The 576,716-nt window shown below is 39.7% G+C and overlaps 3 protein-coding genes across 4 annotated transcripts; 1 reads left to right on the top strand and 2 right to left on the bottom strand.

Annotated features, from left to right (window-relative positions):
- Window positions 1-254,099: 254,099 nt before the first annotated feature.
- Window positions 254,100-254,867, bottom strand: LOC145029767 (secreted RxLR effector protein 161-like). Its single transcript, XM_078978234.1, has one exon. The coding sequence runs from the start codon at window positions 254,865-254,867 to the stop codon at window positions 254,100-254,102; it is 768 nt and encodes a 255-aa protein (XP_078834360.1).
- Window positions 254,868-282,560: 27,693 nt separating this feature from the next.
- Window positions 282,561-286,907, bottom strand: LOC145031024 (zinc finger CCCH domain-containing protein 46-like). 2 transcript variants are annotated; one of them, XM_078979476.1, is made up of 8 exons: window positions 285,750-286,907; window positions 285,221-285,412; window positions 284,943-285,122; window positions 284,766-284,857; window positions 284,438-284,644; window positions 283,629-283,773; window positions 283,357-283,530; window positions 282,561-283,038 (listed from the first exon to the last, which is right to left on the bottom strand). In XM_078979476.1, the coding sequence occupies exons 1-8, from the start codon at window positions 286,757-286,759 to the stop codon at window positions 283,032-283,034; spliced, it is 2,007 nt and encodes a 668-aa protein (XP_078835602.1). In that variant the 5' UTR covers window positions 286,760-286,907; the 3' UTR covers window positions 282,561-283,031. The 2 variants fall into 2 exon arrangements, with proteins under 2 accessions (XP_078835602.1, XP_078835601.1); XM_078979475.1 differs by having other exon boundaries at window positions 282,561-283,058.
- Window positions 286,908-484,262: 197,355 nt separating this feature from the next.
- Window positions 484,263-487,846, top strand: LOC145031027 (uncharacterized). The gene is made up of 6 exons (XM_078979477.1): window positions 484,263-484,440; window positions 484,712-485,800; window positions 485,878-486,070; window positions 486,178-486,397; window positions 486,881-487,007; window positions 487,318-487,846. Exons 1-6 carry the CDS (start codon window positions 484,369-484,371, stop codon window positions 487,546-487,548), a joined length of 1,932 nt encoding a protein of 643 aa, XP_078835603.1. The 5' UTR covers window positions 484,263-484,368; the 3' UTR covers window positions 487,549-487,846.
- The last annotated feature ends 88,870 nt before the right edge of the window (window positions 487,847-576,716 follow it).

Here is a 576,716-nt window from a genome sequence, read left to right on the forward strand (position 1 = left end):
GGCCTTAATTGGTCTTTGTTTTATCCAGAACATCACAACTTACCAACTTCCAATGTACAAGAGCAGAAAACTTTTACCCTTACGTTTGACAAGTGTTTTAAACCTTCTTCAAGACATGTCACTCAAATTACAATCTTGGAGTATGACTCTAAGACTTGTCTTGGAACAAAGTACGACTCATCTTCTTGATTTAGCCATTTCAACAATTCAAGTTCCTCTTCTTAGTCATAAGAATGCACTAAGATTTCCTTAGAGAACTAATTTTGATATGGTTTCTTAATCATTAAGATGATCACAAAACTGATACTAAAGTACTCTCCCATCTTTTCAGATTTGAGAAACTTTTATCTTTCTGCCTAATTTGACTCTTCTTATTCGTTCTGCCTTACATTGAAACTTTTCCAATGTTTCAGAATTATACTTAAACTTGTAAGTATAACTATATTTAATGAATTTAAGTAAATCATGACGAATAGTCTTATCGATCTTTTGTGGTGGACTTAATCATTTCACAAGATGTTGGATTAGTGTCTAAGTCCATAACTACTTTGGTATGTACTTGACCCGATGGTGTATGGTCTGTTTGGGTTGCCTTCACCAAAGCAACTTGATTGGAGAAATAAATAGAGAGAGAGGTTACTATGATTTATTAATATGTTATAAGAATAATATATTAAAGGAGAAATCATATTTGTTTAATTAATATTGGTCAATAATTAATTAGGAATTAACTTTGTGATCAAGTGTAATTAATTAAACTAGAGGGGCTGAATTGTAATTATGTGATAGTTATAAAATGCGTTAAGGATTATCTTATTAATGGGTTGGACGGTTATAAGGTGATAAGGCCTTAGAATTAGACTAGGATAAGGGTTTCTAAGACTTATCTTATGGTTACTTGGTGGGCAAGCAACTAGATAAGGATAAGGACTAAAACCCTGATCTTTACACCTATATAAACCCGCTAAGGCTCATGAATTCGTCAATGCCTTCCCAAGAGGTCCTAGAGACGAATTCAATACCTCCTCTCTCTCCTCATATCTTCTCCATTTGCTCTTGGTGTTTGTAAGCCATTAGAGGAGTGACACTTGTGACTCTAAACCTTCCAAAGTCAATTCAAGGTGGAATTGGATTGTTATTGCTACATAACAATCAATGTAACTTTATAAACCTATTCTTATGTTGATATGATCACTTGAATGCTAGAATTAGGGTTTATAGTCTTGGATAACTTGCATGTACAATAGAGAAATCTAGATCCAAGCATTAGGGTTTGTATGAGCACATAGGATGTCTTATGACCAAAACCCATCAGTGGTATAAGAGCCTAGAATGGTTTCAATTGTATTGATGCATTACATGTTCAAAAAATAAATTTTTTTGGTGTTTTGGAGGCTGGACTCGCCGAGTCTATAGCTGAACTCGCCGAGTCCATGCAGACTCGACGAGTCCAAGCCTGACTCGATGAGTCAACTCGTCAGAACGAGGGAAAACCGGGATTTCTTGCTGTTTTTGCTTTGGGATAATTATCTTATCATATTAGATCAATATAAATCCGATTATATGATATATTTTACTATAATTTTGATCTAATTGAAGATATTTATCAATTAATAAGATAATTGTTTCCTTATGTGATAATTGATTAATTATTTTAAGTAAATTGATAAATTGTTTTGCAAGAAATCATTAAATAAATCAAATATGGATAATTATGTGATTAAATGTTAAGTTGAATTATTTGTTATTTGATCCTTGTTGTTATGAAAACTTTCATATTTTTCCCTTTAGGTTTTATGGTTTAAATTTGAACCCAAAAGTTTTGAATTTTTGAAATTTAAATAGTTAAAACCCTAGTGTTTTGAAAAAGTTTTCAAAACTTGCCCTCAAGTTTTGGAATTTAAATTTTGATTAATAGTTTAATTTTGATGTATATTTAAATTCTAACCCTAATGTTTTGAAATGTTTCAAAACTTGCCCTCAAGTTTTGGAATTTAAAAGTTGATTAAAAGTTTAATTAGGAATGTTAAATTCTAAAACCCTAGTAATGTTTTGAAAAGTTCAAATCACCCTTATGGTTTTATAAATTAATTAAGATGTATAATTAAAAGAAGTTTAATAAATCCATAAAAGTTTAGGTTTACAATTTAATTGAATTAAAATTATAATTGTTAAATTTGATCACCTAATATTTTAAAAGTGTAAAATGCACCCTATACTATATATAGCATTAAAAGTCTAACATTATATATATGTATGAGTAAAAGTCAGTCTTACCGTTAGTAGGCCTCATTCACGAAGCTGGTCTATAAGGGGTGTTTAAGGAAATTGCCTATAAAATGGCGATTGAATGGGTATCCACTCTTACCCACTACACTCTTGACTAGTGGAGGGTCGTTAGCCGAACGGGTAGGATAGGATGAAACCTTCCATTATAAGTATAATGAAATACAAAGTAACTAAATGTTTTTCAAATTCCCAATCTTAGATACTTAGGGAAAAGTGAATTGATGCAATTCCATGAAATTACACTTTGTGCCCTTGCGAAGACGTTAGTGGAGTGTGTGTGGTTTACCGGCACACTAAATGGTTCTAAGCAAAGGTAGCAAAGGGTGACTCAATGTTTGTCATAGTTCGGTGGCGCGTGTGTGGTTTATCGGCACATCGAATAGGTGATTGTAACATGTGAGGGCACCATGTAAATTCGCATGGTTATTCACACCCGCTTTGTGATCCTCGGCATCCCAGTCACAAACAAGAGGGGCATATCGAGATTTAAACATGCCATTGAAATGCTCAATGAATCTCAAAGGATCTAGGAGTCTTGATAGATTTAAAACTTAAATTTCTTTTTCGTTTTTCATGGTGGAAATTAGTGAATCGTCATTCACTTACCTTCAAATATTCTGCAACTAGATTACGACATCCCTTTTCTAGGTTGTAGCGTATTGTGTTGGGTTCTAGCCTTAGTATCTTATTTGGGTGATTTACTAAGGACTCAATCGATCAACTAACTTGAATTTGTTTTCTCCCGTTTTGTAGATGTCAAAGTTCGACAACTATGGTCTTCTCAAATCCCGTGGAACAAGCATTCCACATGAAGATGGTATTCCACGATTCGATCAAGGAACAAGAAATCATGCTTCACTTCCTCCTCCTCCTCCAATTGTTCTACCTAACCCACAAGATCGAAGAATTGAAAGGTTCAATATCACTAAGGCCCTATTGGAAATGAATCATGAAGATGGTAAATCCGTGTGCGCCCACGTTTTAGGAATGAAATCACACATTGATAGGTTGAAAATGTTAGGTGTGTCATTCCCCGATGAGTTGGCTGTGAACTGGGTTTTGCAGTCACTTCCTGAATCATATAATGAGTTCAAAAGAAAGTATTATATGATGGATCATGACGATAACCTCATTGACCTAACTTACATGCTCATTGCTGCTGAATCAGAAATGATTTGGCGAAGCAATGGAGCGTATTTGTTGGGAAAGTCAACCGACCATGCTTTTGAGGACGTTCTAGAAGAACCGACCTGCGTTTGCTGCCAAGAGAAAGGGCGTTGGATAGAAGTTTACCCCAAGAGCCTGAAAATTCCAAAGATGGGAGAGTCAAAGAGTATGACTGCGCTTCAGGTAAAATCCACTATCTATCTTCGTTAAGTTCCTATTCATTGATTCAAAATACATGATGTGATAAGATTACATTTGAATGTTTTGTAGGATCGGTGAAAAGAAAGGAAGCTTTGTGAAAGAGCAAGATGAATCTAATCACAAGAAATGGATCTTGATCGCATGGACTTGAAGATTAGATTTTGAGCTTAGATAGTTATGATAGAGTTGTTAGAAAATTTCTTTTGGAAATGCATAGTTTTTAAATGGATTTTGCATTGTAAGGACAAATGTTTTCCGCTGCTTTTATAAATAAAATAAATTTTAGTTTGACTTATTTATTTGTTTACTTCTTTGCAATGAAATCGTTATGAAAATTAATGTTTGCATATTTCTACAACAAATGGATATGATTCTTATTTATGTTAATTATGGAAATGTCGAGAATTTATCAAATAGGGAGAGTTTCTCATCACCCAAGTTTCAATTGGATAGAAATTTGGAATCATGAATGAGAAATTTCATATTAGACGAATTCATTGACAAAGTGTCAAGTGAAGGACTAGGAGATCGAGTACACAAAGTTGTGTGTTGGTTAAAGTCCACCATAAGAGTAAAAAGATATTCGTCATGGTTTACTAAAAGTTTAGTAAATATGATTATACTTAAAAGATTAATTGTAATTAGGAATTGATTAAAAAGGTTTAAATCAATAGGAAAACGAATAAGAAGAATCAAGTAGGCAGAAAGATAAAAGTTTCTCCATTCTAAGAAGAAGGGAGAGTACCTTTTATGCTTTATGATAGGTCTTTATGATTAAGAACCATATCTCAATTGACCCTCTAAGTAAGTCTTAGTACAATTGTATGTTTAAGAAGAGGAATCAAGAATTGAGGAAATGGTTTAATCAAAAGGTCAATCATACTTCGTTCCAATAACAAGTCTTAAAGTTAAGATTCTGAAAATGAGTGAAAAATATTAAAAAGGTTTATAACATTCATCAAATGTGAAAAGTTATGATGTCTTGGATAAGACAAAGGCCAACTAGGACCAATTTATGAAGTGTTTTAATAAAAGCTACACTAACTCTTGAATATTTGTTTGTTAAGAAATGGTTATTGACAAAAGAATCTTATATGTCAAGGAGTCAGTGGGAGTCTTAATGCTCTTGAAAGGTTTCAAGAACAAATCAAATAAACCTTATCGATCATCACTAGCACACGAGTTGAGGTTAACAACATATCGTGTTGACATTGTTTTGTCTCTGTGCTGTTCCAATTGAGTTAATTATGCATGTGAGTCCTATGAGTTCTCATTTTGAACGCATAAAAGGCAAAGCACCTTGATCAATGAAAGGTACATTGATAGGAAAAGGTGATTTGCTTAACTACTTGGAAGACGTGGTGGGCAGCTGTGCTACTATAAGGCAAGAAATCAAGATTAAGGAAGTTCGGTCCATATGAGTTTGAATTTGTCGTAAAATTTGGTTATAACAAATTCACATGGATAGGAACAAATACATCGTTTAAATCTAAGTGTCATAAGATTTCCTCCTTCATGAAAATGATTGTGAGGAAATGCTTTCACTAAGAAAGATTTTAAGAAGATAGTAATTGTAAAATTGCATTCTCTAATTTGATTATGGTTACGGTATCCCTTTCCATAATTTGAATTGTGAGGTTTGGCAATTAGTCTTAAGTGTTTAGACATACATATGAACTATCTAAGGAAAAGGTGTATAAGTTCGAGAAGCCTTAATAAAAGATTATCAAAGCATTAAGTATTATAAACATTGACTTAAGAAATTCAATAGGTATTGTTTTTCTAAAAGTTAAGATGTTTATGAATACATGTCAAAGCTAGTGGGAGCATAAGTGTTATGTTTTATAATAATCATCATGATAGTGGGAGCATAAATGTTATGATTGTATGATTATTAAGGCACGTATTGCAAGTTGGTAATATTAATTATAGAAAACAAGAGTTATACCTTACAAAGTCGTAAGGGTTGTAAAGTTGTTTTGCTATAATTAAGGGAGAGAATATTATGTTTCATTTCAAATCTAAAGGCTTAGCTTGTGGAATGTTAATAACTTAGTCAAAGAAACATAGTGTGTTCTTAAAATTTTGATTATGATTACGGCATTCCTTTTCACAATTCGAATTTTGAGAACATAGCAAATAAAACATTATGCATCGTGTCCCATACGCTTCGGGTATAGGATCGATTGCAAATGCTTTAATGTTTGACCATTCTAAAATTTTCAAAATGTCTAGTGCATTTAGAGGGAAAAGGGACTAGAATCGGTTTTGACTAAAATAATTAAACAACTATCAAAGGACAATCCAAAGTTCGACGAGGATTGGTTGCTTGTGAGTAGTTGGAAGCATGGTATTGAATGGACCATATTGATATCATTATGAATAGAAAAGATTATATTAAGAATAAGTTGTCATATGGAAAATATGGAATCGTGTCCGTATTGGGAATTGAATATTGAAAATCTATGTCTAGATTATAAACTTTTATGCAAAAGGATGTTCAAAGGAATGTACTTTGAGTGAGAGACATCATATCTAAGGAATTTTCTAGTAACAATCTCCGATAGAGGATTTTGTAATATCATTGGCAATAGTCTTTGTGACTTTGGTACAGTGACATTACGAAAGGATCATTGCATAAAATGTTAGAATCTAATATATTCTATAAGTAGCAAGAATTTGATATTCTTTCACTTATGAGAAAGGATTTGGAGTTGTGAAATGAGAATGATTGGAAATGTGTTCAATTTGATCTATTTCACATAGTAAGAACCATAGGTAAACATTGTGTGCATGCTAGGAGCATGGGACAAGTGTAATAATTCAAGTAAGAAGTTGATTACCCGAAACGACAAATAATGAGTAATCGATATGGTGATAAATAAAAGGAGTTTTATTTATACTCAAAGGTTTGAGGCCATATGGGATTAGTATTATTCTTGTGTTTCACTTTGCATGTTTGGACTTCCTGAATAATTTAATTGGTTAAGAACAGTCAAATTATTCGAACGGGCCACAGTCGTTCATATGTTGGAAGTAGGTATGAATGAAGACTGTCGTGAATTGGTGTGTGGATTGTCTAAAAGAGTATTAGACATAAGCAAAAGTTTGTTGCAACATTCATGAGTGCTTATGAATATGAATTTGAGCATTGGATTAAACCAAAGCTCACTTGGATCACTCCATGAATTATACCAAGAGTGATTGGTGAGACGATAACATCTTATATTCTTGAAACCGAGATGTGTGAGTTGTATCTTGCTAATCGCTTGCACATTGATAATATGTAAACGCACTAGTAACTTGGTGTTATAAAACATATTGTTGTGTGTGATTTGGTTAGTGAGTGCAAGCAAGCATTGTATCAAAGTTTATCCGTTCCTTTTATCCAAAGAAGGATGAAAGCGATATCTTTGGGCCCCTCGATGGTTTAGTGATGACAAACGTAAATGCTCGGCCGGTCTAGGGCTAATTTCATTTGTTCAATTAGTCAGTCGTCATAAATCGGAGATCGAGAAATAGTACAAAGAGAATGATTAGAAATCATATCTCAAACGATATCTAGAATGGAGGAATATATGATCCCTTATCTAAAGACACGCGTATTTGATAGGATCAGAGTTGACAGCGGATTTGGAAAGATACGATTGCAGATCAGGATCTGAATTCATATGCAGAATAGTTATTAGACTTATACAAGTGGGAGACTGTTGGATTAGTGTCTAAGTCCATAACTATTTTGGTATGTACTTGACCCGATGGTGCATGGTCCTTTTGGGTTGCCTTCACCAAAGCAACTTGATTGGAGAAATAAATAGAGAGAGAGAGGTTATTATGATTTATTAATATGTTATAAGAATAATATATTAAAGGAGAAATCATATTTGTTTAATTAATATTGGTCAATAATTAATTAGGAATTAATTTTGTTATCAAGTGTAATTAATTAAACTAGAGCGGCTGAATTGTAATTATGTGATAGTTACAAAATAAGGTAAGGATTATCTTATTAATGGGTTGGACGGTTCTAAGGTGATAAGGCCTTAGAATTCGACTAGGATAAGGGTTTCTAAGACTTATCTTATGGTTACTTGGTGGGCAAGCAACTAGATAAGGATAAGGACTAAAACCCTGATCTTTACATCTATATAAACCCCCTAAGGGTCATGAATTCGTCAATGCCTTCCCAAGAGGTCCTAGAGACGAATTCAATACCTCCTCTCTCTCCTCATATCTTCTCCATTTGCTCTTGGTGTTTGTTAGCCATTAGAGGAGTAACACTTGTGACTCTAAGCCTACCAAAGTCAATTCAAGGTGGAATTGGATTGTTATTGCTACATAACAATCAAGGTAACTTTATAAACCTATTCTTACGTTAATATGTTCACTTGAATGCTAGAATTAGGGTTTATAGTCTTGGATAACTTGCATGTACAATAGAGAAACCTAGATCCAATCATTAGGGTTTGTATGAGCACATAGGATGTCTTATGACCAAAACCCATCTCAAGAATGTGTAATATATCCCTTACTCCGTTACTTGACTCACACATCCATGTGGACAAGTAGTTAGTCTTAACTTTTCCAATGCTTGAAAGTTTTCATTCATCATGCTATACAACTTGCATGATTCCAAGTTCCGGTCCAATTGAAACTTGGGTGATGAGGATCTTTCCTTCTTTGGTAAATTTAGACAGTACCACAAATGAAAGAATCAAATTCATTTTTCCACTCTTGCTCTTAATGGAATCTTATAAGCAAGAAAAATTTCCACAAATGCCAATTTAAGGATATTTTAAAATAAATAAAATCAAATTTTCCTTTATTTTAAAAACTTTGCAGAAAAACTAATCCTTACAATGCAAATGTATATGAAAACTTGTTGTTTTCTATTCCTAAGCAATTTATCATAACTCGTAAGAAGTAGCTCAAGAATTCAATCTTCAAACTATGCGATAGAAATCCATCTACGCGATCAGATTCAGCATATTCTTTCTTTAAGTTTCTTCAGTTTTCTTTGATTCTTAAAACATCAACATGTGACCTAGTCACATCATGTATCAAGAATCTCATAATAGAAACTTAGCAGAGTTAGATAGTGGACTTTACCTAAAGTAGATTCAAACTTATTGACTATAACATCCTTAGGTAAATTGGCAGCTTCGCAACCAATGCCCCTTCCTTTGGCAATTTAACATATGGACACTTTCGTAATGGAACACGGGACTATCACAGACTTAGCCTTTCTCTTTACCATTTGGTCAACTGAGTTGACTATGGCTGATCCCTTTCCATTCGGAAGAGAGAGCTTTACTGGATGTCCAATGTCATTATTGTCAATTTCCATAAAGTTTTTAGGAAGTTGATCTTAGCAAATACATAAGATCATTAAGGGTCTTGTCATAGTCTATTTCATAGGTGTTCCAAAAGAACTCACTATGTGACTTAGAAAGTAGTTGTACCACCAACTTTCCCAAGACTTTGACACCCAACTCTCCTGACTTTTCAATATGTGACTACATCTCCAAGATGTGACCACACATAGACCTTTACTTGCCAATAGGGCTTGAGTGACCTTAAACTTTTCAAGAACTTATGGGTTAGGGAGAATAATTGGAGGAGGTGAAAGAAGTATGATTTCCATGGGACATCATCTTCATTTAGGAAAGCTTGTTTCAAGAGATTTAGGAAGATCATAAATGTCTAAACCAGACATCTTTTGGGAGATATTCAAGATAGTTGATTTAAAGTCCTTAATACAACACCCAATATGAAATATTAAGGCTTGGACCCAACACAATACTTATATAACTTGGAAGAGGGATGCCGTAATCCAAGTTATAAAATATTTGAAGGTAGGTGAATGACGATTCACTAATTTCCACCAAGATAAACGCAATGTATTATTAGGTTTTAATTGGATTTCAAACTCCTAGATTCTATTGAGATTCATTGAACTGTTCAATGGCATGTTTCAATCTCGAGTGTGCCCTTCAGGTTTTGTGATTGGGATGCTGAGGATCACAAAACAAGGTGTGAAGTAACCACACAAATTACTTGGTACCCTTAAGTTTTTACCCCTCAATCGATGTGCCGGTTAACCACACACGCTCCACTAACCAACTTAAACAAAGTGCAAAGTGTAATTTCATGGATTAGCACCTTATTCACATTTTCCTAACTAACTAAGATTGGGTATTATTAAGAGTTTAGTTACTTAGTATTTATAATTAATACTTTTAACGAAAGGAGAATTCTAGTCCTGTCAAACCCGTTTGGCTAACGACCCTCCACCGGTCAAGGAAGCGGTGGGTGAGAGTGGACACCCATTAAGTTGCCATTTTTTAGACAACAGCCTTATACCCCCTTTATAGACTGGCTTCGTGAATGAGACCTACTAACGGTAAGATTGACTTGCTCTTATACATATATATTATTATTAACTTATAATATTATAATAGTATAATGGTTGAATTTTAACTTTTAAAATTCTAAGGGCCTAACTTGGAATTAAAGTATTCATAAGAGAAAACGTTTCAAATTCCAAAACTTGAGGGAATGTTTTGAAAATATTCAAAACTAATTAATTCCATAACTTATGTGTTTAAAGTAGTTTTAATTAAAAAACTCTTCAAGTTCCATAACTTGAAGACAAGTTATGGAAGACTTTAAACTTAATAAAAGAATGTAATTTTTTTTTATTTTATTACTTATGGAAGTATTAAGGTTACACACTTTATTCTTTAATGAAGTGACTCTTGAACTTCCATATCTTGAGGACAAGTTATGGAGTCATAAATCCAATTAATGATGACAAGACTCTTCATTTTTTTTGTAACCATTGCCAACTTTTATGAGTTTTATGAATCTTAAATGTGTCTTTTAATATAACTTGAGGACAAGTTACAAAAACACATTTTAGCATCAACGCTTAGATTAAAATGGATCAAACACACATAATCAATCAACATTTTCTATTAATCTAAGCAACTCATATGAACAAGATAATTGAAATCAACCTTTTTCATGAAATTAGAGTAACACTTTAAACTAATACAAAACATGAAACTATTGACAATTATCTTTGAAATTGGATTAACATGAACATTACCACATGAAAAACTAGTTTATAAGTCCAAAACAACTTAGGGTAATGTTCCTAGTCCAATTCTAGCCAAAAAAAGTCGAATATATGTTGTCAGGGGGTCCAACGCGTCGAGTGCACTAACCAACTCGACGAGTTGGATGCATTTTGCCTTGGACTCGGCGAGTCTGCTGTGCAGACATCATCAAAACTCAATTTTTTCAGCTACTTTTGCAAGTATAACACGAAAACAAGCCTAGGTTCTGATACCACTGTTGGGTTTTGAGCATTCTAACACTCCTAAGTGTACATGCAATCCTAAATACCTTGGATCTATGTTTTCTCTATTATACATGCAATTATGAACATCCATGGTATTATCCTAATCTAGCATACAAAATAATGAATATAACAAGATATAATACATACCTCTTTGATGTAGAATGTCTTCATGAAGCTTGAGTGCCTAGTGCCTCAAGTGTGACACCTCAAATGGTTCACACAACACCAAATACACTTGGAATAACTTGAAAGAATTGTACAACTTATGAAATCGGCTAGCCCTTCTTTTTTCTCACACTAGTGGCTGATTTTGGTGAATAATATGATGCTTATATAGTGTGTTACAATTAGGGTTACACCATGTAAGCCCTAATTGTCATGACCTTTCATTTCCATGACCCATGGGTTATGTAACCTCCATGGAGCGTCCATGGAGTATGCTATGGGTTCAACCCAACTAGATAATCCATGGAGCATTAGCCCACTATATAAGTATGGATGATTTACACTGTAACGACCCAATTTTTACGTCCGAAAATTTCATTTTTAAGGTATTATTTTTAGAAGAAATTAATAAATAAAAACATTGTTTGTTCACACCATAACACATCGCAACCATGTTCTAAAAAGTCAAACCATACATCCCATCAAAATATCAGAGTACAATCCCAGTAAATCTCATAAATGCGGAAGCCGAAGAGTGTGTGTATGACGTGCCGCTACCGCGCCGGCTCCTTCCCCTTCGATGCAGAGGTACCTGAAAACAGAACTGTAAACGTAAGCACAAAGCTTAGTGAGTTCCCCCATCGTACCGCATACCATACAAACACATAACATACGTACTGCCAAGCTATTCTGGGGTGCCTGACTACCCGGTACGGCCATTCTGGGGTGCCGACCTATCCATACGGCCATTCTGGGGTGCCGTCTTACTCGTGTCAAGCCATTCTGGGGTGCTGACTACCCATGTCAAGCCATTCTGGGGTGCTGACTACCCATCGGTCCTAACAACCGATCCTCGGGGACTATTTCACCCCTACTACTACGATCACATATAACATAACAAGCCAGCATGCAAACATATCATCACATACTGTCAAACGTATCTGGGGTGTCTGACTACCCTTCGGTCCTAACAACCAAACTCTACTACTATCACATACAACATATCATGCTAGCATTTAACATATCAGGTAATAGAAAACTTAGATGATATCACAAAGACAATCATCTATCATACATCTCCTACTGGTGGGTCGGCATTGTGGCCTTAGACCCACTGCTACTGGAAGGTAACTCACCTCAAAGTAGCTGCTGAACTGATCGGGAACTAACTGACTGCTGCTGCTCTGGGAGTCCTCCGGCTGCAATTCCCACAACATACTCAATCAAACACTGCTAACTGACCTTTAGGTAAAATGACCATTTTACCCCTGGTCTAGCTCTAAGCCAAAGCTAGAGTCAACTTTCAGTTGACCCGACTCGCCGAGTGGATCACCACTCGCCGAGTCCCTAGCAAACCATTGTCCTGAGTCCCTGGTTCTACTCGTCGAGTCGGGCTTTGACTCGACGAGTTCACCTTCTAACTGTCATTCAACTCCTTCATCCTACTCGCCGAGTTGTATGAACAACTCGTCGAGTTCATCTTCATCCGATGAACACTTTATGCTAAGACTCGCCGAGGTGTATGAACAACTCGTCGAGTCTGCTCTTTATCTATGAAGATTGCCTTGGACTCGCCGAGTCAGGGCATTGACTCGCCGAGTCCTAACATGGGTGAGTTCAGCTCCCAACTCACCGAGTCACCCCCTGTGACTCATGGCTCAACTCGACACATGAAGAAGGGACCAAATCGGTGACTCGCGACCAGACTCGCCGATTCACCTATACGACTCGCCGAGTCGTCGCCATGCATCCACTAAATACACAGATTTACTCGATTTCAATCCATGCCATTCATAGATCTGGACTTCTAGGACACAAATCACACGTAAAGTTTCCAACTTTACGTGTGGATATTCACTAATGTGGATTTTAAGGTGCAAAATGCCTCAAAAGGGTAGATCTAGGATGAACAAGCCACATGGGGCCATAAAGCTCACAGATCTGAGCTCCTGGAGCTCAATCTTGCCTAGATCTAAAGGTTAATCCACTTATTACGAGTCATTAAGCACAAACAAGCTTGGAGAATTGCTCAAGAGTGTCCCAAATGACATCCTAAGCATAGAAACAGGGGAAAACGAGATATACCTCAAGGAAGATGCTGAAATGACACAAAGATGGCTGATCTCCTTCTCCTCTCCTTGATCTACTCCTCTTTCTCCTCAAAACCTTCAAGAACACACCAAGAACACCTCAAACTCTCAAGGAAACAAGGGAAAACGTTGATGGGGAAGTTCTGGGGGTGAATGGGGACGAGTTGGGGCGGAATGAGAGTTTAAATAGGATGCAAACCCTTGAAACTTAGGGTTTCATCCAGCAGCGGTGACTCGCCGAGTCCAGGATGTGGACTCGCCGAGTCGCCTACTTAAAACGTGTCCTGAGTCTCGTCCCTACTCGGCGAGTCGGACCCTATGACTCGCCGAGTCCAAGGCTAAATTAGGGCAATGCTCAAATAAAATTCACATACCGGAAACCAGGTGCTACAAATCTCCCCCACTTATTTTAGACTTCGTCCTCGAAGTCTGCTGCCTGGTCCTGAAACAGCTCGGGGTAGTGCTCCATCATCTCGTCCATCGGTTCCCAAGTCCATTCCGAACCCTTTCGGTGCTGCCATTGCACCTTTACTAGCTCTACCCTCTTGTTTCTCAACGTCTTGGTCTTTCTGTCAAGTATTGCGACTGGGCGCTCAATGTAATTCAAGCTGCCATCAACCTGAATATCCTCCAACGGTACTACTGCTGAATCGTCCACCAGACACTTCCGCAGCTGCGAAACATGGAAGGTGCTGTGGATCTGACTGAGCTCGGCTGGCAGATCCAGCCTATACGCCACCTTGCCCACCCGGGCTGCAACCCTGAACGGCCCGATGAACCTTGGGCCCAACTTGCCACGCTTCCTGAATCGAATGACACCTTTCCAAGGCGACACTTTCAGGAGGATCATATCCCCGACTTGGAACTCCAAGTCGGATCGACGTCTATCGGCGTAGCTTTTCTGCCGACTCTGTGCAGTCTGAAGTCTGCTCCGAACCTGCTGGATTTTCTCGGTCGTCTCTAGCACCACCTCGGTGCTTCCCATGACTCTCTGACCAACCTCCCCCCAACATATCGGGGTTCTGCACTTCCGCCCATACAACATCTCGAACGGGGGTCGGTCAATACTCGCGTGATAGCTGTTGTTGTAGGAGAACTCAGCCAAAGGAAGATAGGTATCCCAGCTACCACCGAAATCCAGAACACACGCCCGCAACATGTCCTCCAAAGTCTGGATGGTCCGCTCACTCTGACCATCTGTCTGCGGGTGGAAGGCGGTGCTGAAATGCAGACGAGTGCCCAACTCGTCATGAAATTTCTTCCAGAATCTGGAAGTAAAACGCACATCCCTGTCCGAGATTACCGATACTGGCACCCCATGCCGTGCCACAATCTCTCTGATATAGATGTCGGCCAATTTTTCGGCTGATATGCTCTCCTGAATCGGAATAAAGTGAGCACTCTTGGTCAATCTATCCACGATGACCCAAATCGAATCCACTCCCCGTGCGGTCCTGGGAGGCTTTGTGATAAAATCCATCGTGATATCTTCCCATTTCCACAGTGGAATGTCCAACGGCTGCATCTTGCCATGCGGCCTCTGATGTTCGGCCTTGACCTTCCTGCAGGTCAAGCACCGCTCGACGTACCATGCCACATCCCGCTTCATGCAAGGCCACCAATAATCCGGACGAAGATCCCTATACATCTTCGTCGCCCTGGGATGAATAGAAAATCGGGACTTGTGCGCCTCCTCCATCAAAATCTGACGCAAACCACCGTGATACGGCACCCACACCCTACAGTGTAATGTCAAAAGTCCTCTGCCATCATAATCAAAGGAGGAAACCTGACCCACTACACGCTCGTTCTTCCGATGCTCCTCCTTGATAGCCTCCTGTTGAGCCTCCCGAATCTGCTCCAACAGGGGAGTCACCACAGTCATCCTCAAACAGACGTTCCTGATCGGCACCGTCTTGCGGCTGAGCGCATCGGCCACCACATTGGCCTTCCCCGGGTGGTAAAGGATCTCGCAATCATAATCCTTCACCACGTCCAACCACCGCCGCTGCCTCATATTCAGATTCGGCTGGTCCATGAGGTACCTCAAACTCTTGTGGTCCGTGTAGATGGTACACCGAACCCCATAGAGGTAATGCCGCCAAATCTTGAGGGCAAAGACCATCGCCCTCAACTCCAAATCGTGCGTCGGGTAATTTGCCTCGTGAGGCTTGAGCTGCCGCGAAGCGTAAGCAATGACATGCCCCCTCTGCATCAGAACAGCGCCCAACCCCGAAATGGACGCATCGCAGTAAACCACAAAATCCTCTACGCCCTCAGGCAGGGCTAGGATCGGTGCCTCACACAATTTCTGTCTCAGCATCTCAAACGCCGCCTGCTGCTCGGGTCCCCACCGAAAGACCACGACTTTCTTCGTCAGTCGTGTCAGGGGTACGGCTATCTTGGAGAATTCCTGGATAAATCTCCGATAGTAGCCCGCCAATCCCAGGAAGCTCCGAATCTCGGATGGAGACTTCGGGACCTCCCATCTCATCACGGCCTCGACCTTGGCCGGATCAACCAGAATCCCTTTCTGGTTGACGAGGTGTCCTAGAAATTGCACCTCGCGTAACCAAAACTCACACTTGGAGAACTTGGCATACAAGCTCTCCCTCCTCAGGGTCTCCAGTACCTCCCTCAGATGCTCCTCGTGTTCCTCCCGAGTCTTGGAATAGACCAAGATATCATCGATAAAGACTATCACAGACCGATCCAGCATCGGTCTACACACGCGGTTCATGAGGTCCATGAACGCGGCAGGAGCATTGGTGAGCCCAAACGGCATCACCACGAACTCGTAATGACCATAGCGCGTCCGAAACGCAGTCTTCTGCATATCCTCCTCCCTGACACTCATCTGATGATACCCCGAACGCAAGTCAATCTTGGAGAACCAAGATGCTCCCTGAAGCTGGTCAAATAGGTCGTCAATCCTTGGAAGCGGGTATCGGTTCTTCACCGTTACCTTGTTCAGCTCCCGATAATCTATACACATCCGATGCGACCCGTCCTTCTTTCTTACGAACAGAATCGGGGCTCCCCAGGGTGAACTGCTCGGCCGAATAAATCCCTTGTCCAGCAGCTCCTGCAGCTGCGTAGACAACTCCTGCATCTCGGGAGGAGCCAACCGATATGGTGCTTTGGCTATCGGAGCCGCACCGGGAATGAGGTCAATCCTGAACTCCACCTGTCGCTCCGGAGGTATCCCAGGTAGTTCCTCCGGGAAAACATCAGCAAAATCTCCAACCACCGGGACCTCGCTCACGGTCGCCTTACCCGCCTCCCGGGTATCCATCACATACGCGACATAACCCGCGCATCCCTGCTGAAGGTAGCGCCTAGCCCTCGCTGCTGAACATACAGTGGGTCCATACTGCGGCCGCTCTCCATGAATCACTAACTCTCCCCCGCTTGGGGTCCTGACTCGCACTAGCTGCTGTGCGCAATCTATCACTGCCCCATTAGGGCTCAACCAATCCATACCAATAATCACCTTGTTCCCACGCAATGGAATGGGAACCAAGTCTACCAGGTAACGCTCCTCAAACAGTCGCAGAACACAATCTCGAAACACCATCGATGCTCGCACCGATCGATCGTCAGCAATCTCTACCTCTAACGGGCAATCTAGCTCGCCTGAAGTCTCATGAAATCTCTTGCTAAGAGCAAGAGAAACGAACGATCGGGATGCACCCGAGTCGAACAATACCTGAACCGGGATGCCGTTCACATGGAACGATCCTAATACACATGCATACACACGGAGTACATATCAATATCATAACAACGTAAAATAAAAGATAGAAGGAAGGAATCATACCCGTCACCACATCGGGCGCGGCGCGTGCCTCCTCGGCAGTCAACTGAAATGCCCGACTCCTCACCACTGGAGCCTCTGCCTTGCCCTGACGGCCATCCGTGATCCGCAGGGTCGCTGGAGCTGGCGCCTTCACTGGCGCTGAAACTGTCAACATGGGGCAATTGGCCTTCTTGTGGCCCCTCTGGTTGCAGTGGAAACACAGCAACTCCGATGTCTGAATAACTGTCGCAGGGGCAGTGCAATCCCTACTGATATGCCCAAACTTGCCGCACTTGTAGCAGCCTGACGATCCCATCCTGCACGCCCCCTCGTGCGGCCTGCCGCACCTCCTGCAGCGGCTCGGTCCCGACTGGCCTTTTGGCCTCCCATCTGATCCCTTGGGCTTCTTCCCCGAAGCCCCTGATGCCTGACCATCCTCAAGTTTCCGCTTCCGGATGTGCTCCAAATCTATCTCTCTCTCCCTAGCCCTGGCAATCATGGAGTCCAGGGTAGGGCAAGCCGAAAAGCTAACATGCTCCCGAATGTCAGCTCGTAGCATATCATGGTAACGAGTCCTCCTCATATCCTCGTCACCTGCATACTGGGGCACCAATAAAGCCCTCTCCCGAAACTTGGCGGTGATCTCCGCCACGGTCTCCGTCGTCTGCCTCATGTCTAGAAACTCCCTGACCAGCTGCTGAAGCTCGACCGCTGGCGCAAACTCTGCCCTGAACCTAGCCACAAAGTCCGACCAGGTCATTGCCTCGATAGCCGAGGCTCCCAACGAGTCACCCACTGACTCCCACCAATCTCGGGCCCGGTCCCGCAAACACCCTGCTGCGTACCTCACCTTCGACCCCTCGGGGCAGAAGCTGGTCAACTGGGCGGACTCGATATCCGCAATCCACCGCCTGGCGACAATGGGGTCCTTCACCCCATGGAAATCCGGCGCACCACTGCCCCTGAAGTCCTTGAAGGACAGTGTGCGAGATCCCGACTGGCTAGAGGCCAAGTCGCTCCTGAATGCCCGTAGGCGATCCTCCATCAACTCCACGATCCCTTCCTTGATCGACCCAAAGATGATGGGGGTCGACTCAAGGATGCCCCTAGTGATCTCCGACGTGATGAACTCACGTAGCCTCTCCTCAATCGGCTCGGTGCCAGACCCCTCTCCTGACCCGTCTCCTGACCCGCCATCTGTCGGTCTCAGTCGAAGTACCACCATTCTGCAAAACATCATAATAATCATTAGTGGTACTGCTACTTTCCGAGGGATCTCAACTACTTACAGGTTCCTTGGTCTCGTCTTGGCCTTCCTCGGCTCGGGTACGGATCCTCTGCTTTCAGTAGTACGGGCCCATACTACCTTCCACATCTATCCGTACCTTCTCCGAGGAATTCCTCGACTCCACCAACTCCCCTTTACTACTGCTACTCTCTGCTATTCTCTTCCTAGGCTTGCCCTAGGGAAAACTCAAGTTCAACACAACTGGTCCTCAGCTGCTGTAGGTCTCCTCATAATGCCAGTTAGCCACCACCTAAACACCATCACATGTGATGAGGATTAGATAATCCTTCAAGTAAAAGATCCTTCCCTACAACGGTTGGATTGAAACAAGAGCTGCGCAATAGGGCCAGTTCCAACACTTTGGGATTATTCAACCCTGATTACATGTGGTGTGATGTGTTTACCTAGTGGCTCACTCCCATTACTCAGAATCCCACCAAGCACGAAGCAAGCAGCATTCGGATAAGGGAAAACAGACTCAAGCCAAAACTGTCCTTAGAACAAGAAGCGACACTTAACATAGGATGCTAAGCTCATACTATCAGGCATAACCTAAACAGGCTATCCTACTGCTGTCTACTCAATTCTAGCATGCAATATTCATAAAGCTGTAACAAATAAGCAGGCACATAAGGCATCACTCCTAGATCCTTAGCCTATTCTAGCATGCAGTTCTACGTAAGCTGATAAACATAACATAAACTTGTATGGGTACTATGGGGAATTCTTACTCGAGCTCGGCCGGTCGCGCACGTCACACACTTTAGTCTTTCTTGAGACTCTTTTCCGGGTTTTAAAGAACAATTTCTTTTGGAAAAATCTTTCAATCCCTCGATTTGAGTTCAAACACTCCCGAAGGCGTGTCCGAATCCCTCAAACCAGGGCTCTGATACCAACTTGTAACGACCCAATTTTTACGTCCGAAAATTTCATTTTTAAGGTATTATTTTTAGAAGACATTAATAAATAAAAACATTGTTTGTTCACACCATAACACATCGCAACCATGTTCTAAAAAGTCAAACCATACATCCCATCAAAATATCAGAGTACAATCCCAGTAAATCTCATAAATGCGGAAGCCGAAGAGTGTGTGTATGACGTGCCGCTACCGCGCCAGCTCCTTCCCCTTCGATGCAGAGGTACCTGAAAACAGAACTGTAAACGTAAGCACAAAGCTTAGTGAGTTCCCCCAACGTACCGCATACCATACAAACACATAACATACGTACTGGCAGGCTATTCTGGGGTGCCTGACTACCCGGTACGGCCATTCTGGGGTGCCGACCTACCCATACGGCCATTCTGGGGTGCCGTCTTACCCGTGTCAAGCCATTCTGGGGTGCTGACTACCCATCGGTCCTAACAACCGATCCTCGGGGACTATTTCACCCCCTACTACTACGATCACATATAACATAACAAGCCAGCATGCAAACATATCATCACATACTGTCAGACGTATCTGGGGTGTCTGACTACCCTTCGGTCCTAACAACCAAACTCTACTACTATCACATACAACATATCATGCTAGCATTTAACATATCAGGTAATAGCAAACTTAGATGATATCACAAAGACAATCATCTATCATACATCTCCTACTGGTGGGTCGGCATTGTGGCCTTAGACCCACTGCTACTGGAAGGTAACTCACCTCAAAGTAGCTGCTGAACTGATCGGGAACTAACTGACTGCTGCTGCTCCGGGAGTCCTCCGGCTGCAATTCCCACAACATACTCAATCAAACACTGCTAACTGACCTTTAGGTAAAATGACCATTTTACCCCCGATCTAGCTCTAAGCCAAAGCTAGAGTCAACTTTCAGTTGACTCGACTCGCCGAGTGGATCACCACTCGCCGAGTCCCTAGCAAACCATTGTCCTGAGTCCCTGGTTCTACTTGTCAAGTCGGGCTTTGACTCGACGAGTTCACCTTCTAACTGTCATTCAACTCCTTCATCCTACTCGCCGAGTTGTATGAACAACTCGTCGAGTTCATCTTCATCCGATGAACACTTTATGCTAAGACTCGCCGAGTTGTATGAACAACTCGTCGAGTTTGCTCTTGATCTATGAAGATTGCCTTGGACTCGCCGAGTCAGGGCATTGACTCGCCGAGTCCTAACATGGGTGAGTTCAGCTCCCAACTCACCGAGTCACCCCCTGTGACTCATGGCTCAACTCGACACATGAAGAAGGGACCAAATCGGTGACTCGCGACCAGACTCGCCGATTCACCTATACGACTCGCCGAGTCGTCGCCATGCATCCACTAAATACACAGATTTACTCGATTTCAATCCATGCCATTCATAGATCTGGACTTCTAGGACACAAATCACACGTAAAGTTTCCAACTTTACGTGTGGATATTCACTAATGTGGATTTTAAGGTGCAAAATGCCTCAAAAGGGTAGATCTAGGATGAACAAGCCACATGGGGCGATAAAGCTCACAGATCTGAGCTCCTGGAGCTCAATCTTGCCTAGATCTAAAGGTTAATCCACTTATTACGAGTCATTAAGCACAAACAAGCTTGGAGAATTGCTCAAGAGTGTCCCAAATGACATCCTAAGCATAGAAACAGGGGAAAACAAGATATACCTCAAGGAAGATGCTGAAATGACACAAAGATGGCTGATCTCCTTCTCCTCTCCTTGATCTACTCCTCTTTCTCCTCAAAACCTTCAAGAACACACCAAGAACACCTCAAACTCTCAAGGAAACAAGGGAAAACGTTGATGGGGAAGTTCTGGGGGTGAATGGGGACGAGTTGGGGCGGAATGAGAGTTTAAATAGGGTGCAAACCCTTGAAACTTAGGGTTTCATCCAGTAGCGGTGACTCGCCGAGTCCAGGATGTGGACTCGCCGAGTCGCCTACTTAAAACGTGTCCTGAGTCTCGTCCCTACTCGGCGAGTCGGACCCTATGACTCGCCGAGTCCAAGGCTAAATTAGGGCAATGCTCAAATAAAATTCACATACCGGAAACCAGGTGCTACATACACAATCAACCCATATATTTAATTAGTCTTGATTTGAATACATAATTAATTCTAAATTAATTCTTGATCAATAATAATTAAATATTATTATTCTTATTATTAATATACTAGAACTTATAGTATATTAATAACCATAAGTGCCTTATTTCTCTCACTTAGTCTATCCAAGTGCATGATGCCATGCAACCCAAATGAACCATGCCGGGTCGGGTCAAGTCTTACCAATTATAGTTATGGACTTAGACATTAATCCAACACTTCAAACCATAGCACTCAACTTGAGGAGGAAACTCTTGTTGAGCCAATTAACAAGTTTGTACCTCTGACATGATCCACAAGGGCTAGGAATGCACCTGAGCATTACTATGGATTCCATATTACTGCGGAAGGTGATACACTTATCAGTGATGAGAAACTGATAGGTCTGGATGAACCTAACAGTTACGCAGAAGCCATGACAGGCCCTGAGTTAGCCAAATGGAAAGAGGCAATGGACAGTGAGTTATAGTCCATGTATGACAATCAAGTTTGGAACTTGGTTGAGAATGTACCAGGTCGTAAGGCTGTAGGGTGCAAATGGATCTTCAAGAAGAAGACCGACATGGATGGTAATGTACACCCTTATAAGGCACGACTGGTTGCAAAGGGTTTCTTGAAAACTCCGGGAGTTGATTATGATGAGACTTTTTCTATAGTGGCCAAGATTAAGTCTATTAGGGTTCTATTAGCCATTGCTGCATTTGATGACTATGAAATATGGAAAATGGATGTCAAAACCGCTTTCCTTAATGGAAAGTTGGCTGAGGATGATTACTTGAGTCAACCAGAGGGTTTTCTCAATACAAAGTACCCTAATAGAGTGTGTAAGCTTGAGAAATCAATTTATGGATTAAAGCAAGCACCACGCAGATGGAATCTTTGCTTTGATGAGAAAGTCATAGAGTTTGGCTTTTCTAGGAGTGAAGATGAATCTTGTGTGTATGTCAAAGATAGTGGGAGTATAGTTAGCTTTTTGGTATTGTATGTGGATGACATACTACTCATAGGAAATGACATCCCAACTCTGCAGGAAGTTAAGTCTTGGCTTGGGAAGTGTTTCTCTATGAAGGACCTAGGAGAACCTGTCTATATTCCAGGGATAAGGATCCTGAGAGACCTGAGTAAAAGACTAATTGGACTTAGTCAGAGTACCTACTTGGATAAGGTGCTAAAGAGATTCGGCATGCAGGACTCCAATAAAGGAGAGTTACCCATCCAAAGTAATGCCAGATTGAGTAAGACACAAAGCCCTAGTACTGAGGCTGAGATAGCAGAAATGAGTCGAATACCGTATGCATCGGCGGTAGGATCGATCATGTATTCTATGACGTGTACTCGACCTGATGTAGCCTTTTCCTTGAGCATGGTTAGCAGGTATCAGGTGAAGTGATGCTAGCTTTTAGACTGGTAGGGATAATTTACACTCTCTATTAGGCTGAGTCTTTACCTTAAACAGAGGAGCAATTTCTTGGAAGAGTTCCAAGAAATAAACAGTGGCTAATTCAACTTGCGAATCAGAGTATATAGCAATGAGCGAGGAAACAAAAGAGACGATATGGATGAAGAACTTCTTTGGAGACCTTGGAGTTGTACCAGCTATTAAGGAGCCAATGAAAATTTTCTGTGATAGTGAAAGTGCAGTTGCGTTAGCCAAGGAACCAAGGGATCACGGGAGATCCAAACACATCGATAGAAAATACCATTTCATCAGACATCGAATAGAAGAAGGAATCCTCGTGGCGAAGAGGGTATCATCGGATGAGAATCCAGCAGATCCCCTCACGAAGGGACTGACTCGGGTTAAGCATCTCCAGCATGCTCGGAGCATAGGGATGAAGGATGATATTAGTTTTAGTAGTTAGATAATTTGAAATTTGTAAAGTGTAATTGACATTAGATGATGAATAAAACGTGTTTTATTTATGAGTAAAGTGTTGCTATCTCTTGTCAATCGTTTACTATATTTCTTTTGCATGTTTTGACTTCCATAATAATTTTGTTTGGTATAACATATTATTCAAACCTCCACAGTCGGTCATATGTCCGAAGTAGGTATGAATCAAGACTGTTAGGGTTGGTTGCAGAGGTCTAAGGTGTTAGACAAGGCTACAACAATCATGAGTGCTCATAAGTTCTGAGCATTGGACTCAACCCACGCTCACTGGAATCACTTCATGGAATTCTATCTCGAGTGATCGTGAGACGGTAATATCATATAAGTCTTCAAACCTAGAGATATGATTTGTTACTTACAAGTTGGTTATGCATTGATTGTACGAAAACGCATTGGTAACTCGATGTTATAAATCGTGCTCTTGTGTGTAATTCAATGAGTGGTAGAACAAACATATGAGTCGATGATTTTGTTTTGACCTATGTACCGGGCCCGGTCAGAACTAAGTTGATGTGTGCAATTAAGTTCTTTGTCAAACAAATCGGAAATTGGGAAACAAACTTTTGGACAATAAGTAAGCATTGTTCCATGTATTTGTCCGACTGATATCTAGAACAGAGGATTATATGATCACTTATCTTAAATGGCGTACCATCATCTTCTCAGTTCCGAGAAACCTTGAAAAGAGCTACGATTGCCGATCGGTTCCTGAAGTCATACTTGCAGTAATAGTTATTAGACTTATCCAAGTGGGAGACTGTTGGATAAGGTGTCTAAGTCCATAACTATTTCTGGTATGTACTTTACCCGACCCGACATGGTCCATTTTGGTTGCGTGGCATCATGCATTTGGATAGACTAAATGAGAGAAATAACACTTGTGATTTATTAAATTATTATAGGTTCTAATATATTAATAGTATTATTTAATTAGTATTGATCAATAATTAATTTGGAATTAATTATGTGATCAAAAGATAACTAATTAAATATATGGGTTGATTTTGTAAATTATCCATAACTTTTATAGTGGGCTAAAAGGCTCCATGGATTATCAAGTTGGGTTAAACCCATAGGATGCTCCATGGGAGTTACAAACCCATGGGTCATGGAAATGAAGAGCCATGACACATTAGGGTTTACATGGTGTAACCCTAGATGTGTCAACACTATATAAGAAACATACTATCCACCATAATCGGCTACAAAGAGAGAAGTGAGGGCTAGGCCGATTTTTAGAGCGTGTGTATTCTCTCAAAGGTCATTTCAAAGGCATTTGGTGTTGTGTGAAGCATTTGAGGCATCACACTTGGGGTGCTAGGCTCTCAAGGTTTCAAGGAATCAAAATCAACTACAAGGTATGTATTTCTGGCTATTCTTTTAGGATTAAAGTTCCCCATGTATGCTAGATAGGATTATGAACCTTGGAAACCAAATTTTGCATGTATTTAGACAAACATAGATCCAAGGTTATTAGGGTTGCATGTACACTTAGGAAGTGTTAGAATGCTCAAAACCCATCACTTAACAGCTCAAATGTGATGCATCTAATGAATCAAAAACACCAAAGCAAGTTGGATAATCTCGGAGAGAGGGGATGAGAGGCTCAAAATTGGCTCTAAGATTTCTTATGGTTTCTGGTGGTTGATTTCCAAAACCTTAGGGGTGCTTATATAGTGGAGCTGCTAGGGTTACAGTCAAAACCCTAATTGGATAGCTTAGGCCATAAGCAATCCAATGGAACCTTCTAGAATAAGGCATTGGAAGATTTCTAGGTGGGCTTCCACCCTAATTTCGTCCACCCCTTGATCCATATGATCCACAACCCAAAATCCAATTATCTTATAATTGAAATTCTAGTCCCTTAAGCTTAATTAATATCTTTTGATCATAAAACTAATTTCTAAATTAATTCTTGACCAATATTAATTAATAAACATGACTCTTTAGTATATTGTTCATATAATACATTAATAAACCATAATATCCTCTTTCTCCACTAATCATTCAGTCAAGTTGCTCCGGTAAAGGAAACCCTAAAGGACCTTGCTACAATTAGGTCAAGTACATACCAAATATGGTTATGGACTTAGACACTAATCCAATAGACTCCCACTTGGATATGTATAATAACTATAGATGCAAGTACGACTTCAAAATCCGATTAGAAATCGTAGCTCTCAAAAGCTGCTGTCGAACTCTAACTCGTCCTTTAGATAAGGGATCGTATAGTCGTCCATTCTCAAGATATCGTGCGGACAATTGCATGGAACATAGTCATACTTATTGTCTAGCAGTTTGTTTCTCGACCCCTGATTTGTCTGACATAGAACTTAAGTGAACACATCAACTCAGTCCTGATTGGGCCTGGCACATAAGTCAAACCAAATAATCGAGGGGCCCGAATATCTCTTTTACCTTCTTAGGATAAAAGGAACAGATAAACATCGACTTATATGTATTTACTATTCACTCATCAAATCAAACACAACAATGCATTTTATAACATCAAGTTACTGATGCGTTTACGCATTATCAATGCATAGGCAACTTGCAAACAGTAAACCATATATCTAGGTTTAAAGACTATATGATATTACGTCTTACGATCACTCATGATAAACTCCATGAAGTGATACAAGTAAGCATGGGTTTAATCTAATGCTCAAATCTTATTTCATAAGCAATCATGAACGTTGCAGCAAACTTTTGCTATGTATAATACAATTCAGATAGTCTACAAACCAATTCATGAAAGTCTTCTTTCATATCTACTTCCAACATATGAATTACTGTGGACTGTTCGAATAATCTTGTTATTTAGGAAGTCAAAACATGAGAAGTGAAACAATAGGTAAATAATTTACCCAATACAGTAACTTTACTTATAAATAATACTCCTTTATTTAATCATTAAATGTTAATTACAATTTATCTATTACACATTTCAAAACTATCTAATCACTAAAACTAATATTGTCCTTTAGCCCAATGCTCCTAGCGTGCTACAAGTGCTTAACCCTACTCAGTCCCTTCATAAGGGATCTGCTAGTTTCTCTTATGATGATACCCTTTTTACTACGAGGAGTCCCTCTTCTACCCGATGTCTAATAAAGTGATATTTCGTGTCGAATTGCCTGGATCTGCCATGATCCCTCGGTTCCTTGGTTAAGGCAACCGCACCTTCGTTATCATAGAAAATTTCCATTGGCTCCTTTATGGATGGTACAACTCCAAGATCTCCGATGAAGTTCTTCAAACATATTGCCACCTTTGATGCTTCACTCGCTGCTATGTACTTTGATTTGCACGCTGATCAGCCACGGTCTCTTGCTTGGAACTTTTCCAAGTCACTACTCCTCCCTTCAGGGTAAAGATCAAACCCGACTGAGAGTGGAAGTTGTCTTGGTCAGTCTGAAAACTGACGTCATCGTATCCTCATACCCTGACTTCATCACTCCCACCGAGGATAAGAAACCATTCTTTGGTCCTCCGAAGGTACTTACGAATATTCTTGACTGCGGTCTAATAAGCTCTACCAGGGTTCCCTTGATATATGATGACCATGCTGAAAGCAAAGACCACATCAGGGCGGGTACAAGTCATAGCATAATTGATCGAGCCAACTGCAGAAGCGTAAGGTACTCGAATCGTCTCTGCTATCTTGGCTTCTGTACTTGGGCGTTGAGTCTTACTCAACTTGGTATTGCTTTGGATCGACAACCCCACTTCTTGGAATTCTACAAACTGAAATGTTTTAGTACCTTATCCAAGTAAGTATCTTGACTAATTCATATTAGCCTTTTACTCTTATTTCTCACTATCCTTATTCCCAGAATATAGGAAACCTATCTGAGGTCCTTCATAGGAAAGCACTTCCCAAGCCAGGACTTAACCTCCTGCAGGTTTGGGATGTCGTTTCCTATGAGCAATATGTCATCGTCATATAATACGAGGAAGCTAACTGTACTCCCATTGTCTTTGACATATACACAGGACTCATGCTCGTTTCACAGGAAGCCAAACACTTTGACTTTCTCATCGAAACAAAGATTCCATCTGCGAGATGCGTGTTTCAATCTATAAATGAATTTCTCAAGCTAACACACTCTATTGGGATGTTTCGCATCGACAAAACCCTTTGGTAGATTCATGTAAACATCCTCAGCCAACTTCCCATTAAGGAAATCTGTTTTGACATCCATCTTCTTTAGTTCATAATCATGAAATGCAGCTATGGCTAGTATAACCCTAATAGATTTTATCTTCGCAACTAGTGAGAAGGTCTCATCATAGTTAACTCCAGGAGTTTGAGCAAATCCCTTCACAAAAAATCGTGCCTTATAAGTGTGTACCATCCTATCCACGACCTGGCACATTGTCAACCAAGTTCCAAACATGGTTGTCGTACATGGACTGAATCTCGCTATCCATAGCCTCTTTCCATTTCGCAGACTTCGGGCCTACCATGGCTTCCTTGTAGTTGTTAGGTTCATCTAAATTTACTAGTGTACTATCACTAATAAACGTATCACCTTCAGTAGTAATATGACAACCATAAAACTTCGATGGAACACTAACTTTACTGGAATGTCTAAGAGGTGGGGACTCGTCAACAGGTTCAACAGGAGCTTCTTCCTCAAGTTGAATGCCAGTGTTAGAGGTTCCTTCATCGTTCGATTCTTGAAGCTCTTCAAGATCGATTTGCCTCCCACTGTCCCCTTGGCTTATGAGTTATTGCTCTCAGAAAACCCATCTCCTCACAATGAAGACAACAATATCACTCGGTCAATAGAAGAGATATCCAAAGGACTTATGTGCATAGCCGATGAAAATACACTGCTCACTATGAGGTTCGATCTTCTTGTGAGTCTCTCGTCTTACGAAAGCCTCACAACCCCAAAGCTTGACATGTGCCAATGAGGGAGCTTTCCATGTCCACATCTCGTAAGGTGTTTTGGCAACCTTCTTAGTAGGGACTAGATTAAGGATATGGGTGACAATCTCTAAGGCATACCCCCAGAATGAGATAGGTAACGAAACACGACTCATCATGGAGCGAACCATGTCCAACAAGGTTCGATTACACCTCTCAGCCATACCATTCAACTGCGGTGTCCTAGGTTGCGTCAATTATGAAATGATTCCACATTCCTTGAGGTATTTGTGGAATTCAAGACTAAGGTACTCACCACCTCGATTGGATCGGTGCATCTTAATTTTCCCGCCCAACTGATTCTCCACTTCCTACTTAATCTCTCTGAACTTTTCAAAGGTTTCTGACTTGTGCTTGATTAAGTAGATATACCCATATCTGTTATAATCATTGGTAAAAGTCACATAGAAGCGGCTTGCATCCCTTATGGTGGATCTAAAGGGCCCACACACACCTGTGTGTATGGGATCCAATAAATCCTCACCCTTTTCACAAGTACCAGTGAAGGGTGACTTGGTCATCTTTCCAAGTAAAAAATACTCGCACACTTCATCGTCCTTAAGCTAATACTACACATCTTACTTGTTCTTGTTAATATGTCCAAGATGATAATGCCACAAGCATGCTTTATCTAAATCATTGGAAGAATCGATATACAACACATCATTTCCTAACTTGTCTACAACCATCACAGTTTCATATATTCCATTACGAGGCAATGCTTCAAAATAGAAAACACCATTAAAGAAAGCATTAATAGAAACCTTTTCATTATCAAACAAAAATCAGAAACCTTGTTTATATAAACCTTCAAAAGAAATGATGTTTTTTGCCATTTTTGGCGAATTGCAACAATTATTCAGATCTAGTGCTAACCCACTACTATGAACTAAAGAGTAAACTCCAATCTTGGTGACAAGCGATGCTCTTCTGTTCCCCATGATCAAGTTTATGTTCCCGTGCTCCATATCCCCACTTCTTCTTAGGCCTTGCAAATCAGAACAAATGTGAAAACCACATCCTTATTCAATAACCTAAGAAATAGCATGTGATGAGTTATAAGATTGTATTATATAAGTACCTATGAAGGATGGTTTTATCTTTCCATCCTGGATGTCATGCAGATACTTCGGGTAGCTTCATTTCCAATGCCCTTTCTCATAGCAATTATAGCACTCTGCATCCTTCAGGTTAGAGGAGGATGCAGCGGGACTAACCTTGGTTCCACTAGAAAAGGTTCCATCTTGGGACTTTCCCTTATGGGGGCTATTGGAAGGAGCCTTCCTCTTCTTACCCTTCCCCTTCCCAATATCCATGATGGGGACAACCACAATAGGAGTTGATGCAACAGATTTTTCCTTGAGGTTGCTCTTAGTAGTCCTCAGCAAGCCTTGAAGATTGCTCAAAGTGACCTCCTCCTTGTTCATGTGGTAGGTCATGCAGAATTGGTTGTAACAAGGAGGTAAGGAATGAAGGATGATATCAATCGCGAGCTCCTCATTGAAGTCGGTCGACATATCTCTACATTTCCTGCAGTTAGGCCGTAACGAACTCTCAGTCTCTCATCATGGCAGTGATCATCTAAGTGATGATCTCGTGCCTCTCCTTCCTGGCACTTTGGTGGTACTTGTCCAATAAATCCTGATGAATCTCATAGGGGTAGAAGTCCTCGTAGGGCTTTTGGAGTTCTGCATTCATAGTCGCGAGCATGAAGCAACAAACTTTCGTAGCATCGTGCTCATGAGCCTCAAAGGCAGCGATCTCCTCGGGAGTAGCAGTGCGGACATTCACTTCTTTCAGCTCTTTATCAAGGATATACTCCTTTTCCTTGTAGCGGGTAACCATTCGAATGTTGCAGATCTAATCACTAAAATTTTTCCCATCGAAAATCAACCTCCCACACAAATTCATGAGTGAGAATGAGTCGAAAGAGTTCGAGCCAAAAGCGTTGTTGTTTGATGTAGACATCTAAAAAAGAAGAGAGAGAAAGTTTGATTATATAAGAATCCCAAATTAAAAACCCGAATGAGAAATTAGGATTGGGATCCAACAACATTATTCACAATTTAGAAGAGGGATGCCGTCATCAAAATCACAAATAACTTAAAGGTAATTGAATGACGATTCACTAATTTCCACCAAGAAAAACATAAAAAGATTAAGTGTTAAATGTTTTGAAACTCCTAGATCTTTTGATATTAATTGAACTTTTCAATCACATGTTTAAATATTGATATGCCCTTCAAGTTTGTGACTGGGATACCGAGGATCACAAACAAGGTGTGAATAACCATGCAAACGTACTTGGTGCCCTCAATGTTACAGTCATCTAATCAATGTGTCGGTTAGCCACACACGCTCCATTGATCTACGACAAACATTACCATTTTCCACCTTTGCTAGACCCAAATTAGTGTGTCAGTTAACCACACACGCTCCACTAACGTCTTGGCAAGGGTACAAAGTGTAATTTCATGGAATAACATCATTTTCACATTTTTCCCAAAGTAACTAAGATTTGAAATTTTATAAAAAAAACATTTAGTTACATTATTAAGCATTATACTTTTAGTGAGGAATTAGTTGCATTATCCTACCTATTCGGCTAACGACCCTCCACCAATCAAGGAAGCGGTGGGTGAGAGTGGATGCCCATTAAATTGCCATTTTGTAGGCAACAACCTTATACCCACTTATAAATTGACTTCGTGAATGAGGCTACTAACAATAAGACTAGCATTAATCTTATACATATATATAACCATTATTCTCATAACATTATAATAGTATAATGGTTGAATTTTAACCTTGTAAAATTCTAGGGTTTAGAATTTAAATATTTCAAAATTAAATTTTTTAATCAAAATTTAAATTTCAAAACTTGTGGGCATGTTTTGAAACATTTCAAAACTTTCTAGATCAAAATTCAAATGATTTAGTTAAACAATTAATTGAAAATTAAAATGAGATGATGAATGATATCGAGAGTACCAAGTTAATTTATATTGTTATTCACATCTTGTTTGTGATCCTCGATATCTCAGTCATAAATGGAAGAGTGTAATCAAGACTAAACATGCCATTGAAAACTTCAATGATTCTCAAAGAGATCTAGGAATTTTATTTAAAACTAAATTTGTTAAAATTTTGTTTTTTGATTGTGAAATTGGCAAATAGTTATTTACTTACCTTTATACGATTTGCATTTAGGTTACGACATCCATTTTGTAAGTTGTAAATTATTTAGTTGGATCCTAGCCTTGATATTCATTTTGGGTGTTATATTGAGGATTATACTATTCTTAGCTAACTAAAACCATATTTTCTACTCTTTCAAATGTCTACTCCAACAACAAAAACTTCTCTCTGTTAAACATCTGCTCAAAGGTGCAATTAGATGGAACTAACTACAATGATTGGATGTGTAACATAAAAACGGATCTTCACTTCGAGGATAAGGAATATGTCTTTCAAAAACCTTTGGATGAGATCGATGAAATGTAGGCCACTCCTGGAGAAATTGTTGCCTACAAAAAACACTATAATGATGCCAAAAAGGTTGCATACATGATGGTGGCGAAAATAACACAAGAATTGCAAAGGCACTATGAGGATTACTGGTCGTACGAGATGAACATGGACCATATGGAGAAATACCATACGCGAGTTTGTCAAGAAAAGTATGAAGTGGTAAAGTCCCTCATTTATAGGAAGAAGGATAGAGAGTATATGAGTAACCACATTCACGAATCCAATGATATGTGAATAGAATAATCAAGCTCAATGTGAATTTTGATGAAGAGTTGGAAATTTACATAGTGTTGAACTCTCTACCAAGTTGTTATGATTAGTTCATGCTGACCTATCATTTGAGCAGCAACAATGAAACTACTTTGTTACAATTATACAACCTCCTTCGAACAACTCATACAGGAATGAAGGGAAAAGGTATTGGCTCATCTCCTATCAGTGCACATGTTCTGGCCATAGGACAAGGGAAAGGGAAGAAGAAGAAAGGTCCTCATATACAAAAGTGTAAGGAAAAGTCCCAAGTTTGGTTGTCAAGTGCAGGACCCAAAGAAATATCCAGTTGCTTCTATTGCAATGAAAAAGGGCATTAGAAACGAAGCTGCCCAAAATACTTGTAGGATATCAAGGATGGTAAGGTGAAGACAATTTCGGGAGGTATTTACACTATCTTATTCTCATTCTTGGGTCCTTCATACAGGATGTGGTTTCATATTTGTTCTGATTTTCAGGGACTAAGAAAAAGTGAGGATGTGGAGCATTGAAGAATGAACTTGATCATGGGCAATAAACGATCTTCACCTGTTACCAAGATTCGAGTTTATAGCTTAATGGTTAGTACTCGGATAAGTTTAGATTTAATAAATTGTTGCCACTCGTTAGAGATGACATGAAACATCATTTCATTTCATGTTTCATTTTATTTCATGCGTTATTTAAACAAGGTTTTTCGTATTGATTTGTCTAATGGTATAGACAAAGTGTGCTTGTGGCATTGTCGTCTTGGACATGTTAACAAGTAATACATGGATCAAATCCAAAAGGATTGAGTGTTGGAATCATTTGACTTAATGTCAGATGACACATGCAAGTCTTGTTTATTGGAAAAGATGACAAAATGACCTTTCACTGGTTCTTATGAAAGAGGTGAAGGATTTTTGGATCTCATACACATAGATGTGTGTAGGCCCTTCAGATCCACCATAAGGGATACAAATTGATTCTATGTGACTTTTACTGATGATTATAGCAAATATGGCTATACCTACTTAATCAAGCATCAGTCAGAACCTTTGCAAACTTCAAAGAGTTTAAAAAAGAAGTCCAGAATTAATTGGGCAGGAAAATAAAGATGCTTAGATCTGATAGAGGCAGTGAGTATCTTAGTATTGAGTTCTACGACTACCTAAAGGAATGTGGAATAGTTTCATCAATGACACCTCCTAGGAGACCACAACTTAATAATATGGATGAGGGGCGTAATTGAACCTTGTTTGGCATGGTTCGTTACATGATGAGTCAAGCTTCACTTCCCATCTCGTTCAGGGGGTATATCTTAGAGACTGCCACCCACATTATTAATCTTGTTCTAACAAATAAATTTGCCAAAACACGTCATGAGATGTGGAAATGGAAGGTTCCATCGTTAACACATATCAAGGTTTGGGGTTGTGAAGCTTTCGTTAATGAAAGATTCACGACAAGCTTGAACCTCAAAGTGAGAGATTTATTTTCATCGGTTACCTATAGAAGTACTTTGGATATTAGTTCTACAAACCTAGTGAAAATGTGGTTTTTGTAGCATGAAGGGGGGGGGGGGGTATTTCGTGAGATAGAGCTCATATGCAAAGAGGACAGTGTGAGTACTTTTGATCTTGAATAAATTCAAGTGTCAAACGATGAAGGAACTTCTGAAAATGATAGGGCTCAACCTGAGGAAGAAATTACAGTTGAACTAATTAACGAGTCATTACCTCTTAGACATTCTAGTGGAGTTAGAATGCTACCTGAGTTTTATGGTTTCCATATTACAATAGATGGTGATACATTTATCAGTGATAGTACACTACTAAATTTGGATATGCCTTCTAACTACGAGGAAGATATGTCAGACCCTAAGTCTACTAAATGGAAAGAGGCAATAGACGAGATAAAATCCATGTATGGAAATCAAGTTTGGAATTTGGTTGAAAATGTACCAGGTCGCAAGACAGTTGGTTACAAATGGATCTTCTAGAAGAAGACCAACATGGATGGAAAGGTACACACTTTCAAGGCCCGACTAGTTGTGAAAGGCTTTACTTAAACTCCAGGGGTTGAATATGATGAGACCTTCTCACCAGTAGCCAAAAAAAAATCTACTTGGGTAATGCTAGCCATAGCCACGTTTAATGACTATGAAATTTGGCAGATGCATGTCAAAAATCGCTTTTGTTAATGGGAAGTTGGCTGAGGATTTTTACATGACTCATCTAGAGGGTTTTGTGGATGCAAAGTATCCGAATAGAGTGTCTAAGCTTGAGAAATCAATCTATGGATTGAAACAAGCTTCTCGTAGATGGAATCTTTGTTTTGACAAAAAATTCAAAGAGTTTGTTTCTCTAGAAGTCAAGATGAATCTTGTGTTTATGTCAAAGTTAGTGGGAGTATAGTCACCTTCCTGGTTTTGTATGTTGATGACATACTTCTTATTGGAAACGACATTCCAACTTTACAAGAAGTTAAGTCATAGCTTGGAAAATGTTTTGCTATGAAGGATCTAGGAGAGCCTTCTTATATTCTGGGGATAAGGATTTTGAAAGATAGGAGTAAAATGCTAATTTGACTTAGTCAAAGTACATATTTGGAAAAGGTACTAAAACATTTTAGTATGGAGAATTCCAAAAAAGGAGAAATACCTATACAAAGTGATACCAAACTGAGTATGAATCATAGTCTGAGTACCGATGCAGAGATAGCTGAAATGAGTAGAGTTCCATATGTTTCTCCCATTGGATCTATCATGTATTCTATGACATGTACTAACCCTAATGTGGATTTTGCTTTAAGCATGATCATTCTTTATCAAAGAAATTCATGCAGAGCTCCTTGGATAGCAGTTAAAAATATTCTTAAGTATATGCGAAGAACTAAGGGTTGGGTCCTTGTGCTTGGTGGAAGCGATAACTTAAGAGTAACCCGGTATAGTGACACCTGCTTTCAAACAAACAGAGATAACTTTCATTCTCAATCTGGCTGGGTTTTTACCCTTAATGGAGGAGCGATAATGTGTAAATGTTCCAAACAAGAGATGGTGGTTGATTCTATTTGTGAATCATAATACATAGCGCCAAGTGAAGCATCAAATGAGGCTATTTGGTTGAAGAAATCCATCGGCGACCTTGGAGTTGTTCCAGCCATCTAGGAGCCAATGGAAATTTTCTATGATAATGAAGGAGCGGTTGCCTTAACAAAGGAACCAAGAGATCGTGGCAGATTGAAACATATCAATAGAAAATACTGTTGACTCTTACATAGACTAGAAGAAGGACATCTCCACGTGAAGAGGGTATTTTCAGAAGAGAATCCTGTAGATCCCTTCATAATGGGTATCAGTAGGGTCAAGCACGTGTAGCAGAGTTGGTCTGAAAGATGAAGTTAGTTTTAGTAGTTAGATACTTAGTTACAAAACTTGTAATGAAATAAACGTAATTGAATTTTAGTTATTAAGTAATGGAGATTTATTTATGAGTTGGATTACTATCTTTCATCTATTGTTTGTTTTGTGTTTCATTTTGCATGTTTTACTTCTAGAATAATTGGATTATTTAAACTCCGTAGTCGTTCGTACTTTTAGAAGTAAGTAGTGAATCAAGATTGTCATTAAATTAATTGTAGATTGTCTAAAGGGTTTTAGACATAGCAAAGGTATTGTTGCAATATTCGTGAGTACTTTGAAATAGAGAATTTGAGTATTTGATTAACCCATGCTCAAAGAATTACTTCATGGAATTTGTCACGAGTAATTTTGAGACGATAATATCTGATAATCTTTAAATGGAGATATATGATGTAACAGCCCGGATCCCCAGGTATCTTCATTTCTTTTATATTTTGGCATTCTGTGAGGGGACTCGGCGAGTCGGTGGTTGAACTCGCCGAGTCGGGTCGCGGTTTTTAGCAGGGGTTCGCTTCCGGACTCGGCGAGTCCAAGGGATGGACTCGACGAGTCCGCACTGTCTAATGAAACCCTAATTTCCCGGTCCTAAGCTCTATTTAAAGGATCTTATGGCCCTCATATGCGGCCACCTCGAACCCTAAGAGCCTCCATACGTCTGTAAGCCCTTGTGTGTGTGTGTTTGAAGGCCTTTTGTTCTTCATTTTGTGTGTTAGTGCAAGGAAAGGAGGGAGAGGAGCAAGCTTGAAGTGTTGGGGAGCTTAGATCTGTTGCTATTTCATCAAGGGGGTCTTCTTGAGGTAACTTTTTGAGCCAATCTTCGTGTTTTGTGTTGATGGGCCAAATCTAGGGTTTCTTCTTGCATTTCTTGGCTTGAATAAGAAGTATGAGAGGTCCCATGGGGATATGGGACCTAGATCTAGACTTTAGCAGGTCCAGGAGACCCCTTATGACAAGCTTTATGCCCATCCTTTTGAGTTAGAAGTTAAACTTGCCATATTAAAGGTTGTTTCTTCAAAATAAGCCTTGTATGCATTGCATGGCAACCAAGACTGAGACTTTACATGACAAATAAGCTTGGGAAGGCCAGATCTATGTATTTATGGAACGGATCTGACCGCAAAAGCCAGTTTTAGCTGGTGCATGGCATGGACTCGCCGAGTCTGAAGAACAGACTCGACGAGTCACTTGAAGATTGTCCTTGAGACCATCTTGTGTGTAGACTGGACCGAGTTGTGGGCGACTCAGTGAGTCGCAGAGAGTTGGAAAGGTTTTGACAGGTGGACCGAGTCAGGATGGGACTCGCCGAGTTGGCCTTCGACTCGGCGAGTTGAGTCGCGGTGGCCCTGTGATTCAGGCCCAGGTGGAACTCGTCGAGTCGGGGGAGTACTCGACGAGTCAAAGGGAAAATTCTTGAGAGTTGGTAAAAACGCGTAGACTCGCCGAGTCACTATTGTGCACTCGCCGAGTCTAGTCCAAATTGACTAAAGACTGTTGACCAGGTCAACCTGTGTTGACTTGATTTGGATGGTCCACCTTAGTGGTGCAAGTAATATTTATAGATTTATAATATTGTAGGAGGATTGCAGCTCGAGGGTTCGAGCCCGAGTGATTCCAGGATTTACGATTAGCACCTTAGCGAGGCATACGAGGTGAGTCTTCTCACTATACTGTACCCGGAAGGGTTTTGACTATGTGACCGGAAGGTCGAATATGATATGGAATATATGCTTTATGTGTGTTAAGTTATTTTCTATATGTGTCATGTATGATATGTTTGATATGGGCCGGAAGGCGTGGTCATATGGACTGTAAAGGTTGATGTGGGTAGGACCGGAAGGTTTACCCAGACGGGACGGAAGTCCCCTGAGACACATGGACCGGAAGGTCAAGGCCTGGAAAGGCGTATGTGCGTATGTTGTATTTTGGGAACTCACTAAGCTTTATGCTTACAGTTGTTGCTTTATGTGTTTCAGGTACGAGTGAGGACTGTGGGAAGGCGCCAGCGTGACCGTACACACACTCGGGGAAACTGTTTTATCTTTTGTTATGTAATCGTTTGAGACTACGACGTTATTTTGGGGAATCTAAACTAATTACTCATGTCTTGATGGTTGTAAAAATGAAAATTTTTGGTTGGAAATTTTATGATGTTACAAGTTGGTATCAGAGCCTTGGTTTGAGGGATTCGGGTACACCTTCTGGCGTAACTGGACTCAAACTGGGGATTGGAGAAAATTGTTTTTTCAAAAAAATTTAATTTAATTAATTAAAATTTAAATTTTTGAAAGGTGAGACGACTAAAGAAGAAAAAGTGTGTACGGTCAGCCAGCGCCCGAACGGTAAAAATCCCCAAAATACTCTTATTATATGTGTTACGATATATGATATGATATGATACGCATGCTAGTAGACTAGGTATACATATTAGGGCTAGAGTGGCCTGATTTTGTGATGCCTTAGTCTAGGAAAACTTGCTTCTATGAGGTGCTCGAGAGCGAGTGAGTAACAAGAGTATGAAAAGAATAGAGTACTCAGGATTCGAGGTTGGGGAGGATGACTTGGGTGAATATCGATGCGGTGTAACTGGCAGTATTGGGCCCGTACTACCAAGGACACCGGGTCAGTAGGCAGCCAAGTGGGAACCCCTGAGTATCAAAAACTGAGCAGGACTGCGTTATCGAGTGCGATTTTTGCCCGATAGGGTCTCTGATATTCTTTTGTTGTATTTCAGAGACATCATGGTTGGACCACGACACAGACCTGGCACGAGTGGGGTGACTGACGAGGAGCTTCGTCAGATGATTCACGAGGAGGTAGCTGCAGCGATCCGGGCCGAGATCCCGGAGATGTTTGGGTCTATTAAGACCACGCTGATGGAGACATTTGATGAGCAGTACGCCGCGTTGTCTGAGGCTGCCGCTGCTGCAGCTACCGCAGCTGTGGCTGCTGCCAGACCACAGGGGGGTGACTCGTTGCTGTTCCGGGAGTTCAGCAACACGAAGCCACCAGAGTTTGACGGGACTCAGGATCCGATTGCTGCGATGAGGTGGATTGCCGATATTGAGGGATGCTTCTATACTTGTTCATGTCCGGAGCATCTGAGGGTGCGGTTCGCCCTGAACCAGCTCCGCCTGGGAGCGAAGGATTGGTGGAAGTTCGTGACGGCGAACTTCACTCTCGCGGAGGTTTCAGCCTTGACTTGGGAGAGATTTACTGCTATGTTCAGAGACGAGTATGTTCCCCCGGTAGAGAGGGAACGGTTGGTTCAGGAGTTCTTGACCCTCAAGCAGGGTAATGATTCGGTTGCAGTGATCACGCGGATGTTTCATGAGAGGGCGATGTTCTGCCCCGAGCAGGTGTCCACGGAGCAGGCTCGGATGAGCCGGTATTTGGGAGTGATGAGCAGAGACATCCGGGAGTTCGTATCGAACTCATCATATCGGACTTTTGTTGAGCTTCAGGCGAATGCCAGGAAGCGGGAGATCGAGTTGGAGACCCAGGCCAGGGAGGAGGCCGAGTCTCAACGGATGGATCGGCGGCCGGCTCAGTCGCAGCCGGCAGCCAAGCGGACCAAGTCCGCTGATTTGAGATCCGGAGGACAGAAGAGCCGTACTTGTGGGAAATGCGGCAATGGTCACGAGGGGGCATGTCGATCGGGTGCTTGCTACAAGTGTGGCAAGGAGGGGCACATTGCGAGGGATTGCCCCAAGGGATTTATGGTCTGTGTAACAGCTCAAATTTTCAAATAAATTTTTTATTTAAAACAGAACATCATTATTCGACAAAAGTGTTTATTCCAAGTTTATTTCAAAAGCATAAATATAAATCTCCAAGATCTTCAACAATGGCAGTGTGTACGTGTCACGCCGGCGCCTTCCCACGGTCATCACTAGTACCTGAAAAAACATAAACACAACTAGTAAGCATAAATGCTTAGTGAGTTCCCCAGTATACGACTTACCCACATACGCCTTCCGGCCCGGACCTTTCGGTCCACATAACATTGCCTTCCGGCCCGTAATATAATCGCCTTCCGGCCCATAACATATCGCCTTCCGGCCCGTATTAGATTGCCTTCCGGCCCATAGTATTTTGCCTTCCGGCCCATAATAGTATAAAACATAACACATGTAACATAACACACATAACACATAAGTCATACATCATACCGTCCTTTCTGTCACATAAAGTCTCGCCTTCCGGCCCATATAAGCATACATCACATATAAGCATACATCACATATAAAGCATCTACCTCTCTAGACATAGCATAAATATAACACATACGACCTTCCGGTCTCACAGTCAAACCCTTCCGGGAGAAGTATAGTGAGAAGACTCACCTCGTAGTATGCAAGCTATAAACCCTTCGAGCTACTCGCACTCGATCCGCTAATCCGCAGGTTCCCTATAATACCACATACCTTTATTAATGATCTTATCAAACAAGACAACTGACCCTACTCAGTTACATACAGGTCAACGGTCAATCTTGACCGGACTCGTCGAGTGCAAAGGGCAACTCGGCGAGTATAGACACCCTGACTCCACTCGCCGAGTCCGAAGAACGACTCGGCGAGTCCTAGTAGATCTTCAAGCTACTCGCCGAGTCTGAAGAACAACTCGGCGAGTTCTAGTGAATCTTTAAGCTACTCGCCGAGTCTGAAGAACAACTCGGCGAGTCCTGGTGAATCTTCAAGCTACTCGCCGAGTCTGATCATTGGACTCGGCGAGTCCTCGCCAGGCAGTCAATCCGCTGCCTCCTGTATTTCGCATGATTTCGAAGTATATAGATATGGGGCTTCCTGGACTTTCACATATACTAATACAGGGGTTTTTAAACATTTATAACGACACTACAATCTAACAATCCCTTAAATGGGTTTCCTAAACCCTAAATTCGCATACAACGTAAAAGCTACAGATTGTGATCCGAAGATTACCTGGAAACGTGTTCCCTGTGTCCCCAAACTTCCAGTACTCGATTCCTTTGATCACCAGCTTGCCCCTCCTTGTCTAACAATCTCTTCAAGCTTCCTCTAGCCCTCACTCTTGCTCCAGATGCCCACAAACTCCCAAGGTATCTTCAATCGGCCAAAAGACGCGACATGACGGCCATAAGATCATTATATACGATTCGGAAATGAAACGGCTAGGGTTCAGCTGAATCAGCGTCGACTCGCCGAGTCCCTATTTGGACTCGTCGAGTCCAGTCGCGTATCTGCGACTGCGACCAAGACCATGGCCCTACTCGGCGAGTCATGCACCAACTCGCTGAGTCCCCTCCTAAATGTGACCCAAAATAATTTAAAGAAATACCTGAAATTCCGGGCTGTTACAACTCTCCCCCACTAGAACTAGACTTCGCCCTCGAAGTCTCATTCTGCGAATAACTCCGGATGTTGCTCCCGCATTTCTCTTTCCGGCTCCCAAGTCATCTCCGATCCTTTCCGATGTTGCCACTGAACCAACACCAAAGGTATCTCCTTGTTCCGTAGAACCTTGATCTTCCGATCCCTGATAGCTACTGGTCTCTCGGCGTAGTTCAGGCTCGCGTCCACCTGAATATCTTCTAACGGAACCACTGCTGCCTCATCGGCTATACACTTCCTCAACTGTGATACGTGGAAGGTATTGTGAATCTGACTCAGCTCCACTGGCAACTCCAACCGATAAGCTACCCGACCTACCCTTGCAATTACCCGAAATGGACCTATGAACCGGGGCCCCAATTTCCCCCTCTTCCTGAACCGAATTACCCCTTTCCAAGGAGAAACCTTTAGGAGAACGAAGTCGCCAACCTGGAATTCGAGCTCGGACCGGTGTCTGTCCGCATAACTCTTCTGTCGGCTCTGGGCGGTCAATAACCTCTGCCTCACTCGCTGAATCTGTTCGGTCGTCTGAAGTACAATCTCTGTACTGCCCATCACTCTCTGTCCCACTTCTCCCCAGCAAATGGGAGTCCGACACCTCCTACCATACAACAACTCAAAAGGTGGGATACCAATGCTCGAATGATGGCTGTTGTTGTAGGAAAACTCAGCCAACGGCAGATGCGCATCCCAGCTACCCCCGAAGTCTAACACACACGCTCTAAGCATGTCTTCCAATGTCTGAATCGTCCGCTCGCTCTGACCGTCGGTCTGGGGATGGTATGCGGTACTAAAATGCAGCTTAGTACCCAACTCCTCATGGAATTTCTTCCAGAACCTGGAAGTGAAACGTACATCGCGGTCCGAAACAATCGAGGTCGGCACTCCATGCCGAGATACTATCTCTCTCACGTATAACTCTGCCAACTTCTCTGCTGATGAACTTTCGCTAATGGCAAGGAAGTGTGCACTCTTTGTTAGCCTATCCACAATCACCCAAATCGCATCGACTCCCCTGGCAGTTTTCGGCAATTTGGTGATGAAATCCATCGTGATCTGATCCCACTTCCACTCAGGAATCTCCAAGGGTTGCAACTTACCGTGCGGTCTCTGGTGCTCGGCCTTAACCCTACGGCAGGTCAAACACCTCTCAACGAACCAGGCAACGTCTCTCTTCATACAAGGCCACCAGTACTCCTTTTTCAAATCCAGATACATTTTCGTAGCACCGGGATGGATCGAGAATTTCGATCTGTGTGCCTCCTCCATCAAAGTAACACGCGTACCGCCCACGAATGGCACCCAGATCCGACCCTGAAATGTCAGAAGTCCCCGCCCATCCGTAACGAACTCTGAAATCAACCCGACGACCTGCTCCTGTTTCTGCATCCCAGACTTCACAACCTCGGCCTGTGCCCCACGAATAGCATCTAATACCGGAGTCATCACCGTCAATCTCAAACATACATCCCGCAATGGAGTACTCTCCGCCCTACGACTCAATGCATCAGCTACCACATTAGCCTTGCCTGGGTGGTATAGGATCTCACAGTCATAATCCTTAACCACGTCTAACCATCTCCTCTGACGCATGTTTAGGTTGGGTTGATCCATCAAATACTTCAAACTCTTATGGTCCGTGTATATGGTACAACGAACCCCGTACAAGTAGTGACGCCAAATTTTGAGGGCGAACACTACTGCCCTCAACTCTAAGTCATGCGTGGGATATCTCGCTTCGTGAGGCTTCAGCTGCCTCGATGCATAGGCTATCACATGGCCCCTCTGCATCAACACTGCACCCAGTCCAGAAATCGATGCGTCGCAATATACGACAAAGCCCTCCATCCCCTCCGGGAGAGCTAATACTGGTGCTTCGCACAGTCTCTGACGAAGTGTCTCGAAGGAAGTCTGCTGCTCGGGTCCCCATGAGAATGTAACACCCTTTCGGGTCAATTTGGTAAGTGGTACCGCGATCTTGGAGAAGTCCCTAATGAACCTTCGATAGTACCCCGCCAACCCAAGGAAACTCCTGATCTCCGAAGGTGACTTTGGTGCCTCCCAACTCATCACCGCTTCCACCTTGGCCGGATCGACCAATATCCCTGCCTGATTTACAACGTGCCCCAGAAATTGAACCTCCCGTAACCAGAAGTCACATTTGGAGAATTTTGCATATAGCTTCTCCGACCTCAGTACCTCAAGGACCTCCCTCAAATGTCCCTCATGCTGCTCCCTAGACCGCGAATACACCAGAATGTCGTCGATGAACACAATCACAGACCGATCCAGCATCGGCCTGCATACCCTGTTCATGAGGTCCATGAACACTGCTGGGGCATTGGTGAGCCCAAAAGGCATCACCACGAACTCGTAATGCCCATACCGCGTCCTAAAGGCTGTCTTCTGGACGTCCTCATCCCGCACTCTTACCTGATGGTACCCTGATCTCAAATCAATCTTGGAAAACCAGGATGCCCCTTGCAACTGATCGAATAGATCATCGATCCTTGGTAACGGATAACGGTTCTTGACTGTCACCTTGTTCAGCTCCCGGTAATCGATACACATCCGGTGTGAACCATCCTTCTTCTTGACAAACAGAATCGGTGCTCCCCACGGCGAGCTACTCGGCCGAATAAATCCCTTCCCCAACAACTCTTGAAGTTGCGAGGACAATTCTTGCATCTCTGGAGGTGCAAGACGATAAGGCACCTTCGCAGTAGGCGCAGCCCCTGGAACTAGATCGATACCAAACTCCACTTGAAATCCTCGGGAAAAACATCTGGAAACTCGCGCACCACTGGAACCTCCTCCAATGTCTTCGGTCTCTCGGAACTCTTCCGCGTATCCATCACATACGCCACAAAACCGTTACATCCCCGCTGTAGGCATTGCCTCGCCCTAGCGGCCGAACAAAAAGCTGATCCCGAACGGGTACCCTCGCCGTATACCGTAAGAACTCCCCCACTAGGGTCTCGTATAGTCACCAGCTGACGCTCGCAGTCGATAACAGCGCTGAATCGGCTCAACCAGTCCATGCCTACAATGACACAGACATCCCCCATCGCAATAGGAATGAGGTCAATCGGAAACGCGACCCCGAAGATCTCTAGCACACATCCCCGAAGAACCTCCGTAGCACAAATCACCCTCTCAGCCGTAATAGAAACGCTCAAAGGTCGACTTAACGGCTCACGACTAATGCCAATGTGCTGACTAAAAGCTAACGATACAAACGATCTACTCGCACCCGAATCAAATAACACTAGAGCAGGTATAGAGTTCACAAGGAAAGTACCTACACATACATTATCATAAGCATAACATTTCGACCTTTAATTAAATACGTGAATGATAACATACCTGCCACAACATCGGGCGCAGCGCGGACCTCCTCCGCAGTCAGCTGAAAGGCTCTCCCGCGAGCCCTCGGGGCCTTGACCTTCGCCGGTCGGGTCTCAGTAGTCCGGGTAGTAGGTGTAGCTCCCTGACGAAGTTGCGGGCACTCGGCCTTCCGATGGCCTGTCTGGTTGCAGTGAAAGCAAACCATAAACCCCTTAGGGCAATCCCTGGCAATATGTCCCTCCTTGCCACACTTGTAGCAACCACCGGCTCGACACGCCCCCTCGTGACTCTTGCCGCACTTCGCGCAAGTGCGACCCTTTGAACCTCCCATCCTCGAATCAGCGAACTTAGTCCGCTTGGCTGCCGGCTGAGACTGGGCCGGCCGTCGATCCACCTGCCGAGACTCAGCCTCCTCCCTCGCTTGAGTCTCCAACTCAATCTCGCGCTTCCTGGCATTCGCCTGAAGCTCAGTGAAAGTACGATAGGTGGAGTTTGACACAAACTCCCGGATCTCCCTCTTCAAAACACCCAAATAGCGGCTCATCCGCGACTGCTCCGTAGATACCAGCTCGGGGCAGAACATTGCCCTCTCATGAAACTTCCGTGTGATCACTGCCACGGAATCAGTACCCTGCTTAAGGGTCAAGAACTCCTGAATCAATCGCTCCCTCTCTACCGGGGGAACGTACTCGTCCCTGAACATCTCCGTAAACCTCTCCCATGTCACCGCCGAAATCTCTACCTGAGTGAAGTTCGCCGTCACGAACTTCCACCAATCCTTCGCTCCCAGACGGAGCTGGTTCAAGGCGAACCGTACCCTCAAGTGCTCCGGGCATGAGCAAGTATAGAAGCACCCCTCGATGTCGGCGATCCACCTCATAGCTGCAATCGGATCTTGCGTCCCGTCAAATTCAGGGGGTTTCGTATTGCTGAATTCCCTGAACAGTAATGAATCACCCCCTTGCGGCCTGGCAGCAGCCACAGCTGCGGTAGCGGCAGCAACTGCAGCTTCAGTAAGTGCGGCGTACCGCTCCTCAAACTCCTCCATCAGCGTGGTCTTAATAAACCCAAACATCTCCGGGATCTCAGCCCGGACCGCCGTAGCTACCTCTTCCTGAATAATCTGACGAATCTCCTCGTCACTCGCACCGCTCGAACTCGCCCCATTGCGTGTGATAACCATGATGTCTCTGAAATACAACATAAAATCATCAGAGACTTCACCAAGTACAATTGTACTCGATACGCGCCCTACCCAGTCTCCGATTTCCAGGGATTCTTACTTGAGTCTTCCACTGATCCGGTGCCTTCGGTAATACGGGCCCAATACTACCGACCACATCGTATCAGTATTCGTCCCAAATCTTCCTCCCCAAATCCCGAATAAGGAGTACTCTACTTCTAGTATGCACTATCTACTTGCACGCTACCAAATATCTCATATAAGCAATCTCCCTAGACTAAGGCATCACAAAACAGGCAATTCTAGTCCTATCATGTATACCTAGTCTTCTAGCATGCATAACAATTCATAATTCAGTGCATAACATAACATCGTAAGGTATTCTGGGGATCTTTACCGTTCGGACGCTGGCTGCTCGTACACACTGTTCCATCCTTGTTTTACCGCCTTACCCTTTATAAAATGTTGTGTCCTTATTATTTAAAAAGGTTTTTCCTCAAATCCCCGGTCTGAGTTCAGTTGCACCCAAAAGTACACCCGAATCCCTCAAACCAAGGCTCTGATACCAATTGTAACAGCTCAAATTTTCAAATAAATTTTTTATTTAAAACAGAACATCATTATTCGACAAAAGTGTTTATTCCAAGTTTATTTCAAAAGCATAAATATAAATCTCCAAGATCTTCAACAATGGCAGTGTGTACGTGTCACGCCGGCGCCTTCCCACGGTCATCACTAGTACCTGAAAAAACATAAACACAACTAGTAAGCATAAATGCTTAGTGAGTTCCCCAGTATACGACTTACCCACATACGCCTTCCGGCCCGGACCTTTCGGTCCACATAACATTGCCTTCCGGCCCGTAATATAATCACCTTCCGGCCCATAACATATCGCCTTCCGGCCCGTATTAGATTGCCTTCCGGCCCATAGTATTTTGCCTTCCGGCCCATAATAGTATAAAACATAACACATGTAACATAACGCACATAACACATAAGTCATACATCATACCGTCCTTTCTGTCACATAAAGTCTCGCCTTCCGGCCCGTATAAGCATACATCACATATAAGCATACATCACATATAAAGCATCTACCTCTCTAGACATAGCATAAATATAACACATACGACCTTCCGGTCTCACAGTCAAACCCTTCCGGGAGAAGTATAGTGAGAAGATTCACCTCGTAGTATGCAAGCTATAAACCCTTCGAGCTACTCGCACTCGATCCGCTAATCCGCAGGTTCCCTATAATACCACATACCTTTATTAATGATCTTATCAAACAAGACAACTGACCCTACTCAGTTACATACAGGTCAACGGTCAATCTTGACCGGACTCGTCGAGTGCAAAGGGCAACTCGGCGAGTATAGACACCCTGACTCCACTCGCCAAGTCCGAAGAACGACTCGGCGAGTCCTAGTAGATCTTCAAGCTACTCGCCGAGTCTGAAGAACAACTCGGCGAGTTCTAGTGAATCTTTAAGCTACTCGCCGAGTCTGAAGAACAACTCGGAGAGTCCTGGTGAATCTTCAAGCTACTCGCCGAGTCTGATCATTGGACTCGGCGAGTCCTCGCCAGGCAGTCAATCCGCTGCCTCCTGTATTTCGCATGATTTCGAAGTATATAGATATGGGGCTTCCTGGACTTTCACATATACTAATACAGGGGTTTTTAAACATTTATAACGACACTACAATCTAACAATCCCTTAAATGGGTTTCCTAAACCCTAAATTCGCATACAACGTAAAAGCTACAGATTGTGATCCGAAGATTACCTGGAAACGTGTTCCCTGTGTCCCCAAACTTCCAGTACTCGATTCCTTTGATCACCACCTTGCCCCTCCTTGTCTAACAATCTCTTCAAGCTTCCTCTAGCCCTCACTCTTGCTCCAGATGCCCACAAACTCCCAAGGTATCTTCAATCGGCCAAAAGACGCGACATGACGGCCATAAGATCATTATATACGATTCGGAAATGAAACGGCTAGGGTTCAGCTGAATCAGCGTCGACTCGCCGAGTCCCTATTTGGACTCGTCGAGTCCAGTCGCGTATCTGCGACTGCGACCAAGACCATGGCCCTACTCGGCGAGTCATGCACCAACTCGCCGAGTCCCCTCCTAAATGTGCCCCAAAATAATTTAAAGAAATACCTGAAATTCCGGGCTGTTACAGTCTGCTTCCATTGCAACCAGACGGGCCATCGGAAGGCCGAGTGCCCCCAGCTTCGCCAGGGATCATCGCCTGCTGCCAGGGTTCCTGAGGTTCGGCCAGTGAAGACCGAGGCCCCGAAGGCTTGTGGGAGAGCTTTCCAGTTGACTGCGGAGGAGGTCCGCGCGGCACCTGATGTAGTGGCCGGTATGTATTCTTTCACATATTTACATTTATGCTGAGACATTATGCTTATATTCCTATATGCGTAGGTACTTTTCTTGTGAATCATGTGCCTGCTTTGGTATTATTCGACTCAGGTGCGAGTCGGTCCTTTGTTTCGCTGGCTTTTAGCCAGTACATCGATATCAATCGGGAGACGATGAGTCGTCCCCTGCGAGTTGCTATAGCAAACGAGAGAGCAGTATACGCCACCGAGGTGATTCGAGGATGCGTGCTCGATATTTTTGAGGCCGAGTTTCCTATAGACTTGGTCCCTATAGCTATGGGGGATGTTTGCATTATCATGGGCATGGATTGGTTGAGTAAGTTTGGAGCAGTCATTGACTGCGAGAGACAGCTGGTGATGATTAGAGACCCTAGTGGGGGAGTGCTCACGGTTTATGGCGAGGGGACCCGGTGTGGGTCAGCGTTTTGTTCAGCGGCCAGGGCAAGGCATAGTCTGCAGCAGGGCTGTGATGGATTCATAGCCTATGTGATGGATACTCGTGTGACCACGGAGAGGCCCAATTCGATTGATGACGTTCCGGTTGTATGCGAGTTTGCGGATGTGTTCCCCGAGGAGTTACCAGGCGTGCCTCCGGAGAGGCAAGTGGAGTTTCGTATCGATTTGGTTCCGGGGGCGGCGCCCATCGCCAAGGCGACTTACCGTCTCGCTCCACCGGAAATGCAGGAATTATCCTTGCAGCTTCAGGAGCTGTTGGGGAAGGGATTCATTCGACCCAGTAGCTCGCCTTGGGGAGCGCCGATTTTGTTCGTCAAAAAGAAGGATGGTTCACATCGGATGTGTATCGATTATCGGGAGTTAAACAAGTTGACGATTAAGAACCGATACCCGTTACCTAGGATCGACTTGAGGTCGGGATATCATCAGATGAGGGTTCGCGAGGAGGATATCCAAAAGACTGCCTTCAGGACTCGTTATGGACATTATGAGTTTGTAGTGATGCCTTTTGGGCTCACCAATGCCCCGGCTGCATTCATGGATCTCATGAACAGGGTGTGCCAACCGATGCTGGATCGGTCGGTGATCGTATTCATCGATGATATTTTGGTATATTCGAGGACTAGGGACCAGCATGAGGAGCATTTGCGGGAGATTCTTCGGGTTTTGAGATCGGAGAGGCTGTATGCCAAGTTCTCCAAGTGTGATTTCTGGTTGCGAGAGGTCCAATTCCTCGGGCATCTTGTGAACCAGAAGGGGATATTGGTCGACCCGGCCAAGATTGAGGCGGTGTTGAGGTGGGAGGTGCCGAGATCGCCCACCGAGATCAGGAGTTTTCTGGGTTTGGCTGGATATTACCGCAGATTTATCAAGGATTTCTCCAAGATCGCTGTGCCACTTACTTGGATGACCCGGAAGGGTGTTGCGTTTTCATGGGGACCGAAGCAGCAGTCTTCGTTTGAGACGCTTCGTCAGATATTGTGCGAGGCTCCAGTGCTTGCACTCCCGGAAGGGATGGAGGACTTTGTGGTATATTGTGATGCCTCTATATCGGGTTTGGGGGCGGTACTTATGCAGAGGGTTCATGTGATAGCGTACGCTTCGAGGCAGTTGAAACCTCATGAGTCGAGATATCCCACGCACGACCTGGAATTGGGGGCGGTGGTGTTTGCCCTCAAAATCTGGTGACACTATTTGTACGGGGTTCGGTGTACGATTTACACGGACCATAAGAGCTTGAAATACTTGATGGATCAGCCAAATCTGAATATGCGTCAGAGGAGGTGGTTGGATGTGGTGAAGGATTACGATTGTGAGATCCTGTACCACCCGGGCAAGGCTAATGTGGTAGCCGACGCATTGAGCCGTAGGGCGGATAGCGCCCCGATCCGAGACATTTGTATGAGGTTGACGGTTTTGACCCCGATTCTGGACATTATTCGAGGGGCTTAGATGGAGGCTGCAAAGCCGGACCACCAGAAGAAGGAACGGGTGGTAGGTCAGGTATCAGGATTTGTTACGGATGGTCGGGGGCTTATGACTTTTCAGGGGCGGATTTGGGTGTCGTTTGTGGGCGGTGCGCGCACTATTTTGATGGAGGAAGCACATCGATCGAAATTCTCGATTCACCCTGGTGCTACGAAAATGTATTTGGATCTCAAGAAGGAGTACTGGTGGCCATGTATGAAAAGGGATGTCGCTTGGTTCGTCGAGAGGTGCTTGACTTGTCGGCAGGTCAAGGCCGAACACCAGCGACCGCACGGTAAGCTGCAACCGCTAGAGATTCCCGAATGGAAGTGGGAACAAATCTCTATGGATTTCATTACCAAGTTACCGCGAACGACGAGAGGAGTCGATGCGATTTGGGTAATTGTGGATCGACTAACAAAGAGCGCTCATTTTCTAGCTATTAGTCAGAGCTCTTCTGCGGAGAAGTTGGCTGAGTTATATGTGAGGGAAGTAGTATCTCGGCACGGGGTGCCAATCTCGATTATTTCGGACCGCGACGTGCGTTTCACTTCCAGGTTCTGGAAGAAATTCCATGAAGAGTTCGGTACTAGGTTACATTTCAGTACGGCATATCATCCTCAGACAGACGGCCAGAGTGAGCGGACCATTCAGACACTCGAGGACATGCTTCGGGCATGTGTGTTGGATTTCGGAGGGTGCTGGGATACCTACCTACCTTTAGCAGAGTTCTAGTATAACAACAGCCATCATTCGAGCATTGGTATGCCGCCCTTTGAGCTGTTGTATGGGCGGAGGTGTCGCACCCCCATCTGTTGGGGTGAGGTGGGACAACAGGTTATGGGTAGCACGGAGATCGTGCTTCAGACGACCAAGCAAATTCAGATGGTCAGGCGAAGGTTGCTGACCGCTCAGAGCCGGCAGAAGAGTTATGCAGACAGGAGACGGTCCGAGCTTGAGTTCCAGGTCATCTGAAGCACGATATCCGTGCTACCCATAAATTTTATGTGTAACGTCATAAAATTTCCAACCAAAAATTTTCATTTTTACAACCATCAAGACATGAGTAATTAGTTTAGATTCCCAAAATAACGTCGTAGTCTCAAACGATTACATAACAAAAGATAAAACAGTTTCCCCGAGTGTGTGTACGGTCACGCTGGCGCCTTCCCACGGTCCTCACTCGTACCTGAAACACATAAAGAAACAACTGTAAGCATAAAGCTTAGTGAGTTCCCAAAATACAATATACGCACATACGCCTTTCCAGGCCTTGACCTTCCGGTCCACGTGTCTCAGGAGACTTCCGTCCCGACTGGGTAAATCTTCCGGTCCTACCCACATCAACCTTTACAGTCCATATGACCACGCCTTCCGGCCCATATCAGACATATCATACATGACACATATAACAAATAACTTAGCACACATAAAGCATATATTCCATATCATATTCGACCTTCCGGTCACATAGTCAAAACCCTTCCGGGTATAGTATAGTGAGAAGACTCACCTCGTATGCCTCGCTAAGTTGCTAATCGTAAATCCTGGAATCACTCGGGCTCGAACCCTCGAGCTGCAATCCTCCTACGATATTATAAATCTATAAATATTACTTGCACCACTAAGGTGGACCATCCAAATCAAGTCAACACAGGTTGACCTGGTTAACAGTCTTTAGTCAATTTGGACTAGACTCGGCGAGTGCACAATAGTGACTCGGCGAGTCTACGCGTTTTTACCAACTCTCAAGAATTTTCCTTTTGACTCGTCGAGTACTCCCCCAACTCGACGAGTTCCACCTGGGCCTGAATCACAGGGCCACCGCGACTCAACTCGCCGAGTCGAAGGCCAACTCGGCGAGTCCCATCCTGACTCGGTCCACCTGTCAAAACCTTCCCAACTCTCTGCGACTCACTGAGTCGCCCACAACTCGGTCCAGTCTACACACAAGATGGTCTCAAGGACAATCTTCAAGTGACTCGTCGAGTCTGTTCTTCAGACTCGGCGAGTCCATGCCATGCACCAGCTAAAACTGGCTTTTGCGGTCAGATCCGTTCCATAAATACATAGATCTGGCCTTCCCAAGCTTATTTGTCACGTAAAGTCTCAGTCTTGGTTGCCATGCAATGCATACAAGGCTTATCTTGAAGAAACAACCTTTAATATGGCAAGCTTAACTTCTAACTCAAAAGGATGGGCATAAAGCTTGTCATAAGGGGTCTCCTGGACCTGCTAAAGTCCAGATCTAGGTCCCATATCCCCATGGGACCTCTCATACTTCTTATTCAAGCCAAGAAATGCAAGAAGAAACCCTAGATTTGGCCCATCAACACAAAACACGAAGATTGGCTCAGAAAGTTACCTCAAGAAGACCCCCTTGATGAAATAGCAACAGATCTAAGCTCCCCAACACTTCAAGCTTGCTCCTCTCCCTCCTTTCCTTGCACTATCACACAAAATGAACAACAATAGGCCTTCAAACACACACACAAGGGCTTACAGACGTATGGAGGCTCTTAGGGTTCAAGGTGGCCGCATATGAGGGCCATAAGGTCCTTTAAATAGAGCTGAGGACCGGGAAATTAGGGTTTCATTAAACAGTGCAGACTCGTCGAGTCCGTCCCTTGGACTCGCCGAGTCCGGACGCGAATCCCTGCTAAAAACCGCGACCCGACTCGCCGAGTCCCCTCACAGAATGTCAAAATATAAAAGAAATGAAGATACCTGGGGATCCGGGCTGTTACAAATCTCCCCCACTAGAATAAGACTTCGCCCTCGAAGTCCCGCTTAGGCAAAAAGCTCCGGATGCTGCTCCCGCATCTCCCGTTCCGGCTCCCAGGTCATCTCTGGTCCCTTCCGATGCTGCCACTGTACCAATACCAGGGGCACCTCCTTGTTTCTCAAAACCTTGATCTTCCGATCTTTGACGGCTACAGGTCTTTCAGCATAATTCAGACTTACATCCACCTGAATGTCCCCTAATGGAACCACCGCTGATTCGTCGGCTATACATTTCCGCAGTTGCGACACATGGAAAGTATCGTGAATCTGTCCCAACTCTGCTGGCAAGTCTAAACGGTAGGCTACCCGACCCACCCTTGCGATCACACGAAAAGGACCAATATACCGGGGCCCCAACTTGCCCCTCTTCCTGAATCGAATTACTCCTTTCCAAGGAGAGACCTTCAGGAGCACGAGATCACCAACCTGGAACTCAAGCTCGGACCGTCGCCTGTCTGCATAACTCTTCTGCCGGCTCTGAGCGGTCAGCAACCTTTGCCTGACCATCTGAATTTGCTCGGTCGTCTGAAGCACGATCTCCGTGCTACCCATAACCTGCTGTCCCATCCTTTGCCTAGATCTGGACTTTAGCAGGTCCAGGAGACCCATTATGACAAGCTTTATGCCCATCCTTTTGAGTTAGAAGTTAAGCTTGCCATATTAAAGGTTGTTTCTTCAAAATAAGCCTTGTATGCATTGCATGGCAACCAAGACTGAGACTTTACGTGACAAATAAGCTTGGGAAGGCCAGATCTATGTATTTATGGAACGGATCTGACCGCAAAAGCCAGTTTTAGCTGGTGCATGGCATGGACTCGCCGAGTCTGAAGAACAGACTCGACGAGTCACTTGAAGATTGTCCTTGAGACCATCTTGTGTGTAGACTGGACCGAGTTGTGGGCGACTCAGTGAGTCGCAGAGAGTTGGGAAGGTTTTGACAGGTGGACCGAGTCAGGATGGGACTCGCCGAGTTGGCCTTCGACTCGGCGAATTGAGTCGCGGTGGCCCTGTGATTCAGGCCCAGGTGGAACTCGTCGAGTCGGGGGAGTACTCGACGAGTCAAAAGGAAAATTCTTGAGAGTTGGTAAAAACGCGTAGACTCGCCGAGTCACTATTGTGCACTCGCCGAGTCTAGTCCAAATTGACTAAAGACTGTTAACCAGGTCAACCTGTGTTGACTTGATTTGGATGGTCCACCTTAGTGGTGCAAGTAATATTTATAGATTTATAATATCGTAGGAGGATTGCAGCTCGAGGGTTCGAGCCCGAGTGATTCCAGGATTTACGATTAGCAACTTAGCGAGGTATATGAGGTGAGTCTTCTCACTATACTATACCCGGAAGGGTTTTGACTATGTGAACGGAAGGTCGAATATGATATGGAATATATGCTTTATGTGTGCTAAGTTATTTGTTATATGTGTCATGTATGATATGTTTGATATGGGCCGGAAGGCGTGGTCATATGGACTGTAAAGGTTGATGTGGGTAGGACCGGAAGGTTTACCCAGTCGGGACGGAAGTCTCCTGAGACACGTGGACCGGAAGGTCAAGGCCTGGAAAGGCGTATGTGCGTATATTGTATTTTGGGAACTCACTAAGCTTTATGCTTACAATTTTTGCTTTATGTGTTTCAGGTACGAGTGAGGACCGTGGGAAGGCGCCAGCGTGACCGTACACACACTCGGGGAAACTGTTTTATCTTTTGTTATGTAATCGTTTGAGACTACGACGTTATTTTGGGAATCTAAACTAATTACTCATGTCTTGATGGTTGTAAAAATGAAAATTTTTGGTTGGAAATTTTATGACGTTACAAGTTGGGGGGTGAAGGTGGGTTGCACCTGATCCCACATCGGCTGGGAAGGAGAACTAAGCATTCCTTATAAGGGGTGTGGATACCTTCCCTATCACAACGCGTTTTAAAGCCGTGAGGGCAGCAGATCCCATAAGAACTCTGCAGTTAAGCGTGCTCGGGCGGGAGTAGTACCGGGATGGGTGACCCCTTGGGAAGTCCTCGTGCCGAGTGGCCCAAAGCGGACAATATTGTGATACGTGCCCGAGGGGGGTGTTACAAATGGTATCAGAGCTAGGGCACGGGTCGATGTGTTCGACAGGGACGTCGAACCCTATAATGGGGGGTGAAGGTGGGTTGCACCTGATCCCACATCGGCTGCGAAGGAGAACTAAGCATTCCTTATAAGGGGTGTGGATACCTTCCCTATCACAACGCGTTTTAAAGCCGTGAGGGCAGCAGATCCCATAAGAACTCTGCAGTAAAGCGTGCTCGGGCGGGAGTAGTACCGGGATGGGTGACCCCCTGGGAAGTCCTCGTGCCGAGTGGCCCAAAGCGGACAATATTGTGATACGTGCCAGAGGGGGGTGTTACATATGAGTTGTGGTTTACAAATCAATTGTGGATTGATAATAGTAAACACATCAGTAACTTGACGTTATAAAATATATTGTTGTGTGTGATTTGGTGAGTAAATAGCACATGCATATAAGTCAAAGTTTATTTGTTTCTTTTTACCCTTAAGGGGAAAAACCGATATTTTTGGGCCCCTCGATGATTTCACTACTAGAAAAACAGCCTTTTACGACGCTCATTGCGCGTCGTAAAAGGCTCAGACGACGCGCAAATGCGTGTCAAGGAAGGCCCTGTCATAAAGAGAGACGACGCGCATTTACGATGCGCAATTACGACGCACGTTTACGACATGCAATGCGTATCAAGGAAGGCCCTATCATAAAGGAAGATGACACGCATTCGCGTGTCGTAACCTTACGACGTGCGTGTTAATGACACACAATGCGTATCAAGAAAGCCCCTGTCAAGAAAGGCCATGCCATAAATGAAGATGACACATATTTTTGCGTATCGTAAATTTAAATGTTTAAAAAAAAATTATATATTTATTAATTTTTAAATTAAATTTGCATTTAATTTCTCATAATAGAAATAAAATACCATATACAAAAAATACAATCCATTGCATAATATAAAATAAAATTTCATACTCAAAACATAAAATAAATTGCACAAATTGTAATGTCATACAAAGAATCATTCAAATGTTAAACAAAAATAATACATTGCTAACATGGGTTATACATTCATATATAACTAACAAATAATCATACAACTTTGTTTCTTACTGGAAAGGAATGTCAAACATGATTACAAGTCTCCCTTAATCTTGATTACTCACCTGCTTAAGTAGAATGTTGTTGTTGAGAAGGTTACCTAGCAACAGAGAAAAACACAACACCTCTCCCACAATCACAACATCATTTACAGAGAAAGGGTTGTCAATTACTTTCATTAAGACTTTCATTCAATCACAAAAATATTAAATAAAAGGGTGAAACAGTAACTTACTTTTGATAAGTTGATCTCCCTTAGAGCAAACACAGCTAAAGCATTGAACAAGACCCTATTTCAAAATTTTATAAATACACAAATCATGATACCTGATATTGGAATACACACTTTGAGACATGAATAAATACGAGTAGATTAACCTGGATACATAGGAAGTAAAGATGGAAGGTGCCAGAACTCCGGGGGCATTGGGTTGGTTCCTTCCCACTCGCACACACCAAGCCAGAACTCCACTTAATCCAACACCAAAATAAGCCTGTATTCAGAAAGCTGCAGGGGTGAGTCAGAATTCAAGAATCTGTTAAAATTTGAGGAATAACATGTTCAACCAAAACAATATTAGAAAACAGGGTTAAATGTGAAACATAGCAATGTAATAATTATCAAGGTGCTGGAATACTTGAAATCTAGATTATTTGCTTGTTTGTACATCCAGACGATTTTATCACGAACATAAGTGATGTTATCAACTTTCTGAAGAAGTATACCAAGACATTTGTAGGAGAAGAATACTCTCAATAAGATAATTTAATTTAAAAAATGTAATGATAATGATAATGAGTTCATACTTGTGAAGTAGTGCAGAATGCTCATCATCATATGTATAAAGCTCATACTGCTTTGCAAAAGCATTTCCAAGAGAAATGACCCAATCAATGTCTTGAACAACATCCAAAGTTTCTGCAAGAAACTGCAAACAAAAAAAGAAATAAATAATAATGACATGAAAAGTAAGACTATCAATCTATAATCTCAACAATAAAACAAAACAAATTATTATTAAAATCAAATAATGATAATACAAATTGTTACAAATTATGGGACAGCAGGGTCTTCTATGATGACATATAAACCAGCCCTATTACAATATTACCCTTGTGGGACAGCAGGGTCTTCTTCTATGATGACAAATTGTGGGACAACAGTACATGACTAAATGCATGTAGATTGATAAGGTGGTTTCTTTTTTACTTAATAAAATCAAAATGACTTGTCATGCTAAGTGAGAGGTTGGTCACTTTATGTATTAAGACCCTTCCTATTACAATATTACCCTTGTTTATTTTTTTATTTTATTCAACTTTTGACAATCTCATGAAAAAGGCACTATCGACCTCGTTTTTTTTCAATGTTCACAAAATTTTAAACAAATGTTGGCATCTATTTACCTGTTGTTGTTTGTTTTAGAATTTGGAGAGAGAGAGAGAGAGAAAGAGAGAGAATCTTCATGCCTTTATGGTGTATCAAAGGAGGGCGCAAAAAGACAACCCAGTTACCATCCTAAGCAATTAGTGGTCCTAGACCATGTGAAAAACAGAACTCATATCATAATCTGATTTCATAAGGGGCAACAACCAGTATGGCAATCCTAGCATTCCAAAAATTGAAAACTCAAAGCTTGTCATTGGCTCACAAGTTTTGTTGTATTTCCGCACCACCTGACCATCTAAACACTCTTGTTTCTTAGAGGATATTGTAGTTCATCAATTAAAACAAAAGGAAAATATTTAATTTTACCTGTGTCACAAATTACGATATTGTCCTGAAAAGTTACCACAAAATAAAACAGACCCGCACGTGAAATACCCTCCACCGAGAAATTATTTTGTGGCAGCTGCTGACTAGGCAGTATTTCTTTTACGAGGGATGATTTCTCCTTTATCAACTGTCCACAGATCTCTATAATCTTTGAAGATCCTTCACACCAGAAAAAATATTATTAAATAACATCATAATTAACCTAGAAACATCAAAAGAATATGTAGACAATAGAAGTCAAACCTTTGACCACTTCTTGAATGATACCAGATGACAGATCCATGATCCATAAAGTTTCAAAACTGCATAAAAACATTATATACAAGATTAACAGTATATCATGTTAATTAAAATATGACATGTAAAATGTGGTAATTTTCCAATGACTTGAGAAGATACTAGGGGTAAAAATGTAATTTAGGATCAACTTCCTCAGAATTTGAAGGAATGTCTTTTGCACTCTAAAGTTTATCAATGATCCAAGTCACTAAACTACTTTTTGTCTCACTAACATTAGGTTTTTGATATAATGTCTCAACTGTCCTGCTCTCCATATCAGCTCTCCTTATATCATGATTCTTTCATCATATGAAAAGTAAAAACCATAATAAGACTATATCCCCATCAATATATTTGTAATTATTCATTTAAAAAAGAATACCTATGAGTCAACAAAATAGAAGGAATCATCCTCATTGTGATAGAACAAAGCAGCAGGGCGAATTATTTTGGAAGATTCAAACTCTCCATCTTCAAATCCAAGTGAAGATCCAATCTGAAATATATATATATATATATATATATATATATATATATATATATATATATATATATATATTATCATAAGCATTTAGCTACTCAAAATTGAAATGCTATGTGAATTACAAATGGAACTCCTGATAATTACCATTAACAAAGCATAGTATATTTGATAATTACCATCAGGATCAACAATCCCATCCATTTGAAGTGCATATGAGTTTGCCAAATCTGAATTTGCAGGTGTAATGGCTAAGATTATACAACATGGCTGCATAATGTAGAAGAGTATCATTTCACGGAACACAGTAGAGAAGGGACCTGGATATGATGATAAAAAAAAATTAATCAAAACTATGAGTAAATTAACCTAATCACTGCATATAACCTACCCACAATGTTTTTCACCGGAAGTGGACCCCTACACCATCACATCACAAAAATCATAAGGATTGTAATCTTGATACAGGACCAGAACTGTAGCCAAATTCCTACAAGATTATTGATACAAGACAATGAGCAAACAACAAAACACAGAACTAATCAAAGATACTTATAATCAAGAAGTGAAATCGCACCTGAAGAATGGGAGGAGCCTTGAAGATCACAATATCTGAAACTTCTGGCTTCCGAAAGATGTATGAAACCTAAATCAATAATAGGAAAAAACTCAAAATCTTGCATACAATCACTATGTGAATTGAAAAGCCAAAATGGCAAAATTTGCAACCATCATTCATATAGTGTGTAATAAGGTTAGAATTGGGATTATACCGTTTCGGCCATTATGCGATCACCCACATCAAGGGTAGGGCTCATGGATGCAGAGGGGATGGATCTTGGTTCAGCCAATTGCGATCGGAATAAGATACTGACACTCAAAGCGGTGAAGGCAGCCTTAGCATCATCGGAGCAAACACTTAATAGTTTTGAAAACCAATTGTTCCTCTCAACGATGATTTTGGTACATGCAACATTGCAGGTTTTCCCGCAATCAGTAGTAGTCTGATTGGACTTCGTCGAGCTAGTACCGCCTTTATCAACCTCCGTACTGTTAATCTCGTTACATGGGAGCCACTTCGACCCTTGGAAAAACGGAATCATGCAAGACGCCTTCAACGGCGAAATCCCAAAAACCCCAAAACCACCACCAAGGCCACCACCGGTAGCCGTTGACTATACCAACGAGATCAATCCAACAACGAGGGGAGAAGGTTTGGAGGAGGTCTCAACGCCAAGAAAATCACATGCGAGAGTGGCATACGCCGAAACTGAACACCTTGAACCCGCCTTTGCTGCCGGACCGTACCCGGCGACGGGATCTCGGTCGGGATTCTGGAATATACGAGGACGAGAAATAACCTCGTGAAAAATTCGGCATGTATTGGATTTTCTGGAGGCGGTGGCTAGGTTTTGGGACACATAGCCGGAGTAAGAAACAGTGAATCTGATCGCCATACACGCAATTTTGATTAACAACAAAAAGATTTGGAAAATTTCTTCTTCGGTGATCAACTATTGTGACGTGAAAAGAAAACTCACAAAGAAAGAGATCCCATTGAAAATGAAGAAATCAGTGAGATTAGGAGGGTGGGGTGGAATCGAAAGGTAAGATTAGAACAAGAAGGGAAGAATTGGGAGCTGAAAATTGGGGAAAATGATGAAATCGAAAAACCCCAAAGCTGAAAACAACCTGAGATTTCCTCTGGGAAGCGATGGAGAGATCTCAAGGTTGTGGAGACGAAAGAGACTTCCGGTGAAAAACATTGTGGGTAGGTCTGTGTTCAAAATTGATAGATTTTTTTTCAAAATTGATAGGGGGTTGTGATTCTTTAGGCTTCAAAATTGATAGATTTTTTTTTTCCGATTCTTTCAAGTTTGAATCAGAAAATGAGAAAGAGTTAGGGAAATCAAGAGTGCAATGCTCGTCCTTGTTAGGTTGAGGATGAAAGATAGATAGAAGATAGAAAAAAAAAGGTGGGTTTTCAAAATTTTGGGGATTTCATTTCCCCCTTGTATACTAAAAGCGCGTTTCATTAGAATTATAAAGCGACACGTACAGACGACGTGCGTTTAAGATAAAGCGCTCTCCGTGTTTTTAATTTATTTTTCTTGAGACACTAAATTAAGGGCACGCAATAAAGCGTGACGTAAATCCTTAAATTTTTTTGGAGAGATGACACTATTTTAAGGGCACGTCTTTTTGCGTATTGTTAATTATCGCGTGTCGTAAAAAGCGCGTCATTAAAGGTCTTTTTTCTAGTAGTGTTTGGTGTTGACTTGTAGTATCAGGCCTAGCTAGGACTAAATTTATGTGTTCGATTTGTAGTTCTTTGTCCTTACAACTCAGAAATCGGGAAACAAAGTATTGGATAATGAGATTGATTATGCTCCATGTCTAATGTCTACATGATATCTTGAAGAACGAAGGATTATATGATCACTAATCTTAGGACATGTAACTAACTGGGTCAATGTTCGTCATCGGCTTTTGAGAGATATAATTTACTAATCATTTTTGAAGAATAGACAGGAAATTATAGTTATTAGGCTTATCTAAGTGAGAGACTATTGGATTAGGTGTCAAAGCCCATAACTATAATTGTATTTACTTAAATTGATAGTAGCACAATCATTTTGGGTTGCCCTCAAGACTAGTAACTAGGCAGGATGATTTTGGAGAAAAATGTTGATTTATTATTTTATTAATAAATTCAAATAAATGATTTGTTAATATACAAAAAAAATATTAGTTAGAAATAGTAATATTTAATCAGAAATTAATTGTAATTAATTTTAGGATTAAAAGAATTAATTAAAAGTGTAGGGATTGAAGTGCAATTGTTCAATAATTGAGCAAAAGACAATCTAGAACCCTCCATGAAGGCATGGGTGGTTTCATAATTCCTAAGGGATTCTAGAATTGCCTTTAATGGATAAACAAGAATGTGGATAATTACCCGTCTTAATATTATCTTGGTAGGGTTTATATAGCTTTACTGACTACACTAGATTAACAACCTAAACCCATGAAATTTTAACCATCTGTTCTTTTGAAGTGCCAACCGAAAATTTGAGCCTCTCCCCTCCTTCTCATTCATCTTCCATTGCTAGTGTTGGGTGTCAACCACTAGAGGCGTGACACTTGTGATGCATGCGCTCAATGTTTCATCAACTCAAGGATTTGAATTATTATTACTATATAACAATCAAGGTATGAATTTTCTAACCCTAATTGTGTATTTCGGTTATATACTATTATGCTAGGGTTTTATATTTTGTTGTTCAAATTGTATGTTCAATTAAAGAAAACATAGATCAAAATTTTTAGGGTTGCATGCACACATAGGATTATATGTTTTGCATAATACCAATCAGAAATGGGGATTGACATAGTTCTAAAATTATCTAGGGCCACCGGGTTGAACGGTCTTTATGTTGGAGATGACTGACTACTTCTCAAAATGGATTGAAGATGAGGCATTCATCTTGGTTAGGTAAGAAGAAGTCATATCATTCAAACATCCTACTCAGTAGTATTAAGTACCAAAGTCTTGATCCTTCCAGAAGTAATGACTTCTACATCAAGATTTGGTTTGCAGAATGAAGAGGACAACAATAGTATATTGGCTTAGGGTATTGACACAAATGATGAGCTCCAAGATCTTTTCAAAATCCGAATAACTACACACCAGAAAATAATTGGACGACCATCCAATAAAAACATAAGACCATGGAGATTCTAGGTAGGTGATCTTGTACTTAGAAAGGTCTTTCAAAATACTAAAAATTTTAATGTAGGAAAAAATAGCACCAAGGTGGGAAGGACCATACTTAATAGACCCAGAAGCCATCAAGTGAGCATATTGGCTAGCCACTATGGATTGAAACATCTTTCCAAGGTCTTGGAATGAAATTCATCTTAAAACTTATTTTATGTACGTAAGCATCTTAATAAAAAGACAGAAGGTACCATGGTAAGTTCTTATTCGCTCGCTTCTCTATTGCTTCATTTACTTATCTAATGTTATTTCTTAAATGATGATACTGACTTAACCATTAGACAAGCATTTGCATGGCTAATCGCCACCTATAGTAGAAGATCTTGTTTTTTAGGTTATGAACCCAATATTTTTGCCGTAAAAAAGTAAAAAAGACGAATCATATCTCCAAAATAACAAGTTACTTCAAACCCTTTATAGGATTAAAGATTTGTTGCATTTTCTTAAATATATGGGTTTAAAGACTTTTCGTGAATGTAAGTAATCCAACCATGGTTTATGGACTAGTGGATCGATATATGCTCTAATATTTTTAAATGGAATAACATCAACATATTATATTAATGAAGAGCTCTACCCATTAACATCAACATGTTAAATTATATAGAGAACCAAGATATCTTTTGATCCTCCTTGGCTTTGCGTATAATTTTTCTAACTCACCACTCAACAAAATCCTGGTATTTTATCTAAATCATTACTAACTTAAACTTATAAAATACTTGAAAGAGAAACACCATTCAAAAATTAGATTCACCACCCAACAGGAGATCCAAGGTTAGTTTTTTCAGATCAACACAAAGTATAATGATAAACATAAAGTAACTAAACTTTATTAAATTTCCAATCTTAGCTACTTTAGGAAATGTGAATATGGAGCTAACCCATGAAATTTCACTTTGCACATTGTTAAGTCGTTAGTGGAGCATGTGTGGTTAACCGGCACACTAATCTGGCACTGATAATGTGTGGAAAAGGGTAGCTTGATGTTAATCATAGATTAGTGGAGCGTGTGTGGTTAACCAGAACAATGATTAGGTGGTTGTAACATTGGGTGTACCAAGCTAATTTGCATGGCTATTCACTCCTTGTTTGTGATCCTCGGCATCCCAGTCACAAACTTGAAGAGTACAATTGAGATTTAAACATGCCATTGAATAGTTCAATGATTCTCAAAGGATCTAGGAGTTTCAAATCACTAAAAACCTAAAACTCGATTTTGTTTTTCGTGGTGGAAATTGGTAAATCGCCATTTTCCTACCTTCAAATATTTTGTATCTATGATTACGGCATCCCTCTTCCAAGTTATAAAATATTGTGTTGTGATCTAGCCTTAGTATTTCATATTGGGTGTTATATTAAGGACTTAAATCAACTTTCTTGAAAGTCTCCCTCATTAATGTCTAGTTCAGACAACTATGGTATTCCTTATCCTTTTGGTTAAAGCTTTCCTAATGAAGATGATATCTTACATGGCAATCAAAGTGAAAGATTAATCCCTTTATCGTGCATTAATGGGACTGGAAATCACACTTCACTTCTTCCACATCCTCCAATTATTCTCCCTAACCCACAAGTTGAAATACCTGAAAAGCTCAAGGTCACTCAAGCCCTATTGGCAAACTCTATGTGCACTCACATCTTGGAGATGAAGTCACATATTGACAGGTTAAGAGAGTTAGTTGTCAAATTCTTAAGGAAGTTGGTTGTTGATTGGTTTCTTTAATCGCTTCGTGAGTCATATAGTGAGTTCATTAAGGACTACTATGTGATAGACCACGATATGACCCTTAATGATCTTACCTATTTTTTTGATGTTGCTAAATCAGCAATGATTTAAAGCAATGGGAAGGCAAATTTGATTGGAAGATCTACTTCCCAAACTTCCATGGACATTGACAATGGTAACATTAGAACACCAGAAAAGCTTTATCTTCCCAATAGAAAGGGATCAGCCATGGTCAAGTCATTTGACACAATGGTAAAGAGAAAGGCTAAGTCTGAGATAGTCTCGTGTACCATTTCATAGAGTCCATATGTTTCTATTACCAAAAGAAGGGGCATTGGTTGCGAAGCTTCCATATTTACCTAAAAGATCATAAGGATGGTAAAGTCAAAAGTCTGACTCTGCTTCAGGTAAGTCCAATATCAAACTCTATTCAATTCCTATTTGGAGATTCTTATTACATGATGTGACTTGGTCGCAATTGGTGTTTTGTACAATCGAAAAAAAAAGCGGAAGCTTAGAAGAAGAGTATGTTGAATCTGATTGTGAAGATGGATTTCGATCGCATGATTCGAATATCAGAATTCTGAGCACTTGCTTAAGAGTTATGATAGATTGTTTAGGAATAGATAAAAACATAGTTTTCATTGCATTGTAATGAAGAGTTTTTCTGCAAATTTTATAAAGAAAAGTTTTTATTTATTTTAAGTATCCTTACAATGGCATTTATCAAAATTGTTGTTTATATGATTCCATTGATAGAAATATTGGAAAATGGATTTGATTCTTTCGTTTGTGGTAGTGTCATAATTTACCAAATGAGGAAAGATTCCCATCACCCAAGTTTCAGTTGGATAGAAACTTGGAATTATGCAACTTGTATTGTATGATGAATGAGAATTTTCATGTTTGGGAAATTAAGACTAATTCCATGTTCACATGTATATGTGAGTCAAGTGAAGGACTATGAGATCGGATACACTTGGTTGTGCGCTGATCAGGTCCACCACAAAGAACGGTAAGGTTATTCATCATGATTTACTAAAGTTTAGTAAATATGGTTGTGCTTAAAAGTTTAAGTATAATTCTGAAACATTAGAAAAGTTTCAATGTATGGCAGGATGAATGAGAAGAATCAAATTAGGTAGAGAGATAATTGTTTCTCCAATCTGAAAAGATGGGAGAGTACTTCAGTATCATGTTTTATGATCTTCTGAATGACTGTTAAAAACCATATCACAATTGATCCTCTAAAGACATCTTAGTGTATTTGTTTGACTAAGAAGAGGAATCGTTAATCGTTGAAATGGTTAAATCAAAATATGAATCATACTTCTTTCCAAAATTGTGTCTTAGAATAACACTCCAAGATTGTGACAACCCGAAATTTCCATTCTAATTCAAACCATTTCAATCCAATAGTAGTAGAGCAGTTACAGTGAAAATTCAAACTTTTGGAATAAGTTTGGCAGCTTTAGGGTTTTACACCTCAAGAGATATTAGGAGAGTGGTTGCACTAGGGTTTGGTGCAACACTGTAATTCCATTACTCTAGGTCATTAGAATCCATTCCGAGAATAGAAATATTTTCTGCCAAAAATCTCAGGACTATAAATAGAATTCTGAACCAAATTGGTTCATTAGTTGAATTCCATTTAGAGAAAAGCCCATTTCTCTCTCACGAATCATCGGGTTTTCATCCCAGATTGTGAGTCTACTTCCCTAGATGTGTTTAAATACTTGTTATATGCTTAATAACATTATTTACATGTCCAAAACACAAGATCCGGGAGTTTACCGCCCAAGAACGTTCTTGGGGAGTAAACTCAAAAATCAAGCCTAAAGGCCACCTAGTCCCATTTCCATGTTAGGCATCTAACTAAGGACCTTATGTATGAGCATTTTAGGGTTTTACGGCCAAGAAGGTCCTTGGGCCGTAAACTCCAATTTTTGTGTTCCTAAGTGCCTTCAAACTTGTCCTAAGGCTTAGACTTTATTTTGGCATGTACCCCTAAAATATTAGAACCTAGAAAACTCATGGAAACTCAAGTGTGGAAGAGTTTACGGCCAAGAGTATTTCTTGGGCCTTAAACTCCTATTAAGGGGTCAAAGGACACCCTAGACACTTCCTTAGGCCAAGAGACTTTTAGGGCAAGTACCTAGATGAGTTTTGGACTAGTTAAAATTCTTAGAACCTCATGTGTGAGGGAGTTCACGGCCCAAAGAGTTCTATGGCCGTAAACTCCATCAAATGGTCCCATTTAGTGCCATAAACCTTCTTTAAGCCAATGGTTGAAACCTAGACTTGTTCCTAGAAATGTTGGAGACTTGAAAGGACAATAAGAACCCTCCCAAGGGAGTTTACGGCCGTAAACTCCAAGGGAAAAGGGGTCTTTGGGCCGTAAACTCCCCAAAGGAGTCAATATGGTGCCCAAACACTTCTAAAGCCTTGAAACAATTCCCCTCTAAGGTTGTAGTACTTCTAAACTCCATTTCATGACTTGTTTGAGAGTTTACGGCCAGGAGCTTACTCCCCTGGGCCGTAAACTCTAATGAATATGGTCTTTTGACCTTAAACTTCCATTAGGGGCATTGCACTCCTTTGTTGCAACCCATTAGCCTCCTAGCACTTGACCAAAAGTGTTGTCCTCGCGCTTAAATGTTTATACTTGTATGATTAGTGATTAAATCTCTAATTATTTATATACATATGTCTTCATATGTAATTAGGATCATTGTGTGTGTCTAAGTCTCCACTTGACACCAAGCACTTGTCCGATCCTTCCGTACGATAACAACGCATGCAATTCCAGCCACTTACTGCAGGTGAGTTCATACCCCTTAACTAATGTTTTAAACTCTTTTTAAATGTTTTATGGGGGGGGGGGGGGGATACAAGTAGAATCATGCTACTTATTACATCAATCACATGTGATTAATATACAGCATTCAAATGATTTGGCTACTCATTAGCCGTTTTACCAAACAGTTTCCTTCAAATGACTTTTTATAAACATTTTATTTGTTTTAAACCCCTTTTTACCCTGTACAGCTTACTCCGTACATTTCCTTTCAAACTTATTTACAACTGTGTTTCAAACAAATGTTTCCTTATACTTAAACTGTTTTATTAAACTTATGCCTTCAAATTGTTTTATAGATTGACATTAAGTCGATTTTTTTTTTAAAATAATACTTATATTTCAAATGTCTTACAAAACTTATTTATGCTTTTATATTATAAATTGCATGCCTCTATATGTATAGTTATATAAGAAATGTTTAAAAGACTTAGGAAGGCTATCCACCCTATTTCCTTTTCGCGCCTTGAGATGTGGTCTGGTGGGATTTTGGGTATTCGTCCGAAGGTCGTTTAAATATTAGTTATATATCATGTGTACATATATAGTCATAAAAGGTCCTTCCAGTTCAACATATGACCTTGGGTAGCAAGGGTATACATCCATGACCATACGTACTATTTAGATTTCTAGAAAGCTACCATATGCGTAGTTCAGGAAGATGCTAGAACAATTACTAGAACAAGATATCATACAAATGAGTCAGTTCATTCATGAGTCAATACCTTCTAGAACATTACAGTACATTACTATACTTGCTAGATAGAGAGAACACACATTATAGCTAGCACTTTTACATAAGTACATATACATGATTACTTTTACATGATTACACTTACATGAGCACATTTACATAAGTACATATACATGATTACTTTTACATGATTACACTTACATGAGCACATTTACATAAGTACATATACATGTTCACTTTTACATGATCATACTTATAAGAGCACTGTTACATAGATATATCAGGAGGAGTCCTATTACATTTTATATGTATCGACTCTGTTATCAAAATCCTCATTCTTACCTTTACTTTGTGATTTCAGTCACATAATCGATGAGATAGATTGGATTTATTATCCTAGTACCCAAGGAGACAGTTGTGGGATTTACCATTCCTAAAATCTCTGTTAGCTACAGAGGTGAAAGTACATCCACGGATGTTAACGGTTGGTACCATTACAGGTATACGATTAAGGGATTAACTATTCCTATACCCAGCTGTTAGCAACAGAGGTAAGAGTACGTCTACGGATGTCTTAAAGTTAACAATGATAGTTACCCTAGTACCAAAGGGTAATATTCAGGTTAGTTGTATTATTGCCTTTATTTTGTGACTCATTCACACAACCAATAAGGTGAATTATATGTAAGTATCTTAGTACCAAAGGATACAAATTCTTATAATGATAATAATAGTAACACAGTTAGGTCTTGGTAGAAGACTACAATCAAAACAGTTAGGTCTTGGTAGAAGACTACAATCAAAATAGTTAGGTCTTGGTAGAAGACTACATTCAGAACAGTTAGATCTTGGTAGAAGATTACATTGAGAACAATCAAGTCTTGATAGAAGACTCCTTTTGTTACTAATAGGGATTTCTAGGGTTTTTCAAACATTTACAGTTGTTCTACAAAAGTTTTTATACTTATTCGAGCTTTCTTTCATAACAATGTCAAGTCTTAAAAATTATAAGTTTTACAAATTAAGACACATTAATACTTATGATCTCACCAGCTTCAAAGCTGATACTCGCTTTCAAAATTACTTGTATCCTCAGGTCGTCATAGACAGATACCGATGCAAGAAGAAAGGAAGATGGAGCTTGTTCAAGACTTATCTTTCATTTTGATTTATGCTTTAGTGTTTATCAAAATTTGACAGAACACATTTGTATAATAATTATATTATTAATGCAATGGATGATGTTGTTGCTTGTTTACTACTTTACATTGTTGTTGATATTATACATGACGTCCTCCGCCCGAGAACGTTTCCGCCGTTCCTGGTTTTGGGGTGTGACAAAGATTGTAACCTTGAGTGACATAATCTTAAGAAAGTTTTAATATAATTATCAAATTTAGAGTAAAAGTTTTCTACTCTTGTACATTTGAAATTGGTAAGTTGTGATGTTTTAGATAAAACAAAGACCAACTAGGGCCAATTGTGTAAATTGTTTGTCTTGATTAAATTTCGCCCTAAGTCTTGAATATTGGTTAGTAAAGTAATGTTCCTTGACAAAGTGAATCATATATGTTAAGAGGTCAGTGGGAGTCTTAAAAATCTTGATAAGTTTCAAGAACTAAAACAGAGTAAACCTATTATGAATCATTAGCACGCAACTTGAGGTTTGTAACCTTTCATGTTAACATATTCTTGTTTTTGTGCCCATTCCAGTAAAGTTGACTATGTGTATGAGTTCTATGAGTTCTTAGTGATTTTCATAACTACTTGGAAGCAATGGTAGGACCTTGTGCTGCCAGGTGGCAAGAAATTAAGATTGAACAAGTTCAGTGCATATGAGCTTGGATTTGTCACTAACCGTGTCTTGTGATTGTGGTTATGACAAATTGAGATGGATAAGAACACATAAACCATAAAATCTAAGTGTCATAAGGTTTCTCTCCAACTCATGAAAATGATAGTGAGAAAATGCTTTCACTAAGTAGATTTTAAGGAGATACAATTGTAACATTTGCATTCTCAAAATTGATTATGATTACGACATGCTTTTTCATAATTCAAATTGTGAGAAATGACAGAAGGGCTAAACATTTAAGACTTATTATTATAAGTTCTTAAACTGTTTAGACACACATGTGAGCTATATCTAAGGAAAGGTGTACGAGTTTGAGAGGCCTAGATAAAGTCTTATCAAAGCATCTCATATCAGAAGTCTGAACTTTGGAAAGAAAGTCAACAAAGTGTTGATTTCTAGAAGTTCAACTAATTTCTAAGTACATGTCAAAGCTGGTGGGAGCATAATTGTCATGCTAACAAGGATGTAATTATGATAGTGGGAACATAATCATTTATAGTAAACATTTCAAGTTAGCAATGTTAATTATGGAAAACAAACGTTTCAATTTTCTAGTTGTAGAGTTTGAAAAGTTGTTTTGCTATAATTAAGGGAGAGAAAATTATACTTCATTTCAATTCTAAAAGCTTAGTTTGAGATTTTAATCACGTTTAGTCATATATATATATATATATATATATATATATATATATATATATATATATATATATATATATATATATATATATATATATATATATATATGAATGTTATGTTGGAAGGGTTCAACATAAGGAAATTCTATATGTGGAAATATTAATTTCATTCTCAAAATTTGATTATGATTACGGTATCCCTCTTCGTAATAAAATTTATGAGAACATGGAAAATAGAAACATTATACTAATAGACTGATCAAGTATCATGTCTTTACGTTAGACATTATGAATCGTGTCCTATATGTTTCGGGTATAGGATCGATTGTATATGTTATAATATTCTCGTGTTCTAAATTTTTCCAAATGCCTAGGGCATTAACAGGGAAAAAGGACTAGATCCGGTTATAACTAAAGTGGTTGTGCAACTGTTAAGGACAATCTACGGTTGACCAAGGATTGGTCGCTTAAGGATAGTTGGAAGTATAGTAATGGATGGACCACATTGACACTATTATGAATAGACATGAGTCTATGAATAATGAGTTCTCGTATGGAAAATATGAAACTTAATGCAAGAAGGATGTTCAAAGTAATGTACTTTAAATATGAGACTTCATTTCCATGGAATTGCTCTCCATTGGAATACTTTGTAATGTATGTTGCCGACTCTCTGTGACTTTTATGCATAGTCAATAGAAGAGGATCATTGCATATAAGTTAAGAATCCAACAGGTTTCAATAAATGGCAAAGAATCTTGTATTCTAACATTTATCATAAGTGTTTGGAATTGTGAAATGAGTGTCATTGAAATGTTTTTCAATTGATCTATTTCCCAAAGTAAGGAACACAGACAAACATAGTATGCCTGCTTGGGGCATGACATAACTATTGTTTTAATTCAATTTTTAGGTTGATAAATCGAAACATTATACAATGAATAATGTGTAATCAATATGGTGATTAAATAAAAGGTGTTTTTATTTATTTTCATAAGTTCTAAGACCCTATTGGATTCGATTATTCTTGCATTTCACTTTGCATGTTTTGACTTCCCGAATAACTAGGTGATTCAAACCATCCACAGTCGATCATACTTTGGAAGTAGGTATTGAGGCAAGACTGTAATGAATGGGTATGTAGTTTGTCTAGGACGAAGTGGATGTAGTATTCATGAGTACTCCTGGAATAAGATTCGAGTACTGGATTCAACCCATGTTCATCTGAATCACTTCATGGATTTTATCACGAGTGATCATGAGATGATAATATCTTATATTCTTCAAACGAAGACGTGTGAGTTGTAGTTGAGCGTCGGTTGCGCATTGACATATGTAAACACATCAATTACTTGGTTGTTATAAAACATATCATTGTGTGTAATTTGATGAGTAAGTAAAATCGAGCATTTGGGTTGAATTTTATTTGTTCCTTTTACCCCATCTGGACAAAAGTGATATATGTGGGCCCCTCGATGATTTAGTGATGAAAACCTTAAGTCCTTGGCTGGGCCTGGACTAATTTGATTTGTTCAATTAGTCGGTCGTCATAAATCAGAAATTGGGAAACAACCGATGGACCGAGAGAATGATTATAATCCATGTCTCAGTCCATATGATATCTAGAATGGAGGAATATATTATCTCTTATCTAATGGACACGTCATTGACTAGGTCAGAGTTCGACTGTGGCTTTTAAGAGCTACGATTGCTTGTCGGGATTTTGGAGTTGTATTTGCAATAAAAGTTTTAGACTTGTCCAAGTGGGAGACTGTTGGATTAGATGTCTAAGCCCATAACTATTATTGGTATGTACTCGACCTGAGAGTAGCATCATCCATTTGGGTTGTATCTCATCAGGATAATTTGTTAGGATGGACTTTTGAGAAGAGGTTATATATGATTTATTAATATATTATAAGTTTTAATATATTAATATGAAATCATATGATTTAATTAGTATTGATCAAGAATTAGTTAGGAATTTATTTAGTGATCAAGAGAGACTAATTAAATCAATGGGGAGTAATTGTGTAAATTAGTTATATTTATATGTGTTGGGCTTATGATCCATGTTGGACTAAGTTTATATATGGATACATAAAGAGTTGGGTCACATGAACCATGGATCAAAAAACCCATGGGTATGGATTTGGGTTGTACCCATGACCCTTGGAATCCTACATATAAATAGGTCACTCCAAAGCCAAAATCGAAACTTCTAGTTCTTGGAGTTGATTTTGGTGTTGAAGGAATTCTCTCTCAAGAGTCACCTTTGTCCTAGATGTGTTGTGATTCCATTTGAGGTGCAACACTTGGGGCACTAAGTTCTTAAATACCAAAGTCTTTCTAGAAACATCAACAATATTAAGAGGTATGTCTAAAACTTGTTTTATTATACATATGTTATTTGTATGCTAGTTGTAGGCATAAAGCTTTGGAAACCATATGCATGTATAATTAGAGAAGACATAGATCCACAACTTTTAGGGTTGTATGTGCACCATAGGAAGTTGCAGTATACAAAAACCCAACAAGGTATTAATCCATTATGCTCCCACTCGAAAATTAGATTAGAATTGTGATGCACGCCCTCGACATCAGCCTTTGAATATCCATGCTCCTCCATCGAAGGAATGTTTAGTTGGACCATGCTCCCCCTCAACATTAGACTCATTGAAATGATTTTGTGATATCGAAGTCAAGATCTCCCCCTCCACTTGATCACCTTGCAACACAGGTTGACGTTCCACATTAGCATTCGAATTTCCTGTTAGACTTAAGCAAAAACTCTTTTGTTTCTTTGTTCGAGATGACACTACCTTCCTCATCAAATACTACTTGATTACCAGTGCCCATAAAAAGTTGTGAAACACTTATCAAGTTGTGTTGACCATAAACTTTCCATTTGTAACCTTCACAAAGCCATTAACCTTGCAATTTTGGTTATTCCCGAACTTCACAACTACAACATTTTCTAAACATCTAAAATCACCCAGATTTTCCTTTTGACCTAACATGTGACGAGAGCAACCACTGTCTATATAACAGTATTCATCGTATTGTGCATCACATAATGCCTGCGATCAATTAAAAAAATTTGGTACCTAAGGATTTTGGCTCATTGGTTATTAGAGTGAAATGCATTGTGAAATGAAGATCCTAATAACCAACTTCGAACCCTTGATTTCAAACTACCAATCAAGTCAACTTCTACAGACTTGAGTATCGAAATGAAATCATTCATTGGTTTAGGTTTGACATTGACTTTCCCTTTTCTATCGGTTGTTCGTTGTGCCTTTGCTTTGGGAACTTCTTTCCATTCTCAAACTGAGGGATTCTATTATAACGAGGAAGAACCCCCAGTTTTAGACTCATTCAAGTAGTTTCTTAAGCATACCTGATTTTCTCTTGAGAAAACTTTCCTAATTGGTATGACTTTCCTTTGTGTTCGAGCCAATAGTTTATATTCTTCGTTTCATTTTTTTCCTTTAACAACTGAAGTTTTGACTTTCTGCTTCGAATCTGGATTTGGAAAGTGAGGTTGTGTTTGTTTAAATGGTTCGTTCTCTTCCCTTTGAAGTCTAAACTTTCAAAATCTTTTTTTGGATAACATGGTTTTGGACGGTTTTGATATAGATTTTGAAAATGTTTGTTATTACTGAGTGAGGTTTGATTACAAACTTGTTGTACATTTGAAAATCTTCTTTGTACTTGAAATTAATGAAAATTTCTTTGTACGTTATGCTGAAAACCATTTCCTTATAAATGTTTTGTAAAACCTTTCCTTTTGAGAATTAGGAATAAAATTCCTTGGTCGTTGGTTTTGAACAAAATTTTCATTTCTTTGATTTCGAAAATTTGATTTTTGAATTGGTTTTTGAACTTCAAATTGACCCTTTAACAAACCATTTTGTTTTTGATTGGTTCTCTTTTGATTAAATGTCGTATTTTGGGGAAAAATCTTAACTTGTTCAGTTGATTTTTACTCGGACGATTTTTGTTAAAAAAATTTTGTTTCCTAAACAACTTGACATTTTTCCAATAGACTTTGTTTCTTGCTTTTGACATCGAAACTCCTTTTTCTTTTGAAATTTTTTGAATTTCTTCATTGAAAATTTGTACTTTTGTCTTTTGATTTTGAGAAATTGGTTCATTTGTTTTTTTTTATCAACTTTTGCTTTTTCAGTTTTTACTTCCTATTTTTTTTTTTTTTGATTTTTGCCTTTGAAAAGTGTATGAAGTCTAGTTTAGGATATTTTTTTACTATGTTTTGGTTTGAGAAAGACCATTCTTTTGTTACTCCTTTGTTGTTAACAATTTTGTTGATACCATGATTCACTCCGTCTCCATTTCCTGTAGTGAGAAACACCTGACTGGGAAACACTAAATCATTGTTGCATTTGAAAGACAGATATGCAATTGAGTTTGATTCGAGATAATGAGAACCTTTTTCCTTCATCACTTTTTCTCATTTCTCCGTTTCCTCAAAAACATGATCAACAACAACTCTGGGAATAGTTGTTTCGTCCTCATCACAATCAATGTCATAGTCTTTGACTCCCACATAATCATAATCAAAAGCTTTCGATGTTAAGGGTTGGTCAAAGTTAACCTATTCCAATGAATCATTAAAAATTTCTTTACCCATGGTCATTGAAGTGATATTGATGACAGATAACTAAGAACAGTCAACAATTTCCTCTTCCTCAATCTCACTGATATTTTCAAAATTATCTTCGATATCAGCAAAATTATGTTGAGAGTCAAATGTCAAATTCTCAGTCTATTTCAAAGTTTTATTTGTTCTATCTTAGTCAAGTTTTCATTCACAATATGTACTAAATCATTATCATCTAAACATTCATCTATTTTAACAATCCCATATGCATAAGAATTTTGGAATGTTATCAAATTCATATATCTTTTTCTCATAATCATAAACTGTCGAATCTATTTTCTCCTTTTGGAATACCAAAAAGGTCAATAGTTAATTATGTTGTTCTTTACTAATATCAGAGGAATGATGAAAAGCTATTAGTTTAGGACACAATCTTTTTTGCACTATTGCATTAAATATTACACTGTTTCATTAACATACAGTTGTCTATTCTAACATTATCCCTATCTAGAGTAACGCTTTTCAATTGCAATTCTAGATTATCTACTCTACTCCTCTCTGTCTCCAAACATTTATGTGTTTCTAGTAACAAAGATTTTGATTTTTCAGCTTTGCTACTAACAAAAATAAGCATGTCATTAACATAAGATAGAGTATCATTGAAGTCATATAAAACAATATTATATGAACTGAATGGAATATCAAAAGATTCGAGAAGAGAACATAACTTTAAAGTCATTAGAGATTTGTCTGCTCCAGTCGACACAAAGCATTTTCATTTACCTTCTCCTCATCAGAACTTCCTTCTTCAAACCTCACATAGATTGCACCATGTGTGGGGTTCCTCGTCTCTTCATCATCGGAAACAGATGACCAGATTTGATAGGGTCCTTTCCCATCATCACTTCCCATCTCAACAAGTGATATTCCCTTCATCTTTTCTCTTACTTCCTCCACCCTTTCAACATAGTAAGCCTCATCCTTCATGCTTTCCTTCATCTCCGCTTTAGAATCCTCTCTCATTCCTTTCCCACTAGACAAATTTCCCTTTAAATCATTGTGCCCTTTGAGCTTCAGATTAAATGTATTCTTAAAGAACTTCTTAACTTTATTATTGGTGTAATACGCCACTACTTTATCTTCCGAATTCACAAGAAAACCTTCGTCATCAGAATCAACCTTCTTAGCTCCTTCGATTTCAACTTCTTTTGCAGACACCTTTGAAATGAAGGCAAGAAATCCTCCCAAATTTATTTTCCCCTCGTCATCTATTTTGTTGATCTCACTCTTCTGAGCTTTTAGAACATTATAGATATCTCCCAATAAGTAGTTATCGAAGCTTTGTCAAGACTTGATCATCAAACTAATGTTTCTCCATTCCTTTCAAAGTCCCATTAAGAAAGTGAGATTATAGTCGAGAGTAGAATGATTGACTCCATAATGAGTACAATTGAAGATCAAATCGTTTAGAAGATCACAATAGATTTTTATGGTCTCATTCTCCATCTACCCGTATCCACCTAATTCGAGTAAACATTGCTTCACTGAGCTCTTTCTTGTCTTCTCACTTCTCTGATACTTCTCTTTCAAAGTATCACATATCTTTTTTGCTGTCTTGCAACCACAAAGATAATTATAAACTACTGGTGGAAGAGTACCACGAAGTTCAGGCAAACATTTCTTATCATTTTCCTTTTTTTTCCGCTTTGAATGCAACATCAACAGAGGAACTAGATGTTCCTATTGGCTTAGTGACTAAGTCCATAACTATATTTGGTATGTACTTGATCCAGTTGTTACATGGTCCTTTTGGGTTGCCTTCACCAAAACAACTTGACTGGATGAATAATAGAGAAAGATGATGTTAGGGCTTATTAATATATTATAAGAATAATATATTAAAAAAGAAATCATATTTATTTAATTAACATTGGTCAAGAATTAAAGAATTAATTTTGTGGTAAAAAGAGGTTAATTGAATTAAGGGGATTGAACTTGTAATTATGTGATAGTTGCAAAGTTGGGTAAGGAAACCCTAGACTATAGGGTGGAAGAATTCTAAGGATAAGGCCTTAGGAATTCGTCCAAGGGGGTTCTAGAATATGGTGGCTAAGTAACCAGATAAGGATAATCACTGAAACCCTAATTTACACACCCATATAAAGACCCATAGGGCATGACATTTTGGCTACACTTGAACCTTAGGAGTCTTGGAGCCGACTTTTCCCTCTCTAATCTCTCTCTCTCTCTCTCTCTCTTGCTTAATTCAGTGGAATTGGTGTTTGTAAGACATTAGAGGCACAACATTTGGGGTGCTAAGGTTCTCAAAGCTTTAAGATCTACAATCAACAATCAAGGTATTAATCTAACTTGGTTATTTGATATTCAATAAATTTTGTTGTATGCTTGATTAGGGTTTACAAGCTTTGGATAAATTTTCATGTACAATAGAGAAACCTATATCCAAAGATTTTGGGTTTTGCATGTGCAAATAGGATGTTCTTTTGCTCAAAACCCATCAGTGGTATCAGAGCCTTGCTTGGTTTCTATTGTATTTAACGAATGGTGTGTTTATTTATTGCTTAAAATCATTTTTTATGCCAACTGCTTAACAGACTCGCCGAGTCCTATGAGGTACTCGACGAGTAGGATGAACTCAGCGAGTCCTGTATGGGACTCGACGAGTCGGGCTGTCAGACAGACGAATTTCCAAGATTTTGGCTTATTTTTACTTGGGATAATTACCAAAATTGTTTTTTATTAATAAAATCTGGATTTTATTGATTCTATGTGATTATTAGAATTATTTGATCAATTATCTTGCATTAAATTTGGATTGGGTCAAAATTAGATAACCACCAATTAATTGTTTAATTGTTCTATTTGTATTTTGATCTAGATAGTTTTGAAATACTTCAAAACTTGCTCTCAAGTTTTGGAATTTAAAATTTTTTGATTAAAAGTTTAATTTTGAAATAATTAAATTCCAAACCCTAGAATTTTACAAGTTTAAAATTCAACCCTATACTATTATAATATTATAAGAATAATTATATATATATAAAAGATAAATTCTAGTCTTACCGTTAGTAGGCCTCATTCACAAAGCCGGTCTATAAGAGGGGGGGGGGGGTATAAGGTTGCTGCCTATAAAACAACAGTTTAATGGGTGTCCACTCTCACCCAACGCTTCCTTGATTGGTGGAGGTCGTTAGCCGAACTGGTAGGATAGGGAAACTAATTCATCATTAAAAGTATAATGATTAATAAAGTAACTAAATGTTTTTATAAAATTCCCAATCTTAGTTACTTTAGAAAAAATGTGAAAATTGTGTTATTCCATGAAACAACACTTTGTACAATTGCTAAGACGTTAGTGGAGCGTGTGTGGTTAACCAGCACACTAATTTGGTTCTAAGAAAAGGTGGCAAAGGGTGACTTGATGTTTGTCATAGATCAATGGAGCGTATGTGGCTAACCGGCACATTGATTAGGTGATTGTAACATTGAGGGCACCATGTACATTTGCATGGTTATTCACATCTTGTTTGTGATCCTCGGTATCGCAGTCACAAACTTGAAGGACATATCGAGAGTTAAACATGCCATTGAAAAGTTCAATGATTCTCAAAGGATCTAGGAGTCTCAAAAACATTTGAAACTTAATTGCTTTTGTTTTTCATGGTGGAAATTACTGAATCGTCATTCACTTACCATCAAATTATTTTGTTGTTTAGATTACGACATCCCTCTTCTAAATTGCAAATAATGTTGTTGGGTCCTTGCCCTAATTTCTCATTTGGGTGTTTAATTGGGGATTCTTATCTAATCAAACTTTGTCTCTTTTCTTTTTCAGATGTCTAACTCGAACAACAACGCTTCCGGCTCAACCTCTTCCAGCTCATTCTCAATCATGAATTTATGTGGGAGGGTGATATTCGATGGAAACAATTTTAATGATTGGATCCGCAACATAAGGATGGTCACCCGTTACGAGGACAAAGAGTATGTCCTTGGCAAGGAGCTGAAGGAGGTAGATGTCAACACTGCTACTCCCGAGGAGATCGCTGCCTTTGAGGCCCATGAGCATGATGCCACGAAAGTCCATTGCATCATGATGGCGACCATGACTACTGAACTCCAAAATTCCTACGAGGGCTTCTATCCCTATGAAATACATCAGGATCTACTAGACATGTACCACCAGAGTGCTAGGCAGGAGAGGTATGAGATCATCACTTCAATGATCACGACCAAGATGATGGACGGAGAGTCTTTAACTGCTCATCTGCAGAAGATGCAAAGGTATGTCGACCGCTTGCAAAAGTTAAATGTTAACTTCCATGAAGAGCTGGCGATTGATGTCATTCTTCACTCCTTGCCTCCTTGCTACAACCAGTTTCGCATGACCTACCACATGAACAAAGAGGATGTCACATTGAGCAAGCTTCAAGGACAGTTCAGGACTGCTGAGAGAAACCTCGAGGATAAATCAGTTGCACAAACTCCTGCCACTACAGCTGCCCCGTCTTGCCTATTGGGTAGGGGAATGGTAAGAAAAGGAAGCCTTCTTCAAAGGCCACCATAAGGGAAAATCCGATGATGGAACCTCTTCTAGTGGAATGAATGTTGGTCCCGCTAGACCCACCTCCAACCCAAAGGATGCAGAGTGCTACTACTGCCACGAGAAGGGGCATTGGAAACGAAGCGGCCTGAAATATCTGCAAGATATCAAGGATGGAAAGATCAAGCCATCCTACGCATGTATTTATACTATTCAATCTAATTATTCATCACATGCTATTTCTTGGGTTCTCGATACAGGGTATGGTTTTTACATTTGTTCTGATTTGCAGGGCCTAAGAAGAAATAGGGATGTGGAGCTTGGGAGGATAAACTTGATCATAAGGAATAGAAGATTGTCGCATGTCACCAAGATTAGAGTTTATTCTTTAGTGCTTAGTAATGGATTAGGACTAGATTTGAATAATTGTTGCTATTCGCCTGAAATGGCGAGAAACATCATTTCTTTTCATGGTTTGTATAGACAAGGATTTAGATACTCATTTGATAATGAAAAGGGTTCTATTAATACTAATCTTAATCGTGTTTTTTTTGAAGCATTGGCTTGTATTGGAATATATGAAACTATGATTGTTGTAGACAATTTAGGAAATGATGTGTTGTGTATCGATTCTTCCAATAGTTTGGATAAAGCATGCTTGTGGCATTGTCATCTAGGACATGTAAAAAAGAAACACATAGCCTAACTCCAAAAGAATGGAGTGTTGGAGTCATTCGACCTTAGGGATGATGATGTGTGCGACTCTTGTTTGCTTGGAAAGATGACCAAGTCACCCTTCACTGGTACTTGTTAAAGGGGGGAGGGTTTATTGGATCTCATACACACCGATGTGTGTGGGCCCTTTAGACCTACCGCAAGGGATGCAATCCGCTTCTATGTGACTTTCACCGATGATTATATCATATATGGGTATATCTACTTAATCAAGAACAAGTTAGAAACCTTTGAAAAGTTCAAAGAGTTTAAGCAGGAAGTGGAGAATCAGCTTGGCAGAAAAATCAAGATGCTTCGATCCGATCGAGGTGGAGAATACCTGAGTCTTGAATTCCACGACTACCTCAAGGAATGCAGAATCGTTTCACAATTGACGCAACCTAGGACACCACAGCTAAATGTTGTGGCTGAGTGGCATAATCGAACCTTGCTAGACATGGTTCATTCCATAATAAGTCGTGCTTTGCTACCTATCTCATTATGGGGGTATGCCTTAGAGACTTTTGCCCATATCCTTAAGTTAGTCCCTACGAAGAAGGTTGCCAAAACACCTCACAAGATGTGGACAGGGAAAGCTCCCTCTTTGGCACACATCAAGGTTTGGGGTTGTGAGGCTTTCGTAAGATGAGAGACTCACAACAGGCTCGAACTTTGTATTGAGCGGTGTATTTTCATCGGCTACCCACAGAGTCCTTTGGATATCTCATCTATAGACTGAGTGACAATGTTGTCTTCATTGTGAGGAGAAGGGTTTTTCGAGAGCGAGAACTCATGAGCCAAGGAGATAGTGGGAGGAAAATTGATCTTGAAGAGCTTCAAGAGTCAAGTGATGAAGGAACCCTAACACTCGTGCTCAACCCGAGGAGGAAACTCCGGTTGAATCGATTGACGAGTCATTACCTCTTAGACGTTCCAATAGAGTTAGTGTTCCACCTGTGTCATATGGTTTTCCTATAACAAGTGACGGTGATACGTTTATTAATGATAGCACACAGATGATCCTAACAGCTACAAGGAAGCCATGGCAGGCCCGGAGTCTACGAAATGAAAAGAGGCTATGGATAGCGAGATTTAGTCCATGTATGACAACCAAGTTTAGAATTTGGTTGAGAATGTACCATGTCGTAAGACGGTCGGGTGCAAGTGGATCTTGAAGAAGACCGACATAGATGGGAATGTGCACACTTATTAGGTGCGATTGGTTGCGAAGGGCTTTAATCAAACTCTCGGAGTTGACTATGATGAGACCTTCTCACTAGTTGCAAAGATAAAGTCTATTAGGGTGATGCTAGCCATTGTTGCATTTCATGACTATGAAATATTGCAGATGGATGTCAAAACCACTTTCCTTAATGGGAAGTTGGTTGAGGATGTTTACATGAGTCAGCCAGAGGGTTTTGTAGATGCGAAGCATCCTAATAGAGTCTGTAAGCTTGAGAACTCCATTTATGGATTGAATCAAGCATCTCACAGGTCGAATATTTGTTTCGGCGAGAAAGTCAAAGACTTTGGCTTCCTACAAAGTGAGGATGAGTCATGTGTAAATGTCAAAGCCAGTGGGAGTATAGTTAGCTTCCTCGTATTGTGTGTAGATGACATACTACTCATAGAAAACGACATCCCGACCCTGCAGGAAGTTAAGTCTTGGCTTGGGAAGTGTTTCGCTATGAAAGACCTTGAAGAGGCTGCCTATATTCTGGGAATAAGGATAGTAAGAAACAGGAGTAAAAGACTAGTAGGACATAGTCAAAATACATATTTGGATAAGGTACTAAAACATTTAAGTACGGATAATTCCAAGAAATGGGGGATACTGATCCAAAGCAATGCTAAGTTGAGTAAGAATCAAATCCTGAGTACCGAAGTCGAGATATCAGAGATGAGCCGAGTACCTTACGCTTCCGCAGTTGGCTCGATCTTATATGCTATGACTTGTACTCGCCCTGATGTGGCCTTCGCTTTAAGCATGGTCAACAAATATCAAGGGAACCCAGGCAGAGCACACTGAACCGCAGTCAAGAATATTCTTAAGTACCTTCGGAGGACCAAGGAATGGTTTCTAGTCCTCGGTGGGAGTGATGAGTTAAGGGTGAGAGGGTATAGTGACATTAGTTTTCAAACCGACTAAGACAACTACCGTTTTCATTCAGGCTGGGTCTTTACCCTGAATGAAGGAGTAGTGACTTGGAAGAGTTCCAAACAAGAGACTGTAACAGATTCAACGTGCGAATCAGAGTACATAGCGACGATCGAAGCGTTAAAGGAGGCAATATGTTTGAAGAACTTCATCGAAGACCTTGGAGTTGTACTAGCCATGAAGGAGCCTATGGAAATTTTATGCAATAATGAAGAAGTAGTTGCCTTGACCATGGAACTGCGGCATCATGGCAGCTCCCGACATATCGACAAGAAATATCACTTTATTAGACATCAGGTAGAAGAGGGATTCCTCGTAGTGAATAGTGTATCATTAGAGGATAACCCACCAGATCCCCTTATGAAGGGACTGAGTAGGGTTATGCACTTGCAGTACACTAGGAGCATTGAGCGGAAGGATAATATTAGTTTAGATTAGATAGTTTCGAGACGCGTATTAGATAAATCGTAATTAACATGTGATGATTAAATAAAGGAGTATTATTTATAAGTAAAGTTGATGTCTTGTGTTAATTATTTACCTATTGTTTCACGTTGCATGTTTTGACTTCCTGAATAATAAGATTATTCAAACACTCCACAGTCTCTCATACTATGGAAGTAGGTATGAGAGAAGATTGTCATGAATTCGCGTGTAGATTGTCTAAAAGTGTATTAGCCAAAGCAAAAGTTTGTTGCAACGTTCATGAGTGCTTATGAATTAAGATTTGAGCATTGGATTAGACCCACTCTTGCTAGATCACTTCATGGAATTTATCATGAGTGATCACAAGATGATAATATCATATGGTCTTTAATCCTAAATATATGGTTTATTGTTTGTGAGTTGGTTGTGCATTCATAATGCGTAAACGCATCAGTAACTTGATGTTATAAAACGCATTGTTGTGCATGATTTGACGAGTGAATGGTAAATGCATATAAGTCGAAGTTTATCTATTCCTTTTATCTTAAGAAGGTAAAAGTGATATTTGTGCCCCTCAATGATTTGATTTGATTTATGTGTCGGGCCCGGTCAGGACTGAATTGATGTGTTTAATTAAGTTCTATGTCAGAAAAATTTGAGATCAAGAAACAAACTGCTAGACAATAAGTTTGCTTATGTTCCATGAAATTGTCCGCACGATATCTAGAATGGAGGAATATATGATCCCTTATATAAAGGACAGGTTATTGATAAGATCAAGAGTTTTGATAACTATGATTGCTAATCAGATCCTGAAGTCGTACTTGCAATTATAGTTATTAGACTTATCTAAGTGAGTGACTGTTGGATTAGTGTCTAAGTCCATAACCATATTTGGTATGTACTTGACCCAGTTGTTGCATGGTCCTTTTGGGTTACCTTCACCAAAGCAACTTGACTGGATGAATAATAGAGAAAGAGGATGTTATGGTTTATTAACATATTATAAGATTAATATATTAAAAGAGAAATCATATTTATTTAATTAACATTGGTCAAGAATTAATTTTGTGGTCAAAAGAGGTTAGTTGATTTTAAGGGGACTGAACTTGTAATTATGTGATAGTTGCAAAGTTGCGCAAGGAAACCCAAGAGTATAGGGTGGACGAATTCTAAGAATAAGGCCTTAGGAATTCGTCCAAGGGGGTTCTAGAATTATCCTTGGGCTGCTTGGTGGCTAAGTAACCAAATAAGGATAATCACTGATACTTTAATATCCACACCCATATAAAGACCCCTAGGGAAGGAGATTTCGGCTACACCTAAACCCTAGGAGTTTTGGAGCCAATTTTTCCCTCTCCCATCTCTATCTTTCTCTCTCTCTCTCTCTCTCTCTCTCTCTCTCTCTCTTGCTTCATCCACTTGCTTTGGTGTTTGTAAGCCACTAGAGGCACACCATTTGGGGTGCTAAGGTTCTAAAAGCTTCAAGATCTACAATCAACAATCAAGGTATTCATCTAACTTGGTTATTTCATATTCAATTAGTTTTGTTGTATGTTGGATTAGAGTTTACAAGCTTTGGATAAATTTGCATGTACAATAGAGAAACCTAGATTCAAAGCTTTAGGGTTTTGCATGTGTACATATGATGTTCTCTTTCTCATAACCCATCAGTTCCAACTTGTTCTAGCCTTCCTGGATAGTAGTCTCCACTCGTAATACAACGCCAAAGATTTTTGTCAATCCCACTAAGATAATCTTCCATTCAATCCGCCCATTGCTCGTAATATTCAGGAATCAACATAGGAATTTTGGTAGAAGAACCGAGAAGATTAGACAAACGAAACATAGTATTCATGTTAAAGTTCGCTATTGTTGTACGTACTGAAATGATGAAAAGCTTCAGAAAATGAAATCTAACAGATGAATCCTTCAGAAAAAGATCAGAGAACACTCAATTTGTCAAACAAAACGCAAAATCGAATCATATTAGATGATAGATCAGATTTTTCAAATCAAAAGAGCGAAATACTTTTGAATCGAAAATAACAATTCACAACTTTTGAAAATACGAGAAAACCAGAAAACGATAGAATGAATCATGCTTTGATAGCAATTGTAGTTCGTATGAATCGAGTATTGAGAATGAAATCAAAGTACTGAATGAATTAAGAACAATGATGTAAATAAGATCTGTTTAGCACTTTGATTATATCTATAACAGTACAAGAGTTCTGAAAGAGTAATGTACTCTCGTTCTCACACAAATACAAAAGCTATTGTCACCTTTATACCAACCCCTATAGGGACATACATACACTTATAAAAAAACAGGACTAGACATGAATGCTTCAAACTCTAAACAATGCCTTATGTAATACATATTTGAAATACGCTACACAAACTTCAAATCTACTCAGGCCTAAATGTACTTCGGCACCTCACAACACACTTCGAATGCTGGAGCACCGACAGTGGCACTAGTTAGGGTTTAGGCGAAATGAAAGAAAGAGGGTTGGAGAAAGATATATGGAAAAGGTTGAGTGGCGGCGGCTTCAAACAAGAGAATTGTTTCAAGCATGAGAATGGGCATCAATGCCTAATGATGGTGCTTTCAATGGTGGTGTCCACAACGATCCCGTCAGAGATGCAGAAGAAGAAGATGAGAGTGAGAGTATCCATAAATTTGTGAGCGGGTGGGGTGGTAATTTAGGGTTCTTGAAAGAAAATTGAAGAAGAAGGAAAGAGGTGTTTGATAGGAGAGATGAAGAAGATGGTGATATGAGGGTGGGACCCAATTATTTAATGATATTTAAAAAAATATAACTAATGATAACAACAACATAAAAAAACCATAAGTAAAAGAATAAAGGTAAAATAGACATTTTATGTATGTTAAATGATTTTAGCACGAAACATGCGATTTTTAACGACATAAAGGATTGTTTGAGTTAACTTTTAATAAATAAAGATTAAATGGAAATTCGACAATAGGACCAATCATATAATTTTTAGTCTAAAACCTAATTTTGGTGTAATTCCAATTAGCCCACGATTCCAAGACCAAGGATCAATTGTTGCAAACCCTACTAATTATTAACTAATATTGATATGTGAATAATATGTTTGCAACGAATATTATAACAAATTCGGTAGTCTTATTGATCTACTATCGAACACCCTTAGTATTAGTTACTAACTTAAGTAACTACTAAATTCCTGAATTATTGAATCCCAGAAAATACCAACTTTTAAACTCCAAATGGCTTACTTCTATGTTCTAGAAGCCCAAATAAGCTCTAAAACTAGGTCCAACTATATAGTATATACTTACGTGTGTGTATGATCAACCCAACAACTCCTCTTTTTGGATTAAAATGACAATCACTTTAAAGTTAAAAAAAGTGAAATAAAAAATTAATCAAACAAACAAAACAGAAAAGTACACAAATAAGAAAACCTGAAATTGTCGATAAAATATCTATAAAATCCAAGCATCATGTATTATTAAATTAAATGGTGTTGTTATGTTTTTTACCCACGACATACCTACGTAGTACACAAATAAGAAAACCTGAAATTGTCGATAAAATATCTATAAAATCCAAGCAAGATGTATTATTATTAAATTAAATGGTGTTATGTTTTTTACCGACGACATACCTACGTAGAGGGTATCAACGTTGGGCTCTTGATGACAATTATCGCCGACGGTATATTTCAGCGACGAAACTTTGCCGCTTTCTCTATCTATTTCTACTGTTGGAATTAATGTCCATTTCCTTAATTTTTCCTATATTTTTCTTTTTAGCAATTGATTTCTTTTTCTTTTATAAGGCTATACGGTGTGGATTCGGTAATGTGCTGGCAAGCTTGGCGCACACCGGCCGAGTGCTCTGCATGCCAAGCTCGGCTCGGCAATTCGGCGACCAAATGCCAAGTTTGGGAAATTGATTTTAACTAATGAGTGGTTCGAAAGAAAACTTTTTCATTTATTTATTTATTTATTTATTATATAAAAAAACTCCTATAAATACTACCATCTTACCTATTTATCTCATTAAAATCATTCTCCAACTTAAATATTTTCTCTCAAAATGTCTTCTTTGTCATCTTTATTGGGCATGTTCGATGTCTTGCTTGAAACAACCATAGAGGTCATTCATGAGGCAGAATAGAAGATCAAAGAACTACGATAACAAAATACGGAGAATCCATGCCCGAGGAAGAGAATATACATACAAAGATGTCATGAGGCGGCTAATGAATGACTCATGCATGATTGCTTTGTCGAGGACGCCACGTTTCAAGGATATTTTTTCATCGTCGATTCCGTATACATAAAGCTTTGTTTTTGCATATCATCAACGACGTCACGACAGCGTGTCCATTTTTTCAGCAAAAATGGGATGCTAGAAGTACAATTGGTTTTACTCCTATACAAAAATGTACCGTTGTACTTCGTCAATCCGCGTATGACACTTGCCCCGATGCACTAGATAATAATATTAGGATGTCCGGATGTACTGCACGAACTACCCTTCATAAATTTTGCAAGTATGTCATGAGATTATATGGTCTTCGATATATGCGCAAACTTACTTGTAGTGACACCCAACAGTTGTATGCTCATCATTCAAATGTGTACAACTTTCCTAGGTTGCTCGGAAGCCTGGATTGCCTCAACTGAGCATGGGGTTGTTGTCCGAATGCCCATAAAGGGCATTACACTCAAGGCGATCGTGGTCATCCAACCGTTACACTTGAAATGGTGGCCTCACATGATTTGTGGATATGACATGCAATATGTGAGTATAACGAAACGAGATCGTTCCACTGACACAAGCTTTTGAGGTTGGAAGCGTGGAGTACCTAGCAATGAGGGTAATAATTCATGATGTTGAGATGCATTATGTTCTTTGTACGGCCTTAACGTAACATATTTGGAACGTCAACCACATCAATCTTAATGCAAAACCAATCAACAATTTGGAAGGTCAATTTTCCGATGACATCATACCCTCGTTAGAGGGAATTTCATCCTGAAATTTGAACTTGAAGTGGAACTTCTAGTATTGGGAAAAAGATGTGGCTACTTTTGTTTCATCTGATATTCTCCTTCCCATGTGAACTCAGGTCCACGTTTGGAATTCCAATGGAACTTTGCTATTGGTATGCGACTTTGTTTTGCTTTCTAGACTTCTTCGTCCAAATTTTCCACAGGTTCTTCCATAAAGTGAAGACTCTTGTTAATCTCGATTTCATCGAGTGGAATAACCAGAGTTTCGTCTGAAAAACATTTCTTGAGATTGGATACGTGGAAGGTAGGGTGCATATTACTAAGTTCATGTGGTAGTTGGAGTTAATAAACTACAGGACCAATCCTTGCAAGGATCACAAATGTTCTACTGTACCTTAGATTTAGTTTTCCATGCTTTCCAAAGTGTATCATTCCCATCTAGGGTGAGACCTTTAACAGAACACGGTCACCAACCTGAAATTCCAAGGGTTTTCGTATCTTGTCTACATAGCTCTTTTGTCTGTCTCGAGAGGCTTTTAATCGTTCATGGATTTGAACAATATTCTCAGTCATTTCCTTGATGATCTCCAGATACATGAGAGTGCTGTAGGGAACTTGTCCCTTGGCTACTATGTATCACCCGCTTCCACCCAGCACGGAGGTGATCTGCACTTACGACCATAGAGGGCTTCAAATGGAGCAGCCTTGATACTTGTGTGATAACTGCTGTTATATAAGAACTCGACAAGTGGTAAATGGGCATCCTATGCTTTACCAAAGTCGATCACACAAGCTGTCAACATGTCTTCTAGTGTCTAGATAGTTCTCTCACTCTGCTCGTCTGTTTGTGGGTGGTAGGCGATACTCATGTATAACCTAGTTCCCAAGGATTTTTGAATTGACTGCCAGAACCGAGAGGTAAATCGACTATCTCTATCAGAGATAATAGATATTGGTACTCCATGTAAGCATACAATTTCTCGGATGTATGTTCTGGTCAGTTTTTCCATCTTGTCTGTTTCTTTGATTGGTAGGAAGTGTGTGGACTTGGTTAACCGGTCGACTATCACCCAGATCATATCGAGACCACCAGTTGTCTTGGGTAACTTGGTTATGAAATCCATTGTAATCCACACCCACATCTACTTAGGTATCTCTGGTTGTTGTATTATACTTGAGGGCTTTTACTATTCTCCCTTTACTTTGGCACAAGTCAGACACTTACCCACGTAGGTAACAATTTCTGCTTTCATGTTCGGCCACCAATACAATTTCTTAAGGTCCAGATACATCTTGTACGGACCTGAATGAACAGAGTATCGAGTCTTGTGTGCTTCGTTCATGAAAACTTCTCTAAATCCACCAAACTTCGGTGTCCAGATCTGATTCATGAGATAACGAACTTTGTCACACTTGATCTATAAGTTTGTATCCATTCCTCTGAGAGATTCACTGGTCACATTTTCTAGTTTCAGGGCCTGTAGTTGAGCTTCTTTGATTTGTGTTGATAGTTGGGATTGGGTAGTCACGGTTAGTGCCTTTACTTTCCTACCTGGGTACTCTTTACGACTGAGAGCAGCTTCTACTACATTGGCTTTGTCGGGATGATAACAAATTTCACATTCGTAATCATTGAGTAGTTCAACCCATTGTCGTTGTCTCATATTCAGCTCCTTTTGATCGAATATATGCTAAAGACTTTTGTGGTATGTAAAGATGGTGCACTTTGTACCGTAGAGGTAGTGTCTTCAGATCATTAGAGCAAACACTACCACTCCTAGCTCAAGGTCATGAGCAGTGTAGTTGGCCTTGTATGTCTTCAGTTATCGTGAGGCATAGGCGAAAACCTTTCCTCGCTGCACCAGCACACATCCCTGCTCTTGATAGGATGCCTCGCAGTATACTACGAAGTCTTTTGTCCATTTTAAAAGAGAAAGAATAGGGGCGCTGCACAGGGCTTGCTTCAGAGTTTGGAATGCAACATCTTGTTTCTCTCCCCAACTCAAAGTTACACCCTTTTGACTCAGGGTAGTAAGTGGTTCAGCAATCCTTGAGAAGTTCTATATGAATCTGCGGTAATAGCTAGCAAGGCCTAAGAATTGGCAGATTTTCTTTGGCATATTTGGTGCTAACCAGTTCTTCATTGCCATAATTTTGGAGGCGTCCATGTGAATTCCCTCTTCGCTGACCACATGAGCTAGGAAATCTACTTTCCGAATCCAAAATTCGTACTTGAGAACTTCGCATAAATCTTTTCCGCTCGCAATATTTCCAAGACCTGTCGAAGGTGTTGACTATGCTCATCGTTGCTTCGCGAGTAGATGAGTATATCGTCTATGAATACAATCACGAATTTTTATAAGAAAGGACGATATACCATGTTCATTAAGTCCATGAATACTACGGGTGCATTGGTTAGTCCAAAGGGCATCACTACAAATTTGTAGTGACCATAACGCATTCGGAATGCCATTTTGGGAACATCACTTTCCAGGACTCGTAATTGGTGATATCCGGATCTTAAGTCGATCTTTGAAAAGTAGTTCGATCCTTGGATCTGATCGAGCAATTCGTCTATTCTAAGTAGGGGATATCTGTTTTTAATGGTAAGTTTGTTCAACTTGCATTAGTCGATGCACATTTGGAATGCTCCATCCGTCTTCTTTACGAACAATACTAGTGCTCCCCGGGGTGAGAAGTTCGGTCTGATGAGTCCTTTGTTGAGTAGTTCGTTTAGTTGGCTGGATAACTCTTGCATCTCTGATGGGGCTAGACGATATGGTGATTTGGCTACCAGGGTCGCTCCAGGAATAAGGTCGATTCGAAATTCGACCTGTCGTGTAGGTGGTACTCCTGGAAGATCTTCAGGAAATACATCAGGAAAATTGTAGACTTCAGGAATGCTCTTGAGGTCTTTTATTTCTTGCTCCTCAATCACGACATATGTCAAGAATGCATTATACTGGTTTTCAAATTGATCGTACACTACATATTGGTGGTAGCCAGGGTTTTCAAACGGAATATACTTTTCATACACAAACCAACAAACATGTTATAAAATATCGTATTTTCTTGGAGAGCATGCATACATACTTCAGAACCTGATAACAATGGTTTTCGATACAAACGACATCTTACTTATAATGAAAAGAAACCATTTGTACAAACTCAGTGACTAGTTTTCAATACAAAAACATGCTTATGAACTCACCAGCTTTATGCTGATATGTTTTCAAAACCGCTTGTATTCTCAGGGCAACGATAGACAGGTACCTTGCTAGATTTTGGAGAAGACGGAGCATTTTTTGAGTCTCATCTTTATCTTTTTTCTAAACTAATGTAAATATCAATGTTTCTAAATAGATGTAAATATCCATATTGTAATTTAATGGTTGTGTTTACTTTGATTACTATGATACAATTGTTGTGATACTACGTAAGACGTCACGCGCCCAGAATGTTTCCGCCGTTGTTTTTCTGACGGTTCGGGGGTGTGACAAGGGGTACCAGCTATGGGTTAGGTCATAGGAAGCTTATTTAATGCATAGTTTTCTAGTACAAAACATACTTTTCAAATCAGAACTTTGGATATACAAAACTAGAAACTTACCAGTAAAGGGTTTAATCCATTCTAGTAAACCATCTTTGTAAAGGACCTTAGGTGGTTAACTCTACAATACCTTAGTTTATACGTCGAAGGTTATATATATATATATATATATATATATATATATATATATATATATATATATATATATATATATATATATATATATATAATTAATATCCAACTGATGGTTGGATGTGTGCCTTCTGCCTCATTCCCTATTCCTTGTTTGGTTGTGGGCTTAGCGGCAGAATCACACAATTAACTACCTATTCGATATCAGATTATATATAGCTAGTATAAACTAAGTTATTATAGAAGGAATTTTTTAAAGAATCTTTTCATAAATTATAAAGGAACTATTACAGTTAACTCCGTGAGTGCCAAGGGAATACACCAGGGTTATTTAGGACAAGAATCTAACAACCAATGAAATGTGTGTCATCCGCCTCATTCCCTATTCCTTGTTTGGTTGTGGGCTTAGGGCAGATACACACAATTGATTGGTTGTTTAATCTGAGTTTTATATAACTTGTATCCATTTAGTACTCATAGAAAGGATTGTAGAGTCATTTTTACCTATCTTTCATCAAAGCAGGAAATATAGGATTTTCTGGAGGAACAGGCGAACTTTTCTAAACATAACTTACAACTCACATAACTTACAACTTACTACACGTTTCAACTACATTTTACAACAAATTTCTACAACTTACTTACATTACTAAAATCTTATGAACTCACCTGCTTAATTGCTGATAAACTCTTTCAAATAACTTGTATTCTCAAGAAACTAGTAGACAGATACTCGCGCATGGAATTTAGAAGATGAAGCTTAATACCTCCAAGTCTTGTTTTGTTATTTGCTTTTGTATTCTATGTTTTGTAAACACACACATTGTAAACACTTTCTTTCTAACAAATGGTTGTTCATTACTTTGCTAACTATGATGCATGTATTGTGATACTAAACATGACGTCCTCCACCCCCAAACGTTTCCGCCGTTCCGGTTTTGGGGTGTGACAGATTGGTATCAGAGCATTGTTTATAGTGAACTAAGTATATCAACCGATAAAATATATACAACTATAAATACAATAGGGCTTAAGTGCACTAGATAATAATATATTTTAAGAATATAACTATATGTTATAAAAATATTCCTACTTGCTTATACATGTATACATACTAGAACAAGTATCACAAGAAGAACACAACATAAGTATTTAAAGGTTGAATACTAAGGTCAAATTTGGGCAGTTATGTAATCGTATCTGGGATCAATATAGCCTGATCAACTATATTAATTTGAAATGCAACCGACATGTGATTGGGAGTGATGTAGTGTTGCGACGGTGTTAAAACTTACCTAACTCTATACAAAGGATCTCTAGATCAGAACATGAAAGTTAGAATACTATAGGAGTATTCTATGATACTATAACACGATAACAAGTTTGAAACATACTAAGTACATTACATTAAAATACTATAGGAGTTTTTTAGGCACTATATAAATAACTTATGTGATAAATTAAAAGACCCTTATGGGTAGGTCTATAATCTTGCAATGTATACTTCCAAGGTTTTATATAATTAAGATTTTATAGACTTAGAATTTGTGATCTACGCTTCACTGCCTGTTCCTTGTTTGGTTGTGGTTTTGGAATATGATCACTTATTCGAAGGTCTATTTGATCTTAAATTATATACAACTTGTATGCATTGTATGATAATAGAAGGAATCTGTAAGGATCACCCTATAAAGTTACCTTTAATCTCGTAGATTCTTTAGTCACTCCTATTCTCGCATGACAAACCCAGATAGATGTAACCATTTCCTCATAGTAGTCAGCAAAAGAGTTAAGAAGGAACAAGAGTAAGTTTAAAGATGTTCTCAAGGAGGGATCAGCCGAACTAACCAGAACCTCATATGCATCACACTAATAAATAATAATCTTGCTTAACTTAATGAGTTAGTGGAAACACTACTCACCCTATGTGTTAGGATTATTTTCTTCACACGTAACTGGTAACAGTTATTCAGGTAACAGATACTCATTCGATACATTCAGAACTAGGATAACCTTGTGCTTCAGCTTTCGGCTTATCTCCACTGCTATAGATGTTGGGTTTTCAGCAATCTAACACTTCCTAAGTGTGCATGCAACCCTAATAAACCTTGGATCTATGTTTGTCTAAATACATGCAAAATAATAATTTTCCAAGGTTTATAACCTATCTAACATGGCATGGGGAACATTTCAACATAAAAGAGTTAGAAGAGATTACATACCTTTTGGTGAGTTTGGTTCTAAGGAGTTTGAGGGCCAAGCACCAATAGTGTGAATGCCTCAAATGGAATCACAAACACCACAAACTCTTGGAAAACTTTGAGAGAGTATACACCTTGTATAAAAATCGGCCACACACATGCACACACACACTAGTTCACTAGTTTTCTCTTAGGCTCCATTTCATGCTCCATAAGCATGCTTATATAGTGTGCATGGTTAGGGTGAAACCCTAATAACCCATGTCTTTTCCTTTTCCAAGGATCCATGGGTTAAAAGCTCAATGGATCATCCATGGACTTCCACATAAGCCTAGCCCATTAACAAATGAGTATTAGCCCACACTATATAAAACAAATAGCCCATAATTTAATTAGTATTCCTTTTAATCTCTAAATTAATTCATAATTAATTTAAGACTAAAACTAATTAAATAACGTAACTTCATATTAATATATTATAACTCATAATATATTAATAAACATATGTGTATAACTCTCATAAAATTATCCATAATAGTTTGGATGAGATGCAACCCAAATGGACCATGCCGGTCGGGTCAAGTATATACCAAATAAGTTATGGACTTAGACACCTTATCCAACAGACTCCCACTTGGATAAGTCTAATAACTATATTTGCCTATAACTTCAGGAACCAACCAACAATCGTAGCTCTCGAAAATTCCCTCGAACAATGAAGACTCTGTCGAACTATGAAGCGCCATTTTAGATAAGTGATCACATAATCCTCTGTTCTCATGATATCAGCCGGACAAACACATGGAACTATGTCTTGCTTATTGTCTAGCAGTTGTTTCTCGATTTTCCGATTTGTTTGACGGAGAACTTCACTGAACACATCGGTTTAGTTCTGACCAGGCCTGGTACATGGGTCAACACAAAATCATCGAGGGGCCCAGATATCGCTTCTATTTCTAGAAGGAACAGATAAACTTCGACTGATATGCTTGTTCTACTACTTATTGAATTGTACACAAAGGCACGTTTTATAACATCAAGTTACTGATGCGTTTACGTGCAATCAATGCACAACCAACTCATAGGTAACAACTCATATCTCTAGGTTTAAAGATTTATATGATGTTATCGTCTCACGATCACTCGAGATAAATTCCATGAAGTGATACAAGTGAGCGTGGGTTTATACCAATACTCATAACTTATGAGTACTCATGAATGTTGCAGCAACCATTGCCATGTCTAAACACCTTTAAGGCATCTACAAACCCAATTCATGACAATCTTGATTTATACCTACTTCCGACGTATGATCGATTGTGGAGGTTTGAATAAATTAATTATTCTGGAAGTCAAAACATGCAAAACTGAAACAATAGTAAATAATTGACAATGATAGTAACACTTTACTCATAAATAAATCACAAATTTTATTCATCATCAAACGTCGATTACATTTTACAAGTTTCAGGAAAACTATCTAATCTGTAAAACTAATATCGTCCCTCAGTCCGATGCGTCTCGCATGCTGAAAATGCTTAACCCTCGTCAGTCCCTTCGTAAGGGGATCTGCAGGATTCTCATCCGACGATATCCTCCTTGTCACAAGGAGTCCTTCTTCAATCTTGTGTCTTATGAAGTGATATTTTCTGTCAATGTGTCGGGATCTGCCATGATCTCTTGGTTCCTTGGCTAAGGTAACCGCACTATTGTTGTCACAGAAAATATCTATAGGTTCCTTAATAGCTGGTACAAATCCAAGGTCTCCGATGAAGTTCTTTAGCCATATCGCCTCCTTCGCTGCTTCACTCGCTGCTATATACTCTGATTCACAAGTCGAATCACCCACCGTCTCCTGTTTGGAACTCTTCCAAGAAATTGCCCCTCCATTTAAGGTAAAGATCCAGCCCGACTGAGAATGGAAATTATCCCTATCAGTCTGAAAACCAGCATCACTATACCCTAATATTCTCAAGTTATCACTGCCACCAAGGGTAAGGATCCAATCCTTAGTCCTCCGCAGGTACTTGAGAATGTTCTTTACCGCGGTCCAATGAGCCTTGCCAGGGTTCCCCTGATATCTGCTGACCATGCTCAAAGCAAATGCCACATTAGGACGGGTACAAGTCATAGCATACATGATCGAGCCAACTGCGGAAGCATATGGTAATTGGCTCATCTCAGCTATCTCTGCCTCTGTACTTGGACTTTGAGTCTTACTCAGTTTGGTATTGCTTTGGATCGGTAAATCTCCTTTCTTGGAATTCTCCATGTTGAACCTTTTCAACACCTTATCCAAGTAGATACTCTGACTAAGTCCAATTAGTCTTCTACTCCTTTCTCTTAATATCCTTATCCCTAGGATATAGGTAGCCTCCCCTAGGTCCTTCATAGCAAAGCACTTCCCAAGCCAGGACTTAACCTCCTGCAAGGTTGGGATGTCATTTCCTATGAGTAGTATGTCATCCACATACAGTACCAAGAAGCTAACTATACTCCCACTAGCTCTGACATACACGCAAGACTCATCTTCGCTTCTCAAGAAGCCAAACTCTTTTACCTTCTCATCAAAACAAAGATTCCAGCTACGAGATGCTTGTTTTAATCCATAAATGGATTTCTCAAGCTTGCATACTCTATTAGGGTACTCTGCATTGACAAAACCCTCTGGTTGATTCATGTACACATCCTCAGCCAACTTTCCATTAAGGAAAGCGGTTTTGACATCCATTTGCCATATTTCATAATCATGAAATGCTGCAATGGCTAACATAACCCTAATAGACTTAATCTTGGCCACCGGCGAGAAGGTTTCATCATAATCAACACCTTGAGTTTGAGTAAAACCCTTCGCAACCAGTCGAGCCTTATAAGTATGCACTTTTCCTTCCATGTTTGTCTTCTTTTTGAAGATCCATTTGCACCCGACTGTTTTACGGCCTGGTACATTGTCAACCAAGTTCCAAACTTGATTGTCATACATGGACTGTATCTCGCTGTCCATAGCCTCCTTCCATTTAGCAGACTCCGGGCCTGCCATGGCTTCCTTAACACTGCTAGGTTCATCCAAAGTTACTAGTGTACTATCACTAATAAACGTATCACCTTCCGTAGTAATATGAAAACCATAATAAAACGAAGATGTGTTCCTAACCCGTGTGGAACGTCTCGGAGGTACAGACTCGTCAGCTGGATCAACAGGAGTTTCCTCCTCAGGTTGATTGCTAGTGTCTGAGGTTCCTTCATCAATTGATTCTTGAATTTCTTCAAGATCAATCTGCCTCCCACTGTCTCCTTGGCTTATAAATTCTTTCTCGCGAAAGATCCCCCTTCGTGCTACAAAGACCACATTCTCACTGGGTCTGTAGAAAAGGTAACCGAAGGATTTCTGTGGGTAGCCGATGAAAATACACCTTTCACTTCGGGGTTCAAGCTTATCATGAGTTTCGCGCCTCACGAAAGCCTCGCAACCCCAAATTTTGATGTGGTCCAAATTGGGAACCTTCCCAGTCCACATCTCATGAGGTGTTTTGGTAACCTTCTTTGTAGGGACTAGATTAAGGATATGGGCGGCAGTCTCTAAGGCATACCCCCAAAAAGAGATTGGTAACGAAACTCGACTCATCATAGAGCGAACCATGTCCAACAAGGTTCGATTACGCCTCTCAGCTACACCATTCAGTTGTGGTGTCCGGGGAGGAGTCAATTGTGAGACAATCCCACACTCCTTAAGGTAGTCAAGGAACTCGGTACTAAGATACTCACCACCTCGATCGGATCGAAGCATCTTAATGTTCCTGCCCAATTGATTTTCTACTTCCTGCTTGAATTCCTTAAACCTTTCAAAGGTTTCGGACTTGTGTTTGATTAAGTAGACATACCCATATCTACTAAAATCATCAATAAAAGTCACATAATACCGATTAGCATCCCTTGTGGTGGTTTTGAATGGCCCGCATACATCAGTATGTATTAGGTCCAACAAACCTTCACCCCTCTCACAAGTTCCAGTGAAGGGTGATTTTGTCATTTTTCCAAGTAGACAAGATTCACAACTATCATCTGATTTGAGGTCAAATGATTCCAAGACTCCACTCTTTTGGAGTTGTCCTATGCGTTTCTTGTTTACATGTCCAAGACGACAATGCCACAATGATGCTTTATCTAGGCTAGTAGAAGAATCAATATACAACACATTATTTCCTAAGTTGTCTACAATCGACACAGTTTCATACACACCATCACAAGGTAACGCTTTAAAATAAAACACATTTTTATAGAAAGCATTAATACCACCACATTCATTATCAAACAAAAAGGTAAAACCTTGTTTGTACAAAGCATGAAAAGAAATAATATTCCTCGCCATTTCAGACGACTACACACACTTATTCAATTCTAATTTTAACCCATTATTAAGCAACAAAGTATAAACTCCAATCTAGGAAACAGGTGAAGCCTTCCTATTCCCCATGATCAGGTTTATCTTTCCGTGCTCCACATTCTCACTTCTTCTTAGGCCCTGCAAATCAGAATATATGTGAATACCACATCCTGCATCAAGCACCCAAGAGTTAGAATATGTTGAGTAATTAGACAATATAGTGTAAATACCTGCATGGGTGGGTTTCACTTTCCCATCCTTTAGATCCTGCAAGTACTTAGGGCAGTTTCGCTTCCAGTGTGCCTTTTCTTGGCAATAAAAGCATTCAGCATCCTTGGGAATGGCAGAAGGAGTGGCAGAACCGTTCTTGGTCTTTGATGAGGAGCCTTCAAGAGACTTTCCCTTGGTACCCTTCGAAGGGTGCTTCCTCTTTTTCCCTTTGCCTTGCCCAATAGCTAAAACAGGGGTAGATGTTGGAGTAGGAGTAGTAGAGGTAACAACCTCTTTACCCTTAAGACCGGTTTCAGCGGTCTTCAAGAGTCCTTGAAGCTTGCTAAGGGTAACTTCCTCCTTGTTCATATGATATGTCATTCGAAAATGATCATAACAAGAAGGCAAGGAGTGCAAAATGATGTCAATTGCCAATTCCTCGGGGATGTTAACATTCAGCTTCAGCAAACGGTCCACATACCTTTGCATCTTCTGCATGTGGCCCGTGACGGATTCACCATCCTTCATGCGGGTAGTTATTATGGAGGAGATTATTTCATACCGCTCCTGACGAGCACTCTGATGGTACCTTTCCATCAGGTCTTGGTGCATCTCAAAAGGGTAGAAATCTTCATACGACTTTTGGAGCTCGGCTGTCATCGTGGCCATCATGATACATGCCACCTTAGTAGCATCTCTCTCATGAGTCCTGAATTCAGCGATCTCCTCAGGAGTAGCAGTAGACTCATCAAGTTCTTTTAACTCCTTATCGAGGACATATTCCTTGTCCTCGTAACGAGTAACCATCCTGATGTTCCTAATCCAATCCATGAAGTTGGAACCATCAAAGATGACCCTCCCACAAAGATTCATGAGAGAGAAAGAACCAGTTGGGTTAGAGCCTGAAGCATTAGTGTTGGAAGACATCTGAAAGAAGAAAGTAAGTTTAGATTAGATATTTAGGATCCTTAATAAGACACCCAAATGTAATATTAAGGCTAGGATCCAATCACAATATATTACACTTAGAAGAGGGATGCCGTAATCTAAGTAATAATATATTTGAAAGTTAGGTGAATGCCGATTCACCAATTTCCACCATGAAAACGAAATGATTTATTAGGTTTAATTGGATTTGAAATTCCTAGATTCTTTTGAGATTCATTGAACTTTTCAATGGCATGTTTCAATCTCGATTGTGCCCTTCAAGTTTTGTGACTGGGATGCCGAGGATCACAAAACAAGGTGTGAATAACCATGCTAATTCACTTGGTACTCTTAATATTATCACCTAATCAATGTGCCGGTTAACCACACACGCTCCATTGATCTATGACAAACATTAAGTCACCCTTCGTGATCCTTACTAGTCCTAGTTAGTGTGCCGGTTAACCACACACGCTCCACCAACGACTTGGTAAGGTACAAAGTGTGAATTCCATGGACTAGCACCATGTTCCCATTTTTCCTAAAATAACTAAGATTGGGAATTAAAAGAGTTTAGTTACTTTATAATATTCATTATACTTTTAATGAGGATTTAAAGTCATTGTTCTACCCGTTCGGCTAACGACCCTCCACCGATCAAGCAAGCGGTGGGTGAGAGTATACACCCATTAAGTCGCCATTTTATAGGCAACAACCTTATACCCACCTTATAGACCGGCTTCGTGAATGAGGCCTACTAACGGTAAAACGACTTATTCTTATACATATATATAATAATTAACCATTAATGTTATAAATAGTATAAGGGTTGAATTTTAACTATTAAAACTCTAAGGTTTGGAATTAAAGTTTATTAAAGTGTGTGAAACTTTACAAATTCCAAAACTTGAGGGCAAGTTTTGTAACTTTGCAAAACTCTTCATTTCATAACTTATGAATTAAAGGTTCATAAAAATGAAGACTCTTCATTTTCATGTAACTTATGTGTTTTAAGTGTGTGTTAAATGAAAGTGACCTTTGGTAATCCATAACTTGAGGAAAAATTATGGACTCCATTAAAACACATAAATGATCAAGAATTAATTCTAAACAATTCAGCAAATAATTCCTATCATTTTCTAAATTCATAAGAACATGAACATGATCATCAAAAATTCAAGAATTATATGAACACATAAAATCATGGAATTTTGATATATGCTATTGTAAATGGATTAGAACAACCATTACACCAACTAAAATAAGTTTTATAACACCAAAACAGTTTAGGGTAATGTTTCTAGTCCATTTCCAGCAGCAAAAGTCGAGAATCTGCACTCTTTCGATCCTACTCGTCGAGTGCATGAACTGACTCGTCGAGTAGGTTGAAGTTTGCCTTGGACTCGTCGAGTCCCCCCAATGGACTCGGCGAGTCCACCATGCAGACAGCAACGATTTCGACCTTTTTCACTATTTTGCATCAAGTATCAAACAAGCAAGCGTAGGCTCTGATACCACTGTTGGGTTTTCAGCAATCTAACACTTCCTAAGTGTGCATGCAACCCTAATAAACCTTGGATCTATGTTTGTCTAAATACATGCAAAATAATAATTTTCCAAGGTTTATAACCTATCTAACATGGCATGGGGAACATTTCAACATAAAAGAGTTAGAAGAGATTACATACCTTTTGGTGAGTTTGGTTCTAAGGAGTTTGAGGGCCAAGCACCAATAGTGTGAATGCCTCAAATGGAATCACAAACACCACAAACTCTTGGAAAACTTTGAGAGAGTATACACCTTGTATAAAAATCGGCCACACACATGCACACACACACTAGTTCACTAGTTTTCTCTTAGGCTCCATTTCATGCTCCATAAGCATGCTTATATAGTGTGCATGGTTAGGGTGAAACCCTAATAACCCATGTCTTTTCCTTTTCCAAGGATCCATGGGTTAAAAGCTCCATGGATCATCCATGGACTTCCACATAAGCCTAGCCCATTAACAAATGAGTATTAGCCCACACTATATAAAACAAATAGCCCATAATTTAATTAGTATTCCTTTTAATCTCTAAATTAATTCATAATTAATTTAAGACTAAAACTAATTAAATAACGTAACTTCATATTAATATATTATAACTCATAATATATTAATAAACATATGTGTATAACTCTCATAAAATTATCCATAATAGTTTGGATGAGATGCAACCCAAATGGACCATGCCGGTCGGGTCAAGTATATACCAAATAAGTTATGGACTTAGACACCTTATCCAACAATAGACTCATCTCATCTCATCTTTATATTCCAAGAAAAATATGCCTCGCAGTAGACCAGTAAAATGTGTAGTCAACAGCACGACAGAGAATTCGCCACAACAGTTCGACTTAGCTGCTTTCTAGGCAGCGGAAACAGCAGCGACGATAGCCGCCCTAACCCAAATTCGCACAAATGGTATCAATGGATCTGGTAGCGGTGTTGTAACAGCTCGAAATCCAGGTATCCTTCTATTTGGCCGTGCATCTTTGATATGTTGTCATTTAGGGTTTTCATGTTAGGCGACTACGCTGGGCGTACAAGGTGTACGCTGCGCGTACTCGCGCGTACTCGCGCGCTTCAATTGGACGCGTTCACCATCGGGTACGCTGGGCGTACCCAAGGTTACGCTGGGCGTAACCGGTACAGACCTAAAAACCCTAATTCATTCAAAAGGCTATAAAAGGAATGTGTGGCTGGACTTCTCAGCCACCATCCCTCAGAGAGAAACCCTAAAGAGAGTGTTCATTCATTCTTAGGCCATTTTGTGAGTATTCTAAGCTTGGTGGTGCCATTCCAAGGTAGCAAAGGAGAAGAAGAGCTCATTGGGAAGGCTAGAAGTGGTGTTCAAGTGTTGATCTGAGCTTTGCAAGGGTTGAAGCTCCATTATCAGGTAAAAAGTTCGGATATTGACTTATGGTTCATGTTATATGCTTCAAGTACCATTTTCTAGGGTTTTAGTCCCAAAGGTGGAGACTTTTTGTGCAAATGGTCTCCATAAGCTTAGATCCATCATATTTCTGGTCTTTTGGAGTTGTAGACTCATAAAAATGATATCTTGGACGTGAATGTTGCACCATGCATGAGGTCTAGGTCCTTGAGTTGGAATAAAATGATGTTAAGAAGTGTTGGAGCCTTTACAGCCATGCCAAGGCTTAAAGGTCTCGACTTTATGGGTATAGACGCATAAACAGAGCCGGATCTAGAAGTTGGAGTAATAGATTAACCGATTAAGACCAAAATGATGTATGTTGAAGTCTGATGGTTACACTGGGCGTAACTCCCAGTACGTGCAGCGTACTGGGTGGAAACCCCGATCCTTAGGTTGGTGATGTACGCCCCGCGTACATCAAGCAGTACGCCCCGCGTACTAAAAAAGGTTGACTTTTATTGACTTTTAGGGTTTCGGTCAACATGAAGACTTTGGGTCAAGCAAGGGTAAAATGGTCTTTTACCCTCTGAGGAATGATGATAAGGGGTAAAGTTTAGTTGTGGAAGTCTTTAATTATTGAAATGATATTTTTATGATTAGGCGAGGTAGAGTCGTCGTTGCATTTGGAGATAGCGAGTACGCGAGATCTTAGACTTTCCACGAGGTGAGTTTTCTCACTATACTGTACCCGGAAGGGTTTTTATTGTGTGACCGGAAGGTCGGATATGTTATGAGTTATATGCATTGTATGTGATAAGTTAATCATTTATATGTGCCATGTATGACATGCTTGATACGGGCCGGAAGGCATTATGTTATGGGTCGGAAGGCGTATATGTTATGGGTCGGAAGGCGTTGTGATGTGGACCGTAAGGTTGATGCAGGTAGGACCGGAAGGTTTACCTAGTCGGGACGGAAGTCCCCTGAGACATATGCACCGGAAGATCAGAGCCTGGAAAGGAGTATGTGCGTAAGTTGAATTTTGGGGAACTCACTAAGCATTTACGCTTACCGTTGTTGCGTTATGTATTTCAGGTACTAGCGAGGACCGTGGGAAGGCGCCGGCGTGATTGTACACACTGTCGGAGAAACTGTTTCTATGACCATGGGATGTATTTTGTTATGATAACATTGTTCACGTTTGAATTTGGAATATTAAAAGATGGTTTTTGATGTTGCAAAAATGAAAAATTTGTTTTAAAATTACGTTGTTACAAGTTGGTATCAGAGCCTTTGTTTGAGGGATTCGGATACACCTTCGGGCGTAACTAAACTCAAACCGGGGATTTGAGGAAAATATTTTAATTATTAAAAGCAATAAAAGTTTGATAAGAGATTTCGAAACAACCAAAGGAGAAGCAGTGTGTACGGTCAGCCAGCGCCCGAACGGTAAAATCCCAAAAATACTCTTACAATATGTGTTATGAGATATGTTATGATATGATACGCATGCTAGTAGACTAGGTATTCATATTAGGACTAGAGTGTCCTGATTTGTGATGCCTTAGTCTAGGGAGAACTGCTGCTATGATAGGCTTTGAGGGCGAGTGGGTAGCCAGTGCATGGCAAGAATAGAGTACTCATGATCCGGGGTTCGGGGAGGAGGACTTGGGGTGAATGCTGATGCGGTGTAGTTGGTAGTATTGGGCCCGTACTACTGAAGACACCGGGGCAGTGGGCAACCCAAGTAAGAATCCTTGGGTATCGGAGACTGAGTAGGGTTACGTTATCGAGTGCGATTATGCTCGATGGAGTCTCTGATATTTTTATGTTGTATTTCAGAGGCATTATGGTTGGACCACGCCACAGACCTGGTACGAGCGGTTTGAGTGACGAGGAGCTTCGTCATATGATTCACGAGGAGGTGGCTGCGGCGATCCGGGCTGAGATTCCGGAGATGTTTGGTACCGCAGCTGTGGCCACTGCCAGACCATAAGGAGGTGACTTGTTGCTGTTTCAGGAGTTCAGCAACACGAAGCCACACAAGTTTGACGAGACGCAGGATCTGATCGCTGCGATGAGATGGATTGCTGATATTGAGGGATGCTTCTACACTTGTTCATGTCCAGAGCATCTGAGGGTACGGTTCGCTTTGAACTAGCTCCGCCTGGGAGCAAAGGATTGGTGGAAGTTCGTGACGACGAACTTCACTCTTGTGGAGGTTTCAGCCGTGACTTGGGAGATGTTTACCTCTATGTTCAGAGACGAGTATGTTCCCCCGGTGGAGAGAGAATGGTTGGTTCAGGAGTTCTTAACCCTCAAGCAGGGTAATGATTCAGTTACGGTGATCACTCGGAAGTTTCATGAGAGGGAAATGTTTTGCCTTGAGCAGGTGTCCACCGAGCAGGCTTGGACGATCCGATATTTGGGTGTACTGAGGAGGGATATTCGGGAGTTCGTATCGAACTCGTCATACCAGACCTTCGGTAAGCTCCAGGAAAATGCCAGGAAGAGATAGATCGAGTTGGAGACTCAGGCCAGGGAGGAGGCCGAGTCTCAGCGGGTGGATCGGCGGCCTGCTCAGTCCCAGCCACCAGCCAAGCGGACCAAGTTCACCGATTCGAGGACGTGAGGTCAGAAGGGCCGCACTTACGGAAAGTGCGGCAAGGGTCATGAGGGGGCATGTCGATCGGGTGCTTGCTACAAGTGTGGCAAGGAGGGGCACATTGCTAGGGATTGCCCCAAGGGATTTATGGTTTGCTTTTATTGCAACTAGACCGGCCATCGGGAAGGCCGACTGCCCTCAGCTTCACCAGGGATCTGCGCCTACTGCTAGGGTTACCGAGACTCGGCTGGTGAAAGCCGAGCTCCGAAGGATCGTGGGAGAGCTTTTCAGTTGACTGCGGAGGAGGTCCACGCAGCGCCCGATATCGTAGCTGGTATGTATTCTTTCGTGTATTTACTTTTATGCTAAGATATTGTGCTTATATTATGATATGCGTAGGTACTTTTCTTCTGATTTCTGTACCTGCCTTGGTATTATTTCACTCGGGTGCGAGTCAGTCTTTTGTATCTTTGGCTTTTATCCAGCACATCGGTATTGATCGAGAGGTGATGAGTCGACCCCTGCAGGTTTCTATAGTGGATGAGAAAGCGGTATACGCCACTTACGTGATTCGAGGATGTGTGTTCAATATTTTTGGTGTCAAGTTCCCTATAGACTTGATTCCTATAGCGATGGGGGATGTTTGCGTCATTGTGGGCATGGATTGGTTGAGTAAGTTTGGGGCAGTCATTGACTGCGAGAGACAGCTGGTGACTATACGAGACCCTAGTGGAGGAGTGCTTACTGTGTATGGCGAGGGGACCCGGTGTGGGTCAGCGTTTTGTTCGGCTGCCAAGGCGAGACAGAGTTTGCAGCAGGGCTGCAGTGGATTCATAGCCTATGTGATGGACACTCGAGTGGCCGCCGGGAGGCCAATTTCGGTTGACGAGGTTCCAGTAGTATGCAAGTTTTCGGATGTGTTCCCCGAAGAATTACCAGGTGTACCTCCGGAAAGGAAAGTGGAGTTCCGTATCGATCTAGTTCCGGGAGCGACGCCCATCGCCAAGGCGCCTTATCGCCTCGCTCCACCAGAAATGCATGAGTTATCCTTGCAACTTCAGGAGCTGTTGGGAAAGGGGTTTATTCGACCAAGTAGCTCACCTCGGGGAGCACCGATTCTATTTGTCAAGAAAAAGGATGGTTCACACCGGATGTGTATCGATTATCGAGAGTTGAATAAGTTGATGGTTAAGAACCGGTATCCGTTACCTAGGATCGATGATCTGTTCGATCAATTGCAGGGGGCATCTTGGTTCTCTAAGATAGACTTGAGGTCGGGTTGTCATCAAATGAGGGTTCGGGACGAAAATATTCAGAAGACTGCATTCAGAACTCGTTATGGACATTACGAGTTTGTGGTGATGCCTTTTGGGCTCACCAATGCCCCGACTGCATTCATGGATCTTATGAATAGGGTGTGTAGGCCGATGCTGGATCGGTCGGTGATCGTATTCATTGATGATATTTTGGTATATTCGAGGTCTAGGGAGCAACATGAGGAACATTTGAGGGAAATTCTTGGAGTAGTGAGATCGGAGAGGCTGTATGCCAAATTCTCCAAGTGTGATTTCTGGTTACGAGAGGTCCAGTTCCTAGGGCACCTTGTTAACCAGAAAGGGATATTGGTTGATCCGGCCAAGATCGAGGCGGTGTTAAGATGGGAAGTGCCGAGATCGCCCACTGAGATCAGGAGTTTTCTGGGATTGGCCGGATATTATCAAAGGTTTATCAAGGATTTCTCCAAGATCGTCGTGCCACTTACTAAGATGACCCGGAAGGGTGTTGCATTTTCATGTGGACTGGAGTAGCAGTCCTCATTCGAGACCCTTCGTCAGAAATTGTGCGAGGCCCCGGTGCTTGCACTCCCGGAAGGGATGGAGGATTTTGTGGTATACTATGATGCATCAATATCGGGATTAGGGGAGGTGCTTATGCAGAGGGGACACGTTATAGCGTATGCTTCGAGGCAGCTGAAGCCTCATGAGTCGAGATATCCCACCCACGACCTGGAATTGGGGGTTGTGGTGTTTGCCCTCAAGATCTGGCGGCACTATCTTTATGGGGTTCGGTGTACCATATACACAGACCACAAGAGTCTGAAGTACTTGATGGATCAGCCAAATCTGAATATGCGACAGAGGAGATGGTTGGATGTGGTGAAGGATTATGATTGTGGGATCCATTACCACCAGGTCAAGGCTAGTGTAGTGGTCGATGCGTTGAGTCGTAGGGCGGAAAGCACCCTGATCCGAGACATTTGTATGAGGTTGATGGTGACGACCCCGATTTTGGACACCATCCGAGGAACTCAGGCTGAGGCTGTGAGACCAGAAAACCAGAAGAGGGAGCGGGTTGTCGGTCAGGTATCGGAATTCGTTACAGATGGTCGGGGACTTATGACTTTTCAGGGTCGGATTTGGGTACCGTTTGTGGGCGGTACGCGTACTATTTTGATGGAGGAAGCGCATCGATCGAAATTCTCGATTCATCCCAGGGCTACTAAGATATATTTAGACCTAAAGAAGGAGTATTGGTGGCCCTGTATGAAGAGGGATGTTGCATGGTTCGTCGAGAGGTTCCTGACTTGTCGTCAGGTTAAGGCCGAGCACCAGCATCCGCACAGTAAATTGCAGCCGCTGGAGATTCCCGAATGGAAGTGGGAACATATTACCATGGATTTTATCACCAAATTGCCGAGGACTACGAGGGGGGTCGATGCGATTTGGGTGATTATGGATAGATTGACGAAGAGCGTTCATTTTCTTGCCATCAGTGAGAGCTCTTCTATGGAGAAGTTGGCAGAATTATATGTGAAGGAGGTGGTATCGCGACATGGGGTTCCAATGTCGATTGTTTTAGATCGGGATGTACGATTTACTTCCAGGTTTTTGAAGAAGTTTCATGAGGAGTTGGGTACGAGGCTGCATTTCAGTACCATATACCACCCGCAGATGGACAAACAGAGCGAGCGGACGATTCAGACGCTTGAGGATATGCTCCGAGCATGTGTTTTGGATTTTGGAGGGAGTTGGGACACCTATCTACCCTTAGTAGAGTTTTCGTACAACAACAGCCATCATTCGAGCATTGGTATGCCACCCTTTGAGCTGTTGTATGGGAGGAGGTGTCGCACCCCCATCTGCTGAGGAGAGGTGGGGTAGCGGGTGATGGGTAGCACGGAGATTGTACTCCAGACGACCGAGCAGATACAGAAGGTCAGGCAGAGATTGTTGACCGCGCAGAGTCGCCAGAAGAGTTATGCGGACAGGCATCGGTCCAAGCTCGAGTTTCAGGTTGGTGACCTTGTACTCCTAAAGGTCTCTCCTTGGAAAGGAGTGATACGATTCAGGAAGAGGAGCCATTTGGGACCCCTGTATATTGGACCTTTCAGGGTAATTGCTAGGGTAGGCAGGGTAGCCTACCGGTTGGATCTACTTGCTGAATTGGGACAGATCCATAACACCTTTCATGTCTCGCAGTTGAGGAAATGTATTGCTGATGAGTCGACAGTGGTGCCATTAGATGATATTCAGGTGGATGCAGGCCTGAACTATGTGGAGAGACCAGTGGCGATCAGGGATCGGAAGGTTAAGGTTCTGAGGAACAAGGAAGTACCCTTGGTACAAGTGCAGTGGCAATATCAGAAGGGGTCCGAGCTGACATGGGAGTTCGAGTCTGAGATGCGGGATCAGTATCCAGAGTTGTTTTCAGTATGAGACTTCGTGGACGAAGTCTGGTTCTAGTGGGGGAGAATTGTAACAGCCCGAAATCCAGGTATCCTTCTATTTAGCCCTGCATCTTTGATATGTTGTCATTTAGGGTTTTCATGTTAGGCGAGTACGCTGGGCGTATAAGGTGTACGTTGCGCGTACTCGCGCACTTCAATTGGACGCGTTCACCCTCGGGTACGCTGGGCGTACCCAAGGTTACGCTGGGCGTAACCGGTCTAGACCTAAACACCCTAATTCATTCTGAGGGCTATAAAAGGAATGTGTGGCTGGACTTCTCAGCCACCATCCCTCAGAGAGAAACCCTAACGAGAGTGTGCATTCATTCTTAGGCCATTTTGTGAGTATTCTAAGCTTGGTAGTGCCATTCCAAGGTACCAAAGGAGAAGAAGAGGTCATTGGGAAGGCTAGAAGTGGTGTTCAAGTGTGGATCTGAGCTTTGCAAGGGTTGAAGCTCCATTATCAAGTAAAAAGTTCGGATCTTGACAAATGGTTCATGTTATATGCTTCAAGTACCATTTTCTAGGGTTTTAGTCCCAAAGGTGGAGACTTTTTGCGCAAAGGATTAAAGGTCTCGACTTTATGGGTATAGACGCATAAATAGAGCCGGATCTAGAAGTTGGAATAATGGCTTAACCGATTAAGACCAGAAATGATGTATGTTGAAGTCTGATGGTTACGCTGGGCGTAACTCCCAGCACGCGCAACGTACTGGGTGGAAACCCCGATCCTTAGGTTGGCGATGTACGCCCCGCGTACATCAAGCAGTACGCCCCGCGTACCAAAAAGGGTTGACTTTTGTTGACTTTTAGGGTTTTGGTCAACATGAAGACTTTGGGTCAAGGAAGGGTAAAATGGTCTTTTACCCTCTGAGGAATGATGATAAGGGGTAAAGTTTAGTTGTGGAAGTCTTTAATTATTGAAATGATATTTTTATGAATAGGCGAGGTTGAGTCGTCATTGGGATTTGGAGATAGCGAGTACGCGAGATCTTAAGACTTTCCACGAGGTGAGTTTTCTCACTATACTGTACCCGGAAGGGTTTTTATTGTGTGAACGGAAGGTCGTATATGTTATGAGGTATATGCATTGTATGTGATAAGTTAACTGGTTATATGTGCCATGTATGAGATGCTTGATATGGGCCGGAAGGCATTATGTTATGGGCCGGAAGGCGTATATGTTATGGGTCGGAAGGCGTTGTGATGTGGACCGTAAGGTTGACGCAGGTAGGACCGGAAGGTTTACCTAGTCGGCACGGAAGTCCCCTGAGACACATGGACCGGAAGGTCAGGGCCTGGAAAGGCGTATGTGCGTAAGTTGTATTTTGGGGAACTCACTAAGCATTTATGCTTACAGTTGTTGTGTTATGTGTTTCAGGTACTAGCGAGGACCGTGGGAAGGCGCCGGCGTGATTGTACACACTGTCGGAGAAACTGTTTCTATGATCATGGGATGTATTTTGTTATGATAACATTGTTCACGTTTGAATTTGGAATATTAAACGATGGTTTTTGATGTTGCAAAAATGAAAATTTTGTTTTAAAATTACGTTGTTACAGGTGCTCAACCAACCAACCACAGAGATACCCATGAACACCCACGGGAGTGTTCGTACAAGGACTTCATGAACTGCAAACCCAAGTCCTTCAATGGAAATGGTGGAGTCATCGCTCTGACGCGATGGTTTGAGAAAATAGATTCGGTCTTCGAAATTTGTTCATGCCCAAAAGGAAGCAAAGTCAAGTTTGTTGCATGTACTTTCTCTGGCAAAGCAATAACACGGTGGAATGGCCATGTTAAGTAACTGACTCTATCGGTGGCTAACTTTATGGGCTGGGAAAACATGAAGGAGATGATATTAGTTAAAATACTGCCCGAGGGGAGAAGTTCAAAACTGGAACAAGAACTATGGGAGCATACCATGATTGGCTCAGACATAGTGACCTACACTGACAGGTTTTGTGACCTGGCAGCACTATGCCATGAGATGGTTACTCCAGAGAGTAAGAAGATAGAAAGGTACATCTAGGGTCTAACTGCCCCAACCCAAGGAGATGTATTGTCTTCTAGCCCAACCACATCCGATAGTGCCAAATGCCTGGCCCAACGACTCATCGACCATGGAGTACACCATGGCGTGGAAGTCCTAGTTCCCGAGGCATCAAAGCGAAAGGACTATAATAGGAAGTTGGGGAAAAAGAGGAAGAGGAAGCGAACAACACAGGAACCCCCGCAAGAGCAACAAACGAGTACTATGTACGCCACTACAACGCCTGCTGCTCCAGCACCTGCCAATCAATATGCTGGAACCCTTCCGAAGAGTGGAAAGTGCAACTATCGCCACACTGGGTATGATGGGAAATGCAGTGTCTGAACTGCCACAAAAAGGGACACACAGTCCGTTTCTGCAGGGCACCAACACAAACGATCTCAAAAATCCTCGGAGTTGAAGAAAACCAAGCCTGCTATGGCTGTGGCGAGACTGGACACTACCAGAGGGACTACCCAATAGTGAAGAAGTCAAGCACAGATGGACGCATTCTGATGATCACTACAGGAGAATCAACCCTGGAGTCGCCGGCGAGCAACGATACGATTTCGAAATAGTAATTACTTTAAAAATAAATTAATTTATATTTATATAAGATTAAAACTTGGGGAACACCACTTAAAAAGTAATTACAATAACCCACTTAGTGAGACAAGTCACAGTATTCAGAAGAACTAAAAGATCCGTTCAGAGAAGATATGATGGCTCAGTATATACATCAAGGTTGTGTATAGCTAAGAGGTTGCAGACTTAGACTGAGTGATTCCGCCTTAATTCATGTTCCTTGTTTGGTTGTGGATTTGAGGCAGAGTTACCCCGTCGACCGTCTTATTCATCTTAATTATTCATAGCTTGTATATAACACGCGATCGTACTGGTACCAACTAGGATCATAGTATAAAGTATCAACACCAGTTATCAAAGCACTTTCATTGTATGTACTTGCACATAACGGTACGATACGTAGAGGTCGTAACATCAAAGGGAAAATAGACAACACTAGAACATTTACAGGGAATACATTATCGAACACACTAGGGGTACATCATTGTATAACAAGTGTCCTTTCAAATCGGCCAAAACTTTGTTCAGTAAAGTGTCCGTTACTATCATTCTTCATAAGTTGGCGTGGTCCTCACCATACTAAGTTCATATGTTTCTATCGCCTCGATCGTCAAGTTCTCGGAACCTTCATCATTCGTATCAACAGTCCGACCTAAACCTCAGTTTTATCTTTCGTATTCTAAACCCTGAAGTACTCGTGCGAAGGGTACTTTGTCCTCCGAAGCCTTATCTTCAAAGATCTGTAGACCGTCACGAAATACCACTTGTCTAGCAGACCAAGTTTGAGCACAGAGGATAAGCACGAATACAACCCACCTATCACTATTCATTGTATACGCGAGGGTGGTATATGATTATGATTACGCAGATCTAGTATGTGTGTTTCCGCCCTATCTCCTGTTCCTTGTTTGGTTGTGGACCTAAGGCAGAGTCGCACATCCGACCGTCTTACTAATCCTAATTATATACGACTTGTATACATAAGGTAATGAGAGATGGTCCAGGTAAAAGTCCAATCATGAACACTAGCGCAGAATTGCCAAGTCTATGAGTGAGTATTCTGCAAATCAGAGGAGCACAGCACCAGTAGTACTTCTAAGCAAACTAATTTCGGGACGAAATTCCATCTAACGGGGGGGGGGGGGGGGATGAGATGACAACCTGAAAGATTTTTACTTTTTATGTCCAACGGTCAACTCAACGGAGTGTCGGACTCGTTTCTGGTATCATTTAGCCTTGTCTGGAGTCCGTTGAAAGGTTCAAATCTCAGTACATGCAAGGAATGAGTGTTAGGAAGTGCCTACTAAAGTTCTAAACCAACCAACAACCCCTACACTCCATTTGAGGGAGTGTACGGCCGTACACCCATGTTGGCTAATACACCCCTCCATATGTATGTATTCCCTTCATTTTTAAGTCATTCTTCAGTTTCAAGGTCAAGAACATCGATTTGTCTCTCAACTATCATCCTTTTTTCATCCCGATCTTCAAGAATGTAAGCCTTTCATCCATTTTGATTTGGTGTTAATCCTTTTAAACTAGTAACACCCTCTTGATTCATCCATTAACAACATATTTTGGTAGATCTTCAAGCCTCACCAAGAACACCAAGAACAAACACTTGTTCTTGGTGATTGTGAACCCTTTTGAGCTTTCATATCGTAAGTACTCTTTCCCAAAGCCTAATTCTTGTTAGAACACTAGATTAACACATTACAATGCCCAGAATTCGTGATCATGAGGTGTGAGCGGCCGTACACCCATGTGTGGCCTTACACCCTCAAAACACCCCTAAAGTGCCTCTAAAATGCCTTTCTAGCTTCAAGACTTGAAGAGCAATTGTCCCACAAACATCCCTGCCTTTGGAAAATGATTTTGTGCACTTGTTACCACGAGTGTACGGCCGTACACTCCCTAACCATACACTCCTGGCCGCATTCTCCACCACGTGGTCGTACACTCCCCTTAGCTGAATCACATTTGATTCTAACACTTGATCAAAGTGTTTCCTAGTCCCGTGAAGTGTTTCCTTGCATTTGGTTGCTTCTAAAAACTGTATTCATGCCAATATATGTCATTTAGGACATGTTTGTGTCTCGGGAATTCATTCGTGGAGCTAATCATCCTTACACACGTATTCGTTTGATTCACCCACATCAGGTGAGTTCATACCCCGTAATCTATCTTTTAAACTGTTTTAAATGCTTTTAAGGGGGGATACAAGTTGAACACAATTGATAATTGTGTAATTGTTTGTTAAAACATCTTTCAAAGGTTGCTTATATCTTCAATAAGTGATTAAAACATTTCAAAAACTCTTTTAAAGTTATGTTACTTTTTTGTTTAACAAAACTCCATTTTAAAGTACAAGCATAACTTGGTAGTAAAATGAGTATTTTCAATAATCGTTCAAGTAAATCTTTAGTAAACTATAATGGGTATAGTTTAGAGGTTCAGCTCATACTAGATACAATACACGATAACATAAGAGAACACACAATAAAGTGAAACAGTGAGGAAGATACAATACACGATAACAGAAATAACATACTAAGATACTATAACAGAACAAACATAATAAGGTGTTATAGCATGGGACAACTATAGGATCTAATTATACCAATGAATCACTAATTCATTGTTCTAAACAATAGGTGATAGTTATATTGGGTATACATGATCATATAACCTTAGTGTGAAGTTACACGATCTAGCAACTCGTTTGCTGAAGTCGCGTTTGGGTCCCAGAATCTTTTGACAGGGAGAGCGTTTATAGTTTAGTATATCTTTTATGGGTTGATATACTTGATTCACTATAAACAATGCTCTGATACCAATCTGTCACACCCCAAAACCAAGAACGGTGGAAACGTTATGGGGCGGAGGACGTCATGTAAAGTATCACAACACAGTAAATGTAAATAAGCAAACAGCGTCATCCATTGCATTAAATATATATAATTTTAATACAAGCGTGTTCTTTACAGTTTTAGACACCAAAAATATAATGCGAATCAAAATAATATGATGAGTCTTGAAATGTGCTCCATCTTCTCAAAAGTTGGCATCGGTACCTGTCTACTGATGACCTGAGAATACAAGTTATTTTGAAAGAGTTTGTCAGCATTAAGCTGGTGAGTTCATAAGTATTTTAGTGTCGATGTTCGTTTTCAAAACGTTTGAACCTGTGGTAAGTATAAGTTGTAAACTGTATGTAATTGTTTGTAAAAGTTTGAATATCTCAGAAAAACCTATATTTTCTATTAAAGTAGCCTTCTACCAAGGCTTAACTGTTTTGTATGCTTGTTTGTTGTAAAAGTGTGTAATTTCCCAAGTGTAACTATTATTTAACAAAATATAGTTTGTACATTTAAGTTTAAGTGAGGTTATCACTAAAATGTAATGGGTAAATCATTGTAGTACTGTAGTTTTGTTTTATAGGAACTACTGTTGTACTAACTACCTTAAACCGAATTTATATTAAGGTATAATGTGATAATTGCACCATACTATCGACTGATAACAACGACATAAAGAACGGTCGTAATAACGGAATGACGTTTGGCACCCGCAGACCTGCAGGTCCGGCTGTAGCTAGCAGCAAGGTGTAGGATAGTCAATCCAGTATAGATCTATATGCAAACTCAACGCTCTCCCTCCAAGAGAATTCTGGCTACAACTCGGGCCATGACATTTATGGCATACTCTGATACAGTGGATCACAATTGTTATCGTATTCTTGTATATGTAATGAAATGTTTCTCGCTCTAGTATAGTTGTATATGTTATGAAATGATTCTCGTTCTAGTATAGTTGTATATGTTCTCATAGTATAGTTGTATATGTATTGTTTCTAGTATAGTCGTATATGTTATGTGTTACCCCGATGGTAACTAGCTATTGATGTATTGATAACCATGAATATGGAAGTACTTTTATGTCTATACATGTATATATGATATATAACTAATATTGAAACGACCCTCAGATGGTCACCCGAAATCCCACCATACCACATCTTAGTGCGCGAAAAGGAAATTGGGTGGATGGCCTTCCTAAGCCCTTTAAACATTACTTATATATCTATACATATATGGGCATGCAATTTATAAGTAGTAAAACAAAGTTTCAATAAAATCATTTGATAAGTAAAAGAGTTTGGAAAACATTTTGAAGTAAAACAGTTTGAACAATGATAAAGTCATTGGTTTCCTAGTTATTAATCACATGTGATTAATGCAATCACATGTGATCGAAGCAATAACTATAAGTATTTACTTGTATCCCCCCCCCCCCAATAAGTATTTAAACATTTAAAATCATTTCAAAGGTTGATTTAAGGGGGTATGAACTCATTTGATTGAAGTGGTCGATTTGAAGTAGTCGAGAGAAGAATCGAGCAGAACTTCGACAAGAAGATTTGAAAACGCGGGAAAATCTCGGGAATCTCAGGAACACAAAACGTTCCTTCGGGACTTGAAGGTGAAAAACCGGGGCTTTGGGAGGGTCTCGGGGGCTTAAACGCAGAGTTTCGGCGCGAGAAAGAGAAGAATGGAGCACCTAAACCCGACACCCCAAGAGTTCTATTTATAGGGGGTTTTTTTGAGTGCCACGTCGTCGCTAGGGTTGGCCACGTCGTGGGGAGCAAGTCTATCCTCTTTCATTGATGGGACGTCCTCATTCACTTGCCGGGTCGCGGCAAAACAGTGCCACGTCGTGGAGAGGCCTGACAGCCTCGGATTTTGGACCCCGAACTTGTAAAATCCATAACTTTCGCGTACGAGCTCCGTTTTCGACGTTCTTTATATGCACGCGTAGCTGAAGATATGATCTACAACTTTCGTTTAGACTTCATCGGCAAATTTTGACTTTATTTTTAATTATTTATTTTTAACGGGCCGGGACACGAAAAATCCGTATAAAATCCGTAACTTCTTCATCCGATGTCCGTTTTCGTCAGACTTTTCGCTGTTGCACTACTAATGTCGAGACCTTTGATTATCATTTAGGTTGTTTTGGTCAAAAGTCTCTCGAGCTCTATTTCGAGTTTTTAGCTGTCTACTGCTATATTCGGATCTTTGAAAAATCATAACTTCCTCATACGAAGTCAGATTTGGACGTTCTTTTCGTGTATGCTCACGGTTTAATGTTATCTATTACTTTCATTTAGATACCTAAGGCTAAATGCTATTGCATTGAAACTTCGCATTTTTCGTTTAATCGGTGTTGTCGGTTTTGTCGGAAATCTTAGAATGGTCATAATTTCTTCGTTGTAACTCGGATTTTAGTGTTCTTAGTATTTATGTAAACCTTGACACAATGTCTAAGATAATAGATATTCTTATAAAGATTCTTACATATTTCATCTTTGAAGTTAATTTCATTATTTCAAAAGTAGCTACAATACTTGACTTTTTAGGTCATTACAAAGAGTTGAAATATCGGGTTGTCACATCATCCACCGTTAGAGGGAATTTCTTCTCGAAATTTAAAGTAAGAAAACACTTGTGGATTAGGGAAACAGATGTGGGTACCGTCGTTGCATCTGATCTTCGCGTTCCCATGTGAATTCAGGTCCTCGCTTTGCATTCCAGCGGACCTTCACGATAGGGATACGACTTTGCTTGGTTTGTTTGACCTCTCAGTCCATGATTTCTATTGGTTCTTCCACAAAGTTGAGGCTCTCGTTTATCTCGATCTCGTCGAGTGGGATTACAAGAGTCTCGTCGGATAGACACTTTTTCAAGTTAGATACGTGGAATGTAGAATGTACGTTACGAAGTGCGCCTGGTAGGTCGAGTTTGTAAGCTACGGGGTCGACTCTTGCAAGAATCTCGAAAGGACCTATGTACCTAGGATTAAGCTTCCCACTCTTACCGAAGCGTATCAAGCCCTTCCAGGGTGAGACTTTGAGAAGGACTCGGTCTCCCACCTGAAATTCCAAAGGTTTTCTTCGTTTATCAGCGTAGCTCTTCTGTCGGTCTCTAGAGGCTTTCAATCGTTCACGGATCTGAACAATCTTCTCTGTCGTTTCCCGAATGATTTCCGGACCGGTAAGAGTACTGTCGGAAGCTTGCCCCCTTGCTAGTTGGGTATCACCCACCTCAGCCCAACACAGAGGGGATCTGCACTTTCAGCCGTAGAGGGCTTCAAATGGTGATGCCTTTATGGTCGTGTGATAACTGTTGTTGTAGGAAAATTCAACGAGGGGTAAATGGGTATTCCACGCTTTTCCAAAGTCAATTACACAAGCACACAACATATCTTCTAAAGTCTGGATCGTCCTCTCACTCTGTCCGTCGGTCTGAGGATGGTAGGCTGTGCTCATGTCCAGCCTTGTTCCTAGGGAATGTTGTAGTGATTTCCAAAATCTTGAAGTGAACCTACTATCTTTATCGGAGATAATGGACATAGGTACACCATGTAGCCGTACGATTTCCCTAATGTATGTTCTCGTAAGTTTCTCCATCTTGTCAGTTTCTTTGATAGGCAGGAAGTGTGCAGACTTGGTCAATCTATCAACGATGACTCATATGGTGTCAATTCCACCCGTTGTCTTGGGCAACTTGGTTATGAAATCCATAGTGATCCGATCCCACTTCCATTCCGGGATCTTTGGTTGTTGCAATAAACCAAAGGGCTTCTGGTACTCGACCTTAACCTTTGCGCAAGTAAGGCATTTACTCACAAAGGTAGCAATCTCTGCTTTCATATTAGGCCACCAGTATAGCTTTTTAAGATCCAGATACATCTTATCTGAACCTGGGTGGACGGAATACCGAGTGTTGTGCGCCTCGGTCATGACCAAGTCTCGGAAACCACCGTGTTTCGGTGTCCAGATCCGGTCCATGAAATATAAGGCCCCATCACCCTTGGCTTCTAAATTCCTGTCCATTCCTCTGAGGGATTCACTCGTCACATTTTCAGGTTTCATGGCTTCAAGTTGAGCCTCCTGAATTTACTTAGACAAGTGTGAATGGATGGTTATTGATAATGACTTGACTTTGCGACCAGAATATTCCTTCCGACTTAGGGCGTCTGCTACTACGTTGGCTTTACCCGGATGATAACGAATATCGCATTCGTAATCACTGAGTAGCTCGACCCACCGTCGTTGTCTCATGTTGAGCTCCTTTTGATCGAAAATGTGTTGTAAACTCTTGTGGTCGGTAAATATAGTGCTCTTCGTTCCATACAAGTAATGTCTCCAGATCTTCAGAGCAAACACCACTGCTCCTAGTTCAAGATAGCGGGTCGTGTAGTTAACCTCGTGTGTCTTCAACTGTCTCGGGGCGTAGGCGATGACCTTACCTCGCTGCATCAAAACACACCCGAGCCCTTGGTTTGATGCATCGCAATAGACTATGAAGTCTTCTATTCCTTCGGGAAGGGATAGTATTGGTGTGATGCACAAGGCTCGTTTGAGCATTTGGAACGCTCTTTCTTGCTTCTCTTCCCAGTCAAAGGCCACGCCTTTCTGGGTTAGGGTTGTAAGAGGTTTCACTATTCGAGAAAAGTTCTGAATGAATCTACGGTAGTAGCCAGCGAGACCTAGAAATTGGCGAATTTCTGTAGGCGTCTTAGGTGCTGACCAGTTCTCAATGGCTTTAATTTTGGATGGGTCCACGTGGATTCCCTCTTCGCTTACCACGTGTCCTAAGAATTCGACTCTCCAGATCCAAAATTCACATTTCGAGAACTTCGCATAAAGCTTCTCTTTTCGTAATGTCTCTAGAACTTGTTGCAGGTGATCGCCATGCTCTTTCTTACTTCGGGAGTAGATCAGGATGTCGTCAATGAAAACGATAACGAACTGATCCAAATAAGGTCGGCATACTCTATTCATCAGATCCATGAAGACTGCTGGTGCATTGGTCAATGCGAATGGCATCACCACGAACTCGTAGTGTCTGTAACGAGTTCAGAAGGCTGTCTTCGGCACATCCTCCTCTAGCACTCGTAACTGGTGATATCCGGATCTCATATCAATCTTAGAAAAATAGTTCGCCCCTTGCAGTTGGTCGAATAGATCATCTATGCGAGGCAGAGGGTAACGATTCTTGACCGTTAGTTTGTTGAGTTCGCTGTAGTCAATACACATACGGAATGATCCGTCTTTCTTCTTAACGAACAAGACCGATGCTCCCCAAGGTGAGAAGCTTGGTCTTATGAAGCCCTTGCTGAGCAGTTCGTTAAGTTGACCAGAGAGTTCCTGCATCTTAGCTGGTGCTAAACGGTAGGGCAACTTGGCTACTGGGGTAGCTCCTGGGACTAAGTCGATCCTGAACTTGACCTGTCGTTGTGGAGGTAACCCGGGTAGTTCTTCTAGGAAAATGTCGGGGAAGTCGCTCACTACAGGGATGTTCTTTTGTTCTTTCGTTTCGAGGTTCGTGTCGACGACGTGAGCAAGGAATGCATGGTATTCCTTACGCAGATACTTTTGTGCTTGAATACTTGATATAATGCGAACACTTGCACCGGGTTTGTCGCCGTAGACTATAAGAGTTTCGTTAGACGGAAGATTTAGACGGACTGCTTTCTCGTAGCACATGATGTCGGCGCGATGAAGGCTTAACCAATCCATGCTAATGATAACGTCGAAACTTTTTATTGAGACTGGCATGAGGTCGATTGGGAATGAATGGTTATCTAGAGTTAGGGTACAACCTAAGTATATGATACTCGTACTTTCAGTTTTTCCATTAGCCATTTCTACTGTGAATAGTTCTTTAAGTGCGTGCGGTGGTTGATTAAGCATGCGAGCAAATTTATGGTTTACGAAGCTTCGCTCCGCTCTACTATCGAATAGAATGCATGCATAGGAGTTATCGAGGAGGAACATACCACTCACCACTATCGGGTCAGCAATTTCTTCCCCGTGGCCTATAGCTAGTACCCTCCCTGCTCCACCAGCATTCTTTGCTTTGGGGCAGTCCCTCTTATAGTGGCCTGCTTCACCACATCCATAGCAGGTCGGGCTCGTGCCAAAGCCAGGGACTTGGTTGATAGGTCGTGCTGGGAACTTACAGAAACGGACGGTGTGTCCTTTCCTGTTGCAGTTAGAGCACTACATTTCACGGCAGGGGCCGTTGTGGTGGTAGTTGCATTTGTTGCACTTGGGCGAACTTCCAGCATACCCACCCACCGGAGCAGTAGTAGCAGTAGCAGGGGTTATTGCAGCATGTATTGCCACAATTTGTTGCTTTTTGGCAGCTTGTTGCTTCTTCTTTTCATCCCAGAATTTCCGCTTAGTATCAGCGGGTTTGGAGGGTTCCGGGATGGCTAGGGTGGTTGCGGTTGTAGGGGTTTTGACTCCATGGTCAATGAGTCGTTGCGCCAATCTTTTGGCACTGTCGAAGGTAGCGGGGTTTGATGCTAGAACATTCCCCTGATACGGAGGCACTAGCCCCCATATGTACCTTTCGATCTTTTTCCCTTCAGTGGGAACCATATTAGGGCAGAGGGCCACCAGTTCGCTGAATCTGGCGGTATAAGCAACAATATAGGTGCCCTTCATGGTCAGGCTCCACAGCTCCTACTCTAGTTTTTGGATCTCGCCCCTCGGGCAGTATTCCTAAATCATGAGGTCTTTCATCATTTCCCAGCCTATGTCGTTGGCTACGACGAGAGTTAGAGATTTAACGTGGGCGTTCCACCATGCCAGGGCCTTTCCTTCAAAGGTGCATGCGGCATATTTCACTTTGCTCGCAGCAGGGCATGAACAAATTTCACAGACCGCTTCAGTCTTCTTGAACCATTGCGAGAGGGCAATGACTCCGCCGGTCCCATGGAAGGACTTCAGCTTGTAGTTGGTGAAATCCTTGTAAGAGCACTCTGTCGAGCGCACAGGGGTTTCAACCGGGATTGATTCCACAGGGGTTCCACCTCTGCTGGCATCAGAAGAGTGATACTGAGCCATGGCAGTTGCCACTGCTCCAGCTACGGCAGCATTCAGGGCTACAGTATCGATGACCGGAGGCGGAGGAGGTGGTGGTGCAGGATTATTCCTGGGAGATTTGCGAGGAGGCATCTTTCAGCTATAAGTTTATAAAGATAAGAAAAATGGTAAGAATCAATTTGTAAGCAATGTGAGAGTGACACATGGACTAACTAACCATAGCCCAACAATTGAATGAGTGTTTGAAATCACAATAAGAAATATTAGTAGGAAAGCACAAGTGTATAGATTTTTCCCACAGATGAGATAGATTTCAATAATGCTGGTATTACGGATGTAATAAGTTCAAGGAAAATCGACCTAACAGTAGGTCTTACATCATACCATATAGAAAAGTTTGACAGTTCTAGATTCCTAATTAGAGTACTGAAAGTTAGGAATATTTTACAGACAAGTGCTACTTAGAGCACAAATGTTAAAGGCTATTCTTTAATCCAGAAGATAATGATGTACTAGACATCATCTAACGGCGATGAATATTCCTCGGGAGAACCCTAAGGTCTCTCATTTGACGGACCACCTCTTGAAGGTGTCGCTCATGAGCCCTTTGACGAGCTCGAAGTTCCATGACTTCTGCTTGAGAGGCAACCAGACGTTGCTGTAGGGTTTCATTGGTTCTCCGGGTCCGTTTCATGTCTTCTTCAAGACGGCGGATGCGGACTGTGTTGACACCTGAGTTGGCATCAATCTCCATGACCCGGTCGATGGCTGCTCGACCTTGCTCGACATTACGAGCTATTCTGCGGATAATGACAGGCAGAGCTCGGTCAGCAGAGCCACCATCGCTGATGTTGTAAAAGCTTCGGTCCCCAAAGTATGGTAAGGGTTAACCCTGTTCATCACTCCAGCGATTCAAGTTGTTTGCCCACAAGAGAGTAGGACCTGGAAAAGCTGGTCGAGGGTTGTTGTTCGGGGATTGACCTACGAGCGGTAGCCGGTAGGTTGTTGACTTCAGGATCGGAGTTGGATCCCTTAGAACGGCCTACTGCGAGGTGATCATCCAAAGGGATTGGATGCTCAACTTCGAGCTCTTCATCGATCCACCCGGCATTGCCTTCATTTGGAAAGTACGGGTCGCCGTGATGGACTCCAGCCATTTAGATCTACGCGAGAAGAGAGGTATAAGAATATAGTATACGTGTAACTAGTAGTACAAAATACACCTATAGTATTTAAAGTTTAAGTTCTACTAATCAACCTGTGGTATTGTTGGTAAGTTTTTAGACTTGTTAACACATCACAACCATTCTAGGGCATATGCTAATCACTTCTCGGACCAGCATAGTTGATCAGGCTATGCTATTCCCAGGACTGACCATACATCCCCTAGCTTGCCTGTGACATTTAACAATAATAATACTTTTGTTCTTGTCGTTGTGACACTGGTTTTAGTATGAATGCAGACTACTATACTTAATTAACTATTTTAGTATTTATAGTATAGACTCTCGGTCAGAGTGTTTTAATCCAAAATGGGTTTATAGTTTAGTATATCTTTTATGGGTTGATATACTTGATTCACTATAAACAATGCTCTGATACCAATCTGTCACACCCCAAAACCAAGAACGGCGGAAACGTTATGGGGCGGAGGACGTCATGTAAAGTATCATAACACAGTAAATGTAAATAAGAAAACAACATCATCCATTGCATTAAATATATATAATTTTAATACAAGCGTGTTATTTACAGTTTTAGACACCAAAAATATAATGCGAATCAAAATTATATGATGAGTCTTGAAATGCGCTCCATCTTCTCAAAAGTTGGCATCGGTACCTGTCTACTGATGACCTGAGAATACAAGTTATTTTGAAAGAGTTTGTCAGCATTAAGCTGGTGAGATCATAAGTATTTTAGTGTCGATGTTCGTTTTCAAAACGTTTGAACCTGTGGTAAGTATAAGTTGTAAACTGTATGTAATTGTTTGTAAAAGTTTGAATCTCTCAGAAAAACCTATATTTTCTATTAAAGTAGCCTTCTACTAAGGCTTAACTGTTTTGTATGCTCGTTTTTTGTAAAAGTGTGTAATTTCCCAAGTGTAACTATTATTTAACAAAATATAGTTTGTACATTTAAGTTTAAGTGAGGTTATCACTAAAATGTAATGGGTAAATCATTGTAGTACTGTAGTTTTGTTTTATAGGAACTACTGTTGTACTAACTACCTTAAACCGGATTTATATTAAGGTATAATGTGATAATTGCACCATACTATCGACTGATAACAACGACATAAAGAACGGTCGTAATAACGGAATGACGTTTGGCACCCGCAGACCTGCAGGTCCGGCTGTAGCTAGCAGCAAGGTGTAGGATAGTCAATCCAGTATAGATCTATATGCAAACTCAATGCTCTCCCTCCAAGAGAATTCTGGCTACAACTCGGGCCATGACATTTAAGGCATACTCCGATACAGTGGATCACAATTGTTATCCTATTCTTGTATATGTAATGAAATGTTTCTCGCTCTAGTATAGTTGTATATGTTATGAAATGTTTCTCGTTCTAGTATAGTTGTATATGTTCTCATAGTATAGTTGTATATGTATTGTTTCTAGTATAGTCGTATATGTTCTGTGTTACCCCGATGGTAACTAGCTATTGATGTATTGATAAGCATGAATATGGAAGTACTGTTATGTCTATACATGTATATATGATATATAACTAATATTGAAACGACCCTCGGATGGTCACCCGAAATCCCACCAGACCACATCTCAGTGCGCGAAAAGGAAATAGGGTGGATGGCCTTCCTAAGCCCTTTAAACATTACTTATATATCTATACATATATGGGCATGCAATTTATAAGTAGTAAAACAAAGTTTATGTTAAAGCATTTGATATGTAAAGGAGTTTGGAAAACATTTTGAAGTAAAACAGTTTGAACAGTGATAAAGTCATTAGTTTCCTAGTTATTAATCACATGTGATTAATGTAATCACATGTGATCGAAGCAATAACTATAAGTATTTACTTGTATTCCCCCCCATAAAGTATTTAAACATTTAAAATCATTTCAAAGGTTGATTTAAGGGGGTATGAACTCACTTGATTGAAGAGGTCGATTTGAAGTAGTCGAGAGAAGAATCGAGCAGAACTTCGACAGGAAGAGTTGAAAACGCGGGAAAATCTCGGGATTCTCGGGAATCTTGGGAATCTTGGGAACACAAAACCTTCCTTCGGGACTTGAAGGTGAAAAAACGGGGCTTTGGGAGGGTCTCGGGGGCTTAAACGCAGAGTTTCGGCACGAGAAAGAGAAGAATGGAGCACCTAAACCCGGCACCCCAAGAGTTCTATTTATAGGGGGTATTTTTGAGTGCCACGTCATGGCTAGGTTTGGCCACATCGTGGGGAGCAAGTCTATCCTCTTCCATTGACGGGACGCCCTCAGTCACTTGCCGGGTCGCGGCAAAACAGTGCCACGTCGTGGAGAGGCCTGACAGCCTCGGATTTTGGACCCTGAACTTGTAAAATCCATAACTTTCACGTACGAGCTCTGTTTTCGACGTTCTTTATATGAACGCGTAGCTGAAAATATGATCTACAACTTTCGTTTAGACTTCATTGGCAAATTTGGACTTTATTTTTAATTATTTATTTTTAACGGGCCGGGACACGAAAAATCCGTATAAAATCTATAACTTCTTCATCCGATGTCCGTTTTCGTCAGACTTTTCGCTGTTGTGCTACTAATGTTGAGACCTTCGATTCTCATTTAGGTTTTTTTGGTCAGAAGTATCTCAAGCTCTATTTCGAGTTTTTAGCTGTCTACTGCTATATTCGGATCTTGGAAAAATCATAACTTCCTCATACGAAGTCCGATTTGGACATTCTTTTCGTGTATGCTCACGGTTTAGTGTTATCTATAACTTTCATTTAGATACCTAAGGCTAAATGCTATTGCATTGAAACTTCACGTTTTTCGTTTAATCGGTGTTGTCGGTTTTGTCGGAAATCTTAGAATGGTCATAATTTCTTCGTTGTAACTCGGATTTTAGTGTTCTTAGTATTTATGTAAACCTTGACACAATGTCTAACATAATAGATATTCTTATAAAGATTCTTACATATTTCATATTCGAAGTTAATTTCATTATTTCAAAAGTAGCTACAATACTTGACTTTTTAGGTCATTACAAAGAGTTGAAATATTGGGTTGTCACAGAACTAGCCTTCACATTATGAACTTAATAAAACAAATATGTTTTAAGGTAATTAGTACACCGGGATGTCAATTCATAATACAACTGAGTACTTATATTTTCCCATACTTACATAAAGTGACAGTTCCACTTGAAAGTTAATGCAAACTATTTTCGAGTCAAGATAGTTATAAACTAGGTAAAAACATACATCTTTTCAATCGACAAACAGAACAGTCGGGTCTAGTACATTCAGTAGAAAGGGACCATAATGCTAACCTTATGATTCCTTAATATATACATCAAGAGATATATATTATTAATATCTTATAGGTAATAGGATGTGTGCTTTTTACTCATTTCCTGTTCTTTGTTTGGTTGTGGGCTTAGAGCGGATTCACCTAATCTACTATCCATTCTATTATATATATATATATATATATATATATATATATATATATATATATATATATATATATATATATATATGTTCCATATACATTAAGTCATCATAAGGGGTACCAGGTATGGGTCAGGTCATAGGACACTAATTTAATGCATAGTTTTCTAGTACAAAACAAACTTTTCAAATAACAACTTTGGATATACAAAACTAGAAACTTACCAGTAAAGGGTTTAATTCATTCTAGTAAACCATCATTTTAAAGGAACTTAGGTAGATAACTCTACAATACCTTAGTTTATACATCGAAGGTTATATATAATTAGTATCCAACAGATAGTTGGATGTTTGCCTTCCGTCTCATTCCGTGTTCGTTGTTTGGTTGTAGGCTTAGGGTAGATTCACACAATTAACTACATGTTCGATATTAGATTATATATAGCTAGTATAAATTAAGTGATTATAGAAGGAACCACTGTGGTTACTATATTATTATAAGAAATAAGGGTTTCCTTTAAGAAACTTTTCATAAATTATAAAGGAACTATTACAGTTAACTCCGTGAGTACCAATGGAATACACCAGGGTTATATACAACAAGGATCTAATAACCAGCGAAATGTGTGTCATCCGCCTCATTCCCTGTTCCTTGTTTGGTTGTGGGATTTGGGCAGATACACACAATTGACTTCTTGCTTACTCTGAGTTTTACATAACCTGTATCCATTTAGTACTCATATAAAGGATTGTAGAGTTAGTTTTACTTATCTTTCATCAAAGCAGGAAATATAGAATTTTCTGGAGGAACAAGCGAATTTATCTAAACATAACTTACAACTCACATAACTTACAACATACTACCCGTTTCAACTACATTTTACAACAAATTTCTACAACTTACTTACATTACTAAAATCTTATGAACTAACCAGCTTAATTGCTGATAAACTCTTTCAAATAACTTGTATTCTCAGGAAACTAGTAGACAGGTACTCGCGCAGGGAATTTAGAAGATGGAGCTTAATACCTCCAAGTCTTGTTTTGTTATTTGCTTTTATATTCTATTTTTTGTAAACAAACACATTGTAAACACATTCTTTCTAAGAAATGGTTTTTCATTACTTTGCTTACTATGGTGCATGTCTTGTAATACTAAACATGATGTCCTCCACGCCCGAACGTTTTCGCCATTCCGGTTTTGGGGTGTGACATTGCAAGAGTGAAATTATAGATTTTTTGGCTTCTCTTTCTTCCCTTGCCCAGATGGGATATCTCCCCCCCACTTTCTTTCTTACACTCATTCTCTAAGTGTACAAATTATAGTGTGGGTGATGTGTTGGAATTTCTTTCAAAGAATGGTGGCGCTAGGCTTCTAAGAGGCTTTCCATGGCAACAGAAAAAAGCTTAACCTTCCCTCATTCCTCACAAATTCACAACAATGTCAACTCTTCTTTTCCCTCCCTATTTATCACTATTAGTTTAAAACACTTATCGAACCACCACAACACCTCCATAAATCTTCCCATCATGCACCCCTCTTACTTACTCTACTGTTTTGGCAAGAAAACAACATCGAAACACCCGCTCTGACCTGTTACCACCTCTCCTATCATCACAGTTGCCGACCGAGGAATAAAACGGGTGTGGCAAGGCTGCCATCGGAGCATCAAGACCCCACTGTTGCCGCTAAACCACCATCGTCACCACCTCTTGTTGTTTCCATCGTAAGTCACCACCACCATCATGTTTTGGTTTTTCATTTATAATTAAGCCAATAACCAAGAGAGTCGCTCGTCTTTTTTCTGATGTTTCATGCCTTCGATGTGATCAAGAAGAAGAAAAAGAAAAATATTCAAACTTCCATTCCAAATTCAATATTTCAACCCTCATTTAAAATAGTTCACAAATTAAGTCCAATATTCAAACTTTGATTTAAAATAAACATTGCAGCCCCTCCCTTGGAAATTATTAACAAAATGAGTTGCACTTTCAAGCTTCATTACCTTTAAATTAAAAACAACCCCTCTTATGATTAATATTACAAAATCAGTCCCAATCAATTAATTATTCTAACAAATCAGCCCCCACAATTTAGTTAAGATACAAAACAACCCCAAACTTGCTAAATAATATCAAAACTTTGCCTTTGGTTAATTAAGTAACAAACTAGTCACGACGGTTTGTTTTAAACTCAATGTGGTTTCTCACGGCAAGCATCACACCAACTAATCTAAATCACAATCACACATTAAGGTAAGTGTTACAGCCCCTTTTTGAAGTTTTAATGCTTTGGAGGAGAATATATGTTCTCATATAATTGTTTTATCCAAAACAAACAACATACATCATTGTCATTTTATGTGAAAGTGCTTCAAAAACAATGTTGTTTTAACTAATAACATTATATGTACTCATAAACTAGTGTTCAAACTAGTTAAATATACATATATTATGTTGTTTAAAATAAACAACAAGTCTTAAGAACATATGCTAAATACTACAAAACTTATGATTTTATGTGATATTGTATGTCATAAAAAGAGTGTCATAAAGCATTATCACCTTTGTATGTGTACTTATGATCATTACTTTGAAACATACCTCCTTATAAAAGCGAGTACAATACACTTTTACGTATATATCAAACATACTTGGGTTTTATAAATTTTATACAAATCATCATGCCTAGTAACTTATCCACATCTAAGTTAGCGATGAGAGTTATTCATAGCTTAATTAAGCACTTTATAGTGAGATACTATTCATTAGATAAGTCTAAACACTTAGCATACCCACACTACTATAACCGTTAATCTTCAGAGCAAGATACATATATATAGATCTATATGGGGTTGACATCCCCACCTGTGGTTGCTAGCTGCAACCTCGATTGATCAATTCAATTGTATGATAAGTGTCTACAATCATTACTATGACATCCAACGAAGCGTTGTAGAAGGGTGCGTTCAATCACATAGCTCGGTTATAGAACTTACAATAAACATTAACTTGAATCTCTTTCTTTCTCTCTCTCTCTCTCAATACAACTAATAGACTTAATGCTTTCAAAACAGTTTTAAGTATGGATTTACTTATACAAAGACACTTTATGGTTTTTTAAAGTTTATTTAAAGTCTCTTTACAAACAAAAATTTTAATATGGTTTACTTATAAAGAAAATACTTTTGGAATGCTATTAAATGTATCACCACTATTGTCGGTAGAAAACCTGTAACTCTCCCCAATCTTGTGTTGACTTTTAAAACTACATCTATTCTCAGGGAATTGGTAATCAAGCAATTCAGAGGATGGATACTCATGGATTTTAGGAAATCAAGTTTACTACTTTTTGTTATGTTTGCCTATCTACTTAAGGCAATTCGTGTACTATACTATTATCCGTAAGAACCATGTATTCAAACATCAAGATGGAATATGAATGTAATTTTTGTTATTATTGTACTTGTGTTATATATTCAGTTTAACTGGGATCTATGAACTAAGTCGCACAGCCCGGCATGTTCCGCCGCCTCAGCCAAGGGTGTGACACCACGTGTCACGCTGCTATTGTTTCATTTCATTTTGTCGGCCGAAGAATGCATCCATCATGTTGCCACATGTCGAATATTGGTGGGGCCACTTCGTCATCGATGAGGGTACTTTTTGCATTCTATGAAAAATCATAAATTTCGCCTATGAGCACTGTTTTCGATGTTTTTTATACAAAGGCATAGGTATTTCTGAGTACTACAATTTTCCTTTAGATTTTTGTAGCTAACTCTCGTTCCATTTTAAATTTACACTCTATAAAGTATACACTACAAAAGACCATGAAAAATTCATAACTTCTTTATAAGAATTTTGTTCTCGATTGCATCCATATGGACGAATTCAAGTGTTTTTCATTTCGATTTCTGTTTCCAACACTGTTGTAGCGTGTCACTTCGGAACTTCAAAAAATTATAGCTTCCTCATACAAAGTTTGATTTAGGTGTTCTTTATATGCACACTATCGTAATTATGATTACTACAAATTTCATTTAGATCACTTAAGCTAATAAGCAACTTATCTCGAATTCATTTTTATTACACACTTCGTCGTATATTGCTAAAAAGTATAACTTTGAAGAACCATAACTTCCGCATGTGTAGTCAGATTTTAGCGTTCTTTATACCCATGGGATTTTCATCGCGACTACTAAAAGTTTCATCAATACTATTTGTTCTAAGCAATCTTTTATTTTAGACCTTTATTTAATGTAATTTGTTTATTTTATAATAACGTTTTAAACAAATATTATAAGCCCATAATATTATCCATAAAACATGTACTCAATATATATATATATATATATATATATATATATATATATATATATATATATATATATCATTTATATAACTGGTATCAAGTATGAAGTATTCTTGTTCATCTAAGATTATCCTGTTCAAGGATTTATTCATTCAATAAAATGAATAATTCATAAATAAACTCTCTTTAACCATCTAGCACTAACGTAAAGGCATTACACAAGAGTATCGTTCCGATGGGGAGAAGAATATGGTTCCTACTTGGATAAGAGTATGGTCCCATTGGGGACAAAGAGTATGATTCACTCGAGAATGAGTTTATGTCCATATGAGGAAAAGGATGATGGTCTCTTTCGGGATGTAGATAGATGATTCTTACAGGAATCTAGATTTTGTATGATTTGAGAAGATAGATAAAGGATCCTTGAGGGGAACAAGATAAGGGAGCTCTTTGTAGAACTTAGATGTAATCCAAGAGGGATTCAAGAGAGGAAGAAATATTAAGGATCTATGAGGGTCCATAAGAGGGGATAATTATATCACATGAGCATGCTCAGTAATGATAGTGGGATGTCTTTCCCTTATATTAGAGTATGAGATGTGACTGTTGGGTCTAGATGGGAAAAGAATGTTGAGGCATTAAAGAAGAGGTGGAGTAGAGAAGCGATAAAGTAGAGAAGAAACAGAGATAGAGGTAAAGATAGATTATGAGTAGAGTATGAGAAGGGCTTGAGAACAGGCTAACAGAAGTGTATTAGAAAATAGCATATGAAATAGAAAGAGTTAGATGATATGTGAAAGGGTATAAAGAAAAAATTAGAGGAAAGATAAAAGAAATAGATAAATGAGAAGAATAACAATGTACGATATTAAAGAGCTTAGATGACAGAGTATATGATAGAGAAGGAAGAGAAAGATACGAAAAGATAGAAAGAAAAACTAACCATGCATGATCTTTGATGTAGTAGAGATTTGTGTTTTGTAGGTTCCAGTAGCATTAGTTGTGGTACTAGAAATAAAGATAGGAACACAAGAACCAGAATTAGATAGTAGGATGTTATTTATGTATTTCCTTGTTATTCATGTAAATAGTTAGATTTTTATTGTAATCCTATGATTTGTCATAGGATGTAAAGGTTATAGTTTGTGTAGAATTCCACACTTATTTTACAAAACTTTGATATATCCCTTAGATTAGACGTTAGAAAATCCGGCTCGTTACAATTGGTATCAGAGTCATGGTTTGAGTGAATTAGGTTTGGTGTATTCATTACTAGTCTTATATTGTGGGAGATGGATGAGAAGCAGAGATTATGAGTTGGTTTGTAATAGGCATGCTAAGAGATGCAAGGTACACGGATGAAAATATGTGAAGATAAAGAGCCTAAAGAGTTAGAGATTAGCATATTGACTAACCTAGACGGTTTGGGTCTAGAATGTTAGAGAAGAAAGAAAGAAATGCCATTTTGTGAAATCAGAAGCACAGGCTCTCTAGTTAAATAAATGCCAAGAATATGTATAGATAATGATAATGTATTATCATGACAGAAATATGTAATAGAGACGATGTGTCCCAAAAAGTAGAGTTAGTAGATATTTGTAGAGAATGGGGACAAAAGGAGGGACAAAAAAAGATAAAGGTAGAAATGTATAGATTCGGATAAAAAGATACAAAGAAAAATATAGAGATAGAAATGGGGATAGAAAAATGTGGAGAATGATTAATAGGGTTGGTATGCCCAAAGAATGGAAAGACAGATAAAGAGTCTAGCTTAGAAAGAGTTAAATAGGAAAGAAGTATATTAATGATTAAAAGAGTAAAGTGTCATTGCTTGAGATCAATAGACATAAAAAAATAAACTCCATTGGTAGTTCGACAATATATGAGTTATGAAAAGTAGAGATTTGACCATATTTCTAGATTCTATAGTGACAGCATTTACCAGATAAAGATTAGAAGAAAAATAAGATAGATGTGTAGATAGAGAGAAACTGGTGCAACATATAACGTATCGATTTTCAACCCAAATTTTTTCATTTTTATTTATTCAAATCTATTAGAGTATAATTATATTATGCGGAAACATGTTACGAATGTGCATATAAACAATGTCTAAAATACTATATACCATAATACATATACATAAATACAAACAATGTCTCACCATCTGCCAATAGTATATGTATTTTAGACTTTCAGCTTAGCTATTTCGTCTTCAACCCAAGTCTATGTGTACTTACGACCTACATATCATTTCATCAACACAGGTCTATGTGTACTTACGGCCTACATGTCATTTCATCAACATGCGGACCTATAGCCTCCTAGCCAGTTTTCCGTTACACCATCACCCCTAGCTAAATCTTAATACTTCAAATATCTTAACAATTACGCACATAGAGATTGTAATTTAGACTCTACTAGTACATGCATATTTATACTTTCTACTATATGAGTTTTAAGCACGTCGAGATTATACTATCAACTCTACTCTACTAGTTCTCTATCCTAACATTCATGGAAAAATATTGTAATACATAGTATGGTGATATAACTTACTAGGACAATTACTCAAATGCTTAACAGCTATCCTTTTGATGATTCAATTGGCGAGTAACGCTTCTATCAATTATTAACTTATAATATTATAACTCAATAACCAATATGACAATCTGGTAATGAAAGCTAGATCTTTCACTAGTCCAAATGAATACCAAGAGTTCTATCAAATAAGTATCTACCAAGCAAGATAGTTAGGTGCAGGTTCATTTTGGCATATAGTTTTTCTAAAATCCAACAACCAATCTAACGTGACCATTCTAGCAACTTCTCCTATAAGTTGATCAATCAATAATATGACAGGAATTACTGATAAATCTTATTTATGCGTTCATAAAATCGATTGTGAATATAAATATAAGTTACAATGAAAGAACTATATCTCAAGAGATCCTGCTATTTGAGCCTAATAACCCAAAGCTTGCAAAGAACAAATATTTTGTAATCCCGAAGAAAGACTACAAAATGGGCTTAGAAGTTGAGATGGAGTTGAGAAAATGAGTGGATATGAATTCGGGTAAAAAGGGGTATTTACAGTATACGTCGTGTGGCAGCTGCATACTAATTCGACATGCCCCCCTTCTAGAAGTTTGTGTCGTGGCTATGTGTGTGTGTGGCATCAATAGGAAATTTTCAAAAGATCGTATCATCTTCATATGAGATCTGTTTTGGATTGTCTTTATATCCACTTGTAGCTATCGACAAGATCTAAATTTCATTTAGACCTAGTTAGCTAATTCTCACATTATTTTTAAAGTTATATTATTAATAGTCTTAGACTGTTAAAGTCCATAAAAATCATAAATTGCCCATATGAACTTTGTTCTCAAACGTATTTATATCAATAGAATTGTATCCACGATATCTTCAACTCTCATTTAGATTATCTCAGCTAACAATCGACCAATTTCTATTTTGATTTCAGCGTCACGCGAGGCTATGCTGAAACTTCTAAAAATCATAACTACCTCATACGAAATCAAATTTAAACATTTATTGTATGCATGCTCTCGATTTTATGAGTACTATGACTTTCGTTTAGATTACTTAGGTTATCAATCAATCTATCTCCTATTCATATTTTATGATGCAATTTGTCGTATAAGGCTAAACGTAAAACTTGAAACAGTCATAACTTGTCCATACGAAGTCATATTCGAGTGTTCTGTATATCTATGAAAATCGTATTGACAATGCCTACATGTTTATTATGATTAATTTGGCTAAAAAGTAATATGTTTCTACTTTGAAATTTATAAACAAGGGTTTATATTAAATTCTATTAAAGGATGAACATGGGGTGATACAACTCTCATCCTCTTTTGTCCCCAAAATTCCTAACTCATCTAGACAACATTTTATTGGATTTATCGAGATCAATTCATGATTTGGCCAATGTTGACTCATCGATATTCCCGTATAACTTCGTTTTCTATCGTAGTCGTACTCCTGAACTCCTTGTGAAGTCTTCCAGAACAGAGGACTCGTCGTTCTGTAGTTCCAGAATTTATATCCTAGGATGAATGAAGAGCTACAGACATAAAATACTCATTTGTTCCTGTTAAGCGTGACTTGAGCATTTGGTGCATTTGGATCATGTTCATGAAGCATTTGGAGCACTTGGGGTTCGTGGAGCATGTGACAAAGGAACGGATCTTCTTAGAGAGGAATGAATCATCAGACAAAGGAACTGATCAAGTTCCAAAGGAACGGATCGTGTTCAAGGGGGTTTGGAGCACCTAGAAGGAGTTTGGAGCACTTGGAAGATGTTTGGAGCACTTGGAAGGGATATAGAGCAACTAGCGGTCCTTTTTGCGCTACATGATGAAGAGATGGGTCAAGACAGATGCTCTTGCGCCATCTTGTTCTCCATGTGACCCCTCTTGTTTTCTTGTTGCGCCATGCATGGCCTTGTTGAGCCATTCATGTGCTTGTTGCTCATGGTGACGTTGTTGCTCCAAGATTGATGTTGTACGCCGTACTTGATGCTCTTATGTCCTTTAGATCCTTATTGTGCCAACTAGGGTTGTTGTTTCGCCATGAAGAATCTGTTGTGCCATCATGGACCATCTTGATACATGATGCACCATATTGATTCCTTTGTTATGCCATGTTGATCCAAGTATGCCTAGAAGATGATGATGCTTAATAATTTTCCAGAAGATCTTGTGTAACAACGTAAATTTTCAAAACAATTTTCGTTTTTTAAAACATACATTTACTCATAAAATAATGTCAAAACATAATGTATCAAATGTCATAATTATATCCCATAATCTCAAAACATAAACTCCACGAGTGTGTACGAATCATGTTGGCGCCTTCCCGCGATCATCACTAGTACCCGAAACACATAACAATGCAACTGTAAGCATAAATGCTTAGTGAGTTCTCCAAAATACCACATAAAACACATACGCCTTTCCAGGCCTTAACTCTGTGAGATCCGATCCAGGTGTCTCACTAGACTTCCGTACCAAATTCCGATAGACATTCCGGTCCTACCCGTATTGACCTTCCGGTCCGTAACCTCCTGACATTCCAGTCCATGTCATCTTGACCTTCCGGTCCTTATCATACATAGCACATACATATTGTGACAACCCTATATTTTCCAAAAGCATTGTAACGCTCACAAGTCAAATAAAACTAAATTAACCTCGAAAATAAAGTGTTCAAATATCTAAGTTGGGATGCATCAAATATTAGATAACCTGTCAAGGTTTCTGAAAACATAAAGAACGCTCAAAACCGGGTTATATTGAAGAAATTATAACCACTCGTATATTTACGACACGACGTTAAAACATTATTTGACGTAAAAAGTAAAATCTCAATAATGTGCATTTTAGCCTTAAGTATCTAAACAAAAATCGTAGATCTCGTCGAAAGGTGAGCGTGCATAAAAAGATCGCCCAAATTGGACCTCGTATGAAGAAGTTACGAATTTTCAAAGTTTCGGAACAGTAGTAGAAGGCTGAAAACTCGAATTGAAGATCGAGTGTAAATTAGCTAACGCAATCTAAATGAGAGTTGAAGACCTCCGCAATAGGAGCAAATTGATAAAAAGACAAACAGAAACCGAAGCCGAATAAAGAACCTATAAATCTTTAACGAACATTAGGAGGCCCGGCCTATTTAAACTTTTGTCATTAAAAATAAAGTCAAAACTAGCCGACGGAGTCTAAAGGAAAGTTGTAGAGAATAATCTCACCTACGCGTGGATATAAAGAACACGAAAAACAGAGCTTGTACACGAAAGTTACGGAATTTAGAAGAGGACAGGCCAGATTACGCCCCGCGTACTCTAGGAGTACGCCTCGCGTACTAGACCTAGAGTCGAGTCCCATCGGCCCGCCCACTCTATGCTTAGCTAGCCAGGAGTCGTAAGCCATGACACATTGTTACGCCCCGTGTAACCGAGGTACGCCCCGCGTACTGACTACGCCCCGTGTACTTCGGAGGTATGCGCAGCGTACGAGGGTTTCCAGCCCTATAAATAGAAGGCATAAGCTCTAGTTTTTGTACACAAATCACAAGCCCTCAGTCATTCTCTCATAGTTCTAAGCTCCAGAGACCCTCCCCTCACCTCGGTTTCCACACTCGAGCCCCCGACGAAAGATTTACGTTGCAGAGATCCCCGAAGAGCCCGACGACGCAACTATCCGCGATCGAAGTTCTACTTAACTCTAGTCTCTCTCTTCAAACTTAACGAGTGAGTTCATACCCCTACTTTTCAATTCTTTTTCATGTTTTAGGGGGGGAAATACAAGTACATTACACGTTAAAGTATCGTTTTATAAACATAAATGAAATTTCTATCTTCGAATATCGATGCAAACAACTTATGTATACAAGAGCAATTATGTCACTAAGTTATTTCTAGTAAATGGAACATACTATCGGGAAAAAAAAACTATAATGGGTATAGTTAACAAGTCAGTCCTACATTTTACATATACATCTTGAAAAAACGAAACACTTTCAAAAGAAGTAAGGTCATTTCACTGTAAATCTACTTATACTAGGCAATGTGAGATATCCAAACTTCAACGTACATTTTTGTATGCATTTCAAGTCCTGTATTATATACCATAATCTCTTGGAGGGAGAGCGTGATACTTGTGTATAGATCTATACGGGATTGACAATCCCGCACCTAAACTACTAGCTGTAGTTAGACCGGCAGGTCTGGGGTGACAAATGTCATAACACTGCAACACCTGAAGCATGTTGTTACAGGCAGTCAGTGTCAATTGCATGGTTATAAACTCACATAAAAGTATAAAACAAGATTGATTTACGAGATTCATATGTGCATTGCAGCTTTCTACATTAGTTTTCATACAAATTTGTTTCTAATCATTCAAGTATAAAAGATACAAACACATTCCAACTCTGGAAACTTTTTGAATCACTTACAAGAAAATATTGGATTTTCTGAAAACCTCGTTTACCAATTTACTACCAAAAAGGATATACTTTTCAACTCGAAACACTCATGAACTCACCAACTTAATTGTTGACACTTTTCAAAACCACTTGTATTTCTCAGGGAATCAGTGATACAGGTAACTACCAGCTTTTGGGAGAAGGAACACTAAGGATGTTTTCATTATTGAACATTTAACATCATACGTAATATTCTTTTGATAACATGTATAACGCGACAATATACGTTTTCATTTTATATATATGATGGTTGTGTTACTTTCATTACAATATTCAATTGTTGTGATACTACGTGAAGTCATCCACCCCCGAATGTTTCCGCCATTCTGGTTTGGGGGTGTGACAGATTGGTATCGGAGCTTTGTTTATAGTGAACTAAGTATATCAAACCACATAAGATATACAAACTATAAATACAACGGGAACCAAAAACCCTCTGACAAAACATTTTCATAGAAATATATTTTCTTTAAATATATATATTTTTACCCGCATGTATCAGTCTCGTATCATGAATAGTTTTTCTAAAAAGTAGTAAGGCAAGTTGTGATACCACGATTGGACCTTGGGGTATGTAATCAAATCGAGAATAAATATAGCATGATCAACTATATTTATCCTGGATTTGACCAATGTACGTCGAGGAACGGTCGTAGTAGTCAACAAGCCAAAAACTTACAAAAAAAAAACAACCTAGATTCGCTAAATTGAAATACTATAAGTCTATTGTTAAAAATAATTGAACGATAAAATATTTACGCTCCTTAAAAATATAGATAGGCATAGGAAGTCGTTAAATAGAAATTTGTCTTCTTATAAAAATCTCATACCTCTATTCCAGTACAGACAAATGGCCGGATTTCCTTTACTGGGAGACCCCTACTACCTAAACCAAGGTAACGGCGGCTGGATAGAAGAAGACCCGGAGGAAGACCCAGAGGAAATCGAAGAAGAGGTCGAAGAAGAGTTCGAGGAGGGAGTCGAAGAAGGATTCGAAATCGAAGTCGGAGAAGAATACGAAGTCGACGAGGAGATCGTGGAAGTTTCTAGCGGAACAGACTCCGAACTGGAAGTAATCGACCCTCCCATCCCCCATCCACCCATAATCAGACCATATCAACCAGGACCCATTCTGATCTAGGGAAGCCACCTCTACTACTGGACCCGTCAGCAAGGTGTACGCCCTCCATTCGGCATGTGTCGAGATTTTTACAACGTCAGTGGGGGAGGCTCAGCTGATCGAGCACTTCCTATTGTCGTGAACGCTATAGCTAACCAGAACTACCAGGCAGACCAACAAGCAGACAGAGTTCGCGAGATCAATGCTGCTACCCAAGGTAACGCCGCTGACATCCGCCGTTTGGAAGGACTACATGAGAATAACCAAATCTACACGGGGACACTTCAGAACCAAATGATAATAGCTCTAGATGAAACAAGAGAGATGAAAGAACAACAAGCAGATTTCGAGAGGCGACTGATGGGAGTCAAACGGTCAGATGCCGAATCCAGCTCCAAATGCCACAAGTAGAGCTTGTTCAAGCTCCAACAATTTTGATATAAACTAGGACCTCGGATAAAGTTTTTCCCTTATTTTCTTTTGTATCTGTAAACGGAGACCTCTAGGTAGGTCAAATTTTCCTAAAACTAGAAGCATAATGTAACACACCTTAGGTGTGACATATATAAAAATATAAAGTACTTCTTTATATACCTCTCGAAAACTAGGAAATTAACTAAATTGTTGTATCTAATTTGAAACCAAAAACTAAAGTCAAAACAAATTACAAGATACGACTAACCCTCAACTACACGATTGTCAAAACATTAGAAACTTATAGTATTCGTTCTTATTTTCTCTACCAGAACATGCGTCCTCGTAGATCAACACGCAGAAACTCAACTCCAGCACCACCTCCACCACCCCCTCCAACTATGGATGCAGCTATGTTCGAAACTGCTGTAACAGCCACTGTAACTGCGGCGATGGCTCAAATGAGCAACAATGGGTAAGGAGGAGGAATAAACAGCTTTACAAATGGCCCAAGCCAAGGCCGTTCCAGAGTCTTCACTTACAAAGACTTCACCAATGGAAAACCTATTCCCTTTTATGGGACTAGGGGAGTATTGGCTCTGTCCCAATGGATAGAGAAAACGGAAGCCGTATTTGAAATTTGCGCGTGCCCTGAAGAAAGCAAAGTAAAATTTGCTGCCTGTACATTCTCTGAACACGCCTTGACATGGTGGAACGGCCACGTCAAGACACTAACCCTAGTGGTGGCGAACTCCATGGGTTGGGAAAACTTGAAGCGAATGCTCCTTCGGGAATACTGCCCAAGAGGCGAGATTCAGAAGCTTGAACAAGAATTGTGGAACCTTTCGATGGTAGGCTCGGACATCGCAGGCTACACCAACAGGTTCAATGATTTGACAACACTTTGTCCAGGGATGTTGATTCTAGAAAGCCAAAAAGTGGAGAGGTACATCTGGGGATTATCACCCCAACTGCGAGGAAGTGTGTTAGCTTCCAAGCCCATGACCTTCGACAGCGCCAAGGAACTGGCGCAATCTCTCGTAGATAATGGCGTCTGCCAAGGAGTCACGACTATCGTAGCTGAACCAACCAAAGGGAACAACGACAACAATAACAATGCCAACAACAACAGCAAGAAGAAATTCTGGAACAAGAGAAAGGGGCAAACCTCGCAAGAACCTTCAAAGAAACAAATGGTGGCGGTTCATGCTGCTACTGCTTCCGCCATAACTCCTACAACCCCGGCGCCAACAAAACAATATGCAGGGAACTTGCCCAAGTGCAGCAAATGCAACTACCATCACCACGGTAATTTCCGCGAGATGTACTGTAAGAACTGCGACAGGAAAGGGCACATTGCCCGTTTCTGTAAAGTGCCAGCGCGGCCAGTCACTCAAGTTCCTGGTACTGGGGTAAGCCAAGCGTGTTATGGATGTGGAGAAACTGGGCATTTCAAGAGGGAATGCCCCAAGACAAGGAATGTTGGTATTGGGAGAGTGCTGGCGATAGGTCAAAATGAAGCAATAACTGATCCAACAGTAGTTACGGGTACGTTTCTCCTCGACAACACTTATGCATGCATACTCTTTGACTGCGGTGCAGAGAGAAGTTTTGTGAGTCATAAATTCAAACACCTACTTAACCAAAGACCCCACCCACTTAATAAAATATTCACTGTAGAAATGGCTAATGGAAAAACAGAAAGCACAAGTGATATGTACGTAGGGTGCACATTAAATTCAAACGAACACTTATTTCAAATCGACCTTATGCCCATTTCGATAAGAAGTTTTGATGTAATCATCGGTATGGACTGGTTGAGTCTTCACCATGCCGACATTCTTTGCCATGAAAAGGCCGTTCGTCTCAATTTGCCCAACGGTGAAAAACTTATCATATATGGAAACAAAGCTAGTTCAAATTTGCAAATCATCTCCTGTATTAAAGCACGAAAATATCTTAGCAAGGAATACCATGCCTTTCTAGCCCACGTAGTAGACCAGAAACACGAACCAAAGAACATGAAAGACATTCCGGAAGTCTGCAACTTCCCAAACATTTTCCCAGAAGATCTTCCAGGAATTCCACCGGAACGTCAAGTCGAATTCAGGATCGACTTAATCCCCGGAGCGACCCCAGTAGCAAAGTCACCTTACCGTTTAGCTCCAGCCGAGATGCAGGAACTATCCAGTCAATTGAACGAGCTATTGAGCAAGGGATTCATCAGACCAAGCTTCTCAACATGGGGAGCACCAGTCCTATTCGTGAAAAAGAAGGACGGGTCTTTTCGCATGTGCATCGATTATCGAGAGCTGAACAAACTGACAATCCAGAACCGATATCCCTTACCACGCATAGACGATCTGTTCGACCAACTACAGGGAGCGAACTACTTCTCAAAGATCGACCTAAGATCTGGTTATCACCAACTGCGAGTATTGGAAGGAGACATCCCCAAAACGACTTTCCGAACACGATATCGTCACTACGAGTTTGTAGTAATGCCCTTCGGATTGACAAACGCTCCAGCGGTGTTCATGGATTTGATGAACCGGGTATGTCGTCCCTTCCTGGATAAATTCGTTATCGTGTTCATAGATGATATACTCATCTATTCTAGAAGCCAGGAAGAACACAACCAACATCTCCGCCAGGTTCTGGAAACATTAAGGGCAGAGAAACTTTACGCAAAATTTTCCAAGTGCGAATTTTGGATTCGGGAGGTGGATTTTCTAGGACACGTAGTAAGCAAGGAGGGAATACACGTGGATCCCTCGAAGATCAAGGCAATAGAGAGTTGGACGATTCCAAGAACCCCTACAGAGATGTGGCAATTTTTGGGACTCACCGGGTATTACCGAAGGTTCATACAAAATTTCTCCAAGATTGCCAAGCCACTCACCACACTAACTCAGAATAATGTGACCTTCGACTGGGGAGAAAAACAAGACACCGCGTTTCAAACGCTAAAACGAGCATTATGTAGTGCGCCCATCCTAACCCTGCTAGAAGGGATGGAGGACTTCGTGGTCTATTGTGATGCATCAAACCAAGGACTCGGGTGTGTCCTGATGCAACGAGGGAAGGTCATCGCCTATGCCTCAAGACAACTAAAGACGCATGAAGTGAACTATACAACGCACGATCTTGAGCTAGGAGCAGTCATCTTCGCTCTAAAGATATGGAGACACTACCTCTACGGCACGAAATGTACGATTTTCACTGACCATAAAAGCCTTCAACATATCCTCAACCAAAAAGAACTCAACATGAGACAAAGACGGTGGGTAGAACTACTAAGTGATTACGAATGCGAAATTCGATATCACCCCGGAAAGGCTAATGTAGTGGCTGATGCACTCAGTCAGAAGGAGTACTCAGGTCGCCGAGTGAAGTCCCTAACTATGAAGATTTATTCACACCTGTCCACGCAAATCAAGGAAGCCCAAATAGAAGCCTTGAAATCTGAAAATGTGGCAGGAGAAGCCCTAAGAGAATTGGATAAGAACCTTGAAACCAAGAACGACGAAGTTCGTTATTTCATGGATCGAATATGGACACCGAAGTTTGGTGGATTCAGAGAAATCGTCATGGACGAAGCCCATAAAACATGATACTCCATACATCCCGGCTCCGACAAGATGTATCTCGACCTCAAGAAGTTGTACTGGTGGCCGAACATGAAAGCCGAAATTGCTACCTACGTGAGTAAATGTCTGACGTGCGCTAAAGTCAAAATAGAATACCAAAAGCCTTCGGGTTTATTACAACAACCAGAAATACCCGAATGGAAGTAGGAGCGGATAACCATGAATTTCATAACCAAGTTACCCAAAACGACAAGCGGACTCGACACCATTTGGGTAATTGTCGACAGGTTAACTAAATCAGCACATTTCCTACCGATCAAAGAGACAGATAAATTGGAGAAGTTAACAAGGACATACCTCAGAGAAATTGTACGACTACATGGTGTGCCCATATCCATTATCTCAGACCGAGATAGTAGATTCACCTCAAGGTTCTGGCAATCGCTACAAAAAGCTTTGGGGACAAGACTAGACATGAGTACCGCTTATCACCCACAAACCGACGGCCAGAGCGAGAGAACCATACAAACCCTAGAAGACATGCTGAGAGCTTGCGTAATCGACTTTGGCAAAGCATGGGACACACATCTACCCTTGGTCGAGTTCTCGTACAACAATAGCTACCACACCAGTATCAAAGCTGCCCCATTCGAAGCCCTCTATGACCGCAAGTGTAGGTCACCTTTATGTTGGGCCGAAGTGGGGGACACACAACTAGCAAGAGGACAAGCAACTGATAACACACTCACTGGACCAGAGATCATAAGGGAAACTATGGTGAAGATTATTCAAATCCGAGAACGTCTAAAGGCATCAAGGGATAGACAACAGAGTTATGCAGATAAGAGACGAAAACCCTTGGAATTCCAAGTTGGAGACCGTGTCCTACTAAAAGTCTCGCCTTGGAAAGGATTAATACGCTTCGGAAAACGTGGGAAATTGAACCCCAGATACATCGGACCATTTGAGATCCTTTCCAGGATCGGTCCAGTGGCTTACAAACTTAGACTACCTCAAGAACTCCACAACGTACACCCTACCTTTCACGTATCAAACCTAAAAAAGTGCTTATCCGATGAGACCCTTGTCGTCCCTCTAGACGAAATTGCAATAAATGAGAACCTCCAATTTGTAGAGGAACCAGTAGAGATCATGGATCGGGAAGTCAAAAGGACTAAACAAAGCTGCATACCTATCGTAAAGGTCCGCTGGAACGCCAAGCGAGGACCTGAATACACCTGGGAACGAGAGGATCATATGAAACAAAAGTACCCGCATCTTTTTCCTAAACTGTAAACTCTATCTTAGATTAAATTTCGGGACGAAATTCCCTTAACAGGGGGATGATGTGACAACCCTATATTTTCCAAAAGCATTGTAACGCTCACAAGTCAAATAAAACTACATTAACCTCGAAAATAAAGTGTTCAAATATCTAAGTTGGGATGCATCAAATATTAGATAACCTGTCAAGGTTTCCGAAAACATAAAGAACGCTCAAAACCGGGTTATATTGAAGAAATTATAACAACTCGTATATTTAGGACACAACGTTAAAACATTATTTGACGTAAAAAGTAAAATCTCAATAATGTGCATTTTAGCCTTAAGTATCTAAACAAAAATCGTAGATCCCGTCGAAAGGTGAGCGTGCATAAAAAGATCGCCCAAATTGGACCTCGTATGAAGAAGTTACGAATTTTCAAAGTTTCGGAACAGTAGTAGAAGGCTGAAAACTCGAATTGAAGATCGAGTGTAAATTAGATAACGCAATCTAAATGAGAGTTGAATACCTCCGCAATAGGAGCAAATTGATAATAAGACAAACAGAAACCGAAGCCGAATAAAGAACCTATAAATCTTTAACGAACTTTAGGAGGCCCGGCCTATTTAAACTTATGTCATTAAAAATAAAGTCAAAACTAGCCGACGGAGTCTAAAGGAAAGTTGTAGAGCATAATCTCACCTACGCGTGGATATAAAGAACACAAAAAACGGAGCTCGTACGCGAATGTTACGGAATTTAGAAGAGGACAGGCCAGATTACGCCCCGCGTACTAGACCTAGAGTTGAGTCCCATCGGCCCGCCCACTCTACGCTTAGCTAGCCAGGAGTCGTAAGCCATGACGCATTGTTATGCCCCGCGTAACCGAGGTACGCCCCGCGTAACCGAGGTACGCCCCGCGTACTTCGGAGGTACGCGCCACGTACGAGGGTTTCCAGCCCTATAAATAGAAGGCATAAGCTCGAGTTTTTGCACACAAATCACAAGCCTTCAGTCATTCTCTCATACTTCTAAGCTCCAAAGACCCTCCTCTCACCTCGGTTTCCGCACTCGAGCCCCCGACGAAAGATTTACGTTGCAGAGATCCCCGAAGAGCCCGACGACGCAACTACCCGCGATCGAAGTTCTACTTAACTCTAGTCTCTCTCTTCAAACTTAACGAGTGAGTTCATACCCCTACTTTTCAATTCTTTTTCATGTTTTAGGGGGGGAAATACAAGTACATTACACGTTAAAGTATCGTTTTATAAACATAAATGAAATTTCTATCTTCGAATATCGATACAAACAACTTATGTATACAAGAGCAATTATGTCACTAAGTTATTTCTAGTAAATGGAACATACTATCAGGAAAAAAAAAACTATAATGGGTATAGTTAACAAGTCAGTCCTACATTTTACATATATATCTTGAAAAAACGAAACACTTTCAAAAGAAGTAAGGTCATTTCACTGTAAATCTACTTATACTAGGCAATGTGAGATATCCAAACTTCAACGTACATTTTTGTATGCATTTCAAGTCCTGTATTATATACCATAATCTCTTGGAGGGAGAGCGTGATACTTGTGTATAGATCTATACGGGATTGACAATCCCGCACCTAAACTACTAGCTATAGTTAGACCGGCAGGTCTGGGGTGACAAATGTCATAACACTGCAACACCTGAAGAATGTTGTTACAGGCCATCAGTGTCAATAGCATGGTTATAAACTCACATAAAAGTATAAAACAAGATTGATTTACGAGATTCATATGTGCATTGCAGCTTTCTACATTAGTTTTCATACAAAGTTGTTTCTAATCATTCATGTATAAAAGATACCAACACATTCCAACTTTGGAAACTTTTGGAATCACTTACAAGAAAATATTGGATTTTCTGAAAACCTCGTTTACCAATTTACTACCAAAAAGGATATACTTTTCAACTCGAAACACTCATGAACTCACCAACTTAATTGTTGACACTTTTCAAAACCACTTGTATTTCTCAGGGAATCAGTGATACAGGTAACTACCAGCTTTTGGGAGAAGGAACACTAAGGATGTTTTTATTATTGAACATTAAACGTCATATTGTAATATTCTTTTGATAACATGTATAACGCGACAATATACGTTTTCATTTTATATATATGATGGTTGTGTTACTTTCATTACAATATTCAATTGTTGTGATACTACGTGAAGTCATCCACCCCCGAATGTTTCCGCCATTCTGGTTTGGGGGTGTGACACATATCACATAAAAGCATACAGCACATACATATCATAGCATAGACCTTCCAGTCACACATAGGTACCCTTCCAGGTACAGTATAGTGAGAAGACTCACCTCGTATATCTCGAATAATCTCGCACACGTATGCACTGATCTAGCCTCCGCCTAAACACATAAGCAATTATCTCAAATCAATAACGGCTCTCTAGGCTAGACTAGTCTCTTTCATGTCCTCTAAGAAGGCTAAAAGACCATTTTACCCTTCAAAAGGTCCACAAGTCCAATTGTTGACCAAACCCTAAAAGTCATCAAAAGTCAATGGTCAACTTTGACCAGACTCGCCGAGTGCACTCGCATGACTCGGCGAGTCCATGCATGTCCTCTTTGCCCTTGGTCCTCACCCGAATCGCTGATTCAACTCTACACTCAACGGGTTATCACAGGTCGCAAATCGCGTGGCAACCCGACTCAACTCGTCGACTCCACTTATGAACTCAACGAGTTGCTTCCATATTCACACTCAAATGACCTCATGAGGTCAGATCCGCTTCTCTAATCCATAGATCTGACTTCCCCACAACCAAAACCCACATAAAGGTCGAAACTGGACTCATATGTAATGCACCCAAAGCTTCTTTTGGTGAAATAACCACTAAAATGGCAACCTAGGTGCACAACTCAAAATGGGTGGAATAAAGCATAGTTATAGGGACTCTCTGGACCTCTTGAGGTCCAAATCATTTCACCTTGGTACCTCATCCAATCCAATTTCAAGCCAAAATAATGCATATAGAAACAGTAGATTCAACTAAACATCATAATCAAGAGATTAAGCACAGATTGATACCTCCGATAGCTTCCTCTGATCAAATGAAAGTAGATCCAAGCTCCCTAACTCGCCTAGCTTGTCCTTTCTCCTTTATTCTTGCTAAACCACACAAGAAATGATGGATTATCCTTCCTCTTGCACCACAAACAATGTCTCTGCTCTCTAGGGTTTCTCATGGGTGTAGTGGCCGCAAATGAAGGCCTTAAAGGCCTTTAAATAGGGCTCAGGCCCTGAGATTTAGGGTTTCACTTTACAGCGCGGACTCATAGAGTCCACGCATCGACTCATCGAATCTGGTCATTAATTCGGATAAGAATTTGTGATCCTACTCGGCGAGTCTGAGTGTCTACTCGCCGAGTCCCTTCATTAAACCTGGGAATCCGGATGTTACATGTTGCAAGACGTATTGTGATTGGTTGACACCCTTCATTAGCCTATAGGCTAATGGGTTTAGCCCATTAGGGTTTCAGGTCTGATCCCTCAAGTATAAATAGGGACGCATGCTAGGTAATTTTTTTATATCTTGAATTCTAGAGTGATAGGCGAATCTCTATGTAATTGTACTTGTAACATCTATATTTGTCACACCCCCAAACCGGAACGGCAGAAACGTTCAGGGGTGGAGGACGTCATGTGTAGTATCACAACAATTGCATCATAGTAATCAAAGTAAACACAACCATTACATTAAGATATGAATATTTACATCTGTTTAGTACAAAGTTGTATACATCAAAAGTATGACAAAATAAGTGAAATACGTGTCTCTATATGCTCAGTCTTCTTAAAAAGCAATGGGAGTACCTATTTACTAATTTCCTGAGAATACACGCGGTTTGAAAACGTATCAACATAAGGCTGGTGAGTTCATATGAATGTTGCCTAGTGAAAACCATGTTATCGAGTTATGAAAAATTGTATGCATGTTTCCCAACATGTTTGTTCATTACTGTATGTATAGTATAATGTATCTAAAAATGTTGGATGCCACTAGTATGTAGTGTATGTTCTGTTTGAATACCATGGCTATCACCAATATATATAGTAGTTTTATTAATTACAATAAAACCAAGTGTTGTATCCCTGGAATACCCTCCAGTGTAATGTGTAGTAGTTTCATTAATTAAAATAAAACAATTGAAGAAATGAAATCCCGTAAACAAAGGTTAGTTTATACTATTGTGAGTTCGTATAACCATGCTAATATGACTGATGACCTCCGCGACATTTCTTCAGGCGTCGTATGGTATGATATTTGTCACCCTAGGCATGCCTGCCTAACTAGATCTATTCACAAATCTCACGCTCTGCCTTTAGGAGACTATGGCTATACAAAGTGTAGAGGATTTTACCAGTACCACGAAGGGTACAATGAAGAGATGTCTCACAAATCTTGTATTAACTAGTTTACGTGTTGTTCTGTATCGTGCTCTCATGTTTGAAATCATTTGTATACTCGGTAGAGTGTACATAATTATACGCCAAATAATTATTTAGTGTCATACTCTTGTTATTTGAACGTACTAATGAATATCATAAACTAAATCTGTCATAGTTTATATGATTGCCCATGTAAGTAGTTTGTATTGGTAAAACTGGTAAATAATTCCCCAAACTATACCTATTATAGTTTGACTGAAATGTCATGTTCGTGATCTGTTCTGAAAAACTATGCAATTATGTTTAGAAAACGTCCCTTATGCTCCACATAATACAAAAGGGATAAAATAACTATATGTTTTATGAAGTGCGTTTGTTTGTATCAATTGCATAAGTTTTAACTTGTTGAAAACATTTCTGTTTTTGTTTGCAGTTATAATTTGTGTTTGGCTTAAATTCCCCCTCCCCCTAAAAACGTTTAAAAATCATCAAATCGTAGGGTTATGAACTCACTGTTTGATGTACGATTCAGATGTAAGGTCGATAGGAATGTTGAGTGTTAAGTGAAGTCTCGAACAGAACCGGATCCTATTTAACATATAATAGCACATATATGTATTAGATTATGGTATAACACCACTAGTTATGGAAGGAAACCACCTTAGGGACTAGGAAACACTTGGAACTAAGTATTAAAATCATATGTGATTGATTGAAGGAGGTGTACAGCCACATAAAGGGGTGTACGGTCATGGATTTACGACCCAAAGGAGTTTACGGCACAAGAGTGTACGGGCCATGGGTTTACAGCCCATGGGTGTACGACCAAGGAGTATACGGTCGTACACTCTTGAAGAAGTGTGCGTTTTTAGATGTTTTAAGGTTCTTTCTAGCCGCTTGGAAGTGTTCTAGGTCCCATGCTTAGTTTTAGGATGATTTTAAGGCCAATCTTTGACCAACAACTAGGGTTTACGACCATTCAGGTGTGTACGACCGTACACATGGTTTTACGACCGTAAACCCTTCGTGGTCATGCTTAGTTGGTCGATTTTAAGGTGAAAATCAAGAATTTCTAGTAGATAACAAGCATATGAAGCAATTACTTACGATTTGGAAGCTTGAAGAGGGTTTTTAGCCACCAAGAACTAGTGTGTGTTCTTGGTGTTCTTGGTGAGAGATGAAGATCTAGCCAAAGATGAAATTTATGAGATGAAAACATGGATTCACCACTAGATAAAGGAATGAAGCACAATTCAAGATGGGGAAACACTTACCTCTTTGAAGATCTTGAAGAAAGCTCGATGAAGGTAGAGAGAGAAAGAGAGAGTGATTTATAAACTTGAGAGTGTGTAAAGTGATGAATGATGTAACAACCCATTATTTCAAGTCAGTAAAAATCGAGTCCTGTAACCTCTTTGAGAAAGGAAATAGAATATCATCGAAAAATGAAGTATTCAAAAACTCTATTTGGAGTACACTATGTGGTAGTTATCATCTTAAGGTTTCCAAACATATAAATAACACAAAAATCCGAGTTATAACGAAGAAGTTATGCTCATTCTAAGTTTTCCAACAAAAACCAGCAATACGAAGTTGCGTAAAAAAGCAAAGTTTCAATAAAACACTTTCCGACCTTAGGTGTCTAAAGGAAAGTCGTAGATATCGTTAAACTACAAACATGCATAAAAAGAACGCTCAAATCGGACATCGTATGAATAAGTTATGAATTTTAAAAAAATTCCTTAATCACGTCATTTTAATAAATAAATAATAAAAATAATTCCAGAACTTGCCAACGGAATCTAAATGAAAGTTGTAGATCGTAGTCTTACCTTCGCGGGGATATAAAGAACGTCAAAAACGGAGTTCGTATGAAGGAGATATGAATTTTCGAAGTTTGATAATTAATTTATATTTTTTTTTAATAAAACTTCGGTATTATCCGAAGGGGAGTCAGCGACCTCATCTGAGGTACGCGCTGCGTACTCCTGTATGCCTCGCGTACCCGAGAAACTTGGCCTCAAACCGGCCAAGTCGCCCTATGCGAGGCACCCGACCCGACCCGTCCCATCCGACCGACTGCCTGAGCCATCCCATCCGAGGCCGAGGCAGCCGAGGCTTCGGTCACGCATGACGTACGTGTACGCGCTGCGTACGAGCGTACGCCCCGCGTACGTGGCCTCTCAGGCCCCCCTATAAATAGCATGCGAGGGTTCCCGGGAAAATGGCCCATTCTCTCTCCTTTTTCTTGCGTTTTACCTCGTTTTCCGTGCTCGCACTACCCCGAAGCCCTGGTCATTTTGTGCAAGTCCCGAAGGTCGATTTTTCTCCCGAGGAATCCCGAGATTTCTGAGGAAAATCCATTTCCCAAGACGAAACTCTTCCCGGTTTTCCATCTTGCTATCTTCAAACTTTCAAGTGAGTTCATACCCCTTTCAAACACACTTTAAATACATTTTAAATGCTTTTATACTCTTTTAGGGGGGGGGGGGGAATACAAGTAAACATACGGTTATTATCGTGTATTTTATAAAGTTTCACTTCACTTGTTTTATCGAATAAATCACTTGGAACTCATTACTATTATGGAAAACTCTTGTCATACTTTGTGTGCATTAGACATTATACAAAGTATATAATGATTTCAAAGTAACTTTCATTGTTATGTCGTTTTATACATTCTAAAAACTTATGATTTTGCTTTGTCAAACATTGTGAAAAAGGATAAACTTTGCATAGAAAACTATCACTTTAATACGGGCTTAGTTGAGAATCCATGAGACGTGTATATCTTCAAATGTTACTTTTCTTTATTAGAAAGTAATGCTGCAAGTCCTGTCTATAACCAGAGTCTCCCGTTCGGAGAACGTGTCAAATGTGTATAGATCTAAACGGGAAGTCATGATCCCGCGCCCTGACTGTTAGCTACAGTCCGTCTTTTGGGGTGACAGTTTTCATAACGCTGCGACGCCTGAAGAACGTCGTTACAGGCATATTATGTTTAGTATGGTTATAAAACTCATCGGATATACAATTATTATGGTATTATGCTTTTATGAACGAGTAGCTATTAAAACTATTCTTCATCTAATAAATGCGATCTTCGTATAGTTTTACTATATAAAACTATGACACAACTTTTGAGAACGTCGGTTTCTTGCGATTTTCGGTCTTAGAGATTGCCAATTATATTAGGAAAATAAGGGTTTCTCCTGCATACAAACCAAACAACTAATTGGAAAATAAGGGATTTTCCTGGTGCAATTATTTACAACTTATAACACGAACATTTATATGCATTTCATACTTTTATAAGAAAATAAGGGTTTTCTTGGAAAACACAACAACTCATATCTCAACCATTAGGGAAAATATGGGATTTTCTGGATCTAATACATTCACTTTCAACACAACGAATCACAACTCTTTACATTTGAAATGCTGCGTTTTCTGGAAAAATATACACCCGTTTTGGAATGGCATCCAATTTTTCTAAACTACTTATGAACTCACCAACTTAATTGTTGACACTTTTTCTTTGAAATAGCTTGTATTCTCAGGGAACCGCTAAGCAGGTTTGGGAATCAACTTTTGGGATTAACGCGCTGGCGTTAATTACTTCTTTTGGATGATGTTTATGTATTTATCTTTTGAACATGTAATGAATACAATTATGTAAACATCTTGGAAACTTTAATATATATGGTGGTGTGTACTTTCCTTTCTATGAACTGTTATGATACTGAATATGACGTCCTCCGCCCCCGAACGTTTCTGCCGTTCTGGTTTGGGGGTGTGACAAATGATGGCCAAATATCCCTTATATAGGGGAGATTTTTCAGCCATGAGGGGGTGTATGGTCGTAAACTCATGTTTACGGCCGTACACTCCTCTCGAATGAGTGTTTGGCCCGAATGTTATGTTATGACTTGTAATAACTCATCCTTGAACCTAAACCTTGATTTTACTGAGCTTAGAATACCCAAATAGACCCCAAACAATGCTAAATGACAGCAGAAACAAATCTGACTTGATAGATTTTGAACGGTTTGTTCAAAACGAAATTTCGGGTTGTCATAGTGTTGAGAGCTCTGAAATAAAGAATACTCCCTTCCCAACCGTGGATGTAAGTCTCCTTGACCAAACCATGTAAATATTGTGTCTTGTTTTGTTTTTGTTTTTCTAGTTATTTTCTTTACTTCCTCACAGGTGGTATCAGAGTTGCATTTTGTATTCATGTAATTGAATATGTTTACTCACAAGTTTGATTTGGAGAAGTTCAATGGCTCAAATGAGTTCACTTTGTTGAAGGTGAGGATGAGAGCTCTTCTGGTTCAACAACAACGTGCGGCGGCACTAGAAGGAGAGGTAAAACGAACAAAGGACATGGCGGCTGTTAAGAAGGTGGATATTCTAACGAAGGCAAATAGTGCCTTTCTATTGAGCTTGACAGATGATGTACTGAGAGTGGTTGTAGATCAAACAATTCCTTCTGGGCTCTGGGATAAACCTTGTCACAAGTACCAGAACAACTACTGACGAACAGGTTGTACTATAAGCAAAGGTTGTACACTCTCAAAATGTCTGAAAGTAACCAAGTGAAAGATCATCTGGATAACTTCAATCGTATCATCTTGGATCTAAAAGGTGTCGATGTGAAGATTGAAGATGAAGATCAGGCGCTCATTCTCTTATGTTTGCTTCCTAACTCATATGAGAATTTCGTTGATACCATGATTTATGGTAGCACAACCATCACTATGAATGATATGAAGGACTCTCTGATGTCCAAGGAACTGAAAAGAAAAGTTTCAGGTGGAGAAGAGGTGTCCATTTCCGATTTGTTTGCAGGGAGAGGGAGACCAGAAGAGAGGAAAGGTGGAAAATGAGGGAGATCAGGTTCAAAATCAAAGTCTAAAGGTTCATCAAACATGAAATGTTATAACTCTAAGGAGAAGGGGCACTTCAAGTGAAATTATGGATAGCTGAGGAATGGGAAGTGCAAGAGTGAATCAAGCAGCAATAACACGACTGTTGTGGTTCAGGAAAGTTCTGATGAAGGGGACGATGGTGATGTACTGACTGTGTATACATCAAGTTATGATGATGCTTGGGTCTTGGATTTTGGAGGATCCTATTACATGACATATAATCGTGACTGGTTCAAATACTTCAAATAGTGGGATGACACAGTCAAGATGGGTGATGATTGGGTGAGTAGTATCAAAGGTAGTGGCACGATGCAGATCAAGATACATAATTGTATGGTCAGGAAGTTAGATTGCGGGTACGTTCTAGAACTTTGGAAGAATCTAATTTCTCTTGGAACATTGGCTAAGAACGGGATGAGGTATGTTGGTGAAGGTGACTAGGTCAATGTTGTTGGATAAGGTGTCTAAGTCCATAACTATTTCTGGTATGTACTTGACCCAACCCGGCATGGTCCATTTGGGTTGCATGGCACCATTCAATTGGATAGACTAAATGAGAGAAATAACACTTGGAGATTATTAATATATTATAAGTTCTAATATATTAATAATATTATTTGATTAGTTTGATCAAGAATTAATTTAGAATTAATTAAGTGATCAAAAGATAACTAATTAAATATATGGGTTGATTATGTAAATCATCTATATCTTGTATAGTGGGCTAAGAGGCTCCATGGACTATCAAGTTGGGTTCCACCCATAGGATGCTCCATGGATGCTCCATGGGAGTTACAAACCCATGGGTCATGGAAATGAAGAGTCATGACACATTAGGGTTTACATGGTGTAACCCTAGATGTGTCAACACTATATAAGAATCATATTCTCCACCAAAATCGGCTACACTAAGGAAACAAGAGGGCTTGGCCGATTTCAAGAAGTGTGCATTCTCTCAAAAGTATTTCCAAGAGCATTTGGTGTTGTGTGAAGCATTTTAGGCATCACACTTGGGGTGCTAGGCTCATAAGGTTTCAAGGAACACAAGCAACTACAAGGTAAGTTATTCTATCTATCATTCAAGTTAAAATTGTTCCCCATGTATGCTAGATATGAATATAGCCTTGGAATTCAACTTTGCATGATAATTAGACAAACATAGATCCAAGGTTATTAGGGTTGCATGTACACTTAGGAAGTGTTAGAATGCTCAAAACCCATCAGTGGTATCAGAGCCTTGGCTTGTTTGCTTTTTTATTTGTGCTTAAAAGTTGAAAAAAGTCGAAAATCTTGATGTCTACGAATGGACTCGTCGAGTCCATAGGGGGGACTCGTCGAGTTCACGTGTATCTTCAACCAACTCGGCGAGTAAGTTCATGCACTCGGCGAGTAGGGTCGACAGATTGCAGAATTTCGACTTTAGTTGCTGGAAATGGACTAGAAACATTACCCTGAACTGTTTTGGTACTTGAAAACTTGTTTTGATGGTGTAATGTTCCTTCTAATTCATTTACAACAACTAGTTATCAAAATTACAAAGTTTTAAGTGTAATTTTGATTTATGAATGTATTCATATTCATGTTCTTGTTCTTATGATGTTTTAGATGATCATATGAATTATTTGTAACCTATGTGGTAGATTAATTCTTGATCATAATGTGTTTTAATGGAGTCCATAACTTGTCCTCAAGTTATGGAAAACCAAGAGTCACACTTGAATTAAAACCATTAAAAAGAACACAAGAGTTAGAAAAATGAAGAGTCTTCATTTTATTACTCTATTAAACACATAAGTTACAAGAACTGAAAAGTTTTGAAAGTTACAAAACTTGCCCTCAAGTTTTGGAAAAAGTAAAGTTAAGTTAAAACTTTAGTTCCAACCCTTAGAATTTTAAAAGTTAAAATTCAACCCTTATACTTATATTATGATGCTTTAGTAATTAAATATATGTATAAGAACAAAGTCGTCTTACCGCTAGTACGCCTCATTCACGAAGCCAGTCTATAAGGTGGGTATAAGGTTGTTGCCTATAAAATGGTGACTTAATGGGTGTCTACTCTCACCCACCGCTTGCTTGACTGGTGGAGGGTCGTTAGCCGAACGGGTAAGACAAGGACTTATAAATTCTCACTCAAAGTATGATGAATATTATAAAGTAACTAAATGTTTTACTAAATTACCAAACTTAGTTACTTTAGGAAAATGTGAATAAGGTGCTAATCCATGAAATTACACTTTACACTTTGTCTAAGTCGTTGGTGGAGCGTGTGTGGTTAACCGGCACACTAACTTGGACTTAACAAGGTAGGTAAAGGGTGACTTAAGGTTTATTATAGTATCGGTGTAGCGTGTGTGGTTTACCGGCACATCGATTGAGTGATAAACTTTAAGGGTACCAAGTGATTTGCATGGTTACTTCACACCTCGTTTTGTGATCCTCGGTATCCCAGTCACAAAACTTGGAGGGCACACTCGAGATTGAAACATGCCTTTGAAAAGTTCATTGAATCTCAAAGAATCTAGGAATTTCTAAGAACCAATCATAAAACCTAATATCTAATATTTCGGTTTTCGTGGTGGAAATTGGTGAATCGTCATTCACCTACCTTTCAAATATGTTATAGCTTGGATTACGGCATACCTCTTCTAAGTTATAATATATTGTGATTGGATCCTAGCCTTAATATTACATTTGGGTGTTTTATTAAGGACTCTCCTAATATCTAAACTAATCTTGTCCTCTTCCTTCAGATGTCTTCAAACAATGCTGCTTCTGGCTCGAATCCTAATGACTCCTTTACTCTTATGAGCTTGTGTGGGAAAGTCACTTTTGATGGATCCAACTTCAATGAGTGGATCAGAAACATCAGGATGATTACCCGCTACGAGGACAAAGAATATGTCCTCGACAAGGAGCTTAAGGAGATTGATGAGACCACTGCAACTCCTCAGGAGATCGCTAACTTTCAGGAACATGAAAGGGATGCTATGAAAGTAGCATGCATCATGATGGCCACAATGACAACAGAACTCCAAAAGTCCTATGAGGATTTCTACCCTTATGAAATGCACCAAGATTTGATGGAAAGATACCATCAAAGTGCACGACAAGAGAGGTACAAAATCATCTGCACCATGATAACAACCATGATGAAGGATGGGGATTCCGTCACGAGCCACATGCAGAAAATGCAAAGGTATGTGGATCGATTGCTGAAGCTTAATGTGAACTTCCCTGAGCAGGTTGCAATAGATATAATTTTGCGCTCCTTGCCATCGTGCTATGATCAATTCCGCATGACATATCACATGAATAAGGAAGAGGTCACACTCACCAAACTTCAGGGACTTCTCAAGACCGCAGAATCAGGTATTAAGGGGAAGTCGGTTGTTAACACTCCTACTCCAAACTCCACTTCGGTTTTGGCAATCGGGAAAAGTCAAGGGAAGAAGAGAAAGAGTTCTTCGAAGGGTAATAAGGTTAGGACCCTTGATGGCTCTTCTTCAAGTGGAACCAAGAAAGGTTTTGTCAATCCTTCTTCTGAGCCAAAAGAGGCTGAATGCTTCTATTGCCATGAAAAATCACATTGGAAGCGGAACTGCCCAAAATACCAGCAAGATGTGAAGGATAGGAAATTTAAACCCAACCATGCAGGTATTTACACTATCATTTCTAATAACTCACCCTATTCGAAATCTTGGGTCCTTGATACCGGTTGTGGTATTCACATTTGTTGTGACTTGCAGGGATTAGGAAGAAGTGAGAATGTGGAACAAGGAAGAATAAACTTAATCATAGGGAATAGGAAAGTTACACCTGTCACCAAGATTGGAGTTTATACTTTATCGCTAAGTAGTGGGTTAAATTTAGATTTGAATAAATGTTGTTATTCACCAGAAATGGCAAGAAATATTATTTCCTTTCATGCATTGTATAAACAAGGTTTCACCTTTTCATTTGATAATGAAGTTGGTTCGATTAATGCTTTCTTTAATAATGTTCTTTATTTTAAAGCATTACCTTGTGATGGTGTGTATGAAGCTGTATCTCTTGTAGATAACTTAGGAAATAATGTTTTGTGTATCGATTCTCCTAATAATAATAACTTGGATAAAGCATCATTATGGCATTGTCGTCTTGGACATATAAGCAAGAAACGCATAGGTCAACTCCAAAAGGATGGAGTCTTGGAGTCGTTTGACCTAAAGTCAGATGATAGTTGCGAATAATGCTTACTTGGAAAAATGACAAAGTCACCCTTCACATGCTCGTGTAAAGGGGTGAAGGTTTGTTGGACCTTATACACATGGATGTGTGTGGACCATTCAAACATGCCACAAGGGATGCTAATCATTATTATTTGACTTTTACTGATGATTACAGTAGATATGGATATATCTACTTAATCAAGCATAAGTCAGAGACTTTCGAGAGGTTTAAGGAATTTAAACAGGAAGTCGAGAATCAATTGGGCAGGAACATTAAGATGCTTCGATCCGATCGAGGTGGTGAGTATCTTAGTTCAGAATTCCTCGACTATCTAAGGGAATGTGGGATTGTCTCACAATTGACACCTCCCAGGGCACCGCAGTTGAATGGTGTGGCTGAGAGGCGTAATCGAACCTTGTTAGACATGGTTCGTTCCATGATGAGTCGAGCTTCGCTACCAATCTCATTATGGGGGTATGCCTTAGAGACTGTCGCCCATATTCTTAATCTAGTCCCTACAAAGAAAGTTGCCAAAACTCCTCACGAGATGTGGACTGGTAAAGTACCTAAACTAGACCACATCAAGATTTGGGGTTGCGAGGCTTTCGTGAGATGCGAGACTCATGATAAGCTCGAACCTCGAAGCGAGAGGTGTATTTTCATCAGCTACCCACAGCAATCCTTTGGTTACCTCTTCTACAGACCTAGTGACAATGTGGTATTTGTAGCAAGAAGAGGAGTCTTTCGAGAAAGAGAGTTTATAAGCCAAGGAGACAGTGGGAGGCAAATTGATCTTGAAGAAATTCAAGAGTCAAGTGGTGAAGGAACTTCAAACTCTAGCCCTCAACTTGAGGAGGAAACTCCTGTTGAGCCAATTGAAGAATCTGTACCTCTGAGACGTTCCATGAGAGTTAGGAATGCACCTGAGCATTACTATGGATTCCATATTACAGCAGAAGGTGAGACACTTATTAGTGATGGGACACTAGTAAGTCATGATGACCCTAATAGCTACGAGGAAGCCATGGCAGGCCCCGAGTCTGCTAAATGGAAAGAGGCTATGGATAGCGAGATACAATCCATGTATGACAATCAAGTTTGGAACTTGGTTGAGAATGTACCAGGTCATAAGACTGTAGGGTGCAAATGGGTCTTCAAGAAGAAGACCGACATGGATGGAAAAGTACACACTTATAAGGCTAGACTGGTTGCAAAGGGCTTCTCTCAAATTCCTGGAGTGGATTATGATGAGACCTTTTCTCCGGTAGCCAAGATTAAGTCTATTCGGGTTCTGTTAGCCATAGCTGCATTTCATGACTATGAAATATGGAAAATGGATGTCAAAACCGCTTTCCTTAATGGAAAGTTGGCTGAAGATGTTTACATGAGTCAGCCAAAGGGTTTTGTCAGCAACGAGTACCCTAATAGAGTGTGTAAGCTTGAGAAATCTATCTATGGATTAAAGTAAGCACCTCGCAGATGGAATCTTTGCTTTGATGAAAAGATCAAGGAATTTGGCTTTTCTAGGAGTGAAGATGAATCTTGTGTGTATTTCAAGGCTAGTGGGAGTATAGTTAGCTTTTTGGTATTGTATGTGGATAACATACTACTCATAGGAAATGACATTCCAACCCTGCAGGAAGTAAAGTCTTGGCTTGGGAAGTGTTTCGCTATGAAGGACCTTGGTGAAGCTGCCTATATTTTAGGGATAAGGATCTTGAGAGATCGGAGTAAAAGACTAATTGGACTTAGTCAGAGTACCTACTTGGATAAGATGCTGAAAAGATTCAGCATGCAGGACTCCAAGAAAGGAGAGTTACCCATCCAGAGTAACGCCAAATTGAGTAAGACACGAAGCCCTAGCACAAAGGCTGAGATAGCAGAAATGAGTCGAATACCTTATGCTTCGACTGTAGGATCGATCATGTATGCTATGACGTGTACTCGACCTGATGTAGCTTTTGCCCTGAGCATGGTTAGCAGGTTTCAGGGGAACCCTGGCAAGGCACACTAGACTGCGGTAAAGAATATCCTCACGTACCTACGGAGGACTAAGGACTGGGTCCTTACCCTCGGTGGGAGTGATGACTTGAGAGTTGTAGGGTATAGTGATGCTAGCTTCTAGACCGATAGGGATAATTTCCGCTCTCAGTCAGGCTGGGTCTTTACCCTAAATGGAGGAAGAATTTCTTGGAAGAGTTCCAAGCAAGAGACAGTGGCAGATTCTACTTGTGAATCAGAGTATATTGCAACTAGCGAAGCGGCAAAGGAGGCGTTATGGCTGAGGAACTTCATTGGAGACCTTGGAGTTCTACCAGCTGTTAAAGAGCCAATGGAAATTTTCTGTGATAGTGAAAGTGTTGTTGCCTTAGCCAAGGAACCAAGGGATCACGGGAGATCCAGACACATCCACAGAAAATACCATTTCATCAGACATCGGATCGAAGAAGGACTCCTCGTGGCAAAGAGGGTATCATCAGATGAGAATCCAGCAGATCCCCTCACGAAGGGACTGACTCGGATTAAGCATCTCCAGCATGCTCGGAGCATAGGGCTGAAGGATGATATTAGATTTAGTAGTTAGATAATCTCGAAATTTGTAAAGTGTAATTGACATTTGATGATGAATAAAAGTGTTTTATTTATGAGTAAAGTGTTACTATCTCTTGTCGATCGTTTACTATATTTCTTTTGCATGTTTTGACTTCCAGAATAATTTTGTTTGGTATAACATATTATTCAAACCTCCACAGTCGGTCATATGTCGGAAGTAGGTATGAATCAAGACTGTCATGATTGGTTGCAGAGGTCTAAGGTGTTAGACAAGGCTACAACAATCATGAGCGCTCATAAGTTCTGAGCATTCGACTCAACCCACGCTCACTGGAATCACTTCATGGAATTCTATCTCGAGTGATCGTGAGACAGTAATATCATATAAGTCTTCAAACCTAGAGATATGATTTGCTACTTACAAGTTGGTTATGCATTGATTGTACGAAAACGCATTGGTAACTCGATGTTATAAATCGTGCTCTTGTGTGTAATTCAATGAGTGGTAGAACAAACATATGAGTCGAAGTTTATCTGTTCCTTCTTGGATTAGAAGCTGATATCTGGGCCCCTGGATGATTTTGTTTTGACCCATGTATCGGGCCCGGTCAGAACTAAGTTGATGTGTTCAATTAAGTTCTTTGTCAAACAAATCGGAAATCGGGAAACAAACTGTTGGACAATAAGAAAGACATTGTTCCATTTATTTTTCCGGCTGATATCTAGAACAGAGGATTATATGATCACTTATCTTAAATGGCGTACCATCATCTTCTCAGTTCCGAGAAACCTTGAAAAGAGCTACGATTGACGATCGGTTCTTGAAGTCATACTTGCAGTAATAGTTATTAGACTTATCCAAGTGGGAGACTATTGGATAAGGTGTCTAAGTCCATAACTATTTCTAGTATGTACTTGACCCGACCCGGCATGGTCCATTTGGGTTGCATGGCACCATGCAATTGGATAGACTAAATGAGAGAAATAACACTTGGAGAATTTTAATATATTATAAGTTCTAATATATTAATAATATTATTTGATTAGTTTGATCAAGAATTAATTTAGAATTAATTAAGTGATTAAAAGATAACTAATTAAATATATGGGTTGATTATGTAAATCATCCATATCTTGTATAGTGGGCTAAGAGGCTCCATGGACTATCAAGTTGGGTTCCACCCACAGAATGCTCCATGGGAGTTACAAACCCATGGGTCATGGAAATGAAGAGTCATGACACATTAGGTTTTACATGGTGTAACCCTAGATGTGTCAACACTATATAACAATCATATTCTCCACCAAAATCGGCTACACTAAGGAAACAAGAGGGCTTGGCTGATTTCAAGAAGTGTGCATTCTCTCAAAAGTCGTTCCAAGAGCATTTGGTGTTGTGTGAAGCATTTGAGGCATCACACTTGGGGTGCTAGGCTCATAAGGTTTCAAGGAACACAAGCAACTACAAGGTAAGTTATTCTATCTATCATTCAAGTTAAAATTGTTCCCAATGTATGCTAGATAGGAATACAGCCTTGGAATTCAACTTTGCATGATAATTAGACAAACATAGATCCAAGGTTATTAGGGTTGCATGTACACTTAGGAAGTGTTAGAATGCTCAAAACCCATCAAAAGTGACCAAAGTATGGTTATAATGAAAGTGAAGATAGATCGTGCAGGGATCTATATCTTAGAAGGCAGTATGGTTATGGGAACAGTGGCTATCTCCCAATCCTTGAATGAAGGTGATGATAAGACAGAGTTGTGGCATCGCAAGTTGGGGAACATGGGTGAGAAAGGCATGCCATGTCTAAGTAAACAAGGACTGCTTGGTAGAGAGGCTACTGGAAGATAAAGTTTTGTGAAGCTTGCGTCAAGGGAAAGCATCACAAAGTGAAGTTTGGTACTGGCAAACACACAAGCAAGGAAATCCTGGAGTATGTTCACTCAGATTTGTAGGGTCCTGCACCAGTGAAGTCTCAAGGAGGATCCTCATTCTTCGTAACATTCATTGATGACTATTCTAGGAAAGTTTGGTTGTACTTTCTGAAGACGAAGGATGAGGTATTTGGGAAGTTCAAGGAGTGGAAGACCATGGTTGAGAAAAAGGACTGGAAAACAATCCAAGACTATAAGAAATGACAATGGTTGGAGTTCTGCAATTCTCCATTTGATCATTTCATCAAGGTAGAATGTATAGTGAGGCACCACACTGTATGACACATACCACAGCCAAATGGAGTGGCATAACGTATTAACCAAACACTTATGTAGTATGCAAGTTGCATGTGGATATTTACTAACTTATCCAAGAAATTCTGGGCGGAAGCAGTTAACACTGTAAGCTATCTGGTGAATAGATCACCATCAAATGCAATAGACTTGAACACTCCTTAAGAGGTATGGTCCGAGAAACCCTCTAACTATTTTGGTTTACATATATTTGGGTGCCTGCATATGCTAATGTGAATAACGGTAAACATGAACCACGGGTAATTAAGTGCATGTTTCTAGGATATACGATAGGGGTAAAAGATTATCGATTGTGGTGTATAGAAGAGGGAAGAACACCTAAATTGATCATGAGAATAGATGTGACCATTGATGAATATGTCATGGATAACCAGGGAAGAGGTGAAACAAGTCAAGCAAGGAAAAAAGATCAGGGTGCTAGTAAGAAGGTGGAGTTTGCATCTCAAACTCCAGACATAGTTGTGATAAGTGACAAAGAGCAAGGTGGCAACTTGTAACATCATAAAATTTCAAACCAAAAATTTTTCACTTTTACAATCATCAAAACATAAATAATATGTTTAGGTTCCAATGTAACAATTTAGTCACAACCGATTACATATCAAAAGATCACAAAATCGTTTCCCCGAGTGTGTGTACGATCACGCTGGCGCCTTCCCACAGTACTCGCTAGTACCTGAAACACATAACACAACAACCGTAAGCATAAATGCTTAGTGAGTTCCCCAAAATACAACCTACACACATACGCCTTTCCAGGCCTTGACCTTCCGGTCCATGTGTCTCAGGGGACTTCCATCCCGACTGGATAAACCTTCCGGTCCTACCCACGTTAACCCTACAGTCCAAATGACCACGCCTTCCGGTCCATAACAAGTTGCCTTCCGGCCCAAATCAAACATATCATACATGGCACATGTAACGAATAACTTAACACACATAAGGCATATATCTCATATCATCTTCGACCTTCCGGTCACACAGTCAAGACCCTTCCGGGTACAGTATAGTGAGAAGACTCACCTCGTATGCCTCGCTAAGTCACTAATCATGAATCCTGGAATCACTCGCGCTCGAACCCTCGAGCTGCAATCCTCCTATGATATTATAAATCTATAATTATTACTTGTACCACTAAGGTTGACCATCCATATCACGTCAACACAGGTTGACTTGGTCAACAGTCTTTAGTCAATTTGGACCGGACTCGGCGAGTGCACACTAGTGACTCGGCGAGTCTACGCGTTTTAACCAACCCTCAAGGTTTTCCCCTTTGACTCGTCGAGTACTCCCCGACTCGATGAGTTCCTCCTGGGCCTGAATCACAGGGCCACCGCGACTCAACTCGCCGAGTCGAAGGTCAACTCGGCGAGTCCCAACCTGACTCGGTCCACCTGTCAAAACCTTTCCAACTCTCTGCGACTCACTGAGTCGCCCATAACTCGGTCGGGACTACACACAAGGTGGTCTCAAGGACAATCTTCAAGCAACTCGTCGAGTCTGTTCTTCAGACTCGGCGAGTCCATGCCATGCACCAGCTAAAACTGGCTTTTGCGGTCAGATCCGTTCCATACATACATAGATCTAGCCTTCCCAAGCTTATTTGTCACGTAAAGTCTCAGTCTTGGTTGCCATGCAATGCATACAAGGCTTATTTTGAAGAAACAACCTCTAATATGGCAAGCTTAGCTTCTAACTCAAAAGAATGGACATAAAGCTTGTCATATGGGGTCTCCTGGACCTACTAAGGTCCAGATCTAGGTTCCATATCTCCATAGGACCTCTCATACTTCCGATTCAAGCCAAGAAATGCAAGAAGAAACCCTAGATTTGGCACATCAACACAAAACACGAAGTTTGGCTCTGAAAATTACCTTAAGAAGACTCCCTTAATGAAATAATAACAGATCCAAGCTCCCCAACTCTTCAAGCTTGATCCTCTCCCTCCTTTCCTTGCAATATGACACAAAATAGTGAACAAATGGCCTCCAAACACACTCACAAGGGCTCACAGTCGTATGGGGGCTCTTAGGGTTCAAGGTGGCCGCAAATGAGGGCCATAAGGTCCTTTAAATAGGGCTTAGGACCGGGAAATTAGGGTTTCATTAAACAGCACGGACTCGCCAAGTCCATCCCTTGGACTCGTCGAGTCCGGGCACAAACCCCCGCCCAAAACCGCATCCTGATTCGGCGAGTTCGACCCCCAACTCGCCGAGTCCCCTCAAAGAATATCATAAATATGAGAATGAAGGTACCTGGGGATCGAGGCTGTTACAATTCTCCCCCACTAGAATAAGACTTCGCCTCTGAAGTCCCACTAGGCAAATAGCTCCGGATGCAGCTCCCGCATCTCACGTTCCGGCTCCCAGGTCATCTCTGATCCCTTCCGATGCTGCCACTGAACCAATACTAGGGGTACCTCCTTGTTTCTCAAAACCTTGATCTTCGAATCTCTGATGACTATAGGTCTTTCAGCATCATTCAGGCTTGCATCCACCAAAATATCCCCTAATGGAATCACCGCCGATTCGTCGGCTATACACTTCCTCAGTTGCGACACATGGAAAGTGTCGTGAATCTGTCCCAACTCTGCTGGCAAGTCTAAACGGTAGGCTACCCGGCCCACCCTCGCGGTTACATGGAAAGGACCAATATATCGGGGCCCCAACTAGCCCCTCTTCCTGAACCGAATCACTCCTTTCCAAGGAGAGACCTTCAGGAGTACGAGATCACCGACTTGGAACTCAAGCTCGGACCGTCGCCTGTCTGCATAACTCTTCTGTCGGCTCTGATCGGTCAACAACCTTTGCCTGACCATCTGAATTTGCTCGGTTGTCTGAAGCACGATCTTCGTGCTACCCATAACCTGCTGTCCCACCTCACCCAAACAGATGGGGGTGCGACACCTCCGCCCATACAACAGCTCAAAGGGCGGCATACCAATGCTCGAATGATGGTTGTTGTTATACGAGAACTCTGCTAAAGGTAGATAGGTGTCCCAGCTCCCTCCGAAGTCCAACACACATGCCCGAAGCATGTCCTCGAGTGTCTGAATTGTCCGCTCACTCTGACCGTCTGTCTGAGGATGATATGCCGTACTGAAATGTAACCTAGTACCCAACTCCTCATGGAACTTCTTCCAGAACCTGGAAGTGAAATGCACGTCGCGGTCCGAAATAATCGAGATCGGCAGCCCGTGCCGAGATACTACTTCCCTCACATATAACTCGGCCAACTTCTCCGCATAAGAGCTCTCGCTAATGGCTAGAAAATGAGCGCTCTTTCTCAGCCGATCCACGATCACCCAAATCGCATCGACTCCTATCACCGTTCGCGGTAACTTGGTGATGAAATCCATAGAGATTTGTTCCCACTTCCATTCGGGAATCTCTAGCGGTTGCAGCTTACCGTGCGGTCGCTGGTGCTCGGCCTTGACCTGCCGACAAGTCAAGCACCTCTCGACAAACCATGCGACATCCCTTTTCATACATGGCCACCAGTACTCCTTCTTGAGATCCAAATACATTTTCGTAGCACCAGGATGAATCGAGAATTTCGATCGATGTGCTTCCTCCATCAAAATAGTGCGCGCACCGCCCACAAACGGCACCCAAATCCGTCCCTGAAAAGTCATAAGCCCTCGACCATCCGTAACAAATCCTGATACCTGACCTACAACCCGTTCCTTCTTCTGGTGTTCCAGCTTTGCAGCCTCCACCTGAGCCCCTCGAATAATATCCAAAATCGGGGTCAAAACCGTCAATCTCATACAAATATCTCGGATCGGGGCGCTATCCGCCCTACGGCTCAAGGCGTCGGCTACCACATTAGCCTTGCCCGGGTGGTACAGGATCTCACAATCATAGTCCTTCACCACATCCAACCACCTCCTCTATCGCATATTTAGATTTGGCTGATCCATCAAGTACTTCAAGCTCTTATGGTCCGTGTAAATCGTACACCGAACCCCGTACAAATAGTGTCGCCAGATCTTGAGGGCAAACACCACCGCCCCCAATTCCAGGTTGTGCATGGGATATCTCGACTCATGAGGCTTCAACTGCCTCGAAGCGTACGCTATCACATGACCCCTCTGCATAAGTACCGCCCCCAAACCCGATATAGAGGCATCACAGTATACCACAAAATCCTCCATCCCTTCCCGGAGTGCAAGCACTAGAGCCTCGCACAATTTCTGACGAAGCGTCTCGAATGAGGACTGCTGCTCCGGTCCCCATGAAAACGTAACACCCTTCCGGGTCATCCTAGTAAGTGGCACAGCGATCTTGGAGAAATCCTTGATAAATCTGCGGTAATATCCAACCAAACCCAGAAAACTCCTGATCTCGGTGGGCGATCTAGGCACCTCCCACCTCAACACCGCCTCAATCTTGGCCGGGTCGACCAATATCCCTTTCTGGTTCACAAGATGCCCGAGGAACTGGACCTCTCGTAACCAGAAATCACACTTGGAGAACTTGGCATACAGTCTCTCCGATCTCAAAACCCGAAGAATCTCCCGCAAATGTTCCTCATGCTGGTCCCTAGTCCTCGAATACACCAAAATATCATCGATAAATACAATGACCGACCGATCCAGCATCGGTCAGCACACCCGGTTCATGAGATCCATGAATGCAGCCGGGGCATTGGTGAGCCCAAAAGGCATCACCACAAACTCATAATGTCCATAACAAGTCCTGAAAGCAGTCTTTTGGATATCCTCCTCGCGAACCCTCATCTGATGATATCCCAACCTCAAGTCAATCTTGGAAAACCAAGATGCCCCCTGCAACTGATCAAACAGATCGTCGATCCTAGGTAATGGATATCGGTTCTTAACCGTCAACTTGTTCAACTCCCGATAATCGATATGCATCCAATGTGAACCATCCTTCTTCTTGACGAACAAAATCGGTGCTCCCCAAGGCGAGCTACTCGGTCGAATGAATCCCTTTCCCAACAGCTCCTGAAGCTGCGAGGATAATTCCTGCATTTCCGGCGGAGCGAGATGATAAGGCGCCTTGGCGATGGGTGCCGCTCCCGGAACCAAATCGATACGAAACTCCACTTGCCTCTCCGGAGGCACACCTGGTAACTCCTCGGGGAACACATCCGAAAACTCGCATACAACCGGAACATCATCAATCGAATTGGGCCTCTCCGCGGTCACACGAGTATCCATCACGTAGGCTATGAATCCATCACAGCCCTGCTGCAAACTCTGCCTTGCCCTGGCAGCTGAACAAAACGCCGACCCACACCGGGTCCCCTCGCCATAAACCGTGAGCACCCCCCACTAGGGTCTCGAATCATCACCAGCTGTCTATCGCAGTCAATGACTGCTCCATACTTGCTCAACCAATCCATGCCCACGATAACGCAAACATCCCCCCATAGATATAGGGACCAAGTCTATAGGAAACTCGACTCCAAAAATCTCGAGCATGCATCCTCGAATCACCTCGGTGGCGTATACCGCTTTCTCATTTGCTATAGCAACTTGCAGGGGACGACTCATCGCCTCCCAATTGATATCGATGTGCTGGCTAAAAGCCAACGAAACAAAGGACCGACTCGCACCCGAGTCGAATAATACCAAAGCATGCACATGATTCACAAGAAAAGTACCTACGCATATAATAATATAAGCACAATATCTCAGTATAAATGTAAATACATGAAAGAATACATACCGGCCACGAAATCAGGCGCAGCGCGGACCTCCTCCGCAGTCAACTGGAAAGCTCTCCCACGAGCCTTCGGAGCCTCGGTCTTCACTGGCCGAACCTCGAGAACCCTGGCAGCCGGCGAAGATCCCTGGCGAAGCTGGGGGCACTCGGCCTTCCGATGGCCAGTCTGGTTGCAATGGAAGCAAACCATGAATCCCTTGGGGCAATCCCTAGCAATGTGCCCCTCCTTGCCACACTTGTAGCAAGCACCCGATCGACATGCCCCCTCGTGACCCTTGCCTCACTTCCCACAAGTGCGGCTCTTCTGACCTCCGGATCTCGAATCAGCAGACTTGGTGCGCTTGGCTGCCAGCTGAGACTGAGCCGGCCGCCGATCCACACGCTGAGACTCGGCCTCCTCCCTGGCCTGGGTCTCCAACTCGATCTCACGCTTCCTGGCATTCGCCTGAAGCTCAGCAAAAGTCTGATTTGATGAGTTCGATACGAACTCCTGGATATCCCTCCTCAGCACTCCCAAATACCGGCTCATCCGAGCCTGCTCCGTGGACACCTGCTTGGGGCAAAACATTGCCCTCTCATGAAGCTTCCGCGTGATCACCGTAACCGAATCATTACCCTGCTTGAGGGTCAAGAACTCCTGAACCAACCGTTCCCTCTCCACCAGGGGAACATGCTCGTCTCTGAACATATCAGTAAACCTCTCCCAAGTCACAGATGAGACCTCTGCCAGAGTGAAGTTCGCTGTCACAAACTTCCACCAATTCCTTGCTCCCAGGCGGAGCTGGTTCATAGCGAACCGAACCCTCAGATGCTCCGGACATGAACAAGTATAGAAGCATCCCTCGATATCAGCAATCCATCTCATTGCAGCAATCGGAACTTGCGTCCCGTCAAACTCTGGTGGCTTCGTGTTGCTGAACTCCCGGAACAGCAACGAGTCACCCCCCTATGGTCTGGCAGCGGCCACAGCTGCGGTAGCTGCAGTGGCGGCAGCCTCAGTCAACGCGGCGTACTGCTCATCGAATGTCTCCATCAGCGTGGTCTTAATAGACCCAAACATCTCCGGAATCTCGGCCCGGATCGCTGCAGCTACCTCCTCATGAATCATCTGACGAAGCTCCTCGTCAGTCACTCCACTCGTACCAGGTCTTTGTCGTGGTCCAACCATGATGTCTCTGAAATACAACATAAAAATATCAGAGACTTTATCGGGCATAATCGCACTCGATAACGCAGTCCAACTCAGTCTCCGATACCTAGGGATTGTTACTTGGGCTGCCCACTGACCCGGTGTCCTTGGTAGTACGGGCCCAATACTACCAATTACACCGCGTCGGTATTCACCCCAAGTCCTCCTCCCCGAACCCCGAATCCTGAGTACTCTATTCTTGTCATACACTAGTTACCCACTCGCTCTCAAGTACCTCATTGAAGTAGGTTTCCCTAGACTAAGGCATCACAAAATCAGGCCACTCTAGTCCTAATATGTATACCTAGTCTACTAGCATGCGTAACATATCATATCATATCTTATAACACATATTGTAAGAGTATTTTGGGGATTTTTACCGTTCGGGCGCTGGCTGACCGTACACACTCTTCCTTCTTTGGTTGTCTCAAAATCACTTATCAATTTTTTTTTGATTTATTAAATTTTTTCTCAAATTCCCGGTTTGAGTTCAGTTACGCCCGAAGGTGTACCCGAATCCCTCAAACTAAGGCTCTAATACCAACTTGTAACGTCATAAAATTTCAAACCAAAAATTTTTCATTTTTACAATCATCAAAACATAAATAATAAGTTTAGGTTCCAATGTAACAATTTAGTCACAACCGATTACATATCAAAAGATCACAAAATGGTTTCCCCGAGTGTGTGTACGATCACGCTGGCGCCTTCCCACGGTCCTCGCTAGTACCTGAAACACATAACACAACAACCGTAAGCATAAATGCTTAGTGAGTTCCCCAAAATACAACCTACGCACGTACACCGTTCCAGGCCTTGACCTTCCGGTCCATGTGTCTCAGGGGACTTCCGTCCCGACTGGGTAAACCTTACGGTCCTACCCACGTTAACCCTACAGTCCATATGACCACGCCTTCCGGCCCAAAACAAGTTGCCTTCTGGCCCAAATCAAACATATCATACTTAGCACATGTAACGAATAACTTAACACACATAAGGCATATATCTCATATCATATTCGACCTTCCGGTCACACAGTCAAGACCCTTCCGGGTACAGTATAGTGAGAAGACTCACCTCGTATGCCTCGCTAAGTCGCTAATCGTGAATCCTGGAATCACTCGCGCTCGAACCCTCGAGCTACAATCCTCCTATGATATTATAAATCTATAATTATTACTTGTACCACTAAGGTTGACCATCCATATCAAGTCAACATAGGTTGACTTGGTTAACAGTCTTTAGTCAATCTGGACCGGACTCGGCGAGTGCACACTAGTGACTCGGCGAGTCTACGCATTTTAACCAACCCTCAAGGTTTTCCCCTTTGACTCGTCGAGTACTCCCCGACTCGACGAGTTCCTCCTGGGCCTGAATCACAGGGCCACCACGACTCAACTCGCCGAGTCGAAGGTCAACTCGGCGAGTCCCAACCTGACTCGGTCCACCTGTCAAAACCTTTCCAACTCTCTGCGACTCACTGAGTCACCCATAACTCGGTGGGGACTACACACAGGGTGGTCTCAAGGACAATCTTCAAGCGACTCGTCCAGTCCGTTCTTCAAACTGGCCTTTGCGGTCAGATCTGTTCCATACATACATAGATCTGGCCTTCCCAAGCTTATTTGTCACGTAAAGTCTCAGTCTTGGTTTCCATGCAATGCATACAAGGCTTATTTTGAAGAAACAACCTCTAATATGGCAAGCTTAGCTTCTAACTCAAAAGAATGGACATAAAGCTTGTCATATGGGGTCTCCTGGACCTGCTAAGGTCCAGATCTCGGTTCCATATTTCCATGGGACCTCTCATACTTCCGATTCAAGCCAAGAAATGCAAGAAGAAACCCTAGATTTGGCACATCAACACAAAACACGAAGTTTGGCTCTGAAAATTACCTTAAGAAGACTCCCTTGATGAAATAGTAACAGATCCAAGCTCCCCAACTCTTCAAGCTTGATCCTCTCCATCCTTTCCTTGCAATATCACACAAAATAGTGAACAAATGGCCTCCAAACACACTCACAAGGGCTCACAGTCGTATGGGGGCTCTTAGGGTTCAAGGTGGCCGCAAATGAGGGCCATAAGGTCCTTTAAAAAGGGCTTAGGACCAGGAAATTAGGGTTTCATTAAACAGTGCGGACTCACCGAGTCCATCCCTTGGACTCGTCGACTTCGGGCGCGAACCCCCGCCCAAAACCGCATCCTGACTCGGCGAGTTCGACCCCCAACTCGCCGAGTCCCCTCACAGAATATCATAAATATGAGAATGAAGGTACCTGGGGATCCGGGCTGTTACAAGCGAACAGTTTGGACAAGATGAAACCCAAAAGCAACACATGGGATCTTCGTCCAGTGGTGCTAATGTCAGGAAAGATGAGGGTCTGAATCTATGGCAAAGAGAATATCGAAGAAGGTTATTCGACAACCTGACAGATATGTGGGATGTGTGAATTCAAGTAAACTTGACTCCATTGTTTTTTCTTTAGTAACTGGAGAATACATTGACACCAAGGAGCCTCAATCGTATAAAGAGGTTGTGGCGTGTAAAGAAGCAAATGACTAGTTGATGGCCATGAATGAAGAAATGTAATCATTAAAAAAGAATGAAACATGGGATCTTGTTCCATTACCAAAGGGAGCAAAGTCAGTGGGCGTGCAAGGTTTGTGGTGAAAGGGTTCTCTTAGAAAGAAGGAATTGATTATCATGAAGTGTTTTCACCGATCGTGAAGCACAAGACAATTCGGTTTCTTTTGGCCATGGTGAGTGCATTTGATCTGGAGCTTGAACAGCTTGATGTGAAAACTTCATTTCTTCATGGGAATTTAGATGAGAAGATTTGTATGTCCCTGCTAGAAGGGTTCCTTAATGCAAAGAAGGACCATGTATGTTTGCTGAATAAATCTTTTTATGGTTTGAAGTAGTCTCCACGACATTGGTACAAGAGATTTGATTCATTCATGATCTCGAATCGCTACACTCGGAACCAGTTTGACAATTGTGCTTACTCAAAGGAATTGTCACCAGATTCTTACATTTATTTTTTGCTATATGTTGATGATCTGCTCATCGAAACCAAAGACATGGTTGGAATAAATGACTTGATGGCAACCCTGAAGAATGAGTTTGAGATGAAGGATTTGGGAGAAGTAAAGAAGATACATAGGATGGAGATATAAAGGGATACAAAACAGGGAGGTCGTGTATTTCTCAATAGAAGTACATTGAGAAAGTTCTACAATCCTTCAATTGTGATGAGTCCAAGCCAATTGGAACTCCTTTGGCGGCTCACTTTAAACTTGGTCCAAGCACTATACCCAGTACTAATGAAGAAAGGAAGTACATGAGCAGGGTTCCATACTAATGTATTGTTGGAAGTCTCATGTATGTTATGGTTTGTACCAAACCTGATTTGGCTAATGTTGTTAGTGTGGTTAGCAGCTTATGAGTAATCCAGGGAAGACTTATTGGGAAGTTGTAAAGTAGATCTTGTGATACTTGAAAGGAACAACGGATGTTTTATTGGTGTATGGAGCAAATACGAAGAGTAACTTGGTGGGATATGATGACTCTGATTATGGTGATGACTTGTTGAAGCGCAGGTCGTGGACAAGCTACATATTTACTTTATTTGGAAGTCCCATCAGTTGGAAGTCAACGTTACGAGATACCGTTGCTTTGTCTACAACTGAATCCGAGTACATGTCCATGATGGAAGGAATAAAAGAGGAGATACGTTTGCAAGGTCTTATTAAAAATCTTGGTTTGAAGGTGCAGAAACATGTCTTGTATTGTGACAATTAAAGTGCTTTGAGTCTTGCAAAGAATCTTGTGTATCACTAGAAGACAAAGCACATTGATGTCAGGCTAAATTTCATTTGGGATATTCTAGAATGAGACAATTTTCAATACTGAAGATTGATACCAGTGTTAACCTAGCTGATATGTTGACAAAGTCGTTACCCATAGAGAATTTCAAGATTTGCTTGGACTTGGTTGATTTTCGTGGGAGATAGGTCCCTTCGAGGACAAATGGCAGGAAGGGACAGGAAGTTCTTGTTCAAGGTGGAGTTCAAAGGATTCTTAAGTAAAGTTGGAGATTGTTAAATGTGACTCGAGCATTTGTTTCATTTGTGTGACATCCCCATTTTCACGGCCAGAAAAGACCGATTTTTTTATGCTTTATAAAAATTAGAGTATCTCTTTGAATAAAAATGTTGCGAAATTTGTTCCCATAAAAACATGATAGATACGTTATCAAATCATTTCCGAAGAAATGTATTATATGCATTTTAAAACATTGGGATGCCATCGTCAATATAGAAACATAAGCATAAACAGAACTTACATTCATTATCACTAGTAATTTATATCTCCTTAATCTCTCAGTGTAATGTAACTTCATATTGACACTTGTGATACAAATGAAGTGAGTGAGTCAGGTTGGGATACGTGGTGAGTATATAGGGTTTTCAACCCACAATAAAATAATTATTATGTTTCATCATCAAACAATTATCCCAATTACCCGTCCCCAATATCTTCTGTATTCTTAAGGGTCTACCATAATAATTATTTATCGTATATTCCTTCAAACCGACGTCCATTGTTTCCAGGGTTTATACGACAGGCAGTAAGTCCATAGTTGTCAATGCTCGTTCATAAAACACTAATTCCATAACTGCTAAAGTTCATTCATCGGGTACTAAATCCATAGCTATCAGTGTTTATCTAATAGGTACTAACTCCATAGCTACCAATGTTTATCTAACAGGTACTATGTCCATAGCAACCAACGTTTATCCAATAGGCACTAAATCCATAGCTACCAATATTATTTATTAGGCACTAAGTCTATAGTTGCCAATGTTCACTCATATCATCTTTCATCTCTCATCATCCATCTACCCATGTTTTACCCAACATATTCGTAGATGTAAAATACATATACAGTTTTAAATCATTTAAAACATGTATAAAATTGTTCATCCAGCATAGAAAGCAAGTATTCAAATAATATGCACACCTGGCACGTAATTTATATAAAATACTTCATATCTATGTGTAAGATGAAAGTAACTATGAACTCACTTATTAAGGTGGTGATTCTGAACTCATACAGTGCTTCATTTCTATTAATTTATTTTTTTTCAACGAAACCTAGTATCATTACCACTAGAGTTTAGTCTAATATTCACCGAGACTAATTAATAGTCTAGCTATTATTAGTATTATATAAGCATTAAACAATACTCTAGACCCACTATGTACAGATAGGGGCCATACATAAGACACCGGAGGGATGGACCATTTTGGCGTATAGCACGTCTGAAATCCAACAACCCTATGCGGCCTTTTAAACTGGATTCCCCGTACAGTGATAAGTTAAAAAGATATTATAACGACACTTATATAACTCATAATAATAGCCCAAATATTTATTATAAGTTCTTAATAATAATACTATATTTAAATAAAAACTATATTTAAAATAAGGCAGGTGTATCTTACCTATGAGGAGGTTTGGCTAGAACCCGGGCTCTGCAGGGGAAGAACTTCCGAGCCGAAATCTCTTCGTCTCGGAGCCATCGAGCACTTCGGGGCTTTCTTCTAGCGCTAGAAGAGTTTTGGGAAGTTTAGAGAGAGAGTAGAGAGAGAAGGTTGGAGGTGTGAAAAATAACTGTAGAAGGGGTTCTATTTATAGGGTGAAATATGGTTGAACTTGGTGCCACATGTCACCATCTGGTGGCAAGACTAGGGGAGAAAGCAATGGCCATGATTATGCCACATCACCCATTTTCGCACAACACACTTCCGAATTCTAAAATCCATTACTTTCGCATATGAGCTCCATTTTTTATGTTCTTTATATCCACGCGTAGGTAAAAATAAGATCTACAGCTTTTATTTTGACTCCGTCAGCTATTTCTTGACCAATCTTAAATTTAATAGTAGGAGGAGATTGTATTGTTAAATGACCGTGTAAAATTCATAACTTCTACATAAGGACTTCATTTTCATCTGTCCTTTTATCGTTGAGTTCCTATTAATGAGATCTTCAACTCTCATTTAGGTATTGTAGGCCAAAACCCGCTCAAACTAAAATTTGAGTATCGGGTCATGCACTGCTATGCCAAATCTTAGAAAATTCATATGCAGTGCACGACCCGGAACTCGAATTTTAGTTCGAACAGTTTTTGGCCTACGCGACCAAAATGAGAGTTGAAGATCTCATTAATAAGAATTCGATGGTAAAAAGACAGAAAAAAATGGAGTCCGTATATAGAAGTTATGAATTTTACGCGGATATTTAACAGTGTAATCTTCTCCAACTGTTAAAATTTAGGATCGGTCGACAATTAGCCAACGGAGTCTAAATGAAAGTTTTCGATCTTCTTTTACCTATGCGTGCATATAAAAAATGTCAAGATTAGTTCTCGTATGTTAAAGATGTGGACGAAACTTGGTCCCAACTCTTCGAGCACGATAAATTCGATACAGTTTTATAAATCTGAGATAGAACGAGAATTAGCTGACGACGTCTAAATGAAAGTTGTAGTACTCGTACATACCAATTTGTGGATATAAAAAACGTTAAGAATGGAGTTCGTATGAACGAGTTACAAATTATAATAGCATATTTACCTATTAAAATAAAGTATAAATCACATATACGTACACATATATATACACAAATGTGTATATCATTAGAAGTGTATCGACGATGCAGTTATTATAAAACTAGTGTTGAGTACTTTTGACATTAGTTTAGTACAAATATCGTTAAATCTATTTAAAATAGTATTATGAATGGATGTTTAGTCGTTTATATAACTATAAGGTTATTAAGTAATTATGGAGGGTAGTTTTGGTAAATTCAATTACTATAAATACGAGGCTTGGGATCTAATATTTCTTGCACCATTCTCTTGATTCAAGAGTCTTTCTCTTCTTATCCCCCGAGCATTTCAGTCCCTCGTTATCCGACTTCTCTTTCTGTAGATTTAGTATACTAAGGTGAGCACTGAAGCGTTGCACGAATCTTTCTTAGAAAGATTCAACAATGAAGTTTTGCCCCTGCAGAGCCCGACTCCTAGCTAAAACCCCCTTGTAAGTAAGTTATGCTTACCCTATTTTAATATAGCTTATATTTAAAATTAGTATTGTTATTATGAACTTATAATTAATATTTGAGCTATTATTATATAAGTGTCATTATAATATCTTTTTAACTACTCGCACTACGGAGAATCTGGTTTAAAGGGCCGCATAGGGTTATTAGATTTAAGAAGTGTTGTATGTCAAAATGGTCTTGCCCTCCAGTGTTTTATGTCTGGCCTTTGTTTGTATATAGTGGTTGGAAAGTATTGTTTAAACGCTTATATAATAATAATAACAATAAGACTAATAATTAGTCACGGTAAATATTAGACTAAAATCTAGTGGTAATAATACTAGGTTTCGTCGAAGGAAATTATTTTAAAGTAAACGAAGCATTATCCGAGTACCGAGTCATTACCTTATCAAGTGAGTGCATAGTTACTTTCATCTTACATATAGATATGAAGTATTTTATATAAATTATGTGATATGTGTGAATATTGTCTGAATACTTGTTGTCTATGTTGAATGAAAGATTTTATACATGTTTTAAATAATTTAAATTGTATATGTATTTATATCTACATAATATGTTGGGTAAAACATGGGTAGATGAAATATGAGTTGGATGATGAGTTGAGAGGTGATATGACCATGAGGTAAGGGTGAGAGGTGGACGATGTGAGAAGCCTTGTTCCCAAAAGCTGGCCCCATCATCTAGCAGAGTATGGATGACAACCACAGACTATTCTAGCCAGTCCAATGCAACACTAGTAGGCTCGCAACATGTAGGTGTTATGAACGATGTTTTCACCCGGTGTACTCTAAACCTTGGCGATCATCCAGACTTGATGCCTAAACATTGGTGACTATGCAGACTTAGTGCCTAAACCTTGGCGATCATGCAGACTTGATGCCTAAACCTTGGTGACCATGCAAACTTGGTGCCTAAACCCTGGCGACTATGTAAACTTAGCGCATGTTGTGTAAACTGTGACAACGATGGACTTCGTGCCGATTCCTTAGGGTGATCCTTAGGAATGAATGAAAGAGGAATAGGTGATTCTTAGGGTAGATCCATAAGAGTAAACAAGATAATGGGGATGGGTAATTGGGTTGATTGTTTGATGTTTAAACATAATAATTATATTATTGAAGGTTGAAAACTCTATGTACTCACCCGGTTTCCCAACCTAACCTACTTAGTTTATTTATATCACAGGCGTTAAAAGGAAGTCACATTATACTAAGAGATAAAGGATATATATAAATCAATACTGATAATGAATGTATGTTCTATTTTTGCTTATGCTTCTGTATTAACGATGTCATCCTAAATGTTTTAAAATGAATAAAAATACTTTTCTTCTGAAATGCCTGGATAACGTATTTATCATGTTTTACTGGGATAAAATTACGCAACATTTTTATTAAAAGAGGTACTCTGATTTTTATAAAGCATAAAATAAATCGGTCTTTTCTGATCGTGAAAATGTCACACCCCCGAACCAGACGGCGGAACGTCCGAGGGCTCTTGTGACTTAAATTGAATACCATCACAATGAATATTCATGAATCTTAACATAAATCATCACCATGCATTAAAATAATACAACTGGTATTGTTTACATCCAGTACATTTTTTTGAACATTTCAAATTCATAACATAGATTATCTGATAGATTTCATAAGCAAAACACCCAGACATTACTTGGTACTTATTCTTCGGTTTACCTGTTACCTGAGAATACAACTTAATTTGAAAAACGTCAAAATATGAAATGTTGGTGTGTTCATAAGCAATGTTGTGATAAAATGATTTGGTGTAGTTTGTAAAACCCAGAAAATCTGATATTTTCTTAAAAGATCATTGTTTATAAAATAAAAGTGTGAAGATCCGTAAATATATGCTTGTTGATTTTCAAAACATGTATAAATGTTGAACTTTAGTATTAATCGGGCAAGTGAAGATCTTGAACTTCTTAGGAAAATCCGATGTTTTCCCAATACATAAAATACAGTGATTTCTCAATTGTTATACCGTCACGATGAATGATTTTGATTACTCAGGTGGCGTTGGATTAATTTGGATTTGTGAGTTGTTACAACCACGCATTAGAAAATGACTAGTTTATAACTACAGTTTTCGAACGATCCTTAAAGGCGTCGCCCGTTACTACTCACTTAATCCAAAACCATGATTACTCTTGATTAACGTCCTGAATCAGTTTATCTTGATTACTCATAAACCTAACAAACAATGAAAAGGGGAGTATGAAGTCCCATTATTTCCATGAGTTATTTTAGGTTGTCGGGGATGTGAAAGGCACGTTGGCCCAACTCGCAATTCATTTCTTGACTTCACTAGCAACACTAATGGACCATTAGGGCCCAATAGCACATTAGAGCCATTGAAGTCCTTTTACATGAAATTAGGTCATAAGAGGCCAAATAGCACATAAGCATATTCCCTTTGGGCCCAAAGATCATGTTAATGGGCTAGCAAGGCCCAACAAGCATGATTTGAAACTTCCTAGCCCAAAGTTTGTAAATTGGTTCATCGTAGTTATCACGTATTTATTTAGGTGGTTTGGTTTAGCGCTTGTTTTGTATTGATTCGAGACCGAATCACTTCGTTTGTAACGATATTTGTTGTTTTTCGTTGGTAGTCGTGGATCTTATATTTTCTATTAATGAATTAATTTGTTTAAAAGTGGAATTTGACCTTTTCACTACCTTTCTTTATAAAAATAACACTTTTGGTCGTTTTATATAAATGAATTTCATTTTTAGTTCCTTAAAACATTGTCTTGACACCTTTGTATCATAAACTTGTTGAAAATACAGTTCTAACCAAAAAATTATTTTGTGGGCAGCTTCAGCCCTTCCAGAATGGTGTTTCTCGGTTAGAACCCCATTTTTCTCAACTTTTACAGTTTAGGCACAAAATCTAAAAACTTTGCATTTTTGGTAATTTTTTGACAGTGAAAAGCATTTTTGACCCTTAAAATATTTTGTTATGCTAATTACCCCCTATTTTATAGAAAGTTTCATTTCAGCCCCTTAAATTTATCATTTTTCGCATTTTGAGGTTTATTGGGCCGAAAAGCCCAAAATTAGCCCATTAATCTAAAATTTTACATTTTAAGTCCCTTGAAAATTCTATTATTCAGAAAAATGATTATAGAAACTGTTTTGACCCTTTTGACCCTTATGAAACCGTGACTTGTCAGTTTGTAACCCATGTTTTGTATTTTTGACAATTTAAGCCCTAAAATGGGTTTTATGTTAGAATATGTTCATCATAACCTTATAAGCTATCATTCTTTACTTGTTTGGTGTAAAATAGATTAGATTAGGTTTGGACTGAGAATTAGAGAAAGAGAAGGAAATTCTCGGGCCTTTGGTGTTTAATCCATATTATGGCTTAATTAGATGATTATTGGCCCAAAAAAATTCAAGAAATGATTTTTCTGGCTCATTGGGGCTAATTAGGTTAGTTATGGCCCAATGAGGTCCATTAAAGTATTTTATTTCATTCTAGGCCCAATATGGCCCAACATATTAAAATAAATAGAAGTGGGTCCAATTAGAGCCCATTTAAGAGTTCTAAGCTCAAGATAGTCAAATTGGAAGCTTATTGGCCCATTGGATCCAATAAGGAAATCCTAGTCTAGAATGGACTTAAACTCGGATTTCTGGGGTTTCCAATTCTTTGTTGACTGTTTGCAGTGCTTTTATGAAGTTTTTGATTGAAGTTTGTTATTATTGAATAAGCATCTTACATGCTTTCACATTGTTGGTTCACATTTGTTATCATTGTTCCATGTTTACAAGGCATCGAATTTCCTAATTGTGATATCATCCCCCCGTCAGAGGAAATTTCGTCCTGAAATTCTTTTGAAAGCTAGATTTAAGAATGCGAGAATAGGTGAGGGAGCTTCTACTTCATCTGGTCTTCGCGTTCCCATGTGAATTCTGGCCCACGCTTCGAGTTCCACATTACCTTCACAATCGGAATGCGACTTTGCTTGGTACGCTTCACTTCCCTGTCCATGATTTCGACTGGTTCCTCCACGAACAGGAGATTCTCGTTGATTTCAATTTCATCAAGGGTAATGACGAGAGTTTCATCAGATAAGCACTTCTTTAGGTTGGAAACATGGAACACGTCTTGTATGATGTCAGTTCTCTCGCCAGTTGGGTGTCGCCTACCTCACTGTAACAACCTGAAGTTTTCCATCATCGAAAAACCCATTTTACCCGTAAAAATTCGCCGTTAATCAATTCGTTTCGTTTCCATTTTGGGTTAAATTATTTAAATTTATAGGTTTAATTTAATCCAATGAGTGTCCAAAACTCTTTGGAACTCATGAAATTAGCCCAAAAATGTTTAATTCTAAAGGTTAGAAACGTCCCCGCCGGGTTACGGAAACTTAATCGGGTGCGACCTAAAGCCCCGTTTAATGCCGGTATCGGGTAGAATTCCACCGTGTCCAAGTTTTAGGACCTATATAAACATGTTTAAACATTCATTTGAAGCTTTTTCTTCCTCTCTCTACTCTCTCTCTAACCTCTCTCCTAAATCCAAGTTTAAGGGTCCAAAACTCAATTTTAAGGCCTCAAATCTCTAAGGTACCTTCCTAAACTCATTGTATAGCATATTTGACCTTCAAATTCGAGATTAAAACATGAATTAAGACCTTGTATATGAGTTTACGGCCCTGGAACGAGCTAGGGCTGTAAACACAAAATAAGGGGGTTTTTATGCCTTTAAACCATAAATAATAAGTTTAGGTTCCAATGTAACAATTTAGTCACAACCGATTACATATCAAAAGATCACAAAATGGTTTCCCCGAGTGTGTGTACGATCACGCTGGCGCCTTCCCACGGTCCTCGCTAGTACCTGAAACACATAACACAACAACCGTAAGCATAAATGCTTAGTGAGTTCCCCAAAATACAACCTACGCACGTACACCGTTCCAGGCCTTGACCTTCCGGTCCATGTGTCTCAGGGGACTTCCGTCCCGACTGGGTAAACCTTCCGGTCCTACCCACGTTAACCCTACAGTCCATATGACCACGCCTTCCGGCCCAAAACAAGTTGCCTTCTGGCCCAAATCAAACATATCATACTTAGCACATGTAACGAATAACTTAACACACATAAGGCATATATCTCATATCATATTCGACCTTCCGGTCACACAGTCAAGACCCTTCCGGGTACAGTATAGTGAGAAGACTCACCTCGTATGCCTCGCTAAGTCGCTAATCGTGAATCCTGGAATCACTCGCGCTCGAACCCTCGAGCTACAATCCTCCTATGATATTATAAATCTATAATTATTACTTGTACCACTAAGGTTGACCATCCATATCAAGTCAACATAGGTTGACTTGGTTAACAGTCTTTAGTCAATCTGGACCGGACTCGGCGAGTGCACACTAGTGACTCGGCGAGTCTACGCATTTTAACCAACCCTCAAGGTTTTCCCCTTTGACTCGTCGAGTACTCCCCGACTCGACGAGTTCCTCCTGGGCCTGAATCACAGGGCCACCGCGACTCAACTCGCCGAGTCGAAGGTCAACTCGGCGAGTCCCAACCTGACTCGGTCCACCTGTCAAAACCTTTCCAACTCTCTGCGACTCACTGAGTCACCCATAACTCGGTCGGGACTACACACAGGGTGGTCTCAAGGACAATCTTCAAGCGACTCGTCCAGTCCGTTCTTCAAACTGGCCTTTGCGGTCAGATCTGTTCCATACATACATAGATCTGGCCTTCCCAAGCTTATTTGTCACGTAAAGTCTCAGTCTTGGTTTCCATGCAATGCATACAAGGCTTATTTTGAAGAAACAACCTCTAATATGGCAAGCTTAGCTTCTAACTCAAACGAATGGACATAAAGCTTGCCATATGGGGTCTCCTGGACCTGCTAAGGTCCAGATCTCGGTTCCATATCTCCATGGGACCTCTCATACTTCCGATTCAAGCCAAGAAATGCAAGAAGAAACCCTAGATTTGGCACATCAACACAAAACACGAAGTTTGGCTCTGAAAATTACCTTAAGAAGACTCCCTTGATGAAATAGTAACAGATCCAAGCTCCCCAACTCTTCAAGCTTGATCCTCTCCATCCTTTCCTTGCAATATCACACAATATAGTGAACAAATGGCCTCCAAACACACTCACAAGGGCTCACAGTCGTATGGGGGCTCTTAGGGTTCAAGGTGGCCGCAAATGAGGGCCATAAGGTCCTTTAAAAAGGGCTTAGGACCAGGAAATTAGGGTTTCATTAAACAGTGCGGACTCGCCGAGTCCATCCCTTGGACTCGTCGACTTCGGGCGCGAACCCCCGCCCAAAACCGCATCCTGACTCGGCGAGTTCGACCCCCAACTCGCCGAGTCCCCTCACAGAATATCATAAATATGAGAATGAAGGTACCTGGGGATCCGGGCTGTTACAAGCGAACAGTCTGGACAAGATGAAACCCAAAAGCAACACATGGGATCTTCGTCCAGTGGTGCTAATGTCAGGAAAGATGAGGGTCTGAATCTATGGCAAAGAGAATATCGAAGAAGGTTATTCGACAACCTGACAGATATGTGGGATGTGTGAATTCAAGTAAACTTGACTCCATTGTTTTTTCTTTAGTAACTGGAGAATACATTGACACCAAGGAGCCTCAATCGTATAAAGAGGTTGTGGCGTGTAAAGAAGCAAATGACTAGTTGATGGCCATGAATGAAGAAATGTAATCATTAAAAAAGAATGAAACATGGGATCTTGTTCCATTACCAAAGGGAGCAAAGTCAGTGGGCGTGCAAGGTTTGTGGTGAAAGGGTTCTCTTAGAAAGAAGGAATTGATTATCATGAAGTGTTTTCACCGATCGTGAAGCACAAGACAATTCGGTTTCTTTTGGCCATGGTGAGTGCATTTGATCTGGAGCTTGAACAGCTTGATGTGAAAACTTCATTTCTTCATGGGAATTTAGATGAGAAGATTTGTATGTCCCTGCTAGAAGGGTTCCTTAATGCAAAGAAGGACCATGTATGTTTGCTGAATAAATCTTTTTATGGTTTGAAGTAGTCTCCACGACATTGGTACAAGAGATTTGATTCATTCATGATCTCGAATCGCTACACTCGGAACCAGTTTGACAATTGTGCTTACTCAAAGGAATTGTCACCAGATTCTTACATTTATTTTTTGCTATATGTTGATGATCTGCTCATCGAAACCAAAGACATGGTTGGAATAAATGACTTGATGGCAACCCTGAAGAATGAGTTTGAGATGAAGGATTTGGGAGAAGTAAAGAAGATACATAGGATGGAGATATAAAGGGATACAAAACAGGGAGGTCGTGTATTTCTCAATAGAAGTACATTGAGAAAGTTCTACAATCCTTCAATTGTGATGAGTCCAAGCCAATTGGAACTCCTTTGGCGGCTCACTTTAAACTTGGTCCAAGCACTATACCCAGTACTAATGAAGAAAGGAAGTACATGAGCAGGGTTCCATACTAATGTATTGTTGGAAGTCTCATGTATGTTATGGTTTGTACCAAACCTGATTTGGCTAATGTTGTTAGTGTGGTTAGCAGCTTATGAGTAATCCAGGGAAGACTTATTGGGAAGTTGTAAAGTAGATCTTGTGATACTTGAAAGGAACAACGGATGTTTTATTGGTGTATGGAGCAAATACGAAGAGTAACTTGGTGGGATATGATGACTCTGATTATGGTGATGACTTGTTGAAGCGCAGGTCGTGGACAAGCTACATATTTACTTTATTTGGAAGTCCCATCAGTTGGAAGTCAACGTTACGAGATACCGTTGCTTTGTCTACAACTGAATCCGAGTACATGTCCATGATGGAAGGAATAAAAGAGGAGATACGTTTGCAAGGTCTTATTAAAAATCTTGGTTTGAAGGTGCAGAAACATGTCTTGTATTGTGACAATTAAAGTGCTTTGAGTCTTGCAAAGAATCCTATGTATCACTAGAAGACAAAGCACATTGATGTCAGGCTAAATTTCATTTGGGATATTCTAGAATGAGACAATTTTCAATACTAAAGATTGATACCAGTGTTAACCTAGCTGATATGTTGACAAAGTCGTTACCCATAGAGAATTTCAAGATTTGCTTGGACTTGGTTGATTTTCGTGGGAGATAGGTCCCTTCGAGGACAAATGGCAGGAAGGGACAGGAAGTTCTTGTTCAAGGTGGAGTTCAAAGGATTCTTAAGTAAAGTTGGAGATTGTTAAATGTGACTCGAGCATTTGTTTCATTTGTGTGACATCCCCATTTTCACGGCCAGAAAAGACCGATTTTTTTATGCTTTATAAAAATTAGAGTATCTCTTTGAATAAAAATGTTGCGAAATTTGTTCCCATAAAAACATGATAGATACGTTATCAAATCATTTCCGAAGAAATGTATTATATGCATTTTAAAACATTGGGATGCCATCGTCAATATAGAAACATAAGCATAAACAGAACTTACATTCATTATCACTAGTAATTTATATCTCCTTAATCTCTCAGTGTAATGTAACTTCATATTGACACTTGTGATACAAATGAAGTGAGTGAGTCAGGTTGGGATACGTGGTGAGTATATAGGGTTTTCAACCCACAATAAAATAATTATTATGTTTCATCATCAAACAATTATCCCAATTACCCGTCCCCAATATCTTCTGTATTCTTAAGGGTCTACCATAATAATTATTTATCGTATATTCCTTCAAACCGACGTCCATTGTTTCCAGGGTTTATACGACAGGCAGTAAGTCCATAGTTGTCAATGCTCGTTCATAAAACACTAATTCCATAACTGCTAAAGTTCATTCATCGGGTACTAAATCCATAGCTATCAGTGTTTATCTAATAGGTACTAACTCCATAGCTACCAATGTTTATCTAACAGGTACTATGTCCATAGCAACCAACGTTTATCCAATAGGCACTAAATCCATAGCTACCAATATTATTTATTAGGCACTAAGTCTATAGTTGCCAATGTTCACTCATATCATCTTTCATCTCTCATCATCCATCTACCCATGTTTTACCCAACATATTCGTAGATGTAAAATACATATACAGTTTTAAATCATTTAAAACATGTATAAAATTGTTCATCCAGCATAGAAAGCAAGTATTCAAATAATATGCACACCTGGCACGTAATTTATATAAAATACTTCATATCTATGTGTAAGATGAAAGTAACTATGAACTCACTTATTAAGGTGGTGATTCCGAACTCATACAGTGCTTCATTTCTATTAATTTATTTTTTTTCAACGAAACCTAGTATCATTACCACTAGAGTTTAGTCTAATATTCACCGAGACTAATTAATAGTCTAGCTATTATTAGTATTATATAAGCATTAAACAATACTCTAGACCCACTATGTACAGATAGGGGCCATACATAAAACACCGGAGGGATGGACCATTTTGGCGTATAGCACGTCTGAAATCCAACAACCCTATGCGGCCTTTTAAACTGGATTCCCCGTACAGTGATAAGTTAAAAAGATATTATAACGACACTTATATAACTCATAATAATAGCCCAAATATTTATTATAAGTTCTTAATAATAATACTATATTTAAATAAAAACTATATTTAAAATAAGGCAGGTGTATCTTACCTATGAGGAGGTTTGGCTAGAACCCGGGCTCTGCAGGGGAAGAACTTCCGAGCCGAAATCTCTTCGTCTCGGAGCCATCGAGCACTTCGGGGCTTTCTTCTAGCGCTAGAAGAGTTTTGGGAAGTTTAGAGAGAGAGTAGAGAGAGAAGGTTGGAGGTGTGAAAAATAACTGTAGAAGGGGTTCTATTTATAGGGTGAAATATGGTTGAACTTGGTGCCACATGTCACCATCTGGTGGCAAGACTAGGGGAGAAAGCAATGGCCATGATTATGCCACATCACCCATTTTCGCACAACACACTTCCGAATTCTAAAATCCATTACTTTCGCATATGAGCTCCATTTTTTATGTTCTTTATATCCACGCGTAGGTAAAAATAAGATCTACAGCTTTTATTTTGACTCCGTCAGCTATTTCTTGACCAATCTTAAATTTAATAGTAGGAGGAGATTGTATTGTTAAATGACCGTGTAAAATTCATAACTTCTACATAAGGACTTCATTTTCATCTGTCCTTTTATCGTTGAGTTCCTATTAATGAGATCTTCAACTCTCATTTAGGTATTGTAGGCCAAAACCCGCTCAAACTAAAATTTGAGTATCGGGTCATGCACTGCTATGCCAAATCTTAGAAAATTCATATGCAGTGCACGACCCGGAACTCGAATTTTAGTTCGAACAGTTTTTGGCCTACGCGACCAAAATGAGAGTTGAAGATCTCATTAATAAGAATTCGATGGTAAAAAGACAGAAAAAAATGGAGTCCGTATATAGAAGTTATGAATTTTACGCGGATATTTAACAGTGTAATCTTCTCCAACTGTTAAAATTTAGGATCGGTCGACAATTAGCCAACGGAGTCTAAATGAAAGTTTTCGATCTTCTTTTACCTATGCGTGCATATAAAAAATGTCAAGATTAGTTCTCGTATGTTAAAGATGTGGACGAAACTTGGTCCCAACTCTTCGAGCACGATAAATTCGATACAGTTTTATAAATCTGAGATAGAACGAGAATTAGCTGACGACGTCTAAATGAAAGTTGTAGTACTCGTACATACCAATTTGTGGATATAAAAAACGTTAAGAATGGAGTTCGTATGAACGAGTTACAAATTATAATAGCATATTTACGTATTAAAATAAAGTATAAATCACATATACGTACACATATATATACACAAATGTGTATATCATTAGAAGTGTATCGACGATGCAGTTATTATAAAACTAGTGTTGAGTACTTTTGACATTAGTTTAGTACAAATATCGTTAAATCTATTTAAAATAGTATTATGAATGGATGTTTAGTCGTTTATATAACTATAAGGTTATTAAGTAATTATGGAGGGTAGTTTTGGTAAATTCAATTACTATAAATACGAGGCTTGGGATCTAATATTTCTTGCACCATTCTCTTGATTCAAGAGTCTTTCTCTTCTTATCCCCCGAGCATTTCAGTCCCTCGTTATCCGACTTCTCTTTCTGTAGATTTAGTATACTAAGGTGAGCACTGAAGCGTTGCACGAATCTTTCTTAGAAAGATTCAGCGATGAAGTTTTGCCCCTGCAGAGCCCGACTCCTAGCTAAAACCCCCTTGTAAGTAAGTTATGCTTACCCTATTTTAATATAGCTTATATTTAAAATTAGTATTGTTATTATGAACTTATAATTAATATTTGAGCTATTATTATATAAGTGTCATTATAATATCTTTTTAACTACTCGCACTACGGGGAATCTGGTTTAAAGGGCCGCATAGGGTTATTAGATTTAAGAAGTGTTGTATGTCAAAATGGTCTTGCCCTCCAGTGTTTTATGTCTGGCCTTTGTTTGTATATAGTGGTTGGAAAGTATTGTTTAAACGCTTATATAATAATAATAACAATAAGACTAATAATTAGTCACGGTAAATATTAGACTAAAATCTAGTGGTAATAATACTAGGTTTCGTCGAAGGAAATTATTTTAAAGTAAACGAAGCATTATCCGAGTACCGAGTCATTACCTTATCAAGTGAGTGCATAGTTACTTTCATCTTACATATAGATATGAAGTATTTTATATAAATTATGTGATATGTGTGAATATTGTCTGAATACTTGTTGTCTATGTTGAATGAAAGATTTTATACATGTTTTAAATAATTTAAATTGTATATGTATTTATATCTACATAATATGTTGGGTAAAACATGGGTAGATGAAATATGAGTTGGATGATGAGTTGAGAGGTGATATGACCATGAGGTAAGGGTGAGAGGTGGACGATGTGAGAAGCCTTGTTCCCAAAAGCTGGCCCCATCATCTAGCAGAGTATGGATGACAACCACAGACTATTCTAGCCAGTCCAATGCAACACTAGTAGGCTCGCAACATGTAGGTGTTATGAACGATGTTTTCACCCGGTGTACTCTAAACCTTGGCGATCATCCAGACTTGATGCCTAAACATTGGTGACTATGCAGACTTAGTGCCTAAACCTTGGCGATCATGCAGACTTGATGCCTAAACCTTGGTGACCATGCAAACTTGGTGCCTAAACCCTGGCGACTATGTAAACTTAGCGCATGTTGTGTAAACTGTGACAACGATGGACTTCGTGCCGATTCCTTAGGGTGATCCTTAGGAATGAATGAAAGAGGAATAGGTGATTCTTAGGGTAGATCCATAAGAGTAAACAAGATAATGGGGATGGGTAATTGGGTTGATTGTTTGATGTTTAAACATAATAATTATATTATTGAAGGTTGAAAACTCTATGTACTCACCCGGTTTCCCAACCTAACCTACTCAGTTTATTTATATCACAGGCGTTAAAAGGAAGTCACATTATACTAAGAGATAAAGGATATATATAAATCAATACTGATAATGAATGTATGTTCTATTTTTGCTTATGCTTCTGTATTAACGATGTCATCCTAAATGTTTTAAAATGAATAAAAATACTTTTCTTCTGAAATGCCTGGATAACGTATTTATCATGTTTTACTGGGATAAAATTACGCAACATTTTTATTAAAAGAGGTACTCTGATTTTTATAAAGCATAAAATAAATCGGTCTTTTCTGATCGTGAAAATGTCACACCCCCGAACCAGACGGCGGAATGTCCGAGGGCTCTTGTGACTTAAATTGAATACCATCACAATGAATATTCATGAATCTTAACATAAATCATCACCATGCATTAAAATAATACAACTGGTATTGTTTACATCCAGTACATTTTTTTGAACATTTCAAATTCATAACATAGATTATCTGATAGATTTCATAAGCAAAACACCCAGACATTACTTGGTACTTATTCTTCGGTTTACCTGTTACCTGAGAATACAACTTAATTTGAAAAACGTCAAAATATGAAATGTTGGTGTGTTCATAAGCAATGTTGTGATAAAATGATTTGGTGTAGTTTGTAAAACCCAGAAAATCTGATATTTTCTTAAAAGATCATTGTTTATAAAATAAAAGTGTGAAGATCCGTAAATATATGCTTGTTGATTTTCAAAACATGTATAAATGTTGAACTTTAGTATTAATCGGGCAAGTGAAGATCTTGAACTTCTTAGGAAAATCCGATGTTTTCCCAATACATAAAATACAGTGATTTCTCAATTGTTATACCGTCACGATGAATGATTTTGATTACTCAGGTGGCGTTGGATTAATTTGGATTTGTGAGTTGTTACAACCACGCATTAGAAAATGACTAGTTTATAACTACAGTTTTCGAACGATCCTTAAAGGCATCGCCCGTTACTACTCACTTAATCCAAAACCATGATTACTCTTGATTAACGTCCTGAATCAGTTTATCTTGATTACTCATAAACCTAACAAACAATGAAAAGGGGAGTATGAAGTCCCATTATTTCCATGAGTTATTTTAGGTTGTCGGGGATGTGAAAGGCACGTTGGCCCAACTCGCAATTCATTTCTTGACTTCACTAGCAACACTAATGGACCATTAGGGCCCAATAGCACATTAGAGCCATTGAAGTCCTTTTACATGAAATTAGGTCATAAGAGGCCAAATAGCACATAAGCATATTCCCTTTGGGCCCAAAGATCATGTTAATGGGCTAGCAAGGCCCAACAAGCATGATTTGAAACTTCCTAGCCCAAAGTTTGTAAATTGGTTCATCGTAGTTATCACGTATTTATTTAGGTGGTTTGGTTTAGCGCTTGTTTTGTATTGATTCGAGACCGAATCACTTCGTTTGTAACGATATTTGTTGTTTTTCGTTGGTAGTCGTGGATCTTATATTTTCTATTAATGAATTAATTTGTTTAAAAGTGGAATTTGACCTTTTCACTACCTTTCTTTATAAAAATAACACTTTTGGTCGTTTTATATAAATGAATTTCATTTTTAGTTCCTTAAAACATTGTCTTGACACCTTTGTATCATAAACTTGTTGAAAATACAGTTCTAACCAAAAAATTATTTTGTGGGCAGCTTCAGCCCTTCCAGAATGGTGTTTCTCGGTTAGAACCCCATTTTTCTCAACTTTTACAGTTTAGGCACAAAATCTAAAAACTTTGCATTTTTGGTAATTTTTTGACAGTGAAAAGCATTTTTGACCCTTAAAATATTTTGTTATGCTAATTACCCCCTATTTTATAGAAAGTTTCATTTCAGCCCCTTAAATTTATCATTTTTCGCATTTTGAGGTTTATTGGGCCGAAAAGCCCAAAATTAGCCCATTAATCTAAAATTTTACATTTTAAGTCCCTTGAAAATTCTATTATTCAGAAAAATGATTATAGAAACTGTTTTGACCCTTTTGACCCTTATGAAACCGTGACTTGTCAGTTTGTAACCCATGTTTTGTATTTTTGACAATTTAAGCCCTAAAATGGGTTTTATGTTAGAATATGTTCATCATAACCTTATAAGCTATCATTCTTTACTTGTTTGGTGTAAAATAGATTAGATTAGGTTTGGACTGAGAATTAGAGAAAGAGAAGGAAATTCTCGGGCCTTTGGTGTTTAATCCATATTATGGCTTAATTAGATGATTTTTGGCCCAAAAAAATTCAACAAATGATTTTTCTGGCTCATTGGGGCTAATTAGGTTAGTTATGGCCCAATGAGGTCCATTAAAGTATTTTATTTCATTCTAGGCCCAATATGGCCCAACATATTAAAATAAATAGAAGTGGGTCCAATTAGAGCCCATTTAAGAGTTCTAAGCTCAAGATAGTCAAATTGGAAGCTTATTGGCCCATTGGATCCAATAAGGAAATCCTAGTCTAGAATGGACTTAAACTCGGATTTCTGGGGTTTCCAATTCTTTGTTGACTGTTTGCAGTGCTTTTATGAAGTTTTTGATTGAAGTTTGTTATTATTGAATAAGCATCTTACATGCTTTCACATTGTTGGTTCACATTTGTTATCATTGTTCCATGTTTACAAGGCATCGAATTTCCTAATTGTGATATCATCCCCCCGTCAGAGGAAATTTCGTCCTGAAATTCTTTTGAAAGCTAGATTTAAGAATGCGAGAATAGGTGAGGGAGCTTCTACTTCATCTGGTCTTCGCGTTCCCATGTGAATTCTGGCCCACGCTTCGCGTTCCACATTACCTTCACAATCGGAATGCGACTTTGCTTGGTACGCTTCACTTCCCTGTCCATGATTTCGACTGGTTCCTCCACGAACAGGAGATTCTCGTTGATTTCAATTTCATCAAGGGTAATGACGAGAGTTTCATCAGATAAGCACTTCTTTAGGTTGGAAACATGGAACACGTCTTGTATGATGTCAGTTCTCTCGCCAGTTGGGTGTCGCCTACCTCACTGTAACAACCTGAAGTTTTCCATCATCGAAAAACCCATTTTACCCGTAAAAATTCGCCGTTAATCAATTCGTTTCGTTTCCATTTTGGGTTAAATTATTTAAATTTATAGGTTTAATTTAATCCAATGAGTGTCCAAAACTCTTTGGAACTCATGAAATTAGCCCAAAAATGTTTAATTCTAAAGGTTAGAAACGTCCCCGCCGGGTTACGGAAACTTAATCGGGTGCGACCTAAAGCCCCGTTTAATGCCGGTATCGGGTAGAATTCCACCGTGTCCAAGTTTTAGGACCTATATAAACATGTTTAAACATTCATTTGAAGCTTTTTCTTCCTCTCTCTACTCTCTCTCTAACCTCTCTCCTAAATCCAAGTTTAAGGGTCCAAAACTCAATTTTAAGGCCTCAAATCTCTAAGGTACCTTCCTAAACTCATTGTATAGCATATTTGACCTTCAAATTCGAGATTAAAACATGAATTAAGACCTTGTATATGAGTTTACGGCCCTGGAACGAGCTAGGGCTGTAAACACAAAATAAGGGGGTTTTTATGCCTTTAAACCCCTCCTAAACAATTTTGGGACTTAGATATGGCTATATGACTTCATGCAATGGACTTAGAACATCTTAGACATGGATTTTGAGGGATTTGAAGGAGTTTACGGCCAAGGCACATTCTTGGGCTGTAAACTCATATATATGGGGTTTTTATGACCTTAAACCCTTCCAAAACACTAATAAGGCTTAGATATGAATTTTAGAATATTAGTTTTAGCCTTCAAACACCTTAAACACATTATTTGAAGGATAATTGAGATTTTACGGCCAAGACTTATGCTTGCGCCATAAACCCTTCATTTTGGGGGGTAAACTCCTCCAAAGGTGTTAGAAAGCTACTTTAACACCCCTAAAGCCTTGGAATAATTTTTAGGAGTGCATACAAACAAGTTTTTGGCCTTAAAACATAATGAATCACACTCTAGGAGAGTTTACGGCCATGAGGGGGGTCTCATAGGCCGTAAACTTCAAAAAAAACCTCAAAAGTCCCATAAAAATTCATGTAAGGCCTTGGAACAATTTTATCAATCACATGTGATTTGTTTGGAATCAATAACACAATTATTCATGAGTATATAGGAGTTTACGGCTGGGCGTTTCCGTCAAAACTTCCCCAACAACAACAATTCCGGGAATGGAGGGACAGGAAGGGTGCTGAACATGGGTTATGGAAAAGCGGTTCAGGATCTCGCTGTCATCACCGGTACGTTTCTCCTAAACCACACTTATGCATGCATCCTATTTGATACCGGAGCACAACGAAGTTTTGTGAGCAATAAGTTTAAGCATTTGTTAAAACAACAACCCCAGAAGCTCAATGAAACCTTTATGGTGGAAATGGCCAATGGGAATGTGTGATAGACTTTGGGAAGTCCTGGGATACCCACTTACCATTAGTTGAATTCTCATACAACAACAGTTACCATTCGAGCATCAAAGTTGATCCTTTCGAGGCACTGTATGGACGTAAGTGTAGATCACCGTTGTGTTGGGCTGAGTGTCACACCCCGAAAACCGAAGGCAGAAACGTTTCCGGGGCGGACTCCACGTTGAGTATCAATTCCAATGCACATAGTAAGTAAAGTAAACAACCATTACATTACATATAGAAATTTACATTTGTTTCAAAAGTAAAGTTATACAAGATATACATATGCATCATGTTAACAAAAGTTGAGATGAGTCTTCTGAGCACTCCATCTTCACCAAAAGATATCGCCGAGTACCTATCTAACTTTGACCTGAGAATACAAGCGGTTTGAAAATCAGCATAAAGGTGGTGAGTTCATAAGATGTTTGTTTTCTGAAAATGTACCAGTTTCCTTTAGTTTTTCCGAAAAGGTTTGTTATCCAAGAAAATCCCATAATTTCTTATGTATAGATGGTTTACCAAAGAGATTGTTATCCAAGAAAATCCCATATTTTCATATGTAAAGTTGGTTTAGTTATCACTTGTTACCAATTCGTTTATGGGTTGTATTTTACCCCAGGAAAATCCCATATTTTCCTAAATGTAAGACCGGTTGTACATTACAGAGTATAGTTTAATACATAAAACTATATATTAAGGATCATGGGATTACTATCCCGAAACTAGATACGAATTAGTTTGAAATGTGCTATCTATAGATGGAAAGTAGTTTGAAAACCATGGGACTCACTTCCCGTACTAAGTACAAGACAGTTTCATGTACATGAAAATATAATTTGGAAACTATGGGACTACCATCCCGTACTAGATACAGTATAGTTTGATATTTGTTGAAATATAGATTGGAAACCATGGGACTACCGTCCCATACTAGATACAGATTCAAAACCATGAGATTATCATCTCGTATTAGATATAGTTTCAAAACCTTAGGACTACCATCCCGTATAAGATAGAGGTTGAAATCATGGGATTATTATCCCATACTAGACATGGAAACTACAGATAGAAGGTAGATATGGAATCGAAACATAGTCAAACCGAACCCAAAATGATACTGTGAATAAACTTATATTAATACATATTGTGAGTCGGGTAACCATGATAATACGACAACGAGACCTCCTTGACGCTTGTCAGACGTCGAATGATATCCAGAAATTTGTCACCCCAGGCGTGCCCGCCTAACTGTAGCTAGCAGTTAAGGTTTGGGATTGTCAGTCCCGAATAGATCTATTCACAAATTCCTCACTCTCCCTCCAGGAGACTTTGGTTACACTTCCGAGGAGGATTTACTGATCATCCATAAATGGTAGTGACTAACTCACAGACTAGTACTAAACTATTCACAGGGTTCTCATACGATATCAAACATACAAAAGATTATGAAACATAATACAACGAATATAGATACATACAATGAAACTATCAGGAAATACATTTAAATGATACGGAGATAAACTGAATCAGACATAGTTTATTTAATAACTTTATATACATATTATTACATGATGCAACGAACAATAAAGAACCCCAAATTATTCCCATAATAATTTGATTAGTTTGGTTATTTTCTTAACTAAAATCCATTTAGTTGTAGTTGATAAATCATCCCTTATGCTCAGCATAATACATAATGGGTAAAAGTATTTATAAATTTTTCCAGATACTATTTGAAACATATCAATGTTAGGTTTTGAAAACAGTTATAATTTGCTTGTATTCCCCCCTGAAAGCAGTGAAAACAGTGAAAAGGTGTAGGGGTATGAACTCACCGGACGAGAAATGTGACGATTTCGGATGCTAAACGTTGGTTCGGGGCTTGCAAACGTATGAGATTACTATGTATAATGAAAAGATACACATTTGTATCTAATTAGGACTTAGATTACTTAATTTTTAGGGACAAACGCTTTTAGTCGCAGAAACACCCCATTTCAAGTGTTTGGAAGGACCCGGGTGACATTTGAGGACACATATAGCTAGGATATTGAATTGGGACTTCAAGAGTAAACTCCTTAGGGAGTTTACGGCCCTAATGACCCCCTCCCCATGAGTTTATGGCTGTAAACTCATGGTGGGGTGATTTATGGTGCAAATTGGCTTGAAACACTTAAGGAGAAATTTCTAGGTTTGGTTTAAGGGCTTGGATTGAATTTTAAACACCAATGGACATACTTAAGGGAGTTTACGGCCTAGCATGGGACTCATGGCCGTAAACTCCTATATACTCATGAATAATTGTGTTATTGATTCCAAACAAATCACATGTGATTGCTAAAATTGTTCCAAGGCCTTACATGAATTTTTATGGGACTTTTGAGGTGTTTTTGGAGTTTACGGCCTATGAGACCCCCCTCATGGCTGTAAACTCTCCTAAAGTGTGATTCATTATGTTTTAAGGCCAAAAACTTGTTTGTATGCACTTCTAAAAATTATTACAAGGCTTTAGGGGTGTTAAAGTAGCTTTCTAACACCTTTGGAGGAGTTTACACCCCAAAATGAAGGGTTTACGGCCCAAGCATAAGTCTTGGCCGTAAACTCTCAATTATCCTTCAAATAATGTGTTTAAGGTGTTCTATGGCTAAAACCAATATTCTAAAATTCATATCTAAGCCTTATTAGTCTTTTGGAAGGGTTTAAGGTCATAAAAACCCCATATATATGAGTTTACGGCCCAAGCATGTGCCTTGGCCGTAAACTCCTTCAAATCCCTCAAAATCCATGTCTAAAATGTTCTATGTCCATTCCATGAAGTCATATATCCATATCTAAGTCCCAAAATTGTTTAGGAGGGGTTTAAAGTCATAAAAACCCCCTTATTATGTGTTTACGGCCCAAGCTCCTTCCAAGGCTGTAAAATCATATACAAGGTCTTAATTCATGTTTTAATCTTGAATTTGAAGGCCAAATATGCTATACAATGAGTTTAGGAAGGTACCTTAGAGATTTGAGGCCTTAAAATTGAGTTTTTGACCCTTAAACTTGGATTTAGGAGAAAGGTTAGAGAGAGAGAGTGGAGAGAGGAAGAAAAAGCTTCAAATGAATGTTTAAACATGTTTATATAGGTCCTAAAACTTAGACACGGTGGAATTCAACCCGATACCAGCATTAAACGGGGCTTTAGGTTGCACCCGATTAAATTTCCGTAACCCGGCGGGGACGTTTCTAACCTTTAGAATTAAACATTTTTGGGCTAATTTCATGAGTTCCAAAGGGTTTTGGACACTCATTGGATTAAAATAAACATATAAATTTAAATAATTTAACCCAAAATGGAAACAAAACGAATTGATTAACGGCGAATTTTTAGGGGTAGAATGGGTTTTTCGACGATGGAAAACTTCGGGTTGTTACATTATCCCCCCGTTAAAGGGAATTTCGTCCCGAAATTCAAAGATTAAGATATAGATCATGAATTTGAATGAGATATGGATAGACTTTTTGCCTCGGATTTTCACGCTCTCGAGTGGAATCGGGTCTCCGCTGGGCACTCCAGCGAACCCTCACTATCGGGACGTGTCTTTGTTTCATACATTAACTCTCTCAATCCATGATCTCAGTCGGCTTTCCCATGGAGTTTCCAACCCTTGAGGACTTTGATCTCCTCAAAGAAATCACTAGGGTTTCGTCGGTTAGGTACTTCTAAGGATTCGAGACGTGAAGTACTGGATGTATGTTACTAAGTTATGAGGTTAGCCGAAGTTTGAAGATTGCGGAATCAATTCTACGAAGATCCCGAAAGGATATGATGGTTCTAGAAGAAATTTATGGATATGTAGGCGATAATAATCGATGGGACCCAAGAATCGACGGGTTTCTATGGGTATCTCTGATGCCGACTAATTCCCTATCGCCTTTGTTTGTTGGAAAGGTTCACGAGTATGACTGCTTTACTTGGCTATATAATTAAGGAGAATGATTTGACCGAAAGGGTACCACTACTAACCAGTAGTGATCATATCAATTCTTGGTCACCGTCTTGGACACGTCATTCTCACTGAGGTTTGGTCACGAGGTAGGTTCAGAGATTAAACCGGTGGGAGACTTGGCTATATGTTCGGAAGGAATTCTCGGAATCCTTCGGGAAAGACGTTTAGGAAAAGAGCTGCAGACTTCTCGTTTCCGATGATCACAGGAACGAGGGATGCATGGCAATCTATTCAGTAAAACTTTTCGAACTTTAAAGTATGAACTCATACGAAGGTTTGATGTCGAAGATAACTAGAGTCGGGTCGGGGAAAAGATCTAGATAGGCGACCCTTTCGAATTCAAGGATAACAACATGAATGAAGCTCGGTCATTCCATGTCAAACATAGCATCAAAGCATTTCGTGAAAAGTTTCCCATTTCATCGAATGGAACAGAACGATCCTCCGGACTGAGAATACCATCTATAGGTACGAAGTTAGCGTTCTCTATCTCATTGGTTAGCCGTCTCGACGGTACACATTTTCGATTACCAACAAAAGATTAAGTTTAGACAGGTGTAGGTTACCCCTTTTGGTACTGGAATCGAAAAGAGTTGCAGGTATAAGAGTTGTTGAAGAGAAGTATACCTTTGGCAACAGTGGGATCAACGGTTGTAGCTGCTTTGGGGAAATTTCTTTTGAAGTTCCCTACTTCACCACCGTTGTAGCAGACTGGACTGATTCCCGCTCCGGATGATTGGTTCGTTGGTTTGGCTGTTTTTCTGTAGGTTCGAGCAAGATGGCCCTTCTTGCCACAACTGTCATAGATCCTTTCGCGACATAAACCAGGGATACGGTGATGGTAGTTGCACTTACCACACCAAGGAAGGGTACCGGTGTATCCACTGGTAGGAGTTTGGGCCGTAGATCCGACAGCTGAAACAGCAACAGGGGCAGTAGCAGCATAGACTGCTACCATTTGTTGTTTCTTAGAGGAACCTTGCGTACTCTGGGCCTTCTGTTTGTTCAACAATTTCTTTTTACTTCCACCTCCACTTGTGTCTTGCTCAGGAGTAATGGCTTCCTCTTCAAAGTTGTCTTCGTGATCGATCAGGATTTGTGCAAGACACTTAGTACTGTCGTAGGTGTCTGGCTTCGCAGCCAAGACATTCCCTTTTGTTGGCTGGGTCAATCCCCAGATGAATCTCTCGATCTTTTTACTCTCCGGGGTAACCATTCCCGGATAAAGTAATGCAAGGTCATCGAATCTTGAGGTATGAGCGGCTATGTCGGAACCCTTCATCTTAAGGTTCCAGAGTTCGTGTTCTAGCTTCTGTATTTCGCCCCGAGGGAAATACTCTGCAAGCAGAAGCTCTCTCATAGCTTCCCAACCCATGGCATTTGCTACAGGTAAAGTTAAAGATTTGACTCGGCCGTTCCACCAAGTTATGGCTTTATCAAGGAAGGTGCAGGCGGCAAACTTTACTTTGTCAAACTCCGAACATGCACATATTTTGAAGATTGATTCGATTTTCTCGAACCATCGAGTTAGGGAAATGACACCTCCAATTCCATCGAACGATGTGGGTTTCGCGTTCATGAAGTCTTTATAGGAACCCACTCTTCGGTGTTCCTAGCTGTCTTCTGGGTTTTGGGGTTGGGGACCACCTCCAAAGCCACCGGGGTTCATTTGCGCCATGGCTGCCACCATTGTGGCAGTTAGAACTGTCTGAAGTGATGCGAGATCAAATTGAGGAGGAGGTGGTGGCGGAGGAGGATTGTCGTTGTTCTTCGAGCTGGGTCTCTTTCTTGGAGGCATCGTGATCTGATAAGATTAGGAAAGATAGGATCATAAGTCCTCTGAATCGAATCAAGAGATATGGAACAGGGGATATCTCATCAAGACAGATATAGCATCATACTAACCGATAAAGCAGGAAAGAGTTATCAAGACAGAATATTTTATCGCTAGAGGAATGGTCAAGTAACAACGCGTATACGAGGATTTTCTACGAAGGATTGACTCGAGAAATACTCCCATAGTATTTCTTGTCTCCTTGCAACGACGACTCATTGTTTGGGTATTGGGTAAGTTTTAGGCATGCCGCACACCACAGTCACTCCCAAGCACATGTTGGTCGTGTCTCGAATGAATATAGTTGGCCAGGCTATATTGATCCTAGACACGACTACATAACTGTCCAGGTTTAACCGTAGTACACAACACCCAATTACTTATGTTTTGTTCTACTTGTAGTTACGGATCTCGGTGGTTCGGTATACTTGTATACTTTTGAAAATACTTGTAGTTTGAAGATACTTTTAATTCAGAGCACTTAGGCCCTTTAGTGTTTATAGTTTTATACATTATAAGGTTTGGTATACTTCATTCACTATAAACAAGGGCTCTGATACCAATCTGTCACACCCAGAAAACCGAAGGCAGAAACGTTTCCGGGGCGGACTCCACGTTGAGTATCAATTCCAATGCTCATAGTAACTAAAGTAAACAACCATTACATTACATCAAGAAATTTACATTTGTTTCAAAAGTAAAGTTATACAAGATATACATATGCATCATGTTAACAAAAGTTGAGACGAGTCTTCTGAGCACTCCGTCTTCACCAAAAGATATCGCCGAGTACCTGTCTAACTTGGACCTGAGAATAAAAGCGGTTTGAAAATCAGCATAAAGCTGGTGAGTTCATAAGATGTTTGTTTTCTGAAAATGTACCAATTTCCTTTAGTTTTTCCGAAAAGGTTTGATATCAAAGAAAATCCCATAATTTCTTATGTATAGATGGTTTACCAAAGAGATTGTTATCCAAGAAAATCCCATATTTTCTTATGTAAAGTTGGTTTAGTTATCACTTGTTACCAATTCGTTTATGGGTTGTATTTTACCCCAGGAAAATCCCATATTTTCCTAAATATAAGACCAGTTGTACATTACAGAATATAGTTTAACACATAAAACTATATATTGAGGATCATGGGATTACTATCCCGAAACTAGATATGAATTAGTTTGAAATGTGCGATCTATAGATGGAAAGTAGTTTGAAAACCATGGGACTCACTTCCCGTAGTAAGTACAAGACAGTTTGATGTACATGAAAATATAATTTGGAAACCATGGGACTACCGTCCCGTACTAGATACAGTATAGTTTGATATTCGTTGAAATATAGATTGGAAACCATGGGACTACCATCCCGTACTAGATACAGATTCAAAACCATGAGATTATCATCTCGTATTAGATATAGTTTCAAAACCTTAGGACTACCATCCCGTATAAGATAGAGGTTGAAATCATGGGATTATTATCCCGTACTAGACATGGAAACTACAGATAGAAGGTAGATATGGAATCGAAACATAGTCAAACCGAACCCAAAACGATACTGTGAATAAACTTATATTAATACATATTGTGAGTCGGGTAACCATGCTGATACGACAACGAGACCTCCTTGACGCTTGTCAGACGTCGAATGATATCCAGAAATTTGTCACCCCAGGCGTGCCCGCCTAACTGTAGCTAGCAGTTAAGGTTTGGGATTGTCAGTCCCGAATATATCTATTCACAAATTCCTCGCTCTCCCTACAGGAGACTCTGGTTACACTTCCGAGGAGGATTTACTGATCATCCATAAATGGTAGTGACTAACTCACAGACTAGTACTAAACTATTCACAGGGTTCTCATACGATATCAAACATACAAAAGATTCTGAAACATAATACAACGAATATAGATACATACAATGAAACTATCTGGCAATACATTTAAATGATACGGAGATAAACTAAATCAGACATAGTTTATCTACTAACTTTATATACATATTAGTACATGATAAAACGAACAATAAAGAACCCCAAATTATTCCCATAATAATTTGATTAGTTTGGTTATTTTCTTAACTAAAATCCATTTAGTTGTAGTTGATGAATCATCCCTTATGCTCAGCATAATACATAAGGGGTAAAAGTATTTATAAATTTTGCCAGATACTATTTGAAACATATCAATGTTAGGTTTTGAAAACAGTTATAGTTTGCTTGTAGGCCCCCTGAAAACAGTGAAAACAGTGAAAAAGGGTAGGGGTATGAACTCACCGGACGAGAAATGTGACGATTTCGGATGCTAAAGTTGGTTCGGGGCTTACAAACGTATGAGATTCCTATGTATAATGAAAAGATACACATTTGTATCTAATTAGGACTTAGATTACTTAATTTTTAGGGACAAACACTTTTAGTCGCGGAAACACCCCATTTCAAGTGTTTGGAAGGACCCGGGTGACATTTGAGGACACATATAGCTAGGATATTGAATTGGGACTTCAATAGTAAACTCCTTAGGGAGTTTACGGCCCTAATGACCCCCTCCCCATGAGTTTACGGCCGTAAACTCATGATGGGGTGATTTATGGTGCAAATTGGCTTGAAACACTTAAGGAGAAATTTCTAGGTTTGGTTTAAGGGCTTGGATTGAATTTTAGACACCAATGGACATACTTAAGGGAGTTTACGGCCTAGCATGGGACTCATGGCCGTAAACTTCTATATACTCATGAATAATTGTGTTATTGATTACAAACAAATCACATGTTATTGCTAAAATTGTTCCAAGGCCTTACATGAAATTTTATGGGACTTTTGAGGTTTTTTTTTTTTGGAGTTTACGGCCTATGAGACCCCCCTCATGGCCGTAAACTCTCCTAGAGTGTGATTCATTATGTTTTAAGGCCAAAAACTTGTTTGTATGCACTTCTAAAAATTATTCCAAGGCTTTAGGGGTATTAAAGTAGCTTTCTAACACCTTTGGAGGAGTTTACCCCCCAAAATGAAGGGTTTATGGCCCAAGCATAAGTCTTGGCCGTAAAATCTCAATTATCCTTCAAATAATGTGTTTAAGGTGTTCGAAGGCTAAAACTAATATTCTAAAATTCATATCTAAGCCTTATTAGTGTTTTGGAAGGGTTTAAGGTCATAAAATCCCAGGACTTCCCAAAGTCTATCACACATGCGCGAAGCATGTCTTCAAGCGTCTGAATGGTTCGTTCTCTTTAACCATCCGTTTGTGGGTGATAAGCAGTGCTCATGTCGAGATGGGTTCCCAGTGCTTTCTAAAGTGATTACCAAAAATGTGAAGTGAATCTACTGTCTCTATCTGAGATGATAGACACTTGCACTACGTGAAGTCTCTCGATTTCTCGAATGTATATTCTTGTCAATCTCTCCATCTTGTAGGATTCTTTTATTGGCAGGAAATTAGCGGATTTCGTCAGTCTGTCGACTATTACCCATATAGTTTCCAATCCATCTGACGACTTGGGTAACTTGGTCACAAAATCCATGGTAATCCTTTCCCATTTCCACTCGGGAATTACTGGTTGCTGTAACAACCCCGAGGGCTTCTGGTATTCTACCTTTACTTTGGCACTAAGTAAGGCATTTGCTAACATAGATGGCAATCTTTGCCTTCATGTTAGGCCACCAATAATGTTGTTTAATATCCAAGTACATTTTGTCCGAACCCGGATAGATGGAGTATCGTGTCTTGTGAGCTTCATTCATGACTACCTCCCTAAATCCTCTAAGTTTAGGGACCCAAATATGGTTCATGAAATAATATACTCCACCCTCTTTTACCTCAAGGTTCTTCTCCATTCCGCGTAACGCTTCGCTTGTTTTGTTTTCCGCCTTCATGGCATCTGACTGTGATGCCCTGATCTGAGTGGTTAGATGAGATTGGATGGTTATTGTGAGATTTTTCACACAACGATTAGAGTACTCTTTCCGAATCAAGGCATTAGCTACTATGTTAGCCTTGCCTGGGTGGTACTTGATTTCACACTCATAGTCGTTTAATAGTTCAACCCATCTTCGTTGCCTCATATTCAGCTCTTTTTGATTCAAGATGTGCTGGAGACTCTTGTGGTCTGTGAAGATGGTGCACTTCGTACCATAAAGGTAGTGCCTCCAAATTTTCAGGGCGAAGACTACTGCTCCCAATTCCAGATCATGGGTTGTATAGTTCACTTCGTGTGTCTTTAGTTGACGGGATGCATAAGCTATCACCTTTCCACGCTGGATGAGAGCGCAACCTAAACCCTGATTTGACGCATCATAGTAGACTATGAAATCTTCCGTTCCCTCTGGTATTGATAGTACCGGGGAACTGTAGAGTGCTTGCTTCAGAGTTTGGAATGCAGCTTCTTGCTTGTCCGTCCATTCGAATGGTGCGCCCTTTTGTGTAAGCGAGGTAAGTGGCTTGGCAGTCTTAGAGAAGTTTTGAATGAACCACCTATAGTAACCTGCTAGACCTAAGAATTGGAGAATTTCTATGGGTGTTGTTGGGACTATCCATCCTTCGATGGATTTGACCTTAGAAGGATCCACATGTATTCCTTCCTGACTAACAACATGACCCAAAAAGTTCACGCTAAGAAGCCAGAACTCACACTTGGAGAGTTTTGCGTATAGCTTCTTAGTTTGCAGGGTTTCTAGGATTTGTCGGAGATGTTGGCCATGCTCTTTTTTGCTTCGAGAATAAACTAGAATGTCATCAATGAAAACAATAACAAAGCTTTCGAGGAATAGGCGACAGATTCGATTCATTAGGTCCATGAATGCGACAGGGGCATTCGTTAGGCCGAAGGGCATTACGAAAAATTCATAACGTCCGTAACGAGTTCGGAAAGCGGTTTTGGGAATATCCTCTTCCCGTACCTTGAGTGGATGGTACCCAAACCGTAGATCTATCTTAGAGAAGTAACTAGCTCCTTGGAGCTGGTCAAATAGATCTTCGATTCGTGGGAGTGGATAGCGATTTTTTACAGTGAGCTTATTTAGTTCTCTATAATCGATGCACATCCTAAAAGATCCGTCCATCTTCTTGACAAAGAGAACTGGAGCTCCCCATAGCGAGAAGATGGGTCGAATGAATCCATTGTCCAGGAGTTCACTGAGTTGGCTGGACAATTCCTGCATCTCAGCAGGTGCCAATCGGTAAGGCAATTTAGCGATGGGAGTAGCTCCTAGCAATTTAGCGATGGGGGTATCCCAGGAAGATCTTCAGGAAAGATGTATGGGTATTCACATGCTACAGGAATGTCTTGAACGTTAACCTCTTCCTTGGATTTATCCACTATGTGCGCCAGGAACGTCAAATCTTTCTTTCGCTAATACTTTTGTGCCTGGATGCACGAGATGAGACGAAGATCCGTGTTGGGTTTGTCTCCGTAAATAATTAGGGTTTCATGATTTGGAAGGTGAAGGCGAACGGCCTACTCGTGACACATAATTCAGCATGGTATGCCAATAATCACATCAAAACTCCTAATGGAAACAGGCATTAAGTTTATTCGAAAGACGTGTTGATTTAGGGCTAGGGTACATCCGATATAGATTTCCCCAGTGGATTCTGTTTTCCCATTGGCCATTTCCACCATAAAGGTTTCATTGAGCTTCTGGGGTTGTTGTTTTAACAAATGCTTAAACTTATTGCTCACAAAACTTCGTTGTGCTCCGGTATCAAATAGGATGCATGCATAAGTGTGGTTTAGGAGAAACGTACCGGTGATGACAGCGGGATCCTGAACCGCTTCTCCATAACCCATGTTCAGCACCCTTCCTGTCCCTCCATTCCCGGAATTGTTGTTGTTGGGGCAGTTTTGACGGAAATGCCCAGTCCTTCCACATCCATAGCACATGTGGCATGGTCCTGTATTGTTGCCGCCGTGTCAGTGTTGTTGTTGTTGTGGTTATTGTTGTTGTTGTTTCCCTGTTGTTGGTTCTAAGGAGGGTAGGTCCTGCAATACTTCGTCGTGTGCCCCTTCGGATTGCAACTGGTGCACTGCATCTCTCTACATTCTACATTGTGATGGAGACCGCACTTATTGGACTTTGGAAGATTACCGGAATAAGGCCTATGAGGACTTGGAGCAGCTGAGGCTGGAGCATGTGGTGTGGGTGGAACTTGAGTGGTTGCAGCATTAACTACCATTGTTTGCTGCTTCTTGGATGATTCGGAGCCTTGACATCCCTTCCTCTTGTTGGTCTTTCCCTTTTTGTTGTCATTTTCCTTCTTACCTTTAGCCTCCACTAGCTTCTCACCCTTCTTGCTGTTGTGGTCATACAGATTCTTGGCCAATCTCTTGCACTATCGAAAGTTTCGGGATTTTCAGCTATCACGTTTCCTTGGATCGGGGAGGTTAATCCCTAGATGAAGCGCTCGATCTTCTTTCCTTCTGAGGTGATCATGCCAGGACATGGCAGCGACAGTTCGCTAAACCTTAATATGTATGCATCTATATCAGCGTTTCGGACGGTCAGATTCCACAGCTCTTATTCTATTTTCTAAATTTTGCCACGAGGGCAGTACTCGGCCATCAGCATTTCTTTCATCTCTGCCCATTGCATGGAATTGGCTACGGGGAGTGTCATGGATTCCACGTGTCCGTTCCACCAAGTGAGTGCTTGGTCAACGAAAGTGCATGCGGCAAACTTCACCTTCATCTCCTCAGGGCATTCACATATCTCGAACACTGATTCCACCTTCTCGATCCATCGTTACAAGGTAATCATTCCTCCAGTGCTGTTAAAGGTTCGTGGTTTGGTGTTGGTTAAGTCTTTGTAGGAGCATGTTTTGGTAGGTCCTTGATTTATCCCATTGTTTGAACTTCCAGCCCCTTGTCTGTTGACTCCTTCATTGTTCCCTTGGTGAATTTGTGCCATAGCCGTGGTGACTGCAACAGATACCGCTGCCTGAAAAGCAACAGAGTTGAACTCGGGCGGGTTTGGCTCAGGGTTTCTGCAGGTTGGTTGTCGATGCATCTTTTTGCCATGGAATGGAAAGATGTCGAGTGTCTGTGCTTTTTGTGAGATTGTGATCCTATAAACTAGGTGTATGGCACAAACATAAGTAATTTCACAAATTAGCACACAATCATGGATATGTAACACATAGCAGATTAAAACATCACAATAAACATTTAAAACTTTTCATTAATATTATCCGCACTTTGATACATGAAAATTTTACTCGAAAGAGCAAACATAAGCAGTATAACTTCGGCAGCATCACGGCTCTATGAGTAGTGTAATCACTTAAACATAGAGTCGATGGTACATAGCATAGATCATAGTACTAGTACTAAGGACTGATACGGCTAACCCTAGTCGCGGTGGGATTGCCACGGGTGGTGCTGAGGAAGTGGATGCTCCTTGAAGACGAGCCACCTGTCGTTCTGCATCCTGGAGTCCGGACTCCCACCTTACCTGCCTCATACGGAACTCTCAGAGGACGTCTCGCATCTCCTGATCTGAACGCTCAACCCTAGTCCACATCCGGCGTACCTGATCGGCGGTACTCTGAGCTAGGTCGGCTGTGTTCCATAATCGTCTCACCATGACTGGAAGGGAATGATCGGTCGGTCCTCCATCCCTCAGGTCAAAGAACTCGCGTGACATGTGTGACAACCGTCAATTTCTGGTCAAGTTAAAGTCTACCGAAGTCAACAAGTCAAACCGTTCGACTCATTTTGCACGTGGGTACTATAGTCTATGTTAAGTAAATACTAAACAACTCACTATTCTAATGAGAGATCATAAATCAAAAAGTGCGAACATCTAGATATCCTTAACCTAAAACTATGGTACGTGGCGAGCCAAACCGATAAAACAATGTTGCATACTCATCAAGAGTGTGTAAGACCCTTAAACAAGGCTTAACAGGGTTTACGAACCTTGCATTGCGAAGTCGGGCACTCACAAATGTCACACATGAAACCTCTCTCAATCGTTTTCACTCTATCTCTTCTTATCAAGAATCTCTCCCAAATCTCTCAAAGTATGAGAAACCTCTCTCAAATATCACTTTGTATGAGAAATCTCTCCATGTATGTGAAACCTCTCTCAAATATCTCTTTATATGAGAAATCTCTCCAAGAATGTTAAATCTCTCCCAAATCTCTCCAAGTATGTGAAATCTCTCTCAAATATCTCTCTGTATGAGAAACCTCTCCAAGAATGTCAAATCTCTCCCAAATCTCTCCAAGTATGTGAAATCTCTCACAAATATCTCTTTGTATGAGAAATCTCTCCAAGAATGTCAAATATCTCCCAAATCTCTCCAAGTATGTGAAATCTCTCTCAAATATCTCTCTGTATGATAAATCTCTCCAAGAATGTCAAATCTCTCCCAAATCTCTCCAAGTATGTGAAATCTCTCGCAAATATCTCTTTGTATGAGAAATCTCTCCAAGAATGTCAAATCTCTCCAAGTATGTGAAATCTCTCCCAAATCTCTCCAAGAATGTCAAATCTCTCCCAAATCTCTCTCAAAAGTTTCCCATAACTTTTTAGAATCATTCGGGTCATTCCTACCCTTAACCGGCTCAAAAACGGCTTAAAACGGGGTAAAAACGAGAAAAATGGACCTTAGGAACCGAAACCCTTCTCAAGGAGCCGAAGCTCCTTGAGGCCGAGACCCTGGACGGAACCGAGTCTCTGCTTGGCCGAACCCTAAGAACCGAATCACTATAGTGAGACTGAGTCTCGGTCTCTGTCTCCTTCCCTCCTCTCGGCTCTCTGCTCCGCCTCTCTGCCTCCTCTCGGTCTCTCTTCCCCTCTCGGTCTTTGTTCTCTCTTCCCCTGTCGGTCTTTGTTCTCTCTTCCCTCCTCTCGGTCTCTGTTCTCTCTTCTCCCACCTCTCGGTCTCTCCTCCCTCTCTTCTCTTCTCTCGGTTTCACCTCCCCTCTCGGTTTCTGCCCTCTCTCCTCTTGGTTTCAGCATCAGAAGACCGAAACTCGACCAGATTTCGGAATTTTATCACTTTTAGCCCCTTTTTTATATTTTTAACATTATAAGCCCGTTTTCCGTGATTTTAGCGTGGGATTTTCTCCAGAAATTATATTTTAACATAATAAACTGTAAATATTCATAATTTAAACATATTTTCATGAAAATCATTATCCAAATAATAAAAATCTAATGGGGGATTTATTTAAGGTGGAGTGTTGACCTTGCCTTAACTTATGTCACAAGCAACCACCCCACACCCACTCTATGACCAGCCACACCTCCCCACCTTACCTAGGTCACTTCAATGTCCCTTACACTCAATTTCCACCCATTCCCACATTTTAAGAGCTGGAACAAACATCCTCTCTCCTCATTTCTCTCATTTGCTCTCATTTCACCAACAATCAAACACCACTTTTCTCTCAAACTTTTTCTCTACCAAATTCGAGATTCAAGGCTGATTTTCAAGTGTTCTTCCACTCTTAGTAAGTATAATTCATTCTCCTTATGATTATTGCACTTCATTCTACTCAAATCATTGATTGCTTACACAAACTACATAACTATGATGTTAGATTCTCGAAAATTTTCAAGTCATCTCCAAGTGTTCTTGAGTTAAACACTTCCATTCTTCAACAATCATCTACTGAAATCACTTAAGGTGAGTTCATACCCCAACATTTTCATGTTTTCTCAAGTTTTTAGGGGGGAATACAAGTTAAAACACCAAGAACATAACAAAGTTTTTCTAACAGCCTTCATCAGAAAAGTTCAACTCCATTCACGGACTGTTTTGGGCAACTTAAACATTTTTGTTTTCAAAACTGTATAAGGTGCAAATATCTCAACTTCTTATCTATAAAATGAATACTTGCACATCTCCATACGATTTTTCTACAATTTATGGTGATTTTTAAAAAACTGCCTATCATTTCAAACAACAATCCGGAGTAGTTTGTGATTTTGGACTTATTCACCCAAGTTGGAGGTCATTAAAAATTGTAATAAAAATTATTAGTAAACTAGAAACATTTTGGGAACACTCATAATTTACGGATCTAGTTTTTGACTTGGTATGATTTTTCTATAATTTTTCCAAAACAGTGCAGAATGGTTAAAGTTAGCTAACAGCATATAAATATCATAACACTTTTTATTATGTTGAGCAAAGTGTATAATCATAAGTTCTAATTATTGAATGTGTTTCTTTGTTAGTTATCATCATGAACTGAAACTAAGTCATTCATAATAAATATTATACATTCATTTTAGAACACGTATAATAAACTATAAAAAGTATAGTTTAATGGATTCATAACATTAATGCATTTCCATAAAAGAGTTCTTACATATTACAAACGTTTTAGATAAACTATAATAGGTATAGTTTATGATACATCACACAACACACTCGTACAAAAAGGGTACGTTCATACAGAAAAGATTTACATTCACACACATTTCACGTAAACTTGTTAACCTAAATTGTGAGACATTCTCTTCTCGTACGTTCGAGTGCGGGATATAATTCCTGGTAGTTATAATCAGAATCTCCTGGAGGGAGAACGTGATACTTGTATATAGATCTATATTGGGTTTGACACCCCACATCTTGCTGCTAGCTAAAGTGGGACCTGCAGGTCTACGGGTGACAAATGTCATTTCAGTTTCACGACGCCTGAGAAACGTCGTGGCAGGTTCACGTAGCCATAGTATGATTATAGGGACTCACATAGGGATATAACAATCCATAAAGTTTACGGGATTTTATTTATAAAACCAAAATGGGTTTTATGTCGATTTAAAATCACTTTTTATCTCAATGAGTACAGATATCACTGTACACTTTCGGTTTTGGTAAATTTTGCCTACACATCATTTGAAACCACATTTATATCTTTAAGTATGGCCAATACTTGTTATTTCTCGGTCCTCGGATTTAGGACTACATATACATAAAGTATTAACAAACATAAGAAAATACAAAAATTTCATTTAATTCAAACGCGTTCATGTCTATTTAAACACATATCATTTTCTATTAGTAAGAGACGTTACTTATACATTTTGGTCTTCGGTCAAAAGACTACATTACACAGATTTTAAAGAAAATATCGGATTTTCTGGATACATATTCTAACGCTTTTACAAGGAAAACGGTTTACTTTTCTAACGAAATCTCTTATGAACTCACCAACCTTTGTGTTGACACTTTTTCAAAACTACTTGTATTCTCAGGAATTCAGCGAAAACAGGAAATCAACAACATTTTGAGGATAGGATGATAAATCATTAAACAGTTCATTTTGTATCATAATGTAATTGATGTGAATCATGTAAACATGTGCTTTGATGTAACTTTTTCAATTATATTTGTGATGGTTGTATTTACTTTGAGCACTATTATACTCATTGTTGTGATACTCTACATGAAGTCCTCCACCCCCGGACGTTTCCACCATCCTTGGTTTGGGGGTGTGACAGATTTGTATCAGAGAATTGTTTATAGTGAACTCAGTATATCGAACCACATAAGATATACAAACTATAAATGCATTGGGACTAAGTTCTCTGATTTAAAGTTTCAAAACAACTATACTTTTAGAAATAAAGAGTTTCTTATTAAAAGTATACATGCATACATACATACTAAGGTAAGCATCATTCTAGAACAAAACAAAACTAATGATTGTTGGATATCACAGGTAAACTCGGGGATGTATGGTCAGTCTTGGGAGTGGCATAGCCTGATCAACTATGCTAGTCCGAGGAGTGATTGGCACATGCCCAAGAATAGTTGTGATATGGCAACGAGTCTAAAAACTTACCAACACTACCATAATGAGAACATTAGAACAGAACATGAGTTTAAAATACTATGGGAGTATTTTGTAATATCATAAATTATATGAAAACTAAATAGATCCTTAATAATAGGTCTATAGTCCCAAAGTGGATACTTTAAGGTTATACATAACTTAGAAATCATAGACTTAGAATTTGTGGTCATTACCTTACTTCCTTTTCCTTGTTTGGATGTGGACCTAGGGTGGGATCACTTATTCGAAGGTCTATTGTATCTTGTTATATGTAATTAGTATGCACTATGTTATTATAGAGGTAACTAATAAGGATCATGTAACAGCCCGGAATTTCAGGTATTTCTTTAAATTATTTTTGGGGCATATTTAGGAGGGGACTCGGCGAGTTGGTGCTTGACTCGCCGAGTAGGACCACGGTCTTGGTCACAGATTCGCGACTGGACTCAACGAGTCCATTAGGGACTCGGTGAGTCGACGCTGTTCAGCTGAAACCCTAGCCGTTTTGATTCTGAATCGTATATAATGTCTTTAGGGCCGTCATGTCTCGTCTTTTGGCCGATTGAAGATAACTTAGGAGTCTGTGGGCATCTGGAGCAAGGGGAGGGCTAGTGGAAGCTTGAAGAGGTTGTTAGACAAGGAGAGGCAAGGTGGTGATCAAAGGAGGTTCAAGGGGTCGAGTTCTGAAGGTTGGGGACACAGGGAACACGTTTTCCAGGTAATCCTCGGATCATATCTGTAGCTTTTACGTTGTATGCGAATCTAGGGTTTAGGAAATCCATTTAAGGATTTGATAGATTATAGTGTTGTTACAAGTGTTTAAACCCCTGTAATAGTATATGTGAAGGTCCAGGAAGCCCCATATCTATATATTACGGAATCATGCGAGTTACAGGAGGCAGCGGATTGACTGCATGGCGAGGACTCGCCGAGTCCAATGATCAGACTCGGCGAGTATCTTGAAGACTCACTAGGACTCGCCGAGTTGTTCCTCAGACTCGGCGAGTAGCTTGAAGATCTACTGGAACTCGTCGAGTCGTTCTTTAGACTCGGCGAGTGGAGTCGGGGTGTCTAGACTCGCCGAGTTGCCTTTGCACTCGACGAGTTCAGTCAAGTTGACCGTTGACCTGTATGTAATTTGGTAGGGTCAGTTGTCTTGTTTGATAAGATCATTAATAAAGGTATGTGGTATTATAGGGAGCCTGCAGATTAGCGGATCGAGTGCGAGTGGCTCGAAGGGTTTATAGCTTGCATACTACGAGGTGAGTCTTCTCACTATACTCACCCGGAAGGTTTGACTGCGTGACCGGAAGGTCGTATGTGTTATATTTATGCTATGTCTAGAGAGGTAGATGCTTTATATGTGATGTGTGCTTATATGTGATGTATGCTTATACGGGCCGGAAGGCGAGACTTTATGTGATAGAAAGAACGGTATGATGTATGACTTATGTGTTATGTGTGACATGTTATATGTGTTATGTTTTATACTATTATGGGCCGGAAGGCAAAATACTATGGGCCGGAAGGCAATTTAATACGGGCCGGAAGGCGATATGTTATGGGCCGGAAGGCGATTATGTTACGGGCCGGAAGGCAATGTTATGTGGACCGAAAGGTCCGGGCCGGAAGGCGTATGTGGGTAAGTCGTATACTGGGGAACTCACTAAGCATTTATTCTTACTAGTTGTGCTTATGTTTTTCAGGTACTAGTGATGACCGTGGGAAGGCGCCGGCGTGACACGTACACACTGCCATTGTTGAAGATCTTGAGGATTCGTTATTTATATTTTTGCAATAAACTTGGAATAAACCCTTTTGTCGAATAATGATGTTTTACTTTAAATGAAAATTTTATTTGAAAATTTGAACTGTTACAATTGGTATCAGAGCCTTGGTTTGAGTGATTCGGGTGTACTTTCGGGTGCAACTGAACTCAGACCGGGGATTTGAGGAAAAACCTTTTTAAAATAATAAGGACACAACATTTCATAAATGGTAAGGCGATAAAACAAGAATGGAGCAGTGTGTACGATCAGCCAGCGCCCAAATGGTAAAGATCCCCAGAATACCTTACAATGTTATGTTATACACTGAATTATGAATTGTTATGCATGCTAGAAGACTAGGTATACATGATAGGACTAGAATTGCCTGTTTTGTGATGCCTTAGTCTAGGGAGATTGTTTATATGAGATATTTGGTAGCGTGCAAGTAGATAGTGCATACTAGAAGTAGAGTACTCATTATTCGGGATTTGGGGAGGAAGATTTGGGATGAATACTGATGCGGTGTGGTCGGTAGTATTGGGCCCGTACTACCGAAGACACTGGATCGGTGGAAGACCCAGGTAAGAATCCCTGGAAATCGGAGACTGAGTAGGGCGCGTATCGAGTACAATTGTACTTGGTGGAGTCTCTGATGATTTTATGTTGTATTTCAGAGACATCATGGTCATCACACGCAATGGGGCGAGTTCGAGCGGTGCGAGTGACGAGGAGATTCGTCAGATTATTCAGGAAGAGGTAGCTGCGGCGGTTCGGGCTGAGATCCCGGAGATGTTTGGGTCTATTAAGACCACTCTGATGGAGGAGTTTGAGGAGCGGTACGCCGCACTTACTGAAGCTGCAGTAGCTGCCGCTACCGCAGCTGTGACTGCTGCTAGGCCGCAAGGGGGTGATTCATTGCTATTCAGGGAATTCAGTAACACGAAACCCCCTAAATTTGATGGGACGCAGGATCCGATTGCGGCTATGAGGTGGATCGCCGACATTGAGGGGTGCTTCTATACTTGCTCATGCCCGGAGCACTTGAGGGTACGGTTCGCCTTGAACCAGCTCCGTCTGGGAGCGAAGGATTGGTGGAAGTTCGTGACGGCGAACTTCACTCAGGCAGAGATTTCAGCGGTGACATGGGAGAGGTTTACGGAGATGTTCAGGGACGAGTACGTTCCCCCGGTGGAGAGGGAGCGATTGAGTCAGGAGTTCTTGACCCTTAAGCAGGGTACTGATTCCGTGGCAGTGATCACGCGGAAGTTTCATGAGAGGGCAATGTTTTGTCCTGAGCTGGTATCTACAGAGCAGTCGCGGATGAGCCGGTATTTGGGCGTTTTGAAGAGGGAGATCCGGAAGTTTGTGTCAAACTCCACCTATCGTACTTTCACTGAGCTTCAGGCGAACGCCAGGAAGCGCGAGATCGAGTTGGAGACTCGGGCGAGGGAGGAGGCTGAGTCTCGGCAGGTGGATCGGCGGCCAGCTCAGTCTCAGCCGGCAGCCAAGCGGACTAAGTTCGCTGATTCGAGGATGGGAGGTCCGAAGGGTCGCACTTGCGTGAAGTGCGGCAGGAGTCACGAGGGGGTGTGTCGAGCTGGTGGTTGCTACAAGTGTGGCAAGGAGGGACATATTGCCAGGGATTGCCCTAAGGGGTTTATGGTTTGCTTTCACTGCAACCAGACAGGCCATCGGAAGGCCGAGTGTCCGCAGCTTCGTCAGGGAGCTACACCTACTACCAGGACTACTGAGACCCGACCGGCGAAGGTCGAGGCCCCGAGGGCTCGCGGGAGAGCCTTTCAGCTGACTGCGGAGGAGGTCCGCGCTGCGCCCGATGTTGTGGCAGGTATGTTATCATTCACGTATTTACTTAAAGGTCGAAATGCTATGCTTATGTTAATGTATGTGTAGGTACTTTCCTTGTGAACTCTATGCCTGCTCTAGTGTTATTTGATTCAGTGCGAGTAGATCGTTTGTATCGTTAGCTTTTAGTCAGCACATCGGCATTAGTCGTGAGCCGTTAAGTCGGCCTTTGAGCGTTTCTATTGCGGCTGAGAGGGTGATTTGTGCTACGGAGGTTCTTCGGGGATGTGTGCTAGAGATCTTCGGGGTCGCGTTTCCGATTGACCTAATTCCTATTGCGATGGGGGATGTCTGTGTCATCGTAGGCATGGACTGGTTGAGCCGATTCAGCGCTGTCATCGACTGCGAGCGTCAGCTGGTGACTATACGAGACCCTAGTGGGGGAGTTCTTACGGTATACGGCGAGGGTACCCGTTCGGGATCAGCTTTTTGTTCGGCCGCTAGGGCGAGGCAATGCCTACAGCGGGGATGTAACGGTTTTGTGGCGTATGTGATGGATACGCGGGAGATTTCCGAGAGACCGAAGATAGTGAAGGAGGTTCCAGTGGTGCGCGAGTTTCCAGATGTTTTTCCCGAGGATTTGCCGGGAGTACCTCCTGCGAGGCAAGTGGAGTTTGGTATCGATCTAGTTCCAGGGGCTACGCCTATTGCGAAGGTGCCTTATCGTCTTGCACCTCCAGAGATGCAAGAGTTGTCCTCGTAACTTCAGGAGTTGTTGGGAAAGGGATTTATTCAGCCGAGTAGCTCGCCGTGGGGAGCACCGATTCTGTTCGTCAAGAAGAAGGATGGTTCACACCGGATGTGTATCGATTACCGGGAGCTGAACAAGGTGACGGTCAAGAACCGCTATCCGTTACCGAGGATCGATGATCTATTCGATCAGTTGCAAGGGGCATCTTGGTTTTCCAAGATTGATTTGAGATCAGGGTACCATCAGGTAAGAGTGCGGGATGAGGACGTCCAGAAGACAGCATTTAGGACGCGGTATGGGCATTACGAGTTCGTGGTGATGCCTTTTGGGCTCACCAATGCCCCAGCAGTGTTCATGGACCTCATGAACAGGGTATGCAGGCCGATGCTGGATCGGTCTGTGATTGTATTTATCGACGACATTCTGGTGTATTCGCGGTCTAGAGAACAGCATGAGGGACATTTGAGGGAGGTCCTTGAGGTACTGAGGTCGGAGAAGCTATATGCAAAATTCTCCAAATGTGACTTCTGGTTACGGGAGGTCCAATTTCTGGGGCACGTTGTAAATCAGGCAGGGATATTGGTCGATCCGGCCAAGGTGGAAGCGGTGATGAGTTGGGAGGCACCGAAGTCACCTTCTGAGATCAGGAGTTTCCTTGGGTTGGCGGGGTACTATCGGAGGTTCATTAGGGACTTCTCCAAGATCGCGGTGCCGCTCACCAGATTGACCCGGAAGGGTGTTACATTTTCATGGGGACCCGAGCAGCAGACTTCCTTCGAGACACTTCGTCAGAGACTGTGCGAAGCCCCAGTATTAGCTCTCCCGGAAGGGATGGAGGACTTTGTCGTATATTGCGACGCATCGATTTCAGGACTGGGTGCAGTGTTGATGCAGAGGGGCCATGTGATAGTCTATGCATCGAGGCAGCTGAAGTCTCACGAAGCGAGATATCCCACGCATGACTTAGAGTTGGGGGCAGTAGTGTTCGCCCTCAAAATTTGGCGTCACTACCTGTACGGGGTTCGTTGTACCATATACACGGACCATAAGAGTTTGAAGTATTTGATGGATCAACCCAACCTAAATATGCGTCAGAGGAGATGGTTAGACGTGGTTAAGGATTATGACTGTGAGATCCTATACCACCCAGGCAAGGCTAATGTGGTAGCCGATGTATTGAGTCGTAGGGCAGAGAGCACTCCATTGCGGGACGTATGTTTGAGATTGACGGTGATGACTCCGGTATTAGATGCTATTCGTGGGGCACAGGCCGAGGTTGTGAAATCTGGGATGCAGAAATAGGAGCGGGTCGTCGGGTTGATTTCAGAGTTCGTTATGGATGGACGGAGACTTCTGACGTTTCAGGGTCGGATCTGGGTACCATTCGTGGGCGGTACGCGTGTTACTTTGATGGAGGAGGCACACAGATCGAAATTCTCGATCCATCCCGGTGCTACGAAAATGTATTTGGATTTGAGAAAGGAGTATTGGTGGCCTTGCATGAAGACAGACGTCGCCTGGTTCGTTGAGAGGTGTTTGACCTGCCGTAGGGTTAAGGCCGAGCACCAGAGACCGCACGGTAAATTGCAACCCTTAGAGATTCCTGAGTGGAAGTGGGAACAGATCACGATGGATTTCATCACCAAATTGCCGAGAACTGCCAGGGGAGTCGATGCGATTTGGGTGATTGTGGATAGGCAAACAAAGAGTGCACACTTCCTTGCCATTAGCGAAAGTTCATCAGCAGAGAAGTTGGCAGAGTTATACGTGAGAGAGATAGTATCTCGGCATGGAGTGCCGACCTCGATTGTTTCGGACCGCGATGTACGTTTCACTTCCAGGTTCTGGAAGAAATTCCATGAGGAGTTGGGTACTAAACTGCATTTTAGTACCGCATACCATCCCCAGACCGACGGTCAGAGCGAGCGGACGATTCAGACATTGGAAGACATGCTTAGAGCGTGTGTGTTAGACTTCGGGGGTAGCTGGGATGCGCATCTGCCGTTGGCTGAGTTTTCCTACAACAACAGCCATCATTCGAGCATTGGTATGCCACCTTTTGAGTTGTTGTATGGTAGGAGGTGTCGGACTCCCATTTGCTGGGGAGAAGTGGGACAGAGAGTGATGGGCAGTACAGAGATCGTACTTCAGACGACCGAACAGATTCAACGGGTGAGGCAGAGGTTATTGACCGCCCAGAGCCGACAGAAGAGTTATGCGGACAGACGCCGGTCCGAGCTCGAATTCCAGGTTGGCGACTTCGTTCTCCTAAAGGTTTCTCCTTGGAAAGGAGTGATTCGGTTCAGAAAGAGGGGCAAATTGGGGCCCCGGTTCATAGGTCCATTCCGGGTAATTGCAAGGGTAGGTAGGGTAGCTTATCGGTTGGAGTTGCCAGCGGAGCTGAGTCAGATTCACAATACCTTTCACGTATCACAGTTGAGGAAGTGTATAGCCGATGAAGCGGCAGTGGTTCCGTTAGGGGATATTCAGGTGGATGCAAGCCTGAATTACGCTGAGAGACCAGTAGCTATCAGGGATCGGAAGATCAAGGTTCTACGGAACAAGGAGATACCCCTGGTGTTGGTTTAGTGGCAACATCGGAAGGGATCGGAGATGACTTGGTAGCCGGAAAGTGAAATGCGGGAGCAACATCCGGAGTTATTCGCAGAAAGAGACTTCGAGGGCGAAGTCTAGTTCTAGTGGGGGAGAGTTGTAACAGCCCGGAATTTCAGGTATTTCTTTAAATTATTTTTGGGGCATATTTAGGAGGGGACTCGGCGAGTTGGTGCTTGACTCGCCGAGTAGGACCACGGTCTTGGTCACAGATTCGCGACTGGACTCGACGAGTCCATTAGGGACTCGGCGAGTCGACGCTGTTCAGCTGAAACCCTAGCCGTTTTGATTCTGAATCGTATATAATGTCTTTAGGGCCGTCATGTCTCGTCTTTTGGCCGATTTAAGATAACTTAGGAGTCTGTGGGCATCTGGAGCAAGGGGAGGGCTAGTGGAAGCTTGAAGAGGTTGTTAGACAAGGAGAGGCAAGGTGGTGATCAAAGGAGGTTCAAGGGGTCGAGTTCTGAAGGTTGGGGACACAGGGAACACGTTTTCCAGGTAATCCTCGGATCATATCTGTAGCTTTTACGTTGTATGCGAATCTAGGGTTTAGGAAATCCATTTAAGGATTTGATAGATTATAGTGTTGTTACAAGTGTTTAAACCCCTGTAATAGTATATGTGAAGGTCCAGGAAGCCCCATATCTATATATTACGGAATCATGCGAGTTACAGGAGGCAGCGGATTGACTGCATGGCGAGGACTCGCCGAGTCCAATGATCAGACTCGGCGAGTATCTTGAAGACTCACTAGGACTCGCCGAGTTGTTCCTCAGACTCGGCGAGTAGCTTGAAGATCAACTGGAACTCGTCGAGTCGTTCTTTAGACTCAGCGAGTGGAGTCGGGGTGTCTAGACTCGCCGAGTTGCCTTTGCACTCGACGAGTCCGGTCAAGTTGACCGTTGACCTATATGTAATTTGGTAGGGTCAGTTGTCTTGTTTGATAAGATCATTAATAAAGGTATGTGGTATTATAGGGAGCCTGCAGATTAGCGGATCGAGTGCGAGTGGCTCGAAGGGTTTATAGCTTGCATACTACGAGGTGAGTCTTCTCACTATACTCACCCGGAAGGTTTGACTGCGTGATCGGAAGGTCGTATGTGTTATATTTATGCTATGTCTAGAGAGGTAGATGCTTTATATGTGATGTGTGCTTATATGTGATGTATGCTTATACGGGCCGGAAGGCGAGACTTTATGTGATAGAAAGAACGGTATGATGTATGACTTATGTGTTATGTGTGACATGTTATATGTGTTATGTTTTATACTATTATGGGCCAGAAGGCAAAATACTATGGGCCGGAAGGCAATTTAATACGGGCCGGAAGGCGATATGTTATGGGCCGGAAGGCGATTATGTTACGGGCCGGAAGGCAATGTTATGTGGACCGAAAGGTCCGGGCCGGAAGGCGTATATGGGTAAGTCGTATACTGGGGAACTCACTAAGCATTTATGCTTACTAGTTGTGCTTATGTTTTTCAGGTACTAGTGATGACCGTGGGAAGGCGCCGGCGTGACACGTACACACTGCCATTGTTGAAGATCTTGAGGATTCGTTATTTATATTTTTGCAATAAACTTGGAATAAACCCTTTTGTCGAATAATGATGTTTTACTTTAAATGAAAAATTTATTTGAAAATTTAAACTGTTACAGATCACCCCCTATAAGTAATTGATGATAGAGTTAGACGCATAGTAATTATCTCTTCCACTCCTATTCTCGCAAATACAGCATAGCAAAATCCTACTTGTCGGACGACCCTTACTTTCATCATCTGAACTCGAGGAATGGTGAATGGTTATGAGAAGAATCATAAGTGGGACCGGAGGTAATCAATCCTCCATGCATAGCAAGGGTTCCGCGAACCGTTTCGACTATATCGAACCTGTACCCCATTGGACAATCGTGATCGAGGGTTGAATGTCGACAACAATGAAAACAACCACCATGTGGACACCAACAAGGGTGTTATGACCTCAACCACGGGGGAACGATTGACAGAGCCCTCCCGGTGAAGACCCGGCGGATCGCGGACATCGGGGATTAAAACAGGAAAACTACAATCTCAGTTCAGAAAATTGCGCGCTACTACAGACCCTACCATCTCGTGTACCCGTGACTCAGAATTAGACTCCTATTCCTGAGATCAACTCTCTTTTTAGGACTTTATTGCCACTCGTGAAGAGGAAATAGAGTGATAGAGTAGACACACGGCATTCAAATGAAGGATGATTGCATCCAAGAATCGATTGGCAAAGCTACAAAATGCATCGACCTAGCCCCAGACATCACGAGGGATGGATCGTCGTGAGTAGAGTTCATACCGCTCACCAGACCTGGTAAATTAGGTTATGAGTATGCGTTAGTAATACTCTATTATAAGTAAAAGCACAACACTGCAAATTAAGTGGTCATACTAATCGAGAGATCTAGTTACTATCAAAACCCGTCCATGCACAAACGTGAGGTAGACCTGCAGCGAGGTCAAAATTTTCACTGAAACCATGATTTCTAGAGTCATATTAACAAGATGGGCTTAGGATGTACCTATCAGACTCGAATGTCTATTTAGCCTTAATTATATAACTAACCATACATCAATAGGTCATGACAAGGACCTAGCTTGGGTCAAGTGTAAGGTTTCACTTGGATACAGAACTACTAAAATACATGAGTTTACTATACACAGAACCTCGTTATAAATTGTTTTCAGAACACCCTCAACAACCGAATTACGTTACAAATCGATATGAGATAAACTTAGTTAGAAAACATGCGACATATAGCCATTCTAAGAACTCATTATCGTCTCACCTTAAAAAAAAATTAAAAAAAAATAAAAAAAAAATTGTTGAGAAGTTTCTTCTTCATAGACCTATGGGTGCGATCATACCAACACTAATCCACCGGATCCCATCAAAACTCCTCCGCCAAATGTGTCCGGACAAACATGATTCAAAGATGAGTAAAGCTTAACGCCCGTATGAAACGTATTCCTACCTACTGCCATAACTCCATCTCGGGAGCGTTAGCAGAAACACTAAGAATAGTACAGTAATGTGCAAAACTTTATATGCGTAAATATAAATTGTAAGGATGCACTTAAGATAATCATTTCCACTAACGAAGTTGTTTTTCGTCATGAAACAGAGCTATGTGTAACATCCGAAAAATACAACCAATTTAAATTTTTCGAAACAACTCGATTTTCATTAAAATGTTTACAAAAAGGTTTTCAATACAAATCATTAGAGTATTCCCAGAATCACATTGCTACAAAATCATGAGGAGCGGTACGATCACGCCTTCGCCTTGCCACGGTCTCCTGAAGAACCTGAAAAACATTAAACCACAACTGTAAGCCCGAAAGCTTAGTGAGATACCCCCAAAATACCAACCACGTATACGCCCTTCCAGGCTGCGACCTTCCGGTCCAAAACATATAAAACATACATAACATAATAAAGCATAGAACAGCCATGCATATCAGGTCTACTGTGTGACTGGTCCACCGTATCGGGCCTTCAGTCCACCGGATCCATCCTCCAGGTCTAGTCATGTCCTTCGAGTCTACAGTGGGGTTGGTCCGCCCGCATCGGGCCTTTAACCCAGCTGGTCCACTCTCTGAGTCTACAGTGTGACTGGTCCGCCCGCATCGGGCCTTCAGTCGGCCTGGTCCACTCTTCCGAGCCTTGGCACGTCTGGTCCGCCCTCGTGGGGCCTACAGCCTATCCGGACCGCTCGCTGGGCCTTCGGAATAACCGGTCCGCCCTGGGTATCTTGGCCTACAGCAGAAAGCAGGACCCGCCTCAACCCATCTCCAGTCCAAACAACCATGTGCACAAAACATACAATCATATAACAGTCATAGTCAACAAACCGAGCAAGCAGATCACATAGCATATCATTACCCTAACCGGGTTACCGGCCTAATAGGTCACTAGCATAGCATCACTCTATATATCGGGAAACTGACCTTAACAAGGTCTCCTAGCATGTACCATCCTAGCTACCAGGATGCAGACACATCAAACAATAACATAATAACCATATACGAATCTCAATCCAATAAAGGGCCGGCCTTGGTGCCTTAGACCCTGTTGATATAGTGAGGATAACTCACCTCGAAACTGTCGGCTGAAAGGATAAGATCCTGCTGCTCCGAACTCTGACATGAACTCCTCTACTGAACATCAAAACATACAACTCAATAAATACCCTTAATAACCAAAAATACTCGTGGAAGACAACTGGTCAACCTTGGACAAGTCAAAGTAAACCCCTGACTAACCCTACTCGCCGCGTCAACCCGATGACTCGCCGAGTCCATATGCTCAGTACTTCCTTCAATCAGTGACCCAACTCGCCGAGTCACCCCAAGACTCGTCGAGTCCAACAACTCTGAGTCCACTTGCACCCAACTCACCGAGTCATCCCTTGACTCACCGATTCATCGACTCAACCAGAAATATTGGGACTTCCTTGACAAGACTCGCCGAGTCCAAGTGGACTCGTCAAGTCCAAGGCTATCTTCAACCTACTCGCTGAGTTGTTCTTCCAACTCGTCGAGTTCCAGGCCATCTTCAAGCAACTCGTCGAGTCCACCCATGGGACTCATCGAGTACCACCGGTCTGAATCCATACAGAAGCATCTCAGGCCATGCAATTGATCCAAAACATAGATCCAACCTCTTACAATCCATCCATCACGTAAAGTGGCAAACTTTACGTGAATCTAAAGAGATCTAAGCCTTATTCACCTTAGAACCAAGGTTTGGGACATGGTGGCTTCACTAAGCACTCAAACACAGGAACTTTAATGCACTATAGGCCTTCAATATTCCAGATCTGAGGTTGCTACCTCAGATCTAACCTCCAAACTCCAAAACATTCCAAGATATACTCCCCACAAACCCCAAAATGATGAAACTAGGAAAACACAACCTAAGAACGAAAGTATTACCTACAAAAGATGCCTCAATAGCAACCAAACTTGAATCCAAGCAAAGCCCTTTGATCCAAGCCACTTCGCCTTCAAGATTTCTTCAACCAACACCTTTCCAAGCTCTAATTTGCTCCACAAATGAACTCTCCACGAATTCAGGGTTTCTGGAACACAAGGGGGGATAAGGGAGGCTGTGGAGGGGTATAATTCTCTTTATATAGGGCTCAACCCCGAAAATTAGGGTTTTCCCCATACAGCACCTACTCGCCGAGTCCATCTTTGGACTCACCGAGTAGGCCACTTAACACGCGACCATAGCTGCGACCTGACTCACCGAGTCTATCCATGGACTCGTCGAGTCACCCTCCGAAACTTATACTTTTATCCCTTCAACTCTACTCTTGCGATTCCGGGATGCTACACTATGTCTTCACCAAGAGGCAACAAACCAACTAGCAAGGCGCCAACACTGCAGATAGACGCTGCTACTTTTCAGGCTGCAGTCACGGCAGCCGTGGCAGCCATCATGGCGTAATTCAATGCTAACAACGTCAGCAGGGGTGGAAGCGGTACTAACAATACAAATTGTGGTAACAATCAAGAACACCAATGGGTACCTACCAACAAAAATACCTTAGGCCACGAACCTACGAACAAGAAGAGAAAGTTTTGGAACAGGAAAGAGCGCCACCAATCTCAAGGATACACTAAAAGACAACAACCTAGGGCCGCCCCTACCATTGCAACAACAGTCATGACACATGCCTCGACACTAGCCACGGGGTCTGCCACCCAAATGCCGGCCAGACCATATGAGGGATCACTCCCAAAGTGCAACCAATGTGGCTTTCATCACTATGGGGCTTGCTGGGAGTTACACTGTAAAAACTGCAACAGGAAAGGGCATACCGTCCGTTTCTGTAGGGCCCCGGCCCATCATCTCCCTTCAATCACCTGCACCAAGGTAGGCCCAGTATGCTACCTATGCGGTGAAACGGGACACTTCAAGAGAGAATGTCCAACTGAGAAGAATGACGAACGGACAGGAGGAGTGTGATGAACACACCAACAGGAGCAGCAAGGGAACCATGTTAGGACTTTTGTAATGTTCCCAATGACAAAACATTTAAGTACTATATGTTTGTAATGAAATTGGTACGCTTACTAAAGTAACCTTCCTTCTAAAATGTAGCTAAAACGTTCTATCTCATACAAATCAACCCAAAGACATTCATATATGACCTTAGTATCATTACCTGTAAGTTGCGATAACCTTGTCCATACATCGGGGTTAATTAAAATCAAAATACTAAAGTCTTGAAACACATAATTCCATCCTGACTCCGATTCCATGTCTAGTATTAGGGGTTGAGTGGGGTCACCCACTCGACGATTTCACGACATCAACTTGCATACAACGATCATATACTGCTCGATCGTAAGGAGACCTGTCAGGAATCATTATATCAAGTATCATTACTGGCTATCGAAAACACACCCACTACCAGTGCTAGACACTGTGGTATGAATAATCTACCATAATCATAACATCAAACAAAACGGAACACACAGAAAAGAAATACAAGACACTTTATCACTCTAGTGGTCTCTTTTTACAAATACAACTTATCTCATGTTATCTAAAAAGATATTGTTGTCGTTATCCAATTTTGATTGATATAGCCCTCATCTTCCCGATTTAACGACTACAAAAAGGGCCTTTTGCCTAACCCCCCCCCCCCCCCCCCCGAATATCGAAACCTTCGTCTCTCATAAACATCCAGCACAGACCTTTGGGTCATCTCTCGTTATGAAACTCCAAAACACGCACCAAAGGAGTGTTATACTTCCCAAAGCCTTATCACAAGTATTTACAGGAGACCTTTCGGGAATATCATGCATACAACAGACAAGGTTCAAGAAAGGAAGCTTGGGATGGATACAACCAGGTGCGAATCTTGCCATGAACTTCGGGCCAAGGTTGCCAAGAAGGACAAATGAATGTCCTACCATCCGAAAAGACCTAGTCGCGTAAACCAAACCCACATGCTTCCTACCGAGCTACAAGAACTATCATGTCAAACCTATCGAACCACTCAACAATGAAATTGAAGAACCAAGCTTCTCACCCTGGAAAGCTCTGGTCTTATTCTTCAAATAGAAAGGAAAATTGCTCGTAATTCCATCAACTTCATAGCCCCGACAATATCTCCAGTAGAAACCTTTACTATCAACCTCGCATAGACGAATAAGCCGACCAACCGCAAGTCTGTAGTGATATCCCTCGGATAGGACCAACCCGCTCGCAGTATTCACGAACTTAATGAATAGGAAATGCCATTCTTACTAAGATCAGTTCGTCATTGTCATTGTAAATGACTTGCTTATCTACCATCGTAGTAAGAAGGGAACCAAGGAGAGAAGCTACAACAAACCATGGAAGCAATACGATCAGAGAAGTATTACCCGAAGTTCTCTAGACACGAGTTTTGGAATTGAGGAGTCCAATTCCTAAGACACATCATTATCAAGGTGGAAATTCATAAGGACCCTCTCAATTGATCAAAACCATTGAGAAATAGTCTGCACCAAAGACGATAGCTGGAATACGCCAAAATTCTGGGTCTCGCTGACCTACCGTCTTAGTTCCTTTGGAACTTCTCATAAAATATGGACCCCCTCCCAACTTTAACCCTAAAGGGGGCGACCCTTGACGGGAAGAGAAGCAAGAGAGAGAACCTTTAGAACTCCAGTATAACCGACCAAATTCCGCTGGAAACACTCACTCTGGGAAGGCTTAGTACGCTTCGGAAAGCATGGAAAGCCAATACCCCAAATAATTATGCCTTTCGAGATTCTTGTCAGAATCAGCCATGTAACTCACTACTTCAATCTACTCCCGCGAGCTTGGTAAAGTACACTCTACCCGTCACGTCCCAAACTTACAAGAAGTATCTATCCGACGAGACTCTTGCAATTCCCCTCGACGAGATCGAGTTCCACAAGAGCCTCACCTTCTTGGAAGAACCATAGTGACCATGGACCGAGGTCAAGTGGATGAAACAATGCCGCTTCCCATTAGTGAAAGTTCACTTGAATGCTAACCAAGAACCTGGAGTCACTTGGGAGCACGAGAATTAGTCGATTAGGAAGTATCCCCACTTCTTGGCTTAATTATTCATGCGTACTGTTTGCCTAAATTCAAATTTCGGGATGAAATTCCCTCTAACGGGGGGATGATGTGACAACCATCAATTTCCAATCAAGTCAAAGTCAACAAAAGTCAACAAGTCAAACCGTTCGACTCATTTTGTACGTGGGTACTATAGTTTATGTTAAATAAATACTAAACAACTCACTATTCTAATGAGAGATCATAAATCAAAAAGTGCGAACATCTAGATATCCTTAACCAAAAACTATGGTACGTGGCGAGCCAAACTGATAAAACAATGTTGCATACTCATCGAGAGTGTGTAAGACCCTTAAACAAGGCTTAACTGGGTTTACGAACCTTGCATTGCGAAGTCGGGCACTCACAAATGTCACACATGAAACTTCTCTCAATCGTTGTCACTCTATCTCTTCTTATCAAGAATCTCTCCCAAATCTCTCCAAGTATGTGAAACCTCTCTCAAATATCTCTTTGTATAAGAAATTTCTCCAAGTATGTGAAACCTCTCTCAAATATCTCTTTATATGATAAATCTCTCCAAGAAAGTTAAATCTCTCCCAAATCTCTCCAAGTATGTGAAATCTCTCTCAAATATCTCTCTGTATGAGAAATCTCTCCAAGAATGTCAAATCTCTCCAAGTATGTGAAATCTCTCGCAAATATCTCTTTGTATGAGAAATCTCTCCAAGAATGTCAAATCTCTCCCAAATCTCTCCAAGTATGTGAAATCTCTCTCATATATCTCTCTGTATGATAAATCTCTCCAAGAATTTCAAATCTCTCCAAGTATGTGAAATCTCTCACAAATATCTCTTTGTATGAGAAATCTCTCCAAGAATGTCAAATCTCTCCCAAATCTCTCCAAGTATGTGAAATCTCTCCCAAATCTCTCCAAGAATGTCAAATCTCTCCCAAATCTCTCTCAAAAGTTTCTCGTAACTTTTTAGAATCATTCGGGTCATTCCTACCCTTAACCGAGTCAAAAACGGCTTAAAACGGAGTAAAAACGAGAAAAATGGACCTTAGGAACCGAAACCCTTCTCAAGGAGCCGAAGCTCCTTAAGGCCGAGACCCTGGACTGAACCGAGTCTCTGCTTGGCCGAACCCTAAGAACCGAATCACTATAGCGAGACCGAGTCTCGGTCTCTGTCTCCTTCCCTCCTCTCGGCTCTCTGCTCCGCCTCTCTGCCTCCTCTCGGTCTCTCTTCCCCTCTCGGACTCTGTTCTCTCTTCCCTCCTCTCGGTCTCTGTTCTCTCTTCTCCCACCTCTCGGTATCTGCTCCCTTTCTTCTCTTCTCTCAGTTTCTCCTCCCCTCTCGGTTTCTGCCCTCTCTCCTCTCGGTTTCAGCATCAGAAGACCGAAACTCAGCCAGATTTCGGAATTTTGTCACTTTTAGCCCCTTTTTTATATTTTTAACATTATAAGCCCATTTTTCGTGATTTTAGCGCGGGATTTTCTCCAGAAATTATATTTTAACATAATAAACCCTAAATATTCATAATTTAAACATATTTTCATGAAAATCATTATCTAAATAATAAAAATCTAATGGGGGATTTATTTAAGGTGGAGTGTTGACCTTGCCTTAACTTATATCACAAGCAACCACCCCACACCCACTCTATGACCAGCCACACCTCCCCACCTTACCTAGTTCACTTCAATGTCCATTACACTCAATTTCCACCCATTCCCACATTTTTAGAGCTGGAACAAACATCCTCTCTCCTCATTTCTCTCATTTGCTCTCATTTCACCAAGAATCAAACACCACTTTTCTCTCAAACTTTTTCTCTACCAAATTCGAGATTCAAGGCTAATTTTCAAGTGTTCTTCCACTCTTAGTAAGTATAATTCATTCTCCTTATGAATATTGCACTTCATTCTACTCAAATCATTGATTGCTTACACAAACTACATAACTATGATGTTAGATTCTCAAAAATCTTCAAGTCATCTCCAAGTATCCTTGAGTTAAACTCTTCCATTCTTCAACAATCATCTAATGAAATCACTTAAGGTGAGTTCATACCCCTACATTTTCATGTTTTCTCAAGTTTTTAGGGGGGGAATACAAGTTAAAACACCAAGAACATAACTAAGTTTTTCTAACAGCCTTCATCAGAAACGTTCAACTCCATTCATGGACTGTTTTGGGCAACTTAAACATTTTTGGTTTCAAAACTGTATAAGGTGCAAATAGCTCAAGTTCATATCTATAAAATGAATACTTGCACATCTCCATACGATTTTTCTACAATTTATGGTGATTTTTACAAAACTGCCTATCATTTCAAACAACAATCCGGACTAGTTTGTGATTTTGGACTTATTCACCCAAGTTGGAGGTCATTAAAAATCGTAATAAAAATTATTAGTAAACTAGACACATTTTGGGAACTCTCATAATTTATGGATCTAGTTTTCGACTTGGTATGATTTTTCTATAATTTTTCCAAAACAGTGCAGAATGGTTAAAGTTAGCTAACAGCATATAAATATCATAACACTTTGTATTATGTTGAGCAAAGTGTATAATCATAAGTTCTAATTATTTAATGTGTTTATTTGTTAGTTTATCATCATGAACTAAAACTAATTCATTCATAATAAATATTATACATTCATTTTAGTACACGTATAATAAACTATAAAAAGTATAGTTTAATGGATTCATAACATTAATGCATTTCCATAAAAGAGTTCTTACATATTACAAACGTTTTAGATAAGCTATAATAGGTATAGTTTATGATACATCACACAACACACTCGTACAAAAGGGTACGTTCATATAGATAAGATTTACATTCACACAAATTTTACGTAAACTAGTTAACCTAAATTGTGAGACATTCTCTTCCCGTACGTCCGAGTGCGGGATATAATTCCTGGTAGTTATAATCAGAATCTCCTGGAGGGAGAATGTGATACTTGTATATAGATCTATATTGGGTTTGACACCCCACACCTTGCTGCTAGCTAAAGTAGGACCTGCAGGTCTACGGGTGACAAATGTCATTTCAGTTTCACGACGCCTGAGAAACGTCGTGGCAGGTTCACGTAGCCATAGTATGATTATAGCGACTCACATAGGGATATAACAATCCATAAAGTTTACGGGATTTTATTTATAAAACCTAAATGGGTTTTATGTCGATTTAAAATCACTTTTTATCTCAATGAGTACAGATATCACTGTACACTTTCGGTTTTGGTAAATTATGCCTACACATCATTTGAAACCACATTTATATCTTTAAGTATGGCCACTACTTGTTATTTCTCGGTCCTCGGATTTAGGACTACATATACATAAAGTGTTAACAAACATAAGAAAATACGAAAATTTCATTTAATTCAAACGTGTTCATGTCCATTTAAACACATATCATTTTCTATTAGTAAGAGAGGTTACTTATACATTTTGGTCTTCGGTCAAAAGACTACATTACACAGATTTTAAAGAAAATATCGGATTTTCTGGATGTATATTCTAACGCTTTTACAAGGAAAACGGTTTACTTTTCTAACAAACTCTCTTATGAACTCACCAACCTTTGCGTTGATACTTTTTCAAAACTACTTGTATTCTCAGGAATTCAGTGAAAACAGGAAATCAACAACGTTTTGAGGATGGGACGATAAATCGTCAAACAGTTCATTTTGTATCATAATGTAATTAATGTGAATCAGGCAAACATGTGCTTTGATGTAACTTTTTCAATTATATTTGTGATGGTTGTATTTACTTTGAGCACTATTATACTCATTATTGTGATACTCTACATGAAGTCCTCCACCCCCGGACGTTTCCGTCATCCTTGGTTTGGGGATGTGACAAGATGCTGAACGGGGGTCGCTGTCCCTGCTATCTACTTCACCTCCAAAGATCGATACCCTAGGGGGGTGTAGGACCAGTGGGGCCCACCCGATAAGCAGGCACTGTAATCGGATAAGGGGGTTGATGACTTCGGACTCCGCGTCCGAATCACCCTCTTCGTTATCGTTGGGTTCCTCCTCGAGACCTCCTTTGGCTTCCTCCTCCTCCTGTTCCTCTACTGGCTCAGCAGGTCCCCCCTCGACTTCTGCTTCAGGTTACCCGTCGGATTCCTCCTCGGGGTCTTCCTCGGGCTCTTCTTCAGGTTCTTCGTCCAACCATCTGTTATTCCCCTGTTTTGGGAAATAAGGATCCCTGGGGTGGTGGAAACCAGCCATGCTGTCTGCGAGAGTGTGTAAATATGCAAAGATGATTCCTAAGACGCTACAATTATTGTGTAGATTTAGCGGATGTTCTCTTCTTGGTGATAAAGGGGGTATGTTTTTAGGTTCCCTAGCCATCATGATTTCCTCGGAACATGTGATAGTTGTGCCTTGGAGGAAATGTAGTTGATCAAGATACATCCACTCCTTGATACGACTATGAACAGTCCTGGCTTAACCGAGATGCTAGCATTATCTTGTTCGGTTTGGTATTATGTTATTTTTCCTAATTCAGACAAGCAAAGATGTTTTATCGTTGTGTTTTACTTATTTTGTTCAGAGTTGTGTTAGTCCCTCTTTTTGGTTTATAGTTGCATATCAATGTGTGGTTAGATATGCTAGTTGACTATAAACAGAGCTCTGGTACCAACCTGTCACACCCCCGAATCAGACGGCGAAACGTCTGAGGGATCTTGTGACTTAAATTGAATACCATCACAATGAATATACATGAATCTTAACATAAATCATCACCGTGCATTAAAATAATACAACTGGTATTGTTTACATCCAGTACATTGTTTTGAAATTTTCAAATTCATAACATAGATTATCTGATAGATATCATAAGCAAAACACCTAGACATTACTTGGTACTTATTCTTCGGTTTACCTATTACCTGAGAATACAAGTTAATTTGAAAAACGTAAACATATGAAATGTTGGTGAGTTCATAAGCAATGTTGTGATAAAATGATTTGGTGCAGTTTGTAAACCCAAAAAATCCGATATTTTCTGAAAAGATCATTGTTTATAAAATAAAAGTGTCAAGATCTGTAAATATATGCTTGTTGATTTTCAAAACATGTATAAATGTTGAACTTTAGTATTAATCGTGCAAGTGAAGATATTGAACTTCCTAGGAAAATCCGATGTTTTCCCAATACATAAAATATAGTGATTTCTCAATTGTTATACCGTCACGACGAATGATTTTGATTACTCGGGTGGCGTTGGATTAATTTGGGTTTGTGAGTTGTTATAACCACACATTAGAAAATGACTAGTTTATAACTACAGTTTTTGAACGATCCTTAAAGGCGTTGCCCGTTACTACTCACTTAATCCACAACCATGATTACTCTTGATTAACATCCTGAATAAGTTTATCTTGATTACTCGTAAGCCTAACAAACGAGGAAAAGGGGGAGTACGAAGTCCAGTTATTTTCGTGAGTTATTTTAGGCTATTGGGGATGCGAAAGGTACGTTTGCCCAACTCGCATTTGATTTCTTGACTTCACTAGCAACACCTATGGGCCACTAGGGCCCAATAGCACATTAGAGCCATTGAAGTCCTTTTACATGAAATCGGGTCATAGGAGGCCCAATAGCACATAAGCATATTCCCTTTGGGCCCAAAGATCATGTTAATAGGCTAGCAAAGCCCAACAAGCATGATTTGAAACTTCCAACCCCAAAGTTTGTAAATGGGCTCCTTGTAGTTATCGCATATTTATTTAGGTGGTTTGGTTTAGCGCTTGTTGTTTTGTATTGATTCGAGACCGAATCACTTCGTTTGTAACGATATTTGTTGTTGAAAGTGTAATTGTTTTCCGTTTCGTTGGTAGTTGTGGATCTTGTATTTTGTATTAATGAATTAATTTGTTTAAAAGTGGAATTTGACCTTTTCACTACCCTTCTTTTATAAAAATAACACTTTTGGTCCTTTTATATAAAAGAATTTCATTTTTAGTTCCTTAAAACATTGTCTTGACACCTTTGTAACATACACTTGTTGAAAAGACAGTTCTAACCAAAAATTTATTTCGTGGGCAGCTTTAGCCCTTCCAGAATGGCGTTTCTCGGTTAGAACCCCATTTTTCTCAACTTTTACAGGTTTTACCCAAAATCTAAAAACTTTGCATTTTTGGTCCTTTTTGACAGTGAAAAGCATTTTTTACCCTTAAAATATTTTGGTATGCTAATTACCTCTTGTTTTACAGAAAGTTTCATTTCAGCCCCTTAAATTTATCATTTTTCGCATTTTTAGGCTTATTGGGCCGAAAAGCCCAAAATTAGCCCATTAAGCAAAAAATTTACATTTTAAGTCCCTTGAAAATTCTATTATTCAGAAAAATGATTATAGAAACTCTTTTGACCCTTTTGACCCTCAAGAAACCGTGACTTGTCGATTTGTAACCCCAGTTTTGAATTTTTGACAATTTAAGCCCTAAAATGGGTTTTATGTTAGAATATGTTCATCATAACCTTATAAGCTATAATTCTTGACTTGTTTGGTGTAAAATAGCTAAGATTAGATTTCTTTCCTTTCTCATGCCATAGATCTCGGGTTTACAGCCCTTTTGTTAACATATTCATCATAAAAACACATGAAATCTCACACATACATGCATAAAATCACACATAGCATACATATAACCATAGCTCTACACATTTTCTTGTATTATCCCCCATAAAACTCATGAAAACCAAAACGAAAGGGGCATGAATCTCACATTGAGTTGTGATTTCGATTTTGAAGAAGATCAGGAGAAGTTTGGTGCTATTTTTGGCCCTAGCAAGTTTCTTGGATGGATCTCGAACTTAGTGGGTTCTAAGATGCAAGATCATGAATTTGAATGGATTAAGAGATGATTTTTGATGAAAAGGAGTGAGATAAAGCATGGATCAAACATCAACTTACCTTAGATTTGTGATATTAAGAAGAGATTTCCTTGTAGCCCTTGTTATTCTTGAAATGTTTGAGGGAAAGTGTAAGGATGTTCTAGTGAGAGTTTGAGAGAATGAAGATAATTTTTTTGATTGTGTGTGTGTGTTCAGCCAAGAGAAGAAGGGAGGAGAAGAGAGAGACCTTGATGAGATGTTTGCTAGGAAGTATCAGTTGCATGCATGGAGACCTAACAAATAAAAATGAGGTGGCACAAAAGTCAACTCTCCTTTCTTCATGCTTTGAGGTTGGGCCGAGAATTAGAGAAAGAGAAGGAAATTTTTGGTCCTTTGGTGTTTAATCCCTATTATGGCTTAGTTAGATGATTTTTGGCCCAAAAAAAATTCAAGAAATGATTTTTATGGCTCATTTGGGCTAATTAGGTTTGTTATGGCCCAATGAGGTCTATTAAAGTATTTTATTTCATTCTAGGCATAATATGGCCCAAAATATTAAAATAAATAGAAGTGGGTCTAGTTAGAGCCCATTTAAGAGTTCAAAGCCCAAGATAGTCAAATTGGAAGCTTATTGGCCCATTGGGTGCAATAAGGAAATCCTAGTCCAGAATGGACTTAAACTAGGATTTCTAGGGTTTCCAATTCTTTGTTGACTATTTGCAGTGCTTGTATGAAGTTTTTGATTGAAGTTTGTTGTTATTGAATAAGCATCTTACATGCTTTCACATTGTTGGTTCACATTTGTTATCATTGTTCCATGTTCACAAGGCATTGAATTTCCTAGTTGTGATAGAAAATGGGGATGTTACATGGACCATCTTGGAATATTATGTGCCATATTGATTCCTTTGTTGTGTCATGTTGATCCAAGTATGCCTAGAAGATGATAATGCTCAAGAATGTTCCAGAAGATGTTGCCTAGCGAATTGTGATTAGTTGACACCCTTCATGGGCCAATATGTCACACCCCAAAACCATGAACGGCGGAAACGTTCTGGGGCGGGTGAAGTCATGTACAGTATCACAACACTGTATAACAGTAAATATGTAAACAACATCATCCATTGCATTAAATATATAATTTTAATACAAGCGTGTTCTGTACAGTTATAGACACCAAAAATGTAAATCAAGATAATAAGATGAGTCTTGAATGCGCTCCATCTTCTCAAAAGCTGGCCTCGATACCTGTTTATTGATGACTTGAGAATACAAGTTATTTTGAAAGAGTTTATCAGCATTAAGCTGGTGAGTTCATACGTATTTTAGTGTCGGTGTTTGTATCAAAATGTTTGAACGTAGTTATAAGTATGAATTTTGTAAACGTTTGTAAGTGTTTGTAAATGTTTGAATCTCCTAGAAAAACCTATATTTTCTATTTAAAAGTAGCCTTTTACCAAGGCGTAATTGTTTTGTATGTTCGTTTACTATAAAAGTGTGTAATTTACTCAAGTGTAACTATCATTCTCAAAATATAGTTTGTACATAAATGTTTAAGTGAAAAGATCTCCAAATATGTACAGGGTAAATTAATATAGTATTGTAGTGTTGTATTATTGGAACTACTGATGTACTAACTACCTTAAACTGGATTTATATTAAGGCATCATGTGATTAGTTGTACCATACTATCGACTGGATAAACAACGACAGATGTAGGTCGTAAAATGATATGACGTTTGGCACCCGCAGACCTGCAGGTCCGACTGTAGCTAGCAGCAAGGTGTAGGATAGTCAATCAAGTATATATCTATATGCAAACTCACGCTCTCCCTCCAAGAGACTCTGGCAACAACTCGGGCCATGAGATTTAAGTCATGCTCCGATACAGTGGATCACAATTCTGTCAATGTATATATGTGTATGTAATGTATTGTTACTCGTTCTAGTATCGTTGTAAATGTTCTCATAGTATAGTTGTATACGGTATCCTTCTAGTATAGTTGTATATGTTCTCATAGTATAGTTGTATATGTTATCCTTCTAGTATAGTTCTATATGTTCTCATAGTAATAAGTATTGACTCGTGAATGAACTGACTCATTGATCTAACAATAGTATGTGTATGATCCTGTGTTACCCCGATGGTAACTTACAAATGATGTAACTAGTAAGTATTAACATGGAATAACTTTTATGAACATACATGTACACATGATATATAATTAATATTGAAACGACCTTTCGGACGGCTACCCGATATCCCACCAGACCACATCCAAATCGAGGAAAAGGAGATAGGGCGTGCGGCCTTCCTAAGCCTTTTAAACAATGATTATATAACTATACACATAAAGGCATGCAATTTATAATAAGCATAACAAAGTTTAAGTAAACGTTTTTGATAAGTAAAATAGTTTGTCAAACAGTTGGAAGTAAAACAGCTTTGATAAACAGTTTGAATAGTAGTAAAATCATTGGTTTTATAGTTATTAATCACATGTGATTGATGTAATAACTATAAGTATTCAACTTGTATTCCCCCCATAAAAGCATTTAAAACATTTAAAAGTATTTCATAGGTTAATTAAAGGGGTATGAACTCACTTGTGGTGAGTGGATTGGATTGAAGTGTCGGTTACGGTGCTAGGTGACAAATAAAGACTTGTACATGCGCACGAGCCTAGTTATCATATAATTAATATATAAATGACTAATTAGCCTCATTATAACTAATAAAATGAGTTGGGACACTTTAAAACATGAAAACACTTTGTTTTAAGTGTTAAAGATCACAAGGATTGCATCCAAGTGCTAATAGGGCAAAACTAGGGTGTTTGGGGTCCAAGGGTAAACTCCTTGGGAGTTTACGGTCTAAATGAACTTTACCCTAGGAGTTTACAGTATTAAACTCAAGGGTTTACGGTCTAAACTCTATTTCTTGCAACCATGAGTTGTTTGGAGGTTTAACAAGTCCTTTGAAGCAATCTTGCTAAGTGGTTTAGCCTTTGGAATGGACTAAGGCCACAAAACACCCTTCTTGAGGTGTTTACGGCCTAAGGGTATTTTCCCTTGGGTTTACTACCTTAAACCCTTATGGAAAAGTATATTGCCTTTATTTCAAGTCCTTGTCACAACTAGGTAAATGTCTAAGTTAGTTTTTAGGGCTAAGAAAGGAAAATGGCTCATTTAAACACCTTATTGGGTGTTTACGGTTTTGGAATGTCCATAGACCGTAAACACCTATAAATGGTGATGTTTGGTGTTTTTGAAAGCTTAAACATATCAATGGAAGGTTTAAATATGTTAAGGTAAGTCTTAAACTTCAAACTAGGGCTAAACATGGGACTTAAGTCCATTTTGGGGTACTTTATGGTGTTTACGGCCCAAGTATCATCTTGGACCGTGAACACCTCAAACATGGTGTTCTTGGCCGATTTTCTTGGTGATTAATTGATATACTAGCTTACAAGCACTCAAGGATGGAAGTACTTACTAGTAGAAGGCTTGATTTAAGCTAAAAAGGCCAAGAACACTTAGTGTGTGTTCTTGGTGTTCTTGGTGTTTTGGAAAATCTAAACAAAAACCGGAAATGAATGGATGAATAGATGCACAAACACTAGATTAAGTCTTTTACTAACTTGAAATGGTTAGAACACTTACATGATCGAAGATTTGGAATTAAATGTTGGATGATAGTTGAGAGAGTTTTTGGAGTTTACTCTTTTGACTATTTGGGGAGTAAACACAATGACTAGTTTCTTGGGGAGTAAACTCATACATAGGCATGAGTTTACGGTTTTTGGGTGATTCCTAAACCCAAAACATAAAAGTTTGGTCGGGTGTTTCTAATACGGGAAGTGTTTGCGGTTTTCAAAAATCAAAACTCGAGACGACACTTTCTTTCACCCATTCGTTTAAAAATAATATTAAAATAATCAAACGAACTTTATATTTCTTAAAAATAAGAAATAATGATATTAATTTATGATACGAAGTGGTTGACTTTTAGGGTTTGACCAAATGAAAATCTCAGGTTGTCACTGAATAGGCTTAGCCGATTAGGGTTTTAGCTCTGATCCCTCAAGTATAAGTAGAGATGCATGCTAGGTCATTTTTTGTATCTTGAATTCTAGAGTGATATGAGAATCTATGTGTAATTGTACATGTAACCTTTGTGTTGAGAGCTCTAAAAGAAAGAATACTCCTCTCCTGCCCGTGGACGTAGGTCCCCTTGACCGAACCACGTAAATACTATGTCTTGTGTGCTTTTGGTTTTGCTAGTTATCCGCTTTACTTCATAACAGTTCCTTTGACTAGGAACATTGTCGACTAGTTATAAAAGAAGTAATTATAGAATTTTACTTACGATGTACCAACAGAATCCACTTTTCGGAACATGCCTTTCAAATTCTTTATGGTATATCCCTTTAAAAACACATGAATCTAGTTTATATGTGGTTTCCTTACTTAGTTCAAGAATTGCAACATCCTAAAACTTAACCAAGACTACTATAATGCATTTACTGGTTTAGAACTTTGGAACAACTCTCTAATATTGGTGACAGACTCAATATAAGGCTTGCTCCTCTTTCAACATACTAGATTATAATGAACACTAAACCATGAATAACCTTCTCATAAGGTTTAAACTACTTTACCTATATCAAGGTATGACCATTTCTCAAGTCAGTTTTCTCTATATGTGCTCATGAGACTTCGTAATACTAGTCAACTACTAGGGTTTTGATGCTTCTTTTGTCATCATCCGTCCTTGATCACAACAGATATGTTTTGTTAAAACAATAAAATTATGATCGATAGATCCTTTAACAGAAAAGTATATCAAAAAAGAAGAACAGTTGATTGAAAAGTGCCAAACAATTATATTTTGAAAGCCTTAGAAGATTTTTGTGTGAACTTCTCTGTAAAGGCGGTGTAGGTCAATACATTGGACAACCCTAAAAACAATGCATGCATGCACTATTAATAGTATAACCCTCACATCATTAAATCTCGGGTGGACAGGCCCAACCCATTACATTATGGACTAATCTAGTACAAAACTATATTAACACAACACATTAAATATCCAGCAATCTCCCCCTTTATCTCAATAAGGAAGGAAGATTCTTCGTTTTTGTTGGCGCTTCTGAACCTTGAAAAGTTTCAGCATTAATGCAAGCAAGGTGTTGCAAACTGTGATACACCATTCGATCATATTCGTGAAGCACTTCTTATTCACAGCATCATTTGCCTTGCATTTTTCAGTTATCCCCACAATGTACTTCAGACATGAAGTGGAATAAAGATATTTTTCAGGTTCGGGAAATAAGCACTTTTGAACATTCGTACCATCTCTATCACTTTGTTGAAACACCACCCTCCAATTATTATTTTATATTTTTCCAAGTTTCATATTGGTAAAATCATTTGTAGCTTCTTTTGGTTGCATAGTGGGTTTCTTTTAGAGGACAGCTGCTATCTCCACATCCATTTTCCTGACTAGTTTAATGTCGGAGATCAACATTCTTTTCAGATGTGCCGCAATAGGTTTGAATTTCTATTCATACTTAGATAAAAGATGGAACGAAGAAGTCCAATAGTAAGGATTAAGGCACAACAAATATCAAAGAGTGAATACAAAGTTTAATTTGCTTGCCCTTCGTGATGCTTTGAACCGAGTACTAATAAAGTATTCTATTTCTATCGGACCAAAGACCTTCACAGCAGTATTCTTCTTTGAAATCCAAGTCTGATATTGGGGCTTTCCATGTTTCATATAAAAGGCGATAAGCATAATACTGTCATCATTACCTGGATTAGGAGCTTTCTCAACCTTATCAAAACACCGAAATAAAAATGCCTTCGGAGTGATCGAAAGATCTAGCTCAGACTCTAAGGTGTTTCCAATTCAAATGAAGCAACTGGATCCATCCAGTAAGCATTCAGATTATCGATAGCTTCATTCAGGATCTACTCCATGGACCAAGGAGGGATGAGAGCTTTCCAGGTCTTAAGTGTGATTTGGGCATCACGAGCCTCTTTTTCAGCTTCTTTAGCTTCCTTCTCAACACAAAGAGCTTCATCAAGCTCTTGATCACGTTTCTTTCTTTTAAGCTTAGCCCCTTCTGATAGAGCTTCTTCTTCCTCCTCATCATCACCAGTGAATATGCCTTTACCCTTCGATCCAAAAGCTTCATTACCCTTCGGATCATTTGATGTTGGCTTTGGCTTGTGTTCGTACTTACCATATTCATCATCCGAAACACCCTCGATACGATTAACATGGAGAATATTGGTTTGATTTTTTCAGCGAGATGTTGGCGAACCAAGACTGTGAGCAACGTTTCACGAGTCTCTACCAAATTTTGCAAGAAGATGTTAACATCCATGACATAGCTTTTGATAACAGCGTTTTCAGACATTATAGCATCAAGTTGATGGTTGGCATTTGTAAAGTGAACTGAAAGAACCATCACCTTTTCAGTCTTTACAATGAGCTTATCCATGATCTTATTTTCTATTGCGAGATCTGCCTGTAACTTCTCTAATTTTGAAACAATGGAGGCACTCATCTCCTCATTGTCCACTCGGAGTTCTAAACGAACTTTGAGCTTATTTCTCTGTTTGAAGAGTGTTGTCGAGACTTGTAACTACCTTGCTTACAGCCTCCGTGTTTTTAAAAGAGGAACTCCGAAAGTCCTCGATAAACTGATTGATAGTTGCAAGTAATTTTTTGATTTTTCGGTCATTTCACAAACGGTCTGCTTTGAGTTTTCAACGGCTTTGGTAGAAGCATCAAGGCTTTTGGCATGGTCTTTGGTAAGAGTCAAAATTAAAGCTTTGAAAGACTCAAAAGAATATTCACTCCTAGAAGGCATTTTGGAAGACTTAAGCAAATTATCCAATTTCCCATTAAGGGTCTTGAACTACCCTTTTGTGATAGGTGCTTCATCATCATCACTTTGTTCATGAACAGTAAAGGGACTATAGTGGAAGTCTTAAAAGTCGTCTTGACCATCACCAAAAATAGTGTCAGGATCAACAACCCTTCTAGGCCAAAACAGGATAGAAACTGAAACCAAAAGTAGCACCAAAAGCAGTGACAACCGGAAATTTCCATTTGTACGAACATTATCTATTAAATAGAAGCTAGTCCAGTTTCAGTGATTTTCAGACTTGTCCGAACAAGTTTGTGTACGTTAGGGTTTACGTTTCTGGACATATCAGGAGAGTGAATGCTCCTGTAATTGTGAAACTTGAACATTGTAAGTTTCATAATGTTATAGTCCGACTTCCGGAATAAAAATATTTTCTGTCAAAATATTTCAGGACTATAAATAGATTTCTGAATTTAATTAATTCATTATTCACAATTCCAACTAGAGAAAAGCCAATTCTCTCTGACGGATCTTCGAGTTTTCATCCCGGATTGTGAGTCTACTTTCCTAAATGCGTTTTAATACTTGTTATATGCTTTATAGCATCAATTACATGTCTAAACTACAAGATCCGAGAATTTACCGCCCAAGAACGTTCTTGGGGAGTAAACTCCAAAACGGAGCCTAAAGGCTTCCTAGTCCCGATTCCTTGTTAGACAACTTGTTTAAGGGTTAGTGTATAAACATTTGGGACTAAAAAGAAACCAAGAAACACAAGTTATAGGAGTTTACGGCCAAGGAACTTTCTTGGGCCGTAAACCCCTTTTTAAGGGACATAAATGCCCTAACGCACCTCCTTAAGCCTAAGGACTTTAACCACTAATGCTTGTGCTTATTTTGGACACCAAAACACTTCAAGATCTTAGGGTTTTAGGAGTTTACGGCCAAGGAAAGATCTTGGGCCGTAAACCCCTTTTTCATGTGTTAAAGATGCCACAAACACCCCTAAGGCATAAAGACAATTACCCTTGAACACATAGGACTTGAATGAGGAACAAAAGACATCAAAATCACTCCTTAAAGGGAGTTTACGGCCAAGGAACATATCCTGGGCCGTAAACTCCAAGTGAAGGCACAAATGTGTGCCTCTTGTCAGCTTTAGCCTTAGATAAAAGCATGGAAGCTATCCTACATATACAAGGGCCTCAAATGAATTTAAAACAACACCCCATAGGAGTTTACGACCGTAAACTCTAGGGGATATGGTCCTTTGGCCGTAAACTCCCCAAAGAAGTATTCCAAGGCCTTAAACTACTTCAAGGATTGTTCCAACAAGGCTAGACTTATTCCAAGATCAAGATAGCACTTCAAAACACCCAAAACCTCCATGTGAGGAGTTCACGGCCGTAAACTCAAGGAGTTTATGACCGTAAACTCCAATGGGTAGGGTTTGTTGGGTGGTGAACTCATATACAAGGCCATTTGTGCTTTAAACCCATTTTGCCTTGTCCCGTATCAACTTACATGCAACCATTAGGACCTATAACACTTATATAAAGTGTATACATGTTCCTAGGTGTGTTAACTTACTTTGTTAAGTTATTATTTGGCTAATTAGTTATATATATGCTTATTATATGATAACTAGGCTCGAACGTGTGAACAACTCTCCGTTTGCCACTTAGCACGATACCCGATACATCAATTCAATCTACTCACCACAAGTGAGTTTATACCCCTTTAATTAACCTTTGAAATACCTTTAAATGTTTTAAATACTTTATGGGGGGGAATACAAGTCAAATACTTATAGTTATTACATCAATCACATGTGATTGCATTAATCACATGTGATTAATAACTAGAAAACCAATGATTTTATCATTGTTCAACTGTTTATCAAACTGTTTCACTTCAAATGTTTTACAAACTCTTTTTACTTATCAAATACTTTTATTAAACTTTCTTTTACTTCTTATAAATTGCATGCCCATATATGTATATATATATATATATATATATATATATATATATATATAAGTAATGTTTAAAGGGCTTAGGAAAGCCATCCGCCCTATTTCCTTTTCCTCGATTTGGATGTGGTCTGGTGGGATTTCGGGTGACCATCCGAGGGTCGTTTCCATATTAGTTATATATCATATATACATGTATAGACATAAAACGTACTTCCATATTCATATTTATCAGTACATCAATAGCTAGTTACCATCGGGGTAACACAATACATATACAACTATACTAGAAACAATACATATACAATGATGCTAGAAACAATACATATAAAACTATACTAGAAACAATACATATACAATGATGCTAGAAACAATACATATACAATGATGCTAGAAACAATACATATACAACTATACTAGAACGAGAAACAGTACATATACATGAATACTTTATTATTGTGATTTAAATCGGAGCATGACTTAACTGTCACGGCTCGAGTTGTAGCCAGAATTCTCTTGAAGGGAGAGCGTGAGTTTGTGTATAGATCTATACTGGATTGACAATCCTACACCTTGCTGCTAGCTACAGCCGGACCTGCAGGTCTGCGGGTGCCAAACGTCATTCCGTTATTACGACCATTCATTATGTCGTTGTTACTTGTCAATAGTATGGTGCAATTTATCACGTAATGCCTTAATATAAATTCGGTTTAAGGTAGTTAGTACAACAGTAGTTCTTATAATACAAGGCTATAGTACTACAATGATTTACCCATTTCATATTTTAGTGATAACCTCACTTAAACGTTTATGTACAAACTATATTTTGATAAATGATAGTTACACTTGGGAAATTACACACTTTTACATCAAACGAGCATACAAAACAGTTAAGCCTTGGTAGAAGGCTACTTTAATAGAAAATATAGGTTTTTTTGAGAGATTCAAACTTTTACAAACAATTGCAAACCTTTACATACATTTTACAAACTTATACTTGATACAGGTTCAAACATTTTTGAATGACAAATACCGACACTAAAATACTTATGAACTCACCAGCTTAATGCTGATAAACTCTTTCAAAATAACTTGTATTCTCAGGTCATCAGTAGACAGGTACCGAGGCCAGCTTTTAAGAAGATGGAGCGCATTCAAGACTCATCTTATTATTTTGATATACATTATTTTTGGTGTCTATACTGTACAGAACACGCTTGTATTAAAATTATATATTTAATGCAATGGATGATGTTGTTTGCTTATTTACATTTACTGTGTTGTGATACTTACATGACGTCCTCCGCCCCAGAATGTTTCTGCCGTTCTTGGTTTTGGGGTGTGACAGATTGGTATCAGAGCATTGTTTATAGTGAATCAAGTGTATCAACCCATAAAAGATATACTAAACTATAAACCCATTTGGGATTAAAACACTCTGACCAAGAGTCTATACTTAAAATACTAAAATATTTAATTAAGTATACTAGTCTACATTCATACTAAAACCAGTGTCACAATGACAAGAACAAAAGTATTACGATTGTTAAATATCACAGGTAAGCTCGGGGATATATGGTCAGTCCTGGGAATGGCATAGCCTGATCAACTATGCTGGCCCGAGGAGTGATTAGCATATGCCCTAGAATGGTTGTGATGTGTTAACAAGTCTAAAAACTTACCAACAATACTACAAGAAGATCAATAGAAACTAAACTTAAAATACTATAGGTGTATTTTGTACTACCAACTACTTGTATACCATATCTTTATACCTCTCTTCTCGCGTAGATTTAAATGGTTGGATTCCATCACGGCGACCCGTACTTTCCAAATGAAGGCAACGTAGGATGGCTCGAAGCAGAGTCTGACGATGAACACCCAATCCCGTTGGATGATTATCAAGCTGAAGGCTTCTCAGATGGATCAGACTCTAAGCCCAAAGTCAACAACCTACCTCCAGTAGGTCAAGCCCCGAACAACAACCCTCGACCAGCTTTTCTAGGTCCCACTCCCTTGTGGGTAGATAACTTGAATCGCTGGAGTGACGAACAGGGTCAACCCTTACCATACTTGGGGGACCGAACCTTTTACAACGTCAGCGATGGCGGCTCTGCTGATCGAGCTCTACCTGCCATTATCCGCAGAATAGCTCATAATATCGAGCAAGGTCGAGCAGCCATCGACTGGGTCGTGGAGATTGATGCCAACTCTGGTGTCAACACAGTCCGCATTCTCCGTCTCAAAGAAGACAGGGAACGGACCCAGAGAACCAATGAAACCTTACAGCAACGTCTGGTTGCCTCTCAAGCAGAAGTCATGGAACTGCGAGCTCGTCAAAGGGCTCGTGAAAGACACCTTCAAGAGGTAGTACGAAAAATAAGAGACCTCAAGGTTCTCCCAAGGAATACTCATCGCTGTTAGATGATGTCTAGTACATCATTATCTTTTGGGTTAAGGATTAGCCTTTAACATCTATGCTCTAAGTAGCACTATCTATAAAATATTCCTAACTTTCAGTACTCTAATTAGGAATCTAAGAACTGTCAAACTTTCTGTATGGTATGATGTAAGACCTACTGTTAGGTCAATTTTCATTGAACTCGTTACATCAGTAATACCAGTATTATTGACAACTACTTACTCTGTGGGAAGAATCCTTACATTTGGGTTTTCCTACACATCTTTCTGTTTATGATCTCAAACACTCATTCAATTGTTGGGCTATGGTTAGTTAGTCCATGTGTCATTTGCACATTACTTACAAATTGATTCTTACCACTTTTCTCATCTTTATAAACTTATAGTTGAAAGATGTCTCCTCGTAAATCTACCCGGAATAACCCTACACCTCCACCACCTCCGGTCATCGATACAGTAGCCCTAAATACTGCCGTAGCTGCAGCAGTGGCAACTGCCATGGCACAGTATCACTCTACTGATGCCAGCAAAGGTGGAACCCCGGTTAACTCCATTCCGGTTGAAGCCCCTGTGCGCTCGAGAGAGTGCTCTTACAAGGATTTCACCAACTATAAGCTGAAACCCTTCCATGGGACCGGCGGGGTCATTTCTCTCTCGCAATGGTTTCAGAAGACTGAATCAGTCTTTGAAATTTATTCTTGCCCTGCTGCGAGCAAAGTCAAATATGCTGCATGCACCTTCGAAGAGAAGGCACTGACGTGGTGGAACAGCCACGTTAAATCTCTAACTCTCGTCGTGGCCAACGACATAAGCTGGGATACGATGAAAGACCTCATGATTGAGGAATACTACCCGAGGGGTGAGATCCAAAAACTAGAGCAGGAGCATTGGAGCCTGACCATGAAGGGCACCAACATTATTACTTACACCGCCAGATTTAGCGAACTGGTGGCCCTCTGCCCTAATATGGTTCCCACTGAAGGGAAGAAGATTGAAAGGTACATATGGGGACTAGTGCCTCCGTATCAGGGGAATGTCCTATCATCAAACCCTGCTACTTTCGATAGTGCCAAGCGACTGGCACAACGACTCATTGACCAGGGTGTCAAAACCCCTGCAACCACAACAACCCTAGCCGTCTCAGAACCCTCTAAACCCGCTGACACCAAGTGGAAGTTCTGGGATGACAAGAAGAGGCAGCGATCTGCCAAGAAGCAGCAAATTGTGGCAGTACATGCTGCGGTAACCCCTGTTGCTACTGCTCCGACGAAGCAGTATGCTGGAAGTTTGCCAAAGTGCAACAAATGCAACTTCCACCACAACGGCCCCTGCCGTGAAATGCAGTGCTCTAACTGCAACAAGAAAGGACATACCGTCCGTTTCTGTAAATTCCTGGCACAACCGATCACGCAAGTCCCTGGCTCTGGCGCGAGCGCAACTTGCTATGGATGTGGTGAAACAGGCCACTACAAGAGGGACTGCCCCAAACCGAGAAATGTTGGAGGAGCAGGGAGGGTACTAGCTATAGGCCACGGGGAAGCAATCGCTGACCCGATAGTGGTGACTGGTACGTTCCTCCTCAATAACTCCTATGCATGCATTATGTTCGATAATGGAGCGGAGCAAAGCTTCATAAACCACAAATTTGCTCGCATGCTTAAACCACAACCACACGCACTTAAAGAACAATTCACATTAGAAATGGCTAACGGAAAAACAGAAAACACCGGTAGCATATACTTAGGATGTATCCTAACCCTAGACAACCATTCATTCCCAATCGACCTCATGCCGGTCTCAATAAAAAGTTTCGACGTCATCATCGGCATGGATTGGTTGAGTCTTCATCGCGCCGACATCATGTGCTTCGAGAAAGCAGTCCGACTAAACCTTCCGTCTAACGAAACTCTTATAGTCTACGGCGACAAACCGGGTGCGAGTCTTCGCATTATATCAAGTATTCAAGCACAGAAATATCTGCGCAAAGAATACCACGCATTCCTTGCTCACGTCGTCGACACGAACCTCGAAACGAAAGAACTCAAGAACATTCCAGTAGTGAGCGACTTCCCATTTTCCCAGAAGAACTACCTGGATTACCTCCGCAACGACAAGTCGAGTTCAGAATCGACTTAGTCCCAGGAGCTACCCCAGTAGCCAAGTCGCCCTACCGCTTAGCACCAGCAGAGATGCAAGAATTATCTGGTCAACTTAACGAACTACTCAGCAAGGGCTTCATAAGACCAAGCGTCTCACCATGGGGAGCACCGGTCTTGTTCGTTAAGAAGAAAGACGGATCATTCCGTATGTGTATCGACTACAGAGAACTCAACAAACTGATGGTCAAAAATTGTTACCCTCTACCTCGTATAGACGATCTATTTGACCAACTGCAAGGGGCGAACTATTTTTCCAAAATTGATCTAAGATCCGGATATCACTAGTTACGAGTGCTCGAGGAGGATGTGCTGAAGACAGCCTTCCGAACTCGTTACAGACATTATGAGTTCGTGGTGATGCCATTCGGATTGACCAATGCGCCAACAGTTTTCATGGACCTGATGAACAGAGTATGCCGACCTTACTTGGATCAGTTCGTCATCGTTTTCATTGACGACATCATGATCTACTCTCGAAGTAAGGAAGAGCATGGCGATCACCTACGATTAGTTTTAGGAACTTTACGAACCGAGAAACTTTATGCGAAGTTCTCGAAATGTGAATTTTGGATCCGAAGAGTCGAATTCTTAGGACACGTGGTAAGCGAAGAGGGAATCCACGTGGACCCATCCAAAATTGAAGCCATTGAGAACTGGTCAGCACCCAAGACGTCGACAGAAATTCGTCAATTTCTAGGTCTTGCTGGCTACTATCGCAGATTCATTCAGAACTTCTCCCGAATAGCGAAACCTCTTACAACCCTGACCCAGAAAGGCATGGCCTTTGACTGGGAAGAGAAACAAGAGAGAGCATTCCAAACGCTCAAACGAGCCTTGTACACCGCGCCAATACTATCTCTCCCCGAAGGGACAGAAGACTTTGTAGTCTATTGCGATGCATCGAACCAAGGGCTCAGGTATGTTCTGATGCAGCGAGGTAAGGTCATCGCCTACACCTCCAGACAGTTGAAGACACACGAAGTTAAGTATACGACCCACGATCTTGAACTAGGAGCAGTGGTGTTTACTCTGAAGATCTGGAGACATTACTTGTATGGAACGAAGAGCACTATCTTTACCGACCACAAGAGTTTACAACACATATTCGATCAGAAGGAGCTCAACATGAGACAACGACGGTGGGTCGAACTACTCAGTGATTACGAATGCGATATTCGTTATAATCCGGGTAAAGCCAACGTAGTAGCAGACGCCCTGAGTCGGAAAGAATATTCTGGTCGCAAGGTCAAGTCATTATCAATAACCATCCATTCACACTTGTCTAACCAAATTCAGGCGGCCCAACTTGAAGCCATGAAACCTGAAAATGTGACGAGTGAATCCCTTAGAGGAATGGACAAGAATTTAGAAGCCAAGGGTGACGGAGCCTTATACTTCATGGATCGGATCTGGACACCGAAACACGGTGGTTTCAGAGACTTGGTCATGACCGAGGCGCACAACACTCGGTATTCCATCCACCCAGGTTCAGATAAGATGTATCTGGATCTTAAAAAGCTATACTGGTGGCCTAATATGAAAGCAGAGATTGCTACCTTCATAAGTAAATGCCTTACTTGCGCAAAGGTAAAGGTCGAGTACCAGAAGCCCTCTGGTTTACTGCAACAACCAGAGATTCCAGAATGGAAGTGGGAGCGGATCACTATGGATTTCATAACCAAGTTGCCCAAGACAACGGGTGGACTTGATACCATATGGGTCATCGTTGATAGATTGACCAAGTCTGCACACTTCCTGCCTATCAAAGAAACCGACAAGATGGAGAAACTTACGAGAACATACATTAGGGAAATCATACGGCTACACGGTGTACCTATATCCATTATCTCCGATCGAGATAGTAGGTTCACCTCAAGATTCTGGCAATCACTGCAACATTCCCTAGGAACAAGGTTGGACATGAGCACAGCCTACCATCCACAGACCGACGGATAGAGTGAGAGGACAATCCATACTTTAGAAGATATGTTGCGTGCTTGTGTAATTGACTTTGGAAAAGCGTGGGATACTCATTTACCCCTCGTCGAATTTTCCTACAACAACAGTTATCACACGAGCATAAAGGCAGCACCATTTGAAGCTCTCTACGGCCGAAAATGCAGATCCCCTCTGTGTTGGGCTGAGGTGGGTGATACCCAATTAGCTAGGGGGCAAGCTTCCGACAGTACTCTCACTGGTCCGGAAATCATTCAGGAAACGACAGAGAAGATCGTTCAGATTCGTGAATGATTGAAAGCCTCTAGAGACCGACAAAAGAGCTACGCTGATAAATGAAGAAAACCTTTGGAATTTCAGGTGGGAGACCGAGTCCTTCTCAAAGTCTCACTCTGGAAAGGCTTGATACGCTTCGGTAAGCGTGGGAAGCTTAATCCTAGGTACATAGGGCCTTTCGAGATTCTCGCAAGAGTCGGCCCCGTAGCTTAAAAACTTGATCTACTCGACACACTTCGTAACGTACATTCTACATTCCACGTATCTAACTTGAAAAAGTGTCTGTCCGACGAGACTCTCGTAATCCCACTCGACGAGATCGAGATCAACGAGAGCCTCAACTTCGTGGAAGAACCTGTAGAGATCATGGACCGTGAGGTCAAGCAGACGAAACAAAGCCGTATCCCTATCATGAAGGTTCGCTGGAATGCCAAGTGAGGACCGGAATTCACTTGGGAAAGCGAGGATCAGATGAAACTGAAATATCCTCATCTTTTCGCTTAGTTATTTGTAACTTCTTATTTGCTTAAATTCTAATTTCGGGACGAAATTCCTTCTAACGGGGGGATGATGTGACAACCCGAAATTTCCATTTGTACGAACATTATCTATTCAATAGAAGCTAGTCCAGTTTCAGTGATTTTCAGACTTGTCCGAACAAGTTTCTGTACATTAGGGTTTACATTTCTGGACATATCAGGAGAGTGAATGCTCATGTAATTGTGAAACTTGAACATTGTAAGTTTCATAATGTTATAGTCCGACTTCCGGAATAAAAATATTTTCTGTCAAAATATTTCAGGACTATAAATAGATTTCTGAATTTAATTAATTCATTATTCACAATTCCAACTAGAGAAAAGCCAATTCTCTCTGACGGATCTTCGAGTTTTCATCCCGGATTGTGAGTCTACTTTCCTAAATGCATTTTAATACTTTTTATATGCTTTATAACATCAATTACATGTCTAAACTATAAGATCCGAGAGTTTACCGCCCAAGAACGTTCTTGGGGAGTAAACTCCAAAATGGAGCCTAAAGGCTTCCTAGTCCCGATTCCTTGTTAGACAACTTGTTTAGGGGTTAGTGTATAAATATTTGGGTCTAAAAAGCAACCAAGAAACACAAGTTATAGGAGTTTACGGCCAAGGAACTTTCTTGGGCCGTAAACCCCTTTTTAAGGGACATAAATGCCCTAACTCACCTCCTTAAGCCTAAGGACTTTAACCACTAATGCTTGTACTTATTTTGGACACCAAAACACTTCAAGATCTTAGGGTTTTAGGAGTTTACGGCTATGGAAAGATCTTGGGCCGTAAACCCCTTTTTCATGTGTTAAAGATGCCACAAACACCCCTAAGGCTTAAAGACAATTACCCTTGAACACATAGGACTTGAATGAGGAACAAAAGACATCAAAATCACTCCTTAAAGGGAGTTTACGGCCAAGGAACATATCTTGGGCCGTAAACTCCAAGTGAAGGCACAAATGTGTGCCTCTTGTCCCCTTTAGCCTTAGATAAAAGCATGGAAGCTATCCTACATATGCAAGGGCCTCAAATGAATTTAAAACAACACCCCATAGGAGTTTACGGCCGTAAACTCTAGGGGATATGGTCCTTTGGCCGTAAACTCCCCAAAGAAGTATTCCAAGGCCTTAAACTACTTCAAGGATTGTTCCAACAAGGCTAGACTTATTCCAGGATCAAGATAGCACTTCAAAACACCCAAAACCTCCATGTGAGGAGTTCACGGCCGTAAACTCAAGGAGTTTATGACCGTAAACTCCGATGGGTAGGGTTTGTTGGGTGGTGAACTCATATACAAGGCCATTTGTGCTTTAAACCCCTTTTGCCTTGTCCCGTATCAACTTAGATGCAACCATTAGGACCTATAACACTTATATAAAGTGTATACATGTTCCTAAGTGTGTTAACTTACTTTGTTAAGTTATTATTTGGCTAATTAGTTATATATATGCTTATAATATGATAACTAGGCTCGAACGTGTGAACAACTCTCCGTTTTCCACTTAGCACGATACCCGATACATCAATTCAATCTACTCACCACAAGTGAGTTTATAGCCCTTTAATTAACCTTTGAAATACCTTTAAATGTTTTAAATACTTTATGGGGGGAATACAAGTCAAATACTTATAGTTATTACATCAATCACATGTGATTGCATTAATCACATGTGATTAATAACTAGAAAACCAATGATTTTATCACTGTTCAACTGTTTATCAAACTGTTTCACTTCAAATGTTTTACAAACTCTTTTTACTTATCAAATGCTTTTATTAAACTTTGTTTTACTTATTATAAATTGAATGCCCATATATGTGTATATATATATATATAAGTAATGTTTAAAGGGCTTAGGAAAGCCATCCGCCCTATTTCCTTTTCCTTGATTTGGATGTGGTCTGGTGGGATTTCGGGTGACCATCCGAGGGTCGTTTCCATATTAGTTATATATCATATATACATGTATAGACATAAAAGGTACTTCCATATTCATATTTATCTGTACATCAATAGCTAGTTACCATCGAGGTAACACAATACATATACAACTATACTAGAAACAATACATATACAACTATACTAGAAACAATACATATACAATGATGCTAGAAACAATACATATACAACTATACTAGAAACAATACATATACAATGATGCTAGAAACAATACATATAAAACTATACTAGAAACAATACATATACAATGATGCTAGAAACAATACATATACAATGATGCTAGAAACAACACATATACAATAATGCTAGAAACAATACATATACAATGATGCTAGAAACAATACATATACAATGATGCTAGAAACAATACATATACAACTATACTAGAACGAGAAACAGTACATATACATGAATACTTTATTATTGTGATTTAAATCGGAGCATGACTTAACTGTCATGGCTCGAGTTGTAGCCAGAATTTTCTTGAAGGGAGAGCGTGAGTTTGCATATAGATCTATACTGGATTGACAATCCTACACCTTGCTGCTAGCTACAGCCGGACCTGCAGGTCTGTAGGTGCCAAACGTCATTCCGTTATTACGACCATTCATTATGTCGTTGTTACTTGTCGATAGTATGGTGCAATTTATCACGTAATGCCTTAATATAAATCCGGTTTAAGGTAGTTAGTACAACAGTAGTTCTTATAATACAAGGCTACAGTACTACAATGATTTACCCATTACATATTTTAGTGATAACCTCACTTAAACGTTTATGTACAAACTATATTTTGATAAATGATAGTTACACTTGGGAAATTACACACTTTTACATCAAACGAGCATATAAAACAGTTAAGCCTTGGTAGAAGGCTACTTTAATAGAAAATATAGGTTTTTCTGAGAGATTCAAACTTTTACAAACAATTGCAAACCTTTACATACATTTTAAAAACTTATACTTGATACAGGTTCAAACATTTTTGAATGACAAATACCGACACTAAAATACTTATGAACTCACCAGCTTAATGCTGATAAACTCTTTCAAAATAACTTGTATTCTCAGGTCATCAGTAGACAGGTACCGAGGCCAGCTTTTGAGAAGATGGAGCGCATTCAAGACTCATCTTATTATTTTGATATACATTATTTTTGGTGTCTATACTGTACAGAACACGCTTGTATTAAAATTATATATTTAATGCACTGGATGATGTTGTTTGCTTATTTACATTTACTGTGTTGTGATACTTACATGACGTCCTCCGCCCCAAAACGTTTCCGCCGTTCTTGGTTTTGGGGTGTGACAAAAGCACCTGCCCCCGTATCAGATACGTTTACAGTTACCTGAGGTGAGCCGGTTATGGTGGTTGTGGTAGATTCAGTGTAGAGTGGAGTTAATTAGGAAATAGATATTTGTGGTTGCGAAATCTCAACAAATATCTTTGGACATGTGAAGAATTGTGATGGGTGTAGAAATAGGTGTAGAAGTAGCAGTAGGAGAAGGTGGAGGAGAAGGAACATGAAATGTTTCATTTGGTGAAGGAACTAAAGCAAGGATCGGAGATGATACCTTTGGAATAGAGTGCGTAGGAGAAGGTTTTGAGACCATTGGTTGTGATGTGGCTCCTATATCATCGTTATCATTTCGAACGTGAATATTTTCCGAAATGATTCGGGATTTCAAGTCCTCCTGAGTGATCGGTGAAGGTGATCTTGGATTATGAGCAACTTTCTTGACCTTCTTCTTAGGAGTTGCGGCAGGTTCGGAGGGATCGACCTTACCTTTTCTCGATCCTCCCTTCTTAGGTTTTCCAGCCTCATGAATTGCCTTCTGTAGAGCATCAGGCATAGAGTGAATACCTGAAGTAGGTTTCTTCCGACACATACTAATAACAACATTATTAGTAGGAACAGAGTTGAGCATACCCTCCATAAGAGAACCAACAAACTTGAACTTTGTAGGATATGGTACAATGAAGTTTTTGGTGTGGAAGATTGGAAATGCAGCCAGCACCGAGTCTTCTGGTACTTGAATCTGAAGGGAAGTGATAAACCTCTTGACAATAACAAACCAAAACCTAGCACAAGAAATCTCCGAATGCCTTATTGAAGAAAGTGTGCTCCGAATAAGTTGTACCCAAAGGATTGAACCATAATCAAGGTTAATCCCTATTTAGAGGCCATAGATGATCATACAAGACAGCTTACTAGCATTGTCTGACCTAGTGACTCGTTTTGAAAAACTCTTGAAAAGTAGAGTAAAGAGACTATTCCAGATTGGTGGAAGGTTAGGTTTCTTGAACTTTGACAAAAGAACATTCTCTCCAGGATAGCCCATTGGAAAAACATTTCAATGATGGCAACGGAAGAATTTGACTCAGGATCGAAAAGATCCTATAAGGAAGAAAATCCTAACAATCTGCAAAATTGGGGTTTGGATATGGAGGTTTTGTGGGAATCGATTTTAAAGTTAACTACCCTTTCATTCTGATTGTAAAAAGTAGAAGAATATGCTTGAGATAGATGAACCATCGGCACAGTTCCCGCCATTTTTGGAGCTTGAGCAATAGGAGAGTGTTTTAGACACTCGATCATTGGCTTGAGGTCATCATAGTATCTTTAAGAGTTAAGATCCAGAGTGATTTTCTGATTCGCCTTGACATTGAGCATCATAGTGGAACCAGATTGTTCAGCTACAGAAGTAGTTTCAGACGAAGCGACCATGAATGCTGTTGGAGAAGACGATGAATAGTGCAGAGAGAAAATGGTATTTGCTTAAGAGATTTTGAAAGTGGTGAGTAAAGCAATCATCATTTTTTCCTTAAATACGGTATGGTTGGAGAGAGAAAGCCAGCTGTTAGACGGTTTGTTTCCTTGAAAAAGTGCCTGAAAAGGAGTGACTAACACGTGTGACATCAGGCGGCGTAACTGACAAGGCATGATGTCAGGAATTTTGAAAAGCATGCGACCATGTTTGAAATCGTATCCCTGTAAAATCACCGTTTTAGTTCTACGCTTTCGTATCTGAGAATTAATCTTCACAACCTATTCGGAACAAGTAGAGTAACCATTCAGAATTGTGAGACCAGACTTTTGAAAAATCACGAGGATTTTTATGTCAGAGTGTGCCAAAGATAAAGAAATAAAGCAAATTATATGTGGGAATCGGTGATGTCAATTACAAATCAACATAAAAACATTTAGATCTTGAGCAATGATCTCTTCCTTCGTAGTCAAGAGAGACTCGGAAGTGCTTATGTGGCATCCCGTTGAATTATGACCATCTGTTGTTAAGAAATAATGAAAGGCTTCTTTTCAATAGGCTTAAGGGTGGTTTCATGTTCATCCAAATTCCGAAACTCAATATAAGTCCAAAAGTATGGATGAAGTACTTGTTTGACCAGTGTAGCAATAAAAACAAGTAAGCTTTGAATTGATTTATGTGGATAGATATAATAGAAATCTCAAGAAAAATAAAAAATAGATCTTATGGGAAGAAAAGTCTTAGGACAATAATATTTCATCAAGATCTTGCAAAAATAAAAAATAATGAGATTCCAAGGTACAAACCACGAAGGTTGAATTCCAACAATTCCATAGTGAAAATTATAGAACATATTAATTTTCACTGTCAATTCAGAAAGTGGTTTTGGACTTTTGGTTTCACTCAATTCATGGTGATAACGAATTTAATATCAAGAACACAGATGTTGTATAAGCATAAACCTTAGTGGTATATTCTGAGAGTCTCGATGGTTACAATTGGAAAAGTGAAAATGATGGAGAAATGTTAGAGGTGGTTCCGAAGATCTCATGTACCTCTGCTATATAATATTTCCCAAGCAGTGAACTGTTAACTCATTGTGAGAAGAGTAAGGTAGCTCAATGACTTATGTGAATGTATAGCCTATTTGGGAAGAAACTATTGGTAATATCGAATTATTAATGCTTCAAACATAGATTCTCAGAGGCTTCAGTCGACATGCAATATCATGCTTCTAGGGACACTTAACTAGTACAAAGATTCAGAGTTAAAAACTTCCCCATTGTTCAGAATTGAGAGCAAGATGAAAACGAACTTCCTTCTAAAAAGACAATATCAAAATAGTACACAAAATATAGAAAAATATATTTGGTAATTTTGGAGTTTTCTGAAAAAGATAAAACATAAATAAATAAAATATTTTTGTAATTTGGTAGTTTTCTAAAAAAGATAATAATAATTAAAAAATAAACTTAAAAACTAAAATGTGCAGAAAGTTCTGAATTAGTCGGAAGAGACTTAATATCCAAAAGGATACAAAATGTCCGAACTTTTAAATGAATAGTAGACTCCGAGGCGTTCTGAGGGCTCGCAACCCTTCAGAATATGAAGTATAGATTCTGATGTGTTCCTAGGGCTTGGAGCGGTTTTGAGAAAGAACACTACTTTACTTTATTATACTGATTTTGGAATAGAATCTGCTTCTATCATTCCTAAGCCTTGTTGGATTCGATTAAAGGATGGCTGAGGTAAGGCTTTTGTAAAGATATCAGCCAGTTGATCAGCATATCTTACAAAGTGAATTTCAACATTGCCAACTTCCATGTGATCTTTTATGAAATGATACCTCAGTGCTATATGTGTGGTATTGGAATATTGCATTGGGTTGTGGAAAATGTGAATTCTACTTTCGGAATAACAGTATAAGGGGATTCTCTTCATATTAATCCAGTAATCCCTTAGTTGACTTCGAATCCACATCACTTGAGATGTACAAGAGGCAGCGATGATATACTCAGCTTCAACGGTCAACAATGAGACACATGTTTGCTTCTTGGATTGCCAACTTACTAGTTTTCCATCAAGAAACTGACATCTTCCAGTTGTACTTTTGCGATCAAGACCACATCCACTAAGGTCAACATTAGATAATGCTTGAATAAAGAATCCTAAGTTTACGGGATACCAATTTCCGAGAGAAGTCGTTCTTTTAAGGTAACAGAAGATGTTCTTTATTGCAGTCATATAGGGTTCAAGAGGATTTGCTTGGAACCCAGCATAATAGCAAACAGAAAAGATAATGTCTGGATGACTAGTAGTAAGATACGTTAATGAACCTATCATTTGTTGATAGAGAGTCATATCAGTTGTTGGCTTGTCCAAGGAAGGTGTAAGCTTCGTTCCGAATGTCATTGGAACCTTGACTCTTGAGTCCTCCACCATTCTGAATTTCGCAATAAGAGACTTTGTGTAGTCCTCTTGATTTAGGAATAAGCCCCCTGAACTCTGTCTAGTATTCAATCCAAGGAAAAATTTAACAAGGCCGATTGTCCTTATTTCAAATTTAATTTCCATCAATTTTCAGAATTCGTTAGTTAATCTAGGATTGGTAGATCCGAAAATGATATCAGCATCATAAATTTGAACGATCATAAGATGATCAACATCTTTCTTTCAAAAGAAGGTTGGGTCGACCAATCCTTGTTTAAACTTAGATTGCTTTAAAACACGAGTTAAAGTTTCATACCATGCTTGAGGCGCTTGTGTAACACCGTAAGTTTCAAAACAATTTTTCGCATTTTATAAAAACATAATTCATTTAATATTCGTAAAAACACCCATGTTTGAAATACAATTCATGTCATACAAAAATCCCAAGATCTCATAACATAAAATCCCATGTGTGTGTACTGATCAAGTCGGCGCCTTCCCACGGTCGTCACTAGTACCTAAAACAAATAACACCAAACACTTTAAGCACCAAGATTAGTGAGTTCCCCAAAATACCACATATAACACATATTAGCCACTCGAGGCTATAACTCTGTGGATCCGTGCACCCAAACTCTGTGAACCCTCAGGTTCTAACTCTGTAAACATGCACAACATAAATCACATAGAATAATGCAGCACAACACATAACACATATATATCATACAAGCACTGTATCACATAACTCTAGTTACCTACTCAAGGTAAAGTATAGTGAGAAGACTCACCTCGTGTATCTCGATAACTCGCAAATCCCTAGAATCACTCGTGCTCGATCCCCCGAACTATAATCTTCCTATAATCCAATATATCTCTAATTAACACTTTTACAACTAAGGTTGACTAACCCTATCAAGTCAACACTGGTCAACGATCAACTTTGACCGGACTCGGCGAGTGCACCAAAGCAACTCGGCGAGTCTAACGCATTCACTGACTCCCTCGGATCTTTTCTTGGCACGTCGAGCACTCCCCTAACTCGATGAGTTCCACCTGGCATGAATCGCAGGGCAACCACGACTCAACTCGTCGAGTCTCAAGAACAACTCGGTGAGTTCCGGCTTGACTCAACCCCATATTGACTCTTCCTGACTCACTGGGTTATCCCCCAACCCAACGAGTCCACTCGCTGAGCACTTTACGTGAAACCCCAACCCTACTCGCTGAGTCCCAAGAACAACTCGGCGAGTTCATGCCATGCACACACTTTTATTGACCTTCTGAGGTCAGATATGCTTTCCCAAACCATAGATCTGGCCTTCCCAAGCATGAATGTCACGTAAAGTTCAAAACTTGATGCTTGTATAACCCCCACAAGGCATCAAAAGGTGATTTGGTGCCAAAGATAACCACCTAGCTCCAATGACTCCATAATAACCCAAAAAGCTCCAATGGTTAAGGTCTCTGGACCTCTTTGAGTCCAGATCCAAGGCACAAACTCAAATAGGGACCATTTGCTTCACATAATCACTCTCCAAAGGGGTTATAAAACCCTAACTCTAAAGATCAACCCTATAACTGAAGGAGATTCGAACCATTACCTCAAAAGTAAGCCTCTAGACTCTGGATATGCTGAAATCTCACCTCCTCCTTGCTCTTGCCACCTTCCTCTTGCTAAATAAAGAATACAAAGGCCCCAAAAGTCACTTACTCTCTCCCAAAACGAATTAGCTCTCTTAGGGTTCTCTCAAGGGACTGGTAGCCGCAATGGGAGGCTATAAGTGCCCTTAAATAGGCTCCAAACCCGGGGAATTAGGGTTTCATTAAACAGCGTGGATTCGCCGAGTCCACTCCTTGGACTCGCCGAGTCCAGATGCAAACCTTGCCCAAAATCGCGATCCTACTAGGCGAGTTTGAGCTCCAACTCGCCGAGTCTCCTCACAAAATACCAAAAAAGTAAGAATGAATAATACCTGGGAATCCGAGCTGTTACAGTTCTCCCCCACTAGAACTAGACTTTGCCCTCGAAGTCTCACTCTGCAAATAACTCCGGATGCTGCTCGCGCATCTCACGCTCCGGCTCCCAAGTCATATCGGACCCCTTCCGATGCTGCCACTGAACCAAAACCAAGGGTACCTGTTCCTCAGAACCTTAATTTTCCGATCTCTGATTGCCACTGGTCTATTAGCATAATTCAGGATCGCATCCAGCTGAATATCCAGTAATGGAACCACCGCCGACTCATCGGCTATACACTTCCGCAATTGCGACACATGGAAAGTGTCGTGAATCTGCCCCAACTCTGCTGGCAATTCCAAACGATAGGCTACCCTGCCTACCCTCGAGACCACCTAAAATGGACCAATATATCGGGGTCCCAACTTGCTCCTCTTCCTGAATCGAATCACTCCTTTCCAAGGAGAGACCTTTAGGAGCACAAAGTCGCCGACCTAAAACTCAGGCTCGGACCGGCGTCTGTCTGCATAACTCTTCTGACGACTCTGAGCGGTCAACAACCTCTGTCTGACCCGTTGGATCTGCTCTGTCGTTTGAAGTACGATCTCAGTACTGCCCATAACACGCTGCCCGACTTCTCCCCAATAGATGGGGGTCCGACACCTCCTCTACAACAGCTCAAAGGGTGGCATACCAATGCTCGAATGATGGCTTTTGTTGTAAGAAAACTCTGCCAATGGCAAGTACGTATCCCAACTCCCCCCGAAATCCATCACACATGCCTGGAGCATGTCTTCGAGTGTCTGAATCGTCCGCTCACTCTGTCCGTCTGTCTGGGGGTGATATGCGGTACTAAAATGCAGCCTAGTACCCAGCTCCTCATGAAACTTCTTCCAGAATCCGGAAGTGAAACGTACATCCTGGTCTGAGACAATCGAGATCGGCACCCCATGCCGAGATACCACTTCCCTCACGTACATCTCTGCCAACTTCTCTGCGGAGGAGCTCTCACTAATAGCAAGGAAGTGGGCGCTCTTCGTCAACCTGTCCACAATCACCCAAATTGCATCGACTCCCCTCGCAGTCCTTGGCAACTTGGTGATAAAATCCATGGTAATCCGTTCCCACTTCCATTCGGGAACCTCCAACGGCTGCAACCTACCATGCGGTCCCTGGTGCTCGGCCTTAACCCTACGGCATGTTAAGCACCTCTCAACAAACCACGCAACATCCCTCTTCATACAGGGATACCAATACTCCATCATGACCCTTGCCGCACTTTCCACAAGTGCGGCCCTTCTGGCTCCCAGATTTGGGATCAGCGGGCTTGGCCCGCTTGGCTGTCGGTTGGGACTGTGCCGGTCACCGATCCCTCCCCTGAGACTCCGCCTCCTCCCTGTCCTGAGTCTCTAGCTCAATCTCCCTCTTCCGGGCATTTGCCTGAAGCTCGGAAAATTTCCGGTACGAGGAGTTCTCCACGAACTCCCAAATGTCTCGCCTCAAAATACTCAAATCTCGGCTCATGCGTGCCTGCTCAGTGGACACGTGCTCAGGGCAGAACATCGCCCTCTCGTGGAACATCCTGGTAATCACCGTAAAAGACTCAGTACCCTGCTTGAGGGTCAGAAACTCCTGGGCCAAACGCTCCCTCTCCACCTGGGGAACGTACTCATCTCAGAACATGGCAGTGAACCTCTCCCAGGTCACTGCCGTAAGCTCAGCAAGCGAAAAGTGCGCTGTCACAAACTTCCTATAGTCCTTCGCTCCCAAGCGAAGCTGGTTCAGCGCGAACCGAAGTCTCAAATGCTCACGAGATGAGCAAGTGAAGAAACACCCCTCTATGTTTGAAATCCACCTCATAGCTGCCACCGGGTCCTAGGTCCCGTCAAAATCTAGCGGTTTCATGTTGCTGAACTCCCGGAATAGCAACGCATCACCACCCTGCGCCCTCGCAGCAGCAACAGCTGCAGTGGCCACCGGAACAGAAGCCTCAGAAAGAGCAGAATAATGCTCGTCGAAAGTCTCAATCAGCGTGTTCTTAATAGACCCGAACATCTCTGGTATCTCTGCCCTGATGGCCACAGCCACCTCCACGTGGATGATCTGGCAGATCTCCTCATCACTAGCCCCACTACTCTCTGGCATAAGACGTGTCCTCACCATGATCTACCTCTGAAATACAACATACGATAAATTAGAATCCATTCGAGCATACTCACACTCGACAACTCTTCCCTCCTTGATCCTTGGCATTCCGAAGGTTCTTACTTGAACTGTCACTGCCCCGATGCTTTCAGTAGTACGGGCACTGTCCGCACCGTTTCAGTATACACCCCAAATCCTCCTCTTCAGATCCAAATTTCCAAGTACTCTATCACTCTCTAACAGATCTCTCATAAGCTCCTCACTGCTACTTATTCACTCTCAAGCATTTCATAGCACCTCACCTCTCCCTAGGCTAAGGCATCACAAATCAGGTCACTCTAGTCCTAATAGGAATACCTAGCCTACTCTAGAAAGAGAATACATCATATCAATCTCATAAACATATAATATAAGGGTATTTTGGGAAATCACCCTTCGAGCGCTGACTGATCGTACACACGTTTCTACTCTGAGTTTCTCTAAAAATCTTTTACTTCTTTTAGAAAATTTGGTTCTCTTTTGAAAATATTTTCCAAATCCTCAGTTTGAGCTCAAATACTCCCTAAGGTGTACCCGAATCCCTCAAACCAAGGCTCTGATACCAACTTGTAACACCGTAAGTTTCAAAACAATTTTTCGCATTTTATAAAAACATAATTCATTTAATATTCGTAAAAACACCCATGTTTGAAATACAATTCATGTCATACAAAAATCCCAAGATCTCATAACATAAAATCTCGTGTTTATGTACTGATCAAGCCGGCGCCTTCCCACGGTCGTCACTAGTACCTGAAACAAATAACATCAAACACTGTAACCACCAAGCTTAGTGAGTTCCCCAAAATACCACATATAACACATATTAGCCACTCGAGGCTATAACTTTGTGAGTCCGTGCACCCAAACTCTGTGAACCCTCAGGTTCTAACTCTGTAAACATGCACAGCATAAATCACATAGAATAATGCAGCGCAACACATAACACATATATATCATACAAGCATTGTATCACATAACTCTAGTTACCTACTCAAGGTAAAGTATAGTGAGAAGACTGACCTCGTGTATCTCGATAACTCGCAAATCCCTAGAATCACTCGTGCTCGATCCCCCGAACTATAATCTTCCTAAAATCCAATATATCTCTAATTAACACTTTTACAACTAAGGTTGACTAACCCTATCAAGTCAACACTGGTCAACTCTGGTCAACGATCAACTTTGACCGGACTCGGCGAGTGCACCAAAGCAACTCGGCGAGTCTAACGCATTCACTGACTCCCTCGGATCTTTTCTTGGCACGTCGAGCACTCCCCTAACTCGACGAGTTCCACCTGGCATGAATCGCAGGGCAACCACGACTCAACTCGTCGAGTCTCAAGAACAACTCGGTGAGTTCCGGCTTAACTCAACCCCATATTGACTCTTCCTGACTCACTGGGTTATCCCCCAACCCGGCGAGTCCACTCGCTGAACACTTTACGTGAAACCCCAACCCTACTCGCCGAGTCCCAAGAACAACTTGGCGAGTTCATGCCATGCACACACTTTTATTGACCTTCTGAGGTCAGATCTGCTTTCCCAAACCATAGATCTGGCCTTCCTAAGCATGAATGTCACGTAAAGTTCGAAACTTGATACTTGTATAATCCCCACAAGGCATCAAAAGGTGATTTGGTCCCAAAGATAACCACCTAGGTCCAATGACTCCATAATAACCCAAAAAGCTCCAATGGTTAAGGTCTCTGGACCTCTTTGAGTCCAGATCCAAGGCACAAACTCGAAGAGGGACCATTTGCTTCACATAATCACTCTCCAAAGGGGTTATAAAACCCTAACTCTAAAGATCAACCCTATAACTAAAGGAGATTCGAACCATTACCTCAAAAGGAATCCTCTGGACTCTGGATCTGCTGAAATCTCACCTCCTCCTTGCTCTTGACACCTTCTTCTTGTTAAACAAAGAATACAAAGACCCCAAAAGTTACTTACTCTCTCCCAAAACGAATTAGCTCTCTTAGGGTTCTCTCAAGGGACTGGTAGCCGCAATGGGAGGCTATAAGTGCCCTTAAATAGGCTCCAAACCCGGGGAATTAGGGTTTCCTTAAACAGCGTGGACTCGCTGAGTCCACTCCCCAAAATTACGATCCTACTCGGCGAGTTTAAGCTCCAACTCGTCGAGTCTCCTCACAAAATACCAAAAAAGTAAGAATGAATAATACCTGGGAATCTAGTCTGTTACAGCTTGTTTCAAACCGTACACAGTCTTATCCAAAATATAACAATGATTTGGATATTTCTCATTTACAAAACCCGGTGGCTGCTCCACATAGATCGTTCCTTCTAATTAACCATTAAGAATGCACTCTTCACCTCCATTTGATAGACCTTTGTGAAATCCCCATTTACACGAGCAGAAAAGACCAGCTTTGTTTTTGCTTTGTTTGAAAATCAGAGTAGCCTTTTAAATAAAAGAGTTGCGAAATTTGTTCCCGAGAAACATGATAAATACATTATCAAAGAATCTCCAAAGAAATGTATTTTTATCCATTTTAAAACATTGATATGTCATCGTCAATACAGAAACATAAGTATAAACATAAAATCCATTCATTAACACTAGTGATTTACATCCCCTTAATCTCTCAGTGTAATGTAACTTCATATCGACCCATGTTTTACCCAACATATTTCATCTACCCATGTTTTACCCATGTTTCATCTACCGATGTTTTACGCAATATATTTTGTGATATAAAATACATATGTGGTTTAAATCATTCAAAACATGTATAAATTGTTCATCCAGTATAGACAACAAGTATTGAGGCAATATGCACACTTATCACGTAATTTATATAAAATACTTCATATCTATGTGTAAGATGAAAGTAACTATGCACTCACTTATCAAAGTGGTGATTCCAAACTCGAGCAGCGCTTCGCTTCTTAACAATATGATTTCCTTCGACAAAACGTAGTATCATTATCGCTAAATTTTAGTCTAATATTCATTACAACTAATTATTAGTCTAGATTCATCATTAACACAAAGTCTACTTTATGATCTATCAAGTAAGTAACAACCAGGTAGGATCATATCGGAGGTAACGTCCGTTTGGTATACGAAGTATACTGTTTGGAAATTCCACTTTAAACACCTCACTAAATCATAGCGTAGACATCATTTACATAAGTAGATCAATCAATATAACGACTTTGAATCAATGATAAATCTCATTTATAAGGATATTATATTTATATATAAGCTATATTTAAAGTATGGTAGGCATATCTCACTTAAAACGGGTTTTTATTAAAAATCGGGCTTCGCTGGAGCAGCGTTTCCAAGCCGAAAAGCTCTTTTCTTGGAGGCTTCAGGAGCCTCTAGTCTTCCTTCGATTGCTAGGAGGTTTACATAGGCTTTAGGGGGGGTTAGGGGTAGAGAGAGTCTATAGAGAGAGAGTAGAAGTAAAAGGTGTGAAGAATTTGGCAGCGCTCGCACCCCTTTTATAGGCACCTGGCATCGCACTACGTTGGGCGTAGTCCGACGTACTCTGGGCGTAAGGCTTGCAGGTGTCGCAAGGCTGTTGGGGCGACGTCACTTATTCCTAGACCTTATACTTTTGAGAACGTGAGGCGTACCAAGTTGTGTACGCGATGGGTAGGTGCGAACGTTGGGCGTCCGAAGACCTACGTGGGGCGTAGCGAGTCCAGGTATCCGAATCCGAAGGCTAAACCATGATAAGCAAGCGACAACCCTGATCGAACCACGTCATCAATCTCGCAACAGCTTTGCAAATCGCATACTTGACTTCTAAAGTTCATAACTCTCACATTCGAGCTCCTTTTTCAATGTTCTTTATATCCACGCGTAGCCGGGATCGTACACTACAACTTTTGTTTAGACTCCATCGGCTAATTTTGACTTTATTTTTAAAGTTTTATTTTTAACAGTCCGAGACAGGATTAGTCTGTTAAAAATCCATAACTTCTTCATCCGATCTTCATTTTTGTCTATCTTTTTACCGTTACGCTTCTATTAACGAGACCTTCGATTCTCGTTTAGGATGTGTCGGCCAAAAGTCACTTGATCTAATATTCGAACTTTGGATTGTGCACTGCCAATCCAAAATTTAGAAAAATCATAACTTCCTCATACGAAGTCAGATTTGGGCGTTCTTTTTATGTATGCTCACAATTTAACGTATTATACAAATTTCGTTTAGATTGATAAGGCTAAAAATCACTCTATCGTAAATTCATTATTTACGTCCGCAGTATCATGTCGGTTTTGTTGCGAAACTTCGACATGCCATGACTTCTTCGTTATAACTCCGATTTCGGCGTTCTTTATATGTACTGAACCCTTGTGACATATGCTACAACTTAGTTAAGAATATTTATTCTAAAAAATATTTTATCAAAAAGTCATTTTTCACGCTTATTGTCTCGAAATTGACTAGTCTGGAGCTGCGGGCGTTACAATTATCTCCCCCCTTAAGATGATTACGTCCTGCAATCATCAACAAAATAGGGCTTGTATAATGACTCCATACATTATCTCTTCATCCTAGGTAATAATTGTAACTCTTATGTCATTTCAAACGAGTATTTAACTCTTGGACTTCTTGATTACTGGTGGTGCTCAATCTTGCAACCGCTCTTCATACGGGGTTGGACTTTCAATTGTAATCTTCGATTTATCATAATATATCAATGGGTCATGTTCTAATGACCTCTCATCGTATGATGCAATGCTTAGACTCAGGTCTCTTAGAGTTAAATTCAAGAAAGCAATATACTTTCCTTCATGTTCTAGTGTGAGATAATCATATTCTAGCATGTAGCACTTTTAGCTACAAGCTTCTTACTTTAACAACGATTACGGAACTTCTATTGATTGCTTCGATTATCTTTCACTTCAGTCTTCTGGCTTAGTTCAGATGCTACATTAAATCTGGTTCTATGAACCATGTAACATACTCATCTTAGTCCAACTCAATTTGATATGACCATTTGGGTCGGAATAACAATCTTATTCTTAGTCATTACTGAAACGATGGTAACGACATACTTGAACAAAATGGAATCAGTTACTAGCTTCTTGGTAACCTTGTGACTTTCCCTGATCCAAGCATGAGTCCTGTGCTTCTGGTAGTATATGCCTCTACTACCATTCACACCTACTCGTACTCGTCCCAAGTATTTTCTCGCAGTTTCCCAAGTCACCGAACAAGAAAATCACATAACAACTTAACACACAAGATAACATAACGAAGGTTTTATTTTATTCCTTGAAACGATTTCATAGGTGTTTAAGTTCACCCTAGACTATGTCTCTAATAGGCTACACCATACGATACTATCCACATGGCTACTGCATAAGTCTATCTTTAGATATGAAGTCCTCATCCTCGATTCCTCGCGTTGTTTTCGGCTTCGTCGAGGATCATGTGGGATACCCTTGGCCTTGGTGGTGTGTTTGGCCTTGTTGCCTTGTTTTTCTTTGGGCAGTCTCTCGAAATATGCCCTTCTATGTTACATCTGTAGCACACCTTCTTGTTGGACGCGCACTTGTTGGCGTAATGCCCTGTCTTTCCACATTTGTAGCAAGTCACCTCCTAGCTATCACGACTAGAAAAAACAGCCTTTTGCGACGCTCATTGCGCGTCGTAAAAGACTCAGACGATGCGCAAATGCGCGTCAAGGAAGGCCCTGTCATAAAGAGAGACGACGCGCATTTACGACGCTCATTTACGACACGCAATTACGACGCTCGTTTACGACACGCAATGCGTATCAAGGAAGGCCCTGTCATAAAGGAAGACAACACGCATTCGCGTGTCGTAACCTTACGACGCATGTGTTAATGACATGCAATGTGTATCAAGAAAGCCCCTATCAAAAAAGGCCATGTTATAAATGAAGATGACACACATTTTTGCGTATCGTAAATTTAAATATTTAAAAAATATATATTTATATATTTATGAATATTTAAATTAAATTTGCATTTAATGTGTCATAATAGAAATAAAATACCATATACAAAAAAAATACAATCCATTGCATAAAATTTAATGTCATACAATTCTATTTCTTACAATATATAAAGTTGCATCCATCTAATCTACTCTATGTTTCATACTAACAATTGAAATGAAGAATGCAACACTTGCATTTTCAGCATCTTATCTCTTTCAGCTTGAGCTTTCTTTTCCACTTCTAACTCCAGGGCTATTCGTCTTCATCAACCCTATAAACACAACATAAAATCACTTGTCATTTTTATTCTACTTTTAAAATTAATTCTTATTAGGACATTCTACTTTTAAAAGCTCAAAACCAGTACTTGTTTGTGCAGTTTAAGCTCCAACACGACTGCAAAAGCTCCAAACCATTACTTGTTTGGAGTATGTACAAACCATCACTTGTTTGTGCAGTTTAAGCTCCAACACGACTGCAAAAGCTCAAAACCATTACTTGTTTGGAGTATGTACAAACCATCACTTGTTTGTGCAGTTTAAGCTCCAACACGACTGCAAAAGCTCAAAACCATTACTTTTTTGGAGTCTGTACAAACATAAATGTCATCAAACAAGTGAACATGTCGTGCAGAGAATAACAACGTACTTTCATAAATGTGCATCTTAAGAACAATGTCAGCCCTATTACAATATTACCCTTGTGAGACAGCAGGGTCTTCTTCTATGATGACAAATTGTGTCCCAGTGGATATTCTTAAAGAAATGGTGCGTCTTTACCTGTTTGTTTATCATTAATACGTCACACACATTATTTATCAATTAACTTCCTACCTCTTTGCCTTTTCTTTATATATATATATAATGGAGAGAGAAAATGTTAACTGTACAGCTCCTATGGCACAAAGGCGTTGAGTTGGATTTCAGTCAGCAACCTGAAATTAAAGTAAACATAAGCATAATTATAATTATGTATGAATATGTGATGATTGGATTGATTGATAAACAAGTAGAAACTTACTTATTAATCAGATCATATCATATCATACTATTATTAATTAATAGGAACATACAAAAGAATTAAAAAAATACAAAATACTTAACACCGTGAAATTAAGATCTTATTCTTAGGAAACTTATAGTTCCGATGAGAACTCATCCTCTTTTGGTTTCTCTAGTGAAAGAAAGCGTACAACCTAGATACACGGAATATGTTATATACTTATTATACGTATGCATAAACATAAAATGGGTAAAAGTGAAAAAAAATATAAATTTAAGTTTCACAGTATACCTGATGATTATGAACATATTCCAGAAAAGATGGAACATCTTGATTGTGGTTTTTTACAGTTCCGCCCTTGAGAGGTTTTTGGAAGCAGATAATGTCCCCATCTTCAAGCTATAAAACCAAAAATGTATTGATTAAATTAAATCAAGAAACTATCATAAATATATGAAAAAAAGAAAAAAACTTGAAAATTTACTTAATCTATGTAGAATCACTTAATGGGTTAAGCCAAAATCACCCACAAGCCTATATCCTGAGTTTCGGGTAGCATCATCGACCACATTCATCCCCACATCAATAACCACAACCCCACTTTTTATCCAACTACCCTTTATATAATAATAAAACAATTCAACAAGCCAAAGTGTAAACTAACCAACCTATAATCCAAATAAATAAAATCATTATAAGCAATGAACTAAGTATAAATGTAAACTGTATAAGTCTGGTTATGGTTACCATCATGGGTTGTCCAATAGCAGCAATAAAAATGTATGCCTCCTGAATCATACTTTCTAGATCCTCTGTACGCGGATGAACAATAGTAACTGTTACATCTTCCTTCAATAGAAGTATTGAAACTGGTAACCCAACAATGTTACTTCTACCAATAACTGCACATTTTCAGAAGTTCTATACATCCCTGTTTTAGAAAAAAAAATCATTTATCTGTTTTGTTTATTATATTTATACCCTATCCTAAATGGTAAATAAAAATGGGATTGATTGGCATGCCTTTGGGGTGAAAGGAAGAAAAAAGGGTTCTCTTCCTTTCATAGCAAGTTTACTAATGTTGAGAGGTGAAACCCATTCACATGACATCCTTGTCACTGTTGATTTCTATTAACACTTTTTCTTCATTTATTTGTTTTGGCAAAGGAAGATGACCAATATGCCTGGATGCTTATCAATGATGGTGGCCTTATGATCTACGAGTAATGCCATATATACGACAATTTGAGATATCAAGGTTCCACTCGAACTGGCAAATCTGCCCCGAAAAATCCTTGATCAAACCATGATATGATGTCTACCCCAAGAAATGGTCCCTGAATCTCCCCTTGAGGATCACGATAGTAAAGACTTAACTGCTGAGGCATGATGCCACTTGTTAACTGTTCACTTATATTATCCTGCATATTTCTTGTCCAATATTGCTAAGAAGATGGATTAATGCTTGCATACAATAGGTTCACATTAAACTGACCTCTTATGTTTCATCAGGCTTGGGTTCATGCTTGCATATCTAGCTGTCCCTGTCAAATTCTTGTTCTCTCTGCAATTTATAAGATATAAAATATAGATTGATTAGGGGTCACTTTTTTATAAATAAAAGATTGCTAATGAAAGTTTTAAAAAAAAAATTCACTCACCTATATGGAATGTGTCGATGAATTGAAGAGTCTCTATATTTCTTGGCTAGCTAGAAATCAATAGCATAGACCTGTAATGTGTAGGTTTATATATGTTTTATGTATAAAACTATAAAAAAAACAGAATGTACAATGGACATATGGAACAAATTATGGAATGAAACCTGATTAGCACGCCTCCCTAAACCCATAAGGAAGTTGTCTGGCTTTATATCCCTATGCAGAAATGATTTACAGTGAATAAATTCAACTCGGTTGATCTGCAACATATATATCACATAAAAAACTTTTCCACTTACCAAGAGAAGGTGGCTTCAGTTCCACAAATCCTACAAGCTCCACACATGATTGAGCTACAAGCAGCCCGCCTTCCTCATACATGTGACTAATTTGCATAAAATTAAATATAAATAAATAAATAAAGAAAATGACAAAACAATAAAACAATAAAATGAAATCTTTTTATCCTCACTTGCTCCCAACATTGGGAAGCAACTTTGTTTCTATTCGCATCTCTCCAACATTCCTAGCAAGTGTGACACATACCTGAATTGAAAAGAATATGTTATATATAAGAATGTCTAGTACACAAAAAGGGGTGTAATTAAGGTCACCTGTGAGGCCAAGTCTTCAAATAGCCAAAAAAAGACAAGGAGGCACACATAGATACATACATACATGTATCTATATGCATACATACATGTATTTCTATCTATATATGTATGTATACATATGCATGTATGTATATCTATATGTGTGTACAATTGCAAACTACAAAACAATGGGAAAACCAAACAAGATACCATCTATGTACATGTATTATGTGTGTACATGTATTATCTGGCACTAACCATGGAAATCCGATCAAAGGTGGGTCAACAGAAACAAGATACCATCTGATGGATTTTAGTTCAGACCAAAACTCGTCTCCTAGCATTTCATCGAACAGCTTGCCTACATAATCTTCATGAAATGCATCAGAGAATTTGTTAAAAGGGAAGAACAAATCCTTGTGTAGAAATTTTCTAACTCAGGTATACGAGGATCATATAGCCTGTAAAAGATAGAAGATAAATCATCTTTACACTAGAATCAAACACTAAACGAACCTGGATGCGAAGTAGGAGAACACATACACATCCTCCTTGGTTTATCCAACTGCTTTTTTGACGCTTGCTTACTATTATTACTCCTCAGAATTACAGAGATCGAACAACTCGGAGAAATTTGACAATTGTTGAGAGAAAATCGTATATTCAATGCCGATGGAGATGATCCGTATACGTTGACACGTGTAGGTGACGTAGATCGACTCTGAAAGAACGACGACGGGCTCGACGAGAAGGCAAAGGTGGAGGAAGCAAACGAGTTTGACGATGCCGAGGTGTAGAATCTTCCAGAAGGAGAGTGGGCTCGGAGTATGGTACCGGTCTTTGGGTCGGATTCGCAATTGATTTACAGCTAAAGAAATTTGGGGTTTTTGAGAAGATAAGGAAGGGAGAAGTAGCCATGGTTATCTGATTGAGGGTTTTTGCGTTTTTAATTGAGAGAAATAGTGAGAGGGCAGAGAGTAGGTGGAGACATTTTTCCGGTGGGAGATCGGAGATTTGGTGATGACTTAGGGTTTTTTTGGGTATTTGAGTAAGAGAGAGAAGAACGGTGGAAAGAAGGTAATAGCACGGCGGGCCTTTCAAACTTTTCAGAATTTCATTTCCCCCCAGAGAAGAGACCCCGCGTTTCAATAAGAAAATGTAAAGCGACATGGTTACACGACGCCCATTTTATGTTATGTGCCCTCCGTGTTTTTTTTCTTTCAATGTGACACTTATTTTACGGCGCGCAAAAGTACGTGCCCTAAATCCTTCTAACTTTTTGAGAGATAACATTATTTTTAGGGCACACACATTTGCATATCATAAAATAGTGCGTGTCATGCTTCGTGCGTCATTAAAGGGTATTTTTCTAGTAGTGTATATTTCCCAAAGTGTTTCTTTCTACACTTTTTGCACCACTTAGCTTCACTTCCTCCTCCTTCTTCAGACATTGATAGTTTTCTCTCTTTGTTGGACTTTGAAGACCCTTCATACTTCCTTTTGTCGCCAACTTCAGCTCTCTCCAGACCCTTTTCCCTAATCTGGGTCTCAACATTCCTGGATGCCCAGATGGCGGCTTTCAAAGTGGTTGCTTGCATGACCATTATACCAAAGCCCGCTGGTAATCCATGGGCAAACTTGTTGACCTTGGAGAGCTCAGTTGGAGGGCTCATGGGTAATCCACTTTGAGTTCTTACCATGTCGATATATACACCAATTTAAACCCTCGGTGTGTAGTGGCGAGAATTAAGATAGGAAAGATTTTATTTATGATCAACGTGTAAAATCTCCTTATCACTCCGAAAAGTTACATGCCAATTCTAATACCGTAATTAAACATTTATAAATCTGAACACATAAAGTTTCCAGATCCGGTCGGCAACAGACCATAGTTCCGATTAAACGATAGTCTAAAGCATCACAAATCATTTAGCATATAAAAGCATTTTAGGCATCTTCCTTAATTAAGCTAGTGCTTGTGTCTATTCAGGTGTACTACCTAAAATACATTACCCACTCTTCACGATCATCGCTTAGCATTCTAAGTTTAAGTTTAGAAATAAATCATTATTCCTAGTTCGATTAAACTAATGCTCTGATACCAACTATGACATCCCCATTTTCATGGCCATAAAACATCGGTTTTGTTTATGCTTCGTTTGAAAATCAGAGTAACCTTTTAAATAAATAAGTTACGAAATTTGTTCCTAGAAAAACATGACAAATACATTATCAAATCATCTCCAAAGAAATGTATTTTAATTTATTTTAAAACATTGGGATGTCATCGTCAATACAGAAACATAAGCATAAACAAAACTTACATTCATTAACACTAGTGATTTACATCTCCTTAATCTCTCAGTGTAATGTAACTTCATATCGACACCTATGACATAAATAAATTGAGTGGGTCAGGTTGGGAAACATGGTGAGTACATAGGAATTTCAACCCACAATAATATAGTTATTATGTTTACTCATCAAACAACCAACCCAATTACTCATCCCCATTATGTTCTTTACTTTTAAGGATTTACCTTAAGAATCAGCTATTCCTCATTCATTCATTCCTAAGGATTATCCTAATGAATTGGCAAGAAGTCCATCATCGCCACAGTTTATCCAACAGGCATTTAGACCATAGTCACCAGGGTTTAGGCACTAAGTCTACCTAGTCGCCAAAGTTTATATAATAGGCACTAAGTCCATAGTCGCTAGGGTTTAGGCACTAAGTCGGCATAGTCGTTGGGGTTTAGGCATTAAATCTGCATAATTGCCAGGGTTTATCTCTTTTTTTGACAGTACTATTTTTAGAGTCCACTTGCAGTACATGTCAATGGGTTTTTAGAATACACCAAGTGAGCACATCGTTCCCAACACCTACAGGTTGCAAGCCTGCTAGTGTTCCACTGGACTATCTAGAATTGTCTGTGGTTGTCATCCATACTCTGCTAGATGACGGGGAAAACACTTGGGTAAAAAGGTTCTCTTATTGTCCACCTCTCACCCTTATCTCATGGTCTATATCACCTCTCATCTCATCATCCGACTCATATTTCATCTACCCATGTTTTACCCAACATATTTTGTAGATATAAAATACATATGCGGATTAAATCATTCAAAACATGTATAAATTGTTCATCCAGTATAGACAACAAGTATTCAGACAATATGCACACTTAGCACGTAATCTATATAAAATACTTCATATCTATGTGTAAGATGAAAGTAACTATGCACTCACTTTTCAATGTGATGATTCCAAACTCAAGCAGCGCTTTGCTTCTTAACAATATGATTTCCTTCGACGAAACCTAGTGTCATTATCGCTAAATTTTAGTCTAATATTCATTGCGACTAATTATTAGTCTAGATTCATCATTAACTCAAATTCTACTTAATGATCTATCAAGTAATTAACAACCAGGTAGGATCATATAGAAGGTAGGGTTCGTTTGGTATACGAAGTGTATTGTTTGGAAATCCCACTTTAAACACTTCACTAAATCACAGCCTAGACATCATTCCCGTAAGTAGATCAATCAATATAATGACTTTGAATCACTGATAAATCTCATTTATAACGATATTATATTTATGTATTAGCTATATTTAAGTTATGATAGGCATATCTCACTTACAACGGATTTTTATTAAAAATCGGGCTTTGCTGGAGTAGTGTTTCCGAGCCGAAAAGCTCTTTTCTCAGAGCCTTTGGGAGCCTCGGGGCTTCTTTCAGGCGCTAGGGGGTTTACCTAGGATTTAGGGGGGAGGGGTTTAGGGGCTAGAGAGAGTAGAAGTGGAAGGTGTAAAGAATTCAGCAGCCCTCGCACCCCTTTTATAGGTGCCTAGCCTCGCACTACACTGGGCGTAAGGCTTACACGTGTCGCAAGGCTGCTAGGGCAACGTGGCTTGTTCCGAGACCATATACTTCTGAGAATGCGAGGCCTACTGAGTTGCGTACGTGAGGTGCATGTACGAATGTTGGGCGTCCAAAGACCTACGCGGGGCGTAGTGAGGCCAAGTGTCTGAATCCGAAGGCTAAACCGTGACCAGCAAGTGATGACCCTGATCGAGCCACGTCATCAATCTCGCAATAGCTTTGCAAATCGGATACTTGACTTCTAAAATTCATAACTCTCACATGCAAGCTTCGTTTTGGATGTTCTTTATATCCACGCATATGCAGGAACGTACTCTACAACTTTCATTTAGACTATGTCGACTAATTTTGACTTTATTTTTAAAATTCTATTTATAACACTCCGAGACAGGATTAGTCCGTTAAAAATCCATAACTTCTTCACCCGATGTTCGTTTTTGGCTGTCTTTTCACCTTTATGCTTCTATTAACGAGACCTTTGATTCTCGTTTAGGTTGTTTTGGCCAAAAGTCACCCGATCTAATATTCAAACTTCGGGTTGTGCACTACCGATCCGAAACTTAGAAAAATCATAACTTCCTCATACAAAGTCAGATTTTGGCATTCTTTTTATGTACGCTCTCGGTTTAGTATATTCTACAACTTTTGTTTAGATTTCTAAGGCTAAAAATCTCTCTTTCGTAAATTCACTATTTACGTTCGTAGTGTCGTGCTTGTTTTGTCGTGAAACTTCGACAAACCATAACTTCTTCGTTATAACTCGGATTTCGGTGTTTTTTATATGTACAGAACCCTTGTGACATATCCTACAACTTAGTTTAGATTATTTATTCTAAATAATCTTCTATGAAAAAATCATTTTTCATGCTTATTGTTTCTAAATTAACTAGCCCGGATTTACGGGCGTTACAACTTTGAAATTCTTGTGAGCTGCATAGGCAAGAAAAATGTAAACTGATTCTAGCCTTGCAACAGGTGTGAATGTTTCTTCATAGCTAATGCCTTACTCTTGGTAGTATCTTTTTACAACTAATTGTGCATTATTTCTGATTACCTTGCCTTCTTTGTCAAGCTTATTGCTAAAGACCCATTTCGAACCTACAATCGAGGCATCCTTCGAAGTGGGAATCAGCCTCTAAACTTTGTTGTGTTCAAAATCATTGAGCTCTTCCTGCATATCTTGCACATCAATCGGAATGATCGAGAGCAATCTTAACTATTTTTTGCTCAATCTTGGAAATGAATGAATTAAACATGCAAAAGTCTATTTTTGAAAATAACACAGTCTGATTCACTTTTTGCTGAACTCTAATGAGAACTCCCAAAGAAGTTGAACCTACGACTTGTGATTTGCAATGATCTTTGGTCCACTTTGCCAATGGAGGGTAGTTTGGATCGTAGGATGGATCCAGTTGGAATTTACATCTTCAAAATCCAAATAAACATTTGATTCATTATTTTCATCTACGTTCTCCCACTAATGATGCATGTGGCTCTTCATGTGGAATTGGGTTCTCCCCCTAGAATGGAGTGTCAAGGCTGACTTCGAGGTTTTCATTCTCCCCCTGGAAAGGTGAGTCGGAGGTTGAGGTAGAAGTAGAACTCCCCCCTAAACAGGTGCATTGGTAGATTGTGATGAAGGTGGAGTTTCGAAGGTGTCCGAAATTTGAGGTTTTTTTCAAGGTCTTTAGCAGCATCATCAATGATCTTCTTAAGTTCGTCTTCCTTGTTATCTAATACTTTTGATTCCGAAGAGATCGCCTTTTCTGGCTCATCAAATAGATTCATGAATTCCTTGTAGATATTTAAAAGAGGAATCGACATCAGACTTGTCTTAGAAATAATATCCTCAGATTGACAATCAACCTTCTGATACTTCTTCAAATAATTATCATCAAATGTGACATAATAGGCTTCTTCTATCTTTTTCGAAATTTTTTAAGAATCCTATAAGCCTTCGAAGTAAGAGAAAACCCTAAAAAGATCACTTCGTCATCTTTCACATCGAACTTATTTTGTTGCTCTTTAGAATTAAAAATAAAACACATGGAACAAAGACTTGAAAGAACTTGACATTAGGTTTTTGTTTATCTAGAATCTCATACGGATTGATTGAAAATTATTTATTGGTGAGAGATCAATTCTATGTGAAACATGCAGCTACGATAGCTTCTGCCCAAAAGTAACGTGGCAAGTTCACAAAAGACAACATGGCCCTCACAGCTTTGCACATAGACCAGTTTTAAGGAGAAGAGAAGTTATGAGCAACTCCTTTTCAGTAAGGAGTTATCCAAACACTTGGTTTTTCAATTCTAAATCGTTGTCACTATGAATGTTCCGAACTAGCTTTCGTAATTCAATCTCGATCTGCTTGATAAAGTCCTTGACGTTAGAGGTGGCTTCTAATTTATGTTTAAGAAAATAAACCCATATAAATCTAGAAAAATCATCAACAATAACTAAAATGTATTTGTTACCACCAATACTCTCAATGGTAGAAGGACCATAAAGATCTATATGTAACAGTTTGATTGGTTCAATCACTTTGGTCTTGATGATAGTCGAATAACTCTTCCGACTTTGCTTTCCCAGCTCGAGCAAGCAGCATAGAGATGTTCCTTCTCAAACTTCAGAAGTGGAAGTTCTCACACATGATCTCTAAGTATGAGTTTTTTGATGTCCTTGAAGTTGAGATGTGAGAGCCTTCGATACCATTACCAACTATCATCAAAGATGCTTTCGTAAGAAGGCATATTGAAAGCTTTCCTATAATCGGCTTTATATCCAATGGAAACATCTATCCCTTTCTTTTGGATTTCAAAAGTACCGCCTTTGTTTTCTTTTCTATAATATCAGATCCCTCATCATCTAATGATTCTTTTAGTCATGTACCTACAACCAATTGAGAAACGCTTATCAAATTATGTCGCAGGCCTTCCACATAGGCTACCATATGAATGGAGAATTCTCCATTTTTGATCATGCCATATCCTTTGATTTCTCCCGTGGCATTATTTTCGTACTTTACTTTGACTCCGTCCTTCAGTGATTGGAATTCCCTCAGCTCTTCTCTCCTTCCAGTCATGTAACATGAACAGCCACTAACAATATACCAATCCGCATCGTACTGTTCATCACGAATCACCTACAAAATTCAGAGAAATTTAGGAACCGAAAGTTGTTTGGGTCCTCGTAAGGTTTTCTTATCAACATGAAAAGTTATGGCTACATCAACTAAGTATGATCTTTTTATCATAGTGGAATTTTCTCCTTTCGTTATTTTGAAAACAACAATCGTATTATCTTTGGATTTCTTTTCTTTAACAGGATTTTTTGTTTTCGTTTAGCTTCAATTTTTGGCCTAGCCACTTTCTTCATGAACTTCTTTTCCTCTTTTTGCGGGTTTGCTTCAGAATTTTTAAATGAAATTTCAGGTTCCGAAACAACTTTTCCTTTTCCTTTAACATCTTTCAATGTGTTGATAGTATTTGGAGAAAAATATGGTTTTGCCTTTTTTCTTGTTTTCTTTTGTTTTGAACATGATGGTTTTGGAAAGACTTTTGGTTTTGAAACTTGTGGAGTTGAAGGCTGTGGCTTTGAAAATGATTTATGATTCAAATTTGAAGAGAGTTTCACATATGGGTTAAAGAGTTGGAATTTTTAGCTTTCCAGAATCACTTTCTTTCTTTCAAGTTTTTCTGATACCTAGCATTCATTTGGCGTTTCTTAGGTATGTGTTCCTCAGCTGACTTATGAAATTTTGCTCTAGGTTTCTGTTTTCTAACAGTTAAGTCGGTCTTTTTGCAAGATATTTCACTCAGGAAATCTTTGATTCCACTCGGACTAGCCTTATCAAAACATGAGTTAACATAGTTTAATGGTTTAATGACATATCACCCTTTTGTTTTCCAAGAGGTCATTTCAGAAAGACTTTTGGTTTCATCAGAGTTATCAATTGGTCCTAACCAAATGAATTCATTGCAACCATCTGCATTATCATCATCTACCAAGGACTTTAGTTCAGAAGCTTGATCCTTGTTCAGTCCGATTTTTAGAAAAACTTTATTAGTGAAAGTTTGAAATTTCAGAAACACAGTGGTTGTTGCTTTTAAAACATCGGAACCCTTATTTTCAATGATGCGAACATATTCGATTGACTTTTAGGAAATAAGCTCTTTCTTTGGTGCAACCTCATTTTTCACAAATGTCAAACAATCAATCTCATCCTCTACGGTGATCTCACTCATCTCAATTTCATCATATTTGGAAACATTCTTAGTATCGAAAGAGTTTTCCGAACTTTATTTTGTGCATAAAGAGTGATATTTCTATACAGTATCAGATTTAATATTCTCTTTATCATTTTCTTCCAACATTTGTTTTAGCGTGTTTTTATGATCTTTGGACTGGATATATGCTTCAATTTTTTCAAGTGCAACTTTATAAGATTCAGAAACATCATCCGAAGACACTATGGATTCGCACTTATAACACTCTGCAACGATTTCATCCTCTCTCATTTCGAGAAAGGGTAAAATCATTTTGTGTATTTTTTCCCTATTCCACAATGAATATGTAGTTGGGTAATGTTGAAATATAATATCTTAGCAATCAAACAGAAAATATTCCTTTGTTTTAAAAGCGATAAATTGTCTCTTTTCAAATAAATGGCATCACCCCTAGACCTATTCAGCTCTAACTCCAACTTCTCATTCCACATCCATCACTCTTCACTCTTGTTTGTTATCCTGCTAATTTGATCGGTTAGGATAGAATTGTTTAGATGTGTTCTTTTTAAACTATCACTAAAACTAGAGACAGTAAAATTTAAATAATCTAATTCAGATTCATAACGAGCGATAGGAATATTAAGATATTGGAGAATAGATTGTACCTCACTGATGACCCGCTCACATTCACTAACCTGTTGCAAAATAGGTCTTGCAGCAAAAAAGTTGTTAGAGGCCTACACGCTGTTAGTGGCGTATCCTCTCTTCCCCGAAACCTCACCATGCACTATCAAACATCTTCCGTTGTACTCAAGGACTCTAGACTACACAATGAAGCATCCACCATGCATGGGCTTCCGAACTTCCTCATCTTCTGAATCTAATGACCAAACTTCTACACGACCAAACTCATCAGCATCCTCCTACACAATCAAAGCAGGCTTAGCACTATCAGCAGACTTTTTCTTTCGAATCTCTTTTAACATTCAAAGAAAATAAGCTTCATCATCTTCTTCCTCCTTATTCTCACTCATTATTCTTAGCATACACTCCTTGTCCAAATGATTATTCCCTTGGAAATAGTTGCAGTCATAGCCAGAGTCTTCCATCAGCTTCTTCAGTTTCTTCACCTCATCCTTTTGAGAGTTGTTTAGGCTCTCAACCTTTTTTTTGTCTAAGCTATAATTCTCTTTCCAAATTTTGTTTTTAAGGCGTCAAAATTTATTTTTGGTGAACTTTCTGGTATTTGACACCATCAAAGCATATTCTTCTTTTGACAGCTCACAATCAGAGAGGTCATACTCCGAATCTTCTTTTGCTACCTTTTTCCCCTTCTCTACCAGGGCCAACGAACCCATACTTGAGACAAGATTAACATCTTTTGTCACTTCATCTTTGTGGGATCTAACAATTCCCAGCATCTTCGCCAAGGAATAATTCTTAAAATGTTCATAGGCTTTTACGGTTGACACAACAGCTTTCCATTCTGATCTCAAATCATTCTTGAATGTCACCTTCTGCTCTATCGGTTCACGCCTGATTTTATGTTTTAACATCCTTCTTAAAAGATGATTAAAACGATTGAAAGTATGAACAAGCGTTTCATCAGACTTCTAAGTAAAGGTACCAAACTCCGAAAGAAGTAGTCTTTGAACCCAATGTTCAAGATCTACATTGCTTGAATTGAGTTCTTTCAGTCTGTCCCATTTCTCCTTTGCAGTTTCACAAGAACTCACCAGATGACACATGTCTAGAGGAAGGGCGAACCTAATAATCCTCACTACCTTGACGTTACTCATTAACTTCTCTTTCTCATCTTGTGGAATGTTCGTTTGTTCAATGAGAAGAGACTTATACTTTGCTTGAGTTTTAATGACTTTCCTTGTAGTAGTGTGTGCAAAAGTCTTTGTTATCGATTCCCATATCAATGAACCATGATCTTCAATACCTAGCATGTAATCTTCAAAATGCAACAAGTATACTTCATAATCGTGCGGAAAGAGAATAGGGATCCTGGTAGTAGATATGATATTTCTTGATAGATTAAAGGAGAGGGTGTGTGGATCTTCTGGTTACATGATGTCGATTCACAAAAACCTATTAAGAATCAGATGTGTAATGTAATAATCAAGTTTAGTGCTCAAATAGAAACCAGATCTATCATTTGCAATCGATGAGAACGATGAAGACGACAAAAAACTAAAAACCCTAATAAGCTCGACAAAAGATATGCGTATGAATTACACAAAATCCTGCTTTGATACCAATTGTTGAAACAATAAAATTATGATCGATAGATCCTTTAATAGAAAAGTGGATCCAATAAGAAGAAATTTTGATCAAAAAGTACCGAATGATTATATTATCAAATCCTTAGAAGAGTTATGTGTGAACTTCTCTGTAAAGGCGATGTAGGGAAATACAATGGATAACCCTAAAAAAAATGCATGCATGCACTATTAATAGTCTAACCGTAATATCATTAAATCTCGGGTAGACAGACCCAGCTCGTTACATTATGGACTATACTGGTACAAAACTATATTGACACAACACATTAAATCTCCAATATCAGGAACTTAAACTTTTGAGGCTACAACATCTTTTCAACCAATGAAGTATCTCCAAATCTAAATCTTTGATGCTTTCTATTGGCAAACTACACATCCTACTGGATTCTTTGTTTAGCAGCTCCTATTCTTCAAAGATAAATCTCATATCCTTGAGGTTACAAAGCTATCAGGTTCTCTTGAATATCTGAGTTGCACCCAGGAATTCGGTCAATTCCTAAATCCTATCAGATGCTTGGGAGGAATGACCAACCTCTCCTTGAGAAGAAAAAAACTCATAACCTATGGATAATCTTATCAAGAGACTTCCTTCTTTTACCCTGAATAATTAAACTGAAACGGACCACTTCTATCTACCTGTGTTGCGCCCTCTAGGACCTCCATTTAGAGATGGAAAGTCAAACTTCTCTTTGTGCTTTCTTCTTATGGTTCGGTTCTCCCCCACTTAGGCTCGACCTATTATCTGCTGCTACTTGTCACAGGTCAAACTCCGAATTGGTTTTGTATATGAAATCTGTAGCTTCTTTTGACTTTGAAGAAACTCATGTTTGTCTTATCCAATGACCTTTGATAGTCCTATCATAATACTACTACTTGTGCATAACGCAAATGATTTTTCACATAGCGAGAAACAAATGGGATAATATCGTGACAAGCACAATGTTGTCTAGAAATGTAATACGCACATGTTTAACTAAATATTATCAGAGGATCTTAATATCTTGCTACTAACAACATTAATTTAACATCATATATTTATTAAAATATTGTTGCCATACATTTATTACATATAACATAGGATTTTAGCAAAATTCTGAAAGCACTATAATTCTCTTTTGATGCGAGCACATTCATGCTGGAGCTTTTCCAAGATCAGAAGAACAACCAGCTACGGTGTCTGGTGCTTCCTTAGCTTCCTCTACCATGAGCTGAAAGTTTCACCCCTTGGCCCTTAGAGCTTCATCGTTTCCTTGTTGTCCATCAATTATCCTCATGGTCTGTCACACCCCTGAACCAGACAGCGGAAACTTCAGGGGGCTTGTGTGTGACTTCATCCTTTTAGTATCAACATATAGTATATAATTGAAACATAACATCATCATCATCACATGTAATATAACAACATACATTGTTTACATCGACAATTGTGTTTAAATATTACATTCCAAAATAATTAAAGTATGATGAAACAAACTATAGCAAAACATCCATTAGAATGTTCAGCCTAACCTGCTTCAACGGTTTCTTGAGAATACAAGTTAATTTAGTCATGTTTAGCAAAAATTTCCTTTTGAACCCCTTAAAAGTCGTATGTTGCATAAATAACCCATGCTTTGTCATTTTGCCGATTTTTGCCCCTTTCATGATGTTTTTCTTAGATTCAAGTAACCTAAATGTATTTTAAACCTTTTTCTTGCAAGATAAGTTGAAATAAGTGTTATGTTATACCATTATCATCATCTTTTAGTAGATCTTTAAGTTCATGAAGTTTACATCACATAAACACATATGTAACTAAAGAAAACACACAAAATCATGCATATACACATAGATCTACACAAAACAACCTGTATTCTCCCCCCCCCCCCCCCCCCCAAACAAAGTAAAAATAAAAAATAAGGGGGTATAAACTCACTTTGCTTTGGATGTTTCGATTTTTTGTGAGGAAATAATGAGATCTCGGCCTTAGATGTGTTCTTAAATTTGTCCCAAAATTTAGAGGCCCCTAAAATCGGAAGCACCGTGCGACCGCACCATCCGCACACCCACAGCCCCACTGTGTTCGTAGCGATTGTGTTTGACAAACTTTGACTTAATTTTCACCACCTTATTTTTAGTTACGGTATAATAGTATTGTGTTGCCATGTGTTGTGATGTGACAAGTTTTACATTCCAGTCTTAGAGTTAGTGGCATAATGACAAGTATATCTACCTCTGCCGTCTACAATGATCAAACTTGTCAATTTATGTAGGTAACCGGAAAAAGCGATTGGGACTTGTAGAATCGCCTTAATTTACAAAATGTTAATATAAACAGAATACAACATTTATTAAAATATTAATATTTAAGAAAAAAAATGATGACATTTCTTGCAAATCGTCTGCCAAAACATTTAAAAAAAAAAAAAAAAAAAAAAAAAAGTAACTGTTTGCAAATAATTAAAGATTAGCTGAGAAATCAAATCAAAGGTCAATAGTATATATTTGGCAACTCGTAAATACCTATTTAATGACATGTTCAAATGCTGAAGTAGTGAGTTTGACAGAATGGAAGCATGTTGGTCACTTTTGACAAATAATTAATGTTATTGTTGTATTTTCATTATCAGTATCTTGTGTTTGTTTATTAATGTATGTAATTTTTTTTTATTATTATTATTATTATTATTATTATTATTATTTCTAATATTCTTTCGACAATATTCTAAGTTTTTCCAGTTAAACCATGTGAAAAACGGCTCCTAAAAATTTTAGGCGACAATCTTCGTATTAACAAACATACCATATTTCTGATGTACAATTAATACACGTACATATGGAAATTAAGTGTTTCACTTTTATAGAAGTATCTTTCTCAAGAAAAAAAAAATCCCCAAAAGTACTCAATAAAATATCCTGACATGCTTAAAAAAATTTCATCGATCCATTTATTAAAACCATTATCCATTCAAACATTCATGCACATATGACTTAATTAGAATAAAAAACAAACCAACCCTTCTAATCCAAACATATTTTAGAATATAGTTTTCTTTTTAAAATCAAACTTGATATCTAAATATCAAAGCATTTGTACCATTGACCCATAATTGAGAAAGAAAACATGCCAAAACAGAAACGCACTAATACCTATGACAGCATAAGTCCCCACACACACATGCACACACAATTCAATATAATACATAGTATCTACACACATAACAAATTACTTTTTATTTTTTTCTTTTTTGTGATGTAATGACTTGTACCCTATGCTTTAAAAGTTGTACATTGTGATTGAAGCCAGGAAGTCTGAGAGTGAAAGCAGTGTGGGTACCCTGAGATACCATTCAACTGTAGTGTCAGTACCCATGTGACTATGTGGGCCTCTCCCCTCATGTCCACCCTTAAAGAAACCAAGAATGAGACAAAAGAGTCCCCCTAGCCTATCCTTTATTCACATAAAGAAACACCCTTTCCGCCACCTACCCTTCCTTTTCACCATCCAAAGGGTATTTTCGTCATTTTCCCATTTTAAAATTTTACCATTTTAAAAAGAACATTTTGATTATTTCATCATTCAAAGAGCATTATCTAGGACATTTACAAGAATCTTTTATCGAACACCCATCTTTATTGATCGAAAAAAACCGACTATTTTCGTATTTCCCCATCCAAAGGGTATTCTCGTAAATCTTTCTTTGGTCTTATAAAGATGACTATTTCATTATTCAAAGGGCATTATATAAAAAAGATGAGTGTTTACTATTTAGCAATGTAAAGGGCATTTTTTTTTTGAAAGTCCCATCTTTATTGATGGAAAAAAGATGACTATTTCGTATTTCCCAATCCAAAGGGTATTATAGTAATCTACCACGATCTGTCTCAGATACTTATCTTTATGATGTCAAAAAGATGACTAAACAAGCAAAGGCTGTTTCCTCAGAGCACTAACACACAAAAAGAGATAACAGAAATGACAGCTTTACCCTTTTGGGGTCTATATATCTTTTTAATAGTCATATGCTTTCCCCTACCCACAGTCAACAAAAATATGTACACACAAGTACATCCACCATTCACATCCTTTTTAACACCTCAAAAGGAAATAGAGGGTAAATTTGTCATTAGCTTCCACTACTAGTATATAGAAGTAAAAAAAGATAATAAAAAAAAAAAAAGTACCTAATCACTACTACTACAACTAACCATTAGCTTCTTCTTCCACTATGCCATAAAATCAGTAGTTTTTTTTTTTTTTGTTTCTTGTTTTTTGGGAGATTTTTTCTTTTTCTTTTATGTATTGCATATTGATATTATATGTATGGGTTGTAAGTATTGAAGATGACATTAATCTTGAGCGCTATACAGCTAGAAGAAGTAGAGGATCTTTTTTTCTCTTCAACTTTCTGCACCAAAATTCCTCCTTCACCTACATTTCAATGGCTTCTTGCCCACAAAAAGACCTGGTAAATATTAAAAAATCCCAATTTGACCATGAAAAATATTCCAAAAAGCTTCAATAACAAATAAATGTAAAAACTTTTTTGGTGTTCTCTTACCTTTGATCATGCAAAATACACACCAAATTTCATAAAAAACTAAATGTAGTTTGGATCTCTGTCTCTTTTTTTTGGTTTAAGCATTAAAATTTTGAACTTTAAAAAAAATTAATTCAATATGGTTAAACAAAAAAAATATGGTGGTTTTTATTTTTATGGAATTTGGCTAAAAATATATATAAAGTTTGTGGGGTTGTCTAACCTTGGCATTTGAAAGTAACATGATTTGAGAGACGCCATGTTCAGGGCGGCTGAACTGGCGGCCGATGGCGGTGCATCAGATTCTGATAAGTTAGTTGAGAACACAGAGTGGTGGTTAGTGGCGGCGGTTTTTGTAGGGGAAGCGAAGAGGTTATCTGGAAGGATGTGGTCGAAGCTGTATATACACAAAAAAAAAAAATTAATAATTTTAAAATACGATAACAAAAAGTTAAATAATTTATATCAAAACAAAATAATAATAAAAAATCAAACCTTTCATTGCTATAAGTTTCATTAAGATTAGACTTGTCCTGCTTCTCATTGCTATTGTCATTATTGTCCCCATTTTCATCATTTACTTCTGACAGTACTTTCATTTCAGAGCCATCAGTACCTTGGATGCCACTGCCATTAACCCCTGCACCACTTCCAACATCAGTATCTGAACTGAAGGGCATTTACGTCTTTTTGCACAGATAAAAACGACATATCAACCCATGTCCCATCCTTTCGGGTTACGACAAAATATCACAATGTCCGTCTAGTTGATATCAGTCGCAGTCCAATGCAAACCAATCAGTGTCCGGTCCAACAATGATCAGGATCCGAAGGGCGTTTACGTCTTTTTACATAGATAAAAACAAGATATCCACCCATGTCCCATCATTTTAGTTTTGAACAAAATATTACAAACATCAGGCTCAGTCCAATGCAAACCAATCACAGTGTCTGGTCCAACAATGATCAGGATCCGAAGGGCATTTACGTCTTTTTACATAGATAAAAACAACATATCCACCCATGTCCCATCATTTTAGTTTTGAACAAAATATTACAATGTCTGTCTTGTTGACATCAGTTACGGTCCAATGCAAGCCAAACACATTGTCCGGTCTAACAACAATCAGGATCCGAAGGGCATTTACGTCTTTTTGCACAGAGAAGAACGAGATATCGACCGGTGTCGCATTTTTTTGGGTTTGGACAAAATATTACAATACCTGTCTCGTTAATATCAATCTCAATCCAATGCAAGTCAAACTTGTGTCTAGGGTTTTAGAGAAAGAGAATAATATATTTACCTTTGGAAACTTTATTTTCATTGTTGCCATTGGATGAAAGGAGACTTTGAGAATGGGATACGTTGTGATGAAGGTGATGATGATTATTGAGATCATTTAAATGCATGTTCATTAATTTCCTATCTTGAAGATCAATTGCTTGTTGCAATTCAGCTCGATTCTCCAACTTTCTTCTCAACATCATCTCATGATTGAACATTCTTGCACCTAAATAAATAACAACATACTTTCACTCTTTGTTTATTATAGTCACCTACTTTCATTTCTTCTTATTATAGTAAAAAACAATTTTTCTAATAAACAAATAGAGTGTTGTTAATGTGCTCACCAAAGGGTATATGATCAAAAGGCTCAGCAGCTTCAAGGGCAGTTGGACTCAAACAATTAGAAAAGTCACCTCTCTCATGCTGTTGATGCTTCCTACAAATGCAATTCGATAAAATGTGACAAAAATTCAAAAAGATAAGAGATAAAAAAATATGGAAATGAAGGAGTGAAAACATACTTATCGGGTATTTTTCCCTTCTCTTTATATGGTTTAACAAGAACACGTGAATCACAGACAAAATGAGGGTTTCCTTTTGCCAAAATCGCCTTCACAGTTTCAGGGAGAACAAATGTAACAAATCCAAACATCCGTTTTTGTTGATATGGAATTCTTACATCTTGAACTGGTCCAAAGATACTTCACAACATAAAAAGAAATCTTTTATTTTTATGTTCAAAGTTGATAACAAGAGAATATGGGACTTAAAAGGGATGAATTACAAAATTTACAATTACCTGAAGTAATTTGAAACATCTTCTTCTTTAAAAGTGCTATCAGCTGGAAATGTTAAGTAAATTTGTCGAGAGCTTGAACTTGAATTCCCTAACCCCATTGCTGCAAAATCATGGCTATGGGGGCGAAATCGTCCGAATTTGTGAAAATCTTCCCCCATCATCAATGCTGCTGCTGCTGCTGCTGATGGTGATCTTAAATGCAGCATCATCACAAAATTAAAGAGGATATTGAAATTATTAGTTTCCCAGAATAATAAAGAATCTGAAAGACTGTAACATAACTCGTTTTACCAATAAACACAAGAAAACATGTCATCTAGTCTAATTTATCTATTCCATTTCAAGAACATACAAAAAAAGAAAACAACCCTTAAAAGATTAACAAAGTAACAAACAAAGTGTTGGCAGAATGGTTGTCGAGAAGGAATCTAAAAGAAAATCGAAAAGAAACTTTTTCTTCTTTTAAGCAAAAAAAAAATTACTTGAGGGTTTACGAATAAAGTAGCAAAATTTAACAAGATAACCATACCTAGGACTGTCATTGAGAAAGTTCATGCATCTGTTGAAGGGGAAAGGATGAGGTCCTCCTGCAGCCATGGCAGCAGCTCTATGTTGCTGTTGAATTGCTTTGATTCTCAAAAAATCTTCAATCCCGTCGATGTTTCCAGTAGGAGACCCAACAATTGCGGTAGGTGAAGATGAACCCAGACACATTTCGTCTCCAAGACCTCCATTGCCATGAATGAACTTGCAAGAAGTGCCATTTTTGCAAAACCCTCGAGCGTAATACATGCAAGGCCTCCACCCGCCTAATCCATTACCCAAATCGTCATTTCCACCACCGCCGCCGAAAAACATATCATTTACCGAGCAACTTCTTCTGTGGAAATGGTGTTGTGCATCGCCGCAACTACCTCCATCTGCAGACCAATCAGTGGAGCTATTCGGGTAAGGGAACAGAATCGAGTCGCTCCGGCCACCGGGACTCACAATCGGGTCCATGAAGTCGCCATTCTTAGCGTTGTCAAGGAACGAAAGCTGATCCGTGACAACTTGCAGCCCGCTGTTATTATTATTATTATTATACTCTTCTGTGCCGTCATTATAACTGTTGTAAAAAGAAGCAGAAGAACCGCCGCCGCCGCCGCCGCCGTTAACAACAGAAGCGTATGAAGCTGCGCGAGGGCTGCTACGACGATCATGGAAAGACCCAGATGACGACCAAGGCGAATGAGGTGAAAGGGGAGAAGGGTTCATGTGATGAAACCCATTGTTCGGGATGATGATTCTTGGGGATCTTTGGTTACTAAAAGGCGACGGAGACGAAGGTGTAGACGAAGTGTTTGACGAAATGTCTAAGAAAGCTTTGGCTTGTTTTATGACAGAAGCAAGAAGGTTTTCAGGGCCAAAAGCTAACCTTATCATCTCGTTTTCGCCTTGGTCTTGTATGAGTATATAACCCATGATTTTGGAAGCGTTTTCTGGATCTATGTTTTGGATTCTAGACATCACCATTTTAGTAGCTTCGATTGTATCCATGGAGGTCACTCACTACTGAACTGCCCTTTGAAAAGGGGTTGTTCTCTTCAACTTTCTCTCTCCAGAAGAAAAAAAAGGTTTGATTATTTGAGAGAGAAAGACGGGGGAAGAAAGAAGGAAGAGGTAGGGTTTTTTAAATAAGGAGTAAAAACCTTTTTTACTTATTTACACACCAATAAGGCAACACGGACGAAGGACGAAGAGAGAAAGAGATATTGGAATGAAGCGGCTTGTTTTGGGGAATGAATTATTACTAGACAGAATAATATACAAATATAATTAATAGTATTATTTTTAATGACCATTTAAAACGAAAATATTCATAACATGTTAGTTTTGTCGTTTGTGTTATGGTTATAAAAATGGTGAAAGAAGTATTTTATTTGGATGAATATTTTATTTGTATCATCTCAATTAATTGAACTTTTAACTGTACATTTCACGTTATTAAAGTTTATAATTTTGTTTCATATGAATCTTTGACATTTTCATCGACGAGGTGATCTGTAATATATTAACTAGTCATCGAACATAATTGATAATTTTTCTACCTAATAAAAAAAACATTTTGGTATCTAATGGCATCTCCTCAGCTCCAGCTCCACTTCAGCTTTTTTTCCACCCAAATTTATAAAGTGAAGTGCCGATGTTGCCATTCTACTATTTAAAACTCTCAGTGATGATCTGTGTGGCCTGTGTGGCCTTTGTCTTCCCCCGGTGCTCACATGCAGTTGTCAAGCTACCAGTGCTGGAGCCAACACCGTCCCTCCTGCCAAACTGGGACAATCAGCCTTAACGTGACCTAGCTGCAAAGAAAGCATATAATCATCTCCCCTTGCCTACAGTCTTGACTATAGTGACTTTCCTGTCCACACTTGAAGCTAGGGGTGAGATTTAAAACCGAAAATCGGACCGTAACCGGAAACGTTAGAACTATAATATATTGAATCAGTTCTAGTATGGGTTTAAAGAATGATTTATTCGGGTTTTGGGTAATCGAGGTTTGGGTCCTTCGGGTACGAGTAAACTGAGTTTAAGAACCTGAATCGGTGTTAGGAACCGAAACCGGTTTCTGTGAAAATTTTAAAACATGCATATCTCATTCGTTTGAAGTCAGATTGACATGCAGCTTTTTCAACGTGTAGTTTAGAGTTTGTTCATGATTTTAGACTATAATTGTGTCATTCTTTGTTTTCTATTCATTGACTTAAAATCTCTCAAAGTTAGTCTATCAAAGCTGAAAATTTTTTGTTTATCAGTTTTTTTTGTATTTATGAAAATTTTAAAACATACATATCTAATTTGTTTGAAGTTGGATTACCATGCCGTTTTTTCCAACATGTACTTTAGAGTTTTTATATGATTTTAGACTATAATTTTATCATTTTGGGTCTTATATTCATTGACTTACAATCCCCCAAAGTTAAAAAATTTCAGTTTTTTAGTTTTTTTGTATTTTGTGAAAATTTTAGAACATACATATCTAATTTGTTTCAAGTCGGGTTAGCATACGGTTTTCTCCAATGTGTTGTTTAGAGTTTGTACATGATTTTAAACTATAATTTTGATATTTATGGTTTACATTCAATGACTTACAGTCCTCCGAAGTCGAGATATCAAAGCTTGAAATTTTCAAAGTTTAACCCACTAAGTGATTACCAAATCTTCGGTTTTTCCGGGTTTTCCGGTTCCACCCGACCCACTTTGACATTTCGGGGTTTTCTGGTTCTAGACCCACTTTACTCAGTACCATACTCGGGACCGAACAAGAATTGATTCTTGTCTACCGGTCCTACAAAATCTTGTTAACCGGTTACGGGTTTTCCGGGCTGGTTTTGGACCCACTTTCATCCCTACTTGTAACACATAAATGCAAACGTATGACGAGCACCCTCATACGCCTTCACACACATGCCACAACGATTGTAGCTCCTCTAACCTCCTAAGTGAGTATCGATAGCTTTGAACTTCTTAGCCACTACAACGGTCCATAGAACTTCACCTACTTTCTTTTTCATTGTTGGGTCTCCAACTCTAGCTCCCTACTCATGGTTGCAGTCACCGTCTCAGATGGAGTACGACACCTTGAAACACTCACAAACTTACATATCTCAGTCTTTATCATGTCAAAATAATGAGTCGTCTTCATCCCATCTGTCGATGCATATTCTGGGAAAAACAATGCCTTCTCCATGAACCTATTGGTGATCTTTGTTGTATATTAGAGAGTTAGATACTCTCGAGTCACTCGCTCCATCTCTATTGGAGGTACATGCTCCTTCCTAAAGCGTCTTATAAAATCATCTAACAGCATGGCCTCAAGATCGACCGAAGAAAGGGACTGAATAATCAAGCTGTAACACCCAATTCGTCAAGTAAAGCCCTTAGCTATTATGAAACATCCCAAAAACACAGTCTGAAAATTTCGTTTAATTTAATGATAAAACCATAGTCAATAAACCTCATATAGAAATCATAAGCAATGTATCTCAAAATATTATAACAACTGTCAAATATATCAGAGTATAAACATCCCAGGCTGAACAAATGGTGTGTGCACTGCAATCTCCCCGAGCTCCTCTTTTGAAAACTGAGTACCTGAAACCAAAACTGAAAACCGTAAGCACGAAGCTTAGTGAGCTCCCCCATAATATCCCATACCATCCAAGCATCCAACAAATAACATGCAATTAGGAGATACGGGCCCCGCCCACACTCGTGAAGATACGGGCCCCGCCCACACCTCACTTTCTGAGAGATACGGGCCCCGCCCACACTCGTGAAGCTACGGGCCCCGCCCACACCTCACTTTCTGAGAGATACGGGCCCCGCCCACACTCGTGAAGATACGGGCCCCGCCCACACTTCGCTATCTGGGAGATACGAGCCTAGCCCACACTCCATTCTCGGAGAGATACGGGCCTCGCCCACACTCAACCGCCAACTCATATCATACAAGTATCGCACAGACAACAAGTGTAAACAATTCTATCATACTGGCATATATCATAATCAACTCAACTAATAGATACGGGCTCGACCCACACTATAATACTAACGTCTCATCTATACGGGTCGGCCTTGGTGCCTTAGACCCGTTACTACTGGAAGGAAACTCACCTGAACTGCTGAGCCCTACTGATAAATCTCTGGCTGCTACTCGACAATCCCCTGATCCGCTGCTCCTCCAGCTCTCCGAGCTATCAATATACATATAACACTTAGTCTGACAGTCAACTAAGTCAACTCTGGTCAAAGTCAACCTTCCAGGTCAACCCTACTCGCCGAGTCTTCCTAAAGACTCGCCGAGTTCATAAGCTCAGGGTCTTTCTTATTCGCGACCCGACTCGCCGAGTCAGTCCATGACTCGCCGAGTCCAACCAGTTCCAAGTCCTGTCCTGTCCAACTCGCTAAGTCACCACCCGACTCACTGATTCGGGTCTCGACTCGAAGGGTTTAGGGTTTTCGCGATCTGACTCGCTGAGTCCAAGAACAGACTCGCCGAGTCCTAGACAATCTTCAACCAACTCGTCGAGTTGTTCATCCAACTCGCCAAGGCCATGCCTATCTTCATCCGACTCGACGAGTTGTTCATCCTACTCGTCGAGTTCCTCCTCACCTTCAAGCTACTCGCCGAGTCCACTCGAAGGACTCACCGAGTCTATCCATTCCTCAATCCATGCAGTGGCTTTTCGAGCCAAACTGAACTTCCAACTCCTAGATCCATACTTCTAGGGCCTATTCCCCCCGTAAAGTGGCAAACTTTACGTGTAGAATGTGAGATCTAAACTCAAAACACACTAAATTCGGGTTTATGGCAAACATGCTTCTTCAACATATCAAAGGCTGATACTTTAGGGGATTCTAGACCAAAACCAACATGGATCTGAGGTAGCAACCTCAGATCTGAACCTCCAACTCGAATTGGTTACATATCATACCAACAATGGCCAAAACCCACACATAAGAGTAGATCTAGATGAAAAAGAGAGTCCAAGCAACAACTTATTACCTCCACTTGGTCTGAAATGACTCCGCAATCCAGATCTACAATCCCTTCTTGCACCTCCAAGGTCTTTCTTCCTCCTCCAAGCTTAATGCATTCTACAAGGCAAGATCTAGCTCCAAAAACGGAAATGGCGGCTAGGGTTAGATGTTCTGGGGTAGAGAGGCAATAAATGAACCCTAGGAAGGAGAATGAGACGCTTAAATAGGCTCCAAGTTCCCGGGTTTAGGGTTTTCCCCGTTCAGACCCAACTCGCCGAGTCTCCCTGGCCCACTCGCCGAGTCGGTCGCTTTCACCACAACCCGGATCCCGCTCGGACTCGCCGAGTCCCTCCATGGACTCGCCGAGTCTCCCCTAAATTTGAGGTTTTCTTTCTTTTCTTGGCTTTCCAAAATTTGGGGTGTTACAACTCTCCCCCACTTAAACTAAACTTCGTCCTCGAAGTTTGCTACGATCAACTGCCTTTGAGCTGCCACCAACTCTCAGTCTGGAAAAAATCTAACACCCTTATGCCCATCACTCCAGCCACTCACCATGCCGATCACTACTGTTGGTACATACTGAATCTTTCTCTTTCCATAATTTCCTCAACGATACTTCCTTCGACTGAAAATCCTGTTGCCTCTCAACTGCTTACTGGATGCACTGAGACTACCCTTGCTCAACTATTCTGCCAATATCTGAGTTACCATCTCCCACCGGTCACTACACTCCATCGCAATCTCTTAGCCGCTCCTAGCGACTTCGTAAGATACCCCGACTGACCATAACTGTCCCATCTATTCTGTCATCCATACTGAATCAGCTTGCTTATATCCCATCTGATTACTCAACTCCTACTAACTCGAGTCTTTCATCCCGAAGAAAAGCTACTTGCCTAGCTATCTTTACATGTCACTTATACTCGGCCGAAGGCTCAACTGATCCTGCTGAGAGAGACTTGTCATTTCCACATCAACCAACTATACCGTCAACACTAGTATTCCAACTCAAATACAATACTGACCCAAAACTCCGAAACCTTTCAAACACTGAATTGTCTGCAATACCGAACCTGCCTGAAACACTAAACTGCCTGAAACGCTGATCTGGCTGAATCACTGAGCTGCCTGAGACACTGAGTTGGCCGAAACACTGAGCTGCCTGAAACACTAAATTGGCTGAAACACTGAGCTGCCTGAGACACTAAACTGGCTGAAACATTGAGCTGCCTGAAACACTAAACTCAAGTCCAACTGTGGAGTCAAGGGACTCCTCACTTAGTCGCTTCCACGACTTCTGAATGAAATCTTCCTCAAGGACTAGTTTCCACTAGTTATCCTGTCACTGTGGCTCTAACAACCTTCCGATCCAATCGATTGGGTCCTTACATCACATCCTGACGTCATCCATTCCATGGCTAACACATGATGGTTCCCAGACTGACGGTAGCCCTTAACATACCCGAATCCCAACGGTCCACTGCTACTCTGATCTCATAACTGATGTGACGATCTATAGCCAAAATTTGCTGACTTAGCCATAACTGAACCATTTGGGAAATCCGAATCTAACCCGTGGATTCCCATATTCCCACTGCTGCACCCGAACGGGTGGGAATTACTACATTCCCGCGTTCAACAACGCGCTCATGCTGCTACCAATCTGATAAAAGCCACGGCTACACCCGCGGATTCACAACTCTCAAATACTATCTGGCTGCTAATGAACGCTACGGCTACCCCCGCAGGCCTACAACACTCTACTACTATCTGACTACTAGTGAATGCTACGGCTACCCCCGCAGACTTACAACACTCTACTACTATCTGACTGCTAGTGAATGCTACGGCTACCCCCGCAGACTTACAACACTCTACTACTATCTGACTGCTAGTGAATGCTACGGCTACCCCCGCAGGCTTACAACACTCTACTACTATCTGACTGCTAGTGAATGCTACGGCTACCCCCGCAGACTTACAACACTCTACTACTATCTCGAGGACATCCTGACTATCCCTAGTCCCGCTAGTGATTCCTCATCCCGATTTCTCAAAATCAGTCCTCAATCATCAGATGCTACATCAACCTTGACATCTTATATCCTTGATGAAATTAGCGTTCCGTCGAGGAATTCTTCGACTTGGTTCCCAAACCAATCGTCTACTAATCCAGAAACATGAAACTAACATTGGGAAGTTTCCAAACTTCCAACTCCTGAAAACACACAACCCTACATGTTGCCTCTACCACTGACTACTAACACAGAAACATCTCTTGCTAACCGTTCTCAAGATCCTCCTTTCCGACTCACACGAGTCTTACAGGCGGCCCTTCACCGGAATCCGAACCACATTCTCACCATTACCATCTACACGCACGGACTGATGGGGAGTTTCTCAAACTCCCAACCCTGAACTATTCAATCCATCAAACTCTGAACCACTTCTTTTCCTTCTCAGAAATCACGTACTCGCTCTAGATTTGCGTGCTCTTACCCTTGTACACTCGGAGAATTCTCCCCCACTTCGATCCTGCTTACACTTCGATGCTCAGAAAAGAGAAATCTCAATCCTTACTACCATTCCAAAATCAATTCGCTGATGAATCCCAGGCTTACCATAGCTAGGGATCTAACCTGTCCATTCTAAAACTTATACGGCTCCGAACTAGCGAACATACCGAGTCCCTCCAAGGCATGCTACACTTACTGCACCCTAAGTACCCTTTTCGATAAAACCCAACCCTTGACTACTAACCAAAAATCCAAGGTATGCAGATGGTATATAACTCGATCACAATCAAACCGTTCAAAATGAAATACTCATACCGATAATGATGCAGAACCATAACAATATATCATAACGTAAGCTGACAAAACAAAGTTTCATACCTCCATTATTCAGTGCTGCTCGAATCCCTGCTGAAATCTACCGGAGAAACTCGGCTCCAAGCCGTAGGCACCCTTGCCCGGCCTTGACAACCACTGACGGTACTCGAAGTTCCAAGGGCAGGAGCTGGCGCCCGCCCTGCTGAATACAACTCGGACAGTGGGCCTTCTTGTGGCCCCTTGACTGCAATGGAAACACAACGGATCAAGTCTCTGGGCGATGGTGACAACACAGTCTCTGCTAAAATGACCAATCTGGCCGCACTTGAAACACCCAACATCACCACCACTTCTACGCCTACACGCACCCATGTGCGTCCTTCCGCACTTCCCGCGTCGATTGCGGTTCTGATAGTTCCTCGTCCTCAAATCTGAACTCTTGGGCCTCTTACTCGAACCTGTGGCAACCTGTGTCTCATCCATTTTCCTCTTCCCTTCCGACTCCTTGCCCGACTCTCGCTCCTGCGTTACCCCAACAACAATGTCTGTTGTCTGAACAACAGATGTCTGATCCTGAAGCCTCGCTATCAATCTATCAATGATCCTCACGACCATGTCTGGCAGACCCTCGCGAATGGCTCGCGAAACTTCCTCAACTATCCAATCATACAATGGTTTCTCTTGGAGATAGAATGCCCCACTCACCCCTGCCTCCTAATAGCAGAACTAGAAATGGGATCTCCCTCCCTGATGGATCCCAGAACTCCATAAGACTCGGGGCCTAGACGAGCCCCAGTCTGTCCTGAAACTAACCCGGCCCCTACAGGCCTCAAGACGACTGTCCATAAACTCCACAATAGCCTCTCTAACTGAACCGGAAATCACTGGAGTCTGATCGATGATGTTGCGCATAATCTCTGCGGAAATGAATCCCTCATCTGATCGTCAAGCTGTCCGGCTCTAAAGCCCGAGCCAGACCCCTCCCCTGCACCTAAACTGCCAACTGATATCTCACGCAACGTCGCCATGCTGAAAATATAACAATCCCTGACCAAATACATACTACCGCTGAGGGATCTCTCACATACTCTACTAGTTCCTTGGTTTCGCCTCGGCCCCTCTTGAATCGAGTACGGATCCTCTGCTTTCAGTAGTATGGGCCCCTACTACCTTCCACATCTATCCGTACTTTCCTCAAGAGTTACCTCAACTCCACCAAGTCCCCTTTACTCTTCTACTGATCTCTGCTACTCTCATCCTAGGCTTGCCCTAGGGAACCTCTGACTCTACCTACACAGTCCTCAGCTGCTGAAGGCCTCCTAGTAATGCCAATTAGTCACCACCTAAATACCATCACATGTGACGAGGCTCAAATAATCCTTCAAGTAAAAGAATCGTCCCTACAACGGTTGGACTCAAACGAGAGCTGCGCAGTAGGGCCAAATCCAGCACTCTGAGATTATTCAACCCTGATCACATGTGATGAAACGTATTCACCTAATGGCTAACTCTCATCACTTAGAGTCCCACAAAGCACAAAGCAAGCAACATTCGGATAAGGGAAACATACTCAGGCAAAACAGTTCTCATAACAAGAAACTGCACTAGCATATAATGCTAAGCTCATACTTTCAGGCATAACCTACACAGGCTATCCTACTACTGTCTACTCATTACTAGCATGCAATACTCATAAAGCTGTAACACATAAGCAGGAACATAAGGCATTCTCCTAGATCCTTAGCCCTATACTAGCATGCTGTTCTACTGAAACTGAAACTGAACAAATAACTTCTATGGGTAATTTGGGAGTACTTACTTGAGCTCGGCTGATTGCATGCACCACACCTTTTTCTCTTTTCAAAACTCTTTTTGCTTTTTCTAAAAATTGTTTTCTCTTCTCAAAATTCTTTTGTAACTACGATTTTTCTTTTGAAAACTATATACCACTTCCTTAGTTTGAGTTCAGACACACTCGGGAGTGCGCCCGAATCCCTCAAACCAAGGCTCTGATACCAACTTGAAACATCCCAAAAACACAGTCTGAAAATTTCGTTTAATTTAATGATAAAACCATAGTCAATAAACCTCATATAGAAATCATAAGCAATGTATCTCAAAATATTATAACAACTGTCAAATATATCAGAGTATAAACATCCCAGGCTGAACAAATGGTGTGTGCACTGCAATCTCCCCGAGCTCCTCTTTTGAAAACTGAGTACCTGAAACCAAAACTGAAAACCGTAAGCACGAAGCTTAGTGAGCTCCCCCATAATATCCCATACCATACAAGCATCCAACAAATAACATGCAATTAGGAGATACGGGCCCCGCCCACACTCGTGAAGATACGGGCCCCGCCCACACTCGTGAAGATACGGGCCCCGCCCACACTTCGCTATCTGGGAGATACGGGCCTAGCCCACACTCCATTCTCGAAGAGATACGGGCCTCGCCCACACTCAACCGCCAACTCATATCATACAAGTATCGCACAGACAACAAGTGTAAACAATTCTATCATACTGGCATATATCATAATCAACTCAACTAATAGATACAGGCTCGGTCCACACTATAATACTAACGTCTCATCTATACGGGCCGGCCTTGGTGCCTTAGACCCGTTACTACTGGAAGGAAACTCACCTGAACTGCTGAGCCCTACTGATAAATCTCTGGCTGCTACTCGACAATCCCCTGATCCGCTGCTCCTCTAGCTCTCCGAGCTATCAATATACATATAACACTTAGTCTGACAGTCAACTAAGTCAACTCTGGTCAAAGTCAACCTTCCAGGTCAACCCTACTCGCCGAGTCTTCCTAAAGACTCGCCGAGTTCATAAGCTCAGGGTCTTTCTTATTCGCGACCCGACTCGCCGAGTCAGTCCATGACTCGCCGAGTCCAACCAGTTCCAAGTCCTGTCCTGTCCAACTCGCTAAGTCACCACCCGACTCACTGATTCGGGTCTCGACTCGAAGGGTTTAGGGTTTTCGCGATCTGACTCGCCGAGTCCAAGAACAGACTCGCCGAGTCCTAGACAATCTTCAACCAACTCGTCGAGTTGTTCATCCAACTCGCCGAGGCCATGCCTATCTTCATCCGACTCGACGAGTTGTTCATCCTACTCGTCGAGTTCCTCCTCACCTTCAAGCTACTCGCCGAGTCCACTCGAAGGACTCGCCGAGTCTATCCATTCCTCAATCCATGCAGTGGCTTTTCGAGCCAAACTGAACTTCCAACTCCTAGATCCATACTTCTAGGGCCTATTCCCCCCGTAAAGTGGCAAACTTTACGTGTAGAATGTGAGATCTAAACTCAAAACACACTAAATTCGGGTTTATGGCAAACATGCTTCTTCAACATATCAAAGGCTGATACTTTAGGGGATTCTAGACCAAAACCAACATGGATCTGAGGTAGCAACCTCAGATCTGAACCTCCAACTCGAATTGGTTACATATCATACCAACAATGGCCAAAACCCACACATAAGAGTAGATCTAGATGAAAAAGAGAGTCCAAGCAACAACTTATTACCTCCACTTGGTCTGAAATGACTCCACAATCCAGATCTACAATCCCTTCTTGCACCTCCAAGGTCTTTCTTCCTCCTCCAAGCTTAATGCATTCTACAAGGCAAGATCTAGCTCCAAAAACGGAAATGGCGGCTAGGGTTAGATGTTCTGGGGTAGAGAGGCAATAAATGAACCCTAGGAAGGAGAATGAGACGCTTAAATAGGCTCCAAGTTCCCGGGTTTAGGGTTTTCCCCGTTCAGACCCAACTCGCCGAGTCTCCCTGGCCGACTCGCCGAGTCGGTCGCTTTCACCACAACCCGGATCCCGCTCGGACTCGCCGAGTCTCCCCTAAATTTGAGGTTTTCTTTCTTTTCTTGGCTTTCCAAACTTTGGGGTGTTACACATTATTTTCCTATATTTTGACCCTTGGGCTCGAGTATGTGGGGCGTACACATGGTACACCGGGCATACTCTAGTGGTTACATGAGGCGGAGTATCTCCTACGTACGTTGGACGTACCCATGCATACGCAGGGTGTATGCGAGCCAAGGGCAAAACCTAATTTTTAAGGTTTGTACCCTATTTAAACACATTAATTCCTTCAGCTCTTTCATCTTATCAACCTTCTTTGCCTCTTGAGCCATATATCGAAACCCTAATCCATTTTCCAAAGAGATTGAGCTTGTGTGTGTGGTGCTTAATGAAGAAGAAGATTTGTGGAGAAGCATTGGATAAGAACGGGCTTGTAGGTCCATAGGTTACTCACCATTTCAAGCTTATTGGAGGTAAAACGCTTCTACCTTGATGACTCCATGTGTTAGTGTTGGATAAAGTACCTAAGTCCATAACTATATTTGGTATATACTTGACCCGACCCGGCATAGTCCATTTGGGTTGCATGGCATTGCAATACTTGGATAGACAAAATGAGAGAGAGGACACTTATGGTTATTAATATATTATAAGTTCTAATATATTAATAATATTATTATTTAATTAGTGTTGATCAAGAATTAATTTAGAATTAATTTGGTGACCAATATGAGACTAATTAAATAGATAGGGTTGATTATGTCAATCATTTATTCTTTTATAGTGGGCTAATGATCCATGGTTTATGGAGTTGGGCTATAACCCATTAGGAGCTCCATGGATAGTCCATGAGAGTTATAAACCCATGGATCATTAGAAATGAAGAGTCATGACAATTAAGAGCATTCATGTGTAAACCCTAATTGTGACAACACTATAAAAAGTACCCTATGGCTAGCAAAATCGAACACTAGTTGGTTCTAAGAGGGCATAACCGATTTTTAATGATAGTGACGTTCTCTCAAGTTATTCCAAGTCTTGTGGTGTTGTGTCTTCATTTGAGGCACAACATTTGGGGTGCTAGTCTTGTGGTGTTGTGTCTTCATTTGAGGCACAACATTTGGGGTGCTAGGCTCACAAGGTCATCAAGGAATTCAAGCAACAACAGAGGTATGTACTTCTACTAGTTTTGTATTACATGTTCCCATGTCATGCTACTTAGGAAGTAAACCTTGGAAAATTTGCATGTGTATTAGAGAAAACATAATCCAATGTTTATAGGGTTGCATGTACACCATAGGAGTGTTAGAATGCTCAAAACCCAATAGTGGTATCAGAGCCTAGGCTTGTTTTCTTGATAGTTGATGCAAACTTGTTGAAAAAGCTCAAAAAATTGCACTCTGACGTATGAACTTGCCGAGTCCACGGGGGGAATCAACGAGCTCACGACCAAACTCATCCTACTCGTCGAGTAGGTTCTTGCACTCGACGAGTAGGAGCCCCAGAATGCAGTTTTTCTACTTTTGCTGCTGGAAATGGACTAGAAACATTACGCTAAACTGTTTTGGTGTTTTAAAACTTATTTTAGATGGTGTAATGTTTATGTTGATCCATTTACAATGGCTAATATCAAAATTCCATGTTTTATATGTGTTAATATGATTCTTGTAATTTTGATATGAATGTTCATGTTCTTATGAGTTTTAGAAGATCATAGGAATTATGTGTTATTTGCTTGTAGTGTAATTCTTGATCTTAATGGCTAATGATGGAATCCATAACTTGTCCTCAAGTTATGGATAACCAAAAGTCACTTCTTTAAAAGTGTCACTAAAGAATAAGAGGTTACATAAAATGAAGAGTCTTCATTTTTATGAACCACTAAACTCATCAGTTAAAAATTGAAGAGTCTTGAAATAGTTTCAAAACTTTCCCTCAAGTTTTGGAATTTGTAAAGTTACACATTAATACTTTAATTCCAAATAGATCCTTGGAATTTTAAAGGTTTAAAATTCAACCCTTATATTTCTATAATATTAAAATTTTAATCATTATATATATATATATATATATATATATATATATATATATATATATGTATAAGAATAAGTCAGTCTTACCGCAAGTAAGCCTCATTCACGAAGCTGGTCTATAAGGGGGTATAAGGTTGTTGTCTATAAAATGGAAGCTTAATGGGTGTCCACTCTCACCCACCGCTTCCTTGACCGGTGGAGGGTCGTTAGCCGAACGGTTAGGATAGGACCCTAATCCTCATTAAAAGTATAATGAAATTATAAAGTAACTAAACCTTTATTAATTCCCAATCTGAGTTACTTTAGAAAAATGTGAAATAAGTGCTAACCTATGAAATTACACTTTGTACCTTGCCAAGTCGTTAGTGGAGCGTGTGTGGTTAACCGACACACTAACAAGGACTAGTAAGAGTGGCAAAGGGTGACTTAAGTTTTATCATAGATCAGTGGAGCGCGTGTGGTTAACCGCCACATCGATTAGGTGTTAAAATTAAGGGTACCAAGTCAATTTGCATGGTTATTCACACCTTGTTTGTGATCTTTAGCATCTCAGTCACAAACATGAGAAGGCACAATCGAGATTCAAACATGCCATTGAAAGTTCAATGTATCTCAAAAGATCTAGGAGTTTCAAATCCAATTAAAACTTAATAATTTATTTAGTATATAATGGTGGAAATTGGTAAATCGTCATTTGCCTACCTTCAAATATTTCATATCTTGGATTACGGCATCCCTCTTCCAAGTTATGAAATAGTTTGTAGGGTCGTAGCCTTAATATTTCATTTGGGTGACTTATTAAGGATTCTTCATCTAGTTAAACTTGTCCTTCTTTATTTCATATGTCTTCCAACACTACTACTGGTTCAAACTCTACATGCTCCTTTTCCCTCATGAACTTGTGTGGGAATGTCACTTGTGATGGGTCTAACTTCAATGAATGGATTAGAAACATCAAGATGATTACCCGCTATGAGAACAAGGAATATATCCTTAATAAGGAGCTTAAGGTTATCAATGAGTCCACTGCTACTCCTGAGGAGGTTTCAAAGTACACTTCACATGAGAGAGATGCTACCAAAGTGTCCTGCATCATGTTGGCTACCATGACTCCCGAACTCCAGAAATCCTATGAAGATTTCTACCCCTATGAGATGCACCTGGATCTGATGGATAAGTACCATCAGAGCGCGCGTCAAGAGAGGTATGAAATCATCTCCTCCATGATAACGGACAGGATGAAGGCTGGTGAACCCATAACCGATCACTTGCAGAAAATGCAAAGGTTCGTGGACCGATTGCTGAAGCTGAATGTGGACTTCTCTGAGGACTTGGCGATTGATATCATTCTCCATTCCCTACCTCTAAGTTATGATTAGTTTCGTATGACTTATCATATGAACAAGGAGGAAGTTACACTTAGCAAACTTCAAGGACTTTTAAGGACCGTTGAAAGTGGCCTTAAAGGTAAGTCGGCTGTTACTTCTACTCCTACTCCTACATCAGCCCCTGTTCTGGCAATTGGGCAGGGAAAGGGGAAGAAGAGGAAGACCCCTTCGAAGGCTACCAAGGCAAAGTCCCTTGATGGCTCCTCTTCAAGTGGGACCAAGAAAGGTCTCATTCCTCCTTCTTCAAACCCAAAGGAAGCACAACGCTTCTACCGCCACGAAAAGGGGCACTGGAAGAGAAGCTACCCCAAGTACCTACAAGATGTAAAGGATGGGAAAGTTAAACCCACCCATGCAAGTATTTATACAATATTGTCTAATAACTCATCTAATGCTAATTATTGGGTGCTTGATACAGGTTGTGGTATTCACGTTTGTACTTATTTGCATGGCCTAAGAACAAGTGAAGAAGTGGAGCACGAGAAGATAAACCTAATCATGGGCAATAGGAAAGCATCACCTGTGACCAAGATTGGAGTTTATTCTTTATTGCTTAATAATGGGTTTAACTTTAGATTTGAATAAATGTTGTTACTCGTTAGAAATAGCGAGAAATATTATCTCCCTTCATAGTTTGTACAAACAAGGTTTCACCTTTTCATTTGATAATAAAATTCGTGCTATTGATGCTTTTTATAATGATGTGTTTTATTTTAAAGGATTACCTTGTGATGGTGTATATGAAATTGTGTCGATTATAGACAACTTAGGAAATAATGTATATCATATTGATTCTTCAATGAGCTTAGATAAAGCATCATTGTGGCATTGTCGTCTTGGACATGTTAACAAGAAGCGCATAGGCCAACTCCAGAAGGCTGGAGTTTTGGAATCATTTGACCTAAAGTTGGATGATAGTTGCGATTATTGTTTACTTGGAAAAATGACAAAGTCACCCTTCACTGGTACATGTGAGAGGAGTGAGGGTTTGTTGGACCTCATACACACAGATGTTTGTAGACCCTTCAAATTGGCCATAAGGTATGCTAATCGGTACAATGTGACTTTTACTGATGATCACATCATATATAGATATATCTACTTAATCAATCATAATTCAGAAACCTTTTAAAAGTTCAAAGAGTTTAAGCAGGAAGTCGAGAGTCAATTGGGCAGGAAAATTAAGATTCTCGATCCGATCGGGGAGGAGAGTATCTTAGTCTTGAGCTCCTTGACTATCTTAAGGAATGTGGGATAGTCGCACAATTGACACCTCCTAGGACACCACAACTAAATGGTGTTGCCGAGAGGCGTAATCGGACCTTATTGGACATGGTTCGTTCCATGATGAGTCAAGCTTCGTTACCAATCTCATTCTGGGGGTATGCCTTAGAGATTGTCGCCCATATCCTCAATCTAGTCCCTACTAAAAAGTTTGCCGAAACACCTCACGAGATAAGTGGACTGGGAAAGTTCCCAATCTAGACCACATCAAGATTTCGGGTTGCAAAGCTTTTGTGAGGTGCGAGTCTCATTACAAGCTTGAACCTCGAAGTGAGAGGTATATTTTCATCGACTATCCACAAAGATCCTTTGGTTACCTCTTCTACAGGCCTAGTGAAAATGTGGACTTTGTAGCAAGAAGGGGAGTCTTTCGTGAGAGAGAATTCATAAGCCAAGGAAACAGTGGGAGGCAAATTGACCTTGAAGAGCTTCAAGAGTCAAGTAGTGAAGGAACCTTAAAACTATCAACCAACCTAAGGAGGAAACTCTTGTTGAGACGATAGATGAGTCCATACCTACGAGGCGTTCCACTAGAGTTAGGAACACACCTGCATTTTATTATGGTTATCACATCACCACTGAAGGTGATACATTTATTAGTGATAGTACACTAATAGACTTGGATGAACCTAATAATTACAAGGAAGCCATGGCAGGCCCTGATTCTGCTAAATGGAAGGAGGCTATGGACAATAAGATTTAGTCCATGTATGACAATCAAGTGTGGAATTTGGTTGACAATGTACCAGGCCGTAAGACAGTTGGGTGCAAATGGATCTTCAAAAAGAAGACCGACATGGATGGGAAGGTACACACTTATAAAGCGTGACTGGTTGTGAAGCCATGGCAGGCCCTGATTCTGCTAAATGGAAGGAGGCTATGGATAATGAGATTTAGTCCATGTATGACAATCAAGTGTGGAACTTGGTTGACAATGTACCAGGCCGTAAGACAGTTGGGTGCGAATGGATCTTCAAAAAGAAGACCGACATGGATGGGAAGGTACACACTTATAAAGCGTGACTGGTTGCGAAGGGATTTACTCAAACTCCGGGAGTTGACTATGATGAGACCTTCTCACCAGTAGCTAAGATTAAGTCTATTAGAGTGTTGTTAGCCACAGCTGCATTTCATGATTATGAAATATGGCAAATGGATGTCAAAACCACTTTCCTTAATGGGAAGTTGGCTGAGGATGTTTACATGGCTCAGCCAGAGGGTTTTGTCGATCCAAAATACCCTAATAGAGTGTGTAAGCTTAAGAAATCCATTTATGGATTGAAACAAGCATCTCGCAGATGGAATCTTTTCTTTGATGAGAAAGTCAAAGAGTTTGGCTTTGCTAGGAGTGAGGATGAGTCTTGTGTGTATGTTAGGGCTAGTGGGAGTATAGTCAGCTTTCTGGTGTTGTATGTGGATGACATACTACTCATAGGAAATGACATCCCAACTTTGCAGGAAGTTAAGTCATGGCTTGGGAAGTGTTTCGCTATGAAGGATCTTGGAGAAGCTGTCTATATCCTAGGGATAAGGATAATGAGAGACAGGAGTAAGAGACTAATTGGACTTAGTCAAAGTACCTACTTGGATAAGGTGCTGAAGAGGTTCAACATGCAAGAATCCAAGAAAGGGGAATTACCTATCAGAGTAATGCCAAGCTGAGTAAGACTCAGAGTCCGGGTACAGAGGCTGAGATAGCATAGATGAGTCGTATACCATATGCTTCCGTTGTGGGCTTTGTCATGTATGCTATGACTTGTACTCGCCCTGGTGTGGCCTTTGCGTTGAGCATGGTCAGTAGATATCAAGGGAACCCTGGCAAGGCTTACTGGACTGTGGTAAAGAACATTCTCAAGTATCTGCAGAGGACTAAGGACTAGGTCCTTACCCTCTGTGGCAGTGATGACTTGAGAGTGGAAGGATATAGCGATGCTAGCTTTCATACTGATAGGAATAATTTCCGCTCTCAGTCAGGCTGGGTCTTTATCCTAAATGGAGGGGCAATTACTTGGAACAGTTCCAAGCAGGAGACAATAGCTGATTCTACTTGTGAATCAGAGTACATAACAACGAGTGAAGCAACGAAGGAGGCGATATGGATAATGAACTTCATCGGAGACCTTAGAGTTGTACCGGCTATAAAGGAGCCAATGGAAATTTTATGTGATAGCAAAAGTGCGGTTGCTTTAGCTAAGGAACCAAGAGATCACGGAAGATCTAGACACATTGACAGAAAATACCATTTCATTAAACATCGAATAGAAGAAGGAATCCTCGTGGCAAAGAGGGTATCATCAGATGAGAACCTAGCAGATCCCCTCACGAAGGGACTGAGTAGGGTTAAGCATCTACAACATGTGAGGCGCATAGGGCTGAAGGATGATATTAGTTTTAATAATTAGATAATTCTCTGAAACTTGTAAAATGTAATTGACATTTTTATGATGAAATAAAATTTGTTATTTATTTACGAGTAAAGTGTTACTATCGTATGTTAATCGTTTACTATGGTTTCAATTTTGCATGTCTTGACTTCCAGAATAATTATTTTATTCAAACTCTCCACAGTCGGTCATATGTCGGAAGTAGATATGAATCAAGATTGTCATGAATTTGGCTTGTAAGATTTGTCTAAGGTGCATTAGACATAGCAATGGTTGCTACAACATTCACGAGTGCTCATAAGTCCTGAGTATTGGATTCAACCCACGCTCACTTGCATCACTTCATGGAATTTATCTCGAGTGATCGTGAGACGGTAATATCATATAAATCTTCAAGCCTAGAGATATGAGTTGTTGACTATGAGTTGGTTATCCATTGATTGTACGAAAACACATTGGTAACTCGATGTTATAAAACGTGCTTTTGTGCATAATTCAACAAGTAGTCAATATAAGCATATGTGTAGAAGTTTATCTGTCCCATATAGAAATAGAAGCAATATTTAGGCCCCTCGATGATATGGTTTTGACTTATGTACTGGGCCCGGTCAGAACCTAATTGATGTGCTCAAATCAGTTCTATGTTGAAACAAATCAGAGATCGAGAAACAAATGCTGGACAATAAGTAAGACCATGTTCCATGTGTTTGTCCGACTGATATCTTGAGAGCACAAGATTATATGATCACGTATCTTAAATGGCGTATCATTATCATCTCAGTTCTGAGAGACTTTGAAAGAGCTATGATTGCTAGTCGGATTTTGAAGTCGTATATGCAAATATAGTTATTAGACTTATCCAAGTGGAAGGCTGTTGGATATAGTGTCTAAGTCCATAACTATATTTGGTATGTACCTGACCCGACCCGACATGATCCATTTGGGTTGCATGGCATTGCAAAACTTGGATAGACAAAATGAGAGAGAGGACACTTATGGTTATTAATATATTATAAGTTCTAATATAATAATAATAATAATAATATTTAATTAGTGTTGATCAAGAATTAATTTAGAATTTATTTGGTGACCAATATGAGACTAATTAAATAGATAGGGTTGATTATGTCAATCATCTATTCTTTTATAGTGGGCTAATGATCCATGGTTTATGGAGTTGGGATATAACCCATTAGGAGCTCCATGGATAGTCCATGGGGGTTATAAACCCATGGATCATTAGAAATGAAGAGTCATGACAATTAAGGGCATTCATGTGTAAACCCTAATTGTGAAAACACTATAAAAGGGACCCTGTGGCTAGCAAAATCAGACACTAATTGGTTCTAAGAGGGCATAACTGATTTTTAGTGATAGTGACGTTCTCTCAAGTTATTCCAAGTCTTGTGGTGTTGTGTGAAGCATTTGAGGCACAACATTTGGGGTGCTAGGCTCATAAAGTCATCAAGGAATTCAAGCAACAACAAAGGTATGTACTTCTACTAGTTTTATATTACATGTTCCTATGCCATGCTAGTTAGGAAGTAAACCTTGGAAAACTCAAATTTGCATGTGTATTAGAGAAAACATAGATCCAAGGTTTATAGGGTTGCATGTATACCACAGGAGTGTTAGAATGCTCAAAACCCAACAGTTAGTTCTAGTTTAGGTCTTATTTCTTATTAAAATGGTCCTTAAAGTGTTTCTGGAGATTATGAGCCACTCCAGGAGGTTTTAATGATAGATCATAGGGTTTCTAGTGTCCCTTGAGCATAAAAATGGAGTCTTGATGGTTAAGTTCAACCATGCAAGAGTTGAAGGTGCTTCCATGAAGTTAGTGTAATAAAGTTCAAGATTTGACCCTTTTAAGACATGCAAAACCATAAATTTTGCAACTTTATGGCTTAATATTCTCAAATAAGCATAGATCTAAAATTGGACGTTAGGTTTTAACTGATTAAGACCTTGAAAGGAGATTTTGGCCAGTTGTAGCATATGTCGGGCTTACCTAGATGTAAGTTGCATGTACGCTCCTGAAGTCCCGATGGTGCGAGGGTCGTGAGTACATCAAGTGTACTAGTGGTATGCTGAGCGTAGTCACTAGAGAGGATTTGGGATTTTTAAGCCTCAGGCCATTTTGGACTTAGGGATTTGAGACTTTTTGGGTTGCAAGCTTTTCGGTAATGAGCCTTCTTGATCTTGGGCCCATTTTGGATATGGACTATCTTTTGGGCTTGGGGCTAATGGTATTTGGGCCTTGGTGGGTTAGGCTCAATAAGGCAAGGGTTAAGCAGCCTTTTCAGGGTTTGGACTCTCAGGTTGGTGTAACACCTGGTTCTTGGTATGTATATAAATTCAAGTAATGTTTTAATTTACTCTGGGACTCGGCGAGTTGGAGGCCCAACTCGTCGAGTAGACTCGACCTTATGCGGGAGTTTGAATGATCTACGCGACGAGTCGGGAGACCGACTCGGCGAGTAGGAGCTGTCTGGACAAAACCCTAATGTTTAGGATTTTCACCCTATTTAAACACTTTATCTCGTCCCAAACCAGCCTCCATCTCCCTCCCAACTCAGAGAAACCCTAGATTGAAACCCTAAACCCTTATTAAGTGTTCTCGAGCCTTTTGGTGCTTTTTGTGTGTGTTTGAAGTTGGAAAAGAAGAAGGAAGCTTGGAAGTTCAAGTAGAAGCAAGGAGATCCAGAAGTTTTACTTCATTCTCAGCTCATTCAAGGTAAAAAGTTGGAACCTTAACCATCTATCTCTTATATTTTTGATTTGGGCTATTTCTACCCCTTTTTATGAGTATAGAGAAGCAAAAATTGGATTTTGTGGGTGTACTTGGAGTTGCACTTCGGATCTGGGGCTATTGGGGGTCTTTATGGCATAAAGGTGCCAACTTTGTTGCCATAAACACCCCATGCATCTTGTAGACCTTCTTTTATGAATTTTGGAGCCAAAAACCCCATGCATAGACATCAAGGTTGTAGTTGTACGTATGAAATGGACCCTAGGAAGTCAGATCTATGCTTTTGATGCATTAAGGCCCATTATAATCGACTGTATAGTTTTGGACTAGGAGGGACTCGACGAGTCGCTTGGGTGACTCGGCGAGCCGAGATGCATTTTTCCCCAAACGTCTTCTAGAAATGGTTTTGGTTGAGTGGAAGGAACACTCAGCCTGCTAGGGGGTTTGTTTTGCACCTAGAAATCATAGGACTCGACGAGTGGATGAACAGACTCGGTGAGTTCAAGGAAATGTCCCAACCACTTGAAGATGGACTCGACAAGTTCAAGGAGAACTCGGCGAGTCGTAGACTGAACATCTTTATATGGATGAAGATAAACTTGATGAGTTCAAGGACGAACTCCGCGATTCGGTTGAAGATTGTCAGATGTGTTGTTGAAGTCGGACTCGTCGAGCTCTTGATAAACTCGATGAGTAAGGACAAGATTATGGCAGTAGGTGAACATGGGGACTCGGTGAGTTGGAGGACCAACTTGGCGAGTCGAGTCAACCAGATGTTGACTTTGATAGGAGGATTGAGCATTGATCAAGGTGTTTGACCTTGACCTTGTCTTGGACTTGAGTTGTCCCTTGTAAGGGTTACGAGTATAAATTGATAAGTTAGAAAAGTTGTTGTGTAGGGATTGAGGATTTGAGGAGAGTTGGTTTTCATACCAAGATCAGTGCAGATACTACACGACTTTGAGGTGAGTTTTCTCCTGGTAGGAGTGGGTCTACGGTCACAATGCCGGCCCATAAGTAGGAGTTTTGTATAGATGATTGTCTTTATGCCTGATATGATTATTGGGCTTGATATGTTTATTCTGATTAATATGTGTTAGCAGTAGTAGGAGGTGAAATAGTCCCCGATTGTCGGTTGAAAGATACCGAAGGGGAGGGTAGCTCCCAATTACTGATTGAAAGATACCGAAGGGGAGGTTAGTTCTCGGTTACCGATTGAAAGATACCGAGGAGGAGCCCAGCTCCTGGTTATGCCCGATAGTTATCGGTTGAAAGTACCAAAGATTATGTATTGTCTGGTATGGGTATGATGGGGAAACTCACTAAGCTTTGTGCTTACGGTTTTAGTTTTGGGTTTCAGGTACCTCTTCATCTAAGGGGAAGGAGTCGGCGGGGTAGCTGCGCATGACACATTCACACATGATATTCCGCATTTGAGAAACCTGGGATTGTACTCTGATATTATACAATTTGATCATATGGTTTTGAGACTTGTGATTTGTGACCTTATGTTTGAAATGATATCAATGTTGTTTTCTGCTAACTGTTTTTACAAGTATTATACTCTAAAAAAATGGGTCTCAATTTTGGGATGTTACAGTTGGATTATTGACCTAATTTCTAATTAGGGTTCTATACTTGTGATTTAGTGAGAGAATTTCGCGAGTTAACAGATCGAGTGTGATTTGCTACCTTTACTTTTAGGTGAGTTTCCTTCATGGTAGACGTGGGTCGAAGGCACCAATGCCGAACCACTAGATTATGTTTGTAGTATGATGATTGTCTTCGTGACAATTACTTGATGTGCTAGTACCTGCTTGATGTCTCTGTGACTCTTATTGTTATGATTATACGTGTAGTAGTAGGGGTGAAATAGACCCAATACCGGTTGAAAGATACCGAAGGGGGTGAAATAGAGCTAGTGCTGGTTGAAAGATATCAAAGGGGGTGAAATAGACCCAATATGTTTTTTTATTGTTATATATATATATATATATATGTTATGGGGTATTTTGGGGGAACTCACTAAGCTTTGTGCTTACGGTTTCAGTTTATGTTTCAAGTACTTCCAGCTCGAAAGGGAAGGACTTGGCCTGATCGCACTACATCTGTTGGATATAGTGTCTAAGTCCATAACTTTATTTGGTATGAACTTGACCCGACCCGGCATGGTCCATTTGGGTTGCATGGCATTGCAATACTTGGATAGACTAAATGAGAGAATAAGACACTTATGATTATTAATATATTATAAGTTTTAATATATTAATAATAGTATTATTTAATTAGTATTTGATCAAGTATTAATCTAGTATTAATTTGGTGATCAAAGTGAGACTAATTAAATATATAGGGTTGATTATGACAATCATCAATTCTTTTATGGTGGATTAATGATCCATGGTTTATGGGTTTGGTTATAACCATATGGAGCTCCATGGATAGTACATGGGAGTTACAAACCCATGGGTCATGAGAAATGAAGAGTCATGACAATTAGGGTTTACATTTGTAACTCCTAATTATGACACACTATAAAAGAAACCCTATAGCATGCAAAATCGGCACTAGTGTATTCATAAGAGAGCATAACCGATTTTTGAGGCTAAGTGACATTCTCTCTAGTTATTCCAAGGTTGTAGTGTTGTGTGAAGCATTTGAGGCACAACATTTGGGGTGCTAGGATCACAAAGTCTTGAAGGAAATCAAGCAACAACAAGGTATGTGTTTCTACTAGGTTTTATGTTTTATGTAATCCCCATGCCATGCTAGTTAGGAAATAACCTTGAAAAAGAAATTTGCATGTATATAGAGAAAACATAGATTCAAGGTTATTAGGGTTGCATGTACACTTAGGAAGTGTTAGAATGCTCAAAACTCAACAATGGTATCAGAGCCATGTTTGTTTTCTGTATACTTAATGCAAACTGCTTGAAAAAGTCAAAAATCTGCTCTCTGACGACTGGACTCGTCGAGTTCATGGGGAGGACTCGCCGAGTCCAAGAACAAATTCATCCTACTCGTCGAGTAGGATAATGCACTCGACGAGTAGGAGCGTGTTGGGTAGCTTTTCGTGTTTTGTTGCTGGAAATGGATTAAAATCATTATCGCAATCTATTTTGGACTTGTAAAATATGTTTTTCAAAATGATAATGATTATGTTAACCCATTTTTGCATGACTTTTATGAATTTTCAAGTATTGTATATGTTTATATGGTTTCTTGAAATTGCATGACATGAATTTGTGTTCTTATGAGTTTTTAGAAGATCATAGGAATTATGTGTAACCTCCATGTATGTTTAATTAATGATCTTAATGGCATTGATGGTGTCCATAACTTGTCCTCAAGTTATGGATAACCAAAAGTCACTTCTTTAAAAGTTGAAATTAAAGAATAATAGGTTTCATAAAATGAAGAGTCTTCAACTTTATGAACCATTAAAACTCATAAGTTACAAATTGAAGAGACTTGGAATAGTTTCAATTCTTGCCCTCAAGTTTTGGAATTTGTAAAGTCTTACACTTTAATTCCAAATTAATTTTTTTTAAAAGTTAAAAAAAATTCAAACTTTATGGACTTCATTAAATTAATTAAAATGTTTAATTAAAAGAGTTGATAATTCCATAAAGACATGGTTTAAGTTTGATTAAATTAAGAGTATAATTTAATTAATAGATTAAACCACCAAGTATTTTAAATGTTTAAAATACACCCTTATACTATTATTATAATTTTAATTATATAGATATGTATAAGAATATGTCATTCTTGCCGTTAGTAGGCCTCATTCACAAAGCCGGTCTATAACGGGGGTATAAGGTTGTTGCCTATAAAATGGTGACTTAATGGGTGTCCACTCTCACCCACCACTTCCTTGATCGGTGGAGGGTCGTTAGCCGAACGGGTAGAATACGACTTTAAATACTCATTAAAAGTATAATGAATTATAAAGTAACTATACATTATAAATTCCCAATCTTAGTTACTTTAGGAAAATGTGAAATTGGTGCTAGCCCATAAAATTACACTTTGTACCTTACCAAGCCGTTAGTGGAGCGTGTGTGGTTAACCGACACACTAACATGGACTAGTAAGAGTGGCAAAGGGTAACTTGACTTTATTATAGATCGGTGGAGCGTTTGTGGTTAACCGGCACATTGATTAGGTAATATTGTTGAGGGTACCAAGTCAATTTGTATGGTTATTCACACATTGTTTGTGATCCTCGACATCCCAGTCACAAACTTGGGAGGGCACAATCGAGATTCAAACATGCCATTGAAAGTTCAATGTATCTCAAAAGATCTAGGAGTTTCAAATCCAATTAAAACTTAATTATATTTCGTTTTTCATGGTGGAAATTGGTAAATCGTCATTTACCTACCTTTAACTATTTTATAATTTGGATTACGACATCCCTCTTCCAGTTATAAATAGGTTATTGGGTCCTAGCCTTAATATTTCATATTGGGTGTTATATTAAGGACTTTAAATCAACTAACTTGAATTTCTCCCATTATAGATGTCTAGTTTAGACAACTATGGTCTTCCCAAATCTTTAGGAAGAAGCTTCCTAATGAAGATGATATCTCGAATGGCTACCAAGGTGAAAGATCAATCCCTTTGTTGTGTATTAGTGGGACTAGAAATCATACTTCACTTCCTCCACCTCCTCCAATAAATCTACCTATCCCACAAGTTTCAAGACATGATAAGTTCTAAGTCACTCAATCCCTATTGGCAAACAAAGTCTATATGTGCTTAAGTCTTGGAGATTAAGTCACATATTGACAAGCCGGGAGAGTCGGGTGTCGAAGTCTCAAGGTAGCTGGCTGTTGACTTGGTCACTCCCTGATGACAGATCACGACATGACCCCTAATGATCTTACCTATTTGCTTGATGATGCTGAATCAACAATGATTTGGAGCATTGGTAAAGCAAAATTTGATTGGAAGATCAACTTCCCAAACTTCCATGGACATATACAATGGTAACATTGGAAGTCCAGAAAAACTTTCTCTTCCCAATTGAAAGGGATTGGCCATAGTCAACTCGGTTGACCAAATGGTAAAGAGAAAGGCTAAGTCTGTGATAGTCCCGTGTACCGTTTCCAAAGAGTCCATAGGTTTCTAAAGGAAGGGCATTGGTTGCGAAGCTGCCAAATTTACCTAAAAGTCCATAAGGATAGTAAAGTCAAATGTTTGACTCTACTTCAGGTAAAGTCCATTGTCTAACTCTATTAAGTTTCTATTCTGAGATTCTTATTGCATGTTGTGACTGGGTCACATATTGATGTTTAAGAATAAAAGAAGAGTGAAGAAACTTAAAGGAAGTATATGCTGATTCTGATCGTGAAGATGGATTTCGATTGCATGGTTTGGTTATTTGAATTTTGAGTTGTTACGTAAGAATTAGATATATTTCTTAGGAAAGGATAACAACAAGTTTTCCATATGGATTGTAAGGATAAGTTTTCCACAAAGTTTTAAAATAAAATAAAATGGTTTTGATTTTATTTATTTTAAGTATCCTTACAATGGCATTTGTGAAAAAGGTTGTTGCTTATATGTTTCCATTTATAAGCAATATGGGTAAATGGATTTGATTCTTTCATTAGTGGTAGTATCATAATTTACCAAATAAGGAAAGATTCTCATCACCCAAGTTTCAGTTGGATAGAAACTTGGAATCATGCAAGTTGTATTGTGTGATGAATGTGAATTTTCATCTTTGGTAAATTAAGACTAATTCCTTGTTCACATTCACATGTGGGTCAAGCAAAGGACTAAGAGATTGGGTACACTTGGTTGTGTGCTGGTCAGGTCCACCACAAAGGTTGATAAGATTATTCATTATGATTTACTAAAGTTTAGTAAATATGGTTATGCTTACGAGTTTAAGTGTAATTCTGAAACATTGGAAAAGTTTCAATGTATGGCAGAATGAATAAGAAGAATCAAATAAGGCAGAAAGATAAAAGTTTCTCCAATCTGAAGAGATAGGAGAGTACTTGCGTATTTTGTTTTATGATTATCTTAGTGATTATGAAACCTGATTACAATTGATCCTGTAAGGACACCTTAGTTCATTTGTTTGGCTAAGGAGAGGAATCATGAGTTGTTGAAATGGTTAAATCAAAAGATAAATCATACATCAAATCTTAGAGTCATACTCCAAGATTGAGTCATTGAGTGACATAATCTTTAGAAAGTTTATAACACTTATCAAATGTAGAGTAAGATGTGTCATACTCTTGTACATTTGAGGTTGGTTAGTTGTGATGTTTTGGATAAAACAAAGACCAACTAAGTCCAATTATGGGAAGTGTTTAACTTGATAAGAATCTGAACTAGCTCTTGAATATTTGTATTGTCAAGGAATGGTTCTTGACAAAGATAAGTCTTATATGTCAAGAGGACAGTGGGAGTCTAAAAGATTCTGAAATAGTTTCAAGAACTAATCAAGAGTTTTGTTAATCACTAGCCCACGACTTGAGGTTTGTAACCTATCGTGTTGACATATTCTGTGCTCATCCCAATTAAGGTTGGCTTTGCATTGGAGTTCTGAGAGTTCTTGACTGTTTGCATAACAACCTGGAAGCAATGGTAGGCCCTTGTGCTGCCGGGTGGCAAGAAATTAAGATTGCACAAGTTCAGTCCATATGAATTTGGAAGTGTCACTAACCTAGTCCTGTGATTATGGTTTTGACAAAATTCACATGGAAAAGAACACATACACCATAAAATATAAGTGCCATAAGGTTTCTCTTCGATTCATGAAAATGATGGTAAGGAAACGCTTCCACTAAGAAGATTTTAAGTAGATAGCGGTTGTGATATTTGCATTCTCATATAGTTAGTGGAGCGTGTGTGGTTAACCGGCACACTAACTGGTGAGAATTGCAAAAGGTCTAGACAAACATGTGAGCTATCTAAGGAAAGGTGTATATTTTTGATAAAGTCTTATCAAATCAATCTAGTATCAGAAATATGGACTTTGGTAAGAAAGTCAATAAAATATTGATTTCTAGAAGTGTAGCTGATTTCTGAGTACATGTCAAAGCTAGTGGGAGCATAAAGTGTTATGCTGGTAATCATTATGCTAGTGGGAGCATGGTGATTATGTTAAGTGTTGCAAGTTAGCAATATTAATTATAGAAAACAAAAGTTTCAATTTGCTTTGAAAAGTTGTTTTGCTATAATTAAGGGAGAGGATTTTATACTTCACTCCAATTCTACAAGCTTAGATTGAGAATTTAATCTACTCTAGTCAAGAATATATATGAATGTTTTGCTGGAATGGTTCAACATAAGGAAATTCTATATATGTTGCGATCTCAAAATTCGATTATGATTACGGCACACCTCTTCATAGTTCGAATTGTGCGAACATGGCAAATAAAAATTTTTATAGCATGAATCGTGTCCCATATGCTTCGGATATAGGATCGATTGAATATGCTATAATATTCATCCATTCTAAATTTTCCAAATGCCTAGCGCATTAAGATGGAAAAAGGAATAGAACTGGAAATGACTAAAATGATTAAGCAAAATTGTCGAGGACAATCTGAGGTTTACCAAAGATTGGTTACTCATGGACAATTAGAAGTATAGAGTAAGGACCATATTGATGTATTTTGAAAAGTGGTAACTCTTGTTCAGAAGTGATGGTCAAAATGGTAATATGGAATTGTCTCCATAGGTGGAAGTTATTCTTTAAATCTGTGTAAGATTAAAGAACTTAATGCTAAGAAGGATGTTCAAAGGAATGTACTTTGAATTTGAGACTTCATTTCCATGGAATTGTTTTCCATTGGAATGCTCTGTAATGTCTGTTGCCAAGTCTTTGTGACTTCTGTGCATAGTCATTACAAGGGGATCATTGCATATAAGTTTAGAATCTAATAGATTACAGTAAATGGCAAGAGTTTGGTATTCTTGCATTTACAACAAGGATTGGAATTGTGAAATGAGCATCATTGGAATATTGATAATTGATCTATTTCACAAAGAGAGGACCATATGTAAACCTAGTATGCATACTTGGAGTATGGCATAATTGTTGTTTGGAAAAACATAGTGTACGTGCTTGGAGCATGGGACAACTAATGTTTTAATTCAAGCATAAAGTTGATTAATCGAAACATAAATAATGAGTAATCAATATGGTGCTTAGATAAAAGTTGTTTCATTTACACCCAAGTGTTGGGGCCATATAGGATTAAGTATTATTCTTGTGTTTCACTTTGCATGTTTTGACTTCCAGAATAATTATGTTATGGTATATATTATATTATTCAAACCATCCATAGTCAGTCATATGTTGGAAGTAGATATGAATCAAGACTGTCATGAATTTGGCTTGTATGATTTGTTTAAAGTGCTTTAGACAATGCAATGGTTGCTACAACACTCATGAGTACTCATAAGGGCTGAGTATTGGATTCAACCCACGCTCACTTGCATCACTTCATGGAATTTATCTCGAGTGATCGTGAGATGGTAATATCATATAAATCTTCAAACCTAGAGATATGAGTTGTTGACTATGAGTTGGTTATTCATTGATTGTACGAAAATGCATTGGTAACTCGATGTTATAAAACGTGACTTTGTGAATAATTCAACAAGTAGTTAGTACAAGCATATCAGTCGAAGTTTATCTGTTCCTTCTAGAAATAGAAGTGATATCTGGGCCCCTCGATGATTTGGTTTTGACCTATGTACCAGGCCCGGTCAGAACCTAATTGATGTGTTCAATTTAGTTGTATGTCGAAACAAATCGGAGATCGAGAAACAAATGCTCGATAATAAGTAAGACCATGTTCCATGTGTTTTTCCGGCTGATATCATGAGAATAGAGGATTATATGATCACTTATCTTAAATGACGTATCATCATCATCTCAGTTCCGAGAGACTTTGAAAGAGCTACGATTGCTAGTCGGATTTTGAAGTCATATTTGCAAATATAGTTATTAGACTTATCCAAGTGGGAGACTGTTGGATATAGTGTCTAAGTCCATAACTTTATTTGGTATGAACTTGACCCGACCCGGCATGGTCCATTTGGGTTGCATGGCATTGCAATACTTGGATAGACTAAATGAGAGAATAAGGCACTTATGATTATTAATATATTATAAGTTCTAATATATTAATAATAGTATTATTTAATTAGTATTTGATCAAGTATTAATCTAGTATTAATTTGGTGATCAAAGTGAGACTAATTAAATATATAGGATTGATTATGACAATCATCAATTCTTTTATGGTGGATTAATGATCCATGGTTTATGGGTTTGGTTATAACCATATGGAGCTCCATGGATAGTACATGGGAGTTACAAACCCATGGGTCATGAGAAATGAAGAGTCATGACAATTAGGGTTTACATTTGTAACTCCTAATTATGACACACTATAAAAGAAACCCTATAGCATGCAAAATCGGCACTAGTGTATTCATAAGAGAGCATAACCGATTTTTGAGGCTAAGTGACATTCTCTCTAGTTATTCCAAGGTTGTAGTGTTGTGTGAAGCATTTGAGGCACAACATTTGGGGTGCTAGGATCACAAAGTCTTGAAGGAAATCAAGCAACAACAAGGTATGTGTTTCTACTAGGTTTTATGTTTTATGTAATCCCCATGCCATGCTAGTTAGGAAATAACCTTGAAAAAGAAATTTGCATGTATATAGAGAAAACATAGATTCAAGGTTATTAGGGTTGCATGTACACTTAGGAAGTGTTAGAATGCTCAAAACTCAACAATGGTATCAGAGCCATGTTTGTTTTCTGTATACTTAATGCAAACTGCTTGAAAAAGTCAAAAATCTGCTCTCTGACGACTGGACTCGTCGAGTTCATGGGGAGGACTCGCCGAGTCCAAGAACAAATTCATCCTACTCGTCGAGTAGGATAATGCACTCGACGAGTAGGAGCGTGTTGGGTAGCTTTTCGTGTTTTGTTGCTGGAAATGGATTAAAATCATTATCGCAATCTATTTTGGACTTGTAAAATATGTTTTTCAAAATGATAATGATTATGTTAACCCATTTTTGCATGACTTTTATGAATTTTCAAGTATTGTATATGTTTATATGGTTTCTTGAAATTGCATGACATGAATTTGTGTTCTTATGAGTTTTTAGAAGATCATAGGAATTATGTGTAACCTCCATGTATGTTTAATTAATGATCTTAATGGCATTGATGGTGTCCATAACTTGTCCTCAAGTTATGGATAACCAAAAGTCACTTCTTTAAAAGTTGAAATTAAAGAATAATAGGTTTCATAAAATGAAGAGTCTTCAACTTTATGAACCATTAAAACTCATAAGTTACAAATTGAAGAGACTTGGAATAGTTTCAATTCTTGCCCTCAAGTTTTGGAATTTGTAAAGTCTTACACTTTAATTCCAAATTAATTTTTTTTAAAAGTTAAAAAAAAATCAAACTTTATGGACTTCATTAAATTAATTAAAATGTTTAATTAAAAGAGTTGATAATTCCATAAAGACATGGTTTAAGTTTGATTAAATTAAGAGTATAATTTAATTAATAGATTAAACCACCAAGTATTTTAAATGTTTAAAATACACCCTTATACTATTATTATAATTTTAATTATATAGATATGTATAAGAATATGTCATTCTTGCCGTTAGTAGGCCTCATTCACAAAGCCGGTCTATAACGGGGGTATAAGGTTGTTGCCTATAAAATGGTGACTTAATGGGTGTCCACTCTCACCCACCACTTCCTTGATCGGTGGAGGGTCGTTAGCCGAACGGGTAGAATACGACTTTAAATACTCATTAAAAGTATAATGAATTATAAAGTAACTATACATTATAAATTCCCAATCTTAGTTACTTTAGGAAAATGTGAAATTGGTGCTAGCCCATAAAATTACACTTTGTACCTTACCAAGCCGTTAGTGGAGCGTGTGTGGTTAACCGACACACTAACATGGACTAGTAAGAGTGGCAAAGGGTAACTTGACTTTATTATAGATCGGTGGAGCGTTTGTGGTTAACCGGCACATTGATTAGGTAATATTGTTGAGGGTACCAAGTCAATTTGTATGGTTATTCACACATTGTTTGTGATCCTCGACATCCCAGTCACAAACTTGGGAGGGCACAATCGAGATTCAAACATGCCATTGAAAGTTCAATGTATCTCAAAAGATCTAGGAGTTTCAAATCCAATTAAAACTTAATTATATTTCGTTTTTCATGGTGGAAATTGGTAAATCGTCATTTACCTACCTTTAACTATTTTATAATTTGGATTACGACATCCCTCTTCCAGTTATAAATAGGTTATTGGGTCCTAGCCTTAATATTTCATATTGGGTGTTATATTAAGGACTTTAAATCAACTAACTTGAATTTCTCCCATTATAGATGTCTAGTTTAGACAACTATGGTCTTCCCAAATCTTTAGGAAGAAGCTTCCTAATGAAGATGATATCTCGAATGGCTACCAAGGTGAAAGATCAATCCCTTTGTTGTGTATTAGTGGGACTAGAAATCATACTTCACTTCCTCCACCTCCTCCAATAAATCTACCTATCCCACAAGTTTCAAGACATGATAAGTTCTAAGTCACTCAATCCCTATTGGCAAACAAAGTCTATATGTGCTTAAGTCTTGGAGATTAAGTCACATATTGACAAGCCGGGAGAGTCGGGTGTCGAAGTCTCAAGGTAGCTGGCTGTTGACTTGGTCACTCCCTGATGACAGATCACGACATGACCCCTAATGATCTTACCTATTTGCTTGATGATGCTGAATCAACAATGATTTGGAGCATTGGTAAAGCAAAATTTGATTGGAAGATCAACTTCCCAAACTTCCATGGACATATACAATGGTAACATTGGAAGTCCAGAAAAACTTTCTCTTCCCAATTGAAAGGGATTGGCCATAGTCAACTCGGTTGACCAAATGGTAAAGAGAAAGGCTAAGTCTGTGATAGTCCCGTGTACCGTTTCCAAAGAGTCCATAGGTTTCTAAAGGAAGGGCATTGGTTGCGAAGCTGCCAAATTTACCTAAAAGTCCATAAGGATAGTAAAGTCAAATGTTTGACTCTACTTCAGGTAAAGTCCATTGTCTAACTCTATTAAGTTTCTATTCTGAGATTCTTATTGCATGTTGTGACTGGGTCACATATTGATGTTTAAGAATAAAAGAAGAGTGAAGAAACTTAAAGGAAGTATATGCTGATTCTGATCGTGAAGATGGATTTCGATTGCATGGTTTGGTTATTTGAATTTTGAGTTGTTACGTAAGAATTAGATATATTTCTTAGGAAAGGATAACAACAAGTTTTCCATATGGATTGTAAGGATAAGTTTTCCACAAAGTTTTAAAATAAAATAAAATGGTTTTGATTTTATTTATTTTAAGTATCCTTACAATGGCATTTGTGAAAAAGGTTGTTGCTTATATGTTTCCATTTATAAGCAATATGGGTAAATGGATTTGATTCTTTCATTAGTGGTAGTATCATAATTTACCAAATAAGGAAAGATTCTCATCACCCAAGTTTCAGTTGGATAGAAACTTGGAATCATGCAAGTTGTATTGTGTGATGAATGTGAATTTTCATCTTTGGTAAATTAAGACTAATTCCTTGTTCACATTCACATGTGGGTCAAGCAAAGGACTAAGAGATTGGGTACACTTGGTTGTGTGCTGGTCAGGTCCACCACAAAGGTTGATAAGATTATTCATTATGATTTACTAAAGTTTAGTAAATATGGTTATGCTTACGAGTTTAAGTGTAATTCTGAAACATTGGAAAAGTTTCAATGTATGGCAGAATGAATAAGAAGAATCAAATAAGGCAGAAAGATAAAAGTTTCTCCAATCTGAAGAGATAGGAGAGTACTTGCGTATTTTGTTTTATGATTATCTTAGTGATTATGAAACCTGATTACAATTGATCCTGTAAGGACACCTTAGTTCATTTGTTTGGCTAAGGAGAGGAATCATGAGTTGTTGAAATGGTTAAATCAAAAGATAAATCATACATCAAATCTTAGAGTCATACTCCAAGATTGAGTCATTGAGTGACATAATCTTTAGAAAGTTTATAACACTTATCAAATGTAGAGTAAGATGTGTCATACTCTTGTACATTTGAGGTTGGTTAGTTGTGATGTTTTGGATAAAACAAAGACCAACTAAGTCCAATTATGGGAAGTGTTTAACTTGATAAGAATCTGAACTAGCTCTTGAATATTTGTATTGTCAAGGAATGGTTCTTGACAAAGATAAGTCTTATATGTCAAGAGGACAGTGGGAGTCTAAAAGATTCTGAAATAGTTTCAAGAACTAATCAAGAGTTTTGTTAATCACTAGCCCACGACTTGAGGTTTGTAACCTATCGTGTTGACATATTCTGTGCTCATCCCAATTAAGGTTGGCTTTGCATTGGAGTTCTGAGAGTTCTTGACTGTTTGCATAACAACCTGGAAGCAATGGTAGGCCCTTGTGCTGCCGGGTGGCAAGAAATTAAGATTGCACAAGTTCAGTCCATATGAATTTGGAAGTGTCACTAACCTAGTCCTGTGATTATGGTTTTGACAAAATTCACATGGAAAAGAACACATACACCATAAAATATAAGTGCCATAAGGTTTCTCTTCGATTCATGAAAATGATGGTAAGGAAACGCTTCCACTAAGAAGATTTTAAGTAGATAGCGGTTGTGATATTTGCATTCTCATATAGTTAGTGGAGCGTGTGTGGTTAACCGGCACACTAACTGGTGAGAATTGCAAAAGGTCTAGACAAACATGTGAGCTATCTAAGGAAAGGTGTATATTTTTGATAAAGTCTTATCAAATCAATCTAGTATCAGAAATATGGACTTTGGTAAGAAAGTCAATAAAATATTGATTTCTAGAAGTGTAGCTGATTTCTGAGTACATGTCAAAGCTAGTGGGAGCATAAAGTGTTATGCTGGTAATCATTATGCTAGTGGGAGCATGGTGATTATGTTAAGTGTTGCAAGTTAGCAATATTAATTATAGAAAACAAAAGTTTCAATTTGCTTTGAAAAGTTGTTTTGCTATAATTAAGGGAGAGGATTTTATACTTCACTCCAATTCTACAAGCTTAGATTGAGAATTTAATCTACTCTAGTCAAGAATATATATGAATGTTTTGCTGGAATGGTTCAACATAAGGAAATTCTATATATGTTGCGATCTCAAAATTCGATTATGATTACGGCACACCTCTTCATAGTTCGAATTGTGCGAACATGGCAAATAAAAATTTTTATAGCATGAATCGTGTCCCATATGCTTCGGATATAGGATCGATTGAATATGCTATAATATTCATCCATTCTAAATTTTCCAAATGCCTAGCGCATTAAGATGGAAAAAGGAATAGAACTGGAAATGACTAAAATGATTAAGCAAAATTGTCGAGGACAATCTGAGGTTTACCAAAGATTGGTTACTCATGGACAATTAGAAGTATAGAGTAAGGACCATATTGATGTATTTTGAAAAGTGGTAACTCTTGTTCAGAAGTGATGGTCAAAATGGTAATATGGAATTGTCTCCATAGGTGGAAGTTATTCTTTAAATCTGTGTAAGATTAAAGAACTTAATGCTAAGAAGGATGTTCAAAGGAATGTACTTTGAATTTGAGACTTCATTTCCATGGAATTGTTTTCCATTGGAATGCTCTGTAATGTCTGTTGCCAAGTCTTTGTGACTTCTGTGCATAGTCATTACAAGGGGATCATTGCATATAAGTTTAGAATCTAATAGATTACAGTAAATGGCAAGAGTTTGGTATTCTTGCATTTACAACAAGGATTGGAATTGTGAAATGAGCATCATTGGAATATTGATAATTGATCTATTTCACAAAGAGAGGACCATATGTAAACCTAGTATGCATACTTGGAGTATGGCATAATTGTTGTTTGGAAAAACATAGTGTACGTGCTTGGAGCATGGGACAACTAATGTTTTAATTCAAGCATAAAGTTGATTAATCGAAACATAAATAATGAGTAATCAATATGGTGCTTAGATAAAAGTTGTTTCATTTACACCCAAGTGTTGGGGCCATATAGGATTAAGTATTATTCTTGTGTTTCACTTTGCATGTTTTGACTTCCAGAATAATTATGTTATGGTATATATTATATTATTCAAACCATCCATAGTCAGTCATATGTTGGAAGTAGATATGAATCAAGACTGTCATGAATTTGGCTTGTATGATTTGTTTAAAGTGCTTTAGACAATGCAATGGTTGCTACAACACTCATGAGTACTCATAAGGGCTGAGTATTGGATTCAACCCACGCTCACTTGCATCACTTCATGGAATTTATCTCGAGTGATCGTGAGATGGTAATATCATATAAATCTTCAAACCTAGAGATATGAGTTGTTGACTATGAGTTGGTTATTCATTGATTGTACGAAAATGCATTGGTAACTCGATGTTATAAAACGTGACTTTGTGAATAATTCAACAAGTAGTTAGTACAAGCATATCAGTCGAAGTTTATCTGTTCCTTCTAGAAATAGAAGTGATATCTGGGCCCCTCGATGATTTGGTTTTGACCTATGTACCAGGCCCGGTCAGAACCTAATTGATGTGTTCAATTTAGTTGTATGTCGAAACAAATCGGAGATCGAGAAACAAATGCTCGATAATAAGTAAGACCATGTTCCATGTGTTTTTCCGGCTGATATCATGAGAATAGAGGATTATATGATCACTTATCTTAAATGACGTATCATCATCATCTCAGTTCCGAGAGACTTTGAAAGAGCTACGATTGCTAGTCGGATTTTGAAGTCATATTTGCAAATATAGTTATTAGACTTATCCAAGTGGGAGACTGTTGGATATAGTGTCTAAGTCCATAACTTTATTTGGTATGAACTCGACCCGACCCGGCATGGTCCATTTGGGTTGCATGGCATTGCAATACTTGGATAGACTAAATGAGAGAATAAGGCACTTATGATTATTAATATATTATAAGTTCTAATATATTAATAATAGTATTATTTAATTAGTATTTGATCAAGTATTAATCTAGTATTAATTTGGTGATCAAAGTGAGACTAATTAAATATATAGGATTGATTATGACAATCATCAATTCTTTTATGGTGGATTAATGATCCATGGTTTATGGGTTTGGTTATAACCATATGGAGCTCCATGGATAGTACATGGGAGTTACAAACCCATGGGTCATGAGAAATGAAGAGTCATGATAATTAGGGTTTACATTTGTAACTCCTAATTATGACACACTATAAAAGAAACCCTATAGCATGCAAAATCGGCACTAGTGTATTCATAAGAGAGCATAACTGATTTTTGAGGCTAAGTGACATTCTCTCTAGTTATTCCAAGGTTGTAGTGTTGTGTGAAGCATTTGAGGCACAACATTTGGGGTGCTAGGCTCACAAAGTCTTGAAGGAATCCAAGCAACAACAAAGTATGTGTTTCTACTAGGTTTTATGTTTTATGTAATCCCCATGCCATGCTAGTTAGGAAATAACCTTGAAAAAGAAATTTGCATGTATATAGAGAAAACATAGATTCAAGGTTATTAGGGTTGCATGTACACTTAGGAAACAACATCCACCTATATTTTTTCTGTATCATTGATTTTGGGATTTTGTGCTCTGATAATATTTTACTATGATATACTATTGAATGTTTTGATATGATTACCGTACGAATAGAATGAATTTAAAAATGTAACTTGTTTCTGAATTTTTGGGATGTTACACAAGCCCCACCAATCTCTTGCTCAACCTCTTAAAAGGTTCACAGTGAACCTTACATTTGCCTCCTTAGGGAAAAAGTTCATGTAAAAGGCACTCTCCACATCATATATATATATATATATATATATATATATATATATATATATATATATATATATATATATATATATATATATATATATATAAAATCCAACATAAACTTACTATTGGGTCCTTCCTTCCCTTGAACATGAAAGGCTCACATGCAGAAAAATCTCGATAAGGGACATCTCTAACTCTTGATCGCCTGATCCAACCAGTTGCCACAACAATCACAATAATCTCAAGAATCATAGCGGCCAACTCATATTTTACCCTACCCAACATACTTGAAAACTCCTTGAGTATGACTCATGAAACCTTGGCAACAACCAAACCACACATGTATGCATCACTAGAACCTACCCTAGAGTCCCCTCCTTCATGCTTAGTAACCATTATTCTGAAATATAAATTGAAAGGTTACAACAGTTACATAGTGTTATCCCTACACTACTACTCTTCTACTAATTCCTCAAAACCATTATTGTTGGAACCTGAAAGTGAACCTCTAGCAATCCTAAGATTGCATTCCGAAGTACTTGTGTTCCAAAACAAAAATGGTCCGGGGTCAAATGTGAAGAGTGTTCTGGACTCTGTCCGGACCGGAAGAGAAGAAGATGAAAAGCTGAAGGCATTCGGGAATTATCCTCATGTCCTGAATGGATGCTGATCCGGAGTCAATGTATTTTGTCTTTATGCATTTATTAACGTTTGTCTTTGTATTGATGTGACATCTCATAGTACTTAGTCTTTTGTAATATTAGACAATTAGAATGTCAGAAACATTTCTATTGTCCGGTCCTATGTAAGTTTTCTAGTTCATTCACTGTAACCTTCACTCCTATTTATAAGAGCTTTCAATGCAAAGTCATAAAACGGATGTCACACCCCCGAACTAGATGGCAGAAATGTCCGAGGGCTCGCGTGACTTTAATCGAATATCATCACAATGAATATACATGAATCATAACATAAACGTCACCATGCATCAATATATTACAACTGGAACTGTTCACATCAAATACATTGTTTTAACATTACACATTCATAACCTAAATAGTTTGAGTGCTTTTAACAACATAACATCTAACATTACTTCATATTACTCTTCCGCTTACCTGTTACCTGAGAATACAAGTTATTTTGGAAAAACGTCAACATATGAAATGTTGGTGAGTTCATAAGCAATATTGTGATAAAATGATTTGTGTAGTTTGTAAAACCGAGAAAATCCGATATTTTCTGAAAAGACTTTTGTTTATCAAAGTGTGAAGATCCATAAGTTAATGCATGAATGAGTTCAAAAACATATATATTTGAAGGGTATTTTGTATTATAGTTATAAAATTTCGAACGAGTAGTATTGAATTCCCCGGAAAACCCGATGTTTTCCGATGTTGAAATGTATTCGTGATTACTGATTTTTGTATTGTCTTAACGAATGAATATTGATTAATCCACATTTTATATCATCCTAATTTTGTCTACTTTGATTTCTCGTAAGCCTTAGCGAACGAAGAGAATGGGAGCATTATATCCCACTACTATCGTAAGTACCTTAGGCTATCGTGGATGCGAAAGACACGATGGTCCAACTCGCATTTGATTACTGTGACCTTACTAGCTTTTCTAACGGGACACTTTGGCCCACTAGCACATAAAAGCTATTGAAAGTCCTTTTATAAAATATTGGGTCATTGAAGGCCCAATAACATATAAGCGTTATCCCTTTAGGCCCAAAGATCATGTTGGTGGGCTTGCAAGACTCAACAAGCATGATTTGAAACTCATAAGCCCAAAGGTTGTAGATTTACTCATTGTAATCATCACATATCTATTGAATTGTTTTGATTTAACGATTGTTGTTTTGTATTGATTCGAGAACGAATCAATTCGTTTATAACGATATTTGGTATTGAATGTGTATTCGTTTTCCGTTTTGTTGGTAGTCGTGGATCTTGTATTTTGTCTTAATGAATTAATTTGTTTAAAAATAGAATTTGACCTTTTCACTACCTTTCTTTTATAAAAATAACACTTATAGTCCTTTATATAAAAGAATTTCATTTTTAGTCCTTAAAACATTTTCTTGACACTTTTGTATCATAAACTTGTTGAAAAGATAGTTTTAACCCAAAATTTATTTTGTAAACAGCTTTAAAGCTCTTCCAGAATGGAGTTTCTCAGTTAGAACCCCATATTTTGCAACTTTTATAGTTTTGGCCCAAAATATAAAATGTTTACATTTTTTTATCCTTTTTGGAATTGAAAAGCATTTTTGACCTTTGAAATTGTTTTATTTCACTTCTTATCCTCTGTTTTGCAGAATGTTACATTTCAGCCCCTTTAAAACTCCATTTTTGCAAATATGGGCTTATTGGGCCAAAAAGCCCAAATTTAGCCCATTAAGCTAAAAATTTGCATCTCAAGTCCTTTGAAAATTCTAATATTCAGAAAAATGATTATAGAAACTGTTTTGCCCTTTTGACCCTCAAGAAACCATGAATTTACAGTTTTTAACCCAAGTTTTGTATTTTTGACAATTTAGGCCCTATAATGGGTTTTATGTTAGAATATGTTCCTCATAACCTTATAAGCTATTTTTCTTGACTTGTTTAGTGTAAAATAACTTAGATTATGTTTTTTTCCTTTCTCATGTCATAGATCTCGAGTTAATACCCCTTTTGGTTACATTTTTATCACAAAAACACATAAAATCACACACATACATGCATAAAATCACACATAGCATACACATACACATAGATCTACACATTTTCTTGTATTCTCCCCCATAAAACATATGAAAACCGAAAAGAGAGGGGTATAAAGCTCACCTTGAGTTGTAGTTTCGGTTTTGAAGAGAGAAAAGAAGAAAATTTCGATCCTAGCAAGTCCTCTTGGTAGATCTCGAGTTTAGTGACTTCTAAGGTGCAAGATCACAAGTTGGAATAGATTTAGAAGAGATTTTTGATGAAATGAAGTGGCTAGATCATGGATTTGACATCAACTTACCTTAGATGATATGTTTGTGGGAAAAATCTCCTTGAAAGCTCCCTTAATCTCGAAAATTTGATGAATGAGTGTAGGGATGTTCTAGTGAGAGTTTGAGAGAATGGAATGAATTTTGTGAGTGTGTGTGTGTTGTGTTCGGCCAAGAGAAGAAGAGAGGAGAGAAGAGAGAAGGTTGATGAGATGGTTGCATGGAAATATGGGAGGATGCATGGAAGACCATTAAGTAATAATGAGTTGGCACATAGAAAGTCAACTCCTCCTTCTTTGTGGGCTTGGGCTAAGAATGGTGAGGGAAGAGAGAAATAATTGGTTCTTGAGTGCTTAGCCCATAGTGTGACTCACTTTAGATGATGTTTGGGCCCAAATAAATCAAAGTGTAGTTTTTATGACCTATTAGGGCTAAGTTAAGTTGGTTGTGACCCATTAAGGCCCATTAAAGTTAACCAAGTATATTTTGGGCTCATAAGGCCCAAAAGTATTAAGTTTCATGTATATGGGTCCAACTAGGGCCCATTAGAGCATGCTGACTGGATTATAGCCATGCAAGAAGAACTGACAGAATTTGACCGGAATGAAGTTTGGACTCTCGTGCCTCCTCCTCCAAATCATCCAATTGTCGGTACGAGATGGGTATTTCGCAACAAGCTAGATGATGCAAGAATTATTATTCGAAATAAAGCAAGATTGGTGGCAAAAGGATTTACACATATTGAAAGGCTCGACTATGATGAGAACTTTGCTCCTGTTGCATGTCTTAAAGCCATCAGAATCTTTCTTGCTTATGCCACTCAGAAAGGCTTCAAAGTTTACTAAATGGATGTTAAGAGTGATTTTCTTAATGGTGAACTCGACACTAAAGTATACCTTCAATAGCCCCCCGGTTTTGTTAATCTCTCCTTTCCAAACTACTGTTATAAACTTCGGAAGGCGGTTTACGGACTCAAGCAGGCTCCTCGGGCATGGTACGAGACTCTCACTGATTTTCTCAAGCGCTATGGTTTCCAAAGAGGAATTTTAGATCCTACCCTATTCCGAAGATCAAATGGAAAGCATCTCACACTGGTTCAAATTTATGTGGACGACATTATTTTTGGATCTACGGATTCATCTATGGTTGCTGACTTTGCTAAACTAATGATCAATAGATTCCAAATGAGTATGAATTGGGAGTTAAGCTTCTTTCTTGGCCTCCAAGTAAAATAAACTAATAGAGGAATATTCATTTACCAAGGGAAGTACATTTTGGAACTCCTCAAGAAATACTCAATGGACACCTCTGCCTCAGCCAAGGTACCAATAGGCTTCGGACACAAGCTCTTTGCCGACCCTTCAGGTGTTTCAGTTGATGAAAAGAAGTAACGCGGAATGATTGGATATTTGCTCTATGTCACAGCAAGTCGTCCGAATATCATGTTTTCTACATGTTTGTGTGCCAAATTTCAAGTTAACCCAAAGATGTCTCATATTTTGGCTGTGAAACAAATTTTCCGATACCTCAAAGGTACAAAGAGTCTCGGAATCTGGTACCCAGCAAACAAGAGCTTCCTACTTGAAGCCTACTCAAATTCAAACTATGGTGGTCTTCAACTTGATAGAAAAGTACTTCAGGTGGCTGTCAAATCTTAAGTGGTCGTTTGGTCAGTTGGTCATCCAAGAAACAGAACTGCATTGAACTTTCTACAGCTAAAGCCGAATACATCGCTGCTGCCAGCTGTACATCTCAGGTTTTGTGGATGAAATCTCATCTCTTGGATTATGGTTACCGCTTTCAACACATTCCTATCTATTTTGATTCTCAAAGTGCCAATGCAATTTCCCACAATCCAATTCAACACTCAATGACTAAGCATATTGATATAAGGTACCATTTCATAAAATATCATGTTCTAAATGGTAACATTGAACTCATTTTTGTTCAATCTAACGATAAGATTGCTAATGTCTTTACCAAGGCATTAGACGAAACCAAATTCAATGGTTTTCTGAACAAGATGGGTATGATGATACTAGATCCTCAGTTCTTTCAAGAGACTTGTTCTCTTTGATAGATGTATTAGAAAGAAAATTAGTTCCGATCTCAAAAACTTTTTTTTTATCTTGGAACTACTTTCTCTCGGAATACATAGGATCATTTTACTTGTATTTATTTCTGACCATCACTTGAGTTTTAAAGTTGTACAATTCATCCTGATTATTTGTTATTCAAAGTCCACATTGTTGTAGTGCTCGAATTTTCATCTCGGAATATACTTCATAATGGCCTCCCGAAATTCCACTCCGGAAAGGTATTGCATTCTGCACTTTGGAATTTCAAAATTTACTCTATAGGTTTTCTCAAATCTCTCTTCGGAATGCTTACCAAATCATGTTTCGGAAACTTTTTCAAATTCACTTTGGAAATTCTTGAAAATCATTATTCCAAAATTTTTGCTCCGGAATCACAAACCTTTTCTGGAATCGCATTGAATTTTCGCTCCGGAATCACAAACCTTTTCCGGAATCGCACTGAATTTTTGACTCCGGAATCAAAACTCTCTCTGGATTATTTCCCATTCCGGACCATTTTTCAAAACAACCATGTTCTAGAGCACAACTCTTTATCCTACGGATCATACTCTGTCCGGAACCACTCATCCATAATTTCAAAGGTTTCAAAGGTGAAATGTTTTTTTTCAACGGTTACTTTTAAGAGGATCCTTTTCCTATCTTCCTTGATTTTTGTGCCACGATTGCACGCCTCCATAAAACAACCAACAAATCGTCGTTTAGGGTTTTCCATTTCAAGCTACAAACAACCTAACCTTTCCCCTCCCAGGTCAACTCAACCCCCAAAAGCAGTTATTCATTTAATGCAACCCGTTTCACTTTCAGACCCTCATCATCACCCCCACTGACCTGCCCCACTTCCCTTACCTATAAATACCAATTAAAACCCCCTTTTACCTCTTTATGTGCCCAATCCTTCCAAAACCCTTTAATTCACTCTGTGTTCTTCGTGTTCATCAAGCATTCATAACTCTGCAACAATGGCTTCCTAATATTCACCACAAAAACTGCTTCAACCGCATTAACTCCTAAGAAGTCCATTGTGAAGAAGAAACGCTCAAAAGGTTCTTCATCATCAACACCCCTGAACAATTTCTAAGGGACACGGCACAACTATTTGCCCTAAATCCTGAAGATTATGATGAATCTGTTCATGTTATGATCGATTTTATCGCAAATCATCCAATCTCTGTTCCTCTCACTAAAGTTCCCGAACCACCTCTTCCACTTCGTCATCTTCACAGAGCATTCACAAGCATTAAACTTGATGATGGTGTGTTGCATATAAATATCATCGGTGACAGGATTGTGCCTATCCTCAAGTCCACTTTTCTCAAAGTAATCGGTGTGAAATAAAACCCCCAGGGTTTCAGAGTTCAAGAGCCTACCACTGAAGAGTTTCATAAATTCCTGAGTCACATTGGCTATAATCAAGATTATAGGGCCAAAGACTTCAAGAAATCAGTCGTCTCTAGACTATGGACGGTGTTGATGCACTTCATAATTCGAGGGTTGTTCGGCAAGCACGACAGTACGGACACTCTGAGCATGGACTGGCTACATGTGGTCTATAACATCTTTTCTGTATGTACAAATGCAGTTGATCTTCCAGAGTTTCTATGGCAAGACTTCTACAAGTTTTCCATCAAGAGGAAGGATAACGAAATTTAAAGCCCTAGGTTATGGGTACCGACGATCCAATAACTCTTCAATGAGCTTTCCGAACCACTTCCTATTTCCGTCATTCCCCCGGAGGTATGTATCTCCTTTAAAGTTGTCAAGGCTTATAGAATTCAAGACCATTCCTCATTTGGTCCGGTTAGATGACTTCTGGACCATATGTCGACCTCAATACCTTCTCAATCCATTTATTTGAAACATCTTCTGGAGACTTCAGTTGTGTTTGACCCAACACAACCTGCCCCAGTCTCCGTTGAGCCTGTTTCAGAAAAGGCCAAACCTTCCGTGTCTGGATCCAAGATTAAGAAATCCGCCAAACGGAAGAATTCCCTCACAAAACCAAAGCTTCAAAAGAGAGCCAAAGCTGATTCTTCCTCTCCAAAGGAAGATGCTCATGACATTCAGGCTGACTCTGGCCGTCCGAACACCCCACCAGCCCACTCATCTGAGGTACCCTTCAATGTCTCAACATCACATGCACACACTCACTAGGAGTCTCCACATAATCCACCCTCACCTTCCCAAGAAGGTGATGCCGGTGTTGACCATAGTTCCTTGCACCCCCTGGAACACACCCACGAGTCTCATTTGATATCCCTCTCATTTCTCACACACTTACACATTCCGGAACCCCTATTTCGGACCCTAAACATTCTGGAGCTAGAGCAGTCCCTCCACCTATGGATGCCTCAACTGGTCTGATACCCGGAAGGTGTACAGGACGACCAGGTGCTAACGATCCAAAATGGAAAGATTATGTAAACAGGGTTGTTTCCAGACATTTGAATCTGACAAGAGCTCAAGTGATGGCCACTCTTACTTCAATGTACAACAGAGCTCTTCAAAGCAGTCTTCCGTATGTTCCTCCTACAAATGATGATGCTGATAGAGAGTTGGCTTTGGAATAACCAGCAATCACCACTCATACCAACGTATTCCAAACTGATCCGGATGAAGAATTCTCCGAAGAAATAATGCTCACAGATGAAGGCAAATCTGTTCCGGATCCTAACTTAATGTCGTCCGTCCGCCTGCAATCCAAGCCATCAACCTCCAAGTCTGCTTTTGACTTCGGATCATCTTCTTCAACCACTCCGGATGGTGGTTCCAAATCCAAGATACATGAAGATGATGCCACCACTAAGCCTGGTCCATCCACATATACTTAATCACGACAAGCTCCACCGCAACACTCAGACTCTAACTCCGAATCCTCAGTTGGAGATTACATTGATCCTTTCGCTCTCCTCAAAATTCAAACCAATGTATCAGACACTATGAAGAAGGTCTCCTCAATCGAAACATCCGTAATAAAGCTCAACATAAAAATGGATCAAAAGGTTTCTAGACTTGATTCCAAAGTCGATGCCATCCTTTAGTCTCTCTCACAACAGTCCAGACCTTCAGTTGCAGAATGTCACAACTAACAATTTAGCTAGGTAATTCTATTCTTGTGTAACCATTAAACTATTTTGAATCATATGCACTAGGTAAATCACTCAATGCTCATATAGATTCATCAAATTATGTTCATTAAAGAGTTGAAAACTCTAGAAATCCCGGTTTAAGTCCATATTGGACTAGAATTTCCTTATTGGGCCTTATAGACCAATAAGAACCCAATTCAACTTTATTGGACTTAGAAGCCCTAATTGGATCCTAATTGGACCCAATTCATAAATCTAAAATATTTTGGACCATTTGGGTCTAGAATGATTCATTCTAACCCAAATGGGCCTTATTGGACCAAAACTAATCCAATTAACCTTAGTGAGCCATAAGCCCATTCTTTTATTTTATTTGGGCCGTGAATGCTTCCAAGAGCCCAATGGGCTAAAAAATTCTATGTTTAGGATCCATATATCCTAGCTAAAGTTAATGGGCTCAATCTATTCCATCCTTTCTTCTTAGCCCAAAAATCTCGGCCCATGTATATAAAAAAGAGAGAATTAAGGGGGTTGACTTTGGAGGTGCCACCTCCATAATATCCAACATGCATCAAAGTTTAAAACACCATGCAACCAAGCTAGTCACCTCACCCCTCTCTCTCCCCTCTCCTCTTCTACTCTTGACCGAAGACAAACAAAAACACACACATTACACCAAATTCTCTCCATTTCTCTCAATAATCATTCATTTTCTTCCGCCAATATTCTCAAGATTTTGCTTAGGTTTCAAAATCATCATTCTTGGTAAGTCTTTACACATTCAAGTTTGATAACTCCATCTTCATGATAGAGCACTCTTTTAAACAAAGTCTTTTGTGATCATACTCCTAGAAATCTTCTTAAGTTCGAGATCTACTCAAGGGAATTGCTAGGGCAAAAAAATCACTTCATCTTTTCTTCTTCTTCTTCAAGAAGCAAAACATCAAGCAAAAGGTGAGTTCATACCCCCTTTGAAGCATCCCAAAAATACCACCCAAAAATTTTGTTTTTAAATAATAATAAAAGTCATAACACTGAATGCCATATGATAAAACCATACGTTGGGTATCTCAAAAGCCATAAAAGTGTCATATCAAAAACTGTATTAAATCATAACTAAGTATCTGAACAAAACTCCTAGGAATAAAGCTATAGTTGTGGTGTATGCGATGCCATCATCCCGAGCTCTTCCCTTTACTTGCGGAAGTACCTGAAACTAAAACTGTAAGTACAAAGCTTAGTGAGCTCCCCTAAACTACCACATACCATACAATAACATATAAACACATACTGAGCCTTGCCCACTGCATCGGACCGAAATCCAGAAACTGCATCAGACCGAAGTTCGGAACTAACCAGGGCCTTACCCTCTGCATCGGACAGAAGTCCGGAAACTACATCGGACCGAAGTCCGGAACTGACTGGAACCTTGTCCCCTGCATCAGACCGAAGTCCGAAACTAACTGCAACAGATCGAAGTCTGGAAACTAACTGAGCATAACATAGCATGAAATAAACATATCAACTAGCATGAACACATAAACTGCATACTGCATCGGGCCATAGCCTGGAACACATAACACATAAATCCTGTCTGAGCCACAAATACATCAAACATACTAAAAACTTCATTGGACCAAAGTCCGAAACTTACTACTAGCTAAACAGGCCGACATCGTAGCCTTAGACCCGTTCCTACTGGAAGGAAACTCACCACATAAACTGGATGGTAAATGAACTGCTCTGGAAACTGTTTGCTACTACTCCGGTATCTCCCCGGCTCAAATGCCTCTGAAATGGATGCAAGAACTTGATTCCCTTCTTCTCCTTTGGATCTAGCCTTCCTCTTCTCTTCCAATCTTCACTCTTTACACAAAAATGCCCAAAAACACTCAAGATAGGTTAAGGTGTTGCTATGAAACGTTCTGAGGGTGAGGGAGGCCAGATTGGGCGCATAAGGGGGATTATATAGGGTGCAAAACCCGTGGATCTAGGGTTTCTTCCAGACTGGCGGACTCGCCGAGTCCAGGATATGGACTCGTCGGGTTGCCCACTTTAACGTGCTTGAAATCCCGTCTCTACTCGACGATTCGGGCAATAGACTCATCGTGTTCCTCTTGAATACTTAGAAAAATAAAGATTAAATAACATACCAGAAATGGGGTCGTTACAACTCTCCCCCACTTGTCTCAGATTTTGTCCTCGAAGTCTGCTGCTGTTGCATCTGCGAACAACTCTGGATAGTGCTCCCTCATTTCCTCGTCTGCCTCCCACGTCCACTCAGATCCCTTCCGGTGTTGCCACTGCACCTTTACTAACTGAACCACCTTGTTCCTCAAGGCTTTCGTCTTCTGATCCATGATCACTATGGGTTTCTCAATATAATTTAGGCTGCTATCAACCTGAATTTCCTGCAAGGGTACTACTGCTGTCTCATCCACCAAGCACTTCCTCAACTGAGAAACATGGAAAGTGTTGTGGATCTGACTGAGCTCTATCGGAAGATCCAACCGATAAGCAACCCGTCCCACCCGCGCTAAAACCCTAAAAGGACCGATGAACCTGGGGCCCAGCTTGCCCCTCTTCTGAAACTTGATAACACCCTTCCAGGGTGATACCTTCAGGACGACCATATCGCCCACCTGGAACTCCAAGTCGGAATGCCTCCTATCGGCGTAACTCTTCTGCCGATTTTGCGCAGTCTGCAGTTTGCTACCATCCTGCCGTATCAACTCGGTCGTCTTGAGCACCACTTCGGTGCTCCCAATGACTCGCTGACCGACCTCGCCCCAACAAATTGGGGTCCTGCGCTTCCTCCCATAAAGCATCTCAAAGGGAGGGCGGTCAATACTCGCATGGTAACTGTTGTTATACGAAAATTCCGCTAACGGAAGATACGTATCCCAACTGCCACCGAAGTCTAGAACATGCCCGCAGCATGTCCTCGAGAGTCTGAATCGTTCTCTCGCTCTGCCCGTCCGTCTGAGGGTGAAAAGCAATGCTAAAATGGAGACGAGTACCCATCTCATCGTGAAACCGCTTCTAGAATCTGGAAGTAAAACGGACATCTCGGTCTGACACCACTAAAACAGGCACTCCATGCTGTGCCACCACCTCTCGCACATATATATCGGCTAGCTTGTAAGCCGATATTCTCTCCTGTATTGGTATAAAATGAGCACTCTTCGTCAACCGGTCCACTATAACCCAAATCGAATCCACTCCACGTGTGGTCTTGGGAAGCTTAGTGATGAAATCCATAGTGATATCCTCCCATTTCCACACTGGTATGTCCAACGGTTGCATCTTGCCATGAGGCCTCTGGTGCTCCGCCTTAACCTTCGTGCAGGCCAGGCATCTTTCCACATACCATGTGATTTCCCACTTCATGCAGGGCCACCAATAGTCGGGTTGAAGATCCCTATACATCTTCGTTTCCCTTGGATGGATGGAAAATCGAGACTTATGTGCCTCGTCCATCAACACCTGCCGCACTCCACCCCAGTACGGTACCCATACCCTCCCATGAAGGGTCAACAATTCTAGGATATCATAGTCAAACGAAGCTACTCGGCCCACAATCCTCTCACACTTCTGCCTCTCTTCCTTAAGGCCCTCGGCTTGCGCCTCTTTGATTTACTCCAATAATGGAGTAATCACCGTCATCCTCAAACAAATGTCTCTGATTGGGGCTACTAATGCCTTGCGGCTCAGGGCGTCAGCCACCATGTTGGCCTTCCCTGGGTGATAAAGGATCTTACAATCATAATCCTTCAACACATCTAACCATGACCTCTGCCTCATGTTCAAATTCGGCTGGTCCATGAGGTACCTCAAGCTCTTGTGATCCGTGTAAATGGTACATCGGACCCCATAGAGGTAATGTCTCAAAATCTTGAGGGCAAACAACACTGCCCCCAACTCCAAATCATGCGTAGGATAGTTAGCCTCGTGAGGCTTCAACTGTCTTGAGGCGTAAGCTATCACACGACCTCGCTGCATCAACCTTGCTCCCATACCTGTGATTGAGGCATCACAGTATACTACGAAATCCTCTACTCCTTCTGGCAAGGTAAGAATCGGTGCCTCGCACAATCTCTGCCTGAGAGTCTCAAACGCTACCTGCTGCTCAGGCCCCTAACAAAACGCCACCGACTTCTTGTTCAATTAGGTGAGCGATACTGCTATCTTGGAGAAATCCTGCTTGAATCTCCTGTAATATCCTGCCAAACCTTGGAAGCTCCGAATCTCGGATGGAGATCTCGGGACCTCCCACTGCATCACGGCCTCTATCTTGGTCGGATCTACCAAAATACCCTTCTGGTTGACGAGATGTCCAAGGAACTACACCTCACACAACCAAAACTCGCACTTGGAGAACTTTTTGAAAAGTCTCTCCCTCCTCAAAATCTCTAGCACCTCTCTCAAATGCTCCTCGTGCTGCTCCTGAGTCTTGGAATACACCAAGATATCATCTATGAATACTAATACATACCGATCCAGCATCGTCCTACACACGCGGTTCATGAGATCCATGAATGCGGCTGGAGTGTTAGTGAGCCCAAACGGTATCACCACGAACTCATAATGACTATATCGGGTCTTGAAAGCAGTCTTCTGCACATCTTCGTCTCTGACTCGCATCTGATGATACCCAGAGCGTAAATCCATCTTGGAAAACCAAGACGCTCCTTGCAGCTGATCAAACAAATCATCTATCCTCGGAAGTAGGTAACGGTTCTTCACCGTTACCTTATTAAGCTCCTGGTAATCTATACACATATAGTGCAAGCCGTCCTTTTTCTTCACAAACAAAATCGGTGCACCCCAGGGTGAATTGCTCAGCCTAATAAAACCCTTGTCTAGCAGCTCTTGCATTTGCGTAGATAACTCCTGCATCTTTGGAGGATCCAACCGATACGGTGCCTTGGTTATCGGAGCCGCACCAGGGATTAGGTCATTCCCGAACTCGACCTGCCTCTCAGGAGGTATTCCTGGCAAATCCTCAGGAAATACATCCGGGTAGTCTCGCACCACCGGAACATCATCAACTATCGTCTTTCCCTTCTCCCGGGCATCTAAAACATAGGTAACATAATCGATGCAACCCTGCTGAAAATAACGCCTTGCTCTCGCCACTGAACACATAATTGGTCCGTGTTATGGCCTTTCACCCTGAATCACTAACTCTCCCCCACTGGGAGTGCGGACCCTCACTGACTGCAGCTCACAATCTATCACCGCCCCATTGGGGGTCAGCCAATCCATACCTACTATAACCTTATTCCCTCGTAGGGGAACAGGGACCAAGTCCACCGGAAACCACTCATCGAATAACTGTAGAGAACATCCTCTGTGTACCCTTGCAACCCTAATGGTCCTATCAGCTGGTATCTCAACCTTAAGTGGACAATCTAGCTCCCCAGGAGCTCTGCTAAACCTCTTGCTAAGCGCAAGAGAGACGAATGATTGAGTAGCCCCCGAATCAAACAATACTGTAGCTGAAATGCCGTTCACTGAGAATGGCCCTATACAAAACATATAACCATATGAAACAATCAATAAATAATGTAGAGATAATGGAAAAATACATACCCGTCACCACGTCAGGAATCGCTCACGCCTCCTCTGCTGTCAGCTGAAAAGCCCTACTCTTTGCCACCGGCGTCTCAGCTCGGCCTTGACGGCCATCTGTAATCCTCAAAGTAGCAGGAGCAGGTGCTGACACCTTTCCTGCAACAGCTAAACTCGGACACTGGGACTTTTTATGTCCCCTCTGATTGCAATGGAAGCAAATTAGAACTGATGCAGTGGCAGTAGTAGCTGTACAATCTCTGATCATATGCCCAGTCCGACTGTACTTGTAGCAGCCAGCACTCCCTTCCTTGCATGCCCCATCGTGCAATCTCCCATACTTGCCACACTGAGCGTGGCTCTTCTGACTCCTAGCTCTGTGATCTGAATGCTTGGGCTTTTTCCCTGCACTCCCTGTACCTGGAGCCGCCTCTAGCTTCCTCTTTCTCTCCATCTCAAGGTCAATCTCTCTTTCTCTCTCTCTCTCACTCACTCTCTCTCTCTCTCTCTCTCTCGCCCTAACAATCATGTCATCCAGCATTTTACAGCTGGACCAGCTCACAAACTGGTGGATATCACTCCGAACATCTCATGATAACGAGCCTTCTTCATTTCCTCATCAGCTGCGTACTAAGGAACAAGAAGAGCCCTCTCCCTAAACTTGGCGGTAATCTCCATCATTGTCTCTGTAGTCTGGGTAAGATCCTGAAACTCGCGTGCTAACTGCTGCACCTCAATAACCGGTGCAAACTCAACTCTGAACCTGGTAGTAAAGTCTGCCCAGGTCATGGCATCAAAAGCTGCGTCATCCCCGATGGCATGACCAATCTCCTCCCATAAATCTCGTGCCCTGTCCTTCAAAAGACAGGATGCCAATCTGAACTTGTCACCTTCGGGACATTTGCTAGTGCGGAAAGCATTAGCCATGTCTGCCAACCATCTGGTGATCGCTGTGGGGTCCCGCGCCCCATGATAATCCGGAGCTCCGCATACCCGAAACTCCCTAAAAGTAAGCGTGTGCGACCCCATCATGGCCGCCACCTCAGCACGGAAGGTGCTCAACCTCTCGTCCATCATCTCTATGATACCCTCCTTGATCGAATCGAAGATCACAGGAGTCTGCTCAAGTATGGTGCGAGTAATCTCTGAAGATATAAACTCCCTAGTCTGCTCATCTAACTGCCCGGCCTCCGGGCCTGATCCTGATCCCCCTCCGGCACCTGAACTATCGACTGCTGGTCTAGGGCGTAATACCACCATTATGAAACACAACATAATAAACATCAGGAACACTGATATATCTCGAGGAATCACTACTACCACAAGTTTCCTGGTCTCATCTCATCTTTCCTTGATTCGAGTACGGATCCTCTGCTTTCAGTAGTACGGGCTCATACTGTTGGATTAATGTCTAAGTCCATAACTATATTTGGTATGTACTTGACCCGACCCGGCATGGTCCATTTGGGTTGCACTTCACCGACACAATTTATATGGATTGTCTTTTGAGAATAGTACATTTATGATTAATATTAATATATTATAAGTTCTAATATATTAATATGGAATCATATTATTTAATTAGTATTGATCAATAATTAATTAAGTGATCAAAATGAACTAATTAAATATGGACTCTTATATATATGGAATGGGCCAAGTTCATTTAGGTTGGGCTAAGCTTTCATGGATAGTCCATGGAGTGTTTAACCCATGGATCCTAGGAAATGAAAGGTCATGGGTATTAGGGTTTAACCCTAATCCTCCACACTATATAAAGATGTCTTTGGTTGGTGAAATTGGCACTAGTGTGGTACACTAAGAAGGGCTAGCCAATTTCACTAGAGAGAACCAAGTATCCATATTCTATAAAGTCTTCCAAGGTGTTTTGGTGATTTTTGATTCCATTTGAGGCTTCCACACTATTGGGGCTAAGCTCTTAAAGCTTGAAGACATCAAGCTTCATCAAGAGGTATGTATTCTATCTTGCAATAGTCATTGTTTTGCATGCGAGATTAGGATAATACCTTGGATGTTCTTATTTGCATGTATAATTAGAGAAAACATAGATCCAAGGTATTTAGGGTTGCATGTACACTTAGGAATTTTAGAATGCTCAAAACCCAACAGTGGTATCAGAGCCTAGGCTTGTTTTCTTGTTATACTTGCATATCTACTTAAAAAATCGAAATTGTTGCTGTCTGATCATCAGACTCGGCGAGTCCATCAGGAGACTCGGCGAGTCCATGCCTAAAAGGTGATCAAATCGATCCAACTCGCCGAGTTGGTTCATGCACTCGACGAGTTGGACCCCCAGACAGCATATTTTCGAGGTTTTTGGCTAGAAATGGACTAGGAAAATTACCCTAAGTTGTTTTTGAACCTATAAACTTGTTTTTGATGTGGTAATGTTCATGCTAATCCAATTTCAAAGATAATTGTCAATAGATTCATGTTTTGTATTAGTTTAAAGGTTAGACTAATTACATGAAAAAGTTTGATTTGAATTATCTTGTTCTTATGAGTTGCTTAGATTAATAGAAAAGTTAATTGAAATAGTTGTTTTCAATCAAAATTAATCTAAGAGTTGATTCTAAAATGTGTTTTTGTAACTTGTCCTCAAGTTATTTGAAAAGTCACATTTAAGTTTCATAAAACTCATAAAAGTTGGCAATGGTTACAAAAGATGAAGAGTCTTGTCCTTAAGTTATGGAGGTTCAAGAGTCACTTCATTAATAAATAAATAAATAAAATTTGTAACCATAATTAAATCCATAAGTTATAAAATAAAGAAAAGTTAATTCTTTTATTAGTTTAAAGTCTTCCATAACTTGTCCTCAAGTTATGGAACTTGAAGAGTTTTTTGGATTAAAACTACTTTAAACGCATAAGTTATGAAATTAATTCTTTTTTGAATAGTTTCAAAACTTGCCCTCAAGTTTTGGAATTTGAAAAGTTTTCACTTATGAATACTTTAATTCCAAGTTAGCCCTTAGAATTTTAAAAGTTAAAATTCAACCCTTATACTTTATAATATTATAAGTTAATAATATATATATATATATATATATATATATATATATATATATATATATATATATATATATATATATATATAAGAGTAAAGTCAGTCTTACCGCTAGTACGCCTCATTCATGAAGCCGGTCTATAAGGTGGGTATAAGGTTGTTGCCTATAAAATGGCGACTTAATGAGTGTCTACTCTCACCCACCGCTTGCTTGACTGGTGGAGGGTTGTTAGCCGAACGGGTTTGACAGGACTATAATTCTCCCTTCATTAAAAGTATTAATGATAAATACTAAGTAACTAAACTCTTAATAATACCTAATCTTAGTTACTTAGGAAAATGTGAATAAGGTGCTAATCCATGAAATTACACTTTACACTTTGTCAAAGTCGTTAGTGGAGCGTGTGTGGTTAACCGGCACACTAACTTGGACTTAACAAGGTAGGTAAAGGGTGACTTAATATTTATCATAGTATTGATGGAGCGTGTGTGGTTAACCGGCACATCGATTGAGGGGTAAACACTTAAGGGTACCCAGTAATTTGCGTGGTTACTTCACACCTTTTTTTGTGATCCTCGGCATCCCAGTCACAAAACCTGAAGGGCACACTCGAGATTAAAACATGCCATTGAACAGTTCAATGAATCTCAAAGATCTAGGAGTTTCAAAAACCAATTAAAACCTAATTATTATTTCGTTTTTCATGGTGGAAATTGGTGAATCGTCATTCACCTACCTTCAAATTGTTTTATAGCTTGGATTACGGCATACCTCTTCTAAGTTATAAAATAGTTTGTTGGGTCCTAGCCTTAATATTTCATATTGGGTTTCATATTAAGGACTTTAAAATCAACTATCTTGAATATCTCCCAAAAAGATGTCTGGTTTAGACATTTCTGATCTTCCCAAATCTCTTGAAACAAACTTTCCTAAATGAAGATGATGTCCCATGGAAATCATACTTCTTTCACCTCCTCCAATTATTCTCCCTAACCCACAAGTTCTTGAAAAGTTTAAGGTCACTCAAGCCCTAATGGCAAGGCAAGGTCTAGGTGTGATCACATCTTGGAAATGTAGTCACATATTGACAAGCCGGGAGAGTTGGGTGTCAAAGTCTTGAGAAAGTTATTGGCTCAACTACTTTTTAAGTCACATAGTGAGTTCCTTTGGGACATCTATAAAATAGACTATGACAAGACCCTTAATGATCTTATCTATTTGCTAAGATCAACTTCCTAAAACTTTTTGGACATTGATAATGGTGACATAGGAAATCCAGAAAAAGCATTTCTCTTCCCAAGGAAAGAGATTTACCATAGTCAACTAGGTTGACCAAATGGTAATGAGAAAGGCTAAGTCTGTGATAGTCCCGTGTACCATTACCAAAGGGTCCATATGTTTATATTGCCAAAGGAAGGGGCATTGGTTGCGAAGCTGCCGAAATTTACCTAAGGATGTTAAAGTCAATAAGTTTGACTCTACTTCAGGTAAAGTCCACTATCTAACTCTGTTAAGTTTCTATTATGAGATTCTTGATACATGATGTGATTGGGTCACATGGTGATGTTTTAAGAATCAAAGAAAAGTGAAGAAACTTAAAGAAAGAATATGTTGAATCTGATCGCATAGATGGATTTCTATCGCGTAGCTTGAAGATCGGATTCTTGAGCTACTTCTTAGGAGTTATGAGATATTGCTTAGGAATAGATAACAACAATTTTTCATATGGATTGTAAGGATAAGTGTTTCCGCAAAGTTTTAAAATAAAAGGAAATTTTTGATTTTATTTATTTTAAAATATCCTTACAATGGCATTTGAGGAAATTTTGTTGCTTATATGATTCCATTAATAGCAAGAGTGGAAATATGAAATTGATTCTTTCATTTGTGGTAATGTCTAGATTTACCGAATAAGGAAAGATTCTCATCATCTAAAGTCTCAATTGGACCGGGACTTGGAATCATGCAAGTTGTATAGCATGATGAATGAGAACTTTCAAGTATTGGAAAATTAAGACTAATTACTTGTTCACATGGATGTGTGAGTCAAGTAAAGGACTAAGGGATCCAGTACATAGTCATGTACATTGATTAAGTCCACCACAAAAGATATAAGGCTATTCGTCATAGTTTACTAAAGCTCAGTAAATGTGATTATACTTACAAGCTTAAGTGTAACTCTGAGGCATTGGAAAAAGGGTTCAATGCATGGCAGAGCGGATAAGAAGAATCAAATTAGGCGGAAGGATAAAAGTTTCTCAAATCTGAAAAGATGGGAGAGTACTTTAGTATCTGTTTTGTGATCATCTTAATGATTAAGAAACCATATCAAAATTAGTTCTCTAAGGAAGTCTTAGTGCATTCTTATGACAAAGAAGAAGGGATTTTGAATTGTTGAAATGGTTAAATCAAGAAGATGATTCATACTTCGTTCCAATACAAGTCTTAGAGTCATACTCCAAGATTGTAATTTGAGTGATATGTCTTTAAGAAGGTTTAAAACACGTGTCAAATGTAAGAGTAAAAGTGTCTTACTCTTGTACATTTGAAGTTGGTAAGTTGTGATGTTTTGGATAAAACAAAGACCAACTTAGGCCAACTATGTGAAGCGTTTGTCTTGATAAAGAATCCGCACTATCCCTTGAATATTTGACAAGAGAGTCTTATATATCAAGAGGACAGTGGGAGTCTTAAAGGTCTTGAAAGTCTCAAGAACTAATCAAGAATAAAACCTGAAGTCCTTCACTAGCACACGACTTGAGGTTTATAACCTATCGTGTTGACATATTCTGTGCCCATTCCAGTTAAAGTTGACTTTGCATATGAGTTCTTAGAGTTCTCAACTTGTTTCACAACAACTTGGAAGCAATGGCAGGCCCTTGAGATGCCACGTGGCAAGAAATTAAGATTGAGTTCAATCCATATGAGTTTGGATTTGTCATTATCCTTGTCTTGTGACTATGGTGTTGATAATTAACATGGATAAGAACACATACACCATTAAATCTAAGTGTCATAAGGTTTCTCTCCGATTCATGAAAATGATGGTGAGGAAACACTTTCACTAATTAGATTTTAGCTAGATAACAATTGTGATATTTGCATTCTCAAAGTCGTTAGTAGAGCGTGTGTGGTTTACCGGCACACTAACCTGGACTTGTGAGAAGTGGCAAAAAGTTCTAACCATTATGATTACAGCATCCCTCTTCATAATTGTTTAGACACACAAGTGTGCTATCTGAGGGAAGGTGTATGATTTTGATAAAGTCTTATCAAAACAATCTAGTATCAGAAATCTGAACTTTGGTAAGAAAGTCAGCTGATTTCTGAATACATGTCAAAGCTAGTGGGAGCATAAGTGTTATGCTAATAATCATCATGTTAGTAGGAGCATGATAATTATGATAAAGATTGCAAGTTAGCAATGTTAATTATAGAAAACAAAAGGTTTCAATTGGGAAAAAGCTGTTTTGCTATAATTAAGGGAGAGGAAATTATACTTCATCTCAAATCTATAAGCTTAGATCGTGAGGTTTTAATCATTTAGTCAAGGATATATATGAATTTCATGTTGGAATGGCTCAACATAAGGAAATTCTGTATATGGGTCCATTATTTGCGTTCTAAAATTCGATTATGATTACGGCATCCCTTTTCATAATCTGAATTATGAGAACTTGGCAAATAGAAATGGAAATATTATAGCAAAAGACTGGTTTAGTCTTTATGTGAGACATCATGAATCGTGTCCCATATGCTTCGGATATAGGATCGATTACATGTGCTATATTCATCCTTTCTAAAATTTTCCAAATGTCTGGGGCATTAAGAAGGGAAAAGGTTTAGAACTGGATATGACTAAAAGGATTAAACAATTGTCGAGGACAATCTAAGGTTTACCAAAGATTGGTTGCTCAAGGACATTTGGAAGTATAGTGATAATTCTGGAAGGACCATTTTGACATAATCTGTAAGGAGACAACTCTTGTTCAGAAGTGATAGTCAAAATGGAATCTGGAAATGTTTCAAAGTTAGAATTTACAATCTGTGTAAGATTAAGGAAACTTAATGCAAGAAGGATGTTTCCAAGGAGTTGATCTCCTTTGGAATACTCTGTAATGATAGTTGCCAAGCCTTTGTGAATTTGTGCATAATCGTTACAAGACGATCAATGCATATAAGTTTAGAATCTAACAGATTTTAGTAAATGCCATGAATTTGGAATTCTTGCATATGTAGTAAGGATTTGGGAGTGTGAAAAGAGAATCATTGAAGTTATGTTCAATTGATCTAGTTCACAAAGTAAAGATCATAGACAAACATAGTATGCTTACTTGGTGTATGGCATGACTAGTATTTAGAAAATATAGTGTACATGCTTGGAGCATGGGACAACTATTGTTTTAAATTCAAGAATAAAGTTGATAGCTGAAACAGTATACAATGAATAATGTGTAATCATATGGTGATAAATAAAAGGTGTTTTATTTATGTTCATAGGTTTTGATACCATATTGGATTCAATTATTATTGTGTTTCACTTTCCATGTTTTAACTTCCTGAATAAACTGGGTTATTCTTCCGGAATGACTAAGTTATTCAAACCATCCACAGTCGGTCATATGTTGGAAGTAGATATGAATTAAGACTGTCATGGGTTGGCTTGTAGAGGTCTAAAGTGTTGGACAAAGGGCTACAAAACTCATGAGTGCTCGTAAGTTCTGAGTATTGGATTCCACCCGCGCTCATTGGAATCACTTCATGGATTTTATCATGAGTGATCATGAGACGATAATATCTTATATTCTTCAAACCTAGAGATATGAGTTGTTACTAAGAGTTGATAGTACATTGATTGCACGAAAACGCATTTGGTAACTCGGTGCTATAAAACGTGCCTTTGTGTATGATTCAACAAGTAGTAGAACAAGCCATATGAGTCGAAGTTTATCCATTCCTTTTACCTCCAGGATAAAAGCGATATCTGTGGGCCACTCGATGATTTGATGATGACAAATGGAAGTGCTCGGCCGGGCCAGGACTGATTTGATTTGTTCAATTAGTCAGTCGTCATAAATCGGAAATCGGGAAACAACAAATGGACACAGAGAATGATTATAATCCATGTCTCAGTCCATATGATATCTAGAATGGAGGAATATATGATCCCTTATCTAATGGACAAGTCATTGACAAGGTCAGAGTTCATCTACAAGGTCAGAGTTCGACAGAAGCTTTTGAGAGCTACGATTGCCAGTCGGTTCTTGAAGTCATACGCAATAATAGTTTTAGACTTATCCAAGTGGGAGACTGTTGGATTAATGTCTAAGTCCATAACTATATTTGGTATGTACTTGACCCGACCCGGCATGGTCCATTTGGGTTGCACTTCAACGACACAATTTATATGGATAGTCTTTTGAGAATAGTACATTTATGATTAATATTAATATATTATAAGTTCTAATATATTAATATGGAATCATATTATTTAATTAGTATTGATCAAGAATTAATTTAGAATTAATTAAGTGATCAAAATGAACTAATTAAATATGGACTCTTATATATATGGAATGGGCCAAGTTCATTTAGGTTGGGCTAAGCTTTCATGGATAGTCCATGGAGTGTTTAACCCATGGATCCTAGGAAATGAAAGGTCATGGGTATTAGGGTTTAACCCTAATCCTCCACACTATATAAAGATGTCTTTGGTTGGTGAAATTGGCACTAGTGTGGTACACTAAGAAGGGCTAGCCAATTTCACTAAAGAGAACCAAGTATCCATATTCTCTAAAGTCTTCCAAGGTGTTTTGGTGATTTGTGATTCCATTTGAGGCTTCCACACTATTGGGGCTAAGCTCTTAAAGCTTGAAGACATCAAGCTTCATCAAGAGGTATGTATTCTATCTTGCAATAGTCATTGTTTTGTATGCTAGATTAGGATAATACCTTGGATGTTCTTATTTGCATGTATAATTAGAGAAAACATAGATCCAAGGTATTTAGGGTTGCATGTACACTTAGGAGTGTTAGAATGCTCAAAACCCAACACATACTACCTTCCACATCTATCCGTACTTTCCTCAAGTACTGCCTTGACTCCACCAAGTCACTATTACTGCTAATAATCTCTGCTATTCCCATCCTAGGATTACCCTAGGGAATTATCTGATTATACCCGATCCAGTCCTCAGCTGCTGAAAGCCTCCTTGTGATGCGAATTAGCTATCACCTGAATACCATCATATGCGGTGAGGCTCAGATAATCCTTCAAGTAAAAGACTCGTCCCTACAACGGTTAGACTCAGATTAGAGTTGCGCAATAGGGCCAAGTTTAGCACTCTGATATTATTCAACCCTGTTTACATGTGACGTGACGCATTCACCTAATGGCTAACTCTCATCACTCAGAGTCCCACAAAGCACGAAGCAAGCAGCATTCGGACACAGGAGACTAATCAAGCAATTCTATCCTCACAATAAGAAACTGTACTAGCATACGATGCTAAGCTCATGATATCAGGCATAACCTAAACAGGCTATCCTACTACTGACTACTCAATGCTATCATGCAATTCTTATAAAGCTAAAACACATAAAGCAGGCATATAAGGCATCCTCCTAGATCCTTCGTCCTATACTAGCATGCTGTTCTACTGAAACTGGAACTGAAACTGAATATTAACTGATACATACTATTGTATGGGTAATTTGGGAGTACTTACTTGAGCTCGGCTGATCGCATGCACCACACCCTTTTCTCTTTTCAAAGTTCTTTTCTTTCAAAAATTCTTTTTACTTTTCTAAAACTCTTTTCTTTCGAAAAACATTTACCATTTCCTTAGTTTGAGTTCAGACACATCCGAAAGTGTGCCCGAATCTCTCAAACCAAGGCTCTGATACCAACTTGAAACATCCAAACTACGACCCATTTTTTTTAAATAATAATAAAAGTCATAACACTGAATGCCATATAATAAAACCATACGTCGGGTATCTCAAAAGCCATAATAAAAGTGTCATATCAAAAACTATATCAAATCATAACAAAGTATCTGAACAAAACTCCTAGGAATAAAGCTGAAGATGTGGTGTGTGTGATGCCATCATCCCGAGCTCTTCCCATTACTTATGGAAGTACCTGAAACCAAAACTAAAACTGTAAGTACAAAGATTAGTGAGCTCCCCCAAACTACCACATACCATACAATAACATATAAACACATACTGGGCCTTGCCCACTGCTGTGACATCCCCATTTTCACGGCCAGAAAAGACCGATTTTTTGTTTATGCTTTATAAAAATCAGAGTACTTCTTTTAATAAAAATGTTGCGGAATTTGTTCCCAGAAAAACATAATAAATACGTTTTTAAAACATTTTCGAAGAAACGTATTTTGTTTATATTAAAACATTTGGGATGTCATCGTTAATACAGAAACATAGGCATAAACAGAACTTACATTTATTTACACTAGTAATCTACATCTCTTTAAATCTCTCAGTGTAATGTGACTTCATATCAACACCTGTGATATAAATAAACTGAGTGGGTCAGGTTGGGAAACCTGGTGAGTACATAGGGTTTTCAACCCACAATAATATAATTATTATTTTCAAACAATCAAACAATCAACCCAATTACCCATCCCTATTATCTGCTTTATTCTTAAGGATCTACCCTAAAAATCAACTATTCCTTGTTCATACATTCCTAAGGATCATCCTACGGAATCGGCACGAAGTCCATCGTCACCGGGGTTTAGGCACTAAGTCTGCATAGTCGCCAGAATTTATACAATAGGCACTAAGTCTGCATAGTCGCCAAGGTTTTGGCACCAAGTCTGCATGATCGCCAGGGTCTAGGTATCAAGTCTGCATGATCACCAAGGTTTAGAGTACACCGGGTGAACACATCGTTCACAACACCTACAGGTTGCGAGCCTGATAGTGTTCCACTGGACTATCTAGGATAGTCCGTGGTTGTCATCCATACTCTGCTGAATGACGGGGACATCGTTTGGGAAAAAGGCTTCTCACATCGTACACCTCTCACCCACACCTTATAGTCTATATCACCTCTCAACTCATCATCTAACTCATATTTCATCTATTATATCTACCCATGTTTTACCCCAACATTTTCGTAGATATAAAATACATATATAGTTTAAATCATTTAAAACATGTATAAAATCTTTCACTCAGCATAGACAGCAAGTATTCAGACAATATGCACACATAGCACGTAATTTATATTAAACTACTTCATATCTATGTGTAAGATGAAAGAGACTATGCACGCACCTGAGAAGGTGGTGACTCGGTACTCGGACAACGCTTCGTTTACTTTAAAATAATTTCCTTTGACGAACCTAGTATTATCACCACTAGATTTTAGTCTAATTACCGTGACTAATTATTAGTCTTATTATTATTATTATTATTATTATTATTATTATTATTATTATTATTATTATTATATAAACGTTTAAACAATACTTTCCAACTACTATGTACAGACAGGGGCCAAACATAAAACACCGGAGGGCAGGACCATTTTGGCGTATAGCACTTCTGAAATCCAACAACCCTATGCGGCCCTTTAAACCAGATTCCCCGTACCGCGAGTAGTTAAAAGATATTATAACAACACTTATATAAGTCATAATAATAGCTCAAATATTTATTATAAATTTATAATAACAATACTAATTTTAAATATAAACTATATTTAAAATAGGGTAAGCATACATTACTTTCAAGGTGATTTTAGCTAGGAGTCGGGCTCTGCAGGGGCAGAACTTTGTCGCTGAATCTTTCTAAGAAAGATTCGTGTAGTGCTTCAGCGCTCACCTTACTATACTAAAACTACAGAAAGAGAAGTCGAATCACGAGGGACCGAAATGCTCGGGGGATAAGGAGAGAAAGACTCTTGAATCAAGAGAATGGTGCAAGAAATATGAGAGCCCAAGGCTCTTATTTATACTAATTGAATTTTCAAAAACTACCCTCCATAATTACTTAATTACCTTTTAGTTATATAAACAACTAAACACCCCTCTATAATACTATTTTAAATGGATTTAATGATATTTGTACTAAACTAATGTCGAAAGAACTCAACATTAGTCTTATAATGACCGCATCGTCGATACCTTTCTAATGATATACATATGTATATATATGTGTACGTATACATGATTTATACTTTATTTTAATACGTAAATATGCTATTATAATTTGTAACTCGTTCATACGAACTCCGTTTTTGACGTTCTTTATATCCATGCGTAGATGGAGACGTACTCTACAACTTTTGTTTAGACTCCGTCGGCTAATTTTGACTTTATTTTTAAAGTTATATTTTTAACAGGCCGGGACAGGATTGGTCCGTTAAAATCTCATAACTTCTTTATCCGATGTCCATTTTCGTCTGTATTTATATCGTTACGCTACTAATAACGAGATCTTCGATTCTTGTTTAGGTTGTGTCGGCTAAAAATCAATCGATCTAAAATTCGAATTTCGGGTTGTACACCGCTAATCCGAAACTTCGAAAAATCATAACTTCTTCATACGAAGTCAGATTTGGGCGTTCTTTTTATCGATGTTCTTAGTTTAACATATTCTACGACTTTTGTTTAGAGCGCTAAGGCTAAATCTCTCTCTATCATAAATTTACTATTTTACGCTTCCCGGCGCCGTGCCGGTTCCGACGCGAAACTTCGACGGGTCATAACTTCTTCGTTATAACTCGGATTTCGGCGTTCTTTATATGTACGGAAACCTTGTGAAATATTCTACAACTTGGTTAAGATTATTTATTCTAAATAATCTTTTTATAGAAAAGTCGTTTTCGACCCCTATTGCCTCTAAATTGACTAGCCCGGATCTGCGGACGTTACAATTATCTCCCCTTTAGGATGATTACGTCCCGGAATCATCAACGAAACAAGGCTCGTATAATGACTCCATACGTCATCTCTTCATCCTAGGTAATAATTATAACTTCTATATTCCTTTAAGTTTATCTCTTAGACTCATTGACTGTAAGCAGTACTCGATCGTGCACCTGCTCTCTACCTCAGGCTAGACTTCAAATTATGACCTATCATCATGTGATGCACGTTTAGAGTTAGGTCTCTTAGAGTTAAATTCTAAAATAGACTATGCCTTCCTTCATGTTCTAATGTGATATAATCACACTTTAACGTGTAGCGTTTCTGGCTACCAACTTCTTTAACAACGAATGCGATACTTCTATTGATCGCTTTGATTTCAATTGTTTGGTTTAAGTCGGACGCTACATCGAACTTGGTTCCCTGAACCACGCAACATACTCATCGTAGTCGGACTCAATTCGGTACGACCACTAGGGTTGGAAATTAACAATCTTTTTAGTCATTATCGAAACGATGGTAATGGCATACTTGAAAAAAAATAGAATCAGTTACTAGCTTCTTGGTAACCTTGTGACTTTCCCTGATCCAAGTGTGAGTCATGTGCTTCCGGTAGTATAGGCCTCTACTACCATTCACACCTACTCATACTCGTCCCAAGTATTGTCCCGCAGTTTCCCAAGTCACCATACAAGAAAATCACATAACATTTTAACACATCAGATAACAGAACGAAAGATTTATTATTTCTTGAAACTATTACATAGGTGTCCAAGTTCACCCTAGATTATGCCTCTAATAGGCTACATCATACGACACTATGGCTACTGCATAACTTGATCTTCGGATATGAAGTCCTCATCATTGATTCCTTGCACGGTTTTCTGCTTCGTCGAGGATCATATGGAATGCCCTTAGCCTCGGTGGCGTTTCTGGTCTTGCTGCCTTATTTTTCCCCGGGCAGTCCCTAGAAATATGCCCTTCCTTGTTACATCCATAGCACACCTTCTTGTTGGACGCACACTTGCTGGCGTAATGCCCTGTCTTCCCACATTTGTAGCAAGTCACCTCCTCGCTACATTTCCCGAAGTGCTTCTTTTTACACTTCTCGCACCATTTGGTTTCACCTCCTCCTCCTTCTTCAATCTTTGAGAATTTCTTTTCCTTGTTGGATTTTGATGATCATTCTGTTGGGTTTTGAGCATTCTAACACTCCTAAGTGTATATGCAACCCTAAATACCTTGGATCTATGTTTTCTCTATTATACATGCAAATATGAATATCCAAGGTATTATCCTAATCTAGCATACAAAACTATCAATATAACAAGATAGAATACATACCTCTTTGATGTAGAATGTCTTCATGAAGCTTGAGTGCCTAGTGCCCCAAGTGTGACACCTCAAATGGTTCACACAACACCATAAACACTTGGAATAACTTAGAGAGAATTCTACACTTCATGAAATCGGCTAGCCCTCTCTAGAATAATCTAGTGGCCGATTTTATCAAGAATAATATCTATATATAGTGTTACAATTAGGGCAAACCCTAATTGTCATGACTTTCCATTTCCTTGGATCCATGGGTTCAAATACACCATGGAGCATCCATGGAGCATCATATGGGTTTTGGCCCAACTAGATAATCCATGGAGCATTAGCCCACTATATAAGTATGGATGATTTGCACAATCAATCCATATATTTAATTAGTCTTCTTTTGATCACTTAATTAATCCTAGATTAATTCTTGATCAATACTAATTAAATAATCTCATTATTCTTATTATTAATATACTAGAACTTATAATATATTAATAACCATGAGTGTCTTATTTCTCTCATTTACTCTATCCAAGTGCATGATGCCATGCAACCCAAATGGACCATGCCGGGTCGGGTCAAGTCTTACCAATTATATTTATGGACTTAGACATTAATCCAACAGTCTCCCACTTGGATAAGTCTAAAACTATTATCGCGTATGACTTCAGGAACCAACTGGCAATCGTAGCTCTCAAAAGCTTTTGTCGAACTCTGACCTTGTAGATGAACTCTGATCTTGTCAATGACTTGTCCATTAGATAAGGGATCATATATTCCTCCATTCTAGATATCATATGGACTGAGACATGGATTATAATCATTATCTCTGTCCATTTGTTGTTTCCCGATTTCTGATTTATGACGACTGACTAATTGAACAAATCAAATCAGTCCTGGCCCGGCCGAGCACTTCCATTTGTCATCATCAAATCATCGAGGGGCCCACAGATATCGCTTTTATCCCGAAGGTAAAAGGAATGGATAAACTTCGACTCATATGGCTTGTTCTACTACTTGTTGAATCATACACAAAGACACGTTTTATAGCACCGAGTTACCAAATGCAGTTTCGTGCAATCAATGTACAACCAACTCATAGTAACAACTCATATCTCTAGGTTTGAAGAATATAAGATATTATCATCTCATGATCACTCGTGATAAGATCCATGAAGTGATTCCAATGAGTGCGGGTTGAATCCAATACTCAGAACTTATGAGCACTCATGAGTGTTGTAGCCATTTGTCCAACAACTTAGACCTCTACAAGCCAACCCATGACAGTCTTAATTCATATCTACTTCCAACATATGACCGACTGTGGATGGTTTGAATAACTTAGTCATTCCGGAAGAATAACCTAGTTTATTCGGGAAGTCAAAACATGCAAAGTGAAACACAATAATAATTGAATCCAATATGGTCTCAGAACTTATGAATATAAATAAAACACCTTTTATTTATCACCATATGATTACACATTATTCATTGTATACGGTTTCAGCTATCAACATTATTCTTGAATTTAAAACAATAGTTGTCCCATGCTCCAAGCATGCACACTATGTTTTCTAAACACTAGTCATGCCATACACCAAGTATGCATAATATGTTTGTCTATGATCTTTATTTTGTGAACTAGATCAAATGAACATAACTTCAATGATTCTCTTTTCACACTCCCAAATCCTTACTGTAAATGCAAGAATTCCAAATTCATGTCATTTACTGAAATCTGTTAGATTCTAAACTTATATGCATCGATCCTCTTGTAATGATTATGCACAAAGTCAGAAAGACTTAACAACAATCATTACAGAGCATTCCAAAGGAGATCAAGTCCTTGGAACCATCCTTCTTGCATTAAGTTTCCTTAATCTTACACAGATTGAAAATTCTAACTTTGAAACATTTCCAGATTCCATTTCGACTATCACTTCTGAACAAGAGTTGCCTCCTTACAGATTATGTCAATATGGTCCTTCCAGAATTATCACTATACTTCCAACTGTCCTTGAGCAACCAATCTTTGGAAAACCTTAGATTGTCCTCGACAATTGTTTAATCCTTTTAGTCATATCCAGTTCTAAACCTTTTCCATTCTTAACGCCCTAGGCATTTGGAAAATTTTAGAAAGGATGAATATAGCACATGTAATCGATCCTATATCCGAAGCATATGGGACACGATTCATGATGTCTCACATAAAGACTAAACCAGTCTTTTGCTATAACATTTCCATTTCAATTTGCCAAGTTCTCATAATTCAGATTATGAAAAGGGATGCCGTAATCATAATCGAATTTTAGAACGCAATTAATGGACCCATATACAGAATCTCCTTATGTTGAGCCATTCCAACATGAAATTCATATATATTCTTGACTAAATGATTAAAACCTCATGATCTAAGCTTATAGATTTGAGATGAAGTATAATTTCCTCTCCCTTAATTATAGCAAAACAACTTTTTCCCAGTTGAAACCTTTTGTTTTTCTATAATTAACATTGCTAACTTGCAATACTTATCATAATTATCATGCTCCCACTAACATGATGATTATTAGCATAACACTTATGCTCCCACTAGCTTTGACATGTTCTCAGAAATCAGCTGGACTTCTAGAAATCAATACTTTATTGACCAAAGTTCAGATTTCTGATACTGGATTGTTTTTGATAGAACTTTATCAAAATCATACACCTTCTCTTAGATAGCTCATGGGTGTGTCAAAAAAATTTTAAGAACTATGAAAAGGGATGCCGTAATCATAGTCTTGATTGTTTTGACCTTTGCCATTTCTCACAAGTCCAGATTAGTGTGCCGGTAAACCACACACGCTCCACTAACGACTTTGAGAATGCAAATATCCCAGTTGCTATCTAGCTAAAATCTACTTAGTGGAAGTGTTTCCTCACCATCATTTTCATGAATCGGAGAGAAACCTTATGACACTTAGATTTAATGGTGTATGAGTTCTTATTCATGTGAATTGTCAAAACCATAGTCACAAGACAAGGATAATGACAAATCCAAACTCATATGGACTGAACTCAATCTTAATTTCTTGCCACCTGGTAGCTCAAGGGCCTACCATTGCTTCCAAGTTGTTGTGCAACACATTGAGAACTCTAAGAACTCATATGCAAAGCCAAATTTAACTAGAATGGGCACAGAATATGTCAACACGATAGGTTATAACCTCAAGTCGTGTGCTAGTGAAGAACTTCAAGTTTCATTCTTGATTAGTTCTTGAGAATTTCAAGACCTTTAAGACTCCCACTGTCCTCTTGACATATAAGACTCCCTTGTCAAACATCCAAGAGATAGTGCGGATTCTAATCAAGACAAACACTTCACACAATTGGCCTTAGTTGGTCTTTGTTTTATCCAAAACATCACAACTTACCAATTTCAAATGTACAAGAGTAGAAAACTTTTACTCTTACATTTGTCAAGTGTTTTAAACCTTCTTTAAGGACATGTCACTCAAATTACACTCTTGGAGTATGACTCTAAGACTTGTATTGGAACGAAGTATGACTCATCTTCTTGATTTAACCATTTCAACAATTTCAAGATCCCTTCTTCTTAGTCATAAGAATGCACTAAGACTTCCTTAGAGAACAAATTTTGATATGGTTTCTTAATCATTAAGATGATCACAAAGCTGATACTAAAGTACTCTCCCATCTTTTCAGATTTGAGAAACTTTTATCCTTCTGCCTAATTTGATTCTTCTTATCCGCTCTGCTATGCATTGAAACCTTTTCCAATGTCTCAGAGTTACACTTAAGCTTGTAAGTATAATCATATTTACTGAGCTTTAGTAAACTATGACGAATAGCCTTACATCTTTTGTGGTGGACTTAATCAGTGCACATGACTATGTACTCGATCCCTTAGTCCATTACTTGACTCACACATCCATGTGAATAAGTAATTAGTCTTAATTTTTCCAATACTTGAAAGTTCTCATTCATCATGTTATACAACTTGCATGATTCCAAGTCCCGGTCCAATTGAGACTTTGGATGATGAGAGTCTTTCCTTATTTGGTAAATTTAGACATTACCATAGATGAAGGAATCAATTTCATATTTCCACTCTTGCTATTAATGGAATCATATAAGCAACAATTTTTCCTCAAATGCCATTGTAAGGATATTTAAAATAAATAAAATCAAAGATTTTCTTTTATTTTAAAACTATGCGGAAAAACTTATCCTTACAATCCATATGAAAACTTGTTGTTATCTATTCCTTAGCAATATCACATAACTCCTAAGAAGTAGCTCAAGAATCCGATCTTCAAACTACGCGATAGAAAACCATCTACGCGATCAGATTCAGCATATTCTTTCTTTAAGTTCCTTTACTTTTCTTTTATTCTTAAAACATCACCATGTGACCCAGTCACATCATGTATAAGGAATCTCAGAATAGAAACTTAACAGAGTTAGATTAGTGGACATTACCTGAAGTAGAGTCAATCTTATTGACTTTAACATCCTTAGGTAAACTTGGCAGCTTCGCAACTAATGACCCTTCCTTTGGCAATATAAACATATGGACCCTTTGATAATGGTACACGGGGCTATCACAGACTTAGCTTTTCTCTTTACCATTTGTTCAACCGAGTTGACTATGGCCGATCCCTTTCCATTGGGAAGAGAATGCTTTTTCTGTATTTCCAGTGTCACCATTGTCAATGTCCATAAAGTTTCAGGAAGTTGATCTTAACAATAGATAAGATAATTAAGGGTCTTGTCATAGTCTATTTCATAGGTGTCCCAAAGGAACTCACTATGTGACTTAGAAAGTGATTGAACCACCAACTTTCTCAAGACTTTGACACCCTTCCCTCCCGGCTTGTCAATATGTGATTACATCTCCAAGATGTGATCACACCTAGACCTTGCCTTGCCATTAGGGCTTGAGTGACCTTAAACTTTTCAAGAACTTGTGGGTTAGGGAGAATAATTGGAGGAGGAGAAAGAAGTATGATATCCATGGGACATCATCTTCATTAGGAAAGCTTGTTTCAAGATATTTGGGAAGATCATAAATGTCTAAACCAGACATGTTTTGGGAGATATTCAAGATAGTTGATCTTTGAGTCCTTAATATGACACCCAATATGAAAATATTAAGGCTAGGACCCAACAAACTATTTTATAACTTAGAAGAGGTATGCCGTAATCCAAGCTATAAAACAATTTGAAGGTAGGTGAATGACGATTCACCAATTTCCACCAAGATAAACGAAATGTATTATTAGGTTTTAATTGGTTTTGAAACTCCTAGATCTTTTGAGATTCATTGAACTGTTCAATGGCATGTTTCAATCTCGAGTGTGCCCTTCAGGTTTTGTGACTGGGATGCCGAGGATCACAAAACAAGGTGTGAAGTAACCATGCAAATTACTGGGTACCCTTAAGTGTTTATCCCTCAATCGATGTGCCGGTTAACCACACACGCTCCATCGATACTATGATAAACATTAAGTTACCCTTTGCCTACCTTGTTAAATACGAGTTAGTGTGCCGGTTAACCACACGCGCTCCACTAACCGACTCAAACAAAGTGCAAAGTGTAATTTCGTGGATTAGCACCTTATTCACATTTTTCTAAGTAACTAAGATTGGGTATTATTAAAAGTTTAGTTACTTAGTATTTATCATTAATACTTTTAATGAAGGGAGAATTATAGTCATGTCAAACCCGTTTGGCTAACGACCCTCCACCAGTCAAGCGAGCGGTGGGTGAGAGTGAACACCCATTAACTTGCCATTTTATAGGCAACAACCTTATACCCACCTTATAGACCGACTTCGTGAATGAGGCGTACTAGCGGTAAGACCGACTTTACTCTTATACATATAAATATTATTAACTTATAATATTATAAAGTATAAGGGTTGAATTTTAACTTTTAAAATTCTAAGGGCTAACTTGGAATTAAAGTATTCATAAGAGAAAACTTTACAAATTCCAAAACTTGAGGGCAAGTTTTGAAACTATTCAAAACTAATTAATTCCATAACTTATGTATTTAAAGTAGTTTTAATCCAAAAACTCTTCAAGTTCCATAACTTGTGGACAAATTATGGAAGACTTTAAACTAATAAAGAATTAATCTTTTCTTTATTTTATAACTTATGGAATTAAATAAGGTTACATATTTTATTTATTTATTTATTAATGAAGTGATTCTTGAACCTCCATAACTTAAGGACAAGACTCTTCATCTTTTTTGTAACCTTTGCCAACTTTATGAATTTTATGAGTCTTTAATGTGACTCTTCATGTAACTTAAGGATAAGTTACACAAACACATTTTATACTCAACTCTTAGATTAATTTGGATTGAAAACAAATTTTTCACTCAACTTTTCTATTAATCTAAGCAACTCATAAGAACAAGATAATTCAAATCAAACTTTTTCATGTACTTAGTCTAACCTTTAAACTAATACAAAACATGAATCTATTGACAATTATCTTTGAAAATGGATTAGCATGAACATTACCACATTTAAAAACAAGTTTATAAGTTCAAAACAACTTAGGGTAATGTTCCTAGTCCATTTCTAGCCAAAAACCTCGAAGATATGCTGTCTGGGGTCCAACTCGTCGAGTGCATGAACACAACTCGGCGAGTTGGATGCATTTTGCCTTGGACTCGTCGAGTCCCTTCATGGACTCGGCGAGTCAGCTGGGCTGACAGCATCAAAACTCGATTTTTCAGCTTCTATTGCAGGTATAACAAGAAAACAAGCCTAGGCTCTGATACCACTGTTGGGTTTTGAGCATTCTAACACTCCTAAGTGTATATGCAACCCTAAATACCTTGGATCTATGTTTTCTCTATTATACATGCAAATATGAATATCCAAGGTATTATCCTAATCTAGCATACAAAACTATCAATATAACAAGATAGAATACATACCTCTTTGATGTAGAATGTCTTCATGAAGCTTGAGTGCCTAGTGCCCCAAGTGTGACACCTCAAATGGTTCACACAACACCATAAACACTTGGAATAACTTAGAGAGAATTCTACACTTCATGAAATCGGCTAGCCCTCTCTAGAATAATCTAGTGGCCGATTTTATCAAGAATAATATCTATATATAGTGTTACAATTAGGGCAAACCCTAATTGTCATGACTTTCCATTTCCTTGGATCCATGGGTTCAAATACACCATGGAGCATCCATGGAGCATCATATGGGTTTTGGCCCAACTAGATAATCCATGGAGCATTAGCCCACTAAATAAGTATGGATGATTTGCACAATCAATCCATATATTTAATTAGTCTTCTTTTGATCACTTAATTAATCCTAGATTAATTCTTGATCAATACTAATTAAATAATCTCATTATTCTTATTATTAATATACTAGAACTTATAATATATTAATAACCATGAGTGTCTTATTTCTCTCATTTAGTCTATCCAAGTGCATGATGCCATGCAACCCAAATGGACCATGCCGGGTCGGGTCAAGTCTTACCAATTATATTTATGGACTTAGACATTAATCCAACACCTTCATGTTTCCTTTTCTCGCCAACTTCAGCTCTCTCCAGACCTTTTTCCCTAATCTGGGTCTCAACATTCCTGGCTGCCCAGATGGCTCCTTTCAAAGTGGTTGCTTGCTTGACCATTGGTCCAAAGTCTGCTGGTAATCCATGGGCAAACTTATTGACCTTGGAGAGCTCAGTTGGAACTAGATAAGGAACAAGCTTCATTTTCTCTGTAAAACTTGCAGCATACTCGATTACACTCATCTTTCCCTTCTTTAGATTCTGAAACTCGTTGTTGATCTCCAGAAGATCCTGCTCAGAGCAGTACTGCATTTTTAACTGCACTAGAACATCCTCCCATGACATCTTGCTCGCTTCTCCTTTGGGCATCGAATCGGCTAGTAGCTTCCACCAGCTTAGTACTCCAGATTTCAACAAAGGAACCGCGAGAGCGGTCTTTTGCCTGTTGCTACACTCGCAACTCTCAAACATCGTCTCCATCTCGGAGATCCAATTCATGACTCCCATCGGCGTCGGGCTTCCAAATAGACTCGGTGGTTTGGACGCCATGAAATCCTTGTATTTGCATCCACATCCATCATTTCCTCCATCCTGGTGGTTTTGCCTAACTATCGGTGGGTTGGCTTGACCAACAGTCCCACTGTAGGTTCCCTCCTCAGTCTGCCCTTCGTTCAACTCGGGCTATTCGATCTGTATGGTTGCTTCTTCTCGATTTTGTTGAAGCAAACATCTGGTTTCCTCCATTTGACGGTCCAACATCGCCTGGATCATTGCTTGCACTCTGGCCATTGTTATTGGCTCAGTAGCGGTTACCACAACCGGTATTTGCTCAATCACCGGGGGTTGGTTTCGGTTCCCATTTGCATTCATGTTTCCGCTACGGGTCCTTGCCATCTTGATCTATACACCGAATAAGGTGAATCTAGACCTTTACTTAAGATTGACGTTTAAATCATCCTTATCACTCCGAAACGTTTATATGCTAGTTCTAATATCGTATTCGTACGTTTAGAATCCTAAACACATAAGGTTTCCAGATCCGGTCGGCAACAGACCATAGATCCGATCAAACTATAGCATCATTTAGCACGTAAAAGGAATTTAGGCATCATTCCTAAAATAAGCTAGTGCTTGTGTCTATTCAGGTGCATTACCTAAATCTCTTTGACACACTCCTCACAATCATCACTTAGCATTCTAATTTTAAGTCTAGAAATAAATCCATATTCCTAGTTCGCTTAAACTAATGCTCTGATACCAACTGTGACATCCCCATTTTCACGGCCAGAAAAGACCGATTTTTTGTTTATGCTTTATAAAAATCAGAGTACTTCTTTTAATAAAAATGTTGCGGAATTTGTTCCTAGAAAAACATAATAAATACGTTTTTAAAACATTTTCGAAGAAACGTATTTTGTTCATTTTAAAACATTTGGGATGTCATCGTTAATACAGAAACATAAGCATAAACAGAACTTACATTTATTTACACTAGTAATCTACATCTCTTTAAATCTCTCAGTGTAATGTGACTTCATATCAACACCTGTGATATAAATAAACTGAGTGGGTCAGGTTGGGAAACCTGGTGAGTACATAGGGTTTTCAACCCACAATAATATAATTATTATTTTCAAACAATCAAACAATCAACCCAATTACCCATCCCTATTATCTGCTTTATTCTTAAGGATCTACCCTAAGAATCAACTATTCCTCGTTCATACATTCCTAAGGATCATCCTAAGGAATCGGCACGAAGTCCATCGTCACCGGGGTTTAGGCACTAAGTCTGCATAGTCGCCAGAATTTATACAATAGGCACTAAGTCTGCATAGTCGCCAAGGTTTTGGCACCAAGTCTGCATGATCGCCAGGGTCTAGGTATCAAGTCTGCATGATCACCAAGGTTTAGAGTACACCGGGTGAACACATCGTTCACAACACCTACAGGTTGCGAGCCTAATAGTGTTCCACTGGACTATCTAGGATAGTCCGTGGTTGTCATCCATACTCTGCTGAATGACGGGGACATCTTTTGGGAAAAAGGCTTCTCATATCGTACACCTCTCACCCACACCTTATAGTCTATATCACCTCTCAACTCATCATCTAACTCATATTTCATCTATTATATCTACCCATGTTTTACCCCAACATTTTCGTAGATATAAAATACATATATAGTTTAAATCATTTAAAACATGTATAAAATCTTTCACTCAGCATAGACAGCAAGTATTCAGACAATATGCACACATAGCACGTAATTTATATTAAACTACTTCATATCTATGTGTAAGATGAAAGAGACTATGCACTCACCTGAGAAGGTGGTGATTCGGTACTCGGACAACGCATCGTTTACTTTAAAATAATTTCCTTTGACGAACCTAGTATTATCACCACTAGATTTTAGTCTAATATTACCGTGACTAATTATTAGTCTTATTATTATTATTATTATTATTATTATTATTATTATTATTATTATTATTATTATTATTATTATTATTATTATTATTATATAAACGTTTAAACAATACTTTCTAACTACTATGTACAGACAGGGGCCAGACATAAAACACCGGAGGGCAGGACCATTTTGGCGTATAGCACTTCTGAAATCCAACAACCCTATGCGGCCCTTTAAACCTGATTCCCCGTACCCCGAGTAGTTAAAAGATATTATAACGACACTTATATAAGTCATAATAATAGCTCAAATATTTATTATAAATTTATAATAACAATACTAATTTTAAATATAAACTATATTTAAAATAGGGTAAGCATAACTTACTTTCAAGGAGATTTTAGCTAGGAGTCGGGCTCTGCAGGGGCAGAACTTCGTCGCTGAATCTTTCTAAGAAAGATTCGTGCAGCGCTTCAGCGCTCACCTTACTATACTAAAACTACAGAAAGAGAAGTCGAATCACGAGGGACCGAAATGCTCGGAGGATAAGGAGAGAAAGACTCTTGAATCAAGAGAATGGTGAAAGAAATATGAGAGCCCAAGACTCTTATTTATACTAATTGAATTTTCAAAAACTACCCTCCATAATTACTTAATGACCTTTTAGTTATATAAACAACTAAACACCCCTCTATAATACTAATTTAAATGGATTTAATGATATTTGTACTAAACTAATGTCGAAAGAACTCAACATTAGTCTTATAATGACCGCATTGTCGATACCTTTCTAATGATATACATATGTATATATATATGTGTACGTATACATGATTTATACTTTATTTTAATACGTAAATATGCTATTATAATTTGTAACTCGTTCATAAGAACTCCGTTTTTGACGTTCTTTATATCCACGCGTAGGTGGAGACGTACTCTACAACTTTCGTTTAGACTCCGTCGGCTAATTTTGACTTTATTTTTAAAGTTATATTTTTAACAGGCCGGGACAGGATTGGTCCGTTAAAATCTCATAACTTCTTTATCCGATGTCCATTTTCGTCTGTATTTTTATCGTTACGCTACTAATAACGAGATCTTCGATTCTTGTTTAGGTTGTGTCGGCTAAAAATCAATCGATCTAAAATTCGAATTTCGGGTTGTACACCGCTAATCCGAAACTTCGAAAAATCATAACTTCTTCATACGAAGTCAGATTTGGGCGTTCTTTTTATCGATGTTCTTAGTTTAACATATTCTACGACTTTCGTTTAGAGCGCTAAGGCTAAATCTCTCTCTATCATAAATTTACTATTTTACGCTTCCCGGCGCCGTGCCGGTTCCGACGCGAAACTTCGACGGGTCATAACTTCTTCGTTATAACTCAGATTTCGGCGTTCTTTATATGTACGGAAACCTTGTGATATATTCTACAACTTGGTTAAGATTATTTATTCTAAATAATCTTTTTGTAGAAAAGTCATTTTCGACCCTTATTGCCTCTAAATTGACTAGCCCGGATCTGCGGGCGTTACAACTGCATCGGACCGAAATCCAGAAACTGCATCAGACCGAAGTCCGGAACTAACCAGAGCCTTACCCTCTGCATCGGACAGAAGTCCAGAAACTGCATCGGAGCGAAGTCCGGAACTGACTGGAACCTTGTCCCCTGCATCGGACCCAAGTTCGAAACTAATTGCAACAGTCCGAAGTCCGGAAACTAACTGAGCATAACATAGCATGACATAAACATATCAACTAGCATGAACACATAAACTGCATACTGCATCGGACCATAGCCTGGAACACATAACACATAAATTTTGTCTGAGCCACAAATGCATCAAACATACTAAAAACTGCATTGGACCAAAGTCCGGAACTTACTACTAGCTAAACGGGCCGACATTGTGGCCTTAGACCCGTTCCTATTGGAAGGAAACTCACCTCATAAACTAGATGGTAAATGAACTGCTCTGGAAACTGTCTGTTGCTGCTCCGGTATCTCCCCGGCTCAAATGCCTCTGAAATGGATGCAAGAACTTGATTCCCTTCTTCTCCTTTGCATCTAGCCTTCCTCTTCTCTTCCAATCTTCACTCTTTACACAAAAATGCCCAAAAACACTCAAGATAGGTTAAGGTGTTGCTATGAAACGTTTCGAGGGTGAGGGAGGCCAGATTGGGCGCATAAGGGGGATTATATAGGGTGCAAAACCCGTGGATCTAGGGTTTCTTCCAGACTGGCGGACTCGCCGAGTCCAGGATATGGACTCGTCGAGTCGCCCACTTTCACGTGCTCGAAATCCCGTCTCTACTCGACGAGTCGGGAAACAGACTCATCGAGTTCCTCTTGAATACTTAGAAAAATAAACATTAAATAACATACCAGAAATGGGGTCGTTACACCCTTGTTTTCGGTTTTTATATGATTTTTGGGGGAGAATGCAAATAAAATGTGTAGATCTATGTGTTATATGCATGTTTTGTGTGAATTCTTAGTTTGTTTGCTAATAATGTGTTAGATCTTAACAAATCTGGCCGAAAGTATAAACTTTTACAAACAAGGGGCTGAAAATGTATTTTTCTACAAAACAGGATTCTATATGTGAAAAATATAACATTTTGGGTTAAAACCGTAAATTTATAAGCATTTGGGACAAAAATTGCAAACTTTTTAAAATTATGGACTAAAGTGTCATTTTACAAAACTTTGGGCATAATTTAAAATTTTGAGGATCACTGGCCAAAAACGTCGTTTTTACAAAAAGAGGATTTTTATCATCAATCTATAGAACTTCGAGCCAAACAAACAACGAAATAAAACAAAACGAATGAAATACAACAATAACTATTTTGGGCCTAATATACACGTTACTTGACCATTGGACCCTAAGGGCCCAATTAAGTGCTTATTGAGCCTAATGTTTTCCATGATGTGTTTATTGGGTCTTGTGACCCACTTACATGTTAATTTGGGCCTAAGTTATGGATTACATGTTTATTGGGCTTTTTTGGACCATTTACATGCCTATTGGGCCTAAATTACCCTCTTACATGTTATTGGGCCTTTATGGTCTAACTACATGCTAATAGGGCTTGGAATGGAAATTTCACATGTTAATAGGCCGTAAATACACCTTTGCGAAATCATTAAACATCGTATACTTATATATGTACCTTTTGAATACAAAAACATACCACAAATACGTAAAATTTCAACATAGTAAAAAGGGGTTAAGAATCTAGTGAGACATGTCGGTTGGCACCTTTGGGTGTATAATCGTAGCCTGTAGTTATAATCAGAGTTTCCTGGTAGGAAAGCGGGAGTTTGTGTATAGATCTATACAGGGTGACCCCCCGCGCCTTAGTTGTTCGCTACAGCTAGACTAGACCAATCTAGGACGACAAAATCCTTAGTGACACCGGCATTTGGAAAAATACCAAGACGGGCGACCTAGTCATTATCATGCATGGTTATAATGGCTCATATAGGGATTCGATACCAAAAAGTTTAACCTTTTGAAGATAAGCTCTTTAATTGTGTTAATGCAAAACGACTTACTTAACAATACAAGAATTTAGACGTTGTTATAAAACAGAAAATATTGGATTTTCTGGGAAATCGTTCATACACACTTATCATTTATTCAAAATACAATAAATCTAAACTACACTCATATAAGTTATAACTATGAAATTCACACACGCATATATACTTGATTTTCACATCATTTTCAGACATTTTACAAAAAATATCGGATTTTTTTTGGGTTTTTATGAAAAATACAAAGACTTTTACTCAAACACACTTATGAACTCACCAACATTATATATGTTAACCGTTTTCAAAATAACTTGTATTCTCATGTAATCGTTAAGCCGAGAGATTTGCAAGTGTGTATGGTTTCGTTTATGTAATAGCACTTATCGTACTTTTAACAATTTGAACTTATGTATTTTAACAATGTACTTGATGTGAACAATGCTAGTTGTATTATGTAATGTTGGTGATGATTGTGTTATGATTCATGCATATTCATTGTGATGATTATTCAATTGTTAGTCACACGAGCCCCCGCACGTTTCCACCATCTGGTTCGGGGGTGTGACAGGTTGGTATCAGAGCAATGTTTATAGTGAACTAGCATATCTAACCATACATGATATGCAACTATAAACACTATGGGACTAAATAACTCTGAACAAAACAAAATTTCACACTTATGTGCACATAGTAGGATAATAACCTAACAATAGTTAATAAAAGCTTTTGGAGGAAATGGAACACTATGATTAAACCTGGGCAGTCATGTAGTTATATTAGGGATAAGTATAGCCTGATTAACTATATTTATTCATAATATAACCAACATGTGTTCGGGAGTAATCACAACAGGAAATGAATCCATAAGCCTACCCCACCCTCCAATAACTCTAGGGAACCAAAACACAAATAACTAAAAAATACTATGAGAGTAATTAAAATATGACATATATATATATATATATATATATATATATATATATATATATATATATATATATATATGTATGCACTCCCGTGTAGTTAGTATGACTGGTTTCCACCTCCCGGGAGATCTTTACTTTCCCAATCAGGGAAATAATGGATGGCTAGAGGAATCCGACAAGGAACCTGAAGAGGAGCTTGAAGGGGGACCTGCGGAACCTGTGACAAACGATGGTGAAGAAGAGTTTGGTGACGCCAACGATGATGAGTCGGACACAGATTCCGAATTCATCAACCCACCATACCCAGTGAGGGTGCCAGATCATCGAATGGGCCCGAGTGGCCCTACACCCCCCTGGGGTATCGACGTTTAGAGATGGAACAGGCAACATGGACAACGACCCCCATTCTGCATGGCACATGAGTTCTATGACCCGAGGGAGGGAGGACTGGATGATCAAGCTCTTCCATTCGTGGTGATATGATTGACAGATACTGGTGATCTGGCTTAGAGCACCACCGATCAGATGCACCAGATGCGGACTAGGGTTGAGCGGGCAGAGCAGGAAATGTGAGGGGTTATCCGAGAGTTCCACATGAGGCAGGTGAGGTGGGAGACTTGACTCCGAGATGCAGAGCGACAGGTGGCTCGCCTTTAGGGAGCATCCACTTTCTCAGCACCACCCCCCGACACATCCCACCATGACTAGGACCATCTATATCTTTCGTCAATATTATGTTATGTGATATATACTATGTACTATCGACTCTATGTTTAAGTGATTACACTACTCATAAGGTCGTCATGCTGCCATATTTTATAGTTCTATGTACTGTATGCCTTTTGGCAAATTTTCATGTATCAAAACTATTAGTATTAATGAAAATGCTCTATGTTTTATCATGACATTGTTATCTGTTATGTGTTTTACCTTCTTGTTTTATTAATGCATGAAATTACTTAAATACACATACTATATGCCTAGTCTATGGAATCCCTGAACTCGCAAAAACCATAGGCACTCAACATCTTTCCGTTCCATGACAGAAAGATGTCTCAAAGACCCAACCGTGGGAACGACGCAACACTAACCTCGCCAGAAATAAACTCGGTTGAATTCCAGGCAGCAGTGTCCACTGTGGTCACTGTAGCACTTGCATAAATTCGAAATGGAAACAACGGAGAAGGAAACGGGCAGGGAGTCGGAAGGACAAATCAAGGGAAAAACCACGGAGCCGCATGACCATGCACCTCCAAGGATTTCACCAACGCCAAACCTCAGACCTTTAATGGGATAGTAGGCATCATAGCTCTAAAGAGATGAAATGAGAAAGTAGAGTCTGTTTTTGAAATCTGCGGGTGTACGGATGCGTGTAAGGTCAAGTTCGCAGCCTGCACGTCCGTGGACCAAGCTCTCTCCTGGTGGAATGGCCACATAGAGGCCATGACACTCCCGGTGGTGAACGCGATGCCCTGGGAAGAGCTGAAGAAGATGATGCTAGCAGAATACTGTCCTAGAGGTGAGATTCAAAAGATGGAGCAAGAGTTATGGAACCTCACAATCCAAAACTCCAATATCGATGCATACATATCCACATTTAGTGAGCTATCTCTTCTGTGTCCCGGAATGAACATCTTAGAAGAGAAGAAGATTGAAAGGTTTATCTGGGGACTGACTGAACCTATCCAGGGGAATGTCACTATGATAAACCCTAAGACATTTGATAGTGCCATGAGACTGGCCAATAAACTGTATGATCACGGCAATAAGAAGGGTGCCAAGACAGTGGTAGCAGAGGTTAAGAAGGAAGAAGAGAACAAGAAGGGGAAGAACAACAAGTGAAAAGGACAACACAAGTCGGAATCATCTAAGAAGAAAAAAATAGTTTCTGTCCATGCTGCAACACAAGCTACTGCTAAACCACATGCTCCAGCCTCATCCACACCGAATGTTTCCAAGAAGTACTCAGGAAATCTCCCCAGGTGTAACAAATGTTACTTCCACCATCACGGGGAGTGCAGAGAGATGAGTTGCACAAGGTGCAATCAGGAAGGCTATACAACAAAGTAGTGTAGGACTCAGCTTCAACAGAATTAGATGACAAACAACAACAACAACAACAACAACACCAATACTAGAGATAGCTATACTTGTTACAATGTGGGAAAACTGGGCATATTAGGTGAAACTGCCCCAACGCAAACAATCAAGGGACAGGAGCAGCAGGGAGAGTACTAATAGTGGGTCAGGGTGAAGCAGTACAAGACCCAGCCATTGTTACTGGTATGTTCTTACTTAACGACTCATATGCATGCATCTTATTCGATAGCGGAGCGGAGCGAAGTTTTGTGAGTAAGAAGTTCAAATACTTACTAAAACAAGAACCCCAAAAGCTTAATGAAGCCTTCACGGTGGAAATGGCTAATGGGAAGACTAAATCAACTAAGGATATCTATGTGGGGTGTACACTAAAGCTAAACAATAACACCTTCCAAATAGACTTAATACTTGTAAATATTAGGAGTTTTTATGTAATCATCGGAATGGATTGGTTAAGCCCCCATCATGCCGATATTATGTGTCACGAGAAGGCCGTTCGCCTTCATCATCCTAACCACGAAACCCTAATAATCTACGGAGATAAACCCGATGCAAACCTTCGTCTTATCTCGAGTATCAAGGCGAAAAGGTGTCCACAAAAGAAGAACTATGCATTCCTTGCTCACGTGGTGGATAAAACCAAATAGGAAGCGAGCATTTATGACATCCCAGTGATGTGTGATTTCCCGGATGTGTTTCCAGAAGATCATCCGGGAATACCCCCAGAGCGACAGATTGTATTCGGAATCGACTTGGTGCTTGGAGCCACTCCAATCGCCAAATCACCCTATAGGTTGGCTCCTGCAGAAATGCAAGAATTGTCAAGCCAACTGAGCGAACTCCTGAATAAAGAATTTATCAGACCCAACTTCTTGCCGTGGGGAGCTCCGGTTCTCTTCGTTAAAAATAAAGACGGAACCTTCAGGACCTGAATCGACTATAAACTCACCATCAAAAACCGGTATCCACTACCATGAAGCGACAATCTATTTGACCAGGTCCAAGGGGCTAGTTACTTTTCGAAGATAGATCTTGTCACACACCCAAACCAGAACGGCAGAATCATTCGAGGGTGGATGACTTCATGGAGTATCGTAACAGTTGATTACATAGTAAAGAAAGTAAAACAACCACTATATATATATATATATATATATATATATATATATATATATATATATATATAAGTTAAAAGTTACATTGTTGAATGATACTTATTTAAAAACAAATTACAACATGATGACAAAATGAGTTTTAAAAACCGACGCCTTAGCATCACTTCTTCTAAAGTTGAAGTTTACTTGTATTACTGAATCCCAAATAAATTCAAGTATATTTCAAAGAGTAGATCAACATTTAAGCTGGCGAGTTCATAAGTATTTAGTGTCAATGTTTGTATATGTTTGAAAACTCCTAGAAAGTCCTATGTTTTCTACTAGTATAAAAAGTAGTCTTCTACCAAGACCCGACTATTTTGTATATTTGTTTCTTTGAAGTCCAATATTTTTCCATAAGTGTGAGGTGGTTTAAAAGTTCCAAAACTGTAATGTAATAGTGCTTTTCATGCCTAGAATAGTAAATTTATGTATGTATAAAATCCCTAAGGCATTTGATAACCCCGTAAATCAACTTGTTTTTAATACTCCATGTGAGTTTTATAACCATGCTATTAACCCAGACTGCCTGTAACAACGTTCTTCAGGCGTTGATATGTTATGACGTTTGTCACCCAAGATCTACCAGTCTAACTATAGCTAACAGTTTAGGTGCGGGATTGTCAATCCCGTATAGATCTATACACAAGTATCACGCTCTCCCTACAAGAGATTATGGTATATAATACAGGACTTTAACTACATACTTGAAGGTACGTGAAGTTGACTGTCTCACAAAACTTAGTATCAAATAGATTTACATATGAAAAGTTCATTTGTTCTTGTATATGAAAGTATTTCCTTGATATAGTACTTATAGTATGTCAAATCTTATGAATATCTAGTAAAATATACCTATTATAGTTTTTCCAAATGTGTGATTCGTTTGTATGATAAACCCCAGTGTAGTGTCGACTTTGTATGTAAAGTTTAACATTTGTAATAACGTTATTGAACATTTATACTCAAAATATGAATAAGATGTTTGATATATATGTAACAACATGTTTCATTCCAAAAGGACAAAGTGTTATCATGATATGTTGTATGAGAACGTTTTTGTATGATAGTTATAAACCCCATATGATTGATTATAACAAAAAGCGTAACAAAAGATTGATGTTTTTCACACGAGGAGAATCGTGTGTTTACTTGTATTCCCCCTCCCCCCATAAAAGTGTATAAAAATATTTACAAAGCATTTGAAAACATAGTTGTAGGGGTATGAACTCACTTGATAGATTGAAGAAGGTGAGACGAAAACTGAGCAGAACTTCGACTTGAGAAAGCTGATTTCTCGGGATTCTCGGGAATCTCGGGAGAGTAAAATCTTCCTTTGGAACTTGGATGTCAAGATCGGGGTTTCGAGATGGCTTCGGGGGTTTAAACGCAGAGCTTCGGCACGAGAGAGAGAAGAAATGAGCACCTAAACCTGAAACCATCGGCTCCAATTTATAGCCTTGTTTGTGGTGCCACGTAGTGGTCTTATTCACCACATCGAAGTTATGATATTATCTTCTTCCATGGACGAGACGTTTGCTGACAACCCTGGCACCCATCAGTCACAGCACCACGTCGTGGGCTTCCGCACCACGTCTTGGTCTACCTGACAGCCTTGGATTTTGTGTCGCAAACTTGTAAAATCCGTAACTTCCTTGTACGAGCTCCGTTTTCGATGTTATATATATGCACGCGTAGGTGTGAATATATTCTACAACTCTCGTTTAGATTTCATCGACTAATTTTGAATTATTTATTTTTAACAGGTCGAGACACGAAAACTCTATCATAAATCCATAACTTCTTCATCCGACGTCCGTTCTCATCAGAATTTTTACAGTTGCGCTACTATTTTTGAGATCTTTGATTCTCATTTAGGTTGTTTCGGCCAAAAATATCTCGATCTCTATTTCGCGTTTTTTGCTCTTTACTGCTATATCCGAAACTTGGAAAAATCATAACGTCATACGAAGTCATATTTGGACATTCTTTTCACGTACATTTACGGTTTAATGATATCTATAACTTTTATTTAGATACCTAAGGCTAAAAATTATTGCATTGAAACTTCATGTTATACGTTTAACAATATTGCCGGTTTTTCCGCGAATCTTAGATTGGTCATAACTTCTTCGTTATAACTCAGATTTTAATGTTCTGTATATTTCTGAAACCTTTGACATGATATCTATCATTTATGCAATCCAGTAGAGACTTTTGAACATTTTATGTTTGACGATAATTTCATTATATTAAAAGATATTACAATTCTTGACTTTTTAGGTCATTACATTGATTCGAAATATCGGGTTGTCACATCATCCCCCCATTAGAGGGAATTTTGTCCCGAAATTAAATGTAAGGTAAATATTTGTGAATTAGGGAACGAGATGCAGGTAATTTTGTTTCATCTAATGTTTGCGTTCCCAAGTGAATTCAGGTCCTCGCTTGGCATTCCATCGAACCTTCACTATCAGGATATGACTTTGTTTTGTTTGCTTGACCTCTCGGTCCATGATCTCTATAAGTTCTTCCACGAAGTTGAGGCTCTCATTCATCTGGATCTCGTCGAGTGGGATTACAAGAGTCTCGTTGGATAGGCACTTTTCCAAGTTCTATATGTGGAAAGTAGAATGTACGTTACTGAGTTCGCGAGGTAAATTGAGTTTGTAAGCTACTAGGTCAATTCTGGCAAGAATCTCGAAAGGCCCTATGTATCTTGGATTTAGCTTCCCACGCTTTCCGAAGTGTATCAAGTCCTTCCACGGTAAGACTTTCGAAAGAACACGGTCTCCCACCTAGAGTTCCAAAGGTTTTCTTCTCTTGTCAGCATAGCTTTTCTGTCGGTCTCTAGAGGCTTTTAATCGTTCACGAGTCTAAACGATCTCCTCTGTTGTTTCTCGAATGATCTCTAGACCTTCGGAGCAATTTCCACTGCCCCTAACTCCAGATCGTGTGTTGTATAGCTGGCTTCGAGTGTCTTAAGTTGACGGAAGGCATAGGTAATGACCTTACCTTGTTGCATCAGAATACAACCGAGCCCTTGATTGGATGCATCGCAGTAGACCACGAAGTCTTATATTCCTTCTAGGAGGGATAGTATCAGTGCGGTGCATGAGGCTCGGTTTAGCGTTTGGAACAATTTCTCTTGCTTCTCTTCCCAGTCAAGTGTCAGGCCCTTCTAGGTCGAAGTCATACGAGGCTTCATGATTTGAGAGAAGTTTTGAAAGGACCTACGATAGTAGCCAGCAAGGCCTAAAAATTTGCGAATTTCGGTAGGCGTTTTCAGTGCTGACCAGTTCTTAATGGATTTGATTTTGGAAGGGTTCACATGATTTTCCTCTTCACTAACAACGTGACCCAGGAATTCGACTCTTCGAGTCCAAAACTCGCATTTAGAGAACTTAGCGTAGAGATTCTCTGATCGTAATGTTTCCAAGATCTGACATAGATTCTTACTATGCTCTTCCTTACTTCGAGAGTAGATAAGTATGTCATCAATGAAGACAATGAAGAACTGATCCAAGTAAGGACGACATGCCCTATTCATTAAGTCCATGAATACTACGGACGTATTGGTCAATTCGAATGGCATCACTACAAACTCGTAGTGTCCATAACGATTTCAAAAGGCTGTTTTTGGAACATCCTCCCCTAGCACTCGTAATTGGTGATACCCGGATCTCATATCTATCTTTGAAAAGTAATTCGCCCCTTGCACTTGGTCGAACAAATCGTCTATGTGAGGCAGTGGGTAACGATTCTTAACGGTAAGCTTATTAAGCTCTCTGTAGTCGATGCACATACGAAACGATCTGTTTTTCTTCTTGACGAACAAGACCGGTGCTCCCCAGGGTGAGAAGCTTGGTCTAATAAAGCTCTTGTTGAGCAGTTCATTAAGTTGACCGGACAGTTCTTGAATCTCTGCAGGTGCTAGATGATAGGGCGATTTGGCTACTGGGTTAGCCCTTGGAATTAAGTCGATTTTGAACTCGACTTTAACGTTGAGGAGGTAATCCTGGAAGTTCTTCTAGAAAGATGTCAGAAAGATCTAAACGAAAGTAAGATTACTCATGAAGTAAGGAAAAGGGTAGGTACTTCTGTTCTATCTGTACTCTTGTCCCGACCGGCGGGAAGGGCATTTGTTTGGCTCCTAAGTTTATTCGCATAGCAGCACGATCACTCATAATCTTGAGCAGTCTCTGTCCTGAAATTCATATTAAAGTCATCGGTTTTTAATTAATCACAGAGTCGCGTATACGAGTCGTATATAATTAGGATTGAAAAGTAGTCGAATAAATGATTCTTCTCTAAGCTCACATCCAAACAAGGCAAAGAAGTTAAAGTGGAATAATCAATTCTAAGCCTTTAGAACCTTGATTATATACCACCCTTGCGTATATATTCCTCAGTGATAGATTAACCGTATGGGTCTTCAGATTGAACTTGATGTACTGTACGAGTGGTGTTCCGGGGAGGGTTGCTGAGGTTTCTTCGGGAAAGATACGAAACATAATATAATCTCCGCATGAGTACCTCGGAGTTTTGGAATGACGGCTTCGCTAATAAGGAGATTAAGGGGAAAAGAATTTTAGCATGACACTGGCATTGTGAAGATCGAATTGGCTCAAGTTACATGATAATGTCCGACTACTCAGAATAAAAAGGCGTTAGACTTGATCATAAAGGTGTTACTATAACATAATGGTGCAACTTTAACAGGGTTTCGATAATTTAGTTTTATTTACAAGACTACTGCTGCGAACAAGGTGTGCTAAAAAAAGCAAGTACACGCAGCACGAGAGTCCCTTGACTGATGGGATCTCGCAAAAAGATATGACTCAAGTTGCACTAGTTTTTAACAATTTATAAGACTACTATAACGAAACAATTTAGTATTTCAACGTGGGTCCGGAGTCGTCTCTCCTATAGCGGTGATCCTTAGTATCTTCTCATCCGTGCCAAAGTTCTTTGTTATTGGAAAATCCTTCTTGAGATGTCCTACCTCACCACATAAATGGCATATCTGGCTTGCACCAGCATCGGTGGTGGAAATGATGTGTCGGGTCAGAGTGATGTGGACACGAGTGCTTTCGTTGTTCCTCCATTTTGGACAATCCCTATAATAGTGTCCGACCTCACCACAACTATAGCAAGCCTGGATAGCTTTGATGCCGTTGATTTGGGAGGTGGTTCATGTCGGTGTTCTACAGATACGAGTAGTGTGCCCCATTCTGTTGCAATCACTACATTGTAATTCCCGACAAACTCTGTTATGATGAAAGTTACACCTGTTACACTTCGGGAGCATTCCTTCATAAAGTTTAATCGGTGCTGAGTGGCAGGGGTCGCCACTTGTTGCTGTTGCATGGAAAGTATTTGAAATCGCTTGCGCTCCTTTTGGGCTTGACGCTTTCGTTTCTTAAACTCAGAGTTGTGGCTATGGGTGTTTGTGACTATTATCATTTGTTGATTTCCCGGATTGTTACAATGATTTGAATTGTTAACTCCGTTTCTCTCTTTCTTTGCGTTACTAACGTGAAATTGTGCTAGGACAGCTGTCACGGCGGCTGTTACGGTGGCTTGGAAGGTGGCGGCGTCTATATGAAGGATCGGGGTTTCATCGTTCGACTAACTATTTCTGGATGACGACATGATTCTGTTATATGAAAAGAAAAGGAGTTCGTGAGCGATTTGATGGGTTTTGAGCATTCTAACACTTCCTAAGTGTACATGCAACCCTAATAACCTTGGATCTATGTTTGTCTAATTATCATGCAAAGTTGAATTTCCAAGGTTATATTCCTATCTAGTATACATGGGGAACAATTTTTAACTTGAGTGAAAGATAGAATAACTTACCTTGTTGTTGCTTATGTTTCTGGAGACCTTGTGAGCCTAGCATCCCAAGTGTGATGCCTCAAATGCTTCATACAACACCAAATGCTCTTGGAAAGACTTTGGAGAGAATACACACTTCTTGAAATCGGCCTAGCCCTCTTGTTTCATATGTGTAGCCGATTTTGGTGGAGAATGGGATTCTTATATAGTGTTGACACATCTAGGGTTACACCATATAAACCCTAATGTGTCATGACTCTTCATTTCCATGACCTATGGGTTTGTAACTCCCATGGAGCATCCATGGAGCATCCTATGGGTGGAACCCAACTTAATAATCCATGGAGACTCTTAGCCCACTATACAAGATATGGATGATTTACATAATCAACCCATATATTTAATTAGTTATCTTTTGATCACTTAATTAATTCTAAATTAATTCTTGATCAAACTAATCAAATAATATTATTAATATATTAGAACTTATAATATATTAATAATCTCCAAATGTTATTTCTCTCATTTAGTCTATCCAATTGCATGGTGCCATGCAACCCAAATGGACCATGCCAGTTCGGGTCAAGTACATACCAGAAATAGTTATGGACTTAGACACCTTATCCAACAGTCTCGCATTTGGATAAGTCTAATAACTATTATTGCAAGTATAACTTCAGGAACCAATCGGCAATCGTAGCTCTTTTCAAGGTTTCTCCGAACTGAGAAGATGATGGTACGTGATTTAAGATAAGTGATCATATAATCCTCTGTTCTAGATATCAGCCGGACAAATACATGGAACAATGTCTTACTTATTGTCCAGCTGTTTGTTTCCCAATTTTCCGATTTGTTTAACAAAGAACTTAATTGAACACATCAACTTAGTTCTGACCGGGCCCGATACATAGGTCAAAACAAAATCATTGAGGGGCCCAAATATCAGCTTCTAATCCAAGAAGGAACAGATAAACTTCGACTCATATGTTTGTTCTACCACTCATTGAAATTATACACAAAAGCACATTTTATAACATCGAGTTACCAATGCGTTTTCATACAATCAATGCATAACCAACTTGTAAGTAACAAATCATATCTCTAGGTTTGAAGACTTATATGATATTACCGTCTCACAATCACTCGAGATAGAATTCCATGAAGTGATTCCAGTGAGCGTGGGTTGAGTCCAATGCTCAGAACTTATGAGCACTCATGATTGTTGTAGCCTTGTCCAACACCGTAGACCTCTGCAACCAATCATGAGAGTCTTGATTCATACCTACTTCTGACATATGACCGACTGTGGAGGTTTGAATAATATGTTATACCAAACAAAATTATTCTGGAAGTCAAAACATGCAAAAGAAATATAGTAAACGATCGACAAGAGATAGCAACACTTTACTCATAAATAAAACACCTTTTATTCATCATCTAATGTCAATTACACTTTACAAATTTCGAGGTTATCCAACTACTAAATCTAATATCATCCTTCAGCCCTATGCTCCGAGCATGTTGGAGATGCTTAACCCGAGTCAGTCCCTTCGTGAGGGGATCTGCTGGGTTCTCATCCAATGATACCCTCTTTGCCACGAGGAGTCCTTCTTCTATTCGATGTCTAATAAAATGGTATTTTCTATCGATGTGTCTGGATCTCCCGTGATCCCTTGGTTCCTTGGCTAAGGCAACAACGCTTTCACTATGACAGAAAATTTCCATTGGCTCTTTGATAGCTGGTACAACTCCAAGGTCTCCGATGAAGTTCTTTAGCCATATAGCCTCCTTTGCCGCCTCGCTTGCTGAAATATACTCTGATTCACAAGTTGAATCAACCACTGTCTCTTGCTTGGAACTCTTCCAAGAAATTGCTCCTCCGTTTAGGGTAAAGACCCAGCCCAACTGAGAGCGGAAATTATCCCTATCAGTCTGGAAGCTAGCATCACTATACCCTACAACTCTCAAGTCATCACTCCCACCGAAGGTAAGGACCCAGTCCTTAGTCCTCCGTAGGTACTTGAGGATATTCTTTACCGCAGTCCAGTGTTCCTTGCCAGGGTTCCCCTGATACCTACTAACCATGCTCAGGGCAAAGGCTACATTAGGTCGAGTACACGTCATAGCATACGTGATTGATCCTACAGCCGAAGCATAAGGTATTCGACTCATTTCTGCTATCTCAGCCTCAGTGCTAGGGCTTTGTGTCTTACTCAATCTGGTGTTACTCTGGATGGGTAACTCTCCTTTCTTGGAGTCCTGCATGCCGAATCTCTTCAGCACCTTATCCAAGTAGGTACTCTGACTAAGTCCAATTAGTCTTTTACTCCGATCTCTCTAGATCCTTATCCCTAGAATATAGGCAGCTTCACCAAGGTCCTTCATAGCGAAACACTTCCCAAGCCAGGACTTTACTTCCTGCAGGGTTGGGATGTCCTTTCCTATGATTAGTATGTCATCCACATACAATACCAAAAAGCTAACTATACTCCCACTAGCCTTGACATAAACACAAGATTCATCTTCACTCCTAGAAAAGCCAAATTCCTTGACCTTTTCATCAAAGCAAAGATTCCATCTGCGAGGTGCTTGCTTTAATCCATAAATGGATTTCTCAAGCTTACACACTCTATTAGGGTACTCGTTGTTGACAAAACCTTCTGGCTGACTCATGTAAACATCTTCAGCCAACTTTCCATTAAGGAAAGCGGTTTTGACATCCATTTGCCAAATTTCATAGTCATGAAATGCAGCTATGGCTAACATAACCCTAATAGACTTAATCTTGGCTACTGGAGAAAAGGTCTCATCATAATCCACTCCAGGAATTTGAGAGAAGCCCTTTGCAACCATTCGAGCCTTATAAGTGTGTACATTACCATCCATGTCGGTCTTCTTCTTGAAGATCCATTTGCACCCTACAGTCTTACAACCTGGTACATTCTCAACCAAGTTCCAAACTTGATTGTCATACATGGATTGTATCTCGCTATCCATAGCCTCTTTCCATTTAGCAGACTCGGGGCCTGCCATGGCTTCTTCGTAGCTGTTAGGGTCATCCAGACCTACTAGTATCCCATCACTAATAAGTGTCTCACCTTCTGTAGTAATATGGAAACCATAGTAATGCTCAGGTGCACTCCTAACTCTCGTGGAACGCCTCAGGGGTACAGATTCGTCAATTGGCTCAACAGGAGTTTCCTCCTCAAGTTGAGGGCTAGTGTTTGAAGTTCCTTCACTACTTGACTCTTGAATTTTTTGAAGATCAATTTGCCTCCCACTATCTCCTTGGCTTATAAACTCTCTTTCTCGAAAGACTCCTCTTCTTGCTACAAAGACCACATTATCACTAGGTCTGTAGAAGAGGTAACCAAAGGATTGCTGTGGGTAGCCGATGAAAATACACCTCTCGCTTCCAGGTTCGAGCTTATCATAAGTCTCGCATCTCATGAAAGCCTCGCAACCCCAAATCTTGATGTGGTCTAGTTTGGGTACTTTACCAGTCCACATCTCGTGAGGAGTTTTGGCAACTTTCTTTGTAGGGACTAGATTAAGGATATGGGCGGCAGTCTCTAAGGCATACCCCCAGAATGATATTGGTAGCGAAGCTCGACTCATCATGGAATGAACCATGTCTAACAAGGTTCGATTACGCCTCTCAGGCACACCATTCAACTGCGGTGTCCTGGGAGGTGTCAATTGTGAGACAATCCCACATTCCCTTAGATAGTCGAGGAACTCTGAACTAAGATACTCACCTCCTCGATCGGATCGAAGCATCTTAATGTTCCTGCCCAATTGATTCTCGACTTCCTGTTTAAATTCCTTAAACCTTTGGAAAGTCTCTGACTTATGCTTGATTAAGTAGACATATCCATATCTACTGTAATCATAAGTAAAAGTCAAATAATAACGATTAGCATCCCTTGTGGCATGTTTGAATGGTCCACACACATCCATGTGTACAAGGTCCAAAAAACCTTCACCCCTCTCACACGAGCCTGTGAAGGGTGGCTTTGTCATTTTTCCAAGTAAGCATGATTCGCAACTATCATCTGACTTTAGGTCAAACGACTCCAAGACTCCATCCTTTTGAAGTTGGCCTATGCGTTTCTTGCTTATATGTCCATGACTACAATGCCATACTGATGCTTTATCCAAGTTATTATTATTAAGAGAATCAATACACAAAACATTATTTCCTAAGTTATCTACAACAGATACATCTTCATACACACCATCACAAGGTAATGCTTTAAAATAAAGAACATTATTAAAGAAAGCATTAATCGAACCAACTTCATTATCAAATGAAAAGGTGAAACCTTGTTTATACAATGCATGAAAGGAAATAATATTTCTGAAGGAAGAGGACACGATTAGTTTAGATATTAAGAGAGTCCTTAATAAAACACCCAAATGTAATATTAAGGCAAGCATCCAATCACAATATATTATAACTTAGAAGAGGTATGCCGTAATCCAAGCTATAACATATTTGAAAGGTAGGTGAATGACGATTCACCAATTTCCACCACGAAAACCGAAATATTAGATATTAGGTTTTTTGATTGGTTCTTAGAAATTCCTATATTCTTTGAGATTCAATGAACTTTTCAAAGGCATGTTTCAATCTCGAGCGTGCCCTCCAAGTTTTGTGACTGGGATGCCGAGGATCACAAAACGAGGTGTGAAGTAACCATGGAAATCACTTGTCTTACCCGTTCGGCTAACGACCCTCCACCAGTCAAGCAAGCGGTGGGTGAGAGTGGACACCCATTAAGTTGCTATTTTATAGGCAATAACCTTATACCCACCTTATAGACCGGGTTCGTGAATGAGGCGTACTAGCGGTAAGACGACTTTGTTCTTATACATATACATATATATATATATATATATATATATATATATATATATATATATATATATATAATTATTAAATTATAATAATATAAGTATAAGGGTTGAATTTTAACTTTTAAAATTCTAGGGATTGGAACTAAAGTTTTAACATGACTTTACTTGTTCCAAAACTTGAGGGCAAGTTTTGTAAACTTTCAAACTTTTCATTTCTTGTAACTTATGAGTTTAATAGAGTAATAAAAATGAAGACTCTTCATTTTTCTAACTCTTGTGTTCTTTTAATGGTTTTTAATTCAAGTGACTTTTGGTTTTCCATAACTTGAGGACAAGTTAAGGACTCCATTAAAACACATTATGATCAAGAATTAATCTACCACATAGGTTACAAATAATTCCTATGATCATCTAAACATCATAAGAACACGGACATGAATATGAACACTTTCATAAATCAAAATTACACTTAAAGCTTTGTAATTTTGATAACTAGTTGTTGTAAATGAATTAGCAAAGACATTACACCATCTAAAACAAGTTTTCAAGTACCAAAACAGTTTAGGGTAATGTTTCTAATCCATTTCCAGTAACTAAAGTCGAAAATCTGCACTCTGTCGCTCCTACTCGCCGAGTGCCTGAACCTACTCGACGAGTAGGTAGAAGATACAAGTGAACTCGACGAGTCCCCCCATGGACTCGGCGAGTTCAGCAGGTAGACAACAAGTTTTTCGACTTTTTTCAACTTTTTAGCACAAATAACAAACAAACAAGCCTAGGCTCTGATATCACTGATGGGTTTTGAGCATTCTAACACTTCCTAAGTGTACATGCAACCCTAATAACCTTGGATCTATGTTTGTCTAGTTATCATGCAAAGTTGAATTTCCAAGGTTATATTCCTATCTAGCATACATGGGGAACAATTTTTAACTTGAATGAAAGACAGAATAACTTACCTTGTTGTTGCTTATGTTCCTTGAAACCTTGTGAGCCTAGCACCCCAAGTGTGATGCCTCAAATGCTTCACACAACACCAAATGCTCTTGGAAAGACTTTTGAGAGAATACACACTTCTTGAAATCGGCCTAGCCCTCTTGTTTCATATGTGTAGCCGATTTTGGTGGAGAATGGGATTCTTATATAGTGTTGACACATGTAGGGTTACACCATGTAAACCCTAATGTGTCATGACTCTTCATTTCGATGAACCATGGGTTTGTAACTCCCATGGAGCATCCTATGGGTGGAACCCAACTTGATAATCCATGGAGCCTCTTAGCCCACTATACAAGATATGGATGATTTACATAATCAACCCATATATTTAATTAGTTATCTTTTGACCACTTAACTAATTCTAAATTAATTCTTGATCAAACTAATCAAATAATATTATTAATATATTAGAACTTATAATATATTAATAATCTCCAAATGTTATTTCTCTCATTTAGTCTATCCAATTGCATGGTGCCATGCAACCCAAATGGACCATGCCGGTTCGGGTCAAGTAAATACCAGAAATAGTTATGGACTTAGACACCTTATCCAACACGATTATGGTCAGTCCTAGATGTATTCTACTCATTCATGTAAATGTATATTTTTCTATTTGTTAAACTGTTTCTCGGCGGTTTGACCTACATCCTTATGATGCAATATTGGTAAAGAGTTGAAGTAAGTTAGTAGAATGGTCACTAGACGATTGCTATTTCGAACTAGGCTATCATTGGTTGGTGGATAACATGATCCAAACTTTGACAAGAATTAGAAGCAATCCTTGAGCTAATTTATCACAGCTCAATAATTTGACGAAAGTGATGTTTAGATAAAATTCTAATGTAACGCCTGTAGATTCGGGCTAGTCAATTTAGAGACAATAGGCATCAAAAACGATTTTTCAATGGAATATTATTTATAATGAATAATCTTAACCAAGTTGTAGAATATGTCTCAAGGGTTCCGTACATAGAAAGAACGCCGAAATCCGAGTTATAACGAAGAAGTTATGGCCCATCGAAGTTTTACGGCAAAACCGGCATGCCACTGAGAGACGTAAATAGTGAATTTACGATGGAGGAATATTTAGCCTTAGCGATCTAAACTAAAGTTGTATTATACGTTAAACCGAGAATATCCATAAAAAGAACGCCCAATTCTGAATTCGTATGAGGAAGTTATGATTTTTCTAAGATTCGGCTTAGCAGTGCACGACCCGAAACTCGAATTTTAGTTCGAGCGGTTTTTGGCTTACGTGACCGAAATAAGAGTTGAATATCTCATTAATAGGAACTCAATGGTAAAAAGACAAACGAAAACATAGTCCGTATCAAAGAGTTATGAGTTCTTCGCGGTCATTTAACAGTATAAAATCCTCCTACTGTTAAATTTAAGATCGGTCGAGAACTAGCTGATGGAGGCTAAATGAAAGTTGTAGATCTTATTTTTACCTAAGCATGGATATAAAGAACGTCGAAGACAGAGCTCGTATGCAAAAGTTACGGGGTTTAGAAGTCGGCAGGGTGCTGCTGCAAAAGGGGTGACGTGGTTGAATATGGGCCAAGGCTTTCTCCCCAAGGCAAGCCACAAGGAGGTGACATGTGGCATGGAATCGACAAGTAGGAGGACCTAATCGATGAATAGAGGTGTTTTCTAGCCTATAAATAGAGGTGTCAGGTTCCCTCATTCTTCTCACCTTCCCAAACTATTCTTTCTCTCTCTCTCTAGACTTTCTCTCTAGCCCCCTAATCCCCCTAAAAGCCTAGGTAAACCACCTAGCACCCGAAGGAAGCCCCAAGACTCCCAGAGTCCCAAGAAAAGAGCCTTTTGGCTCAGGAACGCTGCTCCAGCGAAGCCCGGTTTTCGAGATAAACCCGCTGTAAGTGAGCTATGCCTACCCTATCTTTAGTATAGGTTATGTTTTAATATAGTAACGTTATTAGAAACTTATAATGAGTATTTAGGCTATTGATATGAGTTATATAAGAGTGTTTCTTAACGCTTATATAATTATAATAATAGCTAAACTATTAATTAGTCGCGGTTCACGCTAGACTAAACTCTAGTGGTAATGATACTAGGTTTTGTCCGAAGGAAATTGTTTTAACAGTAACAAAGTGTTGTCCGAGTACCGAGTCATCACCTTATTAGGTGAGTGCATGGTCCCTTTCATCTTACACATAGATATGAATTATTTTATATAAACTACGTGCTATGTGTGCATATTATCTGTATAATTGCTATCTATGCTGGATGAACAATTTTATACAAGTTTTAAATGATTTAAACTGTATATGTATTTTATATGTACGATAATGTTGGGGATAAAACATGGGTAGATGTAATAGATGGAATATGAGTTGGATGATGAGTTGAGAGGTGTTATAGACCACGAGGTGAGGGTGCGAGGTGGACGATGTGAGAAGCCTTTTCCCAAACGATGGCCCCATCATTCAGCAGAGTATGGATAACAACCACAAACTATTCTAGATAGTCCAGAGGAACACTAGCAGGCCTGCAACATGTAGGTGTTGTGAATGATGTGTTCACCCGGTGTACTCTAAACCTAGGTGATCATGCAGACTTGATGCCTAAACCCTGGTGATCATGCAGACTTGATACCTAAACCTTGGTGATCATGCAAATTTGATGCCTAAACCCTAGCGAATATGCCGACTTAGTGCCTGTTGTGTAAACCGTGACAACGATGGACTTTGTGCCGATTCCTTAGGATGATCCTTAGGAATTAGTAAATGAGATATAGCTGATTCTTAGGGTAGATCCTTAAGAATAAAGAAGATAATGGGGATGGGTAATTGGGTTGATTGTTGTCACACCCCCAAACCGGAACGGCGGAAACGTTCGGGGGTGGATGACTTCATGTGGTAACGTAACAAATGAATACATAGTAAAGAAAGCAATACAACCATCATATATATAATTGAAAGTTTACATTGTTTAAAAGAGTACATGTTCAAAACCAATTACAATATGATGTCAAAATATGAATTTGAACTAGTGCCGCAACGTTCCTTCTTCAAAAGTGTCACACCCCAAAACCAGGAACGGCGGAAACGTTCTGGGGCGGAGGACGTCATGTATAATATCAACAACAATGTAAAGTATTAAACAAGCAACAACATCATCCATTGCATTAATAATATAATTATTATACAAATGTGTTCTGTCAAATTTTGATAAACACTAAAGCATAAATCAAAATGAAAGATAAGTCTTGAACAAGCTCCATCTTCCTTTCTCCTTGCATCGGTACCTGTCTATGATGACCTGAGGATACAAGTAATTTTGAAAGCGAGTATCAGCTTTAAAGCTGGTGAGATCATAAGTATTTAGTGTCTTAATTTGTATGTGAGAAAATGTAAGTATATGTACTTAAAAGTATTGAAAGTGTATATGAACTGTAAGTGTTTGAAAAACCCTAGAATCCCTATGATTCCTATTAATAACAAAAGGAGTCTTCTACCAAGACCTAATTGTTCTGAATGTAGTCTTGTACCAAGACCTAACTGTTCTGAATGTAGTCTTCTACCAAGACCTAACTGTTCTGAATGTGTGTGTCTCTTGTAAGAGGATGTATTTTCCAAAGTATAACTATCATTATTCAAAAATATAGTTTGTACAATAATGTTTAAGTGAGGTTATCACTAAAAATATGTAATGGAAAATCAATGTAGTACTATGGTGTAGTGTCCAACTACAACCGTACTTATTACCTTAAATCTAGGGTAATACTTCCAAGTACTGTAGTATTTAATAAAAATAACTACATCGGTACTCAACTGCCTTATTTGAGGGATAAGGTATAATGTGATGTCTAGATCCCATAATATATACGCTCCCCTATCAAAGGGATTCTGGGACCTACCCACGACCCCTGCATGAACGCAAGCCGTGAGCATCCACATTACCGAATGATCATGTATACTCGATATAACTATCACAATTGTGGTGTGATTCATCAGTATAGTTAGATCCTGAACTGGTTCCATGCTATAGCACCTAATGACGTCTGTTCTATGTATATGTAAGTGTGATCATGTAATTGTACTCAAGTAAGAGCGATCATGTAATAGTACAGTAGTGTACTGTAATGTTCTACGTGTGCTAGCTGTAATGTGTCTTCTCTCTATCTAGCAAGTATAGTAATGTAATCATTCTAGTATAGTTGTATATGTTCTCGTCCTAGTATAGCTGTATATGTAATGTAATGAAAAGTTCTAGAAAGTATTGACTCATGAATGAACTGACTCATTGAATGATATCGCGTTCTAGCAATGGTTCTAGTATCTTCCTGAACTACCCATATGGTAGCTTTCTAGTAATCTAAGTGTACGTATGGACATGGATGTATACCCTTGCTACCCAAGGGCATAGGATGAACTGGAAGGACCTTTTATGACTATATATGTGTACATGATATATAACTAATATTTAAACGAACTTCGGACGAATACCCAAAATCCCACCAGACCACATCTCAAGGCGCGAAAAGGAAATAGGGTGGATAGCCTTCCTAAGTCTTTTAAACATTTCTTATATAAGTATACATATAGAGGCATGCAATTTATAATATAAAAGCATAAATAAGATTTGTAAGACATTTGAAATATAAGTATTATTTTAAGAAAAGATCGACTTGGTGTCAATCTATAAAACAATTTGAAGGCATAAGTTTAATAAAACAATTTAAGTATACGGAAACATTTGTTTGAAACACGGTTGTAAATAAGTTTGAAAGGAAATGTACGGAGTAAGCTGTACAGTGTAAAAAGGAGTTTAAAACATATAAAATGTTATAAAAAGTCATTTGAAGGAAACTGTTTGGTAAAACGGCTAATGAGTAGCCAAATCATTTGATTGTTGTATATTAATCACATGTGATTGATGTAATAAGTAATATAATCCTACTTGCTAATCACATGTGATTGACATAATAAGTAGCATGATTCTACTTGTATCCCCCCCCCCCCATAAAACATTTAAAAAGAGTTTAAAACATTAGTTAAGGGGTATGAACTCACCTGCGGTAAGTGACTGGAATTGAACGGACTGTTATCGTACGGAAGGATCGGACAAGTGTTTGGTGTCAAGTGGAGAATTAGACACATACAATGATCCTAATTACATATGAAAACATATGTATATAAATAATTAGTGATTATAACACTAATTATACAAGTAATAACATTTAAGCGCGAGGATAACACTTTTGGTCAAGTGCTAGGAGGCTAAAGGGTTGCAACAAAGGAGTGCAATGCCCCTAATGTGAGTTTAAGGTTAAAAGACCATATTCTTTGGAGTTTACGGCCCAAGGAAGTAAGTTCCTTGCCGTAAACTCCCAACCAAGGCTTGGGGTTGTACTTTCAATTACTACAACCTTAGTGGGAATTGTTTCAAGGCATATACAAGTGTTTGGGCACCATATTGACTCCTTTGGGGAGTTTACAGCCCAAAGACCCTTTTCCCTTGGAGTTTACGGCCGTAAACTCCCTTGGGAGGGTGATTATGGTGCTATCAAGTCCCTATAATAACTAGGAACAATTCTAGGCTTTTGTACTTGGCTTTGGGAGAGTTTATGGCACCATTTGGTACCATTTCTTGGAGTTTACGGCCATAGAACATCTTGGGCCGTAAACTCCCTCAAACATGGGGTTCTAAATGTTTTAGCTAGTCCATAACTCATCTAGGTACTTGTCAAAATTGTCCCTTGGCCTTAGGAAGTGTTTAGGGTGTCCTTTGACCCCTTTAAAGGAGTTTACGGCCCAAGAATTACTCTTGGCCATAAACTCTTCAACATATGTGATTTCCTTATGTTTTCTAGGTCCTAGATACTTTAGGGTATTTGTCTAACATGAAGTCCAAGCCTTTGGGGGTGATTACAACACTTTTAGCCCTTGGAAAAGGGGTTTACGGCCCAAGAAATGTTCTTGGCCGTAAAATCCTATAAACTTATGATTTTGAAGTGTTTTGATGTCTAAAATAGTCACAAGCATATGAGGGTTAAAGTCCTTAGGCTTAAGGGGTGAGTTAGGGCACATTTGTCCCTTAGAAATGGGGTTTACAGCCCAAGAAACCCTTGGCCGTAAACTCCAAAAGTCTTGTGATCTTGGATGATTTTGGACATGTAAAAATGTTATAAAGCATATAACAAGTATTAAAACACATCTAGGGAAGTAGACTCACAATCTGGGATGAAAACCCGAAGATCCGTGAGAGAGAAATGGGCTTTTCTCTAAATGGAATTCAACTAATGAACCAATTTGGTTCAGAATTCTATTTATAGTCCTGAGATTTTTGGCAGAAAATATTTCTAATCTCGGAATGGATTCTAATGATTCTAGGATAATGGAATTTACAGTGTTGCACCAAATCATAGTGCAACCACTCTCCTAATACCCCTTTTTGGTGTAAAACCCTAAAACTGCCAAACTTATTCCAAAAGTTTGAATTTTCACTGTAACTGCTCTACTACTATTGGATTGAAATGGTTTGATTTAGAATGGAAATTTCGGGTTGTCACAAAAAGCTGTTTAGTACCTGTAATTACTGAGTCCCTGGGACATACAAGTAGTTTTGAAAGAGTAGATCAGCATTTAAGCTGGTGAGTTTCATAAGTATTTAATGATAGTATTTGTATGAAAATGAAATGGTTCGTTTTTGTTCGTTAGTCTGTAGAAAATCCCATATTTCCTACTGGTATAAATGTAGCCTTAAATCAAGACCAATATATGTTAAAAAGTTGATGTTTTCCATCTATGATTAGTGGTTAGAAGTTCCAAAGTTATATTACAATTGGGTTTTTCATGCATAAAATAAATGAACTTATGTATGTATAAAACCTCCATTATATCTGAAAATCCATGTAAATCAATGTGTTTCTAATACTCTATGTGAGTTTTATAACCATGCTATTGACAAGGAATGCCTATACACAACGTTCTTCAGGCGTTGGAATGTTCTGACGTTTGTCACCCCAAATGGTGTACTGTAGCTAACAGTCAGGGCGCAGGGTTGTCAAGCCCGTATAGATCTATACACAAACACCATGCTCCCCCTCCAAGGGATTCTGGTATATAATACAGGACTTGAAATGTGTACTCGTGTGTACGTAAAGTTTAATGTCTCACAAAAGATTCCAAAAGATAAAATGTTGTCGTGGTATAAATCATTTCTCATTTCAAAAGATAAAATGTTGTCGTGGTATAATTTGCATATGAAAGTTTCCCTATAATAGTTATAAATCACATATGATTCCGTTGATAAAACACGTATAGTGAAAGTTTATATAACACACAATAATAATCGAGTGTTTTACTTGTATTCCCCCCTAAAAGCATATAAAAGTACTCATAAAACATTTAAAAGTGTGAATTATAGGGGTATGAACTCACTTGAAAGATCGGAGGAGGCGGGATGAAAACCGGACAGAATTTCGACTCGAGAAAGCGGATTTTCTCAAGATTCTCGGGAATCTCAGGAGCACAAACGACCTTCGGGACTTGAGCAAAGTGATCGGGGCTTTGGGTTAGCATGGGCACGGAAAACGAGGCAAGAACGCAAGAGAAATGGAGCCCTTTCTTCGGAACCCTCGCATCCCTTTTATAGGGGCTGGGAACCGCCTCGGTACGCTGGGCGTACGCGGGTACGCTGGGCGTACGTGTGCGGCACGCATGACCGGATCCTTGGCTGCCTCAGAGCTCGGATGGGATGGGGCATAGCCTCGCATAGGGCGAGACGTGGACGATCCGAAGCCTAGCCCTTGAGTACGCTGGGCGTACGCCTGTACACTGGGCATAACTCGGATAGGCTTGCTGACTCTTCCTTCGGATAATACCAAGGATTAATAATAAAATTTTTATTTTATTTAGTTAATAAACTTCTAAAATTCATATCTTCTTCATACGAACTCCGTTTTCGATGTTCTTTATATCCACGCGTAGGTGAGACTACACTCTACAACTATCGTTTAGATTCCGTCGGCAAAATTTGAAATTATTTTATTATTTATTTTTAAAATATCGCGTTAAGAATTTTTTTCTAAAAATTCATAAGTTCATTATCTGATGTCTGTTTTTACCAGACTTTTTACTGTTGAAAAACCATTGACGAGACCTTCGATTCTCGTTTAGGTCATTCTGGTCAAAAGTTGTTCGATCCTTGTTTCGAGTTTTTAGCTGTCCGTTGCTAAGCCGAACTTGTAAAATTCCTAACTTTCTTATACGAAGTCGGATTTGGGCTTTCTTTTTACGTACGATCACAGTTTATTGACATCTAACATAATAGGTAGTGATTTTTGAATATTTTATTTTTGAGGTTAATTTCATTATAACGAACGTGGTTACAATACTTGACTTTTTAGGTCGTTTACGTATAGTTGAAATATCGGGTTGTCACGTCATCCCCCTGTTAGAGGGAATTTCGTCGCGAAATTTAAAGTAAGAAAGATACAAGTGAATCAGAGAAAAAGATGCGGGTACTTTTGTTTCATCTGATCTTCGTGTTCCCATGTGAATTCAGGTTCTCGCTTGGCGTTCCAACGTACTTTCACGATGGGTATGCGACTTTGTTTCGTTTGTTTGACCTCTCGGTCCATGATTTCTACCGTTCTTCCACGAAGTTGAGGCTCTCATTGATCTCGATCTCATCGAGTGGGATAACAAGAGTCTCATCGGACTGACACTTTTTCAAATTCGATACGTGGAAGGTTGGGTGTATGTTACTAGGTTCCTGTGGTAGATTAAGTTGTAAGCCACATGGCCGATTCTGGCAAGAATCTCGAAAGGCCCTATGTACCTTGGATTTAGCTTTCCACCCTTTCCAAAGCGTATTAAGCCTTTCCATGGCGAGAGTTTTAATAGAACTCGGTCTCCTACTTGGAATTCCAAAGGTTTTCTCCGTTGGTCAGCGTAGCTTTTCTGTCGGTCTCTAGATACTTTCAACCGTTCACGAATCTGAACGATCTTCTCTATCATTTCTCGTATGATTTCCGGACCGGTGAGACTGTTTTCAGTATCTCGTCCTTTAGCTATTTGTGTGTCGCCAACTTTGGTCCAACACAGAGGGGATCTGCACTTGCGGCCATAGAGGGCTTCAAATGGAGCAGCCTTTATGCTTGTATGATAACTATTGTTGTATGAAAATTCGACAAGAGGTAAATGGATATCCCATGCCTTTCCAAAGTCAATCACACAGGCTCTCAGCATATCTTCCAAAGTTTGTATCATTCTCTCACTTTGTCCGTCTGTTTGTGGATGGTAGGCTATACTCATGTCTAATCTAGTCCCTAGGGAACTTCGTAGTGACTGCTAGAACCTTGATGTAAATATACTATCTCTATCGGAGATAATGGACATCGGAACCCCATGCAATCGTACTATTTCCCTTATGTAAGTTCTTGTAAGCCTTTCCATCTTGTCAGTCTCCTTGATTGGTAGAAAATGCACGGGTTTGGTTAATCTGTCGACGATGACCCATATGGTATCAAGTCCACCCGTTGTCTTGGGCAACTTGGTTATGAAATCCATAGTAATCCGTTCCCATTTCCATTCCGGTATCTCTGGTTGTTGCAGTAATCCTGAAGGTTTCTGGTACTCGACCTTAACCTTAGTGCAAGTAAGACATTGACTTACAAAGGTAGCAATCTCTGCTTTCATGTTAGGCCACCAGTACAGTTTCTTAAGATCCAAATACATTTTATCTGAACCTGGGTGAACGGAATACCTCGTGTTGTGCGCTTCAGTCATGACCACATCACCACCATGCCTTGGTGTCCAGATACGGTCCATGAGATAATAGGCTCCGCCACCCTTGATTTCTAGATTCTTTTCCATTCCTCTCAGGGATTCACCCGTCACATGCTCGGGTTGTAAAGCTTCCAGTTGAGCCTCCTTAATTTGTGTGGATAAGTGGGAATGGATGGTCATATTCAGAGATTTGACTCTCCGACCAATGTATTCTTTTCGACTGAGGGCGTCAGCTACTACATTGGCCTTGCCAGGATGATAACGAATCTCGCATTCGTAATCATTGAGTAACTCAACCCATCGTCGTTGTCGCATGTTGAGCTCCTTCTGATCGAAAATGTGTTGAAGGCTCTTATGGTCGGTGTAAAGCAAATACCACTGCTCCTAACTCAAGATCGTGTGTTGTATAGTTTACTTCGTGTGTCTTAAGCTGATGGGAGGCATAAGCAATAACCTTCCCTCGTTGCATAAGAACACAACCAAGCCCTTGATTTGATGCATCGCAATACACTACAAAATCTTCTATCCCTTCGGGGAGGGATAGTATTGGTGCGGTGCATAAGGCTTGTTTCAGTGTTTGGAACACCTTCTCTTGTTTTGCTTCCCAGTCAAAGACCCGCCTTTCTGGGTTAATGTAGTAAGAGGTTTCGCGATGCTAGGGAAGTTCTTTATGAATCTGTGATAGTAGGCAGCTAGAGCTAGAAATTGACGAATCTCTGTATGTGTCTTTGGTGCCGACCAGTTCTTAATGGCCTTAATTTTGGAGGGGTCCACATGTATCTCTTTTTCGCTAACAACGTGGCCGAAAAATTCTACTCTTCGAATCCAAAATTCGCATTTAGAGAACTTCGCATAGAGCTTCTCCAATCGTAGTGTTTCTAAGACTCTTCGTAGGTGCTGACTATGTTCTTCCTTACTTCGGGAGTAGATAAGCATATCATCGATGAATACGATGACAAATTGATCCAAGTAAGGATGACATACTCTATTCATTAGGTCCATGAATACTGCTAGTGCGTTGGTTAATCCGAACGGCATCACTACAAATTCATAGTGTCCATAACGGGTTCGGAAAGTTGTCTTGGGAACGTCGTCCTCTAGCACTCGTAATTGTGATATCCGGATCGTAGATCTATCTTCGAGAAGTAGCTCGCTCCTTGAAGTTGATCAAATACGTCATCAATGCGGGGCAGAGGGTAACGATTTTTGACAGTGAGTTTGTTCAGCTCTCGGTAGTCGATGCACATCCGGAACAATCCGTCTTTCTTCTTCACAAACAAGACCGGTGCTCCCCAAGGTGAGAAACTTGGTCTAATGAATCCTTTTTGGTGAAGTTCGTTAAGCTGACTGGAAAGTTCTTGCATCTCTGCTGGTGCCAAACGATAAGGCGATTTTGCTACAGGGGTAGCCCCTAGAATTAAATCATTTCTGAACTCGACTTGGCGTTGTGGTGGTAATCCCGGTAGTTCTTCTGGGAAGATATCAGGAAATTCACGTACCTCTGGAATGCTGTTAATATCCTTTACTTCCCGACTCGTATCGATGATGTGTGCAAGAAATGCCTGATAATCCTTCCGCAAACACTTTCGAGCTTGGATGCACGAAATGATGCGAAGGTTTGTACTTGATTTGTCGCCGTAAATCACTAATGTTTCATGGTTAGGGAGATTTAGACGAACGGCTTTTTCAAAGCACATGATGTCGGCGCAAAGAGGACTTAACCAATCCATGCCAACTATAACTTCGAAAATTTTTATTTGGACTGGCATGAGGTTGATTGGGAAAAAGTGACCGTCTAAAGCTAATGTACAACCCATGTATCTGCAATTAGTGTTTTCCGTTTTTCCATTTGCCATTTCTACAGTGAATGATTCTTCTAACATGCTAGGTTTACGTTTAAGTAAGTGAATAAAGTTTTGGCTCACAAAGCTTCTCTCTGCTCCGCCATCGAATAGGATGCATGCATATGAATTATCGAGAAGAAACGTAACAGCAACTACTGTAGGATCAGCTACGGCTTCCTCGTGACCAATAACTAGTACTCTTCCCACTCCGCTGGTATTTGCTTCCTTTGGGCAGTTTCTTTTGTATTTGCATGCATATGAATTATCGAGAAGAAACGTACCAGCAACTATTGCCTTTGGGCAGTTTCTAGATGAATGGTGCGGATGGTATGCATTCTCGCATTGGCGTTAACTTTCGTGATTCGATGGAGAGTTGTCCTGCCTTGAATTTCGTTTCAGGCAACTCTGCAGACTAGGACTCGCAAGAATCTGTCTGCTGAGCCTCCTTCACTCTGGTTATAAAATCTTCGGTCTCCATATTGCGTGGGCTGATTTTTCTCTTGGCTCCATGTTTCCAAGCTTTCCACCCAAGAAGGCGTCGGGCCTTGAAAAGATGGGCGAGGGTTAGGATTTGGCATTGGAACCACTGAGGGTAGATTCTCAACTTCTGGCTCAAGATCAAGATCCTCTGGAAGGTCTTCTGCCAGATCATCATATAAAGGAAGTTCAGGCTCGACTTCTGGTTTTGCATTTAGCCCTGCTCCATTCTCTTGGTCGGGAAAGTAAGGGTCGTCTGGGAGGTGGAATGTAGTCATTTATCTAGACAAGAAATGAGGTTAATAAATTTATTTAACAATTCCTAAATGCAACAATAAACAAATAAAAAGTTTCTATAAGGGAAACTTACTGCTACTCCTAAGAAGTTTGTTGTTTGAATGAATAGTGTCTAAAACACTCCTATGGTATTTTAATTTATGTTTTATTCTCATGTAATTCTGTATAAGAAGATGTATAATTTGGTAAGTTTTAGGTTTGTTGCAACACCCTAATCGCTCCCTGATACATGTTCACCGTATCTCAAATAAATATAGTTGATCACGCTATATTTATCCCAGATACAATTACATAACTGCCAAGGTTTGACTGTTGTGTCCAACCATTAAATACTTTTATTCTGTTCTAGTGACACTGATTATAGTATGAATGCAGGTATGTATACTTGGTAAAATATTTTAGTATTTAAAGTATAAAGTCTTGATCAGAGTATTTTAAATCCCGCTGTGTTTATAGTTTTTACATCTTCTATGGGTTGATACACTAGATTCACTAGAAACAATGCTCTGATACCAATCTGTCACACCCCCAAACCAGAACGACGAAATCGTTTGAGGGCGGATGACTTCATGTAGTATCGTAACATTTGAATACATAGTAAAAAAAGTAAAACAACCATCATATATATATATATATATATATATATATATATATATATATATATATATATATATATATATATATATATATATAAGTTAAAAGTTACATTGTTGAATGATACTTATTTCAAAACAAATTACAATATGATGACAAAATGAGTTTTAAAAACCGACGCCTTAGCATCACTTCTCCAAAAGCTGAAGTTTACCTATATTACTGAATCACTGAGAAATACAAGTAGATTTGAAAGAGTAGATCCACATTTAAGCTGGTGAGTTCATAAGTTTTTAGTGTCAATGTTTGTATATGTTTGAGAACTCCTAGAAAGTCCTATATTTTCTACTAGTATAAAAAGTAGTCTTCTACCAAGACCCGACTGTTTTGTATGTTTGTTTCTTTGAAGTCCAATATTTTTCCATAAGTGTGAGGTGGTTTAAAAGTTCCAAAACTGTAATGCAATAGTGTTTTTCATGCCTAGAATAGTAAATTTATGTATGTATAAAATCCCTAAGGCATTTGATAACCCCGTAAATCAACGTGTTTTTAATACTCCATGTGAGTTTTATAACCATGATATTGACCCAGATTGCCTATAACAATGTTCTTCATGCGTTGAAATGTTATGATGTTTGTCATCCCAGACTTGCCGATCTAACTGTAGCTAACAGTTTAGGTGCGGGATTGTCAATCCCGTATAGATCTATACGCAAGTATCACACTCTCCCTACAAGAGATTATGGTATATAATACAAGACTTTAACTACATACTTGAAAGTATGTGAAGTTGACTGTCTCACAAAACTTAGTATCAAATAGATTTATGTATGAAAAGTTCATTTGTTCTTGTATATGAAACTATTTCCTTGATATAGTACTTAGAGTATGTAAAATCTCATGGATATCTAGTAAACTATACATATTATTGTTTTTCCAAATGTGTGATCGTTTGTATAATAAACCCCAGTGTAGTGTCGACTTTGTATGTAAATTATAACATTTGTAATAACGTTATTGGACACTTATACTCAAAATATGAATAAGGTGTTTGATATTTATGTAACAACATGTTTCATTCCAAAAGGACAAAGTGTTATCATGATATGTTGTATGAGAACGTTTTCGTTTGATAGTTATAAACCCCATATGATTGATTATAACAAAAAACATACCAAAAGATTGATGTTTTCACATGAGGATAATCGTGTGTTTACTTGTATTCCCCCCCCCCATAAAAGTGTATAAAAGTATTTATAAAGCATTTTAAAACATAGTTGTAGGGGTATGAACTCACTTGATAGATTGAAGAAGGTGAGACGAAAACCGAGCAGAACTTCGAATTGAGAAAGCTGATTTCTCGGGATTCTCAGGAATCTCGTGAGCGTAAAGCCTTCCTTTGGAACTTAGATGTGAAGATCAGGGCTTCAGGATGGCTTCAGGGGTTTAATCGCAGAGCTTCGGCACGAGAAAGAAAAGAAATGAGCACCTAAACCTGAAACCATCGGCTCCGATTTATAGCCCTGTTTTTGGCGCCATGTCGTGGTCTTCTTCACCACATCGTAGTGATGATCTTATTTTCTTCCATGGACGAGATGTATGCTGAAAACCCTAGCACCCATCAGTCACAACACCACGTCGTGGGCTTCCGCACCATGTTGTGGTCTGCCTGACAACCTCGGATTTTGAGTCGTAAACTTGTAAAATCCGTAACTTCCGTGTACGAGCTTCATTTTCGACATTCTATATATGAACGCGTAGGTGAGAATATATTCTACAACTCTCGTTTGGATTTCATCGGCTAATTTTGACTTTATTTTTAATTATTTATGTTTAACAGGTCGAGACACGAAAACTCCGTCATAAATCCATAAATTCTTCATCCAAGGTCCATTTTTGCCAGACTTTTTACCGTTGCGCTACTATTTTTGAGATCTTTGATTCTCATTTAGGTTGTTTTGGCCAAAAATCTCTCAATCTCTATTTCGAGTTTTTAGTTGTCTACTTCTATATATGGAACTTGGAAAAATCATAACCTCCTCATACGAAGTCAGATTTGGACGTTCTTTTCACATACGTTTACGATTTAATGATATCTATAACTTTCATTTAGATACCTAAGGCTAAAAATTATTGCACTGAAACTTCGCGTTTTACGTTTTAACAGTATTGCCGGTTTTTCCGTGAATCTTAGATAGGTGATAACTTCTACGTTATAACTCGGATTTTAGATTTTTGTATTTTTCTGAAACCCTTGACATGATATCTATCATTTATGCAATCCAGTAGAGACTTTTGAACATTTTATTTTTGACGATAATTTCATTATATCAAAAGAGAATACAATTCCTTACTTTGTAGGTCATTACATTGATTCGAAATATTAGGTTGTCACAGATCTGAGATCCGGTTGTCATCAACTCAAAGTCCGTGATGAGGACATTCCTAAGACTGATTTCCGAGCTCGTTACGGTCATTACAAATTTGTCGTGATGCCCTTTTATCTGATGAATGCCCTCGTTGCATTCATGGACCTCATGAATCAAGTCTGCCGCCCATTCCTTGATAAATTAGTAAGCATCTTCATTGATGATATTCTCATATGCTCTCGAAGTGAAGAAGATCATATACAACACCTCTGACAGATATTAGAGACCATGCAGGCCGAAAAGTTATATGCAAAACTCTCTAAGTGCGAATTCTGGCTCTGCAGCGTACTTTTTGGGCCATGTAGTCAGTCAAGATGGAATACACGTAGACCCTTCCAAGATCAAAGCAATCGAAAGCTGGGAAATCTCTTCATAGAGAAATGGGAACATAGATAGATATGATCACTGCCTATCACCCACAGACGGATGGTCAGAGTGAGTGTACCATCCAGACACTCGAGGATATGCTTCGAGCTTGTGTGATTGACTTCATCAAATCATGGGATATCCACTTGCCACTGATCAAATTCTCTTATAACAATATTTACCATAAGAACATCAAGGTTGCTCCCATTCGAGGCTCTCTATAGTCGTAAATGTAGATCGCCCCTATGCTAGGCCAAGGTGGGTGACACGCAACTAGCAAAAGGGAAATCGCCAGCCAACGCTCTTACAGGACCCGAAATCATTCGTGAAACAACCGAGAAGATAGTCCAAATCAAAGCTCGACTTCAGGCATCGCGAGACTGACAGAAGAGTTATGCTGACAAGCGGCGAAAGCCACTAGAATTTGAAGTCGGGGATCGCGTGCTATTAAAGGTCTCTCCATGGAAGGGAATTATTCGATTTGGGAAAACAGGATTTTAACAAGATAATCATCATTCTTGGTAAGTCTTTACACATTCAAGTTTGATAACTCCATCTTCATGATAAATCACTCTTTTAAACAAAGTTTTTTGTGATCATACTGTGACAACCCAAAATTCATTCCGTTATTATAACCCGTTTCCGTTAATAAAATACTCTATTTTATAATAGTTCTGTTAGTTTGGGGTCGACAAATAAATAAATGTTTTATTTCATTTTCGTTTTACGTTATTATTGTCGTAATACAATAAGTATAAATACGTAAATTATCTTTCCCTTTAGTTGGAAAAAGTTTATTTTTATTACGACCATTTAACCGGGTAAAAATTTTTAAACCTCGTTAAACATAAGTATCGCGTAGTCGTATACCGGGTACAACACCCAAGCCCTATATAAGACTGGTTGGACACTCCTTAGAACTTTTTACACTCTAGACACACTTTCTCTCTCTCTACTCTCTCTCCTCAAGTCCGACTTCATCTCCAAAAACCGCAAGTTTCCGCTCGAAATCGTAACTTCTCTCACCCTAACTTGTTCTAAGCATCATTTCTTGTTGTTATGACACAAAAATCATTCAAGAAAGCCAAGAAAAAGGAGTTCACGGCCTAAGAATCTCCTTATGCCGTAAACACCTAAAATGGTGCCAAAAATGCCCAAGTTCTTCCCTTTAAGCTTAGAAACTAGTTTTGGACCTAACCTAGAAGTGTTTGAACCTTGAATCAACAAGTTTTAGGGCTTGAAAGAGGGTTTACGGTCCAAGCACATGCTTAGACCGTAAACACCCTCTAAGCTTGCAAAGTAAGCCCAAAACACTTCCAAACCACATTTAGGCTTAAGATATGGCTTAGGGACTTGCTATTTCGGACTCGGAGCACCTAAACATCAACATTTGAAGGGTAAAATAGAGTTTGCGGCCCAAGCATATGCTTAGATCGTAAACTCCTCTAAAACATGCCAAATGAAGCTTTAAACCCCTAAAAAGCCTTATACCCTCACTAGAACTTGTTAGGGATGAGCCAAGAACCTCAAAATCGAAGATTGGAGGGTGCACAAGAGTTCACGGCCCAAGCCATGGGGCTTACGGCCGTAAACTCTAAAGGAGTGGTCCTTGGACCGTAAACTCGAAGGGAGTACCCTCCTTTAACCTTAAACACCCCTATAGCCTTGTATATTGCCTTAGAATCATTACTAGAGTTACGAGAGGCTTGAAAACACTCAATTACACTCCTCCCATGAGTTTATGGTCGTAAAATCATGAGGGGTGTGGTCTCCCAACCGTAAACTCACTTAAGGTGTGTTTTGGAAGAGTAAACTCCATGGTGAAGTCTTATACTCTTTCCTTGCAACCCATTAGCCTTTTAGCACTCAACCATAGAACTTTTATTCACACTAGGATGTCGTTATGTGTTTAATTAGAGTTTAAATCACTAATTATTTGTAAACATTTGTCTCCATATGTTACTAGGGTCCTAAAGGGTGTTCAAGTCTTTACTTGACACTAAACGCTCATCCGACACTTCCACCCGATCAACTCATTTCAGGTGAGTTCATACCCCTTAATGAACATTTCTAAATGATTTTACATGTTTTGGGGGGGGGGGGGAGGATACTAATACAATACTACAAGTTTTATTATCAAATCATATTCGATTTACAATTTATCATCAAAAAGAGATTTCTCTACACTTATAAATACTTATCAATAATACTGTGTTAACTAATTTTCAAATGTGTTTTCAAGGTTAAATTGTTATTAAACTATTTTCAAAACTATGTTTCAACTACTTTCCTTTTTAAAATATATCTACATTAATATATTTATATAAGTAAGACTTGAAGGACTTAGGAATGATAGCTCGCCTTATTTCTTGTTCTTGTTTGATGTGGTCTTAGGGTATTGGTTGTCTATCCGACTGTCGTTGATTTCTTTGTTATATATCATATATATATATATATATATATATATATATATATATATATATATATATATATATATATATATATATATATATATATATATTTGTGCTAGATATGAAAGTTCTTATTTTATTCATTACCATCGTTGATCAGAGGGAGAAATTCTCACACTCTAGTTAATTATAATAGGTATAGTTAAGGCTACCGCTCGTTACCTCTACTACTACTATACTCACTATAACCTTTAATATTACAAGTTAATGCAAGTATAAGAGAACACTCTACTTACTATACTAAAAGTCTACAATACAAAAGCATAAGAGAATTCATTAATACAAAGTATAACACACTATCCCTCTATAAGGCACTCTACCACGCTTACACCATGTGATCAGGGCTTCCCGCAAGGAAAGCAACACTACATGTATAGATCTATACGGGACTGACGCTATTACATCCAGACTCTTAACTACAGTCCGAGCTGACTAGGCCCTAGGATGGCACTACATCACTTCGCTACGAATGACTGGGAAGGTCATTGGACACTCTACTATCATACAATTGGTCACATGAGGGGTTACACTGTATCCAAACAAATACACTAAGACTTAAAGTCTAAGCTAATATCCCGAAGTAATTAAAGATCTATTACTAACTAAAGTTACACCACTACTACTGTTAGCAAGCATAACATTTCTTCAACTATGTTACTCACATGAGATTTATTACTATACTTTTACAGTTGAAGGTTTCAAAGATAATACTTTTACACACTCAAAGGATTGACTTACAAACGTATCTTTCTAGAAAATATAGGATTTTCTAGGGATTTCTACTACTCATAAACATAAGTTTCAGCTTTTATATTACATGTTCGTAAAACTCTTTACACAAACAACGACACTAAAATCTTATGAACTCACCAGCTTTATGCTGATACTCGTTTTCAAAATAACTTGTTTCCTCAGGTCAAAGATAGACAGGTACTGGTGCAACTTTTGGAGAAGATGGAGCACATACAAGACCCATCTTTTATTTTGTTATACTTTTGGTGTCTATTAAACTTTACAGAACACATTTGTAATTATTATCACTATATTAATGAAATGGTTGTTGTTTCTTGTTTTTACTATTATGCAATTGTAATGATACTGTACATGACGTCCTCCACCCCAGAACGTATTTCGCCGTTCTCGGTTTTGCGGTATGACAGATTGGTATCAGAGCCATTGTTTATAGTAAATCAAGTATATCAACCCATAAAAGATATACAAACTATAAACACTTCGGGACTAAAACACTCTGACCAGGAATATATATTTTTAAATACTAAAATATTTAATTAAGTATATACGTATACGTTCACCAATACAAAGTATCAGTATCATCCTAGAACAGAACAGAAGTAATAAAGATTGTTGAGCAGCATAATTAAGCTTAGAGACATATAGTCACATCTGGGTGGATGTAGCCTGATCAACTACATCTCTCTAGGAGTGACTAGCATGTGCCTAAGAATGATTGTGGTGTTGCAACAAGTCTAAAAACTTACCAACACTACCACAAGCTCGTTAGAATAAGAATACTATAGGAGTATTCGGTACTCTACTAATTGCGTATGTGATAACTAAAAGGGTCGTTACTGGTAGGAAAATAGTTGCTAAGTGGGTACATCACGGTTACATGTGACTAGGGTGCTATAGACTCAGAATCTGTGACCTTTGCTACATTTCCTGTTCTTGTTTGATTGGGGATCTGGAGTTAGGGTTACTTATTCGAAGGACTATCTTGCTTCGTTATATGTAATTGGTATGCACTATGCAAGTATTGGACCGACTAGTAACGATCATCTTAAAAAGCATTCTAGATTAGTAGGTCTATTAACCTTTTCTTTCCCCATTCTCGCATAGATAACATGGTTGGCTTCCACCACCCCAACGAGCCGTATTATCCGAACCAAGGCAATCGAGGATGGCTAGATGAGGAGCCAGAAGACGATCATCCGATTCCTTTGGATGATCACTGCGCTGAAGGCTTCTCGGCTGACTCTGACTCCGAGCCAGAAGTCAACAACCTGCCACTAGCAGTTCCAAATCCTAACCCCCGTCCAGTGTTTCAAGGCCCCACTCCCATTTGGGCAATAACCCTGAACCGAGGGAGCGATGAGCAGGGTCAGCCGGTACCTTTCGATGGAGACTGAAGATTCTACAACATAAGCGAAGGAGGATCAGCGGACCGAGTCTTGCCCATTAAGGTCCGAAGGATTGGCAGGAGTGTCGAGCAAGGTCAAGCAACAATTGGCCTTGTTGTGGAAGTTGATGCCAACTCTAACCTCAACACTGCTCGCATTTGCCAACTGGAAGAAGCTATGGATAGGACGAGGAGAACCAATAAGGCTCTACAGCAACAACTGGCTGCATCTCGAGCCGAAGTTAGGGAACTCGGAGGACGTCAGAGAGCTCATGAACGACATGTTCGGGAAGTCATGCGCCAGCTAGCTGATCTGAGGGTTTACCCAATGGGTACCCATCGCTAGTATAAGATGTTGAGGCATCTCACTCTTTTGTTTATGGACTAGCCTTTTTCTTTTCTTTGTTCAGTAAAGCACTTGCTTGTAAACGTTCCTAACTTTGAAAATACTCTAATTAGACCTCTAGGCTGCCAACATTTTCCTTATGATTTGTTGTAAGACCCATTGTTAGGTCACTTTTCCCGAACTCATATTACAATATTAATATCAGTAATATTGGCAGTTATGTACTCTATTACTATGACTCAATCTGATAGTTGTGCTATGGTCTAGTCCATGAAATGCTCTCATCATATATATACAATTGATTCTCACTACTGTCACTATCTCTATGAACTTTCAGTAAAAGATGCCTCCCCGCAAGCGCCCGAACAGAGGTACACCTGCAGCTTAAACTCCACCCCTCACCCCCTCCTCCACAGATTGATCCTGTGATATTCCAAACGGCTGTAACCATAGCTGTAACGGCCGCTATGGCCCAAATGAGTTTCGGCGATGCTAGTGGAGCGGGAATGGGCACCAACTCCAAACATGGTGAAATTCCCCCACGTGCACAGGGGTGTACTTATAAAAATTTCATGAGCTGTAAACCAACATTCTTCAATGGGACCGGAGGAATCCTTGCTCTGTCCCAATGGATCGAAAGAGCCGGAGCTATTTTCGAAATGTGCTCATGCCCCAATGAGAGAAAAATCAAGTTCGCTGCTGCCACCTTCACTGAAAGGGCCCTGACATGGTGGAATGGCAATGTCAATTCACTCTCCTTAGTAACAGCGAATGCCATGGGCTAGGACACACTAAATGACCTACTAAGAAAGGAGTACTGCCCTAGAGGTGAGGTTCAGAAGCTTGAGGAGGAACTCTGGAACCTCAAGATGAAGGGGACAGATATAGTGGCTTATACGGCCAGGTTCTGCGACCTGGTGGCTATGTGCCCTAACATGATCCCTTCTGAGAGCAATAAAATCGAACGATACATCTAGGGTTTAGTGCCCCCATATCAAGGAAACATCCTATCTTCACATCCTGCAACCTTTGACAGCACCAAGGAGTTGGCCCACTGGTTGATTGATCATGAAACTCCTTCTACTCCAGCAACAGCAACCACAACTGCCACTGCACCACCCAAATCAACTGATAAAAAGAGGAAACGTTGGGATCAGGAGAAGAGCAAGAAAACTCAAACCTCCTCCAAAGACCAACAAATAGTGGTTGTCCATGCTGCCACCACTCCTACTACCCCTGTACCAGTAAAAACCTATGTTGGGAATCTACCCAAGTGCCCCAAGTGCCCCTTCCATCACAACGGCCCATGCCGTGAATTGCACTGCACCAACTACGGCCGGAAGGGCCATACCGTCCGGTTTTGCAGATCCCAACGCAAACCCATTTCTCAAGTTTCCGGCTCGGGAGTGAGCCAGACCTGCTATGGCTGTGGTGAAGTTGGCCATTTCAAGAAAAACTATCCGAAAGCTGGGAATACGGGAGGAACAGGAAGGCTACTCGCTATTAGCCACAACAAAGCAGTAGCAGACCCCACAGTAGTCACGGGTACGTTCCTTCTCAACAACTCTTATGCTTGTGTCTTATTCGATAGTGGAGCAGAAAGAAGCTTTATAAACCAAAACTTTAAACACTTACTTAAGCAAACCCCACAACTCCTAAAACAAACATTCATCGTAGAAATGGCTAACGAAAAGCCAGAGAGCTCTAATGAAATCTACATAGGTTGCACTCTCACACTAGATGATCATTCATTCCCAATCGACCTCATACCAGTATCTATCAAAAGTTTCGATGTCATCTTGGGCATGGACTGGTTGAGCCTCCATCGTGCTGATATTCTATGTTTCGATAAAGCAATCCGTCTGAATCTACGGAATAACGAAACCATGTTAATCTATGGGGACAAACCTAGTACGAGCCTTCACATCATCTCAAGTATTCAAGCCCAGAAGTACTTGCATAAGGAATATCGTGCATTCCTTGCTCACATTGTTGATACGAGCCAGAAAATGAAAGATCTAAAAGACTTCCCCGTCGTATGTGATTTTCCCGACGTCTTTCCAGAAGAACTCCTAGGTTTACCTCCCAAATGTCAGGTTGAGTTCAGAATCGACCTAATCCCAAGATCTACCCCCGTAGCTAAATCACCCTATCATCTAGCACCGAATGAAATGCAAGAACTGTCCGGTCAACTTAACGAGCTGCTCAGCAAGGGCTTTATAAGACCAAGCTTCTCACCCTGGGGAGCACCGGTCTTGTTCGTAAAGAACAAGGGCGGAACATTCCGTATGTGCATCGACTACAGAGAGCTCAACAAACTGACGGTCAAGAATCGCTACCCTCTTCCCCGTATAGACGACCTATTCGACCAACTGCAAGGGGCGAGTTACTTTTCCAAGATTGATCTTAGGTTTGGATATCACCAGTTACAAGTGCTTGAGGAAGATGTTCCGAAAACAGCCTTCTGAACTTGTTACGGACACTACGAGTTCATAGTAATGCCCTTTGGACTGACTAATGCATCCGCAGTATTTATGGACTTGATGAATAGGGTGTGTCGTCCATACTTATATCAGTTCGTCATTGTCTTTATTGATGATATACTCGTCTACTCACGGAGCATGGAAGAACACAAGAATCATCTACGACGAGTCCTAGAAACCCTGCGATCGGTGAAGTTATACGCGAAGTTCTCTAAGTGCGAATTTTGGATCCGAAGAGTTGAATTCTTAGGATATGTGGTTAGTGAGGAAGGAATCCACATGGACCCATCTAAGGTTAGAGCTTTCGAGAAGTGGTCATCACTGAAGACGCCTACAGAAATTCATCAATTTCTAGTCCTCTCTGGCTACTACCGCAGATTCATTCAAAACTTTTGTCGGATTGTGAAACCTCTCACTACATTGACTCAGAAAGGCATGACATTTGACTGGGGAGAGAAACAGGAGAAGGCATTCCAAACCCTGAAGCGAGCCCTATGCACCGCCCCGGTATTGTCCCTTCTCGAAGGGATAGATGATTTCGTGGTATAATGCGATGCATCAAACCAAGGGCTTGGTTGTGTCCTGATGCAACGAGGTAAGGTCATCGCCTATGCCTCGAGACAAATGAAGACACACGAGATCAACTACACCACGCACGACCTCGAGTTAGGAGCAGTCGTATTCGCTCTAAAGATCTGGAGACATTACCTGTATGGTACGAAGAGCACAATATACACTGACCACAAAAGCCTCCAACACATACTGAACTAGAAGGAGCTCAATATGAGATAACGACGGTGGGTCGAACTACTCAATAATTACGACTGTGAGATTCGTTATCACCTGGGAAAAGCCAATGTGGTAGCAGACGCCCTAAGTAGAAAAGAGTATTTTGGTCGAAGGGTCAAGTCGTTAACGATAACTATCCATTCGCATCTATCCGCACAGATTAAGGAGGCCCAGCTCGAAGCCTTAAAACCTGAGAATGTGGTGGGAAAATCCTTACATTGAATGCATAAGAACTTGGATGTCAAGGGTGACGGGGCCTATTATCTCATGAACCGAATCTGGACACCGCGTCTCGGCGGTTTCAAAGACTTGGTCATGAAGGAAGCACACAACACTCGATATTCCGTTCACCCAGGTTCAGATAAGATGTATCTGGATCTCAAAAAGTTATACTGGTGGCCTAATATGAAAATAGAGATTGCTAACTGTAACAACCCGTTATTTCATGTCAGTAAAGATCGATTCATGTAACCTCCTTGAGAAAGGAAATAGAATATGAAGTATTCAAAAAACTCTATTTGGAGTACACTATGTGGTATTTATCATCTTAAGGTTTCCAAACATATAAATAACACAAAAATCCGAGTTATAACGAAGAAGTTATGCTCATTATAAGTTTTCCGACAAAAACCAGCAATACAAAGTTACGTAAAAACGCAAAGTTTCAATAAAACATTTTCTGACCTTAGGTGTCTAAATGAAAGTGATAGATATCGTTAAACTACAAACATGCATAAAAAGAACTCTCAAATCGGACATCATATGAATAAGTTATGAATTTTTAAAGAAATTCCTTAAACACGTCACTTTAATAAATAAATAATAAAAATAATTTCGGAATTTGCCAACGGAATCTAAATGAAAGTTGTAGATCGTAGTCTCACCTTCGCAGGGATATAAAGAACGCCAAAAACGGAGTTCGTATGAGGGAGATATGAATTTTTGAAGTTTGATAATTAATTTATATATAATTTTTATTCAAAATTCGGTATTATCCGAAGAGGAGTCAGCCTAGGGCTATAGTACGCGCCGCGTACCCTAGTACGCCCCGCGTACTGAGAGGCCACGGCCTCGGATCGTCCACGTCGCACGATCCGGAGAACCCGACCCGTTGTCCCATCCGACCCGCGAACCCAGGGATCCATCCCATCCGAAGCCGAGGCAGTCGAGGCCTCGGTCATGCGTGACGTACGCGTACGCGCTGCGTACTAGCGTACGCCCCGCGTACTGAGGCAGACCAGCCTCTCTATAAATAGCATACGAAGGTTTCCAAAGAAAGGGCTCATTCTCTCTCATTTCTCTTGCGTTTTTCCTCGTTTTCCGTGCTCGTACTACCCCGAAGCCCTGGTCGCTTCGTACAAGATCCGAAGGTCGATTTTCTCCCGAGAAATCCCGAGATTTCCGAGGAAAATCCATTTCCCGAGACGAAACTCTGCCGTTTTTCCATCTCGCTATCTTCAAGTTGTCAAGTGAGTTCATACCCCTTTCTAACACACTTTAAATACTTTTACACTCTTTTAGGGGGGGGGAATACAAGTAAACATACGGTTATTATCGTGTATTTTATAAATTTTCACTTCACTTATATTATCAAATAAACCACTTGGAACTCATTACTATTATGGAAAACTCTTGTCATACTTTGTGTGCATTAGACTTATACGAAGCATATAATGATCTTTCATTGTTAAATCGTTTTATACATTCTAAAACCTTATGATTTTGCTTATTCAAACATTTTGAAAAAGGATAAACTTTGCATACAAAACTATCACTTTAATATAGACTTAATTGAGAATCCATGAGACGTGTACATCTTCAAACGTTACTTTTCTTTATTAGAAAGTACTGCAGTAAGTCCTGTCTATAACCAGAATCTCCCGCGACTAGAATGTGTCAAATGTGTATAGATCTATACGGGAAGTCATGATCCCGCACCCTGACTGTTAGCTACAGTCCGTCTTTTGGGGTGACAGTTGTCATAGCACTGCGACGCCTGAAGAACGTCGTTACAGGCATATTATGTTTAGTATGGTTATAGAAACTCATCGGATATACAATTATTATGATATTCAGTTTTGATGAGCGAGTAGTTATTAAAACTATTCTTCATCCAACCGGTTCGGTCCTCGCGTAGTTTTATTATATATAAAACTATGACACACTTACGAGGAACGTCGGTTTCTTGCAAATTTTCGGTCTTAGAGACTGGCATTATGTGTGAGGAAAATAAGGGTTTTTCCTGCATACAAACCAAACTACTAATAGGAAAATAAGGGATTTTCCCGGTGCAATCATTTACAACTTATAACATGAACAACTATATACATCTCATACTTTTATAAGAAAATAAGGGTTTTCTTGGAAAACACAACAAATCGTATTTCAACTATTAAGGAAAATATGGGATTTTCTGGAGCTAATGCATTCATTTCCAACACCACAAATCACAACTCTTTGCATTTTGAAACGCTACGTTTACTGGAAAACATACACCCATTTTGGAATGGCATCCAATTTTTCTAAACTACTTATGGACTCACCAACTTAATTGTTGACACTTTTTCTTTGAAATAACTTGTATTCTCAGGAAATCGCTAAGCAGGTTGGGAATCAACTTTTGGGATTAACGCGCTGGCGTTAATTACTTCATTTTGAATGATGTTTATGTACCTTTATTTTGAACATGTAATGAATACAACTATGTAAACATCTTGCAAACTTATTATATATGGTGGTGTGTACTTTCCTTTCTATGAACTGTTATGATATTGAACATGACGTCCTCCGCCCCCGAACGTTTCCGCCGTTCTGGTTTGGGGGTGTGACAGATTGGTATCAGAGCATTGTTTATAGGGAATTAAGTATATCAAAACCATTTCTTTTTGGTATACAACTATAAACTCAACTGGGTAAAAACACTCTGAGTAAGAGTCATACTTTTAAAATTTTTAATTTTTATTTAGTTTTTGTAAAGTAGGCATGCATTCATTTCATATCAACAACACGGTCATTACCATAGTTAAAACAACATTGAAGTATTATATATCGGTTGTGCAGTGCAGGTATGCCTTGGGACATGTAATCGGAACTGGGAAGGATATAGCCTGATCAACTATATTTGTCCAAGAGCCGACTAAACATATGCCAAGGAGTGTCTGTAATGGACAACAAATTTTAAAATTTCCAAAAGCATAAAGAATATTGAGGGTGTATTCGAGTGCCGTCAACCATTAAACTCGAGAGTAAGTTTCATGTGCTCTAACTTATAGTAAACTTTTAACCCTATTCTCGTACAGTCTAAATGGCGGGATTCCATCACCCCAATGACCCCTACTACCCCAACCAAGGTAATGGTGGGTGGATCGAAGCAGATTCTGAAGAAGACGAAGAGCCTATAGATTTGGAGGCAGGGGATGACTTTGGCACGGATTCGGAGCCAAAAATTATAAATCCACCAGTCCTACAACCTCCCGTCCACGTGAGGAATTTCCAAGGACCCACTCCAGTGTGGGGAAGTCACCTCCATCATTGGAGCCAACAACAAAGCTTACGCCCTCCTTACGGCATGTGCCGAGACTTCTATAATGTGAGAGGTGGGGGATCAGCCGATCGCGCACTTCCGGTCATGGTTGGCAAACTCGCCAACCAGTGCTATCAATCTGGAGTGCAAGCCAACCGAATCCGAGAGATCAATGTGGATGTGCAAATTCACACGGCCGATATCAACCGCCTAGAGTTGATGCAGAACGACATCCACATTCGCGCCGAAGCATTTCAAGCACAAGCAAACGCGGCCTTCGCAGAATTAAGAGAACAACAAGCTGCGTTTGATAGACGCCTCTAAACGCAAGGCGCACCGCAAGTAGTACTTGCCCAACTCTCAAATTTCGTTATAAACTAGGACTTCGGATAAAAGTATTACTTTCTTTAAAAATTTTCCGTAACCGGAGGCCTTTAGAGAGGCCAAGAAATTTTGTCTAGACCCCGCTGTAACACAACTATATGTTTAATATATATAAGGGTATACCGCTTTTCTTACCGTTGTTAATCATGCGCAAATAGTTCGATTCATTGGTGCATCTATTCAAACTTTACTTTCAAGCTTAAAACATTGTGTCAGTTAAACTCAACTTCCTAGAACTATTAGAAGTTCATTCAATATCATTCAACTTTGAACTGCCAAAACTTATAATTTTCTTCCATATTTTTCTTTTGGCAGCAAGATGCCTCCTCGTCCAAACCTAAGGCCCAGGCCGGGCACGGCACCACCACCACCTCCACCACCAGCTTATGATCCGGCCATGGTTCAGGCTGCTATCACAGCAGCAGTAACTGCAGCCCTCTCGCAAATAAACTCCCAAGGGAATGGAGGGGCGGGAAGCAGCACAAATCATCCAAATCATGGCACTGGTCATGGCCAAGGAAGAGAATGTACCTACAAGGAGTTCTCTAACGCTAAGCCAAAAACTTTTAATGGAACAGGAGGAGTCATTGCACTAATGCAATGGTTCGAAAATACCGAAACGGTCTTCGAGATCTGCTCATGCCTAGAAGCAAGCAAAGTCAAGTTCGCTGCCTGCACCTTTGTAGATCGAGCCCTCACTTGGTGGAAAAGCCATGTGAATTCAGTGACGCTCACTGTCGCCAACGCCATGAGTTGGGACGACCTAAAGGTTCTACTACTGGAAGAATACTGCCCAAGGGGCGAAGTACAAAAGCTTGAGCAGGAGCTCTGGAATCTGAAAATGACTGGGTCTGACCTAATCACCTACACCACTAGGTTCAACGACCTCGCTGCACTGTGCCCTACCATGGTCAACCCAGAATCAAAGAAGGTTGAAAGTTACATTTGGGGGTTTTCACCCCAGATTCAAGGGCATGTCCTAGCTTCCGGCCCTGCTACCTACAACAGTGCTAAGCGCCTGGCCCAGCGACTCATCGACCATGGAGTAAAACCCGGTATCATTTCGACAACTGCAAATCCACCTAGGGAAACTCAGGGCCAAAGTAAGACTTGGAACAAAAGGAGGGGACAAACTCTCCAGGAAAACCCCAGGAAAGAACAAGTGATAGCGACACACGCTATTACTGTACCTACGAACCCTTCCCCCACAAGCTCATACATTGGGAAACTTCCTAAATGCAACCGATGCAGTTTCCACCACCACGGTTCTTGCTCCAATCTTCAATGCACCAACTGTAATAAAAAGGGACATACAGCCCGCTATTGTAAAGGGCCAATCCAACCATCCGTTCCCACCACTAATACCGGGGTAAACCGCGCCTGCTTCGAGTGCGGAGACACAGGGCACTACCGCAAGTACTGCCCAAGGGTAAACAACCGGAATACCGGTGGAAGGGGCCGAGTTTTCGCAATGGGACAGGATGAAGCCATTGCGGACCCTACAGTTGTTACGGGTACGTTCCTTCTCGATAACTCGTATGCATGCATTTTGTTTGATAGTGGCGCGGAAAGGAGTTTTGTGAGTCACGGCTTTAAAGGCCTGCTGAAATCAATACCACAGTCATTGAGTGAACCATTCATAGTAGAAATGGCCAACGGGAAAACCGAAGGCACTAAGGAGATATACTTAAATTGCACCCTAACTTTAAATGATCATCCATTCTCAATCAACCTCATGCCTGTCTTGATTAAGAGTTTTGATGTCATCATTGGCATGGATTGGCTGAGTTCTCATCATGCGGACATTCTATGTTACGATAAGGCCGTTCGCCTTAATCTGCCAACCGGCGAAACTTTCGTTATCTTGGGCGACAAACCAAGTACCACTCTTCGTATCATCTCAAGTATCCAAGCTCAGAAATGCCTACGCAAGGAGTGTCACGCGTTCTTGGCACATGTTGTGGATGTGAAACGCAAAGTCCAAGATATCAAGAGTGTGCCCGACGTACGCGATTTTCCTGATGTTTTTCCCGAGGACCTTCCAGGAATACCACCTGCGAGGCAAGTGGAGTTCCGAATCGATCTGGTTCCCGGAGCTACCCCAGTAGCCAAAGCACCCTATCGATTAGCCCCGGCAGAAATGCAAGAGCTATCCAGCCAACTGAATGAACTACTGGGAAAAGGATTCATCAGACCGAGCTTCTCACCATGGGGAGCACCTGTACTGTTCGTGAAAAAGAAGGATGGATCATTCAGAATGTGCATCGACTAACGAGAACTCAACAAACTTACCATCAAGAACCGATACCCCCTACCCCGAATCGATGACTTGTTCGACCAACTCCAAGGAGCCAACTACTTCTCCAAGATCGATCTGAGGTCGGGATATCACCAGCTGCGAGTCCTGGAGAGTGATATCTCCAAGACGGCTTTCCGAACACGATACGGACATTACGAATTCATAGTGATGCCGTTCGGGCTAACCAATGCCCCGGCCGTATTCATGGATCTAATGAATCGGGTATGTCGTCCATTCTTGGATAAATTTGTGATAGTATTCATAGACGACATACTCATTTATTCAAAGAATAAAGAAGAGCATGGTCAACATCTGAGGCAAGTGCTAGAGACGTTACGGACTGAGAGACTGTATGCAAAATTCTCAAAATGTGAATTTTGGATTAGAAAGGTGGACTTTCTCGGTCACGTGGTCAGCAAGGAAGGGATCCACGTGGATCCATCAAAAATTAAGGCTATCAAAAACTGGTCGGCGCCAACTACACCAACAGAAATTCGCTAATTCCTAGGCCTGGCTGGTTATTATCGACGGTTCATCCAGAATTTCTCCAGCATCGCAAAGCCTCTTACCGCCTTAACCCAGAAAGGTGTGACCTACAATTGGGGAGAAAAGCAAGATTCTGCATTTCAGACTTTGAAACAGGCCCTTTGCAGTGCGCCCATCCTTTCTCTCCCAGAAGGGACCGAAGATTTTGTAGCATATTGCGACGCTTCGAAGCAAGGGCTGGGCTGTGTACTAATGCAGAGGGGAAAGGTTATTGCATATGCCTCACGACAACTAAAAACGCATGAGGTCAATTACACCACTCATGATTTAGAGCTTGGGGCGGTGGTCTTCGCTCTTAAAATCTGGAGACACTACCTATATGGTACCAAATGCACTATCTTTACAGACCACAAGAGCCTACAACACATCTTCAACCAGAAGGAGTTGAACATGAGGCAGCGACGTTGGGTCGAATTACTCAACGACTACGAATGTGAGATTCGCTATCACCCAGGAAAGGCTAATGTTGTGGCAGATGCCCTTAGCCGTAAGGAGTACTCTGGCCGAAGAGTGAAGTCATTAGCCATGTCAATCCATTCGCACCTGTCGACACAGGTCAAGGAAGCTCAGATAGAGGCCCTAAAACCCGAAAACGTGACAAGTGAAACCCTTAGGGGAATGGACAAGAATTTAGAAATCAAGAGTGACGGAGCACGCTACCTCATGAACCGAATATGGACGCCCAAGTTTGGTGGACTTAGAGAGGTAGTTATGAACGAGGCACACAAGACTCCATACTCCGTACACCCCGGGTCAGACAAGATGTATCAAGATCTCAAACAACTCTACTGGTGGCCAAACATGAAAGCAGAGGTCGCTACATATGTGAGCAAGTGTTTGACTTGCGCCAAGATCAAAATAGAACACCAGAAACCCTCAGGACTACTCCAACAACCTGAAATTCCTGAGTGGAAATGGGAGCAGATTTCCATGGACTTCATAACGAAACTGCCCAAAGCTCAGGGTGGCCAAGATACTATTTGGGTAATCGTCGATAGATTAACCAAGTCCGCTCATTTCCTACCGATCAAGGAAACTGATAAAATGGAAAAGCTATCGAGAATCTACATCCGAGAGATCGTACGACTCCATGGAGTGCCAATGTCTATCATCTCGGATAGAGACAGCCGATTCACATCTAGGTTCTGGCAATCATTGCAAAAATCCATGGGAACAAGATTGGACATGAGTACAGCCTATCACCCCCAAACTGACGGACAGAGCGAAAGAACGATCCAAACCTTGGAAGACATGTTGCGAGCATGTGTAATCGACTTTGGTAAAGCATGGGATGTTCACTTACCTTTGGTTGAGTTCTCTTATAACAATAGTTATCATACCAGTATCAATGCTGCTCCATTTGAAGCCCTTTACGGCCGTAAGTGCAGATCACCTCTGTGCTGGACGGAAGTAGGCGACACCCAACTAGCAAAAGGTCTAGTCCCTGATAGCACCCTCACTGGTCCAGAGATCATCAGAGAAACTACTGAAAAGATCGTGCAAATACGAGAGCGACTGAGATCCTCGAGGGATAGACAAAAGAGCTACGCCGACAAAAGACGTAAACCATTGGAATTCCAGACTGGCGATCGGGTACTACTGAAAGTCTCACCCTGGAAGGGAATGATATGCTTTGGAAAGCGTGGGAAGCTGAATCCTAGGTACATTGGACCCTTCGAAATCATTTCAAGGGTTGGTCCAGTAGCCTACAAACTCCAACTCCCAATAGAGCTTAACAAAGTACATCCAGTATTCCACGTATCAAACCTGAAGAAGTGTCTGTCCGACGAAACACTTGTAATTCCACTCGATGAGATCGAACTAAATGAAAATCTTAACTTTGTGGAAGAACCCATCGAGATCATGGATAGGGAAATTAAACGAACTAAACAGAGTCGCATTCTAATAGTAAAGGTCCGATGGAATGCTAAGAGGGGACCCGAGTTCACGTGGGAACGAGAGGATCAAATGCAACAGAAGTATCCACATCTCTTCCCCAGCCCCTAAGACTCTTCTTTTGTATTAAAAATTTCGGGACGAAATCCCCTCTAACGGGGGGATGATGTAACAACCCGTTATTTCATGTCAGTAAAGATCGAGTCATGTAACCTCCTTGAGAAAGGAAATAGAATATGAAGTATTCAAAAAACTCTATTTGGAGTACACTATGTGGTAGTTATCATCTTAAGGTTTCCAAAAATATAAATAACACAAAAATCCGAGTTATAACGAAGAAGTTATGCTCATTATAAGTTTTCCGACAAAAACCAGCAATACAAAGTTACGTAAAAACGCAAAGTTTCAATAAAACATTTTCTGACCTTAGGTGTCTAAATGAAAGTGATAGATATCGTTAAACTACAAACATGCATAAAAAGAACTCTCAAATCGGACATCATATGAATAAGTTATGAATTTTTAAAGAAATTCCTTAAACACGTCACTTTAATAAATAAATAATAAAAATAATTTCGGAATTTGCCAACGGAATCTAAATGAAAGTTGTAGATCGTAGTCTCACCTTCGCGGGAATATAAAGAACGCCAAAAACGGAGTTCGTATGAGGGAGATATGAATTTTTGAAGTTTGATAATTAATTTATATATAATTTTTATTCAAAATTCGGTATTATCCGAAGAGGAGTCAGCCTAGGGCTATAGTACGCGCCGCGTACCCTAGTACGCCCCGCGTACTGAGAGGCCACGACCTCGGATCGTCCACGTCGCACGATTCGGAGAACCCGACCCGCTGTCCCATCCGACCCGCGAACCCAGGGATCCGTCCCATCCGAAGCCGAGGCAGTCGAGGCCTCGGTCATGCGTGACGTACGCGTACGCGCTGCGTACTAGCGTACGCCCCGCGTACTGAGGCAGACCAGCCTCTCTATAAATAGCATACGAAGGTTTCCAAAGAAAGGGCTCATTCTCTCTCATTTCTCTTGCGTTTTTCCTCGTTTTCCGTGCTCGTACTACCCCGAAGCCCTGGTCGCTTCGTACAAGATCCGAAGGTCGATTTTCTCCCGAGAAATCCCGAGATTTCCGAGGAAAATCCATTTCCCGAGACGAAACTCTGCCGTTTTTCCATCTCGCTATCTTCAAGTTGTCAAGTGAGTTCATACCCCTTTCTAACACACTTTAAATACTTTTACACTCTTTTAGGGGGGGGGAATACAAGTAAACATACGGTTATTATCGTGTATTTTATAAATTTTCACTTCACTTATATTATCAAATAAACCACTTGGAACTCATTACTATTATGGAAAACTCTTGTCATACTTTGTGTGCATTAGACTTATACGAAGCATATAATGATCTTTCATTGTTAAATCGTTTTATACATTCTAAAAACTTATGATTTTGCTTATTCAAACATTTTGAAAAAGGATAAACTTTGCATACAAAACTATCACTTTAATATAGACTTAATTGAGAATCCATGAGACGTGTACATCTTCAAACGTTACTTTTCTTTATTAGAAAGTACTGCAGTAAGTCCTGTCTATAACCAGAATCTCCCGCGACGAGAACGTGTCAAATGTGTATAGATCTATACGGGAAGTCATGATCCCGCACCCTGACTGTTAGCTACAGTCCGTCTTTTGGGGTGACAGTTGTCATAGCACTGCGACGCCTGAAGAACGTCGTTACAGGCATATTATGTTTAGTATGGTTATAGAAACTCATCGGATATACAATTATTATGATATTCAGTTTTGATGAGCGAGTAGTTATTAAAACTATTCTTCATCCAACCGGTTCGGTCCTCGCGTAGTTTTATTATATATAAAACTATGACACACTTACGAGGAACGTCGGTTTCTTGCAAATTTTCGGTCTTAGAGACTGGCATTATGTGTGAGGAAAATAAGGGTTTTTCCTGCATACAAACCAAACTACTAATAGGAAAATAAGGGATTTTCCCGGTGCAATCATTTACAACTTATAACATGAACAACTATATACATCTCATACTTTTATAAGAAAATAAGGGTTTTCTTGGAAAACACAACAAATTGTATTTCAACTATTAAGGAAAATATGGGATTTTCTGGAGCTAATGCATTCATTTCCAACACCACAAATCACAACTCTTTGCATTTTGAAACGCTACGTTTACTGGAAAACATACACCCATTTTGGAATGGCATCCAATTTTTCTAAACTACTTATGGACTCACCAACTTAATTGTTGACACTTTTTCTTTGAAATAACTTGTATTCTCAGGAAATCGCTAAGCAGGTTGGGAATCAACTTTTGGGATTAACGCGCTGGCGTTAATTACTTCATTTTGAATGATGTTTATGTACCTTTATTTTGAACATGTAATGAATACAACTATGTAAACATCTTGCAAACTTATTATATATGGTGGTGTGTACTTTCCTTTCTATGAACTGTTATGATATTGAACATGACGTCCTCCGCCCCCGAACGTTTCCGCCGTTCTGGTTTGGGGGTGTGACACTAACTTCGTGAGTAAATGCCTTATCTGCGTGAAGGTCAAGTTCAAATACCAGAATCCATCAGGTCTTCTACAATAACCGGAGATACTGGAGTGGAAGTGGGAGAGGATCACTATGGATTTCATAACTGAGCCACCCAGGACAACGGGTGCGCTGGATACCATATGGGTCATCGTCGACAGATTAACCAAGTCCGCACACTTCCTACCCATCAAAGAAACAGACAAGATGGAGAAACTCACAAGAACATACATTAAGGAGATAGTTCGACTGCATGGTGTCCCTGTATCTATTATCTCTGATAGAGATAGTAGCTTTACTTCGAGATTTTGGCAATCACTGCAAAAACCATTAGGGACGAGGCTGGACATGAGTACAGCCTACCATCCGCAGACTGACGGACAAAGTGAGAGGACGATCTAAACCTTAGAGGATATGCTATGAGCCTGTGTGATTGACTTTGGTAAGGCATGGGATACCCACCTACCTCTTGTAGAGTTTTCTTACAATAAAAATTATCACTAGAGCATCAAGGCAGCCCCGTTCGAAGCCCTCTACGATCGGAAGTGCAGATCTCCTCTATGCTGGGCTGAGGTGGGTGACACTCAGTTAGCTAAATGACGGTTTCCTAACAGCGCCCTCACGGGCCCGGAGATCATTCGAGAAACAACCGAGAAAATTGTACAAATTCGCGAACGATTAAAAGCGGCTAGGGATCGACAGAAAAGCTACGCAGACGAACGAAGAAAACCTTTGGAATTCCAGGTGGGAGACCGAGTCCTTTTGAAAGTCTCACCCTGGAAGGGCACGATACGCTTCGGAAAATGTGGAAAGCTGAACCTAAGGTACATAGGGCCTTTTGATATTCTCGCTAGAATCGGCCCCGTAGCTTACAAACTCAACCTACCCCACGAGCTAAGTAACACACATCCTACCTTCCATGTCTCAAACTTGAAGAAATACCTATCCGACAAGAATCTCGTTATCCCACTCGACAGGATCGAAGTTAACGAGAGCCTCAACTTCGTAGAAGAGCCAGCAGAGATTTTGAACCGGGAGGTCAAACGAACGAAACAGAGCCGCATCCCAATTGTGAAGGTTCGATGGAACGCCAAACGAGGACCGGAGGTCACTTGGGAGCGTGAGGATCAAATGAAACTCAAATATCCCCATCTCTTTGATTAGTAGTACTGTAATAACTAAAACTACTTGAATTCTAAATTTTGGGACGAAATTTTCATAACGGGGGGATGATGTGACAACCCAAAATTCATTCCGTTATTACAAACCGTTTCCGTTAATAAAATACTCTATTTTATAATAGTTCCGTTAGTTTGGGGTCGACAAATAAATAAATGTTTTATTTTATTTTCGTTTTACGTTATTATTGTTGTAATACAATAAGTATAAACACGTAAATTATCTTTCCCTTTAGTAGGAAAAAGTTTGTTTTTATTATGACCATTTAACCGGGTAAAAATTTTTAAACCTCGTTAAACATAAGTATCGGGTAGTCGTATACCGGGTACAACACCCAAGCCTTATATAAGGGTGGGTGGACACTCCTTAGATCTTTTTACACTCTAGACACACTTTCTCTCTCTACACTCTTTTCTCAAGCCCGACTTCATCTCCAAAAACCGCAAGTTTCCGCTCCAAATCGTAAGTTCTGTCACCCTAACTTGTTCTACGCATCATTTCTTGTTGTTATGACTCAAAAATCATTCAAGAAAGCCAAGAAAAAGGAGTTCACGGTCTAAGAATCTCCTTAGGCCGTAAACACCTAAAATGGTGCCAAAAATGCCCAACTTCTTCCCTTTAAGCTGAGAAACTAGTTTTGGACCTAACCTATAAGTGTTTGAACGTTGAATCAACAATTTTTAGGGCTTGAAAGAGTGTTTACGATCCAAACACATGCTAAGACCATAAACATCCTCTAAGCTTGCAAAGCAAGCCCAAAATACTTCCAAACCACATTTAGGCTTAAGATATGGCTTAGGGACTTTCTATTTCGGACTCGAAGCACCTAAACATCAACATTTGAAGGGTAAAATAGAGTTTACGGCAGAAGCATATGCTTAGACCGTAAACTCCACTAAAACATGCCAAATGAAGCTTTAAACCCCTAAAAAGCCTTATACCCTCACTAGAACTTGTTAGGAATGAGCCAAGAACCTCAAAATCGAAGATTGGAGGGTGCACAAGAGTTCACGGCCCAAGCCATGGGGCTTATGGCCGTAAACTCCCGAGGAGTGGTCCTTGGACCGTAAACTCCAAGGGAGTACCCTCCTTTAACCTGAAACAATCCTATAGCCTTGTATATTGCCTTAGAATCATTGCTAGAACCACGAGAGGCTTGAAAACACTCAAGTACACTCCTCCCATGAATTTACGGCGGTAAAATCATGGGGGATGTGGTCTCCCAACCGTAAACTCACTTAAGGTGAGTTTTGGAAGAGTAAACTCCATGGTGAGGTCATATACTCTTTCCTTGCATTAATACTGTAAATTTATAAGCATTTGGGACAAAAATTGCAAACTTTTATAAATTATGGACTAAAGTGTCATTTTTAGAATACTTTGGGCATAATTTAAAATTTTGAGGATTATTGGCCAAAAACGTCGTTTTTACAAAAAGAGGATTTTTATCATCAATCTATAGAACTTCGATCCAAACAAACAACGGAATAAAAAAAACGAACAGAATACAACAATAACTATTTATTGGGCATAATATACACTATACTTGGCCATTGGACCCTAATGGCCCAATTAAGTGCATATTGAGCCCAATGTTTTCCATGACGTGTTTATTGGGTCTTGTGATCCACTTACATGTTAATTTGGGCCTAAGTTATGGATTACATGTTTATTGGGCTTTTGTAGCCCATTTACATGCCTATTGGGCCTAAATTACCCTTTTACAGGCCTTTGTGGTCTAACTACATGCTAATAGGGCTTGGAATGGAAATTTCACATGTTAATAGGCCGTAACTACACCTTTGCGAAATCATTAAACGTCGTATACTTATATATGTACCTTTTGAATACAAAAACATACCACAAATACGTAAACATTAAACATAATAAAAAGGGGTTAAGTATCTAGCAAGACATGTCGGTTTGCACCTCTGAGTGTACAATCATAGCGTGTAGTTATAATCAAAGTTTCCTGGTAGGAAAGTCATAGTTTATGTATAGATCTATATGGGGTGACCCCTTACGCCGTAGTTGTTCGCTACAGCTAGACTAGCCCAGTCTAGGGCGACAAAATCCTTAGCAACACCGGCATTTGGAAAAATACCAAGAAGGGCGACCTATTCATTATCATGCATGGTTATAACGGCTCATATAGGGATTTGATACCAAATTTTTTAACCTTTTGAAGATAAACTCTTTAATTGTGCTAATGCAAAACGACTTACTTAACGATACAAGAATTTAGACGTTGTTAGAAAACAGAAAATATCGGATTTTCTGGGAAATCATTCATACACACTTATCATTTATTCAAAATACAATGAATCTAAACTACACTCATATAAGTTATAACTATGAAATTCACACATGCATTTATACTTGATTTTCACATCATTTTTAAACGTTTATAGAAAATATCGGATTTTCTGGGTTTTTATGAAAAACACAAAGACTTTTACTCAAACACACTTATGAACTCACCAACATTATATATGTTGACCGTTTTCAAAATAACTTGTATTCTTAGGTAATCGTTAAGACGGGAGATTTGCAAGTGTGTATGCTTTTGTTTATGTACTAACACTTATCGTACTTTTAACAATTTGAACTTATGTATTTTAACAATGTACTTGATGTGAACAATGCTAGTTGTATTATGTAATGTTGGTGATGATTGTGTTATGATTCATGTATATTCATTGTGATGATTATTTAATTGTTAGTCACACGAGCCCCCGTACGTTTCTTCCGTCTGGTTCGGGGGTGTGACACGGAACGTGAAGCCCAACTAGATTAACTGATCTCTATCCGGCTCAAGCATTCACTTGAGGAAGTTGAAGCTAAATACAATGCTTCGGTTGAACACTATCTTGACACAATCACCTCTATGATCAATGTCCATGACGACTTCGTGTCTGCTACCAACGATCTCATTAAGCAGACCCATGTACGTCATAAGAAGCAAATCCAAAGATTGGAGATGGAGATCAAGAAGAAGGACGAGATGAATCTTATCATTCAACAAGTCTTCATCAAGTTGATTGGATCCACTTGGAACATTGTCGATGTTCCGAATCGGAAGTTTGATGAGATGATAGCCGTCCTGGGGCATATATTCGATCACCTTGCTGCTCAAGCACCCACCTCCAAAGCTTATGATGCTCTCACCAAAAAACTCAACACTGGTCTCCAGAAGGTGTTTGAAAAATTCGATGGCATAAAGGAGTCGCTGATGCTTGCACCGGTCCGGAGGTTTCCCGATGCAAGAGGGGGAGAAGGTCCAAGCCGACCATGGAAACCTGCCTCAGAGTTCACACTTCGAGATGAAGACTTGAATTCCGATGATGAAATCCAAGTTGTGTCCAGACTTCTAGGAAATTCCTTTGATGATGAAGAAGACAGTTATGAAGAAAAGTATGTCACCAAAGGAGTTCTAGGTCTAGAGGCTCCGAAGTAGTTGTTCCCAAAGGCATTGACTGAGGAAGAGAAGAGGATATGGTCTGCAACCTCTTGGCCATCCTCTTTACCAGATGTTCTTCAAAGGGCTATTCAAATGGCCAAAGCCAAATCTTTCCTCATAGCTCAAGCCTTTCGAGCCACTCCTTCTATGCTCCCACCTATCCCGGCTCTGAAAATTGTTGCCATAGACTAGGGCTCTCCACTCTGGATCCCTGATGACATTCCAGAAGATCCTCTTCTGAACCCCACTTCGGAATATGTGGTGGATGAAAACATGCAAGTCATCACGACCGCACTAAAAAGAGAGAAAGGTAAAACGCCAATGACTGCTGAACAACAAGCCTTCCACTCCGGACATCCTCTCAAGCAAAAACAAGGATGGTCTCAGGAGGAAATCAACAAGGCATTAGAGGATAGCATCCGGATCCAAGCTCTTAAAGACAATCCTAATATGATACATGGGATATCTCATCTTTTCCATGAAGGCATACTCCGTGATCACGGAATTGTTCTGTACTTGTACTACGATGTTCCCATTAACGATTCCAAACAGCTCGATCTTCCTCTCTCTCCTTACAGCAAATATTACATCAAGTTTGCTCCTCTTCACCCTAATGACGATCTGGAAGTGATTCTCCGGACGAAAAGAGAAATGCTTGAAACTTTCTACTCCAAGAATGCTCAATCGTTTAAGGAAGTATGGACTACAAAAAGAATCACCAAAGTCCATGGATTTGCAAGAAAAATCCTAGTGAAATTCGAACTCAACTGCCCACTATTTCGATTTCACGTCTTCCGGAACAAGCCTACCTACCGAACCATTACTTATGCGGACTTCCCTTCGATGAATCCGAACGAAATTCCGACTCTGGCTGCTCACTTTAGAGGAATGCAAAACAACGATATCAGCATGGGTGCCTTTCATGCTGCTCTAAGCTTCCTCAAAGATTACATCGCAGAATTCTGATGATGAGACTATGAGCTGGCTCATCTCTACATAACTGAATACTTCGTTGCGAAGATCACCTTTGTTCTTCCAAAAGCTGAACTGATTGAAGATGGTCCAATCGATGACCCGGTTCTAGGGTTTGTTTACACTACCAAGAAGACAATCAAGAAGGACTTTTTCCGTGTCCTTGACAAACACCTAGTCCCAACCAAAGCACTTCGGAAGTTCATCTCTCGCGCATCCAAGTCTAAAGCTCCAGAAAAGGTCAATGCAAAGTTTGTAAATCAACTGACCTGGTACATTGAAGTCAGAGAATGGTTGTTCCAAGCTTAAACCTTCATCAAGGAAGAAGCATTGTAATTGAATGGATTGCTAAGTTCACTTAGGGGAGATTGTTAGAACCTGAAAGTGAACCTCTAGCAATCCTAAGATTGCATTCCAAAGTACTTGTGTTCCGAAACAAAAATGGTCCTGAGTAAAATGTGAAGAGTGGTCCGGAATCTGTCCGGACCGGAAGAGAAGAAGATGAAAAGCTGAAGGCATTCCGAAATGATCCTCATGTCCAGAATGGATGCTGATCCGGAGTCAATGTATTTTGTCTTTATGCATTTATTAAATTTTGTCTTTGTGTTGATGTGACATCTCATAAGACTTAGTCTTTTCTAATATTAGACAATCAGAATGTCAGCAACATTTCTATTGTCCGGTCCTATGTAAGTTTTCTAGTTCATTCACCGTAACCTTCACTCCTATTTATAGGAGCTTTCAATGCAAAGTCATAAAATGGATCATTCACTCAACTTTTGGTATTTACTAAGTTATTTCAAACTTCTTTCAAAAATTCTTCTTGTTCTTCACTTATTAGCTTTACCACGATCATTTGTACTCATTCTTCATTTAATGACTTGATCATTTGTTAAATATATTAACTAAGACTTGAGTAATTTTTCCAGTCTTGACTAGAACATTTATTAGCAAGTAGACATTGATCTTAAGCATTCACTCAAAGTTTGAGTTTTCAAACCTTGTCCCTGTGCATCAGATCTATTTTGTTCTCTCATAGAAGGCTGCCCTCGCAACCATTTTATAGCGTGCAAGGCCTCGGTACGTTGGGTGTACAACAGTTTTTCGCGGTGCGTACTGCTAGGTTCGTACAACATGTGTCAGATTCTCGGTGGTGCATCGTGGCTCATCTCATACCGCAGAAGAGAAAATACCGCGCAACGTACCCATATTCGTAAGTAGGGAGTCCGAAGGTACATTGGGCGTAGCCCTCGCATCAGCTTGCATTTTCTCGTCTCGAATTCTAAAACTCATAACTTTTGCATTCGAGCTCCGTTTTTGACGTTCTCTATATCCACGCATAGGTGAGACCGTACTCTACACCTTTCGTTTAGACTCTGTCGGCTAATTTTGAATATTTTTTTAAAGTTATATTTTTAACAGGCCGGGACAGGAAAATCCGTTAAAAATTCATAACTTCCTCATCCGACATCCGTTTTTGTCTGTCTTTTTACTGTTGAGAAACTATTAACGAGACCTTTGATTCTCGTTTAGGTTGTGTTGGCTAGAAATTGTTCGATCTATTATTCGAACTCCGGACTTCATACTGCTAAGTCGAAACTTAGAAAAATCATAACTTCCTCATACCAAGTCATATTTGGGCATTCTTTTTTGCATGCTCTCGGTTTAACGTATGCTACTAATTTAATTTAGATTGCTAAGGCTAAAAGGCAGTCTATCGTAAATTTACTATTTACGTCACGTAGTGTTGTGCCGATTTTATCATGAAACTTCAACATGCCATAACTTTTTCGTTATAACTCGAATTTCGATGTTTTTTATATCCCTGGAATCCATGTCACGACCACTACAACTTTCTTCATAGATATCAAGTTTTGGAATATTTTTATTTTTGGTGATTATTTTCATTCTTGATTTATTATATCATAATAAACAAGCATAAAACACATAAATTCACATAATTCACATAATGTTCAAATAATTCATTTTTATTACTTCAAAATGAGTTATATTTGTTGACCATAACTATTACATCAGCGCATCAATGCTTAGCCTCGAAATATGAGTGTTACAATATATGGTTTAATGTTATTTACTATTGTTGTTATTGTTAATTAATATTTTAAAATTTATTTATTTAACATTTTAATTTCTATCATTGTAATTATTTAAAACATCAAACATTGTTTTTTGTTTGTAAAGGTTACAATATAATTATTTATACAATGTTATTTTCAGCTATTTTTATTGTAAGTTGTTTTAAGCTACTTATTTGAAAACTTTTAATGATTATAAAAATATCTTTAGCAAATATTTTAGTTAAATTGAGATTAGTATTTAGTGTTTGCATTTAGCATTACAATTTATCACCTTTAACTATTCACAAAATATTCTTTGGGATTTTTAAGAAGAATTGAAATTTATATTTAAGTTAACCATATAATGTTATATTTAAATTAACAATTTAAGTATTTTATCCAAATTATTCAAAAATTGTAGTTTTAAACTGATAATAGTTTACATAAAATATATTAAATCTAATAAATTAAGTATAATATGTTAAAAGTTAAAGACATAACTTTATAAGTAGAAGTAAATATATTATTTTAATATTTAAATTTAATTAATGTAACGTCCCAAAAATCATGTCCAAAATATTTCATTTTAAAACTATAATAAAAATCATAGTTATCAAACCATTCATTCAAAACATATTTGTGACAACCCGTAATTTATTCCGTCGTTATAAATCGTTCCCGTTAAATAAAACCGTTCGTATTCAAATTGTCCCGTTAACATTAGAATTAAATTAATTTAATCGCAACTTTTAATTTGGTTTCATAAGTGTCGGGATGCGTTATAAACATTAAAATATTTTCCATATTTATTTGGAAAATTATTAGTTTCATCTAAGTCGTGATTACGACAATTTATCGGGTACGACCAAAAGCACCGTCTAACGGCAGTATCGGGTAGAATTCCATCGGGCCATAAACTCAACCCTTATATAAGGGATTGAGTGACATCATTTTAAAGCTTTTTCTCTCTCTCTAAACACTTTCTCTCACTACTCTCTCTCTCTCTCTCTCTCTCAAATTCGAAATTCATCCAAAAACCCCATTTCAAGCCTCAATTTTGGTAAGTACTCTATCCTAGATTGTTGTTTAACTTGATTCGCATGCAAATTCATGTTTGAAACTTCCAAAAAAAACCCAAGAATAAGTGTTTATGGTCTAGGGACCCTCCCAAAACTGTGAACACCCCTTGAGAGGGTTTTGAAGCCCTAAAACCCCTCCAAACCCATTCTAGTGCTTAGAAATGGCTTAGAAACTTGCATGCATGAGCTTAGGACCCCAAATTCATGCTATGTGAGTAGTGGACATGATTTTACGGTCCAAGAACATTCTTGGAGCGTAAATCCACATTCATGGACCATAAACTCCTTTTAAAGTGTCAAAAATGCCCCTAAACACCTCCAAATGCTTCCATGATGCTTCCATGAGAGTGTAGAACCCTATAATCCTTCATGTGATGCACCAAAACGTATGTAAATGAATCAAACTTGAGTTTATGGTCCAAAAACATTCTTAGACCGTAAACTCATCTTATTAGACCATAAACTCTTCAAATGGGTGTTAAAGTGCCTTTAAGACCTTGTATGGCTTGGAATTGAACCTAGAACCTTGTATGCTTAACCTTCAACCACTAAAAAGCATGATTCATGGAAAAACATGAGTTTAAGGTAGTAATCTCATGTGTTTAAGGTAGTAAACTCCCCAAGAACATCTTCATAAACCGTAAACTCCTTTTCCAAGGCCCTTTCAAGTCCTGATCACTTCCTAAGCCATAGAATCAACCCTAGAACTTTCCTTTGTGCATTATAAGACCATTTAGCATCCAAGAACACACCACCCATGAGTTTACTGCCGTAAACTCATGGGAATATGGTCATAGGACCGTAAACGCCCCTAAGGACTTACTTTTGAAGAGTAAACTCTTTATCTAGGCCCTACACACCCTTAGATGCTACCCGGACCACTCCTAACACTTAATTAAAGTGTTTTCACGTCTTGGAGTGTATAAGCTTATATAATTAGTGATTTAAAGGCTAATTAGATACATTTGTGTATCATTTAACATTGCATAGGAACCTCGCACGTTTTCAAGCCACGATCCGACGTTTAGCATCCTAGTCGACACATTCCTCGTCCGGTGAGTTCATACCCCTACCCTTTTTCAATGTTTTTCAATGTTTTCAGGGGGGGGGGGGGGGGAATACAAGCAAAAGTAAAAGAATATCTTGTGCTTAAACTTATTATTTCAATTAAATTTTTTCATATTCCACTTATTTTTAATAATTGAAACCGTATTAACCAACTGTTTAACTTGCAGAATCAGTTTACAAACCGATTTCATATATTAGTATATAATGTCATATTATATATATTTCACAAATGAATTGTTCCATAACATTATTGTTAAAAGCATTAGATTAGTACAATTGTTTGTCCTCGGTAACACTCCACAGAGATACACAAGTGAAGGATCGTCTTTGTAAATAGAGTATAAACAGGATTTTCCACATTATTACTTGTAGATTTGTTATTCCTATAAATTGGAGACACGTCCTCGGAGAACACTCCACAGAGATAGGCGAGTGGAGGACCTCCTTTGTAACCAAAATTTCTTAAATAGGGAGCATGACTTGAGTGTATAGATCTATACGGGGCTGACTACCCCGCACCTGGCTGCTAGCTACAGCAGAACCAAAAGGTTCAAGGGTGATGAAAGTCATAAAGTGTGATGGACTACTTATTGCCATATTTAGTCTATCGTATGGTTATGGAACTCACAATTTGGATAACAGAGATTTACTTATTAGTAATAATGGATATAGTAAATTAATAACCTTAAGAATTAGTTTACTATGTTGATAGTTTTATATACGTGTTAAAACTAATATACACTTCACAAGGATAATCAAGTTTTCAGTATACATATTTTACATTACATTTTGGGTCTATAAACTAACACACACTTCACAAGGATAATCAAGTTTTCAGTATACATCTTTTACATTACATTTTGGGTTGGTAAACTAACACACACTTCACAAGGATAATAAGGTTTACAGTATACATCTTTTACATTACATTTCGGATTTGGTAACGAACATTTAGGAAAATATAGGATTTTCCAGGGGTAATTAACTATTCATAACTAGAATTGTGTAACATAACGGACAACTAAACATTACTTTTAAGAAAATATAGGATTTTCTTGGATAGTCACTTTTTTCGGAAAACAAAAGGAATCTTGTTCATTTTCATAAAACAAACCGCTTATGAAGTCATCAGCTTTATGTTGATTTTTAAACTGCTTGTATTCTCAGGTTCTCCTTAGACAGGTATCTCGCGTTCTTTTGAAGAGGGAGCATATGGAAGTCACGTTTTTCTTTTGTTTAAACTTATGTATCTATGAAACTTGTATTACTTTACTTTCAAACTAATGTAATGAATCTATTTAATGTAATGTTTTGTGTTTTACTTCGCTTACTATGTACATTGGTTATGATATTCAACATGAAGTCACCTCTGCCCTGGAACGTTTCCGCCTTCGGTTTCAGGGTGTGACAGATTGGTATCAGAGCCCTTGTTTATAGTGAACTGAGTATACCAAACCTTACCTGGTATAAGACTATAAACATTTAGGGGCCTAAGTTCTCTGAACTAAAAGTATACTTTAAAATACAAGTATTTTCAAAAGTATACAAGTACATCTAACCGTCGTGATCCGTAATTATAAGTAGAACAAGACATAAGTAAATGGGTGTTGTACGTTGTGGTTAAACCTGGGCAGTTATGTAGTCATGTCTAGGGTCAATATAGCCTGATCAACTATATTCATTCGAGACACGACCAACATGTGCCTGGGAGTGACTGTGGTGTTCAGCATGCCTAAAACTTACCCAAATACCTCAAACAACGAGCCGTCGTCTCAGCGAATCATGAAATACTATGGGAGTATTTGTAGATCCTACTTTGTTGTAGAAAATTCTCATTCAAGCGTTGCCCCTAGATCATCCCTTTAGCGATAGTTTATCTGCCTTGATAATTCATGCCTACTTTATCGCTTAATAGAATTATATGTCTGTCATAAAGAGATATCCCTTGTTTCATATCTCTTGATTTAATGCTGAAGACTTACCATCCTCTTTTTCCCAATCATTTTAGATCGAAATGTCTTCAAAGAAAGGACCCAGTTCAAGGAACAACAACCCTCCGTCACCACCTCCTTCTCAATTCGACCCTGTGATGTTCCAGTTGGCTGTTTCTGCAGTAACGACTATAATGATGCTATTGTACCCTGACAGGTTCGGTGGACCAGGAAGTAACACCTACCCCCAAAACCATGAAAATGTCCAGGAGCATCAGAATGAGCGTAATGAGAGTAATAAGGTTATCTGGAAAAAGAGAAAGGGTCAGAGTTCACAAGGACCCTCCAAGAGGCATGAAATTGTGGCAGTTCAAGCTGCCACTACTCCTGTTGCTGCGTTTACAGCTCAAGCACCTACCACTAGGTATGCTGGTAGTCTTCCTTGCTGCAATAGATGTAATTATCACCATCGTATCACCAACCCATGTCTTGAAAGGCTCTGCAACAACTGTGGCAACAAGGGCCACTTTGCTCGAAGCTGCAGAACACCAGTTCAACAAACCAATCAAGCTTCCGAATCAAGTACCGATCAGGCCTGCTATAAGTGTGGTGAAATCGGGCATTTCAAGCGAAACTGCCCAAAAGCAGCAACCACCAAAAACGTCACCAACGCTGGAATAGCCCTGGCTATAAAGCCGGAAGAGGCAACCGCTGATCCCACCACCGTCGCGGGTACATTTCTTCTCAAAAATTCCTATGCTCGTATCCTTTTTGAATTTAGTGTCAAGAAAGTTTTATTAGTCATTCATTCAAATATCATTGTAAACATAGTCCTCATCTAATAACCGAAACATATATCGTCAAGATGGCTAGCGGCGAGAATGAGTGCGCTAATGATTTATTCCTAAGATGTATCCTTACCTTGAGTAATCATTCATTCCCCATTGACCTAATACCAGTTTCCATCAAGAGCTTTGATGTTCTCATTGGTAAGGATTGGTTGAGTCCCAATCATGCTGATATCCTTTGTTACGAGAAAGCCATCCATCTCAATCCTCCCTCTGACCAAACTCTCATGATTCACGACGATAAACTTAGTTCCAATCTTCGCATCATTTCCTATATCAAAGCTCGAAAGCTTCTGCAAAAGGAGTGTCAGGTATTCCTAGTCCATGCAATCAGCGAGAAACAATAAGTTAAAGACCTCTAGAACGTCCCCGAAAACTGTAATATTCCTGATATCCTCCCGAAGAGCTCCCGGGAATTCCTTCCGAACGTCAAGTCAAGTCTCCTGTCAACTTAATCCCTGGAAGTACCCCCGTAGCCAAATCTCCGTACCGTTTTGCTCCAGCAGAAATGCAGGAGTTATCCAGTCAGCTTAATGAGTTGACCGTCAAAACCGATATCCTCTTTCCTTAATTAGATGACTTCTTTGATAAAATTCAGGGAGCTAGCTACTCCTTGAAGATAGACCTTAGGTCAAGACACCATCGGCTACGAATTCGCGAGGATAATGTTTTCAAGACAGTATTCAGGACTCGATATGATCATTAAGAGTTCGTATTGATACCCTTCGGTCAAACCATTTTCCCTTGGTCATGTAGTGAGCAATGAAGACATACACGTGAATCCTTCTAAGGTCGAAGCAATAGAGAATTTGTCGGCACCGAAGACACCCATAGAAAACCTGTCAATTCTTGGGTTTCACCGACTATTATTGCAGACCTATTCAGAAAATTCTTTCAGAATCATCAAATCCTTAACCACTCCGACATAGAAAGGTGTACTTTTTTTATTGGAGTAAAAAGTGAGATACATCATTCCAAGCATTGAAGCAAGACTTATGCATCACACCTAACCTGCCCCTGCCAAAAGAAACAGAGGACTTCGTTGTCCTTTGCAGTACGTCCAATCAGAGTTTAGATCTTGTGCTTAGGCAAGAAGGAAAAGTTGTCGTTCACGCTTTGAGACAAACAAAAGGCACACGAAGTTAACTACACAACTCACGACTTGGAATTTGGAGCAACAATCCCTGCACTGAAGAATGAGAGACATGATCTCTATGGAACCAGGTACGCAAATTTCACTGACCATAAGAGGCTACAACATATCTTCAATCAGAAAGACATAAACATGAGGCGCCCTTAGCCGAAGGGAAAGCTTAGACAGCAAGACTAAGACATTGATAATGAGAATCTATCCCAGTTTGCTTGCTCAGACCTGAGAAGCCTAGTTAGTAACCCTCGGGACTGTTCCAACAGCCTGGATACCCGAATGGGAATGGTAAATAACCAGCATGAATTTCACCATCAAGTTACCCAGTTTTCCCGAGTGAGTACGATACCATTTGGAAATGGTCGATCCTTCGATAAAATCCGCTCACTTCCTTCCGATCAGAGAATCATTCAAAATGGAAAGACTCACGTGAACCGACATCTAAGAGGTAGTATGACTGCACAGTGTACCTGTGTCCACTATCCCTGGTTTAGATAGCAGGTTTACCTCAAGGTTTAGACAAATTCCTTCCGAAAACTCTTGAAACCAAGCTAGATATGAGTACAACTTATCATACACAGACAATTAGATAGAGTGATAGAGTTATTCAAATCATGAAAGACATGCTGGGAGCATGTGTCATCAATTGCAGAACAACTTGGGACAACCATTTACCTTTGATCGAATCCTCGTATAACAACAGTTATCGCACCAGTATCAAGATTGCATCGTTCGAAACCCTCTACGGTGAAAAGTATTGATTCCCTCGTATTAGGTTGAGGAAGGAGACACATAGTTAGACAAGAGTTGATCCCCCGGTAGTAACCTCACTAGTCTTGAAATCATCCGTGAAATCATCAAGAAGATCACCCAGATCCGAGAACGATTGAAAGCTTTACGAGAGCGACAGAAGAGTTACGCCGATGTACGACATAAACCTCTAAAATTCCAGGTTGGTGATCGTGTCCTGTTAATGGTCTAGCCCTGGAAAGAGATGATACACTTTGGAAAGCACAGAAAACTTAACTTGAGGTAAATTAGACCCTTCAACATCGTCATTAGGATCAACCCCGTAGCCTTCAAACTCCGAGTACCTTCAGAACTTAGCAACATCCATCCTGTCTTCCATGTCCCAAATCTTTAGAAGTACCTGTCTGATGAAACCCTAGTAATCCCTCTTGAACAAATCAAGATCGTAGATCGAGAGATCAAACGTACGAAACAAAGCCGAGCCCGATAGTGTAGGTTCGCTGGAATTTCAAGCGAGAACCTAAATTCACTTGAGAGCGCGAAGACCCGATGCAACATAAATATCCGCATCTCTTTCCATAACTTGTATCTTAATTCTTGAATTTCGGGGTGAAATTCCCTATAACGGGGGGATAATGTGACAACCCGTAATTTATTCCATCACTATAAATCGTTCCCGTTAAATAAAACCGTTCGTATTCAAATTGTCCCGTTAACATTAGAATTAAATTAATTTAATCGCAACTTTTAATTCAGTTTCATAAGTGTCGGGATGCGTTATAAACATTAAAATATTTTCCATATTTATTTGGAAAATTATTAGTTTCATCAAAGTCGTGATTACGGCAATTTATCGGGTACGACCAAAAGCACCGTCTAACGGCAGTATCGGGTAGAATTCCACCGGGCCATAAACTCAACCCCTATATAAGGGATTGAGTGACATCATTTTAAAGCTTTTTCTCTCTCTCTAAACACTTTCTCTCACTACTCTCTCTCTCTCTCTAAAATTAGAAATTCATCCAAAAACCCCATTTCAAGCCTCAATTTGGTAAGTACTCCATCCTAGCTTGTTGTTTAACTTGATTGGCATGCAAATTCATGTTTGAAACTTCCAAAAACACCGAAGAATAAGTGTTTACTGTCTAGGGACCATCCCTAGATGCTTCCATGAGAGTGTAGAACCCTATAATCCTTCATGTGATGCACCAAAATGTATGTAAATGAATCAAACTTGAGTTTACGGTCCAAGAACATTCTTAGACCGTAACCTCATCTTATTAGACCATAAACTCTTCAAATGGGTGTTAAAGTGCCTTTAACACCTTGTATGGCTTGGAATTGAACCTAGAACCTTGTATGCTTAACCTTCAACCACTAAAAAGCATGATTCATGGACACACATGAGTTTAAGGTAGTAAAATCATGTGTTTAAGGTAGTAAACTCCCCAAGAACATCTTCATAAACCGTAAACTCCTTTTCCAAGGCCCTTTCAAGTCCCGATCACTTCCTAAGCCATAGAATCAACCCTAGAACTTTCCTTTGTGCATTATAAGACCATTTAGCATCCAAGAACACACCACCCATGAGTTTACGTCCGTAAACTCATGGGAATATGGTTATAGGACCGTAAACTCCCCTAAGGACTTACTTTTAAAGAGTAAACTCTTTATCTAGGCCCTACACACCCTTAGATGCTACCCGGACCACTCCTAACACTAAATTAAAGTGTTTTCGCATCTTGGAGTGTATAAGCTTATCTAATTAGTGATTTAAAGTCTAATTAGATACATTTGTGTATCATTTAACATTGCATAGGAACCTCGCACATTTTCAAGCCTTGATTCGACGTTTAGCATCCTAGTCGACACATTCCTCGTCCGGTGAGTTCATACCCCTACCCTTTTTCAATGTTTTTCAATGTTTTCAGGGGGGGGGGGGGATACAAGCAAAAGTACAAGAATATCTTGTGCTTAAACTTATTATTTCAATTAAATTTTTTCATATTCCACTTGTTTTTAATAATTGAAACCGTATTAACCAACTGTTTGACTTGCAGGATCAGTTTACAAACCAATTTTATATATTAGTATATAATGTTATATTATATATATTTCACAAATGAATTGTTCCATAACATTATTGTTAAAAGCATTAGATTAGTACAATTGTTTGTCCTCGGTAACACTCCACAGAGATACACGAGTTAAGGATCATCTTTGTAAATAGAGTATAAACAGGATTTTCCGCATTATTACTTGTAGATTTGTTATTCCTATAAATTGGAGACACGTCCTCGGGGAACACTCCACAGAGATACGCGAGTGGAGGACCGCCTCTGTAACCAGAATCTCTTAAATAGGGAGCGTGACTTGAGTGTATAGATCTATACGTGGCTGACTACCCCGCACCTGGCTGCTAGCTACAGCAGAACCAAAAGGTTCAAGGGTGATGAAAGTCATAAAGTGTGATGGACTACTTATTGCCATATTTAGTCTATCGTATGGTTATGGAACTCAAAATTTGGATAACAGAGATTTACTTATTAGTAATAATGGATATAGTAAATTAATAACCTTAAGAATTAGTTTACTATGTTGATAGTTTTATATACGTGTTAAAACTAATATACACTTCACAAGGATAATCAAGTTTTCAGTATACATATTTTACATTACATTTTGGGTCTATAAACTAACACACACTTCACAAGGATAATCAAGTTTTCAGTATACATCTTTTACATTACATTTTGGGTTGGTAAACTAACACACACTTCACAAGAATAATCAGGTTTACAGTATACATCTTTTACATTACATTTCGGAGTTGGTAACCAACATTTAGGAAAACTAAACATTACTTTGTAACACCCAAAGTTTGGAAGGCCAAGAAAAGAAAGAAAACCTTAATGTTAAGGGAGAATCGATGAGTCCAAGGATGAACTCGGCGAGTCCGAGCGGGATCTGGGTTGAGGAGTAAGTGACCGACTCGGCGAGTCGGCCAAGGGGACTCGTCGAGTCTGGTCTGTGCGAGGAAAACCCTAAAATCAGGACTTGGAGCCTATTTAAATGTCTCATTCTCTCCCTTAGGGTTCCTTTACTGCCTCTTTCACCCATAACACCAAACCCTAGTCGCCTTATTCATTGATTGAGCCAATTGGTGCCTTGAAGAGTGCATTAAGCTTGGAGAAGGAAGAAGGATCTTGGAGGTGCAAGAAGGGGCTATAGATCCGGGATTGGGAAGATATTTCTGAGCTTTTGGAGGTAATAAAATAGTTCTTGGACTCCTTTGCACCTAGATCTATGTGTGTGTTTTGGGCATTCTTGGCATGATAGTAACCATTCGAGCTAGGGGTTCAGATATGAGGTTGCTACCTCAGATCCATGCTTATTTTGGTCTAGAATCCCGTAAAGTATCAGCTCTTGGTATATTGGTGAAGCATGGTTGTCATAAACCCTATTTTATGGTGTATTTTGCCTAGATCTCCTTCTCTACACGTAAAGTTTGCAACTTTACGTGAGGAATAGGCTTGGGAAGGGTAGATCTACAGTTTGGAGTCCATGCATGACTCAAAAGTCCTCTGCATGTAAGGAGATCTGAATGGACTCGGCGAGTCCTTTGAGTGGACTCGGCGAGTAGCATGAAGGTGAGGAGAAACTCGACGAGTGGGATGAACAGCTCGTCGATTCAGGTGAAGATTGCCTTGTACTCGGCAAGTCTGTTCTTCGACTCGGCGAGTCAGGTTGCGAAACCCCAAACCCTTCGAGTTGAGACTCGAATCAGTGAGTCGGGTGGAGACTCGGTGAGTTGGACAGGTCAGGACTCAGAAATCGATAGACTCGGCGAGTCATGGACTGACTCGGCGAGTTGAGACGCGAATGGAAGGAATCTAAACATTTGAACTCGGCGAGTCAGTAGGGTAACTCGGCGAGTAGGGTTGACCTGGAAGGTTGACTTTAACCAGGACTTCGACTTTGTCCAGAGTTGACTTGGTTGTCTTTCGGGGGTCAGTTAGGCTCAGTGTTGCTTTGATATTGGTAGTTCGGGGGAGCAAGGGGAGCAGGAGTTCAGTGAGTTGCCGGGCAGCAGCTAGTGAGATCATCAGCAAGTTCAGCAAGTGCAGGTGAGTTTCCCTTTGTGTGAATGGGTCTAAGGTCACAATGCCGGCCCATGTAGTTATGAGTAGAAGGCCCGGGGGTTAGCCCCAGGCACAGTATGCTAGTATGATATTTGGGACGAGGTCTATAGTAGCGGGCAGGTGCCCAACGATTTGTTATATGATAATTTATACTTGTTGTCTGTGTGATACATGTATGTGCCTGGTAGGGAGGTGAGTATGGGCGACGTCCCATATCTTACCAATAGCAGAGTGTGGATGGGGTTCCATATCTCATTAGTAGTAGAACAGGGGCAGGGCCCAAGTTAGGGAAGGAGTGAGGGTGGGCTGGGCCCGTATCTCACTACCAGTAGGAGCGTGGATGGGGTTCCATGGCTCATCAGTAGCAGGATAGGGGCGAGGCCCAGGATAGGCGAGGCCTTAGGACAGGATCAGTCGTATGAGTTTAGTTTATGTGTTGTGATATGTTTATGTGTTATTATTTGTTGGCGGGTGAGGCCTTGTGACAGGCGAGACCTAAGTGAAACAGATCTGTATCCGAGCGGGGCTCGAAGCTAGGCGGGGCCTGGAGCGGCGGGGCCATTATAGCGGGCGAGGCCCGAGGCAGGGGCGAGGCCCAGGATAGCGGGCGTCGCCCAGTATGTGCAGTATGTGGTTATGCATGGTATGTGGTAGAGTGGGGAACTCACTAAGCTTCGTGCTTACGGTTTTCAGTTTTGGTTTCAGGTAATTTCGGTAGTGGAGGGAAGAGCTCGGGGTGATCGCATGGCACACACCATTGATTAGACAGCCTGGGAATGTTTACTCTGATAATGAACATGTGTTTTGAAAATTAATACTCTGATTTGTTTGGGAATGATGACTTTGCTTAACGTAATGTTTTATTAAAATAAATTTTTGGTCTTGAATTTTGGGTCATTACATACTTTTAAGAAAATATGGGATTTTCTTGGATAGTCACTTTTTTGGAAAACAAAAGGAATCTTGTTCATTTTCATAAACCAAACCGCTTATGAACTCACCAGCTTTATGCTGATTTTTAAACTGCTTGTATTGTCAGGTTCTCCTTAGACAGGTATCCCGCGTTCTTTTGAAGACGTAGCTTATGGAAGTCATGTCTTTCTTTTGTTTAAACTTATGTATTTATGAAACTTGTATTACTTTACTTTCAAACTAATGTAATGAATCTATGTAATGTAATGTTTTGTGTTTTACTTCGCTTATTATGTACATTGGTTATGATATTCAACATGAAGTCACCTTCGCCCCGGAACGTTTCCGCTTTCAGTTTCGGTGTGTGACAATATTTAATCAGAGTATCATGTCTAAACATATCATATTAGAGTAGATTATCCCAGACTAAAACATCATGGTGTGTGCGATCCAGTCATCCCGAGCTCTACCCTCCACTACTGAAAGTACCTGAAACCAAACAGAAAATTGTAAGCACGAAGCTTATTGAGTTCCCCATACTACCACATACTACACATATAACAACATACTAGGTACCTGCCCATGGCATCGGGACTTTCCCGACATCGGACTCGCTCCGGCATCGGGCCACACCTGGCATCAAGCCCCGCTCGGTATACATATATGTTTCTCTTAGGCCACGCCTGTCTCTGGGCCTCTCCCGCTATACACACAATCATATAAACATGCTAACAAATAAGCAAAAATACTCTATTGTATTCCTATCCTAAGGCCTCGACTACATCTTGCTACCGATGAGTCATGGAACCCCGTCCACACTCCTGCTGATAGTGACATACGATCCCCCCCACACACTCACTTCTCTCTTATCTCGGGCCCCGCCCCTGCTCTGCTACTAACGAGATACAGAACCCCGTTCATACTCAACTAGTGATAAGATGTGGGACCTCACCCACACTCACCTCCCTACCAGGAACATACAAGCATCACACAGACAACAAGTATAACTAACATACTAACATTCCTCGGCTTGCCCCAACATCGGACCTTGGTCCGAAATAACATACATATAAACTTCCCTCAGGCCTCGCAAGGCATCGGACCGTGGTCCGGAAACATACTATCATGCAATGCCTAGGGCTAACCCTTGAGTCTTCCTACCATACATAAATAAATGGGGCGGCATTGTGGCCATAGACCCATGCACATAGTGCGGAGACTCACCTTGCACTGCTGAAACCCTGCCGGTACTCCTCCGACTGCTATTTGGCAATTCCCCGAACTCCTATTCCTTCGGCTCTCCGAGCTATCAATACCAAAATATCACTTAGTCCAAAAAGAATACACCTCCTTAGGGTAAGATGACCATTTTACCCCTAGTCCAACTTGGTCCATAACTAAGGCCCAAACCATAACATATAAAGTCCCAACACTAGGTAGGCTTCCCAAACCTACTAGTGGCCCATTAATGGCCCAATTTGCTAAATTGGACCCAATCGCTCTAATGGGCCTTACCTTAAGTCCAAACATCTTCTCGGCCCACATTTTCTGACTTCTGATGGCCCACTAAGGCCCAAAGAACCAAAATCCATTGTATGGCCGAAACCGAGGCCCAAAACAAGCCAAACCCAAATCTGATGAGTACGTTGGGTGTACTCTTATGTATGCTAAGCGTACTAACCAAATGGTGTGTACGCTCAGCGTACTCCCCATGTTAAGTCACTTTCCCATTAAGTGCTTAATACCCTACTCCAAAATGTACAAACACATATCCAAGTGCTTTTCAGCGTATTAATCCATAAAGTCACTAACTTGGTGACTTTGCATGCCCCAATCAAGACTAAACTCCAAAAATGATATTCCATTCACATAGAAATGCTCTTAACTCATGAATGAGCCCAATAAGACATTCAAGATGGCAACTTTCTACCTTAGGGAATCATATAAAACAGAGAGTAGCAACTCCAATTCCTAAAAATCGGATTGAACCACAAAGCATCAACCTTTGGACCAAAATGGTCCAAAAACTCAATGTAAGAGATCTAAGAAGATAATCATCAAGTTTTGATCTTTATACCTTGAAATGGATAGAAATGAAGCAACAATCCCAGATCTGCAACCTCTCCTTTGAACCACCACTTTTCCTTGTTCCTTTCTTATTTGGAAAAATGGATCCACAACACCAAGATGCTTCTGTAGTGACCTTCTTAGCTCCAAGAACACTCAAATATGGATTAGGGTTTTGTAGTAGCTCCTTTAAGGCGGAAATGGAGGTTGGCCATCGAGACATAAGGTTCTTTATATAGGGCTCAACCTTAACATTAGGGTTTGGGAACTCTGAGCGTACGTTGGGCGTAGGCCCCTCCGCACCCGAGATCATTTTCCTTTATACGTTGGGCGTACTCTTGCATTGGCCACCTTGCATGCATGGTTCTTTCTTGCCATGTTTCTCCATTAAGGATCAATATTGCCAATAACTTAAAAGTTCAATAAATCCTTTGTTCTAAGCTCGTTTTCAACGAACTTTATACCCATGAAAAGTTGAAGAGAAGCCCTACGCTCCTGACTACATACCCAAGCCTTAAAACCTTTCGAATAAAACCCGAGACCCATAAAATACCGAATCGCTATTTCTCTGGGACTTCGAACCCATAATCGAAGTACTTTTCGAAACTGGGTGTTACAACTCTCCCCCACTTAAATTGGACTTCGTCCTCGAAGTCTGCTTGTCCAACTATCCCGCAGCCTCTCACGGCATTCTTATGCAATGCATACTCTGTCTGCTTAGTCCAATCCTCGAGGGACCGCTTCTAATGGCTTTCTATCCAGTCTTCCTGAGCGAAATGATATTCCTCGATGGTATCCTCTTGAGAACCATCCCATCACTATAAACCATGAGTACATCACTCTTACCCAAAGGGGTTTACCCCTTTTTCCATGCGCGGCCATTGGCCTTCCTAAGGCAATTTTCCATAAGCAACAATCTTCTCTATATTTGTGTGGGGAAACCCCTCATTGTAACAAATTTCCAGTCACACCCAGTGCTGACTCATCGCTGCTACTTACTGAATGCTTCCTCTTATCACACCTTAGTGCTAAACGCCCAACCTAGCGAATGGATCAAATAATCCTTCGAATAGAAAAATTCATCCCTACAACAGTTAGACTCAGACGAGAGCTGCGAAACAGAGTCAAATCCTCTACTCTGAGATTATTTATTCCTGCTGTGAGTGATTTGTCACCTCCCGAACAAATGACTGCTCCAAACCAGAATTCCCTTATCGCTACCCCTGCCCGATGATCTTGCTATCTCCTGCCCACTTTTTGGATGAACTGAGACCAACCTGGTCCTAACTAAACTGTCATTAATTGGGTTACCGAAATCCAACCGGTTACTAAACCCAATTCTTAAACTCTAAGTCGCTCCCAGCAACTTTCGAAGAAACTTCGGCCATCTAAAACTGCTCTATCTACCCTGCCACCCTGGCTCCCTAATAGGCCCGGCAATCATGTCGTGTTCAGGTTGGCGTGTCGCGGGTTGGTGGGTTAAAATATGCCAACCCAAACACAACCCATTAAAATATACAGGTCATGGGTTGGCGGGTTTGCAACATAAACTCATATATGACCCGCCAACCCATTTATTTATACGGGTTCACAGGTTGGTGGGTTCGTGGGTCAGATTTGGGTTCGTGGGTCAGATTCCATAGATAAAATTGACAATTAAACATGAATAAATTCTTCATGGTTGATGGAAACATATCCGAATTTTAGACACTTAAGTATTAAACATCCAAATGAAAAATTAAAAACATTCATAGAAGCATGTTCAAACTAAACATTAATACAAACATAAATAATTCAAGTGTTAAAGTAATAGCCACAATTCCCATTTTTGTATCCCAAAAAACAAAGTTAATTCTCCAACACCATTTCGATCACAGAGTAACAGAGGGGAGAGTGGGGCTGTGGGAGACCAGGAGACTGGAAGTCTGGAAGAGGGACATACGCTCATACACGGTTTGATTTTGAGATTATTATTTAGGGTAAATGGGAAAAATGGTTCCACACTTAGCCTTACAAGTTACGACTTAAGACCTTAGGTCATCCACCACGAGTCAAAATGTCAAAACAGTCAAATGGTCTATGAATCAATGATATATATTATATAATACTTATTAAATATTAATACTTGATACATAAATACATTTAAAAATAAAATAATTTTTTTATTAAAAATATAAACGCGTTGGCGGGTCAACCCGTTTATTTTTTGAAAAACCCATATATGACCCGTTTAATAAACGGGTTGGCAGGTTGAAAAACTCAACCCAAACCCATTTACTTGGAGTGTCACGGGTTGTGTCGAGAATGGCTACCCCTACTCCATAATTCCTAGGATCCTCGATCCCCTATCTTGACCCTAAGGTCTCTACCAGGTCCCACTACGTTGCTATAAACACACGGGCCTCGCCCACGACTCTCACCCAAACTATATCTCGGAGTGGCCTCCCCCATAGGTCTCGCCTATCTAGGGCTATGTAGGAACAAATCCATCCTGAAACTCAACAACTATCCTTCCTCGATCTCTACCATGCTAACTATGAGATACGGGCCTCGCCCACACTCCGATGACTAGGAGATATGGGCCCTCGCCAACACTCCTTCAACTAGCTGCTAATGAATGCTACAGTTATCCCGCATTCTTACATCCTGACTCAACTCGCGCCTTGCCGAGGAAACCTCCAACCTGGTTCCCAACCAGTCATCACCTATTGCGGAAACACGAACTCAATGTCGGGAAGTTTTCCAAACTCCCGATTTCCATGCTGTTCTATCCAGGCAGCCACCCAAACTGCTTCCCTTCTCATCAAGGATGCGAACACATCCAATTTGTGATCTTACCTTAGCTCCTGACTACTGGGTGATTCTCCCCTACTTTGATTCCACTAAATCCCTACAACTCCTACCTTGGAAAGGATTCCCAATCCTTCTCCCCATCTAAAGGGTCGATCTGTTGACCACCAATGCTTACCACTGTAAGTTCTCCAAAACTAACCGATACAAAATCTAAACCACCCTTGAAGACTAACAGAACACCTCCCAAGCCCCAGTCACACTTGCTACAGTGATTGCATCCTGAGAACCTGCTCTAAAGGGAAACATCTTCGACTACTACCCTAACATCCATGATATGCAGATGGCATATAACTCAATCACAAGCAGACCACAAAATTATGAAATAACCTTACCAATATCGATGCAGTACCATAACAAAAATCATAGCAGAACCTGAATTTGGAGTACATACCAATAATCTATTGCAACTAAATCTTGACTTCCTGTGGAACCATGGGTGTTGGAACTCTCTCTCTTTCTTTCTCTCTTTCTTTCTCTTTCTCTCTCTCTCTCTCTCCCTCTCTCTCTCTCTCTCTCTCTCTTTGTGCTGAGACATTTTCGATGATACCTGAACGCTCCTCCCTACTTTGGTTCCACTAACATCCTTCAGTATACAAAAATGGAAGGATTCCCAATCCTTCTTACCATCCTATGATCAATCTCGAAGGTTCACACAACTTCTAAGACCCATATGAACACTTCCTGAATTCTAGTGAAACCAGTAGTCCCTGATGCCTGAAACAATACCACACTCGAATCTTTGAGACCAAAAGAAAGATGCTCTAACCAACGCCTTAGCAACGCGACACTTTTCCTTGGCACTTTTATCAGTCAATCCATAACGGTTACTAGAACCACCGGACATTGACAATGCTGGATAACCATCCTGCGGAACCCTGACCGCAAATCTTCCACATAAAACTCCTGACACGGTCTCGATCATAAACCATATTGACACTGTACACTCCCATCCCGCAATTAGGGAAAAGACCTTTCGCTACCCACTAACAATCCTCGATAGTCTAGCGAAAAATCTAATAACTCTTGCGTCAACTTTTTGTGCCTTAATCGCCTGGGAATATTCTGCGCATAATCTGGTCGAAAAGTCATTCCATGACATAGCATCGACCACCACTCAACTCACTACCAACCTTTTTCCCGCTAACCGCAAACTCTGAACTTCCCAAAACATCAACGCGCGCCTCTAACATGACTGCCATCTCAGTGCAAAAGGCTCCCTACCTCTTTTCAAAAATCTCCAAGATGCCCTCCTTGACCATACCGAAGATCAAAGGAGTCTGGTCCAACATGCTGCTTGTATTCTCAGGGATATAAAAACCCTATAATCTGCTCCCCAAGCTGAATGGCTCCTGAACCCAAGCCCGATCCCTCACCAATGCTAGAACCGCTGACTGGCCAATCTGAAAGTGCCACCAAGCTCGCAACGAATCATCATCATCAGAATTCTCGTCGTTCACGAGGGATCACACACACACTACAAGTTCCCTGGTCTCATGTCGGCCCTTCTTGAATCGAGTACGGATCCTTTACTTTCAGTAGTATGGACCCATACTACATTCCACATATATCTGTACTTTCCTCAAGAATTGCCTCAACTCCACCAAGCCCCTTCTACAAATACTGCTCCCATCACTAATCCCATCATAGGCTTACGCTAGGGAAATCTATAACCCATCCCAGTCCTCAACTACTGAAGGTATCTTCGTAATGCCAATTAGCCACAACCTGAATACCACCACATGTGACGAGGCTCAGATAATCCTTCGAGTAAATGATTCATCCTTACAACGATTAAACTCAAATGAGAGCTGCGCAATTGGGCCAAATCCAACACTCTAAGATTACTCAACCCTGGTCACATGTGACTTGAAGTATTCACCTAATATCTAACTCCCATCACTCAGAGCCCCACAATGCACAAAGAAAGCAACATTTAGACAAAAAGGAAAATCTAACCAGAACATAATCAAGTAATTCTCTCCACATATTAGGAATCTGCACTAGCATACGATTCTAAGCTCATATAGTCAGGCATAACCTAAACATATAGCAACTCAAGAAATCCATATAGCAAGTATACAAGGCATCCTTCCTAGATCCTTAGCCCTAAACTAGAATGCTGATCATATAATAATATCATAACATAAACTTGTATGGGTAATTTGGGATAACTTACTTGAGCTTGGCTGATTGCATGAACCACACCCTTTTCTCTTTTCAAAACTCTTTTCCTTTTCTCATAACGCGCTTTTATAAAAATGATTTTCTTTTGAAAATTTTCATACCATGCCCTCAGTTTGAGTTCGGTCACACCCGAAAGTATTCACGAAACCCTCAAACCAAGGCTTCGATACCAACCTGTAACGTCCCAAAAATCATGTCTAAAAATTTCATTTTAAAACTATAATAATGTGACATCCCCATTTTCACGGCCAGAAAAGACCGATTTTGTTTATGCTTTATAAAAATTAGAGTACTTCTTTTCATAAAAATGTTGCAGAATTTGTTCCCAGAAAAATACGATAAATACATTATCAAAACATTTTCGAAGAAACGTATTTTATTTATGTTAAAACGTTTGGGATGTCATCGTTAATACAAAAACATAAGAATAAACGGAACTTACATTTATTTACACTAGTGATCTACATCTCTTTAATCTCTCAGTGTAATGTGACTTCATATCAACACCTGTGATGTAAATAAATTGAGTGGGTCAGGTTGGGAAACCTGGTGAGTACATAGGGTTTTCAACCCATGATAGTATAATCATTATGTTTAAACAATCAAACAATCAACCCAATTACCCATCCCCATTATCTTCTTTACTCTTAAGGGTCTACCCTAAGAATCAGCTACTCCTCGTTAATTCATTCCTAAGGATCATCCTAAGGAATCGACACGAAATCCATCGTTGCCAGGGTTTACTCAACGGGCACTAAATCTATAGCTGCGAGGGTTTGCTCAACAGACACTAAATCCATAGCTCTCACGACTATTTCGTTTATCGACAGTATCCACTCGCAATACGTGTCAATGGGTTTTTAGAGTACACCGGTGAACACATCGTTCACAACACCTACAGGTTGCGAGCTTGCTAGTGTTCCACTGGACTGTCTAGAATAGTCCGTGGTTGTCATCCATACTCTGCTGAATGACGGGGCCATCATTTGGGAAAAAGGCTTCTCACATCATCCACCTCTCACCCTCACTTCACGGTCTATTTCACCTCTCAAATCATCATCCAACTCATATTTCATCTATTGCATCTACCCATGTCTTACCCCATGATTTTCGTAGATATAAAATACATATAAAGTTTAAATCATTTAAAACGTGTATGAAATCGTTCATCCAGCATAGATAGCAAGTATTCAAATAATATGCACACATAGCACGTAATTTATATAAAATACTTCATATCTATGTATAAGCTGAAAGTAACTATGCACTCACCTGAAAGGTGGTGACTCAGCACTCGGACGGCGCTTCGATACTCTCACAAGATTTTACTTCAATAAAGCCTAGTAACAATACCACTAGGGTTTAGTCTAACGATAACCGCAACAATTTAATTAGTCTGACTATTATTATTATTATATAAGCGTTAATAACACACAATATAACTCATAATAATAGCCCAATAATTATTTTAAGGGCCTAATAACATTCCTATAATTATTTGAAAGCTATATTAAAAATTGCGTAAGCGTAGCACACTTACAACGAATTTTATCGAAAACCGGAACTTAATTGGAGCAGCGTTTCGAAACCGAAAGACCCTTTTTCTCGGGACTCCGGGAGCCTCGGGACTCCGGGAGCCTCGCAAGCAACGAGGTTTATCTAGGGTTTATAGGGCTTAAGGAGCTAGAGAGAGTGTGTGTAGAGAGAGAGAGAGAGAAGACTTGAATTGGTGTGGAAAGAAGGTTGCACCTCGCACCCTTTTATAGCCCTGGAACCTTGGTTACGTTAGGCGTAATTCCGAGGTACGCTGGGCGTACTCTCGCATCGTACAACACATGGCGAGTTTTCGGTGGTGGAGCGTGGCTTGTCTCGGAACCGCGCAAATGATCGGAACACTGGGCGTACCAAGTTGCGGATGTTGGGCGTATGCGAAGGATGATGTGTCATCATCTGAAGAAGTCCTGATCATCATCGAACGACTGAAATTCATCGATCCCGCATCAGATTTCGCAAATTCCCTTTTCGACTTCTAAAAATCATAACTTTCGCATACAAGCTCCATTTTTGACGTTCTTTATATCCACATGAAGGTGGGAATGTACTCTACAACTTTCTTTTAGACTCCGTCGGCTAATTTTGGCTCAATTTTAAATTTTATATTATTATCAGGCAGGGACATGATTGGTACGTTAAATTCTCATAACTTCTTCATCCGATGTCCGTTTTCGCCCATCTTTTTCTCGTTACGCTACTCTTAACGAGATCTTCGATTCTTGTTTAGGTCCGGTCGACAAAAAATCACCCGATCTAACATTCGAATTTCGGGCTGTACACTACTAATCCGAAACTTCGAAAAATCATAACTTCTTCATACGAAGTCAGATTTGGGCGTTCTTTTTATCGATGTTCTTAGTTTAACATATTCTACGACTTTCGTTTACATTTCTAAGGCTAAATCTCGCTCTATCGTAAATTCACTATTTACGCTTCCCGGAATCGTGTGGGTTCCGTCGCGAAACTTCAACGGGTCATAACTTCTTCGTTATAACTCGGATTTTGGCGTTCTTTATATTTACGGAAACCTTGTAACATATACTACAACTTGGTTTAGATTATTTATTCTAAATAACCCTTTGTCGAAATGTCGTTTTCGACACTTATTGTCTCTAAATTGACTAGCCCGGATTTACAGGCGTTACAAATAAAAATCATAGTTATCAAACCATTCATTCAAAACATATTTAATCAGAGTATCATGTCTAAACATATCATATCAGACTAGATTATCCCAGGCTAAAACATCATGGTGTGTGTGATGTCGTCATCCTGAGCTCTACCCTTCGCTACTGAAAGTACCTGAAACCAAACTGAAAACCGTAAGCACGAAGCTTAGTGAGTTCCCCATATTACTACGTACTACACTTATAAACATACTAGGCCCCCGCCCGCTGCATTGGGACTTGCTCGACATCAGACTCGCTCCGGCATCGGTCCCCACCTGGCATCAGGCCCTACCAGGCATCGAGCCCCGCTCGGTATACATATATGTTTCTCTTTGGCCCCACGTATCTCTAGGCCTCACCCGTTATACACATACAATCGTATAAACATGCTAACACATAAGCAAACATACTCTACTGTATTCCTATCCTAAGGCCTTGCCTAACTTGGGCCTCGCCCATATCCTGCTACTGATGAGTCACAAAACCCCGTCCACACTCCTGCTGATAGTGAGATATGGGCCCTCACCCATACTCACTTCTCTCCTATCTTGGGCACTGCCCCTGCTTTGCTACTAATGAGATACGGAACCCCGTCCATACTCAGCTAGTGATAGGATGCGGGACCTCGCGCACACTCATCTCCCTGCCAGGCACATACATGTATCACATAGATAAAAAATTCCCTTGGGGTTCGCCCCTGCATCGGACCTTGGTCAGGAATAACATACATATAAAATTCCCTTGGGATTCGCCCGACATCGGACCATGGTTCGGAAACGTACTATCATACAATGCCTAGGGCTAACCCCCGGGTCTTCCTACCACACATAAACTAAATGGGTTGGCATTGTGGCCGTAGACCCATGCACATAGTGAGGAGACTCACCTCGCACTCTGAAACCCTACTGATACTCCTCCGGCTACTATTTGGCAATTCCATGAACTGCTACTCCTTCGGCTCTCCGAGCTATCAATACCAAAATATCACTTAGTCCAAAACAATACCCCACCTTAGGGTAAAATGGCCATTTTACCCCTAGTCCGACTTGGTCCATAACTAAGGCCCAAACCATAACATATAAAGGCCCAGCACTAGGTAGGCTTCCCAAGCCTACTAGTGGCCCATTAATGGCCTAATTTGCTAAACTGGACCCAATCCCTCTAATAAGCCTTACCCTAAGCCCAAACATCTTCTTGGCCCACATTATCTTACTTCTGATTGCCCACGAAGGCCCAGAGAACCAAAATCCCTTGTATGGCCCAAACCGAGGCCCAAAACAAGCCAAAACCAAATATGATGAGTACGATGGGCGTACTCTTATGTACACTAAGCGTACTAACCAAATGGTGTGTACGCTCAACGTACTCCCCCTGTTAATTCACTTTCCCATTAAGTTCTTAAATACTCTTCTCCAAAAGCTACAAACACAGATCCATGTCCTTTTCAATGTATTAATCCATAAAGTCACTGACTTGGTGACTTTGCATGCCCCAATCAAGACTAAACTCCAAAAATGATTTTCCATTCACATAGAAATGCTCTTAACTCATGAATGAACCCAATAAGACATTCAAGATGGCAACTTTCTGCGTTAGGGACTCATATAGAACAAAGAGTAGCAACTCTAAGTCCTAGAAATCGAATTGAACCACAAATCTTCAACCTTTGGACGAAAATGGTCCAAAAATTCAATGTAAGTATCTAAGAAGATAATCATCAAGATTAGATCTTTATACCTTGAAATGGCTAGAAATGAAGCAACAATCTCAAATATGCAACCTCTCCTTTGAACCACCACCTTTACTTGTTCATTTCTTGTTTGGAAAATGGATCCACAACACCAAGATGCTTCTCTATTGACCTTATAAGCTCCAAGAACACTCAAATACATATTAGGGTTTTGTAGTAGCTCCTTTAGGGTGGAATGGAGGCTGGCCTTCAAGACATAATGTTCTTTATATAGGGCTCATTCCTAAAATTAGGGTTTGGGAACTCTGGGCGTACGTTGGGCGTACTTCTCATATGGTGGGTGTACACCCCTCCTCACCCGCAATCATTTTCCTTTATACGTTGGGCGTACCCCAGCCTACGCTAGGCGTACTCTTACGCTGGCCACCTTACATGCATGTTCCTTTCTTGCCATCTTTCTCCATTAAGGACTAATATTGCCAATAACTTCAAAGTGCTATAAATCCTTCATTTTAAGCCTGTTTCCAACGAACTTTCTACCCACGAAAAAGCGGCGAGAAGCCCTACGCTCCTAACTACATACCCAAGCCTTCAAACCTTTCGAATAAAATATGAGACCCATAAAAGACCGAATCGCTTATACCCTGGGCCTCCGAACCTATAATCGAAGTACTTTTCAAAATGGGGTGTTACAATTAATTTATGATTACACTTTAGGTTTGATATTTATTTAACCTTATTAACCAAATTATAATAATTATTAGAAAGACAATCTAATTTATCACTTTTAACTATTTATAAAATATTCTTTGGGCTGTTTATGTTGAAGTAAAATTTATATTTTAGTTGACCCTGTAATGTTATATTTAAATTAAAATTTATCCAAACTGTTCAGAAGTTGTAATTTAAAATGATAATAATTTACATACAACAACATATTAAAACTAATAAATTCAGTATAATATGTTAAAAGTTAAAAACACAACTTTATATGTAGAAGTAAAGATATTATTTTAACCTATTTTTAGGTATGATTAGTGTTGTATTTATCATATTAACCTATTTTTTTTTATAATGTTAGTGGAATTTAGGAACTTTTATATGATATTAGTCATATTTAATTTTTTAAAATCTAAAAAATTAGCAATTAATTGCTAAAATCTAACAAATTAGTAATTTTTTAAAATCTAACAAATTAGCAATTAATGGTCCCCGATTACAACCTTGATATATATATATATATATATATATATATATATATATATATATATATATATATATATATATATATATATATATATATAACAAATAATAAAAAATATGAAAAATAAACACTACAACTTTTAATAACATAAAAACACTAAAAAATTTATTATAACATTTATATTAACTTTTCATATATAAATTACAAATCTCTTCAAATACGTTAATGTTTTTAATAAGAAAAACTTTACAACCTTATAAAAGAAAGGAAAATAAAAAGTTATTAGTGATTACTAATTAATAATCATAAGTTAAGAACTTTTGAGTTGTGACTAATAAATATACATAAATTAGCAAACTCTAGAGTCGTAGTGTGAATTTCAAATGAATACGGTACTTTGAAATGTGTATTTATTATTATTATTATTATTATTATTATTATTATTATTATTATTATTATTATTATTATTATTGTCTAAATAATTGGTTTTGATTCATCATTTTAATCCCTTCAATTATTAAACAAAAAGATATTTAATTATAATTTTATAATATACATATGTGCATATATATGTTAAACAAATCACATAAAATATATATTTTCATAAATGTCATATGTAATTCTTGTCGTAGTAATATGGATAAATTACTTTCATATGAAGAACATATCATGATAAGTCATCATTATTACATATCAAATGTTAAAAATTATGTTATCATTTAAATATTGTCTTGTAAATAGGTTGTGGAAGATAACCCAACAAAAAATAATAGAAAATAAACATAATCAAAATAGAAAAACTTCAATCAAATAAATAAGAAAATTGAATGGTTGAATATATAAATAAAAATGTTACATACATATACGTTTAAATCAAAAGAAAAAACTAACATTCGTCTACTTTGCTCAAACAAAAAAAAACTATATCCGTTTTCTGAATCTTCTTTCTTTATTTAACACCATTTAACCATAGAAACTTGATGACAATTCTTCACTAACCTGCAATCAAAATGTTTTCATGAAAAAGAAGAATGAGAAAGATATTCCAAGCAAAACATTGATGTTTGGAGAGTCACATTCAAGATTGAGTGATACATACAAATCACATATAAAGATCAAATGAGAAATTGAATATAAAGAAATAATAGAAAAGCTTCATTTGTTTTGGTTTAAATAAAAAATCATATTACAATTACCATCGATGCGACGTAACCCATTTTTTCAAATCATCATATTTGGATCGTGAATGCTTCAACTATATGAAAACTTTTGAATCATAATATCTTCAATTAAATGATGACTTTTTGTAAGAAAAATATACTAATATAACTACATATATAATGAAGGTGAAAGGGTGTGGGGATTTCACATGCATGAGGTGTTGAACTGATAGAGTGTGTGATTTTCTTGGAATGAGATTATGTGTGATTAATTACTTTGAAGGTGAAAGGGTGTGGGGGTTTCAAATGCATGAGGCGTTGCCAAATTTTTATGGGGGTTTCAAATGCATGAGATTCAAGAAAAAATGCTAGCTTTATAAGTATGTATGATATGATATAGATTAGACGAATTCCCACGCGTTGGGCAGCGCAGGTTAAAAATATATTGTTAAAATGTTGAAAATATATGTTTAAAATGGTTATGTTATTGACATTAACTTTGACATAATATGTTGAACAATATTATTCATTGACATCAACCCACATTCCTTATTAATAAAATTATCTATTTAATATTATTTTTAACAATTTTTATTATTAATTAGAGTAAATTACATGAATGGTCCCTATTGTTTAGGGTAATTTGCGTGTTTGGTCCCTACCTTATTTTTTTTTAACTCGGAAGGTCCCTAATATTTGTTTTTGTTACACGTTTGGTCCCTGTCTTACCTAAATAGACTGTTTTCCCCTTATTTTGTTTTAATTTATTTAAATAAACACACCCCAACTTCACCCTTCACCTACCTTACATACCTGTCACACCCCAAAACCATGAATGGCGGAAACATTCTGGGGCGGAGGACATCATGTACAGTATCACAACAATGAATAGTAGTAAACAAGCAACAACATCATCCATTGCATTAATATTATAATTTCATACATGTGTGTTCTGTCAAAGTTATAGACACCAAAAATATACAAATCAAAATAAAAGAAGAGTCTTGAACGAACTCCATCTTCTCAAAAGCCTGACACCTATACCTGTCTAGTGGTGACCTGAGAATACAACTTATTTTGAAAGCAAGTATCAGCTTAATGCTGGTGAGATCATAAGTATATTAATGTTTGAGTTTGTATGAAAACGTTTGAAAGTTGTTTCTGTAAGATGTTTTGTATAATGTTTGAACTCTCCTAGAAAACCCTATGTTTTCTACTAACTGTAGCCTTCTACCAAGGCATCTCGTGTTCGTGTATATATCTCTTGTTAGAGTGTGTGTTTCTCTTATTCTGACTATCATTAACCAAAAATATAGTTACTACATTACCGTGCATCATGTGAATATTCACGAAGTGAATGTAATGGGAATATATTATCGTACTGTAGTATTTGTAATAAGTGACTACCATGGTACTAACTACCTTAATACAAAAAGGTGTTCCAAATAACATGTGATATACCTGTATCCTACTACCGACTCTAGTAAAACGACGATGTAAGATGCCGTAAGAAATGACATTTGGCACCCGTAGACTTGCAAGTCCCACTGTAGCGAGCAACAAGGTGTAGGATAGTCAATCCAGTATAGATCTATACGCAAACTCATACGCTCTCCAATTAAGGAGATTCGGGATACAAGAACGGTCGTGGCAGGAAGTGCCATGACCCATTCAATGGGTCACATAACTGCATAAATGTATATGTAATGAATGTGCTAACTGAAAGTGTAATCTTTCTCTATCTAGCCTGTGTGTACTGAAATGTTCTGCGTGTGCTAGCTGCAATGTATGTTCTCTCTATCTAGCATGTATAGTAATGTACTGTGTGTACTACTCGAACTGACTCATTTTATGTTTCATTGCTCTAGTTATAGTATTGGTATTCTCCTGTGCTACCCCTATGATAACTTACTAATGATGTAACTGGTATGTATGAACGTGGAAGTATACCCTTGCTACCCAAGGGTACTAAATGAACTGGAAGGACCTTTATGACTATATATGTACACATGATATATAATTAATATTTAAATGACCTTCGGACGGATACCCGATATCCCACCAGACCACATCTCAAGCGCGAAAAGGAAATAGGGCGGGCAGGCCTTCCTAAGCCTTTTAAACATTTATTATATAAGTATACATACATAGACATGCAATTGATAATAAGTATTAAAGAGTTTAATTAAAAGTATTTGATAAGTAAAAGAGTTTGTAAAACAGTTTAAAACAATACGGTTTGATAAACAGTTTGAACGGTAAGAAATCACTGGTTTTGTAGTTATTAATCACATGTGATTGATGTAATAACTATAAGTATTTAACTTGTATTCCCCCCCCCCCATAAAGCATTTAAAACATTTAAATCATTGGTTAACGGGTATGAACTCACCTGTAGTGAGTGGTACGTATGAACTGAAGATGTAGGATTGCTAGGTGACAAGTGAAGTCTTGAACACACTTTATAACCCAAGTTAACATATAATACCACATATATGTATCTAATTAGTCTTAAACTACTAATTGATAATGTTAAGGCATCCTAGAACATAATAAACACTTTATATAAGCATTATAAGCCCTAAGGATTGCATCTAAGTTGTTGTGGGACAAGGCTAATGAGTTTAGGGTTCCAAGGGACTTCATACTTGAGTTTACTCTCCATATAACTCCAAATAAGGAGTTTACGGTTGTAAACCCTTGTGTTTACGGCCGTGAACTCCTAGACTTAGTGTAATTGTTTGTTTTGAAGTCCTAAGTGATTTCTAGAAGCAATTTGACTTGGTGGTTTAATCCTTGGAAGGGTTTAGGGCATCAAAACACTCCTTTTAGGAGTTTTCGGCCCAAAGGCCATTTCCTTTTGAGTTTCCTATTGTAAAATCATATGGAAGTGAATATTTTTTTGCTTTCAAGTCCCAAAATCATGTAGGATAAGTTCTATACATTTAGCTAAGGCTAATGAAGGCCTTAAGCACACATTGGTGCCCTTCTTTCATGTTTACGGCCCAAGAGCCTTTTCCCTTAGAGATTACGGCCGTAATCTCTCTTTAGGAGGGGTTTATGATGTTTTAAGGTCCCTCAAACAACTAGGAGTAAATCTAAGTAATTGTCCAAAGCTTTAGGAGTGTTAAAAACACTCTTTGGTCCTTGTTTTTGGAGTTCACGGTCCAAGAACTTCTTGGGCCATGAACACCTAAACTTTGGTGTTTCTTTGATGTTTTCTTGTCTTAAATACACTTACATACAAGCCTAAGTTCGTTATTTAACAAGTGGAAGGGACTAGGCATCATATAAGCCTTATATAAGAGTTTACTCCCCACGATGTTCTTGGGCGGTAAACTCCCGAATCTTGCAGTTTTGCTATGTAATCTATGTTATTAGACATGTTATAAGCCATATAATACAACTAGAGAGAGGTACTCACAATTTTGGATGAAAACCCGAAGATCTGTGAGAGAGAAAATGGCTTTTCTCTAGTTGGAAATGTAACAAATGAAATAATTTGGTGAAGAATCATATTTATAGTCCTGGGATTTTTGGCAGAAAATATTTTTATTCCCGCAATGAACTCTAATATAATAGAGTTTTGAAATAACAGTGTTGCACAAAACCCTAGTGCATCCACTCTCCTAATATCTCCTTAAGTGTAAATCCCGAAATACTCAAACTTATACGGAAAAGTCTAAAAATTTACTGTGACTGTTATAACTTCTATTGACCTGATAAAGTTCGTACACAATGGAAATTTCGGGTTGTCACATCATCCCCCCGTTAGAAGGAATTTTGTCCCGAAATTAGAATTTAAGCAAATAAGAAGTTACAATAACTAAACGAAAAGATGAGGATATTTTAGCTTCATCTGATCCTCTCGTTTCCAAGTGAATTCAGGTCCTCGTTTGGCGTTCCAGCGAACCTTCACTATTGGGATACGGCTTTGTTTCGTTTGCTTGACCTCTCGATCCATGATTTCTACTGGTTCCTCCACGAAGTTGAGGCCCTCGTTGATCTCGATCTCGTCGAGTGGAATTACAAGAGTCTCGTCGGACAGACACTTTTTCAAGTTAGAGACGTGGAAGGTAGGATGTACGTTACTGAGTTTGCGTGGCAAGTTTAGTTTGTAAGCTACAGGGTCGATTCTTGCGAGAATCTCAAAAGGCCCAATGTACCTTGGATTTAGCTTTCCATGCTTTCCGAAGTGTATCAAACCCTTCTAGGGTGAGACCTTCAATAGAACGTGGTCACCCACCTGGAATTCCAATTGTTTCCTACGTTTATCAGCGTAGCTTTTCTGTCGGTCTCTGGAGGCTTTCAGTCGTTCACAGATCTGAACGATCTTCTCCGTCGTTTCCCATATGATTTCCGGACTTGTGAGAGTGCTTTCAGGAACTCGTCCTTTAGCTAACTGGGCATCACCCACCTCATCCCAGCACAGACGGGATCTGCACTTTCGGCCATAGAGGGCTTCGAATGGAGCATCCTTTATGCTCGTGTGATAACTGTTGTTATAGGAAAATTCGACAAGGGGTAAATGAGTATCCCATGCTTTCCCGAAGTCGATCACACAGGCTCGTAACATATCTTCCAAGGTCTGGATAGTTCTCTCACTTTACCCGACGGTCTGCGGATGGTAGGTTGTACTCATGTCCAACCTAGTTCCTAAGGAACTTTGTAATGACTGCCAGAACCTCGAAGTGAATCTACTACCTCTATCTGAGATAACAGATAAAGGAACACCATGCAGTCTTACAATCTCCTTAATGTAAGTCCTTGTAAACTTTTCCATCTTGTCTGTTTCTTTGATCGGTAGGAAGTGTGCAGACTTGGTCAGCCTATCGACGATGACCCATATGGAATCAAGTCCACCCGTCATCTTGGGCAACTTGGTTATGAAATCCATAGTTATCCGCTCCCACTTCCATTCTGGTATCTCTGGCTGTTGTAAAAGACCGGAGGGTTTCTGGTATTCGACCTTGACCTTTGCGCAAGTAAGGCATTTACTCACGAAGGTAGCAATCTCTGCTTTCATGTTAGGCCACCAGTATAACTTTTTGAGGTCCATATACATCTTCACTGATCCCGAGTGTACGGAATAACAAGTGTTGTGCGCCTCGTTCATGACTAAGTTTCTGAAACCACCTAGGTTCGGGGTCCAGATCCGGTCCATGAAATAGTAAGCTTTATCACCATTAACCTCTAAGTTCTTATCCATCCCTCTTAGGGATTCACCCGCCACATTTTCAGGCTTCAAAGCATCAAGCTGAGCTGCCTTAATTTGGGTGGACAAGTGTGAATGGATAGTCATGGTCAATGATTTGACCCTACGACCAAAATATTCCTTCCGACTTAGGGCGTCAGCTACTACGTTGGCTTTACCCGGATAATAACGAATTTCGCATTCGTAATCACTGAGTAGCTCAACCCACCGTCGTTGTCTCATGTTGAGCTCTTTCTGGCCGAAGATGTGTTGTAAACTCTTGTGGTCTGTAAAGATAGTGCTCTTCCTTCCGTACAAGTAATGCCTCCAGCTCTTCAGAGAAAAGACAAATGCTCCTAGTTCAAGATCGTGGGTTGTGTAGTTGACTTCATGTGTCTTTAGCTATCTCGAGGCATAGGTGATGACCTTACCCCGCTGCATCAGAATACATCCGAGCCCTTGATTCGATGCATGGCAATAGACTATGAAGTCTTCAATTACTTCGGGAAGGGATAGTATTGGTGCGGTGCACAAGGCTCGTTTGAGTGTTTGGAATGCTCTTTCCTGCTTCTCTTCCCAGTCAAAGGCCACACCCTTCTGGGTCAGTGTTGTAAGAGGTTTTGCTATGCGGGAGACGTTCTGAATGAAACTGCGATAATAGCCAGCGAGGCCTATAAATTGACAAATTTCCATAGGTGTCTTCGGTGCTGACAAATTCTTAATGGCCTTGATTTTGGAAGGGTCCACGTGTATTCCCACTTCGCTAACCACGTGCCCTAAGAATTCGAATCGTCGAATCCAAAATTCTCATTTCGAGTACTTCGCATAGAGCTTCTCCGACCGTAAAGTTTCGAGGACTTGTCGCAAATTTTGACTATGCTCCTCCTTACTACGAGAGTAGATAAGTATGTCACTAATGAAAACGATGACAAACTGATCCAAGTAAGGACGACACACCCGATTCATTAAGTCCATGAATACTGCGGGCGCGTTTGTTAATCCGAATGGCATCACTACGAATTCGTAGTGCCCATAACAAGTTCGGAAGGCTGTCTTCGGAATATCCTCCCCTAGTACTCGTAATTGGTGATATTCGGATCTTAAGTCAATTTTTGAAAAGAAGCTCGCCCCTTGCAGTTGGTCAAACAAATCGTCGTTCCGAGGTAATGGATAACGATTTTTGACCGTCAGTTTGTTGAGTTCTCTGTAGTCGATGCACATGCGAAACGATCCGTCTTTCTTCTTGACGAAAAAGACTGGAGCTTCCCAGGGTGAGAAGCTTGGCCTTATAAAGCCCTTGCTAAGCAGTTCGTTAAGTTGACCGAACAGTTCTTGCATCTCTACAGGTGCTAGACGATAGGGCGATTTGGCTACTGGGGTAGCCCCTGGAACTAGGTCGATTCGGAACTCGACTTAGCGTTGTGGAGGTAATCCTGGGAGTTCTTCTGGAAAGATGTCTGGAAAGTCGCGTACTACGGGAATGTTCTGGATGTCTTTCGTTTCTTGGCTCACATCGACCACGTGAGCAAGGAATGTTGTACATTCCTTTCGTCAGAAAATCTGAGCTTGGATACTCGAGATGATATGAAGGTTCGTGTCGGGTTTGTCGCCATAAACTACTAAGGTTTTGCCAGACAACAGATTAAGGCGAACAGCCTTTTCGTAACACATGATATCGGCACGATGAAGACTCAGCCAATCCATGCCGATAATGACGTCGAAACTTTTAATTGAGACCGGCATAAGATCGATAGAAAATGAATGGTTATCTAAAGTTAGGGTACACCCTATGAATATACTGCTAGTGCTCTCAGTCTTTCCATTTGCCATTTCCATAGTGAACGGTTCATTAAGTGCTCGTGATTTTTGCCTAAGTGGGCAAATTTATGGTTCACGAAACTCCTCTCTGCTCCACTATCAAATAGAATGCATGCATAAGAGTTATCGAGGAGGAACGTACCAGTAACCGTTGTGGGTTCGGCAACCGCTTCCTCATGGCCTATGGCCGGAACTCTTGCCGCTCCACCAGCAAACCCTGCCTTTCGGCAGTTCCTCTTGAAGTGGCCTACCTCGCCACATCCGTAGCAAGTTTGGCCCACTCCAGCATCGGGGGCTTGGTTGATTCGCCTCGCCAGAGCTTTACAAAAACGGGCCACGTGCCCCTTCCCATTGCAGTTCAGACACTACATCACCCGGTAGGCGCCGTCGTGATGGAAGTTGCACTTGTTGCACTTAGGCAAACTTCCAACATACTGCTTTATCGGAGCAGCAGCGGCAGGTGTTACCGTAGCATGTACTGCCACAACCTGCCTCTTCTTGGCAGCCTTTTCCTTCTTCTTTTCATCCCAAAACTTCCGCTTGGAATTAGCAGTTCTTGTAGGTTCTGAGATAGCTAGGATAGTTGTTGCGGTCGGGGTACGAACCCCATGGTCTATGAGCCGCTGTGCTAATCGCTTGGCATATCAAATGTAATGGGGGTGTGATGCCAAAACATTTCCCTGGTATGGGGGCACCAGTCCCCATCTGTATCTTTCAATCTTCTTTCCCTCTAAAGGAATCATGTTGGGGCAGAGGGCCACCAGTTCAAAGAATCTGGTGGTGTAGGCGACTACATTGGAGCCCTTCATGGTTAGGCCCCACAGTTCTTCCTCCAGCTTTTGGATCTCGCTCCTCGGGCAATATTCCTCAATCATGAGGTCTTTCAAGGTTTCCCAGCCCATCACATTAGCCACTATGAGAGTTAGTGACTTAACATGGCCGTTCCACCATGTTAGGGCTTTTGTTTCAAAGGTGCAAGCAGCATACTTCACCTTGCTCTCCTCGGGACAAGAGTAGATTTCGAAAACTGATTCGGTTTTCTCGAACCATTGTGAGAGGGCAATGACTCCACCAGTCCCATTGAAGGATAATGGCTTGAAGTCGTGAAGTCCTTATAGGAGTAATCTCTCGAGCGTACAGGAGCTTCAACCTGAACCGACTAAAAACGGGTTCCCCCTCCAGTGGAACCAGATGAATGATATCGGGCCATGGCGGAAGCCACAACCGCAGCTACGGCAACATTTAGAGCTGTCGTGTCGAACTGAGGAGTAGGTGGTTGTGGAGGTGGAGGAGGTGGTGTTTCATTATTTAGGTTTCTCCTTGGATTTCTGCGAGGCGGCATCTTCGATCTATAAGTTTATGAAGATGAAAGCATTGATAAGAATTTTATGGAAGAAGTGATGAGAATGACTCATGGACTAACTCCCCATAGTCCAACAATACGATTGAATGAAGATCTAAACTAATAGAAGATTATATTTGGATAATAATTCCCATATGATTAGGTACCTGTCAATATTACTGGTATTACTGATGTAAAGAGTTCAGCAAAAATGGCCTACAGTAATAGGCCTTACATCAACCAAATTGGGAAAATTTTGACAGAAATACAACCTAATCGAGGCCTAACAGGCCTATGATTTACAAGATAGGAAAATAGACCAAAGTTTTACATACTAGGTTATATCCAAAAAGAGAAGTTGATTAGGATCTATCGGCGACGAGAACTGCCAGAGTGAGTCCTTGATCCTGACAGAAGGTATTCTAGGTCCCTCATACGCCTATCAGCCCTTGCTTGCTGAGCTTGAAGTTCTCTAACTTCAGCTCGCGCTTCAGTGAGTTCCCTCTGAAGAGCTGCATTATGGACCAGAGTCCTTTCATGAGCAGACTCTAGTTGGCGAATGCAGACAGTGTTAACACCAGTGTTGGCATCAATCTCCAAGATTCGATTGATAGATTATTGACCCAATATCGTGTTCCGAGAAATCCCATGAACTATAATGGGTAAGACTCTATCAGCAGAACCTGCATTAGTGAGGTTGTAGAAACTCCTATCCCCATTGTAGGGAATGGGTTGACCCTGTTTATGGCTCCATGTATTCAAGTTTGTTGCCCACATAGGTGTGGGTCCTTGAAATACTAGTCGGGGGTTGTTATTCGGGGCTTAACCTACTTGAGGTAGGTTATTGACTTCGGGCTCAGAGTCAGATCCATCCGAGAAGCCTTTTGCTTAATGATCATCCAAAGGGATTTGATGCTCATCATCAGACTCTGCCTCAAGCCATCCAACATTTCCATTGGGTGGAAAGTACGAGCTCTGGGAATGTGGAATCCAGCCATTAAATCTACGCGAGAAGGGAGGTATAAGAATCTAGCACATAAGTAACTACTAGTAATGTAAAATACTCTTATAGTATTTTAAGTTCTAGTGTTCTCATTGTAGGGTTGTTGGTAAGTTTTTAGACTTGTTGCAACCACACAACTACACTTAGGCACATGCTAGTCAACTCTCGGATAATATAGTTCATCAGACTATATCTTCCTAATTTTGACTATATGTCTCTAAGTCCACCTGCGTTGTTCAAAAATCGTAATTCTTTTGTACTGTCCTAGTGACACTGATTTTAGTATGAATGCAGACTTGTATACTTAATTAAATATTTTAGTACTTAAAGTATAGACTCTTGGTCAGAGTATTTTAATCCCAATGTATTTATAGTTAGTATATCTTTTATGGGTTGATATACTCAATTCACTACAAACAATGCTCTGATACCAATCTGTCACACCCTAAAACCATGAATGGAGAAAACATTCTGGGGCGGAGGACGTCATGTACAGTATCACAACAATGAATAGTAGTAAACAAGCAACAACATCATCCATTGCATTAATATTATAATTTCATACATGTGTGTTCTGTCAAAGTTATAGACACCAAAAATATACATATCAAAATAAAAGATGAGTCTTGAACGAACTCCATCTTCTCAAAATCCTAGCACCTGTACATGTCTAGTGTGACCTGAGAATGCTGGTGAGATCATAAGTATATTAATGTCTGAGTTTGTATGAAAACGTTTGAAAGTTGTTTCTGTAAGATGTTTTGTAGAATGTTTTGTATAATGTTTGTGATGGGTTTTGAGCATTCTAACACTTCCTAAGTGTACATGCAACCCTAATAAACCTTGGATCTATGTTTGTCTAAGATGCATGCAAATAATTATTTTCCAAGGTTCATATCCTAACTAGCATGGCATGGGGAACATGAATCAAATAAAAGTAGAAATACTTACCTTGTAGTAGTAGTTGATTTCTTGGAGTTTTAGAGCCTAGCACCAATAGTGTGAATGCCTCAAATGGAAATCACAAATCACCATAAACTTGGAACTTTGAGAGAATAGTCACTACTATCTTGAAATCGGTCCTCTTGCTTTACTCACCTCAACAAGTGTCAACTAGTCGTGATTTGAAGAACCAAAGCCTCCTTTATATAGTGTGGTGGATTAGGGTTACATCCATGTAAACCCTAATACCCATGTCTCTTCATTTCCATGAGATCCATGGGTTAAAGCTCCATGGAGTATCCATGGACTTTTCCATGCAAGCCTAGCCCATTCCAAATAAGCATTAGCCCACACTATATAAATATAGAAGCCCATATTTAATTAGTAATATCTTGATCTCTAAATTAATCCTAGATTAATTATAGATCAATACTAATGAAATAATATGATCTTATATTAATATATTAGAACTTATAATATATTAATAAATCATAACTTGTACTATTCTCAAAAGGTTATCCATAAAATGTTCGGTGAAGTGCAACCCAAATGGACCATGCCGAGTCGGGTCAAGTACATACCAAATATAGTTATGGACTTAGACACTATATCCAACAGTCTCCCACTTGGATAAGTCTAATAACTATTGTTGCAAGTATGACTTCAGGAATCGATCAGCAATCGTAGCTCTTTAAACTCTGTTGAACTAGAACGCGCCATTTTAGATAAGTGATCATATAATCCTCTGTTCAAGATATCAGCCGGAAAAATACATGGAACATGGTCTTACTTATTGTCCAGCATTTGTTTCCTGATATCTGATTTGTTTGACATAGAACTTAACTGAACACATCAATTTAGTTCTGACCGGGCCTGGTACATAGGTTAAAACAAAATCATCGAGGGGCCCAGATATCAGCTTCTAATCCAAGAAGGAACAGATAGACTTCGACTCATATGCTTGTTCTACCACTCATTAAATTACACACAAAAGCATGTTTTATAACATCGAGTTACCAATGCGTTTTTGTACAATCAATGCATAACCAACTCGTAAGTAACAAATCATATCTCTAGGTTTGAAGACTTATATGATATTACCGTCTCACGATCACTCGAGATAAAATTCCATGAAGTGATTCCAGTGAGCGTGGGTTGAGTCCAATGCTCATAACTTATGAGCACTCATGATTGTTGTAGCCATGTCCAACACCTTAGACCTCTACAACCAATCATGACAGTCTTGATTCATACCTACTTCTGACATATGACTGACTGTGGAGGTTTGAATAATATGATATACCAAACATAATTATTCTGGAAGTCAAAACATGCAAAAAAAGAAATATAGTAAACGATCGACAAGAGATAGCAACACTTTACTCATAAATAAAACACCTTTTATTCATCATTCAATGTCAATTACACTTTACAAATTTCATAATTTATCTACCTACTAAAACTTATATCATCCTTGATCCCTATGCTCCGAGCAAGCTGGAGATGCTTAACCCTACTCAGTCCCTTCGTGAGGGGATCTGTTGGGTTCTCATCTGATGATACCCTCTTTGCCACAAGGATTCCTTCTTCTATTTGATGTCTGATGAAGTGATATTTTCTGTCAATGTGTCTGGATCTCCCATGATCTCTTGGTTCCTTGGTTAAGGCAACCGCACTATTGCTATCATAGAAAATCTCTATTGGCTCCTTTATTGCTGGTACAACTCCAAGGTCTCTGATGAAGTTCTTTAGTCATATAGCCTCCTTTGCTGCCTCGTTTGCTGCTATATACTCTGATTCACTAGTGGAATCAACCACTGTCTCCTGCTTGGAACTCTTCCAAGTGATTGCTCCTCCGTTTAAGGTAAAGACCCAGCTCAACTGAGAGCGGAAATTATCCCTATCAGTATGGAAGCTAGCATCACTATACCCTACAACTCTCAAGTCATCACTCCTACCAAGGGTAAGGACCCAGTCCTTAGTCCTTCGCAGGTACTTGAGGATATTCTTTACCGCAGTCCATTGTGCCTTGCCAGGGTTCCCTGATACCTGCTCACCATGCTTAAAGCAAAAGCTACATCAGGTCGAGTACACGTCATAGCATACATGATCGATCCTACAACTGAGCATAAGGTAGTCGACTCATTTATGCTATCTCAGCCTCAGTACTAGGGCTTTGTGTCTTACTCAATCCGGAGTTACTCTGAATGGGTAAGTCACCTTTCTTGGAGTTATGCATGTTGAATCTTTTCAACACTTTGTCCACATAGGTGCTTTGACTAAGTCCAATTAGTTTTTTACTCATGTCTCTCAAAATCCTTATCCCTAGGATATAGGCAGCTTCACCAAGGTCCTTAATAGCAAAACACTTCCCAAGCCAGGACTTTACTTCCTGCAGGGTTGGGATGTCATTTCCTATGAGTAGTATGTCATCCACATACAGTACCAAAAAGCTGACTATGCTCCCACTAGCCTTGATATAGACACAAGATTCATTTTCACTCCTTGAAAAGCCAAATTCCATGACTTTCTCATCAAAGCAAAGATTCCATCCGCAAGGTGCCTGTTTCAATACATAAATGGATTTCTCGAGTTTACACATTCTATTGGGGTACTCTGAACTGACAAAACCCTCTGGCTGAACCATGTAAACATCTTCAGCCAACTTTCCATTAAGGAAAGCGGTTTTGACATCCATTTTCCAAATTTGATAGTCACGAAATGCAGTAATGGCTAACAGACGCTTAATAGACTTTATCTTGGCCACTGGTGAAATGGTTTCATCATAATAAACTCCCGGAGTTTGAGAATAACCCTTTGCAACCAGTCGTTCCTTATAAGTGTGTACATTACCATCCATGTCGGTCTTCTTCTTGAAGATCCATTTGCACCCAACTACCTTACGATCAGGTACATGGTCAACCAAGTTCCAAACTTGATTGTCATACATGGATTTTATCTCGCTATCCATAGCCTCTTCCCATTTAGCAGACTCGGGGCCTGCCATGGCTTCCTCGTAGCTGTTAGGTTCATTCAGACCTACTAGTGTCTCATCAGTAATAAGTGTCTCACCTTCTGCAGTAATATGGAAACCATAGTAATGCTCAGGTGCATTCCTAACTCTCCTGGAACGCCTCAGAGGTACAGATTCATCAATTGGCTCAACAGGAGTTTGCTCCTCAAGTTGAGGGCTAGCGTTTGAAGTTCCTTCACCACTTGACTCTTGAATTTCTTCAAGATCAATTTTCCTCCCACTGTCTCCTTGGTTTATAAACTCTCTCTCTCTCTCTCTCTCTCTAAAGACTCCTCTTCTTGCTACAAAGACCACATCATCATTAGGTCTATAGAAGAGGTAACCAAAGGATCTTTGTGGATAGCCGATGAAAATACACCTCTCACTTCGGGGTTCTAGCATGTCATGAGCCTCGCGTCTGACAAAAGCCTCGCAACCCCAAATCTTGATGTGGTCTAGTTTGGGTACTTTACCAGTCCACATCTCGTGAGGAGTTTTGGCAACTTTCATTGTATGGACTAGATTAAGGATATGGGCGGCAGTCTCTAAGGCATACCCCCAAAATGATATTGGTAGTGAAGCTCGATTCATGATGGAACGAACCATGTCTAACAAGGTTCGATTACGCCTCTCAGCTACACCATTCAACTATGGTGTCCTGGGAGGTGTCAATTGTGAGACAATCCCACATTCCCTAAGATATTCGAGGAACTCTAAACTAAGATACTCATCACCTCGATCGGATCGAAGCATCTTAATGTTCCTACCCAATTGATTCTCGACTTCCTGTTTAAATTCCTTACACCTTTTGAAAGTCTCTGACTTATGCTTGATTAAGTAGACATATCCATATCTACTGTAATCATCAGTAAAAGTCTAATAATGACGATTAGCATCCCTTGTGGCATGTTTGAATGGTCCACACACATCCGTGTGTACAAGGTCCAACAAACCTTCACCCCTCTCACACGAGCCTGTGAAGGGTGACTTTGTCATTTTTCCAAGTAAGCATGATTCGCAACTATCATCTGACTTTAGGTCAAACGACTCCAAGACTCCATCCTTTTGGAGTTGGCCTATGCGTTTCTTGCTTATATGTCCATGACGACAATGCCATACTGATGCTTTATCCAAGTTATTATTATTAAGAGAATCAATACACAAAACATTATTTACTAAGTTATCTACAACAGATATATCTTCATACACACCATCACAAGGTAATGCTTTAAAATAAAGAACATTATTAAAGAAAGCATCAATAGAACCAACTTCATTATCAAATGAAAAGGTGAAACCTTGTTTATACAATGCATGAAAGGAAATAATATTTCTTGCCATTTCTGGCGAATAACAACATTTATTCAACTCTAAATTTAACCCACTACTTAGCGACAAAGTATAAACTCCAATCTTGGTGACAGGTGTAACTTTCCTATTCCCCATGATTAAGTTTATCCTTCCTTGCTCCACATTCTCACTTCTTCTTAGTCCCTGTGAGTCACAACAAATATGAATACCATAACCGGTATCAAGGACCCAAGAGTTAGAATTGGGTGAGTTATTAGAAATGATAGTGTAAATACCAGCATGGTTGGGTTTAACTTTCCCATCCTTCACATCTTGCTGGTACTTTGGGCAGTTCCGCTTCCAATGTGCCTTTTCATGGCAATAGAAGCATTCAACCTCTTTTGGGTCAGAAGAAGGAGTGATGAAACCTTTCTCGGTTCCACTTGAAGAAGAGCCATCAAGGGTCCTAACCTTGGTACCCTTTGAAGAACTCTTTCTCTTCCTCCCTCGTCCTTTCCCGATTGCCAAGACAGGGGCGGTGTTGGTAGGAGTAGGAGTAACAGTCGCCTTACCCTTAAGACCACTTTCCGCGGTCTTTAAAAGTCCTTAAATTTTGCTGAGTGTGACCTCTTCCTTGTTCATGTGGTATGTCATGCGGAATTGATCATAACATGAAGGTAAGGAGTGCAAAATGATATCTATTTCTAGCTCCTCATGGAAGTTCACATTTAGCTTCAGCAAACGGTCCACAAATCTTTGCATTTTTTGCATGTGGCCCGTGATGGGTTCACCATCCCTCATGCGAGTTGTTATCATGGAGGAGATGATTTCATACCTCTCTTGACGAGCACTTTGATGCTATCTTTCTATCAAGTCTTAGTGCATCTCATAAGGGTAGAAATCTTCATAGGATTTTTGGAGATCCGCGGTCATAGTGGCCGTCATGATGCATGCCACTTTGGTGGCATCCCTTTCATGTGCCCTAAACTCAGTGATATCTTGAGGAGTTGCAACTGTCTCATCAATCTCCTTAAGCTCCTTATCAAGGACATATTCCTTGTCCTCGTAGCAAGTAATCATCCTGATGTTTCTGATCCATTCATTAAAGTTGGATCCATCAAAAGTGACTTTCCCACACAAGTTCATAAGAGAAAAGGAACCACTAGGATTAGAGCCAGAAGCAGCGTTGTTTGCAGACATCTGATAAGAGAAGAAAGAAGGATTAGTTTAGATATAAAGATAGTCCTTAATAAAACACCCAAATGCAGTATTAAGGCTAGGACCCAATCACAATATATTATACTTAGAAGAGGTATGTCGTAATCTAAATAATAACATATTTGAAAGGTAGGTGAATGATGATTCACCAATTTCCACCAAAGTCGAAATATTAAAATATTTAATTTGGTTCTTAGAAACTCCTAGATTCTTTTGAGATTCAATGAACTTTTCAAAGGCATGTTTCAATCATGAGGTGTGAAGTGACCACGCAAATTACTTGGTACCCTTAATAAATTACCCCTCAATCGATGTGCCAGTTAACCACACACGCTCCATCGATACTATGATAAATATTAAGTCACCCTTTACCTACCTTGTTAAGTCCAAGTTAGTGTGCCGGTTAACCACACACACTCCACTAACGACTTAGACAAAGTGTAAAGTGTAATTTCATGGATTAGCACCTTATTCACATTTTTCCAAAAGTAACTAAGCTTGGGAATTTAATAAAACATTTAGTTACTATATTATATTCATCATACTTTTAATAAGAATTTATAAGTCCCTGTCTTACCCGTTCGGCTAACGACCCTCCACTAGTCAAGCAAGCGGTGGGTGAGAGTGGACACCCATTAAGTTGCCATTTTATAGGCAACAACCTTATACCCACCTTATAGACTAGCTTCGTGAATGAGGTGTACTAACGGTAAGACGACTTTGATCTTATACATATATATATATATATATATATATATATATATATATATATATATATATTATTATTATTATTATTATTATTAACTTATAATATTATAAGTATAAGGGTTGAATTTTAACCTTTAAAATTCTAAGGGTTGGAACTAAAGTTTTAATATGACTTTACTTGTTCGAAAACTTGAGGGCAAGTTTTGTAAACTTTCAAAAAATTTTATTTCTTGTAACTTATGAGTTAAATAGAGTAATAAAATGAAGACTCTTCATTTTTCTAACTCTTGTGTTCTTTTAATGGTTTTAATTCAAGTGTGACTCTTGGTTTTCCATAACTTGAGGACAAGTTATGGACTCCATTAAAACCCATTATGATCAAGAATTAAACTACCACATAGGTTACAGATAATTCCTATGATCATCTAAACATCATAAGATCAAGAACATGAATATGAACACTTTATGAATCAAAAATTACACATAAAACTTTGTAATTTTGATAACCAGCTGTTGTAAATGGATTAGCAAAGACATTACACCATCTAAAATAAGTTTTCAAGTACCAAAACAGCTTAGGGTAATGTTTCTAGTCCATTTCCAGCAACTAAATTCAAAAATCTGCACTCTGTCGCTCCTACTCGTCGAGTGCATAAAACTACTCGCCAAGTAGGTTGAAGATACACATGAATTCGGTGAGTCCCCCCATGGACTCGGCGAGTTCAACTAGCAGATAGCAAGTTTTTCGACTTTTTCAACTATATTGCATCAAGTATCAAACAAACAAGCCTAGGCTCTAATACCATTAATGGGTTTTCAGCATTCTAACACTTCCTAAGTGTACATGCAACCCTAATAAACCTTGGATCTATGTTTGTCTAAGATACATGCAAATAATTATTTTCCAAGGTTCATATCCTAACTAGCATGGCATGGGGAACATGAATCAAATAAAGTTAGTAGAAATACTTACCTTGTAGTAGTAGCTGATTGCTTGGAGTTTTAGAGCCTAGCACCAATAGTGTGAATGCCTCAAATGGAAATCACAAATCACCACAAACTTGGAACTTTGAGAGAATAGTCACTACTATCTTGAAATTGGCCCTCTTGCTTTACTCACCTCAAAAAGTGCCAACTAGTTGTGATTTGAAGAACCAAAGCCTCCTTTATATAGTGTGGTGGATTAGGGTTACATCCATGTAAACCCTAATACCCATGTCTCTTCATTTCCATGAGATCTATGGGTTAAAGCTCCATGGAGTATCCATGGACTTTTCCATGCAAGCCTAGCCCATTCCAAATAAGCATTAGCCCACACTATATAAATATAAAAGCCCATATTTAATTAGTAATATCTTTGATCTCTAAATTAATCCTAGATTAATTATAGATCAATACTAATTAAATAATATGATCTTATATTAATATATTAGAACTTATAATATATTAATAAATCATAACTTGTACTATTTTCAAAAGATTATCCATAAATTGTTCGGGTGAAGTGCAACCCAAATGGACCATGCCGGGTCAGGTCAAGTACATACCAAATATAGTTATGGACTTAGACACTATATCCAACAGTTTGAACTCTCCTAGAAAACCCTATGTTTTCTACTAACTGTAGCCTTCTACCAAGGCATCTCATGTTCGTGTATATGTCTCTTGTTAGAATGTGTGTTTCCCTTATTCTAACTATCATTAACCAAAAATATAGTTACTACATTACCGTGCATCATGTGAATATTTTACGAAGTGAATGTAATGGGAAAATATTATTGTACCATGGTATTTGTAATAAGTGACTACCATGGTACTAACTACCTTAATACAAAAAGGTGTTCCAAATAACATGTGATCGACCTGTATCCTACTACCGACTCTAGTAAAACGACGATGTAAGACGCCGTAAGAAATGACATTTGGCACCCGTAGGCTTGCAAGTCCCACTGTAGCGAGTAACAAGGTGTAGGATAGTCAATCCAGTATAGATCTATACGCAAACTCATACGCTCTCCAATTAAGGAGATTCGGGATACAAGAACGGTCGTGGTAGGAAGTGTCATGGCCCGTTCAATGGTTGACATAACTGCATAAATGTATATGTAATGAATGTGCTAACTGAAAGTGTAATCTTTCTCTGTCTAGCCTGTGTGTACTGAAATGTTCTGCGTGTGCTAGCCGCAATGTATGTTCTCTCTATCTAGCATGTATAGTAATGTAATGTGTGTACTACTCGAACTGACTCATGAATGAACTGACTCATTTTATGTTTCATTGTTCTAGTTATAGTATTGGTATTCTCCTGTGCTACCCCTATGATAACTTACTAATGATGTAACTGGTACGTATGAACGTGGAAGTATACCCTTGCTACCCAAGGGTACTGAATGAACTGGAAGGACCTTTATGACTATATATGTACACATGATATATAATTAATATTTAAATGACCTTCGGATGGATACCCGATATCCCACCATACCACATCTCAAGCGCGAAAAGCAAATAGGGCGGACAGGCCTTCCTAAGCCTTTTAAACATTTATTATATAAGTATACATACATAGACATACAATTGATAATAAGTATTAAAGAGTTTAAGTAAAAGTATTTGATAAGTAAAATAGTTTGTAAAACAGTTTGAAACAATACGGTTTGATAAACAGTTTGAACGGTAAGAAATCACTGGTTTTGTAGTTATTAATCACATGTGATTGATGTAATAACTATAAGTATTTAACTTGTATCCCCCCCCCCATAAAGCATTTAAAAACATTTAAATCATTGGTTAAGGGGTATGAACTCACCTGTAGTGAGTGGTACGGATGAACTGAAGATGTAGGATCGCTAGGTGACAAGTGAAGTCTTGAACACACTTTATAACCCTAGTTAACATATAATACCACATATATGTAGCCAATTAGTCTTAAAATACTAATTGATAATGTTAAGACATCCTAGAACATAATAAACACTTTATATAAGTGTTATAAGCCCTAGGGATTGCATCTAAGTTGTTGTGGGACAAGGCTAGTGAGTTTAGGGTTCCAAGGGACTTCATACTTGAGTTTACTTTCCATATAACCCCACACAAGGAGTTTACGGTCGTACACCCTTGTTTTTACGGCCGTGAACTCCTAGACTTAGTTTCATTTTGTGTTTTTAAGTCCTAAATGATTTCTAGAAGCAATTTGACTCGGTGGTTTAATCCTTGGAAGGGTTTAGGGCATCAAAACACTCCTTTTAGGAGTTTTCGGCCCAAAGGCCATTTCCTTTTGAGTTTACTGTCGTGAACTCATATGGAAGTGGATATTTTTGTGCTTTCAAGTCCCAAACTCATATAGCATAAGTTCTATACATTTATCTAAGGCTAATGAAGGCCTTAGGCACACATTGGTGCCCTTCTTTCATGTTTACGGCCCAAGAGCCTTTTCCCTTAAATATTATGGCCGTAATCTCTCTTTAGGAGGGTTTTATGATGTTTTAAGGTCCCTAAAACAACTAGGAATAAATCTAGGTAATTGTCCAAAGCTTTTGGAGTGTTAAAAACACTCTTTGGTCCTTGTTTTTGGAGTTCACGGTCCAAGAACTTCTTGGGTCGTGAACACCTAAACTTTGGTGTTTCTTTGATGTTTTCTTGTCTTAAATACACTTACATACAAGCCTAAGTTCGTTATTTAACAAGTGGAAGGGACTAGGCATCATATAAGCCTTATATAAAAGTTTACTCCCCACGATGTTCTTGGGCGGTAAACTCCCGAATCTTGCAGTTTTGCTATGTAATCTATGTTATTAAACATGTTATAAGCCATATAATACAACTAGAGAGAGGTACTCGTGATTTGGGATGAAAACCCGAAGATCTGTGAGAGAGAAAATGGCTTTTCTCTAGTTGAAAATGTAACAAATTAAATAATTTGGTTAAGAATCATATTTATAGTCCTGGGATTTTTGGCAGAAAATATTTTTATTCTTGCAATGAACTCTAATATAATAGAGTTTTGAAATAACAGTGTTGCACAAAACCCTAGTGCATCCACTCTCCTAATATCTCTTTAAGTGTAAATCCCGAAATACTCAAACTTATACGAAAAAGTCTGAAAATTTATTGTGACTGTTATAACTTCTATTGACCTGATAAAGTTCGTACAAAATGGAAATTTCGGGTTGTCACAATACCCTATCATTTTTTCTTATTTAATTAATAATACTTTTAGGTAAGATAGGGACCAAACGTGTAACAAACACAAACAGTAGGGACCAAACGCGTAACAAAAACAAACAGTAGGGACCTTACGAGTTAAAAAAAATAAATTAAGAACCAAATGTGCAAATTACCCCAAAGCATAGGGACTATTCGTGTAATTTACTCTATTAATTAATTAAAATTTTTTACTTATGCCATTATTTTCTTATTTCAATAATGATGTTTCTTTAAAACACAGTTTATTTGTTGTTAACGTTATGTAATTTATAAATTGATGTTATTATCATTTAAAATTATTGTTCTATACTTTTCAACCACTTATTACTATTAATAAATTAAAGAAGACTTTTAAGAAACACTTAATATTTCTATTAAAATGTGAAACATACACTAAATAATAAACTGATAAGATAGAAAATTTGCATTTCAAAAGAGACTTGCATATATAATATGACATATCCATGATTTTTTATAATTTTTAATTATGGTTCATTAGTTTTAAAACCACTTATTATTATTAATAAACGAAAGAAAACTTTTAAAAGATACTTTTTATTATAATTAAAATGTTAAAAATATATATTAAAATATAAAGTGATAAGATAAATAAATGATTTTTTATTAATTTTTACTTTGAAGCAACACAAAGATACAAATATATATATACAATATTTAATTAAATATTATCTATATCACTTTCCATAACATATGATTGTTAACATGGATCTAATCTAATTTACATTAAACTTTCAACCACCACATATATGATTGTATTGAAAGAATACTTAAGGCAAGAAAAATATAAAAAAGAAACAAACTTACAAATAAAAAACTGTTACAAAATAACATGGTTCGAAAAATGGTCTAAATCCCTCAAACCAACACAAAACCTTTAAATTTGTTTTCTTTGTGAATTTTGTATGTGATTTGTATTTGTGTGTCTACTAAAAGAGAATGACATTTTTATAGTAGATTATCCATTAATTTCTTATTAAACATAGGGTAAATTACACCTATCGTCCCTCGAGTATGTGTCCAAAAGCACGTTTGGTCCCTATTTTCAAAAATTAACTCGGACCGTCCCTACATTTTATTTTTCTTACACGCTTAGTCCCTATTTATATAAAATGACTGTTTTACCCTTAATAATTTCTTTTTGCTTTTTCTTTTATATCATTAACAAATTTAAATTAATAAAAATATAAACTAAAAGTCCCCACACCCCAATCCACCCTCCCTTCCCACTTCTCTTTTCGTTTTCCTTCTACATTGCCTGGAAACCAGAACCACCATCCACCACCACCGACTACCATCGAAAGCCACAGTCCACCACCATCAGAATCCACCAAATGGCATCGCTTCTCTCTGTCCCTCTCACTGTCTCTCATGGAGCTTTCTAGTTTTCTATATTTCATATCCTCTCTGTAAACTCTATCACCTCCATCACTTCCCTATCCTCTTCCTCAAATCTGGCACCACCACCTATCACCGCCACCACCTCCTAAAACTTGTAATCAAAATCAAACCCCCAAAGCTAAAATCAAACATAAATGTGATAGTGGAGCTCGAACTGAAACCTGTGGTGGTTGTTCAGAAACCCAGTAGCGACGATCTTAGATTTAAGACCTTAGGTAAAAGTGGTTTTCCCGATCAGGCAGATGGAGTAGTTCTCGACAGTTTCTTTCATGATCCACACCCTTTGATGATATAATTAATGATCTTAAACTGCTGATTCGAAACCCTTGACAGTTTGAAACCCACCTTACATAGATCTTAGAGGCAGTGGTTCTGAAACCTTAACCAACATCGATGGCGACACAGATTTCACGAAGTGCTAGCCGATGGAAAATGTGTTTGACCTACTTGGTTCCCTTTATCGAAAAGATCTTCACCAACCCTTTATGGTTCGATCATCTTCTATGTCATCGCTACCTGTAAACCCCCTCAATTGCCAGAAAGATCTCAATCGATCTCTGTATTTTGTCTATGGACTTAATTTTTTTGTGTTTCATATTACGAGAGAGAGAGAGAGAGAGAGAGAGAGGGGGGGTGGGTTATGGTTCATCGATGGTGGTAGGCGGTGGTTCGATGACTCTCTTCTCCGATGGTAGCTTAGGAAAAAGAGGGTTTAAAGGGAAGGGGGTTAAGATAAGGTGGGTTTTTTTTTTTATTTTTTTTTTGTATTTTATAAATAATTATAAGAAAGAAAAATAAGTCAAAATAATAATAATAAGGGCATAACAGTCATTTCATGTCTCACAAAGGATGGAACATTCAAATTTAAACTAACGAGGGATGATATGTGCAACTTTCAACCAATCGAGGGACGATCCGAGTTAATTTTTGAAAATAGGGACCAAACGTGCTTTTCGGCACCTGCTCGAGGGACGATTGGTGTAATTTACCCTTAAACATATTATATAAGTTATAATACCTTTCATGATGTGTGATTAATTACTTTGAAGGTGAAAATGTGTGGGGGTTTCAAATGCATGAGATTCTTGGAAATTTGTGTGGGGGTTTCAAATGCATGAGGTGATAGGAAAAATATCTGATTTATACGTATAGTATGATTATTATGCATGTTTGTAGAATTAGATTTTAAAATTGTAGATAAATTTTAAACATAAAAATGATCATATGGAGTTTACTTTCAATAAAATTTGTCTTTTACATAATACGTAACAAATTGTTGTTTTAAAATAAAATTGTTTTTTATAAAAACCTTAATAACGATAAATTTTGACAACTAAATTTTATAAGTTTAAAATTGAGATTTAAGAGAATTATCAAATTCCAAACCTTATATAATAAAATGAAGTTTTATTAATTGGTTTGTAAATGTTTCTTTAGCGCTCAAACTTCAAAAATTAATACAAGATACTAAATTTAAAATTTCACCGTGCTAATTGTATATAATTGGATTTTATAAAAGAAACATTTCAATAAAATAAGAGTTTAATAAAAGTATACCATGACTTACACAAACAAATTTTAGAATCATCTCTTAGATTAAAATGGATTGAAAATACGTAATCAATTAACTTATCTATTAATCTAAGCAACTCATATGAACAAAGATAATTCACATCAAACTTTCTCATGTAATTAGCATAACTTTTAAACTAATACAAAACATGAATCCACTGACAATTATTTTTGAAATTGGATTAGCATGAACATTACCACAACAAAAACAAGTTTATAAGTTTAAAAACAGCTTATGGTAATGTTCATACTCCAATTCCAGCCAAGAAACAAGAACCCAAGCTGTCAGGCGCCAAAACTCATCGAGTTCTATAGAGAACTCGTCGAGTTCATGAAATAAACCATGAACTCGTCGATTTTATTGAAGAAACTAGTCGAGTTTATTGAAGAAACTTGTCGAGTTTTCTGTCTAGACAGCTTCTTGGCTTCGAAAAATGTATTTGCATCAAGTATAACAAGAAAACAAACCTAGTCTCTGATACCAATGTTGGGTTTTGAGCATTCTAACACTCCTAAGTGTACATGCAACCCTAAATACCTTGGATCTATGTTTTCTCTATTATACATGCAAATATGAACTTTCCAAGGGATTCATCCTAACTAGCATAATAACATTGCTTCATATGAGTATATCAAGTTAGAATTACATACCTCTTTGATGTAGAATGTCTTCATGAAGTTTGAGTGCCTAATGCCCCAAGTGTGACACCTCAAATGGTTCACACAACTCCAAATACACATGGAATGACTTGAGAGAACTTCACACTTCATGAAAATCGGCTAGCCCTTTCTATAATGCATAGTGACCAATTTTGTCAACAATAAGACACTTATATAGTTAGTGACAATTAGGATAAACCCTGATTGTCATGGCCTTCCATTTCCTTGGATCCATGGGTTCAAATACACCATGGAGCATCCATGGAGCATCTTATGGGTTTTAGCCCAACTTGACAATGCATGAAGCATTAGCCTACTATACAAGTATGGATGATTTACACAATCAACCCATATATTTAATTAGTCTTCTTTTGATCACTTAATGAATCCTAGATTAATTCTTGATCAATACTAATTAAATAATATTATTAATATATTAGAACTTATAATATATTAACAGACCTTAAGTGTTATTTCTCTCATTATAGTCTATCCAAATGCATGATGCCATGCAACCCAAATGGACCATGTCAGGTCGGGTCAAGTCTTACCAATTATAGTTATGGACTTAGATATTAATCCAACAGTCTCCCACTTGGATAAGTCTAAAACTATTATTGCAAGTATGACTTTAAGAACCGACTGGCAATCGTAGCTCTCAAAAGCTTCTGTTGAACTTTGACCTTGCCGATGATCTCTGACCTTTGTCAATGACTTGTCCATTAGATAAGGGATCATATACTCCACCATTTTAGATATCATATCGACTAAGACATGGATTATAATCATTCTCTATGTCCGTTTGTTGTTTCCCGATTTCCGATTTTATGACGACTGACTAATTGAACAAATCAAATAAGTCCTAGCCCGGCCGAGCACTTACATTTGTCATCACCAAATCATCGAGGGGCCCACATATATCTCTTTTATCCCGAAGGTAAAAGGAATGGATAAACTTCGACTCATATGGCTTGTTCTACTACTTGTTGAATCATACACAAAGGCACGTTTTATAACATCGAGTTACCAATGCGTTTTTGTGCAATCAATGTATAACCAACTCATATTAACAACTCATCTCTCTAGGTTTGAAGAATATAAGATATTATCGTCTCATGATCACTCGTGATAAAATCAATGAAGTGATTCCAATGAGCATGGGTTGAATCCAATACTCAGAACTTATGAGTACTCATGAGTGTTGTAGCACAACTTTGTCCACCAACTTGGACCTCTACAAGACAACCCATGACAGTCTTGATTCATATCTACTTCCAATATATGATCGATTGTGGATGGTTTGAATAACTTAGTCAATCAGGAAGAACGACCTAGTTATTCTAGAAGTCAAAACATGCAAAATGAAACACAAGAATAATTGAATCTAATAAGGTATCAAAACCTAAGAACATAAATAATACACCTTTTGTTTATCACCATATGATTACACATTATTCATTGTATACTGTTTCACCTATCAACTTTATTCTTGAATTTAAAACAATAGTTGTCCCATGCTCCAAGCATGTACACTATGTTTTCTAAACACTAGTCATGCCATACACCAAGTATGCATACTATGTTTGTCTATGATCTTTACTTTGTGAATTAGGTCAATTAAACATAACTCCAATGATCCTCTTTTCACAGTCCCAAATCCTTACTGCAAATGCAAGAATTCAAAATTCATGCCATTTACTGAAATCTGTTAGATTCTAAACTTATATGCATTGATCCTCTTGTAATGATTATGCACAAAGTCAGAAAGACTTGACAACAACCATTACAGAGCATTCCAAAGGAGATCAACTCCTTGGAAACATCCTTCTTGCATTAAGTTTCCAAATCTTACACAGATTGAATAATTTCTAACTTTGAAACATTTCCATATTCCATTTTAACTATCATTTCTGAACAAGAGTTGCCTCCTTACAGATTATGTGAATATGATCCTTCCATAATTATCACTATACTTCCAACTGTCCTTCAGCAACCAATCATTGGTAAACCTTAGATTGTCCTCGACAATTGCTTAATCCTTTTAGTCATATCCAATTCTAGACCTTTTCCCTTCTTAATGCCCCAGACATTTGGAATTTTTTTGAAAGGATGAATATAACACATGTAAACGATCCTATATCCATACAAAAGTTGGGGTCTTTCAATCATGGTATCAGAGCAATGGTTTAAGTGAACTAAATATCACGGATTGGTATTTAGACTTAGATTGTTGGAAGCTCAATATATGAGCTGATTCATAATAAGTATATGGATACAAACCATAGGAAATATTTAAGTGGGGGATTGGGTAGTGATAAACCCTAGTATTCTAAGATATTAAGTTACTTCAGAATTTTAAGAAAATTAGTTTAAGTGAACTAGGAATGTTGAGAATTTCTAAGCTTAAACAAGAATTGTTAAGTGAAGATGATACGATATGTATCTAGTATATTTTAGGTTGAATACGTAATGGAGTCAAGCATTAGAATATTAAGAGAGGATATGTCTTATATTCTAATATGTGCTAAATGATAAATGAATATAGCATGCCTTAAGGTGCTTATCAATGATTGTTATTATTTGAGAAAGCTTAAGGTCTGTTGCCGACCTTGGTTTAGAAAATTTTATGTTCAGAACTCTAAGAATTTTCGTAATAGAATTTTTCGAAGTGATAAAGAGACTTATGATAGTTGACATCAATATGTTTATAAATAAACGATCGCAGAATATCATAAAACAATATTTATGAAGTGTTATCGTAAATAGTGTATTAATACCTATAGAGTGGTATTGTACCTTCAAAGTAAGAATAATGATATAATAACATCTTTGGAAGAATGATGTGCGTTTGAAACACGTTTGGGCGAGATAAATGTGTTGGTGCAAATCCACAAAGTTGTTTCCACCGTTGTTCAGATTGAAGCCGTGAAGTTTAGAGAGTCAGAAGAACCAAAGATGGCGATCAATACTTCGATAGTATCTCAATTGATGTTGTACAAGATTAGAAGAATTAAATGAAGATCAAAGGAAAGGCTAATGAAGTTTTTTTTTAGACTCAATAGGCCAAGACTTTGTGATGTAGTATGTAGTTCGAGTAGTAACCCTATAAAAGATGTTCAGACTTAGTGTTTAATAATACTAAGTGATGATTGATCCTATCCTTATAAAAGTTCCATTGTTTGTTAAGCCGACTTTAACATACAAGATTCGGATGGTGAATTGAGTCATTTAGTGGTAAATGGTTAAGCAACTTAATTGTCTAAGTAAGGTAGAATGCTTAATTGAAGAAGAAATACACCCATAGTATCGTATGAGAAGAGATGTTGTAGTTAGGAATGACAGAGAACCAAGTTGAAGCTAGTAGAGCTTGCTGATATGCAGCTATGATGCAGACTTTTTAGGATAGACTCCTATGAAGTAGACTTAGACTTACTCAGATACAAGAATAACGATTTCAAGGAAGAAATGAAATGAAAAAATGTGCATGATGGTTTGCATGAGTTAGAAGATGATGCAGGTAGTAGAAGACCGTTTGTCTCCATGCTACTAGAGTACATTTAGGAATAGTGTGTTTTGTAGAATAGACACTACTCGAGAAAGAATTTATATGAAGAAATGGGAGTAAATTTTCTATCGACCTATGGAAAAGTATTAGGATATATTAAAGCGAGCATATGCATGAGAAGAATCCTAGAAGGCGAGTATAGGTAATCGAATATATGTTTAATAGAAACGTGAAAACCCTAGTTGAGTCTAGGAAACTTTTGTATGTATTTGTTTAAACACATTCATGTGTGATAAGTTGCTTTGTGAAAACTTTTTGAATGGTGACTTGGGAACTATGAGACAATACTTGGGACGAGTATGAGTAGGTGTGAATAGTAGTAGAGGTCTATACTACTAGAAGCACAAGACTCACACTTGGATCAGGAAAAAACACAAGGTTACCAAGAAGCTAGTAAATGATTCCGTTTTATTCATGTGTGTCGTTACCTTCGATTCGGTAATGACTAAGAAGATAATTATTATTCAACTCTTAATGTCATAAAGAATCGAGTCCGATTAGTATAAATCCGCAAAAGAGTTGATTGGTTTAGAGAACCATGACTTATATAGTGACAAAACTTCAGTAGGAATACAGAAGAAGTAAATGGTCGAGGTAGTCGATAGAAATATAATAATCTTCATTAAAGAATTAATCAATCATTAGCCAGAGATGTGACTTGCTATGTGGTGTTACAGGCCACAAGAAATGTTTCCTCCCTACTCTTACTAGTCAAATTGCGGCGAGTCATGTTTCCGTTCAACAATCAAAGAGTACTCCAACTAAAAAGGAGGAGGTGCAAAAAGCTAAAAGATGCGTATATCCGAAAGCATGAATTAGAGATACGTGGTGCTATTCTTTCTATTCTTAAGCATCCGCGTGTTGATCAAACTCGTTTTGTTTTCTCTATTCTATCAACTCGATTTATTCGATCTGATTCTAATACAAGAGTTTGGTTCGTTATGTGTCTTGTGCAAGATAAAATCAAAGGTCATTAGAATATGATCATTCGAGTTGTTGTTATAACAAGAGTAAAGACCTTATGAGAATTGATTTTTAACTCAAAGATTAGGATCGAATGTTCAATAGAGAATGAAGAGCAGGTGTAAGTTTGAACACCGCTAGTAACTAAGAAGTTTGAAAAATTTGACAATCGTTTGGAAAATCAAAAGTTAAATATCGTACATTTTAGATTACCACAAAGGAAGTAAGTTAAGACTCGAATGTTGTGACTAGTAATTTTGTCATAAACTCTAGATCTGCTCACATCTTATTTGATTTCAATGCTCAGATTCTTTCATGCCTTATAAATTCACACATTCTTTTCAAATTATTTGTTACGCAATTGTCCAATCATTTCATAAAAATGACATAGGAAGTATATCATTACTTGCTGATTAAATCTATAAAGATAGTACCATAGGAATTGAAAGTTATAATCTTCTTGCTAACCTAATTCATATCTCCTTGCCCAACTTTGATATTATTCTTGGCATAGATTGGTTATCAAAGAACCACGCAGAACTCTTGTGCTATGAAAAGATACTCCAATAGAGAAATACGCGTAAGTATACTTGGACGGAATTGTGGCGAGACATGGTGCGCCCTAAGCTATCAATTGCGCGCTACAGCGGTGCTATAGCGGCGCTATAGCGTTTTGCGGAGGTCAGGAACCGCTATTTTCAACTTAGCATTTTCATTTCGCGGTATCGCTATTAGCGGCGCTATTCACCGCTATTTACCGCTATTTCAATAACCGCTATAGCGGCGCTATGGGCGCTATTCCATTTTCGTTCACATTTTGGGTCATTTGGTTACTTTGTCAATGAAATACTAGTTTTAATGATCTCACTACACTTTCATTTTAAAATGCCCAAACAACTAACATAACTAAAAGCATTCAAAGCAACTACGTCTACTGACAACTCTCTTTTTCATCTCTTTCTGTACTCACGACAACTTGAACTACTATGCTCGAACTCCATTAATGCTTTTTGTAAATCGAACCACACCTATGAGGCTACGACTTGGGACTTAACTCTTTATATCAACCATGAACTACTAATACGATATTGAACACGAGCAATACAATTAAACTCTATTTGACACTTTGACACTGCCTAGTTTCCATATTACCATAATAGAATATTATGTTATGTTTTTATATGACTTTTTGGGTTTATGATATTAATTCTATATACACTTATAGTATTAATACTCAAATATATATAACTTCTATATAAATATAATATAAAATTATAAATTATACGTAATATTAAAAAACTGCTATATCACAGCTATACCACCGCGATAACTGCGATCTCAAATAGCGGCATGTGACCGCTATTGAAATTTTGACCGCGATAACTGCATAGGGTGCGCCACTAAAGATTATTTTTGATTGTGATACTCGTTTCACTTCTCACTTTTGATCGAGAATGAAGCATGAATTAGGATCTCGAGTTGCTCTTAGTACAACTTATCATCCTCAGATAAATGGTCAGACGAAGAGAGCAATCCAAATAGTAGAAGATATATTGAAGGTATATGAAGTACTGTATGAGCGTAAGTGTTATACTCAAATATGTTGGCGTAACATAAGACATAAAATCTTGGGAGGCTCTGAAATGATTCAAGACATCATTGATAAGATACAAATTGTCCAAGAAAGAATGAAAGCGGCCCAGGATCGACATAGGTCCTATGCAGAAAAGAGAAGATGACTCGAAGAATTCCGGGTGGATGATTTAGTAATACTGAAGGTATTTCAAAGAAAGGCGTTATGCGACTTTGGAAGAAAGAACGATTGGTAACCAAGCATACTGCTTGGAATTGCTTGAAGATTTGACAGATATCCATGAAGTATTTCATATAAGCTATCAGCACAAATGCTTGAGCATCTATGATGAGACAGTTCTAATATACGAGGTGAAACTGGATAATGAAATAAGAATGAGATAAGAACGAAATATCATCATTTGTTTAATCGTTGTGATTTCGGGGACGAAATCCTCAAAAGGAGGAGGTATTTGTAACATACACATTCTGAAATTGTGTATTGTTATTATTAAAAGTGAATAAAATTGAGTGTTGAGTTCTAACAGATAGTTTTTACTACAAATGAAGTAAAACAATGTTTAGAAACACTCATAAAATATTGGAAGTCTTATGAGATTCCAATTAACAGTCAAATAATGAAAATTTAGTGAAAATATAAAATTTGAAATAGGTAAAATTTTATTATTGAAAATTGTAGATAATCTCGTTAGAAACATTTAGGCGAAAACCTCGTCGAAATCCGAGTTATAACGAAGAAGTTATGACCAATCGAAGATCCGTGACAAAACCGACACGACACCGAATGATGTAAAAAGTGAGTTTTTTACTAACTACTTTTTAGCCTTAGTAACGTAAATTAAAGTCGTAGTGTTCATTAAACCGAGAAGTTCGATAAAAAGAACGCCAAAATCTGACTTCGTATGAGGAAGTTATGATTTTTCGAAGTTTCAACTTAGCAGTAGATAGCTAAAAACTCAAATTTTAGATCGAGTGATTTTTAGCTGACACAACCAAAACAAGAATTGAAGGTCTCGTCATTTTTAGTACAACGGTAAAAAGTCTGACGAAAACAGATGTTGGATGAAGAAGTTATGAATTTTTAACGGATTTTCCTGTCCCAGTCTGTTAAAAATTAAAATCAAAATTAGCCGACGAAGTCTAAACAAAAGTTGTAGAGCATAATTTTAGCTATGCGTGTATATAAAGAAAGTCAAAAACGGAGCTTGTATGCGAAAGGTACGGATTTTAGAAGAATTGGGTGCAATTTTCGAGAAATTAAGGATAAGACCCGGAATATTCGTGTGAACAGTACCGGCCACGTCACCCTTATCCATCCGAGTCTGAAGCTGTTGCGTGTTGTGCTTTGATGGGATCGAACTTCGATCAGGAGCCCTTCAGACGCGTGTTTTGGCATCCGAGGAGACGTCTATGACGCCTCGCACCAGGCCTCCACTGAGCTGCTTGCTGCTGAGTCACCCCTCGCTGCCATCTGCCTCTTCCGGATCCGGCCACCTGGCCTTCGCAGCTGCTGACGCCTGGCTCCTTCTCGGCCGACCCTCGCCCTATAAATACAAGGGATGCGAAAATGGTCGGGTAAAATTGGATTTTTGCCAATTTTTACCCCTCTTTCCATATTTTGACTATTTGAACTTTTCCCGAAGCCCCAGTATTATTTTTAAAGCCCAGAATACGTCCCGAAGTGCCCGGAGAGCCCGAGAAATTATTCTTTTCGGTTTGAAGCTCTACTCTCGCAAGGCTTATTTTTCAATATATTTCCCGGTTTTCAACGACGAAAGTTATTTATAAAGCCGATGTGTTGCACAAATTACTATTTTAACCCCGAATATTTTTAAGGTGAGTTCAATATATAGGAACAATTGTATGTTATGTGTTATATGTGCTATGTGCTTCTCAGTGTTATTATTCCGAGTTATTTTTCCGTGTTATTTTTATTCTGCTATTTTGATAGCAAAAGTAATACATTTGACCATGTGATCAGTGAAAAGACTTAGATTCACATTGGTAATGGTACGAAGCCTCTGGCCATGTAGAGCATGTCCTCGTAAGTGAATGACTTATATTTAAATGGCATTAGCAGAAGATTAAACAGGGCGTGAAAACCTGAAATCTACTGAAATGTTAAACAGGGTGTGAAAACCTGAAATCTATTGAAATGTTAAACAGGGCGTGAAAACCTGAAATCTACCGAAAAGCTAATCAGGGCGTGAAAACCTGAAATCTATCATATTGATAATCAGAAATTATATGTCTTCTGTGCCATTTAGGTCAAAGCTTTATTGATGCATATCAAGTATTGAAATTGTTATGTCTCATTGATCGTAAATCTTTGAATCAAATCTTGAGTTGATATTGAAAGCGTGACATATGATATGCATATGCTATTGTTGTTCTTGTTCCCTTTTGCTTCTGTCATATTTGTATAATTGTGTATATATATATATATATATATATATATATATATATATATATATATATATATATATATATATAAGGCATAAGATTATATTGTATCTATTTATTGAATTCACTAAGCGTTATCGCTTATCCCTCTCAATATTTAACAATTGCAGGTGATGAGTATCCAATATAGTTTTATACTGCTGAAAGATTTAGAATAGTTAATATTATTTCTCTGTATTTTAATGTTCATGTATGTATATGAATAGTAGATTTATGGGTAGACATGAAATGTAATAAAACTTAGTCGGTTTGTATCCAATCTTTTGTAATCACTTTATCAATATAAAATATTGTTTTATAAATATGCATGTAACATGTTTTGAGAAAGTAACTTAAGAAATTTTTTGAAATAGTATGAAAGTTTGGGTTTTTCATAAATACCAAAGTTGGGATCTTTCATGTGTCAAAATTATCTTTATATATATATATATATATATATATATATATATATATATATATATATATATATATATATATATATAGAGAGAGAGAGAGAGAGAGAGAGAGAGAGAGTCAAGATCAAATAAGAAGAAAATTTTTGGTAGGAAGGTAAGAAGTTTTTTCTACATATTTTTTTCGCGAACAAATAAAATGAATCAATAGATGATTCATTTTTAAGATGATTCACGAGAAAAAATTCTTAAAAAAACATCTCGATGATTCATTTATACAATGATTTTGTTGTTATTCACTAAAATTGTCATAAAAATCAATTTTTTCTTAATTTACTTAAAAATGAATCATAAAGATGTTTTTTTGGAAATTTTTTCTTGTGAATCATTTTACAAATGAATCATCTAGTGATTCATTTATTTTGTTCGTCAAAAAAATATATAGAAAAAAAAACTTCTTACCTTCCTACCAAAAATTTTTTTTACCGGATATATATATATATATATATATATATATATATATATATATATATATATATATATATATATATATATATATATATATATATATATATTAAAAGCTATAAAAGAACAAAATGGATAGTTTCTTCATTTTACATGTTTTACATTAAGAAATGTAGTAATTATTTTATAAATTCTTTTAATCATTCGGTATCGGAACTTCACTTCGAGTGCCTTCTGTCAGTATCATAGATGTATTTCGACCACCAGCGGCGACACTGATTCCTGAAATTCCATTTGCTAAAGATAAAATGCAAGTCAACGCAGGAGCGCTGAAGCAAAGCCACCGAGTCACAAAACCATACCACTTCCATTTCTGGAAGGTATAACAATTTCTGCGAAACTATTTTGTAATTTTGTAGAAACCGGATGTGAAGCAAAAGCAATATCAAACAACAATCTGTATCTAAGTATGTTTAATTATAAAAAAAGAAGAAGCTAAAATGCTTTCACACCATGATCAGTCATGTGCATATATGTGATATAGGAAATACGTTCCCTACAAATCCTAATTCATATCTGAATCCATCTTCTTTCAATTCCTTGATTAATGCTATGGATGTTGACTTCTCATCATTCTTCTTTCCACAACAGTGCCATCAGTTCACAATTTCGGAGATTAACTTAGCAACCCGTAACTTCAACGAGTCATTGATAATCGGTCATGGGGGGTTTGGCATGGTTTACAAAGGAACCATCACTAATGGGTCAACTCATTTGGTTGTGGCCATTAAGCGCATGGATTCAACCTCTAATCAAGGAGCAGCAGAGTTCTGGAATGAAGTTCAGATGCTTTCTAAATTAAGACACTGCCACTTAGTGTCTTTAATCGGTTATTGCAATCATGGTGAAGAGATGATCCTTGTTTACGAGTATATCCCCCATGGAACCCTTGAAGATCATCTTCACAAACTTCAAACTCCGTTATCCTGGGTTCGACGACTCAAAATATGCATCGGGGTTGCTCGTGGCTTAGATTATCTTCACACTGGCACAGGTATTACGCATGGTGTTATACATCGCGATGTGAAAACTTCAAACATATTGTTAGATGATAATTGGGCTGCGAAGATTTCCGATTTTGGATTGTCGAAACTAGCTCCTATAAGTCAACCTTTGACTTATGTCAACACTTTTGTGAAAGACACTTTTGGATACCTAGATCCAGACTATTACGCAACTGGTAGGTTGACAAGAAAGTCAGATGTGTATGCGTTTGGGGTAGTATTACTTGAAGTCCTGAGTGGAAAACGAGCAGTGGATACAAGTCTTGATGATGAGCATTGGGGATTAGTAAATTGGGTTCAAGAATCTATGAAAGAAGGTAGGTTAAAGCAAATTGTTGATTATAGTATAAGAGTGGGAGTGATGCCTAAATGTTTGAAGCGGTTTGCACATCTTGCAAATCTGTGTGTGCATAATAATCCAAAGCAACGGCCTACAATGGCTGAGGTTGTGGCATGCCTTGAGTCTATACTAGTCTTACATGAGAAAGTCACAGCCATGTCGATGACAAGTTTTTGGGGTAGAAGGTTAAACTCTTTGGAGTTATACTTTGATACTGTTGGAGGTGAAAATAGAATCTTACGAAGGTTTGAGTTTGAAACTATTAATGTTGCAACTGAGAATTTCGCTAAGGATAATAGAATGTTACGATGTAGCTTGGCTCCATTCATGTACAAGGTATCTTATATAATTACATTGTTTTTGGGTTTCGAAAGGATGCTTAAAGCTGAAACTTGGTTAATTTTTCTTCTCAGGGAAAGTTACAAAACGGACGAGGAATATCAATTGCTAGAATAGGTTGTCAAGATTATAAAAATGAAGTGTCATTAATGGTAAAACTTCAGCATGAGAATTTGCTTCCATTGATTGGGTATTCCATTGAAGGAAAACAAGTATTCCTTGTCTATGACTTTGCATTCTGTTCCAATTTACATCTCTCGATAATTGGTATGACTTCTTTTTTTAAAATATGGATTTCATATTATATGTAAAGTTTAAGCTGAAATGAAAGATTAAACTTGGCTAACATTTTTCTCGATGATTTGTCTTTGTAGGACTTTTGGACTGGAATAAGCGCAAGAATGTAATATTGGGTGTTGCTAGGGGACTTCTTTACCTTCACCAGCATGATGTAATACATGCTAATGTTATACCTGGAAACATTCTTTTAGATGAAAGTTTCCACCCCAAACTGTCGAATCTTGAATTCTCAAGGTGTTTAACAACAATAAACGAGGCTGTTTTTGTCGAAATGGGTGCAATGTGGGAGACCTTGTAAGTACACAACCATTCATTTAGAAACTGTCAATCTTCGGGAATTAATGAACCCTTCAGATGTTCTTGAATTTTCTAAAGTTAGATGATTCAAAATCATTAGTGTTTACACCTCACATGTCACGGTTTCTTGAATTTTCAGATGTTCTTGAATTATTCCCTTAATAGTGATAACCATTGTAAAATCTTGTACCCCATTACCAATTCGACATTTTTGATTGATAAAGATGTTGTTATAGGTATTAGTAAGCAAGAAGGTGATCTCATACGAATAGGTATAAAAATTGAGTTCATTTAGGAAGAGTCTTTACAATTTAAGCGACATACCTTCAACTTTGTAGGGTCTAAATTATCTTTCATGGAAAATTGCATTTGATATAGAACATCTCCAGATACGTGTGTGTTTGTTTTCTCTTTTTCCTTCACAAAATTTGAATGATTTGTAGTAATGGTCGAAGCTAATAATATCTGCATATGTGACAGGGAATATATCGCACCAGAATTGCATCAGGTTAATCGTCTGTCAGCTAAGGCTGATGTGTATAGTTTTGGTGTCTTGCTTTTGGAAATCACAATTGGGTGTCGTATGTACAACTGCTTAAAACGAAATGTAAGTATTACTATCGACGACCAGATTCTATGATGTTAGAATTGTGCATCTATAATATCATTCATACCCTATATATTAAAAAAAAACGTATATTGCCTTTCAATGTGATTAGGGATTTCTGATTTCTGACAAATTAAAGGTTTAAATCATGGAAAAGCATTTTGGTTATTGTTTTTCCTTTTACGTTTTGTATAATGTCTTAATTTTGTGGCGTGAGAGAGAAATGTTATATGATGGTGTTACGTTTTTGAGAAATTCAAACGGACTACATGTAATAAGTTAAGTATAAAGGTATGTGACATTGTTGTAGGTTTGGAAAAATTGGATGGAAGGAACATCTTCAAATATACTTGATCCTAGAATTCATGGCAATCCAAGTTCCATAACAAGATTCATCCACATCGGGTTGCTGTGTGTTCAAGAAGATGCAGATAATAGACCAACAATGGAAGAAGTTGTTGGCATGCTGACTAACAGTTCATCCCTCACCTTCCCTATACCAAAGGAGTATGTGCCACCATGGATGACAGCAAATGATTAAAGGTTATACATATTATATAAATGTCTTGTGACTATGATTCTAGGTAGTATGTTGAAAATAACTGATACCCGATTATCCGATCCGGCCCGTTTTGAATTCGGGTAGATTGGGTCGGGTAAATCGGGTATTGAGTTTGGAAATTCGGGTAATCATGTAATCAGATATTTAGATAGGTCGGGTAGTTGGTAGGTTTAAAAAAATTTGGGTATACCCGAATACACGATTAAAAATATGTTCCTAAAAAAGTTAATATTGTAACATTGAGAATATTAATGAATCGTATGCCCATGATAGTCAACTTGAAGAAGAAAGACACTGATCATCATAATATGTTAATTTTGGATGATGCCGATCATGTATTCATCTCTTAAGAGATGACGTCCTAAATTGGCTACAAATCAATGAGTGGCCTGATGTGGTGGTTTCGATTTTGCTTTCGGTTAGGGACGTGTTTGTGTGGTTAGATTGGCTGTAAATTTAAGAATAAAAATGGTCGTACTAAAGCTATAATTTTGACTATATAGTAGACCATTTGGAAATACCGCAATTTCATGGTTTTGATTCGAATAAAATTAGAAGAAACTTTATTATTGATATCATTCTGAATATTTTTTGCTTTTAAATTTCAAAAATTGATTATCAATTGGAGTGTTTTTGTTATAAAACCTTGATCCCGCTTCACCAATTAAACTTTTGTTTCCTCACTTTTCACTAGCTAAAAAGTTAATTGTTTTAAATAATTTATCAATAGTTCAATTGGTTAAATACTATAGGGAATATAAATTAGGGTAGTCATCTTTTTCATTTTATTCATATTTAAGCAACTTTTTTTTACACATTTGACAATTTAATATATATTATTTGAATGTTTTTTGATAATATTTCTCCATTTTAACTAATTATCCAATTGTCATTAAAATACAAAATAATTTAGACACACACATTAGTCATAATATAATATCACATAAAAGAAAAAAAGAAAAAGAAAAAAATGGTTATGAAAAATGAAAGTGTTATACAATAATACATAAAATTTGTCTAGATTTGTTAACTATTTATAATAAAATCATAAAAATGCTAAGTGCAAAAGATTATTATTCATAGAAAATAGTGACCCACGACAAATGGTCTGTATGCATAGTTATCAAACTCTTATGAGTCATGAGTTGATTCATACGAGTCGAGTCATTTTAAACCTTAAAAGTGGCGAATCGAAATCAGGTGTGACTCATTGTTTGACTCGAGACTTAATGTTATGTAGCTTCCTAAGCGATGTGCAGGTTTGTGAATGAGATTTGAAGAACCTAGAACATTTGGTGTAAGTGTTTTAGATTGCTGTTATGTATTAAAGGGTATTTTGGACCTTGTGAAAATATTTGAGTTAAAGGATGCGATTAAATGCCGTTTTGTGTATTTCTTAGATGTTGAAGTGTAACGACCCGTTCCCGGTATGTTAATTCATTAGTAATTGTTTTAAGTTTTGCAAGAGGGACTCGGCGAGTTCATAGCCTGACTCGCCGAGTAGGGTCGCGACTTCGAGCACGCGTGAGCTGGGGACTCGGCGAGTCCATATCCCGGACTCGGCGAGTCCATCCGTCTGGGTGAAACCCTAAATCCCCGGATTGCCCACTATTTAAGTCACCTTATAGCCCCATTCTTGCCTCCCTCACCCTGAGAACACTGTGAGAAAAACCCTAATCCACCCTTGAGTGAACTAAGTGTTCTTGTGCCATTTTGTGAAGGCTTGAAGAAGGAGAAGAAGAAAGGAGCAAGGAGAAGAGGAGTAGTGCAAAGATCCAAGGGCAAATCAGAGTTCTTTGAGGTATTTTTTGGATTTCCCTCTTGTTTTATGCTTTGGGACTCTTCTAGATCGAGTGGATGCTTTTCCCAAGCTTTTTGATTGTGTGAATGACCTATTAGGTCGAGATGTCCAGAGATTTATTCATTTAGTAGTTCCATAGTCCAGATCTATTGCCTTTATGAGGATACTTTGCATATTAACCCTAGATCTATCCCTTTTATGCACCTTTTAGCCTTATTTCCCTTATTCATGTGGTTGTACACGTAAAGTTGGAAACTTTACGTGGTAAATCGGCTTACTGGACTCAAATCTATCAATTGTATGTGTTGGATTCAAGCAAAATCGAGTGAAAAACAATTGCATGGCGGCAACTCGGCGAGTCGGGAAGAACGACTCGGCGAGTCGAGTCGCGAGTCCCCGATTCCGTCCTTTTTAGCAGTGTCGAGTGGAACCAGTGAGTTAGAGGGTGGACTCAGCGAGTTGAGGGTAGACTCCGTAATAGAGGGACTCGGCGAGTTGTTCATACAACTCAACGAGTCCAAGGCAATCTTCTTAAGATCAAGAACAACTCGTCGAGTATGTTCATAAGGCTCGGCGAGTCGGATGAAGATTGTCTGAGTTCTTGGATCAAGAGGGTACTCGTCGAGTCGATGCCATACTCGACGAGTAGCAGCGAGTAGGATTGAAAAGTGAGAGTAGGACTCGGCGAGTTGGGTGACCCAACTCGGCAAGTCAGTCCAAATGAGAGTGACTTTGACCAAGGGTAAAAGAGTCATTTTACCCAAGTGCAGTGTTTAGTATTTGATTGAGTGTGCTTATGGACTTGTAGCTGGGGGGATACAGGAGCAGCAGCCGTTAGCTTCCAGAGCCACACACTCAGCAGCCAGTTTACGAGGTGAGTTTCCTTCCAGTAGGAACGGGTCTAAGGCCACAATGCCGGCCCGTTCAGTTAGCAGTAGTTTCCGGACTTAGGGCCGATGCAGTAGCTAGCATGTTTGATGCCTTCGTGGCTCAGACAGGATTTGTGTGCTATGTTTTATGTGTTAAGTGTTATGTGTTCCGGGCTACGGCCCGATGTAGTATGCAGTATATGTGTTCATGCTAGATGATGTGTTATGCTATGCCATGTTCAGTCAGTCAGTTCCGGACTTCGGTCCGATGCAGGGGACAAGGTCCCAGTCGGTTCCGGACTTCGGTCCGATGCAGTTAGTTCCGGACTTCGGTCCGATGCAGTTACTTCCGGACTTCGGTCCGATGCAGGGGACAAGGTCCCAGTCAGTTCCGGACTTCGGTCCGATGCAGTTTCCAGGCTTCGGCCCGATGCAGTGGGCTAGGCCCAATATGTGTTTCTATGTTATTGTATGGTATGTGGTAGTTTGGGGGATCTCACTAAGCTTCGTGCTTACAGTTTCAGTTTTGGTTTCAGGTACTTCCGCAAGCAAAGGGAAGAGCTCGGGGTGATAGCATCGCACACACTACAGCTTAGCTTTTATCCTGGGGATTGTTTTAGTTGTTTTGATTTGATATAGTATGATACAGTTTTCCGCACAGTATTTTTATTATGATTGGGATATATCGCGTATGGTCTTATTATATAACACTCTGATTATGGTTTTGATTATATCAAAAAACGAAATTTTTGGGTCGTATTTTTGGGTCGTTTCAAGTTGGTATCAGAGCCCTGGTTTGAGGGATTCGGATACACTTCCGGGTGTATCTGAACTCAAACTAAGGGAAATAAAAGATTTTATTAAAATAAAAACGTTTTACAAAAAGAATTTTGAAAGCACTTAGAAAGAAAGAAATTGTTTTTTAAAACAAGATAGAGGTATGTGCATGCGGTCAGCCGAGCTCAAGTAAGTACTCCCAAATTACCCATACAAGTTATTTGTTCAGTTTCAGTTTCAGCAGAACAGCATGCTAGTATAGGACTAAGGATCTAGGAGAATGTAGCACCTGGTTTCCGGTATGTGGATTTATTTAAGCATTGCCCTATTTTAGCCTTGGACACGGCGAGTCATAAGGTCCGACTCGCCAAGTAGGGACGAGACTCAGGACACGTTTTAAGTGGGCGACTCAGCGAGTCCATATCCTAGACTCGGCGAGTCACCGGTGCTGGATGAAACCCTAAGTTTCAAGGGTTTGCACCCTATTTAAACCCTCATTCCGCCTCAACTTGTCCCCATTCACCCCCAGAACTTCCCCATCATCGTTTTTCCTTGTCTCCTTGAGAGATTGAGGTGTTCTTGGTGTGTTCTTGAAGGTTTTGAGGAGAAAGAGGAGTAGATCAAGAAGAGGAGAAGGAGATCAGCCATCTTTGTGTCATTTCAACATTTTCCTTGAGGTATATCTCGTTTTCCCCTGTTTCTATGCTTAGGATGTCATTTGGGACACTCTTGAGCAATTCTTCAAGCTTGTTTGTGCTTAATGACTCGTAATAAGTGGATTAACCTTTAGATCTAGGCAAGATTGAGCTCCAGGAGCTCAGATCTGTTAGCTTTAGGGCCCCATGTGGCTTGTTCATCCTAGATCTACCCTTTTGAGGCATTTTGCACCCTAAAATCCACATTAGTGAGTATCCACACGTAAAGTTGGAAACTTTACGTGTGATTTGTGTCCTAGTAGTCCAGATCTATGAATTTCATGAACTGAAATCGAGTAAATCGATGTATTTGGTGGATGCATGGCGACGACTCGGCGAGTCGTATAGGTGACTCGGCGAGTCTGGTCGCGAGTCACCGATTTGGTCCCTTCATGATGTGTCGAGTCAAGCCGTGAGTCACAGGGGGTGACTCGGTGAGTTGGGAGCTGAACTCACCCATGTTAGGACTCGGCGAGTCAATGCCCTGACTCGGCGAGTCCAAGGCAATCTTCATAGATCAAGAACAGACTCGGCGAGTCTTAGCATAAAGTGTTCTTAGGATGAAGATGAACTCGACGAGTTGTTCATACAACTCGGCGAGTAGGATGAAGGAGTTGAATGTCAGTTGGAAGGTGAACTCGTCGAGTCATAGCCCGACTCGACGAGTAGAACCAGGGACCCAGGACAATGGTTTGCTAGGGACTCGGCGAGTGGAGATCCACTCGGCGAGTCGGGTCAACTGAAAGTTGACTCTAGCTTTGGCTTAGAGCTAGACCGGGGGTAAAATGGTCATTTTACCTAAAGGACAGTTAGCAGTGTTTGATTGAGTATGTTGTGGGAATTGCAGCCGGAGGACTCCCGGAGCAGCAGCAGTCAGTTAGTTCCCGATCAGTTCAGCAGCTACTTTGAGGTGAGTTACCTTCCAGTAGTGGTGGGTCTAAGGCCACAATGCCGGCCCACCAGTAGGAGACGTATGATAGATGATTGTCTTTGTGATATCATCTAGGTTTGCTATTACCTGTTATGTTACATGCTATCATGATACGCTATATGCAGTAGTAGTAGAGTTCGGTTGTTAGGACCGCTGGGTCGTCAGACACCCCAGAATTATCTGACTGTATGTGATGGTATGCTTGTATGTTGGTCTGTTATGCTATGCGATAGAGGTAGCGGGAGGGGACCAGTCCCCGAGGATCGTTTGTTAGGACCGATGGGTAGTCAGCACCCCAGAATGGCTTGACATGGGTAGTCAGCACCCCAGAATGGCTTGACACGGGTAAGACGGCACCCCAAAATGGCCGTATGGGTAGGTCGGCACCCCAGAATGGCCGTACCGGGTAGTCAGGCACCCCAGAATAGCCTGGCAGTACGTATGTTATGTGTTTGTATGGTATGTGGTACGTTGGGGGAACTCACTAAGCTTTGTGCTTACGTTTACAGTTTTGTTTTCAGGTACCTCTGCACCGAAGGGGAAGGAGCCGGCGCGGTAGCGGCACGTCATACACACACTCTTCGGTTTCCGCATTTATGAGATTTACTGGGATTGTACTCTGATATTTTGATGGGTTGTATGGTTGACTTTTTAGAACATGGTTGCGATGTGTTATAGTGTGAACAAACAGTATTTTTAATTTATTAATGTTTTCTAAAGTAATACCTTAAAAATGAAATTTTCGGACGTAAAAATTGGGTCGTTACAAGTTGGTATCAGAGCCCTAGTTTGAGGGATTCGGACACGCCTTCGGGAGTGTTTGGACTCAAATCGAGGGATTGAAAGATTTTCCAAAAGAAATTGTTCTTTAAAACCCGGAAAAGAGTCATAAGAAAGAGCAAAGTGTGTGACGTGCGCGACCGGCCGAGCTCAAGTAAGTATTCCCCATAGTACCCATACAAGTTTATGTTATGTTTATCAGCTTACGTAGAACTGCATGCTAGAATAGGCTAAGGATCTAGGAGTGATGCCTTATGTGCCTGCTTATGTGTTACAGCTTATGAATATTGCATGCTAGAATTGAGTAGACAACAGTAGGATAGCCTGTTTAGGTTATGCCTGATAGTATGACCTTAGCATCCTATGTTAAGTGTCGTTTCTTGTTATAAGAATAGTTTTGGATTGAGTCTGTTTTTCCCTTATCCGAATGCTGCTTGCTTCGTGCTTGGTGGGATTCTGAGTAATGGGAGTGAGCCACTAGGTAAACACGTCACACCACATGTAATCAGGGTTGAATAATCCTAAAGTGTTGGAACTGGCCCTATTGCGCAGCTCTTGTTTGAGACCAACCGTTGTAGGGACGGATCTTTTACTTGAAGGATTATCTAATCCTCATCACATGTGATGGTGTTTAGGTGGTGGCTAACTAGCATTATGAGGAGACCTACAGCAGCTGAGGACCAGTCGTGTTGAACTTGAGTTTTCCCTAGGGCAAGCCTAGGATGAGAATAACAGAGAGTAGCAGTAGTAAAGGGGAGCTGGTTGAGTCGAGGAATTCCTCGGAGAAGGTACGGATAGATGTGGAAGGTAGTATGGGCCCGTACTACTGAAAGCAGAGGATCCGTACCCGAGCTGAGGAAGGCCAAGACGAGACCAAGGAACCTGTAAGTAGTCGAGATCCCTTAGAAAGTAGCAGTACCACTAATGATTATTATGATGTTTTGCAGAATGGTGGTACTTCGACCGAGACCGACAGATGGCGGGTCAGGAGAGGGGTCAGGTTCGGGATCAGGCACCGAGCCGATTGATGAGAGGCTACGTGAGTTTATCACGTCGGAGATCACTAGGGGCATCCTTGAGTCGACCCCCATCATCTTTGGGTCGATCAAGGAAGGGATCGTGGAGTTGATGGAGGATCGCCTACGGGCATTCAGGAGCGACTTGGCCTCTAGCCAGTCGGGATCTCGCACACTGTCCTTCAAGGACTTCAGGGGCAGTGGTGCGCCGGATTTCCATGGGGTGAAGGACCCCATTGTCGCCAGGCGGTGGATTGCGGATATTGAGTCCGCCCAGTTGACCAGCTTCTGCCCCGAGGGGTCGAAGGTGAGGTACGCAGCAGGGTGTTTACGGGATCGGGCCCGAGATTGGTGGGAGTCAGTGGGTGACTCGTTGGGAGCCTCGGCTATCGAGGCAATGACCTGGTCGGACTTTGTGGCTAGGTTCAGGGTAGAGTTTGCGCCAGCGGTCGAGCTTCAGCAGCTGGCCAGGGAGTTTCTAGACATGAGGCAGACGACAGAGACCGTGGCGGAGATCACCGCCAAGTTTCGGGAGAGGGCTTTATTGGTGCCCCAGTATGCAGGTGACGAGGATATGAGGAGGACTCATTACCATGATATGCTACGAGCTGACATTCGGGAGCATGTTAGCTTTTCGGCTTGCCCTACCCTGGACTCCATGATTGCCAGGGCTAGGGAGAGAGAGATAGATTTGGAGCACATCCGGAAACGGAAACTTGAGGACGGTCAGGCAGCAGGGGCTTCGGGGAAGAAGCCCAAGGGATCAGATGGGAGGCCAAAAGGCCAGTCGGGACCGAGCCGCTGCAGGAGGTGCGGCAGGCCGCACGAGGGGGCGTGCAGGATGGGATCGTCAGGCTGCTACAAGTGCGGCAAGTTTGGGCATATCAGCAGGGATTGTACTGCTCCTGCGACAGTTATTCAGACATCGGAGTTTCTGTGTTTCCACTGCAACCAGAGGGGCCACAAGAAGGCCAATTGCCCCATGTTGACAGTTTCAGCGCCAGTGAAGGCGCCAGCTCCAGCGACCCTGCGGATCACGGATGGCCGTCAGGGCAAGGCAGAGGCTCCAGTAGTGAGGAGTCGGGCATTTCAGTTGACTGCCGAGGAGGCACGCGCCGCGCCCGATGTGGTGACGGGTATGATTCCTTCCTTCTATCTTTTATTTTACGTTGTTATGATATTGATATGTGCTCCGTGTGTATACATGTGTATTAGGATCGTTCCATGTGAACGGCATCCCGGTTCAGGTATTGTTCGACTCGGGTGCATCCCGATCGTTTGTTTCTCTTGCTCTTAGCAAGAGATTTCATGAGACTTCAGGCGAGTTAGATTGCCCGTTAGAGGTAGAGATTGCTGACGATCGATCGGTGCGAGCATCGATGGTGTTTCGAGATTGTGTTCTGCGACTGTTTGAGGAGCGTTACCTGGTAGACTTGGTTCCCATTCCATTGCGTGGGAACAAGGTGATTATTGGTATGGATTGGTTGAGCCCTAATGGGGCAGTGATAGATTGCGCGCAGCAGCTAGTGCGAGTCAGGACCCTAAGCGGGGGAGAGTTAGTGATTCATGGAGAGCGGCCGCAATGTGGACCCACTGTATGTTCAGCAGCGAGGGCTAGGCGCTACCTTCAGCAGGGATGCGCGGGTTATGTCGCGTATGTGATGGATACCCGGGAGGCGGGTAAGGCGACCGTGAGCGAGGTCCCGGTGGTTCGAGATTTTGCTGATGTTTTCCCGGAGGAACTACCTGGGATACCTCCGGAGCGATAGGTGGAGTTCAGGATTGACCTCATTCCCGGTGCGGCTCCGATAGCCAAAGCACCATATCGGTTGGCTCCTCCCGAGATGCAGGAGTTGTCTACGCAGTTGCAGGAGCTGCTGGACAAAGGATTTATTCGGCCGAGCTGTTCACCCTGGGGAGCCCCGATTCTGTTTGTAAGAAAGAAGGACGGGTCGCATCGGATGTGTATAGATTATCGGGAGCTGAACAAGGTAATGGTGAAGAACCGATACCCGCTTCCAAGGATTGACGACCTATTTGACCAGCTTCAGGGAGCATCTTGGTTCTCCAAGATTGACTTGCGTTCGGGGTATCATCAGATGAGGGTCAGGGAGGAGGATATGTAGAAGACTGCGTTTCGGACGCGCTATGGTCATTACGAGTTCGTGGTGATGCCGTTTGGGCTCACCAACGCTCCTGCCGCGTTCATGGACCTCATGAACCGCGTGTGTAGACCGATGCTGGATCGGTCTGTGATAGTCTTTATCGATGATATCTTGGTCTATTCCAAGACTCGGGAGGAACACGAGGAGCATCTGAGGGAGGTATTGGAGACCCTGAGGAGGGAGAGCTTGTATGCCAAGTTCTCCAAGTGTGAGTTTTGGTTGCGCGAGGTGCAATTTCTTGGACACCTCGTCAACCAGAAAGGGATTCTGGTTGATCCGGCCAAGGTCAAGGCCGTGATGAGATGGGAGGTCCCGAAGTCTCCATCCGAGATTCGGAGCTTCCTGGGATTGGCGGGCTACTATCGGAGATTTATCCAGGATTTCTCCAAGATAGCCGTACCCCTGACACGACTGACGAAGAAAGCCGTGGTCTTTCGGTGGGGACCCGAGCAGCAGGCTGCGTTTGAGATGCTGAGGCAGAAATTGTGTGAGGCACCGATCCTAGCCCTGCCTGAGGGCGTGGAGGATTTTGTGGTTTACTGCGATGCGTCCATTTCAGGGTTGGGCGCAGTTCTGATGCAGAGGGGGCATGTCATTGCCTACGCTTCGCGGCAGCTCAAGCCTCACGAGGCAAATTACCCGACGCACGATTTGGAGTTGGGGGCGGTGGTCTTTGCCCTCAAGATTTGGTGGCATTACCTCTACGGGGTTCGGTGTACCATCTACACGGACCACAAGAGTTTGAGGTACCTCATGGACCAGCCGAATCTGAATATGAGGCAGCGACGGTGGTTGGACGTGGTGAAGGATTATGATTGCGAGATCCTTTACCACCCGGGGAAGGCCAATGTGGTGGCCGATGCGCTTAGCCGCAAGACGGTGCCGATCAGGGACGTCTGTTTGAGGATGACTGTGGTGACTCCCCTGTTGGAGCAGATTCGGGAGGCTCAACAGGAGGCTATCAAGGAGGAGCATCGGAAGAGCGAGCGTGTAGTGGGTCAGGTTTCCTCATTTGATTATGATGGCAGAGGACTTTTGACATTACACCATAGGGTGTGGGTGCTGTATCACGGGGGCGTGCGTCAGATTTTGATGGAGGAGGCGCACAAGTCCCGATTTTCTATTCATCCCGGGGCGACGAAGATGTATAGAGATCTTCGTCCGGATTATTGGTGGTCTTGCATGAAGCGGGATGTGGCATGCTACGTCGAGCGGTGCTTGACCTGCAGGAAGGTCAAGGCCGAACATCAGAGGCCGCATGGCAAGATGCAGCCGTTGGACATTTCACTGTGGAAATGGGAAGATATCACGATGGATTTCATCACAAAGCTTCCCAGGACCGCACGGGGAGTGGATTCGATTTGGGTCATCGTGGATAGATTGACCAAGAGTGCTCACTTTATTCCGATTCAGGAGAGCATATCGGCCGAAAAATTGGCCGACATCTATATCAGGGAGATTGTGGCACGGCATGGGGTGCCAGTATCGGTAATCTCGGACAGGGATGTGCGTTTTACTTCCAGATTCTGGAAGAAATTTCATGACGAGTTGGGCACTCGTCTACATTTCAGCACCGCCTTTCACCCGCAGACAGATGGTCAGAGTGAGCGGACCATCCAGACTTTGGAGGACATGTTGCGGGCGTGTGTACTGGATTTCGGTGGTAGCTGGGATACCTATCTTCCTTTGGCTGAGTTCTCCTACAACAACAGCTATCACGCGAGTATTGACCGACCCCCGTTCGAGATGTTGTATGGGCGGAAGTGCAGAACCCCGATATGTTGGGGGGAGGTTGGCTAGAGAGTCATGGGAAGCACCGAGGTGGTGCTAGAGATGACCGAGAGGATCCAGCAGGTTCGGAGCAGACTTCAGACTGCACAGAGTCGGTAGAAAAGCTACGCCGATAGACGTCGATCCGACTTGGAGTTCCAAGTCGGGGATATGGTCCTCCTGAAAGTCTCACCTTGGAAAGGTGTCATTCGATTCAGGAAGCGGGGAAAGTTGGGCCCAAGATTCATCGGGTCGTTCAGGGTTGCAGCCCGGGTGGGCAAGGTGGCGTATAGGCTAGATCTGCCAGCCGAGCTCAGTCAGATCCACAGCACCTTCCATGTTTCGCAGCTGCGGAAGTGCCTGGTGGACGATTCAGCAGTAGTACCGTTGGAGGATATTCAGGTTGATGGCAGCTTGAATTACATTGAGCGCCCAGTCGCGAGTCACCGATTTGGTCCCTTCATGATGTGTCGAGTCAAGCCGTGAGTCACAGGGGGTGACTCGGTGAGTTGGGAGCTGAACTCACCCATGTTAGGACTCGGCGAGTCAATGCCCTGACTCGGCGAGTCCAAGGCAATCTTCATAGATCAAGAACAGACTCGGCGAGTCTTAGCATAAAGTGTTCTTAGGATGAAGATGAACTCGACGAGTTGTTCATACAACTCGGCGAGTAGGATGAAGGAGTTGAATGTCAGTTGGAAGGTGAACTCGTCGAGTCATAGCCCGACTCGACGATTAGAACCAGGGACCCAGGACAATGGTTTGCTAGGGACTCGGCGAGTGGAGATCCACTCGGCGAGTCGGGTCAACTGAAAGTTGACTCTAGCTTTGGCTTAGAGCTAGACCGGGGGTAAAATGGTCATTTTACCTAAAGGACAGTTAGCAGTGTTTGATTGAGTATGTTGTGGGAATTGCAGCCGGAGGACTCCCGGAGCAGCAGCAGTCAGTTAGTTCCCGATCAATTCAGCAGCTACTTTGAGGTGAGTTACCTTCCAGTAGTGGTGGGTCTAAGGCCACAATGCCGGCCCACCAGTAGGAGACGTATGATAGATGATTGTCTTTGTGATATCATCTAGGTTTGCTATTACCTGTTATGTTACATGCTATCATGATACGCTATATGCAGTAGTAGTAGAGTTCGGTTGTTAGGACCGCTGGGTCGTCAGACACCCCAGAATTATCTGACTGTATGTGATGGTATGCTTGTATGTTGGTCTGTTATGCTATGCGATAGAGGTAGCGGGAGGGGACCAGTCCCCGAGGATCGTTTGTTAGGACCGATGGGTAGTCAGCACCCCAGAATGGCTTGACATGGGTAGTCAGCACCCCAGAATGGCTTGACACGGGTAAGACGGCACCCCAGAATGGCCGTATGGGTAGGTCGGCACCCCAGAATGGCCGTACCGGGTAGTCAGGCACCCCAGAATAGCCTGGCAGTACGTATGTTATGTGTTTGTATGGTATGTGGTACGTTGGGGGAACTCACTAAGCTTTGTGCTTATGTTTACAGTTTTGTTTTCAGGTACCTCTGCACCGAAGGGGAAGGAGCCGGCGCGGTAGCGACACGTCATACACACACTCTTCGGTTTCCGCATTTATGAGATTTACTGGGATTGTACTCTGATATTTTGATGGGTTGTATGGTTGACTTTTTAGAACATGGTTGCGATGTGTTATGGTGTGAACAAACAGTATTTTTAATTTATTAATGTTTTCTAAAGTAATACCTTAAAAATGAAATTTTCGGACGTAAAAATTGGGTCGTTACAGAGAATGCCTTATGTGCCTGCTTATGTGTTACAGCTTTATGAGTATTGCATGCTAGTACTGAGTAGACAGCAGTAGGATAGCCTGATTAGGTTATGCCTGTGAGTGGGAGCTTAGCATCCTATGCTAGTGCAGTTTCTTGTTATGAGAATAGTTTTGCTTGAGTCTGTTTCCCTTGTCCGAATGTTGCTTGCTTCGTGCTTTGTGGTGTTCCGAGTGATGGGAGTTAGCCATTAGGTGAACACGTCACACCACATGTGATCAGGATTGAATAATCCCAGAGTGCTGGAACTGGCCCTATTGCGCAGCTCTTGTTTGAGTCCAACCGTTATAGGGACGGGTCTTTTACTTGAAGGATTATCTGATCCTCATCACATGTGATGGTGTTTAGGTTGTGGCTAATTGGCATTATGAGGAAACCTTCAGCAGCTGAGGACCAGTTGTGTTGAGCCTGAGGTTTCCCTAGGGGCAAGCCTAGGATGAGAGTAGCAGAGAATAGCAGTAGTAGAAGTGACTTGGTGGAGTCAAGGCAGTTCTTGAGGAAAGTACGGATAGATGTGGAAGGTAGTATGGGCCCGTACTACTGAAAGCAGAGGATCCGTACTCGAATCAAGGAAGGCCAAGACAAGACCAGGAAGCTAGTAGCAGTGTCACGATCCCTTGAGATGTTTCAATGTTCTGATGTTGTTGTGATATGTTTCAGAATGGTAGTTTTGCGCCCGAGACCAGCAGTTGGCAGCTCAGATGCCGGAGGGGGATCAGGATCGGGATCAGGCCTGGAGGTCGGGCAGATGGATGAGCAGACCAGAGAGTTCCTTTCTTCTAAGGTTACCCGCATCATACTGGAGCAGACTCCTGTGATCTTCGGTTCGATCAAGGAGGGTATTTTAGAGCTGATGGATGAGAGATTGGGTAGTTTCCGTGCTGAGATGGCAGCCATGATGGGGTCGCGCACACTTACGTTCAGGGAGTTCAGGGCATGTAGAGCTCCAGACTATCATGGGGCGCGGGACCCCATAGCGAGTACCAGATGGTTGGCGGATGTGGCCAACGCTTTCCGCACTAGCAGGTGTCCCGAGGGGGACAAGGTCAGATTGGCGTCCTGTCTTTTGAAGGACAGGGCACGGGATTGGTGGGAGGAGGTCGAACATGCCATCGGGGATGATGCGGCATTGGATGCCATGACCTGGGCTGATTTCTCTACCAGGTTCAGGGCGGAGTTTGCACCGGTCATTGAGGTGCAGCAGTTAGCTAGGGAGTTTCAGGACCTTACCCAGACTACAGAGACAGTGGCGGAGATCACCGCCAAGTTCAGGGAGAGGGCTCTTCTTGTTCCGCAGTATGCATCCGATGAGGAGATGAAGAAGGACCGTTATCATGAGATGTTGCGGAGTGATATCCGCATGTTTGTGAGCCGGTCCAGTTGTAAAACGCTGGACGACATGATTGCTAGAGCTAGGGAGAGGGAGATTGATCTCGAGATGGAGAAGAAGAGGAAACCGGAGGCGGTTTTGGGTTCAGGCAGTTTGGGCAAAAAGCCCAAGGTTTCAGATCACAGGTCCAGGAGTCAGCAGAGCCACGGTCGGTGTGGCAAGTGTGGGAGATTGCACGAGGGGGCGTGCAAGGCAGGGAGTTCCGGCTGCTACAAGTGCGGTCGGATTGGGCATTTGAGTAGGGATTGTACGGCCCCTGCTACTACGGTTACAGCATCAGATCTGATTTGCTTTCAGTGCAATCAGAGGGGACATAAAAAGTCCCAGTGTCCCAGTTTAGCTGCAGCAGGGAAGGTGGTTGCACCTGCCCCTGCCACCTTGAGGATTACAGATGGCCGGCAGGGCCGATATGATGCACTAGTAGCGAAGAGCAGGGCGTTTCAGATGACAGCAGAGGAGGCGCGAGCGACTCCTGATGTGGTGACGGGTATGTATCTTTCCTTCACCTTTTAATTATTATTATCGTTTGAATATTACTTGATGATATGTTTTATTTAGGGTCGTTCTCGGTGAACGGCATCTCTGCTTTGGTATTGTTCGATTCGGGGCCCACCCGATCATTTGTATCGCTTGCGCTTAGCAAAAGATTTAGCAAAGCTCCAGGGGAGCTGGATTGTCCATTAGAGGTTGAGATAGCAGATGATAGGACCGTGGGGGTCGGCAGAGTACATAGAGGGTGTTCCCTTCAGATATTTGATGAGCAGTTTTCAGTGGACCTGGTTCCTATTCCCCTGCGAGGGAATAAAGTTATTGTGGGCATGGATTGACTAAGCCCCAATGGGGCGGTGATTGATTGTGAGCTTCAGCTAGTGAGGGTTCGCACTCCCAGTGGGGGAGAGATAGTGATTCAGGGAGAGAGGCCCCAGCGAGGACCGACCTTTTGTTCCGCCGCAAGGGCGAGGCGCTATGTTCAGCAGGGTTGCGCCGGTTTTGTAGCTTACGTCTTGGATGCCTGGGAGAAGGGCAAGACGAAGATTGATGATGTTCCTATTGTTCGGGAATACCCGGATGTGTTTCTCGAGGATTTTCCGGGGATACCTCCTGAGAGGCAGGTTGAGTTCAGGATCGACCTAGTACCTGGTGCGGCTCCGATAGCCAAAGCACCATATCGACTAGCTCCCCCTGAGATGCAGGAGTTGTCTACACAGCTGCAGGAGCTGATAGACAAGGGTTTCATTTGGCCGAGCAGTTCGCCTTGGGGAGCACAGATCTTGTTTGTGAGAAAGAAGGATGGGTCGCATCGTTTGTGCATTGATTATCGGGAGTTGAACAAGGTAACGGTGAAGAACCGTTACCCACTTCCGAGGATAGATGACTTGTTTGATCAGCTTCAGGGAGCGTCTTGGTTCTCCAAGATCGATCTACGCTCCGATTATCATCAGATGAGGGTTAGAGATGAGGATGTACAGAAGACTGCTTTCAGGACCCCGTATGGTCATTATGAGTTCGTGGTGATGCCATTTGGGCTCACCAATGCCCCAGCCGCGTTCATGGACCTCATAAACCGCGTGTGCAGACCGATGCTGGATCGGTCGGTGATAGTATTCATAGATGATATCTTGGTATATTCCAAGACACAGGGGCAGCACGAGGAGTACCTGCGGGAGGTGTTGGAGACCTTGAGGAGGGAGAGACTTTTCGCAAAGTTCTCCAAGTGTGAGCTCTGGTTGCGCGAGGTGCAGTTTCTTGGTCATCTCGTCAACCAGAAGGGTATTTTGGTAGATCCGGCCAAGATAGAGGCCGTGATGCAGTGGGAGGTCCCGAAGTCTCCATCTGAGATTCGGAGCTTCCTGGGGTTGGCAGGGTATTATCGGAGATTTATTCAGGACTTCTCCAAGATAGCAGTGCCGCTCACCCGACTAACCAAGAAGTCGGTGGTATTTCGTTGGGGGCCTGAGCAGCAGGCGGCATTCGAGACTCTCAGACAGAAATTGTGCGAGGCTCCGATCCTTACCTTGCCAGAGGGAGTAGAGGACTTCGTAGTCTATTGTGATGCTTCGATCACAGGTATGGGAGCAGTATTGATGCAGCGAGGCCATGTGGTGGCTTATGCCTCGAGACAGTTGAAGCCTCACGAGGCTAATTATCCTACCCATGATTTGGAGCTGGGGGCAGTTGTGTTTGCCCTCAAGATTTGGAGACATTACCTTTATGGGGTCCGTTGTACTATATACACGGATCACAAGAGTTTGCGATATCTTATGGATCAGCCGAGTCTAAACATGAGGCAGAGGTGGTGGTTGGACGTGCTGAAGGATTATGATTGTGAGATCCTTTATCATCCAGGGAAGGCCAACGTGGTGGCCAATGCCCTAAGCCGCAAAGTGTCGACGAACCCTATCAGAGATCTGTGTATGAGGATGACAGTGATCACTCCGTTGTTGGAGCGGATCAAGGAGGCTCAGATGGAGGGCCTCAAGGAGGAGAGGCAGAAGTGTGAGAGGATAGTGGGCCGAGTAGCTTCGTTTGATTATGACAGTCGTGGTTTGTTGACGCTTCACGGGAGAGTGTGGGTACCATACTGGGGTGGAGTGTGGTAGGTATTGATGGACGAGGCTCATAAGTCTCGATTTTCTATCCACCTAGGGGCGACGAAAATGTATCGAGATCTTCGACCTGATTATTGGTGGCCCTGCATGAAGTGGGACGTCGCTTGGTATGTTGAGAGATGCTTGACCTGCCGGAAGGTCAAGGCGGAGCACCAGAGACCTCACGGCAAGATGCAGCCGTTAGACATTCCCGTGTGGAAATGGGAGGATATCACCATGGATTTTGTCACCAAACTCCCCAAGACCGCACGTGGAGTGGATTCGATATGGGTAGTAGTGGATCGGTTGACGAAGAGTGCCTATTTTATTCTGATCCAGGAGAGTATATCGGCGGAAAAGTTAGCCGATATCTACGTGCGAGAGATTGTGGCACGTCATGGAGTGCCGGTATCGGTGGTGTCAGACCGAGATGTCCGTTTCACATCCAGATTCTGGAAGCGGTTCCACGACGAGATGGGTACTCGTCTTCTTTTCAGCACCGCTTTCCACCCTCAGACTGACGGGCAGAGTGAGAGGACGATTCAGACTCTTGAGGACATGCTGAGGGCATGTGTTCTAGATTTTGGGGGCAGTTGGGATACGTATCTTCCGTTAGCGGAGTTCTCGTATAACAACAGTTATCACGCGAGCATTGATCGACCTCCTTTTGAGATGCTGTATGGGAGGAAGTGCAGGACCCCGATTTGTTGGGGCGAGGTCGGTCAGCGAGTCACCGGGAGCAAAGAAGTGGTGCTCAAGACGACTGAGTTGATCCAGCAGGTCCGTAGTAGGCTGCAGACTGCGCAGAGTCGGCAGAAGAGCTACGCTGACAGGAGGCGTTCGGACTTGGAGTTCCAGGTGGGAGATATGGTTCTTCTGAAGGTCTCACCTTGGAAGGGTGTCATCAGGTTCTGGAAGAGGGGCAAGCTGGGCCCCAGATTTATTGGTCCTTTCAGGGTTTTGGCCCGGGTGGGTCGGGTTGCTTATCGGTTATGCTCCCACTAGCTTCGACATGATGATTACTATAAAACATAACACTTATGCTCCCACTATCATGATGATTACTATAAAACATAACACTTATGCTCCCACTAGCTTCGACATGTATTCATAAACATCTTAACTTTCAGAGAGACAATACCTATTGAATTTCTTAAGTCCATATTTCTAATACTTAGTGCTTTGATAATCTTTTATCAAGGCTTCTTGAACTTATACACCTTTGCCTTTAGATAGTTCATATGTGTGTCTTAACAATTAAGACTAATTGCTAAACCTCACAATTCAAATTATGGAAAGGGATACCGTAACCATGATCGAATTCGAGAATGCAATTTTACAATCATTATCTTCTTAAAATCTTTCTTAGTGAAAGCATTTCCTCACAATCATTTTCATGAAGGAGGAAATCTTATGACACTTACATTTCAATGGTGTATTTGTTCCTATCCATGTGAATTTGTTAAAACCAAAGTTTACGACAAATTCAAACTCATATGGACCGAGCCTTTTTTTAATCTTGATTTCTTGCCTTATGGTAGCACAGTTGTCCACCACGTCTTCCAAGTAGTTAAGCATCTCACCCTTTTCCTATCAAGGTACCTTTCATTGATCAAGGTGCTTTGCCTTTTATGCGTTCAAAATGAGTACTCATAGGACTCACATGCATAATTAACTCAATTGGAACAGCACAGAATCAAAATATCGTCAACACGATAGGTTGTAAAACTCAACTCGTGGGCTAGTGATGATCGATAAGGTTTATTTGATTTGTTCTTGAAACTTTTCAAGACCATTAAGACTCCCACTAACTCCTTGACATATAAGATTCTCTTGTCAATAAACATTTGTTGACAACCAAATATTCAAGAGTTAGTGTAGCTTTTATCAAAACACTTCATAAATTGGTCCAAGTTGGTCTTTGTCTTATTCAAGACATCACAACTTTCCACATTTTATGAATGTTATAAACCTTTAATACTTTTCACTCATTGCCACAATCTTAACTTTAAGACTTGTTATTGGAACGAAGTATGATAGACTTCTTGATTTAATCATTTCTTCAATCCTTGATTCCTCTTCTTAAACATACAATTGTACTAAGACTTACTTAGAGGATCAATTGAGACATGGTTCTTAATCATTAAGACCCATTATAAAGCATAAAATCTACTCTCCCTTCTTCTTAGAATGGAGAAACTTTTATCTTTCTGCCTACTTGATTCTTCTTGTTTGTTCTACTATTGATCTAAACCCTTTAATCAATTCAGAATTACACGTAATCTTGTAAGTGTAATCATATTTACTAAGCCATTAGTAAATCATGACAAATATCTCTGTTACTCTTATGGTGAACTTGATCAACACACAACTTTGTGTACTCGATCTCCTAGTCCTTCACTTGACACTTTGTCAACGAATTTGTCTAATTTCCAAATATGAAATTTCTCATTCACCATGCAACCAAGTTGCGTGATTCCAAATTTCAGTCCAATGGAAACTTTGGGCGATGAGAAACTCTCCCTATTTGGTAAATTCTCGACATTTCCATAAATAACATAACTAAGAATCATATCCATTCGTTGTATAAATATGCAAACATCAATTTTCATAACGATTTCATTGCAAGGAAGTAAACAAATAAATAAATAAGTCAAACAAAATTTATCTTATTTATAAAAGCAGCGGAAAAACATTTGTCCTTACAATGCAAAATCTATTGAAAACTACGTAAAAGGAAAATTTCTAACGACTCTATCATAACTATCTAAGCTCAAAATCCAATCTTCAAGTCCATGCGATCGAGATCCATCTCTTGTGATTAGATTCATCTTGCTCTCTTATCAAGCTTCCCTTCTTTTCACCGATCCTGCAAAACATTCAAATGCAATCTTATCACATCATGTATTTGAATTAATGAATAGGAACTTAACGAAGTTAGATAGTGGATTTTACCTGAAGCGCAGTCATACTCTTTGACTCTCCCATCTTTGGAATTTTCAGGCTCTTGGGGCAGACTTCTATCCAACGCCCTTTCTCTTGGCAGCAAACACAGGTCGGTTCTCCTAGAACGTCCTCGGAAGCATGGTCGGTTGACTCTCCCAACAAATACGCTCCATTGCTTCGCCAAATCATTTCTGATTCAGCAGCAATGAGCATGTAGGTTAGGTCAATGAGGTTGTCGTCATGATCCATCATATAATACTTTCTTTTGAGCTCATTATATGATTCAGGAAGTGACTGCAAAACCCAATTTACAGCCAACTCATTCAGGAATGACACACCCAACATAATCAATCTATCGATGTGTGATTTCATTCCTAGAATGTGGGCACACACGGATTTACCATCTTCATGTTTCATTTCCAATAGGGCCTTAGTAATATTGAACCTTTCAATTCTTTGATCTTGTGGATTAGGGAGAACAATTGGAGGAGGAGGAGGAAGTGAAGCATGATTTCTTGTTCCTCGATCGAATCGTGGAATATCATCTTCATGTGGAATGCTTGTTCCACGGGATTTGGGAAGACCATGATTGTCGAACTTTGACATCTACAAAACGGGAGAAAACAAATTCAAGTTAGTTGATCGATTGAGTCCTTAGTAAATCACCCAAATGAGATACTAAGGCTAGGACCCAACACAATACGCTACAACCTAGAAAAGGGATGCCGTAATCAAGTTGCAGAATATTTGAAGGTAAATGAATGACGATTCACTAATTTCCACCATGAAAAACGAAAAAAGAAATTTAAGTTTTAAATCTATGAAAACTCCTAGATCCTTTGAGATTCATTGAACTTTCAATGGCATGTTTAAATCTCGATATGCCCCTCTTGTTTGTGACTGGGATGCCGAGGATCACAAAGCGAGTGTGAATAACCATGCAAACTTACATGGTTCCCTCACATGTTACAATCACACATTCGATGTGCCGGTAAACCACACACGCTCCACCGAACTATGACAAACATTGAGTCACCCTTTGCAACCTTTGCTTAGAACCATTTAGTGTGCCGGTAAACCGCACACGCTCCACTAACGTCTTCGCAAGGGCACAAAGTGTAATTTCATGGAATTGCATCAATTCACTTTTGCCTAAGTAACTAAGATTGGGAATTAGAAAAACATTTAGTTACTTTGTATTTCATTATACTTATAATGGAAGGTTTCGTCCTATCCTACCCGTTCGGCTAACGACCCTCCACTAGTCAAGAGTGCGGTGAGTAAGAGTGGATACCCATTCAATCGCCATTTTATAGGCAATTTCCTTAAAGACCCCTTATAGACCAGCTTCGTGAATGAAGCCTACTAACGGTAAGACTGACTTTTACTCATACATATATATAATGTTAGACTTTTAATGTTATATATATAATATAGGGTGCATTTCATACTTTTAAAATACTATGTGGTCAAATTTAATAATTATACCTTTAATTCAATTAAATTGCAAACCAAAACTTTTATGGATTTATTAAACTTCTTTTAATTATACACCTTAATTAATTAATAAAACCATAAGGATGTAAATTGAACTTTTCAAAACATTACTAGGGTTTTAGAATTTAACATTCCTAATTAAACTTTTAATCAACTTTTAAATTCCAAAACTTGAGGGCAAGTTTTGAAACATTTCAAAACAATTTAGTTTTAATCTATCTTAAAATTTTGAATTTATGACATTTAAATTAAAATTTTAAAAATATTAAAACTCTTCATTTAATAATTATCTTGAATTAGACTATTAATTTAATTATTAAATCATAAGGGATTATCTAAATAATGAGGATAATTACCATTTATACATTTCAGTTATCCTAATCCCTTAAATATCTATATAGATTTCGAAAATATGGATGGATAATGCAAGATCTTGAATTACCATATTTAACAATTAGAGGATAATTACAAGATATGGGATAATCCAAATCCCTAAAAATTACGATCTTATCTTGGGGAGGAGGCAAATTTCGAAAATCAAGGGATTATAACAAACCCTAGATCTCGAAATTTAAGGGTTTAAGGAAAGGATTTGAAGATCCTATTCAAACTCTTGCAAATTAGGGTTTGCAAATCCTAATCTCAAAAAACCCTAACCTCCTAGGGTTTATTGGCAATAAACCCTAATTTATCAAGTTCAAACAATTGAAACCAAACCAATGGCTCTGATACCACTGATGGGTTTTGTGGTCATAAGACATCCTATGTGCTCATACAAACCCTAATGCTTGGATCTAGGTTTCTCTATTGTACATGCTTAGAATCCAAGACTATAAACCCTAACTCTAGCATACAAATAATCATATTAACATAAGAACGAGTTTATAATGTTACTTTGATTGTTATGTAGCAATAACAATCCCAAATCTCCGTGTATTGACTTTGGAATGCTTAGAGTCACAAGTGTCACTCCTCTAATGGCTTACAAACACCAAGAGCAAATGGAGAAGCTATAAAGAGAGAAGAAAGAGGTTAGAATTCGTCCTTAGGACTCCTTGGGAACAAGTACACGAATTCTAAGGCCTTAGGGTCTTTATATAGGTATAGAGATAGGGTTTCAGTCATTATCCTTATCTAGTTGCTTATCCACAAAGCAACCATAAGATAAGCCTTGAAAACCCTTATCCTTTATCCTTTGGACGATTTCAAGGATCCTTATCTCCTTGAATTCGTTCAACCCATATTTAGGATAACCATTACCATATTTTGTAACTATCACATAATTACAATTCAGCCCCTCTAGTTTAATTAATTACAGTTGATCACAAAATTAATTCCTAATTAATTATTGACCTATTTAATTAAGCAAATATGATTTCTCCTTTAATATATTATTCTTATAACATATTAATAAATCATAATAACCTCTCTCTCTTTATTTATTTCTCCAATCAAGTTGCTTTGGTGAAGGCAACCCAAAAGGACCATGCACCATCGGGTCAAGGGCATACCAAAATAGTTATGGACTTAGACACTAATCCAACAGAAATTACTGATGAATTACTTGCTAGTGATGCACTCATTGCTAAACGTTATAAAGAAAGTGGATCAAATGAAGTCGGAAGAGCTAAGTCCAAGGGAGGTAGTTCAACGAGAAGACTTAACTCAAAGAAAAGAAACTAAGGTATTGTTTTAGCTGTGGAAGCCCTGACCATTTTGCCAGGGACTATAAAGAGAAGAAAGAAGCTCAAAGCCTGGAGAATTATGAAGTCTTGTAGAAGAAGCTGCTAGCCCACATGAAGAATGAGAACATCTCTCAACCAAAAGCCTTCGTTGCAAAGCTGGAAGAATCCGAGGAATGGGTGGAAGAAGAGGGGACATATAAAGACAAAGGGTTAAACTTTAAGGTTCTTAGGGCTCTTATTAGCGATGCCCCTGATGGTGGTGCCAACATGTTTGACGCTGATAATCTTCAAGCTATCAAAGAGTCAAAGATGAAAAGTTGAAATGTCTCTTCCACTAGTCAGGATTTGGAACATACTTGGTTCCTTAACAATGGATGATCTAGACAGATGACTGGTCTCAAGTTCCTCTAAACAGAGTTTGTGGAGAAAGATTATCCTATCGTAGTTTTTAGGGATAGTGGTGAAGGAGTAGTCAAGGGTTTTGGAATAATTAAGTGCAAATCTTTCAAGCTAAAAAATGTGTTTTATGTCAAGGGCCTTCAAAACGATCTCATCTCCATCAATCAAATTTGTGACATTGGTTACAAAGTTCTCTTTGATTGCAATGAAGGAAAGTCATCAACATAAAGAACAAAATTGTGCTCACTACACTCAGGGACAATAACATTTACATGCTTTAATTTTATCTATGTTGGACAACGCTTCTTTAAGACTTTATAATACTTTTTTCTATCTCAAATTTTAGAACATAAGTTGCTGAATTTTATTTTACTTTAAGACTTTACATTACTTATGGTTACCAATGGAGTATACATTGTATATTGTGCTACTAACATAGTCTATGTGTGTTCCTCTCTTTTACTCTCTTTATCTCTGGATCTCATGTCTACATCTTGATAATGATCTTAACTTATTTGTTCCTTTAGAAAGGATCAACGTGTCATTCCTTCGGTGCAGGATCTTCAGAGTAGGAACAGTTGGAGCTGGATCTGCATCTATTCTTTAGCACCAATTGCTTTCTCCTTGACGCTGACGATCATGATGAATGAAATGAAGCATCCTGTTGATGAGTCCAAATAGGAGATAATTGTGTTTGTACTTGTTTCTCTGGGCATATAACTCTTCCTTCTCTGATAGCCTATCTCGGTTATAATTGGGTGACGTGATTCTAGGTAATGCAACATGTCTAATTTCCATAAATGATGTCACTACTACACCAATTCCCATCAGATATTCAAAGATTTATTCAACAAGACAATGCTCGTCATCACTTTTATCACATATCACAATGTATGAAACCTTCGAGTCTTGTCTTGGTGACTCTCGTAACTCGAAGTTTATAAATATTAAATCCCATTAACTTGTTGGTTACAAACACTTGTTCTTGTTCTTCTCCTGTTCTTGGTGAACATGAAGTTTGGTATCAATCTGCAATAGGCATCTTCTCTCTTGGTTTGTTGTGGACTATTTTTTATGTTGATATTTGATCATGCCTAGTTATTCTTTTATAGAAAATGTTGAGGGGAAGATATGTTAGAGAAAGGAAACTCATTTATGAGCATTTAATTGAAAAGATTTGTTGAACCGGGTCTTTATCTCATATCTGAAAAAGCTGCATAATTTTTGTGTTTAGAAAACTTCTTTGTTTGACTAACTCTTTTGATTTATTCTTGCATTACCATTGTATTTTTCATTTTTATTATCTTGTACCATATTAAATGAATTTATGGTTAAATAAAATTTTCTAGATTGAAACTTAACTTTATGACACAGAAGATAAACCACTTCTCGTTGATAAGTTTACATTGTTTATGATTCATGTTGATTCCACCTCAGCATGATTGAAACACTCCATTTTCTCCTCAGTTTCTTCTTGATAAAAATTAATGAATCATTGTGATATACCACACACTGATAAAAGTTTGAAACTCTGTGTTGATGGTCAGTTTATGTAACGTAGAGTATCACATACACCAATCACTGATGATTCAACGTAACATATCATATGCTGATGAGAGATTGAAACATCTATGCCAATGGTTAGACTATGTACCATATCTTATCACACACCGATCCATTCTCACCTTACATTCTTCTTTATAAATTTGAGATTCAGCATATGAAGCTAGATGGTAACAAGAATTCGAAAAATCTATGCCGATAGGTATATTATTCTCTGTGATATATTACACGCACCTACCCATTCTTTCCCAACATATCTTCTATTAAATAAGTTAATGATTCATTGTATTTTCCATACATTGATAAAACTTTGAAACTCTTTTCTGATGGGTACATTTCATATCAGAATGTATTACACACATCATTCCATTCATGTCCTTCATTCTTGTAATAAAAGAAGTTAATGATTCAACGTATAAAACCATATGCTAATGAGATATCATAATAGTATGTCAATGAATGATAGTTCAAACCCATACTATCAGGAGACATCACAATCTCACTTGATTACCAGCTGCAACTCTAACACGTTGATAGGATAATCTTATTACACTGATTTCTTCCGATGATAATTTTTGCCACTAATGCTATGTCTCACTGATACACTATTACTTTATCTCAACAGTTACTTTTGGATGACAATTAAAAGATGTAACAATATCTTGGAATACAAGATTTTTACGATGCCACTTTGTCCAATCATGATTACTTAGATGAGAAGAAAATTTATGGATAAATTTGGAAAACTCTCTCTCCTAGGTAACTTTCACAATTCATTCAAGCAGTTGATTTTCTCTCTCTCGATAAGGCTCTCTCAACCATCATCTTTCTCAATTTCTCATCATTTCAAAGGTTCTTTATATGTTTGCTCTTAATACCAATGTAATCAAAGGCCCCATACTCCTAATTCTCCCATTGTCATTCAAGAAAACCATGTGGTATTCTCTGATGTTATCCCAAATTTGGGATTGAAGACTTCATCAACTATGTCAAAAGTCGCCCTCTTTAATATGGCTTTTACAACTTCCCAGAGCCATTCTATCCTAAGCAAGTATGTGAATTCTACTATTCTTTCTCTGTTGACTCTAATGCTCAAACCATAACTGGAACCATTGTAGATCATTAATCTAGGACTACTATCAATGCTTAATCTTTTCGAATTGCTCTTCGTCTTCCCCAATCAGAAAACTATTATGAAACCCCTTCTGAAGAAAAATGCAAGTCTATTCGTTCAAGATTAGGGTATAAATTTTGTCTTCAGGGCACCACTCGTGACCTAACCAAATACACTTTCTATTAATGTTGTTGTGTAGGGTGGAAGTACCTATCTGGGATGATTGGTAAATGTGTTTGATATAAGATTGGAAGCTTAGATAAGTTAAACCTTTTTAAGCAAAGAATCTTGTACGCTATGACTTGCAACAAAAGATTGGATTTTTCTCAACTCTTCTTCAATCAATTAGTTGACTGTGTCATTGGGAACAAGAAGTCACCATATGGTCCTTATCCTCATTGGCTTGGACTTATTCTGGATCGTAATGAAGAGAGTTATAATGTCAATCATTGAGTCATCATTCCAATTCCAACTCTCGCATCGAAGATCATCAATGTTGGTCCATCTGATAGCGATATGAATCTTACCAAAAGTATGGAAAGGTGGGTTGAAAATCCTTATTTTCTTGAAACCTCTAACTCTAAAGAAGACGACGAGGAGGGCAATAATGAAGAAGGTGTTGATGAAGAAGTAGACATCGATGAAGAAGAAAATGATGATGATGAAAAAGATGAATTAGATGCTAATATATGAGAAGCCTCTACTAAAGGAATGATTAATTCCCCTCCAAGATTGAACCAACATATTTACTTCTCCTCAACCTCAACTTGTTCCACAACTTCGTCTGCAGAAGAATTTGTAAAACGTGGATCAACCCCTACTCAAGTGGAAACTACTAATCCACTGATTTAAGATGTGGATTTTCGAAGATCAATGTATACTTCTCCGCAAGCTACAATTGTTCCTTAAATGCCAACTCCTCTACATAAACTTCTAATTTTAAAGGGGGGGGGGGTCTAGTTAAAACAGTGAAACTGTTATGCTCTCCTAGCTCTCCCTATTGGTTCAGATGACTCAATTTCGTGGAGAAAGACTTTCCAAAGTAGAGAAATATGTGGCTGACATCAAATGCTCAATGAATTTGGTTGATGATGATGATGTGATGATTGTAGATACTCCTCCTAGCTATCCAGGAGTTAATCCACCTCCTCCTCTTCCATCATTAAATCCACATCATACATCAAATCTGCCTCCTTGCACTCCCTCTCCACCTCATGACTCCTATCACTAACTTGATAATGCCAAAAAGGGGAGAATAATCAAGAACTAATGATGACTGCAACAAATCCGTCTCAACCTGAAATTTATAAATCGGGAAGGGATGATAATAAAAAAGAAATTGTTTAGTGATCAGCCCATTCTAGAAGCTGATAATGATCTGTCTGAGATTGATTGTGGTGATTATGAAGGATTTCTCGAAATTGACTTCAAAAAAGAAATTGTATGCATGCTATTCCTCTTAGTATTGTTTATCCTAATGCATCTTCCAAGGGGGAGATTCCTCAAGGAACCAATAGTGACATTGAGTCTAATGATGACCAGCTCAATCCTAGAAAAAGTAAGGCTTCCTTCTCAGGGGGAGCAAATGATGTTGAACTTGGAAGTTCCTCTACCGCTGGTGGTTCTTCAGCCCCTCCTCCCATTAAATGCAAATTAATAGTTAATCTTAAGATTTAGATGAAGAATGGAAAATGATTATTAAGGAGGTTAGAGAAATTATGTTGGAACACAATGCTTAGGTTCAAACAAGAAATGATGAATGTCAATCTATCAAGCTTGCTCAGAACCTTGCATTAGCTGATGCTCAAAAGACCAATACTCAACATTTCAATATTGATTTGGCCAAACAAAACAGAGTCTCTAAGTTGGATGATCGAACCAATCGGAGGAAATTTAGGAATGTTTTAGGTCAAAGATACCAACATGATCCCATCATCAAATTTAGATGCACCAAACTCAAGAATGAATCTCTCAAATTGCATCTGGTAAGGAAAAATTCTGAGTTTAGATACACAAAATTGGTTAAATATGGCTACAATGTGTGGATACAAATTCAGGAGATAATTTCTAAACACAAATGTGTTCATACCCAGGAGGTATGGTTTTTGACGTATGTCAAGGTAAATGTACATTGAACTACAACATCATATATGGTTAATGTATCGTGGTAGCGAAAGTAGGATGACATTTTGGAATTGTCATTGCAATGTGAATTGGAGAGACCGCAAGTAACTTAAGGCACCAAGGTGCGGTAAAAAAATGTCACGTCATAGTTTCGAGAGTAGGATAAACATCAGTTAAGGATCATTCTCGAATCAAAACACCCCTAATACCTTTGAGATAAAACATCCAATAATTTGGAAGAAGAAAGTAGTTCTAGTGGCAGTGTATGGTGGAAGTGGGAAGTGACAAATATTGGTGACTAAAACTCCTAAGGTACCTATTTCAACGTCATTCAAGATTTTGAAGATTTAATGGTTTTTTTGGGGTTTGAGTTAAATATGACCGATTACTCTAAGCTATCTTGATAGTGATGTTTACTCAGTTGTTTAAAAGCTTAATACATTCTTTTTGTAAGGATTCCTTAGTTGAATCCATGTGTTGATTGTTAGGGTTTCGAACACTAGTTTTGGAAAATCATGAAATGGTTGATATGTGTTAATAACTTTGTAGATTAAGTGTCACATTTGAGTAGTATAGAAACTTTATTCGCAAACGATTGTTAATATGCAGTTTACCTAAAGTATGAGATTTTTGGCTTAAATCTCTATTAAGCTCTTAATGTTTAAGATATGTTTCAAGGAGCTTAATGTGGTAATGATACAGGTCGTGGACAAGGAAGAGTCAGAGTTCTTTAAAAGAAGGATTGAAGAAGCTTGGAAATTGGTTGTTATTCTCTTCAAAGAGGTGAGTTATAACATCCTTTAGCATATGATATTGTGAGATATATTTTTTACATAGTGACACATTGGATAAAATGTGTTATGTGACTGTTATGTTTTTTATGATATGTACATGTATAGATTGACTAAAATATAGGGATCATGAGAATGAAGAATGTCTAGAGTTTAGCATGAAAACTATAGAGATAATAGAGACCGGTTAATCTTTTACCAGTAAGAGTAATGATACATGATCACTTATGTGACTAGTTAGATATAGGAAATGTGTGAAATAAGAAACTGCTTTATGTATTTTACGTTATTTTATAACTCACTAGACTTTTTGTATGATATATGTTTTTTCCATGTATAAAGGTTCTGGTAGCAAGCCCTAGACAGAGTTGACTTAGAAGCATTAAGAACATCGACTGGATTTTTGTTTCATGCTTTGTTTCCTGTTATTTTAATCGTGGTAAGGAGATGGTTAGTACACCCATATATGATTTATGGAAATGTTTTTGAAGATTTTTGAAACTTTGGTTTTTGTAAAGATTGTGAAGTTCTCTGATGTTTTCTAGAAATTTAATGTTAGTATTTTGTGAAAAATATGGTTCCCTAAAATTAGTATTAGAGTAATAGTTTGATCGAATTAGGTTGGACTGTCCTTACCTAGGCTTAAACTATGTGGGATAAAGAAAGACCAAGAGTGCTTTGGATCATTACCTTGAATATTAATATGAACTTTGTTTGTTAGGTTTGCATTAATTAGATTATTCATGTTAGTGGTTTATGTTTTTAGTAATAATTCAAACTATAATTGGTGTTGACCTGCAAAAGGGTGAAGGGGCACCCATATCGAGAAGGAATCCCCAACAAGTTACTATGGAATCCATGAGGAGGATTCTTGAAGAGATGGAATAGGAGAACCTTCATGAAATGAACTGACTGGTTAATGAAAGGTTCAGAACACATGTTCAATCACCTCCAGACACCTTGAGGTATCATCGTTTACTATGGGTGTACCATTTGTCGGGGGTGCACAAACTATTATTGGTGTACAATATGTTATGGATGTTTCCTGAAATCAATAGTCATCTCATTGTGCTCGCCCTCAAGGAGGTTCAAAGAAGAGATATTCTTTTAAGTCGTTTATGGCATGCAAACCAAGCGTGTATGAAGAACGTTGTGATCCAAAGGTAACTATGAAGTGAATCATTGAATCTAATTGAATTCCCAGAGCTAGTGGTTTTCGTGATGACTATAAATTGATTTATGCTTCTCAAGTGCTTAAGGGCCAAGACCTTATTTGTTGGGAAAGAATATGTCGGACCTTGGGAGATGGCGCGATGGCTAATATGTCTTGGGAAGATTTTTTCAAGCGTATCAACCCAAAGTATTTTGCTCCTAGTGACATTGAGAAGATGGTGGATAAGTTGTTTGACTTGAAAAAGGTAGAGTTAACCATGGATCAATATGCAAAGGAGTATTCAGATTGGATGTTGTTTATTGGGCATATCCTTCCGACTGAAAGGGGTCGTATATATTAGTCACTTTGTGAATACTTTACATGTAGATTATGAAGTTATAAGGAGGAAGGTTGATACTTTGGATGATGAGACAGTGGCTACCCAAAACATAAAGGATATGATTGTTAGGAAGACTAAAGAAAAGCAAAGAGTGTAAGAGAAAAGATCTCAATTGGAGAAAGGTGGTTCTAAGAAGAAGACTTGATTTTGTAGTGGTAGCTAAAGGAAGGGGGATATTCCGAGTTACAGGAAGTCTGGAAAGTTTTATTATGGTGAGTGAAATGGTAGCCCCAAGTGCTAGCAAGAAGTCAAAGACGAGGAAGGTTAGAGCTCGTACATTCCAGTTAACAACAAAAGAAGGCACATGATGTGATGTTATGTACAAAAATTGTAAACTCCCTAATTGAAAGTGCTTTATATGACTCAAGTGTAGATATTTCTTTTATGTCTCATAATTTATGAAATAATTTTGATATGGCTTTAGTATCCGTTAGTGAGATCTATATAGTGGAGGTAGCAACCGGAGAGCATATTACGATATGCTAAGGTTACCTGATTTGTTTTATAGAAATAGAGAGAGAAAAGTTTGAAGCTAGGCTATGGTGCATAGGAGTGAGATGCTTTGATGTAGTGCTTCAGATAGACTAGCTATCAAAATATCATGAGAAGATTTCTTGTGATAGTAAGATAGTGTCCTTGAGAACTTTGGGAGGAAACAAGTTAGTGATTTACGTGGAAAAGAATTCTATAATGTAAATTATTATCACAATAGTAGAAACCTAGAAGTGTATAAGCAAGGTTCGTTAATTTTGTTTGGCATATGTTCTTGATTTAAAAAAAGAAAATAAGAAATGAGAAGATGTAAATTTAGTCAAAGATTTAATAAAAGTTTTCCTAAATGAGTTTCCCAGCTTGCCACCAGAAAGACAAGTTGAGTTTAGCATTGATTTAGTACCAAGTGTTAGTCCGAATTCTGTGAAATCCCCATATTTTCATAACCAATTAAAACTTTTTTTTCTTTAATTTGCTTTGTTGCGGAAAATCCCAGTTTATTTAACATAGTTTGAGATAACATAAGTTATTTCATATGATTAGAATACCATGGATGTCACCATTAATATCCAAACATAGATTACAATGTAAATACTAAAAGGTCCTGAAATACTATTACATGCACATCTCTTATTTCACTTGACATCCTATTAGTGTCTAGCAACCTTAGTTTCGCTACCTGTGATGCATGCAAATTTAGTGGGTAAGGATTGGGATAACATGGTGAGATGCATAGTGTTTTCATGCCCATAATATTTTAATGATAATATTTCATAATAACATTAATGCAAAAACAACCATTATCATATCATATAGGTATATAAAATTTTATGTAAGACATTTTACCCTGCCTAATCGATTCTCACAAGTCCTTGTTCGATGATCATATGGAAGAATCACCTTACCTGATGAATCGTTTGAGCAACTATTTGACTACACAAGTAAGGGATTCCCTGGCCAGTGTAATTAATATTAAAGGTAACCAATGTTCAGAGTATTTGATAAATATGGTATCCTATTTTATCTACGTCTGTGGGTCATAAGTCCACACTAGCAACGTAATTCAGTAGAATGCCTAGAATGGTTAGGTGATGTCATCTACTCCGGTAGATAACCCATACATAATTGCCAGTTATCTGATCTGGACCCTCCTTTTCTAGTTATCTAAAAAGAGGAGGTATTACTACACTTTGTTTTGATCTCACATTCTACCCTAGTATGAGACCTAGACAACATTCAACTTAATTTGAGTTAGACAATCCTTCTTAAGCCTTAATTTCATAACTAAACAACACTATTGCTAAATGTGTCCCAATCAAGCAGTAATTTTATAGTTATACAAGTAACCCAAAGTATAATTAATACAATTAACATTTAATAAATACTTTTATTAATTATGCTCTTGAAAGTAACTATGCACTCACCTAACAAAAGCGGGTGATTCGAGGTTAGGAGAGTACTTCACCTTACAACCTTTTAAAAAGACCTAGAAGTATATAACAATATGTCTTAGTCTAGTTTCACATTCCTTCTTACTATAATAATATTAGTCTAGATTCCTCAATAATCCCAATATATACATCAAGACCTATTAAATAATGAATAACCAGGTAGGATCATATCAGAGGTAGGGCCCTTTTGGTATACATAGTATATTGTTTGGAAATCCCACTTTGAACACCTCGCTAAATAATCCTACACATCACCTCCATTTTGATTTGGAATCACTAATAAGTATTATTTATAGGATCAAAATAGCGACTATGACTATAAATAAAAGTTATACTTAAATTAGGATAAGTGCACCTTAACTTACATAGCTTTCTAACAAGAACCTATAATTATGTGTGAATAACTCTTACTTAAAAGCTTCTAATTCTCCAGCACTTTAACATTGTTGGGCCTCGCTAAAGTAGTCCGGAACTAGGGAGTGAATGAGATAGGGAGTGGAACAGATTCCATAGGATTCTGGACTAAAGGGATGACGAAAATGGATGCCTACGAAACTATTTATAGGAGTTGTAAGAGGGCTCTGAGCACAACCTTCATAGGCATGCCACACCTTTTGTAAATGGCGTTGGTGTGGCTCCTATCAGACGTCGACACATGGCAAATTCTGATGAGTTATCGGTGTGCGTCGCTCACCTTCTCCATACGTATCCATGCGCGTACAATTTTAACAAATTTTCAAAAATTCAGATCTACTTCATACGCGGTCAATTTTGACGTTCTTTATGTCCATGCCTAGCTATTGACGAGATCTACAACTTGTATTTAGACTATGTTGGATAAGTCTCATTTTATTTTTAAAGTTATATTTTTAATAGGTTTAGATTGCTAAAGTCCATACAAAAATCATAACTCTCATACGATATTCGTTATCGACTGTATTTATATCGATAGATAGATATTGACAAGATCTTCAACTGTTGCTTAGATTGTTTTTCCTAACAACCGACGGATTTCAATTTCGGTTTCGCACACTGCTACGCTAAAACAACGAAAAATCATAGCTTCCTCTAATGATGTTAGATTTGGGCATTGTTCATATGTGCGGATTCGCTTTTTTTATTACTATGATTCTTTTTTTGATTATTTATCCAACATAATCTTTTATTTTTAATTTATATTTTAGCCTTATGTATTATGTCTCGATGTAAGTTTGTACACAATTAGTATATACACCTAATATCTATAAAATTTCACATAAATACATCAATAATTTACTTTTATTTATTCATAGATGATTTTAGCGATAAACATGGCCTACAACTACCAAATTTCCATATAGATTCACTCCTTCAAAAGTACAAGAGTTGATGTCTCAACTTTAATTAATGTTAGATAAAGGTTTTATCCGTTCGAGTTGATCACCTTGGGGTGCTCTAGTGTTTTCTGTGAAGAAGAAAGACGGTTCGATGAAAATGCGTATTGATTACCAGGAGCTCAATAAAATTAAAATAAAGAATTTCTACTGATTGCCAATGAATGATGATCTATTTGATCAATTTCAAGGAGAAAAATATAACTCAGAGATCGATCTCTGTTTCGGATATCATCAAGTTTGGGTGAAAGAAAGTGATGTTCAAAAGATGACGTTTAGAACCCGATATGGTTAATATGAACTTTTAGTGATGCAATTTGATATTACAAATGCCCGCACAATAATTATAGATCTCGTGAATAGAGTTTTTAGATCCTTTATGGATATATCGGTTATCATTTCATTAACGACAATCTCATTTAATCGATAACCGATCTATCAGTGAAGTTGTATGTTATGTTTTTGATGTGTGAATTTTGGTTGCAGGAGGTTCAGTTTCTTGGGAACATCGTATCCCGTGGCATAATTTTGGTAGAGCTTGTTATGATTGAAGTGATCATGAAGTGAAAAGCACCGAAGTGTCCGGAGATAGTGCGCAATTTTCTTCATCTTGGCGGATATTACCGTCGCTTTATCCAAGATTTCTCTTCTATTGGTAGTTGCCTTACCCATTTAACCAGAGAAGAGATGAAGTTTGTTTGTGGTCAAGAGCAAGAAGATGCATTTATGATTTTAAAAAAATTATATGAAGATCTAGTTCTAGCTTTGCTTGAGGCGACAAAACAAATTATATAATTTTAAGCAAGGCCATGGGACGTACTAATCCTAACATCCATCCAACCCAAAAAGAAAAATCTAAACATCTAGCCATCAAGATAGGAACTTGATACCTCAAACTCCTTGCAAAAAGGATAATGATTCTGGATCTAAGGCCTCTCCTCCAAGCTTAGAAACTTCAAGGTCTTCTAACTCCATAACAAAGAAACCAAATGGACACCGAACTTCCTCCCAAGGCTGAAATGCTTGATAATGGAGGCAACAACTCGATTTAAGGTTTTGCTAAGAATGGAGGCTGATAAGGAGGCCATCTAAAGGAACATAATGTATTTAAATATGGTATAACACCCTAAAATTTAGGGTTTCTTAATCAGCACCCAACTCGCCGAGTTGGTTCATAAATATGGGTGTCCCAAAAGCCTCCAACAAGTCGACTTTCCCACCACCAACTTGCCATGTTGGTCCCTAAAAAAGGGGATTTATATCCGCAATTAGCCTTGTAGACTCCGGATGTTACAAGACTCCCCACTTAAATTAGATTGCATCCTCGAAATCATTCCTTACTATCTTACCTACCAAAATGACGATCCTGATTGAACCCCCCTGAACCCTAAAAAGGACTAGGGAAGTCACCTCGCTCGAATAACCGCCCACCCACTCAGAATCACTATCCAACCAATTCCATAAGAAGCCCAGACTAAATAAATACTTCCAACCCAGATTCTCTTAATGCTTAATGGAACAAAATCGTTGATCATATACAACCGAAAATTTTGTAGATAAAATAACCTTCCCATGGAAACCGAAACTTCCATCCCGAAGAAAACAAACCTTTTTGCCCCTAGAAACCACTTCTACCTTTCTGAGACCTAAAATCTATAATGATCTGTCTCCTCGACAGACCTCCTACACTGAAACATTACCATGCCAAAATGTTGTCAAATAACAGATCAAACTTATCACTTCTAACCTTGATTATTTTAATGCACCTTACTAAAACAAAGCCACTGACCGTAAACAACTACATCACACTTATACTTGACAGAAGGCTCAGATAAACCTTTAAGTAAAAGATTTATCCCTGCAATGGTTATACTTAGATGAGGGCTGTGCAACAAGGTGAAATCAACAACTCCGAGATAATTTAATCTACTGCAAGTGACATACCGTTTCCCGCACAACATGCTAATCTAAATAAATGAAGACCGAATCACTAATACTCCCCTCAGCATCACGATGCCCCCCAGATGCTTCCCAAAAATGACCAAGACCTCCTTGGTCCCAACTTATATGCCAACTAACTGAAACACAAGGTTCCTGTCAGGAGACTAAGTGAAAAGACACTCGTACAGTCGCCACGTGACTTCCGGACGAAAGCCTCAACTGATCAAAATTACCCGATCCATAATGTTGCCAAATCCACTGCTAAAAGAATACCATGAGACCAAATGCAGTCTCATAACATACCCGTCTCCAAGAACCTACCTTCTCCTAATCCTAAACATGCTTTGGCCCTTTTGCATACAGAACCAACCCAAGACACAACACAATAGCTAGATTACTATCAAAACTAAACCCATTCATTACTCTTGAACCTTGTGATTGATGCCCTTGACATTTCGATACCCCAATCCTTATTCCACTTAAACGAAATCCTGCACAAAACACGTGTGATACCCGAATCGAGATCATACCCGAAATCAGTTAAATACTCCACTAAGAACCCGTGATTCTTAGATCTACATTTTCATTTCACACCACAACCTTCCGATTCCTAATGAACCCTCACCTGGCCGAAAAATAATCACCCTAAACCATTTCTGAGACTGCCAGTCTTACACCTGGTCCAACCACTAGGTTCCCAAGAGTCCAACCGCAAAGCTACCCAGCCTAAAAACCTTTCTGCGCCAAACACTAATTCCCTATATGATCCTACAACCCATGATCTGATACCTTAACCCAATGGTCTCTACCAAGACCCGTTGATCTATCATCATCACATGGGCCTCACCCATGGGTCCTACTCATCTAACGTTATCCATGCCGACTCCGACCCAGACCCCAATGGTCCCCCACCTAAAACAGAAAATACTTCTTACAACCCTGACCAACATGCCTAAGGCACATACTGATTCCCCATAACACTTGACCATTTATAAAAATAGTCTATCTCAAACTGATGATTGCTACGATCCCAGCGTAGTCTTACAATATGTCACACCCCCAAACCAAGGATGGCGGAAACGTCTGGGGGTGGAGGACTTCATGTACAGTATCACAACAACGTGTATAATAGTGTTCAAAGTAAAAACAACCACCATAAATATAATTGCAAAAGTTACACCAAAGTAAATGTTTACATGTTTCAAAAGCAATTACATTATGATGACAAAATAAATTGTTGACGGTTTAACGTCCCATCCTCAAAGCGATGAAGTTTTCCTGTTTCACTGATTCCCTGAGAATACAAGTAGTTTTAAAAAGTGTCAACACAAAGGTTGGTGAGTTCATAAGAGTTTTGTTTGAAGTAGAAACCGTTTTTCCTTGTAAGATCGATATAGTTTGATTTCCAGAAAATCCAATATTTTCTTAGTGAAGTGTGCATAGAAATATTCCTATATGATGCATTAATGAACCCTAGAATGACCCGTAGAGTTCCTCTATAATCGTCCAGTGTATATAAGTTATATAAGATTTAAATTAGATAAAACGTTGAATATAGTGGGTCTGCCCTAGGTCCACAACCCAACGAGGAACAAGAGATGAGGCGGGCACCACCAATTCTAGGCCAACCAAGACTAAATTCTTATAGGACTGAAACATATACACTCAGCGACTATAGTTGAAGTCTAACAATTCTAGAGGAAGTACAGTTTTAATATCATAATAACTTTGTATAGAGACCCGACACTTTGTATTTGTACCCATAGAGATAAATAGGTGATTTTAAATCGACGTAAAACTCATTTAGTTTTTAAAAATAAAATCCCGTAAACTTATGGATTTTTATATCCCTATGTGAGTCGTTATAATCATACTATGACTATGCGAACCTGCCACGACGTTCTCAGTGTCGCGAAAAATGAAATGACATTTGTCACCCGTAGACCTACAGGTCCAACTGTAGCTAGCAGCAAGATGTGGGGTGTCAATCCCAATATAGATCTATATACAAGTATCACGTTCTCCCTCAAGGAGATTCTGATTATAACTACCAGGAATTATATCCCGCACTCGGACGTACGGGGAGAGAGAGAGAGAGAGAGAGTCTCACAATATAGGGTAACAAGTTTACGTGAAATGTGTGTGAATATAAATATTTCTTGTATGAATGTACCCTTCTTGTACGAGTGCGTAGAGTGATGTATCATAAACTATACCTATTATAGTTTATCTAAAATGTATGTAATATGTATGAACTCTTTTATGGAAATGTATTAGTGTTGTGAATTCATCAAGCCATAGATTAACAAATTTATGTGAAATGTGTGTGAATATAAATATTTCTTGTATGAATGTACCCTTCTTGTACGAGTGCGTAGAGTGATGTATCATAAACTATACCTATTATAGTTTATCTAAAATGTATGTAATATGTATGAACCCTTTTATGGAAACGTATTAGTGTTATAAATATATTCAAACTATACTTTTTATAGTTAAATAATACGTGTTCCAAAATGGATGAATAATATTTAATATGAATGTCTTAGTTTCAGCTCATAATGATAAACTAATAAGGAAACACATTCAAATATTTGAACTTATGATTATACACTTTGCTCAACATAATACAAAGTGTTATGATATTTACATCCTGTTGGCTAACTTTAGCCATTCTGCCATGTTTTTGGAAAAATCATAGAAAAATCATACGAAGTCGAAAACTAGATCCGTAAATTCTGAGAGTTCACAAAATGTGTCTAGTTTACTCATAATTTTTATCACAATTTTTAATGACCTCCAACTTGGGTGAAAAAGTCCAAAATCACAGACTGGTCCGGATTGTTGTTTGAAATGATAGGCAGTTTTGTAAAAATCACCATAAATTGTAGCAAAATCGTATGGAGATGTGCAAGTAGCCATTTTAAAGCTAAAAACTTGAACTATTTGCACCTTGTACAGTTTTTAAAACAAAAATGTTTAAGATGCCCAAAACAGTCCGTGAATGGAGTTGAACTTTTCTGATGAAGGCTGTTAGAAAATTTTAGTTATGTTCTTAGTATTTTAACTTGTATTCCCCCCCTGAAAACTTGAGAAAACATGAAAATGTAGGGGTATGAACTCACCTTGAGTGATTTCAGTAGATAAGTGTTGAAGAAGAGAAGTGTTCAACCCAAGAACACTTGAAGAATCACTTGAAGATTCGAAGCTCTAACGCTAATATGATGGAGTTTGTGTAAGATATTCATGATTTGAGTAGAATGAAGTGAAACAATCATAAGGAGGATGAATTTTACTTACTAAGAGTGGAAGAACACGTGAAGATCAGCCTTGAATCTCGAGTTTGGAGTGGGAAAAGTTTGAGAGAAAGTGGTGTTTGATACTTAGTGAAATGAGGGCAAATGAGAGAAAATGAGGAGAGAGGATGTTTGTTCCAGCTCTAAAAACGTGGGAATGAGTGTAAATTGGGTGGAAAGGACTTTGATGTGACCTAGGTAATGTGGAGAGGTGTGGTTAGTCAAAGAGTGGGTGTGGGGTGGTTGCTTGTGATATTGGATAAGGCAAAGTCAACACTCCACCTTTAATAATTCACCCATTTGATTTTTATTATTTAAATAATGATTTTCATCAAAATATGTTTAAATTATGAATATTTAGAGTTTATTATATTAAAATATAATTTCTGGAGAAAATCCCGCTTTAAAATCACGAAAAACGGGCCTAAAATGTTAAAAATATCAAAAATGGGCTAAAAATGACAAATATGCGAATTTCTGGCCGAGGCTCGGCCTTCTGGTGCTGAACCGAGAGAGAGAGGGAGGCAGAACCGAGAGGGAAGAAGGAAGAGGGAAGGAACCGAGAGGGGGAAGGAGAGAACAGAGAGGCGCGAGACAGGGCGAGAGAAGGGAAGAGACAGAGAGGCGGAACAGATAAGGTGACCGAGAACCGAGGCTCGGTTCGGAGATAGAAGGCGAGAAGGTCAGAACCGAACGAACTGTAGTGAACAGTAGTGAACAGTACCTTCGGTTCGGTTGATGAACAGTACTTTCGATTCGTTGCTCTCGGGTTCGGTTCTTGCTCTCGGTTTCGGTTCCTCCTGGGCGAGGTTCGGTCCTGAGAGGACCTTCGGCTCAGGAGGGTTCGGCTCCTCCTTGCTCTTGGTCCCTAAGAGGACCTTCGGGTCCTAAGAGGCTTCTCTCTTGGTTTCGGTTCCTAAAGCCTATTTTTCTCGTTTTCGCCTCGTTTTGAGCCGTTTTTGACCCGGTTAAGGGTCGGAATGACCCGAATGATTCCAAAAAGTTACGGGAAACTTTTGAGAGAGATTTGGGAGAGATTTCTCACACTTGGAGAGATTTGGGAGAGATTTGACATTCTTGGAGAGATTCCTCATACAAAGAGATATTTGAGAGAGGTTTCACATACTTGGAGAGATTTGGGAGAGATTTGACATTCTTGGAGAGATTTCTCATACAGAGAGATATTTGAGAGAGATTTCACATACTTGGAGAGATTTGGGAGAGATTTGACATAGAGAGAGATAGAGTGAAAACGATTGAGAGAGGATCCATGTGTGACAATTGTGAGTGTCCGGCATCGCAATGCATGGTTCGTAAACCCTGTTAAGCCTTGTTTAAGGATCTTACACACTCCCGATGAGTATGCATCATTGTTTTATCAGTTTGGCTCTCCACGTACTACAGTTTTTAGGTTAAAGAGATCTAATTGTACGTACTTTTCGATTCATGTTTTCTTATTAGAATAGCGAGTTGTTTAGTAAATACTGAACGTAAGTCCAAGTACACAAGGGTTAGTTGAGCTGACCGGTTTGACTTGTTGACTTTATTTGACTTTGAATTGACCAGAATTTGACGGTTGTCACACAATACCTTCAACCAATTATGGTTACCCGTCATGGTATTACCATACTCAAACCGACACAATACCATGCATCCTGAGCCAAATCCTGCAACCGATAAGGAGTTCGGGTCACGTATTCGAATCCCATAGCCTAACATGAATAACAATGATGATGCCGACCTACGCTCAGGAATTTTCTGAACCCTTTCTAACACAACCTCAATATGAACAACTACTTAACTCTCCCCCACTTGATTTTTATGAAGGTTTCCCACCTTTTAATCACTATGAAATTCCAATCCATCTTTCTTAACTGGCATGAACCGTCCATACCCTGCTGAAAAATAATAGCATTCCCTTGCTAACCAAATTCGTTGATGATCTGATTCCTGAAACCCTGACAGATACCCTTGGAATCTTAACCTACCCGATAATCCAGATCACCTCCCACGATACTATACCAACTCCCTGATCTCTTACACTGTCGACTAAAACTATAACCCTTTCCTTGACCGACAGATCTTATCCCCCTTCCAATACCAAATAATTATCAGATTCCGACTTACTGCAACACAGACGATTATAAAGCTCCTCTGACACTTTCGAAGACCAAACAACCCTCGAATACCAGCTGAACACTTCCCGAATTCCAACATTACTGATAATCCCAGATGCTCAAAATGATATCACTAAAATCTTGAAGTCCTAAGGACGAATGCTCCAATCTAAACTGCACCAACAAACCACTTCCCTTGGCAACCTCAAAATCCAATCTACGCATCAAAGCAAGACCACCAGATCCTGGCAACACTGGATAATTAACTCAATGTATTCTTATCATAAACCTTCCACACATTGCCCTCAAACTGATCTTGACTACCAACCAAGATAACACTAAACATTCCAATCTCTCTAGAAGGGAAACAACCCTGCACTAAACCACTAATGATTCATGGCATGCCAATGTCATATAAAAACTCTCGAAATTATACCCCAACAATAACCGGGTACCGAAGATATCACATACCCAATTCAATATCAAATCCCAATTAACATGAAAACTGATAATAACCAAAAAGAATGAAAAAGAAAATATTCATGCAAAATCACTTGACGAAACATGGACCTCTCCTATCTGACACTGCAATGATCGACTCTTCTCTGTTGGGGCTCCTATCCTATCCACACGACTATTAGGAATCAGCAAAATAGTCGGAGCAGGCGCACTCACTGCTTCTCCCTTTCTTCTGAGACAGAGAACCCTCTTGTGTCCCACTTAAGCGCATAGAAAACATAATGGGCTTGCTCCCTGAGGACAATACCTACTAACATGACTAACCATGCCATACTTGTAGCATCCTAAACCCCTGGAACGACAAACTCCATCGTGCAGTTTCCCGCACATTCTGTAGAGACCCCAGCCCTGTTGGCCTCTCAAATGTTGTTCTGAAGTCTTGGGTTTCTTCTCGAGAGCCTCCACTACATGCACCTGATATGATCCTCCTCTTCCCAAGGTGCTCTAAATCGATCTCCAGCTCTCGACTCTAGAAATTATATCATTTAGTGTCTCGCACCCTGAATTACTCACAAACTCCCTAATGTCATTCCGCAACATAGCATGATACCTCACCTTCTTCATTTCCTCATATATTGCATACTGCGATACCAATAAAGTCGTCTCCCGGAACTTGCCAGTGGTCTTTACCACAGTCTCGGTAGTCTAGAGGAGATCCAGAGACTCTCCCTCCAACTGCTACACATCAATCGCTGGAGCAAATTCATCATAGAACCTGATCGAGAAGTCATCCCATGACATGGCATCAACAACATCACCACCCAACTCACTACCCACCTCTTCCCACCAATATTCCGCCTTGTCCTTCATCAAGTAGGAATCATATCTGACCTCACCTCCTTGGGCTAGAAACTCGTCCTGAACGCGTTAGCCATACCCACTAACCATCTGCTACTGATAATGGGGTCCCTCTCCCCATGGAACGCAGGAGCTCTTGAAGCACGAAATTCACGGAAAGAAAGAGTGCAAACTCCAATGATAGTCATAACCTTAGCACAAAATGCTTCCAAACGCTCATCCACAATCTCCAAAAACTCCTCCTTGATCAAACCAAAATTCACAGGAGTCTTCTTTAAAACACCACAGATAGTCTCTGAAGAGATGAATTTCGCCGGCATCTACTCGCTAATCGGCTCAGTACCCTTATCTAAACCGGAACCAAAACCTAAACCTCCTTCCTGGAAGCTCATCACCAAACTAGAATACAATCAGGTAGAATATCAAAACATACTCAAGAATCCTCTTCTCCAAGCCTCTTTGATTCTTCAAGACTCTCCTCGATTTGAGTATGGATCCTGTGCTTCTAGTTTTACGGGACCAATACTTTCTTCCACACCTGTCCATACTTTCCTCAAGAATCCTCCTGAATCCTCTAAGTCACCCACTCTACTAATGCACCAAAGCTCACTATACAATACAACAAACCTACTGAAGCAATCCCTAAGCTCTCCTAGGCTCCCGACCTCACTCTACCATCAATTGCTAAAGAACTCCTGATAATGCCAGTGATGCATCTACCTCATGAATACCAACATATTGACATGTAACTGACTCCCATCATCTAACAGTTCCACAAAGTACAAAGCAATCAACATTCGTGTAATAAGGCTCCCATCCGTATAACGTTCAACCCACACACCATCACTCATGCTAGGAATTCCATCCTTCCTGGCGGATGCCTTATGCATGCAAATTATACACAGAATATGATCAAGTAGACAGTCGAATAATAGACTCCGCCCTAGAATCACAACCAGAAAAGGAACAGGAAATAAAGACAAATCAATGATTCTAGAGCTATAATATCCTAACTGTATACATCTTTTAAAGCATACACTTAGCAATTACTAATTCCAATAGATATCCACATCTCAGCAAATCATCTAATTTGCCCAACGCCACATGGTATCACATATCATATCAAACTACCACTAAATATTCAACACTAGCATACAAGTCTACCAACTTATACAATATACATACAAAGGCATCTCTCTTAGCATTCTATCATGCAAGAACTGAGCATATCCTTAGCCCTAACTAGCATGTGATTAACAAAATTCATAATTCATATCATAATAGATAACATGTATAGGTATTTTGAGAAAACTTATTTGAGCAAGGCTGACTGCATGCACCACACCCTTCTCTTTTCTTATAAAACTCTTTTCTTGAAAATATTTTCTTCTGAAAACTTTACCAATCCTCAGTTTGAGTTCAGACATACCAGAGAGTATGTTTGAATCCCTCAAACCAAGGATTTGATACCAACTTGTAACATCCCAAAACCAAGGGTAAAAATTGCATTTTTATTATAATCAAAACACCATCGTAATTTTATCCAAACACTTTCAAGCATTTCAAAAATAAGATAGTTATAAGAGTTCATTCCCAAAGATCACACATTGCGGAAAGTACGGGTGGATGCCTTTCGATCAGACCTGGCCCTTCCTTTTCAAATCGGAAATACCTAAAATCATAAACAAAACTTGTAAGCACAAAGCATAGTGAGTTCCCCAAAATACCATACCACATATAATTACAGTTTATCACATACATGCATATACGTGCCATGGGCTCCCCAATGGTCTTTATCTACTATGTCATAGTCTCCCCCCATGGTCTTTACTTGGAATGCCATGGGCTTTCCCCTCTTGGTTTGACATCCAATTGACATAGGCTCCCCCTAGGGTCTTCCATGCAAGTATCACAGAGACAACTAGCATACCACGTAACATATAATGGGCCGACATTGGTGCCTTCAAACCATGGATATGGTGAGAAGACTCACCTCGAATGCAAAAGCTTATTAAAAGAAATCCCAAACTGTTGTCCTAACAACACCTCTGAGCTATCATTTTCAAAATAACACCTAATTAGCAATTGGGTTCCATTTTAAGGCCTACCATTCATACTTGGGGTTAAATGACCCTTTTACCCCCTAACCTAACATGCATCACAACTGAAGCCCATATCCAAAAGATCCACAAAGGCCCACTAATGGCCCAATTTTCCAAATTGGGCCCAACCGCATATGGGCCTTATCCTAAGCCTATAATTCCCTTATTTATAATTTTGCTTACCAAAAGTACCCCTTAGAATAACTTGGTCAAAGTCACAGTCAAAAGTCAAAGTCAACAGCCTGAGTTGATCCAACTCGTCGAGTTCCTTTAACAACTTAAAAGTCGGGGAAAAATCAAGCCAAATCGCTGATTTTATCGTTAAACACACCGAGTTTGCCAAAAACTCACATCTTAATACATTAAGTCAACATTATCCACTCCAAGAACTCTATACCTCAAATCTCGACCAATATGAGATCTAGAAGGGTAAAGTTTCCAACTTTACCCTTAGGAACCAACAAAATGGGTCCACACCTAAACCTTAGTCTTGAAAGAATGAGGGCTTAACCATTAAGACTTAATACTTAAAGATAAATCCCCTAATTGCAGATGTGATACTCTAGAGCTGGAAGACCACGTAAAGTTTCCAACTTTACGCTCACCCATGACTAGGACAAGCTTAAATGCTCAAAAAGGGCTTAATAATGACTTAAAGAATGCATGAAGCCATCAAATCTATAAAGTTGGCACCGTTATGCCAAAAGAGTCCATGGAAACCATAGATATGAAAGAACAAGGCTATGGGACGTCCTAATCTCAACATCTATACAACCCATGATTCAAACATAACAATTAACCCAAAAAGAAAGATCTAAAGATCTAGCCATCAAGATAGGAACTTGATACCTCAAACTCCATGCAAAAAGGATAATGATTATGGATCCAAGGCCTCTCCTCCAATCTTAGAAACTTCAAGGTCTTCTAACTCCATCACAAAGCACCAAAATAGACACTAAACTTCCTCCCACGGCTCATGTGACATCCCCATTTTCACGGCCAGAAAAGACCGATTTGTTTATGCTTTGTTTTATAAAATCAGAGTAATCTTTTGATTAAAAGAGTTGCGGAATTTGTTCCCAAAATAAAATATGATAACCATTTATCAAAACATTTCTCGAAAATAATGTATTTTCATTAAATAATAAAATCTTGGGATGTCATGTTCGATACAGACCAAAAGCATAAACAATATAAAATAGACCTTACAATAGTTATTCAACTACTGATCTATAATCCAAAATCTCTCGTCAAGTCCACCAACTTATACCCTTGTGCCATTACCTGTAATGAAAAGAAAACTGAGTGGGTCAGGCTCGGGAGCCTGGTGAGCATATAGGGTTTTCAACCCACAATAATATAATTATTATATGTAATCAGCAAACAATCAACCCAATTACCCATCCCCATTATCTCCTTAAGGTTTTACCCTAAGAACCAACTATCCTTCATTCATTTATGCGTAAGGAATTTGGCACGAATTCCATTGCTGCCAAAGCTTATTTATCAAGTACTAAATCCATAGTTATCTGGCGCTAACTCCATAGTCACCAAGGTTCACTTAACAAGCGCTAACTCCATAGTCGCCAAGGCTTACTCAACAAGCGCTAACTCCATAGTCGCCAAAGTTTACTCAACGTGCACTAACTCCATAGTCGCCAAGGTTTACTCAATGTGCGCTAACTCCATAGTCGCCAAGGTTTATACAATAAGTGCTAACTCCATAGTCACCAACTATTCCATCTACCTATGTTCTACTCAACAATTTTGTAGATATAAATACTTACACAGTTTAAATCATTTAACCCCTGTATAAAACTTCAATTTCCATGCCCATCTCAAATAGACAAATAACATATAAACACATAGCACGTATCTCATAGCAAATATGTCATATTTATGTGTTAGAAGAAACTAACTACACACTCACACATATAAACAACAATAAACTTAATACGCTCAAACCATACTTGTATTATTATCGTGTTTATGAAAGGTAGTATACACTCACTTGATCAGAAGATGATCGGACAGCACTACGACTTGCAGAAGTAGTATTCTTCGGTAGATCTGGAAGATCTCCACAAAAATCGAACTTCTCACGGGCAGAGCTTTGGCTCGGGAACCGCACTTCTCGGGATCTTCGGGATCTCGGGACTTGCTTCGGGGCTCGAGTATAATACCGGGGCTTTGGGGTATTTCTGGCACGCAAATCGATGCGCAACGGGAGAGAGAATGGAGAAAAATAGCAAAGAAGCCGGCTGCCCTCGCATCCTATTTATAGGAGGCTCGAGCCTCAGAGTACGCGGGGCGTACTGGTCCGAAATCGTCACTGCGTTCGTCATCCGAAGTCCTCGAGTGCGAGTGTCGACATCTTCGCTGTACGCGGGGCGTACTTCGGATCGGACCGCTGACTCCTCTTCGGATAATGTCGGGGTTTAATAATTAATTTTAATTATTAATTGTTTAATAAACTTCGAAAATTCATATCTCCTTCATACGAACTCTGTTTTCGACGTTCTTTATATCCACGTGAAGGTGAGACTACGCTCTACAACTTTCGTTTAGATTTCGTCGGCTAATTTTGACTTTTATTTTTATTATTTATTTTTAATAGTTCGGGACAGAAAATTTCGTTATAAAATCATAACTTCTTCGTCCGACGTCCGTTCTTGCCTAACTTTTCGTCGTTTCGCTACTACCAACGAGATCTTCGATTCTCGTTTAGATCGCTAAGGCTAAATATCACTCTAACGTAAATTCACTTTTTACGTCATTCAGCGTTGTACCGGTTCTGTCGCGAAACTTTAACAAGTCATAACTTCTTCGTTATAACTCGAATTTTGGCGTTCTTTATATGCATGGAAACCTTGTAACATATACTACAACTTGGTTAGGATTATTCATCCTAAATAATCTTCTATCAAAAAATCATTTTTGATGCTTATTATCTCTAAATTGACTAGCCCTGATCTACGGGCGTTACAGCTCAAATGCTTGACAATGGAGGATACAACTCGATTTAGGGTTTTGCTAAGAATCCAGGCTGATAAGGAGGCCAACCAAAGGAACTTAATGTCTTTAAATAGGGTACAACCCCCAATAAATTAAGGTTTCTCAATCAGCGCCCAACTCGCCGAGTTGGTCAATAAAAAAGCGTTTCCCAAAAGCCTCCAACACATCGAGTTTCCCACCACCAACTCGCCGTGTTAGTCCCCAGATTTATTTCCACAATTATCCTTCTAAATTCCGGATGTTACATTGTTCCTTATATTCATGTTTTTATATTAGAATCATTATACTCTTGACTGCAACATAGTCATGAACAATAGTAACTATTAAAAAAAAAGCAAGTCTATCGAAAGAGTTTATAGCCACAATTATTGGACCATTTTTTCTATAATTTTATTATATTGATGTGACTGAAGATTCAATAAATAATTTTTTTCTACTCTAACAATAAGTTCATGTGGTGGTTGGATGAACATTAATCACTATTAAAAAATGATTGGATGTTTACAAACTGTTTATTGACATAATTAATTGAGGAACGCTTGATTACAACAAAAAAAATATTAGCACCCATTAACTATACTTTTATATGATATGGCCGTACTTTTCCGGTTGGTACATAACTATGGCCATTAAATGTCGATGTATAGGCGTATGATAACTAAAATGAGAGAACCTATGATCACACGTGAGCTAGAAAAACATATGACAAAATAAAGGATTCACGATTACACACACACATATATATATATATATATATATATATATATATATATATATATATATATATATATATATATATATATATATATATATATATATATATATGAACAGTTATTTTGTAACACCGTGAAAATTTAAAACAAATTTTTCATTTTCAAAATGAATATTTTTCATGAAACTTGTAAAACAATCTCATTTATTCAATTTTCAAAACATAACTCCATAATTGAAAAATTAATAATCCAGGATCCTCAAACATAACTCTTCCTCTGGTGTGTACAGTCAAACCGGTGCCGTCCCGGTGACCTAAAAACATGAAACACATAACACAAAACACTGTAAGCACGAAACTTAGTGAGTTCCCCAAAATACCACATACAACACATATTAGCCACTCAAGGCTATAACTCTGTCGACCCTCTGGTCCCAACTCTGTGGACCCTCTGGCCCTAACTTTGTGGACCCTCTGGTCCTAAGCTCGTTGGACCCTCCGGTCCGGTCTGCTTAAGCTTTCGGGCCTCATAAATCATTGGACCCTTCAGTCCAGTCTATAAACTACGCATAGCATAAATCACAAAGACATAATGCATAGCATGTCACATACAACAGGATAACATAATACTCAATGTAAGCACATAAGACCTTCCGGTCACTCACAACTACCACTCAAGGTAAAGTATAGTGAGAAGACTCACCTCGGATGAAGAATCGCTTCTATAAACACTACTACCACGCACCAGCCTCTAAATCTGTGCCAAACCCACAATTATCTCAATTAGGAGCTATGTAACACCGTAAATTTCAAGACAAATTTTTCATTTAAAATAATCATTTTACTCTTAGAAACACTTGTTTAAAATCTTATTCATAGTCAATTTACAAAACATAACTCCATTTTCACTTGCATAGAAAACCAAAATCCTCCAAAATATGACTCTTTCTCTGGTGTTTACAATCAAGCCGGTGTCGTCCCGTGATACTGAAAGAAACCTGTAAAACGTCAAACAAAACACTGTAAGCACGAAGCTTAGTGAGTTCCCCAAAATACCACACATAACACATATTAGCCACTCGAGGCTATAACTCTGTGGGTCCGTACACCCAAACTCTATGAACCCTCAGGTTCTAACTCTGGGAACCTTCCGGTTCCAACTCTATAAACATGCACAACATAAATTACATAGAATAATGCAGTACAACACATCACGTACATATAGCATACAAATACTCTAATCACATAACTCTGGTTACCTACTCAAGGTAAAGTATAGTGAGAAGACTCACCTGGCAAGCAGAAAGCAGATATCCCCACACTTGAATCTCGAACTCGCCACCGCCTAACACGTAAGGCAAATACTCTCACGAATATAACTCTCGAGGCTAGAATAAATCCTCTCATAACACCCTCTTATGGGTAAAAGACTATTTTACCTCTCTCTTGGCCCAAAGGCCACATCGCTGTCCAAACCCTAAAACTCAACGGCCAACCCTTGGTCGAAATCAAAGTCCCAGTCTAGGTCAACCCTTGACTGACTCTACTCGCCGAGTCAACCCTGTGACTCGTCGAGTTCCCATAATCAGAACTTCCCCATATCGCGACTCAACTCGTCGAGTCACCACGAGACTCGCCGAGTCCCACAACTCTGAGTCCGCTCACACCCAACTCACCGAGTCATCCCTTGACTCACCGATTCTCGACTCAACCAGGAAATATTTGGGACTCTTCGTCAAGACTCGTCGAGTCCAAGAACAGACTCGCCGAGTCTACGGCTATCTTCAACCTACTCGCCGAGTTGTTCATACAACTCGCCGAGTTCCAGGCCATCTTCATCCAACTCGTCGAGTCCACCCATGTGACTCGCCGAGTACCGCCGGTCTGAATACATTCCGAAGCATTCCAGGCCATGCAACTGCTCCAAGACATAGATCTAGCCTCCTACCACTCATCCATCACGTAAAGTGGCAAACTTTACGTGAATCCAAAGAGATCTAAGCCGTTTGCACATTGGGGCTAGGGTTTGGGACATGCAAGCTTCACTAAACACTCCAACACAGGGACTTTCATGCTCTCTGATTCTTCTCCCTTCCAGATCTGAGGTAGCAACCTCAGATCTAACCTCTAGACTTCCCATTTCATCCATAGACAATTTCTCACAAACCCCAAAATGCAGAAACAACATAATCAACAGGTCAAAAACGAGATACTACCTCTAAGTGATGCCCCAACTGCAATGCAATTCGAATCCAAGCAAAGCCCCTTGCTCCAAGCCTTCAATCTTCCCAAAATTCCTTCAACCATTACTTCTCCAAGCTCCAATCCACTCAAAAATGGTGCTTCTCCGCGATTTAGGGTTTTGTGGGGCTCAAGGGGTGATAAAGAGGCTGGGAGGGAGACATAATGATCATTATATAAGGCTCAACCCCGAGAATTAGGGTTTTCTCCACTCAGCGCCTACACGCCAAGTCCAATACACTGACTCGCCGAGTCGGCCACTTAACACGCGACCAAGTCGCGACTCTAGTCGCCGAGTCCACACATGGACTCGCCGAGTCGCTCTTTCCCAATTTACTCTTTTAGCCCTTCAACTCTACTCTTGATATTTCGGGATGTTACAATTCTCCCCCACTTAAATTAGGCTTCGCCCTCGAAGCCTACAGTAACTCAACTCCAGAATTACTCCCACAACGTGCCACCTGGCCTTAATCGGACCAGATCTCACAAGGCATACCCATCGAAACTCGAACACACTTTCCCTTTCCTTACGGTGTCCTGACCATTGTCTCGAACCGGGCACCGGATGCACCCTCTGATGACCACACACATCGATCCGAGAATTACCCATGAAGTATCACTGCCCCAAATCTCAACAATCACTCGACCCATAAGGGTTAGAAGACATGAACCATCGGATCCCCGATTCGAATCCCTCTCTATCCACTCCGTGACGACGGAAATACCCACTCTTAAATCCCAGAGCAACTCCCATGAGTCCTCTTCTTGCAATCACACACCCATGCCGCACCAACCTTCGCACTCTCGGGTTAGGAAAACCCGTCACAATGATGACATCTCTAACATCCCCAGGGGAAACCACCACTACGCACACAGCCCTCGATCAGAATCAAGTTGGGAGTCCCAGACTCCATCCCTACATCCATCCTGAGACTCTTGGCTCTACACCCGCGGAATCCTTCCGCGTCCTCAGCAGACATCCCATCATGATGTCATTCCATACCACTGTCACAGACACAGTGTTCGACCACCATACTCCAAATCATCCATTCTCACTATAACTTTCACTTCCGCGAATCAACACTTTCCCCAGTAAATGAGGATTCAACACTTCCTCCCATACAACAGCACAAAGGGTGGCATACCAATGCACTAATGATGGCTGTTGAAATAGGATAACTCAACCAAGGATAAATACGTGCCGCAACACCCTCCGAAATCTAATACATATGCCCGAAGCATGTCTTTGAGCGTCTGAATCGTTCACTCCCTCTGAGGTGTCCTCCGACATCATCAGGATAAGCTCTAGCTCATCACATATCCCTCTTCGAGACTGAGCACCAGGTCAGCTTTTGACTCCACAGCTGAGCCTCCAGAGGTCACCCAAATCATGATCCAAATATCCCACTAACTTCCTCCCCGTGACCACTATCCCGGCCCCGTGACACGCAAGTCACAAAATTCTCTTTTCCTTATGCAAGAAAGTACAATCCAACCGAGGATCGTCTCCACTCAGATCTCTGGTTTCTGCTGCGCATATCCCTTGCCATCTCACCACATTCCCGACAGAGACGGGGACCCCAGTTCCGCCCCCGGTCCAACATCCAGGCTCCAAAAACTCAATACTAGGGCTACTCAATCCCAAAACTCTTCCACATCATACACTGATCGGAGAACATTCCATCATCACACTCTCTTGCCATCTAGTGAGCACTACGACTCCCCGCGGTATCAAAACACCCTCTGACTAGTGAGTACTACAGCTCCCCGCGGTATCACAACACCCTCTGACTAGTGAGTACTACGGCTCTCCGCAGTATCACAACACCCTCTAACTAGTGAGTACTACGGCTCTCCGCAGTATCACAACACCCTCTGACTAGTGAGTACTACGGCTCCCCGCAGTATCACAACACCCTCTGACTCCACTAGCTCGTGCTCCACAGACTATCATAGGCGGCTACCCATACCCGTCTCGAATATTCATCACAGACTCTGGAGGCAATCGTCATAACAGATGCCCACCCTTGCGAAGATCCACTCTCCCAAGTAATCTCCCTGGATGCCCATACTCGAAGGGCTATCACTAGTTCCATAGATACCTGATATACCACAAGTCGTCTCAACTCAAGATTCACGAATAACTTCGAAATAAAGATATCAATACCCGGATACCTCGGAACACCCCTACCGATCATCACAAGATCCTGCCACAACCACAGGTTTCCTGCCCCAAGCACCATATAGATGCAATAATACATTCCCTCTGAACCCCATAACTAGATCTTCATTTTTCCCAAGTTGCAACTTCGGTGTATTCAATTTCCCAACTGCAATACGAAGAAACGCTAATGCTACGAAATACGCTGATAATTCTCCGAAACCCTTTTTCCCGCCACTCAAAACCCAAACAAGGATACGCATACCGACCTGGGAGTTGGCTGCCCAATCATTCTTTATCTACTTGCCCCAACACTGACCAATACCAGATTCCTGACTAATAAACACCTGTCGTGGAGACATTCATCCGTCTCAAACAAGTACTTCCCGCATTAACTCACTCCGACCCCTTTCCTCGATCACCGACATCTCTGGTCTCATGATTTCTTACCGCATATCTCTATACTCCACTTATAACTGCTCCTGACAAATCTCTGCTTTCTTACATACGGCACCCGGTTCTCCCCCACTTAAGGTTCAAACCGTCACCAAATAGCACACAACTATTCCATAACTATATTCTCCAGCAAAATCGCACCTGCCCCCTTACGGAAATGAATCGACTTCATATACTCTGAACCTCTGATGAACTCCTCAAGAACTTCCCGTCACGTCTGCCTCTAGTCGTTCCAAATATCTTACCAATCTAGTACCAACAAATCAACTGCTCAATAACATCCCTGGCTCATAGACTGAACCATAAAATCACCGTACCCCTCACCTCAACTCATCAACCAACGCTCCAACACCGGGATCACCCCACGAACAAGGACCCACTCCCATATTCAACACCCCATGGATAGAAAACTCTCTGCACCGCTAAACTCGACTGAACTCCCCACTGATACCACTACCATACACCCGACTATACTCAATTAGGTATAGCGTGGCCCTCGACTATCTTAGTCCCAACTGACTATCTGCTCATGATAGATCACTGCCTCGTAGCACACATGTTACCTGATACTCTGGGGGAAATCATCATCAATGACGACCTGCAGGGTTTACCCCCTAAACCCAAAACCAAAACATCATGCTTCTCATATTCTCACACTTACATAATTAGTACCTCCCCGATCATAGGAGGTGACATCTCCTTTATCGACTGATCACTCAACTCAGATCGAAATTCTCCCTTCCACTGACTCCTTACTAGAATACTCTGAGGGACTCTCAATCTCCCTCTCAAGGGACGCCTCTTCGAACTTACTCGTGATCGAATAACCGGAGAACCACAAACATCATTCACTACGAACCATGGTACTCCTTCCACGACATCTCTTCTCAATATTCCCCGATGTATGGTACCCTAACCATGACATCACTCCCCAATTCGCTCCGATGTATGGTACCCGGACCATAACATCACTCCTCAATCTACTCTGATGTATGGTACCCGAACCATAACATCACTCCTCAATCTGCCCTGATGTATGGTACCCGAACCATAACATCACTCCTCGATCCGCCCTGATGTATGGTACCCGAACCATAACATCACTCCTCGATCCGCTCTGATGTATGGTACGTAAACCATTACATCGCTCCTCAATCTGCTCTGATATATGGTACCCGAACCATAACATCACTCCTCAATCTGCCCTAATGTATGGTACCCGAACCATAACATCACTCCTTGATCCGCTCCGATGTATGGTATGCAAACCATAACATCGCTCCTCAATCTGCTTTGATGTATGGTACTCGAACCATAACATCACTCCTCAACCTGCCCTGATGTATGGTACCCAAACCATAACATCACTCCTCGATCCGCTCCGATGTATGGTACTCAAACCATAACATCACTCCTCAATCTGCCCTGATGTATGGTACCCGAACCATAACATCACTCCTCGATCCGCCCTGATGTATGGTACCCGAACCATAACATCACTCCTCGATCCGCTCTGATGTATGGTACGTAAACCATGACATCGCTCCTCAATCTGCTCTGATGTATGGTACCCGAACCATAACATCACTCCTCAATCTGCCCTGATGTATGGTACCCGAACCATAACATCACTCCTTGATCCGCTCCGATGTATGGTACGCAAACCATAACATCGCTCCTCAATCTGCTCTGATGTATGGTACTCGAACCATAACATCACTCCTCAACCTGCCCTGATGTATGGTACCCGAACCATAACATCACTCCTCGATCCGCTCCGATGTATGGTACTCAAACCATAACATCACTCCTCAATCTGCTCTTTAGAACCTTCAGAATACTCCCTGTATCAAGTATGGGTCCTCTGCTTTCAGTAGTACGGGCCCATACTACCTGCCACATCTACCCGTACTTTCCACACGGACCATCCCAGAGCTTCTAAATAGCTGCTCGACCTGCTCTTTCACCAATCTCATTACGCGTGCTCGCTCCCCAGCGAAATTCTCTATTCTACAAGCGCACTCATCTGGATAGGATTATTCCCTAGGCTCTTCCGTCGTCCTCCCACTTCTTTGCTATCAGCTGCTGAAGAGCTCCTAATGATGCCAGCCATCTGCCTCCTGAATATCATCATATTCACTTGGTAGTTGATTCCCATCATCGAGAGTTCCACAAAGCACAAAGCAAGCAGCATTCGAGCATCGAAGGATACATAGGACTCCCTCTCTGTGATAACTCCACCTTCTCAGCTCATCCTCGAAAGTACCACCGAGCTCTGTAACTCTACCCCTCATGGGTTCTAACTGGATACTCTCACTCATCACATACTTAAATCATAACACATATAACAATGAGTCCTAGGCTAAGGCATCACAAATCAGGCCACTCTAGTCCTAACATATGAAATACCTAGCCTGTCTCTAGCATGCAATAATATCTCATAAAGTGCATCATACATATCTCATAACACAAAAATAAGGGTATTTTGGGAAATCACCGTTCGGGCTCTGGCTGATTGTACACACTGCTCCTTCTTGCTTTCTCTTTGAACTCTTATTCACTTTTAGAAAATTATTTCTTTAAAAACTTTTCGTACTTCCTCAGTTTGAGTCCAGATTTACCCGAAGGCGCATCCGAATCCCTCAAACCAAGGCTCTGATACCAACTTGTAACACCGTAAATTTCAAGACAAATTTTTCATTTAAAATAATCATTTTACTCTTAGAAACACTTGTTTAAAATCTTATTCATAGTCGATTTACAAAACATAACTCCATTTTCACTTGCATAGAAAACCAAGATCCTCCAAAATATGACTCTTTCTCTGGTGTGTACAATCAAGCCGGTGTCGTCCCGTGATACTGAAAGAAACCTGTAAAACGTCAAACAAAACATTATAAGCACGAAGCTTAGTGAGTTCCCCAAAATACCACACATAACACATATTAGCCACTCGAGGCTATAACTCTGTGGGTCTGTACACCCAAACTCTGTGAACCCTCAGGTTCTAACTCTGGGAACCTTCCGGTTCCAACTCTATAAACATGCACAACATAAATCACATAGAATAATGCAGTACAACACATCACGTACATATAGCATAGAAATACTCTAATCACATAACTCTGGTTACCTACTCAAGGTAAAGTATAGTGAGAAGACTCACCTGGCAAGCAGAAAGCAGATATCCCCACACTTGAATCTCGAACTCGCCACCGCCTAACACGTAAGGCAAATACTCTCACGAATATAACTCTCGAGGCTAGAATAAATCCTCTCATAACATCCTCTTATGGGTAAAAGACTATTTTACCTCTCTCTTGGCCCAAAGGCCACATCGCTGTCCAAACCCTAAAACTCAACGGCCAACCCTTGGTCGAAATCAAAGTCCCAGTCTAGGTCAACCCTTGACTGACTCTACTCGCCGAGTCAACCCTGTGACTCGTCGAGTTCCCATAATCAGAACTTCCCCATATCGCGACTCAACTCGTAGAGTCACCACGAGACTCGCCGAGTCCCACAACTCTGAGTCCGCTCACACCCAACTCACCGAGTCATCCCTTGACTCACCAATTCTCGACTCAACCAGGAAATATTTGGGACTCTTCGTCAAGACTCGTCGAGTCCAAGAACAGACTCGCCGAGTCTATGGCTATCTTCAACCTACTCGCCGAGTTGTTCATACAACTCGCCGAGTTCCAGGCCATCTTCATCCAACTCGTCGAGTCCACCCATGTGACTCGCCGAGTACCGCTCGTCTGAATACATTCCGAAGCATTCCAGGCCATGCAACTGCTCCAAGACATAGATCTAGCCTCCTACCACTCGTCCATCACGTAAAGTGGCAAACTTTACGTGAATCCAAAGAGATCTAAGCCGTTTGCACATTAGGGCTAGGGTTTGGGACATGCAAGCTTCACTAAACACTCCAAAACAGGGACTTTCATGCTCTCTGATTCTTCTCCCTTCCAGATCTGAGGTAGCAACCTCAGATCTAACCTCTAGACTTCCCATTTCATCCATAGACAATTTCTCACAAACCCCAAAATGAAGAAACAACATAATCAACAGGTCAAAAACGAGATACTACCTCTAAGTGATGCCCCAACTGCAATGCAATTCGAATCCAAGCAAAGCCCCTTGCTCCAAGCCTTCAATCTTCCCAAAATTCCTTCAACCATTACTTCTCCAAGCTCCAATCCACTCAAAAATGGTGCTTCTCCGTGATTTAGGGTTTTCTGGGGCTCATGGGGTGATAAAGAGGCTGGGAGGGAGACATAATGATCATTATATAAGGCTCAACCCCGAGAATTAGGGTTTTCTCCACTCAGCGCCTACTCGCCGAGTCCAATACACTGACTCGCCGAGTCGGCCACTTAACACGCGACCAAGTCGCGACTCTACTCGCGGAGTCCACACATGGACTCGCCGAGTCGCTCTTTCCCAATTTACTCTTTTAGCCCTTCAACTCTACTCTTGATATTTCGGGATGTTACAAGCTAAGTCCAACCTCTCACTTATTTGGGTCTAAAGATAGCTATCTACCAGCCCATTAATGCCCTAAACCCGTTGGTCCCACCAAGGCCCAATAATATATGGGCCCACACACGGCCTAAAACCCAAACAAAAAGGCAAGCCCAACCCAAAAGCCCAAAGCACATATATACACTTCTCTGGTCCAAGACTCTATTGCATGAAGCCTAAACTCCAAACCCAACACTAGAGGCCCAAAACATAACTCAAAAGCCCACAAAAGGAGTTACACGGGGCGTACCTCCTTGGTACGCTCAGCGTACTTAGGCACGCAAGAACTGGTCAGGGACCTCAACCCAGTACGCGGAGCGTATTGGAATTACGCCGCGCGTACTGTCAGTTTTGCTTATCCAAGTTTCTAGGTCTTAATCCGTTAAGACCTTAACTCATCTCTTAGATCTGGACTTCCTAACATCTCTTACTCCATAAAGTTAATGACTTTAGGCCCTAGAATGGCTGATAAGGTCACAACTCATGAAACTCTTACTTTCTTAACCTAAAATGCACATAGCTCATGCATGGGTTGATTCTTATGATCAAGATCTCATTTTTATGGTTCCCCACCACTAAAAACGATTAAAAGGATAAGTCATTTAGCTCTGGAGTTTAGCAACTCACAAAGTTCAAATCTTGGGACATAAAACCCTAAAAATGGACCATACTAAGTATAGATCAAAAGAAATGGGAAAGCTTTGAGCTTTTTACCTTCAAATGATGCTCTAGCCCCAAGAAAGCTCAGATCCAAGGCATGGACTTCAACTCCATTCTCTTCAATGCTCCTTTTTAACTCTAAAGAGCCCACAATAACACATATAAGCTCAAAATGGCCACCCACAAGCTCAAGAATGGTTATTAGGGTCTGAGAGGGTTTAATGGCTGAGGAAGGTGGCCAGAAATGAGGCTATCTCATTCTTTAAATAGGGACACTACTTGAATTAGGGGTTTCCTTCAGTTCCTAGTACGTCCAGCATACTAGGTGGTCCTCATGTCCATTCCACGCTCATAGGTATGCTAAGCGTAACCATACTTACCCCCAGCGTAACCGTTGCCACCCATTTCTCAATAAGGACTCAACTTGCCATAACTTCTAAACTATCATAGCTTCTTTGATATATCTTCAGATTCCTAAGATCCTCATTTCTACGGACAGCTGATGAGATACCCTACGCTTTGGCAACTCGCTGCAACCCGAAACCTCCTCATGCCTGACTCGCGGCTCACAAACCCCAATCACAGACAATCCGAAGCAGGATGTTACATATTTTCCATTTGCCAAAGTCTACTTTTAGAAGAAAAAACAAATCACAAAATATCAACGACTACCTTCAGGGGCGGCTCAACCAGTTTTCGTGCTATAAGCGAAAAAAAAATTTAGGGGCCTTTGTCATTACTATACTCAATGTTATAAATTAGACCCTCCATCTTTCCAAAACCCAACTTGACACAATGAATATTAAAAAGAGTTTAAACCCTATTAACCCTAATAGTTAGTCTTATTGATAAATGTAACATCCCAAGTTCAGAAGTGCAAGTTCAGGGTGCTTGGTGTAATTTAGGAGGATCGACTCGGCAAGTCCATGGATAGACTCGGCGAGTCGAGTCGTGATTTTGGTCGCATGCTTAGTGACCAACTCAGCGAGTCGGCGGTTGGACTTGGCGAGTTGGTACTGAAGGGAGAAAAACCCTAATCTGGGGTTTGTGCCATATATAAAGCACATTGTAGCCACCCTCAACCTCTTTACCTTCCCTTTTAGTTCCAGAAAACCCTAAATCGTGAGAGGCTCCATTGTTGAGAAGATTAAAGCTTGGAAGGAGAAATTCGTGTAGAGAAGTTGGAGGACATTGAGGATAGCATCAAGATGGCTTGTAGATCTGAGTCTACATCAGTTTAGACTCATCTTTGGGGTAAGAAGCCACTGCCTTAAGCCTTTTTCCTTATTTTCATCCATAATGGTTATTTTTCGGGGTTCTTTAGCTTGGTTTGGATCCATTTCAAGTTTAAAGGTTAGATATGAAGTTGCAACTTCAGATCTAGGTTGTATTGAAGTCATAAGGGCAGAAATCATCAGTCCTTGGGCTTGATTGAGTGTGCCCTTGCCTTTAACCTTCATTTTTAGCTTGTTAGAGCTTGTTGAGCCTTGCATACATGTAAAGTTGGAAACGTTACGTGTGAATCTGGCACTAGAGGTCCAAATCAATGTTTTGGAAGCAATGGAATGGCCTGAAATCGTCTGGATAAAGATGTCACATCTGGACTCGGTGAGTCACATGGGTGAACTCGCCGAGTAGTATGAATTTGTGCATGAACTCGATGAGTTGGAAGAACAACTCGGCGAGTTCGTTGAATATTGCCTTGGACTCGTCGAGTCTGTTCTTGGACTCGGCGAGTCTGGTCGTGGAGTCCTAACTTTTTCTGCTTGAACAGTGAATCGGTGAGTCGAGGGATGACTCAGTGAGTTGAGCGAGAAGGGACTCGGAATTGTGGGACTCGACGAGTCGACGGGGAAACTCGGCGAGTAGGGTCACACAGAAAGGTGGACTTTGACTGAGGACTTTGACTTTGACCAAGAGTTGACCAGTTGACTTCCAAGGGTATTTTGGTAATTATTGGTATCTATTGAGTTCAGTCATCTGATATTGATTAGTGGTGGAGTTCGTGTCGGAGGTTGGAGCAGCATGATCTTATCTCTTCAGTCAGCAGTTGTGAAGTGAGTTATCCTCACTATATCGACAGGGTCTAAGGCACCAAGGCCGGCCCTTTATCAGATGGAAATCTGGTTAGTTGTTATGTTATTGCCTTGGTATATGTTAGAGACCTGGTTAAGTTCAGAATCCTGGTATATAGGATGATGCTATGTTAGTGAACGGTTAGGTCGGTGTCTTGGTTAGAATGTGCTATGTATGGGATCTGCTAGATCGGTTGATTAGTGATGAATTGCTATATGATTATTGATAGCTTCATTTTATTTACTTATTTTTATAGTTTATTTTAGTACATTTCATTCGCATTTTAGTTAACTTTCATGCATATTTTCCCGTTTGTTGTTTTTATGACCATTTCGGGGTACTTTCTAGTTTCTTGAGCATTATTGCAGATTTTCTTGGAAACTAGCGGGGCGGCACTCTTGCGAGGCGATTGGGCTTGAAGGGAATTGGAGATTTCATGCTTGATGGCTATGAAGGTGATTCATGGGGTGGACTTGTCAATTGCTTGAAGGCTTGGAAGAATTGAGCTTTAAATTTGAAAGATGCGGGGGAACATTCAAGCGTATGAAAATTATTAATCGGGCGAGTTCACGAGCTTTGGAGGATTTGGAGAGGTCAAATTGGGCTTTAAATGAAGAAAAACTTGAAGAAAATGGGCTAGGAGGTGATTGGATTCGATCTGGGCTAGTGGGATATGCTTTAGAGGCCCAAAATCTCAAAGAAGCCCATGTCAGGCACCACCCGCGCAACCCACCCGCGCAGCAGCACGCGGGTCGCGCAAGGCACTGCAGGGGCAATTTCGGGAATTCTTCTTTTGAGCTATTTGAGGAAGGTTGGTGCCTATCTTTTGGATACACTTGCACATCCGATTTTTGGAGATTCTCTCTGGAGTTTTGGAGACTTTTGAAGGCCAAGAACCCTTGAAGAACATCATATTTTTACCTCTTGATTCTTGCTTAATGTTTGGTACAAATTTCTCTAACTTTGTTTCTTTGTGTTTAGCCATGCTTGGCTAAACTAATCTTGGTTGACTTTTGTTTAATCCTTTGAACTTTTTTTGAATGTTGAAGAATCCATGAACATGTTCTTGAATCTTTATGGAAATGTTTTGTGTTTTAACATCTTATCATTACTTGTATGTTTTAGTTCATGAGTTTAAATGTGTTTGTGGTGATTAGTTGGCTAATTTCTTGATTAAGTAAAGGATCCTCAAATTAGCAAGCAACAAATGATTTTTGTATTGTTTTTACTTCACACAATCATAAAAACATTTCCTCCAACATGGTGGTGAAAGCATTTGACCCCTCTTGGATTTGGTGACTTTTTGGTTCTTAATGCTAGTTGACTTTCACTAATTACATGCTATTTGGAATTAGTGACTTTGACTAAGGAAATTGTTATGAGCTTCTCTAGCCATTTCAACAATTAAGAAAAGTCTAGGTAATCTCAAGCTCCTTGGATTACTATAGCTAAATTGAGGATTTAAAACAATTATTGCACCATTGAATTCTAATGATATGTTCATCAAAAGTCAAAGTGAGAAAACTTTAAGTCAACCATCTTTCCCTTATTGATTTTACATCAAGTTCTTATTTTTGTTGCAATTGTCCATTTAAATCATGGTTAATTCTAGTTTGTTTCAAGTATTTCAAAACATCAAAACCCCCATTTTTAATTTATTGTCATATTCCAAGTATTTTACAAAGAGATTTTTCATAGAGTTATCAAATTGAACCAGTCTCCGTGGATTCGATCCCTTTACCACTATACACTATTTTAGTGTGTAACATTGAGGGTTATTATTTGTGTTGGCCTCGACAACCACCAAATTTTTGGCGTCGTTGCCGGGGACTGGTTTGTTTTTAATCAATTTGTTTCTCTATGCCTAGATCTCATTGTGCAGGTACTCAAATTTAAATTCCTGAAATTAAAAAAAAAAAAAAAAAAAAAGAAGTATGGTTCGGAGATGAACACTCCTTGCACCGAAGAGCGACTTTCTGAGCTAGCTCAGTTAGTTATGATGATTGAAATTGACCAAAGTGTGCAACCGACACCTCTTCTTTGCGATTTTTGTGCCCAAAATGGACATCATTCCGACATGTGTTCATATTTACAAGGAGAATGGGGAGACGTGCAAGAGAAGGGAAGCTACTATTTGTCAAACCAATCGAGTTATGATCAACCTCAACATGATCAATGGTGGGACAACAACCAAGTTTGGGGAAATAACCAATACCAAAACCCATACCAAACTTGGGGAAATAACCAATACCCACCAACTCCACTGTTCCAAGAACCCTATCCTTACCCTCCTCAACAAACTGAAACGACAATCATGTCCTTAGAGGACATTGTTAAAAGCATTGCCACTTCTACCCAAATTTTTCAGGAAACAACCCAAGCTAGCCTCAAAAGCTTAGAGCAACAAATAACACAAATTGCTCAATCAATTAGTTTAATGGAAGCTCAAGACAAATTACCATCCGAAAAGAGCCCATCGCATAGTGCATGTTCCATTCCTTTGAATGATGAGAAAATTTTTGATGGCCCAAGAGTGTTATATGAAGAAGAGGAAGAAGAAGTAGAAGTGGAAGAGGTTGTCAAAGAAGAAGAAGAAATTGAAAAAGCTGACAATGAAACTATAGAGGAAGTGATAGGGGTTAATGAAAGAGAGGTTGAGCCACCCACTACCATTAAGAAACTAACTCCATTGGTAGACCAACCACAAGAGATGGAAGCGATAAATTTGTCGGACTCTTCAAAGGATACGTATCACAAGAAAGAAGACGCCCAACCGGTCACCTACTCAAAAACCATGTCAAAGAAGGAAGAGTTGGTCACCTTAATGAACAAGTACAAGAAAGAATATGGTTGGATGATTGCTATTATCAAAGGTTTGAGTCCGGTATGGTTCTCCCGTAAAAAGAAAGTCAAATACAAGAAAAGAGTCTCAATGGAGGTGTGGAAATTAAAAAATGTCGACACGGGGAAAATTTACAAGGTTAATGGACATCCATTGAAGCCATTCAATGAAGTTTTTGATTCAAATGTCCAAGATGTCATCCATTTGGACACCCCAAAGTGTTAAAGTGAAGTTTGGAGGCATCTCGCCAAAGACGTTAAAGAATGGCATTTTTGGAAAGCATTGTGTTTTTGTGTTTTTAATTTGAATAAATGACTTTTGAAGATGCTTTTGGGATTCAAAAGAATTGTTTTTGAAGAAATCAAGAGTTTCTAGGTTTTTGGGGCCTTCCAAAGCGAGAACGGGTGAAAAACGAAGAAAAATGAAGCAAAAATGAAGATCAGGATCAGGGGGTTGCGCGACCCGCGTGCTATTGCGCGGGTGGGTTGCGCGGCCAGGTGTGATGAAGCGACATTGGCCCAAGACTTAACTGCAAGGTCTGCGCGACCCGCGTGCTACACTGCGCGACCCGCGCACTGTGCTGGGCAATTTGGGCTATTTTTGGCTATTATTTGACCAGGTGTTGACCAAAGGTTTTAATGAGTTGACCTTTTGACTTTTCTTGACCAACATTGACCGAAATTGACCCTTTTGACCCATAGATTAAAATGTTCAGCTTCTCTTCTTCTTCATTTAATCATCTTGACCTCCCACTCCATTTCTCTCATATAACCTTCCAGCACCCACCTCGCTTGAAAATTCAAGATTGGCGGAGTTCTACCGGTCGTAATTTCATGAAACCACCGCCACAGACATTTCCCGCCGCCCGACCCTCCGATTTAGGTCCTTTCCGCCCTTTCCTTAAGCATTGAGGACAATGCTTGTTCTTAAGCTTGGGGTGGGGCATTTCCCTTATTTTTTTACTCTTTTTCATGCATTTTTAGTTAGGTTGCATAACATATTAGTTTAAGTTAATTTGCATTCATTTTTTTTATTTTATTAAATTTTAAAAAGATTTTATTTTCTTCTTTTCTACTTTCATATTTTTGCATAACATTTAGCTTAGGACATTAACATTCATGCATTTTTGTTGTCTGTTTATTCTCACCTCTCTTGGATGCCATGGAACAGGTTCATAGTTATTGTATCATTATTGGTCCAGGATCTTGTTGCTATCTCACCCATCGAACCGGGACCACTAGCTGTAGTTTGGGATTTCATACTTGGGATCAGATGCTGGTAGCTTAAAGGGGTAAGTGATCATGGACAGGTAGTTTTCATGAAGAATTATGCATACAATACTAACAACTATAGGATATACTATAGCAATGGGTGTTCTTAGCCTTGTGGTCACTACCACGGAGAGGATCACACTTGATCATGTTTGAACTGTTAGGATGAAGCATTGGTGCTTGTCCCCGAGTAGAATCCATATCCGGTCTCTTTACATCACCATATCTTTTTGCGATTTTCTTAGAATTTAGAGAGTCTTTTAGTCCACATTTGGACATTTTCATTATCTTTGAAAAACCACAAGTTTGAAAAGGAGCTTACATTACATCTTTATGCTCCACACATGGTCATTTTCACACTTAGGCCATTCGGATTATATCATTACCCTTTCGGTTCCACCTACACACCTTTGGGAACCAAATTTTGAGTCAAAGGGTTTTCTCATCAAAAAAAAAATCAAAAAAAAAAAATCAAAAATAAAATCAAAAATAAAATCAAAAATAAAGACAAAAACGAAAACAAAATGAAGCATGCAAATTTTCAGTTGCAACTATCTTAGATAGGTGGCCGGTTCAATTATTGAATAAATTTCCCAACATCTTGGTCATCCGGCGTTTGATATTCATTTATTTAGGTATGTTTCATTGTATATAGATCGAGTTGTTTTTCGCAAATTGGTGATGTTAGGGAGACTGTCGAGTCGGCTACTACGGGAGGTTTGGGCCAACACCAAGTGAATCGATTCCTACAATGGTGCCCGAGCGATTAAACCTAGTTACACATGAGAGAAACCAGCAAATGTGAGATCAGAGTGTGCACTTAAAGAAGAGCTCCACCCGAGCCCATCCAGTTGCTTTCTCCCTACTACAGATGTTCTTCATTGTATACATGTTCGATTGAGGCTGCGACTGCTCATCCCTCCTTACTCACCTAAAGGAGTTGTCCTGGCTGTGGTTTATGGTTCCATTGTCATCGGATGAAAAAGTTGTGAGATAGCAGCGAAATCAATTCTGACCATGTTGACTAACGTCGAACAGGTTCCATGGTTCTATCCATTCTTTTTATTTCTAGGGTAGTTCATCCCAAGTTCATTTAGTCTTGTCTTACTTGAGGACAAGTAAGGTTTAAGCTTGGGGTGATTTGATAGCTTCATTTTATTTAATTATTTTTATAGTTTATTTTAGTACATTTCATTCGCATTTTAGTTAACTTTCATGCATATTTTCCCTTTTGTTATTTTTATGACCATTTCGGGGTACTTTCTAGTTTCTTGAGCATTATTGCAGATTTTCTTGGAAACTAGCGGGGCGGCACTCTTGCGAGGCGATTGGGCTTGAAGGGAATTGGAGATTTCATGCTTGATGGCTATGAAGATGATTCATGGGGTGGACTTGTCAATTGCTTGAAGGCTTGGAAGAATTGAGCTTTAAATTTGAAAGATGCGGGGGAACATTCAAGCGTATGAAAATTATTAATCGGGCGAGTTCACGAGCTTTGGAGGATTTGGAGAGGTCAAATTGGGCTTTAAATGAAGAAAGACTTGAAGAAAATGGGCTAGGAGGTGATTGGATTCGATCTGGGCTAGTGGGATATGCTTTAGAGGCCCAAAATCTCAAAGAAGCCCATGTCAGGCACCACCCGCGTAACCCACCCGCGCAGCAGCACGCGGGTCGCGCAAGGCCCTGCAGGGGCAATTTCGGGAATTCTTCTTTTGAGCTATTTGAGGAAGGTTGGTGCCCATCTTTTGGATACACTTGCACATCCGATTTTTGGAGATTCTCTCTGGAGTTTTGGAGACTTTTGAAGGCCAAGAACCCTTGAAGAACATCATATTTTTACCTCTTGATTCTTGCTTAATGTTTGGTACAAATTTCTCTAAGTTTGTTTCTTTGTGTTTAGCCATGCTTGGCTAAACTAATCTTGGTTGACTTTTGTTTAATCCTTTGAACTTTTGTTGAATGTTGAAGAATCCATGAACATGTTCTTGAATCTTTATGGAAATGTTTTGTGTTTTAACATCTTATCATTACTTGTATGTTTTAGTTCATGAGTTTAAATGTGTTTGTGGTGATTAGTTGGCTAATTTCTTGATTAAGTAAAGGATCCTCAAATTAGCAAGCAACAAATGATTTTTGTATTGTTTTTACTTCACACAATCATAAAAACATTTCCTCCAACATGGTCGTGAAAGCATTTGACCCCTCTTGGATTTGGTGACTTTTTGGTTCTTAATGCTAGTTGACTTTCACTAATTACATGCTATTTGGAATTAGTGACTTTGACTAAGGAAATTGTTATGAGCTTCTCTAGCCATTTCAACAATTAAGAAAAGTCTAGGTAATCTCAAGCTCCTTGGATTACTATAGCCAAATTGAGGATTTAAAACAAGTATTGCACCATTGAATTCTAATGATATGTTCATCAAAAGTCAAAGTGAGAAAACTTTAAGTCAACCATCTTTCCCTTATTGATTTTACATCAAGTTCTTATTTTTGTTGCAATTGTCCATTTAAATCATGGTTAATTCTAGTTTGTTTCAAGTATTTCAAAACATCAAAACCCCCATTTTTAATTTATTGTCATATTCCAAGTATTTTACAAAGAGATTTTTCATAGAGTTATCAAATTGAACCAGTCTCCGTGGATTCGATCCCTTTACCACTATACACTATTTTAGTGTGTAACATTTAGGGTTATTATTTGTGTTGGCCTCGACAACCACCAATTATATGTTTATGTGTACATGGTTGATTGACTGGGATTGGGTTGAGGCGGGTCCTGTTTTGTGTTGTATGCCAACATACCCAGGGCGGATCGGATATCCCGAAGGCCCAGCGAGCGGTCCGGATAGGCTGTAGGCCCCACGAGGGCAGACCAGACGTGCCGAGGCTCAGAGAGTGGACCAGGCCAAATGAAGGCCTGGTGCGGGCCGACCAGTCATATTGTAGACTCAGAGAGTAGACCAGGTGCGTTGAAGGCCCGGTACGGGCGGACAAACCACACTACAGACTTGATGTATATGGCTAGACTTGGAGGGTGGACCAGGTGGACTAAAGGCCCGGTGCGGCGAACCAGTCACACAGTAGACCCAAAGTGTATGGTTGTTCTGTTTATGATATGATATGTTCTGTGTATGGTATATGTGGTTGGTTTTTTGGGGGTAACTCACTAAGCTTTTGGGCATGCAATTTTCAGTGTATTATTTCAGGTACTCCAGGAGATCGTGGTAAGGCGAAGGCGTGATCGTACCGCTCTTCATGTTTTATGTGTTTATGATGCGGTTCTGGGAAATACTCTGATAATAAATGAATTGAAAACCTTTTTGTAATGAATTAACAAATATGAGTTGTTTTTGAAAAGTTTAAATTGTTTGAAATTTTTTGGATGTTACAATAAAAAAAGAATCAATCAAGACTATTCTACAATCTACATCAAAGTTCAAAAAACAAATTTCTTCCTTCTTTTGTGTAAAAAATACTACATTAAACATATTTCTATTTTCCACATCAAGCAAAACTTCATCAAAATAACAAAATTTATTGATTATTATAGATAATAGATTATCTAATAATCACAAATTCACAATCATAGATAATCAACAATGGAGAATGGACTGGTGAAATAGTTATGGTGAAATAGTGAATCGGAGGAAGAATAAAAAAAGAATAATAGAACATACATTTTTAGAAGTCAGCCTTTTAAGTTTTAGGATTTAAGACAGAAATCACCAAACTAGTTGAGTTAATCTTGACACTTGACATCCTTTTCAAAAAGAATAATCAATCAACTTATCAAAAATCCCTGGAAGAAGATTAGAAGAATAATAAAGAATCATAGAAGTAATGTTTTGTGAGGTTCTAAGTAGAATCAAGAATGAAATTACTAATCAGTTAATTAGATTAAGAGGATAAAGCAAAAAGAAGAAGTGAAGAACAACTGCTGAGACACACTTTTTTCCAAATGATTTATACCGATGTGTGTGAATGAAGAATCCGAATAAAAAATCCCCTAATTTAATATTGGGTTAAGGGCGCCCCTTAGAATTGGGGGCCCTAAGCAAGGGATTATTTTTTATTACAGTAAGTTCGGCCCTGACTCCCCTATAATGTTACAATATGGAGTTTTTCAATTAACTTAACATGAAACTATTTTCTAACAGAGAAAAAAACGTAAAAAATAAATAAAGAAAAATAAATATGGTTTCTAATATTAGAAAGACCATCCGAGTTATAAAATTTATAAAAACTGAGATATAGAAAATCTTAGACAACTGGGAATGGGAAATGTGCCTCCCCGTTATTTTGAGATGACATCCAAAAAACACTGTTATAACACCTGCTACATCTCCCCTGATACTTGTTTTTGGTCATTATGTTCAAGGTTCTAAATGGCATGGCGGCAAGACCAATCCTCAAGCTTAACGATCCATGAAAATTTTCAAGGCGTGACGTATGGTGGCGATTTTGTATTAATTTAAAATTATATTACCACATAAATATAAATTTATATTAAATTTGACTACTTTTAGAAGTGTTATATCAATAACTATAACAAAAAGTTAACAAAAACACAATACTTGTATCTCCGATTAGAAAAGACAAAACAAATAGCAAAAAAACATGACTAAAAAAACATGTGCCATAACACGTCATAACGCGCCATGGCACGCCATATCACGCCTTGCCACGCGCCACGCCTAACAAAAACGTTATGAAGCTTTTCGTAACGGCAAAGCAACGCCTCACGCCATGGTACGCCTTGGTGTGCGACATAACGTGCCTTTTAGAACACCGTTTATGTTACAAGGCATTATGGTGACAACAAGAGGAAACATCTTCCATCGATTGAAATGGTCACTTTTTCAACCGTTGTGAAACTGTCATGCAGTAAAAAAAATTGATTTCAACTCCAATATAAATGCACATATAACTTTAATTTTTAGCTACACATTCAACCTATTTCTGTCATCTAATTACATACAACTAAACCAATTTCACATTCAATCACTATGGACCAAAACCCCAACATTCCTCTTCCAAACGCAAACATATCCCCACCTCTCGGTTTTGCACAATATGAGGCGTACATGAATATCCTCAACTCGTAAAGCTCACAAGAACTTCCATTTTCTAACAACTTTTCAATTTCGCATGTGACAACCGTCAAATTCCAGTCAAGTCAAAGTCAACAAGCCAAACCGATAAAACAATGTTGCATACACATCAGGAGTGTGCAAGGTCCTTAAACATGGCTTAACGGAGCTTACGAACCTTGCGTTGTGGATCCAAACACTCAAAAAGGTCACAAAAGAAATATCTCCCAAATCTCTCCACGTATGTCAAATCTCTCGAAGTATGAGAAATCTCTCCATATATGTGAAATCTCTCCCAAATCTCTCTACATATGTCAAATCTCTCCCAAATCTCTCTAAGTATGAGAAATCTCTCCAAGTATGTGAAATCTCTCCCAAATCTCTCCACGTATGTTAAATCTCTCCCAAACCTCTCCACGTATGTGAAATATCTCCCAAATCTCTCTCAAAAGTTCCTTAAACTTTTTATAGTCTTTCGGGCTATCCCAACCCTTAACCAGGTCAAAAACCGCTTAAAACAGGGTAAAAACGGATAAAATAGACTTAATGACCCGAAACCCCTCTTAAGGAGTCGAACCCTCTTAAGGAGCCAAAGCCTCTTAGGAACCGAACTTGTCAGAAGCGAAGGTGTCAGAAACGAAATTGTCAGAAGAGAACTTGTCAGAAGCGAAGGTTTCAGAAGCGAACTTGTCAGAAGCGAAGGTGTCAAAAGCGAAGGCATCAGAAGCGAAATGAACCACCTCGGACCGTAGTTCAACAGACCGAACCGAACCCTCCCTCTCGGGCCCGAAACTTGGACGAACCGAACTGACCAGCTTCGCTCCATTTCGCCTCCTGACTCACTTGCGCCTTCGGTCCCAGCCTTCTAAGGACCGAACCTAGCCACCTTCAGCCCCCCTTGCGAGAAGCCTCGCAGAAAGAGCATTTCTTCCCGGTTTTCGACCACGATTTCATTTCAATCCCGTTTTTCATCATTTTAACTTGGGTTTTTCACCCAAAACTTTATTTTAACATATAAGGCCTCATATTTATTAGTTAATCACATTTTTGGGGATAAAACCTTATCCATGAAGAGTGGGTGAAGTACAAAGGTTGAGTGTTGACTTTCTTTGTATTATGACACAATCAACCACCATATCCACTCCATGACTAACCCACACTCCTCCCCACCATCCCTAGTCACTTCCTTGTACCTTTCCATCAATCATCAGCCCTTCCCACATTCTTAGAGATGGAACACCCATCCTCTCTCCTCATACTTCATTCATTCTCTCATTTTCCACCAAAAGATCAAACACTTTTCTCTCAACTCTTCTCTCTCAATTTCTAGATTTCCAAGGCTTTCCTTCTCCATTTGGTAAGAATCTTCATCATTCCCACGATTGTTTTACATTCCCTCTTACTCAAAATCATATATTGCTTAAACGAACATCATCACATTCATGTTAGATCTTCGAATCTTCATGTGATCCTTCAGGTGTTCTTGAGTTGAACACTTCTCATCTTCAACATTCACCCACTGAAATCACTCAAGGTGAGTTCATACCCCAATTTTTTCAAGTTTTTCTTAAGTTTTAAGGGGGGGGGGGGGAATACAAGTTAAAACACCAAGAACACAACTAAACTCATTTAACAGCCTTCATCAGAAAAGTTCAACTCCATTCACGGACTATTTTGGGCAACTTAAACATTTTAGTTTTCAAAACTGTTTTAGGTGAAAGTATTTCCAGTTCTTAGCTTTAATATGAATACGTTCACATCTCCACATGATTTTTCTACAATTTATGATGATTTTTACAATACAACCTATCATTTCAAGAACAAATCCAGAGCAGTCTGTGAATATGAACATTTTAACAATTGTTAAAGACTTCTAAAAATCATGATAAAAATAATGAATAAACTAGACACAATTTAGAAACTTTCAGAATTTATGGATTCAGTTTTACACTTTGTATGATTTTTCTATGATTTTTCTAAAATAGCACAGAAAGGTTAAAAACTAGTTAACAACTTATAACTTTCATAACACTTTGTATTATGTTGAGCAAATTGTATAACAATAAGTTCTAAATATTGAATGTGTTTCCTTGTTAGTTTATCATCGTAAACTGAAATCTAGTCATTCATGATAAGATTCTTCATTCATTTAGAACACATATATTAAGCTATAATAAGCATAGTTTATGGATGCATAGCACTAATGTGTTTTCATAAAAGGATTCTTATACGTTACAAACGTTTTGGATAATCTATAATAGGTATAGTTTATGTATCATTTACTTTTCAAACTTATTTATCAAAGGTTTTCAGATTAGTTCACGTAAATGTGTTAATGAATAAATTTGTGAGTCATTCGCTTTGGGTTACTTCCAAAGTAACAAAGTCAAAAAGTCTTGTAAATTGTAACCAGAGTCTCTTGTAAGGAGAACGTGATAGTTGTGTATAGATCTATATTGGGTTTGACAAACCCACACCTGAGCTGCTTGCAACAGCTAGACCAGCAGGTCTGTGGTGACAAGTGTCATTTAACGGCGACGCCTGAAGAACGTCGGATTACGAGGCTATCTATGTCAAGTATGGTTATGATAGCTCGCATGTGGTATTAACAAATCATAAGATTTACGGGTTGTACTTGTAAATGAGCGAGTTATGTCGATTTAGCTCACAGAAATTACCTTAAGTATGGAAAAATACTTGTATGCTCTCATATTAAAAAGGGTTTTATGCCGATTTAAAACCACGGTTATATCATTAAGTATGGAAAATACTTGTTTATTCTTTGTCCTGGGATTTAGGACCACATAACTTTTAAAAGGAAAATATTGGATTTTTCTTGGTGACACACAACACATTACAAAGAACGGTTTCCAAACTCTTTATCTCAAAAACTTATGAACTCTCCAACTTAATTGTTGACACTTTTTCAAAACTACTTGTATTCTCAGGAATTCCGTGAAACAGGAAATCAACCGCGTTTTGAGGATGGGACGATAAATCGTCAAACAGTTCATTTTGTCATCATAATGTAATTGATTTGAATCATGTAAACATATACTTTGGTGTAACTTTTTCAATTGTATTTATGATGGTTGTATTTACTTTGTGCACTACTATACTCATTGTTGTGATACTATACATGAATTCCTCTACCCCCGGACGTTTCCCCCATCCTTGGTCTGGGGGTGTGACAGATTGGTATCAGAGCATTGTTTATAGTGAACTAAGTATATCGAACCACATAAGATATACAAACTATAAATACATTGGGGCTAAAGTATCTGATTTAAGTTTTCAAAAGAATTATACTTTTAGAATTGAAATAGTTTCTTGTTAAAAGTATGAGTACATACATACATACTAGTATAGTATCATTATCTAGGATAGTACAAAAGTATAATTAGGAGTTGGACACTACGAGTAGACCTTGGGGTATCTAATCAGACTTGGGATGAATATAGCCTGATCAACTATATTTATCCAAGGTGTGACTATGGTATGCCAGGGCATGGTCGTGGTGAGCAACAAGCCTAAAAACTTCCCATACAAGAAAGTTACTAAGAACCAAACATAAAATTTAAAATACTATATGAGTATCTTGTAATATCATAACTTATATGAAAACTAAATAGGTCCTTAATAATAGGTCTATTGTCACTAAGTGGATACTCTAAAGTTATATATAACTTAGAAATCATAGACTTAGAATTTGTGGTCATTACCTTACTTCATTTTCCTTGTTTGGATGTGGACCTAGGGTAGGATCACTTATTCGAAGGTCTATCATATCTTGTTATATGTAGTTAGTATGCACTATGTCATTAAAGAAGTAACTAATAAGGATCACCCCTATAAATAATTAATTATAGAGTTAGATGCCTAGTAATGATCTCTTCCACTCCTATTCTCGCACGTACAACATAGCAAGATCCTACTTACCGGATGACCCCTACTTTCCCAACTAGAGAAATGGTGGATGGTTATGAGAAAAATCAGAAGCGGAACCGGAGGTAATCAACCCTCCATGCATAGCCAGGGTTCCCGCGAACCGTTTCGACTACATTGAACCTGTGCCCCGTTGCGCAACCGTGATCGAGGGTTAAAGTCAACAACAATGATAGCAACCACCATGTGGAGACCAACGAAGGTGCTATGACCTCAACCATGGGGAACCGACTAACAGATCCCTCCCGAAGAAGACCCGACAGATCGCGAACATTTGGGATTAAAACAGGAAGACTACAACCCGAGTTTAGAAACTACGCGCTACTACAGACCCTACCGTCTCACGTACCCGAGACTCGGAAAGAGACTACTATTTCAGAGACCAACTCTCTTTTTAGGACCTTATCGCCGCTTGGGCAGAGGCAAGAGAGTAGCAGGGTAGACACACGACATTCAAAGAGAGGATGATTGCAGCCAAGCGTCGATTGGCAAAGCTGCAAGGTGCATCGACTTTGCCTCAGGTATCTCAAGGGATGGATTGTCATGAGTAGAGTTCATACCACTCACAAGACTTTGTAAATTAAGTTCTTAAGTATGCGTTGGTGCTACTCTATTCTAAGTGTAAGCACGTTACTGCGATTTAAGCAGTTATGCTAATCGAGAGATTTAGTTGTTTTCAAAACTTTTCCTTGCATGAAGGTGAGACAGACCTGCATCGAGGTTAAAAATGTTCGCTAAAACCACAATTACTATAATCATAATAACAAGATGGGATTAGGACCTAGCTTGGGTCAAATTACAAGGTTTCACTTGGATACCGAACTACTAAAACACATGAGTTTACCTTATAAAGACTCTCGTTATGAACTGTTTACAGAACACCCTTAACAACCGAATTACATTACAAATTGATATAAGATAAACATAGTTAGAAAACTCGCGACATATAGCCATTCTACAGACTCATTTCCGTCTTACCTTTAAACATTTTCGTTGAGAGGTTCCTTCTTCGTAGACCTATGGGGTATGATCATACAAGCACTAATACACCAAATCCCATCAAAACTCCTCAGCTAAGTGTATTTTGACAAACATGATTCTAAGATGAGCAAAGCTTAATGCCCATATGAAACCTACTCCTACCCACTGCCATAACTCCATCTTAGGAACGTTAGCAGAAACACCGAGAATAGTTTAGTAAAGTGAGAAATTTATATATGTGTATATAAATGGTAAGGATATAACTAGAGATAATCGTCCCTACTCACGACATCTTTTCTCATCATGCAACAAGACTATGTCTTCACAAGAAGGTAACCAGCCAACTAGCAAGGCGCCAACCATGCAGATAGACTCTGCTACTTTTCAAGTTGTAGTCACAGCAGCCGTGGCAGCCATCATGTCGTAGCTAAATGCTATCCACGCCAGCAGGCGTGGAAATGATGTTAGAAATACTAACTACAATAACAATCAAAAACATCAGCGGGAGTCTACCCACGAAAATGCCTCTGACCACAAACCTATGAACAACAAGTTAAAGTTTTGGAACAAAAAGGAGTGCAACCAATCTCAGAAATCCGCTAAAAGACAATAACCCATGGCCACCCCTACAATTACATCATCAGTCACAACACATGCCTTGGCATCAGCCACAACATCTATCGCCCAAGCATCAGACAGGCAATATATGGGAGCACTCCCAAAGTGTAACAAGTGTGGCTTGCATCACAATGGGGTTTGTCGGGTGATGCACTGTAAAAACTGCGAGAAGAACGAACATACTACCCGCTTCTGCAGAAACCAAACCCAACACCTCCCTTCAATCACCAGCACCAAGGTAGGCCCAGTATGCTACCTATGCGGTGAAACGGGACACTTTAAGAGAGAATGTCCAACTAAGAAGAATGATGGAGGAGCAGGAGAAGGAGTGGGATGAACACACCAATAGGAGCAGCAAGGGAACCATATTAGGACTTTTGTAGTGTTCCCAACAACAAAAACATTTAAGTACCCTATGTTTGTAATGAATTTGGTATGCTTGCTAAAATCACCATCCTTCTAAAAGTAATTAAAATACTCTATCGTTTAAATCAAACCAAAGACACTTATATATGACCTTAAGATCATTACCTGTAAGCTGTGATGACTTTGTACATACATCGGGGTAAATTATAATAAAAATCCTAAAGACTTGAAACAAATAATTCCATCCTGACTCCTATTCCGTATCTAGTAGTAGCAATTGAGTGGGGCCACCCACTCGATGATTTCACCAACATCAAATTACATACGACGTACATATACCGCTCGATCACAAAGTGACTTGTCAGGGATCATGATATCAAGTATCATTACTAAATATCGAAACGCACCCACTACCAGTGCTAGACACTATGCTACAAACCATCTACAGTAATAATAACATCGAACAAAACGGAACACACTGAAAAGAAACACAAGATACTTTATCACTCTAGTGAGCACTTCTTATGAATACAGTTTAACACATGCTTTATCTAATAAGATATTGTGTCACCATTTAATTTCGATTGGTATAGTACTCATCTTCCTGATTTAACGACTACAAAAGGACCTTTCACCTAACCCACCAAATATCAAAACCTTTGTCTCCCATAAACATATCCAACACGGACCTCTGGGTCATTTCTCATTGTGAAACCTGAAAACACGCACCAGAGGAGTGTTAGACTTCCCTAAACCTTATCACAAGTATTTCCAGGAGACCCTTTGGGAATGTCACGCATACAACAAACAAGGTTAAAGCACAGAAGCTTGGGACGGATACGGTTAGTCTACCACTACTACATGTATACGCAAGGATAATGTATAATTAAGATTCTACGAACATTGGATGTGTGCTTCCGCCCTATTTCTTGTTCCATTTCTGGTTGTGGACTTGGGGCAGAGTCACCCATCCAACTTTCTTTCCAACCTTAAGTACATACGACCTATATGCGCAAGTTAATGATAGATGGACCAGGTACGAGTCCTGCCATGAACTTCGGGCCAAGGTTACCCAGGAGGACGAGTGGACGTCCTACCATCCGAATAAGCCTAGTCGTGTAAACCAAACCCTCATGCTTCCTACTGAGCTAAGCAATCGAGGAACATTACAACAGGCCCTATGCAACGCTCTGAGGAAAATTTATTACTTATGACTTAAGACAGCTAAAGACATACAAGGTCGGCTAGATAACACATGACCTCGAACTAGGAGCGGTAACGTTCACGCTAGAGGTATAGAGGCACCAACTCTACGACACGAAGCATACAATCTTCACCGATCATAAGAACCTAAAAGGCACGGACAGCGGGGCATGTTATCCTATGAACCGGATCTGGACACCGAGGTTGATGGATTCAGAAATAATGTCACAAATGAAGCACACGAAAACTCACTACTCCCCTTCATCCAGGCTCGGACAAGATGTGTCCGGACCTCAAAAAGTACCCTCAGTGGGCAAATAGGAAAGCAGACATCGTTACACATGTGGGAAAGTATCGTACTTGTGCCAATGTCAAGAGAGAATAAAGGAAGCCTTCACATCTCCTACAACAACCAATGATACCTGAAAGGAAGATGGAGCAGCTAACCATGGGCTTCATAACCAATCCACCCAAGGCAATGGATGGCCTCGATACCATTTGAGTAACTATCGAAAAACTAGCTGAAAATGCACACTCCCTACTAATCAAAGAAACCGATAGGAGGGAGGAATCGACTAGAACATACATTAAAAGGATCATGCGACCACAGGGTCTATTAATATCTGTTATCTCTAACAAAGATAGTAGATTAATTTCGCGACCCTGGCAACCCTCACAGGGAAGTAGGTTAGATTTGCGTATGGCCTACCAACAACAAACCAAGGGGCATAACAAAAGGGACTGTTCAAATCTTGGGCAACATGTTAATAGCTTGAGTGATTAACTTCGGTAAAACGTTTGTGTGCCCACTTACCACTTGGTGAAATCGATATGAACGAGAGTCTCCACTTTGTAACGGGGAGAATAAAGGCACACATAGAATACACTATCATTTCAAAACAATAACTCCTTTAAATTGACTTAGCTCAAGTTACAATAAGAAATTCCAAGGCGCCATTTAACATCAGGAGAATTGGTCACCGCCATACCAATTTCTTGTACTACGAAAAGTTTTCCCCATCTTTTCTCCAAATTCATGAAGTCCCGATCAAAGTGCAAATTTCGGGACGAAATTCCCTCTAACAGGGGGATGATGTGACAACTGTCAAATTCCAGTCAAGTCAAAGTCAACTAAAGTCAACAAGCCAAACCGATAAAAAAATGTTGCATACTCATCGGGAGTGTGTAAGGTCCTTAAACATGGCTTAATGGAGCTTACAGACCTTGCATTGTGGAGCCAAACACTCAAAAAGGTCACAAAAGAAATCTCTCCCAAATCTCTCCACGTATGTCAAATCTCTCCTAAATCTCTCTAAGTATGAAAAATCTCTCCAAGTATGTGAAATCTCTCCCAAATCTCTCCACGTATGCCAAATCTCTACCAAGTCTATCTATGTATGAGAAATCTCTCCCAAATCTCTCCACGTATGTCAAATCTCTCCCAATCCCTCTAAGTATAAGAAATATCTCCAAGTATGTGGAATCTCTCCCAAACCTCTCCAAGTATGTAAAATCTCTCCTAAATCTATCTCAAAAGTTCCTTAAACTTTTTATAGTGTTTTGGGCCATCCCGACCCTTAACCAGGTCAACAACCGTTTAAAACAGGGTAAAAACAGATAAAATAGACTTAAGGAACCGAAACCCCTCTTAAGGAGCCGAACCCTGTTAGGAACCGAAATTGTCAGAAGCGAAGTTGTTAGAAACGAAATTGTTAGATGAGAACTTGGCAGAAGCGAAGGTGTCAGAAGTGAAGGCATCAGAAGCGAAATGAACCACCTCGGACCGTAGTTCAGCAGATCGAACCGAACCCTCCCTCTCGGGCCCGAAACTTGGACGAACCGAACTGACCAGCTTCGCTCCATTTCGCCTCCTGACTCACCTGCGCCTTCGGTCCCAGCCTTCTAAGAACCGAACCTAGCCACCTTCAGCCCCCCTTGCGAGAAGCCTCGCAGAAAGAGCATTTCTTCTCGGTTTTCGACCACGATTTCATTTCAAACCCGTTTTTCATCATTTTAACTTGGGTTTTTCACCCAAAACTTTATTTTAACATATAAGGCCCCATATTTATTAGTTAATCACGTTTTTGGGGATAAAACCTTATCCATGAAGAGTGGGTGAAGTACAAAGCTTGAGTGTTGACTTTCTTTGTATTATGACACAATCAACCACCATACCCACTCCATGACTAACCCACACTCCTCCCCACCATCCCTAGTCACTTCCTTGTACCTTTGCATCAATCATCAGCCCTTCCCACGTTCTTAGAGATGGAACACCCATCCTCTCTCCTCATACTTCATTCATTCTCTCATTTTCCACCAAAAGATCAAACACTTTTCTCTCAACTCTTCTCTCTCAATTTCTAGATTTCCAAGGCCTTTTCCAAGGCTTTCCTTCTCCATTTGGTAAGAATCCTCATCATTACCACAATTGTTTTACATTCCCTCTTACTCAAAATCATATATTGCTTAAACAAACATCATCACATTCATGTTAGATCTTCGAATCTTCAAGTGATCCTTCAGGTGTTCTTGAGTTGAACACTTCTCATCTTCAACATTCACCCACTGAAATCACTCAAGGTGATTTCCTACGCCTATCTTTTCAAGTTTTTCTTAAGTTTTAAGGGGGGAATATAAGTTAAAACACCAAGAACACAACTAAACTCATTTAACAGCCTTCATCAGAAAAGTTCAACTCCATTCACGGACTGTTTTGGGCAACTTAAACATTTTAGTTTTCAAAACTGTTTTAGGTGCAAGTAGTTCCAGTTCTTAGATTTAAAATGAATACTTTCACATCTCCACACGATTTTTCTACAATTTATGATGATTTTTACAAAACAGCCTATCATTTCAAAAACAAATCCGGACCAGTATGTGAATATGAACATTTTAACAATTGTTAAAGACTTCCAAAAATCATGATAAAAATAATGAATAAACTAGACACATTTTAGAAACTCTAAGAATTTACGGATTTAGTTTTCGACTTTGTATGATTTTTCTATGATTTTTCTAAAACAGCGCGGAAAGGTTAAAAACTAGTTAACAACTTATAACTTTCATAACACTTTGTATTATGTTGAGCAAATTGTATAACAATAAGTTCTTAATATTGAATGTGTTTCCTTGTTAGTTTATCATCATAAATTGAAATTTAGTCATTCATGATAAGATTCTTCATTCATTTAGAACACATATATTAAGCTATAATAAGCATAGTTTATGGATTCATAGCACTAATGTGTTTTCATAAAAGGCATCTTATACGTTACAAACGTTTTGGATAAACTATAATAGGTATAGTTTATGTATCATTTACTTTTGAAACTTATTTATCAAAGGTTTTCAGATTAGTTCACATAAATCTGTTAATGAATAAATTAGTGAGTCATTCGCTTCGGGTTACTTCCAAAGTAACAAAGTCAAAAAGTCCTGTAAATTGTAACCAGAGTCTCTTGTAAGGAGAACATGATAGTTGTGTATAGATCTATATTGGGTTTGACAAACCCACACCTGAGCTGCTTGCAACAACTAGACTGGATGTAACACCGTAAATTTCAAAACAAAATTTTCAATTTTTTATAAAACATAATTCAATTAATATTCATCAAACAACCATATTAATTATCCAATTTAGGTCAATACAAAATCCCAAGATCACAATGTAAAAACTCCGAGTGTGTGTGTACGGATCAAGTCGACACCTTCCCGCGGTCGCCACTAGTACATGAAACAATAATATCAAACACCGTAAGCACAAAGCTTAGTGAGTTCCCCAAAATACCACATTTAACACATAATAGCCACTCGAGGCTATAACTCTGTGGGTCCGTGCACCCAAACTCTGTGAACCCTCAGGTTCTAACTCTGGTAAACATGCACCAAATAAATCACATATAAATAATGCAGTACAACACATAACATACATAGCATACAAATACTCTATCACATAACTCTAGTTACCTACTCAAGGTAAAGTATAGTGGGAAGACTCACCTCGCGTATCTCGGTATCTCACGAATCCTGAATATCCCTCGTGCTCGATCCTCCGAGCTCTACTCCTCCTATAACAACGTATGCCTCTAGTTAACACTTTATATCTTCTAAGGTTGACTATACCCAAGAAGTCAACACAGGTCAACTTTTGGTCAACGGTCAATGGTCAACTTTGACCGGACTCAACGAGTGCTACGGCGACTCGGCGAGTCTAGACGTTTTCACCAACCCTCTGAAATTCCCTTCCTACACGTCGAGTATTCCCCCCTTTACTCAACGAGTTTCACCTGGAAGAATCGCGGGGCCACCCCGACTCAACTCGCCGAGTCTTAAGAACAACTCGGCGAGTCCCAGTTCGACTCAGTCCACTTGTCGTCCCTCTCCAACTCACCCTGACTCACTTAGTCTACCCATGACTCGATTGGACCACTCACTGAGCAATCCCAAGGCAATCTTCAAACTACTCGCCGAGTCTGATGAACATACTTGGCGAGTTCATGCTATGCAACCACTCCAACTTGCTTCTAAGGTCAGATCTGCTTCCACAATCTATAGATCTGGCCTCCCTAGACTGATTCATCACGTAAAGCTTCTATCTTGGTGCCCATAACACACCCGATGGCTCATTAATGGAGTTTTGACCTAAGGCATAAGGATTCCAATCCAAAGCCTCCATTGATTCCCAAAAAGCTTGGGTATAGGGACACTTTGGACCTCTAAGGGTCCAGATCTATGGTTCAAACCTCATAAGGGACCAAGGGGGCACTAGATCTTGCCACAAAAGGGTTCAACAAACCCTAAATCTAGATAAACATCAACAAGGAAGAAGATAACTCGAAATTATTACCACAATAGTGATGCTCTGGACTCCAAACCCTCAGAAGTGGCTCCACTTGCTTTCCCTTGGCTAGTTCTTCTCCTTCCTTGCAACAATGACACCTCCAAGATCAATAATGGCCTTCTACTTTGCTCGAAATGCTCACACTCGATTAGGGTTTCACTCAAGGGAGTGGTGAGCACAAATAATGGCGATTAGGCCCTTTAAATAGGTCTCAAACCCGAGAAATTAGGGTTTCATTACACAGCGCTGACTCGCCGAGTCCATATCCTGGACTCGCCGAGTCTAGGCGCGATCCCGCGACCAGATCCGCGTCCCTACTCGGCGAGTCTGAGCTCCAACTCGCCGAGTCCCCTCTCAAATCACCCAAAAAAACATAAATATACAAGATACCTGAAAAATTCGGCTGTTACAACTCTCCCCCACTAGGACTAGACTTCGCCCTCGAAGTCTCACTCTAAAAACAGCTCCGGATGCTGCTCCTGCATCATACGCTCTGGCTCCCAGGTCATCTCTGATCCCCTCCGGTGTTGACACTGAACCAACACCAGAAGTACCTCCTTATTTCTCAAAACCTTGATCTTCCGATCTCTGATGACCACTGGTCTCTCGGCATAATTCAGGCTTGCATCCACCTGAATATCCTTTAACAGAACCATTGCCGATTCATCGGCTATACACTTCCTCAACTGCGACACATGAAAAGTGTCGTGGATCTGTCCCAACTCTGCTGGCAACTCCAACCGATAGGCTACCCGGCCTACCCTCGCAATCACACGAAATGGGCCTATAAACCGGGGCCCCAACTTGCCCCTCTTCCTGAACCGAATCACTCCTTTCCAAGGAGAAACCTTCAGGAGAATGAAGTCGCCGACCTGAAATTCAAGCTCGGACCGGCGCCTGTCCGCATAACTCTTTTGTCGGCTCTGGGCGGTCAATAACCTCTGTCTGACCCGCTGTATCTGCTCTGTTGTCTGAATCACGATCTCTGTGCTGCCCATCACTCTCTGCTCAACCTCACCCCAAAAAATGGGAGTCCGACACCTCCTACCATACAACAGCTCAAAGGGCAGCATACCGATGCTTGAATGATGGTTGTTATTGTAGGAAAACTCCGCCAAGGGTAAATACGCATCCCAGCTACCCCTGAAATCCAATACAAATGCTCGAAGCATGTCTTCAAGCGTCTGGATCGTCCGCTCACTCTGGTCATCTGTCTGGGGATGATATGATGTACTAAAATGCAGTTTAGTTCCCAACTCCTCACGAAATTTCTTCCAGAATCAGGAAGTGAAACGCACATCACGGTCCGAAACGATCGAGATCGGCACCCCATGCCGAGATACCACTTCCCTCACATAAACCTCTGCCAATTTCTCCGCCGAAGAACTCTCACTGATGGCAAGAAAGTAAGCGCTCTTCGTCAACCTATCCACAATCACCCAAATTGCATCAACTCCTCTGGCAGTCCTTGGCAATTTTGTGATGAAATCTATAGTGATCTGTTCCCACTTCCACTGGGGAACCTCCAATGGCTGCAACTTGCCATGCGGTCTCTGGTGCTGGGCCTTAACCCTTCGGCAGGTCAAACACCTCTCGACAAACCATGCGACGTCCCTCTTCATATAGGGCCACCAATACTCTTTCCTCAAATATTAATACATTTTCGTAGCCCCGGGATTGATCGAAAATTTCGATCTATGAGGTTCCTCCATCAAAGTAGTACGCATACCGCCCACAAACGGTACCCAAATCCGGCCATGAAAAGTCATAAGCCCTCGGCCTGTGCCCCACGAATGGAGTCCAGAACTGGAGCTATCACGATCAATCTCAAACATACATTTCGCAGTGGAGTACTCTCCGCCCTGCGGCTCAACGCGTCAGCTACCACATTAGCCTTGCCCGGGTGGTACAGGATCTCACAATCATAATCCTTGACCACATCTAACCACCTCCTCTGCCGCATATTTAGGTTAGGCTGATCCATCAAGTACTTCAAGCTCTTATGGTCCGTGTATATCGTACAACGAACCCCATACAAGTAGTGACGCCGAATCTTGAGGGAAAACACCACTGCCCCCAACTCTAGATCATGTGTGGGATATCTCGTCTCATGAGGCTTCAACTGCCTCGATGCTAATGCTATCACATGTCCCTTCTGCATCAGTACCGCTCCCAACCCTAAAATCGATGCATCACAAAATACAACAAAATCTTCCATCCCTTCCGGAAGAGCTAATACCGGAGCTTCGCACAACCTTTGGCGAAGCGTCTAAAAAGAGGTCTGCTGCTCGGGACCCCATAAAAATGTAACACCCTTCCGGGTCAATCTGGTGAGTGGCACCGCGATCTTGGAGAAATCCTTGATAAACCTCCGATAGTACCCTGCCAACCCAAGGAAGCTCCTGATCTTAGAGGGTTACTTTGACACCTCCCAACTCATCACCGCCTCAACCTTGGCCGGATCGACCAATATCACTTTCTGATTAACAAGATGTCCCAGAAACTGGACCTCCCGCAACTAGAAATCGCACTTGGAAAACTTTGCATAAAGTTTCTCCGATCTCAAAACCCCAAGAACTTCCCTCAAATGCTCCTCATGTTGCTCTCTAGATCTCGAATATACCAGAATATCATCGATGAATACAATCACTGACCGATCCAACATCGGCCTGCATACCCTGTTCATGAGATCCATGAACACAGCCGGGGCATTGGTGAGCCCAAAAGGCATCACCACAAACTCATAATGCCCATATCGCGTCCTGAACGCTGTCTTCTGGACGTCCTCGTCCTGCACTCTCACCTGATGATAGCCCGACCTCAAATCGATCTTGGAGAACCAAGATGCTCCCTGTAACTGATCGAATAAATCGTCGATCCTCGGCAACGGGTAATGGTTCTTGACCGTTAGCTTATTCAATTCTCAGTAATCAATACACATTCGATGCGAGCCGTCCTTCTTCTTCACAAACAGAATGGGCGCTCCCCACGGCGAGCTACTCGGCCGAATAAACCCCTTCCCCAGCAGCTCCTGAAGCTGCGAGGATAACTCTTGCATCTCTGGAGGTGCAAGACGATAAGACACCTTAGCGATAGGCGCGGCTCCCGGAACCAAATCAATACTGAACTCTACTTGCCTAGCGGGTGGCACACCCGGTAATTCTTCGGGTTAAACATATGGAAACTCACGCACCACCGGAACCTCATCCACTGAACTCGGTCTCTCGGAGATCACTCGCGTATCCATCACATATGCCACAAAACCCTTACAGCCCTGCTGTAAACACTGCCTTGCCCTAGCGGCCGAACAAAAGGTTGATCCAGAACGTGTACCCTCGCTGTACACCGAAAGAACTCCCCCACTAGGATCTCGTATGGTCACCAGCTGACGCTCACAGTCGATAACCGCGCCGAATCAGCTCAACCAGTCCATGCCCACAATGACACAGATATCACCCATCGCAATAGGAACCAGATCAATCGGAAACTCAACCCCAAAAATCTCTAACACACATCCCCGGAGGACCTCCGTGGCACAAATCACTCTGTCAGCAGCTATGGAAACCCGCAGAGGCCGACTCAATGCCTCACGACTAACACTGATATGCTGACTAAAGGCCAAAGATACAAAAGACCGACTTGCACCCGAGTCAAATAACACTAAAGAAGGCACAGAGTTCACAAGGAAGGTACCTATGCATAACATAATATAAGCATAATATCTCAACACCAAAAATAAATACATAGAAGGAAACGTACCAGCCACAACCTCGGGTGCAGCGCGGACCTCCTCCGCAGTCAGCTGAAAGGCTCTCCTTTGAGCTCTCGGCGCCTCGGCCTTCACGGGCCGACTCTCTGTAGCTCTGATGGCGGCAGGGGCAGATCCCTGAGATGCTCCGCGCAGCAGTGGACACTCCGCCTTCCGTTGTCCGGTCTGGTTGTAGTCAAAACACACTGCAAACCCCTTGGGGTAGTCCTTGGCCATATGCCCCTCCTTGCCACATTTGTAGCAAGATCCTGCTCGACAGACTCCATCATGACCCTTGTTGCACTTCCCGCAAGTGTGGCCCTTCTGGCTCCCGGGTTTGGGATCAGCGGGCTTGGCCCGCTTGGCTGCCGGCTGAGACTGTGCCGGCCGCCGATCCCTCCCTAGAGACTCCGCCTCCTCCCTGGCCTGTGTCTGAAGCTCAATCTCCCTCTTTCGGGCATTTGCCTGAAGCTCATCAAATGTCCGATACGAGGAGTTCGTGGCGAACTCCCGAATATCCCGTCTCAAAATGCTCAAGTAGCGGCTCATACGTGCCTGCTCAGTGGACACGTGCTCAGGGCAGAACATCACCCTCTCATGGAACATCCTCGTGATCGCTGTAACTGACTCAGTACCCTGCTTGAGGGTCAGAAACGCCTGTGCCAAACGCTCCCTCTCCACCTGGGGAACGTACTCATCCCGGAACATGGTAGTGAACCTCTCCCAGGTCACTGCCAAAAGCTCAGCAGGCGTAAAATGCGCCGTCACAAACTTCCACAAGTCCTTCGCTCCCAAGCGAAGCTGGTTCAGCGCGAACCGAACCTTCAGAGGCTCAGGAGATGAGCAAGTGAAAAAGCACCCCTCCATATCAGATATCCACCTCATAGCTGCCACCGGATCCTGTGTCCCAACAAACTCTGGTGGTTTGGTGTTGCTGAACTCCCGAAACAGCGACGCATCACCTCCCTGGGGTCTCGCCGCAGCGATCGCTGCGGTAGCCGCTGCAACAGCAGCCTCAGAAAGAGCGGTGTAACGCTCGTCAAATGTCTCAATCAGCGTGGTCTTAATAGAACCGAACATCTCTGGTATCTCAGCCCTGATGACCGCAGCCACCTCCTCATGAATGATCTGTCGAATCTCCTCATCACTAGCTCCAGCACCCTCCGGCATATAACGTGTCCTCACCATGATCAACCTCTGAAATACAACATGTGATAAATTAGAATTCACTCGAGCATACTCACACTCGACAATCCACCCCTCCTTGATTCTAGGTATCCCAAAGATTCTTATTTGGACTGTGCACCGCCCCGGTGCTTTCAGTAGTACGGGCCCAAAACTACTGTCCACACTGTCTCAGTACACTCCCCAAATCTTCCTCTTCGGATCCCAAATCCCAAGTACTCTATCATGCGTAGACCACTCTCTAATAGATCTCTCATAAGCCCCTCGCTACTACCTACTCACTCTCAAGCATCTCATAGCAGCTCACCTCTCCCTAGGCTAAGGCATCACAATCAGGCCACTCTAGTCCTATTAGCAATACCTAGCCTACTCTAGCATGCAGATACATCATATCAATATCAATATTACATAATATAAAGGTATTTTGGGAATTCACCGTTCGGGCGCTGACTGATCGTACACACGTTCCCTCCTGGAATTTGTTTCTTTTTCAAGAAAATCTTTTACTCTTAGAAAAGTTTAGAAAAGTTAGGTTTTCTTTTGAAAATATCCTTCCAATTCCTCAGTTTGAGTTCAAATACTCCCGAAGGTGTACCCGAATCCCTCAAACCAAGGCTCTGATACCAAATTATAACACCATAAATTTCAAAACAAAATTTTCAAATTTTTATAAAACATAATTCAATTAATATTCATCAAACAACCATATTAATTATCCAATTTAGGTCAATACAAAATCCCAAGATCACAATGTAAAAACTCCGAGTGTGTGTGTACGGATCAAGTCGGCGCCTTCCCGCGGTCGTGACTAGTACCTGAAACAATAACATCAAACACCGTAAGCACAAAGCTTAGTGAGTTCCCCAAAATACCACATTTAACACATAATAGCCACTCGAGGCTATAACTCTGTGGGTCCGTGCACCCAAACTCTGTGAACCCTCAGGTTCTAACTCTGATAAACATGCACCACATAAATCACATAGAAATAATGCAATACAACACATAGCATACATAACATACAAATACTCTATCACATAACTCTGGTTACCTACTCAAGGTAAAGTATAGTGAGAAGACTCACCTCGCGTATCTCGGTATCTCACGAATCCTGAATATCCCTCGTGCTCGATCCTCCGAGCTCTACTCCTCCTATAACAACGTATGCCTCTAGTTAACACTTTATATCTTCTAAGGTTGACTATACCCAAGAAGTCAACACAGGTCAACTTTTGGTCAACGGTCAATGGTCAACTTTGACCGGACTCGACGAGTGCTACGGCGACTCGGCGAGTCTAGACGTTTTCACCAACCCTCTGAAATTCCCTTCCTACACGTCGAGTAATCCCCCCCTTACTCAACGAGTTTCACCTGGAAGAATCGCGGGGCCACCCCGACTCAACTCGCCGAGTCTTAAGAACAACTCGGCGTGTCCCAGTTCGACTCAGTCCACTTGTCGTCCCTCTCCAACTCACCCTGACTCACTTAGTCTACCCATGACTCGATTGGACCACTCACTGAGCAATCCCAAGGCAATCTTCAAACTACTCGCCGAGTCTGATGAACATACTCGGCGAGTTCATGCTATGCAACCACTCCAACTTGCTTCTAAGGTCAGATCTGCTTCCACAATCTATAGATCTGGCCTCCCTAGACTGATTCATCACGTAAAGCTTCTATCTTGGTGCCCATAACACACCCGATGGCTCATTAATGGAGTTTTGACCTAAGGCATAAGGATTCCAATCCAAAGCCTCCATTGATTCCCAAAAAGCTTGGGTATAGGGACACTTTGGACCTCTAAGGGTCCAGATCTATGGTTCAAACCTCATAAGGGACCAAGGGGGCACTAGATCTTGCCACAAAAGGGTTCAACAAACCCTAAATCTAGATAAACATCAACAAGGAAGAAGATAACTCGAAATTATTACCACAATAGTGATGCTCTGGACTCCAAACCCTTAGAAGTGGCTCCACTTGCTTTCCCTTGGCTAGTTCTTCTCCTTCCTTGCAACAATGACACCTCCAAGATCAATAATGGCCTTCTACTTTGCTCGAAATGCTCACACTCGATTAGGGTTTCACTCAAGGGACTGGTAAGCACAAATAACGGCCATTAGGCCCTTTAAATAGGTCTCAAACCCGAGAAATTAGGGTTTCATTACACAGCGCTGACTCGCCGAGTCCAGGCGCAATCCCGCGACCAGATCCGTGTCCCTACTCGGCGAGTCTGAGCTCCAACTCGCCGAGTCCCCTCTCAAATCACCCAAAAAAACATAAATATACAAGATACCTGAAAAATTCGGTTGTTACACCGGAAGGTCTGTGGTGACCAGAGTCATTTAACGACGACTCCTGAAGAACGTCGTATTACGAGGCCGTTTATGTCAAGTATAGTTTTGATAGCTCACATGTGGTATTAACAAATCATAAGATTTACGGGTTATACTTTTAAATTAGCGAGTTATGTCGATTTAGCTCACAGAAATTACCTTAAGTATGGAAAAATACTTTTACGCTCTCATAACAAAAAGGGTTTTATGACAATTTAAAATCACTTTCTATATCAATAAGCATGGATATTACTGTACACTTTCGGTCTTGGTATTTAAGACTACATGTCATTCATTACGGGATTTTCCCTCAAATTAAAAAGGGTTTTATGCCGATTTAAAACCATGGTTATATCATTAAGTATGGAAAATACTTGTTTATTCTTGGTCCTAGGATTTAGGACAACATAAGTTTTAAAAGGAAAATATTGGATTTTTCTTGGTGACACACAACACATTGCAAAGAACGGTTTCCAAACTCTTTATCTCAAAAACTTATGAACTCACCAACTTAATTGTTG

This window comes from Lactuca saligna, chromosome 2, assembly GCF_052625555.1.
Source record: "Lactuca saligna cultivar CGN05327 chromosome 2, ASM5262555v1, whole genome shotgun sequence".
NCBI lineage: Eukaryota > Viridiplantae > Streptophyta > Magnoliopsida > Asterales > Asteraceae > Lactuca > Lactuca saligna.

Excerpts from the sequence above, each read along its gene's own strand:
- LOC145029767 (XM_078978234.1), bottom strand. The coding sequence starts at position 254,867 with ATGGTGGAGGACTCAAGAGTCAAGGTTCCAATGACATTCGGAACGAAG.
- LOC145031024 (XM_078979475.1), bottom strand. The coding sequence starts at position 286,759 with ATGGATACAATCGAAGCTACTAAAATGGTGATGTCTAGAATCCAAAAC. Across the intron at positions 285,413-285,749 it reads TTTCTCAATGACAGTCCTAG|ATCACCATCAGCAGCAGCAG; the intron begins GTATGGTTATCT and ends GCTGCATTTAAG. Across the intron at positions 283,774-284,437 it reads TGAAAATAAAGTTTCCAAAG|GGGTTAATGGCAGTGGCATC; the intron begins GTAAATATATTA and ends GAAGTGGTGCAG.
- LOC145031027 (XM_078979477.1), top strand. The coding sequence starts at position 484,369 with ATGCAAGTCAACGCAGGAGCGCTGAAGCAAAGCCACCGAGTCACAAAA. Across the intron at positions 486,071-486,177 it reads TTTACATCTCTCGATAATTG|GACTTTTGGACTGGAATAAG; the intron begins GTATGACTTCTT and ends TTGTCTTTGTAG. Across the intron at positions 486,398-486,880 it reads GGTGCAATGTGGGAGACCTT|GGAATATATCGCACCAGAAT; the intron begins GTAAGTACACAA and ends CATATGTGACAG.